We start from the raw sequence: 415,417 nt of genomic DNA, 5'->3' as shown, positions 1-415,417 counted from the left end.
GAACTATGCTGCTGGCCTGCCTTGGTCTGCTTTCAAAGCCAGCTATTTAGCCCAGTGGTAAACCAGCCCCAAAACACATTGGGACGAGAGTTATAAATGCTGCATTTGCAAAGTTCCCGAAACAAGACCGGCCCCAAGCCAGAAAACTCACCTCCTGACTCCCCAAAGAGCAGGTTGGGGCAGAGAATTCTGCTTCAAGCATCTCACCTCCTGACTCCCCAAAGCCCAGACCACCATCTACAAGCGCAGGCCAGAATTGTGATGTGAATACTCTCATCACAAGGGCAGCATGGTAGCATAGTGGTTAGCACAGCCGATTGACAGCTCCAGGGTCCCAGGTTTGATTCCCGGCTTGGGTCACTGTCTGTGCGGAGTCTGCACGTTCTCCACGTGTCTGCGTGGGTTTCCAGATTCCCTTTTAATAGATAAGCTAGGCCACACCGTATTTCTTCCTGTACCCCCTGGTGGTCCACTAGCCATGCTCTTAATGAAGGGTGGGATTCAATTGTTTTCTATGTCACTGGGTCTAACCATAATCTGATTCATCAAACAGCTCCCGTATTCAGAACATACTTTGCTTTTTTTATTGACCTTCGTCCGATTCTTGGTTAACGTTTTGACGACTTCTTCTATTTTACCGAAGATGTTTACCTCATTCCTAACCATCATAGGGCAGCACGGTAGCACAGATGGGAGCACCGTTGTTTCACAGCTCCAGGGTCCCAGGTTCGATTCCCGGCTTGGGTTACTGTCTGTGTGGAGTCTGCAAGTTCTCCCCGTGTCTGCATGGGTTTCCTCCGGGTGCTCCGGTTTCCTCCCACAAGTCCCGAAAGATGCACTGCTTAGGTAAATTGGACATTCTGAATTCTCCCTCTGTGTAACTGAACAGGCGCCGGAGTATGGCGACTAGGGTTTTTCACAGTTACTTCATTGCAGTGTTAATGTAAGCCTACTTGTGACAATAAAGATTACTTTACTTTAACATTCTGAACCAGTTCATTTATGACACCCAGACCTTCATCACTCATACTCAGTCAAAGGCCTTTCAATTAGTAAAATAACTTATTAAAGCCTACAACAGTCAAGAAGCTCAACAATATCCAAGCCAAAGTAACGCGCTTAACTGGTGCCCATCCACAACCTTAAATATTCACATCCTCCAGCATTGATATACAGCGCCTACAGTGTGGGCCATCTACAAGAAACTCAGCAGGATTCCTTTGATATTATCTTCCAATGACATCTACCATCTAGAAGGACAAGGGCAAAAGATGTAGGGGAACACCACCACTTTCAAGTCCCTTCCAAGCCAGACATCATTAAGATTTGGATTTGGTATTGCTGTTGTTTCACTGTCACTGGGTCAAAATCCTGGACTCCCTTCCCAACAGCACTGTGGCTGTACCTATGCCACATGGACTGCTGAGATTCAAGAATCACCACCACCTCCTCAAGGGCAATTAGGAATTAACAATGCCTGTGTTGCATGAACACATTTAAAAAAAGATATGTTTTTAAGTTATCATAAGCATTCAAAAGAAGAGCAAGCTAAAAAGGAGAGGAAATGGAAATGTGGAGGAGCGGAGGCAGAGAAATCTAGAATATGGAGCTGAGGCTGGTGAAGACTTGATAGTCAATCATTGGATTAAGGGGATGCACTAACGGCTAGTGTTGGGACATCAGAATATTGGATGATGGGTTTTTTTGTAGTTTGAAGAAACTACAGCAGTAGGGAGGAGCAGAGCCAAGGCAGGATTTATACACAATGATGAGAATTTTAGTATTGCTTAAAAAAGAGACATGCTCTCAAAGCTTTTTGCCTTCTATTCATCAAGACAGATGCAAGAATGCTAAACTTTGAAAAAGAACAATTTATACTGCTGATTGCTTGGAAAGTTAACCCTGATTGGTTGAGACATTGTCACGGGGAATACACCAGTTGTTGCCCCATCTTTCTGTTTCTTCAAAAAAGGTTTAATGTCGGGACATATTCCTTTTGCCTGCAGAGGACAGATCCCTGTAAATTAATATATGTAGCTTCTAGTAAACAGAGGTGAGCTGCATTGTAAGCCTGACTGATAAAGGAAAGGTTGGACAGACTGGGCTTGTTTCCACTGGAGTTCAGAAGGAGGTGACTTGATTGAAGTGTATAAGATCCTGAATGGTCTTGACAAGGTGGACGTGGAAGGGATGTTTCCTCTTGTGGGTGAGTCCAGAACTAAGAGTCACTGTTTTAAAATTAGGGGTTGCCCTTTTAGGACAGACATGAGGAGAAATGTTTTCTCTCAGAGGGTTTTATGACATTGGAACTCTCTGCCTCAGAAGGGGTTGAAGGTTGGTGGGGTGGGGGGGGGGGGGGGGGGGGTCAGTGAATATTTTCAGGGCAGTGGTAGATAAATTCTTGTTAGACAAGGGAATCAAAGATCCTCAGGGTAGTTGGGAATGTAGAACTTAAAATACAAACAGATCAGCCATGTTCTAATCAAATGGCAGAGCAGGCTCGAGGGGCCGAATGGCCGCCTTCTGCTCCTATTTAAAACTTTTATAAATAAGTGATGTTGGGGTACTGGGAGGTAACAAGGATAGGAATGTTTGGGGAGTACCTCCTGGTAAAATACCCACCAGGTACGCGGTACATACTCGTGCAACTCGGCCAACGTTGTCTACCTCATATGCTGCAGGAAAGGATGTCCCGAAGCATGGTACATTGGCGAGACCATGCAGATGCTGCGACAACCGATGAATGGACATTGCGCGACAGTCACCAGGCTGGAATGTTCCATTCCAGTAGGGGAACACTTCAGCAGTCAAGGGCATTCAGCCTCAGATCTCCGGGTAAGCGTTCTCCAAGGCGGTCTTCAGGACGCGCGACAACGCAGAATCGCCGAACAGAAATTTATAGCCAAGTTCCACACACATGGGTATGGCCTCAACCGGGGCCTTGGATTCATGTCACATTACATTCATTTTTTTACACCATCTGGCCTGGGCTTGCAAAATCCTACCAACTGTCCTGGCTTGAGACAATTCACACCTCTTTAACCTGGGATTACCCCTCCCTCTGGATCTGTAAAGGCTTAATTACCTGCAAATGCTCACATTCAAAGCATTGTCTTGTATCTTTGACTTTGTCTATATATATGTTTCTGGAACCTACCTCTTCCTTCACCTGAGGAAGGAGCAGTGCTCCGAAAGCTAGTGATTTGAAACAAACCTGTTGACTTTAACCTGGTATTGTAAGACTTCTTACTGTGCCCACCCCAGTCCAATGCCGGCATCTCCACATCATGGTAAAATATGGACAGCAAAATTTGGGAGAAACTGAAGTTTATGGAGAATATAGGATGGGAGGTAAGCCAAGATGGTATTGTGCAATGATAAGGGTCTGAGCATCAGATGGGGTGGAGTAGGGATGGGAGTGATGTTGCTGAGATGGAATTAGGCGTTCATTGTGGGGGAGAGGATATTGTGTTGGGAGATCAATGCAGGATAATCTCAATGTTTTTTGATGAGTCAAATAGGAAGAGTTTGAACAGTTGAGTCTAAAGGAAGCAAAAGGATAAATGAGGAATTTCAGCAGCAGACAAGCTGTTGTGGGGGTAGAGGTGAATGAAGTTGCTGAGCTCAGAACAGAAAGCCTTTAGAGGGATTGGAAATGAATAATATCACCAAAGGGCTTCATGTTGATGAGAAATGGGAGGTAGGGTCAAGGGACGATCCGTGGGGGACTTGAGGGGTGGGAAGAGAAGCTATTGTAGAAGTAGGATAAGATTGGAGCCAGCCGAGGGCACACAGCTGGTCCACAGAGGAGGGACGTTGGAGGATGGTGTGGGTAAACAGGAATAAGACATTTGCCATCGCAGAGAATGTCATTTGTGGCTTATATCTTAACAACCAGCATGAATGTAACAATATAATGGGTGCAATCTCACAACAATCTAAACCGGGTACCTGAGCAATAATTAAGCATAGGCACAGTGAGATTATTAAACAGAATAAGCTAGTTGACATTATTTCACAGTCACCTAATTGCAGTGTTAATGTTAGCCTACTTGTGACAATAATAAAGATTATTATGCAGAATTACATAAGTAGCTGAGCTAGAGCAATGTAGAGTTAATCTTAAAAGTCATTTCTGGTAGAGAGAGAGCGAGAGGAAGAGAGAGAGAGAGCGCGGCTCTTCTGCACAGCAGGGGTGAGTGGGAGAATGGAATGTCAATTGCTGCATGGACTCCAGAGTGACTAGAAAATAAGTCCCTTTTGCAATAAAGATTGAAAGAGATAAGGGATTAAAGGTTACAGAGAAGAGTAATGAGCCCTCATGGAAGGAGACGTCCAGAGTGCAATAAATCTGAAAGACATTAACTGACATGTGGACTGAATGATAGCAGCTTTACTTACAATGAAGCAAACTAGGTATCAATGGCATGTCCACAGACGTTAATGAGATATTGGATTATATAGTTAACCATAAAGTACACTACTGTACTTTAGGAATTCTGTGTAGTCTGTTCAAGGCTACTCTGAGCATTGGAGAGAAGCCAAGTTGCATGCCTTGGTGAGTTTTTCTGTATCGGGAAATTTCAATTCAATCTCACGGGCACTGGATGTATTGGGCTCTATGAGTGTGTTTCTTAATAGAAGATATTAGACAGACTTATGTTTTTTCCTCATTCTCAAATCTGTATTGAGGTGAAGGGTAGTGACTATCCTAAAAATCTAAGCGTGCATATGTGTAAAAATAAAATGTGCTCGAAATGCACAGCAAGTCAGACACCCTCGGAGGACTGAAACAAACAAGTTAATGAGCTATCACCAGATCTAGAAATGTGACAAGTTTTAAGCAAGTCCAGAGCTTGACGTTTATGTAATGTTTCTGTTACATCTCTAACATTTTTAATTTCTGATGAAAATTCAGCATCCCATGATCATTCATCTATTTCCTCTTTTTGTTGAGTATTTCCAGCAGTTACTGTTTTTATTTCAGAGTTCAGGCTGCTGCAGTATTTTGTCTTTATATCAGTAGCTACAGTATCACTGCAGCACAATAGTAATTGATTCAGAAGTCCCTTGGAGTTTGATACAAAGATGTTTCCGATGTTACATTTTGGTATCAGGTTCACTGCGATTCCAGCAATCCTTTGTCTCAAATCACAAATTAATTGTAGACATTGACCAATATACCTCAGCTGTTTCAGCACAAACTTCATCTGTATAAAGCATAATCCATTACTTCCAATTAACAAAAAGCAATCAGTCAAGAATCAACTTCAAAAAACCTTAAATCAGAAATCAACAATCAGCAAATAACTACCAAAGCAGCAGAAAGCGAACCAATGAGATAATTCAAATTATTATATGTTGAGAATTCTTTTAGTAGCTGTTTTGCTTTACCTGCAAACTGGAAATGAGCTTTGTGTTGTTGAACTGAAGAAAATACAAAATGATAGAACAATTACATTTCCTTGCACAATGACCCAATAACACATTTTTGTTGGTTTGTATTAGCCTCACACTGGACAGGTTTGTGTTCACTTCACAGTTATGTAAAATTGGCAGTATTACACTACAGTCAGATCAATGAGCTGAATGTAACACATTAAAAGAAGTGTAACCTCTTCCAGAACTATAACCCTCTGGAACTCAGTGCTCCTCCAATTCTGGACTCACGCATATTTTGATTTTCTTCACTTATCCATTGGCATGTGTATCTTTACCTGTCTAGGCCCCAACCCCTGCAATTCCCTCCCTAAATACATCTACCTTGCTCCCACTCTCCTCCTTTAAGACCATAAGAAATAGGAGTCGCATTCGGCCATTCGGCCCAAAGAATCTGCTCCGCCATTCAGTCTACTGCCTCTACTGCAGTCAGATTATTGTATCCCCACTTCCGGTTGCGGCGATGCACTGCTAAGCTGCACGTTTTGGCAGCTCCCGTTCTAACGGACTTTTGGGCTCTTTTCGGGAGCCCCAACGGAAATTCTTTCAGACCAAACCCAGTGTGGGGTGATGAAGGAAGGTGCCCCCCCGGGTGTGTATGGAAAAGACCAGTGGCAGTGGCCAGATTGCGAAGGATCCTTTGGAGCAGCGGTAGAGAAGAGAAGGAAGAAGCAAGATGGCGGCGGATGGAGCCCAGACGACATGGGGCCCGGACCAGCAGGAATTCCTCCGACGGTGTGTGGAGGAACTAAAGAAGGAGGTGCTGGCGCCGATGTTATTGGCAATCGATGGGCTGAAGGAAACACAAAAGGTCCAGGCGATAGAGCTCCGTGGAGTGAAGGCAAAGGCAGCCGAAAACGAGGATGAGATACAGGGCCTGGTGGTAAAAACGGAGACGCATGAGGCGCTACATAAGAGATGTATCGAAAGGCTGGAAGCCCTGGAGAACAGCTCGAGGAGGAAGAACCTACGGATTCTAGGTCTCCCCGAAGGAACAGAGGGAACTGATGTTGGGGCCTATGTGAGCACGATGCTCCATACGCTAATGGGAGCTGAGGCCCCATCGGACCCCCTGGAGGTGGAAGGGGCTCACTGGGTCATTATGAGAAGACCAAAGGCGGGAGAACTACCAAGGGCGATAGTGGTGAGATTTCACCGCTTCACGGACAGAGAGGCTGTTTTGAGCTGGGCCAAGAAGGTACGGAGTAGCAGGTGGGAGAATGCGGTGATACGAGTGTATCAGGACTGGAGCGCGGAGGTGGCGAGAAGGAGGGCGAGCTTCAATCAGGCCAAGGCGGTGCTTCACAGGAAGAAAATAAAATTTGGGATGCTGCAGCCGGCACAATTGTGGGTCACGCATCAGGACAAGCACTACTACTTCGAAACGGCGGATGAGGCATGGACCTTCATCCAAGAAGAGAAACTGGACTAGAACTGAGAGACTGATGTTGGGGGGGAAACAACGAGGTTGTGGTACAGAAGTGTAAATTGGGGAATGCGAGGTTTATAATATTGAAACGATAGATGGGGAATTTCTCTCCTCTAGATGGGGGGACATGGAGAAATGTGGACGCCAGTGGAAAAAGGGACTGAGAGGGGGGATGGGGAATGAGGGAGCTGCGCCATAGGGGGCAGGGCCGATAGGAAAGCGTGGGGTTTTTCCTGCGCTATGGAGATGATGGCGGGAAGATAGGCGCAGGAAGGAAGAGAGTTCCACACGCAGGGGGGTCAAAGAGAGAACGGGGGAAGCCGGGGTCAGTTAGAGTTAGCTGACTTTCGGAAGCATCATGAGGGGAGTAACCATGCTAGATGGGGATCTAGCGGGGTGGGGGGGGACTAACTGGGTTGCTGCTGCTGAGTGCAAGGAGGAGCTGGCAAGAGAAGAGGTGGTCGGGACGGGAAGGCGCCGCCTAGGGGATGGGTGGGTGCGCGGGAACCGGACGGGGGGCTGGCCCAGAATAGGGGATGGCTAGTCGGCTATTGGCGGATGAGGGGGTCTGTGGAAGGGTGTGGGGATGTATTGAGACATACCTGGAGGTCAATGACGATGGCGAGATCCAGGTGGGGGTAGTATGGGAAGCACTGAAGGCAGTGGTTAGGGGAGAGTTGATCTCCATTAGAGCTCACAAGGAGAAACAAGAATGCAAAGAAAGGGAGAGATTAGTGGGGGAGATTTTAAGGGTGGATAAAAGATATGCGGAGGCCCCGGACAAAGGACTATATAGAGAGAGGCGAAGACTTCAGACTGAGTTTGACCTGCTGACCACAGGAAAGGCAGAGGCACAGTGGAGGAAGGCACAGGGGATGAGATATGAGTATGGGGAAAAGGCGAGCCGGCTGCTGGCCCACCAACTTCGCAAGAGGATAGCGGCGAGGGAGATTGGGGGAGTTAGGGATGAAATGGGAACTACGGAGCGGAGAGCAGGGAAGGTAAATGAGGTGTTTAGGACCTTCGATGAGAGGCTATATAAGTCCCAACCCCCGGAGGGAAAAGAGGGAATGCAACAGTTTCTGGACCAACTAAGGTTCCCGAGGGTGGAGGAGCAGGAGGTGGCAGCTCTGGGGGCGCCAATTGAGGTGGATGAGGTGACTAAAGGACTGGGGAACATGCAAGCAGGGAAGGCCCCGCGACCAGACGGGTTCCCGGTGGAATTCTACAGGAAATATGTGGACCTGTTGGCCCCGCTGCTGGCGAGAACCTTTAATGAGGCCCGAGAAGGGGGGATACTACCCCCGACAATGTCGGAGGCGACGATATCACTAATCCTGAAGCGGGATAAAAATCCGCTGCAATGCGGGTCATATAGGCCTATCTCACTCCTAACTGTAGACGCCAAGCTGCTGGCAAAAGTGCTGGCGACGAGGATAGAGGATTGTGTCCCGGGGGTGGCATGAAGACCAGACAGGGTTTGTAAAGGGGAGACAACTGAATGTCAACGTTCAACGGCTGCTGGGGGTGATAATGATGCCCCCAGCGGAGGGGAGACAGAGATAGTGGCGGCGATGGATTCGGAGAAGGCATTCGATAGGGTAGAGTGGGAGTATTTATGGGAGGTGTTGAGGAGGTTTGGGTTCGGGGAGGGGTTTATCAGGTGGGTCAGACTCCTATATGGGGCCCCAGTGGCAAGTGTAGTCACAAACCGGCAAAGTTCGGAGTATTTTCGGCTACACAGGGGAACAAGGCAGGCGTGTCCCCTGTCCCTATTACTGTTCGCGTTGGCAATTGAACCACTGGCCATAGCGACTCTAAGAAATGGAGGGGGGTGGTTAGAGGGGGAGAGGAACATCGAATGTCACTCTACGCAGATGACTTACTGCTATATGTTGTGGACCCTGTAGAGGGGATGACAGAGGTTATGCAGATAGTGAGGGAGTTTGGAGATTTTTCGGGATACAGGCTAAATATGGGGAAGAGCGAGCTTTTTGTAATACACCCCGGGGACCAGGGAAGAGGAATAGACGCCCTGCCGTTAAGGAGAGTGGAAAGGAGCTTCCGATATTTGGGGATCCAGGTAGCTAGGAGCTGGGGAACTCTACACAGATTTAATCTGCGGCTGGTGGAGCAGATGGAGGAGGATTTCAAGAGGTGGGATATGCTGCCGCTCTCATTGACGGGCAGAGTGCAGGCGGTAAAAATGATGGTTCTCCCGAGGTTTCTTTTCGTGTTTCAATGTCTCCCTATTCTGATCACAAAGGCCTTTTTCAAGAAAATAGACAGGAGCATTATGAGCTTTGTGTGGGCAGGGAAGACCCCGAGGGTAAGGAGGGGGTTCCTGCAGCGTAGCAGGAACAGAGGGGGACTGGCGTTGCCAAACCTGGACGACTACTACTGGGCCGCCAATGTGGCGATGGTTTGTAAGTGGATGAGGGAGGGAGAGGGGGCGGCGGGGAAGAGGCTGGAGATGGCGCCCTGTAAAGGAACAAGCCTAAAGGCGCTGGTGACGGCGCCGCTGCCGCTCTCCCCGAAAAGGTATACCACAAACCCAGTGGTGGTGGCAACCTTAAGGATCTGGGGGCAGTGGTGGCGACACAGGGGGGTGACGGGTGCCTCGGTGTTGTCCCCGATCAGGAATAACCACAGGTTTGTCCCAGGAAAGATGGACGGAGGGTTCCAGAGCTGGCCACAAGCAGGAATTAGGAAACTGAGAGATTTGTTTATAGACGGGACGTTTGCGAGCCTGGGAGTGCTGGAGGAAAAGTATGAGTTGCCTCCCGGGGAACAATTTCAGATACATGCAAGTGAGGGCATTTACGAGGCAACAGGTGAGGGAATTTCCGCTGCTCCCGACACAGGGGATCCAAGATAGAGTGATTTCCGGGGTATGGGTCGGGGAGGGCAAAGTGTCTGAAATATATCAGGAGATGAGAGACGAGGGGGAGGCGCTGGTAGAGGAGCTGAAGGGAAAATGGGAAGAAGAGCTGGGAGAGGAGATTGAGGAGGGTCTGTAGGCCTAAGCAGGGTAAACTCCTCGTCTTCGTGTGCCAGGCTTAGCCTGATTCAATTTAAGGTTCTAGACAGAGCACATATGACGGGAGCAAGACTGAGCAGGTTCTTCGGAATGGAGGACAAGTGCGGGAGGTGCTTGGGAAGCCCGGCGAACCACACACACATGTTCTGGTCGTGTCCGGCACTGGATGAGTACTGGAGGGGAGTGGCAAAGGTGATCTCAAAGGTGGTGAAGGTCCGGGTCAAGCCAGGCTGGGGGTTAGCGATATTTGGGGTAGCGGAAGAGCCGGGAGTGCAGGAGGCGAAAGAGGCCGATATTTTGGCCTTTGCGTCCCTGATAGCCCGGCGAAGGATCTTACTCATGTGGAAGGAAGCGAAACCCCCCGGCGTGGAGGCCTGCATAAACGATATAATAAGGTTTATAAAACTAGAACGAATAAAATTTGCGCTGAGAGGATCGGCTCAGGGGTTCTCCAGGCGGTGGCACCCGTTCCTTGACTATCTCGCGGAACGTTAAGGGAAAATAGATCGGCAGCAGCAGCCCGGGGGGGCCGGGGGGGGGGGGGGGGGGGAAGGGGGGGGAGCACTATTTTTTGTTACTTTGTTAGTTCACTATATTATTTAAATAATGTTATCTATCAGTTACTGTGCTATTTTTAGGTTGATTTGTAAAATGGAAAAATTCTGTTTGAAAACTTTAATAAAATATATTTTTTAAAAAAAAGAAGATTATTGTATCCCAGGAGTGTGAAATCTGAAGTGTGAAGAGTAGACCTGGTAAGAGCAGATCTCAGCTTTGTGAATTTCGTTGGCTGGGCTGGGTACCCTTTTGAAGAGGTAAGTGTCAAGTGAACCTGCCAAGAGGATCCATCAAGAAGACCAGCCAAAAGTGTCAAGAGGAATTGTGAAAAGCACCTGTCAAAGGGTGCTTTCAAGTCGGCAAAGGCTTTAAAGCTCCTGCCCTTTAAATCTTTGGTAAATGTCTGCAGTGTTAAAAAGAAAATGCTTGTTATTTTACTCTGTCTGTTGACATAAGCCTGAGTGCTTTCCCTACTGGGTTACTGCTGCATGACCGATTTCATAATGACCCATTTTCACAGTAGGATGTCTGTCATTGATTGACAGTTTGATTGACAGCTACAAGTGGTCTGACGTGGGACCATGTTGTTATATGTTGTTGTGCACTTGAATGAAATGTTTGTTTTTATAAGGCAGTTGAGGAATATAAATGTAGTTACTGGGTTTTTATGACTGGGAGTGATTTTTCTATGCAGTGAAGTCTGCAGTAGATGCTTTGGGCTTTATTTTATAGAACTTTATATTATCTAATCTCTGCATGAGCCTTGATATCTGTCCATACTGGATACTAGGTGGGTTGGCATGGTAAGTGTAGGCAATGGTGGTGTGTGGGTGCTAAGGGTTGGCATGAGTTTGCACTGAGATGGCATGAAAGGGGCTGGTTTAGCACACTGGGCTAAATCGCTGGCTTTTAAAGCAGACCAAGGCAGGCCAGCAGCACGGTTCAAGTCCCGTACCAGCCTCCCCGAACAGGCGCCGGAATGTGGCAACTAGGGGCTTTTCACAGTAACTTCATTTGAAGCCTACTTGTGACAATAAGCGATTTTCATTTCATTTGAAAGGTATGAGGAGTCATGGGCGTGTGCATGGGCATATATTGACATGGAAGGTATGGTGGTTGTGGAGTGTGAGTACAGGGTATAAAGTGGCATTGGTTGGCATGGATGGGGAATGGGGACTGTGTGGGGAGTGATGGGGCAAGAGCTGGAGGATGTTTTATGCTTTATTCTTTTTCAAAGTAATTTTGGACACTGTGTTGGAGCCCCAAGGCCAGCCCTCTGCCCAACCCGCCTCCGAACCCAGCTTTGTCGTCTCTACCTTCGGGGTCATCCGCCCCAACTTCTAATATAGCCTGCCTTTCCCCAGCTGGGTTGAAAATCTGTCACACAGGCAGCCAATTTTAAAGGCAGGTTCACGGAGCTGGGCATTTTCCCAACTCTGCACTCCTGACTTGTTAATGTTTCTGGTTGATCATCTTTCATGAGAACTGAAGAATGTTATAAATTGAGTTTTAAGCGAGTGCAGAGCCAGAGAAACACAGGAAAGAACAGTGAGGAAGGGCTGTGCTGGATGCAGGACAGGACTGATTAAATCACAAAGAGGGGGAGAGTGTAGGGCAACAGTGGGTGGTAATGGGATATGTTGGGGGGTTGGCCAGTACGTTTGTGGATGATACGAAGATTGGCGGGATGGCAAATAGTAAGGAGGATAGTCTTAGATTACAGGAGGATATAGACGGGCTGGTCAGATGGGCTAATGAGTGGTAAATGGAATTTAACCTGGATAAGTATGAGGTGATGCCCTTGAGCAGGAAAAACAAAGCAACAATACATGATAAACGGCAGGATCCTGGGAAGCACCGAGGATCAGATGGAACCTTGATGTGCACATATAGTGGTCCCTTAAAGTAGCAGGGGAGGTAGATACAGTGGTTAAGAAGGCATATGGTATGCTTGCCTTTATTAGCTGAGGCAGAGAGTTTAATATCAGGGAGGTTATGCTGAAACTGTATAAAACTTTGGTTAGGTCACAGCTGGAGTATTGTGTGCAGTTCTGGAATCGACATTATAGGAGGGATGTGATAGCACTGGAAAGGGTGCAGAGGAGATTTACCAGGATGTTGCCTGGGCTGGAGAGTTTTAGCTATGAAGAGAGACTGGGGTTGTATTCCTTGGAGCAGAGGTGACTGAGAGGAGACGTGATTGAGATGTATAAAATTATGAGGGGCGTAGATAGAGTAGACAGGAAGAAATGTTACCCCCTTGGTGGAGGAATCAATGACCAGGGGGCATAGATTTAAGGTAAAGGGCAGGAGGTTTAGAGGGAAGTTTAGGGAAAGCTTTTTCACCCAGAGGGTGGTGAGTGTCTGGAACTCGCTGCCTGAAAGGATATTGGAGTCAGAGACCCTCATAACATTTAAGAAGTATTTAGATGTGCACTTGCAATGCCAAGGCTCTCAGCAGATACATAGCTTTGTATATTATAGCTCCAAACTTCTGAATTTTCAACAGGTTGCATTCTCCCTGCCACAGTAGAGTGAGTCTTAAAGTAGCCTTTGAAAGTCCCTTCTTTCAGTCTTCTGTGTATTCTCAAACTGATTTCTAGCAGCCACGCAACCTTAGTCCTTCAATCTCTACAAGTTCCACCTCTTCAAACAGGGAATTCATTCTCACCAGCATTCTGCTTGGTGGCCAACACAAAACAGTTTTCCCTCTGTCTATACAGAAATAGCAGTTTTCAGATCTCCCTCTCCAGGTCTCTCTGAATCTGAAGTTCATGTCCAGAAAAACCCAATGCCCCTCTTTTGTGTCAAGATTTTGGCTTAAGTCTTGTTATGGCCAGGCGAGAGAGGCAAAACCAAACTATTTCATTCTCCCACCATCTGTCCACAAGTATAGGCTGTGGAACTTGTTCCAAAAATAGTTTGTGCAGTTAATTTTGCAAAGTGATTTGCAATAACTCTCAGGATTAAATGAGAGGTTTAGTTTATTCACACATTCAAACCTGGGGGTGATCACAACTTTGCACACATTGACACACATGCACACACACACAGCCACAGAAATAGATATCCATTCATGTAATTTGCAGAGACCAGAAAGTGCATATCCAGAGGGGGTTTTCTCAGGGAGAAGTTCCAGTTCAGGTGGGTTTCAGCATGAAGGCAGAAGTCTAGAATTCCTTTAAGATGATGGGTCGCAGTAAGATAAGTAAGATGGCAGGAAGGGTTTGTTACATGTTACTTGGTCAGCCTGGAGTCCAGCTGTTGGATATTAGCAGGTTGGAGATAAATCGACAGACTGATGTGCTTCTGAGTTCTCAACTGTATACAGAGATTTCAAAATAGTTAGTCGAGTTATGTGACCTCCTTCCTCTATTGGGTTCATAAAGGAAAGTTTACCTGATATTTAGAGCTGGCTTTTGTTTAGTTTCTTATGCCCCAGCCATTAGCCTCTTTAACCTCTGAAAGAGTTATTATCCATATTGATGACCTATTGTTTTGGTCGACCCTCAGACTCCACTATTGATGTAAATAATGTTAATTTTCTTTCATTAGTTCCTTTTTGAAATGGACGTTTGACAGTCCCAGTTGTGAAATTCCATGAGCAATATATCAGGGCATGTCTCCAGTGCAATCCATATAATGCCTTATTGGTCACCTTACGATTACATACATCAGGTGACTTGTTGCAGCCATCATTTGGTTCACCAAAGTTCATTGTTCAATGAGCAAAAAAAAAGAATAATGTCTAACTTACATAGTTCATGATTGTTCACGTCTTGGCATGTCAGCCTCTTTCCTTATGGTGTTACAATCCTCAAGAGGGAACCGTAAACCAAAATAACCAGAATTACAAAGGACTCCCAAATGACGGCCAGCAAGCACCTAACTATTCTAATCTCATTTTCCAGCGCTTGATCTATAACCTTGTCTGCTATGGTATTTCAACTGTTCATCTAAATGTTTCTTAGCTCTTCAGAGTTCCTTTTCAATTGACTCACCAACAACACCCCAGTTTACAGTTACCCACTCCTGGGGAAAACACCTAGCTCATAGTAGCTCTGAGTTATTAACGGTGCTTTCCAGGTTTTAAACCTTTCTAACCAGTTTACACATTGCCCCCAGGAGCTCCTCTCTCATTTTCTTCCAGTAGAAAACTGACCGCTCTGCAGTGAGCTTTGCTAGCTTCACTTCTGTGTTCCCTTTCTGTCGCTGCTTTCTATTTGTGTCTGTGTCTGTGTGCTGATTGCATTGACCTTCCTTGACAAAACTGATAAGCGGGCTTACGCCGTTTTAAGTGCCAAATTCTCCAATCAGTGATTCTGGATCTATGGCAGCCTAACTGGCAGTTATGAATGGATTCTGGCAACTTCCGGTTGCGGCTATGCCTAGGTAGGTCGCACGTTCGGCATCTCCCGCCGGGAGCGGACTTTTGGGCTCTTCAGAGGGGCCCCAACGGCAATTGTTCGACGGCTTCCAGTGTGGGAAGGTGACAGCAAGGTCCCCCCGACATTATATGGATTGGACCAGGAGTGGAGTGGCTAAAAAGGTGATCCTGGTGCAGCGAATATTGCGAGGGAGGAAAAGCAAGATGGCGGCGGGTGGAGACCAAGCAGCGTGGGCGCAGTGGTCGCAGGAGCAGCAGGAGTTTCTTAAACGCTGCTTTGAGGAGCTGTGGACAGAAATGCTGGCGCCAATGAAGGCAGCGATTGAGAAGCTTGTGGAGACCCAGAAGGCCCAAGGGGCGGCGATCCAGGAGGTGCGGCATAAAGCCTCGGAGAACGAGGACAAGATCTTGGGCCTGGCGGTGAAGGTGGAGGCGCACGAGGCGCTGCACAAGAGGTGGGCGGAACAATTCGAGGACCTGGAGAATAGGTCGAGGAGGAAGAATCTTCGGATTCTGGGTCTCCCTGAAGGAGTGGAGGGGCCCGATGCCAGGGCATATATGAGCACGATGCTCAATTCGCTGATGGGAGCGGGAGCTTTCCCGAGGCCCCTGGAGCTGGATGGAGCTCATCGGATCCTGGCAAGGAGACCCAAAGCCAACGAGCCACCAAGGGCTGTAGTGGTGAGGTTTCACCGCTTTATGGACAGAGAGTGCGTCCTGAGATGGGCCAAAAAAGAGCAGAGCAGCAGGTGGGAGAACACGGAGATCCGAATCTACCAGGACTGGAATGCGGAGGTGGCTAAGAAGAGGGCTGGTTTCAACCGGGCTATGGCGGTGCTCCATCAGAAGGGGGTGAAGTTCGGGATGCTGCAGCCAGCGTGATTGTGGGTCACGTTCCAAGATCGGCACCACTATCTTGAAATGCCTGATGAGGCATGGAACTTTATACAGACTGAAAAGTTGGACTCAAATTGAGGGTTTGTCGTGGGGGGGATGTTTACTGTGTTTACTGCGTTTGGGGAATGTTCTTTTTGTTTGAGTGCTGGGTGGGGCTGGGTGAATGGATTTGATGTGGGGGCTGTGGGAGAGTGTGGGTGTCGATGTTGGAGGGGCAGGGCCCCACGGAGGAAGAGGTGGGTGGAGGCCCAGGGATGGGGAGTTGGGGGAAGGCCGCAAAAAGGAGCTGTGCCAGAGGGGGCGGGGCCGGCTCAGGAAAGCGCAGGCTTTTTCCCGTGTTAGGGAAGGATGGGGGCAGGGCCGGGGGGGGAAGGGCGGTGCTGGAGAGGAGCGCACACTGACTGCCAAGGGGTGGGGGGATTCTCACACTGGGGGGGTCGATGGAATGCCGGGAGAGGCCGGGATCAGCAGGAGTCAGCTGACTTACGGGAGTGTCATGGGGGGAGCAAAATGGCTAGATGAGGATCTAGCGGGGGGGGAGGGGGGGAACTGGATTGCTGCTGCATTGGCCAAAGGGGAGCTGGAAGTAGGAGAGGTAGTCGGGGCGGGGGTCTGCCGCCAGAGGGACTGGAGGGTGCGGGAGGCGCGGGCACGTGGCTGGCCTAGAAAAGGAGATGGCTAGTCGGCAGGAGGGGGGGGGGGGGCGGCGGGGGGTGTAGACCCCCAATCTGGCTGATAACTTGGAATGTGAGGGGCCTGAACGGGCCGGTCAAGAGGGCCCTGGTGTTCGCGCACTTAAAGGGACTGAAGGCAGACGTGGTTATGCTCCAGGAGACACATCTGAAGGTGGCAGATCAGGTTAGGCTGAGAAAGGGATGGGTAGGGCAGGTCTTTCATTCATGGCTGGATGCGAAGAACAGAGGGGTTGCAATACTGGTGGGGAAGCGGGTGTCGTTCAAGGCACTGAAAATTGTAGTAGATAATGGAGGTCGATATGTGATGGTGAGCGGTAGGTTGCAGGAGGTGCGGGTGGTACTGGTGAACGTATATGCCCCGAATTGCAATGATGCCAGATTTATGAAACGCATGCTGGGTCGGATTCTGGATCTGGAGGTAGGAAGCTTGAATTTTTTCATTTTGAGTAGGGCGCTAATCCCGAAAGTGGAAAGAATGGAATATTCGGCCATAGCCATCTCAGACCACGCCCCGCATTGGGTGGAGCTGGAGTTGGGGGAGGAGAGGGACCAGCACCCGCTGTGGCGCCTCGATGTGGGACTGTTGGCGGATGAGGGGGTGTGCGGGCGGGTGCGAGGGTGTATTGAAAGATATTTGGAGGCCAACGACAACGGGGAGGTGCAGGTGGGGGTAGTCTGGGAGGCGTTGATCAGGGGAGAGCTAATCTCCATTGGGGCCCACAGGGAGAAGAGAGAGGGGAGGGAGAGGGAGAGGTTGGTGGGGGAGATTTTAAGGGTGGACAGGAGGTATGCAGAGGCCCCCGAGGAGGGGCTACTTAGGGAGCGACGGCGACGGAACCTCCAGACGGAATTTGACCTGTTGACCACGGGGAAAGCAGAGGCACAGTGGAGGAAAGCGCAGGGGGCGACATATGAGTATGGGGAGAAGGCGAGTCGGATGCTGACACATCAGCTTCGTAAGAGGGAGGCAGCGAGGGAGGTTGGTGGAGTTAAGGATAGAGGGGGGAATACGGTGCGGAGTGCGGTGAGAATAAACTAGGTATTTAGGGACTTCTATGGGGATCTGTACAGGAGTGAGTCCCCAGCGGGGGAGGAGGGGATGTGACGATTCCTAGATCAGCTGAGGTTCCCGAGGGTGGAGGAGGAGGAGGTGGCTGGTTTGGGAGCGCCGATTGGGCTGGAGGAGCTGGTTAAAGGATTGGGGAGCATGCAGGTGGGGAAGGCCCCGGGGCCGGATGGGTTCCCGGTCGGATTCTACAGGAAATACGTGGACCTGCTGGGCCTGTTGCTAGTGAGGACTTTTAATAAGGCGAGGGAGGGGGGTACCTTGCCCCCGACAATGTCCAGGGCGCTGATTTCTTTGATCTTGAAGCGGGACAAGGATCCATTGCAATGTGGGTCATACAGACCGATCTCGCTCCTCAATGTTGATACTAAGTTGCTGGCGAAGGTGCTGGCTACGAGAATTGAGGACAGTGTCCCGGGGGTGATTCATGAGGACCAGACGGGATTTGTGAAGGGTAGGCAGCTAAATACAAATGTGCGGAGGCTCCTCAATGTGATTATGATGCCCTCGGTGGAGGGGGAAGCGGAGGTAGTGGCAGCTATGGACGCGGAGAAGGCCTTTGATCGGGTGGAGTGGGAGTATCTTTGGGAAGTGTTGCGGAGGTTTGGGTTCGGGGAGGGATTCATCAGTTGGGTCAGGCTGCTATATAGAGCCCCAGTGGCGATTGTGGCTACGAACCGACGGAGGTCGGAGTACTTTCGGCTGTACTGGGCAACGAGGCAGGGGTGCCCCTTATCCTCCTTGTAGTTTGCACAGGCAATTGGGCCGCTGACCATGGCACTGAGGGAGTACAGGAAATGGAGGGGACTGGTCCGGGGGGGGACGACACCGGGTGTCGTTGTATGCCGACGACCTGTTGTTGTATGTGGTGGATCCAGTGGAGGGGATGGTGGAGGTCATGCGGATCCTGGGGGAGTTTGGGGACTTTTCAGGGTATAAACTCAACGTAGGAAAGAGTGAGCTCTTTGTGATGCATTCAGGAGACCAGGGAAGGGGGATAGACGAGCTACCGCTGAAGAGGGCGGAAAGGAGTTTTCGGTACCTAGGGATCCAAGTAGCTAGGATTGGGGGGCCCTGCACAAGCTCAATTTGACACGGTTGGTGGAGCAGATGGAGGAGGATTTTAAAAGATGGGATGTGCTGCCACTCTCACAAGCGGGTAGGGTGCAGTCGGTCAAAATTACAGTCCTCCCGAGGTTTCTCTTTGTGTTCCAGTGCCTTCCCATTATGATCCCCAAGGCCTTTTCCAAACGGGTAAGCAGGAGCATCATGTGATTTGTGTGGGCGAATAAGACCCCGAGGGTGAAGAGAGTGTTTCTGGAGCGTAGCAGGGACAGGGGGGTGCTGGCGCTGCTGAATTTGTGTGGCTATTATTGGGCAGCCAATGTGGCGATGATCCGCAAGTGGGTAATGGAGGGAGAGGGGGCGGCGTCGAAGAGGCTAGAGATGGCGTCCTGTGTGGGCACGAAGCCTGAGGGCGCTAGTGACGGCATCGCTGCCGCTCTCGCCGACAAGGTACACCACGAATCCGGTGGTGGCAACAAAATTGAAGATCTGGGGGCAGTGGAGACGACACAGAGGTGAGGTTGGAGCCTCGGTTTGGTCCCCGATTCGGGAGAATCATCAGTTCATCCCAGGAAGGATGGATGGGGGGTTTCGGAGCTGGCATTGGGCAGGGATTAGAAGAATGGGGGACCTGTTCATTGATGGGACGTTTGCGAGCCTAGAAGTGCTGGAGGAGAAGTTTGGGCTATCCCTGGGAAATGCTTTCAGGTACATGCAAGTGAGGGCGGAGGTAGTGGCAGCTATGGACGCGGAGAAGGTTTGTGAGGCGGCAGGTGAGGGAATTCCTGCTGCTTCCGGTACGTGGGATTCAGGATAGTGTGATTTCGGGTGTATGGGTTGGAGAAGGGCAAGGTTTCGGCGATTTACCAGGAGCTGAAGGAAGAGGAGGAGACCTCGGTGGAGGAGTTGAAGGGCAAGTGGGAGGAGGAGCTTGGGGAGGAGATAGATGAGGGTCTGTGGGCTGATGCCCTGAGTAGGGTTAATTCTTCCTCCTCTTGCGCCAGGCTCAGCCTAATACAGTTCAAAGTTACTCACAGAGCACATATGACAGGGGCGAGATTGAGTAGGTTCTTTGGGGTGGAGGGCAGATGTGGGAGGTGCTCGGGGAGCCCGGCAAATCACGTCCATATGTTCTAGTCGTGCCCGGCGCTGGATGGGTTTTGGAGGGTGGGGATTGGCATTATTTGGGGTATCGGACGAGCCGGGAGTGCAGGAGGCGAAAGAGGCTGACATTCTGGCCTTTGCGTCCCTGGTAGCCCGGCGGAGGATTTTGCTATTATGGAAAGATGCGAAGCCCCCTCGTGTGGAAGCCTGGATCAATGACATGGCAGGGTTCATCAAGCTGGAGAGGATAAAGTTTGCCTTGCGAGGGTCTGTGCAGGGGTTCCTCAGGCGGTGGCAACCGTTCTTAGACTATTTCGCGGAGCGTTAGGAGGAGGTCAGCAGCAGCGGCCCAAGGGCGGGGGGGGGGGTGTTTCTTTTGGGGTGGCGTTTCGGTGAAGGTGTTTTTTTTCTCCCTATTTGTGTTTTTAAATGTTATATGGGGGGGTTATTGTATCTGGGGGAAATCCAATGTATAATTTCTGATTGTTGTGTTCTTGTTTCTTTCTTTTTGTTGGGGGGGGTTGTTTGTTGAAAATTTGTTGAAAAATTTGAATAAATATATATATTTTTTTAAATGAAAGGATTCTGGTGGTCACCAAAGATTGGGTTCTGTCTGTCCAACTCCATCAGGAATGCCTAAATTGACATCTGTAGCCAAAAATCAGACACAATTTGGAGTAAGTCTCAAGCACCCAACTTCAGGTGAACAATCCAAATCCGTCACCTGCTGTGTGCTGGTTCCTGGCACTTAACCAATGTCTCTCCCCTATATGTTCAAATCTTACAGTGGAGCATTGAACACACGAGATTCTGAAATCAGAAGAAACTGGGCCAAGATTTTAATTCAGACGAAATGACAGTTAATGCAGTGGGAGCAGGCTGAGAAAATGCATTAAAACAGTAGCAGTGGAAAGAATGGTATTATTCATTCCAACTGGAGTGGGAGAGGTGATAATGAAAGTACAAGAGCAAAGGAGGAATTTTCTTTATTGAGTTGTAATGTTCAGAAATAGCTCTTAAAGCTTATGAGCAATAGTTTCTTTTTCATTGCCCAGAATCAGTAGGAAAACTATTTTGTACAGGATTGCATTAAGAAATCAAAGCAGACCATATACTGCACTTTTTTGATTGCGGCAGACCTCTTGACATTGGGCAGGCACGGTAAAAGCACAGGAAAATACTGGCATCATTCAAAGTTCCTGAATACAATAAAATTGGGAAAACAGAGTCTCTGAATTGTATTAGTCAAACTGCAACACTATTGTTCCGTCACATTCCTGTTAACCTTCTGAATCAGATTTATTTTAATAGATGGTGGCACAGTGGCGCAGTGGTTAGCACTACTGCCTTACAGCACCAGGGACCCGGGTTTGATTCTGACTTTGGGTAACTCTATGTAGAGTTTGCAAGTTCTCCTGTATCTGCATGGGTTTCCTCCGGGTGCTCCGGTTTCGGCCCACAGTCCGAAGATGTGCAGGTTGGATGGATTGGCCATGCTAAATTACCCCTTAGTGTCCAAAGGTTAAGTGGGGTTACAGGGTTACGGGGATAGGATGGAGGCTTAAGTTGGGTGCTCTTTCCAAGGGCCGGCGCAGACCCGATGGGCCGAATGGCCTCCTTCTGCACTGTAGATTCTATGATTAATGCATTCCCATCTGTGCTGTTGTAAGAATAACTAATTTGAGGATGCAGCTGAGGTTAAGATACTCTATTTCCAGTAACAATACCTGTTAGTCTTTTCCTCTCTCTCTCAAAGAAGGGTGGAGGTGGATGATAGAAGGATGGGAACTCAAGAACAGACATTGGTGGGAGAGTGGAATTTGAGCAGACTATTCAATGATGAAAGTAAAATTGTATTTTCTGTAACAATCAAATAATTCTGTCAAATCAAGCACATAGCTTGTGGTGTCACTCAAAACATAAATCATTAGCCAATGTTGTTCCTCTGTTTAAGAAGGGTGGCAGGGATAATCCCGGGAACTACAGGCCGGTGAGCCTTACTTCAGTGGTAGGGAAATTACTGGAGAGAATTCTTCGAGACAGGATCTACTCCCATTTGGAAGCAAATGGACGTATTAGTGAGAGGCAGCACGGTTTTGTGAAGGGGAGGTCGTGTCTCACTAACTTGATAGAGTTTTTCGAGGAGGTCACTAAGATGATTGATGCAGGTAGGGCAGTAGATGTTGTCTATATGGACTTCAGTAAGGCCTTTGACAAGGTCCCTCATGGTAGACTAGTACAAAAGGTGAAGTCACACGGGATCAGGGGTGAACTGGCAAGGTGGATACAGAACTGGCTAGGCCATAGAAGGCAGAGGGTAGCAATGGAGGGATGCTTTTCTAATTGGAGGGCTGTGACCAGTGGTGTTCCACAGGGATCAGTGCTGGGACCTTTGCTCTTTGTAGTATATATAAATGATTTGGAGGAAAATGTAACTGGTCTGATTAGTAAGTTTGCAGACGACACAAAGGTTGGTGGAATTGCGGATAGCGATGAGGACTGTCTGAGGATACAGCAGGATTTAGATTGTCTGGAGACTTGGGCGGAGAGATGGCAGATGGAGTTTAACCTGGACAAATGTGAGGTAATGCATTTTGGAAGGGCTAATGCAGGTAGGGAATATACAGTGAATGGTAGAACCCTCAAGAGTATTGAAAGTCAAAGAGATCTAGGAGTACAGGTCCACAGATCACTGAAAGGGGCTACACAGGTGGAGAAGGTAGTCAAGAAGGCATACGGCATGCTTGCCTTCATTGGCCGGGGCATTGAGTATAAGAATTGGCAAGTCATGTTGCAGCTGTATAGAACCTTAGTTAGGCCACACTTGGAGTATAGTGTTCAATTCTGGTCGCCACACTACCAGAAGGATGTGGAGGCTTTAGAGAGGGTGCAGAAGAGATTTACCAGAATGTTGCCTGGTATGGAGGGCATAAGCTATGAGGAGCGATTGAATAAACTCGGTTTGTTCTCACTGGAACGAAGGAGGTTGAGGGGCGACCTGATAGAGGTATACAAAATTATGAGGGGCATAGACAGAGTGGATAGTCAGAGGCTTTTCCCCAGGGTAGAGGGGTCAATTACTAGGGGGCATAGGTTTAAGGTGAGAGGGGCAAAGTTTAGAGTAGATGTACGAGGCAAGTTTTTTACGCAGAGGGTAGTGGGTGCCTGGAACTCACTACCGGAGGAGGTAGTGGAGGCAGGGACGATAGGGACATTTAAGGGGCATCTTGACAAATATATGAATAGGATGGGAATAGAAGGATACGGACCCAGGAAGTGTAGAAGATTGTAGTTTAGTCGGGCAGTATGGTCGGCACGGGCTTGGAGGGCCGAAGGGCCTGTTCCTGTGCTGTACATTTCTTTGTTCTTTGTTCTTTTGTAGATCAAAAGCTGAAGTAGCAATAGGAATGCACAAAGTTCACAGATTAATATGTGTATATTGAATTGTTTTCGATTCAGTAATTTGCTTTGAAACAGAGTTTTGTTCCCTAAACATCATTTCCTCTATTCTGCAGTTAGCATATCACCACACCCGTGTACAAGCAACCCTTGAGTATGTTTCCAAGAGGTAGTTTTTCAGGTGTCAATCTAAACATTATCATAGAATTTACAGTGCAGAAGGAGGCCATTCAGCCCAATGAGTGTGCACTGGCCCTTGAAAAGAGCATTCTACTTTAGCCCATACCTCCACTCTATCCCTGTAACCCAGAAACCCCACATAACCTTTTTGGACACTAATTTGTCATGGCCAATCCACCTAACCTGCACATCTTTGGACTGTGGGAGGAAACCGGAGCACCCTGAGGAAACCCACGCACACACGGGGAGAACATGCAGACTCCGCACAGTCAGTGACCCAAGCTGGGAATCAAACCTGGGACCCTGGAGCTGTGAGGCAATTGTGCTAACCACTGTGCCGCCCTGGTTAAGAGTCAACCACATCGCTGTGTGGGTCCAGAGTCACATGTAGGCCAGACCGGGTAAGGACATCCGATTTCCTTTCCTGAAAGACGTTACTGAACCAGATGGGTTCTTAATGACAATCGGCAATGGTCATCATTAGACTTTTTAATTCCAAATTTTTATTGAACTCAAATTTCACCATCTGCAGTAGTGGGATTCGAACCCAGAACCCCAGAGCATTACACTGGGTCTCTGGATTACTAGTCGAGTGACAACGCCACTGCCTCCCTTGTTATGAGGGATATTCATTTGTCGAGAAACAGCAGGTCAGGAATGACCACCCCTGCTGACTCCACCTCCCCCTCCCCAGGTCATCAAAAATTGAGACATTTCTGTAACCCTGAGATCATCTTAATCACTGCAGACAAGAGATCTAAACTAGAATGTACCTGGTTCTACCACTGCAATACTACAGTGACACATCAGGTGGTTCCTCGTTGTAGGATTATTGGAAAAGAATGTTGGGGTTGATAATTAGCATTCGATTAGCACCCACTACTGCCGGTATCAACAGCTGTCCCAGGATAAAGGATAAATGATTAGATTATGTTATGGTGGAACCTGTAACCATGGGGAATGTTGAAAACGGTCTGGGACTTGTGGTGATATGCATCACTGTAAATACACAAGTGGTTAATGTAGATACACTAGGACTGTGAACACTGGAGGGAGCACCAGAGACATCATGACATGCAGACATACAGCTAATGAACACATAGAATAGGACACGACCAATGGGCAGTCAAGACACCCAGAGGTGACACGACCACAAGGGGGCAACCCATATAAAACAACAGGGCACAACATGCTCTTGCTCTTTTCCACAGGCGACACTCAGAGACACGGGCAGATCAGAAGCATCACACCCACCGCATGGCGTAGAGCAGACTGGTTAGTTAGACTGAGTTACTATAGCAAGATTAGCAGGAGAGTCGAACTCAAGTAGGAGAATTGTTAACTGTTCAATAAATGTGTTAAACCTATCTCCTAGTCTGAACCTTCCTTTGTCAGAGAAAACATCATGGAAGCTGCATATGCTACAATGAAGAAGCAGAACACAACAGGGCTGAAATTAGGACCTCAGTGTAAACCTGTTTGACTTTCTAAATGCACTTCGAGCAGAACTAGCATCTCAAAATGACAAGTTTACAAAATGTAAACACGGAATATGAATGCCTCCTGAAGTTCTAAACTCAAAGTTACATTGAAAGCTACGTTTGTTATGCTGAAAAGGTCGCTGGATATTTTGAAGGCCTCCAAAATAAGAAAACTGCAACAAAAGTCCGAAACTGACAACTCAAACTTTCTTTGTCGTTCTTTCAGTTTTAAATTATTGTGCTAATTAAAATTACAGATAAGAAACAAGCTAACGGCTTCCCTGGGACAAGAGTAGCGAAAAGTTCAGGAGGTTCCCTTTGCAGTTAACTTATTTTATTCCTGGACCCACCTTGTTGCCTTGTGTGTTTCTGTCAGATGACCAAAGTTCACAGCCTGGATTCGCTCTTCCATGAGATTGGGTGCAAGCCGACTGCAGCCGGGATTTTGTTTGAACTCAAGGCAGTGCCACCAATGAGATTGTCCCGCTGCCGTTCGAGGCTCCGGAGGAGTCCTCTCCTGATTTCATTGTAAATCAACCTCGGATAGGCCAGAATTCTGTGGGCACCTCTGACTTGGTGATACCTGTTAGCTTGCAATGGTGGCTGGTTGGTTTCCTTGACTGGCGAGGCATATCCCACCCGCCTGCAGCTGGGTGCATAGCACAGCCCTGCAATTTCTCGTTGACAGCAATCCTTCATTCTAAGATGAATGCAAGGAATGGAAGTGTAAGACAGGGCTAATAAACAAGATGGGAGGAGAGGAAGACAAGGATTACCTTGGCAACGCGGACACCTTTTCTCCAACTCATATTTGCTCCAAACCTCAAGAAAACACAATGCCCAGAGTTCAGACTCAAACCCAGCAATATAAACCCCCTTCAACAGAACAGCTTATCAAGAAAGTAACTCAACCCTGGATAATAATAATAACAACAATCTTTATCAGTGTCACAAGTAGGCTCATATTAACATTGCAGTGAAGTTATTGTGAAAATCCTCTAGTTGTCACGTTCCAGCGACTGTTCAGATACACAGAGGGAGAATTCAGAATGTCCAATTCACCCAACAAGCAGGTCTTTCGGGACTTGTGGGAGGAAACCGGAGCACCTGGAGGAAACCCACGCAGACAATGGGAGAACATGCAAACTCCGCACAGGCAGTGACCCAAGCCGGGAATTGAACCCGTGTCGCTGGCACTGTGTAGCAACAGCGCTAACCACTGAGCTACCATGCCCAAGGGCAGCACGGTAGCATTGTGGATAGCACAATTGCTTCACAGCTCCAGGGTCCCAGGTTCGAGTCCGGCTTGGGTCACTGTCTGTGCGGAGTCTACACATCCTCCCCGTGTGTGCCTGGGTTTCCTCCGGGTGCTCCGGTTTCCTCCCACAGTACAAAGATGTGCAGGTTAGGTGGATTGGCCATGATAAATTGCCCTCAGTGTCCAAAATTGCCGTTAGTGTTGGGTGGGATTGCTGGGTTATGAGGATAGGGTGGAGGTATTGACCTTGGGTGGGGTGCTCTTTCCAAGAGCCGGTGCAGACTCGATGGGCCGAATGACCTCCTTCTGCCCTGTAAATTCCATGCCAGCCAATGTATATTGGAATTCACCAGGTAACGGGAAAAATAATTATTCCAGCAAGCACACCTTGGTCAAATCAATAGGAAACCTGAACAAAATCTCAACACATTATTCTAAAGTTAAGCACTCATCTCACTTAGTACCTTATCCATAGGCAGCGGGGTCATGGGCACGTAGCGGAGAACTGATTGATCATCCCACATACCCATTCACACACAAAAAGGAGAAGTTAATATGGAGTGGTCAGCAATCAATCCCACATTAATCTGCTTCTCCTCACTGATTCGCAAAGTTCACTGAGACCATATTGCAGTGATTCTGACTGCAGCCTTGTCTGAGATGTTGCTCTTTTTAACTGGATACTGATATGACAGTTATTAATGATGATATTGCTTTTCAGAGTCGCCAGGTATCAAATGATACCACCACAAGTTTTTCCGGATATCGATCAAAGACCAAACAACCAGTTAGTTAGTTCAAGTTCAATGACAGTTTATTTACACACAAGAATTACTTCGATATGCAACATAAAACACTACAAGCTAAATTACACCTAACACTACAACAACCTGTACTTAACTTCAGGCACCCGGCTTTATGCAGAGGAACAAGGCCTTTGTTCGGATCTTGCATGGCTGGGTCTGGAGAAGTGACTTAGTTTCTGCTGGGCTCAACCGTCTGGTAGCGATCGTTGGTCTTGAACTTGTCTTCTGGTCGTGATGCTACACTTGGTTTTCGGCATAGGTCGAGGCCAAGAGAGACCGAGCGCCGGGGCCAAGAGAGACCAAACACATGGCAGTGTCTCTCTTTATCCTTCTGGGGTTTCGCGCTCCTTTGGACGGTCCTTAGCTTTGGACCCAATAATTCGGCAGGCTTCAATTACTGCCTTCGATTTTGGCCAATAAAGGGGCGAGTGCCTTGATGGCGGGGCGTGTCCTGAGTGGTCATTAACCTTGGCTTTTTGGGCTCCCTGAGCAAAGGGAGTGGCGCCGATGAGTCTGTTTCTGTATCTGTTGCCCGAGTACAGTTCTTTTGTTCTGGGGAAATGGGCCATTAGAATGCAAAGTAGCTGGGGGTTTCGATAGCGTCTAGTTATCTGAGTTGCCAATATACATAAGCTCTGAGCGTCTGAGTCCTGGGTTGACCATATTCCCATGGTCCTGTGCAGGTGGCCATTTTCCCGGGATCCTTTGTCAGTGGCCATTCCCACAGACCAGGGAACTCACCATAGAGCATGACTGACCCTGCCATCTCCCTGGCCTGTAAGCCTCCATTTCACACTGGGCAATGAAACCTAGCTGTAATTTATACATGCGTTAGTGGGAAGAAGTAATCAATGGGAAATTATTGAGAGGAGAAAATTAATTTTATTTGTTTGAAAATTGATTTGACTTTTATTTGGACACTTTTTCCATTTATAAATACTTGTTGATATCAAGACATCAAACTGTATGAAACTAGCAGATGTCTTTAAATGGTGGTGCAGTGGTTAGTACTGCTGCTTTACAGCACCAGGAACCTGGGTTCAATTCTGGCCTTGGGTAACTGTGTGGAGTTTGCATCTTCTCCCTGTGACTGCGTGGGATTCTCCGGATGCTCTGGTTTCCTCCCACAGTCCAAAGATGTGCAGGTTAGGTGAAGTTACAGGTATAGGGCAGGGGAGTGGGCCTAGGTAGGGTGACCTTTCAAAGGGTTGGTGAAGACGAGATGTGCCGAATGGCATCCTTCTGCTCAGTAGGGATTTTATGGAAACGACAGACAAAAAAATATTGAGAGAAGGATAATTTTGTTCAAGTTTTGAACACCTTCAAAGCTTGAAAATGATGTCTTGACTTTGGGGTTCTCTGGACACTATACAACCTGCAGTATAGCAATTTAGCACAGGGCTAAAGAGCTGGCTTTGAAAGCAGACCAAGGCAGGCCAGGCGCCGGAATGTGGCGAATAGGGGCTTTTCACAGTAACTTCATTTGAAGCCTTTTTGTGACAAGCGATTTTCATTTCATTTTCAATTTCCATTGATCCTGAGGAGTCTCATGACGATACTGCCACCGTAGGTCAGCACTGTGAATTGCAAAATAGGAGCCTGCAGGAGCACCAGTGTCCAGCAAGTGGCGCTGCTGAAAACATTTTGACAATGTTGGACAAACAAAACAAATGCAAACAAAATAAGACCGACCCAAATAACACAGGACAGACCCCAAACAGCAACAACATCTCATATTGATATGATACTCTGACCATAGCAAAATGTGCCAGGGCACTTCACAGGAACGTCATGCAAGAAAAAAGCCACATAAGGAGATGTTAGGATAGGTGACCAAACGTTTGTTAATAAGGTACGTTTTAAGGAGAATCTTAAAGGAGGAGAGAGTGATGAAGGAACCTCAGAGCTTGGGGTCTTGGCAACTGAAGGGATGTTCACCAATGGTGGAGCAATTAACATTGGGGATCATTAGGAGGTCAGAATTGGAGAAGCTCAGGTACCTCGGAAGACTGTACGGCTGGAGGAGATTACAGAGATAGGGAGGATGCAAGGCCATGGAAGGACTTGAAAACCAGAACGAAAATTTTAAAATTGAGGCCTCACTTAACTGGGAGCTAATGTAGTTCAGTGAGAATGGAGGTGCAAATGAAGGCATGGACAGAAAACATTTGGTTGAGCTCTAGTTTACATAGGCTAGAACAATAACACAGGAAAACCTCAAATAACACAGAACAGAACCCAACAACAGAAGACATAGAGAACACAGGACAACCCACAATATTAAGAGACAGACTCAAAATGTATCTTTATTCATTCATTGGATATGGGCGTTGTTGGCTAGGTCAGCATTTATTGCCCACCCCTAATTGGCCTTGAGCATTCAGGGCAGACCCATATTATTTAAGAGTGAACTGTGTAACACAAGTTTTATTAACAAAGGTAAGTTTAAGAACATGCAACGGCTAGTAACCCCATTGAAGCCATTCTTCCATGTTTCCTTGATAGCATCCAGCCTCTGTGGAGCATACTTGCCATTTTTGCCTCATTACACCACCTGGCAGACTGATCCAAACACTTAGTGTGACACTATTTCTCCTAACACCTGTTTGGAAACAATTTTTCATTCATTTAAATGTTTGTCCTCTTGTTCAACTCTCCTCGTCCATTTTATAATAATGTTCATGTATATCCACATCTAGAGATCTGATTTCCTCAACATTAACCTTAGCGCTGAATAGAATAACTTAAGCTTCCCCAGTTCTTTTTCATAGTCATTTCACTGTACACTCAGAGGCAGTGTCATTGCTCTCTGCACCTTTCTCAATGCTTTGGTGACTAGAAGTGAACATAATACTCCAAATGAGATCCAATCCACATTTTACTCTGCTGTTACAATTATCATTCTGCTATTTCTGCTGTTTCTTATTCAATTCCTTCGATGTCCCTTTCTATATTCCAGCACCATTATAGTCACATTTGTTGTGTACTTAGAAAGTACATTTTCAGGACCAATACAAATATGTTGTGAGATAAATCTTATTCACACAATTAGTTGTTCAGTCCTGGAATGCACTGCCTGAAAGTGTGGTGGAACAGGTTTGATCGAGGCATTCAAGAGGGATTTAGATGATTATTTGAATAGAAACAATGTGCAGGGAAATGGCACTAAGCCAAGATGCTCATTTGGAGAACTGGGGCAGAAATGATGGGCCGAGTGGCCACCTTCTGCGCAGTAGCAAATTCTGCACTATTACTTGTAAAAATGTAATACTTTAGAGAACAGATTCATGAACACATGAGAGATCCTCCTAACATAGAAAAGTCCCACTTAAAACTGGGTGGACCTAAATAATGGGGGAAATACTAATGAAAAATAAAAAGAGGCAGTCAAACAACAAATAGCAGATCCAAAACAACAACAATTTATATATATATAGCATTTACTATAATAAAACGTCCCAAGACAATTCACAAGAGCACAGTTAAAGAAAATATGATTTGAAGCCTCATGAGGAGATGTTAACCGGGATTCTCAGTTCTGGAGCCGAAGTGCTCCCACCAGCGGTGAATCGCTATTGGTCTTCCCTGACACCAGGAACAGGGCCCAATATGCGAGTCTCACCTTTAGCATGTTAATTTATGCACAAGGGAGTGGTCACCGGATTCCATGCATAAACACTCTTGCTATGATTGACAGCTCCTCACCACATCGAAAGGAGCTAAATGCTGAGAAAAAGAGGAAGTGACAGCACTTAGCTCCATTCTCCACCCAATCGGGAGTCGTTATTGGAGCCCAATGGAATTGAGAATTCACCCCGTTAGGTCAGGTGAGGAAAGCTTACTCAAAACGTAGTTTTTATGAAGGGTCCTAAAGATGAAGGGAGGAAATTGTGCAGCTTGGGTGGGAGAGGGGGGGGGGGGGGGGGGGTGAGGGGGTAGGCAGCTGAAGACAGGGTGACAAGCGGTGGAGTGATTAACGTTGGGGGTTTAGATTTAGATTTATTGTCACGTATACCAAGGTACAATGAGAAGTATTGTTCTGCATACAGTCCAGGCAGATTGTTCCATACATGAAAAACATAGGACAGACCATAAATACACAATGTAAATACATAGACATATTCATTGGGTGAAGTATATGGAGTATAGTGCTACAACAGTTGAGAGATTAGTTCAGTTCATAAGAGGGTCATTCAGGAGTCTGGTAACAGCAGGGAAGAAGCTGTTTTTGAACCTGTTAGTGCGTGTTCTCAGACTTTTGTATCATCTGCCTGATGAAAGAGGCTGGAAGAGAGAATAGCACAGGTGGGAGGGTTTTTGATTATGCTACCCACATTCCCAAGGCATCAGGAGGTGCAGTCAGAGTCAATGGATGGGAGGCAGGTTTGTGTGATGGACTGGGCTGTGTTCACCACTCTCTGTAGTTTCTTACGGTCTTGAGCTGAGCAGATGCCATACCAGGCCGTGATGCAGCCAGATAGGATGCTTTCTATGTTGCATGTGTAAAAATTGGTAAGAGTCAAAGTAGACATGCCGAATTTCGTTAGTTTCCTGAGGAGGAATAGGTGCTGTCGTGCTTTCTTGGTTGTAGCGTCGACATGGTTGGACCAGGACAGGTTGTTGGCGATGTGCACACCTAGGAATTTGAAGCTGTCAACCATCTCCACCTCAGCACCATTGATGCAGACAGGGGTGTGCACGATACTTTGCTTCCTGAAGTCAATGACCAGCTCCTTAGTTTTGTTGATGTTGAGGGAGAGATTGTTGTCATTACACCACGCCACTAGGTTATCTATCTCCCTCCTGCACTCTGACTCATTTTGTTTGAGATCTGACCCATAATACCTGACCTAACAGACTGATGCTTGACAGCGCCAGGGACCCAGGTTTGATTCCCGGCTTGGTACACTGTGCGGAGTTTGCACGTTCTCCCCCGTGTCTGCGTGGGTTTCCTCCGGGTGCTCCGGTTTCCTCCCACATGCCCCGCAAGATGTGCTTGTTAGGTGAATTGGACATTCCGAATTCTCCCTCCGTGTACCCAAACAGGCGACGGAATGTGGCGACTAGGGGCTTTTCATAGTAACTTCATTGCAGTGTAAATGTAAGCTTACTTGCGACAATAAGGATTATTATTATTAGTGATGGCATGAATATGTTCAAATAACAGACCCCCCCCCCCCCAAAAAAAAAAGAGGGCTGATGGAAACCCTGGCCCAAATAATAGGATGGACAGACCCTAAATCTCGGGACTGACCAAGAAACAGGATAGACGCAGAGGCTCCACAGGCTATGGCGCTGCAGAACACAATTCACCAAATTAAAATGATTGACGGTGAATCGCTCATTCGGCGGAGACGGTTTGGGTCCGATGCGCTGGAGCATTTCTGTTGTGAAAACAAAAATGTAACCGCTCATCGCTGACTGAACGACGCCCACCCGTTTAAACCGGAACACGTGCAGGATTATTTCACAGGCGATTAAAACGAAAGCATCTGAAGATATCCCATCGGAAATAGGACAGACAGTCCAGAAATTAAACAGCAACGCCGGATAAAACAAACAAAGTAAACAAACAACAAATCACTAGGACAATATACACTATTTACTAACAGGTTGTGGAGACTTCGTTACACAAAGTACCAGGTATTGAAGGTTAAGTTTTTTTTTATTTTGAGTTTGTTATGGTTTGAGTTTACATTGGTGAAATTGATCGGTTAGTAGGTGAGGAAGCGAGGCAATGCTGGAAGCAAGCCTGCTCAGAAAGTCAGCTTCAAAGTTTTGCACATGGACCATTCATCAGTAGTTACTGCTCTCCCAAGTTCCTCACTCCTCTGGCGGTGGTTTAAGTATTATTGCACAAGGGGATTGTTGTGTAAGGCGGGGAGTGGGGAGAGAGGGGAAGCTTGGTAGAATGTGTGCTTCTACCAATTGGACGGTGTCTGGGGCTAAGGGTTGCAGTCTGGTAGAGGCTTATTTTAAAGTGTGTGTGTGTCTGTGGGGGGGGGGGGGGGGGGGGGATACGGGGGCTCCTGGAGGAGGCTGGCAGAGAAGGGGGCGTGGAGCTGCAAACCACGCCATCAAAACATTGTAAACCGCATCCACACACGGGGCAAGATAAAGAAATAATTCACTCTCGCCACCGGCTTGCAAATTCTCATCTGCCGGGCACTGGGGAGGGGGGGATTTTAATTCGATGTGATTGAATTTTGCTCTCTTTCTCTCTCTCTCTTTCTGCCTGTCCCCCTCTCTTACCCCCCCCCCCCCCCCTCTCTCTCTCTCTCTCTCTACGACAATGATGCCCAGCGCTCCTCTCCCTCTCAGCCTCTCTGGGATCCTGCCAGCCCTCTACTTCCTCGCATCCCTCCCCACGCTGGCTCACCTCTCGACCGCCGGGGGACTGAGTCGAAGCAGGAGTCACCAGAGGGACACGGGCACTCTCATCCTCCTGGACGTCAACATCAGGAGGTCGGTGCGTTCGGTCAGCGAGAACTTCTTGTCCATCCAACTGGACCCCGCCGTGGTGCACAGTGGCTGGATCGACTTCTTAAGGTAAAAAAAAACTGCTGGCACCCAGCTTTTCTATTGTGTCTGTGAGTGTGTGTGCCTTAAAATAAATATTATTTCCCTCTCGGGGTAAATAATGCCCAGTGTGAAACTGACGCTATTTTATTTCCCCCCAATTCGTTTCAATTTCTTCTTGGTTGCTTTCTGAAGCGCGGGGTGGTACATATCCAGCAGCCCTGAAGCTAACCCCAAATCCGTTCAGATCCTTCCTCAAATTAAAACAGAAACCCCCAGTGCAATCGTTTCGCTTCTGTGCAATCGACGTGGCGCATTTCTCATGCAATCTCATCTGATCAAAGGGCCGCCTTGTTTATTCTGAGAAATCCCCCCCCCCCCCCATGTCCAAGAATGCCGTTCAGTTTTTTTTTGGGGGGGGGACAAGAACCTTAAACGCATGGAAAGCTCCACGCTTTAAACCCGCAAAGCCAACCCCAAAACGCAAAATAAACCCAGGAAGGAATTGGATGAAACGAACCCAGTTTTAAAAAAAAAATTCTCTTTAAGTTTAATGAGCAGAAAGTTGTCCGGGACGCGGGGATGGGAACGGGGGCGGCAAAGGTCCCGGGAAACACATACGGGATCAAACCTATGGGCGGGCGGAATCGAAAAATCGTTTCAAAGCGTCTCTTTCTCAATTTGAGGCTCGCTTCGAGTTAAATAAGACGAGGCAAGAGCGAGGCGAATTTTTGACAAGAGTGAAAGAGCCCGCATGTCTGGTGGAGCTGGCGAATCGAACCGTTCGCCCCTCTGCGGGTTTCGGTACCCCCCCCCCCCCCGCCCCGTGTGTTACTGGGGGAATATCCGAATTAAAGAGCAGAGATTCTGTCCTGTCTCATTCACTGCGAACGGTCCCTTGCATTAATGGCACAATTAAAGCGTCCCTTGTAAACGAGCCGGACATCATTAAACGCCTTTGTTTAAACAGCGCATAATGCCCAAAGTATTCTTTGTAATTTGTGGAATAGCGTATTAGAGAATATTTTAAACTGGCTGTAGGATGTCGATATCAATTGTCCGCAGTTATGTATCAAGCGCCTTAATCTCAGGTCCCGGAGCGCTTTATGTGGAACGAGAGTTCAGATTAACATCCTGAAAATCAAGACGCGGCTAATTTTCAGAGAAAGCTGTTCTGTTTTTCAATGTAACGGACTTTTATCACCGTTCCCTCCCGTTATTGTTCATGCACAGCTCTCGCAGGCACATTGCACACCCCACAGCCGCGAGAGCTGAGGCGGAGGGAGGGTTAAATGTTGTTCTTCCTTTTTTCTTTTATAAAACAATCCAATGTGTTTGCGTGTGTTGTTTTCAGTTCCAAGAAGCTGGTCACGCTGGCTCGGGGCTTGTCCCCCGCCTTTCTCTGGTTCGGCGGCAAGAGGACGGATTTTCTGCAGTTCCAAAATCATCGAAATCTGGCGAAGCACAGGGGAGAACTGGGGCCCGATTACTACCTGAAAAACTACGAAGACGGTACCTGCATCTTTCCTAGCCTTTCGTCTGTCAGCGCTGGTCCTCTATCTCTCTCTAGCCAGCAGCCTGTTCCTAACAACTGGAGATTCTGTTTAAACAGCGCCTGATGCCCAAACTAATCTTTGCAAATTGTGGAATTTCGTATTAGACAGAGAATATTTCAAACGTGCTGAAGGATGTTTGACATCCTATCTGAAAGGCTTATAATCACATACAATCAAGGCATTTTGGTATTGTATAACATATAATGAATGTTATATATGGTGTATATATATATATATGCTGCCCATTTACACAGTCACATATGCGTTTTGTCTTTATACACACCGCCTGCTGCAACAGATAAATCTATAGAATGCATGGATTACAATTACAAATCACCATGATGTTCACAGTGACTTCATCGGTGTTAATGTAAATCTACTTGTGACAATAAAAATTATTATAATTACATGCCAGGAGTCATTCTTCGTGCATCTATCAGAATGATATATTTTTGAAATTAAATATGTATCATTTGGAAGGTGCAGCGGATTATCTCTGTCGTTCCCGTGGGAGAGACGATGTCAAGAACTGGCAGTTAAATACCCTGGAAAGTTCCCTCGATGAGATTTACTAGTGTAAACAGTTTTTAACTTTTAAGATTAAAATTTCCTCCCTGATAATTCTCTTTGTTGCGTGAGCAGAGGTGGTGGTGGTGGGAAGTGTAATAACTGGGACAGTGATTTGGACTGATGGTCCGTACCAAAGCGTGCCCTGAAGTGGTTTGATTTGCTATTTCAGACATTGTCCGGAGTGACATCGCCCTGGATAAGCAGAAAGGCTGTAAGATCGCGCAGCACCCCGATATCATGCTGGAGTTGCAGAGGGAGAAAGCTTCACAGATGCAGGTGGTTCTGACGAAGGAGCAATTCTCCAACACCTACAACAACATCACAATAACAGGTAGGAAAAAACAGAGCAGGTCGTGTTGCTGGCTAGCATCCAGATGTTTTGGTTAAATAAAGCACGCGGGAATTGGTTTGAGAGCGGGAGAGAGTGAGGTTTCGTTTGATGGAGGGGAGAGAGCGCAAAGAACCAGTCTCTCATTCCGGTCCCAGCACCCTCAGGATTATTTAGTACGGTTTTGTGACGAGATTTCAATTTCCGCCCCATTTCCCACCCCAGGGGGCATTAGCATCAAACGATTGCTCTCTTACCACCGAGTTCCTTAATTGGACATTCAGAGACTCCGTAACGATTGGCACAAGTGAAATAAAGTTTAATGCTTGTGGGTTGCGAATGCCCGATCTGATTTTCAATATTTCGTGGATTTTGAAGATATTTTGCGTAAAATGCAACGTATTAAATACGGATGAACAAGGGCGATCGCTACATTTAACAAAATAGCGCGTGAGGAACTTCGAACTTAAAATAGCGGGTAACAAGAGTGTGTGTGGTGCACAGCTGTCTGTAGTGTGTCTGATGCATATATTGAATTAGTTGCATGCATTGGAATAGTTGCATATGGTGCATCAGTTGCTGCAGCGCACCAGTTGCATGCATTGTAACGAGTTGCATATAATGTACCAGTTGCATGCATTGTAACTAGTTGCACACAATGTACCAGTCGCATTCTGCCGTGGCGTGTGCGCCGTCCTAATTGCAGGTAATGAGCAGTTAGATGCGGGCTCACTCAGTGGGAAAATCAACAGTGATGCTGTTGCGAGTTTGAAGTGACCACCCGCTGTATTTCTCCCAACGATCTGGCTTTTTGACCGATTGCAGTTTGTCAGTGACTCTTGGATTAAATGCACCCAAGTACTGGGGATTTCAAATTTCCACAATGCATGGGGCACATTTAAGTGATTACTTGGAAGGCCGTGTCGGCGCTCGTGTTGTTGAATGGAGTTCCATTCTCACGCAAAAGCATCGAATGGAAATTACATGTTACTCTCATGTGTCGGCGAATATTCTTATACAATTGATTCGCCGCCTCGAAATGGCACAGGCCTGATCTTAATTAGTCGAGAAATGTTCATCTATCGGCAGATTGGGTACTTGTCAGCAATTTGTGGCTTTTAAACCTGGTACATTATAATGTACCAGTTGCATGCACTGAGGTCAGTCAGAACGGAATAAACCTGGGGACATTGACAGAGCGCCCGTACCCAGATGGCTAATTTGTAACATTGGAGGAAAGCGGGTGCCAGGGCAGTTTATGTTCCGAGATTAAAAGCATCGAACAGTCAGTCGACAAGATCCGAGGGAACCTTTTACCGTATCCGTTGTGAACGTGGGTTGGCGGTCTACCCACTTCGCTTTATACACCGACCCAGATCAGGACCCTCCTATTCAGTTATATTTCCATCAAACCCGAGATCAGGTGTAATACCTGTTCTTGTCAACCTGGGAGAGATGGTGTAGGGGCGATGTCACTGGACCATTAACCCAGAAGCCCAGGACATTGCTCTGGGAACATGGTTCAAATCCCACCATGGTATTTTAATAAAAAGTCTAGAATAGTTTAAAATGGTCGTGCTCCTCAATGGTCTTGAGGAGGGAGGTGCAAGTGTGTGTGGTGAACTCCCACCTGAGTGTCCCCTAACTCGGGAGGAGTTTCACATTGGCCCCAAGCCTTGAAACCACTGGGGCCCCACTGCCCAAGCCATCTCGCGGAAATGCCCTCTGCACCCTCTCGCATTGCACGGAGGGGTTTCCTGTACGGGCTGTTACTACACACCCATCACGCCCTTGCCCTCGGACATCCTTGTTGCCATCCATCAGCAGAGGTCGCTTTATGGAGGAGTCCTCCCCTTAACATCTAGGATCTGAGGTTGAGGGTGTTGCACACAGCAGCCCCAAACAACAGTAGCTTGTTCTGTTCACGGACTCCCAAGATACCCGGCCACTCCGAACACCCATTGCACTTCAGCCCACACCTGGTGTGGAAGAACGGGGGCGGCGGGGGGCCCTCATGAATCTGCTCCTGGGCCTGGACAAATTCGCCACCACCAGGTCCAGGCAGTGGGCGACTGAGGGAATCGTCCAACCCGACTGTCTGCCCCTCTACCGGGCTACATTAGCGACCGGGTGTCCCTGGAGAGGGAGAATGCGGAGTCCACTGGTACTGTCGAGGCCTTCCATGCCAGACGGGCACCATGGGGAGTGGGGTGCCTTATCGACCCTCTTAATCAGGTTTTGGTTTGATGTTTTAAGTTTCATTTGTTTTTGTTTCAGGCAGTATCGCTTTAAGGGGCTGCCCCTTTAATTTATCCCTTGATTTGCTTGGTTTACTTTCTTTGGTTATTTAATTTGCACCAAAATAGTTGGATCTGGTGTGTCTCTCTTATGGGAACCATGAGTTGGATTCAATTTGAATTTGAATTGGTTGTTGGAGCAAGCAAGGCGATGGAATAAGGACTTGTCCTGTCCACTCTGTGCATTGGCTTTGTAACTCTGAGAAAGGAATAAAACGATTTGTGTAAAATGTGCAAAGGCACATCCTAAATCATTTGACATCAGCATGCAAGTAACAGATATGTCTCTCTACTAGTAATACTGTCACAGATGATTATTGAAGCTTTATAATTTTACTATATTGTGAAATAGGTGTCACACTTTAAAAAAAAGGACTGTATCGAAATCTTGGATGAGCAAATAAGTATATCTGTCCTTTAACAAGTGCACAACTACTTCATTCCTGAATATGCCACAGTTTTTGTCATTATTTCTTCGGCCATTCATTTGTTCTTACAGAGTTCACATCGCACATTAACCCCATGATGACAACATGATATGAACACACGATTCTGGAAAAGGGACTTTAGATCAAATGTTTGATTTATACTGCGGGCACTGTTCAGAGAGAGTTATCAACACTTACATTGCTGTCCTGACATTATACTGCTGCTGTCTCATCAGCCCCAACTTTGTTAAAGTAAAGCAGTTTGCGCATGTACTTAAACACACACATTTTTGCTAGACAAGCGAATGAAAGGATATGGGGTCAAGGCAAGTGGACAGATTTAAGATACAGGTCAACTGTGGTGTCGCTGATGTGCTGAACTGGTTTAGGGAGCTGAATGGCCCACCCCTGTTCCTATATATAATCTGCAGTTATCTTAATTAGGGAATATTCCTGATGTTAGCCACTAGTCTAACATTATTCAGGACCAACTTTTTCCACCTTCATGTGAGCTTCAGCCTATCTCCTGGAGCCAGTGTGAACAGCCAGTAATTTGTGGCTGCCTCTTTAAAGTTGTCTTGGAAGCTGAATTCAAAGTTCAGCTGAGGTTAATATCACAATTTTTACCTTATAGGGAAACGGGAACTTCTTCTCAGCAACAAGGAGCACTCTATGTAACACTCAGTAGATTTGTGACACTGCAGTGTGAGCTCTCACTTGGTGCTTCATCAACCTCGACCCTGTTTCCACATTAGTGTGTAAACTGTACAGTCTGTCGCTCCTAAACGTCTTTTAACTTAATTTTCTTTCCTCTTCTTTGGACTTTTCCCATGCTTAGGAATAGGTGTTAACTGGGCTGTAGTACCTCACAATGCCCCATCGTTCATAGATGAGATCGGGTGGTCAGTGTCGGTCACCAATCATCCAAGATTTAGATACAATTCTTTTTTTAAAAGTGTGACACCAATCATTGAAATTCAAATAAAAGCGAAATGCTACAATGTTGGAGATCGGAAATAAAAACAAAGTGCTGAAAAAAGTCAGCAGGTCTGGCAGCATATGTGGAGAGAGAAACAGAGTTAACGTTTCAAGTCCAATGTGGCTCTTCTATGGAAAAACCTGCAGAGTTTTTATTGCACATTCTGATTTTATTTCTTTAATATTCCTTTTAATTCCAAGCAGTTAAAGGTAAATACAATTAGGAAATATTCTTCTTGAGTTCAGCACACTATTAGTTAAGCCTACATTTAGTGCAGGTTGGTAGGGTGAAAACATCCAATACTCTGCCTACTGCCAGTCCTTACTGTCCTTCCCATGTGCAAAAAAGAATGGGCAATATCGCTCTAGTTTATAGCGGACATGAGTTCACATCACAAAATGATGTCTAATTCAGTACTATGTTGATAATATCACTCAGAATGATTTCTGGCTGGTATGGGAATTAATTCATGCCACACTGGTGCTGTAGGGCTTTGAGGTTGGTCATGTTAACCATTCGCCATTGGTGTGACGTGGCTGAGATGTACCATGTATAAGATGCACTGCAAGGCTCCTTCGACAACACCTCCCACTCCTGCGACCTCTACCACCTGGAAGAGAAAGGGCAGCAGGTGCCGAGAACACCACCACCTCCAGCTGCACCTTCAAGTCACACGTTATCCTGACTTGGAAACACATCAGCATTTTCCTCATAGCTACTGGAACAAAGTACTGGAACTCGATAGTGACCACACGATGGGAGCGGACCGCAACGGTTCAAAAAGCTGGCTCACCGCCACCTTCTTAAGGGCATTTGGGGATAGACAATAAACACTGGCCTTGCCAGCAACACCCACATTGAATAAATAAAAACTAACTGCTTTTACATTGCATTAATGCAACGATAAAGCTCCCTGGTCCTGCGTATGTAGGTTTCTACAGCTGGCTTCAGGTTGAATATAAGTCTGTCAGGTCACATCAAGATCAATATCCATTCTGAGTGCTATTCAGGCCATCAATCTTGGCAAGCCCTGGCAGTTTTATATTTAGCTTCTGGGAACCAACTAGCACAGATCCAACAAAGTAAAAACAGCTAATGTGATATTATTCTGCAAGTGCCTGATGCTGAAATTTGGTGCCGGAAAGTTCTTTAAATCTCAATGCAAATCCTTAATCCTGATGAGTACAAAAACTTGTGACCAGGATTTGTTACTAGGTGCGGTTATTTAAAAGAAATAGGATGCAGAGGTAATTGAATGCATTTCTGGAGGAAGGGGCCCAGGATGGGGAGGTGGGTTTGAGATCACAAAGATGGGCATTTTGGGCCCAACGTTTTTGTTTTAACGTTGCTTCCAACTGTTTATGCATGTTTTCAATTAACAACATATGATTATTACATTAAAATACAAGGATAAACATTTCATTCCTATTTGTCATTTGAAACCAAACTGCCATAGATGTCACTTATGAACAGAAACAAGTCAAGCAAAAAGAACGCAAACCATCAAAGGATGGCTCAGATCGTCAAGCCAACTTGTAATTAAGACAAGCGCACAATGCTCATATGGAGCATGCAAATGTTATTGAATCTGTCAACAACAGGAATAGCATGAGGCCCATGCAATAAAATATTTGCCGCTCTTTTCTTTCAATTTGGATTTTTTTTTTTAACAGCATCAATGCCACAGATTTTGTTAACACTGATGAGTGACTGATGTGTATCAGCTTCATTCCCCCAATACCTTTAAGTTGCCTGCATGTGCCGTGTGAGTATCAAGCCATGTACCTGCACGTATAACTCGACGCAATCAGTAGTTCAGAATTTCCTTGCTGCAGGTCACTTTAATCTGCTTGCCAGAGTCGGTCTTTTCTCAGTATAACAGATAGGTGGCGTGCATCTCTGGAGGAGAACAAAGAGACCCTGGGCACGATTTAACGGCCACGTTGCCGTGGCGAGGATCCGTGCAAATTGGTTCGATCACTGGAGCGGCCTAAGCCACGAGGCTCGCCAGACGCCAAGCGGTTTGCGATCAAACCGACTCGCTCCTGTTGGCCGATTCCGGAACTCGCCTAGGCAAGGCACCATTTAAAGGACAATCTCCATCTCATTAATGAGATGATCGGCATATCTCGCAATCCACACAAATGAGGACCAGGCGGAACAGCATTTGGAACTTCTCCCAGGCCGTTGGTGGCTCTTGCATGGCACTCTGGCTTTTCCCCTGACACCTTGGTACTGCCAAAGTGCCAGGGTGGCACTGCCAGGCTGGCAGGAGCACTGCCAGGGCAGCAGTACATGGGTGCACTGGTGCCAGGGTGTCACTGCCATGGATCTTGGCCTGAGGGGAGTGATGCCCATGAAAGGTAGGATGAGGGGGGTATGGAGGGTAGGGGGCGAAGGATGGACATGAGGGGGCCCAAAGGGAGTGTGGGAAGGCCTGAAATGGGAGGGGGGGGGGGTGCTCAGCAACCCCATTGCAGGGCGTCAGAACTTGGTGTGTAGGGTAGTGCCGATGTGTGTGGGGATGACAGTGCCCGTGGGAGGGCGATGTGAGGGACACACAAGCTCACTGAGAGATCTGGTTCCCTTTCACAATGGCAGCCCGATCTCTGAGGAGCCGGTCTAGCCAGCAAGCTCAGCTCCCCAGTATGAAAATAATGGGCTTGCCGGCGAGGAACTCACAAGGATCTGAAAAAAATGACTTAAGTACCATTCGCTAGGGGACAGGAGCTCGCCAACGTGGCTGTCGAGGAGCACGCAGGAAAGCTCGCTCGCTACGCACTTGTCCTGTTCCCATCACGCCCGTTAACATCTTCGCAGTTCTATAATAATCACCTGGTAATAACCGGATTGGCACCAAATAACTTCCTGGGCCATTTATGGGACGGCTGCATGCCTGATTTAATAAGATTGTGCAAGGATAAACAAGATAAAGTTTGCAAAAGGTTCATTGCTCTTTTAATCTTTTCCATTAGGAAAATAAAGATTATTCAAAAGATGGATTATGTATGGACAGATTAAATCTCAAGTTTCCAGAAAATGTCTGTTGAAAAGGCACACTGCAACTTCAAAACCTTTTCATGTGCCTGAAAGCTAGATACTATTCGTTAAAGCTAAACTATCAGTGATATCCTGACCTGTGTCAGGTACTAGAGCTGTTTGCAGTGCGGAGATCTTCCACCTGCCTCTCCAACTACTTAATACGGTGCCCAGGTGCAGACTCTCTCTCTCTCTCTCTCGCTCTCACTCTCTCTCACTCGCTCTCTCTCTTTATCTCTCTCTCTCTCTCACTAGCACAACTTACACCCGGTTTCTTTCACTAGATTTCATCCATCTGCAGTGTAAACATTCCAGCGGCAGCACAATTGCAGATGTTGCAAACCTCAGGGTGGATTTTGCTGTCTGTTTGGAGGCCAAGTGTCTGTGGCTAGTAAGGTAAAATGGCAGATATTGCTTTTGGGCATCAGGTCCTCTCTGAATGTGGAAACCATTGTCGGGCTCTCCTGTTGGCTCATCGCACCATGGTATCATTGGCGAGATTCACATAGAAACCTCTTGTCCACCTGTTTCACCATTATGTCCTAACTGACAGAGGATAGCTGACAGTCAGCACCAGCAGAGGGGGGCATGTAAACAAGGAACATAATTGGGCAGGTGAAAAATTGATCGAAACACCTGTCTCCTCCCTCAGCTTGATGCCTTCTTGACCCTGCAGTGTGTTATATATTTAAGACCATTCCATCCATGTTTTTGTAAGCTATTGAAAAGGATATAGAGGCACCGAAGAAGGTGGAAGATGTTTACAAGGAACTGAGAAATTATATGTATTAGGAAAGATTGAACAAGCTGGAGCTCAATTCTTTGTAAAAAGAAATGACTGAGGAATGATCTCTTGGAAGTCTTTAAAATTCTGAAAGGGTTTGACAAGGTGGGTATAGAGAAGATGTTTCCACTTCGGGGGAGTTCACAGAAATAAGGCAGCCACTAACAAGTCCAATAAGAAATTCAGGAGAACCTTCTTTACCTAGAGTGTGGAACTCATTACCATATGTAGTTATTGAGATGGTAACATAGAACCCTTAAAGAGGAACTAGGGAAGTATATGAGGGAGAAGGAAAAGAAGGACATGATCAGTTGATATAGGATAAGAAGATACTTATTGGAAACATGGATCATTTGTGTCTAATGTCCTGATTATGTGCTATAATTTCTATGAAATTATATCCAGTGGTAGCTTCTTGGCCATTGATGGTTCATCTTGAGCTATTTTCTGGACAGTTTTTGTCAATGGTGGTTTGCCCCTTGTCATGTACTCGCAGGCAGGGCAAGAAAATGGTTCCAAATCTACCTCAGTCATAGTGGGAATTGAACCTGCCCTGTTGGTGTTATTCTGAACTTCACACCAGCTAGCCAACTGAGCTAACCCACCCCCATGTAATATGTAACGCTACATAATAAGTGTACAATTGGTTGAATTGAACTATGTCACAGGCCTAATGGAAAATATATTAAAACTTTAAACGCCTACTGCTTTATCTTTCATAACAGCATGCTATATTTTGGCTTGAAGTTACTGTATTACATACACATGGGGAAATCACCAGGAACAGCTGTCCAACTCAGTATGAATGAAATACATGATATTGTCAAAGAAAAGAATTTGGGCTCCTTTATAACTCAATCCGCATTGAGGCAATCTGTTAAGGAATGGATGACTTGAAATGTGCGCTTCATTGACAGTGCTCTGCAAAGCCCTTATTTTGTGGTATTGCCTGAAGGAATCTGCCAGCTTATTTCAGTTGTTCGCATTCTTGCCTCTTAGAAAGTTGTGGGTTGAGGCCCCATGCCCCCACTTGGTCAGATGGTGGCACAGTGGTAGTATCACTGGATGGGTAATTCAGAGACTCGGGCTAATGCTTTGAGGGCATTTGTTCAAAATCCCACCATGGATGCTGGGGGAATTTAAATTTAATTAATAGGTAAAATAAATCTGGATTTTAAAGCTAGTTTCAGTAAAGGTGACCATGGGACTATCATTGATTGTCATTTTTTTAAATTACATTTGGTTTACTAATATCCTTTAGGGAAGGAAATCTGCCATCCTTACCCTGGTCTGGCCAGTATGTGGCTCCAGCCCCACAGCAATATCGTTGACTCTAAAATCTGCCCTCTGAAGCGGCCTAGCAAGCCACTCAGTTCAAGGGCAATCAGCGGTGGGCAACAACTGCTGGCCTTGGCAAAGACACACGCATCCTGGGAAAGAATGAAAAAAACATAAGGCTGCAACCTCCCCCAGTACGGAGCGTATGTTGAATTGCTGTTGCCTTTTAGATTCAATATTATTCTGCTAGTTAAAGTGGTTGGAACAGATCGCATGGTATAATTTAAAGAAGAGCATAGAATGGGCGCCACGGCGGCACAGCGGTTAGCACTGCTGTCTCACCGCGCCAGGCACCCGGGTTCGATTCTGACCCTGGGTGACTATCTGTGTGGAGTTTGCACGTTCTCCCCGTGCCTGCGTGGGTTTCCTCCGGGTGCTCTGGTTTCCTCCCACAGTCCAAAGATGTGCAGGTTAGCTGGATTGGCCATGATAAATTGCCCCTTAGGGTGTGGTTGCAGGAATAGTGCGGGGGATTGGGCCTGGGTAGTGTTGCTTTTTGAAGGGTCGGTGCAGACGAAGGACCTCCTTTTGCACTGTCGGGATTGTATGATTCTCCCTGTGTCCTGACCAACATTAGATTAATTGGCCATTGGGATCATTTGTGGGACCAGGTTGGAGTAAGTTGAAATCTGCTTTTATGTTGTACTCTTAATTCAGATCATGCTGGGCTGTGTTCAGTGAATTAGCTCCTGGTGTTTATGGTGCCATGAGACCGATCTCGCTGTTCTGCAGTAAATGGATTTAACAGAACAATTGCAAACACTCACGGGGGGCATGGGAGCACAGTGGGTAGCACTGTTGCTTCACAGCGCCAAGGCCCCAGGTTCAATTCCCTGCTTGGGTCACTGTCTGCGTAGAGTCTGCACATTTTTCCTGTGTCTGGGTGGGTTTCCTCCGGGTGCTCCGGTTTCCTCCCACAAGTCCCGAAAGACGTGCTGTTAGGTGAATTGGACATTCTGAATTCTCCCTCTGTGTACCCAAACAGCTGCCGACCAGGGGCTTTTCACAGTAACTTCATTGCAGTGTTAATGTAAGCCTACTTGTGACAATAAAGATTATGATTATTGTGAAGCGAGTAAAGCATTTAACCTTCAAAGACAGGGAGGGAACCCTCCTTGTGCATTGCATTGTTCTTGTGTCCTGGCCACTGTTTCTATCTCCACCAAAAACAAATAGACTGTTTACCTCACAAATATTTGTTGTGACAGTTGTGGCAGCAATCTGAAGTATTAATTATCCATGAGGTGCTTTGATGCTCTGAGATGTTTCTGAGAGATGCTTTATAAATACAAGACTTTCTTCTGATTGTTCCAAAGATTATAAACATGGTGCAAAGCCTGCCTCTAATGGATGAGAACATAATTGAACAGCATATCTGTAACCTAGACAGTAATGTTCGACTTTACGAGCAGTTAGGTGCAGTTGGGATTTATTCTGCTGTATCTTTTAACTTAAGTATGTTTGAGATTGAACTACCAATTTTTATTACAGTGTACAGTCCAGCAAATTATAAACTAGGCATCAAAGTCTACTTTTAGGAAAATACCAGGTCCAATTTTTATGCAGCTTGCCTTTAGTCTGACGTCTCTCCAGATTTGTTGAAAGGTAGGAACCGAGATGATGGTGGCAAGTCTGAGGATACCTGAATCTTCCACCTTAAGAGCTGTAAGCTACAGAGCAATGGACCGGTGGGATTAGAAAGGGCACCTGGGTGTCCTTGGCTGGCAAGGACAAGATGGGCTGAATAGCCTCCTTCAGTACAGTAACTTTTCTCTGGTTCTATGGTTCTAGGTGTGTTCCTGGAGCAGAATGTCCAGTTCCCTAAAGTGTCCTCTGTCTGAACTGTTAATCCCAATGGGATGCATGGTGCTATTACTGAAGTGGTAATAGTGGCTGATATCAAAAGGATCCAAAGTTGGCAATGGCATCCAATGCTAGACTGGCTGCCTAATCCAACATTTTACCTGGTCGCCCAGTCTTGTTAATGTGTCAGAATGCTAAGTGGACTGTCTAGGACTGGGCTGCCTGTCTAGTCTAGCAATTGTGTCGGTGTGCCGAACCCTGGCTGCACGATCTGTTAATTGGGTCAGCATTATGAGCACGGCAACTAATTTGTCCATTGGCTCAGGTTGCTGTGTCGAAAATGTGTCATTGTCGGACATGGTGCGGAGTTTTTGAATTTGTGCCAATTTTGGAAGAAGTACACGATATCTGGTATCTGTGTCAGGGTTCTGGGCAGTGCGTATGGTCTGGTATCTGTGTCAGAATTCTGGGCAGTGAGTATGGTCTGGTATCTGTGTCAGGATTCTGGGCAGTGTGTATGGTCTGGTATCTGTGTCAGGGTTCTGGGCAGTGTGTATGGTCTGGTATCTGTGTCAGAATTCTGGACAGTGTGTATGGTCTGGTATCTGTGTCAGGATTCTGGGCAGTGTGTATGGTCTGGTATCTGTGTCAGGATATTGGGCAGTGAGTATGGTCTGGTATCTGTCAGGATTCTGGGCAGGGTGTATGGTCTGGTATCTATGTCAGGATTCTGGGCAGGGTGTATGGTCTGGTATCGGTCAGGATACTGGGCAGTGAGTATGGTCTGGTATCTGTCAGGATTCTGGGCAGGGTGTATGGTCTGGTATCAGTGTCAGGGTTCTGGGCAGTGAGTATGGTCTGGTGTCTGTCAGGATCCTGGGCAGGGTGTATGGTCTGGTATCTGTGTCAGGGTTCTGGGCAGTGAGTATGGTCTGGTGTCTGTCAGGATCCTGGGCAGGGTGTATGGTTTGGTATCTGTGTCCGGATTCTGGGCAGTGTGTATGGTCTGGTATCTGTCAGGATCCTGGGCAGGGTGTATGGTCTGGTATCTGTCAGGATTCTGGGCAGTGTGTATGGTCTGGTATCGGTCAGGATTTTGGGCAGTGTGTATGGTCTGGTATCTGTGTCCGGATTCTGGGCAGTGTGTATGGTCTGGTGTCTGTCAGGATCCTGGGCAGTGTGTATGGTCTGGTATCTGTGTCCGGATTGTGGGCAGTGTGTATGGTCTGGTATCTGTCAGGATCCTGGGCAGGGTGTATGTTCTGGTATCGGTCAGGATTCGGCGCAGTGTGTATGGTCTGGTATCTGTGTCAGGATTCTGGGCAGTGTGTATGGTCTGGTATCTGTGTCAGGATTCTGGGCAGTGAGTATGGTCTGATATCAGTGTCAGGATTCTGGGCAGGGTGTATGGTCTGATATCTGTGTCAGAATTCTGGACAGTGTGTATGGTCTGATATCAGTGTCAGGATTCTGGGCAGTGTGTATGGTCTGATATCAGTGTCAGGATTCTGGGCAGTGTGTATGGTCCGGTATCGGTCAGGATTCTGGGCAGTGTGTATGGTTTGATATCCGTGTCAGGATTCTGGGCAGTGTGTATGGTCTGGTATCAGTGTCAGGATTCTGGGCAGTGTGTATGGTCTGATATCAGTGTCAGGATTCTGGGCAGGGTGTATGGTCTGATATCTGTGTCAGAATTCTGGACAGTGTGTATGGTCTGATATCAGTGTCAGGATTCTGGGCAGTGTGTATGGTCTGATATCAGTGTCAGGATTCTGGGCAGTGAATATGGTCTGATATCTGTCCGGATTCTGGTCAGTGTGTATGGTCTGATATCAGTGTCAGTATTCTGGGCAGTGTGTATGCTCTGACACTTATGTCAGGATTCTGGGCAGTGTGTATGGTCTGGTATCAGTGTCAGGATTCTGGGCAGTGTGTATGGTCTGATACCAGTGTCAGGATTCTGGGCAGTGTATATGATCTGATATCAGTGTCAGGATTCTGGGCAGTGAATATGGTCTGATATCTGTCCGGATTCTGGTCAGTGTGTATGGTCTGATATCAGTGTCAGTATTCTGGGCAGTGTGTATGGTCTGACACTTATGTCAGGATTCTGGGCAGTGTGTATGGTCTGGTATCAGTGTCAGGATTCTGGGCAGTGTGTATGGTCTGATACTTATGTCAGGATTCTGGGCAGTGTGTATGGTTTGGTATCAGTGTCAGGATTCTGTGCTGTGTGTATGGTTTGGTATCAGTGTCAGGATCCTGGTCAGTGTGTATGGTCTGATATCTGTCAGGATTCTGGGCAGTGTATATGATCTGATATCAGTGTCAGGATTCTGGGCAGTGTGTATGGTCTGATATCTGTGTCAGGATTCTGGGCAGTGTGTATGGTCTGGTATCTGTGTCAGGATTCTGGGCAGTGTGTATGGTCTGATACTTATGTCAGGATTCTGGGCAGTGAATGGTTTGGCATCAGTGTCAGGATTCTGGTCAGTCTATGGTTTGGTATCAGTGTCAGGATTCTGGGCAGTGAATATGGTCTGATATCAGTGTCAGGGTTCTGGGCAGTGTGTATGGTCTCATATCTGTGTCAGGATTCTGGGCAGTGTGTATGGTTTGATATCAGTGTCAGGATTCTGGGCAGTGAATATGGTCTGATATCTGTCCGGATTCTGGGCAGTGTGTATGGTTTGATATCAGTGTCAGGATTCTGGGCAGTGAATATGGTCTGATATCAGTGTCAGGGTTCTGGGCAGTGTGTATGGTCTCATATCTGTGTCAGGATTCTGGGCAGTGTGTATGGTTTGATATCAGTGTCAGGATTCTGGGCAGTGAATATGGTCTGATATCAGGGTCAGGGTTCTGGGCAGTGTGTATGGTCTCATATCTGTGTCAGGATTCTGGGCAGTGTGTCTGGTCTGGTATCAGTGTCATGATTCTGGGCAGTGTGTATAGTCTGATACTTATGTCAGGATTCTGGGCAGTGTGTATGGTCTGATATCAGTGTCAGGATTCTGGGCAGTGTGTATGGTCTGGTATCAGTGTCAGGATTCTGGGCAGTGTATATGGTCTGATATTAGTGTCAGGATTCTGGGCAGTGTGTATGGTCTGATATCAGTGTCAGGATTCTGGGCAGTGTGTATGGTCTGATATCAGTGTCAGGATTCTGGGCAGTGTATATAGTCTGATATCTATGTCAGGATTCTGGGCAGTGTGTATGGTCTGACACTTATGTCATGATTCTGGGCAGTGTGTATGGTCTGATACTTATGTCAGGATTCTAGGCAGTGTGTATGGTCTGATATCAGTGTCAGGATTCTGGGCAGTGTGTATGGTCTGATATCAGTGTCAGGATTCTGGGCAGTGTGTATGGTCTCATATCTGTGTCAGGTTTCTGGGCAGTGTGTCTGGTCTGATACTTATGTCAGGATTCTGGGCAGTGTGTATGGTCTGGTATCGGTGTCAGGATTCTGGGCAGTGTGTATGGTCTGATATCAGTGTCAGGATTCTGGGCAGTGTGTATGGTCTGATATCAGTGTCAGGAATCTGGGCAGTGTGTATGGTCTGATATCAGTGTCAGGAATCTGGGCAGTGTGTATGGTCTGATATCAGTGTCAGGATTCTGGGCAGTGTGTATGGTCTGATATCAGTGTCAGGATTCTGGGCAGTGTGTATGGTCTGATATCAGTGTCATGATTCTGGGCAGTGTGTATGGTCTGGTATCAGTGTCAGGATCCTGGGCAGTGTGTATGGTCTGGTATCGGTCAGGATTTTGGGCAGTGTGTATGTTCTGGTATCGGTCAGGATTTTGGGCAGGGTGTATGGTCTGGTATCGGTCAGGATTTTGGGCAGTGTGTATGTTCTGGTATCTGTCAGGATTCTGGGCAGTGAGTCTGGTCTGGTATCTGTGTCCGGATTCTGGGCAGTGAGTATGGTCTGGTATCTGTCAGGATCCTGGGCAGTGTGTATGTTCTGGTATCGGTCAGGATTCTGGGCAGTGTGTATGGTCTGGTATCTGTGTCAGGATTCTGGGCAGTGTGTATGGTCTGGTATCTGTGTCAGGATTCTGGGCAGGGTGTATGGTCTGGTATCTGTGTCAGGATTCTGGGCAGTGTGTATGGTCTGGTATCTGTGTCAGGATTCTGGGCAGGGTGTATGGTCTGGTATCTATGTCAGGGTTCTGGGCAGTGAGTATGGTCTGGTATCTGTGTCTGGAATCTGGGCAGTGTGTATGGTCTGATATCAGTGTCAGGATTCTGGGCAGTGAATATGGTCTGATATCAGTGTCAGGATTCTGGGCAGTGTGTATGTTCTGATATCAGTGTCAGGATTCTGGGCTGTGTGTATGGTCTGACACTTATGTCATGATTCTGGGCAGTGTGTATAGTCTGATACTTATGTCAGGATTCTGGGCAGTGTGTATGGTCTGCTATCAGTGTCAGGATTCTGGGCTGTGTGTATGGTCTGATATCAGTGTCAGGATTCTGGGCAGTGTATATGATCTGATATCTGTCAGGATTCTGGTCAGTGTGTATGGTCTGATATCAGTGTCAGGATTCTTGGCAGTGTGTATGGTTTGATATCAGTGTCAGGATTCTGGGCAGTGAATATGGTCTGATATCAGTGTCAGGGTTCTGGGCAGTGTGTATGGTCTGATACTTATGTCAGGATTCTGGGCAGTGTGTATGTTCTGATATCAGTGTCAGGATTCTTGGCAGTGTGTATGCTTTGATATCAGTGTCAGGATTCTGGGCAGCCTATGGTTTGGTATCAGTGTCAGGATTCTGGGTAGTGTGTATGGTCTGGTATCAGTGTCATGATTCTTGGCAGTGTGTATGGTTTGATATCAGTGTCAGGATTCTGGGCAGTGAATATGGTCTGATATCAGTGTCAGGATTCTGGGCAGTGTGTATGGTCTGATATCAGTGTCAGGATTCTGGGCAGTGTATATGATCTGATATCAGTGTCAGGATTCTGGGCAGTGTGTATGGTCTGATATCAGTGTCAGGATTCTGGGCAGTATGTATGGTCTGATATCAGTGTCAGGATTCTGGGCAGTGTGTATGGTCTGATATCAATGTCAGGATTCTGGGCAGTGTGTGTGGTCTGATATCAGTGTCAGGATTCTGGGCAGTGTATATGATCTGATATCAGTGTCAGGATTCTGGGCGGTGTGTATGGTCTGATATCAGTGTCAGGATTCTGGGCAGTGTATATGATCTGATATCAGTGTCAGGATTCTGGGCAGTGAATATGGTCTGATATCTGTCAGGATTCTGGTCAGTGTGTATGGTCTGATATCAGTGTCATGATTCAGGGCAGTGTGTATGGTCTGATATCAGTGTCAGGTTTCTGGGCAGTGTGTCTGGTCTGATACTTATGTCAGGATTCTGGGCAGTGTGTATGGTCTGGTATCGGTGTCAGGATTCTGGGCAGTGTGTATGGTCTGATATCAGTGTCAGGATTCTGGGCAGTGTGTATGGTCTGATATCAGTGTCAGGAATCTGGGCAGTGTGTATGGTCTGATATCAGTGTCAGGATTCTGGGCAGTGTGTATGGTCTGGTATCAGTGTCAGGATTCTGTGCAGTGTGTATGGTCTGATATCAGTGTCAGGATTCTGGTCAGTGTGTATGGTCTGATATCAGTGTCAGGATTATGTGCAGTGTGTATGGTCTGATATTTGTGCCAGGATTCTGGGCGGTGTGTATGGTCTGATATCTGTCAGGATTCTGGTCAGTGTGTATGGTCTGATATCAGTGTCAGGATTCTGGGCAGTGTGTATGGTCTGATATCAGTGTCAGGATTCTGGACAGTGTATATGATCTGATATCAGTGTCAGGATTCTGGGCAGTGTGTATGGTCTGATACCAGTGTCAGAATTCTGGGCTGTGTATATGATCTGATATCAGTGTCAGGATTCTGGGCAGTGAATATGGTCTGATATCTGTCCGGATTCTGGTCAGTGTGTATGGTCTGATATCAGTGTCAGTATTCTGGGCAGTGTGTATGGTCTGACACTTATGTCAGGATTCTGTGCAGTGTGTATGGTCTGGTATCAGTGTCAGGATTCTGGGCAGTGTGTATGGTCTGATACTTATGTCAGGATTCTGGGCAGTGTGTATGGTTTGGTATCAGTGTCAGGATTCTGTGCTGTGTGTATGGTTTGGTATCAGTGTCAGGATCCTGGTCAGTGTGTATGGTCTGATATCTGTCAGGATTCTGGTCAGTGTGTATGGTCTGATATCAGTGTCAGGATTCTGGGCAGTGTGTGTGGTCTGATATCAGTGTCAGGATTCTGGGCAGTGTATATGATCTGATATCAGTGTCAGGATTCTGGGCGGTGTGTATGGTCTGATATCAGTGTCAGGATTCTGGGCAGTGTATATGATCTGATATCAGTGTCAGGATTCTGGGCAGTGAGTATGGTCTGATATCTGTCAGGATTCTGGTCAGTGTGTATGGTCTGATATCAGTGTCATGATTCAGGGCAGTGTGTATGGTCTGATATCAGTGTCAGGATTCTGGGCAGTGTGTATGGTCTCATATCTGTGCCAGGTTTCTGGGCAGTGTGTCTGGTCTGATACTTATGTCAGGATTCTGGGCAGTGTGTATGGTCTGGTATCGGTGTCAGGATTCTGGGCAGTGTGTATGGTCTAATATCAGTGTCAGGAATCTGGGCAGTGTGTATGGTCTGATATCAGTGTCAGGATTCTGGTCAGTGTGTATGGTCTGATATCAGTGTCAGGATTATGTGCAGTGTGTATGGTCTGATATCAGTGTCAGGATTCTGGGCAGTGTGTGTGGTCTGGTATCGGTGTCAGGATTCTGGGCAGTGTGTATGGTCTGATATCAGTGTCAGGATTCTGGGCAGTGTGTATGGTCTGATATCAGTGTCAGGAATCTGGGCAGTGTGTATGGTCTGATATCAGTGTCAGGATTCTGGTCAGTGTGTATGGTCTGATATCAGTGTCAGGATTATGTGCAGTGTGTATGGTCTGATATCAGTGTCAGGATTCTGGGCGGTGTGTATGGTCTGATATCTGTCAGGATTCTGGCCAGTGTGTATGGTCTGATATCAGTGTCAGGATTCTGGGCAGTGTGTATGGTCTGATATCAGTGTCAGGATTCTGGACAGTCTATATGATAAGATATCAGTGTCAGGATTCTGGGCAGTGTGTATGGTCTGATACCAGTGTCAGAATTCTGGGCAGTATATATGATCTGATATCAGTGTCAGGATTCTGGGCATTGAATATGGTCTGATATCTGTCCGGATTCTGGTCAGTGTGTATGGTCTGATATCAGTGTCAGTATTCTGGGCAGTGTGTATGGTCTGACACTTATGTCAGGATTCTGGGCAGTGTGTATGGTCTGGTATCAGTGTCAGGATTCTGGGCAGTGTGTATGGTTTGGTATCAGTGTCAGGATTCTGTGCTGTGTGTATGGTTTGGTATCAGTGTCAGGTTCCTGGTCAGTGTGTATAGTCAGATATCTGTCAGGATTCTGGGCAGTGTATATGATCTGATATCAGTGTCAGGATTCTGGGCAGTGTGTATGGTCTGGTATCTGTGTCAGGATTCTGGGCAGTGTGTATGGTCTGATACTTATGTCAGGATTCTGGGCAGTGAATATGGTCTGATATCAGTGTCAGGGTTCTGGGCAGTGTGTATGGTCTCATATCTGTGTCAGGATTCTGGGCAGTGTGTATGGTTTGATATCAGTGTCAGGATTCTGGGCAGTGAATATGGTCTGATATCTGTCCGGATTCGGGGCAGTGTGTATGGTTTGATATCAGTGTCAGGATTCTGGGCAGTGAATATGGTCTGATATCAGTGTCAGGGTTCTGGGCAGTGTGTATGGTCTCATATCTGTGTCAGGATTCTGGGCAGTGTGTATGGTTTGATATCAGTGTCAGGATTCTGGGCAGTGAATATGGTCTGATATCAGTGTCATGATTCTGGGCAGTGTGTATAGTCTGATACTTATGTCAGGATTCTGGGCAGTGTGTATGGTCTGATATCAGTGTCAGGATTCTGGGCAGTGTGTATGGTCTGGTATCAGTGTCAGGATTCTGGGCAGTGTGTATGGTCTGATATTAGTGTCAGGATTCTGGGCAGTGTGTATGGTCTGATATCAGTGTCAGGATTCTGGGCAGTGTGTATGGTCTGATATCAGTGTCAGGATTCTGGGCAGTGTATATGGTCTGATATCTATGTCAGGATTCTGGGCAGTGTGTATGGTCTGACACTTATGTCATGATTCTGGGCAGTGTGTATGGTCTGATACTTATGTCAGGATTCTGGGCAGTGTGTATGGTCTGATATCAGTGTCAGGATTCTGGGCAGTGTGTATGGTCTGATATCTGTCAGGATCTGGTCAGGGTGTATGGTCTGATATCAGTGTCAGGATTCTGGGCAGTGTGTATGGTCTGATATCTGTGTCAGGATTCTGGGCAGTGTGTATGGTCTGATACTTATGTCAGGATTCTGGGCAGTGTGTATGGTCTAATATCAGTGTCAGGATTCTGGGCAGTGTGTATGGTCTGATACTTATGTCAGGATTCTGGGCAGTGTGTATGGTCTGGTATCAGTGTCATGATTCTAGGCAGTGTGTATAGTCTGATACTTATGTCAGGATTCTGGGCAGTGTGTATGGTCTGGTATCAGTGTCAGGATTCTGTGCAGTGTGTATGGTCTGATATCAGTGTCAGAATTCTGTGCAGTGTGTATGGTTTGATATCAGTGTCAGAATTCTGTGCAGTCTGTATGGTCTGATATCAGTGTCAGGATTCTGGGCAGTGTGTATGGTCTGGTATTAGCGTCAGGATTCTGTGCAGTGTGTATGGTCTGATATCAGTGTCAGAACTCTGTGCAGTGTGTATGGTCTGTTATCAGTGTCAGGATTCTGGGCAGTGTGTATGGTCTGATATCAGTGTCAGGATTCTGGGCAGTGTGTATGGTCTGATATCAGTGTCAGGATTCTGGGCAGTGTGTATGGTCTGATATCAGTGTCAGAATTCTGTGCAGTGTGTATGGTCTGATATCTGTGTCAGGATTCTGGGCAGTGTGTATGGTCTGATTTCAGTGTCAGGATTCTGGGCAGTGTGTATGGTCTGATATCAGTGTCAGGAATCTGGGCAGTGTGTATGGTCTCATATCTGTGTCAGGATCCTGTGCAGTGTGTCTGGTCTGGTATCAGTGTCATGATTCTGGGCAGTGTGTATGATCTGATATCAGTGTCAGGATTCTGGGCAGTGTATATGATCTGATATCAGTGTCAGGATTCTGGACAGTGAATATGGTCTGATATCTGTCAGGATTCTGGTCAGTGTGTATGGTCTGATATCAGTGTCAGGATTCTGGGCAGTGTGTATGGTCTGATATCAGTGTCAGGATTCTGGGCAGTGTAAATGATCTGATATCAGTGTCAGGATTCTGGACAGTGAATATGGTCTGATATCTGTCAGGATTCTGGTCAGTGTGTATGGTCTGATATCAGTGTCCGGATTCGGGGCAGTGTATATGATCTGATATCAGTGTCAGGATTCTGGGCAGTGAATATGGTCTGATATCTGTCAGGATTCTTGGCAGTGTGTATGCTTTGATATCAGTGTCAGGATTATGGGCAGTGAATTTGGTTTGATATCAGTGTCAGGGTTCTGGGCAGTGTGTATGGTTTCATATCTGTGTCAGGATTCTGGGCAGTGTGTATGGTCTGGTATCAGTGTCAGGATTGTGGGCAGTGTGTATGGTCTGATATCAGTGTCAGGATACTGGGCAGTGTGTATGGTCTGATATCAGTGTCAGGGTTCTGGGCAGTGTGTATGGTCTAATATCAGTGTCAGGATTCTGGGCAGTGTGTATGGTCTGATACTTATGTCAGGATTCTGGGCAGTGTGTATGGTCTGGTATCAGTGTCATGATTCTAGGCAGTGTGTATAGTCTGATACTTATGTCAGGATTCTGGGCAGTGTGTATGGTCTGGTATCAGTGTCAGGATTCTGTGCAGTGTGTATGGTCTGATATCAGTGTTAGAATTCTGTGCAGTGTGTATGGTCTGATATCAGTGTCAGAATTCTGTGCAGTGTGTATGGTCTGATATCTGTGTCAGGATTCTGGGCAGTGTATATGATCTGATATCAGTGTCAGGATTCTGGGCAGTGTGTATGGTCTGATATCAGTGTCCGGATTCTGGGCCGTTTGTATGGTCTGATATCAGTGTCAGGATTCTTGGCAGTGTGTATGCTTTGATATCAGTGTCAGGATTCTGGGCAGTGAATATGGTTTGATATCAGTGTCAGGATTCTGGGCAGTGTGTATGGTCTCATACCTGTCAGGATTCTGGGCAGTGTGTATGGTCTGGTATCTGTGTCAGGATTCTGGGCAGTGTGTATGGTCTGATACTTATGTCAGGATTCTAGGCAGTGTATGGTTTTGTATCAGTGTCAGGATTCTGGGCAGTGTGTATGGTCTGATATCAGTGTCAGGATTCTGGGCTGTGTGTATGGTCTGATATCAGTGTCAGGATTCTGGGCGGTGTGTATGGTCTGATATCTGTCAGGATTCTGGTCAGTGTGTATGGTCTGATATCAGTGTCAGGATTCTGGGCAGTCTGTATGGTCTGATATCAGTGTCAGGATTCTGGGCAGTGTGTATGGTCTAATATCAGTGTCAGAATTCTGGGCAGTGTGTATGGTCTGATATCTGTGTCAGGATTCTGGGCAGTGTGTATGGTCTGATATCTATGTCAGAATTCTGGGCAGTGTGTATGGTCTGATACTTATGTCAGGATTCTGGGCAGTGTGTATGGTCTGATATCAGTGTCAGGATTCTCGGCAGTGTGTATGGTCTAATATCAGTGTCAGAATTCTGGGCAGTGTGTATTGTCTGATATCTGTGTCAGGATTCTCGGCAGTGTGTATGGTCTAATATCAGTGTCAGAATTCTGGGCAGTGTGTATGGTCTGATATCAGTGTCAGGATTCTCGGCAGTGTGTATGGTCTAATATCAGTGTCAGAATTCTGGGCAGTGTGTATCGTCTGATATCTATGTCAGGATTCTGGGCATTGTGTATGGTCTGATACTTATGTCAGGATTCTGGGCAGTGTGTATGGTCTGATATCAGTGTCAGGATTCTGGGCAGTGTGTATGGTCTGATATCAGTGTCAGGATTCTGGGCAGTGTGTATGGTCTGATATCAGTGTCAGGATTCTGGGCAGTGTGTGTGGTCTGATATCAGTGTCAGGATTTTGGGCAGTGTATATGATCTGATACTTATGTCAGGATTCTGGGCAGTGTGTATGGTCTGATATCAGTGTCAGGATTCTGGGCAGTGTGTATGGTCTGATATCAGTGTCAGGATTCTGGGCAGTGTGTATGGTCTAATATCAGTGTCAGGATTCTGGGCAGTGTGTGTGGTCTGATATCAGTGTCAGGATTCTGTGCAGTGTATATGATCTGATATCAGTGTCAGGATTCTGGGCAGTGTGTATGGTCTGATATCAGTGTCAGGATTCTGGGCAGTGTATATGATCTGATATCAGTGTCAGGATTCTGGGCAGTGAATATGGTCTGATATCTGTCAGGATTCTGGTCTGTGTGTATGGTCTGATATCAGAGTCAGGATTCTGGGCAGTGTGTATGGTCTGATATCAGTGTCAGGATTCTGGGCAGTGTGTATGGTCTTATATCAGTGTCAGGATTCTGGGCAGTGTGTATCTTTGATATCAGTGTCAGGATTCTGGGCAGTGAATATGGTTTGATATCAGTGTCAGGGTTCTGGGCAGTGTGTATGGTCTCTTACCTGTCAGGATTCTGGGCAGTGTGTATGGTCTGATACTTATGTCAGGATTCTGGGCAGTGTGTATGGTCTGGTATCAGTGTCATGATTCTGGGCAGTGTGTATAGTCTGATACTTATGTCAGGATTCTGGGCAGTGTGTATGGTCTGATACTTATGTCAGGATTCTGGGCAGTGTGTATGGTCTGGTATCAGTGTCATGATTCTGGGCAGTGTGTATAGTCTGATACTTATGTCAGGATTCTGGGCAGTGTGTATGGTCTGATATCAGTGTCAGGATTCTGGGCAGTGTGTATGGTCTGATATCAGTGTCAGGATTCTGGGCAGGGTGTATGGTCTGATATCAGTGTCAGGAATCTGGGCAGTGTGTATGGTCTGATATCAGTGTCAGGATTCTGGGCAGTGTGTATGGTCTGGTATCAGTGTCAGGATTCTGGGCAGTGTATGGTTTGCTTTCAGTGTCAGGATTCTGGGCAGTGTGTATGGTCTGATATCAGTGTCAGGATTCTGGGCAGTGTGTATGGTCTGATGTCAGTGTCAGGATTCTGGGCAGTGAATATGGTCTGATATCTGTCATGATTCTGGTCAGTGTGTATGGTCTGATATCAGTGTCAGGATTCTGGACAGTGTATACGATCTGATATCAGTGTCAGGATTCTGGGCGGTGTGTATGGTCTGATATCTGTCTGGATTCTGGGCAGTGTGTATGGTCTGATATCAGTGTCAGGATTCTGGGCAGTCTGTATGGTTTGATATCAGTGTCAGGATTCTGGGCAGTGAATATGGTTTGATATCAGTGTCAGGGTTCTGGGCAGTGTGTATGGTCTCATACCTGTCAGGATTCTGGGCAGGGTGTATGGTCTGATATCAGTGTCAGGATTCCGGGCAGTGTGTATGGTCTGATATCAGTGTCAGGATTCTGGGCAGTGTGTATGGTCTGATATCAGTGTCAGGATTCTGGGCAGTGAATATGGTCTGATATCTGTCATGATTCTGGTCAGTGTGTATGGTCTGATATCAGTGTCAGGATTCTGGACAGTGTATATGATCTGATATCAGTGTCAGGATTCTGGGCGGTGTGTATGGTCTGATATCTGTCTGGATTCTGGTCAGTGTGTATGGTCTGATATCAGTGTCAGGATTCTGGGCAGTCTGTATGGTCTGATATCAGTGTCAGGATTCTGGGCGGTGTGTATGGTCTGATATCTGTGTCAGGATTCTGGGCAGTGTGTATGGTCTGATATCTGTCTGGATTCTGGTCAGTGTGTATGGTCTGATATCAGTGTCTGGATTCTGGGCAGTCTGTATGGTTTGATATCAGTGTCAGGATTCTGGGCAGTGAATATGGTTTGATATCAGTGTCAGGATTCTGGGCAGTGTGTATGGTCTCTTAACTGTCAGGATTCTGGGCAGTGTGTATGGCCTGATACTTATGTCAGGATTCTGGGCAGTGTATGGTCTGATATCAGTGTCAGGATTCTGGGCAGTGTGTATGGTCTGATATCTGTCATGATTCTGGTCAGTGTGTATGGTCTGATATCAGTGTCAGGATTCTGGGCAGTGTGTATGGTCTGATATCAGTGTCAGGATTCTGGGCAGTCTGTATGGTCTGATAACAGTGTCAGGATTCTGGGCGGTGTGTATAGTCTGATATCTGTGTCAGGATTCTGGGCAGTGTGTATGGTCTGATGTCTATGTCAGGATTCTGGGCAGTGTGTATGGTCTGATACTTATGTCAGGATTCTGGGCAGTGTGTATCGTCTGGTATCAGTGTCATGATTCTGGGCAGTGTGTATAGTCTGATACTTATGTCAGGATTCTGGGCAGTGTGTATGGTCTGATATCAGTGTCATGATTCTGGGCAGTGTGTATGGTATGGTATCAGCGTCACGATTCTGTGCAGTGTGTATGGTCTGATATCAGTGTCAGAATTCTGTGCAGTGTGTATGGTCTGATATCAGTGTCAGGATTCTGGGCAGTGTGTATGGTCTGATATCTGTGTCAGGATTCTTGGCGGTGTGTATGGTCTGATATCTGTGTCAGGATCCTGGGCAGTGTATGGTCTGATATCAGTGTCAGGATTCTGGGCAGTGTGTATGGTTTGATATCAGTGTCAGGATTCTGGGCAGTGTATGGTCTGATATCAGTGTCAGGATTCTGGGCTGTGTCTGGTCTGATAACTGTGTCAGGATTCTTGGCGGTGTGTATGGTCTAATATCAGTGTCAGGATTCTGGGCAGTGTGTATGGTCTGATATCTGTGTCAGGATTCTTGGCGGTGTGTATGGTCTGATATCTGTCAGGATTCTGGGCAGTGTGTATGGTCTGATATCTGTGTCAGGATTCTTGGCGGTGTGTATGGTCTGATATCTGTGTCAGGATCCTGGGCAGTGTATGGTCTGCTATCTGTGTCAGGGTTCTGGGCGGTGTGTATGGTCTGATATCTGTGTCAGGATTGTGGGCAGTGTGTATGGTCTGATATCTGTGTCAGGATTCTGGGCAGTGTATGGTCTGATATCTGTGTCAGGATTCTTGGCGGTGTGTATGGTCTGATATCTGTGTCAGGATTGTGGGCGGTGTGTATGGTCTGGTATCTGTGCCGCGATGCTGGGCCGGCTTGCTGATGTGGTAACTGCGCCGGATTCTGGTTGATGATGTGGCAGCTGCGGGAATATGATGCTGACTCTCACAGCTGCAAGATCATACACGCGGTTTGAAAAGGAATTTATTTTCTATGGTTTCTGGGTCCACATGGTGTTATAAATTGTAACGATCACTCTTTGAACCCACATCCACAATTAATTTGCATTCAGCCGTTGAGGGAATTTCTTTGTCCTCCAAAGGCTACTATTAGAGAGGAAGTTTTTTTAAAGGAAAGAATTGACGAGGGCAAAGGGTTAAGAGAATCAAAAACATATGTCCGAAAGCTTAAAGCTTTTATGTGCCATCATGTTCTTTCAACAGTATAACGAATCGACATGTTGTAATCAAACAATATAATCGTGATCACGCAGAAGGGAACGATTACATTTACCAATAAATCAGAGATCAATCGAGCCATATCACAGTCACCTGATTAACATAAAACTCCACTGACAAGGCCCATCAGATACTCACAAGTGACACTGATGTGGGTAAAGGCACTCAGCCTCATCAAAAGACATCATCTGTCTTTTCACATCGATTCAGTCTTGCTCATTGAGGTGAGGAATGTTCAAGCTATGAATGGAATACTACCCATTGCCCTGTCCTGTTAGCATCAGGTGCAACACTCTTTTCTGTCCCATCAGTTTACTTTGGTCCAGGCTCAGACAAGCACCAGTGTGATATTTCCCGGCTTGCTAAACTGTCCGCCGTCTTGTGGCCATTCTGAATGTGATTCCCCAATTGATACAAGATTAGCACTTCCCCAAGTTTAATTTGTGACTGAACCCATAGCTTCCTAGGCTTTAAGCACTGGAATATCCTTCCTGCACCTTTCCATTATTGTAACGCACCTTATTATATATTATTATTATTATTTAGACGACTACTCCATTTCTGCATCTTGACTGAGCTTTTGGTCATCTGTCCTAATAGCCCTATAAAAGCTCAGGAGACCAAGATGGTAAATCCAAACGGACATACAGCACAAAGGTCCCAACCAGAACTCCCGATCATGCCGGTCGCAGTCTTGGCTGGCTTTTAAGAGGTTAATTTTATGAGACCCATTAGCGGGGGAGCTCGTATTCCACAAGTCCATGGGCGAGTCAATCGTGCCGCCTCCGTGAATCTCACGAGGGTTATTACAATTTCCTTATGAGCTTGGAGTCATGGTTTGTTTTATAATACTCCCATTAAATGTGTTGGGCTTTTCATTATGTTAAAGTTGCAAAATAAATGTAAGTTGTTGTTGTTGCTGGAACTGGACTATGGTGTGCCAAAGTCATTTTATGTCGGAACTTTATGACAACCAGGCAGGGGGGTCTCTCCATCCCCTTAGACAAGTGGCAGAGTAAGAATTGCAGATGAGAGCCGAAAGTTACAAAGGAAGATCAGTCGATCAAGTGACTGGGAAAACGTTGGCCAATGAAATTCACCACGCAGAGAAAGGTGGGGTACTGCAGTTTGGGATCTAAGAAAGATAGATGTAAATATTTTCTCAAATGCTGAGAAGCTGGTAACTGGAGGAACAGAGATTTAGTTATCCATGTGCACAAATCATTATAAACCAGTGGTGATTGCAGAACAAATAATTTAAAAGGCTAATTAAGCGTTCGCCATCATCTCAAGTGGTTGGAGCACAGCACTATGCTACAGTTTCGAAAGCGTTGGTTAGACCACATCTGGAATACTGTGGTCAGTTCTGGGACGCTATATTGGCCTTGGAGGGGTTAGCACAGGGTCACCAGAATGATACTGGGGTCAGAAGGATACAATTATGAAGACAATTTGCAAAGATTAGGCTCTTATTCCCTCAAATAATGAAGATTATGGTTGCTATAAGTGAGGTGTTTGGGATGGTTAAAGGATTTGATAGAGTAGCAAGATGGAGACCAACTATTTCTTATGGTAGGGGAGGTGAGAATCATGGGTGTATAACCTTAAAATTGGAGCTTGTCCATCCAGTGTGATAGAGGAAGCACTTACTCACAAAAAGGGGAGTGGAAATGTGAAACACTCTCCCCCAATAAGCTCTTGAAATCCGGGCAATGGGTTAATGGAAATTTTCAAAACATAGATTGAAAGCCTTTTCTTAGGCAAGTGTACGGCGGGATATGGAACTCGGATGTAATTAAGATACAGGTCACCTGACTTCCGGTTGCGGCTATGCAGAGCTAAGTTGCACGTTCGGCAGCTCCCGCTTTGAACGGACTTTTGGGCTCCTTTCAGGGTCCCCAATGGCATTTTTCCGACATTTCCCGGTGTGGGAAGAAGACTACAACATTCCCCCGACAGTGTATGGCTTGGACCAGGAGCGGGGCATCTAAAAAAGTGGTGGTGAACCCAAAGAAAGTGCGAGGGAAGAAGAGCAAGATGGCGGCGGGCAGGGACCAGGCAGCGTGGATGCAATGGTGGCAGGAGCAGCAGGAGGTTATCCAGCGCTGCTTCAGGGAGCTCAAAGCGGATCTGCTGGAGCCGATGAAGGCTTCTATTGTTAAGCTGCTGGAGACCCAGACGGCCCAGGGGGTGGCGATCCGCGACGTCCGACAAAAGATCTCCGATAAATAATGATGCCATTGGAGGAGGGAGAGGCGGAGATAGTGGCAGCCATGGACGCGGAGAAGGCCTTTGACCGAGGAGAGTGGGAGTACCTCTGGGAGGTGCTGCGTAGGTTTGGGTTCGGGGTAGGGTTTATCAATTGGGTTAAGCTCCTTTACAGAGCCCCGATGGCGAGTGTAGTGATGAACCGGCGGAGGTCGGAGTACTTTCGACTGTACCGAGGGACGAGGCAGGGGTGCCCCCTGTCCCCCTGTTGTTCGCATTGGCGATCGAACCATTGGCCATGTCATTGAGGGAGTCTAATAAATGGAGGGGGGTGGTCCAAGGGGGAGAAGAGCATCGGGTGTTGCTTTATGCGGATGACCTGTTGCTGTACGTGGCGGATCCAATGGAGGGGATGGTGGAGGTCATGCAGACTCTAAGGGAGTTTGGGGAGTTTTCGGGCTATAAGCTCAATGTAGGGAAGAGTGAGCTCTTTGTATTACAGGCGGGGGACCAAGAAAGAGGGATAGGGGACCTACCGCTGAGGAGGGCGGAGGGGAGCTTTCGGTATCTGGGGATCCAGATAGCCAGGAGTTGGGGGACCCTACGTAAACTGAATCTGACGAGGTTGGTGGAGCAAATGGAGGAGGGTTTCAAAAGATGGGACATGTTACCGCTCTCGCTGGCGGGTAGAGTGCAGTCGGTCAAAATGGTGGTCCTTCCGAGGTTTCTGTTTGTGTTTCAGTGCCTTCCCATTGTGATCACTAAGGCCTTTTTTAAGAGAGTAGGCAGGAGTATTATGGAGTTTGTATGTGCGAATAAGACCCCGAGAGTAAGGAGAGGGTTCCTGGAACGCAGTAGGGACCGAGGAGGGTTGGCGCTGCCAAACCTGGGGAGCTACTACTGGGCAGCAAATGTGGCGATGATCCGCAAGTGGGTTATGGAGGGAGAGGGGGCGGCATGGAAGAGGATGGAGATGGCATCATGTTAAGGAACGAGCCTGGGGGCGTTGGTGATGGCACCGCTGCCGCTCTCGCCGACAAAGTATACCACGAGACCGGTGGTGGCGGCAACGCTAAGGATCTGGGGCCAGTGGAGACGGCACCGGGGTGCAATGGGAGCATCGGTGTTGTCCCCGATCAGGGGTAACCACCGGTTTGTCCCGGGGAAGATGGACGGGGGGTTCCAGAGCTGGCAACGGGCGGGGATTGGAAGAATGGGGACCTGTTCATCGACGGGACGTTTGCGAGCCTAGGGGCACTGGAGGAGAAGTTCGAGTTACCCCCGGGAAATGCCTTTAGATATATGCAGGTGAGGCGACAGGTGAGGGAATTCCCGTTGCTCCCGGCACAAGAAGTTCAAGATAGTGTGATCTCGGGTGTATGGGCCGGGGAGGGCAAGGTGTCGGAAATACACCAGGAGTTGAAAGAAGAGGGGGAAGCGCTGGTAGAAGAGTTGAAGGGTAAATGGGAGGAGGAGCTGGGGGAGGAGATCGAGGAAGGTCTGTGGGCTGATGCCCTAGGTAGGGTTAATTCCTCCTCCTCGTGTGCCAGGCTCAGCCTAATACAATTTAAGGTGGTCTACAGAGCGCACTTGACGGGGGCGAGGTTGAGTAGGTTCTTTGGGGTAGGTGCTCAGGGAGCCCGGCGAACCATGTCCATATGTTTTGGTCATGCCCGGCACTGGAGGGCTTCTGGAGAGGAGTGGCGTGAGCAATATCTCAGGTGGTGAAAGTCCGGGTTAAGCCAAGCTGAGGGCTAGCAATATTTGGAGTAGTGGACGAACCGGGAGTGCAGGAGGCGAAAGAGGCCGGCATTCTGGCCTTTGCGTCCCTAGTAGCCCGGCGAAGGATCTTGCTAATGTGGAAGGAGGCGAAGCCCCCCAGCCTTGAGGCCTGGATAAATGATATGGCTGGGTTCATAAAGTTGGAGAGGATTAATTTCGCATTGAGAGGGTCTGCGCAGGGGTTCTACAGGCGGTGGCAACTGTTCCTAGACTATCTTGCGGAGCGTTAGAGGAAGGTCGGTCAGCAGCAGCAGCAGCAACCTTGGGAGGGGGGGGTGAAGGGGACGTCCTGGGAGGGCGGGGGGAAAGGGGGGACTGCCTCGGAGGGTGGATGAGCAAGAGACAACATGAAGGGTTGGGGAAACTGGCACGTACGGGTAAGGGCCAGTGTACAAAGCTGTGTAAATATACATGGCAAAATGATATATATCTTGCTCTGCGCGATTTCTCGTTTTTTTTTGTTACGAGGAGGGGGGGGGGGCGTTATTGTTTGTAAGGGAGAAAAATTGGAGAACCAGTCGAGGCGGAAGTATCTGCGGATTCTGGGCCTCCCGGAGGGGCTGGAGGGTTTGGACGTGGGGGCCGATGTGGTTACCATGTTAAACTTGCTGATGGGAGCAGGGTCCTTCCAGGGGCCCCTGGAGCTGGAAGGGTCCCATAGAGTGCTGGTGAGGAGGTGCAAGGCTAACGAGCCGCCGCGGGCGGTGTTGGTGCGGTTTCATCGGTTCCCTGATTGGGAGTGTATGCTCAGGTGGGCCAAGAAGGAGAGGAGCAGCAGGTGGGAGAACGCGGAGGTTCGAATATATCAGGACTGGAGCACGGAGGTGGCGAAGAAGAGGGCCGGGTACAACCGGGCGAAGGCGGTGCTGCACAGGAAGGGGGTGAAGTTTGGCATGCTGCAGCCGGCGCGACTGTGGGTCACCTACAAGGACCGGCACCATTATTTTGAGTTCCCGGAGGAGGCGTGGGCCTTTGTTCAGGACGAGAAGCTGGACACAAACTGAGGGTCGGGATGGATGGTCGGGGATTGCTGTTGCTGTGCTACATTTTGAGGGGGGGGTTTTTGCTCTTGTTTCTTTTTGGTTCGGTGTGGGTGGTTAGGGTGGGTGGGGCACTGTTTTGGTTGGGTCTGTCGGGTGGGCTCTTGGAGAGAGGCAAGTAAACGGAGTAAGGGGTGGATGGCCGGTAGGGGGGATGGGGCCTCGCGGGGGAGGGTGAGGCCCGAGTTGGGGGTGAGGGGACTGGGACTGTAAAAGGAGCTGCGACAGAGGAGGCGGGGCCGGGCAGGTGGAAAGCGTGGGCTTTTTCCCGTGCTGAAGGCTGGAGGGGGCGGGGAAGCGAGGGTTGTTTCCCATGCTTGGGATGGAAGGGGGAGGCGGAGAGCCTGCTGATGGGTAATGGAGGAGGAGGGTATGTCCCACAATGGGAGGATCGAAGGAGAGACAGGAGTGGCCGGGGTCAGCAGGAGTCAGCTGACTTGCGGGAGTGCACTGGGGGGAGCAAAGCAGCTAGGAGGGGTCCTAGCTGGATGGAGGGTGGGGGTGGGGGTGGGGGGGAACCGGGTTGCTGCTGGTATGGTCAAGGGGGAGCTGGAACGAATATAGGGGGTTGGGACGGGGGTCTGCCGCCGTGGGGAACAGGCCGGGCGTGGTGTGCGGGCACATGGCTGGCCGAGGAGGGGTTATAGCTAGTCGGCGGGGGAGGGGGGCGGGTATCCCCCTGATAACCTGGAACGTAAGGGGACTGAACGGGCCGGTCAAGCGGGCCCGGGTGTTCGCGCACCTGAAGGGGCTGGAGGCGGATATGGCCATGCTCCAGGAGACACACCTGAAGGTGGCAGACCAGGTAAGATTGAGGAAGGGTTGGGTAGGTCAGGTGTTTCACTCGGGGCTGGATGCCAGAAATCGGGGGGTGGCGATCTTGGTGGGAAAGAGGGTGTCGTTCGAGGCGTCGAGCATTGTGACAGACAATGGCGGCAGGTACGTATTGGTAAGTGGTAAGCTGCAAGGGGGGAGGGTGGTGCTGGTCAACGTGTATGCCCCGAACTGGGACAATGCGGGTTTTATGCGGCGCATGTTGAGTCGGATCCCGGACTTGGAAGTGGGGGGCCTGATAATGGGGGGGGGGACTTTAACACGGTGTTGGATCCGGCACTGGATCGCTCCAGGTCTAGGACTGGTAGGAAGCCGGCGGCGGCTAAAGTGCTGAGGGGGTTTATGGACCAGATGGGAGGGGTGGACCCTTGGAGATTTGCAAGGCCGAGGGCTCGGGAATTTTCATTATTCTCGCATGTTCATAAGGCTTATTCCCAGATCGACTTCTTTATTATGAGTAGGGCGCAGATAGCGAGAGTAGAGGATACCGAGTACTCAGCGATAGCCATTTTGGATCACGCCCTGCATTGGGTAGACCTAGAGCTGGGGGAGGAGAGGGACCAGCGCTTGTTGTGGCGCTTGGAGGTGGGACTGTTGGCGGACGAGGAGGTGAGCGAGCGGGTCCGAGGAAGCATAGAGAGATACCTGGAGGCCAACGATAACGGGGAGGTCCGAGTGGGGATGGTCTGGGAGGCGCTGAAGGCGGTGGTTAGGGGAGAGCTGATCTCCATTAGCGCCCACAAGGAGAGGAGAGAGCAGAGGGAGAGGGAGAGGCTGGTGGGGGAGATGGTGAGGGTAGACAGGAGGTACGCGGAGGTGCCGGAGGAGGGACTGTTGAGGGAGAGGCGTAGCCTCCAGGCCGAATTCGACCTGTCGACCACCAGGAAGGCGGAGGCGCAGTGGAGGAAGGCCCAGGGGGCGATTTATGAATATGGGGAAAAGGCAAGTCGGATGCTGGCGCATCAGCTTCGGAAGCGGGACTCAGCTAGGGAGATCGGGGGAGTTAAGGATAGGGGAGGGAGTGTGGTGCGGAGTGGGGTTGGCATCAATGGGGTCTTCAGGGACTTTTATGAAGAACTGTATCGGTCCGAGCCCCCACTGGAGGAGGGAGGGATGGGCCGCTTTCTGGACCAACTGAAGTTCCCGAAGGTGGAGGAGGGACTGGTGTGGCCCCGATTGGGCTGGAGGAGCTGTCCAAAGGGATCGGGAGCATGCAGGCGGGGAAGGCACCGGGGCCGGACGGTTTCCCGGTAGAATTCTACAAAAAATATGTGGACCTGTTGGGTCCGTTGCTGGTTAGGACCTTCAATGAGGCAAGGGAGTGGGGGGGCGTTGACCCCGACGATGTCCCGGGCACTGATCTCCTTGATCCTGAAGCGGGACAAGGATCCCCTGCAGTGTGGGTCTTACAGGCCGATTTTGTTGTTAAATGTAGATGCCAAGGTGCTGGCGAAGGTCTTAGCCACGAGGATTGAGGATTGGGTGCCGCAGGTTATCCACGAAGACCAGACGGGGTTCATGAAGGGGAGGCAGTTGAACGCGAATGTGCGGAGGCTCCTGAACGTTATTATGATGCCGGCGAGGGAGGGGGAGGCATAGATAGTGGTGGCGATGGACGCTGAGAAGGCCTTCGATAGGGTAGAGTGGGGGTACTTGTGGGAGGTGCTGAAGAGGTTCGGGTTTGGGGAGGGGTTCGTCAGGTGGGTTAGGCTGTTGTACGAGGTCCCGATGGCGAGTGTGGCCACGAACAAGAGGAGGTCTGAGTACTTTTGGTTGCATCGAGGGACGAGGTAGGGGTGTCCCCTGTCCCCCCTGCTCTTCGCACTGGCGATTGAACCCCTGGCTATGGCACTGGGGGAGTCGAGGAACTGGAGGGGGTTGGTACGGGGTGGGGAGGAGCATAGGGTGTCGCTCTATGCGGACGACTTGCTGCTATATGTGGCAGACCCGTGGGGGGAATGCCGGAGGTAATGAGGATCCTCAGGGAGTTTGGGGATTTCTCAGGGTACAAGCTCAACATGGGGAAGAGCGAATTGTTTGTGGTTCACCCAGGGGACCAGGAGAGGGGGATTGGCGAGCTCCCACTAAAAAGGGCGGAGAGGAGCTTCAGGTATTTGGGGGTCCAGGTGGCCAGGAGCTGGGGGGGCCCTGCATAGACTTAATTTCACGAGGCTGGTGGAGCAAATGGAGGAGCAGTTTAAGAGGTGGGACGTGTTGCCGCTGTCCCTGGCGGGTAGGGTGCAGTCAGTTAAGATGACTGTGCTCCCAAGGATTTTGTTCCTGTCCCAATGCCTCCCCATTCTTATCCCGCAGGCCTTCTTTAGGCGGGTCAACAGGAGCATAACGGGGTTTGTGTGGGCGCGAGGGACTCCGAGTGTGAGAAGGGTGTTCCTGGAGCGGAGTAGGTATGGGGGGGGCTGGCGCTGCCCAACCTCTGTGGGTACTACTGGGCCGCCAATGCGGCGATGGTGCGCAAGTGGGTGATGGAGCTGCATGGACGAGGCTGGAGATGGCGTCCTGTGAGGGTACGAGTCTGGAGGCGCTAGCAACGGTGCCGCTGCCGCTCCCTCCAATGAGGTGTACCACGAGCCCGGTGGTGGCGGCTACCCTCAAAATCTGGGGGCAGTGGAGGCGGCACAGGGGTGAAGTGGGGGCCTCGGTGTGGACTCCAATACGGGGGAACCACCGGTTTGTCCCAGGGAGAATAGATGGAGGGTTTTCAGGGTGGCACAGGGCAGGGATACGAAGGTTGGGGGACCTGTTTGTGGATGGGAAGTTCGCGAGCCTGGGTGAGCTGGAGGAGAAGTACGGGCTCCCCCCGGGGAACACCTTTAGGTATCTACACGTAAGGCCGTTTGCCAGGTGGCAAGTGGTGGAATTCCCGCTGCTGCTGCCACACACGGTACAGGACAGGGTGCTCTCGGGGGAGTGGGTTGGAGAGGGGAAGATCTCGGCAACTTACCAGGTGATGCAGGAGGAGGAGGAGGCCTCGGTGGTGGAGTTGAAAGGTAAGTGGGAGGAGGAGTTGGGAGAGGAGATCGAGGAGGGGACGTGGGCAGATGCCCTGGGGAGGGTGAACTCTTCCTCTTCATGCGCGAGGCTTAGCCTCATACAGTTTAAGGTGCTGCACAGGGCACACATGACAAGGATGAGCCGGTTTTTTGGGGGTGAGGACAGGTGTGTTAGGTGCTCAGGGAGCCCAGCAAACCACACCGATATGTTCTGGGCATGCCCAGCGCTGGAGGAATTTTGGAAGGGCGTAGCGAGGACGGTGTCGAGGGTGGTAGGATCCAGGGTCAAACCGGGCTGGGGATCGCAATATTTGGGGTTGCAGGGGAGCCGGGAGTGCAGGTGGCGAAAGAGGCCGGTATTCTGGCCTTTGCGTCCCTGGTAGCCCGGCGAAGGATTCTTCTTCAGTGGAAAGATACGAGGCCCCCAAGCGTGGAATCCTGGATCAATGATATGGCAGGATTTATTAAATTGGAGAGGTGAAATTTGCCTTAAGGGGATCGGTGCAAGAGTTCTTCAGGCAGTGGCAACCGTTCTTGGACTTCCTGGCAGAACGGTAGACAATGGTCAGCAGCAGCAGCAACCCGGGGGGGGGGAGGTTCTATTTTATTTTTGTTTGTTTACCCTGGGGGATCTGAGGGGGTGTATATATTTGCTATGTTTGCTTTGTGTTAATTCGGGGTGATAATTTATTATTTATGTATAAGGGGGAGGGGGGCACAGGGTTGTTTTGTTTTGTTTTGTACTTAATTCTACTGGGTTCCTTTTACATTTTGTTGTTAATATTTTGTGAAAACTTTAATAAAAATTATTTAAAAAAAAAAAAGATACAGATCAGCTGTGGTCTAATTGAATGGTGGAACAGACTCTAGTAGCTGAATGGCCTTCTATTCCCATGTTCTATGCTGCACTGGAGTTGACCCACAGTCCTAACTGACACGTCTGTCTGTCTGACTCTTCTGTCCAGTTGCTTACTGGTGCAGCCAATGATATTTCCTTGTAACACAAATTTACATAAATGTCAAACTGAAAATCTACAGATGCAAAGGGCACGATTGGTATGTTTGGCAAGGTGTTTCTCGGCATCTGCAGTATTCTTTGGGCTCCGGGAGTTTATCCCTGCCAAGGCCACACTTTAGTCAGAGCCCGCCAGCAGGAATGGCTCCTCGCAGATTGGGGTGTCATTTTGACTGTCAGCTCCGACCTCTGTATCTCTCCCTTTCGGTCCCCCCACCCTTGCTTTATTGACCCCCCCCCACTTTCACAATCTTGTCGAGGCCCCTGGAACCGCCCCTCAGCCCCCTCCAATGGGAAAGCCCTCGCCCCCTGGGCCTGACCCTTGGCACTGCTAACCTGGCACCCAGCCAGTGCCAGCCAGGGTAGCACTGGCAGGCAGCCAGGTTGGCAGTGCCCAGTTGCCAGAGTAAGTGCCAGGGTTCCTATCCGTTCCCCGACCATTCGGGGTCTCTAACGGCCTGGTAGATACCCCCCTCCCCTCCGAGGTGCCAGCATGCCTGGTCCACCGGTGTTGAAGGGCGCCCTGACGAGGTCTCGCAGGCGCAGCCATTGACTCCCGGGCACAGGCATCCGGGTATTTAAATTAGCCTAATGGCTCATTTGAATATGCAAATCTGGATCAAGCCCAGTGAGGGCGAGATCCAGATCGCGGCAGATGGAGAGAGTTAGGTGACTCGCGATCAACCCTGTGCCTGGCGTGGAGCCCCATTTGGGTCACTCGTGTGATTCACCCGGATCCGGGCCAGGCGCTGAATTCAGTGGTCGCTGATTTGTGCGCTATAAAACTGAAATAGAACTGGAAATGCAGGGCAGGTCAGTCAGCTTTGGGAAGGGAAAGGAAAGTTAATGTTACAGGTAAGAGTCTTTCCTCAAGAATTCTATGAATTCTGATTAAACCCGTTATCAAGTCCCACATTCTTTAACATAACAAGTAAGGGGATGGAAGAGAAAGTAAAATATATATTAAGTAACAATGCAATGCTACACCTTCATTTCGTCAGTCTATAACGTCAATATTTATGACAGTCTGTTGGCTTGAGTGAACATGCTGATCAAAATGATTGCCTGTAATTACTAACCCTGGTCAGGCGACAAGGTGTGCCATTACCTGACTGCTGACTTCCCAACACATTCACTCTATCAAAATTTTAAAAATAACTAAATAAATTCTCCCGTCAGCAGTCTCTGCTCCAGCAGAAATAATTCCCCCACCATATCAAACCTGACCTCACAACTATGGCACGCTGCCAAAGCCTTTGCAGTGGTAGCACCCTTGTATGAGAATGATGCTCACACCCAACTCCAGACACTTGAGTCTCTAAACTAGAATGAGGGAGAGTCTAGGTAGACTAGACTGCAGTATCGGAGGTGCTGTCTGACGGATGTGGCATTAAACCGAGGTCCCGGCCCTCACCTCTCACCTGGACACAAACGATTGAAGAAAGAGCAAAGGAGTTCTTCTGGTGCCCTGACCATCATTTATCCCTCAGCCAGTATCATTGAGGAACAGATTATGAGGTCAATCATCACACTGCTGTTTGTGAGGTCTTGCTGTGCAAACAGCAAATACTGCATTTCCCTTACATTACCACAGTGACAGCATTTCAAAAGGCACTCAATTGGGTGTGAGCATTATGAAGTTGTTTAGATCAGTGTTTTTCAAACCTTTTTGCTCCCCGGTGATGTCCATAAGACCATAAGACATAGGAGCAGAATTTGGCCATTGGGCCCATCGAGTCTGCTCCGCCATTCAATCATGGCTGATTTTTTTCTCATCCCCATTCTCCTGCCTTCTCCCCATACCCCCTGATCCCCTTATTAATCAAGAACCTATCTATCTCTTTCTTAAAGACACTCAGTGATTTGGCCTCCACAGCCTTCTGCGGCAAAGAGTTCCACAGATTCACCACCCTCTGGCTGAAGAAATTCCTCCTCATCTCTGTTTTAAAGGATCGTCCCTTTAGTCTGAGATGGTGTCCTCTGGTTCTAGTTTTTCCTACAAGTGGAAACATCCTCTCCACGTCCACTCTATCCAGGCCTCGCAATATCCTGCAAGTTTCAATAGGTTCCCCCGTCATCCTTCTAAACTCCAACGAGTACAGACCCAGAGTCCTCAACCGTTCCTCATACGACAAGCTCTTCATTCCAGGGATCATTCTTGTGAACCTCCTCTGGACCCTTTCCAAGGCCAGCACATCCTTCCTTAGATACGGGGCCCAAAACTGCTCACAATACTCCAAATGGGGTCCGACCAGAGCCTGAGACAGCCTCAGAAGTACATCCCTGCTCTTGTATTCTAACACTCTCGACAATGGTGCCGTCGGAAATTTTCAAGTGCAGGAGCTCTGAGAGACTGTGTTGGCCATATTGTTTCAAAATCTTCTATTCCGTTGTTTTCCTTTGCATTAATTATCTGACTCCCCAAATGTCAGTAAAACTGTGCCTTTTACGTGAAAAATATTAATGCCAGTCGGTATTTTGATTCAAACAATGTGGCATTTTGAAACATGAGACTTTGGTACAGCTATAATTTCATTGTGCATCAGATTATTTATTTAATTAAATCCTATTAAAAACATGAATTACAGAAGATTTGACTTCCCTCTGACTGGGGGATGGTATATGGAGGAATCACTGCTTTCCTTGATTTACATTTATAACCTAGATCTGTGTGTAAGGGGTGCAATTTAAAAATTTGAAGGTGAAGCAGGACTTTGAAGTATTGTAACTGTGAGGAGGACAGAGATAGAGAGCAGGAGGATATAGGCAGGCTGGTGGAGCGGACAGACACGTGGCAGATTACATTTAATGCAGAGAATTGTGAAGTGCTACATTTTGGTCAGAAGAATGATGAGCGGTGGCATAAAGTAAAAGGTACAATTTTAAAGGCAATGCAGTGACAGAGGGACTTGGGGACCTATGTGCATAAATGATTGAAGGTGGCAGAACAGGTTGAGAAAGTAATTCATTAATTATACTGAATCTTGCATTCTGTGTACGGGGCACAGAGGACAAAAGCAAGTTAGTTATGAACCTTCATAAAACACTGGTTCTGCCCCAATGTGAAGGTTATAGAAAGGGTGCAGAAAGATTTACAAGAATGTTCCCGAGGACGCGAGTCTTCGGTAACGTGGATACATTGGCAAAGCTGGAGCCCTACTCCTTGGAGAAGAGAAGTTTGAGAGGAGATTTCTTCGACAAATTCAAAATCATGAGCCTGGAGAGTGTAAATGGGGACAAACTATTCCCTTTGGCTGAAGGTTGAGAGCCCCGAGGTGATTAAGAAACGAACGCGAGGCAACCTGAGGAATAACCTCTTTATACAGCAAGTGGTTTGGATCTGGAATGCACTCTCTTTGAGTGTGTGGTGGAGACCGGTTTAATTGTGGTTTTCCAAAGGGAACTGGATAATTATCTGAAGAGAAAGATTTCATTGGGTTACAGGGAAAAGATGGAAGCGTGGGACCAGCTACGCTGCTGTTGCAGAGAACTGACACAGAGACAGTATGCTGAATGGCCTCCTTCTATGCCATGACCATTCTATGGGTGGGGCTTTCAGGCCCTTCCCACTGGTGAGATCCTCTAGTCTCGCCAAAGTCGACAACTGCCCCCCCCCCGGGAGATATACCAATTAACATGGTCTTTGGCAAGACCAACGCTCTCTCCCCCCACTTTCACATTCCCCCTCCACCCCTAACACTGTCTTCTCACTCCCTCACACACACTCACCCTCCCCAGCACTCTCTCTCCTCCCTCCAGCCCCTCACACTTTCCCTCCACCTGCCCCCTCACACAATCTGCCCCAATCCTTTCACATTCTCCCCCCCCCCCCACACACATTTTCTCCCCACCACTCTCTCTCCCCTCACACCCTTGCTCCCTCACCGCCTCATACTTAAAAAAATGTTTTAAAACATTTTTTAGAGGACCCAATTCATTTTTTCCAATTAAGGGGCAATTTAGCGCGGCCAATCCACCTAACCTGCACATCTTTGGGTTGTGGGGGTGAAACCCACGCAGACACGGGGAGAATGTGCAAACTTTACACTGACAGTGACCCAGAGCCGGGATCGAACCTGGGACCTCGGTGCCGTGAGGCAGCAGTGCTAACCACTGTGCCACCGTGCTGCACTCACCCACTCATACTTATTCTCCCCTACCCACCTCATATTATCTCACTCACACGCTCTTTCCCTGTCCCCTCACAGCCTTTCTTCCCCCCCCCCCCACGCGCACTCTGTCTTCCCACATTCTCACTCCCTCACACTCCCTCTTGCCTCGTCCCCCAATCCCGTCACACTCACTCTCTCATACATTTTCCAGTTATTCACCTACTCAGAAACAGGGGGCTCCACTTCTCCAGATGCTCGGCATCTGGACCCCGCACTGTTGCACCTGCTGCCTCAGCTGGGCCCTGCTCCGGTTACCATAAGATCATAAGACATAGGAGTGGAAGTAAGGCCATTCGGCCCATCGAGTCCACTCCACCATTCAATCATGGCTGATTTCAACTCCATTTACCCGCTCTCTCTCCATAGCCCTTAATTCCTCGAGAAATCAAGAATTTATCAACTTCTGTCTTAAAGACACTCAACGTCCCGGCCTCCACCGCCCTCTGTGGCAATGAATTCCACAGACCCACCACTCTCTGGCTGAAGAAATTTCTCCTCATCTCTGTTCTAAAGTGACTCCCTTTTATTCTAAGGCTGTGCCCCCGGGTCCTAGTCTCCCCTGTTAATGGAAACAACTTCCCTACATCCACCCTATCTAAGCCATTCATTATCTTGTAAGTTTCTATTAGATCTCCCCTCAACCTCCTAAACTCCAATGAATATAATCCCAGTATCCTCAGACGTTCATCGTATGTTAGGCCTACCATTCCTGGGATCATCCGTGTGAATCTTCGCTGGACCCGCTCCAGTGCCAGTATGTCCTTCCTGAGGTGTGGGGCCCAAAATTGCTCACAGTATTCTAAATGGGGCCTAACTAATGCTTTATAAAGCTTCAGAAGTACATCCCTGCTTTTATATTCCAAGCCTCTTGAGATGAATGACAACATTGCATTTGCTTTCTTAATTACAGACTCAACCTGCAAGTTTACCTTTAGAGAATCCTGGACTAGGACTCCCAAGTCCCTTCATAATGCACTTCAGCATTATGAATTTTGTCACCGTTTAGAAAATAGTCCATGCCTCTATTCTTTTTTCCAAAGTGCAAGACCTCGCACTTGCCCACGATGAATTTCATCAGCCATTTCTTGGACCACTCTCCTAAACTGTCTAAATCTTTCTGCAGCCTCCCCACCTCCTCCATACTACCTGCCCCTCCACCTATCTTTGTATCATCGGCAAACTTAGCCAGAATGCCCCCAGTCCCGTCATCTAGATCGTTAATATATAAAGAGAACAGCTGTGGCCCCAACACTGAACCCTGCGGGACACCACTCGTCACCGGTTGCCATTCCGAAAAAGAACCTTTTATCCCAACTCTCTGCCTTCTGCCCGACAGCCAATCATCAATCCATGTTAGTACCTTGCCTCGAATACCATGGGCCCTTATTTTACTCAGCAGTCTCCCGTGAGGCACCTTATCAAAGGCCTTTTGGAAGTCAAGATAGATAACATCCATTGGCTCTCCTTGGTCTAACCTATTTGTTATCTCTTCAAAGAACTCTAACAGGTTTGTCAGGCACGACCTCCCCTTACTAAATCCATGCTGACTTGTCCTAATCTGACCCTGCACTTCCAAGAATTTAGAAATCTCATCCTTAACAATGGATTCTAGAATCTTGCCAACAACCGAGGTTAGGCTAATTGGCCTATAATTTTCCATCTTTTTCCTTGTTCCCTTCTTGAACAGGGGGGTTACAACAGCGATTTTCCAATCCTCTGGGACTTTCCCTGACTCCAGTGACTGTTGAAACATCATCACCAACGCCTCCACTATTTCTTCAGCTATCTCCATTCCACATCTATGCCTCGCACTGTCACTCCAGCTGCCTCCCCTGCACCCCGCGTCTGGGCCCTGCACCGCTGATGTGCTTGCCTTAACTGGACCATGCCTCACCTGGGCCCCACACCTCCACTCCGGCTGCCTCCCTGGGGCCCCGCCATGCAGCTCCAGCTGACTCACCTGGGCCCCACACCTCCACTCCGGCTGCTCCCTGGGGCCCCGCCATGCAGCTCCAGCTGACTCACCTGGGCCCCACATCGCCACTCCGGCTGCCTCCCTGGGGCCCCGCCATGCAGCTCCAGCTGACTCACCTGGGCCCCACACCTCCACTCCGGCTGCCTCCCTGGGGCCCCGCCATGCAGCTCCAGCTGACTCACCTGGGCCCCACATCGCCACTCCGGCTGCCTCCCTGGGGCCCCGCCATGCAGCTCCAGCTGACTCACCTGGGCCCCACATCGCCACTCCGGCTGCCTCCCTGGGGCCCCGCCATGCAGCTCCAGCTGACTCACCTGGGCCCCACACCTCCACTCCGGCTGCCTCCCTGGGGCCCCGCCATGCAGCTCCAGCTGACTCACCTGGGCTCCACTCCGGCTGCCTCCCTGGGGCCCCGCCATGCAGCTCCAGCTGACTCACCTGGGCCCCACACCTCCACTCCGGCTGCTCACTGGGGCCCCGCCATGCGGCTCCAGCTGACTCACCTGGGCCCCACACTGCCACCCAGACCACCTCATGCTCCTGGGATGTACCTTCCCACTCTTTGTTTTTCATCCAATCACAGGCTAGTTTCTCTCTGATTTGCTGACGATCGACTCACTAGTGAGCCTATCAGCAGGAAATGGATCTGATCAATTTTACAGCATTTTGCAAATATCAGTTATTTGAATGTCCAGGTGTGGCCGGCTGCATTGAATTTACAAGTCTGCTTGAAATCGATGATCCCAGAGCAACGCTCCAGTGAACTCGAGCAACATTACACCACTGCCCAAAACTACACCGAATATTTCAACTTGTGTCTGTGCTTTGCACAAATGTTTCATTTCTCTCTCATTCTTGTCTCTATGCCTGTACTTTTAAACACGTGGGATTGATGATAGTAAAACATTTCTTGATTGTTCCAGTTTAAAATTTTCTAAATTAAATCAAACTCCCAGTCCTGAAAAGACCATGGTGGTAAACCATTGAACTAATTCAAGTTTGTGTGTCAGCCGAAGCTTTGTTGGTAGCACTCATCTCTCTGAATCAGAAGCTTCTAGGTTCAGGTCCAACTCCAGGGTTTGAGCACAGACTCCAGTACAGTGCTGAGGGAGTGCTGCACTGTCAGAGGTACTTGTCTTGTGGCTGAGATGTTGAACTGGGGTGCTATTTGCCCTCTCACGTGTATGTAATAGATGCCATAGCAGGCAAGTTAAACCCAGTGTCCTGACCTATATTTATCCATTCAGGGACATTAAAAAAGGACAGATTACCTGGTCATTATCACATTGCTGTTTGTGGGAGCTTGCTTTGCCCAAATTGGTTGCCACATTTGCTACATTAGAACACTTCAAAAGTACTTCAGTGGCTGTAAAGCACTTCGAGTGTCTGGTGTCGTGAAAGGTACTAAATAAATGCAAACCTTCCTTTTTTACATTCTTATGGCACAGACTAATATCTGTGACGTATACTGACCATGTTTTTTTTATAATATATACATTATATATTATATATTATAATGTGAACACACAAATAAAGTTAATTGTGTAGTGATTGATCATTTTAAAATGTCTCAAAGCTCTTCACAATGAATAATTTGCAAACTGCGATGATTGATGTTATGTAGGATGTCAAAACGCACTTGTATGAACAACATCCCACAAAGAGCAAAGGTGGGCTGGATGATTGGTTAATCTCTTTTACTTTTGCTGCTGTGTGGGGAAGGAAATTTAACTGGGAGACTGAAAGAACTCTCTGTTGTACTTCGAATAAGGCCATGCCACCTTTAACATCCAACTAAACGAGACAGATGGGACCTTGCTTTGACTGTTGTTTATAATGTGTGCTCGTGTTTTTTGGTAAATGAACTAAATTTAGTAAATGGACGGTAGCCCATTGGTTAGCACTGTTGCTTCACAGCACCAGGGTCCCAGGTTCGATTCCCGCTTGGGTCACTGTCTGTGCGGAGTCTGCATGTTCTCCCCGTGTCTCCCACAAGTCCCAAAAGACGCGCTTGTTAGGTGAATTGGACATTCCGAATTCTCCCTCTGTGTACCCGAACAGGCGGCGGAGTGTGGCGATTAGGGTATTGTCACAGTAACTTCATTGCAGTGGGTTTTTTTAGAAAATATTTTATTAAGGCATTTAGAATTTTAACATTTTAAACAAAGAGATCTAACAAACACAAAAAACCCCACAGTAACATATCCATCTCCCCCCAAGCATAAACTCTAACAATTCATTGCAGTGTTAATGTAAGCCTACTTGTGACAATAATAAAGATTATTATTATCATATTGCTCATATCTTGAAGGGTTCACGTTGTATGTTATTAGTAGATTTTTTAATAAGTATTATGTATAAATATATCTAAATATGTAAAATATTTGGAAATGTTGGAACAAGCTGATGAGCATCGGGAAAAGAAAGGCAGGTTAAACTTTGATCAGTCACGAAAAATTGGCGTGCTCAGGCTAGAGAAGTTGTTTTTTAAAGGATTCATGAGGACCTGTCTGCAGAATGCTAAGAAAATATAAAGGGGGATGGGAGAACGCAGGCAAAGATCATAAATTCAGATCTGCATTAAAAACAGAAGATACAGGAGCAGGAGTTGGCCACCGGGCCTCTGGAGCCTGCTCTATTGTTCAATAAGATCTTGGTTGATCTGATCTTGGCTTCAGTCCCACTTTACTGCCTGTTCCCCGGATCTACTCCAATCTACTGCGAGCTTTCACAAAGACTGAACTGGTGAGTAGAATGGCCAGGCCAGCTCAGGTTGGGTGCATTCCAGGAGGTGTTATCACATGACCTGCAAACCATAAAACCCACACTTTTCAGCTTATCTGGCCTTCGATAGTTAATCGTGACTGTCAGAGAAACAAACTTTAATCTCCATCTCCAATATTTTTATTGAAAGCTTCAAAGAAAATACACATTTTGCTTTAAAAAGAAAACTGGATTGTTTGCAGCACTGCCCTGCAAAAGGATCTGTAAATCCTGCAAATGCCAACGCAATTCTGATTTTAAAATACTGGGATGCGCAAACTATATAGCCTGTAAACCACATGCAGTCCCTGAGCTCTCGGTATCGGATCCTTAAAACATAGGCAGCTCCATCCAATTTACTCTTTTATTTACAATTTCGTTGATTTGACCTCTTTGAATTTGGCAGCCCTGGATGTTTGCATGGACTGTGTTTTTGCCTTATTGATGAATAGGTTCAAAAATCTGTTGATATTGGTGTTTTGAGATTGTAGAATCAGAGATTGTTCCAGCTCAAGGAAAACCCAAGTTGGCTCTCTACAAGATGGGCCGAATGGCCTCCTTCGGCACTGTAGGGATTCGATAACTGGGTTGCCATGGCGCTCACACTACTGCTGCATCCCGCCACTCGAATGCTGCTGGGGTCTGACTGCCCTTAAACTTGGAGCAGGTCTCATACCAGCACCTCTTAAGAGCCTTGATGGGGAAATGTTTCCCCTGACTGGGGTATCTAGGACACGGCGTTGCGGACTCTGAATAAAGGATCAGCAATTTAGAGCTGCAACTGAGAAGTGTCTTCACTCAAAGGTTTGTGAATCTTGGGAATGGTCTGCTCCAGGGGAGTGATGGTGCTCAGCCACCGAGTATTATCAAAGGTTGATAGATTTTTGGGAACTAAGAGAATTGAAGGATATGGGGATAATGCAAGATGGTGGAGTTTTTTTATTTTGTTATGGCACAGGAGGAGGGCATTTGGCCCACCATGTCCGCCCTTGGGCATCATGACTTAGTGGTGTTCCCCTGCCTTTTCTCCTTGCCCCTGCAGATTGTTTTTATTCAAATAATCATCGAATGCCTCGATTGAACCTTCCAGGCCGGGCATTCCGGACGCAAACCACTCGCTGTGTGAAGAAGTGTTTTCTTACATCACAGTTGCTTCATTTCTAAATCACTTTAAACCTGTGCCCTCTCATTCTCGATCCTTTTAAGTGCAGGAACAGTTTCTCCCTGTCTACTCTGTCCAGTCCCCTCATGGTTTTGAGCATCTCTATCAAATCTCCTCTTAACCTTCTTCTCTCCAAGGAGAACAGTCCCAACCTCTCCAATCTACCCTCACAACTGAAATTTCTCATCCCTGTAACCATGCTTGTAAACCTCTCCTGCACTCTCTCCAATGCGTTCACATCCTTCCTATAGTGTGGCGCTGAGAACTGTATACAATATTTCAGTGTAACTAGTAACAGCATAACTCTTATACTTCCTGCTTCTACGAATAAAGCCCAGAATACTGTGTGGGTTGAGGAAGAAAATCAGCTACACCCTATTGCATGATGGAGAAGGTTCAAATGACCTGCGCTTGCTCATATTTCATATGTTCTCATTTGCTTATAACTACTGGGTGCGAGGGGCAAGGTTTAGAGGAGATGTATGAGGCAAGTTTTTTACACAGAGTGGGGTGGGTGCCTGGAATTCGCTGTCGGAGAGGTGGTGGAAGCAGGGACGAAAGTGACGTTTAAGGGGCATCTTGACAAATACATGAATAGGATGGGAATAGAGGGATACAGACCCAGGAAGTGTAGAAGATTTTAGTTTAGACGGGCAGCATGGTCGGCACAGGCTTGGAGGGCCGAAGGGCCTGTTCCTGTGCTGTACTTTTCTTTGTTCTTTTGTTCTTTGACCTTGCTTGAAAGGTAGGTCCACACCTATGTATGGTCTTTGTGGCTCCCATGATATGGCAAACATGGCCTTAATGACAGGTTGGACAACCCTTGCTACACAGTATGCAGGATTCATCTGAGTATAGACATTTGGAAGATAGAGGAGCAAGGTGGTTTAGCACAAGGCTAAATCGCTGGCTTTGAAGGCAGGCCAGCAGCACGGTTCAATTCCCGTACCAGCCTCCCCGCCAAATGTGGCGACTAAGGGCTTTTCACAGTAACTTCATTTGAAGCCTACTTGTGGCAAGCGATTTTCATCATATGTAGGCTTGATTATGATACAGCAATTTGGCATCGGGATTTGGATGAATACTGTTAAGACTATAGACCTGTCCAGTGTTGCATTTGTTGTTTATGTCATCTTCTTCTGAGGTTCCTATTTACAGAATGCCCTTGAGGTTATTGCTGTGAAGAAAATGCCCAGCTGGAGTTGATATCAGCGGCAGAGCAGACACATTGAACCTGTAACTATTTTTATACGAGCTGGGTCTGAACAGTTTTAAAAGAAAGGTCATGTAAAAATATTTTCGGAAAATTCTGTTTTGATGATGCCAAACGTGTGTCAGATTTAATGGGCACTAAAAGCTGCACAGATGCTTCAGGCAGGAATGGTTCCTTAAGTTGCTGGGAAGCTGAAGAATCTATCCAAGTAACACACAAGTGCCAGGCGATAACCGTTACATTCTTCTGTTCAACCTAAATGTACCAATCATATAACATGGATTGGCAAACCAATGTGAGTCCTTTATTTGAAGATAAGGTTGTACACATATAGTGTTAACTGGGAGGCTGAGAAAAGCACATCTGACTTCTACATCTGCTGCTATACACTGAGTAGAGTCATGAGGTTACTACATCACCTCCGGTCTCGGAGGTAGTGATTGACAGCAGTTCAGGATATGCTCCCTCGAAGGTAAATGCACACCCTATCACCGCAATAACCATCTCCGACAAACGAGAATCTGACCATCCTCCCTTGACATTTAACAGCATTGAATTCCCCCACCTCCACACGGCACACAGTGGGCAGAGCAGTGTGTACCATCTACAAAATGCACTGCAGTAACTCGCCAGGTCACCTTCAACAGCACCTTGCGCAACTTCACCCACCTCGAGGAATAGAGGCAATAGGCGCATGGAAAAGCCACCAGTTTGCCTCCAGTCCACACACCATCCTGAATTGGTGTTCTCTTGCCATTCCTTCACTGTCGCTGGGTCAAGATCCTGAATTCCCTTCCTAATAGCACTGTAGGTGGACCTACACTACATGGATTGCAGCAGCTCGTCACCACCTTCTCAAGGGTAATTAGGAATGGGAAATAAAGGGCAGCACGGTGGCGCAGTGGTTAGCCCTGCTGCCTCACGGCGCCGAGGTCCCAGGTTCGATCCTGGCTCTGGGTCACTGTGGAGTTTGCACCTTCTCCCCGTGTCTGCGTGGGTTTCACCCCCACAACCCAAAGATGTGCAGGCTAGGTGGATTGGCCAGGCTAAATTGCACCTTAATTGGAAAAAATTAATTGAGTACTCTAAATTTATATTAAAAAAAGGAATGGGAAATAAATGCTGAAATAAACAACGGCCACATCGCATGAACAAATACAGAAAAACAACTCTGCTTTCACAGCGGCCACTTGTTTCAGTGAAGGGGCAGTCTGTTGTTCAGGAGTTATTCAGCTAGCCCCTAAAATCAACTTTGATTTCTGGCTGCTGCTAGGGAATTTATAAAAAAGGGTTTGGGCCAAGGTTATGGTGGTGTAGTACAGAAACCTGGACGTACAATCCAGCAAATGCAAGTTCAAACCCCACAACAAAGCTTTGAATTTGGTTCAGAAATTAAATCTGGAATCTAAAATGTAAAGAGCTGGTAAAATTGACAATGAAGTAGGTGAATTGTCACAGCGAGACAACTGGCTTACCCATGCCCTTGAGGGGAGGAAACCTGACCTCTACCTTGCCTGGTATTTATGTGACTTTAGCTCCACACCACCGTCCTCTGAAATGTCCTAGAATGCAGGTTATAGTTGTCAAACACTGTACATAAACTGCAGTTTATCACCTTCTCAGGACAACTAAGCACGTCCAATAAATGTCAAGTCGCTAGTGAGGTCCACATTCCAAAAAGGTGAGGCACGGCGGTACAGTGGTTAGCACTGTTGCTTCACAGCGCCAGGGTCCCAGGTTTGATTCCCGGCTTGGGTCACTGTCTGTGCGGAGCCTGCACGTTCTCCCCGTCTCTGCGTGGGTTTCCTCCGGGGGCTCCGGTTTCCTCCCACAAGTCCCGAAAGACGTGCTTGTTAGGTGAATTGGACATTCTGAATTCTCCCCCAGTGTACCCGAACAGGAGCCGGAGTGTGGCGACTAGGAGCTTTTCTCAGTAACTTCATTGCCCTGTTAATGTAAGCCCACTTGTGACAATAAAGATTATATTATAAATAATAAATAAAACAATAAAATGATAAGATAAATAATGAAATAATTAAAAATACATTTCTAATGCTGATGTTGCTTCTTTCAGAGAGGCAAGAGAATGCAAATTCCATTTCCATACCTCCAAAATCAGTTCCTTGCTCGATTGTTACGTTACAGCACATGTAGGTTGGGATTTTAATGCATAGGAGTATAGGAATTCTGACTTGTCTTAACTAGGGACAGATTCTACAGCATTGGCACTGTGACAAAAATGAAGCATTTCTGCTCATAGTGTATTATTTTATTGCTTTTTTTGGGTTGTGGTGCATCCGGTTAAAATTAAGGTTCCTGATAGAAAAAAGCAGTGGAATTTTACTCAGATTTGGGTAGGTTTTCGCTTTCACTGCACGGATAGTAATCAGGCAGAGTGATTCACTCCTGTGTTATATAATCCTCCTGATTTTCAATCCGTTCTGATTAAATGGAATGAAAATTGTGCAGGTTCTATACGGGGCAGATAATCTGCTCTGAAATCTGTAATGAAAATGGTGCAGGGTCAGCAGTGTGTAAATTCTAACTCTGCATCTACTTACCTGGCTCATTGCATTCCAAATGCTGTTACTCATGGACAAGGTAGAACTCCTCCAGCAGAATTTGGTGGGTCATTTCTTCCCCAGACAGAATGAGGGGTGAGGGGAGGGGGTGGTATCACTGGTGGTCAAGCCATTAATTCAAAATAAACATCTTCACGGGGGCTATCGAATGGCCAAGCCGTGCCCGAAAAGTAGCTGCTGTGGCGCAGCGTGGCCGATAGAAGCCAGGAGACCCTGTTCCCAGGATCTACCCGGCTCGCCATGTCTCGCAAGATCTAATGCGACCTCGCAAGATTTTGCAATGTAAATCCTGCCCATTGTGGGAGGGATCACGTTTTGGCAAATGTGCATATAATAATAGTCTTTATTGTCACAAGTAGGCTTACATTAACACTGCAATGAAGTTACTGTGAAAAGACCCTAGTCGCCACATTCGGGCGCCTGTTCGGGTACAGAGAGGGAGAATTCAGAATGTCCAATTCACCTAACAAGCACGTCTTTCAGGACTTGTGGGAGGAAACTGGAGCACCCGGAAGAAAGCCACGCAGACACGGGGCGAACGTGCAGACTCCACACAGACAGTGACCCAAGCCGGGAATCGAACCTGGGACCCTGGCGCTGTGAAGCAACAGTGCTAACCACTGTGCTACCGTACTGCCCTATAGACTCACTTTAATATGCAGTTTCCCGAGGTACCCGAGGTGTTGGGATCGATCTCCTCAAACCAGGACCAGATGGAACAGCATTCGTGGGGGTCTCCCAGGGAATAGGATCCCCCCATGTACACGCCCTTTGGGCAGGGTAGTACCCTGGCAATCCTGGTGCCACCCCGGGCACCCTGACACTGCCAGCCTGCACCCTGGCAGTGCCACCTGGGTGCCAGCCTGACACTGCCAAGGTGCACAGGCGGAACTGCCAGGTTGGCAGGGCCAAGTATTCATTTTTTGCGGAGTGGCGATCAGGCCAGGGGTGCCCTGCGCAGGTGTTGGGAAGGGTGTGGGAGGACACTCCCATAGTGCGTTGGGGCTTGGGGAGGGGTCGGGGATCGCATCGGGGGCTCCAGAGATCGGGACGCCATTTAAAAATGGTATCCCAATCTCTGTGCGGCTTTGGTCAGGCATTCCCTGCTGAGGCCCCCTATCTAACCTGGGTGCAGTTTTATAACGTGTTTCTTGGCGCTGCAAGTGCCGGGAAACACGCGGCTAAACGTGCTCGCTACGGGACGTTGTTCCCATTTCGTTAAATCCTGCCGTACATGCTTGACTGTCAATCCGACTGAATTCAAGGGAAACATTTTTCATTTCCTCTGGTGCAGCATGCTCTGGAAGGATTTGAATGATACACCTGAGGTCGATGACAGACATGACACCAGAACCCGTTGTGAGGCAGTCAGCAGTGAGTCACCATGTATGTTTAGTTCAAGATCATGCCTCTGGGTTAGGTTATGGAGAGAGTTAACACAGGCAAAGCAATTTGTTGTTTTCTCAGTATTCTGGGAAGAAATAGCAAATTCTGAACTTACTCTAAATGTAATGTTTGCATTTGACACACTTCAGTCATCAGTTTGTCATTCTATAAACCTATCTAGCAGTTTATAATCTAAGGCATGCTCTGACAGAGTTTATTCTTCCACGTTCCATATTCTGGAAAATCAAGTGGATGTACGGGATATCCAGTTTGTCCAAATACAGTAACAATCCTTCAGATCAGTGCAGTATTCAGAAAGTACCTACTCCAGGTTACAACAAGCACGGTCTGTAATGCTGAGCTCAATATGTAAGGTATAAACACAAAGTAATAATAGCTATGGGAAAGATGATAAGATCCTAAGAATTAGGAGAAGGAGGAGGCCATTCAGCCCCTCGAGCCTGCTCCACCATTCAATAAGGTGGTGGCTAATCCGATTATAGATCTCCACTTTCCTGACCCAACCGGGTCAAAGTCTGGGGTCTTGCACTGAAAAAGTCTGAGAATTGGCTGAGGGAAAGCTCCAGAATGTTCAGTGTCGTCAACGCTGTCAAACTTGTTTTTGGCGTTTTCGTGCTGCATTGTGAAATCCAACTAGGAATTGGAGCCTTTGTGATACCAGTTAGGAAAGCAGGCAGGCGAGCATTCATCAAGGCCATCGGCCTACTCGGGCTCCTTGGTTGAAGACTATACTTTCCTGCAGGATTGGACTGGAGATGGGAATATTTTCTGCTCAGACAGCCTTGAACCACATTAACAGAGCTTCTTCAATGTCGGGCCAGGCAGCCGTCCTCATCCTCCCCCTTGCCGGAGAGAATGCCTCCTTCTGGGACTGTTCCAAAATGTTCACCGTGTGTGAGATAATGATGGACAAACTCAGCAGTGGAATCTCCCACTTCTTTTGCGATGTCTGCTTTTCACTTCCTGCCACAGTTTTGCACTTGCGGTATCAACTTCAGTTTCTCTCCGATCGACAACACTTTAAATTTTCTCACAGCCATACTCGCCGATTTTGCACATCCTTCCACAGAGGCGATCTCAATACCAAAAGATGGCTTACTCAGTGCTCCAAGATTTTGTACTCTTGTGTGGTCTATCTCCAGTCAGATTGGTTGTCTTCGGCATATAACAAGTTTAGACAAGTTCAGCTCATCCAGGGTAACTACTGTGGAATTTTGTCTCATCACGGATGTCCTTCTATGGGATTTGCTATTCTGCCAGCGGGAATGGGTGACGACTTTGACATAACCAAAATTTTGTGTAATCTGAGTCTGACTCATAGAATCCCTACAGTGTAGAAGGAAGCCATTCGGCCCATCGAGGCCACACATACCCTCTGAAAGAGCACCCTACCTAGGCCCAAACCCCACACTGTGCCCATAACTCCACCTAGGGCCAATTTAGCACGGCTAATCCACCGAACCTGCACATCTTTGGACTGTGGGAGGAAACCGGAGCATCCAGCTACACGGGGAGAAAGTGCAAACTCCACACACAGTTACCTGAGGTCGGAACTGAACCTGTGTCCCTGGCGCTGTGAGGCAGCAGTGCTAACCACTGTGCCGCCCAATCGCGACTCATCGCGATTTCACTGTATATCCAATGACCCAAACTCCGGTTCTCTAGCAAAGATTTCCTAAGACTGATGACCCGCAGAGAAGAAATTCCTCCGCTTTGACCCCTAGTCCTACATCCCCCTCTCACAAAGGCCGTGTGCAGTAGCACCAAGACTTCCCAATGTTTATATTCCATCTCCTTTGCAATAAAAGCCAACATTTCATTTGCCTTCCTAATTACTTGCTGTACCTACATGCTAGCTTTTTGTGATTCATGTACAAGGACACCCAGATCCCTCAGTGACAGAGCATTCTGTACTTTCTCTCCATTTAAATAATATTCTGCTCTTCTATGGAACGAAATGAAAATCGCTTATTGTCACAAGTAAGCTTCAATGAAGTTACTGTGAAAAGCCCCTAGTCGCCACATTCCGGCGCCTGTTCGGGGAGGCTGTTACGGGAATTGAACCGTGCTGCTGGCCTGCCTTGGTCTGCTTTCAAAGCCAGCAATTTAGCCCAGTGTGCTAAACCAGTGCAGTGCAGAAGGAGTCCATTCAGCCCATCGAGTCTGCACTGACTCTCTGAAAGAGCATATTACCTCGGCCCACTCTCTGTCCTAACCCCGTAACCCCACCTAACCTGCACATCTTTGCACACTAAGGGGCAATTTAGCATGGCCCCCTAACCTGCGCACTTTGGACACTAAGGGGCAATTTAGCATGGCCCCCTAACCTGCGCACTTTGGACACTAAGGGGCAGTTTAGCGGGCCCCCTAACCTGCACATCTTTGGACTGTGGTAGGAAACCGGAGCACCTGGAGGAAACCCACGCAGACACGGAGAGAACATGCAAACTCCACACGGGCATCACTCGAGGCTGGAATTGAACCCGGGCCCCTGGCGCTGCGAGCAGTGCTTCCTGACAAAGTTTTCTAACGTGCTTTGAGACTGTGTATTTGCAAAATCATATAAATGTCGGTGCACATTAACACTCTGTGCTAATTATTGTGGTATATTTTTATACATTGTGTGTCATGTCAGTGTTGGGAGTGGAAGTTTTCCCTGTTTTATTCCATAAATTACTTCAGCGGAACAGGAAAAGCAACGGATAGATGCTCAGTAAAGCACCTTGCACTGAGTGGAATTGCTAGCTTAATGTTATTTCCTGACAAATTCAAAGTAGTTTCTTTCTGTCATAGTGTGGCTGTTGAGAACCCGGTTTTGGAGTGCCAGCTGAAAAAGTACAGCTGTAGGGTTGAGAGCAGAGGTTCAGGGTAATCTCCATACAACTGTCCCTGAAATGGTTCACATTCATTGAAGACGATGGGACATAGTACTCTGGGCATAGATATGACAGAGGAAGGAGTTCCCTCGCCTCCCTGGTCCACTCTTGACCTTGACTCCAGAGGAGGTTCACAAGAATGATCCCCGGAATGAAGAGCTTGTCGTATGAGGAACGGTTGAGGACTCTGGATCTGTACTTATTGGAGTTTAGAAGGATGAGGGGAATCTTATTAAAACTTACAGGATACTGCGAGGCCTGGATAGAGTGGACGTGGAGAGGATGTTTCCACTTGTGGGAAAAACTAGAACCAGAGAACACAATCTCAGACTAAAGGGATTTTAAAACCCTTTAAAACTGAGATGAGGAGGAACTTCTTCAGCCAGCGGGTGGTGAATCTGTGGAACTCTTTGCCGCAGAAGGCTGTGGAGGCCAAATCACTGAGTGTCTTTAAGACAGAGATAGATAGGTTCTTGATTAATAAGGGGATCAGGGGTTATGGGGAGAAGGCAGGAGAATGGGGATGAGAAAAATATTAGCCATGATTGAATGGCGGAGCAGACTCGATGGGCCGAGTGGCCTAATTCTGCTCCCATGTCTTATGGACTTGTTTTCCAGGATCATATCCATTTATTTGCTTATCTGTGAGATTCCACCTCGATTAAGGATGGGACACAACTAACTAATCGGTGGAAGTTCCCAGCCATTGTCTTCAGAGTATTACAGGATAGTTTCACTAATGTTAAGATGTAGGGCAGCACGGTGGCGCAGTGGGTTAGCCCTGCAGCCTCACGGCGCCGAGGTCCCAGGTTCGATCCCGGCTCTGTGTCACTGTCCGTGTGGAGTTTGCACATTTTTCCCGTGTCTGTGGGGGTTTCGCCCCCACAACCCAAAGATGTGCAGGGTAGGTGGATTGGCCACGCTAAATTACCCCTTAAATTGGAAAAAATGAATTGGGTATTCTAAATTTGTTTTAAAAAACTCATGTTAAGATGTGTTTGTGGTACAGCATTGAGAAATAGCTTAATTTCAGATACACCAGGCGGAATCCTCCAGGCCCACCAGCAGGTGGCAGTGTGGCAGGCAGGCGATCTTCATTTGGTGTGAGACCAAAAATTAGTTTCTCAAAGGCAGGATGAGCTTTTGCAATTATGTTCTTGGGACTTTAAAGGTTGAGTTTTCTGACGAGTAAAGTCAGAATCTCACAGAGTCACTGAGTTTTTATAGCACCGAAAGAAACCCTTCGGTCCATCATGTGCACACTGGTCATCAAGCACCTACCTATTCTAATCCCATTTTCCAGCACTTGTATGCCAGGCCATTTCAAGTGCTCACCTAAATGCTTCTTAAATGTTGTGACCTTGAACTCACTGCCTGGGTGAAAGTGCTTTTCCTCATAACCCCTCTAAACCTCCTGCCCCTCACCTTAAATCTATGCCCCCTGTTTATTGAAACCTCCACTAAGGGGAAAAGTACCTTCCCATCCATCCTATCTATCCCTTCCTAATTTTATGGACCTCAATCAACAGCCCCCTTAACCTCCTCTGCTCCAAGGAAAACAACCCCAGCCCAACCAGTCTCTCTTCATAGCTGAAACTTTCCAGCCCAGGCAACATCCTGGTGAATCTCCTCTGCAACCTCTCTAGTGCAATCACTTCCTTTCTATAGTGAGGTGACCAGAACTGCACACAGTGCTCCAACGGTGGCCTAACCAGCATTTTATTCAGCTGCAACATAACCTCCCTGCTCTTATAGTCTATGCCTTGGATAATAAAGGCAAGTATCCCATATATTATATTACTTGGTTTAAGTAATATATGTCGTTGCTAACTGTAGACGATGTTGAAGAACACTCGAGTCTTCAAAGTAAACTGAAAGAATTTGTTAAGTAATGACAAAACTAATAAATGAGTTTGACACTTTACTGATCTAACTCTAGCAACAAGGTAAGAATTACTAACTGTACAAACTGTATCTAAGCTACGTGATGGCTGGACTGAGATCTCTCTGCTACATTGATGTTCTTCCTGTAACTCCTGCTGGAAGTGAGCGAGAGAGCTTCTGGGAGCTCCGGTTATATAGTGGGTCGTGTAATGCCCTCTAGTGGTTATGCCACAGCTGGGTGTTGTGATTAACCCCTTAGTTACATGTCTGTCTACATATCATTACACCATATACCTTCTTAACCATCTTATCTACCTGTCCCCCTATCTTTGGAAATCTATGGACATGCACTCCAATGTCCCTCTAGTCTTCTGTACATCTGTGCATCTTACCATTCATTGTATATTCCCTTCCTTTGTTAGTCATCCCAAAATGCATGACCTCACACTCTTCTGGGTTAAATTCCATTCTCCACTGCTCTCCCGTCTAAATCGTCCTGGAATCTGAGGCTTTCCTTCTAACTATTAACCACACCACCAATATTTGTGTCATCTGCAAACTTACTGATCACACATACATTAACGTCCAGATCATTAATGGACACTGCAAACTGCAAGGGACCCAGTAACGATCTCTGCGGAACATCACTTGACATGGGCTTCCAATCACCAAATTTTTATTTTCAAAAAAAATATTTTTATTCTCCATTTTCACATTTTTTTCAAGATTTACACCCCACCAACAAACAGTAAACGGTAATGAATACAATGTCAATCCCCTTATCAACAACAACGATCCCATCCACCCACCAACCCCCAAACAACGGCCCGCATAACAATATAAGCCTCGAATAAAACAAAACCTCCCAAGGAGAAGAAAAGAAAAAGGAATCAGGAATCGCCTATGGTCACCATTGACATATATAGTCCACCCCCCCCCCTAATATTCAACGCGATCCAATCCCCGAAAGAGTACCGTGAATGACACCCATGAATTGTAGACCCCCCCCCCCCACCACACACAAATTCCTCCCCTCCACTTCTTCTTGTAAACTCCTCCCCCCAACCTCGGTTCCTTCCCCCAACTTTCCACCCCGGCTAGACTCACCGAAACCTGTTCTACCAGGCTCCAATGGCCGCAGCCCCTCCCCTCACCTCACTCCCGTTCACTGGCCAACTTAAACCGGCCAGCGTGGAGGCCCCCGCCCGGGTCTCCTTCCCCCTTGCCTGGTCCCAGGAAAAACCAAGAAATCCCCTTTAGCACACAACCCCAGCATACCCACCCAAGCCCTAAAGAACCAGAAATCCCCTTCAGCACACAACCCCAGCATACCCCCCCCAAGCCCCAAAGAACCATCATTGCAAATGAAAGTCCCAACTCCTCCCTTGTCCAAATATACAGCCGTCGACTCATTTAGTACATACACCAACACGCAGTGAAAAAATAAAGCTACATGAGGCTACATCGGTACACGACCCGCTCTCAGTCCCATTTCTCAATTCTGCCACAGTCCTTCTGCCTTCGCAAACCCCTCCGCCGCTTCCGCCGTCCCAAAATAAAAGTCCTTGGACTTGTAGGTCACCCTCAACTTAGCTGGATATACTAGGCCGCTGTGCACCTTGCTGATGTACAGTGCCTTCTTCACCCGGCTGAAGGCCGCCCGCCTCCTCGCCAGCTCCACCTTCCAATCACAAAATTAACCGTTGACAATCATCCTCTGCTTCCTTCCACTGAGCCAATTTTGGATCCAATTTGCCAAATTACCTTTTAGCCCATGGGCTCTTACCTTCTTGACCGTTCTCCCACGCAAGACATTGTCGAAGCCTTATTGAAGTCCATGTAGACTATATCAACTACTCTACCCTCATCTCCACACCTAGTACACCGACATCGAGAAGCCAGTGGCAGCCTCCCTCCACTCACGGGAATGGCCAGCCCGACCTCGAAAAATTCAATCAAATTTGTAAGACACTCTTAGTTTAGGTGGGGGAGGGGCTGCGGCCAGCGGAGCCTGGTAGAACAGGTTTCGGTGAGTCTAGCCGGGGTGGAAAGTTGGGGGAAGGAACCGAGGTTGGGGGAGGAGTTTACAAGAAGAAGTGGAGGGGAGGAATTTGTGGGGGGTGGGGGTGGGGGTGGGGGGGTCTACAATTCATGGGTGTTATTCACGCTTAGAAATTAGCATTTTCTTTTGGTAAAGCCACGCTGATTATCCTTGATTAATCCTTGCCTCCCCAAATGGAGATTAATTCTGTCCCTCAGATTTTTTCCTGTAGTTTCCCTACCACTGAAGTTAGGCTCACTGGCCTATAATTTCCTGGCTACTTTGGGGGCCTAGAGTACTTATCTAGTTTTAAGCCCGCTAAAACCATTAATAGCTCCTCCCTATGGACGTTAATTTTTTCGAGCATCACCGTCCCCCGTCCCTGATTTCTACATCGGCCTTCTCCATCGTGAACACAGATGCAATGCACTCGTGTAAAACCTCATCTACATCTTCCGACTCCTCACCGGGTGCCCGTGGATCAGGAGTGGGCGGCACGGTAGCACAATGGTTAGCACTGTTGCTTCACAGCGCCAGGGACCCGGGTTCGATTCCCAGCTTGGATGACTGTCTGTGTGGAGTCTGCACGTTCTTCCTGTGTCTGCGTGGGTTTCCACAGTCCAAAGATGCGCATATTAGGTGAATTGGTCATGCTAAATTGCCACGTAGTATCCAAAAGTTAGGTGGGGTTGCTGGGTTACGGGGATAGGGTGGAGGTGTGGGCTTAGGTGGGGTGCGCTTTCAGGGGCCGGTGTAGACTCGATGGGCCGATTGGCCTCCTTCTACACTGTAAATTCTGTGATCTAATGATCTGTGAGTGTGGGGCTAAAGTGCAAACAGAACTATAGAAAAAGATTTTTCAAGAAATTTAAAACATTTAACATCGACATGGTCCACAGAATCCTCAAAAAAGGCAGGCATCTTGGGAGTCCATGAACCAACGCAGTTTACAGTTGTCTGGGACTGCTGCGTGCAACACCCCCCACCTCAGCTCCCTGAGATTCCTGTGCGGCCAATCCCTACCCATTCATCTCACTGTTTAAAATTTCAATAGACCATATCACTTCCTACTCACTGATCTTCTGTAGAAGATAGTGTGTTCAACCCTTTCCCCTTTCACTCCCAGTATATAAAACTCCAATGGACGAAGTCACATTTTGTAGAATGGAAGGTTTAAGCATTACAGTTACTAATCTCTGAGTCAGGCCAAAATGGATTCATACACCTCCGACTTTATTTTCAGTTACCCATGGGGGTTGCGGGGGTTGGGTGGGTGGGAGGTGAATGGCGGAATGAGGTCGCACTTTCAAAATTAGCATTTTCCGATGGCATGTCAATCTTGTGATGCCTCTAGCACGAGCTGCTGTTTTCAAAGTGAGGGCTTTGGACGGGGCTCTAGGATTCTGCTTGTCTCCAATTAACTGATTGTTGAGCTCCTTGAAGAGCTCGTAATTGGACTGCGGAGGGCCAGAAGGTGATTTTCCGTCGAGTGCGTGTTAGTGCACAGCTGTTGGGTGCAATGCGGGGAGCTATTCAAGTCATGTTTATGCTGAGGAAAGGTTTATGGCAAAAGGGTTATAATGTCCGATTGGGTGTACTGTCCTCTCATTGACCATTTTGCTATTTCGATGGCACAGTGAGGCTACTGGTCTACTGATCTGCTGCCTCGTCTGTTCTACAGGACAACAACAATCTAATCCATGGCAGCCATCAGCCTTTGAGGTCACCCAGGGTCCAATTAGGGCATTTATATTAGATGTGGCACAGTGTTGGCACCCAGGAATATCCCAGGCCTGACCCAGGTTGAACATCAGAGATCTGAGTTCAGTAACCAGGTTGACACTGATTTTGAGCATTATTCGAAGAATAGGGCTGCTCCCCAGATTTCCTGACCAAAATTTCCGTTTGTGGGAGCTGGCTGTACACAAATTATTTCCCAATATTATAGCAAAGATTAAAACTCAATCATCCACTGGTCATACCACATACTCTGTCCAGTGGAACTAAGAAATATTCCCATTTCCAGTGATATTGAGATGAGGCCCTATTCTGACACAAGCCCTTGGAGGAACTATTGGATTTCCCAACCCCCCGATCATTCAGGTTAGCCGATTCTGAATATTACTGGAATGAAGCCTGATCATTTATTCAGACTTCTGAAAAACTTTACTGGCCTGGGAAGCACCAGAAATGAAAATTGTCTCGTAGTCGTTTGTTTATCAGCTTGGGATCAGCAAAAGTGCACAGTGACACAGAGGGACAGATTTCACCCATGCAGACAATTCTGAGTCAAAAAAGCAGAGCAGGTTAATTGGCTGATTAGGTAAGAAGATTAGAATGCTGGTCTCAATGACAGCTCAGTTTGAAGTGTTGTTTTAGCTGCACTTGTCCAGGTGGGTGGTGAATATTCCATCATGTTCCTGACCTGAACCTCGGGGAGAGTCTATGATCCTCATAAACAGCACTGAGCCAATGACGGGCAGTGGAGGCAAGCGACTAACAGGCAATAAATTCTGCAGACTGCGAATGGGCGACGCTCACTCTCATGTGCTATATCCTGATTAATACTCTTGGCAATGGGTGCGTTATATTGTAAAATCCACTCCACAAGAGACGGCTGCACACTTCACAAATCTAATTTGAGCCAATGTAGCAGCTGGAATATTACAATTGACTTCAGCGGCCCAAGGCTAGGAAAGGAGGAATAAATCCTGTGTACGATCATAATCTCCTAACCGACCCTCCCCGGCGAGAAAGCATAAAACTGCTCCCTCTGTTTTGTGATGAGATTAAATTGCTAGAATAAGTAATTAAATGGTCTGTAGCACAAAGGGAAACAATTTGCCTTTGTTTGTCTGGAGCTTTGAGCAGTCCTTGATTCAAGATCTTCATCATTATTTGACAAACTAGTTAAACGTTTATGAGGATTAAGCTGCAGTGATGTTTTGTCAGGCAAATCGAGATTAGATTTTAAAAGATCCCACTGCATTACAGTCTATGATCCTGGTCTGATTAAACAAATTAGTCTTCAGGGGAAGCAGCTCCCATGATGTCTAGGTTAGTACATGCACTGCACAGTGTGTAAATGACTCACACGCATAGGAAAGGGCCAGATTTCAGTCTGTGGTCCGCACTGAGGGTGAATTTTGCTAGTGTAGCGTTAAGGACATTTATATATTGACACATGTTTGACTTGGATTGTGGGAGAATGCCAACCAAGTATCAGGGGCGCGATTCTCCGACCCCCCCCACCGGGACGGAGAATCGCTGGGGCTGGCGTGAATCCCGCCCCCGCTGTGTCCCGAATTCTCCGCCACCAGAGATTCGGCTGGGGCGGGAATCGCGCCACGGCGGTCGGCGGAAATCACGCCGGTCGGCGGGCTCACCCCTGGCGATTCTCTGGTCCGCGATGGGCCGAAGTCCCGCCGCTGTCAACCCACGCCAGCCGGTGTGGATTGAACCAACTTTCGAACGGCGGGACAAGGCGGCGCAGGCGGGCTCCGGGGTCCTGGGGGGGGGGGCGCGGGGCGATCTGGCCCCGGGGGGTGCCCCACGGTGGCCTGGCCCACGATCGGGGCCCACCGATCCACGGGCGGGCCTGTGCCGTGGGGGGCACTCTTCTCCTTCCGCCTTCGCCATGGTCTTCACTATGGCGGAGGCGGAAGAGACCCCCTCCACAGCACGTGCGCGGGGATGCCGTGAGCGGCCGCTGACGCTCCCGCACATGCGTTGCACGGCAAAATCATTTCCGCGCCAGCTGGTGGGGTGCCAAAGGCCTTTCCTGCCCGCCGGCGGGGCGGAAATCACTCCGGCGCGGGCCTAGCCCCTCAAGGTGAGGGCTCGGCCCCTCAAGATGCGGAAAATTCCGCACCTTTGGGGCGGCGCGATGCCGGACTGATTCGCGCTGTTTTTGGCGCCGGTCGGCGGACATCGCACCGATTGCGGAGAATCCCGCCCCAGTTCCCTGCATTTGAAAAGAAACAATCGGATTTCAGGCACACAGTGGGGTTGTTACTTCACACTGTGTTGGGACAAGGCAACCCCCAGTGATTTTATTTGAATTGGCCAATTTGTGGCCAGAGTGTGCTCTCACTGTCCTGATCCTGTTCTCGAACTTGAAGGGTCAGCCGGAGACCCTCCAGCGTAGAAGGAGCTGCACCCTGGCGATACAGGTGAGAAAGAGAGCACTTTTCCACCTTGAGGTGCCATCTCAGCCATTTTAACAAATCAACGGGCAGCACGGTAGCACTGTGGATAGCACAATTGCTTTACAGCTCCAGGGTCCTAGGTTCGATTCCGGCTTGGGTCACTGTCTGTGCGGAGTCTGCACATCCTCTCCGTGTGTGCGTGAGTTTCCTCCGGATGCTCCGGTTTCCTCCCACAGTCCAAAGATGTGCAGGTTAGGTGGATTGGCCATGATAAATTGCCCTTAGTGTCCAAAATTGCCCTTAGTGTTGGGTGGGGTTACTGGGTTGTGGGGATAGGGTGGAGGTGTTGACCTTGGGTAGGGTGCTCTTTCCAAGAGCCGGTGCAGACTCGATGGGCCGAATGGCCTCCTTCTGCACTGTAAATTCTATGATAACTGACGTGTGGCCACTCTCCAGATTTCCCCATCCTACCCGTGATGATGTCCACTGCTGGTGGGACAGGAAAATCCCCACCATCATCTCTGCTGAAAGACAGCACCCCCGACTGTGCTGCACTCCCCCTCAATATGGCACGAGATTGCCATCCTCGATTTTTGTGCTTGAATCTCTGGAGAGGGACTTGAACCCACAACCTTCTGTCTGAGAGGCAAGACTGAACCAAGGCCAGCACCATTTTAACACCTATGCGATAGATTGTAACTATCCCTGCTGGGCCGAAGTTGGGTCACTGTTATAATATGGAGAAATGCAGCAGTCAATTTGGACACAGGAAGTTCCTAACAAAAGCTTTGTGATAACTGGCCTAATAATGGGAGGGGGAAAATTGATCTCTGTCTTGTCCATTTTTTGGGGCATACAAGTCACATTGAGATGTGTGTGTGTGTGTGTGTGTGTGTGTGGTGGGGGAGGTTGTGAACAATTTCTGGAATGATGGAGTAGTAGGTTTACTTTCATTCATCTGGAGTCAGGGAAAGAAAATCCTTTCAGGCTCCACAATGGTATCGCCAGTGGCTGGCCTGCTTCAGATTACATGCCCCATAGCTCAGGGCTTACCAGCTGGCTAGCTTGACGTAGCAACAAACTTATTTTCCTGGGACCCCGATTGGCGAGGTGCATCAGGACATTTGACTGTCGTCTGAATTTGCCAGTTTTATACAGATGAGGCCTGAGGCCCAATTTCCAGTCAGCTTCAGTCTGGTGTCTTGTGATGTTCAATACCTTCACGCCAAGTAGTGATGCTCCAATTTCTCAGCCAGTCTGCTTTACGATGTTGGTTGGGGGATAAGTATTGACTTTGAGATCTTTCACATTCACCCCAGGACAGCTTTGGGGCCTTGGTTTACACTCACCAACGCCCATGGCCACAATCTCCCAGACATGAAAAAAACGTTCCCGTTTTGATAACGTATTTCACATCTGGTACTTTTTGAAGAGTTGTCAGGGAATTCGGCAGCCAATTTGAGGACAGCAAGCTCCCACAAATGTGCGAGTGATGATGGCCAAATAATCCGTTTCTTTGTGATGTCGATTGGGGATAAATATTGGCTAGGACACCAAGGATCGCTCTCCTGCTCTTCAAAAGTTTCTTTATATATCCATGTGAGAGGGCAGACAGGGTCTCGGTTTAACATATCACCTAAAAGATGGCACCTCTGACAGTGCGGCACTCCCTCCGTGCTGTACTGGAGTTGCATCCTGAATTTTCTGCTCGATTCTCTGGAATGGGACTTGACCCCACAATTTTCTGACTCCGAGGCAAGAATTCCCACTGAATCAATGCTTGCAGCATTTTAAACAGAGGGCACACACCCATGTTATTGGATTAACCTCATCTTATATACGCTGGGCGGTATTGTGTGATCCTGAGGCTAAGTGTTGATGCCGTCGGAATCACTGTTGCGTTTCTCGACGGCGTCCACACGGCCTCAGGATCAGCAATTCTGGCCCCTACAGGGGGCCAGCACGGCACTGGAGCGACCCACACCGCTCCAGCTGGTGATCCTGGCGTGAACTGGGTGCAGCGGGGTCCGCGCATGCGCAGTGGCACAGTTTTAAGGATGTTAACCCAGAGAGCTGGTTTTAGTAATGTTACACCAGGTAACTGGTTACCATGATCTTAACTGCGAGAGCTGGTTTTAGTGATGTTAACCCATTGCTACAAACCCAGCTCATGTTATTGCTGCACAAGTCATATCCCAGAATGGAACCGGCTTGATAGATCCTAATTAGAATTTTGTTGAAACCGTGGAGGAAAGTTACTGAACAGATTGACAGGAGTCTGCTGATGAACTTTTAACATAAGAATAAAACATTTTTTAAATAAAGAAAAATGAAGTATATTACACTGGACAAAAAGGCTGGAAATATTTTGATACAAACAATAGTAATGGGGAGGGAGTGGTGTACTGGTATTGTCATTGGACTAGTAATCCAGAGATCCAGGGTAATGCACTGGGTGATCCGGGTCGGAATCCTGCAAAGGCAGATGGGGAATTTTGAATACAACAAAAATCTGAAATTAAAAGTCCAATGATGACCATTGTTGGTGGCCGAAAAATCCCATCTGGTTCACTAATGTTCCTTAAGTAAGGAAATCTGTCATCTTTACCTGGTCTGGCTTTTTATGTCACTCCAGATCCATAGCAATGCCCTCAGGAATGAGCAATAAATGCTGGACCAACAAGTGACGCACACATCCAATGAAATTAAAGTAACTCAATTTAGACTGCTGTTTCACCCGAGCTTTACTGTCACAGATACACACAAATTTGTAAAAGATAACTATTTCTAAAATTTAGGGAGCTGGTTTTACTGATGTTAATCCAGGGAGTCGGTTTCAGTGATGTTAATCCAGGGAGTCGGTATCAGTGATGTTATTCCAGGGAGTCGGTTTCAGTGATGTTAATCCAGGGAGTCGGTTTCAGTGATGTTAATCCAGGGAGTCGGTTTCACTGGTGTTAATCCAGGGAGTCGGTTTCAGTGATGTTAATCCAGGGAGTTGGTTTCAGTGATGTTATTCCAGGGAGTCGGTTTCAGTGATGTTAATCCAGGGAGTCGGTATCAGTGATGTTAATCCAGGGAGTCGGTTTCACTGATGTTAATCCAGGGAGTCGGTTTCACTGATGTTAATCCAGGGAGTTGGTTTCAGTGATGTTTATCCAGGGAGTTGGTTTCAGTGATGTTAATCCAGGGAGTTGGTTTCAGTAATGTTAATCCAGGGAGTTGGTTTCAGTGATGTTAATCCAGGGAGTTGGTTTCAGTGATGTTAATCCAGGGAGTCGGTTTCAGTGATGTTAATCCAGGGAGTCGGTTTCAGTGATGTTAATACAGGGAGTTCGTTTCACTGAAGTTAATCCAGGGAGTCGATTTCAGTGATGTTATTCCAGGGAGTCGGTTTCAGTGATGTTATTCCAGGGAGTCGGTTTCAGTGATGTTAATCCAGGGAGTCGGTTTCAGTGATGTTAATCCAGGGAGTCGGTTTCACCGACGTTATTCCAAGGAGTCGGTTTCAGTGATGTTAATCCAGGGAGTCGGTTTCACTGATGTTAATCCAGGGAGTTGATTTCAGTGATGTTAATCCAGGGAGTTGGTTTCAGTGATGTTAATCCAGGGAGTCGGTTTCAGTGATGTTATTCCAGGGAGTTGGTTTCAGTGATGTTAATCCAGGGAGTCGGTTTCAGTGATGTTAATCCAGGGAGTTGGTTTCAGTGATGTTAATCCAGGGAGTCGGTTTCAGTGATGTTATTCCAGGGAGTCGGTTTCAGTGATGTTAATCCAGGGAGTTGGTTTCAGTGATGTTAATCCAGGGAGTTGGTTTCAGTGATGTTAATTCGGGGAGTCGGTTTCAGTGATGTTAATCCAGGGAGTCGGTTACAGTGATGTTAATTCAGGGAGTCGGTTCCTGTGATGTTAATTCAGGGAGTCGGTTTCAGTGATGTTAATCCAGGGAATCGGTTTCAGTGATGTTAATCCAGGGAGTTGGTTTCAGTGATGTTAATCCAGAGAGTTGGTTTCAGTGATGTTAATCCAGGGAGTTGGTTTCAGTGATGTTAATTCGGGGAGTCGGTTTCAGTGATGTTACTCCAGGGAGTCGGTTACAGTGATGTCAATCCAGGGAATCAGTTTCAGTGATGTTAATCCAGGGAGTCGGTTTCAGTGATGTTAATCCAGGGAATCGGTTTCAGTGATGTTAATCCAGGGAGTCATTTTCAGTGATGTTAATTAGGGTGTCGGTTTCAGTGATGTTAATCCAGGGAGTCGGTTTCAGTGATATTAATCCAGGGAGTTGGTTTCAGTGATGTTAATCCAGTGAATCGATTTCAGTGATGTTAATCCAGGGAATCGGTTTCAGTGATGTTAATCCAGGGAATCGGTTTCAGTGATGTTAATCCAGGGTGTTGGTTTCAGTGATGTTAATCCAGTGAATCAGTTTCAGTGATGTTAATCCAGGGAGTTGGTTTCAGTGATGTTAATCCAGGGAGTCGGTTTCAGTGATGTTAATCCAGGGAATCGGTTTCAGTGATGTTAATCCAGGGAATCGGTTTCAGTGATGTTAATCCAGGGTGTTGGTTTCAGTGATGTTAATCCAGGGTGTCGGTTTCAGTGATGTTAATCCAGGAAGTTGGTTTCAGTGATGTTAATCCAGGGAGTCGGTTTCAGTGATGTTAATCCAGGGAATCGGTTTCAGTGATGTTAATCCAGGGAATCGGTTTCAGTGATGTTAATCCAGGGTGTTGGTTTCCGTGATGTTAATTCAGGGAGTCGGTTCCTGTGATGTTAATTCAGAGAGTCGGTTTCAGTGATGTTAATCCAGGGAATCGGTTTCAGTGATGTTAATCCAGGGAGTTGGTTTCAGTGATGTTAATCCAGGGAGTTGGTTTCAGTGATGTTAATTCGGGGAGTCGGTTTCAGTGATGTTACTCCAGGGAGTCGGTTACAGTGATGTCAATCCAGGGAATCAGTTTCAGTGATGTTAATCCAGGGAGTCGGTTTCAGTGATGTTAATCCAGGGAATCGGTTTCAGTGATGTTAATCCAGGGAGTCATTTTCAGTGATGTTAATTAGGGTGTCGGTTTCAGTGATGTTGATCCAGAGAGTCGGTTTCAGTGATGTTAATCCAGGGAGTTGGTTTCAGTGATGTTAATCCAGTGAATCGGTTTCAGTGATGTTAATCCAGGGAGTTGGTTTCAGTGATGTTAATCCAGGGAGTCGGTTTCAGTGATGTTAATCCAGGGAATCGGTTTCAGTGATGTTAATCCAGGGAATCGGTTTCAGTGATGTTAATCCAGGGTGTTGGTTTCCGTGATGTTAATTCAGGGAGTCGGTTCCTGTGATGTTAATTCAGGGAGTCGGTTTCAGTGATGTTAATCCAGGGAACCGGTTTCAGTGATGTTAATCCAGGGAGTTGGTTTCAGTGATGTTAATCCAGGGAGTTGGTTTCAGTGATGTTAATTCGGGGAGTCGGTTTCAGTGATGTTACTCCAGGGAGTCGGTTACAGTGATGTCAATCCAGGGAATCAGTTTCAGTGATGTTAATCCAGGGAGTCGGTTTCAGTGATGTTAATCCAGGGAATTGGTTTCAGTGATGTTAATCCAGGGAGTCATTTTCAGTGATGTTAATTAGGGTGTCGGTTTCAGTGATGTTAATCCAGGGAGTCAGTTTCAGTGATGTTAATCCAGGGAGTTGGTTTCAGTGATGTTAATCCAGTGAATCGGTTTCAGTGATGTTAATCCAGGGAGTTGGTTTCAGTGATGTTAATCCAGGGAGTCGGTTTCAGTGATGTTAATCCAGGGAGTCGGTTCCAGTGATGTTAATTCAGGGAGTCGGTTTCAGTGATGTTAATCCAGGGAGTCGGTTTCAGTGATGTTAATCCAGGGAATCGGTTTCAGTGATGTTAATCCAGGGTGTCGGTTTCCGTGATGTTAATTCAGGGAGTCGGTTCCTGTGATGTTAATTCAGGGAGTCGGTTTCAGTGATGTTAATCCAGGGAATCGGTTTCAGGGATGTTAATCCAGGGAGTTGGTTTCAGTGATGTTAGTCCAGGGAGTTGGTTTCAGTGATGTTAATTCGGGGAGTCGGTTTCAGTGATGATACTCCAGGGAGTCGGTTACAGTGATGTCAATCCAGGGAATCAGTTTCAGTGATGTTAATCCAGGGAGTCGGTTTCAGTGATGTTAATCCAGGGAGTCGGTTTCACTGATGTTAATCCAGGGAGTCGGATTCAGTGATGTTAATCCAGGGAATCGGTTTCAGTGATGTTAATCCAGGGAGTCATTTTCAGTGATGTTAATTAGGGTGTCGGTTTCAGTGATCTTAATCCAGGGAGTCGGTTTCAGTGATGTTAATCCAGGGAGTTGGTTTCTGCGATGTTAATCCAGGGAGTTGGTTTCAGTGATGTTAATCCAGGGAGTTGGTTTCAGTGATGTTAATTCAGGGAGTCGGTTTCAGTGATGTTAATCCAGGGATTCGGTTTCAGTGATGTTAATCCAGGGAATCGGTTTCAGTGATGTTAATCCAGGGTGTTGGTTTCAGTGATGTTAATCCAGGCTGTCGGTTTCAGTGATGTTAATCCAGGAAGTTGGTTTCAGTGATGTTAATCCGGGGAGTCGGTTTAAGTGATGTTTATCCAGGGAGTCGGTTTCGGTGCTGTTATTTCAAGGAGTCGGTTTCAGTGATGTTAATCCAGGGAGTCGGTTTCAGTGATGTTAATCCAGGGAGTCGGTTTCAGTGATGTTAATCCAGGGAATCGGTTTCAGTGATGTTAATCCAGGGAATCGGTTTCAGTGATGTTAATCCAGGGTGTCGGTTTCAGTGATGTTAATCCAGGGAATCGGTTTCAGTGATGTTAATCCAGGGAATCGGTTTCAGTGATGTTAATCCAGGGTGTCGGTTTCAGTGATGTTAATCCAGGGTGTCGGTTTCAGAGATGTTAATCCAGGAAGTTGGTTTCAGTGATGTTAATCCAGGGAATCGGTTTCAGTGATGTTAATCCAGGGTGTTGGTTTCAGTGATGTTAATCCAGGGTGTCGGTTTCAGTGATGTTAATCCAGGGAGTTGGTTTCAGTGATGTTTATCCAGGGAGTCGGTTTTGGTGATGTTATTTCAAGGAGTCGGTTTCAGTGATGTTAATCCACGGAGTCGGTTTCAGTGATGTTAATTCAGGGAGTCGGTTTCAGTGATGTTAATCCAGGGAATCGGTTTCAGTGATGTTAATCCAGGGTGTTGGTTTCAGTGATGTTAATCCAGGGTGTCGGTTTCAGTGATGTTAATCCAGGGAGTCGGTTTTGGTGATGTTATTTCAAGGAGTCGGTTTTAGTGATGTTAATCCACGGAGTCGGTTTCAGTGATGTTAATTCAGGGAGTCGGTTTCAGTGATGTTAATCCAGGGAATCGGTTTCAGTGATGTTAATCCTGGGAGTCGGTTTCCGTGATATTAATTCAGGGAGTAGGTTCCTGTGATGTTAATTCAGGGAGTCGGTTTCAGTGATGTTAATCCAGGGAATCGGTTTCAGTGATGTTAATCCACGGAGTTGGTTTCAGTGATGTTAATCCAGGGAGTTGGTTTCAGTGATGTTAATTCGGGGAGCCGGTTTCAGTGATGTTACTCCAGGGAGTTGGTTACAGTGATGTGAATCCAGGGAATCGGTTTCAGTGATGTTAATCCAGGGAGTCGGTTTCAGTGATGTTAATCCAGGGAGTCGGTTTCACTGATGTTAATCCAGGGAGTCGGTTTCAGTGATGTTAATCCAGGGAATCGGTTTCAGTGATGTTAATCCAGGGAGTCATTTTCAGTGATGTTAATTAGGGTGTCGGTTTCAGTGATGTTAATCCAGGGTGTCGGTTTCAGTGATGTTAATCCAGGGTGTTGGTTTCAGTGATGTTAATCCAGGGAGTCGGTTACAGTGAAGTTAATCCAGGGAGTCGGTTTCAGTGATGTTAATCCAGGGACTCGGTTTCACAGATGTTAATCCAGGGAGTCGGTTTCAGTGATGTTAATCCAGGTAGTCGGTTTCAGTGATGTTAATCCAGGGAGTCGGTTTCACTGATGTTAATCCAGTGAGTCGGTTTCAGTGATGGTAATACAGGGAATCGGTTTCAGTGATGTTAATCCAGGGAGTCGGTTTCAGTAATGTTAATTAGGGTGTCGGTTTCAGTGATGTTAATCCAGGGAGTCGGATTCAGTGATGTTAATCCAGGGCGTTGGTTTCAGTGATGTTAATCCAGGGACTCGGTTTCACAGATGTTAATCCAGGGAGTCGGTTTCACTGATTTTAATCCCGGGAGTCGGTTTAATTGATGTTAATCCAGGGTGTCGGTTGGACTGATGTTAATCGAGGGAATCGGTTTCAGTGATGTTAATCCAGGGAGTTGGTTTCCGTGATGTTAATCGAGGGAGTCGGTTTCAGTGATGTTAATCCAGGGAGTCGGTTTCAGTGATGTTAATCCAGGGAGTCGGTTTCACCGATGTTAATCCAGGGAGTCGGTTTCATAGATGTTAATCCAGGGAGTCGGTTTCACTGATGTTAATCCAGGGAGTCGGTTTCAGTGATGTTAATCCAGGGAGTCGGTTTCACCGATGTTAATCCAGGGAGTCGGTTTCACTGATGTTAATCCAGGGAGTCGGTTTCATTGAAGTTAATCCAGGGAAGCGATTTCAGTGATGTTAATCCAGGGAGTTGATTTCAGTGATGTTAATCCAGGGAGTCGGTTTCACTGATGTTAATCCAGGGAGTCGGTTTCAGTGATGTTAATTCAGGGAGTCGGTTTCAGTGATGTTAATCCAGGGAGTCGGTTTCAGTGATGTTAATCCAGGGAGTCGGTTTCAGTGATGTTAATCCAGGGAGTCCGTTTCACTGATGTTAATCCAGGGAGTTGATTTCAGTTATGTTAATCAAGGGAGTCGGTTTCACTGATGTTAATCCAGGGAGTCGGTTTCAGTGATGTTAATTCAGGGAGTCGGTTTCAGTGATGTTAATCCAGGGAGTCGGTTTCAGTGATGTTAATCCAGGGAGTCGGTTTCAGTGATGTTAATCCAGGGAGTCCGTTTCACTGATGTTAATCCAGGGAGTCGGTTTCAGTGATGTTAATCCAGGGATTCGGTTTCACTGATGTTAATCCAAGGTGTCGGTTTCAGTGATGTTAATCCAGGGAGTCGGTTTCATTGAAGTTAATCCAGGGAATCGGTTTCAGTGATGTTAATCCAGGGAGTTGATTTCAGCGATGTTAATCCAGGGAGTCGGTTTTGGTGATGTTTTCCAGGGAGTCAGTTTCGGTGATGTTATTTCAAGGAGTCGGTTTCAGTGATGTTAATCCACGGAGTCGGTTTCAGTGATGTTAATCCAGGGAGTCGGTTTCAGTGATGTTAATCCAGGGAATCGGTTTCAGTAATGTTAATTAGGGTGTCGGTTTCAGTGATGTTAATCCAGGGAGTCGGTTTCAGTGATGTTAACCCAGGGAGCTGGTTTCAGTGATGTTAATCCAGGGAGTCGGTTTCAGTGAAGTTAATCCAGGGAGTCGGTTTCACTGATGTTAATCCAGGGACTCGGTTTCACAGATGTTAATCCAGGGAGTCGGTTTCACTGATTTTAGTCCAGGGAGTCGGATTCACTGATGTTAATCCAGGGAGTCGGTTTCACTGATGTTAATCCAGGGAGTCGGTTTCATTGAAATTAATCCAGGGAATCGGTTTCAGTGATGTTAATCCAGGGAGTTGATTTCAGTGATGTTAATCAAGGGAGTCGGTTTCACTGATGTTAATCCAGGGAGTCGGTTTCAGTGATGTTAATTCAGGGAGTCGGTTTCAGTGATGTTAATCCAGGGAGTCGTTTTCAGTGATGTTAATGCAAGGAGTCCGTTTCACTGATGTTAATCCAGGGAGTCGGTTTCAGTGATGTTAATACAGGGAGTCGGTTTCACCGATGTTAATCCAGGGAGTCGGTTTCACTGATGTTAATCCAGGGAGTCGGTTTCATTGAAGTAAATCCAGGGAATCGGTTTCAGTGATGTTAATCCAGGGAGTTGATTTCAGCGATGTTAATCCAGGGAGTCGGTTTCTCTGATGTTAATCCAGGGAGTCGGTTTCAGTGATGTTAATTCAGGGAGTCGGTTTCAGTGATGTTAATCCAGGGAGTCGGTTTCAGTGATGTTAATCCAGGGAATCGGCTTCAATGACGTTAATCCAGGGAGTCGTTTTCAGTGATGTAAATCCAGGGAGTTGGTTTCAGTGATGTTAATCCAGTGTGTTGATTTCAATGATGTTAATCCAGGGAATCGGCTTCAATGACGTTAATCCAGGGAGTCGTTTTCAGTGATGTTAATCCAGGGAGTCGGTTTCACGTATGTTAAATCAGGGAGTCGGTTTCAGTGATGTTAATCCAGGAAGTTGGTTTCAGTGATGTTAATCCGGGGAGTCGGTTTAAGTGATGTTTATCCAGGGAGTCGGTTTCAGTGATGTTAATCCACGGAGTCGGTTTCAGTGATGTTAATCCAGGGAGTTGGTTTCAGTGATGTTAATCCAGGGAGTTGGTTTCAGTGATGTTAATCCAGGGAGTCGGTTTCAGTGATGTTAATGCAGGGAGTCGGTTTCAGTGATGTTAATCCAGGGAGTCGGTTTCAGTGATGTTAATCCAGGGAAACGGTTTCAGTGATGTTAATCCAGGGTGTTGGTTTCAGTGATGTTAATCCAGGGTGTCGGTTTCAGTGATATTAATCCAGGAAGTTGGTTTCAGTAATGTTAATGCGGGGAGTCGGTTTAAGGGATGTTTATCCAGCGAGTCGGTTTCGGTGATGTTATTTCAAGGAGTCGGTTTCAGTGATGTTAATCCACGGAGTCGGTTTCAGTGATGTTAATCCAGGGAGTCGGTTTCAGTGAAGTTAATCCAGGGAGTCGATTTCAGTGATGTTAATCAGGGAGTCGGTTTCAGTGATGTTAATCCAGCGAGTCGGTTTCACCGATGTTAATCCAGGGAGTCGGTTTCACAGATGTTAATCCAGGGAGTCGGTTTCACTGATGTTAATCCAGGGAGTCGGTTTCAGTGATGTTAATCCAGGGAGTCGGTTTCACCGATGTTAATCCAGGGAGTCGGTTTCACTGATGTTAATCCAGGGAGTCGGTTTCATTGAAGTTAATCCATGGAATCGGTTTCAGTGATGTTAATCCAGCGAGTTGATTTCAGTGATGTTAATCAAGGGAGTCGGTTTCACTGATGTTAATCCAGGGAGTCGGTTTCAGTGATGTTAATTCAGGGAGTCGGTTTCAGTGATGTTAATCCAGGAAGTCGGTTTCAGTGATGTTAATCCAGGGAGTCCGTTTCACTGATGTCAATCCAGGGAGTCGGTTTCAGTGATGTTAATCCAGGGAGTCGGTTTCACCGATGTTAATCCAGGGAGTCGGTTTCACTGATGTTAATCCAGGGAGTCGGTTTCATTGAAGTTAATCCAGGAAATCGGTTTCAGTGATGTTAATCCAGGGAGTTGATTTCAGCGATGTTAATCCAGGGAGTCGGTTTCACTGATGTTAATCCAGGGAGTCGGTTCAGTGATGTTAATCCAGGAAGTTGGTTTCAGTAATGTTAATCCGGGGAGTCGGTTTAAGTGATGTTTATCCAGGGAGTCCGTTTCGGTGATGTTATTTCAAGGAGTCGGTTTCAGTGATGTTAATCCACGGAGTCGGTTTCAGTGATGTTAATCCAGGGACTCGGTTTCAGTGATGTTAATCCAGGGAGTCGGTTTCAGTGATGTTAATTCGGGGAGTCGGTTTCAGTGATGTTCCGCCAGGGAGTCGGTTACAGTGATGTCAATCCAGGGAATCGGTTTCAGTGATGTTAATCCAGGGAGTCGGTTTCAGTGATGTTAATCCAGGGAGTCGGTTTCACTGATGTTAATCCAGGGAGTCGGTTTCAGTGATGTTAATCCAGGGAATCGGTTTCAGTGATGTTAATCCAGGGAGTGGGTTTCAGTGATGTTAATTAGCGAGTGGGTTTCAGTGATGTTAATCCAGGGTGTCGGTTTCAGTGATGTTAATCCAAGGTGTCGGTTGGACTGATGTTAATCCAGGGAGTCGGTTTCACTGATGTTAATCCAGGGAGTCGGTTTCAGTGATGTTAATCCAGGGAGTCGGTTTCACCGGTGTTAATCCAGGGAGTCGGTTTCACTGATGTTAATCCAGGGAGTCGGTGTCATTGAAGTTAATCCAGGGAATCGGTTTCAGTAATGTTAATCCAGGGAGTTGATTTCAGTGATGTTTGCCAGGGAGTCGGTTTCACTGATGTTAATCCAGGGAGTCGGTTTCAGTGATGTTAATTCAGGGAGTCGGTTTCAGTGATGTTAATCCAGGGAGTCGGTTTCAGTGATGTTAATCCAGTGAGTCAGTTTCAGTGATGTTAATCCAGGGAGTCCGTTTCACTGATGTTAATCCAGGGAATCCGTTTCACTGATGTTAATCCAGGGAGTCGGTTTCAACGATGTTAATCCAGGGAGTCCGTTTCACTGATGTTAATCCAGGGAATCCGTTTCACTGATGTTAATCCAGGGAGTCGGTTTCAGTGATGTTAATCCAGGGAGTCGGTTTCATTGAAGTTAATCCAGGGAATCGGTTTCAGTGATGTTAATCCAGGGAGTCGGTTTCACAGATGTTAATCCAAGGAGTCGGTTTCACTGATTTTAATCGAGGGAGTCGATTTCAGTGATATTAATCCAGGGAGTCGGTTTCACCGATGTTAATCCAGGGAGTCGGTTTCACAGATGTTAATCCAGGGAGTCGGTTTCAGTGATGTTAATCCAGGGAGTCGGTTTCACCGATGTTAATCCAAGGAGTCGGTTTCACTGATGTTAATCCAGGGAGTCGGTTTCATTGAAGTTAATCCATGGAATCGGTTTCAGTGATGTTAATCCAGGGAGTCGGTTACAGTGAAGTTAATCCAGGGAGTCGGTTTCAGTGATGTTAATCCATGGACTCGGTTTCACAGATGTTAATCCAGGGAGTCGGTTTCAGTGATGTTAATCCAGGGAGTCGGTTTCAGTGATGTTAATCCAGGGAGTCGGTTTCACTGATGTTAATCCAGGGAGTCGGTTTCAGTGATGTTAATCCAGGGAGTCGGTTTCAGTAATGTTAATTAGGGTGTCGGTTTCAGTGATGTTAATCCAGGGAGTCGGTTTCACAGATGTTAATCCAAGGAGTCGGTTTCACTGATTTTAATCGAGGGAGTCGGTTTCAGTGAAATTAATCCAGGGAGTCGGTTTCACCGATGTTAATCCAGGGAGTCGGTTTCACAGATGTTAATCCAGGGAGTCGGTTTCAGTGATGTTAATCCAGGGAGTCGGTTTCACCGATGTTAATCCAAGGAGTCGGTTTCACTGATGTTAATCCAGGGAGTCGGTTTCATTGAAGTTAATCCATGGAATCGGTTTCAGTGATGTTAATCCAGGGAGTCGGTTACAGTGAAGTTAATCGAGGGAGTCGGTTTCAGTGATGTTAATCCAGGGACTCGGTTTCACAGATGTTAATCCAGGGAGTCGGTTTCAGTGATGTTAATCCAGGGAGTCGGTTTCAGTGATGTTAATCCAGGGAGTCGGTTTCACTGATGTTAATCCAGGGAGTCGGTTTCAGTGATGTTAATCCAGGGAGTCGGTTTCAGTAATGTTAATTAGGGTGTCGGTTTCAGTGATGTTAATCCAGGGAGTCGGTTTCAGTGATGTTAATCCAGGGAGTTGGTTTCAGTGATGTTAATCCAGGGAGTCGGTTTCAGTTAAATTAAACCAGGGAGTCGGTTTCAGTGATGTTAATCCAGGGACTCGGTTTCACAGATGTTAATCCAGGGAGTCGGTTTCACTGATTTTAATCCCGGGAGTCGGTTTAATTGATGTTAATCCAGGGAGTCGGTTTCACTGATGTTAATCCAGGGAGTCGGTTTCAGTGATGTTAATCCAGGGAGTCGGTTTCACCGATGTTAATCCAGGGAGGCGGTTTCACTGATGTTAATCCAGGGAGTCGGTTTCATTGAAGTTAATCCAGGGAAGCGGTTTCAGTGATGTTAATCCAGGGAGTTGATTTCAGTGATGTTAATCCAGGGAGTCGGTTTCACTGATGTTAATCCAGGGAGTCGGTTTCAGTGATGTTAATTCAGGGAGTCGGTTTCAGTGATGTTAATCCAGGGAGTCGGTTTCAGTGATGTTAATCCAGGGAGTCGGTTTCAGTGATGTTAATCCAGGGAGTCCGTTTCACTGATGTTAATCCAGGGAGTTGATTTCAGTTATGTTAATCAAGGGAGTCGGTTTCACTGATGTTAATCCAGGGAGTCGGTTTCAGTGATGTTAATTCAGGGAGTCGGTTTCGGTGATGTTAATCCAGGGAGTCGGTTTCAGTGATGTTAATCCAGGGAGTCGGTTTCAGTGATGTTAATCCAGGGAGTCCGTTTCACTGATGTTAATCCAGGGAGTCGGTTTCAGTAATGTTAATCCAGGGATTCGGTTTCACCGATGTTAATCCAGGGAGTCGGTTTCACTGATGTTAATCCAGGAGGTCGGTTTCGTTGAAGTTAATCCAGGGAATCGGTTTCAGTGATGTTAATCCAGGGAGTTGATTTCAGCGATGTTAATCCAGGGAGTCGGTTTAAGTGATGTTTTTCCAGGGAGTCAGTTTCGGTGATGTTATTTCAAGGAGTCGGTTTCAGTGATGTTAATCCGCGGAGTCGGTTTCAGTGATGTTAATCCAGGGAGTCGGTTTCAGTGATGTTAATCCAGGGAATCGGTTTCAGTGATGTTAATCCAGGGAGTCGGTTTCAGTAATGTTAATTAGGGTGTCGGTTTCAGTGATGTTAATCCAGGGAGTCGGTTTCAGTGATGTTAATCCAGGGAGTTGGTTTCAGTGATGTTAATCCAGGGAGTCGGTTTCAGTGAAGTTAATCCAGGGAGTCGGTTTCAGTGATGTTAATCCAGGGACTCGGTTTCACAGATGTTAATCCAGGGAGTCGGTTTCACTGATTTTAGTCCACGGAGTCGGATTCACTGATGTTAATCCAGGGAGTCGGTTTCACTGATGTTAATCCAGGGAGTCGGTTTCATTGAAGTTAATCCAGGGAATCGGTTTCAGTGATGTTAATCCAGGGAGTTGATTTCAGTGATGTTAATCAAGGGAGTCGGTTTCACTGATGTTAATCCAGGGAGTCGGTTTCAGTGATGTTAATTCAGGGAGTCGGTTTCAGTGATGTTAATCCAGGGAGTCGGTTTCAGTGATGATAATGCAGGGAGTCCGTTTCACTGATGTTAATCCAGGGAGTCGGTTTCAGTGATGTTAATACAGGGAGTCGGTTTCACCGATGTTAATCCAGGGAGTCGGTTTCACTGATGTTAATCCAGGGAGTCGGTTTCATTGAAGTAAATCCAGGGAATCGGTTTCAGTGATGTTAATCCAGGGAGTTGATTTCAGTGATGTTAATCAAGGGAGTCGGTTTCACTGATGTTAATTCAGGGAGTCGGTTTCAGTGATGTTAATCCAGGAGGTCGGTTTCAGTGATGTTAATCCAGGGAGTCGGTTTCACTGATGTTAATCCAGGGAGTCGGTTTCACCGATGTTAATCCAGGGAGTCGGTTTAAGTGATGTTAATCCAGGGAGTCGGTTTCAGTGAAGTTATTCCAGGGAGTCGGTTTAAGTGATGTTAATCCACGGAGTCGGTTTCAGTGATGTTAATCCAGGGAGTCGGTTTCAGTGATGTTAATCCAGGGAGTCAGTTTCAGTGATGTAAATCCAGGGAGTTGGTTTCAGTGCTGTTAATCCAGTGTGTTGGTTTCAATGATGTTAATCCAGGGAATCGGCTTCAATGACGTTAATCCCGGGAGTCGTTTTCAGTGGTGTTAATCCAGGGAGTCGGTTTCACTGATGTTAAATCAGGGAGTCGGTTTCAGTGATGTTAATCCAGGGAGTCGTTTCAGTGATGTTAATCCAGGAAGTTGGTTTCACTGATGTTAATCCGGGGAGTCGGTTTAAGTGATGTTTATCCAGGGATTCGGTTTCAGTGATGTTAATCCAGGGAGTTCGTTTCACTGATGTTAATCCAGGGAGACGGTTTTAGTGATGTTAATCCACGGAGTCGGTTTCAGTGATGTTAATCCAGGGAGTTGGTTTCAGTGATGTTAATCCAGGGAGTTGGTTTCAGTGATGTTAATCCAGGGAGTCGGTTTCAGTGATGTTAATTCAGGGAGTCGGTTTCAGTGATGTTAATCCAGGGAGTCGGTTTCAGTGATGTTATTCCAGGGAAACGGTTTCAGTGATGTTAATCCAGGGAATCGGTTTCAGTGATGTTAATCCAGGGTGTTGGTTTCAGTGATGTTAATCCAGGGTGTCGGTTTCAGTGATATTAATCCAGGAAGTTGGTTTCAGTAATGTTAATCCGGGGAGTCGGTTTAAGTGATGTTTATCCAGGGAGTCGGTTTCGGTGATGTTATTTCAAGGAGTCGGTTTCAGTGATGTTAATCCAGGGAGTCGGTTTCAGTGATGTTAATCCAGGGAGTTGGTTTCAGTGATGTTAATCCAGGGAGTCGGTTTCAGTGAAGTTAATCCAGGGAGTCGGTTTCAGTGATGTTAATCCAGGGCCTCGGTTTCCCTGATGTTAATCCAAGGAGTCGGTTTCACTGATTTTAATCCAGGGAGTCGGTTTCAGTGATGTTAATCAGGGAGTCGGTTTCAGTGATGTTAATCCAGGGAGTCGGTTTCACCGATGTTAATCCAGGGAGTCGGTTTCACAGATGTTAATCCAGGGAGTCGGTTTCACTGATGTTAATCCAGGGAGTCGGTTTCAGCGATGTTAATCCAGGGAGTCGGTTTCACCGATGTTAATCCAGGGAGTCGGTTTCACTGATGTTAATCCAGGGAGTCGGTTTCATTGACGTTAATCCATGGAATCGGTTTCAGTGATGTTAATCCAGGGAGTTGATTTCAGTGATGTTAATCAAGGGAGTCGGTTTCACTGATGTTAATCCAGGGAGTCGGTTTCAGTGATGTTAATTCAGGGAGTCGGTTTCAGTGATGTTAATCCAGGGAGTCGGTTTCAGTGATGTTAATCCAGGGAGTCCGTTTCACTGATGTCAATCCAGGGAGTCGGTTTCAGTGATGTTAATCCAGGGTGTCGGTTTCACCGATGTTAATCCAGGGAGTCGGTTTCACTGATGTTAATCCAGGGAGCCGGTTTCATTGAAGTTAATCCAGGAAATCGGTTTCAGTGATGTTAATCCAGGGAGTTGATTTCAGCGATGTTAATCCAGGGAGTCGGTTTCACTGATGTTAATCCAGGGAGTCGGTTTCAGTGATGTTAATCCAGGTTGTCGGTTTCCGTGATGTTAATCCAGGAAGTTGGTTTCAGTAATGTTATTCCGGGGAGTCGGTTTAAGTGATGTTTATCCAGGGAGTCCGTTTCGGTGATGTTATTTCAAGGAGTCGGTTTCAGTGATGTTAATCCACGGAGTCGGTTTCAGTGATGTTAATCCAGGGACTCGGTTTCAGTGATGTTAATCCAGGGAGTCGGTTTCAGTTATGTTAATTCGGGGAGTCGGTTTCAGTGATGTTCCTCCAGGGAGTCGGTTACAGTGATGTCAATCCAGCGAATCGGTTTCAGTGATGTTAATCCAGGGAGTCGGTTTCAGTGATGTTAATCCAGGGAGTCGGTTTCACTGATGTTAATCCAGGGAGTCGGTTTCAGTGATGTTAATCCAGGGAATCGGTTTCTGTGATGTTAATCCAGGGAGTCGGTTTCAGTGATGTTAATTAGGGAGTGGGTTTCAGTGATGTTAATCCAGGGTGTCGGTTTCAGTGATGTTAATCCAGGGTGTCGGTTGGACTGATGTTAATCCAGGGAGTCGGTTTCAGTGATGTTAATCCAGGGAGTCCGTTTCACTGATGTTAATCCAGGGAGTCGGTTTTAACGATGTTAATCCAGGGAGTCGGTTTCACTGATGTTAATCCAGGGATTCGGTTTCATTGAAGTTAATCCAGGGAATCGGTTTCAGTGATGTTAATCCAGGGAGTCGGTTTCACAGATATTAATCCAAGGAGTCGGTTTCACTGATTTTAATCGAGGGAGTCGGTTTCAGTGATGTTAATCCAGGGAGTCGGTTTCACCGATGTTAATCCAGGCAGTCGGTTTCACAGATGTTAATCCAGGGAGTCGGTTTCAGTGATGTTAATCCAGGGAGTCGGTTTCACCGATGTTAATCCAGGGAGTCGGTTTCAGTGATGTTAATCCAGGGAGTCGGTTTCATTGAAGTTAATCCATGGAATCGGTTTCAGTGATGTTAATCCAGGGAGTTGATTTCAGTGATGTTAATCCAGTGAGTCGGTTTCAGTGATGTTAATCCAAGGAGTCGGTTTCAGTGATGTTAATCCAGGGAGTCGGTTTCAGTGATGTTAATCCAGGGAGTCGGTTTCAGTGATGTTAATTCGGGGAGTCGGTTTCAGTGATGTTACTCCAGGGAGTCGGTTTCACTGATGTTAATCCAGGGAGTCGGTTTCAGTGATGTTAATCCGGGGAGTCGGTTACAGTGATGTCAATCCAGGGAATCGGTTTCAGTGATGTTAATCCAGGGAGTCGGTTTCAGTGATGTTAATCCAGGGAATCGGTTTCACTGATGTTAATCCAGGGAGTCGGTTTCAGTGATGTTAATCCAGGGAATCGGTTTCAGTGATGTTAATCCAGGGAGTCGGTTTCAGTGATGTTAATTAGGGAGTCGGTTTCAGTGATGTTAATCCAGGGAGTCGGTTTCAGTGATGTTAATCCAGGGAGTCGGTTTCAGTGATGTTAATCCAGGGAGTCGGTTTCAGTGATGTTAATACAGGGTGTCGGTTGGACTGATGTTAATCCAGGGAGTCGGTTTCACTGATGTTAATCCAGGGAGTCGGTTTCAGTGATGTTAATCCAGGGAGTCGATTTCATTGATGTTAATCAAGGGAAACGGTTTCAGTGATGTTAATCCAGGGAGCGGATTTCAGTGATGTTAATCCAGGGAGTCTGTTTCACTGATGTTAATCCAGGGAGTCAGTTTCAGTGATGTTAATCCAGGGAGTCCGTTTCACTGATGTTAATCCAGGGAGTCCGTTTCACTGATGTTAATCCAGGGAGTCGGTTTCACTGATGTTAATCCAGGGAGTCGGTTTCATTGAAGTTAATCCAGGGAATCGGTTTCAGTGATGTTAATCCAGGTAGTTGATTTCAGTGATGTTAATCCAGGGAGTCGGTTTCACTGATGTTAATCCAGGGAGTCGGTTTCAGTGATGTTAATTCAGGGAGTCAGTTTCAGTGATGTTAATCCAGGGAGTCGTTTTCAGTGATGTTAATCCAGGGAGTCGGTTTCAGTGATGTTAATCCAGGGAGTCGGTTTCACTGATGTTAATCCAGGGAGTCGGTTTCACCGATGTTAATCCAGGGAGTCGGTTTCAGTGATGTTAATCCAGGGAGTCGGTTTAAGTGATGTAAATCCACGGGGTCGGTTTCAGTGATGTTAATCCAGGGAGTCGGTTTCACTGATGTTAATCCAGGGAATCGGTTTCAGTGATGTTAATCCAGGGAATCGGTTTCTGTGATGTTAATCCAGGAAGTCGGTTTCAGTGATGTTAATTCGGGGAGTCGGTTTCAGTGATGTTCCTCCAGGGAGTCGGTTACAGTGATGTCAATCCAGCGAATCGGTTTCAGTGATGTTAATCCAGGGAGTCGGTTTCAGTGATGTTAATCCAGGGAGTCGGTTTCACTGATGTTAATCCAGGGAGTCGGTTTCAGTGATGTTAATCCAGGGAATCGGTTTCTGTGATGTTAATCCAGGGAGTCGGTTTCAGTGATGTTAATTAGGGAGTGGGTTTCAGTGATGTTAATCCAGGGTGTCGGTTTCAGTGATGTTAATCCAGGGTGTCGGTTGGACTGATGTTAATCCAGGGAGTCGGTTTCAGTGATGTTAATCCAGGGAGTCCGTTTCACTGATGTTAATCCAGGGAGTCGGTTTTAACGATGTTAATCCAGGGAGTCGGTTTCACTGATGTTAATCCAGGGATTCGGTTTCATTGAAGTTAATCCAGGGAATCGGTTTCAGTGATGTTAATCCAGGGAGTCGGTTTCACAGATATTAATCCAAGGAGTCGGTTTCACTGATTTTAATCGAGGGAGTCGGTTTCAGTGATGTTAATCCAGGGAGTCGGTTTCACCGATGTTAATCCAGGCAGTCGGTTTCACAGATGTTAATCCAGGGAGTCGGTTTCAGTGATGTTAATCCAGGGAGTCGGTTTCACCGATGTTAATCCAGGGAGTCGGTTTCAGTGATGTTAATCCAGGGAGTCGGTTTCATTGAAGTTAATCCATGGAATCGGTTTCAGTGATGTTAATCCAGTGAGTCGGTTTCAGTGATGTTAATCCAAGGATTCGGTTTCAGTGATGTTAATCCAGGGAGTCGGTTTCAGTGATGTTAATCCAGGGAGTCGGTTTCAGTGATGTTAATTCGGGGAGTCGGTTTCAGTGATGTTACTCCAGGGAGTCGGTTTCACTGATGTTAATCCAGGGAGTCGGTTTCAGTGATGTTAATCCGGGGAGTCGGTTACAGTGATGTCAATCCAGGGAATCGGTTTCAGTGATGTTAATCCAGGGAGTCGGTTTCAGTGATGTTAATCCAGGGAATCGGTTTCACTGATGTTAATCCAGGGAGTCGGTTTCAGTGATGTTAATCCAGGGAATCGGTTTCAGTGATGTTAATCCAGGGAGTCGGTTTCAGTGATGTTAATTAGGGAGTCGGTTTCAGTGATGTTAATCCAGGGAGTCGGTTTCAGTGATGTTAATCCAGGGAGTCGGTTTCAGTGATGTTAATCCAGGGTGTCGGTTGGACTGATGTTAATCCAGGGAGTCGGTTTCACTGATGTTAATCCAGGGAGTCGGTTTCAGTGATGTTAATCCAGGGAGTCGATTTCATTGATGTTAATCAAGGGAAACGGTTTCAGTGATGTTAATCCAGGGAGCGGATTTCAGTGATGTTAATCCAGGGAGTCTGTTTCACTGATGTTAATCCAGGGAGTCAGTTTCAGTGATGTTAATCCAGGGAGTCCGTTTCACTGATGTTAATCCAGGGAGTCCGTTTCACTGATGTTAATCCAGGGAGTCGGTTTCACCGATGTTAATCCAGGGAGTCGGTTTCACTGATGTTAATCCAGGGAGTCGGTTTCATTGAAGTTAATCCAGGGAATCGGTTTCAGTGATGTTAATCCAGGTAGTTGATTTCAGTGATGTTAATCCAGGGAGTCGGTTTCACTGATGTTAATCCAGGGAGTCGGTTTCAGTGATGTTAATTCAGGGAGTCGGTTTCAGTGATGTTAATCCAGGGAGTCGTTTTCAGTGATGATAATCCAGGGAGTCGGTTTCAGTGATGTTAATCCAGGGAGTCGGTTTCACTGATGTTAATCCAGGGAGTCGGTTTCACCGATGTTAATCCAGGGAGTCGGTTTCAGTGATGTTAATCCAGGGAGTCGGTTTAAGTGATGTAAATCCACGGGGTCGGTTTCAGTGATGTTAATCCAGGGAGTCGGTTTCAGTGATGTTAATCCAGGAAGTCCGTTTCAGTGATGTTAATCCTGGGAGTCAGTTTCAGTGATGTAAATCCAGGGAGTTGGTTTCAGTGCAGTTAATCCAGTGTGTTGGTTTCAGTGATGTTAATGCAGGGAGTCGGTTTCAGTGATGTTAATCCATGGAGTCGGTTTCACTGATGTTAAATCAGGGAGTCGGTTTCAGTGATGTTAATCCAGGGAGTCGGTTTCAGTGATGTTAATTCAAGGAGTCGGTTTCAGTGATGTTAATCCAGAGAGTCGGTTTCAGTGATGTTAATCCAGTGAGTCAGTTTTAGTGATGTTAATCCAGGGAGTCGGTTTCAGTGATGTTAATCCAGGAAGTCCGTTTCAGTGATGTTAATCCAGGGAGTCAGTTTCAGTGATGTTAATCCAGGGAGTTGGTTTCGGTGATGTTAATCCAGGGAGTCGGTTTCAGTGATGTTAATCCAGGAAGTCCGTTTCAGTGTTGTTAATCCAGGGAGTCGGCTTCAATGATGTTAATCCAGGGAGTCGGTTTCAGTGATGTTAATCCAGTGAGTCGGTTTCAGTGATGTTAATCCAAGGAGTCGGTTTCAGTGATGTTAATCCAGGGAGTCGGTTTCAGTGATGTTAATCCAGGGAGTTGGTTTCACTGATGTTAATCCAGGGAGTCGGTTTCAGTGATGTTAATCCAAGGAGCCGGTTTCAGTGATGTTAATCCAGGAAATTGGTTTCAGAGATGTTAATCCAGGGAGTCGGTTTTAGTGATGTTAATCCAATGAGTTGGTTTCAGTGATGTTAATCCAGGGAGTCAGTTTCAGTGATGTTAATCCAGGGAGTTGGTTTCAGTGATGTTAATCCAGGGAGTCGGTTTCAGTGATATTAATTCTGGGAGTCGGTTTCACTGATGTTATCCAGGGAGTCGGTTTCAGTGATGCTAATTAAGGGGATCGGTTTCAGTGATCTCAATCCAGGGCGCGGTTTCACTGCTGTTAATCCAGGGAGTTGGTTTCAGTGATGTTAATCCAGGGAGTCAGTTTCAGTGATGTTAATCCAGGGAGTCGGTTTCAGTGATGTTAATCCAGGGAGTCGGTTTCAGTGAATTTAATCCAGGGAGTTGGTTTCAGTGATGTTATTCCAGGGAGTCGGTTTCAGTGATGTTAATTCAAGGAGTCGGTTTCAGTGATGTTAATCCAGAGAGTCGGTTTCAGTGATGTTAATCCAGTGAGTCAGTTTTAGTGATGTTAATCCAGGGAGTCGGTTTCAGTGATGTTAATCCAGGAAGTCCGTTTCAGTGATGTTAATCCAGGGAGTCAGTTTCAGTGATGTTAATCCAGGGAGTTGGTTTCGGTGATGTTAATCCAGGGAGTCGGTTTCAGTGATGTTAATCCAGGAAGTCCGTTTCAGTGTTGTTAATCCAGGGAGTCGGCTTCAATGATGTTAATCCAGGGAGTCGGTTTCAGTGATGTTAATCCAGTGAGTCGGTTTCAGTGATGTTAATCCAAGGAGTCGGTTTCAGTGATGTTAATCCAGGGAGTCGGTTTCAGTGATGTTAATCCAGGGAGTTGGTTTCACTGATGTTAATCCAGGGAGTCGGTTTCAGTGATGTTAATCCAAGGAGCCGGTTTCAGTGATGTTAATCCAGGAAATTGGTTTCAGAGATGTTAATCCAGGGAGTCGGTTTTAGTGATGTTAATCCAATGAGTTGGTTTCAGTGATGTTAATCCAGGGAGTCAGTTTCAGTGATGTTAATCCAGGGAGTTGGTTTCAGTGATGTTAATCCAGGGAGTCGGTTTCAGTGATATTAATTCTGGGAGTCGGTTTCACTGATGTTATCCAGGGAGTCGGTTTCAGTGATGCTAATTAAGGGGATCGGTTTCAGTGATCTCAATCCAGGGCGCGGTTTCACTGCTGTTAATCCAGGGAGTTGGTTTCAGTGATGTTAATCCAGGGAGTCAGTTTCAGTGATGTTAATCCAGGGAGTCGGTTTCAGTGATGTTAATCCAGGGAGTCGGTTTCAGTGAATTTAATCCAGGGAGTTGGTTTCAGTGATGTTAATCCAGGGTGTTGGTTTCAGTGATGTTAATCCAGGGAGTTGGTTTCAGTGATGTTAATCCAGGGAGTCAGTTTCAGTGATGTTAATCCAGGGAGTCGGTTTCAGTGATGTTAATCCAGGGAGTCGGTTTCACTGATGTTAATCCAGGGAGTGGTTTCACCGATGTTAATCCAGGGAGTCGGTTTCAGTGATGTTAATCCAGGGAGTCGGTTCAAGTGATGTTAATCCACGGAGTCGGTTTCAGTGATGTTAATCCAGGGAGTCGGTTTCAGTGATGTTAATCCAGGAAGTCCGTTTCAGTGATGTTAATCCAGGGAGTCAGTTTCAGTGATGTTAATCCAGGGAGTCGGTTTCAGTGATGTTAATCCAGGAAGTCCGTTTCAGTGATGTTAATCCAGGGAGTCAGTTTCAGTGATGTAAATCCAGGGAGTTGGTTTCAGTGACGTTAATCCAGGGAGTCGGTTTCAGCGATGTTAATCCAGGAAATTGGTTTCAGTGATTTTAATCCAGGGAGTCGGTTTTAGTGATGTTAATCCAATGAGTTGGTTTCAGTGATGTTAATCCAGGGAGTCGGTTTCAGTGATGTTAATCCAGGGAGTTGGTTTCACTGATGTTAATCCAGGGAGTCGGTTTCAGTGATGTTAATCCAAGGAGTCGGTTTCAGTGATGTTAATCCAGGGAGTCGGTTTCAGTGATGTTAAACCAGGAAATTGGTTTCAGTGATGTTAATCCAGGGAGTCGGTTTTAGTGATGTTAATCCAATGAGTTGGTTTCAGTGATGTTAATCCAGGGAGTCGGTTTCAGTGATGTTAATTCAGGGAGTTGGTTTCAGTGATGTTAATCCAGGGAGTCGGTTTCGGTGATGTTAATCCAGGGAGTTGGTTTCACTGATGTTAATTCAGGGAGTCGGTTTCGGTGATGTTAATCCAGGGAGTTGGTTTCAGTGATGTTAATCCAAGGTTTCGGTTTCAGTGATGTTAATCCAGGGAGTCGGTTTCTGTGATGTTTATCCAGGGAGTCGGTTTCAGTGATGTTAATCCAGGGAGTTGGTTTCAGTGATGTTAATCCAGGGAGTCGGTTTCAGTGATATTAATTCTGGGAGTCGGTTTCACTGCTGTTATCCAGGGAGTCGGTTTCAGTGATGCTAATTAAGGGGATCGGTTGCAGTGATCTCAATCCAGGGAGTCGGTTTCAGTGATGTTAATCCAGGAAGTCCGTTTCAGTGATGTTAATCCAGGGAGTCAGTTTCAGTGATGTAAATCCAGGGAGTTGGTTTCAGTGCTGTTAATCCAGTGTGTTGGTTTCAGTGATGTTAATCCAGGGTGTCGGTTTCAGTGATGTTAATCCAGTGTGTTGGTTTCAGTGATGTTAATCCAGTGTGTTGGTTTCAGTGATGTTAATCCAGGGTGTCGGTTTCAGTGATGTTAATCCAGTGTGTTGGTTTCAGTGATGTTAATCCAGTGTTTTGGTTTCAGTGATGTTAATCCAGGGACTCGGCTTCAATGACGTTAATCCAGGGAGTCGGTTTCAGTGATGTTAATCCAGGGAGACGGTTTCACTGATGTTAAATCAGGGAGTCGGTTTCAGTGATGTTAATCCAGGGTGTCGGTTTCAGTGATGTTAATCCAGGGAGTCGGTTTCAGTGATGTTATTCCAGGGAGTCGGTTTCAGTGATGTTAATTCAAGGAGTCGGTTTCAGTGATGTTATTCCAGGGAGTCGGTTTCAGTGATGTTAATCCAGTGAGTCGGTTTCAGTGATGTTAATCCAGGGAGTCGGTTTCAGTGATGTTATTCCAGGGAGTCGGTTTCAGTGATGTTAATTCAAGGAGTCGGTTTCACTGATGTTAATCCAGAGAGTCGGTTTCAGTGATGTTAATCCAGGGCGTCGGTTTCAGTGATGTTAATCCAGGGAGTCGGTTTCAGTGATGTTAATCCAGGGAGTCAGTTTCAGTGATGTTAGTCCAGGGAGTCGGTTTCAGTAATGTTAATCCAAGGTGTCGGTTTCAGTGATGTTAATCCACGGAGTCGGTTTCAGTGATGTTAATCCAGGGAGTCGGTTTCAGTGATGTTAATCCAGGGAGTTGGTTTCAGTGATGTTAATCCAGGGAGTCGGTTTCAGTGATGTTAATCCAAGGAGTCAGTTTCAGTGATGTTAGTCCAGGGAGTCGGTTTCAGTGATGTTAATTCAGGGAGTCGGTTTCAGTGATGTTAATCCAAGGAGTCAGTTTCAGTGATGTTAGTCCAGGGAGTCGGTTTCAGTGATGTTAATCCAAGGTTTCGGTTTCAGTGATGTTAATCCAGGGAGTCGGTTTCTGTGATGTTTATCCAGGGAGTCGGTTTCAGTGATGTTAATCCAGGGAGTTGGTTTCAGTGATGTTAATCCAGGGAGTCGGTTTCAGTGATATTAATTCTGGGAGTCGGTTTCACTGCTGTTATCCAGGGAGTCGGTTTCAGTGATGCTAATTAAGGGGATCGGTTGCAGTGATCTCAATCCAGGGAGTCGGTTTCAGTGATGTTAATCCAGGAAGTCCGTTTCAGTGATGTTAATCCAGGGAGTCAGTTTCAGTGATGTAAATCCAGGGAGTTGGTTTCAGTGCTGTTAATCCAGTGTGTTGGTTTCAGTGATGTTAATCCAGGGTGTCGGTTTCAGTGATGTTAATCCAGTATGTTGGTTTCAGTGATGTTAATCCAGTGTGTTGGTTTCAGTGATGTTAATCCAGGGTGTCGGTTTCAGTGATGTTAATCCAGTGTGTTGGTTTCAGTGATGTTAATCCAGTGTGTTGGTTTCAGTGATGTTAATCCAGGGACTCGGCTTCAATGACGTTAATCCAGGGAGTCGGTTTCAGTGATGTTAATCCAGGGAGACGGTTTCACTGATGTTAAATCAGGGAGTCGGTTTCAGTGATGTTAATCCAGGGTGTCGGTTTCAGTGATGTTAATCCAGGGAGTCGGTTTCAGTGATGTTATTCCAGGGAGTCGGTTTCAGTGATGTTAATTCAAGGAGTCGGTTTCAGTGATGTTATTCCAGGGAGTCGGTTTCAGTGATGTTAATCCAGTGAGTCGGTTTCAGTGATGTTAATCCAGGGAGTCGGTTTCAGTGATGTTATTCCAGGGAGTCGGTTTCAGTGATGTTAATTCAAGGAGTCGGTTTCACTGATGTTAATCCAGAGAGTCGGTTTCAGTGATGTTAATCCAGGGAGTCGGTTTCAGTGATGTTAATCCAGGGAGTCGGTTTCAGTGATGTTAATCCAGGGAGTCAGTTTCAGTGATGTTAGTCCAGGGAGTCGGTTTCAGTAATGTTAATCCAAGGTGTCGGTTTCAGTGATGTTAATCCACGGAGTCGGTTTCAGTGATGTTAATCCAGGGAGTCGGTTTCAGTGATGTTAATCCAGGGAGTTGGTTTCAGTGATGTTAATCCAGGGAGTCGGTTTCAGTGATGTTAATCCAAGGAGTCAGTTTCAGTGATGTTAGTCCAGGGAGTCGGTTTCAGTGATGTTAATTCAGGGAGTCGGTTGCAGTAATGTTAATCCAGGGAGTCCGTTTCAGTGATGTTTATCCAGGGAGTCGGTTTCTGTGATGTTAATCCAGGGAGTCGGTTTCAGTGATGTTTATCCAGGGAGTCGGTTTCTGTTATGTTAATCCAGGGAGTCGGTTTCAGTGATGTTAAGCCAAGGAGTCGGTTTCAGTGATGTTAGTCCAGGGAGTCGGTTTCAGTGATGTTAATCCAGGAGTCGGTTTCAGTGATGTTAATCCAGGGAGTTGATTTCAGTGATGTTAATCCAGGGAGTCGGTTTCAGTGAAGTTAATCCAAGGAGTCGGTTTCAGTCATGTTAGTCCAGCGAGTCGGTTTCAGTGATGTTCATCCAGGGAGTTGTTTTCAGTGATGTTAATCCATGGAGTTGGTTTCAGTGATGTTAATCCAGGGAGTCGGTTTCAGTGATGTTAATTCAGGGAGTTGGTTTCAGTGATGTTAATCCAGGGAGTCGGTTTCGCTGATGTTAATTCAGGGAGTTGGTTTCAGTGATGTTAATCCAGGGAGTTGGTTTCAGTGATGTTAATCCAGGGAGTTGGTTTCAGTGATATTAATCCAGGGAGTTGGTTTCAGTGATGTTAATCCAGGGAGTCAGTTTCAGTGATATTAATTCTGGGAGTCGGTTTTACTGATGTTATCCAGGGAGTCGGTTTCAGTGATGCTAATTAAGGGGATCGGTTTCAGTGATCTCAATCCAGGGCGCGGTTTCACTGCTGTTAATCCAGGGAGTCGGTTTCAGTGATGTTAGTCCAGGGAGTCGGTTTCAGTGATGTTAATCCAGGGAGTCGGTTTCAGTGATGTTAATCCAGGGAGTCGGTTTCAGTGATCTCAATCCAGGGCGCGGTTTCACTGCTGTTAATCCAGGGAGTCGGTTTCAGTGATGTTAGTCCAGGGAGTCGGTTTCAGTGATGTTAATCCAGGGAGTCGGTTTCAGTGATGTTAATCCAGGGAGTCGGTTTCATTGATGTTCCTCCAGGGAGTCGGTTTCAGTGATGTTAATCCAGGGAGTTGGTTTCACTGCTGTTAATCCAGGGAGTCGGTTTCAGTGATGTTAGTCCAGGGAGTCGGTTTCAGTGATGTTAATCCAGGGAGTCGGTTTCAGTGATGTTAATCCAGGGAGTCGGTTTCAGTGATGTTAGTCCAGGGAGTCGGTTTCAGTGATGTTAATCCAGGAGTCGGTTTCAGTGATGTTAATCCCGGGAGTCGGTTTCAGTGATGTTAATCCAGGGAGTTGATTTCTGTGATGTTAATCCAGTGAGTCGGTTTCAGTGAAGTTAATCCAAGGAGTCGGTTTCAGTCATGTTAGTCCAGGGAGTCGGTTTCAGTGATGTTCATCCAGGGAGTCGTTTTCAGTGATGTTAATCCAGGGAGTCGGTTTCAGTGATGTTTATCCAGGGAGTCGGTTTCAGTGATGTTAATCCAAGGAGTCGGTTTCAGTGATGTTAATCCAGGGAGTCGGTTTCAGTGAGGTTAATCCAAGGAGTCGGTTTCAGTCATGTTAGTCCAGGGAGTCGGTTTCAGTCATGTTAATCCAGGGAGTCGGTTCCAGTGATGTTAATCCAGGGAGTCGGTTTCAGTGATGTTTATCCAGGGAGTCGGTTTCAGTGATGTTAATCCAGGGAGTCGCTTTCTGTGATGTTAATCCAGGGAGTCGGTTTCAGTAATGTTAATCCAGGGAATCGGTTTCAGTGATGTTTATCCAGGGAGTCGGTTTCTGTGATGTTAATCCAGGGAGTCGGTTTCAGTGATGTTAATCCAGGGAGTCGGTTTCAGTGATGTTAATCCAGGGAGTCGGTTTCAGTGATGTTAATCCAGGGAGTTGGTTTCACTGATGTTAATCCAGGGAGTTGGTTTCACTGATGTTAATCCAGGGAGTTGATTTCAGTGATGTTATTCGAGGGAGTCAGTTTCAGGGATGATAATCCAGGGAGTCGGTTTCAGTGATGTTAATCCAGGGAGTTGGTTTCAGTGATGTTAATCCAGGGAGCCGGTTTCAGTGATGTTAATCCAGGGTGTCGGTTTCAGTGATGTTAATCCAGGGAGTCGGTTTGAGTGATGTTAATCCAGGGAGTCGGTTTCAGTGATGTTTATCCAAGGAGTCGGTTTCAGTGATGTTATTCCAGGGAGTCGGTTTCAGTGATGTTTATCCAAGGAGTCGGTTTCAGTGATGTTATTCCAGGGAGTCGGTTTCAGTGATGTTATTCCAGGGAGTCGGTTTCAGTGATGTTAATCCAGGGAGTCGGTTTCAGTGATGTTAATCCAGGGAGCCAAGTCCAATGCGATTTGACTCCGAATACCGGACACACCTCTGCTTCTAATGCCAGTCCTGACTTGACCTGATCGTATCTTAATAAAGGAAACTATGATACCATGAGGCGTGAGTTGTCTGTGATCAATTAAGGAAATGTTACTTAAATGGATGACAGTGGATAGGCTGTGGCAAACATTCAAGGAACCACATGGGGGAACTACAACAATTGTTTATTCCTCTCTGGTGCAAAAGTAAAACAGGAAAGGTGGCCAAACCATGGCTTACATGAGAATTTAGAGATAGTATTCGATCCAAGGAAGGATCATACAAATTGGCCATGAATAATAACAGGTCTGAGGATTGGGAGCAATAAGAATTCAGCAAAGTACAACCAAGGGATTGATTGTGAAGGGGAAAAAAGGGTATGAGAGTAAGCTTGAAGGGAACATACAAACTGACTGCAAAAGATTCTACAGGCATGTGAAGAGAAAAAGATCGGTGAAGACAAATTTAGGTCCCTTGCGTTCAGAAACATGGGTATTTATAATGGGGAACAAAGAAATGGTGAGCAACTAATATGGTTCTGTCTTCACAAATTAGGACATAAAAAAGATACCAGAAATGTTGGGGAACACCGGGTTTAGAGAGAGGGAGAAACTGAAGGTGATCAATATCAGTAGAGAAATGACGTGGAGATGCCGGCGTTGGCCTGGGGTGAGCACAGTAAGAACCGGGGGGGGGGGGAGGATTCTCCGAACCTCTGCGCCTAAATCGCGCTCGGCGCGGGGGCGGAGAAGTACCCAAAATAAGCCTCCACGCCGGCACGCGATTCTCCGGCGACCGGGGAATCGCTGTCATTAGTGCGCGCGCACGCGATCGATGCGCCGCCCATTGGGGGCCATTGGAAAAGGCCCCCCCAGCGATCCTCAGCGATCGACCGGCCGGGTTCCCTCCGGCGTGGTGGTTTTAATGTGGTTCCACATGGCAGGAACTCGGAGGCGCGGCTGATGTGGGCGTTTTGGTGGGGGGGGGCGTGGGGATTGGACACCGGGGGGCGTCCGTCGATGACGGGCAGGCCCGTGATCGGGGGCTACCGATCGGCGGACCATCGCAATCTGGGAGCACCCTATCTTCCTCCGCGCTGGCCCGCTGTGTGGCTCCGCATGTCGGCGGCGTCCGTGCCGAGGTGGGCTGCCGTGCGCGAACCTGCATGCGGCCCCCCTGCAGAACGGGGAATCACCCCAGACTCTCGAGGAAAAAGTCCAGAGTGATTCTCGCCCGTTTTCCGGTGGGCGTGGGGACTTAGTCCCCCAAAGGAGAATCCCTCCCCTGGTGTTGTAAGACTTCTTACAGTAGAGAAATGGTGTTGGGGAAATTGATGGGATTGAAGGCCGATGAATCTCCAGGGCCTGACAATTTACATCCCAGAGTACCTGGGGCACTCGACTTGCCTAGAAATAGTGGTGGTCATCTTCCAGGATTCTATAAACTCTGAAACAGTTCCTGCAGATTAGAGAGTAGCTAATGTAACCCCACTATTTAAAAAAGGAGGTTGAGAGAAAACGGGGAATTATAGACCAGCAAGCCTGATGTCGGTAGTGGGGGAATTCTAGAATCTAAATTTAACTCTTGTTAACCAATTTTATTACAAGTCTTGATAGATGTGAAGTAACTGGACGTGCCTTGGCACAGCAAGATGCCCACTGATGTTCCTACCACCATTGCCAATGCCAAGACATGTTCACAAAAGAATGAATTTACAGCTGACACACTAACTAGAAGTTTATTGTTTACATATGGAATGTACCGATTACACATCCTGAAGAAAGTAATATCAACAAATTTATCTCCTTTACCAGCTACCCTCTCCAAAATTGGAATGGCAGCATCTGTAAGTCACGTCAGTCTGCAGGGTGTAAAATGCCCCCTCCCAAAGCAACAGAATATGCTACAAATAAGCAGATCAATGCATTTACAACAGCCATAAAGCATGAAATGATACACAGCTGATCTCCTGTGGAGTGCCTGCTGCCACGATAGTTGATTCAGGATGTTGCCGGGATGATAGAGGAACCTCAACCTTGACTTAATAATCGAACAGGCATCGTATCTGCGGTTTGATGGGTCTGCTGAATCATTCGAATGAACATTCCACAAATCTTGGAACAAATGTAGAAGCCCTGCAGTGAGGGCAGCTGGTAAATTTTGGCAAAGACAGCCTTGCATTAGATCTAGTTTCGCTCCTAACTCTCCCTCACAGCAGGTAAATACGCCTTGCTGTTCCAGCCTGAAGAAAAATCGGACTTCACGAAAAACAGTGACGGGGAAGCTGGGCATCGTGGCAGAGTGGGTGCGGTGGTGTGGGAAGGGGTTGGTTGGTGGAGTTGGAAGTTCCAGGTAAGAGCTAACAGATTTAAGTCAACTGGAAATTAGGCGGGCTGCGTAAATAGTGTGCGATCCTTCAGTGACCCAGCTTTTCTCTCTGCACTCTGCCCATTGTCAGAAAAACCGTGACATGCCAGAGTGCGCTTACAGAGGATTCCGCCGGCTCTGCGGCACAGAAAGATGCCATGCCAGCTGAAGTACAACAACGTCAATTTATACGATGCCTTCGTCAAAGCAAAAACACTCCAAGGCACTTTGCGGCAACACTATGAGACAAACATTGACATCGATCCGCAGCAGGAAACATTAGAACAGGTGACAAAATGTTTGACCAGCGAGCTAGTTTCAAAGCAGCATCGTAAGGGTGGCGAGAGTTTTAGGGCCTTGAAGAGCGATCTTCTGCTACATTGTGTACTTTGGCTGCACCTCCCACGTTTTGGGGTTGTGTTATTTTGAAGGCTTCTTCTGTCTAACCATCTGATCTGGCCTCTTGAGTGAATATTTTGCACTTGCTTTGGAGTCACTTGAAGCCTGTGAAAGCGTGGGATCTGGCTAAAGGATTACCTGGGAAGAGCTGAAAAAAAAAACCAGATGGAGACACATCTGTCTGCAATCGCTCAAAGTCAGGTAATATCCACGAAGCAGGGAGCTAAGCTGCCATGGAAGCTTTTGCAAAATGGTGCAGTGTTGCCACGGTGATCAGGTTGCCAGAACCACCTGTCAGATTAGCAACCATTGGCAGATGAGTAATAACCTGGGTGTGAACAGCAAAAAAACCCAGTTTGAATGCTGAGCCCAGCAACGCACCGAGAGTAAGAGTCCATTTGACTGCCCTCATGCCCAAGGGTTTGAAACTTTTCATCTTTTCAGAGAAATTAGTTGCTTTAGCTTCGGCTGTAGAACACAATCAGTAAGTAGAAGCTCAACAATACTGAGAAGCCAGCACAGAACTGTCATTCGCTCATTTACTTTCTATCTGTTCCCAAAATTCAACATTTTTTTTAATTGGGTTAAGGATCTGAATACAGAGCCTCAGCGCTGGAGCGCAAACAGAGACCTGCCAAAAGCAGCAGGAGGATTCGGAATACAAGAAAGCATGGAATTGGGCAGCACGGTAGCATGGTGGTTAGCACAATTGCTTCACAGCTCCAGGGTCCCAGGTTCGATACCAGCTTGGGTCACTGTCTGTGCTGAGTCTGCACATCCTCCCCGTGTCTGCGTGGGTTTCCTGCGGGTGCTCCGGTTTCCTCCCACAGTCCAAAGATGTGCAGGTTAGGTGGATTGGCCATGATAAATTGCCCTTAGTGCCCAAAGTTGCCCTTAGTGTTGGACGGGGTTACTGGGTTATGGGGATAGGGTGGAGGTGTTGACCTTGGGTAGGGTGCTCTTTCCAAGAGACGTGGCAGACACGATGGGCCGAATGGCCTCCTTCTGCACTGTAAATTCTATGATAATCGACGAATGAGGAACTCCCATCTGTGTACTGTGCACAATCTGTGGTACAATGGACTCTGCCTGAGACAATCACTCTTCTGATAGTGTACCAGGACAGGGTACAGACTGGTCAAATGTGTATCCGGAACTGGATACTGACTGGTCAAATGTGTATCCAGAACCGAATACTGACTGGTCAAATGTGTATCTGGAACCTGATACAGACTGGTCAAATGTGTATCCGGAACCGGATACTGACTGGTCAAATGTGTATCCGGAACCGGATACTGACTGGTCAAATGTGTATCTGGAACCGGATACTGACTGCTCAAATGTGTACCCGGAACCGGATACTGACTGGTCAAATGGTGTACCCGGAACCGGATACTGACTGGTCAAATCTGTACCCGGAACCGAACACTGACTGGTCAAATGTGTATCCGGAACCGAATACTGACTGGTCAAATGTGTATCCGGAACCGGATACTGACTGGTCAAATGTGTATCCGGATCCGGATACTGACTGGTCAAATGTGCATCCGGAACCGGATACTGACTGGTCAAATGTGTATCCGGAACCGAATACTGACTGGTCACATGTGTATCCGGATCCGGATACTGACTGGTCAAATGTGTATCCGGAACCGAATACTGACTGGTCACATGTGTATCCGGAACCGGATACTGACTGGTCATATGTGTATCGGGAACCGGATACTGACTGGTCAAATGTGTATCCGGAACCGGATACTGACTGGTCAAATGTGTATCCGGAACCGAATACTGACTGGTCACATGTGTATCCGGATCCGGATACTGACTGGTCAAATGTGTATCCGGCACCGAATACTGACTGGTCACATGTGTATCCGGAACCGGATACTGACTGGTCATATGTGTATCGGGAACCGGATACTGACTGGTCAAATGTCTACCCGGAACCGGATACTGACAGGTCAAATGTTGTACCCGGAACCGGATACTGACTGGTCAAATGGTGTACCCGGATACAGATACTGACTGGTCAAATGTGTACCCGGAACCGGATACTGACTGGTCAAATGTGTATCCGGGACCGGATACTGACTGGCCAAACGTGTATCCGGAACCGGATACTGACTGGTCAAATGGTGTACCCAGATACAGACACTGACTGGTCAATTGTGTACCCGGAACCGGATACTGACTGGTCAAATGTGTATCCGGAACCGGATACTGACTGGTCAAATGTGTATCCGGAACCGGATACTGACTGGTCAAATGTGTATCTGGAACTGGATACTGACTGCTCAAATGTGTACCCGGAACCGGATACTGACTGGTCAAATGTGTATCCGGGACCGGATACCGACTGGTCAAATGTGTATCCGGAACCGGATAGTGACTGGCCAAATGTTGTACCTGGGACCGGATACTGACTGGTCAAATGTGTACCCGGAACTGGATACTGACTGGTCAAATGTGTATCTGCGACCGGATACTGACTGGTCAGATGTGTATCCGGAACCGGATGCTGACTAGTCAAATGTGTATCCGGAACCAAATACTGACTGGTCACTTGTGTATCCGGAACCGGATACTGACTGGTCAAATGTGTATCTGGAACCGAATACTGACTGGTCACATGTGTATCCGGAACCGGATACTGACTGGTCATATGTGTATCGGGAACCGGATACTGACTGGTCAAATGTCTACCCGGAACCGGATACTGACTGGTCAAATGTGTATCCGGAACCGGATACTGACTGGTCAAATGTGTATCCGGAACCGGATACTGACTGGTTAAATGTTGTACCCGGAACCGGATACTGACTGGTCAAATGTGTACCCCTGACCGGATACTGACTGGTCAAATGGTGTACCTGGATACAGATACTGACTGGTCAAATGTGTACCCGGAACCGGATACTGACTGGTCAGATGTGTATCCGGGACCGCATACTGACTGGCCAAATGTGTATCCGGAACCGGATACTGACTGGTCAAATGGTGTACCCGGATACAGATACTGACTGGTCAATTGTGTATCCGGAACCGGACACTGACTGGTCAAATGTGTATCTGGAACCGGATACTGACTGCACAAATGTGTACCCGGAACCGGATACTGACTGGTCAAATGTGTATCCGGGACCGGATACCGACTGGTCAAATGTGTATCCGGAACTGGATACTGACTGATCACAGGTGTATCCGGGGCCAGATACTGACTGGTCAAATGTGTATCCGGAACCGGATACTGACTGTTCAAATGTGTATCCGGAACCGGATAGTGACTGGCCAAATGTTGTACCTGGGACCGGATACTGACTGGTCAAATGTGTACCCGGAACTGGATACTGACTGGTCAAATGTGTATCCGCGACCGGATACTGACTGGTCAAATGTGTGTCCGGAACTGGATACTGACTGGTCACATGTGTATCCGGAACCGTATACTGACTGATCAAATGGTGTACCCGAGACCGGATACTGACTGGTCAAATGTGTATCCGGAACCGGATACTGACTGGTCAAATGTGTATCCGGAACCGGATACTGACTGGTCAAATGTGTATCCGGAACTGGATACTGACTGGTCACATGTGTATCCGGAACCGTATACTGACTGATCAAATGGTGTACCCGGGTCTGGATACTGACTGGTCAAATGTGCATCCGGAACCATCCGGAACCGGATACTGACTGGTCAAATGTGTATCCGGATCCAGATACTGACTGGTCAAATGTGTATCCGGAACCGGATACTGACTGGTCACATGTGTATCCGGTACCGGATACTGACTGGTCAAATGTGTATCCGGAACCGGATTCTGACTGGTCAAATGTGTATCCGGAACCGGATACTGACTGGTCAACTGTGTACCCCTGACCGGATGCTGACTGGTCAAATGGTGTACCCGGATACAGATACTGACTGGTCAAATGGTGTACCCAGATACAGACACTGACTGGTCAATTGTGTACCTGGAACCGGATTCTGACTGGTCAAATGTGTATCCGAGACCGGATACTGACTGGTCAAATGTGTACCCGGAACTGGATACTGACTGGTCAAATGTGTATCCGGGACCGGATACTGACTGGCCAAATGTGTACCCGGAACCGGATACTGACTGGTCAAATGGCGTACCCGGATACAGACACTGACTGGTCAATTGTGTACCTGGAACCGGATACTGACTGGCCAAATGTGTATCCGGAACCGGATACTGACTGGTCAAATGTGTATCTGGAACCGGATACTGACTGCTCAAATGTGTACCCGGAACCGGATACTGACTGGTCAAATGTGTATCCGGGACCGTATACCGACGGGTCAAATGTGTATCCGGAACCAGATACTGACTGGTCAAATCTGTACCCGGGACCGGATACTGACTGGTCAAATGTGTATCCGGGATCGGATACTGACTACTCAAATGTGTACCCGGGACCGGATACTGACTGGTCAAATGTGTATCCGGGATCGGATACCGACGGGTCAAATGTGTATCCGGAACCGGATACGGACTGATCACAGGTGTATCCGGGACCAGATACTGACTGGTCAAATGTGTATCCGGAACCGGATACTGACTGGTCAAATGTGTATCCAGAACCGGATACTGACTGGTCACTTGTGTATCCGGAACCGGATACTGACTGGTCAAATGTGTATCTGGAACCGAATACTGACTGGTCACATGTGTATCCGGAACCGGATACTGACTGGTCATATGTGTATCGGGAACCGGATACTGACTGGTCAAATGTCTACCCGGAACTGGATACTGACTGGTCAAATGTGTATCCGGAACCGGATACTGACTGGTCAAATGTGTATCCGGAACCGGATACTGACTGGTTAAATGTTGTACCCGGAACCGGATACTGACTGGTCAAATGTGTACCCCTGACCGGATACTGACTGGTCAAATGGTGTACCTGGATACAGATACTGACTGGTCAAATGTGTACCCGGAACCGGATACTGACTGGTCAGATGTGTATCCGGGACCGGATACTGACTGGCCAAATGTGTATCCGGAACCGGATACTGACTGGTCAAATGGTGTACCCAAATACAGACACTGACTGGTCAATTGTGTACCTGGAACCAGATACTGACTGGATTAAATGTGTATCCGGAACCGGACACTGACTGGTCAAATGTGTATCTGGAACCGGACACTGACTGGTCAAATGTGTATCTGGAACTGGATACTGACTGCTCAAATGTGTACCCGGAACCGGATACTGACTGGTCAAATGTGTATCCGGGACCGGATACCGACTGGTCAAATGTGTATCCGGAACTGGATACTGCCTGATCACAGGTGTATCCGGGACCAGATACTGACTGGTCAAATGTGTATCCGGAACCGGATACTGACTGGTCAAATGTGTATCCGGAACCGGATACTGACTGCTCAAATGTGTATCCGGAACCGGATAGTGACTGGCCAAATGTTGTACCCGGGACCGGATACTGACTGGTCAAATGTGTACCCGGAACTGGATACTGACTGGTCAAATGTGTATCCGTGACCGGATACTGACTGGTCAGATGTGTATCCGGAACTGGATACTGACTGGTCAAATGGTGTACTCGGAACCGGATACTGACTGGTCACATGTGTATCCTGAACCGGATACAGACTGGTCAAATGGTGTACCCGGAACCGGATACTGACTGGTCAAATGTGTGTCCAGAACCGGATACTGACTGGTCAAATGTGTGCCCGGAACCGGATAATGACTGGTCAAATGTGTATCACTGACCGGATACTGACTGGTCAAATGTGTACCCAGAACCGAATACTGACTGGTCAAATAAGAATCCGGAACCGGATACTGACTTTTCAAATGGTGCACCCGAGACCGGATACTGACTGGTGTAATGTGTATCCGGAACCGGATACTGACTGGTCGAATGTGTACCCGGAACCGGATACTGACTGGTCAAATGTGTACCCGGAACCGGATACTGACTGGTCAATTGTGTATCCCAACCGGATACTGACTGGTCAAATGGTGTACCCGGATACAGATACTGACTGGTCAAATGTGTATCTGGTACCGGATACTGACTGGTCAAATGGTGTACCCGAGACCGGATACTGACTGGTCAATTGTGTATCCCAACCGGATACTGACTGGTCAAATGGTGTACCTGGATACAGATACTGACTGGTCAAATGTGTATCCGGTACCGGATACTGACTGGTCAAATGTGTATCCGGAACCGGATACTGACTGGTCAAATGTGTATCCGGAACCGGATACTGACTGGTCAAATGTGTGCCCGGAACCGGATAATGACTGGTCAAATGTGTATCACTGACCGGATACTGACTGGTCAAATGTGTACCCAGAACCGAATACTGACTGGTCAAATAAGAATCCGGAACCGGATACTGACTTTTCAAATGGTGCACCCGAGACCGGATACTGACTGGTGTAATGTGTATCCGGAACCGGATACTGACTGGTCGAATGTGTACCCGGAACCGGATACTGACTGGTCAAATGTGTACCCGGAACCGGATACTGACTGGTCAATTGTGTATCCCAACCGGATACTGACTGGTCAAATGGTGTACCCGGATACAGATACTGACTGGTCAAATGTGTATCTGGTACCGGATACTGACTGGTCAAATGGTGTACCCGAGACCGGATACTGACTGGTCAATTGTGTATCCCAACCGGATACTGACTGGTCAAATGGTGTACCTGGATACAGATACTGACTGGTCAAATGTGTATCCGGTACCGGATACTGACTGGTCAAATGTGTATCCGGAACCGGATACTGACTGGTCAAATGTGTATCCAGAACCGGATACTGACTGGTCAAATGTGTATCCGGAACCGGATACTGACTGGTCAAATGTGTATCCGGAACCGGATACTGACTGGTCACATGTGTATCCGGAACCGTATACTGACTGGTCAAATGTGTATCCGGAACCGGATACTGACTGGTCAAATGTGTATCCGGAACCGTCCGGAACCGGATACTGACTGGTCAAATGTGTATCCGGATCCAGATACTGACTGGTCAAATGTGTATCCGGAACCGTCCGGAACCGGATACTGACTGGTCAAATGTGTATCCGGATCCAGATACTGACTGGTCAAATGTGTATCCGGAACCGGATACTGACTGGTCACATGTGTATCCGGTACTGGATACTGACTGGTCAAATGTGTACCCGGAACCGGATACTGACTGGCCAAATGTGTATCCGGAACCGGATACTGACTGGTCAAATGTGTATCTGGAACCGGATACTGACTGCTCAAATGTGTACCCGGAACCGGATACTGACTGGTCAAATGAGTATCCGGGACCGGATACCGACGGGTCAAATGTGTATCCGGAACCGGATACTGACTGGTCAAATGTGTATCTGGAACCGGATACTGACTGCTCAAATGTGTACCCGGAACCGGATACTGACTGGCCAAATGTTGTACCTGGGACCGGATACTGACTGGTCAAATGTGTACCCGGAACTGGATACTGACTGGTCAAATGTGTATTCCCGACCGGATACTGACTGGGCAGATGTGTATCCGGAACTGGATACTGACTGGTCAAATGGTGTACTCGGAACCGGATACTGACTGGTCACATGTGTATCCAGAACCGGATACTGACTGGTCAAATGGTGTACCCGGAACCGGATACTGACTGGTCAAATGTGTGTCCGGAACCGGATACTGACTGGTCAAATGCGTGCCCGGAACCGCATAATGACTGGTCAAATGTGTACCCCTGACCGGATACTGACTGGTCAAATGTGTACCCGGAACCGAATACTGACTGCTCAAATGTGTACCCGGAACTGGATACTGACTGGTCAAATAAGAATCCGGAACCAGATACTGACTTGTCAAATGGTGTATCCGAGACCGGATACTGACTGGTCAAATGTGTTGCCGGATACTGACTGGTCAAATGTGCACCCGGAACCGGATAGTGACTGGTCAAATGTATATCCGAACTGGATACTGACTGGTCAAATGGTATACCCGGATACAGATACTGACTGGTCAAATGTGTATCTGGTACCGGATACTGACTGGTCAAATGTGTATCCGGAACCGGATACTGACTGGTCAAATGTGTATCCGGAACCGGATACTGTCTGGTCAGATGTGTATCCGGAACCGGATACTGACTGGTCAAATGTGTATCCGGAATCGGATACTGACTGGTCACATGTGTATCCGGAACCGTATACTGACTGATCAAATGGTGTACCCGGGTCCGGATACTGACTGGTCAGATGTGTATCCGGAATCGGATACTGACTGGTCAAATGTGTATCCGTATCCAGAAACTGACTGGTCAAATGTGTATCCGGAACCAGATACTGACTGGTCACATGTGTATCCGGAACCGGATACTGACTGGTCAAATGTTGTACCCAGAACCGGATACTGACTGGTCAACTGTGTACCCCTGACCGGATGCTGACTAGTCAAATAGAGTACCCGGATACAGATACTGACTGGTCAAATGTGTACCCGGAACCGGATACTGACTGGTCATATGTGTATCTGGGACCGGATACTGACTGGCCAAATGTGTATCCGGAACCGGATACTGACTGGTCAAATGGTGTACCCGGATACAGACACTGACTGGTCAATTGTGTACCTGGAACCGAATACTGACTGGTCAAATGGTGTACCCGGAACCGGATACTGACTGGTCAAATGTGTGTCCGGAACCGGATACTGACTGGTCAAATGCGTGCCCGGAACCGCATAATGATTGGTCAAATGTGTACCCCTGACCGGATACTGACTGGTCAAATGTGTACCCGGAACCGAATACTGACTGCTCAAATGTGTACCCGGAACTGGATACTGACTGGTCAAATAAGAATCCGGAACCAGATACTGACTTGTCAAATGGTGTATCCGAGACCGGATACTGACTGGTCAAATGTGTTGCCGGATACTGACTGGTCAAATGTGCACCCGGAACCGGATAGTGACTGGTCAAATGTGTATCCGGAACCGGATACTGACTGGTCAAATGTGTATCCGGGACCAGATGCTGACTGGTCAAATGTGCACCCGGAACCGGATACTGACTGGTGAAATGTGTATCCGGAACCGGATACTGACTGATCACAGGTGTATCCGGGACCAGATGCTGACTGGTCAAATGTGTATCCGGAACCGGATACTGACTGGTCAAATGTGTATCCGGAACCAGATACTGACTGCTCAAATGTGTATCCGGAACCGGATAGTGACTGGCCAAATGTTGTACCTGGGACCGGATACTGACTGGTCAAATGTGTACCCGGAACTGGATACTGACTGGTCAAATGTGTATTCCCGACCGGATACTGACTGGGCAGATGTGTATCCGGAACTGGATACTGACTGGTCAAATGGTGTACCCGGAACCGGATACTGACTGGTCAAATGTGTGTCCGGAACCGGATACTGACTGGTCAAATGCGTGCCCGGAACCGCATAATGACTGGTCAAATGTGTACCCCTGACCGGATACTGACTGGTCAAATGTGTACCCGGAACCGAATACTGACTGCTCAAATGTGTACCCGGAACTGGATACTGACTGGTCAAATAAGAATCCGGAACCAGATACTGACTTGTCAAATGGTGTACCCGAGACCGGATACTGACTGGTCAAATGTGTTGCCGGATACTGACTGGTCAAATGTGCACCCGGAACCGGATAGTGACTGGTCAAATGTGTATCCGAACTGGATACTGACTGGTCAAATGGTATACCCGGATACAGATACTGACTGGTCAAATGTGTATCTGGTACCGGATACTGACTGGTCAAATGTGTATCCGGAACCGGATACTGACTGGTCAAATGTGTATCCGGAACCGGATACTGTCTGGTCAGATGTGTATCCGGAACCGGATACTGACTGGTCAAATGTGTATCCGGAATCGGATACTGACTGGTCACATGTGTATCCGGAACCGTATACTGACTGATCAAATGGTGTACCCGGGTCCGGATACTGACTGGTCAGATGTGTATCCGGAATCGGATACTGACTGGTCAAATGTGTATCCGTATCCAGAAACTGACTGGTCAAATGTGTATCCGGAACCAGATACTGACTGGTCACATGTGTATCCGGAACCGGATACTGACTGGTCAAATGTTGTACCCAGAAGCGGATACTGACTGGTCAACTGTGTACCCCTGACCGGATGCTGACTGGTCAAATAGAGTACCCGGATACAGATACTGACTGGTCAAATGTGTACCCGGAACCGGATACTGACTGGTCATATGTGTATCTGGGACCGGATACTGACTGGCCAAATGTGTATCCGGAACCGGATACTGACTGGTCAAATGGTGTACCCGGATACAGACACTGACTGGTCAATTGTGTACCTGGAACAGAATACTGACTGGTCAGATGTGTATCCGGAACCGGATACTGACTGGTCAAATGTGTATCCGGGACCGGATACTGACTGGCCAGATGTGTATCCGGAACCGGATACTGACTGGTCAAATGGCGTACCCGGATACAGACACTGACTGGTCAATTGTGTACCGGGAACCGGATACTGACTGGTGAAATGTGTATCCGGAACCGGATACTGACTGATCACAGGTGTATCCGGGACCAGATGCTGACTGGTCAAATGTGTATCCGGAACCGGATACTGACTGGTCAAATGTGTATCCGGAACCAGATACTGACTGCTCAAATGTGTATCCGGAACCGGATAGTGACTGGCCAAATGTTGTACCTGGGACCGGATACTGACTGGTCAAATGTGTACCCGGAACTGGATACTGACTGGTCAAATGTGTATCCGCGACCGGATACTGACTGGGCAGATGTGTATCCGGAACTGGATACTGACTGGTCAAATGGTGTACTCGGAACCGGATACTGACTGGTCACATGTGTATCCAGAACCGGATACTGACTGGTCAAATGGTGTACCCGGAACCGGATACTGACTGGTCAAATGTGTGTCCAGAACCGGATACTGACTGGTCAAATGTGTGCCCGGAACCGGATAATGACTGGTCAAATGTGTATCACTGACCGGATACTGACTGGTCAAATGTGTACCCAGAACCGAATACTGACTGGTCAAATAAGAATCCGGAACCGGATACTGACTTTTCAAATGGTGCACCCGAGACCCGATACTGACTGGTGTAATGTGTATCCGGAACCGGATACTGACTGGTCAAATGTGTACCCGGAACCGGATACTGACTGGTCAAATGTGTACCCGGAACCGGATACTGACTGGTCAATTGTGTATCCCAACCGGATACTGACTGGTCAAATGGTGTACCCGGATACAGATACTGACTGGTCAAATGTGTATCTGGTACCGGATACTGACTGGTCAAATGGTGTACCCGAGACCGGATACTGACTGGTCAATTGTGTATCCCAACCGGATACTGACTGGTCAAATGGTGTACCTGGATACAGATACTGATTGGTCAAATGTGTATCTGGTACCGGATACTGACTGGTCAAATGTGTATCCGGAACCGGATACTGACTGGTCAAATGTGTATCCGGAACCGGATACTGACTGGTCAAATGTGTATCCGGAACCGGATACTGACTGGTCAAATGTGTATCCGGAACCGGATACTGACTGGTCACATGTGTATCCGGAACCGTATACTGACTGGTCAAATGTGTATCCGGAACCGGATACTGACTGGTCAAATGTGTATCCGGAACCGGATACTGACTGCTCAAATGTGTATCCGGAACCGGATAGTGACTGGTCAAATGTGTATCCGGATCCAGATACTGACTGGTCAAATGAGTATCCGGAACCGATCCGGAACCGGATACTGACTGGTCAAATGTGTATCCGGATCCAGATACTGACTGGTCAAATGTGTATCCGGAACCGGATACTGACTGGTCACATGTGTATCCGGCACTGGATACTGACTGGTCAAATGTGTATCCGGAACCGGATACTGACTGGTCAAATGTTGTACCCGGACCCGGATACTGACTGGCCAAATGTGTATCCGGAACCGGATACTGACTGGTCAAATGTGTATCTGGAACCGGATACTGACTGCTCAAATGTGTACCCGGAACCGGATACTGACTGGTCAAATGAGTATCCGGGACCGGATACTGACTGGTTAAATGTGTATCTGGAACCGGATACTGACTGCTCAAATGTGTACCCGGAACCGGATACTGACTGGCCAAATGTTGTACCTGGGACCGGATACTGACTGGTCAAATGTGTACCCGGAACTGGATACTGACTGGTCAAATGTGTATTCCCGACCGGATACTGACTGGGCAGATGTGTATCCGGAACTGGATACTGACTGGTCAAATGGTGTACTCGGAACCGGATACTGACTGGTCACATGTGTATCCAGAACCGGATACTGACTGGTCAAATGGTGTACCCGGAACCGGATACTGACTGGTCAAATGTGTGTCCGGAACCGGATACTGACTGGTCAAATGCGTGCCCGGAACCGCATAATGACTGGTCAAATGTGTACCCCTGACCGGATACTGACTGGTCAAATGTGTACCCGGAACCGAATACTGACTGCTCAAATGTGTACCCGGAACTGGATACTGACTGGTCAAATAAGAATCCGGAACCAGATACTGACTTGTCAAATGGTGTACCCGAGACCGGATACTGACTGGTCAAATGTGTACCCGGATACTGACTGGTCAAATGTGCACCCGGAACCGGATAGTGACTGGTCAAATGTGTATCCGAACTGGATACTGACTGGTCAAATGGTATACCCGGATACAGATACTGACTGGTCAAATGTGTATCTGGTACCGGATACTGACTGGTCGAATGTTTATCCGGAACCGGATACTGACTGGTCAAATGTGTATCCGGAACCGGATACTGTCTGGTCAGATGTGTATCCGGAACCGGATACTGACTGGTCAAATGTGTATCCGGAATCGGATACTGACTGGTCACATGTGTATCCGGAACCGTATACTGACTGATCAAATGGTGTACCCGGGTCCGGATACTGACTGGTCAGATGTGTATCCGGAATCGGATACTGACTGGTCAAATAGAGTACCCGGATACAGATACTGACTGGTCAAATGTGTACCCGGAACCGGATACTGACTGGTCATATGTGTATCTGGGACCGGATACTGACTGGCCAAATGTGTATCCGGAACCGGATACTGACTGGTCAAATGGTGTACCCGGATACAGACACTGACTGGTCAATTGTGTACCTGGAACCGAATACTGACTGGTCAAATGTGTATCCGGAACCGGATACTGACTGGTCAAATGTGTATCCGGGACCGGATACTGACTGGCCAAATGTGTATCCGGAACCGGATACTGACTGGTCAAATGGCGTACCCGGATACAGACACTGACTGGTCAATTGTGTACCGGGAACCGGATACTGACTGGTGAAATGTGTATCCGGAACCGGATACTGACTGATCACAGGTGTATCCGGGACCAGATGCTGACTGGTCAAATGTGTATCCGGAACCGGATACTGACTGGTCAAATGTGTATCCGGAACCAGATACTGACTGCTCAAATGTGTATCCGGAACCGGATAGTGACTGGCCAAATGTTGTACCTGGGACCGGATACTGACTGGTCAAATGTGTACCCGGAACTGGATACTGACTGGTCAAATGTGTATCCGCGACCGGATACTGACTGGGCAGATGTGTATCCGGAACTGGATACTGACTGGTCAAATGGTGTACTCGGAACCGGATACTGACTGGTCACATGTGTATCCAGAACCGGATACTGACTGGTCAAATGGTGTACCCGGAACCGGATACTGACTGGTCAAATGTGTGTCCGGAACCGGATAATGACTGGTCAAATGTGTACCCGGAACCGAATACTGACTGGTCAAATAAGAATCCGGAACCGGATACTGACTGGTCAAATGTGTACCCGGAACCGGATACTGACTGGTCAAATGTGTATCCGGAACCGGATACTGACTGGTCAGATGTGTATCCGGTACCGGATACTGACTGGTCAAATGTGTATCCGGAACCGGATACTGACTGGTCAAATGGTATACCCGGATCCAGATGCTGACTGGTCAAATGTGTATCCGGTACCGGATACTGACTGGTCAAATGTGTATCCGGAACCGGATACTGGCTGGTCAGATGTGTATCCGGTACCGGATACTGACTGGTCAAATGTGTATCCGGAACCAGATGCTGACTGGTCAAATGTGTATCCGGAACCAGATACTGACTGCACAAATGTGTATCCGGAACCGGATAGTGACTGGCCAAATGTTGTACCTGGGACCGGATACTGACTGGTCAAATGTGTACCCGGAACAGGATACTGACTGGTCAAATGTGTATCCGCGACCGGATACTGACTGGGCAGATGTGTATCCGGAACTGGATACTGACTGGTCAAATGGTGTACTCGGAACCGGATACTGACTGGTCACATGTGTATCCAGAACCGGATACTGACTGGTCAAATGGTGTACCCGGAACCGGATACTGACTGGTCAGATGTGTGTCCGGAACCGGATAATGACTGGTCAAATGTGTACCCGGAACCGCATACTGACTGGTCAAATAAGAATCCGGAACCGGATACTGACTGGTCAAATGTGTACCCGGAACCGGATACTGACTCGTGAAATGTGTATCCGGAACCGGATACTGACTGGTCAAATGTGTACCCGCAACCGGATACTGACTGGTCAAATGTGTATCCGGTACCGGATACTGACTGGTCAAATGTGTATCCGGAACCGGATACTGACTGGTCAGATGTGTATCCGGTACCGGATACTGACTGGTCAAATGTGTATCCGGAACCGGATACTGACTGGTCAAATGGTATACCCGGATCCAGATGCTGACTGGTCAAATGTGTATCCGGTACCGGATACTGACTGGTCAAATGTGTATCCGGAACCAGATACTGGCTGGTCAGATGTGTATCCGGTACCGGATACTGACTGGTCAAATGTGTATCCGGTACCGGATACTGACTGGTCAAATGTGTATCTGGTACCGGATACTGACTGGTCAAATGTGTATCCGGTACCGGATACTGACTGGTCAAATGTGTATCCGGAACCGGATACAGACTGGTCAAATGTGTATCCGGAACCGGATACTGACTGGTCAAATGGTGTACACGAGACCGGATACTGACTGGTCAAATGTGTTGCCGGATACTGACTGGTCAAATGTGCACCCGGAACCGGATAGTGACTGGTCAAATGTGTATCCGAACTGGATACTGACTGGTCAAATGGTATACCCGGATACAGATACTGACTGGTCAAATGTGTATCTGGTACCGGATACTGACTGGTCAAATGTGTATCCGGAACCGGATACTGACTGGTCAAATGTGTATCCGGAACCGGATACTGTCTGGTCAGATGTGTATCCGGAACCGGATACTGACTGGTCAAATGTGTATCCGGAATCGGATACTGACTGGTCACATGTGTATCCGGAACCGTATACTGACTGATCAAATGGTGTACCCGGGTCCGGATACTGACTGGTCAGATGTGTATCCGGAATCGGATACTGACTGGTCAAATGTGTATCCGTATCCAGAAACTGACTGGTCAAATGTGTATCCGGAACCAGATACTGACTGGTCACATGTGTATCCGGAACCGGATACTGACTGGTCAAATGTTGTACCCAGAACCGGATACTGACTGGTCAACTGTGTACCCCTGACCGGATGCTGACTGGTCAAATAGAGTACCCGGATACAGATACTGACTGGTCAAATGTGTACCCGGAACCGGATACTGACTGGTCATATGTGTATCTGGGACCGGATACTGACTGGCCAAATGTGTATCCGGAACCGGATACTGACTGGTCAAATGGTGTACCCGGATACAGACACTGACTGGTCAATTGTGTACCTGGAACCGAATACTGACTGGTCAAATGTGTATCCGGAACCGGATACTGACTGGTCAAATGTGTATCCGGGACCGGATACTGACTGGCCAAATGTGTATCCGGAACCGGATACTGACTGGTCAAATGGCGTACCCGGATACAGACACTGACTGGTCAATTGTGTACCGGGAACCGGATACTGACTGGTGAAATGTGTATCCGGAACCGGATACTGACTGATCACAGGTGTATCCGGGACCAGATGCTGACTGGTCAAATGTGTATCCGGAACCGGATACTGACTGGTCAAATGTGTATCCGGAACCAGATACTGACTGCTCAAATGTGTATCCGGAACCGGATAGTGACTGGCCAAATGTTGTACCTGGGACCGGATACTGACTGGTCAAATGTGTACCCGGAACTGGATACTGACTGGTCAAATATGTATCCGCGACCGGATACTGACTGGGCAGATGTGTATCCGGAACTGGATACTGACTGGTCAAATGGTGTACTTGGAACCGGATACTGACTGGTCACATGTGTATCCAGAACCGGATACTGACTGGTCAAATGGTGTACCCGGAACCGGATACTGACTGGTCAAATGTGTGTCCAGAACCGGATACTGACTGGTCAAATGTGTGCCCGGAACCGGATAATGACTGGTCAAATGTGTATCTGGTACCGGATACTGACTGGTCAAATGTGTATCTGGTACCGGATACTAACTGGTCAAATGTGTATCCGGAACCGGATACTGACTGGTCAAATGTGTATCCGGAACCGGATACTGACTGGTCAAATGTGTATCCGGAACCGGATACTGACTGGTCAAATGGTATACCCGGATCCAGATGCTGACTGGTCAAATGTGTACCCGGAACAGGATACTGACTGGTCAAATGTGTACCCGGAACAGGATACTGACTGGTCAAATGTGTACCCGGAACCGGATACTGACTGGTCAAATGTGTACCCGGAACCGGATACTGACTGGTCAAATGTGTATCCGGAACCGGATACTGACTGGTCAAATGTGTACCCGAGACCGGATACTGACTGGTCAAGTGTGTATCCGGAACAGGATACTGACTGGTCAAATGGTGTACCCAGACTTCCGGTTGCGGCGATGCGGAGCTAAGCCGCACATTTCGGCAGCTCCCGCTAGAATGGACTTTTGGGCTGGCCGGAGGAGCCCCAACGGAACTTTTTTGATCTAATCCCGTGTGGGAAGGTGAAGTAAGGTCTCCCTTCCGTCGTGCGTGGAGGAGACTGGAGGTGGAGGGACAAAAAAAGAGGCTTTGGAGCAGCGTCAGAAACGAGGGGGAAGAACAAGATGGCGGAGGGCGGGGAACGAGCAGCATGGGGGCCGGACCAGCAGGAGTTTCTCAGGCGCTGCGTGGAGGTGCTTAAAAAGGAGGTGCTGGCGCCAATGCTGTTGGCGATCGAGGGGCTGAAGGCGACCCAGAAGGCCCAGGCAATAGAGCTCCGAGAGGTGAAGGAAAAAACTAATGAGAACGAGGACGAGATCTTGGGCCTGGCGGTGAAGATGGAGGCGCACGAGGCGATGCACAAGCGGTGGGCCGAGAGATTCGAAGTCCTGGAGAACAGGTCCCGGAGGAAGAATCTCCGGATTCTGGGTCTCCCCGAAGGAGTGGAGGGGGCTGATGCTGGGGCGTAAGTGAGCACGATGCTCCATTCGCTGATGGGTGCGGAGGCCTCTCCGAGTCCCCTGGAGCTAGAAGGGGCTCACCGGGTCCTGACGAGGAGACCCAAGGCCGGCGAGCCGCCGAGGGCGATAGTGGCGAGGTTCCATCGTTTCGCAGACAGAGAGTGTGTCCTGAGATGGGCCAAGAAGGAGCGGAGCAGTAGATGGGAGAATGCGGTGATCCGAGTCTACCAGGACTGGAGCGCGGAGGTGGCAAAGAGGAGAGCTGGTTTCAATCGGGCCAAGGCGGTGCTGCACAAAAAAAGGGTGAGATTCGGAATGCTGCAGCCTGCGCGACTGTGGGTCACTTATCAGGATCAACACCACTATTTCGAAACGCCAGAAGAGGCTTGGACCTTTATCCAAACGGAAAAATTGAACTCGAACTGAGGGGCTGTGGTTGTGGGGAAGATGTTGACTGTATACAGGGTGGTAAATATGGGTAAAAAATGTTTTACGGGTGGGACGATGGATGGGGATGGGGGAAGAGTTTTTGATGGGGGGACAGTGAGGAATGTGGGCGTCGGTGCTGGAGGGAGGTGAGACCCAGGGATGGGGGAATTAGGATAAGGCCGCAACAGGAGCTGCACCACAGGAGGCGGGGCTGGCTTAGGAAAGCGCGGGCTTTTTCCCGCGCTAGGGAGGGGGGGGATGGAGGAGCGCAAGGAGGAGGAGGGATTACCACACGGGGTGGGGGGTCAGGGGGAAGCCGGGGTCAGCAAGAGTCAGCTGACTTATGGAAGTATTATGGGGGGAGCAAAAGAGCTAGATTTGGATCTAGCGGGGAGGGGGGATGGGGAAGGGGGAAGAGGGGGGACAATAGGGTTGCTACTGCAATGGCCGAGCGGGAACTGAAAATGGAAGAGGTGGTCGGGGCGGGGGTTCCCCGTCTGGGGGACTGGAGGGTGCGGGAGACGTGGGCATAGGACTGGCCTAAAATAGGAGATGGCTAGTCGGCGAGGGGGGTAGCCCCCCAATCCGGCTGATCACCTGGAATGTGAGAGGCCTAAATGGGCCAGTTAAGAGGGCCCAAGTGTTCGCGCACTTAAAGGGACTGAAGGCAGACGTGGTCATGCTTCAGGAGACACATCTGAAGGTGGCAGATTAGGTCAGGTTAAGAAAGGGATGGGTAGGACAGGTGTTCCATTCGGGGCTGGATGCGAAGAATAGAGGGGTGGCAATACTGGTGGGGAAGGGGGTGTCGTTTGAGGCCAAGAACATAGTGGTGGACAACGGAGGCCGATACGTGATGGTGAGTGGTCGGTTGCATAGGACGGGGCTGGTATTGGTAAATGTATACGCCCCGAACTGGGACGATGCTGGATTCATGAAACGTATGTTGGGGCGTATTCCGGACTTGGAGGTAGGAAGTTTGATAATGGGTGGGGTCTTCAACACGGTGTTGGACCCAGCACTGGATTACTCCAGATCCAGGACGGGGAAGAGGCCGGCTGCGGCCAAGGTGCTCAGGGGGTTTATGGACCAGATGGGGGGAGTGGATCCGTGGAGATTTGCCAGGCCTTTGGCCAGAGAATTCTTTTTTTTCTCCCATGTACACAAGGTCTACTCCCGGATAGATTTTTTTGTTTTGGGCAGGGCATTGATCTCGAAAGTGGAGGGGACGGAGTATTCGGCCATAGCCATTTCAGACCACCCCCCGCACTGGGTGGAATTAGAGCTGGGGGAGGAGAGGGACCAACTCCCACTGTGGCGGCTGGATGTGGGACTGCTGGCAGATGAGGAGGGGTGTGGGAGGGTGCGAGGGTGCATCGAAATGTATCTGGAGGCCAACGACAACGGGGAGGTGCAGGTGGGAGTAGTATTGGAGGTGCTGAACGCGGTGGTTAGGGGAGAGTTAATCTCCATCAGGGCTCATAGGGAAAAGAGAGAGGGCAGGGGAAGGGAGGGGTTAGTGGGAAAGATTTTAAGAGTGGACAGGAGATATGCAGAGGCCCCTGATGAGGGACTACTCAGGGAGAGGTGAAGTCTCCAGACGGCGTTCGACCTGTTGACCACAGAGAAGGCAGAGGCACAGTGGAGGAAGGCACAGGGGGCGATGTATGAATATGGGGAGAAGGCGAGCCGGATGCTGGCACATCAGCTCCGTAAGAGGATGGCAGAGAGGCAAATAGGTGGAGTCAAGGGTGGAAGGGGAACTACGGTGCGGTGTGCGGTGAACGTGAATGAGGCATTCAAGGCCTTCTACGAGGAGCTGTATAGGTCCCAGCCCCCAGGGGGAAAAGAGGGGATGCGACGATTCTTGGACCAACTGAGGTTCCCGAGGGTGGAGGAGCAGGAGGTGGCTGGTTTGGGGCAGCCAATTGGGGTGGAGGAGCTGGTTAAAGGACTGGGGAGCATGCAGGCAGGGAAGACCCCGGGACAGGATGGGTTCCCGGTGGAGTTCTATAGAAAGTATGTAGACCTGTTAGCCCCGTTGCTGGTAAGGACTTTCAATGAGGCAAGGGAGGGGGGGGACCCTGCCCCCGACAATGTCGGAGGCGACGATCTCTTTGTTCCTGAAGCGGGATAAGGACCCCCTACAATGCTGGTCGTATAGGCCGATCTCGCTCCTCAACGTAGATGCTAAGTTGCTGGCAAAAGTGTTAGCTACGAGGATTGAGGACTGTGTCCCGGGGGTGATTCACGAGGACCAAACGGGATTTGTAAAGGGCAGGCAGCTAAATACCAATGTGCGGAGGCTCCTAAATGTGATAATGATGCTATCGGTGGAGGGAGAGGCGGAGATAGTGACAGCCATGGACGCGGAGAAGGCCTTTGACCGAGTAGAGTGTGAGTATCTCTGGGAAGTGTTGAGGAGGTTTGGGTTTGGGGGAGGGTTTATTAGTTGGGTTAAGCTCCTGTATAGAGCCCCGGTGGTGAGTGTGGTCACGAACCGGCGGAGGTCGGAGTATTTCCGGCTGTATCGAGGGACGAGACAGGGGTGCCCCCTGTCCCCTCTGCTGTTCACATTAGCAATTGAACCTTTGGCCATGGTGTTAAGGGAGTCAGGGAAATAGAGGGGGGTGGTCCGAGGGGGAGAGGAGCATCAAGTGTCGCTGTACGCAGACGACTTGTTGCTGTATGCGGCGGATCCAGTGGAGGGGATGGTTGAGGTCATGCAGATCCTAAGGGAGTTTGGGGACTTCTCGGGCTATAAGCTCAATGTGGGATAGTGTGAGCTCTTTGTGGCGCATCCGGGGGATCAGGGAAGAGGGATAGACGACCTACCGTTGAGGAGGGCGGAAAGGAGCTTTCGATACTTGGGGATCCAGGTAGCTAGGAGCTGGGGGGCACTGCACAAACATATTTTGACGTGGCTGGTGGAACAGATGGAGGAGGACTTTAAAAGGTGGGACATGTTGCCACTCTCGCTAGCGGGCAGGGTACAGTCGATTAAAACGGTGGTCCCCCCGAGGTTTCTTTTTGTATTCAAATGCCTCCCAATTGTGATTACCAAGGCCTTTTTTAAGAGGGTAAGCAGGAGCATTATGGGTTTTGTGTGGGCGAGCAAGACCCCGAGGGTAAGGAGGGGGTTCCTGGTGCGTAGTAGAGATAGAGGAGGGTTGGCGTTACCGAATCTGGGTGGCTACTACTGGGCAGCCAACGTGGCGATGATCCGTAAGTGCTGTGATGGAGGGAGAGGGAGCGGCGTGGAAGAGGTTGGAGATGGCGTCCTGCAAAGGAACGAGCCTGGGGGTCCTGGTGACGGCACCGCTGCCGCTCTTGCCGACAAAGTATACCACAAGTCCGGTGGCGGCGACAACGCTAAAGATCTGGGGGCAGTGGAGATGACATAGGGGCGCGATGGGAGCCTCGGTGTGGTCCCCGATCAGAGATAACCATCGGTTTGTCCCAGGAAGGATGGACGGGAGGTTTCAGAGCTGGTATCGAGCAGGGATTAGAAGATTGGGGGACCTGTTCATCGATGGGACGTTTGCGAGCTTAGGGGCGCTGGAGGAGAAATTTGGACCACCCCCGGGAAATGCCTTCAGGTACATGCAAGTGAGGGCGTTTGTGAGGTGGCAGGTGAGGGAATTCCCGCTGCACCCGGCACAGGGGATTCAAGACAGGGTGATTTTGGGCGTATGGGTCGGAGAGGGCAATGTGTCGGCGATATACCAGGAGGTGAAAGAAGAGGGGGAGGCTTTGGTAGAGGAGCTGAAGGGTAAATGGAAAGAGGAGCTGGGGGAGGAGATTGAGGAGGGCTAATGGGCTGATGCCCTAAGTAGGGTTAATTCCTCTTCCTCGTGTGCCAGGCTTAGCCTGATGCAATTTAAGGTTGTTCACAGAGCGCATATATGACGGGAGCGAGGCTGAGTAGGTTCTTTGGGGCGGAGGACATATGTGGGAGGTGCTCAGGAAGCCCGGCGAACCATGTCCATATGTTTTGGTCATGCCCGGCACTGGATGGGTTCTGGAGGGGAGTTGTGAGAACTATATCTAAGGTGGTGAAAGTCCGGGTCAAGCCAAGCTGGGGGCTCGCACTATTTGGAGTAGCGGACGAGCCGGGAGTGCAGGAGGCGAAAGAGGCCGGCATTCTGGCCTTTGCGTCCCTAGTAGCCCGGCGAAGGATCTTGTTAGTGTGGTAAGATGCGAAGCCCCCCCAGTGTGGAAGCCTGGATAAATGATATGGCAGGGTTTCTCAGGTTGGAGAGGGTAAAGTTTGCCCTGAGAGGGTCAGCGCAGGGGTTCTCCAGGCAGTGGCAACCGTTCCTAGACTATCTCGCGTTAGATGGAGTTCGGTCGACAGCAGCAGCAACCCAGGTTGGGGGCGGTTGGGGGGGGGGGGGGGGGGGCGGGACACATCTCTTTCTGGGGGGGGGGGAGGGGGAAGAGGGAGGGATAGGGAAGGGGGGTTCTTTGGGGGGGCATCTGAGCAAGAAACACATAAACGATCCGGAAAACTGATATGTACGGGAGGAATCCAGTGTACAAAGTTCTGTATCATATTTATTTGCCCTGTTTATGTCTTGCTATGTGAGTTTTTTCTTCTTTTTTGTTACGGGGGGGGGGGGGGGGGGGTGTTTATATGGTTGAAAATTCTGTTAAAAATTCTTAATAAACATTTTAAAAAGAAAAAAATGGTGTACCCAGAACTGGATGTGTTTTCCCACTCACTCAACTACCCTCACCTTGAAGCCTCCTCGCAACTCCGCCGGTCCACAGCTGTTCACAGTCAATGGGCGCGATATAACCTGAGCGGGAATCGAGGGGTCATTCCCGGTGGTGCATGTGGCGTGAACGACCCCACTATGGTAGCCCGCGGGGAATACCCCCATCCCCTACTCCTCCCACCCTCCTGAGGCTGCACTTCCAGCACTGAGTAACTCCACTTGCCAGAACTCCTCCGCAGGAGGAGATCGGGATACCATTTAAACGCCCCTCCCCCCCAATGCCCCAACTCACCTCTCAGGGAGTCCTCATTCCCCACTTCACACAGGCAGGGCACCCCAGGCACCCTGGCAGTTCTGGGGTGGCACCGAAGTGACAGTGCCGAGGTGCCACCCTGCCCGGAGGGCGACCACCTCCAATCCCCTGGGCGACCCCCGCCCCCCCCCCAAGTGCCGTTCTGCCTGGTCCCAGTTCGCCTAATGTGTCCAATGCAAATGGGTTAGATCCCAACACCTCGGGTAGATCAGGCGAGCTGCATAATAGAGGGAGGCTACTCGCTCTAATGTGCAGATTTCCCAAATACTGATCCCACTCACAATGGGCGGGATGCAGATTTCGATGCCTCGCGAGATCCCGTTGGATCTTGCGAGACGTGGTGAACCGGGCAAATCCCGGAAGTGGCCTCCCCTGGCATCTACTGGCTGCGTCGCGCCCCCATTCAGGCGGGACCGGTTGGTAAATCGGGGCCTATATAAATGATTTGGAATGTGGGGACCAAATGTAATATTTCCAAATTCGGTGGGAACGCAAGTTATGAGGATGCAAGGAGGCTTCAAGAGGACTTGAGCAGGCCAGGTGAATGGGCTAGAACATGGCAGATGAGATATAATGTGAATAAGTGTGAAGTTATTCACTTTGGAAGAAAAAACAGAAAGACCGAGATTTGCTTAAATGGTGAGAGGTTGTGAAGTGCGAGCGTCCAAAGGGACCTGGCTGTCCTTGTTCCCGAGTCACTAAAAGCTAGCACATGGGTGGAACAAGCAATTAGGAAGGCAAATGGTACGTTGGCCTTCATCGCGAGGCTTGGAATTGACGGTGACATTGGGAGCGTGCTAAAACAGGGCCCAGCATGCCAGGAACAACAGAAAGTCCGGCCATTGGCCTCGCTCCATCCCTGGGAATGGCCAGGACACCTCTGGGCGTTTTTTTGCCGGGCCATTCATGGGGCCCATGTTTCTGGTCCTCGTGGACGCTCACTCCAGCTGGGCGTGCACTGGATGCCCACTACCACCTTGAGGACTATCGTGGAGAAATTACGCTAATCATTTAGCATCCACCGGCTATCAGAGGGACTGGACACAGACAACGGGATCCCGTCCACCACTGAGTTTGAATCCTTTATGCGTGCCAACAGATAAGGGTTGCTCTGTACCACCTGACCTCGAATGGATTGGCGGAGAGGGCGGTTCAGACATTCAAACAAGGCATTTGGAAACAGAATATAGGCTCCTTTGATATAAAGCTGGCAAGGTTCCTATTCCATTATCGGCCATGCCACATGTCACAACAGGGGTAGCACCGGTGTAGCCATTAATGGGACCACATCTCCGCACCCACCAGAGCCTGACAATTCAGAGTCTAGGCGGGAAAGTAGAGACAAAGCAGGACCTCCAAAGACGTACCACAACCATCAGACGGACGCCTGAGAGAGGCTTTAAACTGAGAGACGGCGTGCATGTCCCTAACTTCAGGGACGGCGCCCATTGGGTTCCTGAAACACTTGGACCACCTCGAGGGCAGGGAGCCAGTCTCGGAGGATACCATGCCAGGCACATCAGTGCCTCCGCCGCCCCTCGTGCTGCCATGCAGTCAAGAGGCTCAACCCTCTGGGGGCCGGTATCTGGATCAACAGGACGATGACGATTCGGCCTCGGACATGACATCGGAACATCAGCACTGAAGGACGATGCCGTAACTGGAGCCAGGGCCCCGGCAATAGCCCTGCGTCATTCATCATGAAAAAGGCAATAGGCGACTCGATTACCCCCCCCCCCCCCCCCCCCGACCCAGCCCCACCACTGGCAGAGGCACAGCCACCTGCAATACGGCAAAGAAAGGTCCCTCAGTTGGCTACTGAAGGAGAACTGACTTAGTGGAGGGCGGGGGGAGAGAGAGAGAGAGAGGAGAGGAGGGATGTAATAACCCTCACATGGCCCACAGGGATACCCTCATCGATCTCCCTGTGGGGCGTGTGGATTACGAGCTTCCCCCCGGGTCTTCATAGAAACCTAGTCAATTTAACTTGCAGTATTGAGGGAGCGCTGCACAGTTTGAGATGCCATCTTTCAGATGAGACATTAAACTGAGGCCCTATCTACTCGTAGATGGGCAATGTAAAATCAGCCATGCAGCACAAATCCTGTAATGATAACCCTCAGTTCTATGTCAACAGACAGAGTGAAATAGCATAGTTAAATCTTTTGACGGGTCTATGCCAGCTTTGACAGTTCTTTGGCAGCGTGACAGTTCCAATGAGTTTATATACTTTTTATGCATAATCACGGCTCCTTTAAATGATCCCAAAGGGCATCTGATCTATCTTTTTAAAATCAGTGAAAAGGTTTCTGAGGCTAATGTGGGAAAGTGGGGTTGAGTGATCAATCATAGAATGGCAGAGCAGACTAGATGGACCAAATGGCCTACTTCTGCTCCTACGGCCCATCGTCAAAGAGTGCCTTACCTCTCCCCAAAGTGTCCTAGAACCATATTCAAAGGGTGATCTTAATTTCCCTGGCTGTCCAAATGAATCCGCAAGGTCCAGAAGGCTCCGACCAAATCTAATGTGCACACATTGGGTTTCAGACACTTAGCTCACCAGCTCCCTCCAGGAGTCACAGATGCACAATTTATAACCAGCCCCCATTCGCCACTCTCCCCTCCCTCTCCCGGCAAAAATAGCAGAGGTCAGGTTGGGGGGGGGCTGCTACTGGAATGGTGTCACTCCTGGCATTCTCGCGTAAACAGAAAGCCTGTGCGACTGCATGGAAATTCAGGCTGTACTGGTCCAAAGACTAGAATATTTAGTAGGTACAAAAGTACGTCAGTGCATTCAAAAATCAATTTGCTGGATTCTCTGCCGTCGGGATGCTCCGTTTTGCCGGTAGCCTGGGAGTTTCCCGACGGCGTGGGGCTGCCCCACATTGAGAAACCCCACTGACCCTGACCAGCCGGCGAAACGGAGCATCCCGCCGGCGGGATGAACCAGAAATCTGGCGTGGCGGGACGGAGAATCCAGCCCAATGTATCTGTAATATGATAGTGTTTAGATCTTGGATGCAATGCTTGTGGATTGTATTCCAAATATTAGGAGTTTGCTGATTTATGGTGTAGTGGTGATGATGGGGTCTGTTATAACCCAGTGTATGTGCTGTCATCGGGAAGCAGCTGTTTCCTCGCCTATGACTGCAGTCACCAAGCAGATTCGAGTGTAAATTACATCCTCTCTGGGAGTGTATTAAACCCATGAGGATAACCCAGCCTCAAACTCCTCATCCAGCTCCTTGAAAACCACTTACATCTAAATCTCTAAACTATTAACACTATTCCCAAATTGATCACAGATCCCATCCAAAGCCAATCGTAGATCTGTTCCTTAACTCAGCCAAGATTTTATTTATATTCTTTTTCCCATTGTGATTATGAAGTAGAGGAATGTTTGTGCGGGGGAAATGGAACATTTTCCTCTTCTCAGTCACTCACTGTGAGCAACAACCCCAGGTGAGGTTACAGTTCATTTTTTAAAGTATGCACAGAACTGATAACATGTTCCCAGTCAAAAACTTTTATCTCTGTGACAGGATTGGACTTTGGGGTTGGACTGCCTAACTTTCAAATGAAATAAAAAGCAGAAAGTGTCAGAAAACACACAACAGGCCAGGCAGAGAAAGAGCATTAACAGCCAGAATTTGTATGAGCCTCAGAACTGTCCACTGCTGCATGGTACATCTCCAGCTGTGAGGCGAGAGTTACTGCTCTTGACATCAAGGCAGCATTTGACCGAGTAAGGAGCCCTCGCAAAGAGTCAATGGGAATCAGGGGGGAAACTCTCTGCTGGTTGGTGTCATACCTGGCACAAAGGAAGATGGTTGTGGTGGTTGGAGGTCAATCATCTCAGCTCCAGGACATCGCTGCAGGAGTTCCTCAGGGTAGTGTCCTAGGCCCAACCATCTTCAGGTGCTCCATCAATGACCTTTGTTCCAACATAAGGTCAGATGTGGCGATATCCGCTGATGACTGCACAATGTTCAGCACCATTCGCGACTCCTCGGACACTGAGGCAGCCCACGTGCAATATCCAAGCTTGGGCTGATAGGTGGCGAGGAATATTCGGGCCACACAAGTGCCAGACAATGACCATCCCCAATAAGAGAGAATCAAACCATCGCCCCATGACATTTAATGGCATTACTGAACCCCCACAATCAACATCCTGGGGGTTACCATTGATCAGAAACTGAAGTGGAAAAGTTACATTAATACTGTGGCTACAAGAGCCGGTTAGAGGCTAGGAATCCGACGGCAAGTAACTCACCTCCTGACCCTCCAAAGCCTGTCCACCATCTACAAGGCACAAGTCAGGAGTGTGATGGAATACTCCCCACTTGCAGCTCCAACAACAGTCAAGAAGCTCGACACCATCCAGGACAAAGCAGCCGCTTGATTGCTCCCCCTTCCACAAACATTCACTCCCTCCACCATTGACGCACAGTAGCAGCCTTGTGTACCATCCGCAAGAAGCATTTCCAAGAACTCACTAAGGTTCCTTAGGCAGCACCTTCCAAACCCACGACCGCTACCATCTAGAAGGACGAGAAGAGCAGATACCTGGGAACAACAGCACCTGGAGGTTCCCCTCCAAGTCACTCACCACCCTGACTTGGAAATATATCGGCCGTTCCTTCACTGTCGTTGGGGCAACATCCTGCAACTCCCTCCCTAACAGCACTGTGGGTCTACCTACACTACATAGGCTGCAGCGGTTCAAGAAGGCATCTCATCACCACCTTCTCAAGGGCAACTAGGGATGGGCAACAAATGCTGGCCTGGCCAGCGAAGCCCACATCCTGTAAAAAAAAAAGAATTCATTAAAAAAAAAGTTGCATTGTGCTTCCCGGGGGAATGGGGGGGTCTCCCTTTCTGGAGGCTACATGGCCCAAATTATACCACGGGAGAGTTCACCCCTCCAGTCGCCGGGACCCCCTTGCCTGGCCCCGGCACACCCATCATTCACTTACTGGCTCTTTGAACACACCTCAGAATTGGAGGCACTGCAGAGGCAGTGGCACTAGCCCTCTGATTGGGCTGGAAGCTGAGAGCGATGGACCACCATCTTTAACTGCACAGCTGCCCAGCATTGACCTCTCAATTGGCTGCTATGGTTAAAAAAGCCGTTGTAGCCTATTTGTCCACTTGCACGGCCTCAAGAACTGCATTTGGACTCAATACAGGAACCCACAGCACACTAGTAAGATTCTGGCTAGGTTTTCTGGTTGAGAATCTTTCATCAGGAATTATTCATTGTGGACATTATGGAAAGCTTCAAGATCTGCTTCACCGACCTTGAAGAAAAGTGGACTTTTGTGCATTGTGGAAAACTGCTATTGGGCCTTCCAAACATGTGTTGGCCAGCACACAGAGCGAACTTGCTTTTCTCCAGATATCTCTAACACCTCCTAAGCAGGCAGACGGGGCTTCAATTTAACATCACATCTAAAAGCCAATGGACTGGATTTTCAGGGAATCGAAGAGACTTCGTGGAGGGGTGAAGATGGTGGCTGGGACCCGACTTGGGCTTCCCAACCCCATTTCCCGAATGCCGATTTTCAGGAATGCCTTTTGAAGGTACGGTTTGGTTTGTGTCGCGAGCACGCACCCTGCACCCCCGACGTGTCTGGTTTATAAACGGCCTCCTTCTCAACTGAAAATATGATTCTATGATGATTCCTTTATGGGGATAGGCAGGACCTCGACCCCTGCGATTTTCATGGAGTTGGGCCAAAGAGTTGTGGTTTTCGGCCTCTCAGGGGTGTGAACCAGAGACTGTATGAAGGGTATCTTTTAAAAGCTAAGTTCATGCCTCCATTCCAAGGTATACCTCCCACCCAAACCAATGGCCTCTCATCTCCCTCTATGCTAAGCTGTAGCACTTCCAAGCCATTCACTCACTATATACTATTGGAACCAATTAACTGTATAGAATCATGGAACCCCCACAGTGCAGAAGTAGGCCATTCGGCCCATCAAGTCTGCACCGACCTTTGGAAAGAGCACCCTACTGAAGTCCACACCTCCAGCCTATCCCCGTAGCCCAGTAACCCCACCTAACCTTTTGGACACTTAGGGCAATTTTATCATGGCCAATCCACGTAACCTGCACATCTTTGGACTGTGGGAGGAAACCGGAGCACCGGGATTAAACCCACACAGACATGGAGAGAAAGTGTAAACTCCACACAGTCACCCAAGGCTGTAATTCAACCCGGGACCCTGAAGCTGTGAGGCAGCTGTGCTAACCACCATGCCACCCCTATAGTGACAATAAGATGTGTAAAGCAAAAGATTTTTAAAAAAGTAATTAATTGATAACTGTTCATTTAAAAAAAATCCTTTTTACTACAGGCCAATAGAAGTGTCAGTCATCCTGACCCCTTTAAAGTATCAACAGCTGAAACTGCAAGCACCTAACCTCTTTATCTTGTGTAAATAAACATTGTGAAATTAACAGCATAGATCAGAGCCAAAGCTGCCAGTCAAGCAATGTTTTCCTTGGAGCTCATGTGTTTCAGTACTCAAATGGATTTCTGGGCTGTCAACCAAACCTCATTATGCATTCTTGGCTGATATCCCAGACATCCATTAGGTTATCATCTGATAAGAGTTATAATTACACCAAGTGTGTCCATCCCTTTCAAACCCCGTGCCTACCCAACTTGAGCTTTTTCAGTTTCGCTTTTCTGGGCACTTTTTCCAATGCAGCGGGATTGGGTGGTGTAATGTAGGGTTAGACTTCAAATCAACCCGGACTGACTGGGTGAAAGACTCCTCTGTCTTTTCAATGTATATAAAAAGAGTCTGAGCAATAGAGGACTTGGCTCCTGATTTCCATGAGCCCGAATCGCTCTTAATGTGGCACTAATTGGCCATTTGAGAGACCTCACAGGATGGTTGATGTGATAACTGGAAAAGGTAATGAATTGATGATTTTCTGAAGATAGGAGTGAGGTATACTGGGGGTGCAGAATGTCGAGAGCTATAGTCTGCCACATACTGTGCCATTCCTGACATGTGACAGCTTGACATTAACATTGGATGCCCAATATAAATTGTGTTTAATTTCCCAGCTTAACAAATTTAGGCCTGAGAGAAGCTTTACAACATCATGAACTTAATTCAAAGAGATGTCTGATGATAATAAAAACAAAAATGAATTGAACACTTCACTAAACCAAGAAAAGGACTTCCAAGATACAGCACAGATAAAAAAGCCAAAATGCTTCAACTGGCAACAGAAAGTTGATAATATTAGTTTTTAAGTGGTTTTATCAATGGCTCAAATTCTTAATCTAGGAATTTACTTGTCTATGTATTTATATTGTGTTGCCCTACTATGTATTTTCTTTTTATTTTCTTTTCATGTACTTAATGATCTGTTTTGAGCTGCTCGCAGAAAAATACTTTTCACTGTACCTAGTTTCGTGAGAAAATAAACAAATCCAATCCAATCCAATGGCTGTTTGGTGAGCAGTTTTGAGACGATGACGGACTTACTCGCAAGTTTTGGGGAAAAGATGACCAATTCGGAATTTTCTCAACACCTGAGGTGAAGGTATCATCAGTGATGTCTGCTTCAAAGCAAGTGTGGCAATTAAACTTAATTGGTTTGGGGCTAGATTCTCTGTTCCCCCCAGCCTTGTGTTTCTTGGCAGTGCGTTGCTTGCTGGCAGTGGAATTCTATCTTCCCACTGCGCCGCTGGTCAATGGGATTTCCCATTGAAGCCAACCTGTTTGGGGTGCGCTGCCAGCGGGAAAAGAGAATCTCGCCGACCAGAGAATTCCGGCCTAAATTCCCGGCTTCATGACACAGTCTAAAAGAAAAGGCAGCCATTTTTCAGTGACGACTAGATTTTCAGAACTTGACTATAAGAAATCTGTCTGATCTTAATAAACTCCTTTATGCAAAGAGTGGTACTAATGTGGAATGTCTACCACAAGGAATTATGGAGTAGATGCATTTATGGGACAGCTAGTGCACAAGGGAGTGTCATGTGAGAGTACCCTTAAGAAATGGGTGTTTATAAATGGGTGTGTATATAAATATCTGTAGTGAGAGTACCTTTAAGAAATGGGTGTTTACTACTGCAGTGACGTCAGAGAGTGGGTGGAGCTGGGCTGTCTGTCAGCTTTTTACTTTTGTTTTAGGCTGTTTGCTGCAGGGTGTGTTTTAGTTTCGTTTTCAGAGCTGGATAGCTGCAGTCACAGCCAGAAGGTGTATGAATCTCTCTCTGTAATCTAAAGACTGTAAATCGATCCTGGTGATTTAAAACTAATAATAGTAGTGACTTTAACCTGATGTGCTTCTGGTAAAGATTTTTATTTTTCAGTCGTATATATTGTTAAATAGGAAAGCTTAAAGGTTTACTTAGTGTTGTAGTCTTTGGGGGTTGTATTTGAATTAATTGTTGCTCAGATGTTCACTGTATGTTTTAAAAAGGTTAACTTGAGTTCATAGAATGAACATTGGTTTGCTTTAAAAAAAACTTTTCCATTTCTGCTGTACCACACCTGTACAGTGGGCCGTGTGCTCCCCATACCACAATCTAGTAAAAGTTGTGGGTCAGGTGAACTCCATGATACACTTTGGGGTTCTCTAAACCCTGGCCCATAACAGGAGAAAGGAATAGGCGGCAATGCTGATGGTGTTAGATGAAGAGGGGTGGGAGAAGAGAGATGGGAGGGGGAGATGGGAGCACAGGGAGTAATGTAATTGGACTGGTAATTGCGAGGCCTATACTACTGCCCTCACCACGGCAGCTGGAGGAATTTAAATTTGATGAATGAATCTGGAATATAAAGCTAGTCTCAGTAATGATGACCGTGCCAACTATCATCGATGGTTATCATTGTGCTGTTGGGCAGCATGGTAGCACAGTGGTTAGCACAGTTACTTCACAGCTCCAGGGTCCCAGGTTCGATTCCCTGCTGGGACACTGTCTGTGCGGAGTCTGCACGTTCTCCCCGTGTCTGCGTGGGTTTCCTCCGGGTGCTCCGGTTTCCTCCCACAGTCAAAAGGCGTGCAGGTTAGGTGGATTGGCCGTGATAAATTGCCCCTTAGTGTCCAAAAAGGTTAGGTGAAGTTACTGGGTTACGGGGATAGGGTGGAGGTGTGGGCTTAAGAGAGGTGCTCTTTCCAAGGGCCTGTGCAGAGCCGATGGGTCGAATGGCCTCCTTCTGCAGTGTAAATTCTATGACCCATCTGGTTCACTAATTCCTTTTCGGGAAGGAAATCTGCTATCTTTACCTGGCCTGGCCCACATGTGACTGCAGAATGTTAAATTCAAGGGTAATTAGGGATGGGCAACAAATATTGGCTTTGCCCAGCAGCCTCCACCTCCCATGAAAGAATAGAGGTCCATGTAAAACATAAATTCTAACCTAGAACTATTGAGCTGAATAGTCTTGATGCAACCGCAAGCTAAAATTCCAACAGGCCTGGAAATCCAGCAATACAGCCCTTAAATCATCAAACTGGTGGCTCTGTTTCAAAATGGATTTCTTCGTGTGGCCCATGAGCCTGTCCACGTTGGGCTATTCAGCCATGGGTTCAGTGGGATGGAGTTGGCCTTCACTTGACACCAGTGCGCAAGGAGGAAACAGCCTCCCCCTGATTGTTACCACATGGCGGAAAGTGTGTCTGAGCGGATCTTGGGTGACTTGGGAATCGAGCTTAGGCCTGCTGATACTCACTCAGCAAGAAGGGCCATCTTGGCATCTGCACACTGCCAGCCTCCATGGAACTGTACCCCAGTATTAATCACTACGCATTGTAGAGGGATGGAGAAAATGAATGACATTTATATCAAAAAAACACAACAGCAACAGCATTCAACAGATTTATGTCTATGCCAGAGTTCTTTAGCAGACCCTTTTAAGAGGCTGAATATCATAAGCATGAAAGAATATTTTAAATTCTTAGACAGAAGTGTGCAGAATTGCTGAATAGTTCGATTCCTGTCAGGAACTCAAAAATTTGTTTTTACTCTTAAGTGGCCACACTTTTCTTTCACCTCATAAATCTGGGCCTGGCTTTCTTCTGAACTATTTTAGCCTCAACCTGTACTGCACTTACTGCTCCCAAATCTCAAGACGAGAGTCAAGAAAACATGTGCTCGCCAAACTAATTGGTGAATTTAGGATTCTTTTTAATCTTACTCCCCTTCACCTTAAAGTCAAAAGTCGACGACAGGATGATCTGTCGGGGATTTACCGATACAAAGTCTTACATGTGGGGCTAAAGTGTTTTCACCTGTGAGATGGTGTGTGGGAAGAAGTACTGCGAACTGTGCAGTCTTTACCGACGTAAGTGCAGAATTTCCTTCACTTTTTCCATCCTCCCATCTAATCTTGTGCAAACGTGGCACTAAAATCGAATGGGCAAGACTCACTCAGGAAAAGAAAAGCAGTACATTTCTCCACAGCCTTTGTATCAAGAAGAAAAGAAGGAGGTTGCATCTATCTAGTGTTTAACCTCTCTCAGAAACATCCCATGAAGGATAGAAAGGAGGAAAAGTGAAGGAAGTAGGACAGAAGGAAGGAAAGTAAGAAAGAGTTAAATGCGGAAAGAGTTAAAGGCAACAAAGATGGATATAAGGAAAGAAAGAAACAATGTGGTAAATGTGGATGCCTGGGGCGAAATTCTCCGGTATCGGCGCGATGTCCGCCGACTGGCGCCCAAAACGGCGCAAATCAGTCGGGCATCGCGCCGCCCCAAAGGTGCGGAATGCTCCGCATCTTGGGGGGCCAAGCCCCAATCTTAAGGGGCTAGGCCCGCGCCGGACGAATTTCCGCCCCGCCAGCTGGCGGAAAAGGCCTTTGGTGCCCCTCTAGCTGGCGCGGAAATGACATCTCCGGGCGGCGCATGCGCGGGAGCGTTGCGGCCGCTGACGGCATTCCCGCGCATGCGCAGTGGAGGGAGTCTCTTCCGCCTCCGCCATGGTGGAGACCGTGGCGAAGGCGGAAGGGAAAGAGTGCCCCCACGGCACAGGCCCGCCCGCGGATCGGTGGGCCCCGATCGCGGGCCAGGCCACCGTGGGGGCACCCCCCCCGGGGCCAGATCGCCCCGCGCCCCCCCCAGGAACCCGGAGCCCGCCCGCGCCGCCTTGTTCCACCAGCAAGGTAGGTGGTTTAATCTAGGTCGGCGGGACAGGCATTTTAGCAGCGGGACTTCGGCCCATCCGGGCCGGAGAATCGCGGGGCGCTGGCATGAATCCTGCCCCCGCCAGTTGCCGAATTCTCGGGGGGGGGGGGGGGATCGCGCCGGTTGGAAGCCCCCCCCCCGCCCGTGATTCTCCGGCCTGAATGGGCCAAAGTCCTGCCGCTAAAATGCCTGTCCCGCCGGCGTAGATTAAACCACTTACCTTACCGGCGGGGCAAGGCGGCGGGGGCGGGGTCCTGGGGTGGGCGCGGGACGATCTGGCCCCGGGGGGGGTGCCCCCACGGTGGCCTGGCCCGCGATCGGGGCCCACTGATCCGCGGGCGGGCCTGTGCCGTGGGGGCACTCTTTCCCTTCCGCCTTCGCCATGGTCTCCACCATGGCGGAGGCGGAAGAGACTCCCTCCACTACGCATGTGCGGGGATGCCGTCAGCGGCGGCTAACGCTCCTGCGCATGCGCCGCCCGGAGATGTCATTTCCGCGCCAGCTGGCGGGGCACCAAAGGCCTTTCCCGCCAGCTGGCAGGGCGGAAATTCGTCCGGCGCAGTCCTAGCCCCTAACGTTGGGGCTCGGCCCCCCAAGATGCGGAGCATTCCGCACCTTTGGGGCGGCGCGATGCCCGACTGATTTGCACCGTTTTGGCCACCAGTCGGCGGACATCGCGCCGATACCGGAGAATTTCGTCCCTGATGTCACACTGATCAATATACTAGACTAATAGACTCGAGAGTTCAAATCCTGCCATGGTAGTTAGGAATTTAAATAACTATGGATTTAAAAAGCCAGTGGGCTGGATCCTTCCACCCCGCCCATGGCAAAAACGCCACGGGCAAGGCGCCGACATTGGAAAAATCCATTGACCTCAGGCAGGATTCTCCGGTCGCCGGGCGAACACAGCCTGAGAATTCCGCCCAGTAACTGTGACCACAATAACCAAGCTTCCACAACATTCTTAGTGAAAAAACAATTCTCATCGTAATCCAAGTGGCTCCCCCTTCTATTGAATTTGTGCCTCTTGGCTCTAAGCTCCACAATTTTATCTGAATCTACCCTGTGTATCTCTGTAACAATTTTGTAGCTTTCAATGAGATCACCTCTCATTCTTCGAAGCTCAGAGAATACAGGCCCAGTTTCCTCAATCTCTCTTCATAGGACATTCCCCACCATCCCAGGAACAAGTCTGGTCAACCTTTGCTGTGCTCCCTTTATGTCAACAATACCTTTCCTAAGGTAAGGGGATCAAAACTGCACACACTACTCCAGGTGCGGTCTAACCAAGCTCCGATACAACTGAGGCAAGACTTCACTATTCCTGCACTCAAACCCTCTTGTGATAAACGGCAACAAACTATTACCCTTCCTATTTGCTTGCTGCATGTTAACTTTCAGTGACGTATTGACGAGAACACCCAGGTCTCTTTGTACATCTACACTTTCTAATCTCTTGATATATAAGAAATACTCTGCACATCTGTTCCTCCTTCCAAAGTGGATAACCTCGCATTTTCCCAAACTATATTCCATCTTGCCCATGTCTTGCCCACTCAGTCTGTCCAAATCCCCTTGAAGCAAACTTGCATCTTCCTCAGAACACAAATTCCCCACCTAGCCTTGTGTCATCCACCTCTGGCCAAGATTACATTTGGTCCCCACATCCAAATCATTGAAATATATTGCGAACAGCTGGGGTCCTAAGGAATGATCCTTCCTCACCTGGCCTGGCATATATGTGACTCCACAGCACTGCAATGTTGACTCTTAACTTCCCTTTGAAGTGGCCCAGCAAGCCATGTAGTTATCACCAACCCCTTCTTGGGGGCAATTAGGGATAAGCAAATACTGGCCTTGCTAATATCGTCCCCATCCTGTGAATGAATAAAAATTAGCAACCAGTGTGCAGACAGCTCATACAAGCAGCAATGAGATAAATGACCGTCTAGTCTAGTTTTGGTCTTATTGGCTGAGAGAGGCATGCTTTTCTCAGTTTTTCTTCAAGTAGCACCATGGACATGGGACACGCAAGCATGGGAGCTCAATGTAATATCCCACATGAAAAATAGAACCTTCAATGATGTAGCATTCCTTCTGTACTACACTGGAATGTAAACTTAGATACACCGTTCACGCTGGCAGGGTCTAACGGTCCCACTGACAGCACACCCCCTCCACGGGTTTCCTGACAGTGAGGGGCGTGTTCAACAGGAAATCCCATTGACCACAACAGGACCAGAAGGTCTCACCACCGGCTACCGATGAATCGCCCTCCATCGCTGCACAACAGACCATAGAGGGGGAGGAAAATCCCACCCGCAGATTTTTGACAAGCAGAGCTGACTTATATTTTGATTATTGAGGGGCAGCACGGTAGCATTGTGGATAGCACAATTGCTTCACAGCTCCAGGGTCCCAGGTTCGATTCTGGCTTGGGTCACTGTCTGTGCGGAGTCTGCACATCCTCCCCGTGTGTGCGTGGGTTTTCTCCGGGTGCTCCGGTTTCCTCCCACAGTCCAAAGATGTGCAGGTTAGGTGGATTGGCCATGATAAATTGCCCTTAGTGTCTAAAATTGCCCTTAGTGTTGGGTGGGGTTACTGGGTTATGGGTATAGGGTGGAGGTGTTGACCTTGGGTAGGGTGCTCTTTCCAAGAGCCGGTGCAGACTCGATGGGCCGAATGGCCTCCTTCTGCACTGTAAATTCTATGATAATCTATGATTATCATATTGAATAGTAAGAAAGTCAGTACTTTGACAGCAGTGGGGTACCATTCTGGCCACTTTCTGTTACGCCACACAAGTGTCTATTCTTCATGCATGAGCTTAAATAGTCAAGGCCCAATTTGAACCCTGTCGAAGTGAATTGGCTTTGAGGGAGTTAAAATCATCCTTCATTGATGGCCAGGGGGCTGGTTTAGCACACTGGGCTAAATCGCTGGCTTTTAAAGCAGACCAAGGCAGGCCAGCAGCACGGTTCAATTCCCGTACCAGACACCCCGAACAGGCGCCGGAATGTGGCGACTAGGGGCTTTTCACAGTAACTTCATTTGAATTCTACTTGTGACAATAAGCGATTTACATTTCATTTCAGGGGATATCGCTGCCAAACCCCACCCTCACCCAAAATTCATACGCATGTACTTTTTAACAAGAGTAACTTAATAGGAGTCAGGTGTGGGCAGATGCAGCTATTTCACTCTCACTAGGAAAAGGATGCTGAAGCCAATTGTAACACCTCTACTAATTGTCATGTGAGAGTACCTTTAAGAAATGGGTGTTTAAGAAATGTACCTTTAAGAAATGGGTGTTTATCAGTGATGTCAGAGGGTGGGTGGAGCTGGGCTGTCTGTCAGCTTTTTACTTTCTTTTAAGACTGTTTGCGGCAGGGTGTGTTTTAGTTTTGTTTTCAGTGTTGGAGGTGAAGCCAGACAGAGCAGGTGTACTGTTGATCTCTCTGCCATGAAAAGACTATCTCTTGATCATTTGGTGAATTCCGAATTATAAATGTTTTCAGTAGTGACTTTAACCTGATGTACTTCTGTTAAAAGGTGTTTCTTCTGTCTTTTGAATGTTGTTTGGGAAGTTATTAAGGATTACTTAGTGCTGTATTCTTTGGGGGTTGTATTTGAATTGATGGTTGCTAAGATGTTCACTGTATGTTTCAAAAAGGTTAACTTGAGTTCAGAGAATAAACATTGTTTTGCTTTAAAAATTACTTTTCCATTTCTGCTGTACCACACCTGTAGAGTGGGCCGTGTGCTCCCCATACCACAATCTATTAAAAGTTGTGGGTCAGGTGAACTCCATGATATACTTTGGGGTTCTTTAAGCTCTGGCCCATAACATAATACTCCAGCTAAAAACACCTAACTTAGCACAAACCAGGTTCAAACCTCCTTTCTCTCCGTGGTTCTCAATGCTGCACCAGCTAGAGTAATTACCAATTGAAGCATAACGGCAGCCTTTCAATTTAAATTGAATGGGAAGAGATAGAGAAATATAGCTTGGGGGCGGGGAGGGAATGAAAACTTTAACTTCTATTTCTGAACGGAACACAAAATATAGTGGATAAAGACTGGGGGGGCGGGGGGGTGGGTGTAGTACAAGGTCAGGCACATAATTGGTTAATGTGGGACTGGGTACAGTGCCTCACACACAATGATGGAAAAGAACATTTGACCTGCACCTAGGGGTCAGCGTGGTGCTGGACAGAGCCGTGTGTAGACCCGAGTATGGAGACAGCTCCGATCTTGGACCTTTTGTCTACCAATGTATATTGTTTTGAGTAATTAAGAAATACTTATCATTGAGCTGCCTAAGACTAAGAATACCTTAATAAGGCTGACCCGACCGAGCCATGCCCAATACCTTACAACACACCATTTTCAGGTGAAGGACATCTTTAGAGGACCAGATTGGGGGTGTTCCTCCCATTCATACAGGACTGCACATGGAGACATTGCTCACGTCCAGGGTGATGAACCCTTGTCGGTTATGACCATTCATCCAGGAGGGTGGAGGTTTGGAGTCCTGAATTGGCTGCTGTTCATCAGCCGTGCCCTCTGGACAAATACCACCTCCCTCCCTTCATCCCTGCCCCTGACTGCAGCTGGTGGCAAACGGCTCAGAGTGAACAGCAGCTCCGCACCTTGCTGGGATCTCAATGTTCTCAGTCTCGTGAGTCAGGAACAAGGCTGCTGCTGTGTGGCCTTCACCATAGAGCAGAACACAACACTGTTGACATCCAGTTGCCTCATGATTATTAATGTGTCCCATTAGACGGCCAATTGTTCAGATCTTGAACTCCACCCACCCAAAAAGACCCTCCTCCCATTTCGCAGGAACTCAATGATTGACTGGCTGTGCGGTTGAGCTTAGATTTGGAAAACGGTGCACATCACCTTCGACCCTCCCCCTGTTATCCACCAATTGCACCCCCATAATCACCCTTGACCCATCCGATATGACCACCCCTCTCCTTCATCATCCTTGAACGTCCCCCAATTACCCTGGAGTCTATCGCAACCCATTTCCACATACCTTCCCTCCCCTCAATGCAGATATCTGTGGCCATGCCCATCCTGCCCCCTTCCCATTATCTGAGCCACCTGTCTGGCTCCCCTCTGTGACCACCACATCCGCCCTCCCCCACCCCCATGAGACCTTCACCTACCAGGCCCTCACCCTGGACCTACCACCCAACTGTATCCCACTCCCCTCTCCAATTACCAGTCCCCCTCCCCCCCCCACCAAGATCCCATCACGAACAATACCAACCCTGCACTCTGAGACCCTCTCCCATTCCCATCTGAGTGAAGTTATGCAAGATCCCCAAGAGACGAGGGCAGCCCCCTACTGACCGCGGGAGCCATGGGAGACCTGGGGCGGGATTCTCCGTCCCGCCGCATCGGTTCTCCGATTCTCCGTCTCGCCAGCCGGCCAGAGGTGTTTCCCATTGTGGTCAGCCCGACGCCGTTGGGAAATCCCCGGCCGTGGGTGAGCTGACGGAGAATCGCGCTAGTGGAGAATCCGGCCCCTGACGTTTGCCAGGTGCACGCCATTTAACAGTGACAAAAGCGAACATTCTGAATTCTTACTGGCGGGGAACGTAATTTGGAAGATGCTCGGGCAAGGTGGCCTTTTAATGAGATCCTAATACATGCAAATGAGACTCCCCAACATTGTTCGTCAATGCCTCTTTAACCTGCCGTGAAAGTCCAGAGAGCAACATCCCAACACGTTACCCTGCTGTTGGGACCGGAAGACTTGGCTGATATGCCTCTCCGTTCTGATCTCTCCTGCGTGCATGTTCTGTGTGCCTATTCTAATGAACCCCCTTTATAATGTAAACAACCTCAACTTAGATCGGCCCTCGAATACCTGAGCTCAAGGACGTGCAAACCAAGTTTATGCAACCTGTCCTTGTAATCTAACCCTTTAATCCCGGTATCGCTCAGCGAACCAGCACAGCACCGTTTTCAGGGTTCATCTACCCTTGCTTTTGTGTGATGTCCACAATAGAAACACTTGTTCTAAGCGAAGCAATGTGGAATGAGGGAGGGGATCAATTCAGAACGCGCGCGTATTTCATTCTAATGGATGGAAATTCTTGCAGGTAGCAGTTTGGATGGCTGAAGTGTCCTTGGCAAAGTTCTACACTGGGAGTGCCAAACTGCAGAGATTATTGTGGTAAACCACTGTTAGTGTATTATATGTATTGTGGTAAACTGTTACTGTACTACATGTATTGTGGTAAACCACTGCCTGATGGCTCCGCCTCCCCTCGGGCTCGGTATAAAGGTGGCTGACCTCCGGCCCTGCCCCAGTTCGGGGTCAGTGGCCAGGAGGCTTTCTGTTTATCTTATTAAAGCCACAGTTTCGTTCACTACTCGTCTCGTGTTAATTGATGGCACATCAATTCTGCTGCCCAAGAGAGAAACAGAATTAAAATCATGATTCAATTTATCTAAAAACCTGCTGTTTTAATTGGCCACACCAACAATTAGGCTGGTTAAATATGCAGAAGAGGAGTTAAGAAGTGTTTGTATTGGATGGTCTAGATCAGAAAGTGCTGAGCTTAGTCGTAACAGCAAGAGGACTGTGGCAACTTAGTAGTCATTGGAGATTCAGAAAACATGAGTTTAAATCCCACTAGGACAGTTCGAGAATCTGAATTTGATTTGAAAAAAACCACATCTGTAAAAAGTAGTCGTTGATGTCAGTGAAAGTAAGTGACTGTGAAAAGCTGTCAGGGTGTCAGAACAAATCCCAATTGTTTCAGTAATAAGCAGGGTGAGCTGCCATCCTTACCCAGTCCCACTAAATTCCATTCACACTAAATTCACACTAAAACCCCTCCCGGTCCTTGGCTAATTGAATGTCGGCCCTGTTGCTGACAGTGATTTCCCCAGAATAGTACTGGGATGATATAATAATAATCATCGTTATTATTGTCACAAGTAGGCTTACATTAACACTGTAATGAAGTTACTGTGAAAAGCCCCTCGTCGCCACATTCCGCCGCCTGTTCAGGTACACAGAGGGAGAATTCAGAATGTCCAATTCACCTAACAAGCACGTCTTTCGGGACTTGTGGGAGGAAACCGGGGCACCCGGACGAAACCCATGCAGACACGGGGAGAACGTGCAGACTCCGCACAGACAGTGACCCAAGCCGGAAATTGAACCTGGGACCCTGGCGCCGTGAAGCAACAGTGCTAACCACTGTGCTACCGTGCCGCTCATCGAGGGGGGAATCTCATTTAGGAAACAGACCCAGATCAAATTCTACCCCAGGTGGGGGTGGACAACAGCTCAGCACCCATTGTAACCTGACCCGTGATAATAACGCACATTCCCCTATGCAATCGACGATGTCTTTGATTCCATCGGCGCCATTCATTCCAAGCTTATGCAATTATGAACATAGTTCCCAAATTCCTAGTAACCTATAAAATGACTCCAGGTGGTGAGGCTTTGAAAGGAATCCTGATGGTGAAAAATATCCCCCCACCCCCCACCTCCCCCGCCCCAGCCTCCCTCTATGTTGTATAAGTATTGGAGGGAGGCTGCCACGGACTGAATGAGAAAAGGCAGAGACCGCCTCTTAAATAGCATTGACACTAAGCAGACTTGCATGGAAATGGAATGGACTGCATTAGCTGGCTTCAGAACAAGCGCATCGAGTCTGCATTGTTCAATTTCAGTCTGCAAGGAACTCAACAATCTGGCTGCTCACCAACTCATCTTGACTGTAGCTTGGGAAGGCAGGGGCGGGAGCTGTTTCAGATTTTCTCAGTGCATCTGACATAATTTCACTTTCATCATCACAGCTGCAGAGAGGCAGGTAGAAAGTATCTGGCATGTGTCCCAGGGACAGGTGCACAGCTGTACAGAGCCCCAGGACAATCACATCTGGAGCACCGCCTTCGGCTTTACACATCACCGAGCCTCAGAAAGGATATATTTTTCTTGGAGGGGATGCGGCATGGATTTGCCAGATCGATATCCAGGCGAAAAGGGCCCATTTGTGAACACAGATTGCTCAGAAGGAGCTTGGATTGAAGATTAAATGCTGGTCTGAAGTGTTTAGCCAGATTGTTTTGAGATGTTGTTTGGAGGTACTTTGTCACAAAGTGGAAATGAAAAAATGAAACGAAAAATGAAAATCGCTTATTGTCACAAGTAGGCTTCAATGAAGTTACTGTGAAAAGCCCCTAGTCGCCACATTCCGGCGCCTGTTCGGGGAGGCTGTTATGGGAATTGAACCGTGCTGCTGGTCTGCTTTCAAAGCCAGCGATTTAGCCCTGTGCTAATCAGCCCCTATGGGGCTCTGGAACAAGGAGGCGTTGGCGTAGTGTAGTGGTGTTAGACTAGTAATCCAGAGACACTGGGTAACGCTCTGGGGCCCTGGGTTCAAATCCCGCCATGGCAGATGGTGAAATTTGAGTTCAATAAAAATCTGGAGTTCAAAGTCCTGATGACTATGAAACCATTATCATTAAAAACCCACCTGGTTCACTAATATTCCTTCGGGAAGGATATCCTTACCCGGCCTGGCCTACATGTGACTCCAGACTCACACAGAGATGCGGCTGACTCTTAACTGCCCCCCTCTGAAATGGCCGAGCGAGCCACTCAGTTCAAGGGCAATTAGGGATGGGCAACAAACGCTGGCCCAGCCGGCGACGCCCACATCCCAAAAACAAATTTTAAAAAACTCACTCCCTCAGAAAGATGTTGAGGCTGGGTGGCCCATGACAAGTTTACAACCTGAGTCTGGTAGATGCTAGTTAGGTAAGGTTATTAAAAGATATGGACCCACTGCGGGTAAATAGAGATAAGACCATAAGACATAGGAGAGAATTAGGCCACTCGGCCCATCGAGTCCGCTCCGCCATTCAATCATGGCTGGTACTTTTCTCATCCCCGTTCTCCTGCCTTCTCCCCATAACCCCTGATCCCCTTATTGATCAAGAACCTATCTATCTCTGTCTTAAAGACACTCAGTGATTTGGCCTCCACAGCCTTCTGCGGCAAAGATAAGATGCAGATCAGCCATGATCTACTTGAATGATGGAAAATGCTCGAGGGGCTGAATGGCCCCCTTCTTCGCTGAAGTTACTAGACAATAAAAGTTTTATAAATAAATATGCTCAGGATGTGGCCTATGCTGGCAAGGCTGGCCGCTTATCGAGATCCCCAAGAAAGTGGTGTTGGGCCTTCTCCTGGAACCGCGGCAGACGTTGTGACCCGACACAGTGGTGTCACATAGGAGACGCAGGATTTTGCCCAGAGCCAATGTGATGCTGCACCTTCCAAAACGCACTGGGAGAATAAGCGGCCTGAAATTTCCCAGCAAGCATTCTGCTGGAGAAAGGGGCAATGATTTTGCACCAAAGTTAGGGAGGAGAGCAGGTGTACGCGGGTAAAGATCTACGTACCGGATTATTTTGGTTGCTGCCAGTCTTCTTTTGAGGACAGTGGCTCAAAGTCACTGCGTTCAGGGACTGAGACAGAGATCTCCGGCCAGCTCTTCAACCATGGAGGCAGCATAACATCATCTCTGATTTTAACTGCTGTGGAGGGTGTGGACCTCAACATGACTCGGCTGGACCCAGTCTTCACTTGAAACTCCTTGGCATGTGTGTTTTCCAGATCGGTCACTGGGTAGCGGTCAAGGTCAGGTGATTATAAACTGTGGTAGCCGGGGACCATACAGCCACCCGAGCTTAGGTCAACTGCAATGGGAACCTGTGCTGTTAACTCATTATTGAGTTGCACAACATGTTAGGCTTCAAGATGTAACAGCAAACCAAGGCCGAGGGAATTCAATGATGGCAAACCATTTGCTTGCAACTATCTAAGGGTTTAGCACACAGAGGTCAGATGGAGGTTGTCCTTCCCGTTGCTTAGCTCCCAATGTGCCTTAATGTCCGGAACACCTCGAGCGTTTCGCTTTTAGGAGCAGCTATCTTCGTGGTTGTTGAATGTTTTCTCCAACACTGTTGGTCTGTCGCTGTGGACATATGAAGCGTTCGCATTCCTGTCGCTGCAGATGGTTTGAGGGTCACAGCTAATAAGGAGTCCCTCGGAATGCTGCACAGTAATCTGACTAGTGGAGTGCAATTCCCAAAGTTGCCTGTTAACAAATTTGTTCCATTCAGACAAAAAGAAATGAGACGCTGGGAGAAAATCATGGTTATCAGAAAGGATTTTGAATGACTTTGGTCAGTTCTTATGCCAATTAGAGCCATTTAATCGAACGTAACATTTTTGGTCGCCTGACAGATAAATAACATTTAATAATTAAAATCTGAGAACATTTCTTCATTCAAATCTTGGAATGAATTGAGGAGCGAATTATGGATGTTCAGTCATTGAGTATAATGTCAGAGGCAGATCGATTTTCTGGTGCTGAGGGGACGCAGGGTTGTGGAATACATTGTGGAGGTGGAGTTGCTGTATGAGATTAGCACAGTTGCTTCACAGCTCCAGGGTCCCAGGTTCGATTCCCGGCTTGGGTCACTGTCTGTGCGGAGTCTGCACGTTCTCCCCGTGTCTGCGTGGGTTTCCTCCGGGTGCTCCGGTTTCCTTCCACAGTCCAAAGATGTGCAGGTTAGGTGGATTGGCCATGCTAAATTGCCCTTAGTGTCCAAAAAGGTTAGGTGGGGTTACTGGGTTACGGGGATAGGGTGGAGGTGTGGGCTTAGGTAGTGTTGCTCTTTCCAAGGGCCGGTGCAGACTCGATGGGCCGAATGGCCTCCTTCTGCACTGTAAATTCTATAAATTCTGTGATCATCTATTGTCTTGCTGACGGCAGTGCAGGCTCGGAAAGCCAAATAATTTACTGCAGCTCCTATTTGTTATGTTCTTATATATATCAATTAATTTCCATACTGATAAAATCCTGAAGCAGTAAAGAAGCTTGGAGAAGGTGTTAGCGAATTTGCTATCCATTAATTACTTAATTAATCTTTATTAGTGTCACAAGTAGGCTTACATTAACACTGCAATGAAGTTACTGTGAAAATCCCCTAGTCCATAAGACCATAAGACATAGGAGTGGAAGTAAGGCCATTCGGCCCATCGAGTCCACTCCACCATTCAATCATGGCTGATTTCAACTCCATTTACCCGCTCTCTCTCCATAGCCCTTAATTCCTTGAGAAATCAAGAATTTATCAACTTCTGTCTTAAAGACACTCAACGTCCTAGTTGCCACATTCCAGCACCTGTTCGGGTACACAGAGGGAGAATTCAGAATGTCCAATTCACCTAACAAACACGTCTTTCAGGACTTGTGGGAGGAAACCAGAGCACCCGGAGGAAACCCACGCAGACACGGGGAGAACGTGCAGACTCCGCACAGACAGCGACCCAAGCCGGGAATCGAACTATGGTCCCTGGCACTGTGAAGCAACAGTGTGCTACCATGCCGTCCATGATCCAACCTTGAAAATCCAGCGCTTGATATCATTTCAAGTCACCTAAGCCAATATATATTTGAGAGTGCTATCTGCCAGACTTGGCTGAGGAAGTTTGCCACTGATTATGAACTCTACTCGAGAGGCAAGTGCATGACAGTAATGATATGTGTCTTTAAAGTTACTTAACTCTTTTACCCTATTCCCAGAACATTCATATTTCAGGGAAAAATGCTGGCTCTTCCACCCTTTCAGACCTTTTCCTATTGCATCTCCAGAGACTGCCGTTTTTCATGAAAAAAGAAACCAAATTAGAAATGATATGTCTATATGAGATGAAAGTGGTCAGGATAATGCGCTCCGCTGGAACACATTCAGCGATTTTTATGTTTATTGCAAATGGCATTGACCTTTCGGGGAAAATAGGCTTGATGTTTTCCATTCCAGTTTTGTAAATCGACCGCTATCTCTGTCTCTTGATCTCAAGTTGACCAGTGAAGCCGCGCATTTCTGTTCAATATTTGATGTGCTGCAGATTATGACAATAATGGAGATATCAGGAGATTCGGACTGAAGTGATTTTCTTACTAATGGTCTGCGTTTTACCATTAACAAAAACAACATGAGTTATTACTTAATTTCATGGAAACACAGATTAGCATCTCCCGCCACAGGCTGCCAAGTTAATCAATGGGCCTGCGGAATCCAGAGCTAGAATCGCACCTGTGGTTGGCTACCTGTGAGCAGTAAATCATTCAGTTTGATTTTATTGTGTTGTATTTCTTTTTAATGCTCAAATATAAATGTGGACCAGCCCAGCATGCTCACTTTGAAATGATTATCGCATGGGTAGTACACGCCACACATTATGGAAGGGAGGCTGAGAGTGGAGAAAAGTAACTGGATTTGATTTAGGTTAGGTCAGTGGTTCGACCTCACCGAAAGGAACTGATCTTGGCCTCTGGGAACAAAGACACATCCTATCCCATGCCCGAACCACTCCTTTCAAACCTTAGCTAAGGTCAGACCCCCACAGGGGAAGAAGGCACACTAGAGCGAAATACACCAATGGTAGCAATGGGCTTGGCACATTTAACATTGTTTTAATATTCCTTATTCTATTTTTGTCAGACTTTAGCCTATTTATTTTAAATTGCCTCTGTTAAAGTAGGAAACAGAGAAATGCTGTGCCTGCAAACTAAACTGTTGTCACAAATGATCATTTAGAATTTAAGGAATACTATTGTTTTAATTCTACATCTTAGCATGTGTGTTACCCAGTGTTTAACTTCTGAAGTACAGTCACAGTTATTATGCATGCATACGTGGCATCCATTTGCACACAGCAAGATCCCACAAACAACCATTTGGGTAAATTAGCCATTGACTATTGTATTGTTGGTTTTGGTGTGAGAAACATTGGCCAGGAGAATGCCATGCTCTTCTTTAAGACCCTGAGCGCGGATGCTGACAGCGTCTTCCCCTCACCCCCCCCCCCCCCCCCCCCCCGTCAGCATTCCGCAGGGACTGCTCCCTCCGTGACATCTGGGTCCACTCCTCCATCATGGCCAACGCCTCATCCGTTTCCCACAGCATCTCCCACGGCAATCGCAGAGGGTGCAACACCTGCGCGGTCACCTCCTCCCTCCTCACCATTCAAGGCCCCAAATTCTCAATTCAGTTGAGCAGAGTGTCACTTGTACTTCCTTTTAATTTGCTCTATCACGTTCGCTGCTCCCAATGCCGTCTCTTCTACCTTGGGAGACTAAACGTCGGCTGGGCGACCGCTTTGCGGAACATCATCGCTCAGTGCGATAGCATGACCCCCAACCTTCCTGTTGCATGCCATTTTAACTCAGCACCTTACTCCCACACCTATAATAAAAGCAAATTACTGCGGATGCTGGAATCTGAAACGAAAAAGAAAATGCTGGAAAATCTCAGCAGGTCTGGGCAGCATCTGTAGGGAGATAAAAGAGCTAACGTTTCGAGTCTGATGACTCTTTGTCAAAGCTAACAGACAGAGAAAGTGGGAAATATTAATACTGTTGAGTGAGAATGAAAGATGAGTCATAGCCACAGAAACCCAGGGAAACCGGGTGCTAATGGCCACAGAAACCACGGGGAAAACGTGCTGATGGCAGTCCCCAGAGAGAACAAAAGATGTGAACGGTCAAACAGCAGGGAAACTAACATCAGAGGGTGAACTGTAGATGTGGGGGGAGGGGAAGGGGGAAGCAAAGAGGAGACAGGTGAAGGAAAGGTGGATAAGATTGGGGGGGGGGGGAAATTAAATATATCCCACACCCAGATATCTGTCATTGGCCTGCTGCCCAGGCTCCAGTGACCCCTGGCACAAGCTGGAGGTGAAGCATCTCCAACTTCCGGTTGGGCACGCTGCAGCCCTCAGGACTCGATACTGAGTTTGGCAGCTTTATATTGTGACTTTTCTCCTGCGTCTTAAACCCCTTTTAAAGTCCAGGCATTCAGGTTATAAAAGCAAAGAATAACAGAAAATTAAGGGAATACACCAGGGAAGCGAGGTTTAAACAGGAGGATCCTTACAACGTAAGTTACCAGAAGACTAACGGCTAAAGCAAACAGGGACTAGTCCCAAGTAGACAGGGACACGGGACAGGGGCAAACCACATAGCTTAGATCAGTGTTGATGAGGTTCCAGGTCTGTCATTAGACTGACCAGGTTAAATGGGTAAATAAACACTAATGTCAAAGTTCTCATAAGATCCCTGGAGTGGCACGGTGGCACAGTGGTTAACACTTCTGTCTCACAGCACCAGGGACCCGGGTTCAATTCCAACCTCAGGTGACTGTCTGTGTGGGATTCTCTCTGCGTGGGTTTCCTCCCGGTGCTCCGGTTTACTCCCACAGTCCAAAGATGTGCAGGTTAGGAGGATTGACCATGCTAAATTGCCCCTAAGTATTCAATAGGTGGGTGGGGTTACAGGAATAGGGTGGGGGATTGGGCCTAGGTAGGGTGGTCTATTGAGGGGTTGCTACAGACATGATGGGCCGAATGACCTTCTTCTGCACTGTAGAGATTCTATTAGTCTATGAATTAAACACCGCTCCAAATCACAACTTGATGATGAGGTAGTGTTTCAAAAGGTAGTTTCCTTTGGCTGCAGATCCAGCCCATTATTGGACTGATGAATATCAGTAGCTATAGACGGCGATGTGTAACTGAGAACAGCTGAGTTATAACATGGGCTTTACCTGCTGTGAACCTCATTGTCTTGGCCAATACAGAGCTCAGAGTTTATGAGCTTAATCACCCCAGTTGAACTGCACTCTCCCAGGGGCTTTTAAAAGAATCCTAGGACAGTGCTTGGAGAGGAACCTACTGTTATCAACAGGGGAGAGAGATAAACTGAACTCCTCTATTAAGTCAACTTCGGCCCATCATTAGAGGTGATTACATTTTTTGAAACGGGCTGTGGTGTGTGTTATAACCTGTCTGCTTACCACTGGCTCGGGACTAATGGCAATCCCACAATCCTTGGGGAGTATGAGCTTCCCCAATGAGGGGGGCAGAGAAATCATTAGCAGATTCCCTGCATAAATAAAGCTGGCCAGTTTGGAACCAGCTAGAGAGGAGTGAGCAGCAAGGGAGTTGCTGCTGTTGTATATATATGTTATTGTAAATAAATGTTATTTCTTTCTATCCTTCAACTCGTGCTGGATTCTTCGTGGCCCTCACAAAAGTGTGTTTCCCCAAACCCTCTGATTGTGAAGTCAATTGTAAAGTGACTCACCGCAAACTCACTTTAATTCAGAAGTATTGTTTATTCATTCATTCAAACCTGGATCATAGTCGTCATAACTACATACACACGCCACGAATACACAAGAAGTAGTTAGGAAAAGTAACAGTTTTGTATCTTATAAAGAAAAGAACTGAAGATATAAATATTAATGCATGTGAATGTCTAGAGTCCAGAATGTCAGAATCCAGTGAGGCTTCATTTACAGAAAGGTTAAGGTTCAGGTGGGTTCAGCCAGCTGAAAGCAGGAGTTGCTAAATTCCTCCAAAGTTGGTCATGGCGCAGCAAGTTGAAGTTGGTATATAGAGGCTTGATCCACTCGTCAGGTGTTGGCAGGAATCTTCCAGAGAATCAGGCTTCAAGGAGGTTTTGATTTGAGATGTGGAGATGCCGGCATTGGACTGGGTTGGGCACAGTAAGAAGTCTTACAACACCAGGTTAAAGTCCAACAGGTTTGCTTCTGTCATGTGAGAGTACCTTTAAGAAATGGGTGTGTATATAAATATCTGTAGTGAGAGTACCTTTAAGAAATGGGTGTTTATTACTGCAGTGATGTCAGAGAGTGGGTGGAACTGGGCTGTCTGTCAGCTTTTTACTTTCATTTTCAGCTGTTTGCTGCAGGGTGTGTTTTAGTTTCATTTTCAGGGCTGGATAGCTGCAGTCACAACCAGAAGATGTATGAGTCTCTCTGTAATCTAAAGAATGGAAATCGATCCTTTGGTGATTTAAAACTAATAACTGCTCTCAGTAGTGACTTTAACCTGATGTGCTTCTGTTAAATGTTATGTTTTTAAGTCTTATGGATGTTAAAAGGAAAGCTTAAAGGATTACTTAGTGTTGTAGTCTTTGGGGGTTGTATTTGAATTATTATTTGCTCAGATGTTCACTATGTTTTAAAAAGGTTAACTTGAGTTCATAGAATAAACATTGTTTTGCTTTAAAAAATATTTTTCCATTTCTGCTGTACCACACCTGTAGAGTGGGCCGTGTGCCCCCCATACCACAATCTATTAAAGATTGTGGGTCAGGTGAACTCCATGATACACTTTGGGGTTCTCTAAACCCTGGCCCATAACAAATTGGGGGCTTGAGGGGGTTAAAAGTCTATCTATTGGATTGGCTTAGTGAACCTAAAGACAGTGAGGGGTGAGCATATTGTGGTTGCTTTTCAGGTGTGGTCTTCTAGTTTAAGTAGGGAGTATGTTGTGGACAATGGCTCTTTCAGAGGCTCTGAAGTTTTTGCGGGTGGAGACGGTCACACACAGTACCTTATGGACAGAGACGAAAAGCAGACTGTTAGATTTGGCAAAAAGATTGCAGTTAACATTACCTGACAAAAATGCGAAAAGCTGAGGTAATTATGGTGGTGGCTAAGCATTTAAAGTTGCCTGAGATACAGTCTGACTCATTAGAAATGGTAAAGATCCAGTTGCAGATTAAGCAACTTGAACATGAAAAAGAATTAAAGCAGCTTGAATATGCAATGAGAGAAAGAGAAGGGGAGATACAGATCAGGGAAAAAGAAAAGGAGAGAGAAGAAAGAAACAAAGAAAGAAATGAAAATCGATTATTGTCACGAGTAGGCTTCAATGAAGTTACTGTGAAAAGCCCCTAGTCGCCACATTCCGGCGCCTGTTCAGGGAGGCTGGTACGGGAATCGAACTGTGCTGCTGGCCTGCCTTGGTCTGCTTTAAAAGCCAGCGATTTAGCCCAGTGTGCTAAACCAGCCCAGTGTGCTAAACCAGCTATCTAAACCAGAGATAGAGAGGAAAGGGAAAATGAGAGTTTGAACTTCATAAAATGGCTATGAAACATAAGTCAGTTAAAATTGGTAGACGTAAAGGGAAACGTACAGTTGGATGATAGTGATGAGGATAGTGAGAAAGAGCGTCATAGTCGAAGGCTTGGTGGGGATCTATTTAAATATGTCCAAGCATTGCCAAGGTTTGAGGAGAAGAAGGTAGAAGCCTTTTTCATTTCATTTGAGAAGGTAGCTAAACAAATGAAATGGCCGCAGGACACATGGGTATTACTGATTCAAACAAAGCTGAGAGGTAGGGCGAGTGAAGTGTATGCATCACTACCAGAGGAGGTATCTGGGATGTATGAGGAGGTGAAAAATCCATCTTGGGTGCATATTACTAGTGCCTGAAGCCTACAGACAAAGGTTTAGAAATTTAAGGAAAGAACCTGGTCAAAACATACATGGAGTTTGAAAGGCTCAAACAGAGTAATTTTGATAGGTGGATAAGGGCTTTGAAAATAGAGCAAACATTTGAAGCTCTCAGAGAAATTATATTTTTGGAGGAATTTAAAAGTTAAATTCCTGACGAGAACTCATGTGGAAGAGCAGAGGGTTAAAACTGCGAGATTAGCAGCAGAAATGGCAGATGATTATGAATTAGTATGAAGTTTGGTTTCCGACATCAGTTTCAGCCTGTGAGGGATAGAAACTGGGGACATGAGAAATACTCAAGTGGTAAATGTAAAGGTGATCTGATGGTAGATAATAAGGAGAGTGTACCTCAGACTAAAAAAGAAATCCAGGACGGTGGAAAAGAAATGAAAAATTTCAAATGTTTTCACTGTAATAAACTAGGCCATGTAAAGTCACAGTGTTGGTGGTTGAAGAAAAGCACTGGGAAGGCTGATGTGGTAAAACAGGATAAGACAGTGGGGTTTGTTAAAGTGGTAAATAAAAGGCCAAGTGGAGCGAAGGGGGTGCAAAAGATTGTACAGCCTGATCAAGAGGCGATTGATAAGAAGGTGCAGAGTGGTGAAGTGATAGTAGGAGTAATAGAGAAACTATCTTGTCCACTAATACAGTTCATCTTGGTAATGATGTAGCTGGATCGCAGGTGGGAGTGATGTCTACTGCGATTGATAAGCCAGTGGAAAATCAGACAACTGAATTGTTGAAGGATGAATATCCTGGGATTTTTCCGGATTGTGTAGTAACAAGGTCGCAAAGTCACAGGTTAAGACCAGAGGAGAAATCAAAGAGTGAAGATGAAGTGGAAGTGCAATTATCAGAAATGATTTTTGATCAGATGGTTGAAAAAGAACAAGAACAGGTGGAGGATGAGGCGGATATTTTTAGTTCAGGAAAATTGGCGGAGTTACAACAGAAACATGTAGAAATAAAACGAATGTCTCAGAAAGCATACACGGAAGAGGAATCTGAGTGTATACCAGAGTGTTATTACCAAGTACTGTATTGATGAGAAAATGGAGACCTTTACATATGCAGGCGGATGAAAAGTGGGCAGGAGTTCATCAAGTAGTACTGCCGGTAGGGTATAGAAAGGAGGTGCTGCAAGTTGCACATGAGGTACCAGTGGGAGATCATTTGGGAATAAGGAAAACTCAAGCTAAAATCCAAAAACATTTTTATTGGCTTGGACTACTTAAAAATGTAGTTACATTTTGTCAATCATGTCACACATGTCAAGTGATAGGGAAACCTCAAGCAGTGATAAAACCAACACCCTTAATACCCATTCCAGCCTTTGAGGAACCTTTTACAAGGGTCTTAATTGATTGCGTAGGACCGCTTCCTAAAACAAAAAGTGGGAATCAATATCTTTTGACTATAATGGATGTGTCTACTAGGTTCCCAGAGGCCATTCCAGTACGTAATATTACAGCTAAAAGGATTGTGGAGGAGTTACTTAAATTCTTTACTAGATATGGATGACCCACAGAAATACAATTGGATCAAGGATCAAATTTTACCTCAAGGTTATTCAAAGAAGTTATGGATAGTTTAGGAATAAAACAATTTAAATCAACTGTGTACCATCCAGAATCGCAGGGAGAGTTAGAAAAGTGGCATCAGACATTAAAGACAATGTTGAGGGCTTATTGTCAAGATTATCCAGAGGATTGGGATAAAGGAATTACGTTCGTACTGTTTGCAATTAGGGATGCACCTAATGAGTCAACTAAATTCAGTCCTTTTCAACTAATTTTTGGTCATGAGGTAAGAGGACCACTTAAATTGATTGAGGAAAAATTGGTGAGTGTGAAATCGGAAATTACATTATTGGATTAGGTGTCAAATTTTAGGGAACGATTAAATAGAGCAGGTGAATTGGCGAGACAACATTTAAAAGTTGCACAAAATGTGATGAAACGGGTCGCGGACAAGAAATCCAAAGTTCATAGTTTTGCCAGTGGAGATAAAGTTTTAGTATTGTTACCAATGGAAGGTGAAACTTTAAAAGCGAGGTTTTGTGGACCTAATCAGATTGAAAGGAAATTAAGTGAGGTGAATTATGTGGTACAAACACCATTTAGAAGGAAAACTCACCGAGTGTGTCATGTGAATATGCTTAAAAGGTACTTTGAAAGGGACGGAGAGAAAAAGGAGGAGATTTTAAAGATTCTAACTCAAAGTGACGAACCAAATCCAGATGACTGTGAATTTGACATACCTCAAATTAAATAGGAAAATGAGGATGTTCTTAAAAATTGGGATAAATTGTGAGTTACCTTACAGAGGAAAAACAAATTGACCTGAAAGAGTTATTGCTATCATATGGGCAGGTTTGTAGAGATAAACTGGGAAGTAGTAAAATGGCTATAAATGATGTAGATGTGGGAAATGCAGTTCCAATTAAACAACATCCATATAGACTTAACCCTTTAAAATTGGCACAGGTTAACAAGAGATTGAGAGTATGCTTAAAAATGGCATAATTGAAGTGGGTTGCAGCCAATGGAGCTCACCCATAGTGATGGTACCTAAACCAGATGGTACCCAACGGTTGTGTGTGGATTATAGAAAGATTAATGCAGTTATAAGAACGGACTCTTATCCTGTCCCACGTTTGGAGGATTGCATTGAGAAAGTGGGACAATCAGCTTTTATTTCCAAATTGGATTTACTTAAGGTTACTGGCAGGTACCTTTTTCCGAAAGGGCGAAGGAGATTTCAGCTTTTGTGACTCCAGATGGTATATACCAATTCAAAGTTATGCCATTTGGCATGAAAAACACCCCAGCCACATTTCAACAGTTAACATTTCAAAGTTGTTTCAGGATTACCCAATTGTGCGGTATACATCGACAATCTGGTGATTTTCAGCCAGACATAGAAAGAACATTTAAAACATCTGATGGAGTTATTCAATCGACTTCAGGAGGCGGGTTTGGTGATAAACCTAGCCAAAAGTGAATTTGGAAAAGCCAAAGTCACTTTCTTTGGCCATACAATTGGACCGGGTCGAATGGTCTCACAGGATGTGAAACCAACAGTTATTGAGGAGTCTCCGATACCCTCAAGACAAAGGGAAATAATGAGATTTCTTGGCAGGAGTGGATTTGATCGAACATTTGTGAAAATGTTTTGTAGCATGATTGCTCCACTGATGGACTTGCTAACGAAACGTCAAAAATGTCAGTGGACAGCGGATTTTCAACAGGCATTTGACTGCCTGAAAGCTGTGATAACCAATGCTCCTGTGTTGGAGAATTACAAGGGACTCTGTGTTCAGATTGAACTAAAGTATCGGACTTTAAAGAGAAATGCCGAGGTGTAGAGAAATGGATGGATCGTGCAGAGACCTTCTTGTTCAAAGAGACTGTCATTCAAGAGGGATTCTAGTAGGAAAAAGAAGAAGAAAAACAAAATGGACTATATTATTATTCCTGTTTGTGTGTTGTTTTTTGAAACGAAAAAGTATATTTACTGTGTGCATTTCTTAAAGGATAGTGAAAAGGTGAAAATTGAAACCAGCTTGAAGTTGATGGGTTTTTCTTTTCTTGGGGGGGGGGGAACTGTCATGTGAGAGTACCTTTTAAGGAATGGGTGTTTATAAATGGGTGTGTATATAAATACCTGTAGTGAGAATACCTTTAAGAAATGGGTGTTTATTACTGCAGTGATGTCAGAGAGTGGGTGGAGCTGGGCTGTCTGTCAGCTTTTTATTTTCGTTTTAGGCTGTTTGCTGCAGGGTGTGTTTTAGTTTCGTTTTCAGAGCTGGATAGCTGCAGTCACAGCCAGAAGGTGTATGAGTCTCTCTCTCTATAATCTAAAGAATGTAAATCGATCCTTTGGTGATTTAAAAGTAATAGCTGCTCTCAGTAGTGACTTTAACCTGATGTGCTTCTGTTAAAGGTTATGTTTTTAAGTCTTATGGATGTTAAAAGGAAATCTTAAAGGATTACTTAATGTTGTATTCTTTGGGGGTTGTATTTGAATTAGTGGTTGCTAAGATGTTCACTGTATGTTTTAAAAAGGTTAACTTGACTTCATGGAATAAACATTGTTTTGCTTTAAAAAATACTTCTCCATTTCTGCTGCACCACACCTGTAGAGTGGGCTGTGTGCTCCCCATACCACAATCTATTAAACGTTGTGGGTCAGGTGAACTCCATGATACACTTTGAAGTTCTCTAAACCCTGGCCTATAACACTTCAAATCACTAGCTTTCGGAGCACTGCTCTTTCCTCAGGTGGAGGTCACCTGAGAAAGCAGTGCTCCGAAAGCTAGTGATTTGAAGCAAACTTGTTGGACTTTAACTTGGTGTTTTGACTGAAGGTAGGCTTTGTTGTCAGCATGGAGTCCTGCTTTGGTGTTGACGGGCAGTATTTTAAAAAAAACATTATTACGGGATGTGGGCTTCCCTGGCTAGGCCAGCATTTGTTGTCCATTTTTAGTTGCCCTTGAGAAGGTGGTGGGGAGCTGCCTTCTTGAACCGCTGCAGTCCATGTAGTGTAGGTACACCCACAGTGTTGTTAGGGAGAGTGTTCCAGGAGTTTGACTCAGAGACAGTGAAGGAACGGCGGCATATTTCCAAATCAGAATGGTGAGTGATTTGGAGGGGGACTTCCAAGTGGTGGTGTTCCCATGTATCTGCTGCCATTGTCCTTCCAGATGGTAGTGGTTGTAGGTTTGGAAGGTGTTGCCTCAGATGCCTTTGTGAGTTCCTGCAGATGGTACACACGGCTGCTACTGTGCGTCGATGGTGGAGGGAGTGAATGTTTGAGGAACTGGTGCCAATCAGGTGGGCTGCTTTGTCCTGATGGTGTCAAGTGTTGGAGCTGCACTCATCCAGAAAAGTGGGGAGTATTCCATCACACTCCTGACTTGTGCCTTGTAGATGGTGAACAGGCTTTGGGGAGTCAGGAGGTGAGTTACTCATTGCGGGGTTCCTAGCCTCTCAGTTGCTCTTGTAGACACAGTATTTATATGGCTAGTCCAGTTCAGCTTCTGGTCAATGGTAACCCCCAGGCTGTTAACAGCAGATTGCCCTGGGCTTCCAGGAATATAACATTTAAACGTTCCAAAGGCTAAAGGAGCCTAGGCCACATGGTGCTGCCCATTGATGAGTCAGTTGAAGATTCAATGAGTTTCTATGTCTCTGGTCAAAATCCATTGTTCACCTTGAGAGATGGGTGGTGACGGGGCACAGCAGGTAGAACACATTTTGGTAGCTTTCTCCTTGTTTAAGTCCATGCTGGGGAGACGAGCTACCTGCCACTATTTTGTTTTGCTGATTGTAATGGATCCACCCAACGATAGGTGTGAGTTTCCACAAGGGCGAGGGTTAAATTTTGCCCTGTAATTACTGTTGGAAGTTTCCAGAACTGTAGCCATCCTGCAGCAGCCATGTTTTTGGTCCAGCAAAGTCCATTCAGCAAGTAAGGTTTGATTCAAAAAGTTGATTATTTCTTTCATATCCTACAGACATGACACTACCTTCTCTTATAAACTTACTACTGTATTTTTTCGATGTTATATAAGTAAGTGCCCAGGAGATCCAAAATGCTTTGTGGATTATTTTGTAACCTACTTTGACATTACTGAGATGGGACATAAATAATCATGTCTCTTTGTCCTTCATTTCCACCTCCTTCCACCAGATGTAGAAAGGTGGGGGGGAGGGGGGGGGGGGGAGGGGATTCAGGAATGGGAGGGCACGTGTGATTTAAGACTACTTGCTTGCATGGAAGGTTAACCCTGATTTGGACTAGTTGAGCCGAAAGATCTGTTTACTGTTGTAAATTCTACCAATATATAATTCCTGTCTCCCCCTCTTCTCACACTCCTTCCTTTCCATCCATTCTCTAGCGTTGTGTCTTCGCCACTTCATTGCCATTCACTTTCCCCCTTCTCACTCCATGTCTCTGCTGCCCTTACACATTCTCCGAGTCCTGCTTTAACTCCAGTCAATAGTTGACTGGGAGCGACTCTTATTCCAATCAGCACCTCTCCTAAATCATTGATGCCATACCTGGGCATTTAGTATGAGCTTGTTAAGTGTTTATGTAGAAACAGCACGGAATTGGAAAATACACACTGAATTTTCTAGAAGGGAATTTAATGAATTGACAGTCCTACCACATTAACGTTGGAAAGAGACATAAAAAAACCAGGATGAAATTAGTGTATTATCCAGTCGTTAATTAAATGCCGATAAGACATAAGTCTCTGCCTTGTTTAATTCTTCTATCAGTGAAGAAGGAGTGTAAACAGGCCAGCAGCTTACATCCTGCGCACTTCAGATAAAGTTCCAGATGTCATAGGATGGAGTCCTGTTTATCAAAACAAAAGCCATTTTGATAAGAACTGTACGAAACTGTTCAGAACATCACCCTCATTTACGAGAAGCCTTGATGAACCTGGCACAACATGAACTGCAGGGGGAAGAAAGAGTTGAAATAATAAGAGACAACAAGAGGAATACCAGCTTTAATGCAATTGGAAGGGTAAATACTAGATTAAATTGGGAAGGGAGAATGAGAAGAATGACAGATGAACTGGCAGAATTGGAGTAGAGAGTGAGTGAGGATAATTTTAACTTCTTCCAGGAGCAGAACTTACGCAGATGTAGAACTGCCTGTTATATATTCTACCCAGTATCAGTTGCTATTGAAATAATGAAAGCAAGACTTGCATTTCTTTAAAGCCTTCCACTACCGTAGGTTATCTCTAAACACGTTACAACTAATTAATACTGGAGAGATGTAGAAACTCTTGGACTGTAGAAAATGCGGCAGCAAATTTGCGCACATCAGGTTAGCTCAAACATCAGGTAATGGCCACCTCCAACAAGAGAGAGAGCATACCCAGCCTCCTCTTGATAGTCAGCAGCATTACCACCACCTGCTCTGCTGCCATAAACATCCTCGGGGTCACCTTTGACTACATTCTGAACTGGATCTGCCACAGAAATGCTGTGGCTTTTGTGAAAGTTGGAGGCTGGCTGTTCTGCTGTGAGTAGCTCAGTTACTGACTCCCCAAATTCTTTCCATAACCTACAAGGCACAAGTCATGGGTAAGATGGAAATGGGGCTGGTTTAGCACAGTGGGCTAAACAGCTGGGTTGTAATGCAGGCCAAGGCCAGCAGCGCGGGTTCAATTCCCGTACCAGCCTCCCCGAACAGGCGCCGGAATGTGGCGACTATGGGCTTTTCACAGTAACTTCATTGAAGCCTACTTGCGACAATAAGTTATTATTATTATTATTATTACTCCCCACTTGTTTGGAAGGGTGAAGCATCAACGACACTCAGGAAAACTTACACTATCCACAACACTGTGGACCCGACAGCACTGTCAGAGGCAGATCCATTCCCAACTTTTATTCCAGACCGATATATCAGAAAAGAACTGCTGCCCAAACCCATCGGATCCGACGATGGAAAGTGGTTATTGTTGACATCCTTGTGGCGATTCTACCTCTTCTCTGGCACCGGCCGTTGGCTCCTCCTCACCTGTGTTGCCCTGGTGATACCTCCTCCAGCTGACTAACCTTATTCATCAGGGTACAAACATTTGGGCCTCATCTTGCGGCCATTGGTGTGAACAGCACAGGGTCCTGCAAAGCGAAGTATTTAAACTTCCAGGGCTTTTCAAGAATAAAATACCTACCTTTTCACGGCCTTTTGTGCAGCAGGAATCAGGCCTCAAAAGATGGTCCGTCGGGCCATGGTCACCAATCGCAAAAAAAAAGCGAGGATTTGAAGGGATCTCACATCGTTCACATCTTCAAAGTGTTTTGAAGGAGCTAGGTGAATTGCCGAAGAAAAAGAAGGAATGTGGAGAGGACTGGGGTTCAAAGAGAAGGATTTTTGGAAGCTGGAGAAACTAGGCAAAGTCCTCCAGAAGGCAGGAGTAGAGTGGGAAGTGTGAGGAATCAGGAGGAATCTTGTGTTGGAGACGTGTAAGGTGCACGGAGACAGGTGGGGAAGAACATGGCTGAGGTGGGATGGGGAGATGTCATGGAGAGATCTTGAAGTTAACTGACTGAGGCATAGGGACTATTTGAGGATGGGGAAATGGGCATGCGGTTTTTGTGGAGCGTGACCACTCGGCTACAGTGCTTTGGATGAACGAGAACTTGTGAGGTTTGGGCAGGAACACGTTAGACAGGTTGAGCTTCAAGATAATGATGACCTCAGCTAGAGTTTTGGTAGAGGCAGTAGGTACGCATCTGGAAGAAAGTGTCTTGGTACCAGAGGAGGGAGGTGGTGGAACCAAGCTCGGGGTCAAGCTTTCTGCATCTCCTGAATTAGCCAGAGGTGGCAGTAGTTGCGGTTAGTAGAATCAAAGAAGAGAAACATTTGAATATTTTCTCTGGCTCCTCATGTTCTGTTTAAAGAGACGTATGTAACGCACTCTTCTGAATTTATGCCTTACCTCACACATATCTCATACAGCAAACTCATTGCTTCTTCTGAATCATGGAATGCTGATAGAATCTGGGGAAATGAGCTTGGGGTTTTAGAGATAGATATGGACTGAGGTGAGTGAATATTCAATTGGGATGTCATTGCTCCTGTGGTGGATGCAGTGTTTTCTTGGGAAATCTGGCAAGTCGATTGCAGAGGAGGCCAAATATTCTGCTGATTTGATTTGTCATGTTTGGAAATAAATGTGTGACATCCGCGGCCATTCCTGCTGGCGGGGTTTTCTGGTCCGGCAGATGGCGAATGCCCACCAGGATTTCCCAACTGGGGTTGGGGGGGGGACTGCGGAAGATCCCGTCGCGCGAATCACACAGTGTGATCACCCAGAAAATCTCACGCTAAGGTTATTTATGCAAAATCTCCCTCAAGATTCGATGAAGTTCTCATTAGACCGCACACACAGATACATGGAATGAGAACTTGGAGTTATACTTCTTCAAATTGAACTTACAACTTCAACAACATACGGGGCTGGTTTTGACCTTCAGCAATGGTGGAAAGTGGATGGTAGCGAATCGCTCTCTTATTGTACACATTGTCTGGTTATTTTCCCACTGAGACCCACCACTGGGAATTTATTCAAGTGCAACTTGCACCTTTAGCCATGATCACATTGAACGACAGAGCAGACTGGAGGGGCTGTGGCATAGAATTGTAGAATTTACAGTGCAGAAGGAGACCATTCGGCCCATCATGTCTGCACTGGCCCTGGAAAGAGCACCCTATCCAAGCCCACACCTCCACCCTATCCCCGTAACCCAGCAACCACACCTAACCTTTTTGGACACCAAGGGCAATTTAGCACGGCCAATCCACCTAACCTCCACATCTTTGGACTGTGGGAGGAAACCGGAGCACCCGGAGAAAACCCACGCAGACACGGGGAGAATGTGCTAACTCCGCACAGACAGTGACCCAAGCAGGAATCGACCCTGGAGCTATGAAGCAACTGTGCTAACCACTGTGCTACCGTGCCGCCCACTTGGCCTATCCCCGCTCCTTTTTCTTATGTTCTACTGTAAATCAGGCAGAAGTGAAAGAAGATGAAGCTCTAATGTGCAACTAACCTGTTCTTTGTTTGCGTTATGGGCATAGTACCGCTCGTAATTTTTTTTTTATTTAAATTTTTTTTTAAGAGTACCCAATTATTTTTTCCAATTGCGGGGCAATTTAGCGTGGCCAATCCACCAAACCTGCGCATCTTTGGGTTGTGGGGGTGAAACCCACGCAGACACAGGGAGAATGTGCAAACTCCACACGGACAGTGACCCAGAGCCAGGATCGAACCCGGGTCCTCAGCGCCGTAGGCAGCAGTGCTAACCACTGCACCACCACGCCACTCTATAGTACCGCTGGTAATAAGTTGAGAACAGTCCATTGTATAGAGACAAATGAAAGAGTTTGCCGTCGGTTTGTCTGGATTCAAATCCAACTCTCAATACCATTGTGCTCCACTAGACCATGCAATCTCTCAGTTTGTAACATCTGATTATTTGGCGGGGTGATTCCCCATTGTGCTGCCTTCTTGACTCTCGATAGCAGTTTTTGGTATGTTTATCATTCTTCTTTCGCCCACTGCGATGTACAAGACCCATCAAAAATTCACAATAAAACAATAGCTGATTAATAACGAAAAGCTTCAACGATACTTAACCCCATTTATGGGCCTCAGTGTCAGATCTCATTAGTTTCAGTAGAGTCTAATTTTACAATAGCTAGACACACGCCAGACTGAACATGTGTTCCCAAATCTTACTTTGCGGGAGGAGGACATAACGTCAAACTGTGAGATAAGAAAGTTACCAGGTGTACAAAACAAGTGCATCTGGAAAACATTTTGACTAGCTGGAGTGGAGCCAAACCAATATGGACAAAACTATTTTGTAGTAAACCTACCCTGTAATCATTAAATTATATTCTCAAATTGGGTAGCCATTTCTGCTCTTTGTGCAAACCATGCTTCACATTTTTCAACAGGCTGTTTTATCTCCTACTTGGGACTGCGCAGGGCAGTCCTTCCTGTTTCCTGCTGGACACAGCAGGATGTTGTATTCTTTGTGTCTACCAAGCTGACTTTAAACTCTGTGATAAATCCAAGCGAGGCAATGCCGCTTTCAATGAAGATAAAGGAACATGATCAATGGATTGTCTTCCTTCCCCCTCTCCACTTCCAAAGCTTTCACTTTTCAATTATTTGTTTCTCTCGCATTCCCTTAGATTTTACGCTAGACACCACTGTCTACGGGGCTGTGAGGTTATTGTGTCCATTGGGCCTGGTATAAATGATAGAGATGGACGTTCTCCCTGGCAACGCTAACACAATCAGTACAAACTTCGAGCAAAGTTCAAGATTAGAAATAAAACTTTTTCCTCGCAGGATAGTGACCATGTGTACACAGAAGGAGTTTAATTTGAACTTAGTTCCTACTCTTTAAAATCTGTTGCGGAGGGAACCAGGATGAGGTTTTGCCGGCGTTGGACTGGGGTGAGAACAGTAAGAAGTCTTACAACACCAGGTTAAAGTCCAACAGGTTTGTTTCAAACACTAGCTTTCGGAGCGCAGCTCCTTCCTCAGGTGAATGAAGAGGTATGTTTCAGAAACATATATATATAGACAAATTCAAAGATACAAGACAATGCTTTGAATGTGAGCATTTGCAGTTAATTAAGCGTTTGCAGATCCAGAGAGAGGGGTAATCCCAGGTTAAAGAGGTGTGAATTGTGTCAAGCCAGGACAGTTGGTAGGATTTTGCAAGCCCAGGCCAGATGGTGGGGGATGAATGTATTGCAACATGAATCCCAGGTCCCGGTTGAGGCTGCACTCATGTGTGCGGAACTTGGCTATACGTTTCTGCTCGGCGATTCTGCGGTGTCGCGTGTCCTGTAGGCCGCCTTGGAGAACGCTTACCCGGAGATCAGAGGCTGAATGCCCTTGACTGCTGAAGTATTCCCCGACTGGAAGGGAACATTCCTGCCTGGTGATTGTCGCACGATGTCTGTTCATTCGTTTTCGCAGCATCTGCATGGTCTCGCCAATGTACCACGCTTCGGGACATCCTTTCCTGCAGCATATGAGGTAGACAACTTTGGCCGAGTCGCACGAGTATGTATCGCGTACCTGGTGGGTGGTGTTCTCACGTGTAATGGTGGTACCCATGTCGATGATCTGGCACGTCTTGCAGAGATTGCCATGGCAGGGTTCTGTGGTGTCATGGTCGCTGTTCTGAAGGCTGGGTAGTTTGCTGCAAACAATGGTTTGTTTGAGGTTGCGCGGATGTTTGAAGGCAAGTAGTGGGGGTGTGGGGATGACCTTGGCAAGATGTTCATCTTCATTGATGACGTGTTGAAGACTGTGAAGAAGATGACGTAGTTTCTCCGCTCCGGGGAAGTACTGGACGACGAAGGGTATTCTGTCGGTTGTGTCCCATGTTTGTCTTCTGAGGAGGTTGGTGCGGTTTTTCGCTGTGGCGCGTTGGAACTGTCGATCGATGAGTCGAGCGCTATATCCCGTTCGTACGAGAGCATCTTTCAGCGTCTGTAGATGTTTGTTACGCTCCTCCTCGTCTGAGCAGATCCTGTGTCTACGGAGGGCTTGTCCATAGGGGATGGCTTCTTTAATGTGTTTAGGGTGGAAGCTGGAGAAGTGGAGCATCGTGAGGTTATCCGTGGGCTTGCGGTAAAGCGAAGTGCTGAGGTGACCGTCCTTGATGGAGATGAGTGTGTCCAAGAATGCAACTGACTTTGGAGAATAGTCCATGGTGAGATGGAACTTATTGATGTCATCGTGTAGTTGTTTCAGTGATTCTTTGCTGAGGAGGGAACCAGGGCATATTATTATTTCGGGTAGGAAATCTGTAGCTTAGAAATTGGCTTGCGAAGTCTGCTGATATCAACTGGGTGCCGGGACCAGTTCCTGCCCTGGAGCAGGTAACCCAAGATACACCTAGGGCAGAATGTTATGTATCCCTGCTGCTCAGACCTCGGGCCGGAAGGGCTGTGGTCTCTTAATCAATGGCTTCCTTTTAACATCGGGCACCTTCCCCAGCCCCTCAAGGTCTGGCTCCTGCATGTGCTCGCTCCCTTCCACCATGCGGTTTCACCTTGTCCTGAGACCCTGTCACTAATCTAGGCCTGGTCTCCTTGGACTTCGACCCTGGGGACTGCCTGCAATCACAGTCCGAGACTCTAGCAGTCCCACTTCTGCCCAGTGCAGCTTCTGGCACTGCTGGGACTTGAGAGGTGCGAGTCAACCAGAGAGAGAGGACTGCCCCATGACTGAGGAGCAGATGTCCCATTTCCAGACAATTAATGCTCATCAGAATGTTAAATGGCTGAGGACCGGCAGGATGTGTTTGCTGCCAAGTCTCGGATGACATGAAGGGAAATCCCACCATCCTCAAAATCCTACCCCTGATGTTGAGCCTCAATAAATGAAACCAGTGAGCTTCTTCCCACAAGTCCCGAAAGACTTTGGGGCGGAATTTTGTGTTCCTGAGGCTTAGGGTTGACGCCGTCAGAAACGTCGTCGCTTTTCTCGACGGCGTCAACACAGCCCCAGGATCAACAATTCTGGCCCCTCCAGGGGGCCAGCAGGGCGCTGGAGCGGTTCACGCCGCTCCAGCTGCTGATCCAGCCGTGGAATGGGCACCAGGGGATGCGCGCATGCACAGTGGGTCCGGCGCAAAGCCACGCATGCGCAGTGGGTCTGTCGCAAACCCGCGCATGCGCGGTGTCTCCCTTGTCCGCGCCAGCCCCGACCCAACATGGCGCAGGAGTACAGGCGCCGGCTTGGAAGAAAGGAGACCGGGGGGCAGAGAGGTCGGCCCACTGATTGGTGGGTCCCGACCGTGGGCCAGGCCACATTGGAGGCATCTGGGTCGGAGAATCGCGGGAGGGCCGCTTAGAGCGGCCGCCGACCGGCGCAGCACCGACCACACTGGCCCCAATGGCCCCGATTCCCCGCTCTGCGGAGAATCACGTCGGGGCGGTGTGGCGCGTTTCGCGCGGCCCCCAGCGATTCTCTGACCCCCCCTCCGGGATGCAGATCCTGCCACTACCTCCCCCACTGACAGGGAAGGGCATCCTCCCGTCCCCATGGTCACACCTCCAACCCCCAAGTACTTACCAGACCTTCCCATCAGAGACATCCCCGCAACAGAGACCCCCCCCCCCCCCAAATCAGTCACCCCTGTCTGGAAGCTGAAGAGCAGTCCAGGCAGAAACGGTTAAAATAAATTACTGTCCCTTACAGCTGCTGCCTCAGGCAATTTCATAGAAAGCAAAAACCACATCACAAGGCTTTAAACACTTCCGAGCGTTTAATCTGCAAGGCCTCTATTCACTTCAAAGTTAAATCACTTTTACTTGGCTGTAATTGATAGCTTCCAGACAGCCAGATACCTGAATTGTTTATTTTCATTTCCCTTCATGCTTGAATGGATCTCACGTAGCCTACTGTTGCATAGTTTATAAACATCTAGCTATGATTGACTGCTCACAACCACATCAAAAGCAGTTAAGTGCTTTCTGCTGAGAAAAAGAGGAAGTTAAAGCACTTAGCTCCTAGATGGAAAGGGGGCCCTCCGATAGACTTTGGGGGCACCTACTTAAAAAAATTCTTGACCCAATGTGAGATCCACCGCGCCAGGGCCACGCTAACAAATACTTATACCAATCCTCGCTCGCGTGAATCCTGGAACAGAGGGCTGGAAATTCACGGAGGTATGAAGAATTCGATGTCCAGCCCGCTGATAGGATGCAAATAGATCATTTTGACCTTTCGCATCCTCCCGCTGATGCAGGGCGTGAACCTAGATGCCACTGCCAGCGGCAGACCGGAGTATCCGAAACGGTTTGGCGCCTGGCGGCAATTCTCTTTTTTCCCCAACTCTGGATTCTCCGCTACATCAGGAACTCCAGTACTGGCGACGGAGAATCCAGCCCAGAGTCTTTCAATAGATTCTTGATAAGCAAGGGATGAAAGGTTATCGGGGGTACAGACATACAAAACGGGAGCAGGAATAGACCATACAGCCTCTGGAGCCTTCTCCACCAATCCGACAAGATCCTGGCTGATCTATTTGAGTTTTGAATTTCACATTCCATCTACACCGATAACCTTTGACTACCTTGTCTGACAAGATTCTACCTCCCTTAGCCGCAAAAATATTCAATGGCCTCCCTTTCTGAGGCAGAAAGTTCCAACCCTCTGAGGGAAAATATCTCTTCATCTCTGTCCTAAAAGGGTGACCTGTGCCCCCTAATCCTGGACTCGCCCCAAGAGGAAACATTCTTTCCACGTCCACCTTGTCAAGACCACTCGGGATCTTATATACTTCAATCAAGTCCTCTCGCTCTTCTAAACTGCAGTGGAAACGAGCCCAATTTGTCTAACCTTTTCTCATAAGATGAACTGCTCATTCAAGGTATCAATCTCGCATCCCTCCTCTGAACCACCTCCAATGTATTTACATTCTTCCTTCAATAAGAAGACCAAAACTGCATACAATATTTGAGATGTGCTCTCACCAATGCCCAGTATAACTGAATCATAACAGCGTCAATTTTATGTTTAATTCCTTTTGTAATAAAGGATAGCACTCCATTAGCCTTCTTAATTACTTGCTGTATCTGCAAGCTAACTTTGTGACTCATACCAGAACACCAAATCCTCCTGCACCTCAGAATTCTGTAGTCCTTCTCCATTTAAGTTATACTCTTCTTTTTTATTCTTCCTGCCAAAGTGAATAAAATCGTGTCCGGCGATTGGGCGGAGAATGACTTTTTGTGCCAAATTCAGCGCCTGTTTGACGCCGGTCCATTGTGTCCCCCCCCCTCCAAACTGGCGTCATTGTGACGCAAGCCGTTTCAACAGGCTTGGCATGTAATCGGCCAGCCCACCCGTGATGCTCCACCACCGATTGGCCGAGTTCCTGACGGACCATCGGGGGTGGAATGTCACGGATGGGCCGGGACATGTATGGTCCCAGCAGCTAAGAACCCGGCTGCGTACTGTGTCCAGCGCCGCCACACTCCGCTGGGATCCGTGCCACTGGCAGAGGGGGGGGGGGGGGAGGCTTCCGCTAGTGCTGGGGGGTGGCCAGGAGGTGGACTGTGGGTCGCGCATGGTGGGTTGGGTCCACCCACGGTCGGTGCCATGTTGCACGCCGCGACTGATGGAGGTCGTCAGCCGTGCGCATGCGCGGCCAGGGACCCAGCCAATCTCCGCCCGTTTTCGGCGCGGGAGGTGGGAGTTTCAGTTGCCGCCAGTGCTAACCTCTCACCGGCCCCAGAATCGGTGAGGCTTCCACGCCGATTTTTGGTCGTAAAAAAGCCACACATGCTCCGCTGGCGCTGGTACGTAGCCTCTGAAAGGGCAAATCCAGCCCATGTTTTATCCGGCATGCGTGAGTGTTTTATTCAGGAAACCTCAAGGACCTGAAAGACCCAGTCTGCAGCAAAGGAGAAGCTGTTTTCATGCCATACTTTCCCTAATTATGTAGCATTAAGTTGTCAACCAACTAAACCCCTTTGAGCTGCTGCCATCTCTTCTGCTTGTGTCCTGCGTAACTGCCCACAGCACGCTCTGAGCTATTGCCGTGAGGATGTCTCTATAATCACTGAGGCAGTACCTTGGAAGGCCTGTAATTTGCCCAATTACCAGGTATGCAAGGCCAATTTATTTAGTGTGTGACGTGTTTGGGGGGGTGGCGTGCGGGGCAGGATGTGTACTGGTGAACGATTTCCTCAACCTTTCCTAAGTTTTCCAGAAGATAAATTTAGTACGTAACCCCCCCCCCCCCAAAAAAAAACCAATTTCAGTTTTAATTTCATGCCTCTTGCCAAAGGAGGAACAAAGTAATGACAGGAATTTTTCATCGTTCCCTCCCCCGAGCTGGAGCTAGAGGATCTTAAATTGTGGATCACGTCTAATGCACCAACACCTGGCTGAGGCCTCAGGGCTCAATGAGAAATGTTCAAAGTGTATAATTAAGGCAGAAGCAATAATAGGAAAAGTCAAACTTGCATTATTCTGAGCGGCTAAGGAGTGAATCAGCACTAGTGTCAAGCGTTTTGACATATGAATTAGTACTTCTTGAATCTGAATTAGCAAAAAATGTTGGACTACAATGAGCTTGTCCAGTTCCTTCCTGGCATTCTCCTTTGAGCATTCGGATGGGTCAGACTTAAAGGGCCAAATGTCACGTTTATAAGGTATTTGCAAGTGATTTTACAAGGTTTATTGACACAGGAATGTCTTGCCTGCATCATCAACAGAGTTGCCTTTGGAAATTGAGCTCATTTTTCCGAAAGACTAAATTGTAAAAGGTTCATTCAAAATAACAAAAAACACACATTCAGGATTCAGACTGTGGGACAGTGCTCCTTGATGAGCAGCCGTTTAAAAGAAACATTCTGAGGGCCGAGATGAATCTCTGTAACACAGCATACCACCTAAGGATGCAAATATTACATTACACAGTATTTGCAGCATGGAAACACCTCCTTGGGTCCAACTGGTCCACACCAGCCTCCTCCCATTTTACTTCATCTTTATTCTTTCACGGATGTGGGCGTCGCAAGTGGGGCCAGCATTCATTGCCCTTCCCTTGTTACCCTTGAACTGAGTGACTTGCTAGGCCGTTTCAGAGGGCAGTTGAGAGCCGACCACATTGCTGTGGGTTTGGAGTCGCGTGTAGGCCAGACCAGGTAAGGATGGCAGATTTCCTTCCCTAAAGGACATTAGTGAAGCAGATGGATTTTTATAACAATCGATGATCATGTCATGATCGCCATTACTCAGACTAGCTTAATATTCCAGATTTTATTAACTGAATATAAGGTCCACCAGTTGCTGTGACGGGGTTTGGATCCATGCCTCCAGAACGTTAGCCTGGGCTTCCAGACTACTAGTCTGGTGACATCGCATGACAACTATGCCACCATCTCTACCTCCTATCTTACCCCCCCTCAACACACATCTACCCCTTCTTGTATATTCTTTTATTCATTTCTCTCTCAGGTATTTATCCAATTTGCCCTTAATGCATCTTTGCTATTTGCTTCAACTATTCTAGATCCATAGAACAGAGAACATACAGTGCAGAAGGAGGCCATTCAGCCCATCGAGTCTACACCAACCTATTTAAGCCCTCACTTCCACCCTATCCCTGTAACCCAACAACCCCTCCTAACCTTTTTGTTTTGTGTAGTTTCACATTCTAGTCACTCCCTGGCTTAAAAATGTTTCTCGGAGTTCCTTAAGGGATTTATCAGTGTTATCTTATATTTATGGTCCATGGTTTAGGATCCCCACACAGCCTCTTTCCCTCCCCCTCCCAGCTGCCACAAGTGGAAACATCTTCATCTCTACATCGGTTCTTGTCAAACTCCTACAGAATTTTAAAAGACTGTTAAATGTAGAATAGAAGCGGAGTCAACTCAATAAGTGGTTGCCTGGTGACATTGATTCAAGAGCTTTGTTTTTCTCGTCCTGAGTCAAGTTAAAGTTGAATCTTAAAGTTAGAGCCACGACATTCAGAGTAACTGAGCCAAGGGTCAGATACCTATTTGTGTTCAAATTGGCCCAAACACATTGAACCTAAAGCACGACCAGGTCCAATACTATCCTTTTATTACTCATAAGGGCTGAAAATGTGATTGTGTGTGTCCTGTTCTTTTAACTGCACACCATTTCTATGGGCAGCACAGTAGCACAGTGGGTAGCACTGTTGCTTCATAGCTCCAGAGTCCCAGGTTCGATTCCGGCTTGGGTCACTGTCTGTGTGGAGTCTGCACATTCTCTCCGTGTCTGCGTGGGTTTCCTCCGGGTGCTCCGGTTTCCTCCCACAAGTCCCGAAAGACGTGCTGTTAGGTGAATTGGACATTCTTAATTCTCCCTCCGTGTACCCAAACAAGCGCCGGAGCGGGGCTTTTCACAGTGACTTCATTGCAGTGTAAATGTAAGCCTGCTTGTGACAATAAAGATTGTTATATGAACTACCTTGTTAGTCTCAGATGACACATTTCTATAGTCTGATCATAATTAATCTTGTTGAGTCCTATTTAGAGTCCAATGTACAAATGCCAAGTAGCTTTTTGCCATGTTCCACCACACATTAGATTTACAGGATTGCGGAAGGTTCATTACTTATAGAGAAAGGGAAGGAAATAGAAATGGCTATCGGCTCTGCGAGATTCTCCAATTCCGAAATGCTTGGCTTACGCATCCAGGATCTGTATGAAAGTTTTGCATGTATCTTGTATGTGATGGTAAATGCCATTGTGTGCTGATTAGGTAACTAGGATATTTATAAGAACGTATGAACATTTATATAAAGGGAAAAGTCTTTTTTATAGACAACACAACCTAGCTTCTCACCATGTTCTTCAATACCCTCTCTCTCCCCCTGAAGAACACCAAACTGAAAGGCTACAAATATTCACTTGCCCACAGTGCAGAGAGGGGATTAGAGGTTGGAGAAGATTTATGGAGCTTACTTAATTTTCTGTCCCAAGAATTTAAATGGATGGAGAACTGGGAAGGCTTCATTCCAGTAGTAATCTCCTCTATCCAACTTTCCACTCGCCATTCTGCCCAGTAATTATTTACGAAAAGAGTAAGATCCATCCACCTTTTATTTTCTTTGCCGTTTTGTGAATTTTCTTCACTATGCTTATCATTTCTTAGCATCCTTTCGCAAATAAGGTCACATACTTACAGTGCAGAGGAGATGGCATACGATAAGGTAAATCCCAATCATGACAGGGGATAACTGGGGTTGCTGTCCATATTATATTCCATTATAACATTTTAAATATGACAGACTGACTACTGAGCTTGTTGTAAATGTGTTAGTTCTTAAACATGTAGCTCAGAGACTCAGTGAAGAATAATAGCACCTCAAACCTGCAGACAATAACACACTGCTTTCAAAGAAGGAAATCAAGCTCATCTTCAGCCAAAAGGTGACCGGGTGCTGATATCTCTCATCAGTTTTGTATCTTGATCAACAATCCTTGTTGAATCCCAACTGCTCCTTCCAGTGTACAAACCAACTGGGTTTTCTTTGAGAGAGAGCATGCCTCCTTCTGAAATACAGATAATTCTATCCTCTCCCTGACTTGTCCCACTCTGAATCATGAAACAGATTAGTGATGGGCAACTCAGGTTAGAGAGTGGGGCCACATGAGTCACCTTCCACCACCTCACTGGGCTGCAAGATTGAACTCAGGCTTGTTCACTAACCATTATCCATGAATCAGATTAAATATATTTAATACGCGCTGAATATTTCATAACGAGTTGTAGAAGATGCTTAATCATTTCTATATTAACAGAATGGTCACCAACTTCAAATAGGGGAAAACAAAATAAATATTTATACTTTGGACACAGAAGAGCGTACGGTTCTCGCAGTCAATGTTGTGAGCAATCAGCACTCCCCTCATTTCACTTGCCCTTGCTTTATGTGTGAATCACTTCAGTCATACCGGTAGGAAAAAAAACCCGACACGGACAGAAATCAGAATGTGGCATCTCTGCGTGTGGGCAACGGCCAACAAAATGTCTTGTGGGTCACACTCAGAACTCAGATGGGCCGCAGGTTGCCCACTACTGAAGGACAGTCTGACCCTTGGGAGGAAATGACCTGCAAATCAGATATAAAACACAGACACTTTCCTCTGGTCGATCAATTGCAAGGTACAGTGATATGGGCCAGGGTTTAGAAAACTCCAAAATATATTATGGAGTTCACCTGACCTACAACTGTTTATTGATTTTGACTAGGACGAGCACAAGAGCCTGCCTTTCAGGGGTTATACAATGGACATCTTAGGCTCTTTTAATAAAAAAAAACAAGCTTTATTCTAAGAATTTAGTTAACATTTGTATAAACAAACACAACAAGAATTTTCTTATTAATTACGAACATAAAGACCCCAGTAATCTATGTATTAACCCTTAATGAATTCTCCTTTAACTGTTCCAATTCAATAACAAAATCCAAGTAAAACCATAAACCCCTTTTGGAAGGCGTGGCCCAGCACACGGCATTCTCACTGGTATAAGACTGTTGTTACTGATACTCTGTTCCCCTTTTCAAACAGCAGATTTGAATTCCTTCCAGAAAGCAATTCGCTCTTTTAAGTTACCGAGCAGTCTGGAAACAGCTTTTAAAATGAAAATAGAGAAAGAGACTTCTTTTAACCTGTGCAATTCAAACCAGTCCAAAACCCAAAGCGAAAGTAAAAACTCACAGAGCCACAGCCCAGCTCCACCTACACAATGACATCACTGAAGCCATGTGATAAAACAAAAACCTTACTTAAAGGGACACTCACATGACAACAGACACCTTTCCCCCTGGTCGATCAATTGCAATACACAGACACATTCCTCTGGTTGATCAATTCCAAGACACAGTGTTATGGGCCAGGGTTTAGAAAACTGCAAAATATATTATGGAGTTCACCTGACCTATAACTGTTTATTGATTTTGACTAGGATGAGCATTAGAGCCTGATTTTCAGGTGTTATTCAACGGATGTCTTCGGCGCATTTAATCAAAAGAACAAGCTTCATTCTAAGAACTTAGTTAAGATTTGTATAAACGCACACAGCAAGAATTTTTTAATCAATTACAAACATAAAGACCCCACACTGCTACCGTAATCTATGTATAACCCTGAATGAATTCCCCTTTAACTGTTCCAATTCAATAACAAAATCCAAGTAAAACCAGAAACCCCTTTTGAAAGGCGTGGCCCAGCACACGGCATTCTCACATGTAAAAGATTGTTGTTACTGATACTCTGTTCCCCTTTTCAAACAGCAGATTTGAATTCCTTCCAAAAAGCAATTATCTCTTTTAAGTTACTGAGCAGTCTGGAAACTGGGGCGAGATTCTCCGACCCCCCCGCCGGGTCGGAGAATCGCCGGGGACTGGCGTGAATCCCGCCCCCGCGATTCTCCGGCCCGGATGGGCCGAAGTCCCGCTGCTAGAATGCCTGTCCCGCCGGCGTGAGTTAAACCACCTACCTTACCGGCGGGACAAGGCGGTGCGGGCGGGCTCCAGGGTCCTGGGGGCCATGTGATAAGGCAAGGACCTTCCTTAAAGGGACACTCACATGGTCGATCAATTCCAATACACACAAACGTTCCTCTAAATGATGCAAAGAAACTGGGCGGGATTCTCTGTTGTTATCGTAATCGGCGATAGACAGAGAATGGGCTCCGACGCCCAAATCGGGCCGGTGCCGGTTCGACGGCGGTCGGCCATGCCCCGCCCCCTCCGAAATGGTGTCGTCGCACGCTGCGTGCCGTTGCTACACCGTTGGCGCATCATCGGAAGGCCCTCCCACGATGGGCGGTGTTCCTGACCGCACGGGACACGTGTGGTCTCAGCGGTCAGGAACCAGGTTTGGCAGCTGCGGACTATGTCCAGCACTGCCACACTCGGCCACGATCCGTGCCGCTGGCTGCGGGGACTTCTGCGAGGGCTGGGGGGACTGGTGGGTTGTTCCCCATGGGGCTCGTGGAATATGTGCTTCCCCGTTAGTGGGCATGGGGTGGCCCAGCTGGACCTCATAAGAACGCAGTATAAAGGCCGGGGATCGGCATGTTAGTTATCCCATTGTATAAATATATTCGCTGCCTTGGGCAGACATTCTGTGACCATAAATAAATCGACGTTCACCTTACCGGTCGACTTCCTGGGCCTTAATAGTTTTGAATGTAAGAGAAGGCTGAGGAAAGTAAGAAATTCATTTGCGTGGATGTCCTGAGAAAGAATGGGAATAATTTTGATGTGACTGATAATTTAAGAGCAGTGACTTCAATTCAGCTGCCTGTTACATTTCTTGACCAACAGTGGCTTGGTAAATCAGAAGTTGAATATTGCTGAAAAGGGAGACATTTTGTCGAAGCTTTCGGTTTTGTACTCATCAGGACAAATGCTGAAAGCAAATTTCCCGTGGATCACAGCAATTTTCTGCCACAGGAGAAATGTGTGGGCTTCAAATCAGCTCAATTTCCTCCTGTACTAGGAATTGTTGCAACTGTTTGAAATGTGACATTTTTGCGTTTGGCCTGATGAGTGGAAGATGAAAAACTTCAACAAAATCTCTCCTTTCATTAATATTCAACCTCTGTGCCAATTTAGGAATGACCATTGGAAGAGATATGCAACAGTCAGCTGAAGCGGGCATTGCTTGTCTTACAATATGCCCCAGTGGCTCAGTGAGCCCTGATTTAGATACAAAAATGATAAGGAAGAGATGTTGTTTGTCCTGCTTAGCAGGATCACTCAGATCAATCAATTAGTACACATCGTCGGGGGCCTCCAATGCTTCTAGCCATGGAAGCAGGACATTTAAGTTTATTTTAGAAGTTGCTGTGGCTTCACATTAGAAATTTTTTTCTCTAGTCAACGGAAATCAGATATTTAATCTTTTTGAGACAATAGTAAATAATGATTGCGGAAATCCTAGAAGTGGATCTTCGTTAGTTTAAGTGTAATGAGGGAAGCCCGTAAAATCATCAACATAACCTCATCTGAAAGGGTTAACAGATGTAAAGATTTCATGGAATTTACAGTGCAGAAGGAGGTCATTCGGCCCATCGAGTCTGCACCGGCTCTTTGAAAGAGCACCCTACCCAAGCCCACACCGCCACCCTATCCCCATAACCCAGTGACCCCACCCAACACGAAGGGCAATTTTGGACACTAAGGGCAATTTTATCCACCTAACCCGCACATCTTTGGACTGTGGGAGGAAACCGGAGCACCCGGAGGAAACCCACGCACAGACGGGGAGAACGTGGAGACTCTGCACAGACAGTGACCCAGCCGGGAATCGAACCTGGGACGCCTGGAGCTGTGAAGCAGTTGAGCTAACCACGGTGCTGCCGCCGTGCTGCCCCAAAGTTCAAGTTAAAAAACTGGCTGCAGATCTTCACAAGGGAAAGCTTGGCGGAAGGGGGAATTTTGTGTCAAGGTATTTCAGACTTTAAAGGCTGTTTACAATCCTGTTACTTACCCGTAATCACTTTCGGCCCTCGGAAGCATTTTGAGGGAAGTCAAAATGTGCTGAGTTGGAACCAGTACCGATTTCTGCAACTTCTTTTATTCGTTCCTAAAACCTTGTTGGCCCAAGGCTTGCAAGGCAGCCTTTTGGCATCGCTCTCTGGTGAACATTCTTTAAGCGGGACCCTTGCTGATGATTCTATCTTCTGCTGATCTGCTCGGTGAGATGCTCAGTGAGTTGCACTTCCACATCTGAATGGGGGGGCTGGGGGCAGAATTGTGTATTTTAGGCCGGACTGCCCACATTGCAGTCAAACAGGCCAAGGGAGCAGTCAGCCGACATTGATTTTCCCTGAGTTGCCAATTTGTGGCCAGAGGGTGCGATTGCCCACCAATTAACCACAGTGGAGGGGGGCTCCCGAAGCTGGAGGGCCAATGGGGGCAGGGAGAGGGGGAGAAAGAGAGAGCGGGGACACCTCCCTCCTGAGGTGCCACCTCAGCACTTTTAAGACTGACCTAACCTCGACTGCAGTACCGTGTCCAATTCTGGCCATCACAGTTTAGGAAGAATTTCAGGAGGGTGGAGCAAAAATTTACGAGAATGATTCCAGGAATGTGCAGATTTCCACTACGTAGATTGGAGAAACGGGGGCTGTTGTACTTGGAGGAGAGGAGGTGTGGGGGGGGGGGGGGGGGGGGTGGATTTGATAGAGGTGTTCAAAATCATCAGAGGCCCAGACAGATTATAGAGAGAGAAACTGTTCCCAATGGAAGATTCTAGAACCAGACGACAGAGATTTAAGACGATTGGCAGAAGAAGCGAAGGTGACCTGAAGAACAACTTTGTTGCGTGGTTAAGATTTGGAGTACCCTCCCTGAGAGTGTGATTGGAGGAAGATTCGGTCAGGGCTTTCAAAAAAGGAATTGGCTAATTGACTGAAGAGAAAAGTGGAGGACATGATGGGGGGGGGGTGAGAGGGAACAGCTAAATTACTTTGCGCTGCAGCCATTTTATCATTCTGTGCGTGGCCACTGTTTACCAGAACCATCTACTGAACAATTTTTAAAAAACACTAGTTATTTATTTCTAAAAAGCGCGCGTTTCTAGTGATCACATCATTTCCCAAGAGTCTAGGTCAGAAGGATAAACAACCTTAGGAAAATATGTGGTTCTTCAGTGTAAAATTTCAATGGATTTTCTTGTGGCTTGGTAGAATTGCCACTGGCGCTGTAACGGTTTTATCTCGAGCCTGCCCTGTCAAGGATGGTCCTGTGTGGCGGCAAGGGAGAAATTTCATGTCATTAAGGTCGTTTTTAGACACTTTCAGGTATGAATCCCAGTGATAAAGTTTGAGCCACGCAAGTATCCACCGTGTTTTCAAAATGCCTTCGCCTTGTGAAGGCGGTTAAACTGTTGTCGTCCGCAGGCCAGGATTCCAGCTGTGTGTTTACGTAACTGTGGTTTCAGTAATTGCCGATGACATTTACATGGTATTTTTACATCTGTGTTACTGGGGCCAAGGCCTTATTCTCACAAACAAGAAGATTAACTCAAAGGAGCTGTCTAGCTAAAGGAAAGAAGCTAGTTTTGCATAGCATGTTCCCTTATTAACCAAAATCTGTATTAATGACAATGCAGAAATGTCCCTGACAAGACAACATACAATAGCGAAGGAGCATCAAATCAATGGCAGTACTAGATGAGAACCATATCAGTTGCTAGGGCAGGTGGTGGCATAGTGGTATTGTCGCTGGACTTGTAATCCAGAGACCCAGGACAATGATCTGGAGGCCCTGGGTTCGAATCCCACCACGGCAGATGGTGAAATTTAAACTCATTAAAATATCTGGAATGGAAATGTGTAACGATGACCATGCAACCATTGTCAGAAAACCCCATCTGGTTCTGTCCTTTCGGGAAGGAAATCTGCCATCCTTACCTGGTCTGGCCTACATGTGACACCAGACCCACAGCAACGTGGTTGACTCTTAACTGACTCCTCAAGGACAATTAAGGGGTAATTGTAAGATATTTTTGCATGTAAGGTTAAAGATTTTAATACTATGTTAATAAGTTTTGTATTAAAGTACCAAATCCCTATTTCTTTGTGTCATCACTCCTACATTCCTTCCTCACAGTATTCCAAAATAAACTAAAATATTGGGGTTTCAGTCCAGTCACTGATCCACCATTGGGATCTGCTCTGGGATCGCAATAATCCTATTTCTCTGTTGAGGTGCTTTCTACTCAAAAGACCAACAAATTTAGTAGTTTGTATTAAAGAAACAGAGGCCGGGATTCTCTGAAAACGCAGGTAAGTGTTGACGCCGGCGTAAACACTGGAGTGTTTCACGCCAGCGTCGACAAGCCTCCTGGCCCAGCGATTCCATGGCCCTACACTGCTGGCCGCGGGTCCGCGCATACGCACGGCAGCCGGCTGTGAGTGTGCACATGTGCGTGGCGGCCGCTTCCGCACGGGCCTGTGTGACATGGCGGAGCCACACAGCGGGTCGGCACGGAAGAAGGTAGGCTCCCCCGGATCCCGCCCACCCGCTGATCGGTGGCCCCCGATTGCGGGCCTGGCCGTCGTGGAGCCCCCCCCCCCGGACGGCCACCATGGCCGCGGGTCCGAGCACCCGCCAGGTGGAACCATGTTAGAACCACGCCGGCGGGAACTCGGCCGGTCGAAAGCCGAGAATCGGCACGGGGGCCTCTTTCAACGGCCCCCAACCGGCGTTGAGTCAACCGCCCGCGACCCGTGGCGCATTGGTGTTGCCGATCATTACAAAGTAAAAAGAAATTGTTCTGGTATTAAAAAAGAGACGATCTGTTTTAGTGCAAGTGTTGGTTGAGCTACATTTTGCCAGATGCTCTGAGAATGGGAGCTCGTCATCTCGAACACCTTTGGCTAGATTGGAGATGCCTTTGAGAAGATTACCTTGGCAGAGAAGGACACTTAGTTGCAGTTTAATGAAAAGAGGGACTTGAGGGAGAATGCAATAGCAATGAAGAAATTGATGTTGGAAAAATTGAGATTAGAACAAGAGAAGGGATCAGAGAGACAGAAATTAGAGTTTCAAATGGAGCGTGAAAGTAAGCAACTAGAGATGGATAAAGCAATATGAATGAGAGAGTTTGAATTAGGTGCTGGCTCACAAATCCAGCTTTGACGTTAACAGACATATTAGACTGGTACCTCCTTTTGAGGAGAAGGAAGGGGGTGAGGTGTAACACCTCAAGAAACAGAGTCTCGTATTGGGAGTGTGTAGTGGGGTGTTTATTGGTGCCTGCGGTGCCAAGAATGACTCTGATATCAAATGGGACTTTTTTGGGGGTCTTTGCGAGAAACGCCACGCCAAGGCCGTACTTACCTCGTATCCTGTACTGACGAGCAGTGCCCGCGATCGCGCCCCCTCCCCCTCGGACTTCCTACCACGGTCTGCCGACCCCCACAATGCCCCAACTTACCTGTTAGAGGGTCCTCCAGGCCCCCCCCCCCTCCCCCAATAAGGGCAGGTTATCCCCCGGCCTGATCCTTGGCATGGGCAACATGAAATCCAGAGACCCTGGCGGTGCTGGGTTGGCAGTGCCGGGGCTGGGGTGCCGGGCTGGCAGAGTGCCTAGGCTGGCGGTGCTGGGCTGATGCCCTGCCCAGAGCCGGGCCACCTCGGGGCCTTCAATGCGCCCCCCCCCCCCCCCCCCCTGGTGCCCTTACGCCTGGTCCACGTTTGTGTGGACCAGTGCTAAACGGCGCCATGGCAGGTCTCCAGGGCGTGGGTGTTCGTTCTCGGGAGCCTGTGCCAAGGCCTTTCCATCGCACCTGCGGTTAAGTACTTTATTGCACTTTGAAAAAGTGGCGACGAATTTGAAGTAGCGAAGGGAAATCTTGGCTCTTTTATTGCAGTGTGTGCTGACTGGTTAAGCTCAGCGAGCGTCAGCCATGTCCACAGAGCAAAGTTTGCAGTGTGAAGATGTTAAAATGTCTACATTGAGAGCTTACCAGCTTGTTCCTGAGCACATAGACAGTGGTTTAGAAACTATGGCAAGCTTGTGTTGAATTTACCAGGGAGACGAAAACTCTCTTTGACAAATGGTGTGACTCAGGCAATAGATTCTGCCTTGTAAAAAAACTTGAGATGAGGTTTGCACGGCCGAGGATGAAGGAGTTTTCCTTTTCCACAAGGTTTACTCTCGCATCGACTTTTTTATTCTGAGCAGGGCGCTAATGCCGAAGGTAGAGGATACTGAGTACTCGGCAATTGCAGTGTCGGATCATGCCCCGCACTGGGTGGATCTACGGGTTAGTGTGGAGAGAGGGCAACGCGCGCTGTGGACACTGTATGTGGGGTTGCTAGCGGACGAGGCGGTCTGTGGGCGGGTTAACAAGTCCATCCAGAACTACCTGGAAACAAATGATACAGGGGAGGTCTCTGCAGCGGCGGTCTAGGAAGCTTTGAAGGCAGTAGTCAGAGGGGAATTAATTTTGATACAGGCCCACAGAGAAAAGGTGGAACGGGCTGAGAGGGATAGATTAGTGGAGGAGATACTCCAGGTGGACAGGAGACACGGGGCTCCTGAGGGAGCAGCGGAGGTTACAGGTGGAGTTTGGGCTGTTCACCACAGGGAAAGCAGTGGAACAGTTGAGGAAGGCAAGGGGGGGCGATCTACAAGTACTGGGAAAAGGCAAGCAGAATGTTGGCGCACCAGCTCAGGAAAAGAGAGGCGACCAGGGAGATAGGTAAAGTAAAGAGTAGAGACGGTAATACTGTCCTGGACCCAGCGAGGGTGAACGAGGTGTTTAAGGACTTTTATAGTAAATTATATGAGTCGGAGCCCCCGGCTGGGGTGGAGGGGATGAGGCAATTTCTGGATCAGTTGATGTTCCCGAGGGTGGAGGAGGACCTGGTGGAGGGGCTGGGAGCCCCAATTGAGATTGAGGAAATAATCAAGGGGCTGGAGGGCATGCAGGCGGGCAAGGTCCCGGGGCTTGACGGCTACTGGGCGGAATTCTATAAGAGGTTTTCAGTGATCATTGAGTCCACTGCTGGTGAGGACATTTAACGAAGCAAGAGAGAAGGGAGTCCTCCCCCCAACAATGTCGCAGGCCTCGATTTCATTGATCTTGAAACGGGAGAAGGATCCGGAGCAATGCAGGTCATACAGGCCGATTTCCCGACTGAATGTGGATGCCAATCTGCTGGCTAAGATACTGGCCACAAGGATAGAGGACTGTGTCCCGGGGGTGATAGGGGAAGACCAGATAGGATTTGTTAAGGGCAAGCAACTCAAGGCCAATGTTTGAAGGCTCCTAATTGTTATTATGATGCCCTCAGAAGGAGAGGAGGCGGAGATGGTGGTAGCGATGGATGCGGAGAAGGCTTTTGACCGGGTGGAGTGGAATTACCTGTGGGAGGCGCTGGGAAGGTTTGGGTTTGGGTTTGGCGAGGGCTTTACTGACTGGGTGTGGCAGTCACCACTGTTGTATTGTAAATACCGCATACAAGGGGTATTACGGTAAGGCCCATGTACTACAGGTACGGGGTAGATCCCTGCCTGCTGGCCCCGCCCAGTAGGTGGAGTATAAATGTGTGGGCTCTCCGAGCTGCAGCCATTTCGGCAGCAGCTGTAGGAGGCCACACATCTCTGTGTAATAAAGCCTCGATTACACTCTACTCTCGTCTCGTCATAATTGATAGTGCATCACTGGATGCGGTTGCTCTATCCGGCACCAGTAGCGAGTGTGCGTACGAACCGGCTGGGTATTTTGAACTACACCGAGGGACGAGGCAAGGGTGCCCCCTCTCCCCGCTACTGAATGCTCTGGCCATAGAGCCATTGGCCATGGCGTTAAGAGCCTCTAGGAAGTGGAAAGGGCTGGGGGGATGGGGGGGGGGGGGGGGGGGGTGGAGCACGGGGTCTCGCTCTACACAGATGACCTACTCTTGTACATTTCGGACCCGTTGGAGGGGATGGGGGAAGTAATGCGAATCTTGGGGGAATTTAGCAATTTTTGGGGGTATAAATTGAACATGGGGAAAAGCGAGATGTTTGCGATCCAGGCAAGAGGGCAGGAGAAGGGACTGGGAGAACTGCCGCTGAGAATGGCAGGGAAGAGCTTTCGATATCTGGGAATCCAGGTGGCCCGGAAATGGGAGGCACGACACAAGTTAAACCTATCCCGGCTGGTAGAACAAATGGAAGGGGGCTTTAAGAGATGAGACATGCTCCCGCTATCACTGGCGGGGAGGGTACAGACCGTGAAAATGACGGCCCCCCCCCCCAGATTTCTGTTTGTCTTTCAGTGCCTCCCCACCCTCACCCCGAAGGCCTTTTTCAAGCGGGTGAATAAGGTTATTTTGGGCTTTGTGTGGGCGGGTAAAACCCCGCGGGTGAAGAAAGTGTTGCTGGAGCGCAGTCAGGGAGAGAGTGGGTTGGCGCTGCCGAACATCTGCAATTATTACTGGGCGGCTAATATAGCCATGATTAGGAAGTGGATAGTGGGGGAGGCTTCGGCATGGGAGCGGATGGAGGCGGCGTCATGTAAAGACACCAGTCTGGGAGCATTGGTAACAGCACCTGTGCCATTCTCGCTGGCCCGATACTCCACAAGCCCGGTGGTAGTGGCAGCTCTGAGGATCTGGGGGCAGTAGAGGAGATATAAGAGAGTGGAGGGAGCATCGATTTGGACCCCGATTTATAACAACCACAGGTTTGTACCGGGTAGGCTAGGTGGCAGGTTACGGAGTTGGCAGAGGGCAGGAATTAGAAGGATGGGGGATCTATTTATAGATGGGAGATTTCCCAGCTTGAAAGCTTTGGAAGATAAATTTAAATTGCCAGCAGGGAATGGTTTTAGGTATTTGCAGGTGCGCGACTTCCTGAGAAACCAGGTGCCGGCCTTTCCACTGCTGCCGCCACCGGGGTAGGTATCGCATATTTACCAGGAGCTTTCGGAGAAGGAGGAAAGTCCGGTGGAGGAGCTTAAGGGCAAGTGGGAGGATGAGCTAGGAGGAGAGATAGAGGCGGGTCTATGGGCAGATGCCCTAAGCAGGGTTAATACCTCCTCATCGTGCGCCAGGCTTAGCCTGATACAATTTAAGGTGGTCCACCGGGCACACATGACGGCGGCTAGGATGAGCAAGTTTTTCGGGGTAGAGGATAGGTGTGCGAGGTGTGCGGGAAGCCCAGCAAATCATGTCCACATGTTTTGGACGTGCCCGAAGCTCAGAGGGTTTTGGCAGGGTTTTGCTAAGGCAATGTCCACGGTGCTAGAAACACGGGTGGTGCCGAGTCCAGAGGTAGCGATCTTTGCAGTGTCGGAAGATCTGTGAGTTCAGGGGGCGAAAGAGGCCGACGTCCTGGCCTTTGCCTCCCTGGTAGCCCGGAGACGGATCTTATTAATGTGGAGGGACTTGAAGCCCCCGAGTGTAGAAACCTCGGTTAGTGACATGGCTGGGTTGCTCAGATGATGCTTGCGGGAGAATTAAGAGGAATCTACCTGATGACTCGGTTACTTGTTTAAATGAACAAAAGTTCTGTGAGGCCACTCGGCCAGCTGTGGAAGTTGATGAGTGTGTACTGACCCACGAGGGGAATTTCCTGGAGAAACACTCTTCTGGGGATAGAGTGAAGCACAAGATAAAAGTGTATTTGAATTCAGCTAGCCTGGAAAATAAACATTTGGCAATTTAAGGGTCAAAAGCCTGGGTTAGAGTGCGTTTGGTTTTTTCTGTACTTGTTACTATTTTGTGCTAGTTTTCTTCCATAATTTTCTTTCGCTCTTTTATTTTATTTTAGTAACCCGTTGTTGATCTGAGAAAGGTTTCCCAATCTTCCAGCTTGCCACTGGCCTTTGCAATATCATGGACGGGATTCTCCGTTGCTCGACGGCGATATCGTCATCGACGATCGGGTGGAGAATCGCCCAAATCGGCACCGGTCAGCCGTGCTTCGCCGCTCGGAATTGGCATCATTGCGTCATGCGGCGCGTGCCGTTGCAACGGCATTGGCGCGTCATCAGCCGGCCCTCCCGCGATGGTTCCCAACGGCGCGGGACACGTGTGGTTTCAGTCGTGCGGGAAGCCTGCGTGGCGGCTGCGGACTGTGTCCAGCGCCGCCACACTCGTCCGGAATCCGTGCTGCTGGCCAGGGGGGCTTCCGTGAGGGCTGGGGCGACTGGTGGGCGCTGGCCAGGGGGGTGTGCTGTGTGGTTGCGGATGGAGGGTCCGGTCCGCGCACGGCCGGCGCCATGTTCTGTAGTGTGACCCGGCCATTCTCCGGCCGTTTTCGGCACGGGAGCCAGGAGTTTCACCCAGCGGCGCTGATAGCCCTTCACTGGTCCCGGAATCAATGAGGGTTTCATGCAGACGTTTGGTCGTAGAAGACCACACATGCTCAGTTGGCGTCATCATTTAGTCGCTGAAACGGAGAATCCAAGCCGTTATCTTTTAACTTCCTTGCTTGGGCAGCACGTTGGCACAGCGGTTAGCACTGCAGCCTCACGGTGCCGAGGTCCCAGGTTCGATCCCGGATATTATGGATACCATCGATCCCATGGATACTGTCCATGTGGAGTTTGCACATTCTCCCCATGTTTGTGTGGGTTTCGCCCCAAAGATGTGCAGCGTAGGTGGATTGGCCACGCTAAATTGCCCCTTAATTGGAAAAATGAATTGGATACTCTAAAATTATTTTTAAAATCTTTTAACTTCCTTGCTTAGCCATGGATCTGTTTTCTCCCTCTTATGATCTTTCTTCCTCTCGTGAATATATTTTAGTTGGGAGGAATTTAATATCTCCTTTAATCTTCCTGCCAAGTCCACTAGTGCCAAATCTGTCTTCACGCCAACTTTTGTTTAACTCCAGTTTCTCGCTTTCAAACTGAATTTAATGCTATGATCACTCTTCCCTAGAGGATCCTTAACCATGAGGTCATTAATTAATCCCTCCTCTTTACACAATACCAAATCCAGGATAGCCTGTTCCACGGTTGGTTCCACAACATATTGTTCCAAGAAACACTCTCTAATACGCCCAATGAACTCTCATTCAAGGATACCTTGGCCAATTCGATTAATCCACTCTATATGCATCTTAAAATCGCCCATGATTATTTTTGTACCTGTTTAAGGAACCTTGGTGAGAATGCTGCCGTGCATCTTGTAGATGGTACACAACGACTGCTACAGTGGTGGTGGTGGAGGGCGTGAATGTTTAAGGAGATGGTGGGATGCAAGTGGGCTGCTTTTTCTTGGATGGTGTCGAGCTGTGTGTTGTTGGAGCTGCACTCATCCAGGCAAGTGGAGGGTATTCCATTACACTCCTGACTTGTCCTATGTAGATGTGATGAGACTTTGAGGAGTCGGGAGGTGAATTACTCACCACAGTATTTATGTGACTAGTCCAATTCAGTTTCTGGTAAATGGTTAACCCCCCTCCCAGCACACACACACACACACACCCACACCCACCCCCAGATGTTGTAGTGGGGGATTTAGCAATGATATTACCATTGAATGTCAAGGGCGATGGTTTGATTTTTTTATTGAAGATGGTCATTGTCTGGCACTTGTGAATGTAACTTGCCACTTGTCAGCCCAAGCCTGGATATTGCCCAGGTCTTGCTACATTTGGACAGGGGCTGCTTCATTATCTGAGGAGTCGCAAATGGTGCTGAACATTGTGCAGTCATCAACAAACATTCCCATTATGACTTCATGATGGAAGGGAGGTCATTGATGAAGCAGCTGAAGATGGTTGGGCCAAGGGCACGGTAGCACAGTGGTTAGCACAGCTGCTTCACAGCTCCAGGGTCCCAGGTTCGATTCCTGGCTTGGGTCACTGTCTGTGCGGAGTCTGCACGTTCTCCCCGTGTCTGCGTGGGTTTCCTCCGGGTGCTCCGGTTTCTTCCCACAGTCCAAAGACGTGCAGGTTAGGTGGATTGGGCATGCTAAATTGCCCTTATGTTAGGTGGGGTTACGGGGTTTAAGTGGGGTGCTCTTTCCAAGAGCTGGTGCAGACTCGATGGGCCGAGTGGCCTCCTTCTGCACTGTAAATTCTATGACCACTACCCTGAGGAACTCCTGCAGTGATGTCCTGGAGCTGAGATTGACCATCACCCAGCACAACCATCGTCCTTTGTGTCAGATATGGCTGCAACTGGCAGCGGGTTTTCCCCTGATTCCCATTGACTCCAGTTTCACGAGGGCTCCTTCATACTCGACCAAATGCTGCCTTGATGTCAAAGGCAGTCACGCTCACCTGTGCCATTCAGCTCTTTGGTCCATGCTTGAATCAAGGCTGTAATGAGGTCAGGAGCTGAGTGACCCTGGCGGAACCCAAACTGAGATGGAGCGAGCAATTGTTTTTGCTCAGCGTGTGCTGCTTAATAGCAGGGTTGATGACCCCTCGCATCTCTTGACTGATGATCAAGAGGAGACGGATGGCGTGGTAATCAGCTGGGTTTGACTTTTCTTGCTTTTTGTGTACAGGACATAACCGGGCAATTTTCCATGTTTCTGGATAAATGCCAGCATTGTAACTGTGTAAGGAACAGCTTGGCTAGCGGCCCAGCAAGTTGTGGAGCATAAGTCTACACGAGTGATGGTACCATAGCCTCATTTTTCACATCCCCAGCGCTGACCAGAGAAGGTGCATTGCTAAAGTAAAACATGGTGGCAGCGAGAACACTCAAAAGGCACTTTCTCGCATGAACACGGGCAGAATAGGATCTCCATGAATTGTGAACGTCCATTGTCCACCTTCACTCTCGTCTCTTCCACCCCTGATTCTTTATTGCCCAATGATGCACAGGAACATGCAGAATAAGCTCTGTGAGCTCGGCAATCAAAGGGAAATTGCTTGGGAGTTGAGGTGGTTAACCATTCAGCCTGATCATACCCACCCTCCCAGCGGTGTTTCTAAGCCGCTATTGTCACTGACAGGCTGTGCAGTGAACTCCTGGCAAACTGGTTCTCGTCAAATTGCCGTCTCTTGTTTCCATGCTGACATAATAGGAGCCAATATTTGAAAAGGGAACGGAGACAGATTCCATCTAATGAGAATTAGAGCCCTCTAAGGTCAGGGTATCACAATCCCACAGCCAATGTGAGTGGCCAACGTCTCTCTGATCATTGCACTCACAGTCACCGAGGTCAGGGTTTTTTAAAGCCAGAAAACTGGAATATAAACAACAGAATCTCCTTAATTAAAACTTCCTGCAAATCCCAAAGCCCTCCCTGTTTGCTGGGATCAACGAGTTCTCAGACAGCTGTGTCGGGATTCTACAATCCAAAACATGGTTAAGTGTACGGACCACAAGGTGGCAGATGGAATCTCATGTGGGCTAGTGTGAGGTTGTTCACTTTGGTCAGGAAAAAACAGAGTCATTTTTAAAAGGGGCCAAACTTATTAAATGTCAGACTTGGGTATATTCATACAAGAAACACAGCGATTAATAAAGACAAACATGCTGTTTGCCTTCCTAATTGCAAGGGGAATGCAGGAATCAAAAGTCTTGCTATAATTCAGTTGTTAAAATTGCTAAGGTTCACTAATGTCCTTTCGGGAAAGACAATCTCCCATCCTTACCTGGTCTGGCCCACAATGTGACTCCAAATACATAACAATGAGCAATGACCGAACGAACCACTCAGCTCAAGGGCTGTTGGGGATTGGCAACAAATGCCGGCCTTGCCAACGATGCCACGTCCCATCAAAGAATCAAAAAAACGTATAAGGTAAGGTAAAGTCGCCAGAGTCTCAGATGGCCGTAGGCTGCTTTCCCCTTTGAGGGGGGAGAGTTGACTGGTGGTGATTTAACCTGAGGACCATCACACCTCGGGCGAGGGGCAAGGTTGAGAAGGCGGGGCCTGCATCAGTAATAAAAAAATGTGTAAGACTTTGGTAAGACCACACATACTCTGCACCATTTTGGTCTCCATATTCAAGCAAGGATATACTTGCGTAAGAAACTTCAGAGAGTCGTGAACACCGCCCAGTCGGATCAGACGAACCCGCCTCCCATCCATTGACTCCATCTACACCTCCCGCTGCCTGGGGAAAGTGGGCAGCATAAACAAAGACCCCTCCCACCCGGCTTACTCACTCTTCCAGCTTCTTCCATCGGGCAGGAGATACAAAAGTCTTGAGAACACGCACGAACAGACTCAAAAATAGCTTCTTCCCCACAGTCACCATACTCCTAAATGACCCTCTTATGGACTGACCTGATTAATACTACACCCTATATGCTTCATCCGATGCTGGCGTCTATGCATTTACATTGTGCACCTGGTGTTGCCCTATTACGTATTTTCTTTTCATGTACTTAATGGTCTGTTTGAACTGCTCGCAGAAAAATACTTTTCACTGTACCTCGCTACACGTGACAATAAACAAAATCCAAATCCATTGGCGAAGGAACAGCAAAGGTTCATACATTGGCATTGAAGACTTATCCGAGAATAAGAGGCCGAGTAAATTAGATCAATCCACTCAGGAGTTTAGAAGAATGAAAGGTGGTCTCCTCGAACATACAGGATTCTGAAGGGGTTCAACTGGGAAATCTAGAACATTGGGGCAAAGTCTCAGAATAAGGGGCTGAAATGAAGAAAAGTGTCTTCACTCAGAGGAATTTTCTCTGCAAAGATTCTCCAGTTAAAGCTGAGGTAGACACTTGCTGCAGGAATCTCCATCGGCAGGTCCCTCTGTTCGCCGGCAGCGCACCCTTGCCCATGGGTTAGAACCACTTTAGGCTGATTTTGGTTAGATTCCCAATCGACAAGTGTCTTTACAACTCTTGTACCACTGATGCAGTGGACCGGGGCATTTACACTCTCTGGTGTCCTAACCCAATGCATCCACTTTCTACTTTACTCCTCCATACCATTATCGAAGGTCAATGTTGCACACTTTGATATTGCACACCCAACTTTAGGGTGGCATGGTAGCGCAGTGGTTAGCACTGTTGCTTCACAGCTCCAGGGTCCCAGGTTCGATTCTCGGCTTGGGTCACTGTCTGTGTGAAGTCTGCACATTCTCCCCGTGTGTGTGTGGGTTTCCTCCGGGTGCTCCGGTTTCCTCCCACTGTCCAAAGATGTGCAGGTTTTATCATGGCGGATTGGCCATGATAAATTACCCTTAGTGACCAAAAACAAGGTTGGGTCGGGTTACGGGGTTAGGATGGTGGTGTGGGCTTAAGTAGGGTGCTCTTTCCAGGGGCTAGTACAGACTCGATGGGCCGAATAGCCTCCTTCTGCACTGTAAATTCTATGATTTTATGATTCACCGTAGGTGGAGGCAGGTCTGCATAACTGCTACAGAAGCTTTAGTTTGGGGAGGGTGAGGAGGGGGTGCAGGGTGAGGACTATTATGAACCCATTTCTCCAAATATACTGATTTTGTCCTTCAGCTTACTTTGCGTGTCAGGGTTGAACTTCTGCAGAATTCTCCCAATCACCTATCATAACTACGGCAGAGGATCCTTCAAAAACATCATCAAAATGGATCTAAATGCCACCCTTTTAAAGGGATTCCTGCTGGATTTCTGCTGGTCAATGTTATGTGGGGAGATTGAAAACCACCCCTGCCGCCTCACCATAGTAATGTGCACATTGCGATCGCTAGTTTTGTGTTTGAGGTTTATGGCCAGATTTCAACTGTAGCTCGTTTTTAACCAGCCAGGTCTCTAGACAAACTCTACAACTTCGCCGAGTGCTCCGGCCTGCACCTGATCTTTGGCTTGAACTCCCTGCTGCGGAATCCTGACAACTCCTGGAATGGGTCCAGTGGCCTGAGTCTGCTCAAGTACTGTGCCGGCAAGAAGTATAACATATCCTGGGATCTTGGAAATGGTAAGTGAGCTTCTCTGTCTGGTCAGCGAGGTCTACGTTTCCTCCCTCACTCCCCATGAACCCACTCGAGTATGTCGATTTGTCTTCATTGCACCGTTTGATGTTCAGTTCAATAACTTAGATATTCCTGAAAAAAAGGACATGGAGGCACAGGGGAAGGTGCGCGAAAAGATTGACCAGAATGATAAGAGGAGCATGAGTGTATATCTATCGGGGGAGATCGAGCAGACTGAAGCTCTTTATCACCTAAAACGAGAAGGCTAAGGGGTAACCTGAGAAGGTTCTTAAAATTCTTAAGGGATTTCATCGGGTAGACCTCCACTTGTGGGGGAGTCCAAAACTAAGGATCATAAACGTAAGACAGCTACCAATAAATCAAAGTAACTTATTTACTGATAGAGAGAATAGAATATGGCATTTGCTGCCACAGGGATCAGCGAAGACAAATAGCAAAGATGCATTTAAATGGAAGCTCGGCAATTACATGAGGGGGAAAGAAATAGAAGGGTGCGAGGGAGTAGAGTGGGAGCAAACTCGTGTACAGCATGTACACAGGGATAGACCAGGGCATCTGGTGTACGTCCGATGTAAGTTGATGTGATATTGGCAGCACATTCTCTGTGGAAGAACGGTTACCTTTTGTCCTGCCACTAGGCTCTTCACTCCCAAGTGACTCGGGAAACATCCTGTTTTCCCACGTGGCCATTGCACGCCTTCTTTATTCTATTATTGTGTGATTTCTAGTTAGTCCATAAAGTCATAGCTAGGTACCCAATTCAGGGGTTGGATGTGTTCCTAAATATTTCAGCACATGGTGCCCCCCCCCCACCATTGGACCACCCAACACATTCAACCCTAAGACAAACGGCCTTCCCATACCATTGGAAAACAGACTCCTCATGAACTCAATTGGACAATTGATGACTGTCAAACAATCTTTTTCACCCCTAACCTCCCCCTCCGCCCACTCCCGCCCCTCACCACCACCGCCGCAACGCCAGATTTTTAATACAAATAAACAGAAAATGTTCAAAGGGAATGAGAAAATAAAAATCACTGTGATTTTTCTCCTTTGGGTTTCTCACGTTCCTCCAAATTAATCTCTAGCTCCCGGGGACTCCAGGGCAATGCTGGGTGAGGGCTTGGCAACCCTGCCAATCGCTGGTAAAGTCACTGGCTGGAGAATGTACAATCTCAGTGCAGTAACGTAGGAGCTCAAATTGGAAATTTCAGAATGCCCCTTGACTCACCCGTCAAACGTCAGAAAGCAAATGAATGAATGCAGGCTGGCTTAACCCAGATTGAATGAAGTGACAGTAACAATGATATCTTGGCCTGGGTTACTCCAGATTTTGATACACACTTGTGTTAAGTTTGCCCACACAGGAAACCGCTAACGTTTGATCAAAGAGGAACTTTCTGTTATATTAATTTGATGTCCCTGTTCAAGCGACATCATGTTAAATGGTAAACTCGCAATGGTGCTGGTTTAATGCTCCACCGATTTGTCAGCATTGGTGAGACATTACATCTGTTCATGGACTCAGTTAGACGTGACGTAATGATGGAGCAGACTAGACTGAGAGCGACTTTGCACCGTTAAACCTCTCATGTCTTTCTAAGAGGTCACAGCTGTAAGGGGATACAAATACTCACTGGGTTAACAAAAGATGAAGTAAAGCATTTTGAAGAAGGGATTATTTAAGTTATGCTCTGATCATCAGTGGAAAATGGATGGTTCCCGGGAGTTTGAGTTGTAATTACGTTCCTAGAAGACCACAAACGTCCCTCAGTGTCACCCATTGATTCTAACAAACTGAGCTTTGCCGCATGAACGAGTTTAAATAAATAAAGACCTTTAGATTGAGCAACTAGTCTGTGACTGCTGGATGAAACAGTTGTGTGAGCACTGAAGCTGTGTACAACTCTTAAGGAGGCCGACTTGGTACCTAAGCATTATACGAGTCAGAGTTGGCCATGCATTTCCTTCAATTGTGTCACAATTCCACCTAACCACCTATCAGAGCAGGCGCACCTCATTTTGCTCCACACGGTGACAGTTTTGTCAAACAACAATGTATCTGATGATCTTTGGGATATATTCTTTTAAAAAAGGGTGTAGATAATCGTCATCTGAAAGAAATGATTCCGGTGAAGAATGGCACTCAGCAACATGATCTGAGCTAATGTCACTCAAATATTCAACACAGAATACTTGAAGGATATTTTCGTACTCCTCAGACATTTTTTTTAAAATTTAGAGTACCCAATTCATTTTTTCCAATTAAGGGGCAATTTAGCGTGGCCAATCCACCTATCCTGCACATCTTTGGGTTGTGGGGGCGAAACCCACGCAAGCACGGGGAGAATGTGCAAACTCCACACGGACAGTGACCCAGGGCCAGGATCGAACCTGGGACCTCAGCGCCGTGAGGCTGCAGGGCTAACCCACTGCGCCACCGTGCTGCCACCTCCTCAGACATTTTGCTTCACCTCTCAGCATCCAGTGTTGACGACTTTGATCCTTTCAAGTTATAGCCGAGAGGATTTGGCTGTCAGTCACATTTTAAAATGGATTATGTGGCACTCACCTTTAGATATATCGCTGGTATGCATGTGCCAGAGGGGGAGCGTGATGGAAAGAGTTGGAGGGGAGGGAAGGAGGAGAGGAAGGATTAATAATAATAATAATTGCTTATTGTCACAAGTAGGCTTCAGCTGTTACTGTGAAAAGCCGCTAGTCACCACATTCGGCACCTGTTCATGGAGACCGGTACGGGAATTGAACCCGCGCTGCTGGCCTTGTTGTGCATTACAAGTCAGCTGTTTAGCCCACTGTGCTAAACCAACCCATGACATGATTACCATGACATTTTTTTTTATAAATGTTTTTTATTTGGTTTTTGAACAATGTATATTTACCGTTATGTACACAGGATAAGAAACATATATGGAAGAGAAGGGCACACCCAAACATACCAAAGAAAAGAAAATAATAAATAATTTTAAAAAATAAAATAGAATAACTGGTAGGGTATTGTGCCCCAGCTCAACAGCAGCAACTCTGTACACCTGGCAAAATTATTTACAACACATAGGTAAGCGACTGTTTGTGGGGGGGGGAGGGAGGGGGGTATGGAGACTGGGGAGGTAAATATACATTCGGGTGCCGGAGAAACAATTACAGTGGGCAATACGCGAATGGGTTTGGTGTTGGTGTTAGAACATAGAACATAGAACATTACAGCGCAGTACAGGCCCTTCAGCCCTCGATGTTGTGCCGACCTGTGAAACCACTCTAAAGCCCATCTACACTATTCCCTTATCGTCCATATGTCTATCCAATGACCATTTGAATACCCTTAGTGTTGGCGAGTCCACTACTGTTGCAGGCAGGGCATTCCACGCCCTTACTACTCGCTGAGTAAAGAACCTACCTCTGATATCTGTCTTATATCTATCTCCCCTCAATTTAAAGCTATGTCCCCTTGTGCTAGACATCACCATCTGAGGAAAAAGGCTCTCACTGTCCACCCTATCCAATCCTCTGATCATCTTGTATGCCTCAATTAAGTCACCTCTTAACCTTCTTCTCTCTAACGAAAACAGCCTCAAGTCCCTCAGCCTTTCCTCATAAGATCTTCCCTACAGACCAGGCAACATTCTGGTAAATCTCCTCTGCACCCTTTCCAATGCTTCCACATCCTTCCTATAATGCGGCGACCGGAATTGCACGCAATACTCCAAATGCGGCCGCACCAGAGTTTTGTACAGCTGCAACATGACCTCATGGCTCCATAACTCAATCCCTCTACCAATAAAAGCTAACACACCGTACGCCTTCTTAACAACCCTCCCAACCTGAGTGGCAACTTTCAGGGATCTATGTACATGGACACCGAGATCTCTCTGCTCATCCACACTGCCAAGAATCTTACCATTAGCCCAGTACTCTGTCTTCCTGTTATTCCTTCCAAAATGAATCACCTGACACTTTTCTGCATTAAACTCCATTTGCCACCTCTCAGCCCAGCGCTGCAGCTTATCTATGTCCCTCTGTAACTTGTAACATCCTTCCGCACTGTCCACAACTCCACTGACTTTAGTGTCATCTGCAAATTTACTCACCCATCCTTCTACGCCCTCCTCCAGATCATTTATAAAAATGACAAACAGCAGTGGCCCCAAAACAGATCCTTGTAGTACACCACTAGTAACTGGACTCCAGTCTGAACACTTCCCATCAACCACCACCCTTTGTCTTCTTCCAGCTAGCCAATTTCTGATCCAAACTGCTAAATCTCCCTGAATCCCATGCTTCCGTATTTTCTGCAGTAGCCTACCGTGGGGAACCTTATCAAACGCTTTCCTGAAATCCATATACACCACATCAACTGCTTTACCCTCATCCACCTGTTTGGGCACCTTCTCAAAGAACTTAATAAGGTTTGTGAGGCATGACCTACCCTTCACTAAACCGTGTTGACTATGTCTAATCAAATTATTCCTTTCCAGATGATTATACACCCTATCTCTTATAAACCTTTCCAAGATTTTGCCCACAACAGAAGTAAGGCTCACTGGTCTATAGTTACCGGGGTTGTCTCTATTCCCCTTCTTGAACAAGGGGACAACATTTGCTATCCTCCAGTCTTCTGGCACTATTCCTGTTGACAAAGATGACTTAAAGATCAAAGCCATAGGCTCAGCAATCTCCTCCCTTGCTTCCCAGAGAATCCTAGGATAAATCCCATCCGGCCCAGGGGACTTATCTATTTTCACCCTTTCCAGAATTGTTAACACCTCCTCCTTATGAACCTCAAGCCCTTCTAGTCTAGTAGCCTGAATCTCAGTATTCTCCTCGACAACATTGTCTTTTTCCTGTGTGAATACTGACAAAAAATATTCATTTAGCACCTCTCCTATCTCCTCGGACTCCAAGCACAACTTCCCACTACTGTCCTTGACTGGCCCTACTCTTACCCTCGTCATTCTTTTATTCCTGACATATCTATAGAAAGCTTTAGGGTTATCCTTGATCCTACCTGCCAAAGACTTCTCATGTCCCCTCCTGGCTCTTCGTAGCTCTCTCTTTAGGTCCTTCCTAGCTAACTTGTAACTCTTGAGCGACCTTACTGAACCTTCATGTCTCAGGAATAGATCTGGCTGGTCTGAAACCCCGAAGACCGCCACTTTCGGGATGGGAGTAGGACCTGGGGATTGAAATAGGGTGGGGACTCTGGAGCGAAGCACTGCATAGGGTCAACTCCACCCCCACGTGCACAAGGCTCAGCCTGACGCAGCTAAAAGTGGTACATAGAGCCCACTTAACAAGAACCCGTATGACTTGCTGGGTACTGGATAGCCTTCTTCGAGGCAATGTCCAAAGTTGTGGGGATGAGGGTGGAGCCAAACCGTGACATTTTACAAGTCGTTAGAAATAGAGGAAGGGATATGGTGCACACTGTTCTTGTGGAAAGATTGCGGCCAGGTTAAATCTATTTCAAATATCACACGGGTTCATTTTACCGCAGCAACCTTCAGCTCCAGATATAAAGAGAGGGCGATGCGGATCATTCTGAATGCCCTGCTGACATTGCTTTTATTATGGGGATGTCTTTTCATTCGATTTCACCTGGTGTATTGGACCATGTCGACGCAGCAGATAGCGGGGAGTAGGTTTGGGAAGCAGGTCCATAAGGGCACCCCATTGTCCAATCATGAATTGAGTGAAAATCAGGCAAATTGATCATGTGATCCTCTAAGTGTGGTTCGCCTTGCCAGCACTTATTACATTGACTGTGAAACTGCATTGTCATAAATACTCACCTAGTTTACTAACATGCGCTAGGGACAGGAATCCTTACCTATTCTGTCTCCTGGCCCTGAAATATGTTGACTCTTAATCGGCCTAGCAAGCCACTCAGTGATATTCAAGCGGTTCAGCACCACTTTCTCAAGGGCACTTAGAGTGGGCAATACACACAGATCTTAACATTGATACGTGCACCTTGGGAATACATTTTTTTAAAAATCCGAGAGTTTTGTTTTAATTAAATGTGGTATTTCGGGAGAGCTTTGTGCAGCAATACCCCTCTGGAGGTTCAATCTATTGGGTCGTGTCCATGTTAGTGTAGGTTGTCATCAGTCCATAGAAAGGGCAAGCTTGATGGGTCAACTGGTCTTTCTCTGCTGCCTGCTTTCTTCCGACCCTTCCCTCTGGAATCAGGTCCTCCCTTTTCTTCAGAATGTATTTGTTTTTAATATTTATTCTCCGTTCACATAACGATCATAGTGTCGGCAGGAAGTGGTGCTTTTCTGAAGCCAGATTCAAGGCTGACCTCCTTCAAACACAGTCTCACCCCACTTCATTTCAGACTCTTTACGCTCTCAATTCACACGCCAAGTTTAGTGGCCGCCGAAAGGGGTTTTGGCTTTGCATGGGCATTAAACTTGCACAGCATGAGTCATTGAATTATTGCAAATTAAACAAATGTAACTTGAGGAATGTGCAAAATAAACAGAATAGCAACACTAAATCAACTGAAAACACTCTCAGGCAAGTAGAAATCAGAAAAAAGGCTACCAACAATTAAATATACACACATCATGTTCCCCGTACTTGCTCTCTGCCTCCAGTTACAGGGTAAAATCACCAGGTGCAGGAATCTCATTTGCACCCTTTCCGTTTGTAAAATTTCCCTGGAGCGTTGCGCCTCCCAATTTATCGTCATTCCGTGCTTTTCCGAACCTCTGATTTGCAGCATTCCCAAAGCACACCTATCCCTCTGATCCCAAGACTTGAGCGTGCGTTTAAAATGAGGGGTCACAAATTCTACCTAAAATTAAATAAAGAAGTCGCCTTTTTGGAATAAGCTAAACTGCCAATGGAGAGACATTTTAGCGACTGGGTCTGAGCGACTCAGAATGATTATTCAACACTCTCACAGGTTCAAATAAAAGAGACAAGAACCTCCAGACATAAGATCCAATGTAAAGAGTGACGGGGTAAAAATTGTCTGGTCCTTTGTGTTACAATATTGTCATCACAAACACATTTTGTGTATTTGTTTAGCACTGTTGCTTCACAGCGCCAGGGCACCAGGTTCGATTCCTGGCTTGGGTCATTGTCTGTGCGGAGTCTGCACGTTCTCCCCATGTCTGCGTGGGTTTCCTCCTGGTGCTCCGGTTTCCTCCTACAAGTCCCGAAAGACGTGCTTGTTTGGTGAATTGGACATTCTGAATTCTCCCTCCGTGTACCCAAACAGGCGCCGGAATGTGGCGACTAGGGGCTTTTCACAGTAACTTCATTGCAGTGTTAATGTAAGCCTACTTGTGACAATAATAAAGATTATTTTTAAAAATTAAAATACATTTGTTATTTTTGTAACACATTTACAACTCCATTACAAACACAGAACTGAAGCATTTGCAGTGCTCATTGACTATACTCAGTCCAGCGTTCCCCTTCAATCATACTTCCCTTCAATCATACTTCAGCAAATGTTACTTGGAGGCAAAATTATGAGTCTAGTTGAAGTAAAACTGATTTATGTTCAAAACCTGTGTCCGTAAAAGGAGCTGCCCGCTCTTGTGCTTGGGAATTCCAGATACCGTACAACAGGATGTGAAAATGAATCGTCGTTACCCAGCATTTGGAGGAATTCTTCCCGCAGAGGCACTTTTTCTTTTAACAGAAATCTGTGTTTTCAAGAAATAACCTTGAACTGCTGACCACTTTAGGGCCTTATTGTGCCACCTTCCTCTAAGCTTAAGGACTGTAGTGTCTACACGGGTTACTGCACTAGATAATTTTCTGAAGGCACTGTGTGTTAAGTGCTTGAAGGTACTGATATCAGGCATGGACTTGGAAAAACCTGTCCTTATTTGTAAGTTGAAGCAGTAGGTAATGACTGGGTAGTCGAGCACAGTAGGCTTGACAAATGTGCTCAGTTCTATCACCTGCATTAGATACCGAAAAGTAGGAACATTTGTTTGATCTTTCCCCCCTTCCATAGCCCAGAGGTATCATAGACAAATTGTTGTAGAGTCCCTACAGTACAGGCCATTTGGCCCATCGGGTCTGAAAGGGCACTTCACTGAGGCCCACTCCCCTGCCCTATCGCTGTAACCCCATCTAACCTGCACATCCCTGGACACTAAGGGCAATTTAGCATGGCCATTCCACCCAACCTGCACATCTTTGAACTGTGGGAGGAAACCGGAGCACCCGGAGGAAACCCACGCAGACACGGGGAGAACGTGCAGACTCCGCCCAGACGGTCACCCAAGGCTGGAATTGAACCCAAGTCCCTGGCGCTGTGAAGCAACGGTGCTAACCACTGTGCCACTGTGCCGCCCCTGGTTATGTGCCATGTTAAAATGCCCCGACTTCCAAAGGCAATCTCAGAACATGGCAACCATCACGCACGTGTGTCCAGACAAGAAAGAAAGACTCTGCATTTATATAGGGCCTTTCATAAGCTCACTATGTCCCAAAGTCCACTTTAGAGCCAAAGAAATGCCTTTGAATGTACCTGTGTTATGTAGGACTATAGTGATAGGGGACTCAATCATAAGGGGAATAGACAGGCCGTTCTGCGGACGCAATCGAGATTCCAGGATGGTATGTTGCCTCCCTGATGCAAGGATCAAGGATGTCTCGGAGAGGCTGAGGACATTCTGGGGGGGGGTTTGAACAGCCAGCTGCACATATGCACCAACAATATAGGTAAAAAACAGGATGAGGTCCTACAAGCTGAATTCAGGGAGTTAGGAGTTAAGGTAAAAAGTAGGACCTCAAAGGTAGTAAACTCAGGATTGCTACCAGCGCCATGAGCTAGTAAGAGAAGGAATGTCAGGATGGATAGGATGAATGCGTGGCTCGAGACATGGTGCAAGAGGGAGGGATTCAAATTCTTGGGGCATTGGAACCGGTTCTGGGGGAGATGGGACCAGGGCAAACCGGACGGTCTGCATCTGGGCAGGACTGGAACCGATGTCCTGGGGGGGTGTTTGCTAGAGCTGTTGGGGTGGGTTTAAACTAATGCGGCAGGGGGATGGGAACCGATGCAGGAAGTCGGAGGGAAGTAAAACGGGGTCAGAAACAAAAATCAGTAAGGGGGAAAGTGTAAGGCAGAGAAGCCATAGTCAAAAATCAAAAAGGGCCACAGTACAGGATACAGTGCCTGAGGAGAGTGTGAAAGGGGAGGTGGTCAATGCAGGATTGAGGGTGTTGTACCTAAATATGCACAGTATACGGAATAAGGTAAAAATGAGCTTGTTGCGCACATTGAAATTGGCCGGTACGATGTTGTGGGCATCACAGAGACGTGGCTGCAAGGGGATCAGGGCTGGGATCTAAATATCCAAGGATATATGTCCTATCGAAAGGACAGGCAGATGGGCAAAGGGGGTGGGGTGGCATTCTTAGTAAGGAATGAAGTTAAATCGATAGCAAGGAGCCTAGAGATTCGGAAGGCATAGAATCTCTGTGGGTAGAGTTGAGGAATCGCAACGGTAAAAAGACCCTGATGGGAGTTATGTGCAGGCCCCCTAGCAGTAGTCAGGATGTGGGGCAGAAAATAAATCAGGAGATAGAAAAGGCATGTAAAAAAGGCAATATTACAATAATCATAGGGGACTTCAATATGCAGGTGGACTGGGAAAATCAGGTTGGTAGTGGATCCCAAGAAATGGCATTTGTGGAATGTCTAAGAGATGGTTTTTTGGAGCAGCTTGTGACAGAGCCTACTCGGGAACAGGCAATTCTGGATTTGGTGATGTGTAATGAGGCAGAGTTGATCAGGGAACTTAAAGTGAAGGAACCCAAAGGGAGCAGTGACCACAATATGATAGAATTTACCCTGCAGTTTGAGAGGGAGAAGCTGCAATCAGATGTAATGGTATTACAATTAAATAAGGGTAACTATAAAGACATGAGGGAGGAGCTGGCCAGAGTTGATTGGACAAGGAGCCTAGCAGGGAAGACAGTGGAACAGCAATGTCAGGTGTTTTTGGGAGACACAACAGAAATTCATCCCAAGGAGGAGGAAACATGCTAAGGGGAGGACAAGGCAGCCATGGCTGACGAGGGATGTCAAGGACAGAATAAAAGCTGAAGAAAAAGCATACAGAGTGGCGAGGATTAGTGGGAAGCTAGAGGATTGGGAAGCCTTTAAAAGCGAGCAGAGGACAATTAAAAAAGCAATAAGCGGGGAGAAGATGAAGTATGAGTGCAAGCTAGCTAGTAATATAAAGGAAGATAGGAAGAGTTTTTTCAATACATAAAAGTAAGAGAGAGGCAAAAATAGACGTTGGACCACTAGAAAATGTGGCTGGAGAAGTAATGATAGGAAACAAAGAAATGGCAGACGAACTGAATAGTTACTTTGCATCAGTCTTCACAGTGGAAGACACCAGTGGGATGCCAGAGTTCCAGGAGAACCAGGGGGCAGAGGTGAGTGCAGTGACCATTACTAAGGAGAAGGTTCTGGGAAACTGAAAAGTCTGAAGGTGGATGAGTCACCTGGACCGGATGGACTACACCCCAGGGTCCTACAAGAAATAGCTGATGAAATTGTGGAGGCATTAGTGATGACGTTTCAGGAATCACTGGAGGCAGGAAGGGTCCCAGAGGACTGGAAAGTGGCTAATGTAACACCCCTGTTTAAGAAGGGAGGGAGGCAGAAGACAGGAAATTATAGGCCAGTTAGCTTGACTTCGGTCATTGGTAAGATTTTAGAGTCTGTTATTAAAGGTGAGATCGCGAAGCACTTGGAAGTGCATGGTAAAATAGGACTGAGTCAGCACGGCTTTGTCAAAGGGAGGTCGTATCTGACAAATCTGTTCGAGTTCTTTGAGGAGGTAACAAGGAAGTTAGACAAAGGTGAACCAGTGGACATGATTTATTTAGATTTCCAGAAGGCCTTTGACAAGGTGCCGCATAAGAGACTGTTAAATAAGTTAAAAACCCATGGTGTTAAGGGTAAGATTCTGGCATGGATAGAGGATTGGCTGACTGGCAGAAGGCAGAGAGTGGGGATAAAGGGGTCTTTTTCAGGATGGCAGCCGGTAACTAGTGGTGTGCCTCAGGGGTCTGTGCTGGGACCACAACTTTTCACAATATACATGAATGATCTGGAAGAAGGAGCTGAAGGCACTGTTGCTAAGTTTGCAGATGATACAAATATCTGTCGAGGGACAGGTAATATTGAGGAAGCAAGGGGGCTGAATGAAGGATTTGGACAGGCTAGGAGAGTGGGCAATGAAGTGGCAAATGAAATGCAATGTGGAAAAGTATGCACTTTGGAAGGAGGAATTTAGGCATAGACTATTTTCTAAATGGGGAAATGCTTCGGAAATCAGAAGCACAAAGGGACTTGGGAGTCCTTGTTCACGATTCTCTTAAGGTTAATGTGCAGGTTCAGTCGGCAGTTAAGAAGGCAAATGCAATGTTAGCATTCATGTTGAGAGGGCTAGAATACAAGACCAGGGAGGTACTTCTGAGGCTGTATAAGGCTGATAAGACCCCATTTGGAGTTTTGTGAGCAGTTTTGGGCCCTGTATCTAAGGAAGGTTGTGCTGGCCTTGGAAAGGGTCCAGAGGAGGTTCCAAGAATGAGCCCTGGAATGAAGAACTTGTCGTATGAGGAACAGTTAAGGACTCTGGGTCTGTACTTGTTGGAGTTTAGAAGGATGAGAGGGGATCTTATTGAAACTTAAAGGATACTGCGAGGCCTGGATACAGTGGACGTGGAGAGGATGTTTCCACTTGCAGGAAAAACTAGAACCAGAGGACACCATCTCAGACTGAAGGGACAATCCTTTAAAACAGAGATGAGGAGGAATTTCCTCAGCCAGAGGGTGGTGAATCTGTGGAACTCTTTGCCGCAGAAGGCTGTGGAGGCCAAATCACTGAGTGTCTTTAAGACCGAGATAGATAGGTTCTTGATTAATAAGGGGATCAGGGGTTATGGGGAGAAGGCAGGAGAATGGGGATGAGAAAATATCAGCCTTGATTGAATGGCGGAGCAGACTCGATGGGCCGAGTGGCCTAATTCTGCTCCTATGTCTTATGGTCTTGGGAAACACGGCAGCAAATTTGCGCACAGTGCTCTATCACAAACAATCTGATCATGGCCAAATAATGTGTTTTTGTGATATTGGATGAGGGCTGGAGATTGGTCATTGCCCTGTGGAGAACTTCCTTGCTCTTCCTCCGATGAATGCAGTAGGATCTATCACTCCCAGCTCAGAGGTTAGACTCAGCTTAGCGTCTCATCTCAGAGTCGGCAGCCCAGCAGTGAGGCACTGACTCAAAGGCAACATTGCAATCTGCAAACCAAAGTGATATAGCTCATGTTTAGTGAAGAGATCATGTTGGTTTAATCTTAAGCAAAGTAAGCAGTTGCAGAATTTCAGTTCGCAAATCATTGCTCCCTAAGTGTTTACACAGTGTAGTGATATATTTATACTGTTAGTATTTGCCATGCCCGACTGTGACAGCAGCATGAAAAATGCCCCCGCCTGTTTTCTTAAGCAGCATTTTACAGAAAAAATGTTCCCGCTCAGCAGAAAGCTCCTTTAGGGTGAACCTTTTGCTCTTGAATAGGTCACGCTCTTTGTATCCTCCTGACGGGCAGGGAATTAATAGGTTGGGCGTTTTATGCTCCGTGGTCACCCCTCCATCGGGTCAAGTTTTTCCAAATATTTTTATCTATTTATTACTCTCAATACTACTTTCTGCTTACATCAGTTTGCCTTTGAAAATGAATGATTTCAAACTAAAAACGTAAGTCAACTGTTGGGTCAGTACTCAACAGGATCACTAACTTTACTTTTTCCCTTTCCCACTGCAGTCTCCCTCAACCCCATCTCCATCTCGACCCTAACTACTTTGTCACCGTTTTTGCTCTGAGATGGTTTGTCAATCTTCGGTCTCGATATGGGGTTTGGTTCTTAGACAGACTGTGAACAAACTCTGGTATTTGCTGAGCCCTTGTTTACCAGCACCAAATCCAAACAGGTTAGAGCGTAGGCACAATGCTCCTAGGTGTGATTCCAACCTTTCTATCCCTCTTGACCCTAACACATGCCTGACTGATGTCAGTGATACGTCATCGTCTACTTCATGTGTCAGCATATCCCAGCTGTTGACCTTAGAACCATGGAAACGTTACAGAACAGAACAAGGTAACTCGGCCCATCTTGCCCATGCCAGTCCGAGGGACACCCAGGTGACCTCATCATCCCAAACATTAACCAATAGGAGACGTTCTTACAGTCTGAGTGCCCTAAAGCCAGTGGGCGTCGAAAACATTTTGGGCGCGGTTTTCCAGTCCTGCTAGCAATGGGCATCGTGGCAGGGACTAGAAAAGCTGGAGCCAGTTTCCCTCCAGATAGAAAATAGTTTGCAGTTTTCAGTATCCTGGGTTTCATGGCGGATTTGCTTGCCTGGGGCGGCCAGGCTGGGAATTTCATTTGCATACCATTGCATCTCATGAATTCGCATTAAAAACCCAGCTGACTGGAAAATGTCCCCCACCCCGAATCAAATGGTCACGCCGACGGCTAATTTGACCGCCGTGATCACGGCCAAATGTAAGAGACATAAACTTAGCGAGCTGCACTTCACTCGCGACTTTGAGGTTTGTACATGCAGATCCCGGCTGCCTTTCACTGCACCATATTTGTGGCTGCTTCACCTCCACGTCAAGTCTGTCAGGGAAGACTAGCTGGAAGGCAAGGGAGGGGGGAGGGGTTTATAAGACGCATGCTTAATAATAATCTTTACTGTCACAAGTAGGCTCACATTAACACTGCAATGAAGTTACTGTGGGAAGCCCCTCGTCGCCACATTCCGGCGCCTGTTCGGGCACACAGACAAAGAATTCAGAATGTTCAATTCACCTAACAAGCAAATCTTTCGGGACTTGTGGGAGGAAACCGGAGCACCCGGAGGAAACCCGCGCCGACACGGGGAGAACGTGCAGACTCCACACAGACAGAGACCCAAGCCGGAATCGAACCTGGGACCCTGGCGCTGTGAAGCACCAGTGCTAACCACTGTGCCGTCCTTGACAGGGATGGGGTGCATGAGATAAGACAGAGGCGAGGGAAGGGGTTGACAGAGGTACGTGAGAGGGGGTTTTGCCTGGAGCACGGGAGGAAAGGGGCGGACAGAGACACAGGATGGGGGAGGTGGTAAGTGATGTAACAGAGGCCCAGGTAAGAGACAGTTCTAGGGCATATCAGATAGTTGGGGTCAGACGGGGCTACTGGAGAGAGATTCAGGTTCCCCATCACCCCTCTCACATTGCACTGGTGGATGCCACTCATGGCTATAGTGATAGTGTGCAGGTCCGCGTATCCAGCACAAACTGCTGGATCCATGTCTCCATGGCGACTGCCAACCTTCCAGTGTTGACTTTTGTGCTCTGGCATGTTGGTGCCACGACATCAGACTGAACATGGACGGGCTTCTCCATCCTTGTCTGCCGATGGCCTATGACAACACCGCCAGCTGTAACCTCAACTGTCTCTGGAGCACCAACATCTCTCTGAGGGCCGATCCCAGCAGCTCGTCATTGGACTCAGACTCAGCAGGAGCCTGGTCTTCATCAGTCCTCCGAGTGTCGGCGACGTTGACTGTCCCTGCCTCCGCCCTGCTCTGGATCAGAATCTGTGCCGCGCTCACCAGATTGGTGACCCCAAGCATGCTCTAAAACTACTTCCACTGAAGTGAGTGTCTCCGCGCTGTACAGTGTACGGATGAACGCAGTGATCATAGAATTTACAGTGCAGAAGGAGGCCATTCAGCCCATCGAGTCTGCACCGGCTCTTGGAAAGAGCACCCCACCCAAGTCCACACTCCCACCCCATCCCCATAACCTAGTAACCCCACCCAACACTAAGGGCAATTGTAGCATGGCCAATCCACCTAACCCGCACATCTTTGGACTGTGGGAGGAAACCGGAGCACCCGGAGGAAACCCACGCACACACGGGGAGAACGTGCAGACTCCGCACAGACAGTGACCCATGCCGGGAATCGAACCTGGGACCCTGGAGCTGTGAAGCAATTGTGCTAACCACTATGCTACCATGATGGCTCTACATCTAGTGGGTCCTCAGGATCCCTATCCGAGTTGGTCAGGGGGCTGGGGTTGATGGGCGGGTGAGGTGCCTCCTTTTATTCTCGCTGTCGTGGAGAGAAGAGATAGTTAGTGATTGGCTGGACGTTCACCTACATTAAAGAGCACGCACAGTTTTGGCAGATAGGTGGATGGATCCTCACTGGCCAACTCTGCTACCGGCTCCTCAATTAGTGGTGAGTTGCCTGAGCTTCAGTCTGGAATCTCTCCCTGTGGTTGTGGGCAATCCTTTCCTGAATAAAGACAGATGGACAGATTGTGAGCAGGACGGATGCCAGGGCAGGCGATAAGCAGGCTGACGACTGAGTGGGCCCACGTGAGGGCTGGAGAGGTGACTTGTGCAGGACCTAACCAGAAATGAAGATGTAAAAGTGTGTGTGGGAGATTCAGTGGTAATGTGCCTTGGTGGAGGGTGAGATCCCTGTGCCGTGGAGGGTGAGATCCCTGTGGACTGTAACCCTGCGAATGCCTGATGAGTATGAGTTGAGAACGAGGAGAAGGTTGACTCACCCTGGCGGAGGGGGTGAGGTCATTCATCCTCTTCCTGCACTGGATTCTGGTCCTCCTCTGAGGACTGCTGTGGCTGACCACCCTGGAGACCGCCTCCCTAGCCTTGGTGGTTAAGTTGGTGTGGGCCTCTGGCTCCCATCATGGGGGGAGAGGGATGGGGGGGGGGAACACTACTAGGCTGCCTGGAGGAGCACCGCCATTGCCTTGTTGCTCGACCTGGCCACATAGCGTTTGTCTCTTCTCAAGGCCATTACTCACGACAACAAGGCTTGGATTCCACTGTGCGGGTGGGTGGTCTTTAAATATGGGACCGGGAAGTATGAGCCAACGAGGTAACGGCAGAGTGGAGGAATCCCAGCTCGACCCGCCACGAGATAGACATGCCCCTCATTTAAGCACGCATAACGAGGTGAAAAGCGAATGATCTGGCGCACCAGGCCGGCCAGCAGGGACTTTCCCACACGCCACCACACTTAGGCCGGGATTCCGCATCGCGAGTCCGCCCCGCTATTCATAGAATTTACAGTGCAGAAGGAGGCCACTCAGCCCATCGAGTCTGGAAAGAGCACCCCACCCAAGGTCAACACCTCCACCCTATCCCCATAATCCAGTAACCCCACCCAACACTAAGGGCAATTTTGGACACTAAGGGCCATTTATCATGGCCAATCCCACCTAACCTGCACAACTTTGGACTGTGGAAGGAAACCGGAGCACCCGGAGGAAACCCACGCACACACGGGGAGGATGTGCAGACTCCGCACAGACAGGGCCCCAGCGGGGAATCGAACCTGGGACCCTGGAGCTGTGAAGCAATTGTGCTAACCACTGTGCTACCGTGCTGCTAGCGAGGACGGGGAATCTCCCATTCACTGCAGCGGAACTGGAGCATCCCACTACTGATTGATTGGCTGTCACATGTACCGAAGGACAGTGAAAAGTATTTCTCTGCAGCCAAGGAAACATACAGAAAAATACTTTTCACTGTACTTCGGTACATGTGACAATCAATCAATCAACCGTGAATGGACACGAATTCCGCTGCCATCAATGGCTGGAGAATCTTGATCTTCGCCTCCGCAAGGGAGAATTCCACCCTTTGACCCCAATGGTGTCTCACATGGAACCCCAAAGCCATGTATGAAGTTTAAACCCATGTTGCCATCAATTGGTTTAATGTATAATTTCTGCCACAAACAGCCCTTGGGTTCCTCCTTTCGGGTTTAGGAAGAGGCCTTTTCCCAGACCTTCAGGCTTTCAAAATTCAAATTGAGCTAGTGAGGAAATCTAAGCCAAAGTACGGCAGAGTTGCCGAGATTGTGAGTGCAGCACTGCCCGTGGCAGGTGGCTACATGTGTGGCTAATTGGCTGCAGTTTGGATGCCAATTCACTGGGCGGATTATCCCAGCGACCACTTTATGGGGTTTGTCACTTAGTGGACCAATGATGAACATCCTCCCAGTTACTCACCTGAGTTGAAATTCTCCGGCCGATGGGATTGTCTTTTCCTGCCGACAGTGCACTATCGCTCTTGGGTTTCCCGGCGGCACTGGGTGGCTTCAATGGGAAATCCCATCGACAAGCGGCGCGAGTGGAGAATCCCGTCGCCAGTGAATGGTGCGCGGCGGGAATCACGCGGCTGGGGGACCAGCGAGTGTAGTCCCTGATAGAGCGACTGCTCAGGGTACAACTGAACTACACAAACCAAGAGGCCCCTGGTTTCAATCGCTCTGACATAGCTGAACTCAATTTGGACCTGCAAAAGGTATAAACCAATTAGATCTTTATCTGATATTTACAGCAAAATGGCTAATTATAGATGGTAAGTGACCCCAGGATTAGACCTGGTGGCAATACACTTTCCCAAGTCATTTTAATTCTCCACTTTTCTCCCACTCCAAGTAGAACATGGAACATAGAACATACAGCGCAGAAGGAGGCCATTCGGCCCATCGAGTCTGCACCGACCCACTTAAGCCCTCACTTCCACCCTATCCCCGTAACCCAATAACACCTCCTAACCTTTCTTTGTATAATTGGAATTGTTTCGATTATACATTTGTATAATCGAAACAAACCTGTTGGACTTTAACCTGGTGTTGTAAGACTTCGTACCTAACCTTTCTTTGGTCACTAAGGGCAATTTAGCATGGCCAATCCACCTAACCTGCACGTCTTTGAACTGTGTTTGGAAACCGGAGCACCCGGAGGAAACCCACGCAGACACGGGGAGAACGTGCAGACTCCGCACAGACAGTGACCCAGCGGGGAATCGAACCTGGAACCCTGGCGCTGTGAAGCCACAGTGCTATCCACTTTGTGCTACCGTGCCGCCCACGGCACCTGTCCTTGGCTTGCTGTAGTGCTCCAATGGACAAGCTCAAGAAACAGTGCCTCACCTTTCAACTTGGCAGTCTGCGGCCTTCTGCATTCAACACTCAGTTCAGCAATATTAGATCTTAACTCCCGCCCATACTATGCGTTTTTCCTGCTTTTCTTCTCCTAACTTCTTTTTGTATTCCTTCAATTTGCATTCGGAAGGCTGCTTTCCGCACCTCATCTGGACACATCTTCTGTTTCTTTACAAAACATGTGACCACTCGCTTTGGCTCTGGTACCGTTAAACCTTCCCCTGGCCACCACACTATCACAGATGCTTCCTTTTTGTTCTTCTAACCACCCTCCCCCACGGCCCCTGCTCAAAACCTGTTACACTTCTATCTTTCTTCAGTTCTGTTGAAAAATTATCGATCTCAAACATTTACTCTGTCTCTCTCCACAGTTACTGTCTGACCATAAGATCACAGGAGCAGAAGTAGGCCATTCGGCCCATTGACTCTGCTCCAGCATTCAATGAGATCATGACTGATCTGATGTGATAATCCTCAACTCCACTTTCCCACCTTATCCCCATAACCCTTGATTCATAGAACATAGAACAGTACAGCACAGTACAGGCCCTTCAGCCCACGATGTTGTGCCGACCATTTATCCTAATCTAAGATCAACCTAACCTACACCCCTTCAATTTACTGCTGTCCATGTGCTTGTCTAAGAGTCGCTTAAATGTCCCTAATGACTCTGACTCCACCACCTCTGCTGGCAGTGCATTCCACACACCCACCACTCTCTGTGTAAAGAACCTACCTCTGACATCTCCCCTATACCTTCCTCCAATCACCTTAAAATTATGTCCCCTCGTGACAGCCATTTCCGCCCTGGGGAAAAGTCTCTGGCTATCCACTCTATCCATGCCTCTCATCACCTTGTACACCTCTATCAAGTCACCTCTCTGCTTTCTGCGCTCCAGTGAGAAAAGCCCTCGCTCCCTCAACCTTTCTTCATAAGACATGCCCTCCAGTCAAGGCAGCATCCTGGTAAATCTCCTCTGTACCCTCTCTAAAGCATCCACATCCTTATAATGAGGCGACCAGAACTGGACACAATATTCTAAGTGTGGTCTAACCAGGGTTTTATTGACTGATTAAAAATCTGTCTCTCTCAGCCTTGAACGTACTTAATGACCCAGCCTCGATAGCTCTCTGTGGTAAAGAATTCCACAGATTCACAACCCTCAGAAACAAAATTCCTCCTCATCTCTGTCATAAACCCCTTACTCTGAGATTATGTCCTCTGGTGGACTCTCCCACAAGGGGAAACACCCTCTCAGCATCTACCTGTCAAGAGCCCTGAGAATCCGATATGTCTCAATAAGGTCACCTCTCCTTCTTAACTCCAATGAGGACTCAACTTCTCATTAGAAAATCCGTCCACACACAGGATCAACCAAGCGAATCTTTCTCTAGACTGCCTCCAATGCCAGGATATCTTTCCTGAGATAAGTATTCCCGGTGCGGTCTAACTAGTGCCTTGTACAGTTTAGCATCGCCAGCACTCCCGGAGCTTGTCCTTAAATACAAGACATCTCCATTTGGAAAGGATCAGAAAAAAAGGAAAAAATCAAGAGAAAATCCATACTCCTCTTAAATTAATAACTGGTTGTCCAAAATGTCTCGATCTTTATCTGGGGAACTCACTTAATGGGAGGTGTGTATGAAATGGGCTGTCATCTATTTTTTTTTTTACAAAACTTAGAAAACTGCAGTTTTATATTTTCAGTGTTAATATACTTTAGGATCATTTAAAGAACTCACATTTGTGATATTTATGTGACCCAGACTGCAGAATTTAGTGAATAATGAGGTGTTAGATCAGTATTAAATTACGTTGAGTGATAATGAGGAACGGTAATGGAGAGGTAGAGATTAATAGCCACTTACTTAAAGAGTTGGCGTAATCTAATAATTTGTACTTTTCAAAACGAATTTTGAATTTTGCAGTTCGGCTAATCACGTGTCAGTCCAGGTCAGGAATAGCACTGATCGGATGCAGAGTACTGCCCTCTACTGTGGAAACATGTTTGAGTTCCAACCTAAGGATGCACGTAAAGCTCCAGTGTGCCCTCTTTCTGTTTCCCAAGCCAACCTTCCTGTCCCCTCTCTGTGGATCAATTTTTATTTGAATCCCAACCAATACAGAACTAACAGCAGTGACTGATGTGTTGGGTAGGCTGGGTCGATGTGGACTGCGCTTGATGCGGTGTAGCGAGAGACAGACCTCCAACACTTGATAAGATGCAACACGATTTTATTTAACATCTAAACTATTATACATGTTCAACTGTGGGTTGACACTATGCTGACTTGACTGGAGACCTGATACTAGCCTAACCAGACTTACTAGCTACCACATGGTGTTTGCACTGGCCAGCTCACTAACTCTGACTGTCTCAGAGGCTGGGTCCCGAGAGAGCGGGAAAACTGGTGCCTTCTGGCTTTATAGTGGTCGTGTCCTTTTTGGTGATTGGCTGCTCTGTTCTGTGTGCTTACTGGTGATCCTGTGTGTCAGTCACTGCCTGTCTGCACTCCATTGTATACATAGATGTATATTATGACAGTGACCACTCGGAGCTGTGCTGACTTGCAAATTCACTTTGGATTGTGCGAGATAATCGGAATCTAGAGGGGATTATCATTGTGTCAGCCTTTCCTGAATCTCAACCAACTTCTGCTGATTTATTAACTAATCTTACATGTGTCAACAACAAGAGAAATATATCAGTGTCTCAGGGTCATCACTTGTTGGCTTGTTTCATGCATGATGCTATATTGAAGGAGACATTTTATATAGAGCTCCCCTTCCTGTGACACTGCTGGCCCAAGATCACTACTGGCATTCATAGTGTCACTGGAATGTATTTTCATAAAGTCACTGCGGTCCTCCCTCAAACTCTCTGCCTGTCCACCTCATTCCTCTTTTAAGGCGCTCCCTAGAACCGACCTCTCGTCTGATATTTCCTGATGTGGCCCGTGTCAGATTCTATTTCTTTAATGCTCCCGTGACGTGATTTGGGATGTTTTATTCTGTTAAAGGCACATTTGAAACACAAGTTGTTGTTGAGTTCTATTCAATATGTCTGTCCGTAAGTTGTACGGAACTGGCCCTCCACCGTGTAGGAATATAATAATAATCACTTATTGTGACAAGTAGGCTTCCACGAAGTTACTGTGAAAAGCCCCCAGTCGCCACATTCCGGCGCCTGTTCGGGGAGGCCGGTACGGGAATTGAACCCGCGCTGCTGGTCTTGTTCTGCATTAGAAGCCAGCTGTTTAGCCCACTGTGCTAAGCCAACCCCTATGTGACAACCAGGGAGTTACATGGAGTGTAGAGCATTGTCCCTTCACTTCTCAACCAGCAGAACTGAGGGAATAAGTACCTTCCGTATGGCGTATGATGGGTGGCGCAGTCAGTTCAAATCCCATCATTTCCTTCATGCCCCAGATCATGGATTTGATCCTAACTCTGACCAATGGCTGTTCCATCTCTCTGACATGGCAATGCTGAATGGAATGAGTTTGGGCAATCTCAAGCGACCTTTTAGTTCACACTAATCCACAGTCTTAGCAATTGTAGCGAAAGAAACCTCTGCGGTCTATAGCCTGACCGTTAGTATGGCAGACAGAACTGTGACAGTGGTGCATTGCTGATCATCTTCTCAAAGTAAGCTGCACGATACCCATACTGTGCACTGAATGTTACCTGGGCCCCAAACTCTGGAATTCCGCCCCTAAACCTCTTCACTTCTCTTTCTTCCTGGAAATCTACCTCCCTGACTAAACTTGATCACTTGCTCTGAAATGTTATTATGCGCCTTGGTGTCAAAGTCCGTTTGCTAATGCTCCTGTGAAGTTGTTAAAGTTGTAAGTCGAAGCAACCATTGGCAGTGACATCAATTGCCAACTTAGAAGACGTGGGTCTCAATCTTCGACCCCCGCCAAAACTGGGATCAGAGGAGGACAAGAGCTAAAAATAGCCGCAACATGCTGGCACAGTGGCGCAGTGGTTAGCACTGCTGCCTCACAGCGCCAGGGACCCACGTCAATTCCAGCCTTGGGTCACTGTCTGTGTGGAGTCTGCACGTTCTCTCTGTGTCTGCGTGGGTTTCCTCCGGGTGCTCCGGTTTCCTCCCACAGTCCAAAGATGTGTGGGTTCGGTGGATTGGCCATGATAAATTGTCCCGTAGTGTCCAAAATGTTAGGTGGGGTCACTGAGTTGTGGGGATATGGGGAGGCTGCTCTTTCAGAGGGCTGGTGCAGACTCGATGGGCCGAATGGCCTCCTTCTGCACTGTATGGATTCTATGAAATGAAATGAAAATCGGTTATTGTCACAAGTGGGCTTCAAATGAAGTTACTGTGAAAGGCCCCTAGTTGCCACATTCCGGCACCTGTTCGGGGAGGCTGGTACGGGAATTGAACCGTGCTGCTGGCCTGCCTTGGTCTGCTTTCAAAGCCAGCGATTTAGCCCTGTGCTAAATCAGCCAGTTCCTCAGCTCCATCCTGACGCTGTGCCATTTTTGCAGAGGCAGAATTGGGGGTGGGCATGTCTATCTGCCCTCACGTGTCAGTTGGCAGCCAATCATGCTCAATAAGAAGCTCGATGACCTCCATGTGAAGTGTCTGGTCGGCCTCCAATTACACGGAGGTGTCAGGAGGCGACCCCTGGCGGCCAACCGGGGGAGCCAGTACTCCAGGGAGGGTTGGAGAGACCTCCCTGGCTGACTGGGTGCAGGAGCAGTCGCAGGCCACCTGTAGAGGACGCCCATGCCCCTAACAGCAGTGGCCTGGTTGCAAAACTCATTTTTAAATGAAGGATTTGAAAAGGTTGGAGGAAGGGCACCTCCGTTTTGGAGAGTCCTCGCTCTTACTCACCTTCCACCGCAGCCTGCTGCACCTTTTAGGCTGGAAGACCTCTGATTGGCCCTTCAGCTTTCAAAGTCCAGTCCCTTTCCATAAACGGGACAGGGAACTAGTCTCCGTGCCAATTCACAGCTCTGTGAAAATTCCTGTGAGTGACTCTCCCCCCCAGGGTTGGGCTCATTCAAAACTATTCAACCTCTTTCCTACGCTTGCAAACAAAATCCAGCCTATGCACCTCATTATCTGCACTGTTTAAACAGTGGCACTAAACTATTTAAACCAAGATGACAGTAACTTTCTAGTTAATATTTACAATGCTACACCTGAACTTATTACCAAGTTTCTATTTTTTAATTTGCTCTTGTTTTAGGCATCACTTTCAATGATAGCGTTTATTCCAATTCCTAGTTAATGGTGCGCTGAGGCAGACTTTAGAACATAGAACAGTACAGGCCCTTCGGCCCACGATGTTGTGCTGACCATGTATCCTAATCTAAGATCAACCTAACCTACACCCCTTCTTTTTTTTTCTTTTTTTCTTTTTTTTTCTAACCTACACCCCTTCAATTTACTGCTGTCCATGTGCCTGTCCAAGAGTCCCTTAAATGTCCCTTATGACTCTGACTCCACCACCTCTGCTGGCAGTGCATTCCACACACCCACCATTCTCTGTGTAAAGAACCAACCTCTGACATCTCCCCTATAACTTCCTCCAATCACCGTAAAATTATGTCCCCTCATGACAGCCATTTCCCCCCCTGGGGAAAAGTCTCTGGCGATCCATTCTATCCATGCCTCTCATCACCTTGTACACTTCTATCAAGTCACCTCTCTTCCTTCTTCACTCTGGTGAGAAAAGCCCTAGCTCCCTCAATCTTTCTTCATAAGACATGCCCTCCAGTCCAGGCAGCATCAAGGTAAATATCCTCTGCACCCTCTCTAAAGCATCCACATCCTTCCTATAATGAGGCGACCAGAACTGGACACAATATTCCAAGTGTGGTCTAACTAGAGTTTTATAAAGTTGCAGCAAAACCTCACGGCTCTTAGACTCAATCCCCTTGTTAATGAAAGCCAACACACCATACACCTTCTTTACAACCCTATCAACCTGGGTGGCAACTTTGAGGGATTTATGTACGTGGCCACCAAGATCCCCCTGTTGCTCCACACTTCCAAGAATCCTGCCTTTAATTTATTCAGCATTCAAATTCGACCTTCCAAAATGAATCACTTCACATTTATCTAGGTTGAACTCCATCTGCCACGTCTCAGACCAGCTCATCTGTTTCCATAGCTAATAATTCCCAGAACTGGTCGGCAGAGGCTTGTAGCCTGTGGGACCCCTTTCCACATCAAGCGTGTCTGACCAGGAGATTCTCCCGCACTTAGCGCCAGCCGTTGGCGTCTTTGGAAGGATTTGCATGTTGACAGTCAACCCTTTTGGCCATGTTACGAATGCACCTTCCTTGGCCTTGAAGTGCTGGGGTGGGAATCAAACCCGGAGTTTCAGGCAGTGATGATTCCCATTGTGCAACAGGATCGCCAGCATTTATTCCCTTTGCCTAATTGCTCTTCAGAAGGTTCTGCTGAGTTGCCAACTTCAGTTGCTGGCATCCATGTGTAGTTTTGGGCTCCACATTTAACAAAAGATGCACTTGTACTGGCGGCAGTACAGCGAAGGTTCTCTAAGCTGGGTGAGAGGTTGTCCTATGATAGGAGGCTGAGTAAATTGGGTCTATATTCTCTGGAGTTCAGAAGAATGGGAGGGGATCTCATGGAAACCGACAACGCTTTGGAGGGGCTTGATAGGGTGGACGCGGAGAGATTGTTTCCATTGGTCGGGGAATCTAAAACACCGGGGGCACAGTCCCAGGATAAGAGGTCGATCATTTAGGACTGAGATGAGGAGAAATTACTTCACTCAAAGAACTTTTTCTTTGCCAATCACAGAATATAACTGTCAAGCAGTAAATAAATGTGTTATTCTTCAACACATCTACCATTAAACAAATACTTTAGCTGAGCCACAATTCAGTTTTGGGACTAATTCTTTCACGTAGTGTGGAATTTACCTCCCAGTGTGTGGGGAGCTCGTGTACTCTCTGACTGGTTTCTGTTGTAAATCATCTACCTTCAGCCGTTTGCTGTGGTTGTCTGTCTCAAAATACATACTCCACGTTCAGGACTGGAGCAATGAGTGTGGCGTTCCCTCGCTGTGAGAAACCTGTTGGTGGCGGTGAGGATTTTGAGTCTTTTCAGCAGATTCATGGAATTAATTTATCTGCTTTGTGACTCATCTCCCCCCCCCCCCCGCCCGCCAGCCCTCCGTTCCCATCACACAGGGCCCCCCCCCCCCCCCCCGACCGCCAGCCCTCCGTTCCCATCACACAGGGGCAGCAACCAGCTGCATGAGCTAGCGACAAAAATTAACTGGGGTAACATACCCCAGAGTGGGTCAGGGTGACATCTCTTTAGCAATTAAGAAATATAGGAAATAGGAGCAGGAATAGGCCTTTAGGCCTTCCCATCCTGCTCCACCATTCAGTATGACCATGATCCTCTATTTCAACACAATGCTTCACCATCTCCCCCTACCCCATGACACCTTTAGAGTCCAGAAATCTGTCCACTTCCTTCGTAAATATTGTGACGTCGCAAGGTGCTGGGGATGGTGGTAGGCGGGGTGGAGTTCATCCAGATCAACAGCTCACATAGTTACCAGAAAATCATAGAATTTACAGTGCAGAAGGAGGCCATTCAGCCCAACGAGTCTACACCGGCCCCTGAAAGAGCACCCCACCCAAGCCCACACCTTTCCCCGTAACCCCACTGTGGTGTTGGGTGTTCTGACACACAGATGAGCCAACACGGTTGTATATGGTACAACGCTATTTTATTTAAACTTACTATGTACAGTTTTGTCTTTGCACTCTGCACGTGGGGGTTTCCTGCTTGTGATGTTTTAACAGCTCTTTCTTGTTTCTTTGTCCCCAGACCTACTGACCACCAGGTGTCGTGCTCGTGCTTTTTATGTGGTTGGTGTTCTTGTCTGTGATTGGTTGTGGTGTTGTGTGCTCTGATTTGCCTGTTGGTGTGTCCATCATGATGTGTGTGTTTGAATATCATGACATCCCCCCTTTTTACAAAGATATGTGCCTACGTGGTAATAAATATGATCGTGTCGTGAGTGCATCTAAGAGTGTGTGTGTGTCGTGTGCAGCATGTGCATATGACGGAACTATGTACATGGGGCGATGTCGGGTGCGTCACATGAACCAAGTTGTACCATAACATAACATAAATGCGAGCGAGAGAAGAAGGAAAAAAAAAACTTGAACAGTTGTCCAGTCAGACGACATCTGGAACGATAAACAACAACAGGTTATCATGTAAAATTGTGCAACTTGTTAAACATATGAACGGTATTATAAGTCCAGTCTAATGGGCTTGCGACGAGTTCGGGTTGATCGCCTCAAGGGTGGATCAAGAACCACCGGCTGCTGTGCAGGCATGGCCATGGGTGGCGATGGAAAGGGCGTGATGTGCGGCAGCTCCACAAAGTCATCCTCGGAAGCCTGTTGAGGATCTGGCGTGTGCGTACTGTGTGGCTGTGAGCGTGGAAGTCGGCGAAGGGCGCGCCGATTGCGGCGACGCACTGAACCATCCGGCATGCGAACCAGGAACGAGCGGGGAGCCACTTGTCGGAGGACTTCGGCCGGTGCTGACCAGCCACCATACGGTTGATGGACGCGTACTTTGTCTCCGGAGGACAGGGGGGGCAGGTCCGTCGCTCGTGTGTCGTACTGACTTTTCTGGCGATCACGCTGCAGTTGCATGTTCCGAAGAACCGCCTCATGGTCTGTTGTTGGTGCCAGGATGGAAGGTACCGTCGTCCTGAGGGAGCGACCCATTAGTAGCTGCGCTGGCGAGAGACCCGTGGATAGCGGGGCCGATCGATAGGCCAGCAAGGCAAGGTTAAAGTCCGATCCGGCAGCAGCCGCCTTGCACAGGAGCCGCTTGGCGATGTGGACACCCTTTTCAGCCTTCCCGTTCGATTGTGGATGCAGAGGGCTGGATGTCACATGAGTGAAACCATATGCTGCGGCAAAGGACGACCATTCACGGCTGGCGAAACAGGGTCCATTGTCTGACATGACAGTCCTTGGAATGCCATAGCGAGCAAATGTTTCCTTGCAGGCCCCAATGACTGCGGACGACGTCAGATCATGGAGAGGCATGACTTCCGGGTAGTTTGAGAAGTAGTCTATAATAACGATGTAATCTCTGCCGAGCGCGTGAAATAGGTCAACACCCACCTTCGCCCAGGGGGACGTCACCATCTCGTGTGGTAGAAGTGTTTCCGGAGGTTGCGCCGGCTGAAACCTCTGACAGGTTGTGCAGTTGAGCACCATGTTGGCTATGTCTTCATTAATACCCGGCCAATATACCGCCTCCCGGGCCCTTCGTCTGCATTTTTCGACGCCCAAGTGGCCTTCGTGTAGTTGATGAAGAATCATCTGGCGCACGCTGTGCGGAATAACGATCCTGTGTGATTTCATAAGGACCCCGTCTATGTTGGTAAGATCATCTCGCACATTATAAAACTGGGGGCACTGCCCTTTGAGCCACCCTTCCGTCATGTGGCGCATCACTCGCTGCAGAAGGGGGTCAGTCGCCGTCTCTGCGCGTATGTGGGCCAGACTAGGATCATCAGCTGGCAGATTTGCTGCTGTCAGAGTTACGTGTGCCTCAATTTGACGCACGAACCCCTCCGCATCTGGTGGTGTGCTCACTGCTCGGGAAAGAGTGTCCGCCACGATGAGCTCCTTCCCCGGAGTGTAGATCAGTTCGAAATCATACCTCCTGAGTTTAAGTAAGATGCGCTGGAGGCGAGGAGTCATGTCGTTCAGGTCTTTGTTAATGATGTTGACCAGGGGGCGGTGGTGAGTTTCGACCGTAAATCGTGGCAGGCCATACACATAGTCGTGGAACTTGTCCAGTCCAGTTAACAAGCCCAGGCATTCTTTTTCGATTTGCGCGTAGCGCTGTTCGGTAGGGGTCATGGCTCGTGAGGCATATGCAACCGGGGCCCATGACGACGTGCTGTCTTTTTGCAGGAGTACCGCTCCAATACCAGATTGGCTGGCGTCTGTTGAGATCTTTGTAGGGCGAGTCGTGTCAAAGAAGGCCAGCACTGGTGCCGTGACCAGTTTGTGCTTGAGCTCCTCCCATTCCCGCTGATGCGATTGGTGCCAGTTGAATTCTGTCGATTTTTTTACGAGATGGCGCATATTTGTTGTATGAGAAGCCAGGTTGGGAATGAACTTCCCAAGGAAGTTGACCATGCCCAGGAATCTTAAGACAGCCTTCTTGTCAGCCGGTCGTGGCATGGCTGTGATGGCGCTAACCTTGTCTGCATCGGGACGGACCCCTGACCTTGAGATGTGGTCCCCGAGGAATTTCAGCTCCGTCTGGCTGAAGGCACACTTCGCACAGTTGAGACGCAGGCCATTTTGTCGTATGCGGGTGAAGACACGTCGTAGACGATGCATGTGTTCCTGCGGAGTGGTGGACCAAATGATGATATCGTCCACATATACACGTACCCCTTCGATGCCTTCCATCATCTGCTCCATAATGCGGTGGAAAACTTCAGATGCTGAAATGATGCCGAATGGCATCCGGTTGTAGCAGAATCTGCCAAAAGGGGTGTTGAATGTGCATAGTCTTCGGCTGGCCGGGTCCAGTTGGATCTACCAGAATCCTTTGGACGCATCCAATTTGGTGAATATTTTGGCTCGCGCCATCTCGCTGGTGAGGTCCTCTCGTTTCGGGATGGGATAGTGTTCCCGCATGATGTTGTTATTCAGATCTTTAGGATCTATACATATACGGAGCTCGCCAGAGGGCTTCTTTACACAGACCATGGAGCTGACCCATGGCGTGGGCTCCGTGACCCTGGATAGGACCCCTTGGTCCTGAAGAATCTGCAGTTGTGCCTTGAGGCGGTCTTTGAGTGGCGCAGGAACCCTGCGAGGTGCGTGAACGACAGGGATGGCGTCCGGTCTGAGTCGAATCTTGTACGTGTATGGCAATGTCCCCATGCCTTCAAAAACCTCCTGGTTGTGAGCAAGGAGGGAATGGAGATTTGCGTGGAACTCAGCATCCGGGAAGTCGGATATCTCATCTGGAGAGAGAGACATAATGCGCTGTACCAGGTGAAGGACCTTACACGCCTGTGCGCCCAGTAACGAGTCCTTTGATGAGCCGACAACTTCGAGGGGGAGTGTGGCCGTGTACATCTTGTGGGTCACCTGTAGCTGGCAAGATCCTATGGACGGGATGACGTTCCCGTTATAGTCAACCATCTTGAGCCGGGATGGCGTGATGGGTGGTTTGACCTTCATGGCCTGGACTGCAGAATATGCAATCAGGTTGGCGGATGCGCCGGTGTCCAGACGGAAGGCGACGCGCGATCGGTTGACCGTCAGGGTGGCACACCACTCATCGGCTGGATTGATGGCATTGACCTTGTTGACATCGATGACGGAAACGCGGAAGGCATCCTGGTCATCTGCATCACTTAACTGGAAGTCTTGATGCGTGGGCTGGACGGTCCTGACATGTCTGCGAGATTGTCGAGGATGCGCCGGATCCATGGGTTGAGCCGAACGACAGTGGGCTGCGTAGTGGCCCATCTTGCCACATCTGAGGCACTGTCGGTTTTTTGCAGGACATTGCCCTTTTAAATGTAGAGCTCCACAATTGCCGCACGTCATGACGTCACGGCGTTCGTTGCGCCACTGCGCATGCGCAGTGCGATCTTGCGGTGGGCGCGCCTGCGCAGTGCGTCTCTCGTTGTGGCCGTTATTTTTGGCGCGCACCTGCGCGGGAGATCGCGAAAAGCGCGGGAAGCGGCCGCTGTCGTCCGGGCCGTGGGTCGGGAAGTAATCAACGGCCTGGATGCGTTCGACGTCGTGGGCGGCCTGGCTTGCCGATTCGACGGCTGGGGACCCCCTCCGTGCCAACTCGGACGCCTGAAATTGGGCAAAACGGCAGGTAGCATTTTCGTGGAGGACACAGGCTTCCACAGCAGACGCTAAGGTGAGGCTTTTTATTTTAAGAAGCTGCTGGCGTAGGCCACTAGAGGCAACGCCAAAAACAATCTGGTCCCTGATCATGGACTCTGTGATGGTGCCGTAACCGCAGGACTGCGCTAGAATCCGGAGGTGCGTCAAGAAGGGTTGAAAAAGCTCCTCCTTACCTTGCAGGCGTTGCTGAAAGAGGTATCTTTCAAAACTTTCATTTACTTCAACTTGAAAGTGCTGGTCCAGCTTGAGGATGACCGTGTCATATTTGGACTGGTTTTCGCCCTCTTCGAACACCAGTGAGTTGAAGACGTCGGTGGCGTGCTGACCTGCGTAGAAGAGGAGCATTGCCATCTTCGTTTCATCCGAGGCACTCTGTTTTTCGGTGGCACGGATGTACAGGTCAAATCGCTGCCTGAAGAGCTTCCAATTGGTACCTAGGTTCCCCGCGACCTGCAACGGCTGCGGTCCGTCGGTGTGGTCCATGTCCAGAATGGCAGGTTAGTAGGCAGGTATCGATCCACTCCTGTACCATGTGGTGTTGGGTGTTCTGACACACAGATGAGCCAACACGGTTGTATATGGTACAACGCTATTTTATTTAAACTTACTATGTACAGTTTTGTCTTTGCACTCTGCACGTGGGGGTTTCCTGCTTGTGATGTTTTAACAGCTCTTTCTTGTTTCTTTGTCCCCAGACCTACTGACCACCAGGTGTCGTGCTCGTGCTTTTTATGTGGTTGGTGTTCTTGTCTGTGATTGGTTGTGGTGTTGTGTGCTCTGATTTGCCTGTTGGTGTGTCCATCATGATGTGTGTGTTTGAATATCATGACACCCACCTAACCTTTAGATACTACGGGTCAATTTAGCGTGACCAATCCATCTAACCCGCCCATCTTTGGACTGTGGGAGGAAACCGGAGCACCCGGAGGAAACCCACACACACACGGGGAGGATGTGCAGACTCCGCACAGACAGTGACCCAAGTCGGGAATCGAACCCGGGTCCCTGGCGCTGTGAAGCAACAGTGCTAACCACTGTGCTACCCTGCCGTCCCAAAATGTTGGCCAAATACCCAAAATTGAACATTCATTTTAAGGTCTTCTGATATTCAGCAAAGCAGAAAACAAAGGAAAGAAACACCTGCCTCTTTTTTTGAGCCTAGCTTCACACACAGTATATCCCTAAAACAATCCATTTCCCAGAGAGTGGGAATGAAACTCCGGAGATTTAATGGCCGCGTCGCGTCACCGAGTCGGGCGCGATGAGACCGTACGATCGCACCCATTGAGTCTCCATTTAGTTTTCTCTACTCAAGGCGATTTAGTCCCAGAAGCTAAAGTCTCCACCCATCGCCTACATTGGTACCCACACATCATCCTGGTGAACCTACCCTGTCCATTCTCTCGGGATCCTGATAGTGGGATACCCAACATTGCAGTAGTATAAGTATTGCCTGACCAATGCTGTTCTCTCTTTATTTCGATACCATTATGGTCCCTTGCTGCTACTTACTAAGCTCAGAATGCCATTGATAAATTTATACTTTTTATCTACCTGCTCTCATAGTTTCAGAGAATTGTATGAAATAAATTATTACATTTATGTAGTGCCTCAAGACATCCTAAACTCACTACGCCACTGAGGTACTTAGAAGTGCAGTTGCCATTGTAATGTAGGAAACATGGCAGCCAATTTGTGCACAGTAAGCTCCCACAGTCAGGATTGTGATAGTGATGAGATCGTCTCTTAGTGATGTTGGTTCAGGGATAAATATTGGCCGGAATACCAGGGAGAACTCGACTCCTCCTCTTTAACTCAGTACTATGGGATCTTTGCACATACCTGAGAGGGCAGCTTGGGCCTCGGTTTAGACTTTCACCCAAAAGTCAGCATTCCTGACAGCGCAGCATTGCCTTAGTGCTGCAATGAATGGTCAGGCTAGATTATATGCTCAAATCTCTGGGGTAGGACTTGAACCAAAAGCTTCTGACTGAGCGGCAGAACTGCAACCCACTGACAACTACTGGGCGGGATTCTCCGACCCCCCGCCGGGTCGGAGAGTTGGCGGGGGGCGGCATGAATCCCGCCCCGACGCCGGCTGCCGAATTCTCCGGCGGTGGGGTTTTGGCGGGGGCGGGAATCACGGCGTTCACCCCCCCCGGGCGATTCTCCGGCCCGCGATGGGTCGAGCGGCCGCCCGTCTTCGGCCAGTCCCGCCGGCGTAAATCACAACAGGTCCTTACCGTCGGGACCTGGCTCTGCGGGCGGCCTGCGGAGTCCTCGGGGGCGAGCGGGGGGATCTGGATCCTGGGGGGGGGCCCGCGATCAGGGCCCACCGATCCGCGGGCGGGCCTGTGCCGTGGGGGCACTCTTTCTCTCCACGCCGGCCGCTGTGAACCTCCACGATGGCTGGCGCAGAGAAGAAATCCCCTGCGGAGGCCGTTCGGTGCCGGTTGGCACGGCGCCAACCCCTCCAGCGCCGGCCTAGCCCCCTTCCGCACCTTCGGGGCGGCCCGACGCCGGAGTGGTTCATGCCACGTCGCGGCACCGGTATGGCCCCCCCCCCGCCAGTAAGCGGAGAATCCCGCCCACTGTATGCGAACCTTTCGCCCTCATTAGCTACTTCCCATTGAGGATGAACCTTTCTTCCCTGTTGTTCCGTCAGGGGAATACTACCTCATACTTTACCTGTGCTTGTATCAACTGAGGGCAGCTGTTGCATTGCCAATTCTCCAGGATGAGGCTGGAGTCTCCAGGGATTGAAGATCAATTTCCAGGACACAGCTGTGTGCAACCACGGGGGGAAAAAATTATCATGAAATTTAAAAAGTTGTTTTTTTCTTTCCAATTTCCTTTGAACATTTCCTTTGACAGATATAAATATGTTGAAAATGAGGGGAAAGGAAAATGCTATTTCACTGACAGTCGGGCACACTCCAGTTGGGTAATGGGTCCTCTTGCTCTCCAATTGGTGCAGGAAGGAGCCACAAGGATGGATGTTTTGGCCGACTGGAGCATGGGGGCAAGTCATTGTAATTAAACCTCCAGGAATACATCTAATCACAGCTAGCAACCCCACGCAACTAATGGGGACAATAAATGCAGGCTTTTCTAATGATGTCCTTGTTGTGAGAATACATTTTTTCTGAGTGGGCAGCACGTTAGCACAGTGGTTATCACTGTGGCTTCACAGCTCCAGGGTCCCGGGTTCGATTCCCCGCTGGGTCACTGCGCGGAGTCTGCACTTTCTCCCCGTGTGTGCGTGGGTTTCCTCCGGGTGCTCCGGTTTCCTCCCACAGTCCAAAGATGTGCTTGTTCGGTGGATTGGCTGTGATAAATCCTCTTAGTGTCCAAAAAGGTTAGATAAGTTAACTGGGTTACGGGGATAGGGTGGAGGTGTGGGCTTAAGTAGTTTGCTTTTTCCAAGGGCCGGTACAGACTCGACGGGCCGGATGGCCTCCTTCTGCACCGTAAATTCTATGGGCGGGATTTTTTCATCCCGCGGCAGAGTGTCCACACCATCGTAAACGCCGTCGCGTTTTACGATGGTGTGATTGGGCCACTCCCAGGACTAATTCTGGCCCCTACAGGAGACCAGCACGGCGCTGGAGTGGTTCACTGGGCGCCGCGGGATCCGCGCAAGCGCAGTGGCCTCCTTCAACGCGCCGGCCCTGACACAACATGGCACAGGAGTACAGGGGCCGGCGCGTACGAAATGAGTCCCCCGGCCAGAAAGGCCAGCCCGCCGACGGGTGGGCCCCGATCGCGGGCCAGGCCGCATCGGAACCCCCCCCCCCCCGGTGTCAGAGGCCCCTCCGCCCCCCCACAGGCCGCCACCCGACCCTTCCACGCTGAGTTCCCGCCGGCTGAGAACAGGCGTGGACGGTGGCGGCGGAACTCAGCGTTTCCACGACGGACGCTCGGCCCGAGAATTGGCGTGCCAGCCGCGTAGAGCGGCCCGCGACCGGCGCCGCGCCAACCACGCCAGCGCCAATGACGCCAATCCTCTTCTCTGCGGAGAATCACGTGCCGGCGCCGGGGCGGCGTGGCCCGGTCGCGTGGATTCTCCGGCCCGGCCCGGCCGAGAGAATCCCGCCCTATGTTTCAATGAAAAAGATAGTGAAAAAGAACCCATATGACTATTGCTTGACCAACATTGATCCCTCAAGCATTGCCGTCAACTACAGGTTAAGTAGCAATTTATCTCATGCACCGTTTATGGGACTTTCCTATAATTTTGTGCAAATTGTCCCGATGGCGGTGAGTACTCCTTCATGAGAAACTGATTGGCTGGACTGCACGACGGGCCTGCCTGAGCATGTAAGAGGCACTTTACAAACGTGAGTTCTTTCTTCCTTCGAGGATCCTTCATGCTGTGTTACTGTATGAATCATACAGAAGCTGGCAAAGGCAGTCTGGAAAAATAAAGGCTCCTCCATGCTGTGTTAATGAAGATGATAAAGGAGAAGTCCGAATCAGTGGGGATTTATACTGGAGAATGCATTGGAGGTCGGCAGAGTGACGTGTGTTCTTTGATGTAGCTAAAGACTTCACGTACTTTAAAAGATCTTTGATTAAGGCGTTGAACGATATATAAATGTGCCTCTTTTCCCGATTTGTTACAAGTTGAAGCATGTTCCATTGTGCCAGATATAAAAAAGCGGCAAACTTCAGAAGCTAAGCTTTTTCCCTGACAGTTCACATTGTAAATGAGAAGGATGTGAAAAGGAGGGGAAACAGCGGAGAGTTCAGCACTCGATGGTCGCTTGATTTGCTGCTGGGTGATGACGCCTGGTCAAATGGCACCAGACTTAAAATGCGTGTTTTTGCAATATTCCCGCAGAGCCCAACAGCTACCGTGCCATGGTGGGCAAGACGATTAATGGCAGCCAGCTGGGGAGGGACTACATCCAGCTCAAGAACCTGCTGCAGTCTGTCCGTTTCTACACAAAAGCCAGCCTGTACGGGCCGAACATTGGGCGGCCGCGGAGAAATGCTGCCGCCCTGCTGGACGGGTAAGGTTCATTCATCTGCAGAGGCAGAGCCTCAATGTGTGAGAGTCAGCTACAGCCACTTCAGAGTTGGGGGGGGGGGGGGGGGGGGGGGGCAGTTAAACGTCAATCACATTGTTGTGCGTCTGGAGTCACATGTAGGCCAGACCGGGTAAGGACGGCAGATTTCCTTCCCTTAAGGGACATTAGTGAATCCGTTGGGTTTGTACAACAGTCGGTGACAGCTGCCATGGTCACCATGGCTGAGGCTAACAATATAGTCCAGATTTATTAATTGAATTGAAATTCCACCAGTTGCCATGGTGGGATTTGAACCCGTGTCCCCAGAGCATTAGCCCCTGGATTACAGGTCCAGTGATGGTCCACCACAACAATATCTCCTCTCTTAAAGCGCAGGATGAGGCCATTCAGCCCGTCGTTTCTGCGCCGCCCCCCTGAATGAGCATTTGACCCACTGCCACTCTCCTGCCTTCGCCCCACGATCCTGCGCCTTGTTTCTTTTCACATAATCTTCTCATTCTCTCTTCAATGCCTCGATGGAGCCGGCCTCCATCACACTCACAGGCAGTGCACTCCAGACCCCAACCTCTTTGACCAATGACCTTAAATCTGTGCCATCTCATTCCCGATCCTTCCACCAACGGGAACCGTTTCTTCCTATCCCCCCCTGCCCGGGCCTCTCATGATTTTGAGTATTTCCAAATCTCCTCCCGGCCTCTCTCCTCCAAGGAAAAGAATCCCAATTTCTCCAATCTAACTTCATCACTGAAGTTCCTCGTCCATGGAACCGTTCCCTAAACCTCTTCTGCACCTTCCCCAATGCCGTGTGGCACCCAGGACTGTACACAATATTCCAGTGGAGGATTAACTCGTGGTTTATACAAACTCAACATACCCGCCTTGCTCTTGTACTCTCTGCCCCTATTAATAAAGCCTCGGATACAGATTTATTTTATCAACTGCCCTCTCAACCAAATTGCCACCTTCAATAGCTTATGTGCATATATATCCAGGTCCCTCTGCTCCTGCACCTGTTCATAGAATAGAATCACTACACTGCAAAAGGAGGCCATTTGACTCACTGGGTCTTCGCCAACCCTCCGAAAGAACACGCTCCCGGCCACCCTATTCCCGTAACCTTACCTGCACGTCCCAGGACACTAAGGGGCAATTTAGCGTGGCCAATCCACCTAACCTACACATCTTTTGGATGATGGGAGGAGACTGGAGCAACCAGAGGAAACCCACGCAGATGCTGAGTGAACAGGCAAACTCCACACAGACAGGGACCCAAGCCGGGAATCGAACCTGGGACCCTGGAGCTGTGAAGCAACAGTGCTAACCACTGTGCTACCGTGCTGCTCAGATCATTCCCAAAATGTCATATTGGCCGGAATTCGCCGGCCGTTGGGATTCTCTCGTCCTGCTGGCAGCCCAACCCCACCATGGGTTTCCCGGCGCGGTGTGGGGTGGCTTCATGGGGAAACCCCATTGGCAAGCAGCGTGAGTAGAGAATCCCAGCTCCAGTGAAGGGCGGCCACTGCGAAACACGCGGCTGGGGAACGGGAATCCCGCCCACTATATCTTCATTGTTTACACAACAAATTTCCAAATTTGTACACATATGTGACTATTCCAAAACTGTGAACCAGTCAATAATATCAAAGAACGTAATTTAATCCAGCCCACTCTGTCGTAATGATTATTGATCATGTAAATTGTGCACAAAATCATCAAGTAACTGTGAGTCATATTACACATTATAACGATCAGTTCTTCCAGTACATATTCTGTGCAAAGTGCAGAACAATGAAAATGTATAATCAGAATCATGATATTCTTCTCTTTCATTTAAAATGAATCTGTAATTATAAATGCAGAATTTTTATTCCGACTAATGCACAAGATTAGTTTTCAAATGCGAATTGTGGGACTCGGGGAGGGAGGTTTGCAAAGCTGAAGGTTTGTCCAGGACACCAAATATTCTTGCACCTTCCCTGGCTCTATGTAAACATTTTTAAAGGATATTTTATTTGACTGCTTTTTGTTTCCTGACTGGGCTGTCTGTGAAAATCCCTTAATGTGATTGGCTATCCGAACAGCGCGATGACACCACTCGTGCCATGCTGGGAATTCCCTGGTACTGAACGCTGCCATCAGTTGAAACTAAATGAAAAAATCTTATTGTCACAAGTAGGCTTCAAGTGAAGTTACTGTGAAAAGCCCCTAGTCGCCACATTCCGGCACCTGTTCGGGGAGGCTGGTACGGGAATTGAACCCGCGCTGCTGGCCTGCCTTGGCCTGCTTTAAAAGCCAGCTATTTAGCCCTGTGCTAAATCAGTTGTAGTGACGCTGCTTGGCGATAAAGGTGAAATTCTCACCAGAGAGTACGCTCCACCTCTCAGTGAGACTAACTTCAAGGTCAGAGGCAGGCGTCCTCGCTACGCAGCTGACTGCTATCCCAGGGCCAATACTTGACCCCTACAAAACAGAAGATGTAATGATGCAAACATTGTAATGATGTTACAGAGCCTCGTCACTGTTGTGCCAGTGAGTGGTAACATCCTGCTAGGAAGGTCACGACTCTTCCCACTTTGCCCCAAGCACAACCGCTGCTCCTTTAACATCTTTACTCTTTTAAATTTAACATCGACGTTGTTTGAATTCAATATATCAGATTAGCATAAGGGAGGTTGAAATCTTCACACCGTAACCAGTCATCCCATTCTCTCCATGAACTTGAGCTGCTGTGAACAATTGATTATAGATTATAGAATTTACAGTGCAGAAGGAGGCCATTCGGCCCATCGAGTCTGCACCGGCTCTTGGAAAGAGCACCCTACCCAAGGTCAACACCTCCACCCTATCCCCATAACCCAGTAACCCCACCCAACACTAAGGGCAATTTTGGACACTGAGGGCAATTTATCATGGCCAATCCACCTAACCTGCACATCTTTGGACTATGGGAGGAAACCGGAGCACCCGGAGGAAACCCACGCAGACACGGGGAGGACGTGCAGACTCCGCACAGGCAGTGACCCAAGCCGGAATCGAACCTGGGACCCTGGAGCTGTGAAGCAATTGTGCTAACCACTGTGCTACCGTGCTGCCCTATATTTATGAGGTGAGGTGAGGGGGGGGGGGGGTGTTAAAATGGTGGATTCTGCATGGAAGGGTCTCCAAGGGAGCTATTGTCATGAGGATGTTATTGAACGGATATATCTTCATTCGAGATGTTAAAAGAATATCGTCTTCATGGGCAGTACTTTAAAGAGTTATATCTTCATGCACAAAGCCTTTGACAGACCATTATTTGCAAACTTGTGCTGTGAAGGCAGAAACCACATTGAAACCTGTCACTGCATTGTCTGCGTAGGGAGATCTCCCCAGTTGTTGCCACGGGTTAGGTACCTCTCTGGCTGTCAATCCGCACCAATATGTCACACATTGGCAGCAGACCGCACTGCCCTCTGATGGCAACATGGTGAAGATGGTGACTCACCATCCCATACCAATCGAGAAGCTTCGTTGAATACATTTTCCTGAGTAAAGTGGCCCTTTAAATTCACAGCCACTAAAGTTTTACAAAAAGCCTCCAGTCTATGAGAAGACTACTGTTCAGCAACAGGAAATATACCATCTGTGGGATGTGGGGGACCCACACGCCCTCTTAGAGATCAGGGCAGCCTTTCAAAATGGTCACCTGATCTCTGAAGGGCTGGTCTGGCCAGTGAGACTTCTCATTTTTCACGGTGAAATTCTTCTTTGTAACAAACCGTCAGGAGTCAAACTATCAACAGTGGCCTCACAAATAAAATCATTTGGAATCTTTGCACAGGTCAGTGCAATCTAACAGATACGGTTCTGGTGTCATTTGTGGCAGGTTTTGCTCAGAGTCTCTCTCCAGCTCTGTAGGCAGGTTGCCCACCGCTATCTAACCACACTTAGGGCGCAAGTTACCAGCTACTCACGCCGGCTCCACCCGCCTTTCATCGGCATGGCCCCCCCCTCAGGCCCTGACCCTTGGCGACGGCACCCTAGCACTGCCGCCCTGGCACACTGGCAGTGCCCCTGCTGGCTTTGCAGTGCCATCCGGGCGCCTCGGCAGTGCCAAGATGCCATGCCTGGCAGTGCCAAGGTGCCTGCGTTCAAGAGGGAGGGCCAGGGGGCCACCCTGCCCTGTTCCTGGCCAACCAGAGGTCTCCTGGAGCCCGGGAGACCCCCCACCCCTGGATGCCCTTCCGCCTGGTCCACGCCGGTGCCACACAAACTTTCATCCAGTCAAACACAGGCTGACATCTGTTGCAGGCCTCTCTCAGCCAGAACACGGAGCCAATGAAGGGGTTAATTAAGTTGTTGCTAGGTTGACGATTTGATATGCCCACAGGCTTATATAAATGCACTATAAAGCAATGGGGCTTTTGGGAAACCAAGTCCTTGATCCTGACTTTAATTAAAACCATTAACACAACCAACTTTTAACAACAGTCCTCCTTCTCCAGTCTTAATTTAAAACGAAATACTCTCCTGTTATTTTTCTGGTTTATTTTTCCCTAAACCTGAATTAAAATACAGCAAGGCTGCTTCCTGCATGTACCTCCCATTTAATTATTGGACTTTCGTAATGAAGGAACTCTTGGAGAATGTTATTGAATTTCCCCAGTAGCTGTCCGAGAAATGGTCAGAGAGCAACTGTTAAATCAGCTCTCATTATCCCCTGCGGTACTCTATAAAACAAGCATTAAAAGATAACCTGGGTTGCCCAATTGGTGTATTGAGGTAAACGTACCATCTGGTGTGGCACTGAGCCCAACAGAGCAAGAAGATCGCACATCTGCTCATCTCGTCCATGCTCTGTTGGCTAGTCACATCTGAGGCAAGACTGCCCTTAGCAGGGGTGAAGGAAAATCTCAACCACAACCCTGTGGTTGTGCTCCAGTGACCCTTAGTAAAATGTTGGGTGAGGAGAAGATTAAATTCGACTGTGATGCTCGGCGCGGTTGTATCGTCTGATGACACCCATTGGCGAGGTGGACACCCATTGGCGAGGTGGACACCCATTGGCGAGGTGGACACCCATTGGCGAGGTGGACACTTGAAGAACGGCCTCTTAGGTGAGGTACTGGTGAGGTGTGAAACCATACCTAATCAGAAACTAGTACCTTAGACAGAACCGAGGTAGCATGAGTTTGATGGGCCGAATGGCCTCATTCTGTGCCATTATGACTTTATCAGGATGTCAAAATAGAGTCACAGAGACCTATTTCACAGAAAGGGCCCTGTGGTCCATCACATCTGCGCCGGTCAAAAACAATCACCTAAGTATTCTACTCCCATTCTCCAGCACGGCCTTGTCTACCTTGGCATCGCAAGTGCAAATCTAAATACTTCTTGAATGTTATGAGGGTCTCTGCCTCCACCACCCTTTCAGGCAGCGAGTCCCAGATTCCCACCACCCTCTGGGTGAAAAAGCTTTTCCCCACATCCCCTCTAAACCTCCTGCCCCTTCCTTAAATCTATTCTGGACAATTATCCCTCCACCAAGGGCAAAGGTTTCTCCCTGACTACTCTGTCTACATCCCTCAAAATAATTTGTATTCCTATTGCATCTCTCATGACCTCAGACCATGCGCCAGAGTGCTTCTCAGTTAATGCAGTATTTTCCAAAGTGAAGCCATTGTTGTGGTGTATGAATCTCAGCAGCTGATTTGTGCACAGCAAGCTCCCACAGACAGCAAGCTGATAATCTGTCGCAGTGATGTTGATTCAGGGATAAATGTTGGCTCGGACTCCAATGGCAAGAGTCCCCCTACTCTTCTAACAAAATAGCGCCATGGGATCTTTGCACAGCCTCCTGAGAGAGCAGAAGGTGTCCCAATTTAATACTTCACTTGAAAGACAGCAATGCAACCCGTCTTCCCTACAGCACTGGAGTAATCAGCTAATCAAGTAATCCAACCTTCTAACTTGGAAGTGGGACTGCTACTGGCTGTAACACAGCGATGACGGCCAGTATTCCTGAAATGCAGATTATTCCTCTTGTCAAGATGGTCTAGACACTGTTTTGCAAAATCCATAAATAGAAATCTTAAATTTGTCAGTTTCAGCTCTGAATATGATTTATTTGTGTGGTTAGCTGAGATACTGTTAAATTCTTATTGTGGTTGAGGGACTTTACGGGTATACAAGAAAATAGCTTTGCATCACAGAACAGGAAGACACTAGAACTCAATGCAGCAAGATGATTTGTCATTTCAAACCCTGTTTAAACAGAAAGACATTTTTACAGCTCTCTTCAGTCAAGCATCATCCCAGAATTTGGGTGGTAAGGGTAATTACTCGGTCCTGGTTCAAGGATGGGTTGGCGTGTCAAAACCACAATGTCTCATAGAATCATAGAATTTACAGAAGGAAGCCATTCAGCCCATCGAGTCTGCACCGGCCCTTGGAAAGAGCACCCTACCCAAGCCCACACCTCCACCCTAACCCCGTAACCCAGGAACCACACTTAACCTTTTTAGACACGAAGGGCAATTTAGCATGGCCATTCCACCTAACCTCCAAATCTTTGGACTGTGGGGGGAAACCGGAGCACCCGGGGGAAACCCACGCAGACACGGGGAGAATGTGCAGACTCCGCACAGACAGTGACCCAAGCCGGGAATCGAACCTGGGATCCTGGAGCTGTGAAGCAACAGTGCTAACCACCGTGCCGTCCACGTTCATGGCCACTGGCCCTTCATTCAGATTCCCAAGTTTTAAAGAAAGGTTTTACCCTGAATCAGGAATCTGATTGTTGACCCCCCAATATCTCCATTGTAACTTGATTGAAAGACAGCAACTCTTCAATGAATCAGAAGATCAAGATCTGTAGAGTTTGGGATGAAATTTGAAGGACAAGGTTTAGGAGGGGGCTCTATCCACAGTAGTTCTCCTGTCCCCCTCCCATATAGCCAGCACCCTTCGACCTTGATGGACAAAAGAAAATAACGTACATTCACACACCGGAGTTTACCAGCCGGCCTGGCAATCTCAACAGAGGTAAGAACACTGGTCTCAAAAGTAGAATGCAGTGTTTATACTTTAGATGATTGCATTACTGGAGGTTCCAAATCCTCAGGTACCTGACTCCCATTTGATTTCAATACAATAGTGGTTACATGGTCATCAGAGAACAATTCTGTGAGTCACAAGTTTCGGCAATGGAGGGATGTGTTGCAAACTGTTCTGAGGCCGCATGAGATGTGAGACCAACAAGCCAATGATTGGCACCATCAGGGAAGCTGGATAAACTCAGCAGGTCTGGCTACATCTGTGGAGAGAGAACATTTTGAGTCCATATGACGCTTCTACCAGAACTGACCAGGACCTGAAACACTAACTGCACTTCGCTCTCCACAGATGCTGCCAGATCCACTGAGTTTATCCAGCATCCGCAGTATTGCGCTTTCATTTGAGAAGCAATGTAGGCAGTTTTCAGAATCTTGAAGCAACAAAGCTTGGGAAATAATTGAAGGAATAGGAAGGGATCATAAGGCAAGGCATTGGAGATATTGTTGGAAGATCAGTGAAGTTAAACTGGCAGAAGATGCTGCGAAAATAAGGTAAGAGTGGGATAAAGCTCGTGCAGTCCAACTGAGTTAGTCGACAGAGAGGAGGCATTGGTCTAGAACACAGCATGCGGCAGTGTTAAATGTTGCAAATAGACCGAGGAGGATAACGGGGAATACTGCACCATGGTCTCAATCATAGGAAATGTCAATTGTGACTTTGGTTAATGTGGTGCTCTTTGAGATCCTTGTTCTCAGGATGGATGTTGTAGTGTTCACAAAGACACAGAAGCTAAGTTCATTAACAAAACATTTATTACACTACTTATTAAAGCTCGACCACTTACTCCTAAATAATCCAGTAATCTACACTACACTGACACTAATCTCTACACTCTATCTATATCTGTACTCTGACCTCTCTCACTCCTCCTGTGCTCTCCTCTCTAGCATGCTCCCAGAAGTCAGTGCTTTATATAGTTCTGCATCTAGCCCCATCCAGTGGTCAATTATAATATGACATTAACCCTTTGTATTCTGAACATTTCCCGTAATGCCACAGTTAGGATTTACAGTGGGCATTGCAACAGGAGGTGCACAGACTGTGAAATGAAAGAAGAGTTACCTTGTTGGGTAAAAATAAACAATTAAATAGTCTTGTGTTTGATATAGTGACTCAGAATGCAATGGAGATTTGCTCCCATCCGCTCCCCTCCTATTGCATGCATCTTCTATCCATCCTGTTTGCAGCTTGTTCCTTGGTTAATTATTGCTGCGTTTGGAAACAAATCCAATTGTGCAAACGGTTTCCAACGCTGCTGCATAGAACCTGGTTGGATTTGGGTTTTTAGTGTTGGTGACATGCAGTGTCTCCAGTACTGGCACACCAGCGAACAATGGAGCATCTGATCCTAATAACTAGCTAAATTGGAAAATGTTAACTCTCCAATGATAATTGTTTACTGGTGTGTTAAATCCTCATTGGGAAATGCGGACTGAGTGACTGATACAACCAGAGTTGAAATTATACCCAGGTGTTGTACTTGAACTGCTCTCTGTCGAGTTTGATATTTAATCAGCAGAGCAGAGTTGTACTGGAGGCTGCATTTGCACTGAGCTCAGTGACAGGTATAGTTCTGTCCAGGTGTGCTTAGAAATGGGTACTTTGGAATGTTTTAAAAATATGGGTCTGTTTTAGCTGTGGTTATAATACATCTGCGGTGAAGTTCAGCTTGGCAACATTCTCACCAGTGAGTCAAAAGGTTCTGGGGTCACGTTGCACTCCGGAGACTTGAAGCTATAACCTGGGTTAATACTCCAGTGCAGTATTTTTAACAACCGGCCAACCTTCAGGACCCAACCCGGCCGACCTTCGCGACCCACACCGGCCGATCTGCGTGATCCACCATTTTCTCTGACCTTGTTTGCTGCTGACAAAAATGGACAAAATGGTTTTGGGTCCCTTTGGCCCTCGTACACGCTCCTCCAATGGAACCTGTTGGACGAAGGTTAAGCCTTCCGGTGTCGGAAAGTATGGAGTCGCCATCTGTCCAAAGTTCTGAATTTTTTTCCTTGAAAATTTTATCAAATAAACCCCCCACGAACTTGTAAAAAAATTAAAATGAGTAAAACAAATGAAAAAAATAAAAATTGAATGAATAAAATAAATGAATAAAAACCACTACAGAACTTGTAAAAAAGCTGCAACCGTTTTAAAAAGTTGTGGCCGCACTGCGCATGCGTGCCCGATTTGCGCATGCCGCATGATGATCGGCCGAATTTTTTGACATGTTTGCGGAATGCACATGTGCGGCGATCATCATGCGCGCATGCGCAATGCTGCCAAATTTTTTGGGGACATGTTCCTGGGCGCTTGCAGCCAGCGTTGTGAAAAGCCGGCTGCTGCGCGGGGATTTGCGCGATCGGGAGCGCCGCGGACAACGGCTCCGCGACCCTCCCGCGACCCTGAAGAACACTGCTGTAATCCCCCCAGCACGTGTTTCCCAGCGGTGTGCCTTTTGCTGGCGGCGTGATTCTCCACCCCGCCAATTATCAACGGGATTTCCCATTGCCGTTCCCATTTCCCCGTGCCGTCGGGAAACCCATGGGCAGGAGTGCGCTGCCGGCGGGAAAAGAGAATCTGGAGAATTCCGGCCCAGATGTCGTACTGAGATCAAGTCTGCCCTCGCAGGTGACTCTATTTTGAAGATCATTGTTTCAGATGGGTTTCCAGCCAATGTTTATCCCTCAGATTCTGTGGCCCCTGCCCCATTGCCGTTTGTGAGGCCTGGCTGTGCACAAATTGGTTGTCACTCTCCCTACATTGCAACACTGACAACACTTTTTCTTCTTTATTCGTTCGTGTGATGTGGGCGTCGCTGGCTGGGTCAGCATTTGTTACCCATCCCTGAGGTCATTTAAGAGTCAACCACATTACTGTGGACCTGGAGTCACATGTAGGCCAGACCAGGTAAGGACGGCAGATTTCCTTCCCAAAGGACATTAGTGAACCAGATGGGTTTTTACAACAATCGACAATGGTTCATGGTCATCATTAGACTTTTAACTCCAGAATTATTTAAAATTCAGTTCAATTCCACCATCTGCCCTGATGGGATTCAAACCCAGGTGGGTCCCCAGAGCGTTACCCTGGATCACTATCCAGTGACAATACCACTCCGCCAGCACCTCCCCATCAGCAGTAAAGTGCTTTGGGACGACCTGGGATCGTAAAAAGGTGTGATATTTACGCCAGTGGAATAATAAAAACTTCCTTTCGCGTGATACAAACAGCAAGTGCTGGAAAACACTTTGCAGGTCGGGCAGCAACTCTGGAGAGAAAAACAGAGCTAACATTTCAGGCCAGGGACCTGTCATCAGCCCGGGGAGGGGGGGAGGAGGGAGTTGGTGGAGAGCAGTGGGCATCAGGTGCTGACCAGTGCCCTCACTAACCCGAATGGGTTGTGGCCATGGGCAACAATGAGGAATGAGCCACGTAGGGGAGAAGCAGATTCTGCACAAACAGCGTTCCCTTTAAGATGCGTGGCTTCGTATTAATCTTAAAGGAGCCGCAGTGAGTTTGAGTCAAGGTGCCCTTGAGCTAAATGTATTCGTTTTAATGACTCTCGTTCTGTTCATCCAGGTGAAATGTCTCCTGTCTGTATCCTACACTACCTGCGTTGGTAACTATAAGTTACACGAATGTGGCATGAATTGAAGCAATGGGGGTGATTTTACGGCCGTTCCTGACATCAGTGAGAAAGGAGCCATGGGTGCAAAATCCCGCGAGAATTAGGAGATGGGATTCTTGCCAACGATATCCTCGTTTCCCGATCTTTTTTTTTTTCTTTTTATAAATTTAGAGTACCCAATTAATCTTTTTCCAATTAAGGGGCAATTTAGCATGTTCAAGCCACCTAGCCTGCACATCTTTGGGTTGTGGGGGCGAAACCCACGCAGACACGGGGAGAATGTGCAAACTCCACACGGACCCAGAGCCGGGATCGAACCTGGGACCTCGGCGCCGTGAGGCAGCAGGGCTAACCCACTGCGCCACCTCTTTCCGATCTTGCACACCCCTCGCCAGTGACATAACGAGCTTCCCGACACAAAGGCGAGGGCCTCATTTTAATAGATTTACATCCATTTTAATCTCATTACCGAGCCCCCCCACCCCGACACATGACCCCACTCACCTCACTGAATATTCAAATCTCACTGACGTGATGTGACGAGGGTATCCCCCAGGGGGTGCAAAGGTAAGTATAGCCCATCCGGGGGTGGGTGGGAGGAAAATGCCTGGCACTGCCCCTTGGTGCAGGTTGGCACCGACCTGGCTGCCTGAAAATCCCCATTGGGGGCGGGGTTCTCATTTGTTGTTGGGGGAGGATCCCACGATGGTGGTGGAGGGGGGAGGCACCCTATCTCTGTGGAGCCGGCCTCACCGCCTCTATTAAGCCCCACCCCGCCACAGTGACGGCGTAAACCGCACCCTCCGAATCCTTTTTTCAGAGAGGCTCGAACTCTGGACTAAAAGCTCGGTTGTGCAACCGGAAAGCTGTGTTTCAGTCCGAGCCTGCTACTCCAAATAGAAATGGGGACATCCTGCCCCATGTGGCGGCGCAGTGGAACAGCGGTTAGCGCTGCTGCCTCACTGCGCCAGGGACCCGGGTTTAATTCTGACCTCAGGTCACTGCCTGTGTGGAGTTTGCACATTCTCCCCATGTCTGCATGGGTTTCCTCCGGGTGCTCCGGTTTCCTCCCACTGTCCAAAGAAGAGCAGGCTGGGTGGATTGGCCATGATCGATGTGCAGGATTATAGGGATGGGGATGGCGAGTGGGCCTAGGTTAGGGAGCTCTTTCGGAGAGTCGGTCCAGACTTGATGGGCCGATTGTCTGCCTCCTGCGCTGTAGTGAATCTGTGGGCTACATCGGGTTAGAGAGAACGCTACATTTTTATTAAAATATTTGAGTGATTACCAATGAAATCTGGCTAAAATTACAAGGGCGGGATTCTCCCAACAGGAGTTTAAGTGCCGACGGCGGAGTAAAAACTGGAGTGTTTTACTCCGGGGTCGGCGCCCGTTCCCAGACCCATTCTGGGGCCTCCATGGGGCTGGCAGGGGCGTGGTGTGATTTGCAAGGGCGGGGCCTCGGCGCGGCATCGGGCGCCTTGGGTCCCGCGCATGCACAGTGGGGCAGGCGCCAACTAGCGCATGCACAGTGGCCGTCCTCCCCAAGGCCGCCCCGCATAAAAATGGCGCAGGGATATAACATTGCCGGCGGAGGAAAGGAGGCCCGCCGACAGAGAGGCCGGCCCACCGAGTGGTGGGCCCCGATCGCGGGCCAGACACAATCGGAGGCTCCCCCCGGTGAGGGAGCCTCCCCCCCCCTCCCAACAGGCCGCTCCCCAAGCGTTCCCGCAGAGTTCCCGCCGGCAGCGACCGGGGGTGAACGGCGCCGGCGGGACTCTGTCGTGTTGGAGCGGCTGCTCGGTCCATCTGGGCCGGAGAATCGGCGGCCCCGCCAATCCCAGCGGCCGGCAACGCGCCGGCGCAAATGGCGCCGATTCTCCGCACCTCGGAGAATCCCACGCTGGCGTCGGGACAGCGTAGAATTACATAGAATTTACAGTGCAGAAGGAGGCCATTCGGCCCATCGAGTCTGCGCCGGCTCTTGGAAAGAGCACCCTACCCAAGGTCAACACCTCCACCCTATCCCCATAACCCAGTAACCCCACCCAACACTCAGGCCAATTTTGGACACTAAGGGCAATTTATCATGGCCAATCCAACTAACCTGCGCATCTTTGGACTGTGGGAGGAAACCGGAGCACCCGGAGGAAACCCGCGCACACACGGGGAGAACGTGCAGACTCCACAGAGACAGTGACCCAAGCCGGAATCGAACCTGGGACCCTGGAGCTGTGAAGCAATTGTGCTATCCACAATGCTACCGTGCTGCCCTTCCAACTCCAATTGTGGCGCGGTTCCTCCGATTCTCTGGCGCGGGGCTCGGAGAATCGCCCCCCTAGTGTTCCAGTTGCTAGCGCTCGTAAACCTTGATGAGCCCAAGAAAATTAATTTTTAAAAATGCATTTAGCTTAAGCCTCATAATCACATCTGTTAGCTTTCGCTACTCTGTTCAATAAAACTAGCCCTGAAACCGATTCAAACTCTGTAATAGCCAAACTTGTAAAAGGGTTAGTTAATTGCAAACCTCCCTCTTTAGAGATGATTATTTTCCTGTGCGTAAGTGTCTGGATAGATACTGCTAACTGAAGTTAACTATATAAAAACATTTTCCCATCCCAGGCGTTCATTGCTACATCACTGCGTTCATTTATGACAAATACTGACTGGTTCTTCAGTTAATCCCCTCACACATGTTTTGTTGTGTTGCAGTAACTGTATCTGGCTGCTGCCTTTCTGGATCTTCAGATTTGAAGATTTCAGCCAAATGTAACTGAGCCATAGGCCCCATGGAATAGAGGGAATTCATTCAGCCTATTGAGCCCATACCTGCTCTCCGGGAACAGACTGGTGAAAGGCAACTGACTGAACTGCTCTACGTAGTTTCCTGTAGGTCCATTTGCCTCAAGTGTCCATCCTAATTTCCTGATGAGATCATCAATCTACTCCACTTTCACTATTCTCATAAGCATTGAGCTGCAAGTCATTACCACTCGCCATGGAAGAAAGTTCTTCCTCACATCTCTCACACCGGCACCTCTTTCCCAAAACCATTAATCTGTGTCCTGATAGTCCTTGTGCGATTTACTCATGGGAACAGCCTATCTTGCTCCACCTTATCTGATGCACCTGCCTCAGATTTGCCCTCAATCCCCTTTGGTCCTGGGAGACTCCAGCTTTTCCAACCTCACTATAGAAGCTAAAATAATACGAATCTTTATTATTGTCACAAGTAGGCTTACATTAACACTGCAATGAAGTTACTGTGAAAATCCCCTCGTCGCCACACTCCGGCACCTGTTCGGGTACACAGAGGGAGAATTCAGAACGCCCAATTCACCTAACAGGCACGTCTTTCGGGACTTGTGGGAGGAAACTGGAGCATCCGGAGGAAACCCGCGCAGACACGGGGAGAACGTGCAGACTCCGCACAGACAGTGACCCAAGCCGGGAATCGAATTTGGGTCCCTGTGAAGCAACAGTGCTCGCCACTGTGTTACTGTGCCTCACCCCCGGAAGCTTTGCGGTAAATTTCCTCTGCATCCTTTCACGGACCCTCGCATTCCTGCCAATACCTCCTCAGTTATAAGCTGGAGTTGGAGTTGGAAATCTACCTCCTTCTGGCAGCAGGATAGAACCAGCTATTTATGGTGTCCTGATAGTGCTCTAAGAGAGAATATGCTAACTGGTAACCAGCCAGGATGTAAATCATTGAATCATAGAATCTCCATTTCCATTAAACCATTTAGCTAGCAGTGTGTGCTGTGAAGGAATTGCAGCATTACTTCCCGGTTCGCAATAGCTGAATCTTCATGCAAACTTATTTCTGATATCAGTCCCAAAGTTACCTTTCACTTATCCTTTATCTTACTCCCACTGTGTTATTCAAGGGAATATTGCCTTTGTCATTTCCTGTCTTATATGCCTTGAGAAAATCATCTCTCAGGCTCCTTCCCAAGCAGAAAAGCCCCCGTCACCCCAATCTTTCCTCATAACTCAGCCCTCTAACACAAATGTCTCTCTTTAACACAGTTAATCATCTTAAACAGGATGTGGTATGTTCTTAATTCGCTGCGAAAAATAAATCTGGAGGTGCCACACACTTTAGTTTCTTCAAAACACGATGCAGGGTTTATTCAGAAGATGCTGCTCATACACGTCTAAGAGAACTAACGCCCTGCGCAGAGACTCTGCTGACGTCTCCGCAGATCACGTGACTTTGCACCAGCAGGGGCGTATTACTTAAATAAATAACACCCCTCCACATTTACTTTAGTTCAAATGACAACTTTTCTTAATGGTTAAACACCAGACCCAATTCAACATTACTTGGCACCATTATCTTTTTGCATCTATACAATTTAATAAGACAATCTCTCAGGTGGGCGTCTATTCCTTTTGGGTTGCACTCGACGTTCTGGAACCTGGCTACACCCTTTGAGGTGTCTTCTCTTTCTTCAGTAGGTGGTACTTCCTGGGACGTTATTTCAGTGTCTGTCCCCATTGGCCATAGAATCACTACAGTGCAGAAGGAGGCCGTTCAGGGCCACCCGAATCGATCTCCCCGTGGGACTCGTGGAATACGAACTTTCCCGCTAGCGCATGGAGCCCTGCCCAGCTGGGGCTCACAATTAACCTGTGTAAAAGCTGGCCTGGACAGGGACCGGCATGCTGGTAGTCCCAACTGGGACTTATCCAGTGTGTTAATGCCGCCATAGCGACCGTTTCCTTTGACCGTGAATAATCTAGCTTTTACTCGACTAGCCGGCCTCCTGTAGATTAAGATCCAGATGTGGTGAGTAATAGGCATCAACGTGGTGTCATATTTGCCTTCATTTCAACATCTGGTATAATTATATCGGAGTGTCCCACCATGGGGAGCACATATTGGAAAATATCCGCCATCATCTCCATTACTTTTGGTCATTGGGACTGAAAACCATGGGAATCATTGTCGGACCTCTCAGCTCTGTGCTGCCAGTGGGCAAGGCTGAGCTCCAGGGGCCATGAATTCAGAACATCAGTGTTTCCCCGGATTAAGAGCCCTGGGAAAATGAAGCTCAGGCAACCCGGTCTCAGTCATTTCACACCTTATCTTATTCACTTAAAATTAAACCCCCCCCCCCCCCTGTTCAACTGTATGGGGAGGCGGTGTCACAGTGGTATTGTCACTGGACTAGCAAACCAGAAACCCAGGGTAACGCTCTGGAGACCTGGGTTCGAATCCCGCCACTGCAGTTGCTGAAATTTGAAATCGATGAAATGCTGGAATTGAAAGTCAAATGACGACCATGAAACCATGTCGTAAAAACCCACCTGGTCCTTTAGGGAAGGAAATCTGCCCTACATGTGACTCCAGATCCTCAGCAATGTGGTTGACTCTTAACTACCCCCTCAAGGGCAATTAGGGATGGGCAATAAAGCAACGTCCACGTCCCATGATCAAATTTTTTAAAACTGTAACAGCAACCGGGAGACAATTCTAGGTCATTTTGTGAAGCATTATCAAGCTGGCAGAGGAGCCATAATCCCAAAGGTCTTTCGCGTGATATAGCTTCCCAATTTCCCATAGCCAGCCGCAATCTCCTTTCCCCCCCACATTTTATTGTTAGTTACAATTCCATCGTTCCAGTTGTGGTGGCCATTTTGCAGGATGACAAGATCCAGGGAACAGGTGTTCGTAATCCCACTGCGACAGTCTGCGACCTAAAGCTTGCGCATAAAGTCTGGAATGAAACAAACTGGTATCCGTGAAAGATTACTGTGAAAACCCAATAATAATTCAGTGAAAGTCCCTCAGCAGAAGGAAACCTACCATTCCTTCTGAGCTGGGCCTAGAGGTGACTCCAGGCAATGTGGCCAACTCTTAACTGCCCTCTGATATGGCCCAGCAAGCTTGGATGTGTCAGCCCATCACCCAGCAGTTGAAGAAGATGCTCTACCACCATTTTCTCACAACTAAGGCAGGGCATGACATGTTGGCCTTGCTAATGACACCCAGATCCAAACAATGAATGAAGTTTTTTAAATAAAAAAAGACATGTTGTCCTAATTTAAGTAAACATTGGATCATTTAAGCTCAATTTATTCCATCAAACATTCAAATTTCCAATTATTTGAATATAAATCATGTAAGAATGCAATTGTTCATCAACCAAATAATTTTAAATTCAGCAAATATGAGCTACAACTGGGCGACACGGTGACGCCGTGGTTAGCACTGCTGCCTCACGCCGGCGGAGTCCCGATGTCGATCCCGGCCCCGGGTCACTATCTGTGTGGAGTTTGCATATTCTCCCCGTGTCTGCGTGCCCCCCCCCCCCCACAATCCAAAAAGGTGGGGTAGGTGAATTGGCCTCGCTAAATTGCCCTTAAGTTGGAAAAAAAAAAAGAATTGGCCAAATTTTTAAAATATTTAAAAGCAAATTTTAGCTACAAAGGTATCCCCAAATAGTTATTAAATCCCGGCATTGTGTAATTTCTAGAACATAAAACAAAAAAATAGAACTAAGGTGGACATGACAGAGAGAGACCACTAATCAGTCGTTTGTTCTAATCATTCAGCAATAGCTGAAGGGGAACAGATAGATCACCTTCCGGATAATCTGTCTTGTATCTATTGAACTTCCAGTGACTTTCAGAACAGCTCTAGTTAACCTGTCTGCCTTTGTAATCCTTCACTGACAGACCCAGCTGTTACAGGGAAAGTCCAGATCGTTCATCATTTTAGCGGGACTGTAATTAGTGGAACAAATGTGGTCGTGCGCTACCCCCTGTCTGATATCTGGTCAAGTCTGTAGATCATGCTGTTGACACTGACTATGCTGCCTGGAGGGAACATGGGTGTATCAAAGCACTGGCATTGCTGATAACTTTATTAGTTCATAGTGTGCACGTCTGGCACACATACATTATGGAACAAGGTTGAAGCTTGAGCCAAGCAATATGAATTGGCTCCTTGAGGTACCCTCAATAATGATGCTTAGAGATTAAACTGTAAAGAAGGCTTTATTAGGCTAATAACTATGCTACAGATTTGGACGAGAGCTGACTGCTATACAGACCATGAGGCAGGCCTTTATGTATGGCTCCCAGATGGGCGGAGCCAGAGGCGGAGTCCCCAGGGTTCCAAGCCTGGTCTTAAAGGGGACATCACCTTACATGATGATAAGGCAGTAACCGTCCATCACACTCCTGATGATTTTTGGGCCGGAGATAACGCAATTGTTGTTTTGAGCATTCACGTTGTTACCAGCTGTGCCCTGGCATTGTGTTTAAAGCCACTGCATTCAACAGTCAGCTCGTTGGCATTTTCGCACCCAAGGGGTGGCACAGTGGTTAGCACTGCCTCCTCACCACGCCAGGGACCCGGGTTTATGTCCAGCCTCGGGTGACTGTGTGGAGTTTGCAAGTTCTCCGGGTGCTCCGGTTTCCTCCCACAGTTCAAAGGCGTGCAGGTTAGATGGATTGGCCATGCTAAATTGCCCCTTCGTGTCCGCAGGTTGGATGGAGTTACGGGGATAGATCAGGGGAATGGGCCTAGATAAGGTGCTCTTTCAGAGGGTCAGTGCAGACCCGATGGGCCGAATGGCCTCCTTCTGCACTGCAGGGACTCTATCGAATCTCCACTTCTAGGGGCTGTCAGCTACAATCTGGGACAATTTGCAACCTCTGATGATGATTGGTTTAACTGGGCTCAACTCGTGTGAAGACGACTTTTTAAGAACTCAAGAGCAATGGGCACAGATGTTCAAAATTCGCCATGCACATAGACTGTGGAAAGACAGTTCTGCGACCCTATATCGAAGCTCACATATTCTGTAAGCTACTGAGTGTCCCGCCCACCCCCCTCCCTTTATTCCGCCATCAGTGGCGGTGCCTGCAGCCATCATGCCTCCTGCATTCCGGCATTCCTTCCACTTGCCTCCTCGCCTCGCTGCTAACATTCCCCAGTTCCCATAACCTAACTCATCATTCAGGCCTTCACTGAGCTGCTTAAGGTTCTCCTAACTCTTGCTCAGTGCTTGCAATGATGCACTTTCAGAGACTTCATTCGTAAACAAAAAAGGATTTATTTACAGTGATCTTGAAGATCTGTATGATTGCAGCAAATTCAAAAACACCCCTGACCTAGGAGAACCCCTCCTGTTGAGGCGATTCCCTTCTCCGAGTCCCGGCTGGTCACCCATGCCTGGTAAACCTAACTGTGTCGTGCTGGCATTAAAAGGACGATCACCAAATGTCTTTTGCCATTTCCCCTTATTAAGGATTTCTGATTGTATGAACAATATTATGTCGATTATTGATCTTCGAGGGCAAAAGGCAAAACAGTAGACCGAGTCTCTGGAGAGAACATTACACATCCCCCAACTCCAATAGTATTTTTTTTGTACTGTAGAGTCCAGTTGGAGCAAAATGTGCCTGAGAGACTTCAGCAGGAGTTTCATGTTGGGTTACATTTCAGTAAAATACCCGTTTTTTCGAAGTATTCGTTATAATATTGAGTGCAGCACATCCAGGATGCAGAGATAGCACAGTCTAGGCATTGCACCTCTGTGCTATAGCCTGACTTTATGAGCACTTTCAATGTTCCCTCCCCAAGCAATAATGAACTGAGTCCATGTTCACTTAGTGGGACTTTGTAGCCCTCAATGAAACACAGCTCCACCCTGGCAGAATAATTCAGTGCATCAACGAACAACAGTTCTCTTCTTCCTAAAACAGACCAGGCTCCAACACACTGTGACGGTGGTGACTGGTGATCCGTTAACAATAACTTGTGCTGGGTTTGCAACAAACTGTTTAATAACCAGAGCCTCTTATTTTCCAATCTGTTTTCCAGGTTCATGAAAACAGCAGGGACAGTGGTCAATGCAGTAACATGGCAACAGTAGGTATTTAACCTTTGATAACATTCAGTCATTGCCGTTCAGTGTGTTCTGATCAATGCCTTACTGTGCTGCCGCTTTTGTGCTAGGGGTTGATAGGAGGAGACAATTCTTGCAGTTACAGAGGAGGGGCGGAATCAGAGTGACGAAGGGGCAAACCATTGGGCCCCCAAATTCTGCAAAGTTTCCTCAGTCAGGTGAAGAGCTGCAGAATAAATCTCTCACTTCTCCACTTCAATCCAGCATTGAGGTAATGCTGTGTCAGAGAGGACACGCGTTCAGGCGAGATGTTAAACCAGTGCTTTTCAAACTTTTTTTCCGGGGACCCATTTTACCAACGGCCAACCTCCGCGACACACGCCGGCCGACCTTCGTGACCCACGCCGGTCGACCTGCGCGACCCACCAGTTTCTCTTACCTTGTTTGCTGCTGACAAAAATGGAGGATTTGGTTTTGGGTCCCTTTGGCCCTCGTACACGCTCCTCCAATGGAACCTGTTGGATGAAGGTGAAGCCTTCCAGTGTCGGAAAGTATGGAGTCTCCATCTGTCCAAAGTTCTGCATTTTTTTCCTGTAAAATTTTATCAAATAAATCCCCCCCGAACTTGTAAAAAAAAATAAACATAAAATGAATAAAATAAACAAATAAACCCCCCCCCGAACTTGTAAAACAAAAGCTGCGACCATTTAAAAAAAAAGCATCCGCACTGCGCATGCGTGCCCGATCATATGCGTGCATGCGCATAGTTTTGCCCATGCGCGCTGATGATCTGGCACGCATGCGCAGTGCAGCCGCATTTTGTTGACATGTTCGCGGCCATTTTGAAGGCCGCTTGCAGCCGGCGTTATTAACAGCAGCTGCTGCGGCTGTTCTGCGCAGATTTGCACGATCGGGAGCGCCGCGACAGACGGTTCCGCGGCCCACCCGCGGGTCGCGCCCCCGGGTTTGACAATGCCTGTGTTAAACACATGCTCGACCTAGTTGAAGAAGGTTGGGAAGTTGTCCTTGCCAAAAATCCTGCCTCAACCAACTAACCGGCTATTCAACCAGCTCATTGTTGCTACACATCGCCACAGAGGTTGTTTTAAAAAAAAAATGTTTATTCAATCCATTTTTACTTTTCCACAAAACCACAACCATCTTTATGCAACTATCATATAACCTCCCCACCCCACTCCTCCAAACACCCTACACACCCCGTTTAAAGCTAACACATAAAACAGAAATAATTATAACACAAAACAGGAAGGAAACCAAACCCCCTCCCCCCGCCCCCCCCTCCCTCCCCCCCACCCGCTGACGTTAAAGTAGGAGATGAACAACCTCCACCTCGAGAGGAAACTCTCCTCCGACCCTCTTTACCTTCCCCACATGCAAGAATTCCGCCAGGTCACTCACTCGCCCCACTGCTTTGGGCGACTCCGGAACCCACCATCCCAGCCAAGTCCACCTCCGCGCTACCAGGGAGGCAAAGGCCAATTCGTCAGCCCCTCTCCCCACATAGACTCCCGGATCCTCCGAAACCCCAAATAGCACCACCCACGTGCCCGGAGCCAACCTCAACCCTAAGATCTCTGACATGGTCCCCAGAAGGACTCCCAGAACCCACCTGGCAGTGGCCAAAACATATGAGAGGCTCACTTAACTCCGATCCTCCACCGCTGGAAATAGCCCACTCGTGCGCGACTGTCACGTGCGCTCTATGCACCATTTTGAATCGTGTTAAACTTAACCGTGCACAGGAGGATGTCGCATTTAGCCTCCACAGGGCCTCACTCCACCACACCCCCTCAAATGCCCCCACCCAGCTCCTCCTCTCACTTCCCCTTAACGTCCCCCAACGAGACCCCCCTCCCACTCCATCAACGTCTGGTCAATGTCAGAGACCCTTCCCTATCTCATCCTCGGACACAGTCTGTTCGAGGAACAAAGGAGGCGGCAACCATGGAAACATAGCCAACTCCTTCCGAACAAAATCCCTAATCTGTAGGAACCGGAACCTATTCCCCTTTGGCGACTCAAACTTCTCCAATTCTCTCCACTCTGCAAACTCACCTTCCACAAATAGATCCCGAAACTGCTCAGTCCCCTCTCGCTCCCACACCCTATATGTTGCATCCAACGATGTTGAGACAAATCAGTGATTGCCAAAGATCGGTGCCCACAACAACACGCCCCAATCACGAAATGCTGTCTGAACCGATTCCAGACGTTGCTGCCATCACCAGACACGTGAAATGCATAGCCAGCGAAAACGGAAGTGGCACCATCGCCAGTGCCCTCATACGCGTCCCCCTACATGACGCCTCCTTCATCCGCAATCCGCATCAAAATTCAGCCCCCACACACACACACAATTCAGCCCCCAACCCTGGATTTTCTGGGTCCCCCCAACCTCAGAGGGTGACCTGACCCACCCCCCCGGAGACCCCTGAATAAACAGATCCCATCACAGCGACTCCTCAAATAAACAGACCCCCAAAATAAAGAAACTCCGCACAGAGACCCTTAATTAAAGAGCCCCCCTCACAGAGACCCCTAAATAAAGAGCCCCCTCACAGAGACCCCTAAATAAAGAGCCCCCCTCACAGAGACCTCCTAAATAAAGAGCCCCCCTCACAGAGACCCCTAAATAAAGAGCCCCCCACAGAGACCCTCTAAATAAAGAGCCCCCCCTCTCAGAGACCTCTTAAATAAAGAGCCCCCCACAGAGACCCTCTAAATAAAGAACCCCCCTCAGAGACCCCTAAATAAAGAGACCCCCTCACAGCGACCCTCTAAATAAAGAGCCCCCCTCACAGAGACCCCCTAAATATAGAACCCCCCCCACAGAAACACTTAAATAAAGAGCACCCCCCCATAGAGGCCCGTAAATAAAGAGCCCGCCTCACAGAGATCCCTAACTAAAGAGCCCCTCCTCAGAGGCCCTCTAAATAAAGAGCCCCCCCCCACAGAGACCCCCTAAATATAGAACCCCCCCCCACAGAAACACTTAAATAAAGAGCACCCCCCCATAGAGGCCCATAAATAAAGAGACCCCCTAAATAAGGATCGCCCCCCCCATAGAGACCCCTAAATAAGGTAAGCCCCCATAGACCCCCTCAGAAAAGAAACCCCTGACAACAAGCCCCCCCCCCAGAAGAGAGACCCCTGTCTAAAAGCTAGGGAGCAGTCCAATCAGAGACAGTGAAAACAAATCACTGCTTTAGCAGATCTTTGATCTGCAAGCCATTTATTCATATCACCTTGATATTGATTTTACTAGGCTATGATTGACAACTTCCACACTCACAGATGTCAGCATTGTTCCATTCATCTTCCGTCACGGTTGAGTAACTTTGAAGTGGCCTTACCTCAATGTTTATAAACATCAAGCTTTGATTTGACAGCTACTGGACCACTTCGAATTTACGTGCATTCCAATCACCTCCCTTGGTGGTTGAATCATTTTGAAGTGGTCAGCTAGAAATTGATGACACTTAATTCTGTTTGAAGTGGTCCAGGAGCTGTCAATCAAAGGAATATCTTAAAAGAGGAGGTTTAGGAAGGGAATTCAAGACCTTACAACCTGGGTCCCTTAAGATATGATCACCAATGGTAATGCCATCAAAATAGACTGTGTGTCAGAGGCCTGAATTGGCTGCATGAGGAAGGTTGCACATTTAGAGTTTTGAAACCAAGGCTGAGAATTTTAAAATTGAGTTGTTGCAGAACCGGGATCCAATCTGAGTTACAGTGAGACAGGAGCCAGGACAGAGGAAAGGGACGTGACACAAGTTAGGATGCAGTCGGAATGAGAAATGGGCATTAGTGTGCCCACTTAGGGCTGAGGCGAAAGTTCCCCTTGGCTGTCGGAGATATGAGACACAGAACTCGGGTAAACATTTGAAACCAAGAACGTTTGAGGAACAACAGCAATAGGTGTGGGCTGTGCGATTGACCTCCGAGAATGTGGCCCTTGAGTCAACAAATCTCATTTGTGGCAACGTTGGGGATGCTTTTTCTTCATTGCAATCAAGAGTGGATCATATGTCCACTATAAACCATAGAACCCCAAGCAAACATTGACCAGGAGCCATTTGGTGCCTCCACCTTGCCATTGGGAGCACCGATTGAGCCTAGGTGCCAATTGCAGACAGAATTTGCAAGACCCTTTGTGACAGCTTGCAGCTCATGGCAACCAGCCACTGAAGTCTTCCAGGATCTCATAGCTGCCATTAGACGCGCCAATTTGCTGATCGGTGGGACTGTAGTCCCGCGATGGGTCTGGCTGAAATTGACTGCACTCAATTTGCCGTGTCTCAGGACAAACAATGCACCTGAGGCGTATAGGCAGACCTCCCCTCAGGGGTTCTATGACAAGTAAGATCAGGTTGCCCAGGACGAAGGTCTGGAGATACAAGCTGCAGTGGCTCGCTGCCAGGAACAAGTCATTAGAAGAGGAACAGCCACTACCATGAGCTTTTTGTGGTACAACCACCGCCTGATACTAGCCCTCAGCCGCATCTCAAAGAAACGCGGAGAAACACAGTGTTAGGAAGCTCCTGTAGCAGCAAAGGCTGAAGAAAACCTTGCTTTAGTCTTCACTTTGAACAGTGTTGTATTAAAATAGGAAACACACTTGTGGCATTTTTTTATTGTTCTTGCTCAAACAGTTCTGCCTCACCTCGATCAAACTGTCCAGTACTGTCAAAGTTCAGAGGCGGAATTCTTCGTTCCCGTGGCTAAGTGCGCCAACGGAGAATCCGCGGGTTCACGACTGGAAAATCGGCGCGAGTGCCTCACCGATTCCGGTACTGGTGAGGGGCTAGCACCGCTGCCGCGTGAACCACCGAAGAGTCGCCAGGTCCCGGGCCGCGCATGCGCAGGGCTGACGAGCTGCACCAGTCGCGCCGGAAAACATGGCGCTGGCCGCGTTGGAATCCCGACCCGCCCACCCCGACCCCTGGCCACCCCCCACCACTCCCCCCCCCCCCCCCCCCCCCAGCCCTAGCAGAAGCCCCCCTCCCCCGGCCAGCGGCACGGATCCCGGACGAGTGTGGCGGCGCTGGACACTGTCCGCGGCCGGCACGCCAGGTTCCCGCGCGGTTGGGATCTCGGCCCATCGGGGGGTGAAGCATCGCAAGCCGGCGCCAAACTGGCACCTGCCCCGATTTTGGCGTCGGGCTACGGTAATCCAGCCCCAGGGCTTTCTTTGTAACAGAGGTTTGCAGGCTAAACTAGATGGGACACGAGTGGCAGCACACTGCAGAACTCGTCCTGACTTTTCGAGACAACCACAGTGTACTGTAGCCAATGTCCCCGATGGCTAACTGAAATGAGCCCTTGCCATAAAGGTTGATTGACAGAGCATGATGGACGGATAAGTGTTGCGGAAGCTCCTCGAGTGGTAGGCGGCACAATTACCCTTCTTGGATCTGTTGCTACTAATCCCCTCGCTAAGGTTTCAGGGTCCTTTCAGTGACAACTCTAACAGCGGTATGTCCATTATGGGGTGGGTCGGATCACCTACAAAACATCCAATGACTGATTTTCTCCGTTGGAGGAATCACCACTCTCTCAATCCCTACCCTCCCAGGGTGCTGGGACTGTGTCGGCACTGTCAGCGGCCACGGTTGAGGGCAAGAGGGTGATGATAACCCGCAGAGAGCTGAGCGCTGGTGTTCCTCAATCTAGGCCACAGTCTGACCCCTGCCTGTCTGCTGAGTGCTCGCTCACACCCATCAGCTGCACGTGATATGCCCGGGAGGGGAAGAGGAGTCCAGCACCTCCGCGCCCGGGGAGATGGGATTTGTGCTTGACCGACAATCGACAGTGCCCCCCCCCCCCAGTGCCCACTCAGTGATCCTCGAACTGCTTAGCCCTCCGTGCTCTACCGCTGCATCTAGATGTGTCCCCAAGATGCACATCATGGGTGTAGGCAGCCAGCTGTTTACCGCGTCCCGTGGCCTTCGCTGCCCCTGGCAGTTGTCCTCTGGGGGAGCTCTCGTGTTGGAAGGCCCTGGCGCACTTGCCCCGGGTGCTGACTGCGAGACCCGCCGTTGTCAGAGGAAGTCGGGGGAGTGGTCAAAGACCGAGCAGATGTGAGGATTCACCAGCCCCCCCACCCCCGATGATCTGTCAAACGTGAGCCAGACAGACTGACCCAGCCCCCCCCATCTGACCGCTGGTGCTGGCCTTTCCGGGGTGCGCCCCCCCCCACTACCCACCTCCCAAGAGAACACGTCGGAGGAGAGTTCCGAGGAGGCCACCGTTATTGCGGCACAGCTGTCACTTCCACCAGTGCAGAGACACGCACCTCGGTGGGCGACGGTAGTCGTTAGGCTTCTGGGCCACAATCTGATGAGCACCACACAGCTGCTGCTGATGCACGACAGGATGGAGGCAGGAACCCCCAGACGTGACAGCAGGCAGAGGTCTCTGGAGGAAGTGGCAGTGGCAGTTTGCTGTATTCACAAGTTAAATAAATGACCAGTTCTCAGTTCTGGTGGGGTTGTTTATGGGTGAAGGCTGGCCCGGGCACTGGGAAAACTCTTTTTTTTTTGAATAGCGATCTTAGACATCCACCTGAACAGGAAACTATCTCATCGGAAGATTGACAACAACATTGAACCATTTATTTCCCAGTTACTATATGTTCTGGCAACATCTCACAACCGAGCACCAACAGTGAATGTCTCTCTAATGTTCCTGTTTGTTGCACTGCATCAACAACAACAACTTTTATTTATACAACACCTTCAATGTAATGAAATTGCCCAAGGCTCTTCACTGGAGTATTAGAAAGGAAAGTGTGATACTGAGCCACTTGAGGAGATATTAAGTCAGGTAACTGATAGCTTGGCCAGAAAGTTGGATATAGGGAGTGCCTTAAAGAAGGAGAGGGGGAGTGGTGTACGGGACTTTACAGCCTTGGCAGCTGAAGGTTAAAATTGGGAATGCTCAAGGGGCCAGAATTCGAGGAGCCCAGACATCAGAGGGTTGTGGGGCTGGAGGAGAATACAGAAATAGGGAGGGGGCGAGGCCATGGAGGGATTTGAAACCAAGGAGGGTATTAAAATCAAGATGCAGTCATCACGGTATGGTCCCTTTAAGACTGGTGCGCAACCCTGTGCGTGACACATATGCTGCACTGTTCTGCACATTCCAGGTTGTTTCACTACACCATGGCTTAGAGAGTCTACTGAAACAACAGGAGCTCAATCCTCACAGATGTATTACATAAAGTTAGGCTGCTTACAGGTCCAGCAAACTCCAAACATTTGTTATGGGCCAGGGTTTAGGGAACCCCAAAGTGTATCATGGAGTTCACCTGATCCACAACTAGTAATAGATTGTGGTATGGGGAGCACACGGCCCACTCTACAGGTGTGGTACTTCAGAAATGGACAAATATTTTTTCAAACAGCAAAACAATGTTTATTCTATGAACTCAAATTAACATTTCTAAAACAAACAGTGAACATCTTAGCAGCAGTAAATCAAATACGCCCCCCCAAAGAATACAACACTAAGTAATCTGTAAGCTGTCCCTTTAACACCCAGAAGACTTAACAAACCTTTAAGCAGAAGCACATCAGGATTTACATTCACTACTGAAAACATTTATAATTCTGAATTCACCAAATGATCCAGAGATAGTCTTTCATGGCAGAGAGAACAGCAGTACAGCTACTTTGTCTGACTTCAGCTGCAACACACTGAAAAACGAAACCAAAAAAACACAGACACACCCAAGCTTTTCTCAAAGTGAAACTAAAAAGTAGAGCCAGAGCTCAGCTCCACCCACACTCTGACATCACTGCAGTAACATGAGCAGCCAAACATTTCTTAAAGCGACATTCTCATGACACATTCACATTCAGGGAACAAATTCAGCAAAAGTACCTTTTCAAAGTCTGGCTGAGAGGGTGAGATGAGCAAAGCTTCCACAAACAACAAAAAAAAAGATCAGGACCGGAATTCTCCAGTCGTCGAGATTCACTTTTCCGGCTGGCAGAGCCCCCTTGCCAGGGAGCTTCCTGGTGGCGTGGGGTGGTTTCAATGCGACATACTGTTGGCAAACAGCGGGAGGATAAAATCTCGCTGCCAGCGAATGGCGTGGCACCGGGAAACAGGTGGCTGGTGAACTGCAGAATCTAACAGCGGATAACGGGCGGGATTTTCCAGTCATTCCCGCCAGTGGGACCTTCCGTGCCTGCCGATGGCACAACCCTATTCTTCCCCTCTCCCCCCCCGAATCCCCGGCCGTGGAGGGTGTGAACAACGGGAAACCCCATTGACAGCTGGGGGGGAGGGAGGGGTGCGATGTGTGGAAAATCCTGCTGGTTTAGCTCAGTGGGCTAGACAGCTGGTTTGTGATGCAGGACAAAGCCAGCAGCGCGGGTTCAATTCCCGTACCAGCTGAGAATTCAGAATTCTCCCTCTTTGTACCCGAATAGGCGCCGGAATGTGGCGACCAGGGGCTTTTCATTGCAGTGTTAATGTAAGCCTACTTTTGGCAACAGAGGTTATTTATTTATTTATATTGTTTCTGTGTTGGTTGAGGGATAAGAGCTGCCGGAGAACCTCCAGGCTTTCCTTTCAAATACTGCCGTAGGTTCTGCTATGTCCACCAGAGAAGGCGCAAGAGGCTTTGGTCGAATGCCTCGCCTCCCTGAGAGCAGAGCACTCCGTCAGTACGACGCTGACTCGAATCTGAAATGGGTCTTGAACCCTCAGCGCTCTGACTCCGAGGTGAGAGTGAGGCACAGGGGAATATTCAACTGGTTCACTTCTCCACGTCTGTCGTGAAAACTGTGAAGAAAGTGAATGTAGCAGTGATACAGAATGAACGTTGCTATACCTTCAATCATGTACATTGGTGGATATTCTCCAGCTGCCATGCGCTCGTGCATATCCTGCTACCTCAGGATAATTCCACGAGAGGCCCGAAACGGGATTTCCGCCAAGGGCCAAACAGTTTCCCATTCTCCCGGCACGTTCCAGCTGGCATGGTCGCCTTCGCTTCATTTAGAGATGCGGGATCTGTTTGAGGATGGATTCTCCCGGCTCCTGAAATTCCCCCACCTGCTGGTGGGAATCATTACTGGTCTCCAAAAATGGGGGGAGGACTGAAGAGGAGGTGGCCTGATGAGGGGGCATTAAGGAAAGGGGGGGGGAGTATTTGGCGACCCCATAGTGGGGTGTCACTCACCTGGGATGGGGGTCCGCTGTGTTATGGGCCAGGGTTTTAGAGAACCCCAAAGTGTATCATGGAGTTCACCTGACCCACAACTTTTAATAGATTGTGGTATGGGGAGCACACGGCCCACTCTACAGGTGTGGTACAGCAGAAATGGAAAAGTATTTTTTAAAGCAAAACAGTGTTTATTCTATGAACTCAAGTTCACCTTTTTAAAACATACAGTGAACATCTGAGCAACAATTAATTCAAATACAACCCCCAAAGACTACAACACTAAGTAAACCTTTAAGCTTTCCTTTTTAACATCCATACGACTTAAAAACAAAACCTTTATCAGAAGCACATCAGGTTAAAGTCACTACTGAAAACATTTATAATTCTGAATTCACCAAATAATCAAGAGATAGTTTTTTGATGGCAGAGGGAACAGCAGTACACCTGCTTGGTCTGGCTTCAGCTCCAACATTGAAAATGAAACTAAAATACACCCTGCAGCAAACGGCCTAAAACGAAAGTAAAAAAGCTGACAGACAGCCCAGCTCCACCCACTCTCTGACGTCACTGCAGTAGTAAACAACCATTTCTTAAAGGTACTCTCACTACAGATATTTATATGCACACCCATTTATAAACACCCATTTCTTAAAGGTGCTCTCACATGTGGCACCTTGCAAAAGGTTGCTGCATAAGATAAAGATGCATGGCATTAAGGGGAAAGTAGTAGCATGGATAGAGGATTGGTTAATTAATAGAAAGCAAAGAGTGGGGATTAATGGGTGTTTCTCTGGTTGGCAATCAGTAGCTAGTGGTGTCCCTCAGGGATCAGTGTTGGGCCCACAACTGTTCACAATTTACATAGATGATTTGGAGTTGGGGACCAAGGGCAATGTGTCCAAGTTTGCAGACGACACTAAGATAAGTGGTAAAGCAAAAAGTGCAGAGGATACTGGAAGTCTGCAGAGGGATTTGGATAGGCTAAGTGAATGGGCTAGGGTCTGGCAGATGGAATACAATGTTGACAAATGTGAGGTTATCCATTTTGGTAGGAATAACGGCAAAAGGGATTATTATTTAAATGATAAAGTATTAAAACATGCTGCTGTGCAGAGAGACCTGGGTGTGCTAGTGCATGAGTCGCAAAAAGTTGGTTTACTGGTGCAACAGGTGATTAAGAAAGCAAATGGAATTTTGTCCTTCATTGCTAGAGGGATGGAGTTTAAAACTAGGGAGGTTATGCTGCAATTGTATAAGGTGTTAGTGAGGCCACACCTGGAGTATTGTGTTCAGTTTTGGTCTCCTTACTTGAGAAAGGACTGGCACTGGAGGGTGTGCAGAGGAGATTCACTAGGTTAATCCCAGAGCTGAAGGGGTTGGATTACGAGGAGAGGTTGAGTAGACTGGGACTGTACTCGTTGGAATTTAGAAGGATGAGGGGGGATCTTATAGAAACATATAAAATTATGAAGGGAATAGATAGGATAGATGCGGGCAGGTTGTTTCCACTGGCGGGTGAAAGCAGAACTAGGGGGCATAGCCTCAAAATAAGGGGAAGTAGATTTAGGACTGAGTATAGGAGGAACTTCTTCACCCAAAGGGTTGTGAATCTATGGAATTCCTTGCCCAGTAAAGCAGTAGAGGCTCCTTCATTAAATGTTTTTAAGATAAAGATAGATAGTTTTTTGAAGAATAAAGGGATTAAGGGTTATGGTGTTTGGGCCGGAAAGTGGAGCTGAGTCCACAAAAGATCAGCCATGATCTCATTGAATGGTGGCGCAGGCTCGAGGGGCCAGATGGCCTACTCCTGCTCCTAGTTCTTATGTTCTTATGACAGCTGGTACCGACGATTGGGGGAGGGGCCTGATGCTGTCGACTGTGGGGGAGGGGAGGAATGGCCAGAGGGTTAGTCTGAGATCGGGGCGCTCTTCAAAAATGGCACCCCGATCGGTGAGGAGCCGGACCTGCCGGTACCTCCAGGTCCCGCACACCTCACTCAGGGCACAGTTCACCCCATCCCCCAAAGTGAGTTGATTGCGGTCTGGATGGTGCGAACCTGGCAGAAATCGAACATTGTTTCCCGCCAAAGTCCACATTTAGAACTTTTGGGGGAGAATTGCGCCCATTATTTGTAAAGCCATGCCAAGAACATTGTCAGCCGTGAGCCTTTAATTATGACAGTCTTTATATTTGACTTTGAAAATGATGGACAAATCTTGAACTAATCGACAGGGTAAGTGAAAGGGAGGTGATCTAGTACCCTCCAATTTTGCAGAGACCAGATGAAGGTCAGGTTTGTTTGTTTACTGGTTTATTAAAGCATATGCAGGGGAGTTACCCAGAGAATCCTAACAATGCAGAAGGAGGCCATTCAGCCCATCGAGCCTGCACAGACCCTCCGAAGAGAGCACTCTACTTCGAGAGCATTCATTCCCCCACTTTATCATGTAACCCCGCACATTGATCATACCAACACATCTAACCTGCACGTCTTTGTACTATGGGAGGAAACCGGAGAACCCAGAGGAAATCCACGCAGACACGGGGAGGACGTGCAAACTCCACCCAAGGTCAGAATTTAACCTGGGTCCCTGGCGCTGTGAGGCAGCAGTGCTAACCACTGTGTCAACGTGCATTACAAGGTGTACAAGCTACCTGATCAACTATAATACAAAATTCTTATACTGTTATACAGCTAATAGTTCATTTACATTTCCCAATCACTATGTTACACATTGTTATTCTCCTATCTCTGTCCAATTGTGTCTGTTAATGAAGACAACTAAGTTAATACATTACATTCTAGGCATGCACATGTGGTTATAAAATCCAATCACTACCAGAGCTCGTATGCGTGATACTTTAAACCTTTTCTATTTTTGTAACTCATGTACTTGTGTTTGACCCAGCCTCCTCCTGTGTCCATTGTTCTTATCTCTTTTTAACCCGTTTCGCAAGCAAGATGGTGTAGCTACATGGTGAGTTAACCCGACAGAGGTGTACAGGTTCAGATAAGGTTTGCAAAGGAAAGTTGTCCTCATTACCTGATGGCACAAGGGCTGGGGGGGGGCGGGGGGGGGGGGCGGGGGGGGGGGGGCACAGATTTCAGGTTTTGAGAAAGAGATCTAAGAGATCTCTCCTAGCAGCACGGTAGCACAGTGGTTAGCACATAGCGCCAGGGTCCCAGGTTCGATTCCCAGCTTGGGTCACTGTCTGTGCGGAGTCTGCACATCCTCCCCGTGTGTGCGTGGGTTTCCTCCGGGTGCTCCGGTTTCCTCCCACAGTCCAAAGATGTGCGGTTTAGGTGGATTGGCCATGCTAAATCGCCCTTAGTGTCTAAAAAAGGTTAGGTAAGGTGGGGTTACGGGGATTGGGTGGAAGTGTGGGGATAGGGTGGAGGTGTGGGCTTAGGTGCTGCGCTCTTTCCAAGGGCCGGTGTAGACTCGATGGGCCGAATGGCCTCCTTCTGCACTGTAAATTCTTTGATTCTCTGATTCTTTGAACTGTGAGGAAACAGCAAGTGGCAATGATCTGTAACTCTGGCACTCGAGAGAAATAACCAGACAAGACTATAGTGATAGAGTGAGGGAATAGGACTGACTGGATTGCTCTACAGAGAGCCAGTGGGTTGAATTGCCACCTTCTGTTCAATAATAACTCTGTGACGACTGCCTCACAGCTCCAGGGTCCCAGGTTCGATTCCCGGCTTGGGTCACTGTCTGTGCAGAGTCTGCACGTTCTCCCCGTGTGTGCGTGGGTTTCCTCCGGGTGCTCCGGTTTCCTTCGACAGTCAAAAGACGTGCAGGTTAGGTGGATTGGCCAGGATAAATTGCCCTTAGTGTCCAAAATTGCCCTTAGTGTTGGGTGGGGTTACTGGGGTTATGGGGATAGGGTGGAGGTGTGCGGTTGGGTAGGGTGCTCTTTCCAAGAGCCGGTGCAGACTCGATGGGCCGAATGGCCTCCTTCTGCACTGTAAATTCTATGAATCTGCACGTTCTCCCCGTGTCTGCGTGGGTTTCGTCCGGGTGCTCCGGTTTCCTCCCACAGTCCAAAGGCTTGTTGCTCCAGAGAGGTGAGTTCAAATTTGGTTCAAAATAGGTAATTTGGACATTCAGAATTCTCCCTCTGTGTACCTGAACAGGCGCCGGAGTGTGGCGATTAGGGGCTTTTCACAGTAGCTTAATTGCAGTGTTAATAAGCCTACTTGTGACAATAAAGATTATTATTATTAAATTTAGTGCCTGTGGAATGACTTAATTCCCAACTAGCATAGTTTTGTTCTAAAACATCTTGAAGGCCGTGTAAATCTCAGGTCTTTGAGCAGTTTGGCAGTGTAATCAGTCACTTGCTCTGTTAATACGTCCTGCTGTGTGTCTGTTCCAGTTACTACATTGATGACCAAACAGTGAATGTGGCTGATTTTATGAAAACGCGCCTGTTGGACACTCTCTCCGATCAGATTGCCAAGGTACACAGGGTGAGTTTCTTTACTTCTGCTGGTTAATGTAGACATCAAATAGCAACAGAAGAGCAGTAAATCGGAGTGACATTGTAACCAGATTCCTGGGCTCCTGGGCTGAAGGTGTGCGTGTGTGGGGGGGGGGAGGGGGGGGGGGTGGTGTTTGGGGGGGTGGGGGACTGGGGAAGGTCGCATGGATTTCTGATGCTGGTTGGATGTCAAACCCTCACACCCGATCCATTTTGAGGATGTGGGTACCACAGCAAAGGTCAGCATTTATTGTATATCCCTTGAGAGGGTAGTGGTGAGCTGCCTTCTTGAACTGCTAAAGACCATGTGGAGTAGGTACACCCACTGTGCCTTGACCTGGAAAGGTTTGATACAGCGGAGTGGCTAACTCAGCCATTTCAGAGGACATATAAGAGTCAGTCGCACTGCTGTGGACCTGGAGTCACACATAGGCCAGACCAGGTAAGGGCAGCAGATTCCCTCCACTTAAGGAGATTAGAGAACCAGCTGAAACATTATGACAATCTGTCAGGTCTCAATCGTTTTTAAATAACACTTTAATTCCAGATATGTTAATTAATCGGATTTAAATTCTCCCAGCTGCCATGGTGGGATTTGAACTCACCTCTCTGGAGCAACAAGTCAGGACTCTGGCCCAGTCACAGTACCACAAAGCTCCTGCCCAGTTTATCCAGCAGTGTTAGAAAAGTGTTGTGTGCTTTATATTTTCCGACCCGTGAGGGATGCCAGTGGAAGGTTCTATAATAGAATTCTGAATTAGTTACAGCACAGTGACTGCCATTCACTCCTGCAATCCTTGTTGGGTCTCTGCAAGGGAAATGGAGCAAGTCCGACTCCCCTGTCCTTTCCCATAGTGCTGCAATTCCTTCCCTTCCAGGTGCTGATGCAATTCCCTTTTGAAACCCAGTCACCCTAAATCCGCGTCCTCAGGTTTGTAGTTTGCTGCCTTGTTCACAAAGGCAGGCAGTCTTTACCAGTGTCTTATCTCAAAGCTAGGAGTCCACAAGAGGTTTCGGGCCATCGAGGGAGTTGATCGCACCAGTAACATCACCAGGCATGCGCCGTATCAATCACATTTCAACTTCCGAGGGAACAAGGACTTACAGAAGTGTCCTTTGGCGCTGAGCAGGAAGCTAACCGCAGGGTAACTGCGGGATCCTCCGAGAACAAGTATTAGTCACGGTAAAATACTTTGTACAGTTCAGGGGCTGGATTCCCCCATCTGCGTGTTTCTTCTTGGCGTGTCGTTCATAGAACATAGAACATTACAGCGCAGTACAGGCCCTTCGGCCCTCGATGTTGCGCCGACCTGTGTAATCACTCTAAAGCCCATCTACACTATTCCCTTATCGTCCATATGTCTATCGAATGACCATTTGAATGCCCTTAGTGTTGGCGAGTCCACTACTGTTGCAGGCAGGGTATTCCACGCCCTTACTACCCTCTGAGTAAAAAACCTACCTCTGAGATCTGTCTTATATCTATCTACCCTCAATTTAAAGGTATGTCCCCTCGTGCTAGACATCACCATCCGAGGAAGAAGGCTCTCACTGTCCACCCTATCCAATCCTCTGATCATCTTGTATGCCTCAATTAAGTCACCTCTTAACCTTCTTCTCTCTAACGAAAACAGCCTTAAGTCCCTCAGCCTTTCCTCATAAGATCTTCCCTCCATACCAGGCAACATTCTGGTAAATCTCCTCTGCATCCTTTCCAATGCTTCCACATCCTTCCTATAATGCGGCGACCAGAATTGCACGCAATACTCCAAATGCGGCTGCACCAGAGTTTTGTACAGCTGCAACATGACCTCCTGGCTCCAAAACTCAATCCCTCTACCAATAAAAGCTAACAAACCGTAAGCCTTCTTAACAACCCTCTCAACCTGGGTGGCAACTTCCAGGGATCTATGTACATGGACACCGAGATCTCTCTGCTCATCCACACTGCCAAGAATCTTACCATTAGCCCAGTACTCTGACTTCCTGTTATTCCTTCCAAAATGAATCACCTGACACTTTTCTGCATTAAACTCCATTTGCCACCTCTCAGCCCAGCGCTGCAGCTTATCTATGTCCCTCTGTAACTTGTAACATCCGTCCGCACTGTCCACAACTCCACCGACTTTAGTGTCATCTGCAAATTTACTCACCCATCCTTCTACGCCCTCCTCCAGGTCATTTATAAAAATGACAAACAGCAGTGGCCCCAAAACAGATCCTTGTGGTACACGACTAATAATTGGACTCCAGTCTGAAAATTTCCCATCAATCACCACCCTCTGTCTTCCAGCTAGCCAATTTCTGATCCAAACTGCTAAATCACCCTGAATCCCATGCCTCCGTATTTTCTGCAGTAGCCTACCGTGGGGAACCTTATCAAACGCTTTACTGAAATCCATATGCACCACATCAACTGCTGTACCCTATCCACCTGATTGGTCATCTTCTCAAAGAACTCATTAAGGTTTGTGAGCCACGACCTACCCTTCACAAAACTGTGTTGACTATCTCTAATCAAATTATTCCTTTCCAGATGATTATACATCCTATTTCTTATAAACCTTTCCAAGATTTTGCCCACAACAGAAGTAAGGCTCACTGGTCTATAGTTATCGGGGTTGTCTCTACTCCCCTTCTTGAACAAGGGGACTGGTGGAAGGATTCTATCTTCCCACCACTTGTCAATGGAATTTCCCATTGGAACCACCCTCACCCCGCCGGAAAGCCCGTGGGGGAGGGGGGATGGGTGCACTGCCAGCGGGAAAAGTGTGTCGCGACAGCCAGAGAATTCCGCCCCAGACCGCACGTTGCGATATTACGGCGAAAGGGGCCAGCTCTCCCAGCTGATGGTCTGTAACTGCTGCTGAAACCAATTGCTGAGAAGCTGACTGCAGCGCCCTCTGTTGGCCATTAGCGCCGTCACGTCCTCGGAACTCATTCAGTCCCCAGAGTGGGTTTTTTATTTATTAGAGGGAGTTGACATCCTCCGCTAACTTTCCCATTGGGAAGCAGCATGCTTCAACGCGGCATCCCTCCCAAGCGGGTAAAGCCCATGAATAGAACAATAATTGAAAGAATAATCATTAATCACCCACGGTTTATTTTCTCGTCTCTCTTCTCTCTGCCTTGGAACCGTAGAAAGGTTATGGTGCAGAAAGAGGCCATCCGGCCCACTGTTTTTGCCCCGGGCAAGAAGAGAAAAAAGTAAACCAGCCGCTCATTTTAATTCCACTTTCCAGCGCCTGGTTCCGTTACCTTGCAGGTTCCAGCACCTCAGGTGTAGATCCAGGTTCCTTTTAAAGGAGGTGAGCCCCTGAGTCTCAGTTAATTCAGGCAGTGAATTCCATACACCCTCGGAGTGAAAAAGCTTTTCCTCATGTCCCCTATAATCCTCATAACTTAAATCTATTTCCCTGGTGATTGATCCCTCAGTTTGGGGAATCAATTCTTCCCTGTCTTGGCACCTCATCATTTTGTACACCTCAATTAGGTCACCCTTCATCTTCCTCTGTTCTAAGGAAAACAACCCTAGCCTATCCAATCTCTCCTCATAGCTGCAATTTTCTAGCCCTGGCAACATTCTTGTAAATCTCCTCTGCACTCTCCCCAGAGCAATTATGTCCCTCCTGTAATGTGGTGACCAGAACTGTACACAGAATTACAACTGTGGCCTCACCAGCATTTTATCCAGTTCCAGCATTATATCCAATTCCAGCATTTTATCCAGTTCCAGCATTATATCGCTACTTTTGTATTTAGTGCCTCACCAAATGAAGAAAAGCACTCTATATGCTTTCTTGACCACCTTGTCCAGCTGTCCTGTCATCTTCAAGGACCTGTGGACATGCACTTCCTCAACCCCTCCCAATATCTCCGCATTTATTCAGAATTCACTTGCTTTGTTTGCTCTTCCCAAATGCGTTACCTCACACTTTTCCGGAGTGAATTCCATTTGCCATTTCCTTGCCTACTGGAGTCGGCACTACCCTCCTCACTATCACCTACACGGCCAAATTTTGTGTCATCTGCAAATTTCCCAATCATGCCTCTCACATTTAAGTCCAAATTGTTAATATATACAACAAACAGCAAGGGCCCCAAGACTGATCCCTCTGGAACACCATTGGAAGTTGCCCCCATTTGCATAAACATCAATTGACCATTACCGTTTGTTTCCTGTCACTGAGCCAATTTTGGATCTAGCCTGCTGCCGTCCCTGTTTCCTATTAGATCTCATTTTTCTGGCCAGTCTGCAGTGTGGGCCTTATCAAATGCCGTACTGAAATCCATATAGACAACATCCACTGCACTACCCTAATCACTCCTCCTTGCTACGTCCTCAAAAAATGCTATTAACTTTGTATGGCATGATCTTCACACCAATAAAACCATGCTGTCTATCCCGAATCAATATGTGCCTTTTTAAGTGACAGTTTATCCTGTCTCTCAGAATTGTTTCTAATACGTTGCTCACCACCGAAGTCAGACTGACCGGCCTATAGTTTTCTGGCCTATCCCTCGTACTCTTTTTAAATAATAGTGCAATGTTCTCAGAAGTTCAATCCTCTGGGAGCTTGCCTGTATCTAGTGAGGATCCTCAGAGCATCCGTTATTTCCTCCCTGGCTTCCTTCAACAGCCTGGGATTCAATCCATCTGGCCCTGGCAATTTATCAAGGTTACTAGTCCCACCAGTACTTTCTCTCCAACTATGCTTATTGTACCTAAGATTTCACAGTCCTCCTCTTTAACTAGAATATCTGCATCATCCCTCTCCTTAGTGAAGACAGAGACAAAGTGCAGGCACGATCGAATGGCCTCGTTGAGAGCCCAACTCTGTGATGTGACAAGGCTGTTAAATTTCGCAAGAGGCCTCTCACAGGATTTGTGATGCTCGGAACACCTTGCTAGATCTTACGAGACCTCATGAGACATCGCGATCTGGATCTTGCCCTCGCTGGGTGAGATCCAGGTTAACTTATTTAAATGAGTTATTAGGCTCATTTAAATATGTCTGCACCTGATTATCCCGAGCCCGGGAATAAACGAACTCCCATACCTGGGAGACCTCACCATAGCCTCAATAACACTGGTTCACACAAACATGGACCAGGTGTAACGGCACTTTGGGGGGGGGCTCTGGGCAGGGTGGTACCCACTATCCCTAAAATGGTCCCCCACGACTACTTCATCCACTTGACCAGCTTCATTTCCTGAGACTGAATCTAGAATTGCTCCCCCTGTTATCATAGGCTTTACAGTGCAGAAGGAGACCACTCGGCCCATCGAATCTGCACCGGCCCTTGGAAAGAGCACCCTACTTTTTAAAAATAAATTTGGAGTACCCAATTCATTTTTCCAATTAAGGGGCAATTTAGCGTGGCGAATCCACCTGCCCTGCACATCTTTGGGTTGTGGGGGCGAAACCCACGCAAACACGGGGAGAATGTGTAAACTCCACACGGACAGTGACCCAGAGCCGGGATCGAACCTGGGACCTTAGCGCCGTGAGGCTGCAACGCTACCCACTGTGCCACCGTGCTGTCCGAAGAGCACCCTACTTAAGAGCACCTCTTGTTGGGTTCGTTACACGCTGGCTAGAAAGAGTTTTCTTGAATACAGTTTTTCTGGCTGATATGACATGATAGATAAGAATTGAACCAGGTGAGAGCAAGTCCAGTGCAGTTGGATGACAGAGGAGAGGTATTGGAGGAAAATGGTGTGTCAAAGACTGCAGACAGAGGAGCGGGAATAGTGTAGGCTTCAAATCAAAGTTACTGTGAAAAGCCCCTAGTCGCCACTTTCCGGCGCCTGTTCGGGGAGGCTGGTACGGGAATTGAACCGTGCTGCTGGCCTGCCTTGGTCTGCTTTAAAAGCCAGCGATTTAGCCCAGTGTGCTAAACCAGCCCCTGGTAGGCTTACATTAACACTGCAATGAAGTTGCGGCACAGTAGCACAGTGGTTAGCACTGCTCCTTCACAGATCCAGGGTCCCAGGTTAGATTCCCGCTTGGGTCACTGTCTGCGTGGAGTCTGTACGGTCTCTCCATGTCTGTGTGTGTTTCCTCCGGGTTTTCCGGTTTCCTCCCACAAGCTTTCAAAGCCAGCGATTTAGCCCAGTGTGCTAAACCAGCCCCTGGTTTGCACAGGAGTTTGCACATTCTCCCCGTGTTTGCGAGGGTTTCGCCCCCACAACCCAAAGATTTTGTTGTGAGATTCTGACTCTGTTCTTTAGGCATATACCTGGCCTGAAGTGAATCTGGCCTTCTGTTTCTGTCCCGAAAGGTGGGGAGGTGGTGGCATGGCAGTAATGTTGTTGGATTGTAATCCAGAGACCCGGCTTAAGGCTGCGGGGGGGACATGGGTTCAAATCCCACCTTGGCAATTGGTGAAATTTGAATTCCATTAATAAAATATGGAGCTAGTCCAGGACGCGCGAGCCAGCCAAAGGAGGGGCACTATTTTGCGGGCTGGGTCCGCGAGCGGCCTCCGCCATGTAGCACGGCGCAGCTGCTGCAGGCCGCCGCCGTACGCTTGCGCGCCCACGGACCCGGATGTCGCCGGGTGCTCGGCGCTGCCGGCATGTTAGCCCCCAGCAAAACGGGGAATCGCCGGCCGTTATACGCCATCTTTTCACCGTTCCCACGCCAGCATGAGTACATAGCCTCAGAATCGGGGAGTCCAGCCACCCCCCCCCCCCCAATCTGGTTCACCCTTTAGGGAAGGAAATCTGCCGTCCTTACCTGGTCTGGCCTATATGTGACTCCAGATCCATCCAGACCAGCAATGTCGTGGACTCTGAAATGACTTTTGCCATAGCCCAGCAAGCCACTCAGTTCAAGGGCAATTAGGAATGGGCGGCACGGTGGCACAGTAGTTAGCCCAGCTGCCTCACAGGGCAAAGGACCCGGGTTCGATCCCGAACTAGGGTGACTGTCTATGTGACCTTTGCACATTCTCCCCGTGCCTCCGGTTTCCGCCCACACTCCAAAGATGTGTCGATTAGGCAGATTCGCCGTGCGACATTGTCCCTTAGTGTCCAACGACTGGAGAATTCTGGCCTATTTTTCAAAAGAGTGAGGCAAGAGGATGGAGGAAGGCTGGGAGAGTGTGCTGCGGCAAGACAGGAGCAGTCGGACGTTGGTGACATTGGGTGAGGTTGACATCAATGAAGCCAGCAGCACTGCCTTGGCCTGAGAATGTATTTCTCCATTGGTGCAAGCCAAGAAACTCAGGAGTCTTAGAAACAGCTGTCCGGCTGCCTGAGAATTTAGTTGAATGGATTTGATAGAAATTTTACTTTAAAAGAAGAATCTCTTGTTCTTCACGTTACTACAGAGCGCCTGCTGTATCAGAAGCCTCCTGCTGTGGCTAAGAATGTAGCGTTAAGAGAAACAGTGTTCGGCTGGCTCAAAGTGGTGGTGTTTTTGAACCTGAACAACATGTACTGGCCGCCCAGTGGCTCAAGTGAATTAGTGTTCGATTCCCAGTAAAGTAAAAACAAATGATGCCTGCAGACCTGACTCGTTGAGTTGCTGGCTGTGGACGAACTCGCCTCGGAATTTGATTTTTCTCATCTGGCCTACCAAACAAGGAACGGGAGGTTTATTTCTGTTGAGAGCCCCAGATAGTACACTGCCAATCCTGGAGAGGGGGCGAGGTGAATCAGCAGGCTGGGGTTTGCTGATGTTAACCTTGGGTTCCCAGAGTCTGGGAATATCGGATGGGAGGAGAGTCTGGAGAAAGAAGGAAAGGAGATCCAATGGTTTCAAAGTCATAGATTAGCGTAGAATTTACAGTGCAGAAGGAGGTCATTCGGCCCATCGAGTCCGCACCGGCTCTTGGAAAGAGCACCCTACCCAAGGTCAACACCTCCACCCTATCCCCATAACCCAGTAACCCCACCCAACACTAAGGGCAACTTTGGACACAACCAGTGTCCCACAATTTTGGTCCCAGGGATGAATTTTGACATGGTTGGGGAGAACGGAAAAATCGACCTGTCTTCAACTGCTGTGCTCAAAATGATCGCTTGTCTGAAGAGTCTGGGGGAGGAATTTAGCTTGATGCAGGGTCTGGGAAGAGAAACGCAATTGGCCAAATTTCTATCACTCTCCAGTGATACTTGCTGAATATACATTCGCGTGGACAACACTGGGTCCGCGATGGTGCCTTTCGCTGTCAAACGCACAACAAACACATTTCCCGGCCAACAGATGGGGAGAGTCAAAATATTCGGGACGTTGAAGGGAGAAAATTGGCAAGAATAAAATAACCCAAAAGATTCCATTTTCTAGTTGATGAGTGCTTGTGAAAGGCTTTGTTGGATGGAGGCCTTCATTCTGGTCGCTGCTGTTTAACAATGTGCAGCAAGGTGCTTTGTTCCCCATAAGGCCAGGTTCTCTGTTCCTAAGTGTTGACACCAGGTAGGATACATGGACTTCCACAACGGCAAAACTGGCGCCGCACCTGGACCGATTCAGCGACTGCGGAGGGGCTGGAACCGGCACCACGTGGAACACAATCGATTCCAATGAGAAACGGTGCGGGTTTCGCCGGGTCCGTGATTGACACTCAGGAGGCTGACAAGCTGCAGCCGCAAATACTCATTGCAATCCCCACACGCACTCATCCCATCCAACATAATGGCCGAAGAATACCGAGTCAGGTGCGCTAATGACATGCCAACGGCGTTTACTGTACCTGCCGAGTGGAATCGCATTGACGCCGCTGTTGAGGCGCTGGAGAATTGCGATTTGGCGTGAAACCGGCAGATTTTGGTATCAAAACCAATCCTCTCCGCCCAATCGCGTTTCCCGATTTCGGCACCGGCTGACGGAGAATCCCGCCCATGGTTCGCGGGCTCCTGTTTGAGCCCCAGTTGCCTGAGGCTTGGCAGAAAGCACATCATGGCTTGCTCAACCTCTCGGCCTCCTTACCGTGGAAAACATTCTGGAGCCAAATGACTCGTCCGACTGGATCCAAAGTGACCTCCTGGTCACTCGTGCTCACCTGATTGGCTTGGATGAGGGCACTGCTGAGGAGAGCTGCAGTGACACGGTCCCAGTAGCAGTTATGGTGAGTGCAAGTCCCCTGGGAGATTAGGGGATAGAAAGATCGAAGAATAGATGGACTACAGAACCATGCCATTCAGCCCCTCAAATCTGTTCCATCATTCAAGCAGACCATGCAAATTCACTACTTGCTTCTGATCTACCTTTAGCATCAATCTCCGGCTCAAAAGCTCCACCTCTTTCACCACCCAAAGCCTTTTGATGGGGAGCGAGTTCTGCATTTCCACTATTCTTTGTATAAATATCGCCACAGTCCCAGAGGACCCGAGGCTGCTTTGCCCTTTGAGGGGGAGAGCTGACTGGTGGCGATTTAACCTGAGGATCACCACACCTCAGGCGAGGGGCAACGTTGAGAAGGTGGGGCCTTCATGAATAACCTCAGCTGGTGCATGGATTAAACCCGCGCTATTGGCGTCTCTGCATCATTAACCAGCCGTCCAGGCAACTGAGCTAACTAAGCCCTTTCTTCGTATACACACAGACCCATCCACATACACGGGACACACGCCCATACACAAACCCACCCATGTACACAGACACATACCCACATACACAGACACACACACACAGGCCCACTCACAGACACAGAAGCACTTACACACACCCACACACAAACAGACCCACCCACATACATAGACCCACCCACATACACAGACCCACCCACATACACAGACCCACCCACATACACAGACCCACACTCATACACAGACCCACACTCACACACAGACCCACACTCACACGCAGTTCCACTCACATACACAGAAGCACTCGCACACACCCACTTACACAGACCCACACTCACACACAGACCCACTCAAATACACAGAAGCAGTCCCATACATGCACAGATAGGCACATGCACTTACACATACATGCACCCACAGACGCACCCATATACATAGACATACCAAAAAGAAAATGCTGGAAAATCTCAGCAGGTCTGGCAGCATCCGTAGGGGTAGAAAAAAGCTAACGTTTCGAGTCCAGATGACCCTTTGTCAAAAGTCTAATCGAGTGGTTCGCATGACATTCTAAAGTGCACGGCCGAAAGTTGTTTAGATCATTAAGATCATAGAACTTACAGTGCAGAAGGAGGCCATTCAGCCCATCGAGTCTGCACTGGCCCTTGGAAAGAGCACCCTACCCAAGCCCCATGCCTCCACCCTATCCCCCTTTATCCCCGTAACCCAGTAACCCCACTTAACGTTTTTGGACACTAAGGGCAATTTAGCACGGCCAATCCACCTAACCTGTACATCTTTGGACTGTGGGAGGAAACCGGAGCACCCGGAGGAAACCCACGCACACACGGGGAGAACGTGCAGACTCCACACAGCAGTGACCCAAGCCGGGAATCGAACCTGGGACCCTGGAGCTGTGAAGCGACTGTGCTAACCACTATGCTACCGTGCTTCGAATGAAAGCCTTCAAACTACTTCACCACACCTTGTTGTTTTGTGTGCCGGTGCTCATGGCGAGCCCCTGTTTTACAATAAAATGGCAGAGCTATCACAAAGATAATTGGGGAAAGGGTCATAAGAACACAAGAAATAGGTGAAGGGGTAGGCCTGATCTCCTTTCAAGCTTGTGTGGCCATTCAGTCAGAACACGGCTGATGTATCACAATTCCAGTTGTCTTTCCAGTCCCATACGCCATGACTCCTTTAGAACCTGAAAACCTATTGATCTCAGCCCTGAATATACTCGGCAATGGAGCGTTCTCTCCCCACAGGGGTAAAGAATCCCAATTTTTCACAATACTTTGCATGAATAAATTTCTTATCGTCTCTCAATCCTAAATCTCCATAATTTCGGGACTGTCAGTTCTCAAACCCGCCACCCCGCCCCAACAGGTAGGACAAACAACCTCCCAATGCCCACCCTGCCAAGCCATCGAAGAATTATATACATAAGACCATAAGACAGAGGAGCAGAATTAGGCCACTCGGCCCATCGAGTCTGCTCCGCCATTCAATCATGGCTGATATTTTTCTCATCCCCATTCTCCATCTATATTTTAGTGAGATGATTCCCCATACTTCAAAACGCCAAAGAATGTAGGCCCAGGCTTGCTCTATTTCTCCCCATGGGGCAACCCTCTCATCCCAGGAAGTAAGGGTGGCACTGACAGGAAGTGTGTACGTTGAATATGGTATCGATGTTCTGTCAGGGTTTCCTGAACTCTCCCCAACTCTGAAGCGTTGCCGTGTTGTAAGTGAAACGTTAATATCATTGAGATTGTTACAGGTGTGTTGAGAAATAATTTTGCCGTGGATTGCGAGAAGGATTGGTAGCCAGTTATGTGAGCTGCTCAGTGAAAAGGAGGATAGACGATGCAGACTGCAGTTAACTGGACCCCACTCCAGCCGCACTTCAATCCTCCACCTTTTATTTTCTTTGATTGCATCAAAAATTATTTCCAGTATTTTCCTCCAACAGGTTGTGAACTCACACGCGCCAGGGAAGAAGGTGTGGCTTGCAGGGGTAGGGCCAGCATGGACTGGAGGAACTACCAACCTTTCCGACACTTATGCAGCAGGATTTCTGTAAGTATCCTGTGCGTATGTTTCAATACTCTGCCCATGTGTGTTGGTATCAATTGCACAGATGTCATGAAAACTGTGCCACAGATGAGGCTGTTCAGGATGAAAGGCAGTTTTTTTTTAAAAGTACAAAACGTAGTCACCTGATTTCAAAAACAAATACAAACTAGAATTCTTCCCCGTCTAAAGTAAATCTGCACAGACTGTATAGCCACTCGGCCCAACTGATCTTTGCCAATGTTGATGCTCTGCACAACTTTGTTCTTGACCTCATCCAACTTCACCAGCCCATCACTCTACTCCTTTACACCTTCCTGTACTTATCCAGCTTCTCCTTAAATGGATCTGTGTGCCCTTCACCCAACCAGACCCGCTCAGCAAGTTCCACATTCGCATCATTATCTGAAGGAACCGCCAAGTTACCAGGTCGAATTTTCTCAGGTCTTCTCCCGCTTTGCCGTCAGAGCGGTGATGAGAGCTCTTGCTCATGTTCATTGTTGGCGGTCCGGACAAGTCCAGCGGAGGCTTCCCGGCAACGTTGGTACATGGTATGGTGAGAGTGCAAGCATGTGGCCGAATCTCGCGCCAGTTAATGGAAAGCATTCCGAAAATCATGGCGCTGAATGGGAGCCCGCTGTGAAAGGTGCAGGCAAAACGGGGTGGAGAGCTTTCATCGTTCAGAACTACTTTGTCAAATTGCCGTGTTACGCCAGGTGATAAAATTGATATTTTATCAATTTTTTCTAAATATTCAATAGCAATATAGGATTATGGGAAATAGGAGCAGGAGTGGGCCATTCAGTCTGTCAAGCCTGTTCTGCTATTCAGTTACATGGAACATACAGTGCAGAAGGAGGCCATTCGGCCCATCGAGTCTGCACCGACCCACTTAAGCCCTCACCTCCACCCTATCCCCATAACCCAATAACCCCTCCTAACCATTTTGGTCACTAAGGGCAATTTATCATGGCCAATCCACCTAACCTGCACGTCTTTGGACTGTGGGAGGAAACCGGAGCACCTGGACGAAACCCACGCAGACACGGGGGGAACGTGCAGACTCCGCACAGACAGTGACCCAGCGGGGAATCGAACCTGGGACCCTGGCGCTGTGAAGCCACAGTGCTATCCACTTGTGCTACCGTGCTGCCCTGAATCATGGCTGATCATCAACCTCTTAGGCTATTCTTCCCCCTATTCCCACTTCCCTCAATGTGATTAATATCCAAATATCTATCACTTTCTATCTTGAATCGGCTCAATGATGGAGCTTCCACAATCCTCTCGAGTAAATAATTCCAAGGATTCACCACCCTGAGTGAAGAAATTCCTTCTCACACAACAATACAACAAGGGGCTGGTTTAGCACAGTGGGCTAAATAGCTGGCTTGTAATTAATGCAGAACGCTGCCAGCAACGCGGGTTCAATTCCCGTACTGGCCTCCCCGAACAGGTGCCGGAATGTGGCGACTAGGGGCTTTTCACAGTAACTTCATTGAAACCTACTTGTGACGTTTGAGGGGCATCTGTGATGTCTCAGGGGCATTGTGACATTTAAGGGGCATCTTGACAAATACATGAACAGGATGGGAATAGAGGGATACGGACCCGGAAGTGTAGAAGATTGTAGTTTAGACAGGCAGCATGGTCGGCACAGGCTTGGAGGGCCGAAGGGCCTGTTCCTGTGCCGTACCTTTCTTTGTGCTTTGTTATCATAAGTGATTATTACGATCATATAAGGCAGTGTTTCATTTGCACTATCGGTGAACTACTTGTGGCTGACCCTGGTGAACAGTGACCACATTAAAGTCCACGTTAGCTCTTATGCAAACAGTCACTACTGGACAGGTATTGCTTGTGGCATGATCGTTCCAACTGAGAGTCAAAGACAGTTAACAGGCATTTTCCCAATGGCCGTTCTTGCTATAAGGAGGTGGCGGTGAGTGGTCCTCCTCTTTCTCTTCCCTCATTTGCATAGACAACATAAAACAATAAATAGAATAGGACAGCATCGCACAGAAGGAGACCACTCAGCCCATCAAGTCTGTGTTAGCTCATTGGAAGAGCAATCGAGTCCATAGAAAATAGAATTTACAGTGCAGAAGGAGGCCATTCGGCCCATCGATTCTGCACCGGCTCTTGGAAAGAGCACCCTACCCAAGGTCCACACCTCCACCCTATCCCCATAACCCAGTAACCCCACCCAACACCGAGGGCAATTTTGGACACTAAGGGCAATTTTAGCACTGCCAATCCACCTAACCTGCACAACTTTGGACTGTGGGAGGAAACCGGAGCACCCGGAGGAAACCCACGCACACACGGGGATAATGTGCAGACTCCGCACAGACAGTGACCCAAGCCGGGAATCGAACCTGGGACCCTGGGGCTGTGAAGCAATTGTGCTATCCACAGTGCTACCGTGCTGCCCGAAAGTAAGTCCCACACCCCCTCACTGTCCCCATTTCCGTGTCATTTTTTCTCTCCCAGGCATTTTTTTTTTTTGCGTTTTTAAAAAAAAAATGTTTTATTGAAATTTTTTTCCCAAACAATTTTTCCCCTCTTACAAAGCAAACGCAACAATAACAATACAGAAATTTTTAACAATACACAAGTAACAAAATCTTTGACCTAAACTAAACTAAAACCCCCTCCCCCCTCCCCCCCCCTTCCCCCTGGGTTGCTGCTGCTGGTCATCTGTCTTCCCTCTAACGTTCCCCTAGGTAGTCGAGAAATGGCTGCCACCGCCTGGTGAACCCTTGGGCCGATCCTCTCAGGGCAAACTTTATCTGCTCCAGTTTAATGAACCCTGCCATATCATTTACCCAGGCCTCCAGTCCGGGGGGTTTCGCCTCCTTCCACATGAGTAGGATCCTGCGCCAGGCTACTAGGGACGCAAAGGCCACAACGTCGGCCTCTTTCGCCTCCTGCACTCCCGGCTCTTCCGCAACTCCAAATAGAGATAACCCCCAGCCTGGTTTGACCCGGGCCTTCACCACCCGCGAAATCACTCCCGTCACTCCCTTCCAATACCCTTCCAGTGCCGGGCACGCCCAAAACATATGTGCGTGGTTTGCCGGGCTCCCGCCACACCTCCCACATTTGTCCTCCACTCCAAAGAACCTGCTCAATCTTGCTCCCGTTATGTGTGCTCTATGTAGCACCTTAAATTGAATCAGGCTAAGCCTGGCGCATGAGGAAGAGGAATTTACCCTGCTTAGGGCATCAACCCACATACCCTCCTCTATCTCCTCCCCTAGTTCGTCTTCCCACTTTCCTTTTAGTTCGCCCACCGACTCCTCCCCCTCTTCCCTCATCTCTCGGTAAATCTCTGACACCTTGCCCTCTCCGACCCACACCCCTGAAAGCACCCTGTCCTGTATCCCCTGTGTCGGGAGCAACGGAAATTCCCTCACCTGTTGTCTAGTAAACGCCCTCACCTGCATATATCTCAAGAAATTTCCCCGGGGCAACTTATACTTTTCCTCCAATGCTCCCAAGCTCGCAAACGTCCCATCTATAAATAAATCTCCCACCCTCCTAATTCCCAACTGGTACCAGCTCTGAAATCCTCCATCCATTCTTCCTGGGGCGAACCTATGGTTGTTCCTGATTGGGGACCCCACCAGGGCTCCCCGCACCCCTCTCTGTCGCCTCCACTGTCCCCAGATATTCAATGTTGCCGCCACCACCGGGTTCGTGGTAAACCTTTTAGGCGAGATCGGTAGCGGCGCCGTCACCAGCGCCTCTAAACTCGTCCCTTTACAGGACTTTCTCTCCAGTCTTTTCCACGCCGCTCCCTCACCCTCCATCATCCATTTACGTATCATTGCCACATTGGCGGCCCAATAGTAATCGCCCAAGTTCGGTAGTGCCAATCCTCCTCTGTCCCTACTACGCTGAAGGAACCCCCTCCTTACTCTCGGAACTTTCCCTGCCCACACGAAGCTCGTGATGCTCCTGTCTATTTTATTAAAAAAGGTCTTGGTGATTAGTATAGGGAGACATTGAAATACAAATAAGAACCTCGGGAGGACCATCATCTTAATTGCTTGCACCCTGCCCGCCAGCGATAGAGGCTGCATGTCCCACCTCTTGAAGTCCTCCTCCATTTGTTCTACCAACCGTGTCAGATTAAGTCTGTGCAAGGTTCCCCAGCTCCTAGCGATCTGAATCCCCAGGTATCGGAAGTTTCTTTCCACTTTCCTTAGAGGCAAGCCTTCTATCTCTCTACTCTGGTCCCCTGGATGTATCACAAATAATTCACTCTTCCCCATGTTTAGCCTATACCCCGAGAAATCCCCGAACCCCCTCAAAATTTGCATAACCTCTATCATCCCCCCCGCTGGGTCCGACACGTATAACAATCGGTCATCCGCGTATAACGAGACTCGGTGTTCTTCTCCCCCTCTAATCACCCCTCTCCATATCCTGGAGTCTCTCAACGCCATGGCCAGAGGTTCAATTGCCAATGCGAACAACAATGGAGACAGCGGGCATCCCTGTCTTGTTTCCCTATATAGTCGGAAATACTCCGATCTATGTCGACCTGTAACTACGCTTGCCGTTGGAGCCCCATAAAGAAGTCTAACCCAGCTAATAAACCCGTTCCCAAACCCAAACCTCCTTAACACTTCCCATAAATACTCCCACTCCACCCTATCAAATGCCTTCTCTGCGTCCATTGCCACCACTATCTCTGCCTCCCCTTCCACTGGGGGCATCATTATCACCCCTAATAGTCGTCGCACGTTAACATTCAGCGGTCTCCCTTTTACGAACCCTGTCTGGTCTTCGTGCACCACCCCCGGGACACAGTCCTCTATCCTCGATGCCAGTACCTTTGCCAACAATTTGGTGTCCACGTTCAATAATGAAATGGGTCTATAGGACCCGCACTGCAACGGATCTTTATCCCTCTTCAAAATTAACGATATCGTCGCCTCCGACATCGTCGGGGGTAGAGTCCCCCTTCCCTGGCCTCATTGAACGTCCTCACCATCAACGGGGCCAACAAGTCCACATATTTTCTGTAATATTCCACCGGGAACCCGTCTGGTCCCGGGGCCTTCCCTGCTTGCATGCTTCCCAGTCCCTTAATAACCTCGTCCACCCCAATCGGTGCCCCCAGGCCTACCACCCCCCGCTCCTCCACTTTCGGGAACCTCAATTGGTCCAGGAACTGCCGCATCCCCTCCTCTCCCTCTGGGGGTTGAGACCTATACAGTTCCTCATAGAAGGTCTTGAACACCTCATTTATCTTTCCTGCCCTTCGCACCGTGTCTCCCCTTTCGTCTCTAATTCCTCCTATCTCCCTCGCTGCTGCCCTCTTTCGCGATTGATGAGCCAACAGGCGACTAGCCTTTTCCCCATATTCATACCTCCTCCCCTGTGCCTTCCTCCACAGTACCTCCGCCTTTCTGGTGGTCAGAAGGTCAAATTCCGTCTGGAGTCGTCTCCTCTCCCTGTACAATTCCTCCTCCGGGGTCTCTGCAAATTCCCTATCCACCCTTAAAATCTCCCCCAGTAATCTTTCCCTTTCCTTGGCCTCTGTTTTCCTTTTGTGGGCCCCAATGGAGATCAGCTCTCCTCTGACCACCGCTTTTAGTGCATCCCATACCACTCCCACAGGGACCTCGCCGTCGTCATTGACCTCCAGGTATCTCTCAATACACCCCCGCACTCTTGCACACACTCCCTCATCCGCCATCAGTCCCACATTTAATCGCCAGAGTGTTCTCTGCTCCCTTTCCTCTCCTAATTCCAGGTCCACCCAATGTGGGGCATGATCCAAAACCGCTATGGCTGAGTACTCAGCTTCTTCCACCCTAGAGATCAACGACCTTCCCAAAACAAAAAAATCTATCCGGGAGTACACTTTATGGACATGGGAGAAGAAGGAAAACTCCCTAGCCCTCGGTCTAAGAAATCGCCATGGATCCACTCCCCCCATTTGTTCCATAAACCCCTTAAGTACCTTGGCCGCTGCCTGCCTTCTTCCGGTCCTTGAGCTGGATCTATCTAGCCCCGGGTCCAGCACCGTATTAAAGTCCCCTCCTAAAATCAAGTTTCCTACCTCCAGGTCCGGTATACGCCCCAGCATCCGTCTCATAAATCCCGCATCGTCCCAGTTTGGGGCATACACATTAACCAACACGACCTCCATTCCTTCCAGCCTGCCACTCACCATTACATATCTACCTCCGCTATCTGCTACGATGTTCTTTGCTTCAAATGCTACCCGTTTCCCCACCAAAATGGCCACCCCTCTATTCTTTGCGTCCAGTCCTGAGTGGAACACCTGTCCCACCCATCCTTTCCTTAACCTAACTTGGTCCGCCACCTTTAGGTGCGTCTCTTGGAGCATAACCACGTCTGCCCTTAGTCCTTTCAAATGCGCGAGCACTCGGGCCCTTTTTATCGGTCCGTTCAGGCCTCTCACGTTCCACGTGATCAGCCTCACTAGGGGGCTACCTGCCCCCCTCCCGTGTCGACTAGCCATTACCTTCTCTAGGCCAGTCCCATATCCCGCCTCCGCGCTCCCGCTCGCTCCCCCAGCGTCGCACACCATCCCCGCCCACCCACTCTTTAGCCATTTCCTTTTGGATTTCCGCAGCAGCAACCCAGTTGTCCCCCCCCGCTAGATCTCTTTCTAGCATGATTGCTCCCCCCATATTACTTCCGTAAGTCAGCTGACTTCAACTGACCCCGGCTACTCCTGCTCACTCCTCGACCCCCCAGTGTGGGGAACTCCCATTCGCCTTGCGCCTGTCTTCCCGCCTTATTCTTTCTGGCGCGGGAACATCCCTTTACCTGACCCGTCTCTTATGGCACAGCTCCCTTTCCCCTCCCCTCCCCTTCCCCATTCTCCAACTATGTCCCGTCTTTCCCCCCTCACCGGCGCCCACATTTCCCTAATGTCTCCCCCCTTCTCAATTTACTCCTCAATTAACTTCAACCATAACATTAACAATAACATTTCCTGCAGCATCAGTCCCTCAGTTCCGATCCAATTTCTCTTCTTTGATGAAGGTCCATGCTTCCTCCGCCGTCTCGAAATAATGGTGTCTCTCCTGATACGTGACCCATAGTCTTGCCGGCTGCAGCATCCCGAACTTCACCTTCCTTTTATGCAACACCTCTTTGGCTCGGTTGAAGCTCGCCCTCCTTCTCGCCACCTCCGCACTCCAATCCTGGTATACCCGTACCACTGCATTCTCCCATCTGCTACTCCGCACCTTTTTAGCCCATCTCAGGACCTCTTCTCTATCCTTAAGGCGGTAAAATCGCACGATTATCGCCCTGGGTGGTTCTCCCGCTTTTGGTCTTCTCGCCGGAATCCGATTTGCCCACTCCACCTCCAAGGGGCCCGTAGGGGCCTCAGCACCCATCAGTGAGCTCAGCATCGTACTTGCGTACGCTCCACAGTCCACTCCTTCCACACCCTCAGGGAGACCCAGTATCCGAAGGTTCTTCCTTCGCGCTCCGTTTTCTAGGGCCTCGATCCTTTCAGTATACTTTTTATGAAGTGCCTCGTGCGTCTGTGTCTTAACCGCCAGGCCCAGGATCTCGTCCTCAATATCTGTCACCTTCTGCTCCACCACGCGGAGCTCTGTCTCCTGGGTCTTTAGTGTCTCCTTGAGCCCCTCAATTGCCTGTAGCATCGGGGTCAGCACCTCCCTCTTCAGCAGCTCCAAGCACCGTCTCACAATTTCATCCTGCTCAGGCCCCCATGTCGCCTGCGCTTTCTCCGCCGCCATCTTGTACTTCTCTCTTTCTGACCCTTTGGTCGACGATTCCTCGCGCTGCAGCCGCCGCCGCAGGTTTTTTCCTCGTTCGTTTGGGGGGGACTCCCTTCTCACACGCCCCACACCGGGTTGCGTCGTCGAAAAATTCCCCGTTGGGGCTCTTAAAAGAGCCCGAAGGTCCGTCGGAGCTGGAGCCGCCGAAACGTGCGGCTAGCTAGGCATCACCGCAACCGGAAGTCCCTCCCCCAGGCATTGAAGTCGCATTGAAAACATATCACTGGTTTCTGATATTTTCACCAAAATGGGGTAGTTATTCTGGCTTTGGCCGCCAAACAAAAAGTAATAATTTTCCTGTCATAAAGTGCCTCTTTAAAAAGACTGTTCTTTGTTGAATACTGGTACTGAAGTGTTGAACCTATAAATTACTTCTTTGGACAATGAATGGCAAATGGCTAATTATTATTTACAGACTTCAGTGAAACTTTCATCCGAGGGCAATATATTTGGTGATCTATTTATGCAGCTCGAAACAACTAACTTCACCTTTGCCTGAGAAAAAAAGGAGAGGAGAGGCTAGATTCAGGCCTTTACATGGGATTAATGAGGAATTTTAAACATTAATACTTGGGATGTGGGTAACGGGCCTTGAACTGCCTCGCTGTTTGATTCACCCGTGTCTCATGCCAGGTCACTCCAAAGAGGAGACACGTTGAGGAAGCAGGGGGGCTGCAGAAGGACTTGGACAGGCTAGCAGCATGGGCAAAGAAGTGGCAGATGAAATACAATGTGGAAGAAGGAATGGACTATTTTCTAAATGGGGAAATGCTGAGGAAATCAGAAGCGCAAAAGGACTTAGGAGTCCTTGTTCAAGATTCTCTTAAGGTTAACGTGCAGATTCAGTCAGCAGATAGTAAGGCAAATGCAATGTTAGCATTCATGTCGAGAGGGCTAGAATACAAGGCCAGGGATGTACTTCTGAGGCTGTATAAGGCTCTGGTCAGACCCCATTGGGAGTATTGGGAGCAGTTTTGGGCCCCGTATCTAAGGAAGGATGTGCTGGCCTTGGAGAGGGTCCAGAGGAGGTTCACAAGAATGATCCCTGGAATGAAGAGCTTGTCATAGGAGGAATGGTTGAGGACTCTGGGTCTGTACTCGTTGGAGTTTAGAAGGATGAGGGGGGATCTTATTGAAACTTACAGGATACTGCAAAGCCTGAATAGAGTGGATGTGGAGAGGATGTTTCCACTTGTAGGAAAGATTTGTTGCGCGACGTGACCCCTGCAGGTCATCAGCCATGCTCATGTGCGGCCACTCTGCGGCTGTTTTCGGCGTGGGAGTTGGGAGTTTCACCCAACCCCGCTGCTCGCCCTTCACCGGTCCCAGAATTGGTGAGGCATCGCCGCCGATTCTTTGGTCACAAAACCTCCCGCGAATTCTCCGTTTGAGCGGGCACTTAGCCGCTGAAACAAAGAATCCAGCTTCTTGTGTTTTCCGGTGTTGTGAAAGGGGAGTGAGGGTTTTAAAGATATTGACAGCACTAGGTGTGGCCCCCGGGTATTTTCCATGATTAGTTGAATGGCCAATTTTTGTGCTCATAACGATTTTATTTCTGACTCTATTGTGAGAATACCTTTGAGAAAAATTAGAAGCTGACATTCTGCTCCATCAAAGGGCAAGGTTTGTAATCGAATCACACTGTCACGTCCAAAATCAAACCACAGATATTCTTCTCACACATCATCGCTTACTCATTGTATTACCATTTATGCCAAACCGAGAATCTCACGGACAGGAGCAGAGAATATGAAACTACGGCATTCCAGGCACACTTTCCAGCAATGTTCAGGAAGGAAGGGACAGGAGGAGGCCATTCCGCACTTCAGTCCTGTGCTAGCATTCAATTAGATTGTGGCTAACTTAACTCCACCTACCTGGGTTTTATTCTATAATTCTTAATCCCCCTGTCTAATAAAAATAGCAACCAGTGTTAGGAGCCTGTGATAGCGTGGCGCCTTTCAGGGGCGATCCTTCGCGGGCCATGTGACCCGCCCAGAATCTACGAGAATGGAACACACAAACGTGAGCCGATCGGATGCCAGGGTGCAGACCCAGGATCGTTAGAGTAAGCTCGGAAGTGGCTGAGACTCGTGCTGTGTTGGAGTTGTGTTGATCTCTATCTATATAAAATTCCTTTATTCATAAATCACCGTTGTGAATTAACTCTGCCTCACGCCACAACAGGCCCCGATTTAATTACCTCAGAATTATCAGAGGCAGCAATAGCTCCTGTGTTGCTAAGCCATTGGAACTCAGGCTTCGGAGCAGGGGTAGGCCATACAACCCTACAGGCCTGCTCCACCATTCGACACGACCGTGGCTGATCTAATTGTGTCTCAACTCCACTTCCAGGTTGGTTCCCCATAACCTTTCACTCCCTTCTCAATCAAAAGTCTATCTAAATCAGCCTCGAATAAATTCAAGCACCCAGCCCCCACTGCTATCCGAGGAAGAGAATTTCACAGATGAACGACCCTCTGAGAGAAAAACAATTTCTCCTCATCTCCATCATTTTAATCTTGAGCTGTGACCGCCGGTTCTGGTCTCTCCCACAAGTGGGAGGGCCCTCCTAGGATTTACCCTATCGAGTCTCCTCAGAGTCTGACTGAAGCCAACCGAAATCTACTAACTCAACACAGACAGGGCAATTGATTCTGGGACCTTGCATAGCACAAGCTGTGTGTAGGCACAAAGCTCCTGGAAGTGCTTAAATCTGCTTAACTTTAATCAAAACCTCTCGGGAGTGTGGTACCATCATGGCTATATTACTGAACTAATAATCCCGAGGCAGGGACTAATGACCTGAAGGCCTGGGTTCAAATCCCACCATGGCTGCTGGGGAATTTAAATGAAATATGTCAGGAATTAGAAAGTTAGCATCTGTAATGGCGAGCAGAAGAATCTCTGGATTGTGTGTGCACCCATCTGGTTCATTAATGAATACATTTATAAAAATAAATTCAGTTCATTAGTATGAACGAGGGCAATGCAAGGCCTCATTTCTTACCCTATTCCAGTTGCCCTGCGGAGACGGCAGTGTGCTTCCTTTCCAAAATAGCAATTGTTTTCGCAAATGAGTCAGTCATAGTGTGGAGTGGAATCGAATGTGGGCTCCCTTGCTTGAAGGGCATCCGTGTTTGGCTTCTATCACAGTCTAGAGCTTTTAGGGTCACTTGCTGTGACAATAGACCGAGTTATTGAACTCAACATGGCAGGATTTGAACTAACAACCTCTCGGCTTACTAAGTCCCGTTAATTGGGCAGCGTTCGTGGGCAGCACGGTAACATTGTGGATAGCACAATTGCTTCACAGCTCCAGGGTCCCAGGTTCGATTCCGGCTTGGGTCACTGCCTGTGCGGAGTCTGCACATCCTCCCCGTGTGTGCGTGGGTTTCCTCCGGATGCTCCGGTTTCCTCCCACAGTCCAAAGATGTGCGGGTTAGGTGGATTGGCCATGATAAATTGCCCTTAGTGTCCAAAATTGCCCTTAGTGTTGGGTGGGGTTGCTGGGTTGTGGGGATAGGGTGGAGGTGTTGACCTTGGGTAGGGTGCTCTTTCCAGGAGCCGGTGCAGACTCGATGGGCCGAATGGCCTCCTTCTGCACTGTAAATTGTATGATAAATTCTATGATGATAAATTGAGCATAACACCAATATCTAGATAACTATTCCATTCTTATCACCAGTTTTTCCGCACATAACGCTTGAGACAATATTCAGGAGGTTCAAGGAGATTTACAAGAACGTTGTTTAGGAATGAAGAATGTGGAAAGATTGGATGGTCAGATTTTTGACCTCCAAGAAAATCAAGAGTGGGATTAGGCTGGATAAATATTTTTCAGCCAGGAGAGATGGCCTGGGCCGAATGGCATGCTTGGTGTTGTAATCCTTTAAGTTTCTAATGGAGGAAAGAGCGACAGAAAAGTCAAACACTTACTCTCTTTTGCAATTCAAATGGAAAGTATTTCTGCGGATTACTGCACCGTTCAATCCAAACAGGGTTATTTTGTGAAGCTGTTTATTTGTGGTGTCTGCTGGGTGTCTCAATCGAGACTCTTTCTCACAGTGCACCCGGAGAAGGCTGACTCTCTATGCTTCCTCTCTCTACAGGTGGTTAAATACATTGGGAATGTCGGCCAAGCAAGGGATAGATGTCGTGATCCGAAATTCGTTCTTTGACCATGGATATAATCACCTTGTGGACCAGAACTTCAACCCACTACCAGTAAGCGCAGAGAAATCTTCAACCCTTACAGCTTCAGTCTTTAGAACCTTGACAGGATATAAATTGCTGCAGGGCAGGATTACCAGTGACACAGCTGGGTTTCCCAGCCTAGCCTGTCATCGCCTAATACACTTTACTGATCCCCTACCCATTCTCCTCCACCCAAAATCCGGAAGAGAGTTACAACCCAACCTGGCCGGGTTAAATAAGTCAGCCTCCATCAGGGATCAGTCCTGTTCTTCAAAGTGAAGGTATGCACTTCCTTGCCGAGCGACCAGAAAAACTCTCTGCAAGATTTGATACTGACTATTCTGATCTAGAGAGTGCCCAGACAAGATTCACATCATTGGTGTGCTTTACAACTGGGAGGGATAGATAGATGGATGCCCGGATACCCGGATAGATGGATAGCTTGACGAACGAATGGTCGGAGAAACAGACAGATCGGCAGACAGCCAGGTCGGCAGACAGACAGGTAGGCAGACAGACAGGTCGGCAGACAGCCAGGTCGGCAGACAGCCAGGTCGGCAGACAGACAGGTCGGCAGACAGCCAGGTAAGCAGACAGACAGGTAAGCAGACAGACAGGTCGGCAGACAGCCAGGTCGGCAGACAGCCAGGTCGACAGACAGCCAGGTAGGCAGACAGCCAGGTCGGCAGACAGCCAGGTAGGCAGACAGCCAGGTCGGCAGACAGCCAGGTCGGCAGACAGACAGATCGGCAGACAGCCAGGTCGGCAGACAGCCAGGTCGGCAGACAGCCAGGTAGGCAGACAGACAGGTCGGCAGACAGCCAGGTAGGCAGACAGCCAGGTAGGCAGACAGACAGATCGGCAGACAGCCAGGTCGGCAGACAGCCAGGTAGGCAGACAGACAGGTAGGCAGACAGACAGGTAGGCAGACAGCCAGGTCGGCAGACAGCCAGGTAGGCAGACAGACAGGTAGGCAGACAGACAGGTCGGCAGACAGACAGGTCGGCAGACAGCCAGGTCGGCAGACAGACAGGTCGGCAGACAGCCAGGTCGGCAGACAGACAGGTCGGCAGACAGACAGGTCGGCAGACAGACAGGTCGGCAGACAGACAGGTCGGCAGACAGCCAGGTCGGCAGACAGCCAGGTCGGCAGACAGCCAGGTAGGCAGACAGACAGGTCGGCAGACAGCCAGGTAGGCAGACAGCCAGGTCGGCAGACAGCCAGGTAGGCAGACAGCCAGGTCGGCAGACAGCCAGGTCGGCAGACAGACAGATCGGCAGACAGCCAGGTCGGCAGACAGCCAGGTAGGCAGACAGACAGATCGGCAGACAGCCAGGTCGGCAGACAGCCAGGTAGGCAGACAGACAGGTAGGCAGACAGCCAGGTCGGCAGACAGCCAGGTAGGCAGACAGCCAGGTAGGCAGACAGACAGATCGGCAGACAGCCAGGTCGGCAGACAGCCAGGTCGGCAGACAGCCAGGTAGGCAGACAGCCAGGTCGGCAGACAGCCAGGTCGGCAGACAGACAGGTCGGCAGACAGCCAGGTCGGCAGACAGACAGGTCGGCAGACAGACAGGTAGGCAGACAGCCAGGTCGGCAGACAGACAGGTAGGCAGACAGACAGGTCGGCAGACAGCCAGGTCGGCAGACAGACAGATCGGCAGACAGCCAGGTCGGCAGACAGACAGGTCGGCAGACAGCCAGGTCGGCAGACAGCCAGGTCGGCAGACAGCCAGGTAGGCAGACAGACAGGTAGGCAGACAGACAGGTCGGCAGACAGACAGGTCGGCAGACAGACAGGTCGGCAGACAGCCAGGTCGGCAGACAGATTCATGCTTCAATGATATACTGGGTAGACAGGAATGTAGAGTTGAGGCCCCAATCAGATTAACCATGATCTTATCACATAGCAGAGCAGGCTCAAATGTCCGAATAACCGACTCTTGTTTGTTTGTACGCGTGTATATTCGCAAAGAGATATATATAGTTTTCATTGACAACCTCCAATCAAATTCCCTTATACACATGTGGTGCATTCCAAAGGACTCCCACTTTCTATGGCCTCAGGCCATCCCATAGTTTTGCAGCTAACAAAATACTTTGAAATGTAATGACGTTTGTGACTTAGGAAATGTGGCAGCCAATGTGCACACAGCAACTTCCCATGAACAGCAATATGATCCCCTGTTTTAGTGATGTTGGTTGAGGAATAAATGTTGTCCTGGATACTGGGAAGGGTCTCCGCAGATCTCCTTCGAAGCGGCATAATGGAATTTATACATCGACCCGAGGGGGCAGATGGGCTGAAAGACTGTGGGTGTGATTTACCCACAGTGTTGCGCCTGGGCGTGCCGGTTAACTAGTGGGGCTGGCCAAAATCGAGATTCGCATAAGTGTGGCGCAAATCGGTTTGCAATCTTGCAGCCCACCCCCGATGGAGAGTTCTGGATCACGCCCAACTATGGCAGGCATATCATTAACCCTCATTTACATCTCATTAGCGAGATTGACGTCGAATGCAACAGCCTCCCGGGAATTAAATGGCTCCCCAGCGAGAAATCACGTGACTGTTGTTTAGTACTTTCTAAAAACATGAAGCTGGCGTAATGGCTGCTAAGGGGAGCTAAGGAGGTGGGTAGCCATTTTGGGGGGAGGTGGGCGGTGAAGGGGGTGGGCTATACCGCAGGGCCGGGGTGGGGGGGGGGGGCTTGGTCGAGAGACTGAAGTGTTCCAGGGCCGGGGCGGTGGGTGAGGGGCTTTTTGTCTGTGAGGCCTTCCAGCCATCTTTAAATATTATGGATACCCATAACAGGGGCAATTACAGCTGCCGCCTGTCTGTCATAGCAAACACTCCCAGGACGGAACCCTGCTCTTCATTCTGTGCTGAAGGTCACTTTAACTCCCTTTGGCTGTGAGCAGCCTCAAGCTTCACAGCTGAAGACTATTCTTAATGAGAAATTGGCCTTGTTAGTTGTTGCTGTTTAGCTGCAAAATGCCTGGAGGCTGTAGCTGAGCGTTGAAAAATGAAATTGAAATGAAATGAAAATGAAGCTTGTTTGCTGCTTGCTGCAGCCTTTTCTGCTTGCCTGCTGCCTCTTCCCCTTGGGCTTACTTGCTGCTTTCTGGATGGAGGGAAGGAAGAAAGAAGGTTTGGTTTCTTTTACCTGGAGTAGGGCGAGGGAGGGCTTGCTCGAGCAGTCTGTGTATTCTGCTCTGGACCTGTGGGTCACCTGTAATGCCCCCTGTGTTCCTGTGGCCTGGTCCTCCGACTGGGTGGTGATGGGAGTACAGACGCCGGTGGTTGGCTTACCAGACTGCAGGAGAGGAGGGCCGGTGGCCCGGCTCAACTGCGCAGGCCAGAGGTTGCACCGAGACACTTTCACGGTCTACCAGTGACTTTTTACGTTCAATAGCCATCTGCTGCTCTCATTCTGGTACCGTGCGGGTCTCTGGTGTTCCTTATTTTCCTTTTGTTCTGGTCTATGTTTGTTGGGAAGGGAGGACTTGTAGGATGGATACCAGGTAAGCCCGGTATATTTTTGGAGCTGGTTGCAGCCCACCCCCGCCTCTGTAGCTTGGGAGTCGCTGGAACGAGGTGCTGCCAGTTCTGGAGAGTGGGAGGTGATTTTCACTGTCTCTCCCTTCTCTGCTATGCTCCATGTTGGTGCGACCTTCCGGTGGATGGCTCACCAAGCGGCTTCCACTGTTGCAGGTCCACTGTAGGGGCAGGGGTGGGGGGGGGGGGGGGGGGGGAGTGTGCTATGGGTGCCAAGTGATTGGTGTCCTTGTTGTATTGTCTCTTGTATTTTGATGCTGTCAATAAACTAAAATATTTGCAGGTTGTGTTTGCTGCTTGCTCCTGTTGGTGGCTGCAAATGCCTGGAGGCTGCTGTTGCTGTTTCCTTCCTTTTCTGTAGCTGGAAAGAAGGGCAATTTTTTCTAAGATACCTGAGTCCTGGAATACTGGGCTCAGGGGGACGTATGAGTCCAGAAGACAATCTGGTTTGAAGCAAGAAGGTGCTGCGGGATCTGGTGCGCACTTTTGATCCAAATGGGCCACCTGATTACGGTATTGAAGAAATGCTTTCACAGATTGCTGATGCCTTTGTTGCTGGTGTGGTGAGTGCTGCATGTAACTGGTACGTCACCGCGGGTTAAACACGCTGGAAGTTAAGGATGTTCAACTGCACCTTGAACGCCAGTGGAATATGCGGATGCCAGGATTTGGTTTCGGTGAGATTGAGCCATGTGGGAGGGGCCTGCTCAGCTGCGGCTCCTGGACAGAGAATGGCACTGATTCGGGGAACAAGAACAAAGAACAAAGAACAGTACAGCACAGGAGCAGGCCCTTCGGCCCTCCAAGCCTGCGCCGACCATGCTGTCCATCTAACCTAAAACCTTCTACGCATCCGGTGTTTGTATCCCTCTATTCCCATCCTATTCATGCATTTGTCAAGATGTCCCTTAAACTTCACTATCGTCCCTGCTTCCACTATCCTTCCCTGGCAGCAGGTTCTAGGCACCACCACCCTATGTGTAAAAAAAACCTTGCCTCGCACATCTCCTTTAAACGTTGCTCCTCCCACCTTAACCTGTGTCCCCTAGTAATTGACTCTTCCACCCTGGGAAAAAGTTTCTGACTACCCACTCTGTCCATGCCCCTCATAATTTTGTAGACTGGGCTTCAGCACTGGGGATATCCTCACGACCATAGGGTGAGCATGTGGACCAGGGGAGGGCACCTGCAGGGGTCTGGGGTCTAGAGGCTCCTGATGTGGCCGGGGGGAGGGGGGGGGGCAGTTGTAGAGTGAGGTTCTCCAGCACAACTGGCTTGGTGGATGGCACTTTGAGAAAAGGAGGGACACGTAAGGGTGAAGGAGGCTTGGGGCATTTGAGGGTCCCGGGTGGAAGCTCTAACTGATTGGCAGTCTCTCTCTCCTCCTCCAATTCCTGAAAGATATAACAATGTGGCTGGTGTTGTTGGTCTCAAAGGTTGCCTTCACCGTTATGGTGATAGCCGAGGCAGGCAGATGCTGGAGAAGGCAGCAGCAACGTCGACACCCCATGTGCAGGGGGCCGCCGCACACCCTGAAGATCCGGCCGTCCATCAGGCCGAGGAAGAACCCAGAGGGGGAAGCCAGCAATGGCCCAAAGTGTACAGGCATCCTTGGTCTTACAAGATTAGTAAGAAGTCTTACAACACCAGGTTAAAGTCCAACAGTTTTTTTTTTTGAATCACTAGCTTTCGGAGCACAGCTCCTTCCTCAGGTGAATGAAGCGGTGGGTTCCAGAAACATATATATAGACAAAGTCAATGATGCAATACGATACTTTGAATGCGAGTATTTGCAGGTAATTAAGTCTTTACAGGTCCAGACGGAGCGACTGGAGAGAGGGATAATCACAGGTTAAAGAGGTGTGAATTGTCTCAAGCCAGGACAGTTGGTAGGCCTGTGATTATCCCTCTCTCCAGTTGCTCTGTCTAGACCTGTAAAGACTTAATTACCTGCAAAGACTCACATTCAAAGCATCTTTGACTGAGCCGTGCCTTGTGTGCCACACTCAAGAGGCGGACATCGTGTTCCAGGATTTCCACTGCAGTTGCCACCCTAGATCTGCATCAGCTCTGGGAGAACCTTGTCCGGACGCTGGGCATCTGACTGGGACCCAGCTGAGTTCTGGGATCCGGCAGACCCCCGACTGCTGACTCCCTTGGATGGTTTAGCCCAGTGGGCTAAACAGCTGGCTTGTAATGCAGAACAAGGCAGCAGCACCGGTTCAATTCCCGAGCCGGCCTCCCAGAACAGGCGCGGGAATAGGGGCTTTTCACAGTAACTTCACTGAAGCCTACTTGTGACAATAAGTGATTATTATTATGATCCTGTCTCCAAGTGATGTGCATCAACAACTGCATGGTGCTCACCAGATTGTGCCCCAGAAGCCTGATCACTAATGTTGCCCACTGAGGTGTATGTCTCTGTGCTGGTAGACGGTGGGGGTGATAGCTGTCATGCCTCGATGGTGTTCTCCTCAGCGTTCTCCTCCAAGGTGGTCTCTTGGGTGGCGGGGGGGGGGGTGGGGGGGCGGGGCTGGGAAATTACTCCGGATGGCCCGGTCCCATCAGATGGAGATCCTGCCAGACATGTGATCAGTGAGAGGAAAGGATCATTTTATCTGACATGAACAACTCACTTGAGACAAGCCATCTGGGTGAAGGGGCCGTGGACCCTCACCTCTGTGGCGCAGGCCAACCTCACTGTGACTGCTCCCTCCTCGGTCAACCCCGCCATCTCCAGGGCCCGTACCTCAAAAGGAGTGAGGACTCAAATCTCTGCCACTCCACCCCACCCCCATATTGGTCCTGTCCCACTTATTATGGGCTATCCTCTCCTGCGGGGACAGTGAGAGAGCATTGTGGATCAGGGGGGTCTATAGCAGGTGGCATGTGTGGGCACAGCACCTGGATATGAAGGGGTTGTGCTGGTGGGTGCCAGGGGATTCTGAGGGACAAGCAAGAAGATGGGATGTGTGGAGGGTGCAAGATGTCAGCCAGTGATTTGGGGAGGGGGGGGGGGGGGGGGAGAGTGGAGGTTGTGGAATTTCAGGGTGGCAGGTGGAACTGATGCCAGGAGAGAGGTGGTAACTTACCCTTCCAGCTCAGTGGAGGTCGTTGGTCTGAATCCGACATTGTACAGCGGTCCTCCTGGTCATGCTGCCCACACTGCCAGCCTCTGCCAGTGCCCCCCCCCCCCCCCCCCCCCCCCCCCCCAGACGGGATGGGTGACCCTGCTGCTGGTCCTCCAACCTCCTCGGGGGGAAAGGGATGTTGTGTCTCGCATTGACAGCATCGAGAAGCCTGGTCAGGTCGGCATCGCCAAAGCGAGGAGCAGATCTGCGCGCTGCCGTGCTTGGGAGTTGACTGGGAGTGAGTGGTGAGGGAGCGTTTAAAAGCAGCTCCCTCTTGTTAGTGGCTGGCACTGAAGGGCAAGTCTGATGAATCAGACGGCAAGACAGACAGTAATGGCGAGAGGGTCGTGGGGGCTCATCGGTGGCAGTAAGTGCCGTTGAATACGGGCTGCGATCTCGCCAAACGTGCCCAAAATCACACTTTGAAATGTTTCCATTAAATTGCTCCCTACACCTCAGACCATGTCGCGCTCCCTCAGTGCTGCACTGGTATGTCAGCCAGGATCATCTGCTCATCTGTCTGGAGTGGGACTTAAGGCCACAACCATTTGACCCTGAGGTGAGATTGTTGCTCGCCAAGTCACAACTAACACAGTAGTCTGAACTCACTAACTCGCTGCTATCACTGCAAAAACTATCCTGCTGCTATCACTGCAAAAATTATCCTGCTGCTATTCACTGCACAAATTATCCTGCTGCCAATCACTGCACAAATTATCCCGCTGTTATCACTGCACAAATTATCCCGCTGTTATCACTGCACAAATGATCCCGCTGCTATTCACTGCAAAAATTACCCTGCTGCCAATCACTGCACAAATTATCCTGCTGCTATTCACTGCAAATTATCCTGCTGCTATTCACTGCACAAATTATCCCGCTGTTATCACTGCACAAATTATCCCGCTGTTATCACTGCAAAAATTATCCTGCTGCTATTCACTGCACAAATTATCCCGCTGTTATCACTGCACAAATTATCCTGCTGCTATTCACTGCACAAATTATCCTGCTGCTATTCACTGCACAAATTATCCCGCTGTTATCACTGCACAAATTATCCCGCTGTTATCACTGCACAAATTATCCTGCTGCTATTCACTGCACAAATTATCCCGCTGTTATCACTGCACAAATTATCCTGCTGCTATTCACTGCACAAATTATCCTGCTGCTATTCACTGCACAAATTATCCCGCTGTTATCACTGCACAAATTATCCTGCTGCTATTCACTGCACAAATTATCCTGCTGCTATTCACTGCACAAATTATCCTGCTGCTATTCACTGCACAAATTATCCTGCTGCTATTCACTGCACAAATTATCCTGCTGCTATTCACTGCACAAATTATCCTGCTGCTATTCACTGCACAAATTATCCCGCTGTTATCACTGCACAAATTATCCTGCTGCTATTCACTGCACAAATTATCCTGCTGCTATTCACTGCACAAATTATCCTGCTGCTATTCACTGCACAAATTATCCTGCTGCTATTCACTGCACAAATTATCCTGCTGCTATTCACTGCACAAATTATCCTGCTGCTATTCACCGCACAAATTATCCTGCTGCTATTCACCGCACAAATTATCCTGCTGCTATTCACTGCACAAATTATCCTGCTGCTATTCACTGCACAAATTATCCTGCTGCTATTCACTGCACAAATTATCCTGCTGCTATTCACTGCACAAATTATCCCGCTGTTATTCACTGCACAAATTATCCTGCTGCTATTCACTGCACAAATTATCCCGCTGTTATCACTGCACAAATTATCCTGCTGCTATTCACTGCACAAATTATCCTGCTGCTATTCACTGCACAAATTATCCCGCTGTTATCACTGCACAAATTATCCTGCTGCTATTCACTGCACAAATTATCCTGCTGCTATTCACTGCACAAATTATCCTGCTGCTATTCACTGCACAAATTATCCTGCTGCTATTCACTGCACAAATTATCCTGCTGCTATTCACTGCACAAATTCAGCAGTCAATTGTCAACCTCACTCAGAATATCCATGTGAAATGGAAACATCACCATGATGCACTCTTTGAAGATTGGGTTGTGGCGGTGCATAAGGGACCTTAGCATTGTCTGGAATCGCAGATAACCTGGCCTCCTGGATATCTGAGAGTCGTAGTGTCACAAAAGGATTATGGCACAGAAAGAGGCAACTAGGCCCTCCGTGACTGGGCTGGCGCCGTGCTGACAGCTCGCAATTAATAATCACAAGAAAGGAAAAGTGATCATTCTTGTGGCCATTCGTGACGGGGACGACACTGCGTAAACCTGACACTAAAATCTGATCAGTTTAACAGCTGCAACACTACACAGCTTAAACACAGCCCCAGCTCAGTGTGAATTCTTCAATCTCCAGAACTTTGCTGAGAGTATTGTAAGCAAAGCGGTATTTTTTTCAATTCTCCTCATAGTAAAAACTTGCATTGATATAGCACCTGGCACCACCTCATCATGTCCCAGAGTGCTTACGGCTAATGAAGTGGTTTTAAGTGTGGTTACTGTTGAAGGTCGGAGACACGGCGGTCAGTTTGCACACAAACGTTGACAGGTTTTTTTTTGTGTGGTGTTGGCTGAGGGATGAATGTTGGTCAGGCCATTGCGGGAGATCTGTGTACCCCTTCAAAATAGCACCATTGTATATGTTATGCCCACCTGAGGGAGCAAAAGGGACCTCGGTTTAACATCTCATCCTGAAGTCAGCAATTCCGATCGTGCGGAACGTCCTCAGTACCACATTGAGGAAACTGCCTGGATTTCCTTGCCCCCTGTCTTTGAAGGGGGCCTGAACCCCATAACCTACGAACTTAGAAAGAGGTCGCAAACCTGAATCATAAACAAAAGGTCCACATATTTAATTTTTTTTTTTGCCCCAGTGATGTGAAACATTCTTGGTTTTCTTTTCTCCAAATTTAAAGATAGTCTAATTGAGAACTTAAAAACCTTTTTGGCACTTTTATTAAAGAGTCATGCGTCTGCTAATCGAATCTCCATAAGTGAGGTTTAGAGCTTACTTTATTGACGTCTTTGTTTTATAGTCCGCCATGCCTTTAGAAGTCGGTCCCTGTAGTACAACTCTTTCATGTTTATTGGCTCATAAAGTTTCACCTGGAAATGTAATGGGGTGTCTTGGCAGAGCTGTCCATCTTTCGCAGAAAAGCACACCCTTTTCATTCCTTAATATACATCCCAGAAAAGAGGAGTACATTCAGCCCATCCAGCCTGCATACTACCCCACACACCCCATCAGGTTTATTCAATGCCTTGGCCCATATGGAGTTGCTTATTGAATAGGAGCAGAAGACAGAAAATCAGCAACCCAGTGTGGAGTCCATCATACGATCAAGGAGCAGCAGGCCATTCGGCCCCTCGAGCCTGCCCCTCCATTTAATAAGATCATGACTGATCTGATAGTAACTTCAAATCTGCAGCCCGCCTTCCCCCCGATGATCTATCACCCCCTTGCTTCCCAAGAATATATCCACCTCTGCCTTAGAAATATTCAAAGACTCTGCCTCCACTGCCTTTTCAGGAGGAGAGTTCCAAAGAGCAGCCACCCTATGAGAGAAACAAATTCACATCTTCTCCGTTTTAAATGGGTGACCCCTTATTTTTAAACAATGACCCTCGGTTCTAGATTCTCTCACATCCTCTCCACATCCACCCTGTCAATACTCTCAGGGTCATAAATATTTCAAACAAGTCACCTCCCAATCTTCTAAACTTCAGTGCATATAAGTCTTTGCTTATAAGACAACCGCCCATTCCAGGTATATTTTTAAAATTTGTTCATTGGACATGGGCATCGCAGGCTGTGCTTGTCCTTGAGTCAACCACATTGCTGTGGGTCTGGAGTCACATGTAGGCCAGACCAGGTAAGGACGGCAGATTTCCTTCTCTAAAGGGCATTAGTGAACCAGATGGACTTTAACAACAATCGGCAATGGTTTCTTGGTCATCATTAGACTTTTAATTCCAGATTTTTATTGAATTTAAATTTCACCATCTGCAGTGGTGGGATTCGAACCTGGGTCCCCAGAGCATTACTCTGGGTCTCCGGTTCACTAGTCCAGTGACAATACGACTGCGCTACCACCTCCCCATTAATCTGATAAAACTTCTCTAAACTGAATGTGGACATTAAGGGGCAATTTAGCACGACCAATCCACCGCACAGGCACATCCTTGGACTGTGAGAGGAAACCGGGACCCCCCGAGGAAACTCCACACAGACACGGGGAGAACGTGCAAACCCCACACAGACAGTGACCCAAGGGCGGAATTGAACCCAGGACCCTGTCGCAATGAGGCAGCGGTGCCAACCACTGTGTCACCACGGCACCTTCTGTGTCAAAAGATTCTCTGATTCAAAATTAATGAATTAATTTTTGGACAAAGGAAAGCGAAGGTAATTGTGAAGGTAGGAGATAAAGAGTGCCCGCGTTTGTGGGTGTTTGCTTTCATGTGCACTGCTTGCTGTATAGTAGCATAATAGAGCTCAGGAGCTCTCTTACTCTTTTTCCCGTGGGAGCTATCAGGAAGATGAAAGAGGTGCTATTTTGTGATTAGGAATGTAAAAGGGTATCACAGAGCTACAATCTGAAACATTATCTTCACATCACTCCACCTTGCAAACCTTGTTGCCAGCACAGCACATGTGGGCTCTGCTTTGTCTGTGTATACAGCTCCTGAAAGACATGGAACCTGAGATCGAGCCACGAGTCAAAGCCTTCGCCCTCCTTTTCTCTCTGCGCACTGCAATTGACTGGGATCAATATGCAACGTAACTTTTAAAATTGGACTGACAACCAATACATTACCGATATAGGAATAAAATTCAGCCTGCCTCATTATTTAAAGCCATTTCATAACCTCATGTGGATCCTGAATTACAAATGATGTGAGTAAGATCGCAGTCCTTTCACATCAGGTGTTGGAGTTCAACTCCGAGAGGAGGGAAGAAAGCTCTCATCTCCCCGCTGAGTCGGAATGTCGTAAAAGAAGAGAGTCGACTCGGCTCCCACTTCTGTCATTGGGACGATACTGGGAACCTCGGAATGACGGGCGTGAGAAATGAAGTGCTCTCAGCGGTGAAGAAAGGGAGGCTGTTCTGAAGTTGAACTGAAGCCACCTTTCTCGGGCAGGGTGGGCGAGGTGCCACCTTCGCTGAAAGTACCTGCTGTTGAACACGGGCACCCAGAGCAGCAGGTATTTCATTCCTTGTTGCTAACCTGTCTTTTCCCTTGGACACAACTTTACTACTGATTTATGTATTTCGAACTCGACGAGGCAATAATAGGCTGCATTATGCGGTACATAAAATAAAACAAATACCAAAGAATGTGCAGCACCTGACGGATCAAAAAGCAGTCAGAAGAAAGAGTACAAATCATTGCCCTTTTACACAAAAACAATTCAGGTAATTTCCCAGTCACATGCTTCTCTCAATGTTCCCATTATTCTAATCAAACCTCCATGAATCACATCAACAATATTGTTAACTTATCCCCTGGCTGTATATAAACTAAAACCTTGATCCCTTTCCTTTTTGTAAACCTATAAATATCTGTACATCGTTTCAAGTCTTCGTCCAGAGCATTGGGGCAGCACGGTAGCATTTTGGTTAGCACAATTGCTTCACAGCTCCAGGGTCCCAGGTTCGATTCCGGCTTGGGTCACTGTCTGTGCGGAGTCTGCACATCCTCCCCCGTGTGTGCGTGGGTTTCCTCCGGGTGCTCCGGTTTCCTCCCACAGTCCAAAGATGTGCAGGTTAGGTGGATTGGCCGTGATAAATTGCCCTTAGTGACCAAAATTGCCCTTAGTGTTGGGTAGGGTTGCTAGGTTATGGGGATAGGGTGGAGGTGTGGACCTTAGGTAGGGTGCTCTTTCCAAGAGCTGGTGCAGACTCGATGGGCCGAATGGCCTCCTTCTGCACTGTAAATTCTATTCTATGACAGTCCAGATGTTCACAAACTGGGATACACGTAGAGCGAAAGATCACCCCCAAAAACGATAAAGTAGTACAGAGTAAAGTTTTATTTTCACCATAAAGGGCTGGATTCTCTGTCCAGCAACGGTGGAAACAGGAAACGTGATTGGGCGGAGAATCGTGCGTCAGTCGAAAATCGAGGCCGGCGCCAGGCGCCTGAAGGAATGCCATGCTCCGGTGACCCAACAGCAGCGTGAATGTGTCCCACGCCGCACAACAGCATGGACATGCAAATTGTACAGTAAATGCCATTGGTGTATCAATAACGGGCCTCACCTGGCAATTTCTGGGCCCCCCGCGATGCTCCAGCGCCCCCCGGAGGAATTACCGACGCCGAGGTTCACTCGTGGTATTTAATATCGGGAAGAAGGCGGTGTGGCTGCTGAGGGAGAGAGAGGGGGTACGAACAGCATCCACCATCGCTATAGTATGGTGGGGGGGCCTTCTGCCATGGCCGGGGGGGGGCAGGGTGTAGCGTTGAGCAGCTGGGAGGTGGGCTGTGGGGTGTCGGAGAGGGGGGGTCACAGACCACCATTGCTGCAGCCGGCAATGCAGTCATGCAGCTGTGCACGCCTCTGACTTCCCACTGTGAACATAGAGCCACAGTAGTATGGATGACTCCCCAGGCCACCCCACTAGGTACCCTCTGGCCCCAGCCGGCCCATCAACGGGACGGACGCGCTCCAGCGCAACCAATGCCACCTACTTGGCTGGGAGGAGGGTGCGTGGGGAGGGGGAGTGCCTCTATGCAGCTCCTGATTGTCAGACTCTCCAGTGCCGATTCCGACCCCGGCGAATCACACGCCAGCGTTCGTTGGAATTGCACTAGTTCCACGTGGCGCGGTGCTTGCATCTCCTGAATCGCTCTCGGACCGGTGTCACTTTCGGGGCCGTAGATCTCATGCGATTTAGTCCCGGCGTCTCTGAAATGGAGAATCCCACCCAAGAAGTTTGTTCAAATCTAAGCACTGATACTTAACAATGTACACATGAATTGATTATATTCCTTGGCCAGTGTCATACAACACTGTTACCACTTTCATCACACTGCTAATGCAACATCATAAGGGAAGGGGATGCCTACTGAGGGACATCTGCTCCTGAGCACGTCAAAAGGGCATGAGATGGCTTTGCTTGGCATTTTATTCAGTTAATATAAATATAACAATATCCAGTTAACAATGTCAGAAATGGTTTCTCCGCGCCGCCCACAATTGCAAACAGACATTGACTCAAGGACAGTAGTGGATTATGTAATACATTCTCCTGGCAATGTCCTAGTTCATTCTGCATGAGCTAATCTCGCTTTCCTTTTAATGAATGAACCTTTGAAAAAAAAGAGCTGGATAACTATCTGGCGTGAGAAAAACTAAGGCCGTAGATACAATTAAACGTCATAACTAAAAACTCAATGGAACTCTGCCTGTAAGTTAAAATAGAGAGCAGCTGCTGGGCCACCATTGACGGAAATGGCACAGATAATTAAGCAACATATTGGAGAGAGGCTGATCTACGACCACCCATTTTAAACCCCACCCCCCGGAGTGAATTTTCCAGAAAATGACCCTGATAGTATGATTGGGATTGTGAGAGTGAAGACTATGAAAAGAAACTGGTCAGGGTCAAAGGACAGACACTCCAATGTTTGACTGAAATCCATAGAATCCCTGCAGCGCAGAAGGCCATTCGGCCCATCGAGTCTGCACCGCCCCTCCAAAGGAACACTCTACCTTGGCCCACTCCCCCCCACCTAATAACCCCCAGCATCGATCATGGCCAATTCACCAAACCTGCACATCATTGTGGGAGGAAACGGGAGCAGCCGGAGGAAACCCAGAGCAGACACGGGGAGAATGTGCAGACTCCACACAGACAGTGACCCGAGGGTCGGAATCGAGCCCAGGTCCCTGGAGCTGTGAGGAGGCCATGCTAACCACTGTGCCACCTATCGCCTGGGATTTTCTCAATTTCCTTTAACATCAAATAGAAATTTCATGAAATTCCTGGAAATGTAACTTCTCATACGCCACCCAACATAAATCCTTCATGGAAAGTCTAAAGGAAGAAACAAGTTTGATCTCAGACGCAGTTAACGTCCACTCTTCCTTATTTCTGACATACCACAGCTTAAACTGTTCTTTATATGGAACAACATTGAGAAACATGGGCCCACAAATCCAGATTAAAGCATTTTAAAGAGTTTCTTAATCAGATAGAAAAATCAACACTTTGAAGGGATTTGTGCTTTCTTCTGGTCTCCCGGGGATGCTGTTCTGGGATTCGAGAAACCACAGTAAGTCTGCAAATGAACCCATTACTCACGTGGGTTTCCGTTGAAGGCAGAGGTTCCCTGTGTTGGGTTGTGCTGACTGGAAAGTCTCGAGCAGCGGTGTGCAGTTGCTGGAGGAGTTGTGTCGAAACCGCACAGGAAGCCAAAACCCAAACAAGCAACTGATGTGAGATCTGCCCTGTTGCGTGCACCACCCATTCAGGCAGGGCTGCTTTCCCTCCTCCCCACCCCCTCACACATTTTCTTTATTACCACTCGATGCAAAAAGGTTGAGGTCAGCTTGGATTTAAAATTAGCAAAACAAAGGTGGCGGACCAGCTGGGCACCACCAAGGCTACAAAGAATAGGGACAGGAGGTTTATTTCAATTCAGAAGTGATTGTTAAAAGCCAGGGGATCGCAGTGCAAAAAGGAAATCCGGGGGAGTTCCACCACCTGGAGACCCAGAGAAAGGATGGATTGAAGTAACGATTACCAATAGAACCATAGAATTCCTACAGTGCAGAAGGAGGCCATTTGGCCCATCAAGTCTGCACCGACCCTCTGAAAGAGCACTCGACCTAGGTCCACTCCCCTGCCCTATCCCCATAACCCCGCCTAACCTACAGATCAATGAATGTTCAGGGGCAATTCTAGCATGTCCATTGTGCCAACCCCACCTAACCTGCACATCCTTTGGACACTAAGGGGCAATTTCGCATGGCCAATCACCCTAACCTCACATCTTTAGACTGTGGGAAGAAACTGGAGCACCCGGAGGAAACACGCGCAGATACGGGGGGAACGTGCAAACTCCACACAGACAGCCATCCAAGGCCACAATTGAACCAGAGTCCCTGGCGCTAACCACTGTGCCACCCCATGTATCGTAAAACACTGAGCCACTACTACACCTACACCTAGAGGTGTAATATTGACTCATAGGAATCTCGTTGACAGATTGCTTCAATCCAGGGTCAAGCTGCCCAGTTTGGGGTAAAATCACAGTTCAATAAAATTTCACGGCCCTCCGAATCATGTATGTTCTAACAAGTGTTGCTACTGGTCTGAGATACTGACCGCCAGTTAAAAGACCCAGTCAATCTTCAGTTTGAGAGATCCTTCCTGCATTTCAGTGCTTCCCATTCTAGTTTCTCAATACCACAATGGTCACATTGCCACCTTCCATGAGACCTAGGAGCAGAAGTGGGCCATTCTGCCCATCGAGTCTGCTCCGCCATTCAGATTTTGTTGCTGGATCTCTAATGGCAGGACCTTGAAATTCTCAACATATTGTAAAAAGGACGTAATAGTCCTTTCCTCACTCCCCTAATGGAGGTGCTTAACAATGCCTCTTCCTTTAAGACCGCAAAGTCTAATTATTGTAAATAGTCGCATCCTCAAATCAATTAGAGATTGCTTTGTTCTGTGTTGTGGCCGTAGTACAGATGCACACAGAACATCTAGTTCTTTGACTAGTGAGATACTTTATTAACAGAATGAACACGTGGAAAGTTAACTAACAAACTATGATGTAAACCGTAACGCATAAATGAATTCAGTGAATTCTCCTGGAGTCATTTCAAGTGCGACTATCCTCTTGTGCGACTTACTACCAACTGGAGGATATCTTGAGTCACATGGTAGATCTCTATCGCCACCTGCTGGTTGGAGGTCGTATCGATAACTATATATATTGATAGATTACTATATACAAAACTGTGCACAGGCATCTCACCACAGAGACTAAGGCCGGGACTTTCCATTGCGAGGACGGATATTTTGGCACCAGGTTATCAACGTCAGAAGAGAAAAACCAGGAAATACATTGTGCTCTTTTTGTTTACTTATTCGTTCACTGGCACTGGACTGTGTCTGTTCATCCGTGATCTCTACTTGAGCCAAATGTATGTCATACATTCAAGCGGGACACGTTTGTGTGTGATAGTTGCAGGAGATGCAAGATTTTAGCTTCCAAATATCATCCTAGGAATAATGCCTGCTATTTCTTAAGCTATTCTGTTCTTATAATTGTTAAAATCACCTTCAGGAGAGTGGGTGAACATCTTAATTTACTTTCCTCAGTAGCGGACTTGTTCTCTCACGTATACTGTACATCGGTTTCTGTGGTGGGTGCATACTCTGCTTTATCTCAGTCCCATTGCTCTTTACTGGGTACCTGAGATTGTGAATGGGGCTAATGAAATGTAGACATGCTGTCCTGTCCATGTCTTACTCTGAGGAACAACACCCTACCCTGGTCAGTGTGGGTTTCGGCAATCTATCCACCTTGAGGGCAGCACGGTGGCGCAGTGGGTTGGCCCTGCTGCCTCACGGCGCCGAGGTCCCAGGTTCGATCCCGGCTCTGGATCACTGTCCGTGTGGAGTTTGCACATTCTCCCCATGTTTGTGTGAGTTTCGCCCCCACAACCCAAAGATGTGCAGGGTAGGTGGATTGGCCACGCTAAATTGCCCCTTAATTGGAAAAAATGAATTTTGGTACTCTAAATTTCTAAAAAAAAAATCTATCCATCTTGGTTCGGAAAAGGAATAATAACCCATCCATATCGGCAGGGATAGCAAATAGCATTCTTCCATCTTTAATAGGCAGGAATAATAATCCATTCATCTTGGTTGGGATAAGGAATGATGATCCATCCTTATTGGTTGGGATAGGGAATGATGATCCTTCCCTGTTGGTTGAGGTAAGGAATGGCAATCCACCCATCTTGGATGGGATAGGGAACGACAATCCGTCCCTCTTGGTTGGGATATGGAATGACAATCCATCCATCTTGGATGGGATAGGGAGTGACCATCCATCTTGGATGGGATAGGGAATGACAATCCGTCCCTCTTGGTTGGGATATGGAATGACAATCCATCCATCTTGGATGGGATAGGGAATGACAATCCGTCCCTCTTGGTTGGGATATGGAATGATAATCCATCCATCTTGGATGGGATAGGGAGTGACCATCCATCTTGACTGGGATAGGGAATGACAATCCATCCGTCTTGGATGGGATAGGGAATGACAATCCATCCATCTAGGATGGGATAGGGAGCAACAATTCATTCACCTTGGATGGCAGAGGGAGTGACCATCCATCTTGGATGGGATAGGGAGTGACAATCTGTCCACCTTGATTGGAATAGGGAGTGACAATCCATCCACCTTGATTGGAATAGGGAATGACCATCCATCTTGTTTGGGATAGGGAATGACCATCCATCTTGTTTGGGATAGGGAATGACATTGGTCCATCTTGCTATTGGGTAAATAAATATCTTATTGAATAGGGGACTTCAGGAAGCACAATGAATTTCCGAGGCCTCCCACTAACCCAAAGCAAGAGCTTGACTGCAGAACATTGAGGAGGAGGCTAGAGACATTGGGGGCGATCTACTGGCCGCTTCCCGCCGGAATCAGGGCAGGAGGCAGCCGGTAGATCCCGGGAGAGCCCTCCCCCGGGATTTCCGACGGCTGTTACGCCTCGTGAGACCTAACCAGATTGCGAGACGCGTCGCGATCTCTCACGGTTAAGTGAGTTGAAAAAAAACAGCATCTAAAAGCCTCGCCGAGGAGACCCCAGCTGAGCGCCGATTAATACTGTTCCCCACAAATGGGGACCAGGCATACCGGCACTTGGGAGGGGGGTGGGGGGGGGGGGGGGGGGCGGGTTAAGAACATAGAACATACAGTGCAGAAGGAGGCTATTCGGCTCATCGAGTCTGCACCGACCCACTTAAGCCCTCACTTCCACCCTATCCCCATAACCCAATAACCCCTTCTAACCTTTTTGGTCACTAAGGACAATTTATCACGGCCAATCCACCTAACCTGCACGTCTTTGGACTGTGGAAGGAAACCGGAGCACCCGGAGGAAACCCACGCAGACACGGGGAGAACGTGCAGACTCTGCACAGTGACCCAGCAAGGAATCGAACCTGGGACCCTGGCGCTGTGAAGCCACAGTGCTAGCCACTTTTGCTACCGCGGTTCCCTGGCTACCCTCTTGTTTTTTATGTATGTGTAAAAAGCCTTAGGATTTTCCTTAACCCTATTTGCCAATGACTTTTCGTGACCATTTTTAGCCCTCCTGACTCCTTGCTTAAGTTCCTTCCTACTTTCCTTATATTCCACACAGGCTTCGTCTGTTCCTCGCCTTCTAGCCCTGACAAATGCCTCCTTTTTCTATTTGACGAGGCCTACAATATCTCTCGTTATCCAAGGATCGCGAAATCTGCCATATTTATCTTCTTCCTCACAGGAACGTGAGGGCCCCTCCAACAGGTAAATTGGGATACTGGCCGTTGGGGGGGGGGGGGGGGGGATCCAGCGGTTGTGGCTGGGGGTCGAGAGATTTGGGCGCCATTAAAAATGGCATCCTGATTTTTTTTCCGCACTGATACGCTCCACTCATTGGAGCTCATCCGGGCAGGAAATGATGCTGCGCGTGGCCTCAGGGGGGCTTTCCCGCTAGGGCCCAAAATAGCAACAGAGTGACGTAAGACAGCAGGTCGCCCCCGCCACTTAATGTTGCCCAGAAAGGGCCCTGATTTTTTGGGGTTAGATCGCGCCCGCTTACTGAAGTGAAAGAGGCTACAATGAGGTAGCAGGAAGGAGAGAGAAGAAAATGTTGAGGGGGAACAAACCCTGAAGGTGCAAAACATGCAGGTTTACCACCAAGATCGACTTGAGAGAAGATTGCCGAATAATGTCCAAGTCACCAGTAAGAACAAAACAAGCAAGCCCTTTACTGTGGACATGACACATGTGCAGCACACTGGCCCAGTGGTTTGCACTGCTGCCTCACAGCTCCAGGGTACCAGGTTTGATTCCCGGCTTGGTCCACAATTCTCCCCGTGTGTGCGTGGGTTTCCTCCGGGTGCTCCGGTTTCCTCCCACAGTCCAAAGATGTGCAAGTTAGGTGGATTGGCCGTGCTAAATTGCCCTTAGTGTCCAAAATATGAGGCATTACGGGGATAGGGTGGAGGCGTGGGCTTCAGTAGGGTGCTCTTTCCAAGGGCCGGTGCAGACTCGATGGGCCGAATGGCCTCCTTCTGCACTGTAAATTCTATGATTCTATATCTAGAAAACTAGAGGGAAGGTTAAAGGATTAAAGTGTTGCAAGGACAAAAAACCTGCTGCACAGTTTGTAAAATGTAATTGCATAGAAGAGAAGAGGATATAGGACGGGCAGCAATGTGATGCTTTGCAAATACATTTCAGAGGGGATAAAAGCTTCAATGCTAATTTTTCTGGGCACACTAGAAAAATATTGAGTTCTTAAATTATATCTAAAACATCCAATGTAATCTAAAACACTTCCAGATGGGAAAGGTCAACTCTGATAGCGTAATTAAGTGTAATGTGTTTAAATTAGAGATTTGAACTCTGACCACAACAAAATGGTTCAACTCTCATCTTGATGAGTAAACGGAGTTAGTTTGTGTTAACACAATAAGGGTGATTTTATTATGATGACCTCCCGGTGTAGAGCTTCATCTACCAGAGAATGCATTTTGATTTCAGTTCCTAACTCTCAGCCCATCCATTTTAGGGAGTCATTTTCTGTATTGGGTTCTTTGGTGAAGGAGTGTGAATTCATAACATTGGACTCGATTTTCCCAGCCCTGGGTTTGGAGGAGACTCCATGTAAATAAGGGGGACGCTCTGCTGGGACAGATGCCTGATGTCTTCCCAACGCCATGGAGCTTTCCCAGAGTTGGGAATAGAAAGAAGACTAGCTGCCCACTCCATTTGAAGGGATTTTGCGGGTTCATGGACAATATGCCACCGGTGAATCAGCAACCTCCTGCCACATGCGGAGATGGCCGTCTCATCGAGTCCCTACCGAGGCCATTTGGCCCATTGAGTTTGCACTGACGCTCTGAAAGAGCACCCTACCAAGGCCCACTCCCCCGTCTTATCCCCCGCGCATTGATCATGGCTGATGCACCTAACTGGCACATCTTTGGAGGAAACCGGAGCACCCGGTGGAAACCCACGCAGACACGGGGGGAACGTGTAAATTCCACACAGTCACCCGAGGCCGGAATTGAACCCGAGTTCCCGGCGCTGTGAGGTGGCAGTGCTAACCACTGTGCCACCCCCTTTGGCAGGCCGCGCATCAGAGCAAGAGGCTCCATGCTGCAAAGAGGGAACTGTGTTCATGATAAGCCACAATTGCTGCCCAGATTGATGCACAGTGCGAACAGCTTGTATCTGGTGCTGAATTCTGGAGCTAAAAGGGGCAGGGCCTGAAAGATCAGGGCCTCAAAGATCAAGGGCGGGATTCTCCCCTACCCGGCGGGGGGGGGGTCCGGCGTAATGGAGTGGCGCACCTTTAGGGGCCAAGCCCTCATCTTGAGGGGCTAGGCCCGCGCCGGAGCGGTTTCTGCTCCGCCGGCTGGCGGGAAAGGCCTTTGGCGCCACGTCAGCCGGCGCCGAAAGGTCTTCACCGGGTGACGCATGCACGGGAGCGTCAGGGGCTGCTGACATCATCCTCGCGCATGTGCAGGGGAGGGGGTCTCTTCCGCCACCGCCATAGTGAAGACCATGGCGAAGGCGGAAGAAAAAGAGTGCCATCACGGCACAGGCCCGTCCGCGGATCGGTGGGCCCCAATCGTGGGCCAGGCCACCATGGGGGCATCCCCCGGGGCGAGATCGCCCCCCGCCTGCGCCCCCCCCAGGACCCCGGAGGCCGCCTGCGCCGCCATGTCCCGCCATTCAAAAGGTGGTTTAATCCAAGCCGGCGGGAGAGGGTTGACAACGGTGGGACTGCGGCCCATCACAGGCCGGAGAATTGCCGACCGGCGCGGCGCAATAACCGCCCCCGCTGAATCTCTGGTGGCGGAGAATTCGGGACACGGCGGGGGCACAATTCACGCAGCCCCCGGCGATTCTCCGACCCGGTGGGGGGTCGGAGAATCGCGCCCCCGGTGTGCGTGTGTGATGGCCTGAACATTGGCATCGGGCACCCTGATCTCTGCAAAGCCGCGCTTGCCGGTGTGTTTAGGCCCCACCCCTATCACTGCCATTGCAGATCATGCACCCCCGCCCCCCAACAAAAAAATGACTAAGTGTGGGAAGATCGCGATGGAAATCGCGCCGGAACAGACAGCGCAAATTGCACCGATTTTCAATGACCAAGCAGTGACCGAGGGTGTGAGTTTTTCACTGCGTTGCACCCCGCCGCTGATCTCGTTACACCGTGTGCATCACGGGAGAGGAACAAATCGGGCTTTACGCCAGCCACAAAACCAGACGCGAGTCACACGACCTGCAGCGCGGCCTCACCCGGCCGCTGATTAGTGCTGGTCAACGCAAGCCCGGACGTGATGGCTACTCCGGGGGTCTCTGAGGCCATTGGAGCTCCTGGGAGGTCGGGAACAAGGCAGGACAGTACCCTGGAAAACCCGTGGCATCCAGGAACGCTGGTTGTGACAATCTGGACAACAGAACAACCTCCCTCCCCATCACTAAATGTCCACGTCCCCTCAAGTGAACATACGCTACAATGGGGCCCCCCACTTTCAAGGTCACCTCCCCTTTCAGGCCCCCCCCCCTTTCAGTATTGGCCCCACCCCCACTTCCAGGCTCCCATTCACACCCCAACCTTCATACCCCCCTTTCATACCTCCCCTCATTCCTCCTAACCCCCACCCTTCACACCCCTTCAGGCTTCCCTCTTCATGTCCCCTTCACTCCCCCTTTAATGGGCATGGACCCCCCAGGCCCCATCCCTTGGCACTGCCCCATGGCACCCAAGCAGTGCCAACTGGCACCCCCAGGTTGGCACTGCCAAGGTGTCAGGTTTGCACTGCCTGGGAGCCAAGGGCAGTGCTTGCCTCCGACCACCGGAGGCTCCAATGGATCCCGAGCACCCCTATCCCCTTGCAGTGTGATCGCAAGGCAAGGGGAATTTAAATTGAAGCCAGTGCCACTATTAATGGGACAAAATTACATGTTTTTAAAATAAATTTAGAGTACCCAATTCATTTTTCCAATTAAGGGGCAATTTATCGTGTTCAATCCACCTACCCTGCACATCTTTGGGTTGTGGGGGCGTAACCCACACAGACACGGGGAGAATGTGCAAACTCCACACGGACAGTGACCCAGAGCCGGGATCGAACCTGGGACCCCGGCGCCGTGAGCCACCATGCTGCCCTCAAGATTACATGTTAACAAACTGGTTATTTGTATTCTTTGCTGAACTGTATAAAATGTACACCACATTGCTCGGCACTCTGCATCTCCCAGTATCTGCAAACGCTCCAAGACTGCGACTATTTTCAATGAAGGGATTGTAAAAGCCCGACATTAAATGCTGCCACATGCAAAATTCCGTGGGAATCTGTGCCCGAGTGTAAACCTTGAGAGAATAGACTCAATTAGACTTTCCCTCATTACCCAGCAAACACTTGTTTTCTCGGCGGTAACCTCAAGTTCAAAGAAACCCCCCAGAAAATTGACCTGATAAGGAACCTTAGCTGCGCTCCAGTGAAAGGTTTAAGTTAAGAGAGTGTTTGAAAATAAAAGACTCTCGAGCGTAATTAACTGCTTACTGGCAATTACATTTTCCAAGATCATCTTCTGGATTTGAGTGACCACCACGGAACAAACGTTTTTGGTGGGCTTATTTTGGAATTGTTGTGATCTAGGTTCAGTAGGAGACAGACCATGAGGGACACTTTACAGACTTAATTTCTTCTTTCTTTTAGTTAAATGGAAATTTTTGTGCTTATTTTCTGACTGGAGTGAGATGTCACCAGTCATCGTGTCGTACTGCAGGGTGCACTGAATAAAGATCATTTAATAGTGGGGAACACAGAAATGGCAGAGATGCTAAATCAATACTTTAAAAAGGGGGCAGCACGGTAGCACAGTGGGTAGCACTGTTGCTTCCCAGCTCCAGGGTCCCAGGTTCGATTCCCAGCTTGGGTCACTGTCTGTGCGGAGTCTGCACGTTCTCCCCGTGTCTGCATGAGTTTCCTCCGGGTGCTCCGGTTTCCTCCCAAACTCCAAAGATGTGCAGGTTAGGTGGATTGGCCATGCTAAATTGCCCTTTAGTGTTCAAAAAGTTTAGGTGGGGTTACGGGGATAGGGTGGAGGTGCGGGCTTAAGTGGGATGCTCTTTCCAAGGGCCAATGCAGACCCGATGGGCCGAGCCTCCTTCAGCACTGTAAATTCTGTTCTATGATCTATATTCATGTTGAAGCCTTGCTTAGATGCCTTAGATGGACCTTGGGGTTAGTTTGAATGTTCCCATCAAGTTAAGGGAAGTTAGTGCTGGGAGTGGTTCCATGTTTTGAATCCAGTCTCAGCCTCCAGCACTTACAAGTCAGGCTTAAATTTGTGTAAGTATAAAATAAAGCTTTCGCCTTACTCTACCCCGGTCTTGTGGCGCAGCGGGTTCGAGCCCCTGTCTCTGCGCCAGAAGCTCCGTGTTCAAATCACACCCCAGGACTTGATGACCAAGGAAGGTGTGTTCATAATGCAGCCAAATAAGTTGAGTGTGTCAAATCCTTCCTGCAAATCCTTCCTAACGCGCCAATGGCGGTGGTAAGCCTGGGAGAGACACCTGGTCTTGATGTGGAGTGGCATCCCTCAAGCTATAAGCCCCTTGCGATGGACTATTACTAGCTGTGGAAACAAATAGAAGTCTGGCTCCACTAGGTGTGGGAAAGTTAACGTCAACGTTTACTTCTAATCTGTTCTCATGCACCTGTTTTATAAAGCATCTATGCTTAATCATTTTCTGATTGGCTAAAAACCAGGCTCTACTTTAGACCAATCAGGAAACTAGACACTGTTGACATGACTTTGTTCCTGAAGTGACCACATCAAACCATTACCTTCAAATTGGACCCACCATTGGAGGCCCATAAAATGACTCTGTGGAAGCTGCTATTTGTTTGGGATAAACACAGTAACTTTAATGGAGAAATTCAAACCTGCTGCAGGAAAGTGGGGCATGAATTTGGGAAGAGACAACACGACAGCAACATTTGGAGAGGAAAGGGAATTTGGTAATGGAATGATAGTTTCCAAAGGCAGCAGGGCCAGGGTTGGATGTATGAGGATTAAGATGATCACTGGAGGTTTGAAAGTGAGAGGGAAAGTAGCTGAGGAGAAGGAGCCATTTAAAATGTCGCCTAGCATGGCCCAGGAAAAGAAATAGAGCGGTAAGAGGTTTGGTGAGAATGAAGTCAAGGGAACAAGTGGTGAGTCACATGGAAAGATTTTTTAAAAATAAATTTAGTGTATCCAGTTCTTTTTCTCCAATGAAGGGGCAGTTTAGCGTGGCCAATCCACCTGCCCTGCACATCTTTTTGGGTTGTGGGGGTGAGACCCACGCAGACACGGGGAGAATGTTCAAACTCCACGCGGACAGTGACCCGGGGCCGGAATCGAACCCGGGGTCCTCGGTGCCATGAGGCAGCAGTGCTAACCACTGCGCCACCGTGACGCCCTTAGTCACATGGAAAGATGTGCAGATGGGGGAGGGAGAGGGGGTAGAGGGGCATGCACTGCTCCCCAGCAGAGGTTGGCACTTCCCCTGGCACAGTTGGTACTGTTTCAGTACCTGGCTGTTTCAGTCTGTGTCAAGGGGCAGGCCCTGGGGAGCCCAAATTGGGGGTTCTTCCATTATGTGCAGTGGGTTGGGGAGGTGGGGGAATGCCGAGGCCTTTGAAAGAGGAGTGATAGGGGAGTGGCCATTGGGTGAGGGAACTTGCGGTCCCGGGAGGAAGGGGGGCAACAGGCATTGTGGGGAGGGTGCTGCGATTTGAGGAGGGGACCTGGCATTGAGATGGGACCGGGCATTGAGCGGGACAGCTGACATGGAGGGAGAGGGGTGGGAGGACGAGGAGCTGGCAGTAAGGGGGGGAAAATCGCTGGGGATACTGGATCTTGGCCAGCGAGGGTGAGATCCAGATCACGTAAACTCGCGAGATCTCGTGAAATTTCACGAGGCGTTCCGGGCATCACAAAACATGCGAGAGGCTTGTCGCGCGATTTCACAGCCTCGCCACATCACCGGGTCGGGCACGACCAGGCCATTAGATCATATCCGTTACTTCCGACTGATTGAATAGGTTGTCTATCGTTCGAACATCTCCCCCAGTCTGTGTTAACCAGCTTTCCAAAATGTCTTCCCCTCCTTAAGAGTCCATCTTTGGCAGACACTCCAAATAAGCTCACACAATAATAGGTGTGCTTGTTGGTAGGAAGCTTGTGATCTAATGATTGTGCCCGACCACTGTGCAGAGATATTTTCAGTGTCTGACTCATTAAGATATAAATTCTTCTGGCTGCAGGTTTGTGAAGGAGAATTGGAAACATGTAATGAACCCATTCAATTCAAAACACTCCACTTAAAAGTAGCCCATTTTGAATTGCCCTTTGTGTCCAAAAAGGTTGGGTGGGGTTAATGGGTTACGAGGATAGGGTGGAGGTGTGGGCTTAAGTAGGGATTTCTTTCCAAGGGCCAGTGCAGATTCGATGGACCAAATGGCCTCCTTCTGCACTGTAAATTCTATGAATCTGGCGGGCGAATGGAGGAGAAGCACACATCTGGACAAGTAAACTAACCAATGGATGGCAAAGGTTAAGGGGAGACAATATTCAGACCATTAAAATGGGCCGAAGTACAAGAAGTTCAAACTAGCCGATAATTCAGCGGCCTGACTTGGTGAGAGAGGAGTGCAGAACTGCCCAAGGATTTTGCATTGTGAAGAATGTGCCAGAAAAGTGTGTCCAACATCAGAAATGTTTAATTAAGACCCCACTTTTTACACACGTCTAGGATGCTGATCGGACACAGAAAGATGTTTCTAGTTTCAGTGATGGGATGAGGGTTGTGTACCTGCCTGTGGACTGCTAGAGCTTCAAATAATGAATAATTATTCCACGATCAAGTTTATATGGTCATAGAATTGATCATTTTTAACTTTCCCGTGCTAATGTATCTCTTTTGGAAAATCACATCAAAGTAGGTTGATGACTTTGACTTAAGCTTGACGTCAGATGTGCTGTTAAGTGACAGAACTTCAAATCACCTGCCATGAGGATGAAAGGTACCTCAATGTCCCAGGTGCTCCTTCCTAGATCCTAGATTCCTCCAACTCCTCCCTGAATATTCATTTAAATATTTTTTTGATCAGAGGCACTTCCTATCTGAACATCTGGGGCAAACTAACTCTTTTATACTTCAGTAGGCTACTGAATGAACGTAAATATGTTCTCCCCATCTTTGGCTAAATGGAAGAATAAACATTCTATCAGCCCCGACAACTTGGCTAATAAATGATAATTCACCACAAGTAAAGGTTACACTATAGCATGAAGCCAATTCAGTAGATTGCACTTGGTTACAGATTTCGAGTTTACATCCCCTTGAATCAACAAGTAACAAAAGACGCAACATTGCGCTCACTCTATTAATAATACCAAACCCAGGCCAGCATTTGGTTCACCTGACCACTGAGTCCTTAATTATTAATCTCTATTTCGCCAAACCCAGAACTGAGGAACTGGCCAATGTGGCCCTCCGAATTGCAAAAACCAGCTTCCCTCCTAATATACGTTACCCTAACCCCCCCCCCCCCCCCCCCCCGCTGACGATTAATTTTCCACGAAGAAGTCGATAAATGGTTGTCACCTCTTGGCGAACCCTGACAGTGACCCTCTCAGAGCGAACTTAATTCTCTCCAGACCGAGAAAGCTCGCTAAATCCGATAGCCAGGCCTCCGACTTCGGGGGTTCTGAGTCCCTCCATGCCAGCAGAATCCGTTGCCGGGCTACCAGGGAAGCAAAGGCCAAAACGTCAGCCTCTCTCTCCCCCTGGACTCCCGGGTCCTCCGAAACCCCCAAAATAGCCACCTCTGGACTCATCACCGCCCCTGTTTTCAGTACCTGGGACATAACGTCCGCGAATCCCTGCCAGCACCCCCTGAGTTTTGGACATGCCCAGAACATGTGGACATGGTTCGCTGGTCCTCCCGAACATCTGACGCACCTGTCCTCCAATCCAAAGAATTTACTCATCCGGGCCGCTGTCATGTGGGCCTGGTGGACGACCTTGAATTGAATCAGGCTGAAAAACTGTTCCTTTTTTAACCGAGTCACTGACTCAGCCGTATGATCGGGGCCGCCAACTGTTTCTCTCTGCACAGATGCCGTCTGACCTGTTGAGTTTATCCAGCATCTTCTCTTTTTATTTGAAGTTTTCTTTCACTGCCTCAACGTTAAGTTATTTTGCTGTTTGGCTCAGTTCAGTGTTTCCCCTCTCTCAGCTTTGCTTGAAATGATCTCAAGGCCAAGATCTGAGCAAATAGGCCTTGCTAAAATGGGCAGAGAAATGAGCATCAAGGGGTAGTGAGGTGGTTCAGGAATGGAATGGGGGGAGGGAAGAATTGAAAATATAGATTGATCTCCCCTGGAATTCTCTAATGGGTCGAGCAGTGTCCCAGAAAGCTTGGCGATGTCCCTAATCACCTGGCTAGGAAAGAAAGAAATAAGAAGGGGTGGAAGCTAGAAATAGGAGTATAATTAAAACCAAAGAGCTGGACAGCCACTAAAGTTTGCGAATACCAGACATGTGTGTTGACACATAACAATAATAATAATCTTTATTATTGTCACAAGTAGGCTGACATTAACACTGTAATGACGTTACTGTGAAAAGTTCCTAGTCGCCACATTCCAGCACCTGTTCGGGTACACAGAGAGAGAATTCAGAATGTCCAATTCACCTAACCTGCACGTCTTTCGGGGACTTGTGGGAGGAAACCGGAGCGCCCGGAGGAAACCCACGCAGACACGGGGAGAACGTTCAGTCTTCACACAGCCGGGAATCGAACCCGGGTCCCTGTTTCCAGCTGTTCTCACCTTCAGGAGCTTCTCGTCCCGTCGACGGCGAACACGCTGTGCGGGGTTCCTGGTGGCAGGTGGGTGCACAGAACGGGAAACGCCGTTGGCAGCGGCAGGATCAGATGATCCCGCCATCGGCCAATGGCGGCGGAAAGTCCCGCCCATTGACTGTGCCATCTTGGGTTACTGTCACATTTCAACGCTCCTCTCCGCCCGCTATCCATTGATGTCAGTTCCAAAAATCTACAAAAAACTCTTTTCTTGACTTCCATGCAGGACTATTGGCTTTCCTTCCTTTACAAACGGCTGGTGGGAACCAAAGTTCTCACTGTTCAAGTGGCAGGCCTACAGCGGAAACCTAGGCCCGGGCGAGTGATACGGGACAAGTTGAGGATCTACGCCCACTGCACACATATCCGCAAGTAAGTTTCCTTTGTAGGGTCTCTGCCCGTCATTTTTTTTTTTAAACGCCTCCAAACCCGAAGCCTTTCAACTGCCGTGCAAGAATAATATCAAAGGAATAGAAGGTATGCCAAAGACCAGGACTAAAGGCTGTTGGATTACTCTAAAGACTAAGTAAATGTATGCCACTGTTGACATCTGGAGTCCCCTGTTTTGCATCACCCCACACCCCCTCCACCCCAGTTAGATGAGCACAGCCATCAAAGAGCATCATAGTATTTTTTTATCTTGTCAGAGGGACAGAAGTCGCTATTGTTCCGGCTTCTCTGAAAGTAATTTTCCGACAGATAAGTGCCCCAGAACTTTCAACGGTGCCAATGACATGAATGAGCACATCGGATGATAAGTGATGTGCATTAAAGCTAATGGCTGCTCCTTCTGATAATTTACTTGTTCTGTCTCTCTGCCATAATTAATATTGTCCTTTGCCCTAAGTATTGAGTATCTGTATTAACTCAACCCGTCTGAAGATTACAAGTTAAGGAGGGGGGGGGGGGTTGCTGGTCTCAGCCCACCTTATTTTCTGAGGCAGACAGAGCTCTCCAGAGAGTGTGTAGGTGGTTCTCTGAATCAAAGACTACTTTGCAGTCCTATCATTTAGGCTGGGGTTGTTAGCATGATATCAAACCTTTCCTCAGGGACTAATTGACTGCTGAATAAAAGAGATGGATTAATACCTACAGGCATTAGAACATAAAAAACTGGGGGCACGGTGGCACAGTGGTTAGCACTGCTGCCTCACAGCGCCAGGAACACGGGTTCGATTACGGCCTCGGGTGACTGTCTATGTGGAGTTTGAACGTTCCCCCCGTGTCTGCGTGGGGTTCCTCTGGGTGCTCCAGTTTCCTCCCACAGTCACATGTGCAGGTTAGGTGGATTGGCTATGCTAAAATGCCCCTTAGTGTCCAAAGATGTGCAAGTTAGGTGGGGCTGCAGGGGAGTGAGCCTAGGTAGGTGCTCTTTTGGAGGGTCAGTGCAGACTCAATGGGCTGAATGGCCTCCTTCTGCACTATAGGGATTCGATGGGAAATTGGCCATTCGGCCCCTCACCAATCGATGAGACCTTGGCTGATCCAATGTTGACCGCACATCCACTTTCCATCTGTTTCCCATAACCCGCGACTCTCCTGTTGTGGAAGACGCCTTGCTCAGCCTTTAATATATTCCATGACTTGGCCACCACAGCTCTCTGGGGTAGACGTTCACAAGCCACTGAGAGTTGGAATTCCCCCTCAAATGCGAGACCCGTCATTCTGAAACTATGCCCCTTATTTCTGAATTCCACCACAATGGGAATCATCTGCTCAGGAACCTATGAGTTTCAAGAAGAGCCCCTCTCATTCTTCTGAATTCCAATCAGTGTGGGTCCAACCTGCTCTGTAATCCCTTAGCCAACCCAGGAATCAGCCTAGTGAACCTTCTCTGAACAGTCCCGGTTGTTCACCGAGCAGAAACCTATCGCCAAGTTCCGCATTCATGAGTACGGCCTCAACCGGGACCTTGGATTCATGTCGCATTACATTTACCCCCCCCACCGTCTGGCCTGGGCTTGCAAAATCCTACCAACTGTCCTGCCTTGAGACAATTCACACCTCTTTAACCTGGGATTACCCCTCTCTCTGGATCTGTAAAGACTTAATTATCTGCAAATGCTCGTATTCAAAGCATTGTCTTGCATCTTTGACTTTGTATATACTTATGTTTCTGGAACTTACCTCTTCATTCACCTGAGGAAGGAACAGTGCTCCGAAACCTAGTGATTCGAAACAAACCTGTTGGACTTTAACCTGGTGTCGTAAGACTTCTTACTGTGCTCACCCCAGTCCACTGCCAGCATCTCCACATCTTCTCTGAACTGTCTCCAATGCAAGTCTCTCCTTCCTTAAATAAGGAGACCAAACCATATGTAGTTCCCTAGGTATGATCTAACCAACACCCTGTGTAGTTGAGGCGAGACTTCCCTCCTTTCGTACTCCGTTCCCCGTGCAATTACGGCCGGGATTTCCATTAGTACATTTCCGTTGGGACTAGTGCAATGCTACTGTGGTTTTGGACGAGCTGTGCATAGGGCCATGCCCAGCGTTACCTATCCCTCTTATAATTTGGATCCCAATCTGAGATACACCTCCGAAGGGTAGCACAGAACAGAGGGAGCGAGGAAAGGAGGAAGGAGAGCAACATCAAGTTGCTGCTCCCATCCCTTGTGATCAATGCAAAAACAGGATCGGGACGGTCACTTTCTTCCCCTTGTAAGGAACAGATAAGTGGATGCAGCTGGGTTGCAGAGTCGGCTTTGTTTGTATTCAAACTCAAACCTTCAAAAATTGGGGATGTGGTTTCTTTGGGGAAAAAAATCTATTTGTTCTGTAATTACCCTAGATCAATCAGCACTGAATGTGTGATTTTAAAACTGAACCAAAAGATGGTTTTGGGCAGCACGGTAGCACAAGTGGCTGGCTCTGTGGCTTCACGGTGCCAGGGCCCCAGGTTCGATTCCCCGCTGGGTCGCTGTCTGTGCGGAGTATGCACGTTCTCCCCGTGTCTGCGTGGATTTCCTCCGGTTTCCTCCCACAGTCCAAAGACGTGCAGGTCAGGTGGGTTGGCCACGCTAAATTGCCCTCAGTGTCCAAAAAGGTTAGGAGGGTGGAAGTGAGGGCTTAAGTGGGTCGGTGCAGACTCGATGGGCCGAATGGCCTCCTTCTGCACTGTATGTTCTATGGCAATTATTGAGATGTTTATTATATATTAGGATAGCAAAGCTCAAGGAGTGTCCTTCAAATGCTTTAGTTTAGTTTTTCTATTGGTAAATTTGTAAAATTATCAGTGAGAGATGGTTTCTCTTCCATTTCTACATGCTGAATAGAGTGTCACTATGGAGAGCTCTAAATCGTGACACAAATAGCCTTGCACTCAGAGAGCACTTTACCGTTGCATGCAATGCCTTAACATAACGGTCGTGCCAGCCATTTTATTACCAGCAGGTCCACTGAACAGCAATGAGAATTCATAGAATCATAGAATTTACAGTGCAGAAGGGGCCATTCGGCCCATCGAGTCTGCACCGGCACTTGGAAAGTGCATCCTACTTAAGCCCACGCCTCCACCCCATAACCCAGTAACCTCGCCTGACCTTTCGGACACCAATCCACCTAACCTGCACTTCTTTGGACTGTGGGAGGAAACCGGCGCACCCGGAGGAAACCCACGCACACACGGGGAGAACGTGCAGACTCCGCACAGACAGTCACCCGAGGCCGGAATTGAACCCGGATCCCTGGAGCTGTGAGGCAGCAGTGCTAACCACTGTGCCACTTTTTCCTTTTATAAATTTAGAGTACCCATTTCTTTTTTTCCAATTAAGGGGCAATTTAACGTGGCTAATTCACCTACCCTACACATCTTTGGATTATGGGGGTGAGACCCACGCAGGCACGGGGAGAATGTGCAAACTCCACAAGGACAGTGTCCCAGGACCAGGATTGAACCCAGGTCCTCGGCACCGTGAGGTACCAGGGCTAACCACTGCGCCACCGTGCTGTCCATTGATGATTTTCGTTTAAGGGAGGAATGTTGTCCTGGTCATCTGGAGGAACGTCAAAATATTCTTCAAGAAAGGCTGGGGCATGGAGGGGTTATAAAACAATAGCACGATTGGCCAGACAACCTCCACGTAACTAACTCCAGAGTAGAATTGGGAAAGGCCAAGACAGCAGTATATCTGGCTCGCTACACATTCAGCTATGGAAAGTGTGCGACATGTGGTATTTAAGTGGGTGAAAGCCTCAGTAAAATAAGGCAATCACACCTCAGCCAAAAAGATTGGAAACAGGCTGAACAATTACGTAAACACATATCAAACAGAAAATAAAAAGAAGTTTGCTTGTGATGTAATAGCATGCAATGCATTATAGCATGAAAGCCCTGGTATCCATCACATGTTATAGAGGGCCTGAGGCCTCTAGAAGTCTGGCAATGTTCAGTAGTAATTGTTTAAGTTCAGCAGGTCCGCTCAACACCTTGTTGCAAAAGGCTACTGTTAAAAAAATAAATATAGGACTGTATATAATTACTCCATTAAAACGGCAAGGCACGGAAAGTTTGTTTTTAAAAAATAAAGATGCTTATTTAGAAAAAATGTGTTCATGTTTGGATCACACGCTCGTTATTGAGTGTTAATGCTATCCTCTCCATTCATTGGAGTTCATAACACGCAAACAGACGAAGACAAGAAGAAGTCAGTCAAACTCCTCACATCAGTTAGCAAATTAGTTCACGCAAAGAGAATGAACTTGCCTTTATATAGTGTTTTTCTCACCCGCAGGATGTCTTCCTGTGCTTCACAGACTTTGTGGGCACTGTTGAATTGTGTGCAAATGGAGCAGCCAATTCTCACAATGCAAGACCCCACTGTGACATTATGGGGTGAGGCTACAATCAATTTGACTGGAAACAAAGTTGAATCCAAACTGAGGCTTTATTAGTATCAGATGTGTGGCCTCCCACAGCAGCTGGCGAAATGGCTGCGAGTTGGAGACCACGCATATTTATAACCCGCCTCCTGGGCGGAGCTAGCATGCAGGGGCCACAGGTGAACCTGTAGTGCAGTTTCTTTTTTTTATTAAATATTTTATTGAAAATTTTTGGTCAACCAACACAGTACATTGTGCATCCTTTACACAATATTATAACAACACAAATAACAATGACCTATTTTATAAACAAAAACAAAAATGAATAAATAATAAATAACAAAAATGAAAACTAGCCCTAATTGGCAACTGCCTTGTCACAAGTAACACTCTCCAAAAATATAATTTAACAGTCCAATATATAATTATCTGTAGCAACGACCTATACATACTATACAGTATATATTAACAACCCTGAGAGTCCTTCTGGTTCCTCCTCCCCCTCCCCCCCCCCCCCCCCCCCCGATCCTGGGCTGCTGCTGCTGCCTTCTTTTTCCCATTCCGTCTATCTTTCTGCGAGGTATTCGACGAACGGTTGCCACCGCCTGGTGAACCCTTGAGCCGACCCCCTTAGGACGAACTTAATCCGCTCTAGCTTTATAAACCCCGCCATGTCATTTATCCAGGTCTCCACCCCCGGGGGCTTGGCTTCTTTCCACATTAGCAATATCCTGCGCCGGGCTACTAGGGACGCAAAGGCCAAAACATCGGCCTCTCTCGCCTCCTGCACTCCCGGCTCTTGTGCAACCCCAAATATAGCCAACCCCCAGCTTGGTTCGACCCGGACTCCTACTACTTTTGAAAGCACCTTTGTCACCCCCATCCAAAACCTCTGTAGTGCCGGGCATGACCAAAACATATGGGTATGATTCGCTGGGCTTCTCGAGCACCTCGCACACCTATCCTCCACCCCAAAAAATTTACTGAGCCGTGCTCCAGTCATATGCACCCTGTGTAATACCTTAAACTGAATCAGGCTTAGCCTGGCACACGAGGACGACGAGTTTACCCTGCTTAGGGCATCTGCCCACAGCCCTCCTTGATCTCCTCCCCCAGCTCTTCTTCCCATTTCCCTTTTAGTTCATCTACCATAGTCTCCCCTTCGTCCCTCATTTCCCTATATATATCTGACACCTTACCATCCCCCACCCATGTCTTTGAGATCACTCTGTCCTGCACCTCTTGTGTCGGGAGCTGCGGGAATTCCCTCACCTGTTGCCTCGCAAAAGCCCTCAGTTGCATATACCTGAATGCATTCCCTTGGGGCAACCCATATTTCTCGGTCAGCGCTCCCAGACTCGCGAACTTCCCATCCACAAACAGATCTTTCAGTTGCGTTATTCCTGCTCTTTGCCACATTCCATATCCCCCATCCATTCCCCCCGGGGCAAACCTATGGTTGTTTCTTATCGGGGACCCCCCCAAGGCTCCAGTCTTTCCCCTATGCCGTCTCCACTGTCCCCAAATCTTCAGTGTAGCCACCACCACCGGGCTTGTGGTGTAGTTCCTCGGTGAGAATGGCAATGGGGCTGTCACCATAGCCTGTAGGCTAGTCCCCCTACAGGACGCCCTCTCTAATCTCTTCCACGCCGCTCCCTCCTCCTCTCCCATCCACTTACTCACCATTGAAATATTAGCGGCCCAATAATACTCACTTAGGCTCGGTAGTGCCAGCCCCCCCTATCCCTGCTACGCTGTAAGAATCCCTTCCTCCCTCTCGGGGTCTTCCCGGCCCACACAAAACCCATGATGCTCTTTTCAATCCTTTTAAAAAAAGCCTTCGTGATCACCACCGGGAGGCACTGAAACACAAAGAGGAATCTCGGGAGGACTACCATCTTAACCGCCTGCACCCTCCCTGCCATTGACAGGGATACCATATCCCATCTCTTGAAATCCTCCTCCATCTGTTCCACCAACCGCGTTAAATTTAACCTATGCAATGTGCCCCAATTCTTAGCTATCTGGATCCCCAGGTAACGAAAGTCCCTTGTTACCTTCCTCAACGGTAGGTCCTCTATTTCTCTACTCTGCTCCCCTGGATGCACCACAAACAACTCACTTTTCCCCATGTTCAATTTATACCCTGAAAAATCCCCAAACTCCCCAAGTATCCGCATTATTTCTGGCATCCCCTCCGCCGGGTCCGCCACGTATAGTAGCAAATCGTCCGCATACAAAGATACCCGGTGCTCTTCTCCTCCCCTAAGTACTCCCCTCCACTTCTTGGAACCCCTCAACGCTATCGCCAGGGGCTCAATCGCCAGTGCAAACAATAATGGGGACAGAGGGCATCCCTGCCTTGTCCCTCTATGGAGCCGAAAATATGCAGATCCCCGTCCATTCGTGACCACGCTCGCCACTGGGGCCCTATACAACAGCTGCACCCATCTAACATACCCCTCTCCAAAACCAAATCTCCTCAACACCTCCCACAAATAATCCCACTCCACTCTATCAAATGCTTTCTCGGCATCCATCGCCACTACTATCTCCGTTTCTCCCTCTGGTGGGGCCATCATCATTACCCCTAACAACCTCCGTATATTCGTGTTCAGCTGTCTCCCCTTCACAAACCCAGTTTGGTCCTCGTGGACCACCCCCGGGACACATTCCTCTATTCTCATTGCCATTACCTTGGCCAGGACCTTGGCATCTACATTTAGGAGGGAAATAGGTCTATAGGACCCGCATTGTAGCGGGTCCTTTTCCTTCTTTAAGAGAAGCGATATCGTTGCTTCAGACATAGTCGGGGGCAGTTGTCCCCTTTCCTTTGCCTCATTAAACGTCCTCGTCAGTACCGGGGCGAGCAAGTCCACATATTTTCTATAGAATTCGACTGGGAATCCATCCGGTCCCGGGGCCTTTCCCGCCTGCATGCTCCTAATTCCTTTCACCACTTCTTCTACCTCGATCTGTGCTCCCAGTCCCACCCTTTTCCTGCTCTTCCACCTTGGGAAATTCCAGCCGATCCAAGAAGCCCATCATTCTCTCCCTCCCATCCGGGGGTTGAGCTTCATATAATTTTTTATAAAATGTCTTGAACACTCCATTCACTCTCTCCGCTCCCCGCTCCATCTCTCGTTCCTCATCCCTCACTCCCCCTATTTCCCTCGCTGCTCCCCTTTTCCTCAATTGGTGTGCCAGCAACCTGCTCGCCTTCTCCCCATATTCGTACTGTACACCCTGTGCCTTCCTCCATTGTGCCTCTGCAGTGCCTGTAGTCAGCAAGTCAAATTCTACATGTAGCCTTTGCCTTTCCCTGTACAGTCCCTCCTCCGGTGCTTCCGCATATTGTCTGTCGACCCTCAAAAGTTCTTGCAGCAACCGCTCCCGTTCCTTACTCTCCTGCTTCCCTTTATGTGCCCTTATTGATATCAGCTCCCCTCTAACCACTGCCTTCAACGCCTCCCAGACCACTCCCACCTGGACCTCCCCATTATCATTGAGTTCCAAGTACTTTTCAATGCACCCCCTCACCCTTAGACACGCCCCCTCATCTGCCATTAGTCCCATGTCCATTCTCAAGGGTGGGCGCCCTCCTGTTTCCTCCCCTATCTCCAAGTCCACCCAGTGTGGAGCGTGATCCGAAATGGCTATAGCCGTATACTCCGTTCCCCTCACCTTCGGGATCAATGCCCTACCCAGCACAAAAAAGTCTATTCGCGAGTAGACTTTATGGACATAGGAGAAAAACGAGAACTCCTTACTCCTAGGTCTGCTAAATCTCCACGGGTCTACACCTCCCATCTGCTCCATAAAATCTTTAAGTACCTTGGCTGCTGCCGGCCTCCTTCCAGTCCTGGACTTCGACCTAACCAGCCCTGGTTCCAACACCGTATTAAAATCTCCCCCCATTATCAGTTTTCCCATCTCTAGGTCCGGAATGCGTCCTAGCATCCGCCTCATAAAATTGGCATCATCCCAGTTCGGGGCATATACGTTTACCAAAACCACCGTCTCCCCCTGTAGTTTGCCACTCACCATCACGTATCTGCCCCCGTTATCCGCCACTATAGTCTTTGCCTCGAACATTACCCGCTTCCCCACTAATATAGCCACCCCCCTGTTTTTCGCATCTAGCCCCGAATGGAACACCTGTCCCACCCATCCTTTGCGTAGCCTAACCTGGTCTATCAGTTTCAGGTGCGTTTCCTGTAACATAACCACATCTGCCTTAAGTTTCTTAAGGTGTTCGAGTACCCGTGCCCTCTTTATCGGCCCGTTCAGCCCTCTCACGTTCCACGTGATCAGCCGAGTTGGGGGGCTTCCTACCCCCCCCCCCCTTGTCGATTAGCCATCACCTTTTTCCAGCTCCTCACCCGGTTCCCACGCAGCTGTATCTCCCCCAGGCGGTGCCCCCCCGCCCATCCTCTCCCATACCAGCTCCCCCCTCTCCCCAGCAGCAGCAACCCAGTAATTCCCCCCTCCCACCCCGCCCGCTAGATCCCACGCTAGCGTAATTACTCCCCCCATGTTGCTCCCAGAAGTCAGCAAACTCTGGCTGACCTCGGCTTCCCCCCGTGACCTCGGCTCGCACCGTGCGACGCCCCCTCCTTCCTGTTTCTCTATTCCCGCCATGATTATCATAGCGCGGGAACCAAGCCCGCGCTTCTCCCTTGGCCCCGCCCCCAATGGCCAACGCCCCATCTCCTCCACCTCCCCTCCTCCCCCCATCACCACCTGTGGGAGAGAGAAAAGTTACCACATCGCAGGATTAGTACATAAAACCCCTCTTTGCCCCCCACATTCGCCCCACCATTTTGTTCGAACGTTCTTTTTAATAACCCGCTCATTCCAGTTTTTCTTCCACAATAAAAGTCCACGCTTCATCCGCCGTCTCAAAGTAGTGGTGCCTCCCTCGATATGTGACCCACAGTCTTGCCGGTTGCAGCATTCCAAATTTTATCTTCTTTTTATGAAGCACCGCCTTGGCCCGATTAAAGCTCGCCCTCCTTCTCGCCACCTCCGCACTCCAGTCTTGATAAACGCGGATCACCGCGTTCTCCCATTTACTGCTCCGAGTTTTCTTCGCCCATCTAAGGACCATTTCTCTATCCTTAAAACGGAGGAATCTCACCACTATGGCTCTGGGAATTTCTCCTGCTCTCGGCCCTCGCGCCATCACTCGGTATGCTCCCTCCACCTCCAACGGACCCGCCGGGGCCTCCGCTCCCATTAACGAGTGCAGCATCGTGCTCACATATGCCCCGACGTCCGCTCCCTCCACACCTTCAGGAAGACCAAGAATCCTCAGGTTGTTCCTCCTTGCGTTGTTTCCCAGTGCCTCCAACCTTTCCACACATCGTTTCTGATGTGCCTCCTGCGTCTCCGTCTTCACCACCAGGCCCTGTATGTCGTCCTCATTCTCGGCTGCCTTTGCCTTCACGACCCGAAGCTACCGCTCCTGGGTCTTTTGTTCCTCCTTTAGCCCTTCGATCGCCTGTAGTATCGGGGCCAACAGCTCTTTCTTCATTTCCTTTTTGATCTCTTCCACACAGCATTTCAAGAACTCTTGTTGTTCAGGGCCCCATGTTAAACTGCCACCTTCCGACGCCATCTTGGTTTTTGCTTGCCTTCCTTGCCACTGTTCTAAAGGATCCACTGCAATCTGGCCACTTTCTCCTCCTTTTTCCATCCGTATCCAGGGGGGATTCCCTTCTGGTTTACCGCACAGTGTTTTTAGCCGTCAAAATTGCCGTTGGGGCTCCTATCAAGAGCCCAAAAGTCCGTTTCACAGGGAGCTGCCGAAACGTGCGACTCAGCTGGTCATCGCCGCACCCGGAAGTCTGTAGTGCAGTTTCTACCGTACAACCCTTAATATCAGAACACAGTGGTTTACCACATTCACCCCCTGTTAAAATTGAGTCCGGCAGGGGTGGTGGATAACTATATACGATGAGCAATCTTTAATATATACAGAGCAGTAAGAAAAATGTCTCTGGTCATCCGGCGGGCCAGTCAGAGGTTCAGCCGGTCCGGTGCCTTTGATGGTCCTTTGAGATCGACAAAGTGGTGACGGCGATGTTGGCGCTGTCATGGTCGAAGTTGACTCTGGGAGCGTGCCAAAATCCTCTTCATCAACGGGGGTGGGCAGGGAGAGGACGGACGGTCCTAGGGGGGGTGATGGGGGCGCCGGGGGTGGTGTGGGGGTGGAACCTGCTGGTGCCAGGTCCCTGAGGGGGACGGTATCCTGGCAGCCGTCGGGGAACGCCACGTAGGCGTACTGTGGGTTTGCGTGGAGCAGGTGCACCCTTTCCACCAACGGATCCGCCTTGTGGAGCCGCACATGTTTACGGAGAAGCACGGTTCCCGGAGCTGTGAGCCAAGTTGGGAGCGATACCCCGGATGTGGACTTCCTGGGGAAGGCAAAAAGACGTTCATGCTGTGCACTGTTAGTAGCAGTGCAGAGTAATGAGCGAATGGAATGTAGTGCATCAGGGAGGACCTCTTGCCAGTGGGAGGCCGGGAGATTTCTGGACCGTAGGGCCAGCTGGATGGCCCTCCATACCGTCCCATTCTCCCTTTCTACCCGTCCGTTTCCCCGGGAGTTGTAGCTCGTCGTTCTGCTGGCAGCGATACCCCTGCTGAGCAGGAACTGACGTAGCTCATCACTCATAGATATCATAGAATTTACAGTGCAGAAGGAGGCCATTCGGCCCATCGAGTCTGCACCGGCTCTTGGAAAGAGCACCCTACCCAAGGTCAACACCCCTATCCCCATAACCCAGTAACCCCACCCAACACTAAGGGCAATTTTGGACACTAAGGGCAATTTATCATGGCCAATCCACCTAACCTGCAGATCTTTGGACTGCGGGAGGAAACCGGAGCACCCGGAGGAAACCCACGCAGACACGGGGAGGGTGTGCAGACTCCGCACAGACAGTGACCCAAGCCGGAATCGAACCTGGGACCCTGGAGCTGTGAAGCAATTGTGCTATCCACAATGCTACCGTGCTGCCCACTCATGAATGAGGATCCCCTGTCACTGTGGATGTAGGCGGGGAAGCCGAACTGAGTGAAGATAGAGTTAAGGGCTTTAATGACGGTGGCAGACGTCATGTCGGGGCATGGGATGGTGAAGGGAAACCGGGAGTATTCATCGATCACACTGAGGAAATATGTGTGTCGATTGGAGGAGGGGAGGGGGCCTTTGAAATCCACGCTGAGGCGTTCAAAGGGGCGGGAGGCCTTCACCAGGCGTGCGTGGTCCGGCCGGTAGAAGTGCGACTTGCACTCCGCACAGACCTGGCAGTCCCTGGTGATCGTCCTTACTTCCTCGACGGAGTGAGGCAAATTTCGTGCCTTAATTAAATGGTACAACCGAGTGACCCCTGGGTGACAAAGGCTGTCGTGCAGGGTCCGGAGTCGGTCTACCTGTGCGCTGGCACATGTACCTCGGGATAGGGCGTCTGGGGGCTCGTTGAGTTTGCCAGGGCGATACTTAATCTTGTAATTATAGGTGGAGAGCTTGATTCTCCACCGCAAGATTTTATCATTTTTGATCTTGCATGAAGGCTACCGACCATTCGTTGGTCAGTGAGGAGAGTGAATCTCCTGCCGGCCAGGTAATCCCTCCAATGTCGCACAGCCTCAATGATAGCCTGGGCCTCTTTGTCGACGGATGAGTGCCGAATTTCAGAGGCATGGAGGGTGCGGGAAAAGAATGCCACGGGCCTGCCTGCCTGATTGAGGGTGGCGGCAAGGGCGACGTCCGATGCGTCGCTTTCTACTTGGAAAGGAAGTGTTTCCTCTACAGCGTGCATTCCAGCTTTGGCAATATCAGCTCTGATCCGGGCGAAAGCCTGTTGGGCCTCAGCCATCAGGGGAAATGAGTGGACTGTATGAGTGGGCGGGCCTTGTCCGCATAGTTTGGGACCCACTGCGCGTAATATGAGAATAACCCCAGGCAACGTTTGAGGGCCTTGGGGCAGTGGGGAGGGGGAGCTCCATGAGGGGGCGCATGGGGTCGGGATCGGCCCCAGAACTCCGTTCTGGATCACGTAGCCGAGGATGGCTAAGTGGTTTGTATGGAACACACACTTCTCCTTGTTATACGTGAGGTTGAGGAGAGTGGCGGTGCAGAGAAATCTTGCGAGGTTGGCGTCGTGGTCCTGCTGATCATGGCCGCAGATGGTCACATTGTCTAGGTACGGAAACGTGGCCTGCAAGCCGTACCGGTCGACTATTCGGTCCATCTCCCATCCACGGTACACCCAGTTCCTCAGAAAGCAGAGGATGGGTTATCCACTTGTAGACGTCTTTAAGTTGTAAAATATCGTCCAAATAGCAAATATCGTCCTTTGCTAAAATGTTTCCTTGTTGTCACCTTGTTGATGACGCCGAAGGGGACCCAAAGGAAGTGATATAGCCGGCCTTCTGCCTCGAAGGCAGTGTATGGCTGGTCCGATTTACGGATGGGGAGCTGGTGGTAAGCGGATTTCAGGTCCACCGTTGAGAAGACCCGGTACTGTGCAATCTGGTTAACCATGTCAGATATGCGTGGGAGGGGGTACGCGTCGAGCTGCGTGTACCTGTTGATGGTCTGGCTGTAGTCCACGACCATTCGGTTTTTCTCCCCAGACTTAACCACTACCACTTGAGCTCTCCAGGGGCTGTTGCTGGCCTCGATGACGCCCTCCCGAAGGAACCGCTGGACCTCGGACCTGATAAAGGCCTTATCTTGGGTGCTGTACCATCTGCTCCTGGTGGCGACAGGATTGCAATCTGGAGTTAGATTGGCAAAGAGGGAAGGAGGATCGACCTTTAGGGTCGCGAGGCCGCACACAGTGAGGGGTGGTAAGAGTCCGCCGAATTTAAGGGTCAGGCTCTGGAGGTTGCGCTGGAAGTCCAGGCCGAGGATAAGTGCAACGCAGAGGTTAGGCAGGACGTAGAGGCGAAAGCCGTGGAACTCTACGCCTTGGACTGTGAGCGTGACCGTGCAGTACCCCCCCCGAATCGCTATGCGATGGGATCCGGAGGCTAGGGAGATACTTTGATTGGTAGGGTGTACCTTAAGGGAGCAGTGCCTTACCGTATTTGGGTGTACAAAGCTCTCGGTGCTCCCGGGGTCCAGTGGGCAGGAGGTCACATGGCCGTTGACTTTCACGCTGGTGGATGCGTTGGTCAGATTATGTGGTCGGGACTGGTCGATCGCCATGGAGGCGAGCCTTGATTGATCGTCGGGTAGTGAGGCGGCCGTTGAGTTGAGGTCCTGGAACGCCGTTGGTGAACATGTGCTGCGGGGTGAACAAGATGGCGGCGCTGGAGATCCTGGGGTTACAAAATGGCGGCCCCCATGGAACGCACGTTGCGGGGGTGGAGCAAGATGGCGGTGCCCATGAAATTCACGTGTTGTGCGGGGGGAGAAGATGGCGGCGTCCATTGGGCGCACATGGCCTGGGGAGGAGAGGAGGATGGCGGCGCCCATTGTCCGTGACCGGGGAGGGGTGGGGGCGACCGCGGCCGCTGAGCAGGCCTGGCACACCGCAGCGAAGTGGCCCTTCTTCCTGCAGGCCTTACAAAGGGCAGCGCGGGCCGGGCAGCGTTGGCGGGGGTGTTTTTGCTGGCCGCAAAAATAGCACTGGGGCCCCCCGGAGATCACTGGCTGGCGCGTAGCGCAAGCGTATTGGGTGGGTCGCGCCCCCGCTGGGGCGGCTGCGTGTGGGGCCCATGAAGCGTAGGAAGAGTGGGCCGCGCAGTTGGGGGGCGTAGGACTGTACATTGCGCAGGGCGACCGTCATGGAGAGCGCTAGTGTTTTAGTCTCTGCGAGGTCGCGCGTGGAGCCGCTGCCTGATAACATCGGACCCAATCCCAGTCACAAAAGCGTCCCGCATAAGGAGATCTGAGTGTTCCTTAGCTCTAACGTCCTGGCAGTCACAGTCCCGAACTAGTGGGATCAGGGCCCTCCAGAAGTCCTCGATTGACTCACCAAGTAGTTGAATACGCGTTGCGAGCGCGTGTCTGGCGAAGAGCGTGTTCGTCCTCTGTCCATAATTTTCTTTGAGTCGAGTCATGGCCTCAGCGTAATTGGGCGCATCCTGGATCAGCGGGAAGACTTTGGGGCTGAGTCTGGAGTACAATATTTGGATCTTCTGAGCCTCTGGAACAGGGGTCGGCGCCGCGTTGATATATGCTTCAAAACAAGCTAGCCAGTGCTGGAAGTCCTTTCTGGTGTCGCTTGCGTGTGAATCCAGCTGCAGTCGATCTGGTTTAATCCGGAGGTCCATCTTCTGAATCTGATACTAATAAATTGAGGCACGATCAATTATGAAGGTAGGCTAGCCAGTAACATTAGGAATGATAGTAAAAATTTCTTTCAATACATTAAAAACAAACGGGAGGCAAAAGTTGACATTGGGCCGCTCCAAAATGACGCTGGTAATCTAGTGATGGGAGACAAGGAAATAGCTGAGGAACTAAATAAGTACTTTGCGTCAGTCTTCACAGTAGAAGACATGAGTAATATCCCAACAATTCCGGAGAGTCAGGGGGCAGAGTTGAATATGGTAGCCATCACAAAGGAGAAAGTGCTAGAGAAACTAAGGTCTAAAAATTGATAAATCTCCAGGCCCAGATGGGCTACATCCTAGAGTTCTAAAGGAGATAGCTGAAGAAATAGTGGAGGCGTTAGTTATGATCTTTCAAAAGTCACTGGAGTCAGGGAAAGTCCCAGAGGATTGGAAAATTGCTGTTGTAACCCCCCTGTTCAAGAAGGGAACAAGGAAAAAGATGGAAAATTATAGGCCAATTAGCCTAACCTCGGTTGTTGGCAAGATTCTAGAATCCATTGTTAAGGATGAGATTTCTAAATTCTTGGAAGTGCAGGGTCGGATTAGGACAAGTCAGCATGGATTTAGTAAGGGGAGGTCGTGCCTGACAAACCTGTTAAGAGTTCTTTGAAGAGATAACAAATAGGTTAGACCAAGGAGAGCCAATGGATGTTATCTATCTTGACTTCCAAAAGGCCTTTGATAAGGTGCCTCACGGGAGACTGCTGAGTAAAATAAGGGCCCATGGTATTCAAGGCAAGGTACTAACATGGATTGACGATTGGCTGTCAGGCAGAAGGCAGAGAGTTGGGATAAAAGGTTCTTTTTCGGAATGGCAACCGGTGACGAGTGGTGTCCCGCAGTGTTCAGTGTTGGGGCCACAGCTGTTCTCTTTATATATTAACGATCTAGATGACATGACTGGGGGCATTCTGGCTAAGTTTGCCGATGATACAAAGATAGGTAGAGGGGCAGGTAGTATGGAGGAGGTGGGGAGGCTGCAGAAAGATTTAGACAGTTTAGGAGAGTGGTCCAAGAAATGGCTGATGAAATTCAACGTGGGCAAGTGCGAGGTCTTGCACTTTGGAAAAAAGAATAGAGGCATGGACTATTTTCTAAACGGTGACAAAATCCATAATGCTGAAGTGCAAAGGGACTTGGGAGTCCTAGTCCAGGATTCTCAAAAGGTAAACTTGCAGGTTGAGTCCGTAATTAAGAAAGCAAATGCAATGTTGTCATTCATCTCAAGAGGCTTGGAATATAAAAGCAGGGATGTACTTCTGAAGCTTTATAAAGCATTAGTTAGGCCCCATTTAGAATACTGTGAGCAATTTTGGGCCCCACACCTCAGGAAGGACATACTGGCACTGGAGCGGGTCCAGCGGAGATTCACACGGATGATCCCAGGAATGGTAGGCCTAACATACGATGAACGTCTGAGGATCCTGGGATTATATTCATTGGAGTTTAGGAGGTTGCGGGGAGATCTAATAGAAACTTACAAGATAATGAATGGCTTAGATAGGGTGGATGTAGGGAAGTTGTTTCCATTAGCAGGGGAGATTAGGACCCGGGGGCACAGCCTTAGAATAAAAGGGAGTCACTTTAGAACAGAGATGAGGAGAAATTTCTTCAGCCAGAGAGTGGTGGGTCTATGGAATTCATTGCCACAGAGGGCGGTGGAGGCCGGGACGTTGAGTGTCTTTAAGACAGAAGTTGATAAATTCTTGATTTCTCGAGGAATTAAGGGCTATGGCGAGAGAGCGGGTAAATAGAGTTGAAATCAGCCGTGATTCAATGGTGGAGTGGCCTCGATGGGCCGAATGACCTTACTTCCGCTCCTATGTCTTATGGTCTTATGGACTCGGGACAAAGTTGAATCCAAACTGAGGCTTTATTAGTATCAGATGTGTGGCCTCCCACAGCAGCTGGCGAAATGGCTGCGAGCTGGAGGCCACGCATATTTATAACCTGCCTCCTGGGCGGAGCTAGCATGCAGGGGCCACAGGTGAACCTGTAGTGCAGGTTCTACCGTACAACCTCTAATATCATAACACAGTGGCTTACCACATGGGGTTACATTAAATCTGCAGCAGAGATACAGGTCATTTGTCCAGCAGGTTTAAGCTGGTACTCATGCTCCACTCCACCCTCTTCGCACTCTGAATAACTCTTCCTGCCCAGTACCCATTTCGCTGTATCCTTTCTCCCTCCCAGCGGTACCTCCTAATTCAATATCATCCGCAAGCTGCGACACACGACCTCCAAAATCTGAGTCCAGGTCATTTATGTATGTGGTGAAATAATGATGGCTCTAGTGTGGACTCCTGCGAGACCCTATTTCCTACAATCTGCCAGTCCGAGAAACATCCCTTAATTCATAACCTCTGTTGTGCAGCCATTCTGCAATATGGCCCTGTATGGCATTGCCTGACCATTGTCAGGTGCCACCTATACAGCATCTTATCGAAGGCCTTCCGGACCTGTCATATCCACTGCATTGTGCTCACTCTTACTCCTTCAAAGATTTGTTTCAGTAAACAGGCAATTTAAATAAATCAGTTCAAGGGGCCTCTTTAAGCAAAAATAAATCCAAGAATCTTATTTAGTTAAAAAGAAAGACAGTTTACTTTGCAACCATAAATTAGTAACTGGTTTGCCAGAAAATGAGGTGCTTTGTTGAGGATTAGTGTGCAACGCACGGACCCTTTTCGATCTCCCATCCAAAGGCATTTCAATCACTCAGTCCAAAGCAGTCCCAAATTGAAAAAAAATCCCTCACACTCCTCCAGCCATTAAGCGCTAGGTGTTGCTGTGTGAAATTTCCGAAAACCCCAGCATGGGCTTGCCTCCTTAGGCAACACAATTTGTCTCAGACAACAACTGAGAGAGGTCATTCAGTGAGAAACATGAATGACTGGTGCAAGTGTTTCAGTCGGCATTCAGATTTTTGATGCACAAAAGGGGTTTCTTCGCTTGGAATTGTGGAGATGATTGGATTGGATTTGTTTATTTTCACGTGTACCGAGGTACAGTGAAAAGTATTTTTCTGCGAGCAGCTCAACAGATCATTAAGTACATGGGAAGAAAAGGGAATAAAAGAAAATACATAATAGAGCAACACAAGGTATACAATGTAACTACATAAGCACCGGCATCGGGTGAAGCATACAGGGTGTAGTGTTAATGAGGTCAGTCCATAAGAGGGTCATTTAGGAGTCTGGTGACTGTGGGGAAGAAGCTGTTTTTGAGTCTGTTCGTGCGTGTTCTCAGACTTCTGTATCTCCTGCTCGATGGAAGAAGTTGGAAGAGTGAGTAAGCCGGGTGGGAGGGATCTTTGATTATGCTGCCCGCTTTCCCCAGGCAGCAGGAGGTGTAGATGGAGTCAATGGATGGGAGGCAGGTTCGTGTGATGGACTGGGCGGTGTTCACGACTCTCTGAAGTTTCTTGCGGTCCTGGGCCAAGCAGTTGCCCTACCAGGCTGTGATGCAGCCCGATAGGATGCTTTCTATGGTGCATCTGTAAAAGTTGGTAAGGGTTAATGTGGACATGCCGAATTTCCTTAGTTTCCTGAGGAAGTATAGGTGCTGTTGTGCTTTCTTGGTGGTAGCGTTGACGTGGGTGGACCAGGACAGATTTTTGGAGATGTGCACCCCTAGGAGTTTGAAACTGCTAACCATTTCCACCTCGGACCCGTTGATGCTGACAGGGATGTGTACAGTACTTTGCTTCCTGAAGTCAATGACCAGCTCTTTAGTTTTGCTGGCATTGAGGGAGAGATTGTTGTCGCTACACCACTCCACTGGGTTCTCTATCTCCCACCTGTATTCGGACTCGTCATTCTTCGAGATCCGGCCCACTATGGTCGTATCGTCAGCAAACTTGTAGATATAGTTGGAACCACGTTTTGCCACGCAGTCGTGAGTGTATAGGGAGCACAGTAGGGGGCTAAGTAACTCTTCCATCCCAATGCTCTTTCACAACTTTACAATAGGGGGGTCAACATCTTCACTGAGGTGTATCCAGGTCTTCAGTGCTAATGGGTACAAGTCAAAATGGGGATTCTTGTTACCCTTTGACAAAGAGCCATCCAGACATCGAAACGCTAGCTCCCTTCTCTCTCTGTCGATACTGCCAGACCTGCTGAGATTGTCCAGTATTTTCTGTTCTTGTTATGATCCACACGGGTCTTACGGGGCAGGGATGATCCATTAACCTGGGGAGCGTGCAGAATACGAGCTTCCCCCGATAAGGAGGCGAGATCCCGTAACACAATTCATGTGCTTTTGTATAGAGTCGGACAGTCAGGCTAGGAAGACCCAGTAGGGAACTACTGAAGCCGTACATAATAGTTAACGTGTTAAATAAATAAGTTCTGTTTTTCTCCACAACTCGATGTGAACTCCTTTCGTTGCTCCTTACAAAAGACATCGAGCATATGTTTAGATCCCTATACAAAATGCTCAAACGCTGGTTTTGAAAGCAGACCAAAGCAGGTCAGCAGCACGGTTCAATTCCCGTACCAGCCTCCCCGAACAGGCGCCGGAATGTGGCGACTAGGGGCTTTTCACAGTAACTTCATTTGAAGCCTACTTGTGACAATAAGCGATTTACATTTCATTCATTTCATCCAGAGCTTACTGTTTTTTAGGTCAGGCTTTACGGTTCCAGCTCCTCTCAAAGATCCTCAAGTCTGCCTCCAGATCATTCCATCTGCCATTTTCTGTGGCCTGATGTCCTCAGACGTTCCAGGCGGAGTTTGTGGAGAAGGGCTGGGGGACATAGCGTCAAGTCTCTGCAGTTCTGCCCAGAGCTGCTCTTGACCCCGTCTTTGCTCTTCCAACAGCAACTGGTTGGTGGTGGTTTGTGTCTGAGTTGCTTCTCGTTGCCCCCGGATTGCCTCTTGTTCAGTCAGAGTTGCCGGGACGAGCTGCTGGATAAGGGTGCCCATATCTCTCTGTTACCAACCCACGACCTATCCCCATATTCTCCACCAATTGTGGGGTCTGGTGACGATATAGGTGGGGTTTAGAGACATAAAGTAAGCAACCTGAAGACCAAATCAAATCAATAAACAATTTACTGATCAACACAGGTGAAGGCACATAGCCAAGTTGATGGTTGTATAAAAGGATTCAAGTTACTGAAGCAGGTTCTCATACAGACCATAGTCAGGTTCCAAAGTGGGTTCATTGTCCGGTACTGGTTATAACAAAGCACACAGCAAGTAAATCACACAGGAATCCAACATCCTCCTCGCTTCCCCGCTTCACCATTGCTCAGTGATCGACCCATATAGTCTATCGAAGGGTTTGCACCTGAACCTCATTCCAAGATTGAAGTGGAAGTGCTTCCGGGTTGAAGATCGGCATTTCCTTTTGGGATTACCGGTTGCCATCTTGTGTAGGCCTGGCTGTACACGGCAGCCACGTTGAGTGAGGGACGGACACGATCTAGAAAGTAGAGGAGTAGCGAATATCGGAAATACCACCCCTCCGGCCCCTTGTGACATCACACTATCATAAAAACTAATACCCAGATGGAAATCTGCCAGCCTGACCCGTTCTGACTATTCGTGATTCCGGTGCCCCAGCAATGTGGTCGGCTCTTAAATACCTTCTGAACTGGCCTAACATAGTTGGTCCGCCACCTTCTCAGGGCAACCAGGGGTGGGCAATAGATGCCAGCCTCACCAGCAATGCCCATGTCCCAAGAATATTTTTTTAAACTTCCAAATTCAATCATTTTGAAAGCTGCAACAATCAGCTTACTTTCATTTAATAGGGGCTATGAATGAATAGGAGCAGGAGTGGACCATTCGGCCCATCGCACCTGCTCTGCCTTTCATTTAGATCGCGGCTGACCATTTACCTCAATTTCACTTTCCTGTGCTATCCCCATATCCCTTGCTGTCATTAATATCCAGAAATCTATTGATTTCTGTCTTGGCCATGCTCAAGGATTAACCTTCCACAGCTCTCTGGGGTAGCTGACAACGGTCAATGAAAAAACATCACGAGGGACCACTCACAAGGTTTCGGAATGTGGAGAACATACATTATAAAGCTCAGAGTCACTCTCTCCATGTGGGAGAGGATTCATAAAAAATTGAATCCAGACTGACTCTAATAGCTTGATTGACGAACTGCTGACAGCAAATAACACATTGCTTTAATCTCAGCCACTCAGATCGCGAAGGTCCCACACCCAATTCTGATCTCCGCAGGGTCAGCTGATGTCAGTCATGCCAGCAATTGGCCGTGCGTCTGGGCTGGGGAGAGGGCGAGGAAATCAGTCATGGTTCCTTGTTCTTGATTGCTGTCCTTTCTTCAAAGAGCCGACCCAAAATCGTCGGTGTTCCAATGTGCGTCAGCTCTTTAAGGGAGAGCAGGAGATATAGAGACTTGCAATAATCTAGCATCCTTTCGCAACTCAGGCATGCCTGCAGCCAGTGAAAGACTATTGCAGCCTAATCATTGTTGTAACACAGGAAATGCAGCAGTTAAATTGTGCACAGCAAGATCCCACAAACAACAATCTGATGACAAACAGGTAATCTATTTTGAGTGGTTTGTTCTCACTGGAACAAAGGAGGTTGAGGAGCGACCTGATAAAGGTCTACAAAATTATGAGGGGCATAGACAGAGTGAATAGTCAGAGACTTTTTCCCCAGGGTAGAGGGGTCAATTATAGGAGGCATAGGTTTAAGGTGCGAGGGGCAAGGTTTAGAGGAGATCTACGAGGCAAGTATTTTACACAGAGGGTAGTGGATGCCTGGAACTCGCTGCCGGAGGAGGTGGTGGAAGCAGGGACGATAGTGACATTTAAGGGGCATCTTGACAAATACATGAATAGGATGGGAATAGGGATTCGGACCCCGGAAGTGTGGAAGATTTTAGTTTAGACGGGCAGCATGGTCGGCGCAGGCTTGGAGGGTCGAAGGGCCTGTTCCTGTGCTGTACTTTTCTTTGTTCTTGGTGGTGGAGGGGCAAAGGAGAAAGGTCTCCTGACCCCTTAGTCGCAGAACTCCCCAACCTCAGTAAATAGACTTTGAATTTTAGCAGCTTTCACATCCAAAAGGCATTCTCAAGTTCTTCAGGACCAATTGGTTACGATTGAATTTGGGTAGAAAAAGGGTCCCAGGAACGTAAGTGGCCTGTCTACCTGTTTTGGTTGTGTCAGTTAGAAGATAAATGCTGGTCTGGATATTGGAAAGGTTCCCCTGCACTTTTTCAAATCATGGAATGGGAACTTTTATGTTCATCTGAAAACATTCAAAGTGGAATTGGTAATAGATGTATATCTACGGGGGTTATGCAGGGGTGTTCGCCCCATTGGATAGATAACTAGTCCATGATTCAAAATTATTCCAACAGCAGTGGTTTGACACCTGTTGCAGTCGAGGTAGATTTGAAACCTGCCTCCTTGCCCTGTGCCTGGGACTGGGTGGCAATGTCAAACTATCACTGGCTAAAACTGCCCAGGTGAAGGATGATCAGCAGGTGATGAATTGGGGAATTACACATACATTTGAAAATTTGCAGTGGTATGGGAAAAGAACAAGGGATTGCATGGTAGCACAGTGGTTAGCACTGTTGCTTCACAGCGCCAGGATCCCAGGTTTGATTCCCGGCTTGGGTCACTGTCTTTGCGGAGTCTGCATTTTGTTCCCGTGCCTGCATGAGTTTCCTCTGGGTGCTCCGGTTTCCTTCCACAAGTCCCCGAAAGACGTACTTATTAGGTGAATTGGACATTCTGAATTCTCCCTCCGTGTACCCAAACAGGCGCCGGAGTGTGGCGACTCGGGACTTTTCACAGTAACTTCATTGCAGTGTTAATGTAAGCCTACTTGTGACAATAATAAAGATTATTACAGATAGACCAAGACTACAGGACAAAATGCACAGATACAAAGTTGGGTTGGCGATTGAAGATGGGAAACACTGAGAGATATGAATATCAGAGGTGGTTTACCAAGTAGGAGAGTGAGAAAGAAGCCCTGAAGTTGTGCAGAAGACCGTTATATGCTGTGCGAAAAATAGAGTTCCAATGAAGGAGGCCTGGGATTTTCATTGATGGTTTTTTTTTGTGGGAAAATAGCCTCAGTTCAACTTGAGCCACTTAAGAGGACGGAACTTTCAGCAACTAATTCTACTGTCTCATTCCTTTTTCAGTCACAATTATCTGCGAGGATCCATTACCATTTACATCATCAATCTCCATAGATCAAGAAAGAAAATAAAGCTGGCCGGAACGTTGAGGGACAAGACAGTTCACCAGTACCTATTCCAACCTTATGGAGTTCAGGGGGTTCAAGCAAAGTAGGTTCAGGCACGTTGCCAACAACCAAATACAGGCCGGGTGCGGAATCATGTTGGTCAGTTAATTAGACCTTTCCGACAAGTCTTGGTACTTGTCTAACAAACAACCTGCATTTGTATACCACCTTTAATGTAGAAAACATTCAAAGGTGCTCCGCAGAGAGGAAATAACATGGAGGGAAAAGGAATTAAAGAATATGCTGAAGGAATAAATTGAAGAATAAAATAAATGATGTTAGCCGAGGATTTGGGGGATATCACTGGGAGAAGTGAAGGGGTTTCAAGAAGAGGGGACAATAGAATAGGGAGACAAGGTGACTGGGGGCCCCATCACCAATGGTAGCCAGGTCAGAGAGAGAAGACTGAAAGGTGTGAGAGAGAAATTAAGGCTGAAGGAGGTTGCAAGGTGGGGAAGGGGAAAATACTTTGAAGAGAAGGGAGAAAATTTAGAAGTCAACACGTTGGGGCGACAGGCAGCGAATGCACCGAGGGTGCTGAGTTAATGCGAGTTAATAGTGACGCAGAGATGGGCCTTTGAAACACAATGCGGTTGCTGTTGACCTTGTACAGCAATGTAAAATGGATGATAATGAACTGACATAACATCAATGACAAGAAAAAGAGGAGGGGAGTAAAATGGGGTTGGGAGATGCTGTCGCCTGTCAAAATTATCCCGTCAGATTTAGGCATGTGGTTGGAAGTGAAAGGTTGAGAGACCCTTACTGAAGGATGTGAGCATTGATACAAGGCCAACATTTATCAACATTTACCACAGAAAATGCTGGGTAAACACTGAAGACGAGTCACGTGGACTTGAAACGCTACAGGTGCTGGCAAACCTGCTGGGTTTACCCGGCATTTTGTTTTAATCTCAGATCTCCTGCATCTGCAGTATTTTGCATTTACAGATTAACATTTTTTTCTCGTTAGTCCGGAAAAGATGAACTAGCTTCTGAAATTCTCACAGACCATGTGTTACAGGTACACCCAGAGTGGCATTAGGGAGGGAATTGTAGGAATTTGACCCAGCGACAGTGAAGGAAGGGAGGTTTAGTATGGGGAGGAGATGGGATAGTGGTATTGTCACTGGACTAGTAATCCAGAGACCCAGGGCGAGATTCTCCACTCCCGCGCCGGTTGGGAGAATCGCTTGGGCCGCCACATTTTCCCGGGACGCTGATCCGACGCCCTCCCGCGATTCTCCCAAGCGGCAGGAACGGCCCCGTCGAGTTCTGCGGGCCGCAGGCCGGAGAATTGCCGGAGACACCCAAAGTGGCGATTCTCCAGCACCCCCGCTATTCTCAGGCCCGGATAGGCCGAGCGGCCAGGCCAAAACGGCGGGTTCCCCCCGGCGCCGTCTACACCTGGTCGCTGACATCGGGAACAGCGCGGGAACGTTGGGGGGGGCGGCCTGCGGGGGGGGGGGGGGGGGGGGGGGGATCCTGCACCGGGGGGTACCTCAATTGTGGCATGGCCCGCGATCGGTGCCCACCAATCGTCGGGCCGTCCTCTCTGAAGGAGGACCTCCTTCCTTCCGCGGCCCCGCAAGATCCATCCGCCATTTTCTTGCGGGGCGGACTCAGAGAGGACGGCAACCACGCATGCGCGGGTGACGGCAGTTATGCGGCGCCGGCCGCGTCATCTATGCGGCGCCGCTTTTCCGCGGGCGACAAGGCCTGGCGCGTGTAGATGACGCGGCCCCGATCCTAGCCCATTGTCGGGGCCTGAATCGGTCGGGATCGGGGCCGTTTCGCGCCGTCGTGAACCTCGACGGCGTTCACGATGGCGTGGGCACTTCGGCGCGGGAGTGGAGAATCCCGCCCCCAGAGTCTCAGGTTCAAATCCCATCACTGCAGATGGTGAAATTTGAATTCAATAAAAAAATCTGGAATTAAAAGTCTAGTGATGACTATGAAACCATTGCCGATTGTCGTAAAAGCCCATCTGGTTCACGAATGTCCTTTAGGGAAGGAAATCTGTCGGCCTTACCTGGTCTGGCCTACATGTGACTCCAGACCCCCAGCAATGTGGTTGACCCTCAAGGTCAATGAGGGATGGACAATAAATGCTGACCCAGTCAGCGACACCCACGTCCCATGAACAGATTTTAAAAAGTCAGGAAAGTGTGTTTCTTGTAGGGAAACTTGCAGGTTGTGGTGTTGCCATGGATCTGCAGCCCCAGTCGTCTCAGCGGTCGAGCTCACGGGTTTGGAAGGTGTTAGCGAAGAAATATCGGAAAGCTGCCACAGTCCCTCTTTAAGTGGCACACACTGCTGCCATTGTTTAAGTTGGCGATGAGGTGCCGATCAAGATGGCTGCTTTGTCCTGGATGGTGTGGAGCTTGTTGAGTGTTGTTGGAGATGCACTCATCCAGGCAAGTGGAAAATGTTCCATCACATTCCCGACTTGTGCCTTGTCAATGGTAGACAGGTTTTAGGGAGTCAAGAGGTGAGATACTCAACACAGAACACCTATAGTATTTCTGTGACTGGTACAATCAGGTTTCTGGTCAATGGCACGCAACGCAGTGGTGCACAGTGCAGAGGACCCGGGTTTGATCCCGGCCCCGGGGCACTGTCCCTGTGGATTTTGCACATTCTTCCCGTGTCTGCATGGCTCTCACCCTCACAACCCAACGATGTGCAGGGTAGGTGGATTGGCCACATGAAATAGTCCCTCAATTGGAATTTTCTTTTTTAGGTTTCTGGTCAATGGGCGTTGATCGTGGGAGATTCGACACTGGTAATGCTGTTGAACGTCAAGTGGAGATTGTTGGACTTTGTTTTGCTAGAGCTTGCCACTGTGTGGCACAAATGTTACCTGACCCAGCAGCAACGAAAGAATGACATTGCATTCCCAAATCGGGATGGAATGTGACTTGGGAACCTGCAGGTGGCGGAGTTCCCATGGCCTTTGTCCTCAGTGGCAGAAGGCTTGGTCTGGGAACTGCTGGCAAAGTGAGTTGACGTTGGAGGGAATCGGTGGAAGGTGGTCCTGATTAACGAGACTGTTTTATGGTGAATGATGATGGTGAATAGGAAACAATCGGTTGCTGAGCGAACTGTACTGTGCTGCTGGATGAAGGGACTAAGATGCGCCGAATCGGTTTCCACAGTTACTTCTTGTTCATGTTTATCAGTCCCCAATTCAGAACAGGCGATACCTTCCGGTTAGTCAGCGTTTCCTGGCAGGAATGTCAGGATCTTCCGGTCCCGCTGACACTGCGCCCCAGCCACGGGCTTTCCCGGAGGCGTGGGGTGGCTTCAGCAGGAAATCCCATTGACAGGGGCGCGGCCAAAAGCTCCCACCTCGGCCTCCGACCGCCAAGAAACACGCCTCAGGGTGGCCAGAGATCCCGGCCCAATGTGCTCAGACAGGCCTCCCGGCTGTAACGTTCTGTTGCCCTGGCCAAGGGAGTCAGGAGCTGGGACGGTTGGTTGGACATCTTCTTGTCTGATTGGGAAGGTAAAGAATAGGGGTGGGGGGGGGGGTGAGAGTGTGAGGATAAAGTGTGTCAATCCTGAGATTCCCCTGTCCATGAATCTTAGTAGGTTTTAATAATCAGCACATTGTGGGATGCAGAAAGATGTTTGTTAAAAAATATAACAACACAGACCTTAGGTGTGCAGGATATGTAAAATGCAGACTGGACGGGCCTACTCCATCCAATAGAAACAGGAACAGCTGCCTTGGCATTTCTATTTCTCCTCTATGAAGTCCTCCTGTAGGACAGACCGGTAACTGCAACATTAAACCGTTTTGAACCTGCGCTGTTCGTGGGAAGGCATAATTTTGGATGGTTGACTGTTTCCAGGAAAGCAGCGATGTGGCCCCTTATTCTCAAAGGGAGGGTGGGAGCGGGGCTGGGAGAGAGGGGGCTGGTGCGGTTGGGATTTAACAATTTAATTGTTTCCTCTTGGCTTGGGCCAGACGAGAACTATTCCTCACTTTCCTGCCAGGAAACGTTGACAACAACAAACACTGAACACAGACGCAGAATCACACGTGCAGACCAAACGGGAGGTTGTGGTTAAAACCTTGTTTACTGCTACCCCAGACGGCGCTTCAACAACACTTTGCCTGAATTTGGAATTGTTTCCGATAGAAGGGAGCGAGCAAAGGTTTCCATCTCTCTGGCACAAGAGTTAAGCGACTACACCTTCCTTGCCTCACTAACAGCCACAAGATTATGTCTCATGAATGCACGGCTTCCAAATGATGAGGGCGACTAATTTTGCAGCGGCTGTTGGAAATGCATTTCAAGGGCGTCACGGCGGTGCAGTGGCAAGCGCCGCTGCCTCACGGCGCCGAGGACCCGGGTTCGATCCCGGTCCCAGGTCAATGTCCGTGCAGAGTTTGCACATTCTCCCCGTGTTTGCGTGGGTCCCCACAACCCAAAATGATGTGCAGGGTGGGTGGATTGGCCACGCTAAATTGCCCCTCGATTGGGAAAAAAAAGAATTGGGTACTCTAAATTTATAAAAGAAAATGAAAGGAAATGCATTTCAAGTGTAGACCGCACCAGAAAGACCTGCATTTTTATAGCGCCTATCATGACCGCAGGATGTCCCAAGCAGTTTATTGTCAATGAAGTACCATTGAAGTGTAGTCACTGCTGCAAACTGCACACGAGAAACTCTCGGAGAGTGGAGGTGAGCAAATAACCTCTTTTCAGTGGCGTTGGCGGACGGCTAAACGTTGGCCAGATATAATATAAACACAAGGGCCGCGCTCGGACTATAAAGTCTGCCGGTCAGATCACACTTGGGCTCCAGTTTGATCATTGTGCCACTTGGAGTATAAAGGGGAAGGTGTACACAGTTTAGGGGAAAGAACTGAGGGAAAGAAAAGAGACGAGATCAGCATCAAACCTGTTTCGTTCCAGGGATCGGACAGACTGTGTAGCAGCTGGAATAAGTAGGCCGGATCTGCTTGCTGGGGTTTGGGAGTGAATTGGAGCCCCGGGGGTCTTTCTGCAGTTCACTGCCAAACCCCCCACAGGCCAGGGCTGCTCAAAACTTGACAGCATGACTAAAAGTAGGTTTTCCACGCTTACCAGCTATTTCCCCATCACAAGTCCGAAAGGCTTTGAAGAGGCATGCCCGAACTTCAGAGCTGACCACAGGTGCAGCCTTCAAATCTGAGGTGCATAGTTTTGTGTAAATTGTTTAACTGTGGAAAAAAAAAGATCCCTTTCGCCTTTCCCACCACACAGCCTCCTTTACCAGCAGAATGGGCCACTGACCTACTGCCCGGGCTCCGCTGGTCATTGGTCCTTGCTGGGAGATGTCCAGCATTAGGCCAAAGTTAACTAAATAACACCTATCTCCCATCGGGCGGGGATGCTAGTTAGACTGATTCTCACCTGGTATCTATCAACCTTGTCGAGATAGACAGAGAGAGAGACGGAGAGAAAGAGAGAGAGAGAGAAAGAGAAACTAGAGGGAGAGAGAAGAGGGAGACTAGAGGGAGATAGACATAAGATTGGACGGGAGGGAGGGTAACTCATAAAATGACATGGGAAGGTGAGAGGGAGCATGGAGTGCCCTTCCCCTTAACGCTGCCATCGTATTTGACCAGCTGTGGGGTGATGCACGATCAACTGGACAAAGACGAGAGTTGAATACAACTGAGGCTTTATTGCTCTAAGATGTGTGGCCTCCCACAGCAGCTGGCGAAATGGCTGCTGCACGGAGGATACACATATTTATACTCCGCCTACTGGGCGGAGCCAGCAGGCAGGGACTACCGCCGTACCTGTAGTACAGGTCCTACCGTACATCACCTAATATAGGTGCAACAGTGGTTTAACACATGGGGAAGATGAAGGACGGCCCTAGAACTCAGAGACCAACTGAGCCACTTAAGTGGCCAGGTAATAGCCTCTTCCCCCTTCGGCTGGTATTTTACTGGCAGTGGGTGGGCCTTCCACCACATGGGGAAACTGCCTGGTGAACACTGACAACCTCCCTGTGGGCTTAGGGTGGGGGTGGGGGAGGGGGTGCGGTGGAGGGATGGGGGGGCCGCCTTCCTAATCAGGCACACTGTGGCTCATGGAAGGGGCCCCAATGACAGTGGCCAGCAGCAACTCCCCTCCCCCCCCCCCCCGCCCATCCCCACCTCTGCCCTCACCAACAGCTCCCACACCCACCTTCAGCCACTTACCAGGGCCTGCCTGACTGATCCTGGCGTCATCAGACTGAAGAGCTGTGCCACCCCTCTGTCTGGCTGGCAGCTCTTGAAGACAGGTGCCCATCCGTTGAAGGGACGGGAGCCCCGTCAGCAATTAAAAATGCACCTGGGTGTCCTACAAACGGTCAAGGCGAGGTGGGCCCAGGCTTTTGTGCCCATTGCTGGAGTTCCTGCATGTCGGCAACATTTCAGCCAAGGTGTTCACACATTAAAGGCAGAAAGATGCACAGGAAGAAAGAGAGAGAGAAAGGCGAACGGGAGATGCATGTTAAATTTTGGGGAACGTCACACTTCAGATAGCCAAACAGTTTCAAAAAGGCAGCTTCTTCACTCAGATGTTAACAAACGTTCATTACTGTCAGGGGGGGGGGGGCAGAAACGTGCGGTCAGTCTAGAAGCACCAAGCAATCTGCAAAACCCACACGCCAATAGCCGCTGAACTCTGACTGACCTTAGGCCTGTGTGAGTTTACCGTTCAATTTTAACAGCAGAGAATGCATCAGCGTCCCTCAGTCCTGATAAAATGGCACGTCGTCCAAATGCGGCAAAGCTGCGTGAGATGTGCCATTTGTGAGCGAAGAATTAACAAACGGGAATGTTCGTGATTCAAACAAGCTAACAAATATTCTTATTTTACGGCATTTCCTATTGAACAGACAGCACTTTGTGTGATGAAGTATCTGACTGGCATGAAGTAGTCCTATCTCCCTGTGACACCAGTGTTCATTGTCATACTCATGCCAATGTTACAAATAAAACTCCACGACCTATAACCCAACAGGAAAAGAACATTTGGGCAGCACGGTAGCACGGTGGTTAGCACAATTGTTTCACAGCTCCAGGGTCCCAGGTTCGATTCCCGGCTTGGGTCACTGTCTGTGCGGAGTCTGCACGTTCTCCCCGTGTGTGCGTGGGTTTCCTCCGGGTGCTCCGGTTTCCTCCCACAGTCCAAAGATGTGCAGGTTAGGTGGATTGGCCATGATAAATTGCCCCTAGTGTCCAAAATTGCCCTTAGTGTTGGGCTTGGATAGGGTGCTCTTTCCAAGAGCCGGTGCAGACTCAATGGGCCGAATGGCCTCCTTCTGCATTGTAAATTCTATGACTGATTTACATAATATTGGAACTGTACAGAGGGCTGGGTTCCTGATTGCCCATCTTGTTTGCCATTTCTCCTGGTTTCTGTGGATTTTCCATGATGGGATTCCAGCCCCTTGCCGACGATAACGACCTGTGTTCCACACGTGCGCACACCCAAGCGGAAAGCCTGAATTCAGAGTTTTCCCTTACCTCATGACCAGCCCAGCAATTATATTCCAGACTCTTCAAGTATCTCATTCTAATGCTCACTCTGAATCTTGGGTTTGTGAGGCAGGGGGGCTGCAGGGGGAGCCAGATTGTCCCCTCACGGACTTTAGGTGGGTGGGTGGAAAATCGTTCCTCAGATAGCTGCCTCAGCATCTTCCCTCAACGACTCCCACCGCGCACCCATTTGTCCCGATCTCTGAAACTCTCTTATTGTCGATTTGTTATGTTTTCGTCTCTCTATCCATTTCCTGTTTTTCTCCAAAGTTCTTTTTCCCGGGTAGAGGGGTCAATTACTAGGGGGCATAGGTTTAAGGTGAGAGGGGCAAGGTTTAGAGGAGATGCACGAGGCAAGTTTTTTACACAGAGGGTAGTGGGTGTCTGGAACTCGCTGCCGGAGGAGGTGGTGGAAGCAAGGACGATAATGACATTTAAGGGACATCTTGACAAATACATGAATAGGATGGGAATAGAGGGATATGGACCCCGGAAGTGTAGAAGACTTTAGTTTAGACGGGCAGCATGGTCGGCACAGGCTTGGACGGCCGAAGGGCCTGTTCCTGTGCTGTACATCTCTTTGTTCTTTGCCCTCAATCCTGCAGTCCTTCCCTCAAACCGGTTCCTGTGTGTTCGCAAATAAAGGCAGTTGATTTATTTGATGGTTTATATTTTTCCCAGCTCCTTTTTGCTCTGCGTGCCATTCCTATTTGTACTGTTGAACACGTTGACCCTAGGGGCAGCAGGGTGGCACAGCGGTTAGCACTGCAGCCTCACGGTGCCGAAGTCCCAGGTTCAATCCCGGCTCTGGGTCACTGTCTGTGTGGAGTTTGCACATTCTCCCCGTGTCTGCGTGGGTTTCGCCCCCACAACCCAAAGAAGTGCAGGGCAGGTGGATTGAACAGCTAAATTTCCCCTGAAATTGGAAAAAATGAATTGGGTACACTAAATTTATTTTTAAAAAACACAACCCTGAATATCCATCAGGTGTCAGTCCTAGTTCGATACGTAGCCTTTGAGTCAGAAAATCTTGTGTTGGAAAACAATGCCAGAAACCTCAACACGGAATAGGAAATAGGAGCCATGTAAATGAAAGTTGTTGTTGTTGTTGTCCCATACTAACTCCTCATCAGAGGATCCGGAGGGAATCCAAAGGTAAAATACTGGAAAACGCTGTGGAGAGAACTTTGAGCTGACAAATGGAAACCCTTTCTTCAGAAGGGGACGCACAGGACCGGGGAAATTACAATCCCATTAACTGCACTGAGACTTCCACAATCACATCTTCAACACAGGATCCCAGTTTAACTGGTTCACTGAAATGCGAGGGGGCAATCAATAAGGAGATAGGAACATTCGAATAGGTGGAGGCCTTTTTGCCCACAAGCCTGTTCCGCCATGCAAGGATTCCTAGACGATCAAGATGTTAGTGGTGCTGTTCACTACTGGCCTCTGAGTCTGCTGTGGCAGGCTGCACTTTAACAGGCTGGGCATCATCTGGAGCTATGGATGGTGTTTGTAGAGGCTCCAACGTTCTTTTCAACACATGGCTGACCCGGAATCTCTCCCGCTCTCACTGCCTCATACTGGCGTGTTTTGGAAGGATTTATAGGTTGATTCTAAACCTGTTTGGCCACATTAAGGGGCAGCACGGTAGCATTGTGGATAGCACAATTGCTTCACAGCTCCAGGGTCCCAGGTTCGATTCCGGCTTGGGTCACTGTCTGTGCGGAGTCTGCACGTCCTCCCCGTGTGTGCGTGGGTTTCCTCCGGGTGCTCTGGTTTCCTCCCACAGTCCAAAGATGTGCAGGTTGGGTGGATTGGCCATGATAAATTGCCCTTAGTGTCCAAAATTGCCCTTGGTGTTGGGTGGGGTTACTGGGTTATGGGGATAGGGTGGAGGTGTTGACCTTGGGTAGAGTGCTCTTTCCAAGAGCCGATGCAGACTTGATGGGCCGAATGGCCTCCTTCTGCACTGTAAATTCTATGATAATTATGAAAACACTTTTGTTGTCCAGAAAGTCCTGGAGCGGGACTCGAACCTGAAACTTTTGGCTTCAAGGCAGAAACGTTACCCATTGGGGACCCTCCCCATCGCACCACACGATACTAACCATCACTAAACCACAGTGGAACTAGTGCAATTCCAAAGCCCGCCAGCGTGTGATTCGCTGGGGTTCAGAGCCTGACAAGCTGCAGCCACATATCAGCACTCGGCACGCCCCACGCACACCGTCATTTCCAGCCAAGAAGATGGCACCCCGGAGAGCGGCTCCGAGGTTCGCCGGCGCAGAGTTTGAGATGCCAGAGGAGAGGCGGGACACCCTATTCCCTGGCGTGGGAAGGAGGCTGCCAGCCGCCCATGTCTACCAGGCCTGGGCGGAGGCGACAGAGATTGTGAGCGCTGTGAGGACCGGGCAGCAGTGCAGAAAGAAGCTGCGCAGCCTCCTCGGGGCGGCTCGGCTGAGTCACCACCCTCTGTGCCCCTGGCACCAGCCCCGTCCAACAATCCCGTAACCCGTCCCTCCCTTCTAAAGGGTGACCAAACCCAAACCTCCAGCAGCCTGTTGGCACCCCACCTTGCAGCACATGCCAGCACCCATTCAGCCCGCCATGGCCGGGTGCCCTGCACAAAGACCACCAGCTGCGGACCCCCTGTGCTGCCTGCGTCTGAGTGTCTCGCAATGTGCATTATCTGTCCCGCCCAGGAGTAGGTGACCCACAACCGGCAGGAACGGGAGAAAAACGGCTTGGCCCCGCTGGACCTGCGGCCCCTCACCATCGCGGAGCAGAGGGCGATGGACCTGGTCGACAGGGTGGGAGAGCGGGCATTCACAGAGGTGGAGGTCAGCATGGAATAACCAAGTGAGCCCCCAATGCGTTGCGATGACCCTATGGCACTTGAGCCACCCCACACACACCTACCCCTGATCTCACCATGAATCTTGTCTTGTGTCTTGCAGAGGCGGGACTATCCGGGGTCACTCGCCCCCAGCCACAACCCTGCGACTCACCTGGCGATGAGTCGGGACCGTCCAGGGTCCCTCGCCCCCAGCCACAACCCCACGGCCTCACCTGGCGATGAGTCAGGACCATCCAGGGTCCCTCGCCCCCAGCCACAACCCCACGGCCTCACCTGGCGATGAGTCGGGACCGTCCAGGGTCCCTCGCCCCCAGCCACAACCCCACGGCCTCACCTGGCGATGAGTCAGGACCATCCAGGGTCCCTCGCCCCAGCCACAACCCCGCAGCCTCACCTGGCGATGACACATATGCACCGGTACATCAGGTGGAGGTAGGAACCCCTGATAGGGCAGACAGTCAGAGGGTGGTCCGACTCCAGGGACTATCTGCCGTCCAGACAGCTCTAGCGCTTCTGGAAAGGGTGGTCGAATAAATATAGTGGTGCAGAGCCGGAGACTACATGAGGGGGCGTCAGCAACCATCTAGCAATCGGCTGTAGGCGAAGGAGGCAATGCCAACAATGCCTGCCCCCGTTTGTGTGGGCGAATAAGACCCCGAGGGTAAGGAGAGGGTGCCTGGAACGCAGTAGGGACCGAGGAGGGTTGGCGCTGCCAAACCTGGGGAGCGACTACTGGGCAGCAAATGTGGCGATGGTCCACAAGTGGGTTATGGAGGGAGAGGGGGCGGCATGGAAGAGGATGGAGATGGCGTCCTGAAAAGGAACGAGCCTGGGGGCGTTGGTGACGGCACCGATGCTGCTCTCGCCGACAAAGTATACCACGAGCCCGGTGGTGGCGGCAACGCTAAGGATCTGGGGCCAGTGGAGACGGCACAGGGGTGCAATGGGAGCATCGGTGTGGTCCCCGATCAGGGGTAACCACCGGTTTGTCCCGGGGAAGATGGACGGGGGGTTCCAAGGCTGGCATCGGGCGGGAATTAGAAGAATGGGGGACCTGTTCATTGACGGGACGTTTGCGAGCCTAGGGGCACTGGAGGAGAAGTTCGAGTTACCCCCGGGAAATGCCTTTAGATATATGCAGGTGAGGGCTTTTGTGAGGAGACAGGTGAGGGAATTCCCGTTGCTCCCGGCACAAGAAATTCAAGATAGGGTGATCTCGGGTGTGTGGGTCGGGGAGGGCAAGGTGTCGGAAATACACCAGGAGTTGAAAGAAGAGGGGGAAGCGCTGGTAGAAGAGTTGAAGGATAAATGGGAGGAGGAGCTGGGGGAGGAGATCGAGGAAGGTCTGTGGGCTGATGCCCCAGGTAGGGTTAATTCCTCCTCCTCGTGTGCCAGGCTCAGCCTGATACAATTTAAGGTGGTCCACAGAGCGCACTTGACGGGGGCGAGGTTGAGTAGGTTCTTTGGGGTAGAGGACAGATGTGGAAGGTGCCCAGGGAGCCCGGCGAACCATGTCCATATGTTTTGGTCATGCCCGGCACTGGAGGGGTTCTGGAGAGGAGTGGCGGGAGCAATATCTCAGGTGGTGAAAGTCCGGGTCAAGCCAAGCTGGGGGCTAGCAATATTTGGAGTAGTGGACGAACCGGGAGTGCAGGAGGCGAAAGAGGCCGGCATTCTGGCTTTTGCGTTCCTAGTAGCCCGGCGAAGGATCTTGCTAATGTGGAAGGAGGCGAAGCCCCCCAGCCTGGAGGCCTGGATAAATGATATGGCTGGGTTCATAAAGTTGGAGAGGATTAAGTTCGCCTTGAGAGGGTCTGCGCAGGGGTTCTACAGGCGGTGGCAACCGTTCCAAGACTATCTCGCGGAGCGTTAGAGGAAGGTCGGTCAGCAGCAGCGGAAACTTGGGGGGGGGTGTGGGGGGGCACGTCCTGGGAGGGGGGGGGGGGACTGCCTGAGAGGGTGGAGGAGCAAGAGATAACATGAAGGGTTGGGGAAACTGGCGCGTGCGGGAGAGAGCCAGTGTACAAAGCTATGTAAACATATCATTTTGCCATGTATATATCTTGCTCTGCGCGATTTCTCGTTATTTTGTTACGGGGGGGGGGGGGGGGCGGGGGGTTATTGTTTGTAAGGGAGAAAATTTGTGTTAAAAAACTTTAATAAATACATATTTTTAAAAAAACAATGCCTGCCCCCCCAGGCCAACACGGCACAGGTGGTGTCCGCGGTGGAAGCCTTGGGTGCGAGGGTCACGGCCATGGGTCAGGATGTCCAAGGCCTGGGGCAGTGTACGGGCGGTGGCTGACGTACAGGAGAGGGCAGCCATGTGCCATGGCCACAATGACATTGCTGCGGCGCTCCAGAGCTTGGCCTGGTCACAAAGGGCCGTAGCTGCAGGTATCGAGAGCATTGGCCTGGCGCTGCCTGACCTGGCACAGTCATGGAGAAACCCGGCATGGTCACTGAGTGATGGGGCCCAGTTCTAGAGGCCCTGTGCTCCATGGTCACGAGCATCAAGACCTTGGTCGAGACAAGAGCGCGCCTCCAGGACTGGCAACGCCAGGTGATGGCCATTGGGCTCACTCCGGCCCCGGCCCCATCCCAAGGAGTAGCCTGGGGGGCCATTGGGCACCCTAAAGGAGAAGGAGGTGATGGGGCCGTCCGCAGGGGAGGTGCGGGAACACCGCAACGCCTCTGAACCCCCTCCGCTTGTCCCTGGCACATCCTATTGGCAGAGAGCAGAACAGGGTGGCACCATGCCAGGTTGGGCCCTGGAAGACTGCTTGGCCTGTCCAGGCCTGGTCGCTCCAGAGGACAGCCGCCAAAGGGGACCCAGGTCACAGGGCGGGACACGCAGCAGGCCGCCTCCACTTCCGATGTATCACCTGGGGACCACCTAGACAGAGCATTAGGACACATAAGATTAGGAAGGTAGACACCAGTTAAGTTGGTACGGGTGCAGCACATAGGATAGTGTTAGGGGCGAGGGCACGGTTATTGTACGTAGCGCTTTCACAAACAAACAAATGTGCACCGACCTTCCGACCTGCCTCAGCGAGGTATGGGCTGGGCGGGGTTCAGAGGGTGTGCCGGGTGTGGGGGGTGGGGGTGGTGTGGGAGGCCAGCGATATGGGGTGGGTGTTGGAGGATGATCCATTCAGTTCCCCCGGACACCCAGGGGTTGCCCTCGGGTCAGAGGTCTGGTATGGTACCATGCGATGTGGCCAACCCAGTGAGTGACCCATCACAGCTCCCCACCCCCAGTATGTGGAGGTGGGACGGGACGGTTGAGATGCCAGTGGCCAGGCCCCATAGTCGGCAAAGCTGAAGGCGATCAGGTTGTCTTGTGCGCGACGGCCCAGGTGAACATGTAGTGCGACCTCCTGTGCCTGACTGGGCCCCATGTCCTGCCCATTTACTGCATCCTCCTCGAGAACGGCGCTTGGCGTTCCTCCACCTTCTCCTCCAGCATGTTACCTCTCCGCTGTTGGCAGGGTTATCAGTTGCTGGCACTACCCATGCCAGCGATATGCCTTAAGGATTGGTTTAACACAGTGGGTTAAGACAGCTGGCTTGTAATGCAGAACAAGACCAGCAGCACGGGTTCAATTGCCCGAACAGGTGCCGGAATATGGCGACTAGGGGCTTTTCACAGTAACTTCATTGAAGCCTACTTGTGGCAGTAAGCGATTATTATTATTATGCACTGTGGCCCTGTCCTGTGCACTTGTGTGGTGTCTGCCGTGGGTGCCATCCTTGGGGGCCATGTGGTACCCCGCCAGTTGGGTGGCACCTAGTTGGATCTCTATTTCCCAGTTGCAAACTAGCAGCCACCGAAGACGGTTCTATTTAATTTTGGATTAAAACATGGAACATAGAGCAGTACAGCACAGAACAGGCCCTTCGGCCCTCGATGTTGTGCCGAGCATTGTCCGAAACCAAGATCAAGCTATCCCACTCCCTGTCATTCTGGTGTGCTCCATGTGCCTATCCAATAACCGCTTGAAAGTTCCTAAAGTGTCCGACTCCACTATCACAGCAGGCAGTCCGTTCCACACCCTAACCACTCTCTGAGTAAAGAACCTACCTCGGACATCCCTCCTCTCTCTCCCACCCTGAATCTTATAGTTATGCCCCCTTGTAACAGCTACATCCACCTGAGGAAATAGTCTCTGAACGTCCACTCTATCTGTCCCCCTCATTATCTTATAAACCTCTATTAAGTCGCCTCTCATCCTCCTTCGCTCCAAAGAGAAAAGCCCAATTACAATACAGCAAAGGCCAGTCAACGATCATTGAAACTGAGCATGTCTGCAGTTAGTTTAGTTTATTGGATAAAAGAACATTATTTTAAGAGGTACAGCTACTCTGAAGCCAATCTTCGACAGTGACTGCCTCGAGCCACACATAAAAGATGACATGCAGAACTTGCTTTCATTACATCAACAATGTAACACCACAAAGAGATTCTAACATTTCTTCCACATTAACCAGTGATCTCTTGCACCAAACGGACTGTCGGAAAATAAATTTGCCTCTTCTGTCATTCCTCTCTCATTCCTGTACCTCCCCAGGGCATTCGGAACACCAGGCTCCCCTGACCTTTGACTCCTGTGCTTCCAAACTGACCTTCAGATCTTCCACTCTGCTTCTCCTACTTGCCGTCTCTAGCCTCGCTGAAGTGGGCCCAGATCCAGATCTGTTCCTTCTCTTAATTCCATCAAGACCAGCCCAGCTTCCTTCCGTACTCCAACCTTGGCTCGCCTTGACCACCTCCACGGACTTGACCCTGAGGGACCTCATTCCCTGCCCAAGCTGACTCTGCATGCTTCTTGTCTCCAACAACGATTGCCATTTATATTGTGTCTTTACCGTGGCAGTGGTGTTTATATATTGTTGAGTTGCACTAATGTTTCAACACACCGTGTAAGCAGCCACCTTGAGGTTGAACCCACCACTGTCCCAGCTTAATGTCATTCCGAAGGTGCTTTTCCCCCCTGGGCTGGGAAGTGGGGAGGCAGGGGAAATCAGAAGGTGTCAGTCGGGCAAATCCTGCCGGAGGAGAACTGTTTTCTCAGCCGGGGTGATGATACACTGCACAACGAGATCTGACCAAATAACAGGATGGCCCGAAAGCTTCGGAGGAGCGGCAGCCATTGTCGGATTGCCACTTCACTAGTGAGCTGGGTATGCTGGGTGAGGGGAATCAGGATTGGCCGGATCGGGTGGGCAGGTGTAATCAGGTTGGGGCTAGTCAGGTCTGGTCAGTGGGGTGGTAGCCGGGTGGTGGGGGTGGTAGTCAGGTCTGGTCAGTGGGGTGGTAGCCGGGTGGTGGTGGGGGTGGTAGTCAGGTCTGGTCAGTGGGGTGGTAGCCGGGTGGTGGGGGGGTAGTCAGGTCTGGTCAGTGGGGTGGTAGCCGGGTGGTGGTGGGGGTAGTCGGGTCTGGGTGGAGGTTGCCCGAGGTGTAGTGTGGTTGCGAGGGGTAGTGAGGTGGTCGAGGGTTAGCATGCTCAGGAGGTGAAGTTGGTTTGGGAGGGTAGGGTAGTCGGGGTGTTAGCTGGGGTGGGGGGGGGGGGGGGTGGGGGGGGGGGGGTAGTGTGAGTGTTTGGGGTCGGTTCTGTAGTTATCCAGGTGTTAGACTAGATTTTAATCCGTCTATAATTTCCCGGGTAACTATCCAGGGAAGCACATCGGAACTATCTGAAGACCCCGATTTGAATTTAGGATTGGAGACATTCATAGAGGTTCCAGGGAGCAGGGGAATTGCCCGTCGGAATTTCAAACTTCCTGGGTAACTCCCAAGGAGATCAACGCGTTGGGATTTCTGCAGTGTTCCGAGGTGCAGCTTCCAGGGTACATCCCGGTACGTCCTGGCATTCCCAGTCCCGAACTAGTGGGATCAGGGCCCTCCAGAAGTCCTCGATTGACTCACCAGGTAGTTGAGTACGCGTTGCAAGCCCGTGTCTGGCGAAGAGCGTGTTCGTCTTCTGTTCATAATTTTCTTTGAGTCGACGGTTTCTAGTGACCCAGAGACTGGAGCATTTGGTCCCATGTGCCAGCCTTGGATCAGTGTTAGCAATCTTGCCCAGACAGCAGCTCATTGCTTCATGGCCGTTGTGGTGGAGGCTTGAGTGCAAAATCTCAGCCGATCTTAAGTGCAATACTGAGGCCCCGTCTACTCTCTCGGATGAATGCAAAGACCTCCTGACACTATTAAAATAAATTGTCTCCATGACAACATGTATTCCTCAACCAACATCACTGAAGCAGACGATCTGTTCATTTGTCTCGGAGCTGTGGGACTCTCCAGTTTCACTTCTGTTTTGTTTTTGGATAAAGGGGCAGCAGCAAGAAAGAAGCAGAAAAAGGAAGTAATGGGGCAGGAAGAAGTGGTTAATGCCATCTTGCTATCCCTGCAATTATGATCATTGTAACTTGTCACTTTTAACTTTGACACAATGATGTAGACAACAGACTAACCATCAGACCATTCAGCCCATCTGGTCCATGCTGGTGTTTATGTCTCACATGAGCCATCGACCTCACACTACCTTCTTTTCCTATCTCCCTTGCGTCCTTCTCTAACTTCCCCTTAAATGCCTCTTTTTAAAAATAATCTTTGTTGTCACAAGTAGGCTTACATTAACACTGCAATGTTGGCACAGGGCTAAATCGCTGGCTTTTAAAGCAGACCAAGGCAGGCCAGCAGCACGGTTCAATTCCCGTACCAGCCTCCCCGAACAGGCGCCGGAATGTGGCGACTAGGGGCTTTTCACAGTAACTTCATTTGAAGCCTACTTGTGACAATAAGCGATTTTCATTTCATTTCATTTTTTCAATGAAGTTACTGTGAAAAGCCCCTAGTCCCAACATTCCGGCACCTGTTCGGGTACACAGAGGGAGAATTCAGAATGTCCAATTCACCTAACAAACGCGTCTTTCAGGACTTGTGGGAGGAAACCGGAGCACCCGGAGGAAACCCACGCAGACACGGGGAGAACGTGCAGACTCCGCACAGACAGTGACCCAAGCCAGGAATCGAACCCAGGTCCCTGGCGCTGTGCCGAAACAGTGCTAACCACTGTGTTACCGTGGCGCTGTTCACCTCAACCATTCCGTGTGTTAGCGAGTTCCATCTTACCAGTGAGTAGTTGCAAAATGGTTTCTCTCCGAGCCAGGCTTTATCTAGTGTTGCTGACTCGGGGGTAACAAACCATCACCTGATCCATTGTTTCTGCCACCGATTACCTTCGGACCAGAAGATCTGGGGCGGGATTTTCCGACCCCCCGCCGGGTCGGAGAATCGCCGGGGCCTGGCGTGAATCCCGCCCCCGCCGGTTGCCGAATTCTCCGGCACCGGGTGGGAATCGCGCCGCGCCGGTTGGCGGGCACCCGCCGGCGGTTCTCCGGCCCGCGATGGGCCGAAGTCCTGCTGCTAGAATGCCTGTCCCGCCAGCAAGAATCAAACCACCTGTCTTACCGGCGGGACAAGGCGGCGCAGGTGGGCTCCGGGGTCCTGGGGAGGTGCGCGGGGCGATCTGGCCCCGGGGGGTGCCCCCACGGTGGCCTGGCCCGCGATCGGGGCCCACCGATCCGCGGGCGGGCCTGTGCCGTGGGGGCACTCTTTTCCTTCCGCCTTCGCCACGGTCTCCACTATGGCGGAGGCGGAAGAGACCCCCTCCACTGCGCATGCGCGGGGATGCCGTGAGCGACCGCACCAAAGGCCTTTCCCGCCAGCTGGTGGGGCGGAAATCAGTCCGGCGCGGGCCTAGCCCCTCAAGGTTAGGGCTCGGCCATTCAAGATGTGGAGAATTCCGCACCTTTGGGGCGGCGCGATGCCGGACTGATTCGCGCCGTTTTTGGCGCCGGTCGGCGGACATCGCGCCGATTGCGGAGAATCCCGCCCCTGAAGCTGATCAATAATCAATTCCCTGGAATGCAAGCGGCCAGGCCATTTGGCCTGTTTTCCTGCTGGACTGGATCTTTAGTAGCTCGGGGTATTTATTTTAAAAAGAAACCGATCAATACAAATGGCCTCACATCACCTTGAGCGGCTCAAACAAACTGCAGTTCCAACTGTGAATGAGACTGCGTTTAAACAATTCACCAGATTGTTATTCATGATAAATAACAAAGAATAATGTTATCTTTCTCACAGCTGCTTTGACTTAACTTCAGATATGAAGAGTTGTGTGTATAAATCCATTGGAATCAGTTATAAGCTTACAAGCTGTCTGGAGAGTTTCAATGGTACACGCTCGCTGCTGCCTCTTTAACCCTTTACTCTTTTCAATTCAGGATAGAGTCATTTTCACCCTCACTGCTTGCCGGGGGAGGCACTGGCTCGCAGTGTTGGCATTGCATGTGTAACCCAGAGATCCAGGATAATCCTCTGGAGACTCGGGTTCATGGCTGACGGTGGAATCTGAATCAATAAAAATCTGGAATTAAAAGTCCAATGACGACCATGAAACCAGAAAAACCCATCTGGTTCATTCATGCCCGTTAGAGAAGGAAATCTGCCATCGTTCCCTGGTCTGGCCTAACCAGCATGATAATGAAAGTCAACTACCGCAGATGCTGGAAAGCTGAAATACAAACAGGAAGTACTGGACAAACTCAGCAGATCTGACAGAATCTGTGGAGAGAGAAACAGTTAATCTTTTGAGTCCCTATGAGCGGAAGAGAATTGAAACCTGATGGATAGTTGGAGAGAGGGGGAGGAGAAGGTGGAGCAGAGGTAGGTCAGAGCCAAGGAGAGATTAACAAAGATGTTACGAACGCGAGACAATGGGAGTGTTAATGGTGACATTAAGGACTAAAGCAAGTGCTGATGGCAGCACAAGGTTTAAGATATGTGAGACTGTGTTAATAGGAGAACAAAGGCAGTGCTCAGCATAAGTAAAGCTAAAGAACAAGTGAAAGATGGCCCAGTGGGGGACAAGCAAAAATCAAAAAGGGTCAAGATGGAGGAGAAAGTTCACTGTCTGCAGGTCTGGGGCTGGATTCTCTACGGCCCCGCGCCGAAATCGCGTTCGGCGCGGGGGCGGAGAATCCCCGTTTACGCGAGAATCGTAGCCAGCGCCGCGCCCACGCGATTCTCCGGTCCCCGGAGAATCGCTCGTGCGCGGATTACATGGCGTGGCTGGAGGGCCATTGACAGATCCCCCCCTGTGGTAATACCAGGTATTGCAGTACCTGAGAGGTGGATGACCATTGGCTAGACCCAGGAGTCTACCATTGGCTAATGCACATAGCTCCGCCCTGAGAGGCGGAGTATAAGAACCGATACCGTCCCAGCAGCCTTCACTTTCTGTATCGAAGCTGCTGGGAACAGTTCTAGCTGATTAAAGCCTATTAGTTATGACTCACCTTGTCTCGAGAGTAATTGATTGCGCATCAATTTAACCAGCTATTACGTCAGTTGAAAGGATGGATCTCGGTATCAAACCGGAGTGCCTTCAGCTCAGCCCCCACGCGGACAACTCCGCTGCTATCTTCAAGCACTGGCTGGCGTGTTTTAAGGGCTACCTCGACACGGCCGCCGACACCCCCACGGAAAGGCAGAAAATGCACCTCCTACGCTCGCGGGTCAGACCTGGGATCTACCCTCTGATCGAGGAGAACTATGCTGCAGCTATCGAGCTGCTAGAAGGACATTATATCCGTCCTGTGAACCAGGTCTACGCCCGTCACCTGCTGGCAACTAGAAGGCAAAGCCCTGAAGAAACACTGGAAGTCTTCTGTCGGGCACTGCTAGTGCTGGGCCGAAACTGTGGCTGCCCACCAGTTTCGGGGAACGAGCCCACGGAACTTTTGATTAGGGATGCTTTTGTGGCAGGTATGACTTCCCCCAACATCCGCCGAAGGCTCCTAGAAATGGACACACTGGGACTTACTGAGGCACGGGCCCTGGTGGGGTCCATGGACGTTGCGTATAAAAACGCGCTGGCTTTTGCTCCCGAACGCGCGGCGCCCCCCCCCCCGGGCTGCGTGGCACCACGACGGGGCAGCCCCCCAGACTTTTCCTCTAACCCCGCTAGCCTGCGCGGCGAGACGGCCCACTATCGCCGCCGGCCAACGCTGTTTCTTCTGCGGGCAGGCGAATCATCCCCACCCACGCTGCCCAGCCCGCACCGCCACCTGCAAAGGGTGCGGCAAGAAGGGCCACTATGTCGCGGTCTGCCAGGCCCGCGCCGTGGCCGCGGTCTCCAGCGACTATCGGCAGCCTTTCTTTCAGGGCCCAGCCGTCCAACACCCACCGCCACCCTCCTACCCCCAGGCCGCGTGCGACCCACGGCCGCGGCCATTTTGCCTCCCGGCCACCACGCTGGACGCGTGGGCGCCGCCATTTTGTCCCTCGCCGCCGCCATCTTTTGCATCCCCAGACTCCATGTGCGACCCATGGCTGACGCCATCTTGGATGAGGCCTCAGGCCCCCAGCACAGCCGACTACACGCTGCCCGACCAGAACTCTCCTTTACCGCAGCTGGCCTCGGTGACTCTGGACCAGAGTCGGCCCCTGACGCTAGCGAAAGCTATTACGACGATCTCCATCAACGGCCATGAGACATCTTGCCTGATCGACTCTGGGAGCACGGAAAGCTTTGTGCACCGTGACACGGTAAGGCGCTGTTCTCTTGTCACCCATCCCGTAAACCAAAGGATCTCCCTGGCCTCCGGTTCACACACGGTGGAGATAAAGGGGTTCTGCCTAGCGAACCTCACTGTCCAAGGCAGGGAATTCCGCGATTTCCGCCTGTACGTTCTGCCGCACCTCTGCGCAGCCACCCTCCTTGGGCTGGATTTCCAATGCCATCTGCAAAACCTGACCTTTAAATTTGGCGGCCCTATACCCCCCCTTACTGTCTGCGGCCTCGCGACCCTTAAGGTCGACCCACCTTCCCTGTTTGCGAACCTCACACCGGATTGCAAACCCCTCGCCACCAGGAGCAGACGGTACAGTGCCCAGGACCAGACCTTTATCAGGTCGGAGGTCCAAAGGCTGCTGAAGGAAGGGGTCATTGAAGCGAGCAACAGCCCCTGGAGGGCTCAAGTAGTGGTGGTAAAGACCGGGGAGAAACATAGAATGGTCATTGACTACAGCCAGACCATCAACAGGTTTACGCAGCTGGACGCGTACCCTCTCCCCCGTATAGCCGACCTGGTAAACAGGATTGCGCAGTACAAGGTTTTCTCCACGGTGAATCTCAAGTCTGCCTACCACCAGCTAACCCTCCGTAATGGTGACCGCCAGTACACTGCCTTCGAAGCAGACGGTCGGCTCTATCACTTTTTAAGGGTTCCCTTCGGGGTCACGAATGGGGTCTCAGTCTTCCAGCGAGAGATGGACCGAATGGTTGACTGGTACGGCTTACGCGCAACGTTCCCATATCTTGATAACGTCACCATCTGCGGCCATGACCAGCAGGACCACGACAACAACCTCCGAAAATTTCGCCAGACCGCAAATATCCTTAATCTGACCGACAATAAGGATAAATGCGTGTTTAGCACCGACCGTCTAGCCATCCTAGGCTACGGAGTGCGAAGTGGAGTCATAGGCCCCAACCCTGAACGCATGCGCCCCCGTATGGAGTTCCCCCTCCCTCACTGCCCCAAGGCCCTAAAGCGCTGCCTCGGCTTCTTTAGCTATTATGCACAATGGGTCCCCAATTACGCAGACAAGGCTCGACTCCTGATCCAGTCCACAACCTTCCCCCTGCCGACGGAGGCCCGCCAGGCCTTCTGCCGCATCAAAGCAGACATTGCAAAAGCTACGATGCGTGCCATCGACGAGTTCCTCCCCTTCCAGGTCAAGAGCGATGCGTCTGACGTAGCTCTGGCAGCCACCCTCAACCAAGTGAGCAGGCCTGTGGCTTTCTTCTCCCGCACCCTCCACGCTTCCGAAATCCGCCACTCCTTGGTCGAAAAGGAGGCCCAGGCCATAGTAGAAGCTGTGCGACATTGGAGGCATTACCTGGCCGGCAGGAGATTCACTCTCCTCACGGACCAATGGTCGGTTGCCTTCATGTTCGATAATGCACAGCGGGGCAAGATTAAGAACGACAAGAGCTTGCGGTAGAGGATAGAACTCGCCACCTACAATTACGAGGTCTTGTACCGTCCCAGGAAGCTGAACGAGCCTCCTGATGCCCTGTCCCGCGGCACTTGTGCCACCCCACAAGTGGACCGCCTCCGAGCCCTCCACGAGGACCTCTGCCACCCGGGGGTCACTCGTTTCGTTCATTTCATCAAGACCCGCAACCTGCCCTACTCCATCGAGGAGGGCAGGACAGTCACCAGGGACTGCCAAATCTGCGCAGAGTGCAAACCGCACTTCTACTGGCCAGAGAGAGCGCATCTGATAAAGGCTTCCCGTCCCTTTGAACGTCTCAGCATGGATTTCAAAGGCCCCCTCCCCTCCACCGACCGCAACACGTACTTCCTGAACGTGATTGACGAGTACTCCCGGTTCCCATTCGCCATCCCCTGCCCAGACATGACCACAACCACCGTCATCAAGGCCCTCCAGGGTATTTTTACACTGTTAGGTTTCCCCGCGTACATAAACAGTGATAGGGGGTCCTCCTTTATGAGCGACGAACTGCGTCAATTCCTGCTCAGCAAAGGCATCGCCTCCAGCAGGACGACTAGTTACAACCCCCGGGGAAACGGGCAGGTTGAAAGGGAGAACGGAACGGTCTGGAAGACCGTCCTGCTGGCCCTACGGTCTAAGAATCTCCCAGTCTCCCGCTGGCAGGACGTCCTCCCGGTGGCCCTTCACTCCATCCTGCTCTGTACTACCACAAATCAGACACCTTGTTTTCTCCAGGAAGTCCTTATTTTCCCCCGGAAGTCCTCCTCCGGGACCTCGCTCCCAACCTGGCTAGCGACACCCGGACCCATCCTGCTTCGGAGACATGTGAGGGCGCACAAGTCAGACCCGTTGGTCGAGAGGGTCCACCTGCTGCATGCCAACCCCCAGTACACCTATGTAGCGTTCCCCGACGGCCGCCAAGACACGGTCTCCCTTCGGGACCTGGCGCCCGCCGGAGTCCCACGAGCACCCGCACCACTGCCCCCACCCCCACCCTCCCCGCAGCACCTGACCGGAGGGTCAGTACTGCCGCCGCCCCTACCCAGGCCCGAACAAGCACCGGCGCCCCTCCCCCTGCCCACCTTTTGCCCCAACAGCGCCGCCTAGGGGTGACGAAGCTGCCTGGGAGGACGACAACACGTTCCCGGAGCCACAACCGCCGGGGCCCCCACCAGGATCATCGCCGAAGCCCAGACGCTCCAGAAGGACGACCAGGCCACCCGATCGACTGATTACTGCACCGTGAACACTTTTCAATTACCCTCGACATCACGGTACCTCCATACCTGGTCCTACCATGCGAAAGGCGACATTAACGCTGGCCATCAACCCGCCGGGTTCTTTTTGACAGGGGGTGAATGTGGTAATACCAGGTATTGCGGTACGTGAGAGGTGGATGACCATTGGCTAGACCCAGGAGTCTACCATTGGCTAATGCACATAACTCCGCCCTGAGAGGCGGAGTATAAGAACCGATGCCGTCCCAGCAGCCTTCACTTTCTGTATCGAAGCTGTTGGGAACAGTTCTGGCTGATTAAAGCCTATTAGTTATGACTCACCGTGCCAGCCCCTGGTCTAAGACTCCAGAGCTGCAGCAATGACTTAGATGGCCTGGCAAGCTACTCAGTTAAGTGCAATTAGGAATGGGCAACAATTGGCCACAACCCATTAATTTTGGTTTGTTACAGTGGAAAGTGGGTGATGTTGAATCACTCATGATCTTAGTTTCCTGATACTTAATGAGCGGCCTCTCGAGGAGTACGATGAGTATCCACCGCCTCAGGCCATAGCCTGAGGCCCGCCCCACCATGCTCCGTCACTGACTGTCCTAATTCCCGGCGGCGTGGGACTCTCATGGTCCCAGCCGTTCAGGAACCTCACAAGGCAGCTGCGGACTCTGACCGGGGCCGCCACATCGGGGGAGGGCCGATCGGCGGGCATGGGTGGCTTCATTCTGGGCTGGGGGCACTATGGCCGGGCGCACGAGCGGCCGATGCGGGGCACTACTTTCCCAACATATGTCAGGAATAAAAGAATGACTAGGGTAAGAGTAGGGCCAGTCAAGGACAGGGATGGGAAATTGTGTGTGGAGTCTGAAGAGATAGGCGAGATACTAAATGAATATTTTTCGTCAGTATTCACTCAGGAAAAAGAGAATGTTGTGGAGGAAAATGCTGAGACCCAGGCTATTAGAATAGATGGCACTGAGGTACGTAGGGAAGAGGTGTTGGCAATTCTGGACAGGCTGAAAATAGATAAGTCCCCGGGGCCTGATGGGATTTATCCTAGGATTCTCTGGGAAGCCAGGGAAGAGATTGCTGAGCCTTTGGCTTTGATTTTTATGTCATCATTGGCTACAGGAATAGTGCCAGAGGACTGGAGGATAGCAAATGTGGTCCCTTTGTTCAAGAAGGGGAGTAGAGACAACCCCGGCAACTATAGACCGGTGAGCCTCACGTCTGTTGTGGGTAAAGTCTTGGAGGGGATTATAAGAGACACGATTTATAATCATCTAGATAGGAATAATATGATTAGGGATAGTCAGCATGGCTTTGTGAAGGGTAGGTCATGCCTCACAAACCTTATCGAGTTCTTTGAGAAGATGACTCAACAGGTAGACGAGGGTAGAGCAGTTGATGTGGTGTATATGGATTTCAGTAAAGCGTTTGATAAGGTTCCCCACGGTAGGCTATTGCAGAAAATACGGAAGCTGGGGATTGAGGGTGATTTAGAGATGTGGATCAGAAATTGGCTAGCTGAAAGAAGACCGAGGGTGGTGGTTGATGGGAAATGTTCAGAATGGAGTTCAGTTACAAGTGGAGTACCACAAGGATCTGTTCTGGGGCCGTTGCTGTTTGTCATTTTTATCAATGACCTAGAGGAAGGCGCAGAAGGGTGGGTGAGTAAATTTGCAGACGACACTAAAGTCGGTGGTGTTGTCGACAGTGCGGAAGGATGTTGCAGGTTACAGAGGGACATAGATAAGCTGCAGAGCTGGGCTGAGAGGTGGCAAATGGAGTTTAATGTAGAGAAGTGTGAGGTGATTCACTTTGGAAGGAATAACAGGAATGCAGAATATTTGGCTAATGGTAAAATTCTTGGAAGTGTGGATGAGCAGAGGGATCTCGGTGTCCATGTACATAGATCCCTCAAAGTTGCCACCCAGGTTGATAGGGTTGTGAAGAAGGCCTATGGGGTGTTGGCCTTTATTGGTAGAGGGATTGAGTTCCGGAGTCAGGAGGTCATGTTGCAGCTGTACAAAACTCTGGTACGGCCGCATTTGGAGTATTGCGTACAGTTCTGGTCACCTCATTATAGGAAGGACGTGGAAGCTTTGGAACGGGTGCAGAGGAGATTTACCAGGATGTTGCCTGGTATGGAGGAAAAATCTTATGAGGAAAGGCTGATGGACTTGAGGTTGTTTTCGTTAGAGAGAAGAAGGTTAAGAGGAGACTTAATAGAGGCATACAAAATGATCAGAGGGTTAGATAGGGTGGACAGTGAGAGCCTTCTCCCGCGGATGGAAATGGCTAGCACGAGGGGACATAGCCTTAAACTGAGGGGTAATAGATATAGGACAGAGGTCAGAGGTAGATTCTTTATGCAAAGAGTGGTGAGGCCGTGGAATGCCCTACCTGCAACAGTAGTGAACTCGCCAACATTGAGGGCATTTAAAGGTTTATTGGATAAGCATATGGATGATAATGGCATAGTGTAGGTTAGATGGCTTTTGTTTTTTGACTTCCCATGTCGGTGCAACATCGTGGGCCGAAGGGCCCGTACTGTGCTGTATCGTTCTATGTTCTATATAAAAACCAGCCTTTAAGTAAAAACAGTTTGGCTTTTAATTTACTTTTGCCAATTTGAGTTTCATATCCTACTGATCTGACTCAGCTCGAAGGAATATCATGGGTTTACCTTATTTATGCCGTTGAAAATCTAAATTTTAACCTTGTTTTTTTTACAGTACGAAGTCTTACAACACCAGGTTAAAGTCCAACAGGTTTGTTTCGATGTCACTAGCTTTCGGAGCGCTGCTCCTTCCTCAGGTGAATGAAGAGGTCTGTTCCAGAAACACATATATAGACAAATTCAAAGATGCCAAACAATGCTTGGAATGCGACCATTAGCAGGTGATTAAATCTTTACAGATCCAGAGATGGGGTAACCCCAGGTTAAAGAGGTGTGAATTGTATCAAGCCAGGACAATTGGTAGGATTTCGCAGGCCAGATGGTGGGGGATGAATGTAATGCGACCTGGGACCTGGGATTCATGTCGCATTACATTCATCCCCCACCATCTGGCCTGCGAAATCCTACCAACGGTCCTGGCTTGATACAATTCACACCTCTTTAACCTGGGGTTACCCCATCTCTGGATCTGTAAAGATTTAATCACCTGCTAATGGTCGCATTCCAAGCATTGTTTGGCATCTTTGAATTTGTCTATATATGTGTTTCTGGAACATACCTCTTCATTCACCTGAGGAAGGAGCAGCGCTCCGAAAGCTAGTGACATCGAAACAAACCTGTTGGACTTTAACCTGGTGTTGTAAGACTTCGTACTGTGCTCACCCCAGTCCAACGCCGGCATCTCCACATCTTGTTTTTTTGAGCATAAGCATCCCTCGTACTTCACTTGTTGCTCTAATTCCCACCTCCCGCAGTGTGTATACAGTGCTCCAGTTGTATTCTACAATTATATGTTGACGATGTATCATAACATTCATTGGCTTTTGCAACTGTCGCACCACAATGTCTGGATATTGAAAGTAAAGTAAAATAATGTCACCATAGTCCCAGATGACCATAGGCTGCTTTCCCCTTTTGGGGGGGGGGGGGGGGGGGGGGCGGGGGGAGAGCTGACTGCTGGTGATTTAACCTGAGGGTCAGGCGAGGGGCAAGGTTGAGAAGGCGAGGCCTACATGAATAACCTCAGCCGGTACGGGGATTGAACCCACGATACTGGCTTTGCCTCTGCATCACGAACCAACTGAGCTAAACCAGAAAATCCCACCCAAAGTTTCTCAACCAGCATCACAAGACAAAGACGATCTGGCCATTCATCACATGAATATTGTGCTGTGCACAACTGACAGACACGTTTCCAACAAAATTTCATTGACTGTAAAGCACGTTGTGACATCCTGAAGTCATGAAAAGCTTTATATTTACGATGGTGATGCAAGAACTGGGAGGCTATAACTATCAGGAAAGATTGGGGTGCTTGCTTCTAGAAAAGCAAAGTGGACCTGATCTTTCAAATGATAAAGGGGTGTGTGAGGTCAAGGTAGAAAAGATCTCTCTATGAAAACTAAGGGCCATAAGAATAAGATGGTGACCAGTAACTTCCAGTAAAGAATTCGGGAGAAACGTCTTTTCTCAAAGAGTGGTTAAAATGTGGAACTCGGTACCACAAGCAAAAGTTGAGGCAAATAGCACAGATACAAACAATGAAAAGCCAGACACACATCTGAGGGAGAAAGGATAGCTAATGTTAATGGTGAGAGAGAGAAAGATTGGGCTGTTAACAGTGACATGGGCAGAATGACCTTCTTCTGGGCTGTACATTTGATGTCATTCTGTGGCATAGATTCAAGTCTTTCTTCCTACAAAGAACAGCCAATTCTATGAATCTTTGTAAAAGCCACCTCTGCCAAGTTGACTTACAGACGGCAAGTAAAACTTCTTTTGTGCAGTTAAAAATATTTCAAAGCACTTTCCCCGAACCCTTAACCGCAAACTAACAGCAGAACCTTGCTCAGAGAATCCTCCTGATTGACCACCTTGCCTTGGACACAAGGTCAGCCGAAAGCCCGTTCACAGCATTAATCCAGGGCTTTATGCTTCTGCACATCTCAATCTATCCTTATGCTCAGATCTCTCCATGCTCTTGCCTTTATAATCCTCCTTCAACCCCACAATCCTCCGAGGTCTTGCAGTCGCCCAACTCTGGCCTGTTTGCTCTCCCCAACTATTATCCTCCAACTTTTGTAGTCATGGTTTCAGCGGCCTGGAATTCCCTCCCTAAATCTTGTCATCCCCCTCGCGTTCTTTAAGATATTGAACACCTACCTCTTTGATCAAGCCATTGTTGTTTTGCTGATCAAGCCTTTGATGTTTTGCTGGTCCAGCATTGAATGAAGCACTTTGAGATGTTCTACGATGTTAAAAGCACGATGTAAATGTGAGATGTTGTTGACCCATCAGTTCCTGCCCTGTGCCATCCTACCCTCCCCCCGTGCACTGGAGGCCAGCATTGATCATCAACTGAAGCAGTTCACCCCAGGCCGACCTCCCATGGTTGATCCTTCCCTCAAGCTAGTCAGAGGGTGTGGGTCGTCGCACATCGTTTGAAGTTATGCAGTTGGGAGTAAGACTGGATAAAGCAATGAGTTGTACCCACTTCGCTTCCTTTTTCAGCATTAACATGAACTTGTTAGAGGGGCCGAATGGTGAGTCCTGAAGGCCCCGATTCCCAGCACATGAAATTGCCAGCCTTGCACCCTGGCAGTTCCCCTGCAAGCATGGCACCAGTAGTGCCGCTTGTGGGGGGGTCTCTGATCCCCTGGGAGACCCCCACAAGTGCCACTCCATCTGGTCCCCGCTTATGAGGGCCAGCACTGAGCGGCACGTGCCCGAGATCTCCGAGGAAAAGGGGTTAGATCCCAACACCTCAGGTAGGTCAGGTGAGTGCATATTGCATGAATCTAGCTGTCTCACTCTATAATATGTAGAATTTCAAAAGAGTGACGCTGCCCAGATTAGGTGAGATTCAGATCGCGACATCTCGCGAGATCGCACTGGATCTTGCGAGGCGTGGCGTGCCGGATAGATCCCAGAAGAGGGATCTCCCAACATCTACCGGCCGTGTTGCCTTTCGGGCCCAGCATGGCCAGTAGATCGCGCCCGATATAGCCTTCAATTGTAGCCGTTGGTGCCCACAGCAGAGCCCAGATATCAAGCCATTTCTGAATTTACACCCCGTTGCAAAGCTGTTCAACTATGGAGGACATCGCCTGGGAGCCAAATTCTGCTCAGCTTCATGCACACAATCTCCAGTAGAGGTCGCTGGTCAGCAATTAGTCAACAGCTGAGGAAAGTAGCTCACCTCCTAACTGCCCAAAGCCTGCCCACCATCTTTAAGGCACAAGTCAGGGGTGCAGAGGAATGCTCTCCATGGGCGAAAGCAGCTCCAACAACTCTCAGAAACCGTGACCTTTATAGGGGCTGGTTTAGCACACTGGGCTAAATAGCTGGCCTTTAAAGCAGGCCAGCAGCACGGTTCAATTCCCGTACCAGCAACCCCAAACAGGCGCCGGAATGTTGCGACTAGGGGCTTTTCACAGTAACTTCATTTGAAGCCTACTTGTGACAATAAGCGATTTTCACACCATCCAGGACAAAAGAACCTGCTGGATCAGCGCCCCATCCACAAACTTAAACATCCACTCTCTCCATCACAATCTACAGGATGATTGCAGCAATTGAACAATTTTCAATAGCAAACCTGCGATCTCTACCATGTAGATGGACAGGGGCAGCGGTCACAGGGGAACCCCACCGCCTGGAGGTTCCCCTCCAAGCTACACACCATCCTGACGATGAAGCACATCACCGTTGCTGGGTCAAAAACATGGAACTCCCTCGCTACCAGCACTGTGGGCATAGCTACACCTCAGGGATTTCAGCGGTTCAAGAAGGCAGCTCACCACCACCTTCTCAAGGGCAATTATGGATGGGCAGCCAGCGATACCCACACCCCAGGAAATAATAAAAACGTGAGTTGCAAGAACCTTGGCTGACTCCCCTCCCCAGCCCAAGGACGTTTAGGTATTTTATAAACAGATGTGAGCATTAGTTGAGGACATGATCTGCTTCATTGTGTTGCCTTTGACAGTAAATAGATGTCTAGCACTATCCAGACAAGCGGAGGCAGAGGGGTGCCCTGCCTCAGGACAGCCATAGAATCCCACCACACCATGCCCCAACGCAGCTGAACCAGGATGAGAGGAAATTTGTGGTGGGTTGATTTTCAAAGAAGATTCTAAAACTCCCTGTGGGGTGGTGGCTGGAGTCTCTGGACTTAGATGTAGCCCACACATCAGCAGTATTGTACATTAATATCCAGTTGCTGTCTTTAATTCTGTTAACCGCACGGTCGTGGGATGTTGAGGCAAAAATGAAAGAGCCAGACTCTGAACAAAGCTGTTTGTGTGGCTGATACGTGTGCTCGCCCATTTGGAACACGTTGGTCATGCTTCTACACCCTCTCCTTGCCCAATATTCACAACTTACAGAGTCACAAGCCTAGAGGTTGCAGCTTAGAAGGTTATACAGTCAATTGTAACAGCGCAGGCTCTTTCTTTGATTTGATTTATTGTCACATGTACCGAAGTACAGTGAAAAGTATTTTTCTGCGGCCGAGGAACGTACACAGTACGTACATTGTAGACACAAGAATAATCAACAAAGAACATTGACAAATGGTACATCGATAAACAGTGATTGATTACAGTGCGGAACAAGGGGCCAAACAAAGCAAATACATGAGCAAGAGCAGCATAGGGCATCGTGAATCGTGTTCTTACAGGGAACAGATCAGTCTGAGGGGGAGTCGTTGAGGAGTCCAGTAGCTGTGGGGAAGAAGCTGTTCCTATGTCTGGATGTGTGAGTCTTCAGACTTCTGTACCTTCTGCCTGATGGAAGGGACACTTCAATCCCAAATTCCGCACATCTCGCCACCCTTTCACCATCTCCTTTTCTAGTCTCCCTTTCCAAATACTCATAAGATTGTCTTTTAACTGTTACAGGCCGGGAAGCTCCTCGGAATAGTTTCCATTCCGTAGCGGGGATTAGAAACTTCGGTTTACGTCACACTGGATGGTGAAGTCACACTGTATAATCTCAACCTCTTTAACTTCCCAGATCTCGGTTAAGTCCCGCTCAGATTTGCTCTGTTCCACTAAAAAGATGCTCAGTTTCCTTGAGCCTTTGAAACAGGAGTGAAAATTGCAGCCGATGTTTCATCCTCTGGGACATTGAAGCTCTGTAGCAATCTTGACAATAGTCCTGACTGAAATTAGATAGCTGACAACGGGTCAGGGGTCACAAATGAGACGTTTAAGGGCACACAGACAGACCATGTGTAAACAGAATCAATGTCACATTGAATCCATCTAAATACCCAAATATTGAATGTTCTGCCTCCGCGCCCGCTATCAGTACCTGACAGGGTGAGATGCAATCTGCCAACTGAAGTGTAAATACCATCTCCTGCTGTTTGGAACCCAAAGGGGGAACAAAAAGTATAACTAGGAGGGTGGTGGGGGGGGAAGAGATGATTGAAATTCGATGTCCCTCCTGGGGATAATGGTGAAAATCTTAGTGCTTGTTCCTAGATGTACAGAAATATTTTGTCCCTGGAAAGAATAAGACTTGCATTTCGAACTTTCTTAATTGCTAACTTTCTAAATCTCAAAACACCCCACGGCAGTTTACAGACAATGATGCAGGAAACACTACGGTTAATTTGTACACAGTAAACTGCAGTGTGATAATTGCCACAGAATCTGCTACTCATTAGTGGGGGGGGATAAATATTGGCGAAAACACAAGAGAGAACTGGCCTGCACTTCCTCGATGTGGTGCCTGAGGATCTTTAATGTTCACCTTGGAGGGCGGATGAGGCTTGTTTTAACATCTCACCCAGACGGTGCAGCACTCGGTCCTGCACAGGACTGTCAATCTTCAGTCTTTAGAGTGGGACTTGAACCCACAGTTGAGGTTATTCATGAAGGCCACAACTTGCCCCTTGCCTGAGGTGTGGTGATCCCCAGGTTAAATCGCCACCAGTCAGCTCTCCCCCTAAAAGGGGAAAGCAGCCTATGGTCGTCTGGGACTATGGCGACGTTACCTTACCTTGGGCAGCACGGTAGCACAGTGGTTAACACTGGTGCTTCACAGCGCCAGGGTCCCAGATTTGAATCCCGGCTTGGGTCACTGTGAGGAGCCTGCACGTTCACCACTCACTAGTTTTGTAATTTGTAATGATGTTAAAGATGCAATTTGTTTTTGAAACTATTTCTAGTGAACTTATTACATTCTATATCACAAATTCATAAAGGCAAATAAAACCAACACATATATCAACAAAAGAAGTAGTTCCAATCAATGATTGTAACAACAGCCTCCCTTAATGATTGTGGCTTCACAGCGCCAGGGTCCCAGGTTCAATTCCCCGCTGGGTCACTGTCTGTGCGGAGTCTGCACGTTCTCCCCGTGTGTGCGTGGGTTTCCTCCGGGTGCTCCGGTTTCCTCACACAGTCCAAAGACGTGCATGTTAGGTGGATTGGCCATGCTAAATTGCCCTTAGTGTCCAAAAAAAGGTTAGGTGGGGTTATGGGGATAGAGTGGAAGTGAGGGCTTAAGTGGGTCGGTGCAGACTCGATGGGCCGAATGGCCTCCTGCACTGTATGTTCATGTCTGCATGGGTTTCCTCCGGGTGCTCCGATTTCCTCCCACAAGTCCCGAAAGACATGCCTTTTTAGGTGAATTGGACATTCTGAATTCTCCCTCTGTACCCGAACAGGCGCCGGAATGTGGCGACGAGGGGATTTTCACAGTAACTTCATTGCAGCGTTAATGGAAGCGCACTTGTGACAATAATAAAAAGATTATTATTAAAGTTATTGTTGCAAATTGTGACAAAATGGCATCAACTGCTTCCATTCAAACCTCAAGATGCGGCCTCCGTGATGCCAGCTCTCCAAGCCAAAAGCAAACAATAGCCTTTCACCCCCAGTTCAGTTGGCATGTGAATGCTCCATTGCAGCCCTGGCTTATAAACCGAGATAACGAAAGAGAAAATGCTGGAAAATCTCTGCAAGTCTGGCAGCATCTGTAGGGAGAGAAAAGAGCTAAAGTGCTTTGACACGAAACGTTGGCTCTTTTCTCTCCCTACAGATGCTGCCAGACTTGCTGAGATTTTCCAGCATTTTCTCTTTCATTTCAGATTCCAGCATCCGCAGTAATTTGCTTTTATAAACCGAGATACTCTGGGCAAAGTGAACTAGTGAAGTGGTTAATACAAAGGCTTTCAAAGTTCTTTGCATCTCTTTGCAACTGATGAACTTATTATATTAATAGCTTTCCCTCAGTCCTAAGTAAATAACAGTGAAATTATCATTAAATTATCACCATATGGCTCTGTTTGCCCCTTCAAAAGACAGCACTTTACACAACCCACAAGACTAATAAAACATACAATTCTTCCACTGCCGATAAATAAATTGGACAAATACATACCCAGCTGTCAAACAGTGATTGCCAAATATAATTTGGACTGTCTCTGCACCATGCCCCGCTAATCCCGTTTTATTATAAATAATGTCACCGTATTCTCTGACCCAATGAGAGAGTAGCAACATTGCTGAACTAAAATCTCTGTCATCTTGCCTCTGATTCATCTTCTTCACAACAATGACTTGCGTTTATATAGCACCTTTAACGTAGTAAAACTTCCTAATGCACTTCACAGGAGCTTGATCAAACATAATTTGACACGAGCCACGTAAGGAGCTATGAGGAAAGTGACCAGATTATTCACAACCTTGGTCTCCTGTTTGACTCCACGTTGAGTTTCTGACCACGAATGACCTCCATCACAGAGACTGCCCCTTACCGCCTCTGCCTCTGCCCCTGCCTCGGCCAATCTGATGTTCAACTTTCATCCGTGCCTCTGTCAAATGCTGACTTGACTATCCCAATGTTCTCCCAGATGACCTCCCAACCACTGCGCTCCATAAACCCCTATCTTACACCACATCCTACTCTCTCAGCACCCCTTTTTATCACAGAGCGTCATTGGCTCCTGATCTGCCATGCTCCTCAACATTTTCGGTCCTCATGTTCAAATCCCTCCCTAACCTGTGTATCCACTTCGATAATTACTACTTCCTCTCCCTTGAACACTGCATTCCTCTGACTGGCATTGTGCATCACCATCCTACCCAACTCTTGTAGTTGTAAATTCATTCTCCGAGGCGCTGCTGTCCCCAACACCTCCTTCTCCTGCTTTGTAATCATTTCTTTGATCAAGATTTTGATCCGCCCTCCAAATATTTCCTTCTTTGCCTTGGCGTAAGCATCTCTGAACAGAAGGCGCAAGAACAGAAACAAGCCATTCAGTCCCTCAAGCTTGTACAATGATTCAGTCTGGTCATGGGTGGCCTGTTCCTCAACTCTATTTACCTCCTTAATGTCCTGACCCAACAAAAACCCATTTCAGTCATGAAAATTTCAATGGACCCTCCATGTATATTAAAGTATAGAGTATAATGTTAAACCTGGGGGCCGGGCTAGCTCAGTTGGCTGGACAGCTGGGTCATGACGAAGAGCCAGGCCAGCAGCGAGGGTTCAATCCTCGTACCGGCTGAGGTGTGGTGACCCTCAGGTTGAATCACCACCAGTCAGCTATGGTCATCTGCTGCCTTACCTTATCTTTAATGCCTGATTTGGGGTTGCCCAATGACTGAAATGGAAAGGGTTCCATTCTAGCTTGGCTTAATGGGTTTAAGAAGGAATAAATTGATTTGGACTTACTTTCAAAGCTCATTGATATCAACTCAGAATTGCCATGATCACAGAACATAGAACATACAGTGCAGAAGGAGGCCATTCGGCCCATCGAGTCTGCACCGACTCACTTCAGCCCTCACTTCCACCCTATCCCCGTAACCCAATAACCCCTCTAACCTTTTTGGTCACTAAGGGCAATTTAGCATGGCCAATCCACCTAACCTGCACGTCTTTGGACTGTGGGAGGAAACCGGAGCACCCGGAGGAAACCCACGCAGACATGGGGAGAACGTGCAGTCTCCGCACAGACAGTGACCCAGCGGGGAATCGAACCTGGGACCCTGGCGCTGTGAAGCCACAGTGCTATCCACTTGTGCTACCATGCTGCCCCATCATCAGTACTCCCGTTTCTCCTGATCTCTACTTTTGTTTTTAAATTTAGAATAGCCAATTCAATTTTTCCAATTAAGGGGCAATTTAGTGTGGCCAATCCACCTACCCTGCGCATCTTTTGGGTTGTGGGGGGGCGAAACCCACGCAAACACGGGGAGAATGTGCAAACTTCACACGGGCAGTGACCCAGAGCCGGGATCGAACCTGGGACCTCGGCGCCGTGAGGCTGCAGTGCTAACCCACTGCGCCACCGTGTGCTGCCCTCTGTTCTCTACTTTTACATCCTTTTGTGAATGTGTTTTGTTGAACATCAGGGACACATTACTTCACAGTCATGCTGTAGAAAGCTGCAACAAGAGACGATCGACACAAGTGGCTGCTGCAGAATTTACATTAACAGGGAGTAGAAACAAAAAATTCCCTTCCCTACTCCTCTTGCCCTGGTGGGAAGTGTGTAGCCACTGCCACCATTTACGCCTGAAGGTGAAGTAAGCAGACGGACTACTTTTCTCTCAGCACACATTAGAATCCCGTCGCACAGATCCCAGAAACGTCTTTTTCAACCCATAGCTTTGGGGGAGGCCCCCCCCCCCCCTCCCCCCCTTACGCTTACATCTTTAATCAATTTTAACACGATGGAAGAAAGAAGATTCACTATTGTGTATTATTTTGAAAACAAATGTTTCCCTGAGGTGGAATCCAATGGGCACCAATGGTCTCTTGGGAGTTGCCACGGCAACTGTGTTTTATTCCTGATTTCCTAGTCCATGTGATTTTGGAGAAATTTGGGCGGGAGTTTAGTTCTTGATTCAATTTCAAGAGGTGTACATTCTTGGCAAGCCCAACATTTAGTGGCCGCGCGATGTAGGTGAGGGGCAGTTTGTAAAAAATAACCGAGTGACTTGCTAGGCCACATTAGTCTGATCCTTTGTAGGCCAGGCTGGGTCAGGATGTAAGCAAATCAGACAGAATGTGGATGTTCGTAGTCACTCATACCGGTACCAGTTTCTCTATTTCCAATTGTTAAAAACTGGATTTAAATTCTCAGGCTGCCATAATGAGAACTCATGCACTCCCGAGTTATTTATGTAGGCCCCTGGATTACCAGGTTAGTAGCGTATAACTACCACATACACAGCCTAATTCTGTGACCAACAGAAGACCAGAATCATTAGTATAGCTCTGCTATAAAAGCAGAAAGAAATAGCTGAGATGCTCCCCAAACAGTATGTGATGGTTTCTGAGGTGTTATGACTACATTTGCTCCCTGTATATTTACCTATCTTCTCTTTGGCTCTTATTTATTTTCTCTCCTAGAACTGGCCTTCAATGTTATGACTCTGCTGGCTGCCTCCCTTGTTGTTTTTCTATGCCACTAGCTTAGATTTGCGTACCCTGACCTGATATATATACCTTTGCCGCCTGGCCAGATCTTTAGAACTTTTAAATTTATTTTTCAACGGAACAAAATGACCGCACTCAACATTCCATTCAACAGACAGTCAATGTTCACCAAAAACCAGGAGCAAGGTCAGTTGAATGGCAGCTGAGGTTAAAGGCCAGTAGTTTGAAGCGAGACTCCCACACATGGGAGTTTTGCTAATCTGGATTGATCGTCTCAGATTGATTTATCCTCTACCTCCAAAACGCACCCCCACAGTGGAGCAGGTCCATGCGTTGGTCTGGGATAGGTTTCCCATGAAGCAGCAACACGTCTGAACAAAAGTACATGTGCTAATATCCTCTTACAATGTTTTTAGGGTCCTGTTAAAAAGTCCTGATAAATCACAGGTTGAGTATCTTTTACCTGTAAATTTGAAAACCAAACACATCCAAAAACCGCACTTTCTTTGAAATATCTTTGACGCAGGCAGAATAGCTTTCGTCTGAAATGTTTACCTTGCGATTTTATGGTGGACATGTCAAATAGAAACTTGTTACTGACACCATGTATGTATTATTCATACATCATAAGAAGAGCAGAAAGAATAGGAACAGGAGAAGACCATTCGGTCCCTCGAGCCTGCTCCGCCATTCGACAGGATCATGGCTGATCCAACATTCCTTACGTCCTCTTTCCTGCCCTTTCCCCGTAACCCTCGATTCCTTTACTGATCGAGAGTCTATCTATCGCAGCCTTAAATGTACACAAGGTCTGTGCCTCCATAGTTCACTGTGGCAAGGAGTTGTAAAGACTCGCAAGCCTCTGAGAAAATAAATTCCTCCTTGTTGGATTCACAGAATGTAAGGAACTTAAGATTTATTTACAGTAGGAAGAAGAATATGTCCACTGGTTCCAGAATGGACTCCCCAACCACATTCAGACCTGGGTTTTTTATATCCTGTTTTGCTCTCCCGCTGAGCTCCTCAAAGGGGAAGGCTTGAACTCCACGAGACAAACACCGAGCCTAATCGGCCTCTCCAAGTGGGTCACGTGTAGGTTACAATACTCCTCATCTCAGTCTTAAATTGTCACCCCTTTATTCTGAGACTATTCCCTCGGGTCCTAGACTCTCCCATGAAGGGAAACATCATCAGCATTGATCCTGTCAAGCCTCTTAAGAATCCCAAATGTTTCAATGAGATCACTGTTTTGTTCCCTGTGTGGTAGGTAACATGTGCTACTCAATCCTTGGTTAGTGATGAGGTTTTCTGAATCCCGATGAAGAAGATTCAAACTCTTCCAGTAGTAACAAAAGGTTTATTGAGTAACTACAACAATATTTACATGAGTTCTTTACTTTAAATTTGATACTTGTGATAATGTTAACAAGATCTAACTGTGGTAACTATACGTAACTCCACTGGCCATCTAAACTAGTCTGCCGTTGCTTTGATCACCGTGCACCCAAGAGAGAGGGGGAGATCCAATGTGGTTCCTTTTATACCCCTGTTGGTCCGGCCCTCTAGTGATCATGTGGTGCTACTGATTACACATTAACCCCTTGTGTACATACACACATAGAGATCACTACAATCACCTCTCATTATTCTAGATTCCAATGAGCTCCCAGTACTCCAGATGTGGTCTCTCCAGTATCTTGTACAGTTGCAGCAAGACTTCCCCATTCTTATACTCCAATTCCCTTGAAATAAGGGCCTACAGTCCATTAGCCTTCATTAATACCTACTGCATCTGTGTGCTAGCTTTCTGTGTTTCGTGCACAAATACCCCCAAGTCCCTTTGTTTTGTAGCTTTCTGCAATTTATCTCCATTTAAATAACACTGTTCTTTTGTTCTCCCTTCCAAAATGAACAACTTCACATTTTCCCATACTATGCTCCATTTGCCACCTTTTTGCCCACTTACTTAACCCAGCATTATCTCTTTGCAAATTGCTTGTATCCCTCTCTCAATTTGCCTTTCCACTTATTATTGGGTTGTCTGCAAATTTGGCTGCAGCACATCACTTCCCTCCTCCAAGTCATTAATATATATTGTAAACAGCTGCAGTCCCAGCACTGATCCCTGCGGAACCCCACTGGTTACAGGCCGCCAACCTGGAAAAGAACCCCTTATCCTCACTCGCTGTTTCCCGCACATTAACCAATTCTTTATCCACGTCAATATACTACCTCCAACACCATGGGCTCTTATCTTATGACAACCTTTTATGAGGTATCTTGTCAAACGCCTTCTGGAAGTCCAAATACAGCACATCTACTGGTTCCCCTCTATCCACTCTGGTTGAGACTTCCTCGAAAAACTCTAATAAATTAGTCAGACACGATTTCACTTTCATCAAGCCATGTTGATTCTGCATGATTGCATTATGAGTTTCCAAATGTGTTGCTATTACTTCCTTAATGATTGATTCCAACATCTTTCCATCGGTAAATGTTAGGCTAATTGGCCCATAGTTACCCACTTTTTACCTCCTTCCCTTTTCAAATGGCATGTCACATTGGCAGTTGTCCAATCCTTTGGAACTTCTTCAGAATCCAAGGATTTTTGGAAAATTACAACCAATGTACCCACTATCTCTGTAGCTGCTCCTTTTAGGATCCTAGGATTCATGCCTTCAGGGCCAGGGGACTTGTCTACCTTCAGCCCCATTAGTTTGTCAAACACTACTTCTCTAGTGATGGTATTTAATTGCTCCCCCGTATTCTTTAGTATTAATAGGATGTTTGAAATATCTTCCACCATAAAGGCTGATGCAAAATATCTGTTTAACTCCTCTGCCATTTTCTTGTTCCCCATAACTATCTCCCCAGGTTCATTTTCGAAGGGCCTTATGTTCACTTTGACCTCTCTCTTCCTTTTTTGGGGCTGGTTTAGCACACTGGGCTAAATCGCTGGCTTTTAAAGCAGACCAAAGCAGGCCAGCAGCATGGTTCAATTCCCGTACCAGCCTCCCCGAACAGGCGCCGGAACGTGGTGACTAGGGGCTTTTCACAGTAACTTCATTGAAGCCTACTTGTGACAATAAGCGATTTTCATTTTCATTTATATATTTAGAGAGGTTCTTATTGTCAATTTTTGCATTCCTTGCCAGTTTGCCCTCTTGTGTATTTTGTCTCTCTTTATTACCTTTTTAGACCTCCTTTGCTGGATCTGAATTTATCCTAGTCTTCGGGGCTATTGCTGACTTTTGCCTCCTTATATACTTTTTCTTTCAACTTAATATTCTCCTTAACTTCCTTGGTTAGCCATGGTTGGTTTATACCTCTCTTAGAATCTTTCTTCCTTACTGGGATAACTTTTTGCTGAGAGTCATGAATTACCTCCTTAAATGTCTGCCACTGCTTGCTTGCTGTCTTTCCTGCTAATCTATCCGCCTAGTCTACTTTAGCTAACTCTATCGTCATTTCATTGTAATTCCCTTTATTTAAGTCAAACACAGTTGTTTCAAACCCACGTTTCGCACTCTCGAACGGAATATTAAATTCTAAGATGAATTAGAATTTAATTAATATTGTGATCACTATTTCCTAGGGGATCATTTACTCTGAGTTCATTTATTAAACTTGCCTCATTACCCATTACCAGACTCAAGATAGTCTGTTCCCTTGTTGGTTTCATGGCATATTGCTCTAGAAACTATCCCTAATGGACTGTATGAATGAATTGTCACAGCTACCCTTTCCAACTTGATTAATCCAAACAGCATGAAGCTTAAAGTCACCCATAATTATTGCTCTTTATTTTTACAAGCTCCCATTATTTGTTGATTTGCACCCTTCCCTACAGTGTGGATACTGTTTGGGGGTCTATGCACTGCTTCTACCAATGTTTTCTTTCCCTTGCTGTTTTTTTACATCCACCCAAACATCATCATCGTCTCCTACAACTGTCCCCATTTCATCTCTTATTAACAATGCTACCCCACAACCTTTACCTTCCTTCCTGTCTTTCAGAAAGGTCAAATATTAAGTTCCCAGTTTTGAGCTCCTTGTAACCACGTCTCCGTAATGACTATGGGATCATATCCATTAACCTCGATTTGCTCCATCAGGTTGTCTGCCCAATTCCAAATGCTTTGTACATTGAGATGCAATGCTTTTAGACTTGTCTTTTTGCATTTTTAATCATCCTTACTTTCCTTTGCACTGTGGACTTAGTTGACTCATGCCCTCGATTACTCTGTCTACTGTTTTTGCGTTTTATTGTTCTTTCTTTTATTACTGCTCTTGTTCCTTGTTACTCTCCCCCTTGTCACCCTGCTTAGGTTCTCTTCCCCCTGCAATTCTAGTTTAAGTCCTCCCTAACCACACTAGCAAATACTCACCCTAGAACATCAGTCCCGGTCCTGCCCAGGTGTAACCCGTCCAGTTTGTACTGGCCCCAGCACCCCCCCTTCCCAAAACCAGTCCCAGTTTCCCAGGAATCTGAAACCCTCCCCCTTGCACCATCCTTCCAGCCACGTATTCATCCGATATGTCCTGCTATTTCTAATCTGACTAGCACATGACACTGGTAGTAATCCTCAGCCTATTTTTCAACTTACTTGGGGCGGAATTCTCCTCCCCCCCCCACGCCGGGTGGGAGAATCGCCGGGGCGCCGCGCGAGTCCCGCCATGACACCCGCACGCGATTCTCCCTTCCCCCCCAAACCAGCGCCGCGAGAATCACGCCTGGCCGCTGAGGAGAATCGCCGCCGGCGTTTGCAAAAGGCGAGCGGCGACTCTCCGGCCCGGATTATCATAGAATTTACAGTGCAGAAGGAGCCATTCGGCCCATCGAGTCCGCACCGGCTCTTGGAAAGAGCACCCTACTCAAGCCCACACCCCCACCCTACCCCCACAACCCAGTAACCCCACCCAACACTACGGGCAATTTTGGACACTAAGGGCAATTTATCATGGCCAATCCACCTAACCTGCACATCTATGGACTGTGGGAGGAAACCGGAGCACCCGGAGGAAACCCACGCACACACGGGGAGAACGTGCAGACTCCGCACAGACTGTGACCCAAGCCGGTATCGAACCTAGGACCCTGGAGCTGTGAAGCAATTATGCTATCCACAATGCTACCGTGCTGCCCCTCGGATGGGCTGAGCGGCCGCCCCAACACGACGGGTTCCCGCCGGCAGGAACTGCGTGGGAACGCTGGGTGGGGGGGAGGGGGGTTCCTGCACTGGGGGGGGGGGGTCTGGCCCGCGGTCGATGCCCACCGATCGGCGGGCCGGCCTTTCTAAAGGAAAACCTCCTTTCCTCCGCCGCCCCGCAAGATCCATCCACCATCTTCTTGCAGGGCGGCCTCGGGGAGGATGGCAACCGCGCATGCGCGGGTTGGCACTGGCCATCCCGCGCATGCGCAGGTGATGTCATTTACGTGGCGCCGGCCGCGTCAATGCCAAGGCCCAGCGCGTAAAATACGCAACGCTGCTCCTAGCCCCCTGGGGCGGGAGAATAGGGGGCTGGGAGCGGGCTCCGATGCCGGAGTGGCCATTTCGGAGAATCGCGCCCAGTCGGCTTTTAGGACCTCATCATTTTTTTTTTACCTGTGTCACTGGTACCAATGTGTACCTTGACCACTGGCATTTCATCCTCCCCCTCCAGACCGTTCTGTAGCTGCTCTGAGACGTCCTTGACCCTAGCACCAGGGAGACAACATACTCTACTGGAGTCTCATTGCTGGCCACAGAAATGTCCATCTATTCCCCATAGAATTGAATCCCCTGACTATTGCATTCTCACACTTTCTCTTCCTCTGCCATACAGCAGAACCAACTGTGGTGCAACAAATTTGGCTGTTACTGATTTCCCCTAAGAGGTTGTTCCCTTAAAAGTATCCAAAGCGATATATCTGTTTTGCAGGGGAATGGCCACAACGGGTTCCTACACTGCCTGCCTAGTCCTCTTACTCTGCCTGCAGGTCACCCATTCACTTCCTGCCTGTGGAGTGTTACCCTGCGGAGTGACCACTTTTCTACACTTGCTGACCCCAATACTCTCCCCCTCGTGGATGCTCCACAGTATCCCAGGCGCCACTCCAACTCCAAAACCCGGCCTTCCAAGAGCTGCAGCTGGAGATATTTCCCGTACACATGCTGGTAATGTGTCCGGCATCCCACATAAAGCAGGAGGAGCAGGCCGGCTCGGTGGTGTAATGGTTAGCATTGCTGCCTCGCGCACTGAGGTCCTGGGTTCGATCCCGGCTCCGGGTCACTGTCTGTGTGGAGTTTGCACATTCTCCCCCTGTTTGCGTGGGCCTCACCTCCACAGCCCAAAAGATGTGCAGCACGGTAGCATAGTGGTTAGCACAGTTGCTTCACAGCTCTGGGGTCCCAGGTTCAATTCCTGGCTTGGGTCACTGTGCGGAGTCTGCACGTTCTCCCCGTGTGTGCATGGGTTTCCTCCGGGTGCTCCGGTTTCCTCCCACAGTCCAAAGATGTGTTGGTTAGGTGGATTGGCCATGATAAATTATGCCCAGGTTAGTGGGGTTACTGGGTTACGGGAATGGGGTGGAGGCATGGGCTTAAGTGGGGTGCCCCTTCCAAGGGCCGGTGCAGATTCAATGGGCCAAATGGCCTCCTTCTGCACTGTAAATTCTGTGATATCTGTGATGTGCAGGCAGGTGGATTGGCCATGCTAAATTGCTCCTTAATTGGAAAAAAATAATTGGGTACTCTAAATTTATTTTTTTAAAAGCAGGAGCAGCAAACGATGGCTTTAAGTTCTCCTGCCATGAGTTACCCCTTTTGATCAAACCTTTAAAGGGTTCTTAGCTCTGAGTCTGACAGACTGTTGGTTAAAATCCCACTGCAGGTGCTTCAGCACAGAATCTGGGCTGGCACCAAAGTGGGTGTGCCACACTGCAGTAGGTGCTACCTTTTGGATGGGGCGTCAGACCCAGGCCCTGTCTCCCCCTCGGATCGATTATTTTGAAGATCAGGGGAGTTCTCTCCAGCATCTTAACCTAATATTTATCCCCCAGCCAACATTATTAAGATAAAATGGATCATCTGGTCATTATCACAGTGCTGTTTATGGGAGCTTGCTGTGTGCAAATTGATTCCAGCATTTTCTACATTACAACAGTGACTACCCTTCAAAAGGTTGGCGGGGACACTCTTTGGGAAATGCTGTGGTAATGAAAGGCTCCACAGAAATGCACGGTTTTAGTTTCTTTATGAGGCAGTGTCACGATGGGCAGGTAGATAAACTGCACCATGTCGACTTCTGTACGCATCGGATCCCCTTAACCATGGGCTTGTTTTGTTCTAGGTCTGTGCAGCTGAATGGTCGACCGCTAGTAATGATAGATGATGAAACGTTCCCCGAACTAAAACCAAGAACTCTACGAGCCGGAAGAATTGTGGTGGTTCCCCCTCTTTCCATTGGATTCTACGTGGTGAAGAACGCCAACTCCCCCTCGTGCAAGTTCCGGTAGCCAACGTTTCCCAGAGGCCAGAAACCTGTCACCTGGTCCTGAGCAATATTGTGTAAAAAAAAAAAAAACCGGCTGACCGTTTGCGTTCCTGCCTGAACATCCTCTGAAAGCAGGGCCTGAAAAGTCAAAATGTGATGTCCGTCTCTTCCGCAAGCACCCCCCCCCCCCCGACCCCCTACCCCTCACCCACCCCATCTCCGCCCACCCATCTTCTCTTTCTTGTAGGTTGTTGGCTGCTTCACAGAGCGACTAATCGGCTCAAACGCTACAGCCGTTCCTTTGTTGTAATGATCTTCAATGAGTGACATTTGTTTGAAAAACAGAACCATCCACGGAACAATTCTCATAACCACAGCAGGTTTGCGGCAGGCTCAGCCAGACTCTGGATCACGCATTGACAATGCCTCAAGGCATCTTCTGTACAAAAGAGTTCTTTTTCTAGTCAGATAGTGTAAATCAGGCCCAAATCTCCACAGCAACCTCTACAAAACACCCAATTAGTTGCTTCGATACTGTTCGTCTGGTCGGTGTAAGTGGAAGAAATGTGTTTCCATGTTTTCAAACTAGCTTCCACCAACTTTCCTGATGTCTTATTGGTTCAGCGCAGCTGAACCATCCAGACCAAGAGCACTCCCGGTTCCATCGATGATTGGTGCTGAGTTAGTTGATCTCCACTCCATCACAGCTAGGTGATTGCTATAACTGGTCACCGTGTCCCTAATTCAGGGATATGTAGGGGTAAGGGCGAGGGGAGTGTTGTGTAAATCAGTCAGTGTACCCACGTCATTGACCACTGCTGGAATGTGTGTGTGTTATCTATGGGTGACAACTGATTTAGACATGGCTATGATCTCCTTCATAACTTGTCGTTTGGGAAATCTGGGCGGCTGGCCGGAGAGTTCTCACATTCCTGGGTAGATCGGAAAAAGTAGGGAGAGAACGGAAGGAAATGAGAAACTCCACCAAATTATCTGCTTCTCTCATTCATAAAATCCATATTGTACTTAAAGCAACTTGTGGAGTATTACTGCTATGTTAAAGATTAGCACAAATTCGATCCAATCATCTTTTGTTGTCTTTTAGCTATAATTGAATGATACAGTACAGAGAGTCTGTCATTGTGTCTGTCAGCTCTTGGAAAGAGCTGTTCAATTAATCCTATTGCCTTGCTCTTTTCCCATAACCTAGAATTTTTTCCCTGTGAAATATTTATCCAATTCTCAAATTCAATGTAGAACATCTATTGAGAGTATCACCCTGATCTTTCCCCTGTATCGATCCGTCCTTGTGGTATATAGAATAGCCACACATTGAACCATTCCACCAAGATGGCAACATTTCAATACAAACATACCAATCAGGAGCAAAAGCCGGCCCCTCGAGCCTGCTCATGGCTGATTACTAGGTCAATTACTAGGGGGCATAGGTTTAAGGTGAGGGGGGCAAGGTTTAGAGTAGATGTACGAGGCAAGTTTTTTACCAGAGGGTAGTGGGTGTCTGGAACTCGCTGCCGGAGGAGGTGGTGGAAGCAGAGACGATAGTAACATTTAAGGGGCATCTTGACAAATACATGAATAGGATGGGAATAGAGGGATACGGACCCAGGAAGTGTAGAAGATTGTAGTTTAGTCGGGAGCATGGTCGGCACAGGCTTGGAGGGCCGAAGGGCCTGTTCCTGTGCTGTACATTTCTTTGTTCTTTGTTCTTTGGTCAAATTGTAACCTCAACTCCACATTCCCGCCAACCTCCTGATAATCTTTCACCCCCTTGCTTGTCAAGAATCTATCTACCTCTGCCTTAAAAATATTCAAAAACTCTGGATGCGATTCAGTGGGCTGAAAACTAAGTCCACTTTTGGGCGCCTTTGGTGGGCTATTCTTGGCCGCTATCCAATGGCCGCTGATCTCGCCAGCAGGAACGGCTGTTCACAGATCAGGGCGCCATTTTTATTGGCAGACCCGATTCCCCATCCTCCCACCCCTTACAGCCACCCCGGCTTTCTGCCCGTTTCATCCCCCAACCTTGTTGGGGCCCCTGGGAACCCCCTCCTCCAATTGGGAAGGCCCATCTTGGCCCGACCCCTGGCATGCCAACCTTGCACTAGGACACCCTGGCAGTGCCCCATGCACCCTGGCACTGCCACATGAACACCTTGGCAATGCCAGCCTGGCACCCTGGAGATACCACACATGCCACTGGTACTGCCAGGGTGGCAGCGTCAATGTGCCTGGGTGTCAGGGAGAGTGCAAAGGTACCAACCTGCCCTGTCTCTAATCACCCAGGGCTCTCTTATGGCCTGCGTGACCCACTGAGGTGCTGTTCCGCCTGGTCCACCTTTGAGTGACCAGTGCGAAATGGCGCCCTGGCGTGGTCTCGCAAGCGCTGCCGTTGAGTCCCGGGCGCCGGATGAATTCGGATGCCGGGATTTGACTGAGCCATTAGGTGAGTTGCAATTGGCCTGGCGCAGAGCCTGATTTTGGCCTCTGGTGCGAGTCACCCATTGATTCGGATCCACGCCGGGCGCAATGGGGTCGCTGAATCACGCTCTCTGTTTACCCACATTCTCCTAATCTCTGTCTCACATGGGCGACCCCTTATTTTTAAAGAGTGACCCCGAGTTCTAGATTCTCCCATGCGAGGAAACACCCTCTATACATCCACCCTGTCAACACCCCTCAAGACCTCAAGCTGCTTGTGAATTTGTCAACATTAGTTAATAAGGCAGCATCCTCTCCGGCCAAAATAATCTATTTCTATCTTTGAATAAATTCAATAATCCCATGTACATGAAGCATTTATCATGGGGGGATTTGCCTCATGGTTAATTTAGCAACTCTATATTAGAAGGATTTGTATAATGTGCACACTCACCGCGAGAGGGTACAGAGCTTCTGAGAGAGGCAAGGTAGAGATGTAAATGTTCAGGGAGAGACCTGACCACAGGCCAAAACAACAGGAAAAGCAGTAAGGGCGGAATGTTCTTTGCCCAAGCCTTTCTGAAGTTATTAACCTATTAGCGGAACATTTGTGGTGAAATTAGTTAGTTTATTGCAACGCTGCTTCTTTTAAATCCCCATGCACTGTCATTCCATCCTTCCCAGGCTATCTCTCCCCATTCCCTTCCTTCCATATCACCTCCATCCCACCCCATCCCAGCAACCCTATGGCACACATTCCCCCTTCCAGATCTCCCACCCCCACTCCATATCTCCTATCCCTCGCTCCCTACCCCCATTCCATATACCCCATCCATGTTCCCATCCCCATCCCATATTGTCCATTCCCATTCCATATCTCCCATTCCCATCCCTATTCCATATCTCAGAACATTCCCATTCCCAATCTCCCATTCTCCATCCCCCATTCCATATCTCCCATTCCCATCCCTATTCCATATCTCGGAAAACATCCCCCATTCCATGGTCAGAATTCACCAGTCATCGGGATTCACTTTTCCCACTGGCAGCGCACCCCTGCCCATGGGTTTCCCAGCGGCATGGGGGATTTCAATGGGAATTTCCATTGACATGCGGCGGGAATAGACATTCCCGTCGCCCATATCTCCCATTCCCCATTATTCATTCCATCCCCACATCTCCCATCCTCCATTCATATCCCCCCATGCTTCCCCCTCCCTTACATACACCCCCATCCTCCAGCCGCCAAACCCTTACTTGAAATTACCAACCATTTTAACCAAACCTCTGGTATTCCAGACAGTTTCAAAGAAAGAGTGGATCAGTATAGACAATGAAGAGTCAACTGGAATCCTTGATAGCTCCTTCTGTACAGAAACCTGATTGAAAGTAGAATAGCTGATAATGCAATTGGGGGCCAGGAAGTAAAGTTTGAACTTGTATCGCCCCAATCGTGATAAATTCACACCACCTTCCATAGTTACCACTCCAGTGTCATCATTTCCCAGGTACCTGCAAGTGTTCACGCATTAGCCTCACAATCTTGACTTGTATTTCTTTGCATTTTAACATTATACAGTAGTGACATACAGCTAATCACTTCTAATAATGTCATGTTAAAATGTCCTACTATGTAATTATCAATGCCAGAAACAGAAGATATTAACAACACTTAATATATTTGATGTCTTGCTTATAAAAGTATTTACTAAGATGTTCATATATCTTTGAGAGATGAAGAAGCATTTCAAGATTATAACTCATATTCTTGCCTTATCCAGGATTCTTTTTTTTTTAGCACCACACCATATAGCATGTTCTCCAGCAATTGAATACTTTTCTGGCAATTTTATTTTGTCTCAAAGGTACTGAAGTTCTATTAAGTTATGCAAGTCAGTTTAAAAAAAAATAAAGACTAAACATTAAGCCTTTGGCATGTCGAAGTATCCTTTAATTTTGCATCATGCTTCAGAGAGGAAGTCTCACCATCAAAGGCGTGTCATCAGCGTCAAAAAGGTTCTGCTCCAGAAACCTCTTCAGCAAGCTCACTGGTTGAGGAAAGTCATTTGGCCTATCTTGCTTTATCCACGTAAAAACTAAAACCCACAGTCCTATCACAGAATCCAAATCATTTCTTAGTTGACTCAAGGATTTGGCATCAACCACCCCAAATGGAAATCCATTCTACATGTAAAGGGCCAAGATTAGTCTCAAATTTTCTTTTTGCCGATTTGACCCTCTGTCCTTTATTCCTTGTCTCGGCGACATTTATTGGAGAACTGAAGTTCTGATCAGCCCCAGGTGGGTCTGTAGTAGCTCATGTGCCTGTGGGATGGAGCCAGGGTGCAACGGGATTCCGCTCCATATCTTTGCCCCAGCCATTTTCTCTTGCACTAGTCATGGGTGGACCTCCTGTTCGCCGAGCACCTCTTCCTGCCACAGCAAGGGTCTGCGTCTGGGGAGGTTGACGTGTTACCTTGTGCACGATGCTCTCAAAAGTCTTCAGCAAGGTTCAAGTCAGCTGAGCATTGGTGAGGCGCCAGGAACGAGTGCGGGCCTTAACCAGCAGCAAAGTAATAGATCCCAGAGGAGATCGCTTTACCCACATGCTGTCAGAGTTATCTTTCATCGTGTTTCTCTCCAGCCCAGTAAGGACACTGATTCACCCTAACAGAGCAACTGGGTGCTGGCATACCTTTCGGAAGGTGGGTAGAGTTACCAACTCATGTGGAAATGAACATTTTGTCGAGGTTTTTATTTATTTTTCAGTCCCTTCCAATATTCCTTTCGAAGGCGTTTTTTACGGAAGGTGGATAAATTAATTTTGGAATTTGTTTGGGCAGGCAAGACGCCAGGATTCGGAGGACCCTTTGGAAAGAGGGCGGCGGGTGGTGGGGGTATGTGCTCCCAAACTTGTACTATTATTGGGTGGCAAATGTGGAGAAGGTGTGATGCTGGTGGGGGGAAATGGGGGCAGAATGGGTACAGGTGGATGAGGCCTCACGTGTGGTGATGAGCTTGAGGGTCCTGGCAATGGCTCCCCTCCCGTTTTCTCCGGGTCGGCACGCTAACAGTCCCATCGTTTCGTCGTCGTCTCAAAATTTGGAAACAGTTGAGACGGCACTTTGATAAAGAACGTATGTCGGTATTGGCCCCAATTTATGGGAATCCTAGATTTGTACCAGGAGGAATAGATGTGATGTATAGGAGTTGGTATGGGAAGGGATAGAGTGGGTTAGGAACCTGTTCGTAGAGGGGAGTTTCGTGAGGCTAAATGAATTGCAGGAGATGTTTGAGTGGCGAAGGGGAAGCAAATTTAGATATTTTCAGGTCCGGGATTTTGTGCGTACTGAACTGCCCTCGTTCCTTCAGCTGCCGAAGCATACACTGTTGGATAAGTTGTTAACTCCAGGTGAGCTGGTGGGGGGGGGGGGGTCATTGGTTGGAGGGGGAGGTTTGGGGATATTTACAGATGGTTTGTGGAGACGGAGAATGCGCCAGTGGAGGGGATAAGGCAGAAATGGAAGCAGGAGCTGGGGATTGAGTTTGGGTGAAGGACCTGGAGTGAAATAATGCACCGGATAAATTCAACCTCATCCTGTGCGAGGATGAGCCTTATACTGTTCAAGGTGGAGCGTGTAGCTCATGTGACTTGGGCGTTAAGAGTGAGTTTTTCAAGGGCAGCACGGTGGCGCAGTGGTTAGCACTGCTGCCTCAAGGCGCCGAGTCCCAGGTTCGATCCCGGCTCTGGGTCACTGTCCGTGTGGAGTTTGCACATTCTCCCCGTGTTTGCGTGGGTTTCGCCCCCACAACCCAAAGATGTGCAGGCTAGGTGGATTGACCAAGCTAAATTGCCCCTTAATTGGAAAAAATGAATTGGGTACTCTAAATTTTTTTTAAAAGAGTGAGTTTTTTCTGGAGTTGGAGGATGTATGGTGGGAGGAGGCCTGTGAACCATGCTCATAATTTTTTTTCAAAATGTTTTTTCCAATTAAGGGGCAATTTAGCGTGGCCAATCCACCTACCCGGCACATCTTTTGGGTTGTGGGGGTGAGATCCACGCAGACACAGCGAGAATGTGCAAACACCACACAGACAGTGACCCGGGGCCGGGATCGAACCCGGGACCTCGGCGCCGTGAGGCAGCAGTGCTGGCAGTCATGTGTTTTGGGGTGTGCACAAGGTTGGGGGGTTTCCGGGCTGGAGGGGGAGGGGGGGGAAATGTTCTGCGGACGGGGAAGGGACTTTTGCTGTGGGACAGAAAAGAGGTCGGGGGCGGATGCTGTCTGGGGGCGGGCCAGTGGATGCATGGGGCGCTGGCTGGAGACTGGCCCAAGAAAGGTGATGGCTGTTCAGCGAAGAGGGGGTGGGCGATAAGCCCCCGAACCAGGCTGATCACCTGGAACCTAAGAGGGCTAAATGGACCGGTTAAGGGGGCACGTGTGTTCGCGCATTTGAGGGTACTGAAGGCGGACATGGTAATGTTACAGGAGACGCACCTTAGAGTAACTGATCAGATTAGATTAAGGAAGGGATGGGTCGGACAGGTTTTTCACTCGGGACTGGACTCGAAGACTAGAGGGGTCGCGATCCTGATTAACAAGCGAGTGTCATTCGAGGCGGGAAGAATAGTTGCGGATGTGGGAGGTCAGTACATTATGGTCAGTGGGAAGCTGGAGGGGCTGTCGGTGGTACTCGTGAATGTGTACGTGCCAAATTGGGATGATGTAGAGTTTATAAAGAGGAAGTTGGGGAAGATCCCGGACCTGGATTCGCACAAGTTGGTCATGGGGGGGGTGCTTTAACACAGTCACGACCTTGGGCTAGACCGGTTGAGCTCAAGGACAGGCAGGGTGCCAGCAATGGCAAAGGAGCTAAAGGGGTTTATGGAGCAAATGGGGGTGGCGGACCCATGGGGATTTGGGCGGCCGAGAGTGAAGGAGTCCTTCTACTCACACGTGCATAAAGTGTACTCCCGGGTTGATTTTTCTATTCTGGACAGGACTCTACTGACGGGGGTAATGGACACGGGGTATTTGGGGATCACAATCTCAGATCATGCCCCGCACTGGGTTGACCTACAGGTTAGCAGGGAGAGTAGCCAGCGCCCGCACTGGAGGCTGGACGTGGGACTTTTACCCGATGAGGAGGTGTGCGGGCGGCTGAGGAAATGTATTCAGAACTACCTGGAAGTTAACGACACGGGTGCAGTTTCGGCGGCGATGGTCTGGGAGGCATTGAAGGCGGTGGTTAGAGGGGGGCTGATCTCATTCCGGTCCATAGGGAGAAGGCAGACAGAGCAGAGACGGACCAACTGATAAAGGAGATATTGCAGGTCAACAGGAGGTATGTGGAGACCCCAGAGGCAGGGCTTCTAAGGGAGCGACGGAGACTACAGGCGGAGTTTGGCTTGTTAACTACAGGGAAGGCGGTGGAGAGCAGCTGAGGAAGGCGAGGGGGGCGATGTATGAATATGGGGAGAAGGCCAGCAGAATGCTCACGCAGCAGTTCAGAAAGAGGGAGGCAGCCAGGGAGATGGGGAACGTAAAGGATGGGGACGGGAACCTGGTCGGAGATTCAGCAGGGGTTAAGAAGGCGTTCAAGGAGTTTTACAGCAGGTTGTATGAGTCGGAAACCCCCAGCTGGGCCGGAGGGGATGAGGCAATGTTTAGGGGGGCTGAAGTTCCTGAAGATGAAGCGAAGATAACTGCACCCGTGTCGTTAACTTCCAGGTAGTTCTGAATACATTTCCTCAGCCGCCCACACACCTCCTCATCGGGTAAAAGGGTAGAAGGGCTGGGGGCCCCGATCGGGTTGGAAGAAATAGTAGAAGGGCTGAAGGCCA

General features: G+C 48.6%; 1 protein-coding gene across 2 annotated transcripts; it reads left to right on the top strand.

The window, feature by feature from the left end:
- The first annotated feature begins 32,913 nt into the window (after positions 1–32,913).
- On the top strand, positions 32,914–411,498 carry hpse2 (heparanase 2). Of its 2 annotated transcripts, none has more exons than XM_072479598.1 (12): positions 32,914–33,353; positions 34,678–34,835; positions 35,619–35,780; positions 218,378–218,551; positions 253,411–253,582; positions 273,166–273,213; positions 286,776–286,860; positions 298,394–298,500; positions 310,412–310,526; positions 339,636–339,781; positions 362,741–362,887; positions 406,990–411,498. In XM_072479598.1, exons 1-12 carry the CDS (start codon positions 33,097–33,099, stop codon positions 407,153–407,155), a joined length of 1,737 nt encoding a protein of 578 aa, XP_072335699.1. In that variant the 5' UTR covers positions 32,914–33,096; the 3' UTR covers positions 407,156–411,498. The 2 variants fall into 2 exon arrangements, with proteins under 2 accessions (XP_072335699.1, XP_072335698.1); XM_072479597.1 differs by having other exon boundaries at positions 286,776–286,869.
- Positions 411,499–415,417: the final 3,919 nt, after the last annotated feature.

The sequence above is a fragment of the Scyliorhinus torazame genome, chromosome 16 (assembly GCF_047496885.1).
Source record: "Scyliorhinus torazame isolate Kashiwa2021f chromosome 16, sScyTor2.1, whole genome shotgun sequence".
Lineage (NCBI taxonomy): Eukaryota > Metazoa > Chordata > Chondrichthyes > Carcharhiniformes > Scyliorhinidae > Scyliorhinus > Scyliorhinus torazame.
This window is presented reverse-complemented; position numbering and strand designations above follow the sequence as displayed.

Bases quoted from the DNA above. Each gene is read 5' to 3' on its own strand.
- hpse2 (XM_072479597.1), top strand. From the start codon at position 33,097: ATGATGCCCAGCGCTCCTCTCCCTCTCAGCCTCTCTGGGATCCTGCCA. The intron at 339,782-362,740 runs GTAAGTTTCCTT...TTCCTTTTTCAG, and splicing joins CACTGCACACATATCCGCAA to TCACAATTATCTGCGAGGAT. The intron at 362,888-406,989 runs GTAGGTTCAGGC...GTTTTGTTCTAG, and splicing joins GTTCAGGGGGTTCAAGCAAA to GTCTGTGCAGCTGAATGGTC.